This window comes from Odontesthes bonariensis, chromosome 19, assembly GCF_027942865.1.
Source record: "Odontesthes bonariensis isolate fOdoBon6 chromosome 19, fOdoBon6.hap1, whole genome shotgun sequence".
Lineage (NCBI taxonomy): Eukaryota > Metazoa > Chordata > Actinopteri > Atheriniformes > Atherinopsidae > Odontesthes > Odontesthes bonariensis.
Window position 1 is genome coordinate 22,910,215 of NC_134524.1, and position 565,460 is coordinate 23,475,674.

Below are 565,460 nucleotides of genomic sequence, written 5' to 3' on the forward strand. Positions count from 1 at the left end.
AAGATTCTTTCAAGGTTGGTTTGCCAAGGGTGTTCCTGCAGGCTACTGAATCACGGGGTGTACTTAGTTTTTTTCCCTGCACTGCTTCTGAATTCCTGCTTAATTTCAAAGCGTGACAAAAAAAAAATGACACAGGGTAATATGCCACATGTTGTCGTACATCTAAGGTTGTGTTTACCTCATTTTAAGACCTGGTAAGGACTAGAACATTTCCAATATGTCCCGATGTGTAAAACCTAAGAACTGAGAAATCTCGTACGTCCTTTTTCGTAGGGACTGAAATTTTGACTGCAATTAGTGTTGGAAACAATCTTTAAATGAAATACATATTATATAGATTCATATATACAGACGTTGGCCATCTTGCATGAAATTGTACTATTCTGGGATGGTCCGTGGCATAGTGGGTACAGCAGGCACCCCATGTACAGAGGCTATAGTCCTCTCTGCAGCTGGCCCCGGTTCGAGTCCCGCACCAGATGGCCCTTTGCTGCATGTTGTTCCCCCTCTCTCTGCCCCCTGCTTCCTGTCTCTCTCTGAACTGTCCTATCAATTAAAAGCATAAAAGCCCCCCCCCCAAAAAAAAAGAAATTCCACTTTTCTGCTACTGCTGATGCAAGTTAAAATGTGACTGTGCGTTTAAAACATTCTCGATCAAATCTGTGTGTGTAAAATGATACAAAACTACGTTTCCACGACGCGCCAATAGGCGTATATTTACCAAAGACAACACTTCGGACATAGTATTTATTTCATGTTTAAAAGTTTAACAGTATAACAACTTCTGGGTAACATAACATAAACACGAAACAGAAAAAAATTTGGAAAACAAAAAAAAAAAAGAAAAAGAAATGCACGTTTTTAATCGCACCCCAGGTTGACAACATTTGAATTCATGAGAGCAGTTTTTTGAAAAAAGAAAATAAAATCACAGGGAAACATTTCCCCTTTAAAACAGCTCTTGTTGACTTAAAGGCACATCGGGAGTGTTCCCCCCCCGATGTGAGAGAGGGGGGCCCGATTGAAACCTGCAGACACTCAAACCTGTGCTTCGTCGTGGGGCCGAGCGGAAACGCTCAAACCGGTTTTGGAATAAAAAAAAAAAAAAAAAAAGGCGGGTCTAAAGATTTCGGGTGGAAAGGCAGAAACCCAAACCGCCCTCCCCCCGCGCGAGGAGCTCCTTTTACAGCAAAGCTCAGCACCTGGAAATGTTGAAAGGACACACAAAACAAATGGTGGGGCTTTTCTAATCGAGCGGCCGAGACTGAATTCAAAAATCCTGTTTCCTTTGCACAAATCTGTGTATCATTCCCCCAAACAATAGACTACCTAGAAGCAAATCCCCTTTATTTGAGCATTTATTCGTTCTACAAAACTGAATAGAAAGGTTCAAGCAATCGACACAAATTAATATCATACAAGACTGTTACGTTTTAGGGAAAATGGCTCTGTCTGCGCTCAGTAGCTAGCTTTATTTTTCAGTGAAGTGGATGACCATTTTGTGGTTGAAAACAGTGAACAATCTCCCCATAGCCAAATAAAGTTTTTTTCAAATATATATTCATTATATATAAAATACTGTTTCATTCATAAAAGCCTTACTTTGTACAATATCTGAGTAATGTCACTGAGTTAGTCACAGTGACCGATGAAGTAAATATATATATATGTGTTATGTGTGTGTGTGTGTGTGTGTGTGTGTGTGTGAGTGAGCTAAAAAGAACCTGGGAAACAGCCATGACAAACAGCTGGTACTGATTCAAGACCGACTACACTAAAAACAAAAGGTGTTTTACACAATATACACATTTTATTACTTACAAAATAAAAAGTAAGAGACAGAAGAGGTGGGCTGAGGGGTTAGCAGGCGGGCTACAGTAGGGTTAGTACCACCGAGTGTAACATAAAACCACGGGAAGACGACACGGAGAGACAGAAAAAGGGAGTGTGTGAGTGAACGGCTCGTGATAAAAAAAAGAGGCAGTCAGTCTCACGAAGCAAAGCTCAGCGTCAGTGCATCTCTCAATCCTGGATGTTCCGAAGTCAAAGTGCCGATGTGGTGCCCGTAGAGGTCGTCCGCTCCTCATCAGTAAGGCCAAGAAAAAAAAAAGAAAAGAAAAAAAAGACGAATCTTCCTTTTTTTTTTGGAAAAGAAGGACTGAAAATGCACTTTAGTCGTGACACATCCATCATGGCACATTTAGTGGATATATTTCTGCTTTCATTTTGAGGTACTTCTTAAGAAAAACAAAGACTAAATGTAGATTTCTTTATATCAGTTTTTTTTTTTTTTTTTAACGCTGTGTTGCACAGTAGCACCATTGTTTTAGTTGTAGTTTTCTTTTTTGTTTTTTTTTTTCCTCCGGAAGACAATGCACCAAAGGAATTCCACCTCGTCGGGGCAATAACTGCCACCGCCCTTCCCCCCCCCCACGTCATCTCGTCCAATTGACTGTGGCTGTTGATCGGGTGTGCCATGGCAACGGTGGGTCTGCTTGTTGCCGTGCGCCGTTACGTGCGCTTCATGCAGACCACGCAGCGGCTGACGCGTGTCCGAAGGCTACCCGCCTTGAGGGTCTCTGACTGGGGCTTCCTGCAGGGGCCAAAGGATAAACAGTGTTAAGATGGATTTTACACGGCGGGGCTGCAGTGTGATATAACCTGTTAAATAATTCCCCTTTCTAATTTGTTCACTGCTATATTTGAGGTCTGACTGACAGGTAGTGGTAGTGTTTATCTTGAGGAAAAGTTGCTTCAATTGGGACTTTTTAATCATGTTTTTTCCTGAAATAAACACAATTTGGGTCGGTGTTGAAGCTTCGTATTAACGTTTCCTCAATTGATTCCCAAACTTCGCCTCTCGAGGCATCAAAGAACTCACTTGTCGGCTAGCTGAAACCGAAATGACGAGGCTGTAGCTCACCATTTCGATTTGATCGAGATATCTTTTTCTGGGAACATCTAGTCATATGAAATAATACACACTCGACTTGATTATACTCAGGGTCTGTGTAAAATTAATGTCTTTTGCTGCGCTTTGTTCTGATTGTTAATACCAAATGTGTTATTTCTATTTTTCTACCTTATTTTTTTGCGAACATGCTATATTACTATTATATATATATATATATATATATATATTATTATAATATAAGACTGATTTAAAGGCAGAAGGCCACATTTATCCCAGTTTAACTTGTATCCGTTTTCCCATTACCTGTAGTCTCACCCCAGTGATTTTGGCCAGACTTTTATTGTGAAAGTTTCTTCAATGACGTGTGTATATAACAAAACACCGGTGGGGAAAAACCTCCTTTATGAAATGCTGCCGGAAATTTCTGCAAAAAGAAGCGGTCGTACATCCTTTGCAAAACTGTAGATAGAACTCAACCATAAAACCATCAGGTCCTGATACACTTTTAGCAAATGAGTATATGGCTTTTTTTCTTCTTTTTTTTAGTTTCTACCACATTTACACGCATTTCCAATGAGTTATTGTATTCCGCAGACGAGCGAGGAAAGTTAATCTTGTCTAAAAAGTCTTGAATTGACTCAGCTTTATCTTCACAGCCAGATGTGAAGGGGTCTTTAGAAAGTGGAGAGAAGATCAAATTAATTTGTTGTGGATCAGTGGATATCGAATTGTTTGGTTTTGATTTGATTTGGTTTTGAGGGAAGTTGTCGTCTTCCCTGACTTCTGAATTTCCTTATTAGATCATTCTAATCAATTCCTAACTTATCTTATTAAATCCATGTCCTGCCTGTATATTCTTTAGATAATGAACTTAATAATCGGTTTACTTCTTGTTGCTTCCTTCTCTTATTAACAATCCACCCTGTTGGTGCACGTATCCATACCTGAACATCTCAGAAGTCTCCACTGTGGCCAGCCAGAAGCTATAGGAGTTGCCATAGAAGTGGCACGTCCCTCTGCCATGACATTCTATGAAGGGAGCGCTACGGAACTCCTCCAGACAGGAGCCAGGAGAGGCCAGGGCCTGACCGGAGCCCTCGGCGCCTGCACTGGTGTGCTGGGAAGGAGGGGAGAGAGTTACAGACATGCAGATGAGACACCTGAGCGTTGCAACAACTTTGACAGCTTTTTTTTTTTTTATATACAATATGTTACAGTTACATTTTATACACCACCCCTTTTACAGTGAAGACAATAAATGCAATTTCCTTGTTTCAATCTTGCATGACATGTGCACACCGTGAATTAGAAAGCGCCGATATCATTACATCCACATTGCTTAGTTATGTAAAGCCCCGCAAAAAACTCCCCAAGCTTTAATGTATATTTACTTGTTGGTCTGACCGCTCCTGAAATAAGCCCAATTTAAAAAAGAAAAAACAAAGAACCCCAAATAAAACGTTCAGTACCAAAAACATGACAAAATGAAGGCGTGAGAATACATTTCACCCCCCAAACCACCACCTGTTACTACCAAAATGCTGCAGTTTAAAGCAGGCGCTGTTCACAGATGATAACACACTTCATACCAAATTTTGCACAACTACTTTCTGTTTCTGAGCTTAGTTATAAATACCAAGTGTGTAATTTATTTACTTATTTATCTATTTTGACAGCTTTGACATGGGTGGGACGGTCAACGCGTGTAGCGCAGGTGTTGCCTGAGTGGATTTTTTTTTCGATATATGAAGAATCTTTAACAAAGTAAAAAATGAAGCAGCCATATCTACAGAAGCCTTTAGCGGCACACAATTCATTGTATCAATGTAGTTCTATGTGACAGGTTCCTGTTACATGAGCTATCCTGAACTAAACCCGCAGGATCATTTTCCCTTCCGGTTGAACTGTGACGCTTTTGGTTTTGATTCATTAATATGGAACCTTTGGCTTTTATAGTTATCTTTCCTGTTGTTGAATATCTATTTAAAACTTTGCTTGACAATCAAGTAAAAACAATTGTGAGAGATGTGAGCACAGATAGTAGTTTTGTTGCGCTAGCATCAGTTAACGAGCTAATGGCTAACATAGCATAAGTGCTAAGTGCTAAATAAGTGCTTAATTGTGCATTGATGCACGGGTTAGGGTTAGGGTTGATGATTCATGATTACGAAATGATTCAACTAACATTATTAAGCTTGAGTTTGGGGAAGTCTGGAGGTTAGCGAGTAAAAATGGCATTACTATTTGAACACATTGGCTAACAATGGAAGCAATAAAGCTAGCTGACCCAAAATGAGGTATATAAAATAATATATATAAAAATATATAAATGTGAATCTTATTGTGCTATGAAATGAAATACTGAAGATGGCGGTAAATCGCACCAGCAAAAAGTAAAAAGTTTTTCATGTTGGCAGGTAACAAATGTGTTTCACCACTTGTGAATAAAACGTAGCTAAATAGGTTTTTTATCTCCGGTGAAAGCATAAAACCTTTTTCAAAATAGCAAAAACCACCTAGAGTAAGAGAAAAATTCTAAATTTTCCATTTCTGATAATGTTTTCCCTGGTACTTTAGAACTTTAGAATGTACTTTGAAAACACATTGAAAGAAAGAGAATTACTGCCAGTTTTACGCCAGGAAATGTTCTTTCTGCCATGCAGAACAGTGTGGCACGCTCAGGACGGGAGATTGGACTGAAGACAGGTTTCGGTGCAATCTGTTGGTTTCCTTAGCTAGGAAATTGTTTTTGAATTGGCTCTATATGAATGAATTGGATTATTTTGAAAATAATTATGATTACAATTAATTGAATTCCAACTGGCTTGAATTGGACTTTATTATTTAAGTGCCTTGAGATGACATTTGTTGTATTTGGTGCTATATAAATAAAACTGAATTGAATTGAATTGAATTGTGGGTGCTTGAGTGTCATCCTACCATCATAAAGGAGTATCCAATCCAAAGAGGTTCCCAGTTTGCGGGGCAAGTGGGGATTTGGATGGTCTGGCTGTGAACTGCAATCACCATCGCTGGAGCTTCGCACACTGCACACCTGGAAGCATGTGCACAAGCAGGTACATCCACATTAATGTTCCACATCTTCCCACACTCAACAGTGTCCCTCTTCTCTCCTCCCTACCTGCTGATGTAAGGCTTGATGCTCTCCCCACTGACGGGGGACATGGACATGGGCTCCGGCGTGGACAGCCAGTAGGAGTAGTCGTTGCGGGAGGCGAAGTTGCAGACATTGTTGATGTTGCAGAACATGAAGGGCATGGGGCTGAACCTGCGCAGGCAGCTGCCTGCTGTGCCTGGAAAGGGAGCGTAACGGAAGGTTTTAGTCAACATCTTCTTTGTCCGATCCAACTTCCAGGTTAAATAAAAGTAGGGCTGGGTGAGTTAACGCGTTATTATTGCGTTAACGCGTTAATTATTTTAACTTCGATAAATTTTTTATCGCGCATTAACGCATTTTTTTATTTTATTTTTTTATTTAAAAATTTAAAAAAAAATTTGAGGGCTTTTGTGCCCTTAATGGAAGTTCAGAGAGACAGGAAGCAGGGGGCTGAGAGAGAGGGAATGACACGCAGCACAGGGCCGTCCGACGCAGGACTCGAACTGGGGCCAGCTGACTATGGCCTCTTGTACATGTGGCACCCGCTCAACCCACTACACCACAAACCACCCGTTTTATTATTTATTTTATTATTGTAAAAGTCTGTTGCTGTCTGCTGCGGAACCGGAAAAGAAAGTAATCGGCGGATCCACCAAACATGGAGAAGGGTACGGAACTTTTACTCGGCCATTTTCATTTTAAAGTTCTTCCAAACGGCGGAGTCGACAGAACCAAAGTCATCTGTAAACACTGCCAAGTTGAATTATCTTCTCACCGTAGTAGTTCCAGTCTAAAATATCACTTAAAGGCAAAACACACAACTGATAGCAGCAAGTCATTCAAGGAAACAGACAGTGGAGCGAGGCTTCTACATAAAAACTACAGAAAGATGCTGATGTTAAAAGTGTGTTTGCACAACAAATGTTATGGCACTTTCATTCATATGGCAGCACATTTAGAATAAAACTAAAGGCTTAAAGCTATACACTACTTTTGAATTAATTTTTGGATTTTGCGTACAAATGCGATTAATCGTGATTAATCAGGTTAATCATTTGATTAATTAGATTAAAAATTTTAATCGTTGCCCAGCCCGAAATAAAAGCTTTAATAGAAGAAAAATTCTGCCATACCAAGGTCCTGCCCGTGCGCCCTCTCGTTGCCCTGCACGTACAACAGAGAGTAGCCATCATAGATGAGATTAGTTCCATCCGGACAGAAGGGCGATTCAATGGATTGGCTGTGCCGGGTGATGAGGAAACCATGCGCTGCAGAGACTGATCCTGGAAGACCAGGGGGACCTTGTGGACCATCTGAACCAGGGGGCCCGGGGAAGCCACGCTGACCTGGGATTAGAGAGAAAGCGCAGATCAAAAATGGAAAATCTAGGGGATCAGATCGGACTGTTTGGCCAACTTTGGACAGAATGAGAAATTCTAACCCTGGGTCACCACCACTGGGAGAACTTTGCTCTGCTTTACTCACCAGACTGTCCAGATGGTCCGGAGTCTCCCTTCCTGCCGGGTGGGCCGTTGAAGCCAGGAGGACCATCTGAACCAGAATTTCCAGGTTCACCAGGTTGACCTTGGGGAGGGAGGGGTACACTTCCATCAGTGTGACACGCAAGGTCAGACGGCACCTCTACCCTGTTTACACTCTGAGTTCAGTCTACTCATCAGGTAAAGTGTAAAGAGACGTCAATTAAGAAGCTTTCAGGGAAACGTCCCTGAACAGCATGTGTCAAAATCCTTTCTTTTTTCCACACACATTCTGGAAAGGTCTGGACAATAAATGACACAAAGTCCGCCTTTTAGAAAAAGTTTCACCCTTTTACCTTCAAATTGATGAAAAACCTATTCGTGCCCATCTTGTGTGCATAAGTTTATTAACATTTAATGAAGGATTAAGTTTCTAAAAAAAAAAAACGTTTATTTTACAAACAAAATGGTGTCATTCCAAGACAAGAAAGCCAAGTGTTGCGACCGCAAAGTTTATTCCAATGGAAGATTTAATCTATTTAAAGAAGAAATGGCCCAAATTTTCCGCTTTCAGAGTTTAATGGTTCAAAGAGATTTCTTAGAAATATGGAACTCCTATAGTTGAGGGACAGGTTGACTCAATCTGGATGTATATTCGAAAAAATGACGTTGATGAATGAAGTTGAAGAGAAATGGAGAAAAAGGAGTTGTCCACAAAGACAACAAATTTTTTTTTTAAACGAAGAAACTGTAAGAATCACTGTTTTATAACAATTATTTGTTGTTTCAGAATAGCTGACTGTGCTAATGTAATTAACGCCATAAAACTTTGTAAAGTAGGATGTTATCTCTGCAGTTTAACAGAAGGAATTTTGTCTCCTGTACATTTACTGCACACCAAAGGGCACTTTATGTATATAATATGACTTCACTGCAGTCAGGAGAATATTTTCTTGTCCCAACTGAAGCTGGTGTAATTGTCCTGTGACCTCCTTCACGCCCCATCAGAGATTCACCTACCTAAGGGTCCATCTCGTCCGGGACCGCCGGGGGATCCTGGGCGACCAGGTTCGCCCTTCAAACCGGGTGGTCCTGGATCTCCCTTCACAATATTGATTGGTGGTCGGGGAGCGGGGTCACCCGGAGGGCCTGGTTAGAAGCTTGTGTTAATCGTTTTTGTTTTACTTGACTTAAAAAGACAAACGTCAAGAGAGGAAATTCTCTCAGAGGAATTACTGACATCAGCAAAATACAGTATAATGATTTTCTGTCTTCTAATTCTATATTTCTCAACTCGCTTCTGACTTTAGCTGATAATTAAGGAGTGTCCACCCACCAGGCGGTCCATCTCTGCCGGGATCTCCATTACGGCCACTTGGACCTGGCGTTCCTGGCTCTCCCTTCATTCCTGGCAGAAATACAAACAAAACAAATTTCTTGGCATCGCTAGCAATGAACACTGAAGAGTGAAATATATTTTTTGGAGGGGAGGAAAGAGCGCAAAAATGACACTATTGTAAACTAACCGCGGAATCCAGGAATACCAGGAAGACCTATGTCTCCCTTTAGACCCGAGCCACCAGGACTACCAGGGGAACCCTGGAAAGAAAGAGGCGCAGATGGTTACATCTCAAGTGATTCGCATGTCAGATATCTTTGACCGGCCATAAGAAATTTGCCAGCGTTTTTCCGAGACAATTTAAGATCAGAGGTAATAGGACTGTGTAGTAAATATAATAATATCATCTCACCGGGAATCCTGGAACACCATTCTCCCCCTTTTGTCCGCTGTAGCCAGGCTGGCCGGGAGCACCTGCAATACCCTTTTCTCCCTTTACGCCGCCACTTCCTGGGAGTCCACGGGGACCCTGTGGGCCGGGCAGACCTTCAGATGCAGAAGTTGAGAGTCAGGTGTGGTAGAACAGAGAAACAGTTCAATAAAATGGGGCATACATCAGTCAGTATACCCTCGCCAGGGCTGGAATCGATTTATCCTCACTTTAACAACTGACAACTTTAATTTAAGTTTTTTTTTTTTTGTTGTTATTTCTCGAAGATAGTTCTCTAGGCTTTTTAAAGGACATTCCAAAGCTTTTGAATGAGAACAAATGATGACACAACACGGGTTCATCCCTTGAGTTAGGTGCCTTTTTTTTTAAATGGCTGAATGATTCATAGGTCAGTGTTAAGTAGATAGACAAACAAAAAGCAGACATTTCCACAATACTATGGCTGAAAAGCCGGATTTAGCTCCACGCACATATTTCAAACACTCAGTAGTGTATAAAAACAGTAGTTCCTAGGTTATTTTTCTGTTAAATTGCTTGACAACATAATAATGAAACCTATTTGTTCACGATTATCCTTTAAAACAGTGGAATTTGTGTATGTGTCTGCGCTTATGTTCGTTGGTCCTGCATGAGATGTCCAGCGTGTCCTTCGGGGGCGTCAAGAGAGGGTAAAAAAATGAAAAAGAAAAAAAATATCCACATTGAAACACATTTAAAACCAGCTTTCTTTCACGTTTCCCCACAAACCAGTTTCAGAGCTTGTAACCACATTATGCGCATCAAAAACCATCCAACCATTTGATCTAACCTGGAGGACCTAGGGTTCCCAGAATTCCCAGGGAAATCGGAGTCGGGATGATGGCACAAGGCAAAAAAAGAAGAGAGGGTTTAGACAGAGGTAGGCAACAGTAGAGAAACAGTCAGACCTGACAATGAAATAACTATTGTGTCTTTTCTGGTGTGAGGTATTCATCAAAATGGCTACTTAATTGGGCTTGTTTTAATGCAGAGAAGATCTGGAATGTTAACAAACATTAACAAAGACTGGTTCAAATTCAAATACTTTAATTCTTGCACAAATATAGATATTTACTCGTGATCCTATTAGAGGAGACGTTGTATATTTTTCTCCTGTTGTCGACGGATCTAAAAAAAATGATCAAATTGCAATGAAAATGATCCAACTAACTTAAAGCATAGTTTAAGAAAAAGTAACTTTTTGCCTCGTTTGCTGAAAGTCCCTTTTTATCAGAAAAAGGCTGAAGTAGTTTTTGTCTCTAGTCTATTTATGAGACTTTAAAATACACTCCCTGGTTTCCATGTCGCTCCTCCTAGCACCTTCAGTTATCTCAAAATGTGCTCTCACTGCACGGCTGATGTCTCACAAAAAATAATGTTATCTATCAAAAAGAGGATTTTTACGAGGATTTAAATGATTCTTTACTGGCTGGAAGAAAAACTGTAACTAACTTTGCAACTGAGACTAAAATCAACGGGGAGTAAGCAGTTCTATGTATGTGAGTTTCGAAAATCTAGATTTCTAACTGATTGAACTGATGAACTCAATTAAAGCCCAGGATTATAAGTTTGTTTAGAAAAAATTATTTCTCCTTCAACAAAAACTGCAGTAAACTGCTTAACCTGCATATCTGTACATCTCATTTTTGCATCTAGAGATTTATATTAGCCATCGATGTACGTGGTTTTGGAATGTTTTATTCAACCCCAGTTCCAAAGATGCTTGGCTGTTATGTAAGCTGTGATAAAAAAAATCTCATAAACCAAAGGTGCAGTCACAATAGAATATAGAAGGCTTTTCACATATTGAAGGGGAGCCATTTTTTCTATTTCGTGAAAAATATTCGCTCATTTGATGGCAGCAGCGAGGCTGCAAAAATAAGTGGCCCAAAAAAGATACGCCTGAAAGAATGTGTAACAACTAATTATTAATTGTTGGTTTCAAGTCCAAAAGAACACCTCACAGAGGTAGAGTCTCTCAGAATTAAAGATGGGCAGAGGTTCAACTATCAGAAAAAAATGGGGAGCTACAAATTGCAGGGAGATTTCAGAATAACGTTCTTTAGTGTAAAACTGCAGAGATGACATTGTCAAAGGATTGGACCTGGAGACATCTCATTGTCCAAAGGACAGTGGTAAGCCCGGCCACGTCCCAACTGTTTTTAGAAGGGTTGCCGCCATCAAATTCAAGACGAGCTAATGTTTTTCATGAGATGGCAGCATTCCTCACTTTCAACATTTGATATGTGCTGTCTAATAGTCTATTGTCAAAAAATAAGGCTTTATGAGATGTATTCTGTTTACATAGTGTCCCAACTTTTTTTGAAATTGGGGTTATACAGCAGGGGGTTGGAGAGGCAGATATATAGGGGGTGAAAATTTAGGTTTTGCAAGGTGATCTAGAATATAGTCAATACTTAATGCTAAGATAAAGACAAATATGTACAAGTTTTAAAGTATGACTCAAAAAAATAAAGAATTATTTGATTGCTTAGGTGAGTTAGTTATATGGTGCGTTTTGGTGCATAAATCATATGGTGCTGTTGGCATAACACATTCTGAATGCTCCATTAAAATGTGACGGCGTCTTCAAGTGATGAAGGTAACATGCTTATCGAGCCAGACTTTAACTTTAAGACGTGTCATTATTTTCATTGTGGATTTTTTTCTTCCCCCCCAAGGTGCTTACTTGTTAAAAGTGGACTATACTACCATCAGTGTGCATAGAAAGAGAGAAAAGGGAGTCATTAAGAAGAAACAAAGAGAAGATGCACTGATTTCCCAGCAATTTTTTTTCAAAGTGATTTTTCTTCCCGCAGTGGGTCAGAGAGTGAAGTTAAACTCAAGTCAGTGTTGCTGGAAGGGACGTGCAAAAGAGAAGTCCGGGCGCCGTTCATCTGACCTGTGAGGCCTGCAGGGGCGGGGGGAGGGGCCGGACGCAAAAGATGTCACGTGGAGAGGCGGGGCCGCACCATTGTGGGTGGAGCCAAGCCACAGGAAGCAGGAAGTAAGATTACATGGCATCATTTTTATCATCCTGGCTCAGGAAAACACTCGACTGTTTTCTTTTCTAGCCTCACACAGTGATGGAGCGCGGCGACGGTCCCTTCTAACCAAACTTTGACCTTTTTACTGTTAATATAAATTCCAATCTGCAAAACATAATCATAATATGAAGGTCGGATTTGATTTTATTAGATTTTTTTGTTTTTTTTTACTATAACTGGAGTTAATTCTGTGACGAGTCGAAACCTAATGGACCCTCTGTCCAGTACTGCGTGAGGCTTGTTCTCAGTGTGTTTGTGTAGGGATGAACAGGGTCCATGCATGTGACTTGATTGGTGGGTCAAAACACACTGAGGGACAGCAAAGCCAAAGACACAAACCCAAAACACTCGTCCAGATGAATTTGTTAGCGGCGACAACAGCCATCTAATCCAATTAAGAAACCGATTCCTGAGAGATTTTTTTGAGTTTGTCTCGTGGCTCAGATGTATTGCACCAACTTCCTCTTCAAAAAGGATCCACAAACACCCGACACACCGACAGACGAGCACACACACCAACACATATACGGTTGCTTCAGGGCTGTGGAGAGATGGAAAGATTACGCCTTCCCCAGCGACGGGATCGGCAGAGGAGGAAAAAGGGGGGTGACACGAGGATGGATGGATTGGTGCATGAAAAACAAATTTGAATGATGACACAGGCACAGTAATGTGGAGGAACAAAGAGGGGTTTTTTGGGACGTGGTGAAATCCTTGTGATTGATGCAAGAGAAGGTGCGCCCCAACATGTCCAATGAGGGGGGGGGTGGGGGTGTTGACAACTGGACAAGTGTGTCGGTGCAACGATGACACTTTCGTGGTGTTGATTCGTGAAACAACGGCCCATGCAAATCAACGGACTCGGAGATGAGGGCACTCACATATAGGGAGGAGTTTCTGCCATTTACTGTCTGGTTTCGGCTGGTTACGGTCAAAAAAATCAATTAAAAAAAATCAAATATTTTGATTCTAAACTGAATCGTAATCCGTTGTTTAAACGGGATTGATTGCGTTGATTGCATTGGGATACGATGCTTATTTCGAGGCATTTTCTTTTAGATTTACTGTTGCACAAAAAGGGGGAAAAAAATACTCCCGAATTTCAAGTCTTTTCCGATACGTAACCAAGCAATGGGGAACTTTTTCTTTTAGGATGGATTACGGGACGTGTTGGACCAAAGGATCCCGTCCATGCTTTGTTTCCTCCAGCGTCAGAAAACCAGGCAGCAACTTTAGGCAGTTCACATGGTGACAAACACTCGCCAAGTGCTTTACCTGCTCTTCCAGGTGGACCAGGCAGTCCTTGGTTGCCTTTAGGACCCGACAGAGCCTGTCCCGGAGGTCCCGGAGGGCCACCGAGACCCGGAGGACCCGGCTGACCGGAAAAGCCGGGGTCTCCTTTCACGCCGGGAACACCTGGAATCCCAGATGGACCAGGAGGACCTATGTCTCCCTTATCACCTTAGCACAGAGTAAGAGAAAGATGCGCTTGTAGAGAATAAAGTCAGAATAGTTGTGCATGTTAAAACGGTACAGTGTGCGGTCACTCACCTGGTGCCCCTGGCAACCCAGAAGGACCGGGACCACCATAGCCAGGAAGCCCTGGAGTGGGAAAAACACTGAATTAAACCAATACTGAAAATGTTAAAAGACAATTCATGCAGCATCGACACCATAAGACCCAGAACTTACCTGGGTCTCCTTTGACTCCAGCTGGTCCCGGGATCCCGTCCCGACCGGCCTGACCCTTATCTCCAGGCACTCCAGATGATCCTGGTCGACCAGACTCTCCTGGTCTACCTGGACCTCCTGAGGCACCTGGGGCACCAGGTCTTCCATCAAGACCTTTAGGACCACTGATACCAGGGGGGCCTGACAGGAGGGCAAACAGAAAATCCATGAGACAGTGTCTCAGTGTTTTAGCTTAGAAAATGGCTCCGCAAATAATTCTGTGCAATGACAAATCAGTTCAACGGACTGACTTTGTGTGACCCGAAAATCACTCTGAAATACTTAGTGTCACCTCAACAGGTCTGCTTCAAGAGATTCAGTTTCACAGAAAAACAAGAGTTCATCATCGACTTTCTTCAGTAACTGGCAGCTTTTTGACTGAAGCTGTTATCAGACTCCACATTCACCTTGGAATCCTGGGGGGCCGGGGTCGCCCTTTTCACCCGGTCCTCCTGGTAAACCTGGCAGGCCCGATGATCCTGGGGTTCCTTTTTGTCCCGGACTTCCTGGGAACCCTGGCTGGCCCGGCTCACCCTAGGAGAGACGTAACGAGAGCCGAATGTGAGCCTTGACGTTGTATCTAACAAAGAAACTCAAGGAGTTGCATCTGTCACCTTTAGTCCTGATGGTCCCGGTGGCCCAACGCCTGCAGAACCTGGTTCACCTTTAGGCCCTTGGAGGCCAGGTATCCCTGGCTGACCTGGGGATGCTGGCCTACCTGAAACACCTGGCGTACCCTTCAGCCCTGGTGGTCCTGTGATATCATTACAGAGAACGTTGCACGTTGGAAAGGTTGATGTTTAATGCTATGACACAAAATGAGCTGTTGTTTTAGCTGTTTGGGATCTGAAAGGCACATACAGTCAATCGCGTTTGATTCTAAGGAAATGTATTCAAATGTGTATGTTTTTAAATAATAGCATACAGTATATTCTTTTAAAAACAGCTTCTGGGGCAGTCTGTGGCGCAGTGGGTACAACAGGCGCCCCATGTACAAGAGGCTACAGTCCTCGCTGCAGCTAGCCCTGGTTCGAGTCCCGCATCGGACGGCCCTTTACTGCATGTTGTTCCCCCTCTCTCTCTGCTCCCTGCTTCCTGTCTCTCTACACTGTCCTATCTAATAGAAAGCCCCCCCCCCCCCCGAAAAAAAAAAACTGCTTTAAAGCTCATGTCCTGAAAAAAATATCTTCTTCTGTACTTGAGAGCTCATATTTGGGTATCAAAAGACAACCCTTGTATTTAGTTTTGGGCCTTATATCTGAAAATATGTAATTCAATCAGCTGTTCAGGTGTACGGGGGCCCGCTCACTTTACAAGGCTATCCAGCCCATTTTCTCATTGTCTCCATCTAGCTTGAAGTTCGGAGGATGCTGCACTTCGCTGCACCTCGGAAGAATGGAGCGGAAACTGTTTTTGCGCTTGCTTTTTGCTTTGCTGTAGACACGAAGTCTCATCATTAGACATAGTGTTCATAGGAGTGGGAAAAAAAGCTAACAATGCTGTCACGGTACTCTGTTTAATGTTTTATACCACAACAAAGAAATTTGGCGTCCAATTGGCGTTCTTCAATTTCTTTTACCAGGCGGAAGGTAGAAATTCCGATTTCTTATTTGTAAATGAATGCACCATCAGAGCACCATCACAGCGAACGAAACCAATATGAAAAAAAGTGAAACATTGGCCACAGTCATGTGTGACCCAAGAGGCTGCAGTGTCACTTTCTAGCATCTGGAAAACAAAACAGTCTATGAGTAGCATGCTCGCCCACCTGGAATTCCCATGTCTCCCATGCTGCCCTTTAATCCCGGACCTCCAGGAGCACCAGGACCTCCGGGGAAGCCGGGCTCTCCCTTCAGACCTGCATATAGCAGAAACAGCGAGTTAGAAATGTAATTGCATTTTTACATTTATGTCTACACGGAGGAAAACCCATACCTGGTGGCCCGGGGCTTCCAGGGCGTCCATCTGTTCCTGGCAGTCCAGGGTCACCGGGGACACCGGAGATGCCTTTCTGCCCGGGCAAACCTGTTCCACCTGTACAACACACACAATTATACAGAGGAATTCAAAAAGTAATAATGAGCAATGCAATCAAAAGTAGCTGTAAGATTCAAGTTGACACCAAAAAGCAATGACTGAGACACAGTGCAAAAGTTTTCAGCTGTACCTGGTTGTCCTGGTGATCCTTTTTCGCCCTTTGTAGCTTGTGATGGATAGCTGACTCCCGGGGGTCCCTGGGTGCCGGGGTCGCCCCTCTCTCCTTTAGCACCGCCGGGACCTGGTGAGCCATCTCTACCTGGGAATCCTGGTTCACCTGTGGAGAAGAGTAGGAGAAAAATGTGTCCTTGAAATGCAATAAGGCCTTTTTTTCATTGAAAAGAAACTCAAAACTAGTGTTTACTGTTTCACAATGTAAAATAAAACTTAAAGGCAGATATTCTTTTTATAAAGAGTATTCTTTGAATGACACAAGTCTTTTATTTAGGGCTGGATGTATTTGTTGAGAGTGATGCGTGGAATGTGTGAATACCTTTAAATCCTGGTGCACCGGACCCTCCTGGGCCTCCAGGTCCTCCAGAGGGTCCTGGAGAACCAATGGGACCCATGTCACCTTTCGGACCTAAAAGCCAAACAGACAACAGCAAAGAGATGTTGAAGCAGAAAATAAACCAGAAAAAAAAGTTAAATCATAACTTACATTGAAAAATAAATCAAATCACACAATAATAACTGCTAGTTAACGTCTAATTTACACTTGTTAGCCTTCTTGGTAGGCAGCTAGAAAGCCCACTACTCTGGTTGGACATCTAGCAGGCTAACTAACTACAAAGAAGCTCAGCAAACAAAATACCCAGCTCGCCACCTCATAGTTGGATCCTGTATCTGTCACAATAATCTGTACACACCCAACCAGCTAGCAGGCCAGCTAGGTAACACGTCCGTTAGCCCGTAAGCTATCGAAGCACAAGTTGTAAAGAAGCTAGTTGACAGATGTATTTTTTATTTTTTTCTTAAATCAGCACCAGAATAACAAAATCCAAACAAAAAGAATGTAGACAATTTACAAAATGGCTGCCCTGTTAAGGCTCGGCTTGTGGACTGCAGCATAAAAAGCAAATCGAACAAAGAATTTTGGAAAAATAAAGGTTTTGGTAGAGAAGAAAGTTAATTAAATTAGAGATGCAGTGCAGAAACAACTCTCTCTCTCTATATATATATATATATATTTGTTGTATGTCTAAGTTAAAATGGCCAAGTTCTGGACATTATCACGGTAACTTTGTGAAGTTCAAGCACAAAATAAGGTCGGAGTGGTGATAGACTACAGAAGAGATTATGCCACGCTGGCATGTTTATTTCAGTTTGGCATGACCTGTTCCAATATTGCTGGAGTGTCTATCGCCTTTCTTTAGCCAGCACAAAAAGATCTGAGTCAGTGACCAATAAATATTGGAAAGATTTGCAAATATTCACATTAGTTCAAAAGCAAAGTTTTTTTCAACAAAGGTACGGAAACATGTCAGAAATTCACAACTTGGCCAGCTGCTAATAATTGAGATCTAAACTGACAAACTTATGCTTTAAAAACTTGAAAAAAATTCCGTATATTTCAATATATTTGTATTTGGATGATATTTCACCTGGCACTCCAGGCACTCCATCCCGTCCAGGACCTCCAGGACCTCCAGGGGATCCTACAGGTCCAGGGGAACCTGGGAAACCAGGACTTCCTCTGTCTCCTGGTGGACCTGGGATATCTAGACCTGGAGGGCCGGGGTCTCCTTTTTCTCCATTTGCTCCAGTGAAACCTGTAAAGAAGATGACATCAAGACCTCACCGTCTGACTATTGAAACATTGGTCCACCCCCCCCCCCCCACACCCCACCCCTCCGCGTGGGCTTTGCTGTTCCCTTGGTGACGAAGTCACCACAAATGTAAACTGAAAATCTTTATGTTCTAGCGTCCAACGCGGGAAACAGACAAAAGAGGAAAATACAAGACAAAAATTCAAGCGTGCAAAATAAATACAATCTCGATCTGTTGCTCATTTTTCTAACTTTGTAAAATGTGATATGTGTCACGATTCAACGGCTTGCAGCTTGCACCGGTTTTGGTTACCATACCTTTCGCGCCTTGGCATCAGGGGGTCACAGGTAAGAGAGGGGTGTGTTTCAAATTGCAGAAGACGGATGAGATGAGAAGAACAAAGTTTAATGCATTTGATGCATTAATACAGCTGTATGTTACTGGTCTTTTCGAACACCAAAGCTCTTAAAGCAAAAAAAGCCTCATCAGCGTGACAGGAACACTGACTCTGTCAAGAAATCAAGCAACTGAGTGCGTGGCTTTTGTGTCCATTTCGTAAAGTTGTGGGATAAGGTGAAACATGCCGATGCAAATACTGGTGCGCTGGCAACTGTGTGGGGTTAGTTCGCAGTTGGTGGCCGTCTGAGGAAACTGCCCAGAGTGATGTTAAAGTGGTCACGGACGAGTGAAGGGCTCCTGTGATACCGGAGCTGCGTGGCCAGAGATATGAGACAAGACGCCGCACTCCAGTGAAAGCAGGGACAAGGTGAAAAATCTGAGGAGAAAACTCCCTAAACAAAAGGTACGGCTGCCATCAAAAAGTGTGGTAATCGCACAAAAAATCCTCCTCAATCTGCACACAAACACACGAAGACCAGTGCACATCAAAAAGAGCGACTTGTGCTCGCAAATCAACCCAAAGGATGGAAACAACAAATCTGTCTCATGCTTGGGTGCCTTGAGGTGCTCTTGTGGAAAATGCAATGTTACAGGGTGGCTTGAACCCCATCATCACCATCCCATTCACCTTTACAAGCTCAGAAGTGGTGGTCATGCAGAACACGTCCAAACCCCATTCACAGAAAAGTTCGGGAAGATTAACGCTGGCAATTTACCGTCCTGACCAAAATGGACCAAATTCCAGCGTACTCCTCGACATCATTGTCAGAAACGCTGGCTTTTTCACCTTTTGCTTATGCAAGTGCAGATGTTCGCACTAAATGTTATCATGTATAAAACAGATGTCAGTTTTTTTTACCCTAACACACGTACTGGGTGCAGAATGACGCACGTCAAAACAGCCCAATCTGAAGGCTCACGCCTGAAAAACACATTATTTTCAATCATTCCAGCTACTTTTTTCAACAATAACCTTTTCTTTGGACTGGAATTTTTTTTATTTTTTTTTACTGCTTCCCAAACTTTTCTGGAAGTGAAGTTCGTATTTCATCACAGCTATAACATGAAAACATGCACAAATGCGACACGAAATCATGAATGCTCGTTTCGCATTTCCGGACTAAAGTACATTTTTTAGCTTTGTAACTGTACAGAAGAATAAAGTCAGTCCAACATTTTGTGTCTTACCTGGCGGTCCCATTGGGCCTGGAATTCCAGGAGGACCTGGTGGCCCCGAAGCGCCTCCAAAAGTAGGTCCAGGTGGTCCACGTGCTCCAGGTATACCAGGTTTACCAGGCTCACCTGGAAAAACAAGAGAAAGTGGCTGTTAGCTCAGAGTAGTGTCAGGTACTGTCGATGTGCAATAAAGACATACTTCCACGCATTCACACACAGACACGCTGATGTATTCTGAGGGACTACCTTTAAGTCCTGGAGTTCCATCAAATCCAGGTCGTCCTGATGAGCCAGGGCCGCCAGGGAAACCAGAATCTCCCTTTGGTCCAGGGAAACCTTTAGATCCAGGTATTCCTGGTAAACCTGAAGGACCAGGAAGTCCAAAGCCAGGCTCACCCTATCATACACATTCACACACACACACACACACACACACACACACACACAGGTGGGGCCAAAATGGTAAATTTCAGTCAGGCAGGAAGGGATTTAAAGTCCATCAGAGAATGTGAGGCATCTTGTAAAATGTATTGACCCATAGCAAAAGCAAAAGGCTGCATTTATCAGTAGATTTTTATTGCTCATTCATCTTTCTGACTATAATAAACTATTTTGTCTCTTTATGTCAAGCCATACTAGATGTACCCACCTTGAATCCAGGAGCCCCTGGCTGTCCAGGGCGCCCATCTACTCCTGGTCTACCTGGTTCTGCAGAAGATCCTGGTTGGCCAGGAATACCCGGGAATCCTGACAAAGTAGGCAGAGAGGGTGGATTAAAAAGGTAATTGGAACCCAAAAAGGAGGGGACCAGGAGACGTTAAGATGTACATTAGGAGGTATTGAGACTGCAGGAGGACAGGTGGAGATTAGAAGGTAGAGGTAGGATGAGGAAGATAATTACCTTTAACTCCTGGGGGACCTGGAAGTCCAATGCCTGGAAGTCCGGGATCACCCTTCATACCTGGTGACCCAGGGAAACCATTCTGTCCGGGCTGACCTGGGGAACCTGGTGAAAGGCAAAATCATGCCTTTTTATTGTAGTCATCCTAAACAGAAAAAGAAAAAAAACTCGACCGCACAAGTGTGACTGCAAACCTAGTTCACCGGGAATTCCCGGCCGGCCATCCTGTCCTCTGGGTCCTGGTAAACCTTTCTCTGCCACGGACAGACCCGGTTCACCTTTAGAACCTGCAAAATGAATACAACTTCACGATGCAATTCAAATAGTATCATCTTTTCCTTAGAAATAAAGTTGTCTGAACATACAATGGTATGCAAGTATAGGCGAACGTACAGTAAATGTTTCAATTTGAACGTTTTTCGTATCAGGACATAAAAAAAAAAGAGAATAACTGGTCTTATATGAACAAGAGCATAAAACTAAGCCAAAAGGCAGAAAGAGTGTAGAACTATGTATGCCCCATTATTCAGTGGCTTGTAAAGCCCCCTTTAGCAGGGATTAACTTGAATGAATTCATTTCCGCGACCCAAGCCCCTTTAAAATTGTTGCTTAGTTCATTGAGGTTTGCGGGAATGTGTTGATGCACAGCTCTCTTTGGGTCCCACCACAGCATTTCAGTCAGGTTGAGGTTTGGACTTTGACTGGACCTTCATTCTTTTCTTTTTCACACATTCTGTTGTAGATTTGCCGCTGTGTTGGGGATCATTGTCAAGTTGATGACCCAGTTTCAGCCGAGCTTTGGCTGTCCGACAGACGGCCTCACCTTTGACTCTAGAATCCTTTAGTATACAGAGGGGTTCATGGTGGACTCGATGACGGCAAGGTGCCCAGGTCCTGTGGCTGCAGAACAAGCCCAAATCATCACTCTTCCACCACCGTGCTTGACAGTTGGAATGAGGTGCTGATATGCTGTTTGGTTTTTGTCCAAATGTGTTGCTGTGCATTATGGACAAACATCTCCACTTTGGTCTGGTCTGTCAAAGGACCAACTTCCAAAACAACTGTAGTTTGTTCACATGTAACTTAGCGAACCTAAGCTAAGAGAGAAGAGGCTTCAGTTTCCCAGAGCATTGCATATTCTAACCTGCATTGACTGTTTTCAACTTGTGAGAAATCGTTCTCATTTAAGAATGATGGACTCAATACTGTTGAATCTCGAGTGATTGGCTGAAATAATTGCTTCTCTCAGAACATTGCTGATGTATTTCCTTCTTTGGCATTGTGCTTCGGGACCAAAAAACTGTTTTTTAAATTCTGATTTCGTTGTTCATCTGATGCTGGATTTACCCAATTCTGAGATCTGGTGAGACAGGGTGTACTTTCTTTTTCACAATATGAATACATTCTCTCAGACACTAAGATGTTTGGTTGAAAAAACAACAACAACAACAACAGTCAAGTCATAAGAAAAATGACAGGAAACCAGTAACGTTCAAATTGGAATCGGCACAGAATAACTCAAGTCATCTTCTCACCTTTTGAACCATTATCTCCAGTTCTTCCTGGACCACCCTGCACACCTTTCTGTCCTGATGGTCCTGGAGGTCCATAACCAGGGCCACCCGGTGCACCTCTGTCCCCAGGAATGCCAGGGACACCTGGCTCACCAGGGGGCCCTCGTTCTCCTTTTACCAGTAAGGATCCCTGCATCAAAGTCAAAAACTCATGAGTGATGAAATGAGACATGGATGGATGGATCCATATGGTCAGACCAAATGAAAGCCACTTACAGGAGTTCCCTTAGGACCAGGAGGTCCAGGCTGTCCATCACGGCCAGGTCGACCATCCAGACCAGGCAGACCAGGTGATCCGGGGAAGCCGGTGTCACCCTTGTCTCCTCTCAGACCATTGACTCTAAAGGCTTCACCTGGATCTCCCTTCTCCCCGTTGAAACCTGGAGGACCTTGAGGACCAGGGCGACCCTAGAATGGAAAACAATATTCAACCGGGCTTATTTGGCTATCAATTCAATATATACTTGTGTTCACAAACAGTTAACAGCTGACAAGTTTTACAGTTTCCTGTCCAAGTTTCCTATCCAGTTTTACATATCTTTGAGCTCCAAAGGCACATGCATTTTTGCTTCGAGTATAAATTGAGACTACTTTGATTGGCAAATGAATAATAAGCACAACAGCTTGGGGGACGTCCATTCCTCCTTTGGGTCGCTGGAAGGTTTTAACATTAAATGAGCTGCCTGCTTTCTCGTCCTTTCACGACATTTCCATTGCTATAAGGCCAGGTTTTGATGGGGCATTCCTAAACATTCCGTTTATCCATTCTCTGGCAGAAAGACTTTGTGTTCTTCAGCCAAATGCAGTGATATTTACCTTTGGAATTTGCTGTAAAACTTCAAGAGGATTCAATTCAATCCTGAACTACCCTGTTATTGCATTATTTTCAAATCATCTGGCTTACCATTAATGCTCAGTTAAAAAGCCTGCATCTCCGACGGTATGGGGATGCATTAGTGCCTTTGGAAGTGTCACCCTGCACATGTGGAAAGGCCCCATCAGTGCTGAAAGGTACAGACAGGTTTTCGAGCAACATATGCTCAAAATGTGTCTCTTACATGTCATACTAGACAAGCAGCATGGCTTTCTAATAGAAGAGTCTGGGTGCTGGACTGGCTTGCCTGCAGTCCAGACCTTCCACCAACATTGGGCTCCGTAAGACAAAGAAGACCGGCTAGATTCCCGCATCAAACAAGGACCAGACAACATTCCTCTCCCAAAGGTTCAACAACTGGTCTCCTCAGTTCCCAAATTTTTACAGGCTGTTGTTAAAAGAAAAGGGGATGCTACACAGTGGGAAACATGGCCACTTTTTCTTCAGAGCTGTTGCTGCCATCAAGACGCAATTGATGGCATTGTGTTTTATTTCACAGCAGCACATTTTGTAGAATAAAGTCATCTACATCCTCTATTAGATTATGGGATTAAGAAGGTAATGCTGTCACCACATGGTTGAAACATTTTTCTTTTCTTTCAGTAATAACCCTCTGTTTATTAGACGTTTCGGATTAAGTCGCTCATGATGCTACAACAAAAGATATTTAGATAGAAAGACACTCTAAGAGACATATTTTCAACTTGTTAAAGGATGTTTGACAAAAGCATTGTATGTATTTGATTTTGATCACTGGTGCTGTTTTTTTCTTGTTTTATTGGTCACTTATTTCTAAAAAAAGAGTTTACGCCGTTGATAAACAATCTATCTGTGGACTGATGGAAACTCTTTAGGGTTTGATGATCGCCAACAAGCCCCGTCTGAGGTCCTCATAGCGCCTCAACAAACATGCGTGGTCAAAACTAGCCCTCAGATGTATACTACTGAGACATGTAATACAGAATATATCATCTTCCTCAACACATAACAGGTATGCTAGCGTTATCTCGAAGAGTGCAAAAACTCTCTGGCACCACTGTGGGGGATTAGACAAATGAAAACTACTCACAGGAAGGCCAGAATTGCCAGGTGAGCCTGGGGTCCCTCTGTCTCCCTTAAAACCTTGGGGGCCGGGAGAGCCTGATGGAAAACACATAAAGGTATGAAGACACACATCTTTTCGAAAGACACAACAATTTTTTCTGCTGATTTTTACCTTAACAGCTGTAACATAGATAGCCACCTTTAATGTGGGTGACCTGGTTTCAAATCCCCTACATGAAAGGTACTACCTCCAGTAGGGGTACCTCCTTAGGCAAGACCCCCTTACCCTAACCGTCTACCAGTGTAAGTCGCTTTGGACTTACGTCTGCCAAATGCATAAACATAGACGTATCGGTGGGGAAACTACCACAACTGTAAAATGTTAATAAAAACAGATTGTAATCATTTGCTAAGTCAACACCATTGCAATATCAAAAGATGAAAGTAAAACATTTAGTTGAAATATGACCCCATCTTGAGTTTAAAGGCAGCATCACGTCGCAAAAGAGTTGGGACAAAGTGCAACAAAGTGTGCAACTAATGACGTCACCTCGCCACAGAACGGTAACAGGATTTGGCATTAAAAGAGCACCTTAGAGGGGCAGAGTCTCTCCGAACTAAAGACGGCCTGAGGTCCAGTAGTCTGGCAAAAAACTGTGTCTATAAATTGTGGTGCAATTTCGGAATAATCTTCCTCAACGTCAAATTTGAAAGTCTGTGAATATGCCGTCATCTACAGCACGAAATATCATCGAGAGATTAAAAGAGTATGATTAGATGCCCATGATCCTGTCCTCAGGCAGCACTGCACACGTGTCGGCCATCAACTTCTAAATGAGTTCACATCTATCGTGAAATAGTTCAAATGTCTTTCGACGCTGGATATGTTTCCCATCTTACACTGAACATAATATTGCTTTAAGTGGTTTATCTACATGTTACACAACTTTTGGATTTGACATTGCGCAAATCCTATGTAGGAGAAACAAGTAGAGAGCGGAAGATTTAAACTGCTGCACTATTATATGCAAAAAGCCTGTGTAACATGTAAAAACCCCATCTTCACATTGCATGTAACCATCACCTACAATCTTCAGATGCTCTAATGGTACAGATCTGTATGTTTTTTGGTTGGTGGGATCCTAACAGCTGCATCAGAAGCAGTCAGAGGCATACAAATTGGTGACTGTAAAAGCTGAGAGTTGTGATATTAAAGTTGATGAATGTTACCGGGAATTCCAGGCTGTCCTGGAGGTCCACTTCTTCCGGGGACAGAATTGGGTCTTCCAAAGCAGTTCACGCAGGTGTCTCCCTTCTCACCTGAAAGATCATTGGATCATTGGCATCAGTGTGTTCAGTGCAGTGCGGCACATGCAGTGTTGACAATTAGTCTCATTTATTTTGCTAATTTTTATATACTGTAAAAAAAAAAAAAAAAAAAACAAACAACACAGCTCAGAGATTTTTGGACTTCCTTACCTTTTTGGCCCAGCTCTCCTGGGTAACCTCTATCACCCTGACGACCAGGAGTCCCGGGCTGTCCAGGGATGCAGTCCGATCTGTCGGTGGAAAGGCCTGGAGGTCCGGGGGGCCCTGGTGGACCAGGATTCCCTGGATTCCCTGGCCGTCCTGGGCCACCTGGTAAAGACAGTCCCTGAATGCCCGGTTCTCCCCTCTCACCTCTTTCTCCCGGGACCCCCGGAGGACCAGGGGGACCACCGAAACTGGAGCCTGATCTTCCTGGTTCTCCTGGAGGACCTGTAAAACCTGAGGAAGACAAGAGGGAATAGCTCCCAATCAAAAACTGATGCGAAAGCTTATCGGTCCTTCCCAAGTCACAAAAATAATGTGCTGAGGTTTAGCTGACCATGATCCTGCCTTCTTTACCTTGTGATTACCAACTCCGATCATTTTGGAGCAAACCTTAATGGTGCACTGAAGGCGATTTTTGTCCTTCATGGATGAACCGTTAAACCAACAGGGAGACGACAAAGTTCAAGGACTTTTAATGAATGAAAAATAGAAAGTCACCTAAACTTCTCTTTTTTTTTTACTGACACTGAAAGAGTTCGGCTTCCTCATCGGAAACACTCTGACGTCATTGTTCGACGACAGAGCTCGAGCTTACAGTCAGAAAATAGAAAAAAACGTTTAGAAGCTGGTCTGGGTTGTTGAAATAAGAGGAAAGCAGAACATTAGACATCATTTTATTTAAAGTAGAGGGAGAGTCAGAAAATAAACGTCTTGCATGTGATCTTTGCATCCTCAACACCTTCAGCGGACATATTGTTCAGATCTATGCATGCTTAGCTAGTGTAACCCACATAAGTTACACTGGGTTATTGAATGTAGTTGTAGCGTTCGCCCCCTGTCCACTAGAGGGCGCTATGCTGTGTGTGAACGAGTGCATTGCACATAGAGGAAGACTCCACAACTGCATTTTTGCTCTTGAAGCTGATAGAGAAATCGCGAGTGAAAGAAAGATTAACATTTATCAACGTTTTGACAATCATCCGTTTATTTTCGAACTAATCCTTTGTTTATCTTACTCAAGAAGAGGTTATCGTTTAAATTACTACTCCTGAAGACGTTTTGGGGTTTTAATCTGTTATAAATTGGCTTTATTCTTAGACTTTATGTATTCATATTCTGTAGTTCTCTAGATAATCTATGTTCCTAGTTTGTACGTTACACTCTGCTCATACAACGCAAATGTATGTCCAACACTTTAAGATGACGTAGCGGGATAAAATAACTGGGTCAGATAAAGCGGCTCTTAGGACAGATATGTCTGGTACAGTAGATGCACGCCTGAAACAACACTCACACACACACACACACACACATCGTTTATCACATCCAAAGAACATGACAAAGACGGTGGATGGCCTGCTCACATCATGAGTAAATATTCAATGATGCGTCATCAAATGTAGGTACAACCTCTTAGATAAAGGTGAACATAAATATGAAATGTTTCCAGATCTCGGGACTTGGTCAGACGGATTTCATGCGAGAACTCTGTCTCTCCGAGTCCAGCGCTGATACTTGACCTGTGACCTCCAATAAATACTTTGTTTAACTTAAGACTGCTCCAACTGGTTCTTGGGCTTCCAATATAAAGAATCGGATCTAACAAATCCTTGAATCTCCGGTGAGTGTCTGTTTCTGCTATGCAAGCTAGTGTATTAGGCACTGGTTAGCTTCCTTTTACTCTGAGGTAAAACGAACTATTTTGATGGTCTAATTTTGTACTTTATGTTATGTGTGATATACTTAGAGCTAAAAAACCAGTCGGAGATATATTGAAGCCGAATGTTATTGTTCTAAAACCGCCGTGTTAATTTAGAACGGCGCTTTCTTTTCTGATCACGTGCACCCTGCGTGATGCATGCATGCCGCGGCGCGAATGCAAGCGCGTGCAGACAATTATGTTTCAGCTACGAGGTTACTCTATTGGGCTAATGTTTTCAGGCTTCAAGCCATTGTAATGACGTTTTGAATGTAATGTGATGTGGTATACACAAAGTAAGCCGCTAATGGCTTACTGTTGATATGGTAATTGCTTAACTGTGAATGTAAATGCATTGTGTGTTAACTGGAGATGCAAATGACACACTGTCATTCTACTGAACTGCTACTGTATTATACAGTTGTTTCAGTACATGTTTTATATTAGATAGAGAAATGACATTTGAGTTTAAGTGTTAATACTTATGGTATGAAGTGAAACAATCCTGCATGGCACTAATGAGGTATTCTACACTGCCGTGTGCAGATTGGTTTTTTTGTTGAGCACCTTCTACCACGATCGAGAGAGAGAGAGAGATACGGCGAGCCTTCCTAAGGACTGTGACCAGTGTGCGTGTGCGTCTACCCGTGAGCTGTGACCTGGACGCATCCTGTTCTGGATTACAGATAAGATTAAGATTCAAAAGGCCTTGTTTTATTTTATTTTTGCAAGAGTACGTACGAAGATCTTCTTTTTTGCATTTTTCTACTTTTTTCCTTTCCTTTGAGGATTCAAAGGGATACGTGAACATTGATTATTGAGCATTGAACATTGGGACTGAAACTTTGAGTTCAACATTTGGGGTTGAACTTTGGGGATGAAACACTGAACTTTGGGTTGAAAAGAAATGTAACATTGAACTTCATTATATTTTATTTTGGGTAACTGACTGACTACTTGACTGACTTAAGGGTATTATACTTTTTCTGTTGAGGTTCAATATTCTTTCTTGTGTGTTTAATAAATGTTATTCCTTTTTCTTCATCTGAATCCTGGTCGTTGCCAATTCTCTCCTTATAGTCGAACCTAGCTCTGATAATAGTGGTCCTATATATATATATATAACGTTAAGTTAGAAGCGTTACACTAGCTAATGCTGCATGTTACCGAGCTACCTTTCTTAAACTGACTTTAATGCAAACAATCCTCTCTGATTGGTTGGGCCATGTCTGAGTGCACTGTGTACAGGTGTACTCACCTTGTATTCCTCTATCTCCTTTAGGTCCAGGTCCCCCGGGGTACCCAGGCTCACCCTTAGGACCGGCCTGATTGGATGGACCAATCACCTGAAGGAAAAAGAGAAAGTAGGAAAAATACATTTAGAGGCAACACAAAGACGAAACAAACTAACTCTCAAAAATACATTTAATAAAAAGATATATAAGCATATACACACAGACTAACAGGGAGACAGAAAAGAATGTGGTCAGAATATATTATGCAATGGGATGTCGCTGAAGTTATTCGGTCAAATTAACACACCTTTTTTGTTTCTTCGGCCTGATTAAAAACAGTGAGATAGTCACATAACTATCATTCAATTTTAAACTGACGAATATGCTAAAAGTGGCCAAACTTTAACCGTGCAAACAATCTAGAGACAAATGTCTCCCTCCGGTGGTCTGAAGTAGAAAATGCACTGGAAGGAAAATTAGGATTTTCTCAAAATTCTCTCTTCCGAAAACAGCCCCCTTTAAGCTAAGTTTTACTGAGATTTACAGTTTTTCTTTCTTTCATCGTGGTGCATTGAGGTTTTCCACTGTAAGCGCTTTACACAAAAAGAACACAACGCTGCTGAAAACTCCAGAATAAGCTTTAAAGCACATAGACCTTTGAGTAATGATTATTTTGTCAAATAAAACGATAAAAGGAGAAAAACTCACCAGTCCTGGAGGACCTGGGAATCCGCGAAAACCTTTTTCTCCCTATAGTAAGACAGGTGGAGTGCAAATCAAACAGTCAGTGACATTGCCTTTTAAATTGTTATGTATACTTCAAAAATAGTCATAAGACTTGGATGAAACCTACCCTCTCTCCATCCCTGCCTGGAGAACCTGGCAGGCCTGCCGCCCCTTTGATTCCCTGATGGTGACAAAGAATTAGACATGCAAATCAAACCTTCTAGAAATGATTAAGTGTTCCAAGTTATGGAGTTTGTTGGTGGAACTCACAATGACTCCGAAAGGACCCGGATCACCATCTTTGCCTGGTTTTCCCTGGAAGAGGAGGAAATTTTCTTTCATGGTTTGTGCACAAGAACTCAAAGAGAGAGGGTTCAGACAGAATAATGTGTCCAATTTTGTTTCACCATTGGTGCCAGGACCAGTTTTAGTTAGGATACTTCTAAGATCGTTATATCTACAGAGCCGTACTTACTCGTTTGCCTGCCTCTCCTGGTTCTCCCTTCTCTCCTTTCTGTCCACCAGAAGGACCCTAAAATAACAACGGTATACGCATAAACATGGCTGGCCAACAATCTGAGTGGTTTCTTCCTGTCATGTGAAGCGCAGCTGGTAGCAGATACTTACAGGTGCTCCGGGAGAGCCTGAATCACCTCTGGGGCCAGGATTTCCTGGGTCACCCTTCAGAGAAAACAAGAAAAAAAGTGCAAAGGAGCTTTAATCCAACTATTTGTCTCGCTGAAAAAGTACTTCACCGACACTTCAAATAAGCTTTGAAAGCTCCGACTCTGTAGATGATCTCTGCTGCCATCATGTGGCTGCAGTTCAAGTTGCAGGCTCCAGCTGTGATAAGTTTGATAACGCCCTCTAGTGGTGGATTGTGGTAATTGGGAAAATGACCATACCTGGTGGTAGAAACAACTGTTCAACTGCAGTCAAATGGCCTGACCTGAATATTTAAAAATGTTATAGCGTCTATGAAATATTAGGTTTGAAAAAATGTATTCAAGTATAACATTTGATATTTTTCTTAATTGTCCTAATTTTCACTATTCATATATTTGGCCTCGAATACATTTCAAATGTACTGACTTACTCTCTTTCAGGTTGATTTGAACTGCTCAAAGATGCTGAATGGGATTTGAAAACAACCAACAAAATGCCACACTCTTCATTCTGTTACACTGTATGACACTGCGAACTCGACTCATTTCGCTCGTTTTGTTTGAACAAGCTCATTCGTTCATTCATTCTGTGGTCCTCATTGTCAGCTCTTCGTGCAAAGAGCCTCTGCACACTTTCTGACAGCAATTCATCTTTGAGCTTTACACATAACTCATACTATTTTCAAATCAACCAAAATCATATCATATCATCTATGGATCTATATATTCTATGTGAGAGTTCCACATTAGTTTATGATCAACAAGAACACCTAAAACTCTAATCTAACTTCCCTTACTTTCAACTGAAAAGCCACCCATACGCATTGTAACTGAATGTTCCCTTTCCCCGGTAACAGGAATCATCAGTTTGGTTTAATTCCAAATCCTTAAACCACCTCTTAATCTTTAGTCAGTTCATATGTCACACCATCTGTGGTCAAAACATATTTGTATGGAAAAAGAACAGAAGTGTAATGTTTGGGACACTTTTACTTATGGCCCAACACTGAAGCTGTGGGAACACAACTTCTGTCCTATTTCTAAAATATCTGCTCAACCATTCGTGAACGTTGAATATCGAGCGCTCCCTGTTGACCGTGTGCCTGCATGCGCCCGTCACAGCTGGAATTGCTTTAGATTTAGGGCAAGTGGTGTTGACCAAGAGCAGATCCGGTGCAAATAGTGCCGCAAAGCAACTCAACTAACCTCTCTAACCATCTGAAACCACACCACCAACTGCAGTGTGACGAACGTGCCAAGGCCGAGGGAAACCGCACTACGGTTGTGAAGGTGAATGCTCCCAACAACAACCAGCCCTATTTCTATTTTTTCCTCCAAGAGACGCACTGAATTTAGCTGAAGGAGGATCACCAGTTTCAGCCTGTTCATCAGCAGGAATGCAGCACGATGCGCATGTGAACGCAGTGTTCGTTTCCATAAAAGTGGAAGAAAAGCTTCTCAATAGTGATCAAAAGAAAAAAGTCAAGGAATATGACTATGTCTATGACTTCTCTTCTGGCGAAGAGAGCGAGAGAGACGGCTCATCTATTTGTTCTACATCCAAACTAACTTTTTTTTCATTCGATGAAATTATCGATTCTAATTAAGCTGGTAATGCGTACGATGTCTTTAGTCTCTAAAAAAAAACAAACTTTTTTACGCAAATATTTCAGTTTTTTTGGCCAAAATGAACACCTGAGATGCTGTTTTTATGAAGATCTGAAGTAACCAGAGTTTCTCTCACTGTTTGACTGGCAACGGAAACTCCAGATGTTTTCAGCTGCTCTGCAGGAAGGTGACTGTCCACCGTATCCCTGGTTGCTTTTTTGATCGTTGCTACGCTTTGCATTGTGGGACGTAGCGGTTCACACTAGTGATGATTTCCTTTTCAGGTTGGTACAGTTACTAACCTTGTCTCCCCTCTGAATCTCCGAATCTGGTGGCTTACTCTGTTCCCCAACCAGTCCTGGAGGACCTGGAGGTCCTTGCAAACCCCTGTCACCCTGTGAAAAGCACAAGACTTGGTTTAGATAGACTGTGAAGTCATTTTTATGGTCAAAAGTCGGAAAATCCTTAATATGATCTATTTCTTTCACTTGTACTGTACCTTTTCTCCTTTGGGTCCCTGGAAGTTCAATCCCATGTTCCCCTGTTGAGAAAACGTTTTGGTGAGCAATACTGTACCGGATAAATATAACATGCGAACATCTTGTCTCTGTTTACTCATATGAAAAAGAGCTTTACCTTTGGTCCAGGAGGACCGGGAAGACCCGGACGACCCTGGAAAAACAAAACATTTCAATGTCGGTCTAATACTCGTTTGTGCAACAAAAGCATAAAAAGCTGTGATATTATGTTGAAGTAGTGGTGCTTTACGTCAAAGCCTTGGGGTCCTGGAGGGCCGATTGGACCTTGTAAACCTGGAGGCCCGGAAGGACCCTGTGAGATGAAGACACACAGCAAAAACTTTTAGTCTTTGTGACCACTCAAAAGTGGTTGATATTGCTTGTCGATCACAAAAAAGCAGTTGACGACGTACAGGATTTAATTCATAATAACGAAATAAAGAGACCCTTAATATCTCTGCAGCTCCTGTTCAAATGCAAAGTTTAAATTCAGTTAAATGCTTGTTTTGTACACATCTTAATTTAGGTGTCTTTAAAATATTTTGACATCTTCACCGGGACCTAAAATGAGACCAGGTGCTTTCCAAAAGTTTTGAGAAAACACGGCAACGAAAAATAATTCGCTCACCGGAGCTCCCGGCAATCCGGGCAATCCCACTGTTCCTCTGTCACCGAAACGATTGGAGGAAATCACATCACCCGGGTCTCCCTGAAGGGGAGAGAGAACACATCCAGAAGAGACCGTCAGTCACGACAATCTCCTTGCACTGTAGATACAAGGAGCTGAGAAAAGTCAAATTTGGAACACAACACGAGCTGGCTTCGTGTCTCCTTCAGTGGTCAACTGAAGGGGAAACACCACCATCTTGTGGCCAAAACAAAGAAACACAGGAGGCAAAAGTGCAATTTCATGGCAATTTCTAAGTAATAGAAAACAATTTCAATAAATTTGGATTGAAACCGTAATCATTTAAAAAATGATTCGACAACGTATTGTATCTTTGAATGAAACAATATAACATGACAAAGATTTAACATTTAGCTAAACAAGTGCTGTGTTTTGGTGTCCTTCCGAAAACTGATCAAAGTCTGTTTCTGTGTAAGTATCTAAGCCGTTAAACATAAAGTACACTTGTATTATAACTTCTTTTGATTTCTAATCATACAGAATGTTCTGCTCTAGAAACCTACTCCATGTCCGCTTTTGATTTGCCCGCTCAATGACCCTGCCCCTCTCCTCATATTTCCCTTCCTGAAAACACCTGAAATCCCCAAACACTCTGTACCAGCAAAGATGACAAAGTCTCAAGCATTGGCAACGAAATTAAACTAAGAAATGAGTTCTTCTCCTGTAACATGCCGGCGTGGGGACGCTACACTGTTTATTTCCATCGCCGATTCTGGTCGTTTAACAACAGAAGTTTGGCAAGAGTGTGGAGATTCGAAACTGGTTAGTGTTGAACTTACCTTTTGTCCTGGTAGACCAGGTGGACCCTAGAAGAGACAAGCATGAGCATGAGGATGTGGAATCAGTTAGGACACTTGGGGTTCAATTGAATAGTCTAGTTTTTTCCTCAGTGGTACTAACAATAACAGCCAGTTGGATTCTCTAGATGCCAAGGATTGGAACTTTTATCGCTTCCTTTATTTTCTCCTTTACCAAAGAATTCGCCCCCTTTACAAAAAGCAAGGCGATAATGATGTCTCACCGCTGCTTTTCATGTCGTGCCATTCATTTGGGTTCATATGTTTAAAAAATGAGGACGGGAGTACCCTGACTGCTCTGTTACAAAGTTCTTTTTGTCACTGACTCACCTGATATCCTTGTGAACCAGGGATTCCTGGATTTCCTTGGAAACCTCTGTCACCCTACAGAAGAAGAAGTAAAACAAGGCATCCCTAATGTGAAAGTAATGTAAATATGGAAACATTGCTTAATATTTGAGAGAACATGAATTATTGCTTATTATCACCCTCTAAAGAAGTGCCATTTTCTTGTTTGCCTTCTATTTTTTTTTTTTTTTTTTTTTTTCTTTTTTTTTTGTCTGACAGACTTTTAATGTGATACCTTTGTCCCATTGCAACCCGGCACTCCTTTTGGCCCCGGCGGACCGTCTTGTCCAGGTAGACCCTGACAGACAGGAAGTAAACAGAAAGGTGAATCAAACAGCCTGACCAGTTTTTGGCAAAATGTAAATTTGCCGAAGAGGGACGTCAGACTTTTAAAAACTCACTGGAAGTCCTGGCATTCCTGGAAATCCTGGCAATCCAGCAGGTCCCTGTTAAAAGCAAAAATAATCACCCTGATCAGCAACTTAAACTTCAGATGTCAAAGAATAAAAAATCTTCATGACACCTGGACTGTTTGGAATAAAGTGAAACGAGGACCCCTACTGGCCACAGGGGGTATTACAACCCCATTTTTCTTTATTCTTGATGAAAAAATTAAACAAACCTTTTTTTCCCCTGATATCTCACTCATCTAATTTATATCAAAATAAATCGACCGTTAAAATAATGTCAATGTGCTTTTTACTTCTACATGTGACAAGACCTCTAAAAGCCTGATAAATACTGTTGACGAGAGAAATGGCGGCAAAGGGCTTTTTAAAGTTGATTTGACTTACTCTGATTCCTTTTGGACCAACTAGTCCCTGAGGTCCATAATCTCCCTGAAAGGAAGAAGAACATGAAAAGAGAAGACATTAATAACACAACTAGCTGAATTATCTCAAACAGTGTATATATCATAAATAAAGCAATTCAAGTCGGTCTAAAATACTTTTAGAGATTGTCTGTTTTGGCAACTTATCTGGTTGCATAATGCAAAAATGGATTCCTAATAGGAGTGGGAGGATCAGTATATTGAGCACCAAAACTGGTAATAGAAGCTTTGTTTTGAGAACTGATCCTGGTCTCATGAACAGGGAACATTTACTTGGCATTACGAGCGTGTTTATGCCCACATAAACCACATGAACCTTTACTCAAATAAAAGTGCTCACAAAACTGTGTAAAAAATAGTTCATTACATGTAAAAGTACTGCTTCAAAATCATTAAAAAAAAAAGGTAGTCAATTTTAGGCAGTAAAGGTACCTACGAAATGTAGAACGACAACTGTGAGTGTTTTAAATACAATATACCAGCAGTTTATTGTGGCCTAATTACCTTACATTGGAGTTCAGGTGATGATGATGCAATATTCTTATGATTCTACAGTCAGTTTATTGTGAGGTTTATCCAAAAAAATGTCCATTCACATTTTATAGACAAGAAAAAAAAATAAACACGTAATAATTAAAAAAAAACAAAAAGAAGAAAAACAATGATTTAATGGAGTAGAACTCATCTCCACTACAGCTGGGACTGAACAACAATGCGATGACGTTAAAATCAACGTTCAATTGTTAAAACTGAGATTTGAGAACAATTTTATCAATTAATTAATACGTTTTCTTCTTATGTTTAACAAAATTCTAAGTAATACTTCAGCTTCGTTCTTTGCTGAGAGATGACTGAATCCTTTGATGAGTGATATGTACCATCAGTGGGGAAATCCCCAATTTTTTTGTCATTTCTTTAGTGAAGAAGTTCTTTTACAAATTGTTGAACTATTTGCCCTCGCAGTTAGGAGTGGTGACATTTTCACTTTATTTCTTAAAGACTGCGATGCTCCTCTCATACCCAATCATATTTCCACACTGTTGCTAATTGAACACATTGGTTTGGAGATGTTTTAACTGCTTATTTATTTGTTTAGTTGTATACTTATATATGTATACTTTTCAGCATTACATAACTTCCGCAGTCTTTTGCTGCCCCACTTCTTTTATTCAAAAACGAGTGTTTCTGGCATCAGATTCAAATTGAGCATTTATTTTTCCAACATTTCTCAATTTCAACATTTAATACTCGGAAAGTACATCTCACTGAGACGTGAGCATCCTTCTCCCCCTCACTGAGCCCACCTTCTCTCCTCTGGGTCCGATAGGTCCTTCGGGTCCTGGGAATCCTGGGACTCCTGGCTGTCCAGTAAGACCTGGGAAACCCCTCTCACCCTGCATGTCGGGGGAACACACACAAACAAAAAAGATTTCCTCGTTATAAAAATAAATGCTCCGCTTCGGTTCGACTTAAACACGGAGGCATATCTAAGCAGTTATTTCTAAATTGAAGTTCATGACGTTCGTCTGCTCCTAACTTTCTCTGTGGGAAATCATCGTGGGTGCCAGACAGTATAGCTGAACTCACGGCACAGACTCTGGCTTTAAGTCACTTGAATGGTGATTTTGTTCGATGACGCTGCGGTTACAAAATCAGGATTTTATTAGAGCAGAGCGGCAGCCTGGAAATGCTTAAGCAAACGCGGGTTCACAGGTAGTCTTAATGGGCTGATTTTTGGCCACATTCTCTGATGCGTTTAGCCGTCTGACATAAGAAACAGAAATATATGTGAATGTGAGAAGCTTTACTGGGAACTGACTCGTATAAATATAGTATAGTACAATATAGATTTCGTAGGGCTTAGGTTTGGACAATTTCGGTCGAATAAATACGTTTACATGCATTTTAAAGGTCCAGGTTACGTTGGACTGAGACAATAATTAGGTTATTTTATAGTGCTTAGTGTAAAACAGACTAGAATAAGAAAGTTATCCGGTGAGGCAGGTCACAGTGAGCCCACAGTGAGTTCATTCTGTACTCTTTGAAAACAGTATTCGAAAATCTGACACTTTTAAAAAAAAAACTTTTAAAATGATTTCCGATCTTTTTTTTTAAGAGCTAAACATTATTAGACATCAAAAGAGACCTAAGAGTGAAAGATGAAGGTAGCTGTTTCGGGGGGGGGGGGGGGGGGGAATCACAGATGGGTGATGGTAAGAATTTGCTATCTTAAGAATTGATGCTTTAGCAGTCCAACACGAAACTTTATCCAAATTAAAAACGGATTACCTCGGGAAAGCTTCGAAATCTTTAGGCCCAACTAACATTAGCCGCCATAAACTTTATTCTGAGTCTTGAATGAGTTGTTTTAAGTGCACTGTTTTAACAAAAAGATGCAGAAAGATGATGTGGGCCTGTTAATTCGATTTCGTAGGGCTTAGGTTTGGACAATTTCAGTCGAATAAATACGTTTACATGCATTTTAAAGGTCCAGGTTACATTGAACTGAGACAATAATGTCACAGTGAGCCCCAGGGAGGTGAGCCAGTGCCTTCTGAATTGCACCTACTGATTACACCTACGATTTCTTTGTTGATCTGTCCTTCTTCTCTCAAAACTACAACTCTCTTGTTTCTCCGGATGAGTTCATTCTGCCGAGGATCAGAAATAAATCCAATAGATAATAATAGATCCAAATAAAATGGAAAGCTTCTAAATCTTTAGGCCCAACTAACATTAGCCGCCATAAACTTTATTCTGAGTCTTGAATGAGTTGTTTTAAGTGTTTGAAGCTTGAAGTAACAATTTGCCCACCTTTTCTCCTTTTACTCCACTGCAGTCACATTTGGATCCTGAACATCCATGGCAAGCCTGAAGAGGAACAAGAGAAAAAGATGTGTTTCATTAAACATTCATCAACAGCAGGAAAACCTCAGTGACATTAAAAGTCATCAAATTAAAACAGATACCAATAAATGAAATGCTTTGACAAATCGCTTGGAACTGTCTCTGTAACAGTGCAATAGGGGGTCCTAAAAATGAATACACAAAGTTCATGAATGTCATGACCATGTGCATTTAATGTGAAGCGGTTTCCATGCTTTAGCTTGCAGTTAAGCTCTGGACCACTAGGGGGCTATCTGATATCACGCTTCTGCGCCTCTGCGGGCTTCTCCCACAGAGGAAGATTTCTTCCCACAGACGTGAAACCCTCGGATTCTCCCGCGGAATTGTTTGATGATCAGACGAGGAGTGCGAGGTCACCGAGGCCCCACACAGCAGCCCAATCTGGAGTGAATAACACGCTTATCTTCACCTGCTCTAAACAAAAATAATCAGTTGGCTGGTTGGAAATTCTGACTCCTCTTTTCAGAGAAGCAGAAGCTGAGGAAAAGGTTCAACAGAGAGGCGAGGAGTGAGGGAGGAGTGGGTGGAAGTGCCAAGCTGCTGATTAACTTTTCCCATGCGCTATTGAAACAGTGGATGCCAGATGGGCATCGATTGCACGCATGCCAGGCAGGCAGGTTGAGAGGGAGTGCACAGGAGAGGACAGGCAGGCAGACGAGTTAGCATTCTTCTGTGTCTGCACAGCCCTCTCTGAGCCATTGTTTGTGTTGACTGTTTTCATGGTGCTTCTGTTTTTATTGGACTGCAGATCGTTCTGAGTGTATCTTCTGTTTTTCGGATTACCTCTCGTGTCACTGGGCCTTAAAAGTCACGAGGTTGTGAAATTGGCTCATCCGAGATTTCCCGGAAAGCGTCTCGTTTTGTTTGACTAATCGTCCTCATGTCCTGATATATGTGGTTTACCAACTGTAGGTGGTGCAAAAAAAGCAGAAAATCCACATATTTGTGGAGGTGAACTCAGAACATGAGTGGGTCGGTTCTCAAGAAGTGCATTTTTTTATTTCTTTTTTTTTGTTTATTCTGTTTTACAGACACATGGGCCGAGTCTATTGGCTGAAACCAAAACAAATCTATGGTCTAATGATGGCAAGCCAACAGTATCAGCAATCGATTGCAGTTATATTAAAAAAACTAATCAGAATACCCACCATTGTTAAATTTTCCTTCCATGTAGCTTATTGTTAGCTTTGATATTAGCTGTAATGTTATATTTTTTTTGCAATTGTAAGTCGCTTTGGATGAAAGCATCTGCTAAATGTCACGCCCATGGGATTTTCCCCATGTTTTTAGTTTCATGTTTTAGGTTATGTTTTGGTTTTCAGTTCATGTCTTGCATTTAGTTTACCATTGTCTTCCTCACAGTTTCTGTCTGATCATTAGTTCATTCCCCTCACCTGTCTGTTATTGTCACCGGCTGCACCCAGTCACTAATCACTCCCAGTTCCCTATTTAGTTTCCAGTCTCCCCTGTCCTTTTGTGAAATCCTTACATACCTACCTTCCTTTCCTGATTTTCGCCCCGTCATGCCACGAAGCCACGAATTCAAAGCTAAGTGTTTTTTCGTGCATCATGTTAAGTCTTTTGTTTTTCCTTAGTCATGTTTTCTGTACCACAGTTTAAGTTTTTGTCATCCGGCTCAGCCGCGCCTTTTGTTTAACTTTTCTTTATAAAATAAACCAAGTTCGCTTTTTCCATCCTCTGAGTCCGCATCCGTGTCCTGTCCTACCAACCCACCTCCTGACACTAAATGCATGAACATAAACATAAATATGGAGAACATGAAGGGCTATTTATTGTAAACAGGTGACAAAAAAAATCACAGTCATTAAAGGCAAAAGAAGCAGCTGTTTCATGGTGTAAACCGTGCAGACCGAGCAGTAAACACCGTAACAGGTGCGGCTATCGGCAGGCGGCAGCGCGCAGTGATACGAAGGGAGAGAAAATAGAGCCAAGCGATTGTGAGGTCTGACTTTTTCCTGCACAACGATTTTGTGATGCAAATGTATTACTCTTTTGAACGTATATTGTTTTGAGAAGCTTTTTTCTTAAGCCCCAGCCAACTAGCCGGACTACCTTCGTCAAAACCAAAACCAGGCCGGAATTCGGCTCACAGGACACAGCAGGGGGTAAGTCAATGTTCATGCACGATATTGCTAGTATGGGATGTCATACAGCTTCATGTCAAAAGAGGCGAACTATCCCTTTAAAGATGTCGTGTTGCAGTATTCTTCAGTTTTCTGGCATTTAGCTGAAATAAATGAATTTTGACAGTTCTGTAATCTATAATGCAAATGATCACAAGCCTTCATCCGCTTATCACCCAGCACTTTAGCCATCATCTCTACTGTCAGATCCTGTCATTCTTACGATTTGTTAGAATAAACTGTTATTAGAGTTTCTTAACACAGGTAGAACATGTTTCCATCCACATGTAGACAGACATGTGTGCATATGTTTGTAGAGAGACCTTCGGCATATTCCTGCGTGTACAGGTATACCTCCACAGTTATAAACCAGGTGTTAACCACAAGCTCCTCAGGTCTTCTGTCTGATGTCCTGCATGCAGCAACTTATCTGTCCTCCTGTGCAGCTCGGAGGTTAACGCCCGGCACGGATCGCAATCGATGTGGAGGGTTTGACTCACATGTTTGATTTTAATGTCAGGAGTTCTGGATATTGCAAATAGGCAGCAAAAAAAAACAAAACATGTGCTATCTGCTCCACAAATGGGGTTACCAGCACACACACACATGCCTCAACACACTTGCACTTGAGCAGCCAAAAGTGCGTACATGCGAGAGTGTGTGTGTGTGTTTTTACAAGCCCTGGATCTCCAAATTAGTCTCTGGTCTGCTTCCACTCAATGCAGTCTCCTCTCCCACGCCCAGGCCTGCAGCTTGCGCTCTTTCCATTCATCCATCCATCCATTTTCCTGCTGTCTCATCCCCTATTTTCTTTACTCTTATTTAGCCCAGAAAAAACTTGACAGTGCTTGCTTGTACCTATTAAAGCTCTAAAAAAAATTCATACCAGCCTGGAGATTTTCACATAAATCAGCTATAATCAGGGAGCTCACTCACATCAAGGCCAGACTTTGTCCAAAGATGAGGTCATTTCCACAATAAGGTTAGGTGTTTCATATGACTAATTATAAGATGTGTTCTCTTTAAATAAATCGCATATCCTTGAATTAATTGCTAACCCATTTGGCAATTAAAGCCTCTGCTTTTAAGCCGAATGAACATAACTGGTTTGCATGAGCTCACAAATTCATCGTTTTGTTGGTCTGCAAAGTTATTGATAACTAAGAAGCATAAAACTAGAAAGTTACTTGCACCTGTCAAAAGTATGCAATGTTTAAGCCTTTAGTCTAGTGCTAACGTGTAATAGTGACCAATCAGAAAGTGGTCAACAGAGTAAACAAGGATGTCTCCACGGCAGAAACACATTTCAGTGTAACATAAATCTTTAAGTTCAAGAGAAAACCTGTGCGTGAATGCCTTAAACCTGCATTCTACCTAGTTGCCAACAGGGGGCGACAAGTTGTTCTCAAACTTGCTGGTGTCAAGTCTTTTTCAATACAGCACGATGTTCAGTGTGTAAGTCGTGATCCCATTTCAACAGACAATAAAGCAGGTTGTGCTCTGAGGTGTGGCTACCTCGTCAATGACTACTTGTTACTTTTCATGATGGTCGGTTAAAGCCGACCCTCGTTTGTCATGTTTTGTAAAAGAAAAAAAAATATATATATATATATATATATATATATATAAACAAGATGGCTATGACTGAAATAGTGAGCTGAAGTCTTCAAAACGTCTGTCAATAAGGACAACATCACGGTGGCTATGTTTGTCTTTTTTACAAGCCTTTGCTGCCATTTACATGTAGTGGCTACTTGTGGTACTGCAACGGAAAAGTAAGTTCCCGCAGCAGCAAAATCAGAACCGTTTACTGTCACAACCAAAATTCCCATTCAGAATACATGTAAGCAGAAAGTATTTGCATCACACCAACGCTTACCAAAAAAAGAACTCATTGAATTAATCCGAATAACCATTTCAATTTTTAAAAAAAAGCACAGTTCTGGTTAAAACAAAGCGGAACAGAAAGCGAGAAAAATGCACCAGAGAAGCTATTTTCATTCAAGTGTGTAGGCACCATCTTCAAACCTAGTACCATGACCTCAGTGATAATTTCAACAAAAGGCATTACCAGTCTATTACCGGCAGATACCTCACATAAGTCTGAAGCGAACCCTCCGGGGTTAAATCTTCAAACTGAAGCTGAAAGGCAATGAAATAAAAAAATCTGCCCAAATACCGTGTTAAATATCTCTCTTTCTACCATGCTGTTCACTTCTTTACTTTGCCCTCTCATTTACCACCACAGTACTGACGGGACAAGTAATCCCCTTAGAAAGGTCAGTGAGCGGCAGATATTTGCTCTGCACCGCGTCTCCTGTAAGTCACTTCTCCAACTCTCTCCTCGCCGCTTTCTGTCAGGCCGACCCAACAGTAATGCCAGGGGCGTGGTAAAGCTGCCACATTTCTGGACAAGGAAAAAAAACTTGAGAGATGGTTACTGCGCCGCATGAAATGATACTCTCGCTTTGCTTGATATCATAATACCAGGCAACCACTTTACTTTTTTTTCTACCTGGCTGAGTTAATCAAATAAGTGCTGATAACACAACTATCCAGACCGACTGCTGCATTCCTATATCTACCTGCAACACTGAGGGTGTCTCCAAGAGGGGACAGAGCAGACTGTATTTTGTTAGCTTATTAAAGATTAGGTGCTTCAATGTTTACAGCGAGACGCTGCATATCTTCTACAAGTCTGCGGTGGAGAGTGCGATCTGCTCTGCAGCCATCTCACGGGGCAGAAGCATCGGGGCCAGATGACTCAGAGAAGCTGGACAAACTGATGGAGCAGGTTGGCTCTGTGCTGGGGGACTTGTTCTGGAGCTCCTGGAGGTGAATGTGGAAAGACTAATGTTGCTCCAACAAGATAACAGACAACACTGTACACCCTCCAAGCAACATACCGATTAAACCACAGAGTGTCTTCAGTCAGAGGCTTCTTCAGCTCTGCTGTGTGTACCTGAGGATTAGACTGTCGAGACTGGAATTTCCCTGCTATCAAAGACTGATAATTAGACACACTGATATGGACACTGCCCTACCATGCGCACAGGCGTGCATACATGCAAAGACATATGAGTGCATTTGACAGAGAGAGCACTTTCTTTCCACTTTGGAACATCAGTAATAGAAACAAACAGCTTGCCAAACCTCTGATCTGATCATGGCACCACAGCTTACATCACAAGATCTCTATTCTAACACTTGGAACAGCGAATGCTTGGGGGTATGAGGTAGGTCTTTTAACGTTCTGTCTGTCATCTCCTCTGCTGTTGTCTCTGTGTTATTACCAGTCTTATAAGACGGTGCTGACGTTGCGTGGCGACCAAAAACAAAAAGCTGACGTCGCCTCAGAAATCAGAAGGCGATAAAGCTAAGAAGCACGGGGAGGAATGAAGTGAATGGGGGGAAAAAAGACATGTGCAAACCACAGAGACTGATGGAGAAGAGAGATATAAACCATATCTCCCCTTTATTGTCATGGACACTAAGATCGTTGGATGAATGAGGAGCTCAGTGAGATAGTGAAGAGGACCTCCATGAGTGTTTTGATCTAAACACTATTCTCGGAGTTACTCCGGATCTCTTCATTAGCATCAATACTGACAGAGATTTTGGGCAAAAAAAGGAGAAAATCAGTACATCTACTGCCAGCAAACTGTGCCACCAAAACACAGAAGGAACATTTCTGCAGCGCAGATAATGAACTGTTAGCCGTGGGTCAAAGTCCTCGCTCGCATACACAGTTTTCACATTAGCATTTTTTCATTAGCATCCTCTAATCCTACGGCCGACCAGTCAACCAGCTTTAAAGCTCGTGTCTGCTTGTCGCAGACACGACGCAATTATTTTTGATTTATGCCTTGAAGCGCTGTCTGCGCTATGTTAATCCCACGCCACAACGCAAGAGGGACAATCACGAACAAGCTAGGATTGTGGGTGTTACGGTTACGGAGGTCATTCAACAACAATGGCGACTGGACGAATGCGCACTTTGATTGAGATGCAGCTGATCGATCTAGAAATAGAAGAAATATTGCTACTACTGGAGCTGGCAGAGAGGGAAAGAATCGTCACGGTTAGCGTCAGCCGGTTAGCAAACCGGAAATACGCATAGTGTAGAGCGGATGTAGAGTTGACCAATCAGAGGCCTCCTTTCCTTTCTCTCCTCCCTGCGGCGATGTCTGCGGCACTGTCTGCGGTGAGTTACAATTTTGAGGAGGTGCACCAGAGTGTCTGCGTAGTGTCTGCGTAGGGGGGGGGGGGGGGGCATGTCTGCGTTAACTGCGACACACACGCAGACGACCTGGTTTCCGAGTATAAATCAGGCTTTATCCTCTCAACATTCAGCTCGAGATCAGATGGTGATCTCGAATGCGCTTTGGCTGGATGTATACTTTAAACTCGATGTTTATTTATGAGAAGAATAAACAGCAGAATCAAGTCAGAATCTCGAAACCTGATTTGGAATCCCTCACGCAGCTTGTACCTTTCTTGATCTCTGGAAGCCAAATTAAAGTGGGTTGTGGATATATCTTTCTCTTTTTTTTTGGGAGGCTTTTTAGCCCAAGAAAGTGTAAATTCACTGGAGGAAAGTCCGCTTGCTCCGCATTACAAGGTAGGGACTCACATCTCCCATCTACTGACTTGCAGACACGGTCAGACCGGCTGGCACGAAGCAGAACACATATGATTGGACAAACACCACAGCACAGGGAGAGTGCCTGTTAATATTAAAGACATCACAAGGAACACACTCTGATTACATCCCAATTAGGGCTGGGCAACAATTAAAATGTTTAATCTAATTAATCACATGATTTCCCTGATTAATCACGATTAATCGCATTTGTACGCAAAATCCAAAAATTAATTCAAAAGTAGTGTCTAGCTTTTAGCATTTAGTTTTATTTTAACTTTAACACTTAACATCAGCATTTTTATGTAGAAGCCTCGCTCCACTGTCTGTTTCCTTGAATGACTTGCTGCTATCAGTTGTGTGTTTTGCCTTTAAGAGATATTTTAGACTGGAACTACTATGCTGAGAAGACAATTCAACTTGGCTGCAAATGCAGGAGTTTCTTTTAAATATATTTTGAAATACGTGCTTTTATGTTGAAACAAGTAAAACAGGAAGTAGCGCCGGTTAGCTCCGTGATCTTCACACAGAGACCGAGGAGCACCTGTAGCATTCTTTCTTTTCCGGTTCCGCAGCAGACAGCAACAGACTTCTACAATAATAAAACCTGCGTTAATGTTAACATTAGTAAGTGTTAACAATTAACAAGTTAACGCGACAATAACGAGTTAACTCGCCCAGCCCTAATCACAATATCAGTGGAAAAGTTTTTTTTGTTTTTTTTTCCCGCAGTATTTTTTTTCTCCCATTTAATTCAGTATCCTAATCAAGCTGCATCGACTGCTCAGACACAGAAACTAGTGGTTATTTTTTTTTACCATATCTGACTGAAACACAACAACACCTGGGACACGAGTCGATCATTTTTGACAGTAAGAATTGCGTTTCACTCTAAAAGATCCGTCGTTATGGGAAAGGGGCCGTTTCTAATCTGTCGTCTTTGCAGCACCAAAGAAAAGGGGCCGACGACACAAAGTTTTAACTGACACTCTGATGAGAATAAATTCATGTGGCCTCAGCGTGCATGTTTGTCCTTGTCCACATGCGGCACTCCTGTGTGTCTTTGTGTGTTTATTCTGGTACGAGAGAGATGTATTACAGGCCCTGAGAGGCTGCGTCACACTGCTGATATCCTTTCATCGTGGCTTGACTTTGACCACTTCAACGTGTTGACACCCCGAGAGCAACGACCAAACCAAATGTTTTCACTCGGACAAAAATCCACCGTTTTTGTTGTGACTCACTGTCTCTTTGGAACGAGGAAGGACCCCCCAACTGGCGAGCCCCAGGTGTCTCACTTCCTCACCCACACACGCATGCAAGCAGACGTACTGCAGATTAGGAATTCCACTGATATTCCCAGGGATTTCTCCTTTTCTCTCGCTGCAGTTTTCATTCCTCTCTTCTCTGTTCGTTCGGCCCGATGAAGGTTGACCCCAGAGGCCTCCTGCTGAGAGATGGCTGCAGGGGAGCTGGCCACCATCTGCGCTAGGACTTCGCATTGCGGCATAGGACTTTGCTTTTTGTGTGTGTGTGTGATCCATTTTCTTAATACAAGTGCCATCATCATACTAATTCACCTGTTATAGTTGCTTCAGTTAAGGACACATCATCCAGCTCTGCAGCTTGATGTGTCCCACTTCAAAACTTTTCTGCCTCACGCAACTCAGACCTGATGTTGTTTAACAAGATGCATCAAACTGCGTTTTTCCTCATCGAGTCAACGTGGATGTGTGTTACAAAAGAAGATCCAGAGGCAAATCGCACCAGTTTGAAGAGTTTTTAAGGTTTCTATCGAACGTGAAGACACTTGAATTATTGCAAATGAACCAAATTTTCCCCTTTTTGCAGTTTAATCAATTGATTTTTTTTTTTTTTTTAACTTTATTTTCCCCTTTGAGGTTTGAATGTGTGAGAGAGTGGCGCGTGACTACTGAAGCTAAACTTATTCGCATAAACCAAAACCCAACCCAGCTGGGTTTAAAATGCCAGCATTTTCAGCCTGGACCAATCAGCAATCAAGAACCAGATGATCGTTAATCTCGTCAGGTGTTGAAACATCTTAAAACAATAATCTGCGATTTCAGTCCAAAGCGAGATAATGAAAACTTATAGCATGATTGGAAGGTTGTTATTAAGGAACACATCCTTCTGTTCTGTTGCTAATTTCTTCAAACGAGACAGAAAATCAGACAACGCCACCGATACCGATACAATGTGGCTATTTTTCCCATAAAACCGTTCACACGTGTGTTCAGTTTTTTCCCTCGTGGTGGAGCCCTTCCCCAACTTTCCCCTTTGTATCTGTCAGCCGACAAGGTCAGCTCCACACCACAAACCTTCCGTCTCTTTGTTTGCGAATTCAGCGGCTTTGCCGCGATATTTTTTTTCTCAAAAAAGGCAACAAACTTTAGAAGCTTTCGGTCACGCTGCCCAGCACTAGTTCCCGCAACGACGTGCTCAAGATGCTAAAAGAGAATGCTCATGAAAATCTGTTAAAGCTGATGCAAAAAAAAAAAAAAGAGCTTGTCAGTGCCCTCTGATGGACAAACTGTGCAATCTTTTCATTTTCTCACCCCAAATCTAAGCCACTTAACGGCTGCAACTATCCAACTGCATTGCAACATTGCGTTAACTTATTAAGCCTCGTCCAGTTAAAGTCCAATCGAGAGCAGTAATTCATTAAAAAAACGAGCAGTCACCACAGAATTAGGGTATTTAAAGCTGCCTGCAGAGATCACTGATACGAAAACACACACACACACACACACACTTCTGCCCCTCCACCAGCGTACATCTGTTAAAACACACCTCACCCTCTGCTGCAATCTTTCATCTCTTATTGTGTTTTCGCTCAACTTCCACTGAACCATAAACCAAACCTAAAACTCTGAATGCAGAGATGGCGGTTTCAAGGTCTAAGGACACTCAACAGAACTGCAAGAACAGAATGTAATGTTACCTTCTCTCTGACTTACACAAGCCGTACAGTGTGAGTGTTTTGGAATTTCTAAAAAAAAAAAAGTGTCATCTAAACAGGCGCTCAGCTCTGCATACATTCAAAGCGGTGGTATGCGAAATGTTTGACTGCAATCTTTCAAATAATATAATTACATTGTGTGGTGTGAGGAAGAGGGAAGACAAACATCCTGTAACTGTGTACATGTTCCTGATTTACCTCACCAGTTGTAAAGTTGAGTAATTCACAGCAAATGACCCTGGAAGACGTTGGAATACAAATGCACACATCCATCAGATTTGTGGACTATGACCCCTGTTCAATGTAAAAGAATGAATTTCTTTTTGAAAGGATGAAAACTTCATTGCCGCATCGAGAAAGTCCAATTTTATAGTATCCCTGTCCTTTTTTTTTATGGATTATGTATATGGAATTAACACTATAAAATGACACTTAAGTTAAAAGAGGTTGTTCTGCCTGGTAATCATTTTTGCTGAAGACTTTTAAAGACCTATGAACCGGGGCGTACTGTGGCGTAGTGGGTACAGCAGATGCCCCATGTATAAGAGAATAAGAGTACAAGAGTAAAAGAGGCTATAGTCCTCGCTGCAACTGGCCCCGGTTCGAGTCCCGCATCAGATGGCCCTTTGCTGCGTGTTGTTCCCCCTCTCTCTGCTTCCTGTCTATCTACACTGTCCTATATAATAAAGGCATAAAAAGCCCCCCAAAAAACACAAAAAGACCTATGAACCATGTTCCATGCGCTACGTATGTTACACAGCTTCCTATCATTGTCAAAATGTTGGCTAAATACAACAATGAAGTTTTGTATTGAATATGTTTAACCTAGGGATCAGTTTGACTGTCAAGCTAGTAGTTTGTAAGCGTCTTTGTTTTTCCAAGTTCCTCCATAAAATTTGGTCTGTCTCTCTTTGAAATCCACGACAAAAAAGTCGAGGAAAAGTTCTGGAGTATTTTCTTTTTATATGAGATGAAAGGGATATCTTTAAACAAAGTCATCAGTGTCTTACCTTCAGTAGACAACAATCAGAGCACTCTCAGTTTGCAAAAGTTTCCTCATGGTTGAGCGAGGCCAAAGGGGGGCCAGAAGAACAACATTTTTTTTTCCCAATTAAAGCAACTCGATCCTCAAAAAATGTAAAAGCGCTTTGAGCAAATGCTGTATATGTAGATGTATGCACTGCGTCAATTCCGCATCAGGCAGTTAGAAAGACTGGGTTAACACGGTCAATGTCGCTACGGGATGTTGCACGTATAAATAACACACATGTGGAAACAAAGCCTAACCCAAGACTTAGACTTGTTATCAAGAGTACTAAAGGTACTGTGCCAGGATTTTTGGGGCCAGTTAAGACAATATATGAGTGGACAATATTTGCCAACTTATATTTCTAATACGAATAAGATGTCGGATTAATATTAATAAACACTCAAATTGTGTGAAATGTAAGAGTGCATGTGTATTTTTCTTTAAAGAGAAAAGAAACCACCATATCTTTTGCACATTCTCCTTTAAAAGGTACAGAGAAGGTGTCTGTTTCAATATTGTCTCCAACCATTGAGCCATTGAGACTAATGACTAATTCCAATCCCTTTTGCCTACTGATGCTAAAAGCTCAAGAATACGATGATTACAATGGAGTAAACTATGTGATTCTAAATCTTCATTTCTAAGCTTTTTGCTTCCATATCCTCAGCACAAGGACTGCAAATCTAAAGCAATAAATACACACGTATAATCTCCTACAGTACACACACATATCCATCTATAGGTGGATATACACACTGCCTGTTATTATAGTGTTTCGTTCAGAAAATCTTTGAATTTTTTTAATTTTGTAAGCAGGGAGAGGCAGAATGCCCTGCCTTGGGAGACATAATGCCCAGCCCGGCCCAGCCTTGAATAACACAGGCTCAAACATGCCCTCCATTCTCTTTTCAGTGATCCACATACATCACCACTTGGCACGTTGTGTCATAGCTATGGGCAACAAGAAATTAGAGAGGGGAGTGGCAGCTTGCCAGCTGAATACCTGAAAATGTGTAGCCTGGGGACAGACTGAGAGGAGACAGAGCGAGAGAATAAGTGAAACAAGTGGAAATTTAACCAAGGAGGGTGGGGGCATAAAAAAAGTGGGAAAACGATGGGAGACTTTGCCACATTTTCTATATATAACTGGTTTCCCACATATCATTGAGTCTGTGGGATTTGGTCTGTGAATATTTAGGGATGTAGTGAGTTCCACAGAGTAAACTGTAAATCCAAAAAAACAACAACAACCAAACAGTGAGGTACATCTGTGCGAGATTAATAAACCCACGTTCAAAGCTTTGTACAAAAGTGTTTACAACAGTCAGAGTTTGACGTACAAGTGTTGGGATGTTTAGACAATCTTCGTAAACCCTCGAGCTTCCTATCGACTAATCGTGGAAACCTGCATACTGGAGATGTATCCCAATTTGGTTTAGCTGCAGTCAAAACTTAATATTTAGCCAGGAGGCTGTGCTGTAGACAAAACAAAGCAGCACAGCTCATCCTGACGCGCTTATCTGGGAGACTGTCAGACTGTGCGTCTGCCTCATGTTCCGACGTTCTCTCTGTAAGCTAAATTTTGTTGTACCTACGGTTTCATTTGTCATTTGGCTTTTCAAATAATAAAAGGCATCAGTAGATCACAAGCATAACAATTTCAGTAAATAGGAGGGTCCAACTTTGCCTTATTCTTAGGGGAAAAGAAACATGCCTCCACTGTCACCCTGCAGTTCCGCATCTTCACCACATGGTGGAGCGCATGCAGGTACAAATATGATGAGCATTTTGATTATGAGGACACTTGTGAGCAAGAGGTCGAGAAGTAGTAAGTATTAAATACATTATGGTTAGATTGTTTCTATAATATTCAGCTATTAAAGCAGGAACTGGACCTTGTCAGGGGGAGTAAGAGAGTCATGATACTAAAAACTAAACCTGTAAGTTCATATGATCTTTACAGTGTCATACACATAGTTACATTCAGCCCACATGGATGGAGAAAACTCTGTTAAGCTACTTGAAGTTGTATGTTACTTGTAATTTTGTTGGATTTATTAAAGAGCTGGCGGTGTTCAGCAGCAGTCTGATTCGGATTCTCCGACCTCAACAAGCTCTCTCTTGCTTCTACAGACACGGGCGTCTAATCTAATCTTGTAAGGAGACAGGCCACAGCAGCTCCCCCGCCCGCCTACATTCTCCCACAAACCCTCACTGAAACATACCTCTAATGAGAGCTGACACACGTGGGTGCACAAAGTGTCACAGAGCTTTAGAGCTGCACGGCTACCTGTTGGTCTGGCATTAAAAAAGCAGAAAAGGTGAAAGATGCACTGAGTGATCATGCATGATCTCAACTTTAAATTGCTTGACATTCAATTTTTTTTTCCATGCTAAAAAACTGTCACTTCCTTCCTGCATCAGGCAGTCATTTAACACCCTGTATTTACTGTCTAATAAACCACCACTCGCAAGAGATTTTGTATGATAACACATCCTAAAAACCTCGGTATAAAACTAAAGCAAGTGTAGTCTAACGACTTGTTGGCAGCGTATGAGACATATTGCCCCGAGGCACAGACTTGTAAAAAGGGCCCCCACCTGTGAAAATGACTACTTACAATGTAAATGTCTTTTTCTTCTGTTTGTACTGTGTGTGTTTGCATTGGCTTTGTGACCGTTTCTGTTAATGAAGCATTTAGCTTCTGTCAGATCTGTGTCTTTGTGACTGTTTTGCATCTCTTTGTGGTCACTGACTCGCATTCACACAAAGAGCTCTGACCCCTGTGGGCTCCTGGACCTGTGCCTGGTGGGTACATTCAGGAGCTCCTCCGTGGATCTATGGAGCACTTTCTCAGTATCACACCATGTTTTTTTTTTTCCTGCTGCAGAATTTTCTAGGTCACGTTCCAGGGCTCCAGACGTTGACGATTCAGTCACATCTTGCAACCATTTTCTGTAGCAGTATGACAAAATTGTACAATAAGGTGCACCAGTGTGCCAAAGCTGTTTGGGTTTTCATCTGATCTGCCTGTGTCGGATCGGTAAGTAGCCTACTCTCACTCCCTTTTTGTGGGCTGAGCAAAGCTCAAAGTCTTTCGATTGTAAACCGATCAAGCCAGAAGATCATTTCAGTCCCGAATCTATGACGAGGATGAGCTCCGGAATCAGCTGGTAAAAAAGAAAAACCCCTCAACACCTCCTAACACAAGATTATTCTGCCATTTATATGGTAAAATCATTCCAGAGAGTTTGCCTAAATTTGTCATGAAACGCTCATAAAGCGCAACAGCATGTACAATCCATCAATTGTTGGGGTGGGGAAAATGCACTGGGACTGCTGCGCAAAGTTATACCGATGTGTAAAACCATTTAATCAGCAATTCAATATGTGAACATTTAGTCCATCTTAACTGTATTACTGAAAATACCTGGCAATAATCTGACAATTTAGCATACAGTTGGGCTGTCACATTTTCTTTGAAGTTTAAACTTCTGTTCGAACATGGAGAAACTTTGGACACATTGTCCTTTTTACCCCTCAGTAAGAGAAGCTAATATTGCTAAGCGAATAGTGTCTGCTAAGTTGCTAACGAAAGGAAGGAAACTAGCAAGCGGAGCTGTCCGGCGAAGAAAAATTACAACACCAAATAATCTGAGAGGCAATCTTTGGAAGTATTTTGGATCTTAAATCATTAATGTTATAGAAACAAGCTAATTTAAAAGAGTTTGTTAACTCCGTACGAAGCAGCTGTCTTGCTCAACAATGTCAACAAATCCGCAGACTCATGTGCTAGCATACTGGACAGCTGGATAATGGACAGCCAAAGCAGGTCCCTCGCTAAAGACTCATAGAAATGACCTCACTGATAAGATAGCAAGATTTAAATGCAAATAATAAAAAAAAGGGGCCAAATGAATACTTTCAAAGAATGTTTGAATGGTAAATGGACTGTACTTATGTCGCGCTTTTCTATGCGAGCGGATCTTTTTCTGTGCTGCGACAGACGTCTGATTTCTGCTGTTGTTTTGACCGGCGGGGGTCTGTTTGCCCAGCGGACATGAGGAATGCTGCGCATTCAGTGTAGACACAAACACACACACGAACAAAGTCATACGAACACATGCTGAACAAACGCCATGTTTTCATATTTCAAATTTCATTTGAATTGCGATATGTCTCCAAAGGCCAGTTTTCCTGGAATCATTTTAATTCAGTTGTCAGTAATAAACAGTGATCTTCTGGCCTTCGTGGTTACCAGATGTGCAGCGAACTGAACACTTGGTAGATGGGAGTGACGGTCACTGAAAAATGACCGCGAGCACATCACTGAAAGTTATTAAAAGTGAAAGAGGAGGGATGTATGACAACAGACCTCCAAACAATTAAATAAATGCATAAGAAAAGCAGCTGATCAGGTGACTTTATTTCCTTCCTCCCACTGCTGTGGCACTCAGCAATGTGAAAAATGCCCAGTCACTCACACGTACACACACATACAGACACACACAAACATGCTGAGCGTTATCCTGCGACTGCATGCTAAAGGCTTAGCTGCATACCAGCCGGCACACTGACCTGGGATTAACTAAAGACCAGGCTCCACCTGAGCAGCACACATACACATACGTTTGCATCTCTGTCTATACTATTCTTCTTTGCCCTTAATTTGACCGTTACAACTAAAAGCCTAATCCAAAACTGACCGAGACCTTGTGTACCTCGCTGAAAGTGTGCCTCGTAGTGAGGACTGAGCTCAAACAGGTCCCCACAAAGACAGATGTCCTCGTAAACACATTTCAGCTCAGTGTAAAGTAAAAACAGTATTTGTCAGTACTGTTCAGGTGGCTATTTGATGGAACTTGAATCTGAAGGGAGAGAGAGGAAAATATAAAAAAAACAGAGAAAGGTTCAAGGTTACTTTGTTGTCCCTTTAGGGCAATTTGTTTGCAGCTAACAGCAAAGATAAAAAAAAATACCACCAGCATACCAACACACATGCATACATAAACAGACGTCAGTGCTGTGCTAGGTTTTCCTAGCATAACATTACATTGTAACAAGATGAATTTTTGTAATTCACTTTACCTGTCAGTGGTTTTAATGTTGTGGCTGATCAGTGTATATATTGACTAAGTGCCCAATCGTACTCTGATGCAAACATGCTCACGAACAATAGGTACATGGTAGGAGTCCCGTAAGGGGATGTGTTCAGTGGTGAATGGTTAATGGACTGCATTCATATTTTTGCTTTTCCAATCACTACCAGCTGTTCACACCCAGAACTGCTTACACCATGCAGCCTTTAGCCTATACACTGCTTTTTGCTAACAGCCCACAGGTCGAAGGCAGGGACACTTTGTAGCCTTTTCAAAATGTCTGCTTCCTAACGACAATGAGAAGTCTGGCTTTAAATTAAGTGTCGTAACTCTGCCCTGACCCTCGTAACTTAGTGGCTCATTATAAGTAATGTGGTCACCTTGTCGGGCAAACCCTTCATGGCTTTCTCTCGGGAGCTGGTGGAGACTAAACCAGAGCGACAGGAAGAAACAGTTTTACTCCCACTTTCAGGAGCGTGACTCCTCTTTAAAGACAGCGTTGGCCTGCATCTACAGGATAGATCAATGCAGCGCTTTATTTGCTTACTCAAGAAAGTCAATCATAGTTGTCTTTTTATGAAATGACACTTCAATGTTGTTTTACCAGTTTTTTCTGCTGCCCCCAAGTGGTAAGAAATGGGTTTGTGCAGGTTTATATGGACACAGAACTTGGACACATCTATTTATCCTCCCTGAATCGAGGCAGAGCAACAACATCACATGACCTCTGCTTTTGCTTCTGACCGACAGGTCATAATTCCCACATCCACATGAGTTTTTTAATGTATGTAAAAATACGGCACGTCGTTTTATGCAAGAAGTGAAACATTTGTCGTCTGGTTTGAAATGGCTTCCTCGGGACAAAGATTTAAAGCTACCGTGGTAACTTTATACGTTTAAATATGTACAGAAACGCCTTGTTTCCCCGTGTGATGAAAAAAACACGTGCTCACACCGGGGGAGTGGAGAACACAGAGCACTGGAAATAACGAGAGGCGAGGTAAACAGAAGAAGAAGATAAAGAGAGAACCAGACGCCATCCCACGCCACCTCGCTTCACTCGCATCAAAACAGCGTTTCGCTTCTCTAAAGCAGCTCTGCTCAGGCCATTCGTTTGCCTTTAAGCTGCCAGACTGCACTTTAAGGACACTCAGCTGTGTACCTGCAGTGGAGTGTACATTGTTCGGTATCGCTCCTCGCCATCGGTCTCTCGGGTAAACATGGGATTGCAACAGTTCATGTGAAACACAGATATGGAAGGATGTGGAGAGATTGGGGCAGTGACTTTTTTTCCTCAAACTTTTTTCACCAGTGTTCCCTCCTACCATACAAATACACTTATGGTTTGACCTGGTTGTTAAGGAATATGTCAAAAATACTGCATGAAAAAAGTAAGCTTTCCTGTGTGGCTGAAGTCCCCCTTTGGGTGCTGCCGGGGGGGCTAACCAAGTAACTCGATTTTGACAAATAACCCCCTGCCAATGCATTCTCGAGGATTTTGTCATCCTATTGCTTGTGGTGCGGGGAATATGCCCAAAACTGGGCTACTGGTTGGCTGAAACAGCCCATCCTCTGTGTCAAATGCAGCAACAAATAAAAGGCGGCGAATGACAGACTGGCGGCAAAAAGTGGATCTCCTTCCTCAAAACTGTGTTTGGTGAGTAGCCTCTCATTCAGGTCCAATTTGCACTCCTTCCTGTTACATTTCTATACACATCTAATTTCACTCATTTACCTTGATTCTTTATCAAAAAGTGGGACCCCTTCTCATTGCTGGAGTATCACACAAAGTTGTGTGGACGCAAGAGGCATCTTTTAAATATTCACACGGTGTCATTTTACTGTGTTCTATGTGAAAGGAAATGCTCCCATTAGAATGGCCTATAAAGGCTACATGAGGAGGCAGGAGAGGTGGCGGCGGAATAAGTATTAGAGACACAAGTTTGACTCTAATCTGAAACCATTTTGTTTGTAACAAGTTGGCTTTAGGCACACATTTTTGGTGTACATTGCAGCCAGTCTGAAACCAGGGGATCCTGACGAAGCTGCTCGTGGCAGCTATGCGATGCCTTGGAGCTCGACTGGGCTGGAAATTTCCAGTATCCTCATCACGAGTGTGGTGTAAACTGTACATCTCTAAATGTTTCTGAGGCGATAAGCGTTTGCCTGCATCAAACCGGGCGCAACATTTGCATGTTCTCCCTTTTAGAGCAGAATACTTTCTGTTGCTGGGACCAGCAAAGTCATTTGTACACATTTTGGCACACATTGGGTGTAACTGCAATGGCGTTTGCGTTGTTTGATATCGCTCTTTGCCATTGGTACCTTGGGTTAACGTGGGGTCTGCAGCAGTTCATCATGTGAAACGCAGATCTCAAAATGTTACTCTACTTCTTCACATTCCACTGCGGATTCCGTATGAACGGTTCAACGAAAAATACGAAAATCCCAACAGTGACACGTTTACATTTACTTATGGTGTGTTTCCACTATGCAGTCTGGTACGGATCGGGTCGGAACGGTTTGCTTATTTCAGCGTTTCCATTACCACGAAATTGTTACTATTTTCGTAATCCTTCTGCTTGAGGTACCCAGCTCTGATTCCTACAAGTGTAGCGCTTTGTGATGTCTTAGTCTCATCTTAGAAAACCAATCAACCAATCATAACCCTGTCTGATGATTAAGAGCATGGCATTTCTTCGGGATGAAGAAAAAAAAAGCTCGACAGTGACAGGGAGCTGCACATTTTAAACGGGCAGGTGAAGCAGTAATGAAGGAAGAAACCGAGTTAAGAGAGACAGACAACAGACAAAATTCACAACAGATAGTAATAAACAGGTGCTGAGGGATGGAAGGCGAGGCCAGTCAGCTCAGGTCAGATGGTAGTCACAAATATTTGTTAATAACTTTTTTTCTGCTGCGAGGGAAGCTGCAAAACCCAGCGTATATTCAGCTTGAAAGCAGTTACAAAGGGGGCAGGACGAAGAGAACTAAATAACCACTGATCTCAGACAAGATGCGCGCCTCCCTCACTCTTTTCAGAGGAAGAATGCAAAACAATAAATGCTCTTGGATACAGGACAAATAAACAGATGTTTGCACCCCAGGCTGCACTAGTTTAAGGTCTACTGTAGGTGAATTTGAAAGCTGAAAACACAGGATGATACAGAGGGGGTTCACAAAAAGGTAGATACAAAAAAGAAAGCTAAATTCCATTATCGATAAAGAGTCCTACAACTGAAGTAAGAAGCGAAAAGAGCTGCATTCAACCAAAGACACATGCCTGGTTGTTTATAACCAAAGTTAAAGTCCAATGCACGAAGAAAATTTGCAATGCAATGGACAAAATTGTTTGAAATGTTCAAGTTCTACATCTGTGACCTTCTCATTAGTCCATGAAAATGTCCGAAAAAACAACACAAACGCAAGAGAAAAAGCTGTCACGAAAAAACAAGAACTACACATCTGGGTCATCATAAAAAAAAAAAAAACACCGTTGCCAGAGACAAAGACTACGTAGATGTCTTAAAGTGCAACCTTTTTATTTGCAGATGCATCAATGAATTCCATTCCCACATGTATCCGACTACCAATTCATCTGGTCTTGTAAGAAATCTGAAGAGATCAAAGGTAAGGTGCAGGAGAACAAGAGTTTGACATGAAGAACGAGATTTAAACAGATACAGATTCTTATACAGGCGCCCTTATGGCTGCAGTTTACATCCAGCCGTGGATAGTTTATTCATCTTCAAGATCCTGAACTGCATATCTGGAATCAACAATACCCTATTTCACAGGTGCCTTTGCTTGTTGCGGATCCTGTCATATGTCAAAGCACAGAGGCGGAACGGCTCCGCCTCATGTGTGCTTAGACACATCAAGCCAGTATCACGAAAGTTGCCGCTCCAACCATTGATGCTAACTCTGCACAGTAAGGGCACAGTGATGAAACCCCGAGCCTCCTCTGTTCGTCTTGTGTGAATATGTATGTAGCTAAACAAGTTTAACTGATTCTAGCAATAACCTTATGGAAAGACAACGACCCTACTGCGGTTGGTAACATCCTCTCCACAACATCCTCTCCAACATGTCCCCCCCAAACCTTTTAATTTGCATTTACAATGCTAGGAAATGGTGAGTATAAAAAAGTTTATACGCTCACTTATGGTGGGTTTTTCCCAGTTTCTAAGAATAGAAGAGAAGTGCATTTAGGGTTATGGAAACAACTCTGAGCCGGCAAAGAATAAACTATCAGATCTACCCAGATATGATGTGATATCCCAGATAATTCTAAAGATGGAAAGTACTTCATAATGAGCTCTCTCTCTCTCTCTCTCTCTCTCTTTTTGTCTTTAAAAAAAAAAAAAAAAGATTTAAAACTTTTTTTTTTGTTTCCAGTTATGACAACTACTTCTTCTACTGAATAACAACCACTAGCAGCATAGCCCTTACCGCCACCCTCTAGTGACACTGCTTCATTGAGTTAATTTGTTTAAAACCAGGCAATGGCGGGGTGAGTGATTTGCATTTCTTTTTTGCAGCTTTTCTGAAGATCATTTCAGATTTGAGCTTTGTTAGTCCAGCAACTGAAGCTGAGGTTTAACAGTGGGTGTTTCCTTTCAACAATACGGGTGAAGGCCTAAGATTTTTCCCAAGTGTGCTTGAATTTGTGGTTACGTGTAAGAAATGAATACGTTTCAGGTTATGACTGGTTTGATACGTAGGAAAAACTTAATAACTTACGCAAATTGATTGGTTTATTATCTTTAAACAAAAACTTTTCCTTGCCGTTTAACAGACTGCGACCTCTAGTCAAAGATATCAACTTGTACCGAGGTCCATAACGTGGATCCAGAATGCATCGCGAACCTCCGTCGTCTTCTCCAACTCTCTGCCAGTGTCTTGAAAAATAAACCGTAAATTGCCTCTGGTGGATTTACGACAGTCTGGCTAGACTCCTATTTTCTACGGAGCTCCCCCTACAGCTTTGGGGTGTGTATTGCATGGTAAACAAACCCCGTTATTCCTTAGCCCTGCTTTAATATGCAAGCATTCTTTAAATGATAGGCCGGCAGAAAGAGAGTTTGCCGTAAGCCAAAAATTCAAAGCTTAAGTCTCTCGAGCCTAATTTGTCCTAAATCCATGAAGGGGTCTGATTTAATCTGGATAAACTCACTGCTCTTCAAAGGGTGGTTCCTTAAACCTTTGAGCGAGCGCTGTCAAAATCTCCAGATCAAGAACCTTTACAACGCAAAGCTGATTTCGAGGCGTGAACTGCGGCCCTGAAGTTTTGGGGCGTTAGGAGTAGCTGTGTGTGCAACAGGAAATAATTTGGACAGGACATTCTCACAGACATTACCCTGCCAGTTCCCTGGAACTCTTATTTTTTTTAGCTCCTACTTTGGATCAGCAAAAAGTTGCCATTTGAAACTATGGTGATTGGTTCAGATGGCATGAGTGCATGAATGTAGATTTGGAGCCAACTGTCACAAAATCCCTTTAAAATAAATTAGTAAAACATTAGATGTGTGAACGACAACTCTGAAATGTTTAGTTTTGTTTGTTTGTTTACTTTGGGTTTTTTTTCAAGCGGGGTTGTGTGAAGTACTTATGATCAATTAGTAAATAATCTGCAGTTTTGAGAAGCAGGTGAGCTAAGCTAGCAGCTGCTCAGAATGGGGAGAGAGCTAATGTATTTACAGGGTTGGGCGAGTTAACTCGTTAATTATTTAACGCCGATAAATATTTCATCGCGCATTAACTCAGTTTTTTATTTTTTATTTTGAAATTTTAGTTATTTTATTATTGTAAATGTTTTTTGCTCACAGGCTTTTATTTTGTAAAAGTCTGTTGCTGTCTGCTGCGGAACCAGGAAAGAAAGTAATCGGCGGATCCACCAAACATGGAGAAGGGTACGGAACTTTTACTCGGCCATTTTCATTTTAAAGTTCTTCCAGACGGCGGAGTCGACAGAACCAAAGTCATCTGTAAACTCTGCCAAGTTGAATTTTCTTATCACTGCAGTAGTTGCAGTCTAAAATATCACTTAAAGGCAAAACACACAACTGATAGCAGCAAGTCATTCAAGGAAACAGACAGTGGAGCGAGGCTTCTACATAAAAACTACAGAAAGATGCTGATGTTAAAAGTGTGTTTGCACAACAAATGTTATGGCACTTTCATTCATATGGCAGCACATTTAAAATAAAACTAAAGGCTTAAAGCTATACACTACTTTTGAATTAATTTTTGGATTGTGCGATTAACGCGATTAATCATTAGTTAAAGTTCAATTCTCATGTCATGGGGGGTGGGGGGGCACGACAAAAATGACAAAAATAGGTTTGGAAGAGATTGAGTAAATGGGAAGAGGCCAAATGGCTGACCTTCAAATCTGAAGAGCAAACAACATGAGGTGAAGGCAATAAAGAAGTGACAAACAAACGCACTATGTTTACCGTCCTCTTAACACTGACCGACTGACAGAAGGATGAGGGAAGGGAGGAAAGAGGACAGGCGACAAAAAGGTGTGTGTCGGTGACAGAGTGACATATCGCATACAAAGAGATGAAATGAGGTCATCATCTCAGGAGCGAGTGAGATCTTTTAAAGAAAAGGAAACAGGGATAAAGAGAATAACTTTAGATCTTTTTCATGGGACCGAATGAACGAGATGGCGAATGGAGAGGAAGAGGGAGGAGGAGGAGTGTGTGTGCCGGGGTAATTAGCTGTCTAAACATTTGGTTTGGTTAGCTCTAACTGACTTTTGTCCACCTGTTAGTCCTGATGGCATTTGCAGCTCATTGACATCCCAGTGCGAGTCCGATCAGCAAAAACACAGAAGACATATGTACACTCATAGTACACGTACTGTTTTTTTTTTTTTTTTAATTTTGAAAATGACATACCTTACTCTTTTGCGCACTTGACGCGATGTTGTTGATTTGGCTGTTAGCAAAGCATACTCGACACACAGTCCTAAAGGTAAACTATGTTTTTTTAAATTTATTTTTTGGGCTTTTTATGCCTTTAAAGATAGGACAGTGTAGAGAGACAGGAAGCAGGGGGCAGAGAGAGAGAGGGGGAACAACATGCAGCAAAGGGCCGTCCGATGCGGGACTCAAACCGGGGCCAGCTACAGCGAGGACTGTAGCTTCTTGTACATGGGGCGCCTGCTGTACCCACTACGCCACAGACTGCCCCAGTAAACTATGTTTTAAGTTTAGGTTTACGGGAGAACGTGCAGACTCCACACGGAGAAAATTCCAGCCGAGATTCAAACTTCAGGCTTCTTGCTGTAGCCCAATCAGACCATCTTTTGGCAAGAAAAATACAGATTTGTGCTGTTCAGACTGTTGTGAAAAAAAAAAAAAAAAAAAAAAAAATCAGACAAGGACCACAAATGGGGGGAAAAAAAAGCCGGATATGGGTCAATTTTGCCTGCAGTATGAACATCGAAGGGTTGATCCCCGAGATGTGAACCATTCATAATCCTTCAGAACAGAAGGACTTGATTGGACTGGACACAGAAAATCAAGATCAACCTGAACTAAAACAACGAGAAGAGAATGTATGAAGAGAGACTCATGATCAGCTCATGATCTGAAGCGCCAAGATCTTCTCTAAAAACATGTAAAAGCCACGTTGCACTGATTCTCCTGTTTTTATCGATTATGGGACAAAAGCAGCCCTATGAGCTCTGAATATGGATATGCCGTCCACACCAACTCAACCAAGTGCAGTCACGCTGAGTGAACAGAGGAGTGCTTAAAGGTAAACAAGAGGAATATATTCTGCGGATGCCGAGTCAATCACTTCATCTAAAACTGACTGAGATGCGTAATCACAGGCTGAAGACTAAACTAAAGTCGGAACAAACAACAAACAAACAAGAAATGGGGACAGCTTGCAAAGCATCACAAAGGACTCAACTCATTCCTTTGGTGTCGTGATTTCTAAACGTTTCAGAATTCAGAGTGATTGCGAAGGAGGGATTCTCCAAAACGACAAATATACTAAATGAACAGATACCTTATACATTTAAAAAAAAAAAAGCTTTATTCTTATTTTATATTTTTTATTCATTTTTATTCATATTTAATTTTAATTATCTTTTTATTGGTTGCAGGACAAGGAAGAATTTCACTGCACATTGTACGTGTATGATTGTGTATGTGACAAATAAAACTATCTTGAATCTTGAACTTTATGTCTTGTTTCATGCTAATTTGTCCAATTACATTTGAGCCAATCAAAAACACGAGACAGTTTCTATTTTTTTTTTTTTCTGTTCAGCCTCCTGAATTAAACCCAAAGTCTAAACTTTGGTTGCACTTCAAATCTACTGCCACGGCCGATAGAGAAGAGAAGAAATACAAGTTTTTATTGAAATATTCAAGAAGTAACAGTAACAGCGCTCAGGAAGATTCTGCAATCGGCAGAATTTTTGACGCCTGGTGAGGGCGTCATGATTGGGTATAAAAGGAGGATCCACCAAGACCATCCAGGGTGATATCAGAAAACAAAAGCAAGCAACGGTGATGATGCACAAGTGCGTCAGTGTCCATGGCAGGGATGAAGGGTCGTATTAATGCAGATGTTGGAAATTTGGAGAGAAATATCAAGGTGGCATCTTAGCGTGTTTGACTGGAAGGTCTGTGCTTCTATCAGCAGCTCAATGCCAGACCCCGATCTGTATGACTTCCAACAGCACAGAGTGACACCGAGTGTCTGTGCGTGCTTGACTGGCCCGCCTGCAGTCCAGATCTGTTTCTTATCTTAGAGGTGGGAAGCATCACGAAGAGGAGAATCAGACGACAACCACCTCGGAGCGTTTGAGCAGCTGAAAACTTGCATTCAGGGAAAATGGATGGTTATTGTAGGCACTGAAAATAATTCCCTTTATTATCTGTATTTATTAGATTAAGGTTCAAACAAATAACAAATTACAGACATGTATGTAAGTATGTACATATATATATATTAGGGCTGGGCGCGTTAACTCCTTATTGTCGCGTTTACTCGTTAATTATTTAACGTTGATAAATATTTTATCGTGCATTAACCCATGTTTTATTTATTTATTTAAAAAATGTTTTTTTACAAAATTAAAAAAAAAAATTTACTATTTTTTTGGGGGGAACGACACGCAGCAACCACCCGTTATATTATTTATTTTATTTTGTAAAAGTCTGTTGCTGTCTGCTGCGGAACCGGAAAAGAAAGTAATCGGTGGATCCACCAAACATGGAGAAGGGTACAGAACTTTTACTCGGCCATTTTCATTTTAAAGTTCTTCCAGACGGCGGAGTCGACAGAACCAAAGTCATCTATAAACACTGCCAAGTTGAATTGTCTTCTCAGCGTAGTAGTTCCAGTCTAAAATATCACTTAAAGGCAAAACACACAACTGATAGCAGCAAGTCATTCAAGGAAACAGACAGTGGAGCGAGGCTTCTACATAAAACTACAGAAAGATGCTGATGTTTAAAGTGTGTTTGCAACAACAAATGTTATGGCACTTTCATTCATATGGCAGCACATTTAAAATAAAACTAAATGCTAAAGGCTAAAGGGTTTTTGGATTTTGTGTACAAATGCGATTAATCGTGATTAATCAGGGAAATCATGTGATCAATTAGATTAAAAATTGTAATCGTTGCCCAGCCCTAATATATATATATTGTCAGGCGCGTCATTTCCGCCGCGTCCCCGGCACTTTGTCTGACGAGCAGATTTGTCCCCACCACTTAAAAAAAGTTTTTATATCATGGCATTCTCCTAACCAAAGACTATTTGACCCGCTCTGCTTTCACTCTCCTTGTATGAATGCGCTTGTGATCAGCCCCCATTGCTGAATAGCCACTATGCTGAATCCGCTCCGCTCCCACGCACTGTGCTTGCGGTCTGCAGTCTGTTACAGTGTAACGAGCGATGAAAGACGTCGCTGGTGTTGCAGGTGAAGATTCGTCAGTGTTTATGATGCATATCAGGCGAGAGACAATGAATGAAAACTTATTTCACAGAGGGGTTGCTGCTCGTTCACTCTTGCCCGTCGTTTCATAGCCTGGCAATGTTTGGAAACTTTGTCAGGGCAAGGGCTGTTTGTAGCCAGGCTACGTCTCCTGATGCGCTCTTGCTTGGTCGAGGTTTGTCTGAGATGTGTTGGTGTGTCAAGGGCTGTGCAATAACCGAAATCGTGTCTTGTACTAAAATGCGGATTTTGAAATACGAATAGGGCCTACTCTTAAGTTTGTCCCAACCCAGGATGTTTCCGACGGCCTAAACCAGACCGCGCAGATGGTTTTTAACTTTTAATATGGGGACAATATCGCGTCAATACGCATCATCTAATGCAATGCCTATTATTTATCATGAGACCTCAATTCGGAAGTAATGGGCCTAGCTTGTTCCCAGCACTTTTCAAACCTTACTGGTAATTGTCTATGGTTTATGGTAATTGTCCCCAGCACTTCTGAAATCAAACTGACGCCCATGTATATTGTGTATGTGTTTGGATAGCCGCTCTCTGCACCGCTGCCTGCTTCTCTGGCTCACGGCACATGAGATTAAGAAGGAACTCCCATTCAAGAACAGATATGAAGGAAGGGCAAGAAGGTGATTCCGTGCGCCACAGCTCTCAAGGAAAGAAAGCGAACTGATCGAGGACAGAAAAAAAGAGAGTTGCCGCCCCCCCCCCCCTCGCAGGGAGATTCGGCTGGGCCGTGTTATCTGATGTCACAGATCTGCGCAGTGTGCGGATGTTATGACTAAACTCCCCTTGGCCCACATGTCGGCAACGGAGCAGAAAGATTCCCCTCCAGAGTCACCTCAAAGGGTGAGGGAAGATACGGAGGCTCTTGTGGTGGTGTGTGCACGGGGCGGCACGCATCAAATTAAGTGCTGGCTTGTGGTTTGCAAGGCCATGACGGACTCAAAGGAAAGCCTCTGGGTGTACATTACAGCTGAACTCCCTCACCTGGCAGCATAGATTCATATCACACACACAGACAGAGAGAGGAGTTTTACAAAGTTAAGGGGCATCCTTTCTGAATCTTTTACGAGTGGCATGGCCTTTTCAGCGAGCATCGGTGGGGGAAAAAGGTGAGCCGGCTTCCACAAGGAGACCTTGGGCTCGTACACACTGCGTCCACCAGGGAGCCTCAGAGAGAAATAACTGGGAATGCTGGGAATGAGGGGAGAGTTGGAGTGTTTGAGTTCACATCCTCAGGGTTTCCTCCTGTTTTGACGACACAAGCTGAACCCAAGGTCCACCAGCTGGGCACGAAGGCAGTGAGGAGTGGCTGACCAGACACCTGCTTCCAATCTCAGCCGTACACTTTCACTTTCAGCTTTCAGGGCCGAAAAAAAGCGTTAAACTCTTGCGGACCCCCTTTCCCCTTTCAGATCTTGCACGGAAACAACATCCAGATAACATATAAAGGCACAACTTGACTTGTATCATTACAACCAAGAAGCCCGCCTTGGTTGGTTTGGCACTCTTAACTTCTTTCTTGAATCTTTCTTCTCGCTTTTTCTGAGCTTGTTCAAGGCCGCGACTTAGCCGGGGGTGAAGGATTTCTTTTGAAGAAAAAGAAACTACCACCGCCTGGCCTGATAAAAAAATGGAAGCAGATTACACCCCAATCCTACGTGAACTTTTTTCCACATTAATCAAAAAGCTGCTAAAGATTCAAACTATTACACAAGAAAAAGCTCTTTTTTTTTTTTTTTTTACGCAAAATGCATAAATTATAAAGCTTTTTTTTTTTTTAGCTGACCTCATCCTGAGCGTGTAATTGTCATTTTACTGGTATGTTAACAGCCTTGAGTTTGCTTTGCTGAGTCATGCAAAATGCAGTTGAAAGTGAGGAGATGCAGAAAAGTCCCCTAAATGGTTTGAAACGTGAAAAGCTGCCGCATTATTTCAAATCAAATCAAATTTATTTATATAGCACATTTCATGTACAAACAGTTCAAAGTGCTTTGCATGAAATAAAAGCATTGCAGCAGGGAGTGCAAGAAGCATTAAAAATACATAAAAGAATATAAAGAGAAACAAATAAAATCATTTCAACGAAAGTAAAAAACAACCAACAGTCTAGATAAGTTAAAATATATTTCATGCATAGACACATGAGAACAGAAATGTCTTTAACCTGGATTTAAAAATGTCTACATTTGGTGAAAGTTTAATCTCCACTGGCAGTATTTGGAGAAATTAGAGCTAAGGGGACCTGATTGGACACGCCTGCTGAGTGGGCGGGACCTATGCATTTTTTTTTAATGAGGTGTGAATATTCAGCACGTAGAGCTGCTGGAATATTACATGAGAAGTCAGAGCAAGACGCTGGGCGTTGATTGACGACAAAAAAACCTCCACAAGTTTTTTGGTGGAGCGCAGACATGACAGAGATTAAAAAAAGAAGAAGAAGAAAAAAAAAAAGTCAGAGAGCTGCAGCTGGGATGAGGCATCACAACACATATAGAGGGCGCGGAGAGGTAAAGCGTGCCCAAACATAAAACACACACCTCCCGGGGTTATTACCTCTACACAAGAGCTCACGTGCAACATCATAAGAGAAGCCACCACAAATGGATGTCCTGGCCTGAAATAAATCAAAACCTGCAAGGTGCTGGGAGCAGTCCCCCATCAATGGTGACGGATGCACACCTGCAGAGGGGCCACACCTGGTCAGACCGAGTAAAACCGAACTAAACCGAACTAAATTACTCACTTAGCGTAATGAGACCCTAACAGACTGACAGAATGAACACGATGCAGGTAAAAAAAAATAATAATAATAAAATAAATCTTCATTAAAAGGGCAGAGCCGGCGCGTCGAACCGCTCCTCCATCCGCAGACTTTTATCCGGATCTTTAACCCGATAATGAGACAGAAAGGCAACGTGCCGGCTGGGCCGCGGCTGGCATGTTGCTACAGGTTGTTTTAGGCGACCGGCAGAAGACGGAACGTGATGCGCAGGGAGCCCCGTTCCGTCCACGAGACGACAAAAAAAAAACAGAAGGCGCTCGCGGAGCCCCTCCGTTTAAAAAAGAAAGAAAGAAAAAAAAGTGGCAGAAAAAGCACAGCGAGGGTGTGTTATTGGTTTAATTGCATGGTTATTGTTTACATTTCAACAAAAAAAAACGGAAACGGCGGCGGGATTATTATTATTAGAGAACGAGGATAAGCGCTTGTTATAAAGCAGCGTCTCTATTTATAAACCTTAGTTGTTGTTTTTTTTTCGGAGAGCCGGTGGAGTCCCGGCGCCGGGCTCGGTGGAGCGCGGCAGGTAGCGTGCGGGCGGCTCGCGAGGGGCTCGAGATCCCTGCGCGTGAAAGCTGCAAAACGCACTTACCTTGGAGTCGGCTCGCTGCACCGCGAGGCTCAGGCAGAGGAGGAGCAGAGCCAAGGCGAGCTGTCGCAGGCTCTTCAAGTCTTCACTCATCTTGGTGGAATAAAACAATGATCCGCCTGCTCTAACACTGACCGACTCTCTTTACTTGCGTGTCATAGCCTCGCTGCCCGCCGCGCACTTGCTCTCAGCGCAAGAAAAGTAAGGAGGGGAGAAAAAAAAAAGGGAAACCACTTCGTGTTGTTGCGCTCGCAGAGGCTTCTGGTGGTCCTGGCTGTGGCACCGTGCGCCTCTGTAGTCCTCCTCTAACTTTTTTTTCCTCCCCTCGACTTGAAAACCTGCCCAGCCGGATCTACTTGCCACTCTCTCGGCGCAGTGATACCGGGCTCCCTGAACCTAAGGCTTTGAAAAAAATGGAAAATGAGGAGGAAAATGAATCTTAAAAAGAGAAAAAAAGAAAAAAAGAAAGAAAAGACACAAGTGGAACTCTAAATTTTAGAGTTATTTGAGTGGTTAAACTTTGAGCACTAAACAGGTGACCGCTGTATCACTTCAGTCTGGCTGACGTCCGGTTTCCCCCGCTGTGAATAGTTGTACATTTTTGACGTTAGGGCCGCGCGCATGGATATTATATCTCTTGCATGCCTGTCAAAACTCAACTCCTGAGGGTTTAAAAAAAAAAAAAAAAAAAAAAAAAAGAGGTTTCACATTAAAACTTGAAAAAAAATGTCTATACGCCCGGGCACGTTGCATTCCTGCAAGATTATTAAAGGTCAAATTCCCATTTATTGACGGTTGACAGGGGGATGCTACTGGCAGAATAGCACAGGGTGAAGTGAACTTTTAAAAAGGGCTCTCTTTATAAGTTATAAAGGGATGCTGACATTTTGTGAAATGGCATATGTCACCCATGATATGTGAACGTGACGTATGGTGCACATAAAACTCTAAACTTACTTTATTCTTGTGTTCCATGGTGTTATTTGGTTTTCTTATTGTTTCAGAGCTCGTTACGGACCGTTAGAATTTTAAAATACCAACAAAGCGTCCCGAAAAAAAAACCAATGTCCACCAAACTGGAGTGAGTGTTTGTGCATGTTAGCTTTGATTTCAACACGAATATCAGCTCTCGAAGCAACAGCGCGTTAAATGCGCTGACATCTAGAGGTGAGGTGGTAAATTGCAACCAACTGAATACCCCAAACAGAACATCCTCCCCTGGACGGCATGCAGGAGAAGTGAACGGGGCCGCTTAAAAAATCCCACAAAGGCCGTAGAAAACGTAGGTGTCCCACACCATCGGTAGATCAACATGTCAAACCCCAAGGAAAAACGGATACAACGATTACCAGTTTCACAGTTTTTTTCACCGATTGAAAACAGGTTGCTATCGATAGATCCTCCCCATGAACAGACTGGAGTTTAAACGCTTATGCGTTGGCAGGATTTGTAACGTGATGTGTTGTCCTTGCAGGTTAAAATCATGCACATCTTTTCTTTTAACTGATGACGGAACACGTTTGCTCGGTCAAGAGTCATTCAGATCGGTTTTCGACGCATAGGGTACCCCCTTTTTCCTCCTTTTTTTTAAGAAAGAACACGCATCTGCTTTGGGATTTAGCTATCCGTCTGCTGCAGAAGCGGCACGCCGGCTGCTCCACTAGTAAATGTTGACGGGAGCACGTCACCCTGGTTCTGGGTTATGAACAGTTAACTTGGACCACATAAGGAGATCGGAGGGTGGGACAGTTCTCGGCATCCAACTCCGAATCCTGCAAATGGTGTTTGCGCATGTGCTGTTTTTCCACTTTTTCTTAACTTTCACTTGTGGTCTTAAATTCATCTCTCAACTACAATACTACTTCACAAAGCATTGAAAGCACTTAGTTATGGTGAGACAAACATCCCCCCCTGACATGCCTCATGGCTGCCATGTTAGTGGTCCCCTGTACCAAACTCTGCACGTTCAAAAGGGAGGCGCTGGGGTATCCTCCACTTTCAAAATTGACAAAGCAGGTCAGTTTGGATGATTTTGTAAGAATTTATCATGGACCATTGTTATTTTGTTGTTGTTTTGTTGGATTCCCAGTGTTTCCTAGGTGTCTTGAATTCGGAGCCACCATGGCAACGAGTCAAGTCTTACATGTGTGATTTGATGCCCTCTTTTCCGGATGAATAAAACTACATTCAAGCTGACTCACGCATCCATTTGTCAGCGGACAATGAGGCCGAACAGCTTTTTGACCATCAAGTTTCCACCGTGATGAAAAGTGTAACTTTCTGGCACTTGCGAGAGATCGATCCTCTTTGCAGGTTGCTACAGGGATTGTTACCTTTTACTGCATCAAAATCCAGAGGTTTAACTATTTCCATTACACTCTTGGGTTTGGGAAGGGAGAGGTGACACAGTGAGGAACGATGCGGTGAAAAGACACAGCGGGTCTAAAGAACCAAGAGCAAAACAAGAAAGGTCCCGAGCAGGATCCCTTTGTTACGGCTAAACGATGCAGGGATAATTCAAGCAGGAACACGACGCCGTCTATAAAAAGATAAATCAGCATGCTGTGAATAAAAATAAAAAAGAATACAATGAAAGCTCACTCAGGTCAAGTTGAACCAAAATAGAACATTCTAGAGCTAAAAGAGGACTGTTTGCAACTTGAGTAACTTGCCATGTGTTTAGAAAGTCCTTAAAAAGTGATTTGCTTTTTAAAGATGACAACTTCTGACCTCATGACACATTTTAGTATGTTTTAATGTTTTTTTTTTTTTTTAATGTATGATACCCCACAGAAACTCCCGATCATTAGAAATAAAAATCAAGGTCCACAAGCAGCAATGTCTATGTTTTCAAATGGCTTTTCATGACAAAATATTTCTTCATGTGTGTTGTGTGTACTGTTAAATGGCCAAGACCGCTGAGAATGAACGTCTGCTTGTTTCGCAGAGAAATTATTGAGAAAAGTGTGACTTCTCCATTTTTTTTCCCTTCATTTTTCTTTTCCTCTCGAACTTTCTCATTGGACACCTGCGTTGGAACCTTGCTGGCCCGTGCACATCGAGGAGGTTATGGTCTCTCCGTGTCGGTGAAAAAGGCATGGAGGCATGAATGACATGTGTTTGGCCCCTCCTCCCCTCTGCTAGTGAGCGCTGCTGAGTCGAAGCGCAACATCTCGGAGAGCGCAGCACCGACTGCACCGCGGAGACTCTGGTGAGTTCCACACGCTTTCTTTTCTAATGACAGAAATCACCGGCAGCACAGCTTTCCTGTGCCGGTGTGGGGTTTATGTGCGTGCAACTTCGTGTGTGTTTCGTGCTAGTCAGCCTTGCGTTTGGCGGTGGGACTACTTTATCTGTCTTTTTTTTTTTCTCCCTCCCGGGTAGATGACAGGGGTTTTGGGAGCCGTCGATGAGCGCGTTTGAAGAGCCTTGCCGTTGCTGGTGAACAACAAGGGGATCTAGTCTCGACCTGCGGTTCCCTCAAGCAGCCAGTCTGATTAAAAAAAAAAGAAAAAATGAAATTCCTGTAAGAAGTGTTGCTTCTCTCTGCAATCACAGTCACAACTCCACGCAGTTGTCGGCGTTGCGAGCTGCCGCAGGTTGCTTCGCTTCCGAGCGCAGCCCTGGCGCAGTTCTACCTGCCGACATGCCCAGTCCAAACTAACGAAACTGTTTGTTCTCTCCGGCAGGATTTGCGCGATAGCCTTGGCCCTGGCGGTGGGATCTGCGCACGGAGTAAGTCCCGTTTGTTGACTATTGCTCTCCTGCAGGTGACCGGCTCTGCGCTTGCTTTATCCGTGGCGCAACACCGAATCGTGTGAGCTGGACGTGCTTTTTGAGCTGGAGAAGATGGGCTTTTCGTGAAACGGGTGCTCACGCGTATCTGCAGCTGAGCCAAGGTGGCCAGACGGGGAGTCAATTTCTAACCTAAAAACCTCCTTTAAGTCTACGATTCAGTGGCTTTCGCGCGCCTGCGTTACGCGCAAGTGCCCGTGTTTTGGGTGCCTTCGACCATTTCTTCACATGGTCAATTAACAAAACCTGAAACGCGCGCTTAAATTGGCGTTATGTAGCGCTGTTATGCTCGTTTTCATGAGAAATTGCATCTGCTGAGGTGTTCCTTGTAACTATGCCAAACATTTCTCTCTTTTTTTTTAAAAGCTTTGGATGAAGTCTGCATTTAAATGTAGCCCGAGGGGGCTGAGAAAGCAGTTTATGTTTGAGTTGGCCCGCTCACTGTCATTTGCAATGCAGAGCCCGCCCCGCTGATGAATATGTAAGATAAGGAGATTATTGGAGCGACATGCCTTTCCAAGCCACACCTTTCTCCCGCACTGCTGCCGTTTGGCTCTGTGGTTGGTGCCAAGGATTGTGTGAAGTTTTGTTTCTCTCCTTTTAATTAGGTCTCTCAACGCTTCTATTCCAAGTTATATTTTCACACATCCGGTTTCGGGTATCAACAAACTCCAGTCATTGTTTACGACTACTATATGAATCTGAAAAACACCCTTTTTTTGTCGTGGCAGTCTCGCACCAGAATGTACGTTGGGCCACAGTGCAATAATGGAGCAGTTTAGGAGAAAGAAAGAAGGCTGGAACACTGTCACCTGTGCTCAAAAACTGTAAAAGTGCTACATTTTCAAGGCTCCGTGACACCTGCCTCCTTTGCAATTGATAAGAATGTTTTGCATGACCCAAAAATGGACACACGTGTCACACTACTCGACTATTGCATGTTCAAAAACACTTATGCACATAGTTAGGTTTAGATGTTAAAGAAAACGTAGATGGGGTTAGGAATCATATGGTTACAGCCTTAGATATTCATGCATCTATGGAAATGGGTTTGCATCAGGACAGTTGAAGAGAGACAGGAAGCAGAGAGAGGGGGAACAACATGCAGCAAAGGGCTGTCCCATGCGGGACTTGAACCGGGGCCAGCTGCAGTGTACATGGGGTGATTGCTGTACCCACTACGCCACCGACCACCCCATGGATAAATCCTTCTGTCTTTATCTGTTTTCGTACTGGCTTTTTATTTTAGGTGCCCGTCGTATTTGTAACATGTTTTCACTTTTAATTCTTTTTTCAGATTTCCTTATTTTTACCTTACCTTATATCAGGCGTGCATGTCCACAACTACACATTTAATGTACAGAGCGGAAGCCACGGGGAGTTTAGCTGAAAGTTGACAGCTGACGCTGTGTGACACGCTGAAAAAAAACTGCATTCTGCATACCATCGATGTGATCAGAAACAGTACAGAGCGCTGTGCTGTTATTGGATATTCGTCCACTACTTATTAGCGAGCTCACTGATTACCCTGTGAATCTGACCGATGGAAGTTGTGAAAGTATGACACCGCCTGGCTCCGATTTGTTTAGAATGCAAGTGAATCGCATCAGACTAAATACCGATTATGATTGGCTAGGGTGTGTCACACTTTAGTCAATAATCTGTAGCAGTGTTGTCATTAAAGGGATAGTCCGCCTCTTTTGACATGAAGCGGTATGACATCCCATATTAGCAATATCATTTATGAACATTTATGAAGGGAGGCAAAAATAGTGCCAGGCGTTTGTGAGGTCTGACTTTTTCTGGATGGACGATTTTGTGATGCAAAAGTATTACTCTTTTGAACGCATATTGTTTTGAGAAGCAAAACGCTTTATTTTTGTGGCCCCAGCCAACTAGCAGGACTAGCTTCGTCAACGGCAAAACGAGACCGGAACTCGGCTCACAGGACGCAGCGGGGGGTAAGTCAAATTTTTAATAAATGATATTGCTAGTGTGGGATGTCATACAGCTTCATGTCAAAAGAGGCAAACTATCCCTTTAAGCTTCAGAGTCCATGTGGCAGCCATAGTTCTGATATAGAAAAAAAAGAATGGCGCAGTTTTTGAGTTGGGTTTGCTTTGGTTTGATATTTACATCCAGTTTCCAGCAGCATCAGGCCTCGCTTTCCCGGCCGAGTGACTGGAAATACAAGTGAGGATGCCACCAGCAGAGACTAACCAACATTAAAGCGAATTAGTGGCATAAGGCTTCCTGTGACTCAATAGAAATGTACTGATGGAGCTGTACCTACTTTGAATTGACTCCTCCGCCCACTTCCCACCTCCCTGTTGTTTAGTGTTGCATACGTGTGTGCGTGTGTGTGTGTGTGTGTGTGTGTGTGTGTGTGTGTGTGTGTGTGTGTGAGCGTCCATTGGAGTGGATGGATGTGTGGGTGAATCCCTGACAGATGAGGTGTTTGGGTGGTCTTTTATAACCACGTTTAACTCGTCTTCGATGCCACGGTGCAACTGTACGAAGTTTGAGGTTTTTTGTCAGCATCTGAAATCGAAGGCTACTCTGGCTTCTTTTGAGCTACTGTACTCTAAAGGTGGAGGAAGCAACTATGTCAAGTTTTATCAGTATCAGCAGATAAGCCTGAAACTTACTCACTTGTTTATCTCTCGGCGAAAATGCTATCGCTTTCCAGATTACTGAGCAAGGACATTGTGCCAAACCCAAGATAAAGTGTGGTGCAGGTGCATCTTCGCTTGCACTGATATGAACATGGGAAACGTAAATAGACTGACCATGTGATAGTGAGCAGTCTTGAAATTGGTTCAGGTATTAAGGAGAGCCGGCTATGGATTTTCCTTATTTTTCTGTCATATATGACATGATAACGTAGAATGTTTCCATTTAACACGGCCAAGCTCTTTACTAATGAAGGAAACCACATTCGGGAGCAGACATGTTGTGTACGCCATATGAAATCAATAATGATACAATATACTAAAGAAGCACTGTGAACCTGCAGTGTAATTGATATTAGTTTTAAATTAAGTACTGACCTTAAGGGCTTCCACAAATCATGCCAGTCAGAAGAAAATGGCTTTTTTTCAGAAAAAGGCTTTATAATGGCTTGTTTGGGACAGTGGGTGATTTGACGGGCCTTTATTATATGTAATATAAATATGGATTTTTTTTGTTTTTTAAAGTGAATAATACAAAGCTACTTTGACGTCTAGGAATACAAATATATATACGGTTGGAAATGAAAGGGATAGTTCGCCTCTTTTGACATGAAGCTGTATGACATCCCATATTAGCAATATCATTTATGACCATGTTCTTACCCCCTGCTGCGTCCTGTGAGACGAAGGTAGTCCGGCTAGTTGGCTGGGGCTTAAAAAATAAAGCGTTTTGCCTCTCAAAACAAAATGTTTTCAAAAAAGTATTACATTTGCATCTGTAGATTGGGCTAGATTTGTTAGTGATAAAAGGCATAGCCCGTGAGTTCGTTAGCTAGTTAGCAGGACAAAACAGTCTTCTTAGGCCACAAGCTTCAGTGCTATAAAGTCAGACATTTACTGAGCCAGGTTCGTCCACAACTTTGTATCTTATCTGTATTGCTAGCAAACCACAACCATTTTTTTTCTTTTCAACTTAGCCTGTTTGCTGTATATCTGTGTGCTGTTTTAGCCCAACCAGCGCAGCCTGCAGTAACATCGGTTTGGACTTTTTCTTTTTTTTTTTGTTTGCGAAATGTTTCTTTGAACATACAGAAACAGTATAACTGTAGGGGCTCCTGTTTGGGTTATAGAGGCTGACACAGCTGTTGGCCCAGAGAAAACATCACACACAGGTGAGGAGGAATGGTGAAGAGAGGGGAGGCGTTGTAACGGGAAGGAGAGGAGGAGGAAGTCAAAAAGTTGTTGCTTGTGATTGGTAGAGCAATCAAGAAATCATCCATAAATTAGATCTTTTTATTGGTTTTGATGAAGCTGGACATATTTGTACATACTTCTGACCGTTTTTGAACATGTGCCAGACATGTCTTTGTCTCCGTTTGACACGCCTGTTGGTGCCCATCTACTGTTTGGGATGTTATAATCGATCCCCGGACTAAAAACACAAATGTAATGCCTGTATTTTCATGTAGGTTTTAATGCTAATTGAAAATGCAAAACGTTTGATACAGTCAAAGAATCCATTTTTCTCTATCTCTTAACTGATAACTTCCAAATTGCCTGTTTTTTGTTTTTTTTTGTATCCAAACAAGAGCCAGACAGTTTAAAACAAAAAAATTGCTCAATTCATATGGTAAAAAAAATATATAAAAAAACCCATATTTGAGTATTTCGGACATTTTTGCTTGACAAATGAACACAAAAAGTAGTTGTCAATCTGCTTACACGTGCAAAAGAAACACCACAAAGGTCCTTTACAGCAACTTCAGTGCGCTTGGAAAAAAAGAGGCGTACACATTAGCATAGAGGATGCGCTTTGTTTTTCTTAGTTTAGTCGAGTGGTCACAATCTCTTAAAACAACCTGCGTAGAAGTGTCCATATATCCAACTGGGATTAGACTACTGCCACTTTCCTTAACCTAAGTTTTTTTTTTTTTTTTTGTGCAGGCAGATCTGTGCATCCACGTATCTTCTCGTGATATGTACAGTACAAGTTTGGACACACCCACTCCTTCACTTTGAACGTGTAAGGGTGTCCAGACGATTGAGCGGTACTGTACATGTGACATTAAAGATCCCACAGATGTTGCTGTGTAGCAAAGGTGTTGCGACTGATGCTGGAAACTTGTTTTTGTTTTGCTATTTAAACATCTTTCATAGAGAAATGATGCAAGGGAAACCTTTCTCTGTGGAATCCTCTCGAGCTTGGTGGGACTTGTCTTCCACTCCCTGCAGGTGCTTTAAGCTGGAACATTCCACAGACGGCTGATCAGGACTTGATTTGTTGTTGCTAGACCCTCACCCTCACTCAACCTCCTTCTTTTCTCTTATGCCCCCCTAGCACCCATCCAATCATTACCCCCTCACACCTCTCTATTCCATCACTTTTTGCCTTTTCCGCGCGCAGGCAGATCTGTGGTGTGATTTGTGAGCGGTTGTCCCGACAGACTCCCCGAGCTCGTAGTGCCGCTGTTCCTTTTATTTCCTCTGTTGTTCTTTAAAAAAAAAGAAGAAGAAAAAAAGACTGGAAAAAACGTTGCAGGTTGTTCGCGCTCAGATGTTTAGAAGTGGCAGGAGAAACCGTCGTGAGTGGTTCTGCTCTGAGGGCTTCCGCCTGAAAACAAGAATGAAGGTGGATGATTTGGATCAGGATGAGATTAGTCACGTTTACGAAAAAGTTCTGACGTTGTTTTGAAATGTGATAACAAGCTGTCTGGTAAATCCGGACTGAGAGAAAGAGTGTATGTTTGATGTGGCTGGGTCATGCTGCTCTGTCTCAGTTTACAGTCTGGAGGAGTTTGCCTCTTCCACTCATCTGCATCCAACTCATCTTCCTTTATTCCCTTCATCTGCCTTTTCACTTCCTCTTTTGCTACTTTTTTGACCTCTCCGTGTACTCCCTCTCACCCTCTCATCATAATCCCCGCTTCTTTTTACATTCCCTTTTCTCCCTGGCCTTTTGGTTTTACTAACCTCAGAGGAAGGATACAACTCCTTGTCAGTTAGTGCAACATGAAACCTATAAACCACATATAGCAGCTTTAACGCACTGTTGAAAAGCCCCCGCTGTTCCTCTCCCACGCCCACAGCTAAGACTCTGCTACCTGTGTGGTGCTTGCAAGCATGGGTGCATGTTTCCCCATTCCCATAAAATCCTATACATCTGGATTTGTCAGTGCAGGTGCGATGAAAGACACGGTGAGCTTTGTTTTTCTTTGGGAAATACCCTTGCCATAAAACTATTTAAGAGGACACGCTTAGCTTTAAGCTTTCTAATGCTGCAGAGGTGCACACGAACCAAACTAATTGGATATAATGATAGATCTGTGTGCGAGACACGTTGAATTCTCCGTCTGAATTGTCACTACGTGGACTGTGGTCATAAAAAATGGAAATAACTGAGTGCAAGCACCTGTATTTGAACAACGAAAATACCTCCAAAACCATTTATCGCTCAGCTGTTGGAAAAGTTCGAACGCACAAAAAAAAAAACGACATGTCACCGAAACAGACTTTCAGTCCTGTCAGTGACTGGGAGATACATTAAAACTGAGAATTTAGGAGTTCACCAAAGCTACAGCTCAACAGAAGAGATTTAAAAAAAAAAAAAAAAAAAAAAGTGCCTGAAAGACATCAGAATTTTGAGGATCCGTTAAACAAAAATTTGCCACATTTGAGGTCCCACATCTGGAGAGTTCGTGGCTGGAGCTGCCTACCGTAACTCTTGAGTCCTGGTATCACAGTAGTGGACGGATACATACTACACATTTTGATGAAAACGTGGCTTGTGAGCATGATAGTGTGTTATGGTCAAAATGAAAGGGGGAAAAAAATGAACAAGATGATGTAGTTTTTCCATCTAGTTTGTCTGTTCTTGTGAACATAGTCTGGACTTTTTAGAATATTCCTGAATTTATGTAGCTGTATATAAAAAAATACAGCTATATGTGTTTTAGCCTTCAAGTAGATGGTAAATAATGCTGAGATTATTCATTTCACTTTTGCACAAAAAAATAAATAGAATTTTTTGTATGTTGCAAATTTGCGACAACAGGCATCCTGGTCAATTTGGAGTCAACGGTTACGCCGGCTACGGTTTGTAGCATATATGCGACAATAGGCGTTAAGGGGTTAAACTCGAAATGTCATGAATGAAGTGGGAGCAGTGAAAGCGCTGTTTCCCGTATAGTTTGAGGAGTACTTCGAAACGTGAAGAAAAACACTGCAATTTCAGATTAGAGTCGAATTACTGAGATGAAATCAAACCAGCCTTAGGGCATAGATATCTACAAAGTGCCTAGTGTGGATGCACCGGTGGTGTTGTACTTCCTACAGCTAAAAGACTAATTCTTTTCGTTTTAGCACAAAAAACACGATGTGGAAATAAGTACTTTAAAGAGATTGGGTCATAAATTGCATCTATTCTGATGGAGACCCAGCCACATTCCTACAAGCTGAGAAAGCAGTGAACGGGTTCTCAACTCTTCAAACTCATTGTCGACATTCGACATTTCCACATTTTTCCACTTTATTTTTGTCATTCCAACTTAATTCTTGCCTCTTTTTTAAAAAAAAAAAAAAGTTCAGCGTGTCGCTTGTCGCCTTTAATTGAACCGTGGCAAAGAGAAAGGGGCACGGCGTGCAGCAAAGCGCTGACGGGTTGAGAATGGAACCCGATCCGGTCTGTAGCGTCTACACGGGGAGCCCACCAAACGAGTTGAGCGACACAGTGTCCGTCTTTTCAAGAATTCTACTTCGCTCTCCACCTTTTGACAGTCTCCTCGACATTCTGGCTGCGCGCTCGACGTCTTGACTTTGGTTTTGACGTTTCGACTTCGTGACGAACTGCGCCGAGAACGAGCGTCACGTTTCTTAGCGGGAACTAAACACACGACAGCACGTCGTGGTGTGGCGGTGAAACGCTTGACTTATGCCGTGCAACCCCGACCTAGGAAAAAAAACTCCTGCCACGCTTTTGCATTCGTGTGTCCGACATTGTAACACCTTGTGCCGTGCAACCCCTACCTAGGAAAAAAAAAACTCCTGCCACGCTTTTGCATCTGTCCATCATTCCTGTCAACCCTGTACACAAATAGTAAATTTCTCTCTTATCTTGACATGTTTACAACCATGACTAAAAGGCAGAGTCTTATTTTCCGTTCAGATGTGCAGCATCTTGTTTAAGGACAACACATAACAATGCTGATGAGCCCATCCATCCACACCCTCGACAGGTCGACAGTCCATCACAGATGCTGATTAATCACATATTCTTTATTGGCTGCTACTCTGACTGATTTGTCTGTTTGAGTACTATTAAAGAGTGTCTTTACATTTTTTTTTTATTGTTGACTTTATTGGTTAATCAGCTAACCTCTGGCAGGACAGGACATGGGAGCAATTCCATGACACCGCATCATTCTCGTTGGATATGCCTTGGCACAGCCACCCTGGCATATCAGGCCGCCTCCTCTTTAGATGAAGCGCACGCTTTCAGTTTGTCCCCCGATTGGTCACAGTGAACCCAGAGGTCAAAGTTCACCCGAGCACAAAGGTGGGGGGAGGTTTTGCGGCCTCGGTGACGGCTTAACATTCCAACGCCCGTTCTCGAGTTTTTTTTTTTTTCTTGCACTTTGTCTCATCCTTTTTAGTCTTTGAAGGGAAGAGGAGAAAAATATTAAAGATACTGAGAGAGAGAGAGAGAGAGAGAGAGAGAGAGCTGGGTGTAGAGAAGCCAGCGGGAAAGGGGAGGGGAAGGGGGGGCTTTTTCTGTCTTTCTGCAGGGTGTGTGTTTGTGAAGGTCCTTAGACTTGTCAGAGACAGGCCGAGGTGGGGCAGGGTTTGCCTGCCTGGCTGCTCAGTGAGAGTGCTGTCTTAGCTTGTCAGACGTGCCCGGTCCATTCACCTTAAAGCCATCATCCTCCCTCGGGGCTGTTTGCACTTCAGAGGGATTACACCTCAAATCTGTTTTGTTTGTCGGGTTCTCTCTTGGATCCGTCTTTCATTCCTCCTTTTCCTTGTTTGATTCTTCTAATCTTGTCCCCGTCCCAAGACCCTGACTTGTTTTTCCTTTCTTAAATCCCCAGTTTAGTCTTCTTTGCCTCTGAAGATGCCCCCGTGGCCGTTAGATTTGAGCATTTATTATTTGTATATCAAGTATATCGTGTGAGGCTCCTCCCATCAACTCTATGAGGTGTTGCTGTTTTCGTTGCCTCTCGATGACCTAATCAAGCCAGTTTCCAGAGGAAGCGGGTGGATATTTCCAGAAGCTCATCTGTTGCCTACAACTGCTGAAAACAGTGGAGCATTTACTTGTTCTCCAGTTTGAAATAACACCGAAATAAGCAGCAAACCATCACTTTGATAGGAATTACATGAAAACTTTTGCTAAAACTGTAAAAGCCATTATTGTTTGCTTAAAAGTGGCGGTGTATTGACATTGGTGGCACCTAGTTCATCAGGTTGGTTGAAGTTTTCCTTTTTGACTTTGGTATAAATATACTTAATCTGATCATTTGAAAAGTATTATTTGAGAGTGCGTGCCATTGTCCAAATGGTTGTGTGGAGGACGGAATCGACAGAATTCAGAGCCCTGTCAGTTTGGAAAATCAGGGAGGAATTCTGATGGGCGAGCTAAGCGAAGAGCTAATCAGAAAAGGGCCACGGAAAAGCTCATTTTCACCTCGTAAATAACCCAAGCCTCAAAAATTTCAAGCGCTATGAGCAAATGCTATAGAGTGATTTCAACAGTGCGCCACTTTTTATTTTGTCACTGTTTTCTCAACGGAAGAGCGTCCAAAGCATCCTGCTGCTGGTCCATTAACAAATTACCAACAAGTTAGAATTTGTAAAAAGCCTCAAAAAGCACAAACACTTTCCATCTTTTATATATCTGTAACAGTAATGCCTGGCATTGAAGTTTCCAGCCCGGTCTGACACAACTCCTGTCAGACTTAGCTGATCAGGACGTGTTGGGAAACCACCTGTCACAGAGCAACACTGATGGTCTTTGGATGAGAAAGTAGTGACAAACTAAAACAAATGCCTTAAGCAAAAGTGACATAGTGTAAAATTCACTCACTTCGTTCAGTGTTTTCGCGAAGCGCTGTAAGATTTCTCCAATTTGAGTTGTTTTAGAGGACCAAAAAAAAAAAAAAAAATCACTCTTCTGAGTAGCTGTTAGCTTAGCTTCTCTGTCAGAATTCCTCTCCGATTCTCCAAACTGAGAGCGCTCTGAGTGCTTTCTTCTGCAGGTAAGAACCAATTATTCATCAGTACTTCACACAACCCCAGAACTAAAGGGTAGCAATCGATTTTTGTATTTTACGTATTACATTATCTTACAGACTGCGAATCAAACAATCTGCTCTACAAACAACCACGATTGTACGTTACAAACTGTGCTACCTTAATAGTTTTGTGGTACATATCTGTATATATCTGACCATTTTTCTGTGTGCGTTTTGTGCCGCAGTCGGAAGATCTTTCACCAATTTAAAACAGACATGATGGAAACTTAACGCCCTGCACAGGTTCGATTTCATCTTGCTTTGATGCTCCGCTATCTGCCCAACGATCATTATCTTGGCATTAAACACCAGCATCAGCGTTCAAAGTCTTAAGATTTTTTTTCCCCTCTTCACTGCAATTATCATACGCATGCCTGTGCTGGGCAGCACATCTTTTCTTTTCTTTCTCCAGATTACATCAGTGGTGGTCTGAAAACCTGCATGGAAAAGTGGTGTCTGAGAGGCTCACCGAATACCATTTACTTCCTTTGATCGAGACACTTATCACTCACTTGACTCGTAGAGTTAAGGTGCAGCCTCAGATATTCACCCGTTCTGGAGCAGCCTAAAATGGATCTGGCCAGCAGTTAATGCAAACCAAACCCAAACAAATGTGTGCACAGCTCGGACGTGCTGTTTGACTTTACCTTTAGCGTGGCAGTGTTAGTTAAACTCAGCCCGTTTAAAGGGAAAAAAAGCTTAGTTTTAGCTCCCTTCGTTTAATCTTACAGAGATATGGAGATATTTGTAGCCTTTTCTTTGTTTTGGGATCATTTGTCAGAGCGTAAATCTGTCTTTTAATCAAGTTGTGAAAAGTGCTAACAGGTCAGCAATTAAAATCGGCATCTTCACTTTTGGAAGAATCTACTTTTTCTACACAATAAAAAAAACAAAAACAAAGCCAAGGTTTTTCTTAGCTCAAATGGGAATAGTTTATTCCTTTTCCCGAAAGTAGATGTTCCAAAATGCATTTTTTTTCTTAGTGGTAAACCACTACAGTTTTTAATGTTTGACATATGATGGTAACCCCCCCCCCCCCCCCCCCCCAGCAGCCTTGTATCCACAGTTACCGTATCTACGGCGAGGTAAACCCCACCGAGATGGGAACACTATCATTGGCACATCAGATGTGTCAGTTATTGTGTGCTATTACCGCCTCATCCTGTCCCTGTAATTACAAATACTTCCGCTCCGTTTTTCCACCTCTGTGTCTCACACTCATCCCTCGCTCCCTCCTCTTTGCCAGCCAGGTAATCCCGGCAGCCAGGTAACCGCCTCATTCATTTCGCCTTCAGCCCAGCACTCCCTTCCCCGAAAAACGACACAACTTTGGCGCGCTATTCTTTTTTGTAAACACTTCACCGAAGCATCTGCCAAGGCTGACGGTGTCCGGCTTGGGCTGTACCGCGACTCATTGTTGACTCACGCCGGCTTTTAGATTCATTAGGCGCAGTTCAGAGGAGACGAAGTAGATGCGCTGCATTCAAATGGATAACACTGAATTGTGAAGTTGAACCACATTTGCAGTCGAGTGCAACCAACTTTCACAAAAAAAGTGGTGTAACATTCCTCAGAAATATTTGTGCCTCTCTTTTGACAGTTTAAAAAAAACAAAAATCTTCATAAATCCTTTAAATTTGGACTCTTTGCAGCACTTAAGATCCTATCGCTGCAGTTGAACTAAACACAATCCATTTGTCATTGAGCAGCACTCAGTAGCCTTTGCAATCAGTGTACTCTTTTAACTGCCATAAATCAGAGGGACGGCCCAATTTGTCTTATAGGCCTATCCAGAGGGGAAAATGCTATATGCGTCAGGGTTAATTTACTGTGCTTTAGTCGCTGAGTGTGAAGTTATCGGCCATGCCCTGAAGCTGAACTCCAGTTGAAGACCATTGGCCATCTGCGGTCGGACCAATGGGCAGCGGCCCGTCTTTACTTCTTTGATTCATCCACTTCAGTGACTTCCCTGCTGCTCCATCGGTGAAAGTCTCATACTGCTCTCTCAGCCAGCAATCTGCATTCACGATGTGTGAAAACCTCAAGACCTCGGTGAACTTTCGTGTCCCACCTCTCGAACACTGTTAAGGTATTTCATTAGCGGATCTCCCAGAGCGATAAGGAATCTGGTTTACGTGGGAGTTGTGGCTGCTCTTTAAGATCCCTGAAGGGGATATTTTCAGGGATTGGGTCACTCCGTCCTTTTGGCACACGCCCATAAAGCTGCCTCAGCTCACTGCCTCGACCTGCTGCTGGCAGGACGCTTGTCTTAACTCGCTGACCCTGGCCCGGTTTTCTCCCGAGGTAACTCATGCCGGGCTGCGCAAACGTGAGCAAGCGTAAGGCAACTTTTGGCAGGTGCAACAAAAGACTTCTTGTTGTCTGTTTCGGATCCCTTCAACTCGGCATCAGATCATGTTTTGCAAAGAAATTCAGCTTTACTTGGCAGCAGCCTTTGATTTTACAAATTAGGTGTAATGGGTCTTCCAATGGATGCGACTGCTAACCAAATACTTTTGTGTCCTCAAAACCAGGGGTTTTCTTTGGGCAGCACCCCTGACCTCTCTCCCCTGCCTGGCAGCTTAGCGCCACCTGGCACCATTCCCATCAACTTCACCCTCAGCCTTGTGCTCTTAGCTTTAACTCCATTCATTATGGAGGGAAGGGCCTCAGCTTGTCCTCTGGCTCTGTTCCCCGCTGCCCACCGCGGCCCCATACGTCCACTAATGAGGGGGGACAGATGATCATTGTGCCAGACTATGTTGCGGAACATGGTAGCGTCCGAATGTGACGTAGTTGCATATCTATCATTTTGCTTTACATCGGGACGACTTCAAGTGCCTCTTTTCACTTTAAAGGAGTCTTAGTGTTGTGCGATGGTTACAAGCGTCCAGTAACTGTGGTCGGTGTGTTTGTCAACACAGTGCAGTTGTCCCACATATTAATTTACTGGAGCTGACTCCTCTTGTTCCTAAAATAGCACAGATCACTGGCTGGCATAGAGCAGCTTCAATGGAGGGTGCATGTGAGGGTTAGAGAGAGAATACAAACATGCAGGGAACTAATACATGGAAGTTTTCTTTCTATAAACTGTGCATTTAGTCTGAATTCAGAAGTGACTCAGACACACATAAATCTTTAGTTAACTAAAAACACTGCTTTTCTCTGTGAATTTCTCTTGCTTGAGCTAATTTAACACATTGCGACCCTGCTAAGCTCGCATTAGGTTTGCATTTGGAGTCAAACCGGCAATATTTCTCACACCTCTCGTTTTATCCAAGCAGTTCAAAAGCTCAAGATACTCCCATTGAAATAATATTAAACAAAGAAAAGTGACAAATGCTTAGAGCCTTGAAGGGATTTAATGCTTTTTAATGTGAAGTAATTATGAAGGATCAGTATTTTGCCTGTGTTAGCAGTCAGAGCGATCTCAGTTTTGATCAGCAGGGATGGGGGCTAACGGGCTAACCAAGCTAGCAGCTGCTCAAAACAGGGAAAGGACAAGAGCAACTTTTTTACATTTAACATAACTCAAACTTCATAAAACTTGTACTGGCGAGAGCAAATTCTCTGTTAGGGGTTTTTACACGTTGGCACTATATTTTTTTTTCAACCAAATTACATATGTGCTGTACCAATAGTGCGCAGCCACTGTACGACAATCGTCAACCGTTAGCAGCACAGCTGTCTTTGGTTTGAGAAAATATTATACATAACAAAGCCATTTGATATGAGAAAGTCCACATTATAGCATTATAGCATGACTGCTATAAGTTTTTTGAGGTTTGAGTTGTTTTTCATGTTTGTTATTTTTGAGGAGATGCTAGCCTGTTAGCTCCTGTCACTACGTCCCCAAAGCGCACAGAAATGTTAAAGTCAATAAATATTCTATTATGTGCCTGTTTTTGGCTGACAACATGTTTTTACAGGACCACATGTCGTCAATGCTGATAAAATACTCATAAATGCAATGCTTAATTAATGGAAAATGGATTGTTAAAAAGTTTTTTTTTCACAACTCCTGCCTAAAAAGATTGTTGAATGTGTCAACTTTTATTTATGAATGAATTATGTGCTATTACAATACAATTTTATTTCAAAGTCCTCATAATTGGCATTATGAGGACTTTAAAAGAAAATTGTACCAAATTGGGATTATTTAAATGACGGCTGCAACTCTCAGTTGGAACGTTTTTTATTCAGTCAAATGACTGAATAAATGATAGTATGCAGTCGCCGTGCAGTTTGATTTGCGTGACTGTCGGAAACACAGTTGACAAGCACATCATTCAAAATAAGAATATTAGTTCACAAGCATATAAAAGGTACATTTATTGCCGTTTTGATGACGTTTCACCCCATGTTGTACAGGAAGTATGTGCTCTTTAAGCAGGGACATGACGCTCTCATGTGACTGACAGCAAGGGATAAGATCATTTCAGAAACTATGCTTACTTTTACTGCTTTGACGTTTTCTTTAGAAAACTGACAGCTGACAATGTGGACAAAAAGTTAGGAATTCTGTGTTATCATTCCCCATCTCACACGACAGAGGACCTCACTGAATCCCGCCCGTTGCAGATATTAGTGGTTTGAAATTACTGTAAGATTCATGGCTTTGGGGGGGGCCTCCCTCCTTTGAACATAAAGGTCTCGAATGCCCCAAAACACTGAATGACAGAGGCTCAATTAGTCATAACCCAGGAATGAAACCTGCAGGTGCAAACAGACAGAGAGAGACGATGGGGTTTGTTATTACTGCAGGGTAGAAGATGAAGTGATATGGAGATTGAATGGTGTATGTGTTTTAGGTCAATTTCAGCGCAAAACACACTGTGAGAAAGCCAGTTTTAACCAGCTCAGACAAAAGAGCAACTTATCAAAAAGTAAAGTTCATTGCTTTTGTTGTAGTCCAGGTGAACTACAGGTGCCAAGCTCTTTTTCTTTTCTTTTTTTTTTCGTCTTTCAAACAAAGTAACAGGTGATAACATCCACATGCAGTACGTTTACCTTCTCAGTCTGCAAAGGAATGAGGAGGTATTTGCGATATTTAGTATACATTGTAAGCTTATTAAGTGCATATTTCAAAACAACATTGGCTCCGACATACTGCAGAAAATCCCCTCACAGCCATGATTTCCTATCAGTGTCTCCAAAACCTTTTTTTCTTTTTCTTTTTCTGCTGCAAACAAAGCTGCAGTTTACCCAAACAGAATCCCAGCACAAACAGCCTTTAGACTCAGTGAGTCAACCGCTTGAAAGTTTCGGCCATCTCAGATGGGAACTACTTCGAGTTTCGATGTTGTAATTGAATTATTATGGTTTTAGACTCACTCGCTCATGTCGCCTTAAACTTTTTCTTTAGCTTTATAGGTTGCACAGAAACCTTTTATGTCAGATTTAAGTCATTTCTGCAAAAAACTGGACTTCCACGTTTCGGCCCCCGTCTGTCCGATGCCACCTTCAGGCAAAATGTCCCGGCTTTTCCTCCAGGAATGTTCATGCATTCCTGATCCCACCAGATGACATTTAGGGATGCTGGAATCTGTGTCAGACAGCACAAGGCAGGTCTGGGCTTAGAACCTATCAGCCTGTTAGGAGTAATAGCTAATGAACTGACATTCCATGTCATCACCATAGCTACTACCACCCCTCCCTTCTCCCTCCCTCTCAACCACCACCCTTTACCTCCGCTGCCCTACAGCTCCTAGAAAAGGTCACACACCTGTCTGCACTTCTTCTATCCTTTCCTTCATCTCCCCCCCCCATCCCTCTATCCATCTCATATTCCTCTGTTCAAATTTGAACTCTGCAACTCCGTGCTGTGTCATGTCAAAGTCCCAACCGACTTGTGAATGTCCGTTTGAACAGCAATAATGGACAGTATCATTCGTAAGGAAATCTACAAAAAGACTTCTCAAGCGGTGTGCTGGTGGGATGCACTCCCTGAAGCACGGTGAGCATTTGCATGCAAATACAGAGAGCTGAAGCAACTGGTTGACGGTTAAACAACATTTATTGGTTCATTCATTAAAAATTCATCCAGGGCTGGATTAGTGTGACAATAAATCATTGTCTCAAATGAAAATGTAAGCACGCAATATAAGTAACATTCAATAAGATCTATGAAGCACATAAAAAGCACGTAAAATGCATGCAAGGCAAGACTTTTCAGAACCTTTCAGCACCTTTTTGAAAAGAAAAAAAGAGAACCTTTTGAGCAAACCTCACTTTCAGTGGGACTGCTCCTCTGTGCATCGAGCACAGACGGGGAATCCTCTTTTCGCTGTATTGCAGATGAGAAATTAAAAAAAAATGCTTTCGGTCACTCAGACGTGTCGTGAGCTCAAACTAATACCTGTTAAAGAACATGCAAAAGAGCGATTGAGACATTCTCTAAGTTGACAGTTTTGCAGTGATTCCCAAATTTGAGCTAATCAGGGCAATTTGGATTTAAGGTCTATAATTAATCGGGTCACTCTTCACCTCCTTCATTAAAGGAGATGAAGTAGTTTTCCATTGGTTCCAACTTCTCTATGAGTGAAGGTCCCTGCTTTTTTCTATTTGCAGTATATCGTATGATATTATTACAACGTTTATTACGATGGGTTTTGGGGCTTGTCTTTCAAAATTTCAAAGATGTCATTTCAATAAAATTCAGTTCAATATATATTTCCCACGAGACTCAAATGGGACTCAGAGCTCAGTGCACGCTTCACAGTTCTGGCTTCTTGCATCTTTGTGCAAAAACAGTACCGTGCGTAATAATGCAGCAGAATTCCCAACAGAACTCCTCTAATTCACATATTTTCCTGTTTCTTTGGTGAGATGGCTAAACATGTTAGAAATTGCGACTGAAAAGCAACAAAATGAAATTCAGATTTTGTAACCGCAGCGTCATCTGATAAAATCACCATTCTTCTGGACAGTTCTACCATGTATTTATTTATGTTATACCCTTCAAAATATAGCCACGATACATAAACCTTGGAATTGTCAATTACAGTCTTATAAACCAAAAAACAACTAAGTGAAACGGTGTGTAACTTGTCCAGGAGCACAGAACCTTGCTGTTTGGATAAGACTTTCATGTGATCACGGCACATGGAACAAACATTCAAGGTCTCAGTTTGTACAGGGGAGCCAAGTCTGTTCCTGCTGTTGCTGATGATTTAGGATGAAACGACAGGTGGAATTCTTCAAGAAGGTCTTGATTCTTCCGTCTGTATCGACTTACAATGAGTCAGAGGCCACTCGTGTTAGGTCTTCGAGCTGTTTGGACTCACTCAGCGAGTGTATTCACAAATGAGTCACAAAACCTCCTGCTTTCTCAGTAGGAAAGTGATGGAAATCTTTTCCTGTTTGTGTTTCTGGACAAGCGTTAAGCAGGTCTACTTCTTGTGTCAGCAACAACTAAATGTCAGCTTGTGGAAAACACAGCAGTGATATAATTTAAGTTTAACAGATTGAGTCTGTTTCTAGTGGTTCTGTGACATCTTAAATTCTACCTACAGATGATGGCCTGAATGGGCTCTGAACTAGTAAATCTGACACCTTCTTAGACAGTCTGCATTCTCATTCGGTTTAATCCATCCCTCTATGTCAGAGGCGAAGGTGCGGTGGAAAGTTTTACAGGTGCGTTCTCCCCTGCGGGTACGCAGAAAGCCATATTTTTGAACGACTGCCACACACCCGTAAATCTCACAGAGTGTGAACGTAATCGCCGTGGAATCACCCGAGGAAAGCCGGTTCGCAGCGGTGTGCGAGGGCCACTGTTAAAAATGCAGGGTTCAAGTTGCATCACTCAGGAATTTGTTCCCAGGACAAGGGAGCCAAGAGCAGACATGCATTTTAGGATTGAAATTGTACACACAGCGTGTCATAAAGGTAAACGGCCTGTTGTGGCCTTTTCTGACCTGCAAGTTTTATGTTTATAGGCTTGGAAGTGTGTGATAAGAGGGGAGATGACTAATAGACATGCAGGTGTGGGAGTCACCTCAGGGTTTGTTGGAGCGGAGTTGACCGTGGATTCATCTGTTGCCTGCACAGATAAGGGAGATACCGAGTCCTGTAGTGGCTGGGCAGCAAAACTAGGAATTTCTACAATGTGTTTGCTGGAGTTGGATGTGTTATCATCAGTGACTGACCGTTCAATGGGCCGTTCTTTCAAATCCACCATCGTTTGTTTTTATAGCCGTGATTTTTTTATGAAGGTGCAGCGGAAAGAAAACCAGAGGCGTGGAAAGTAGCCTGGCATTCCCAAACAGATGCACAAGCACTTATTAGTCTGTTAGCAAGCAATTGGAGCAGCAAAACAAGTGACATAGTGCTGAGTGGCATGCTTCAGCAGAGTTCCTCCGTGCAGCCGTCTCACATCATACCTGGACCCGTATTACACAGTGCGGGCTATAAATCAAATTGAAATTAAGTTGGAATGAGTTCAAAGAGCAAATTTTCACCATCTAAAACAACCCAAACCGAAAATATTTCTAGGTGGGACATCATTGAATGTTGTGACTGTGTCACCTTTATGTCATAAGCCTCGTTTCCACTGTCAGTACGGTTCGGGTCACTTCGTATTGGTATGGTACTGGTCGGGTCGCTTTGGGGTCAGCTTTTGCATTCCCACTGTACAAAGGGGACCCTCAGGGGTGGGCGGAGTGCGTGCCGAAGGGAACCTGTTTATCCTTCCCACGGGAACCGGTCCTGTGTGCTAGGTACCCCAAGCAGAAGGGTTACAAAAATAGTAACGGGTACCATGGGACCGGTACGCGTTCGTGGTAATGGAAACACGGAAATAAGCGAACCGCTCTGAACCGACCCGTACCGAACTGCATAGTGGAAACGGGGCTATACAGTTATTTACCTTTATGCCACAGTTTTTTAATCGCAGAACGTCCCTGTACTGAGTAGCTGTTAGCTTAGCTTAACTTAGCTCCTTCTCCAAACTGACCGCCGTCTACTTCAGGTGAGACCCTGACTTCTCATAAGAAACTTCACACAATTGTACTTTTAAAAAAGCAGAATATCAGTGTAATGAAAGTTCACTCTCCACATAGTTAGCATGATGTCGAAAGAACGTCACTCTTCCTGACCCGCCTCGGGAAGCTAAACTCTGGTGAGAAGGAACTCTTGTCCAGACTTGATGTCAGGCTACGGACTGACAAAGATTTATGCCAGAAAAGATACGAAAACAAGGTTGCAACTTCCACAGATGGTTAAAGTGACAATGGATGACCTCACTGTAGAGAGGTAAAAGTAAAGCCAGGGCATGTCTCTACATAGAGGGACTCTTTAACGCCTGGAGGGAGCCTGACCTCCGCTCCATTTTTTAGAACTGGGCATGGACTGACCCTGACAGTAATGAGTCAGGCCCCCTGCTCCATTTTGCTGGGCCAATATTTCACAAAATTGTTGCTGTAAAGTGCGATCGTGATGGTTTGGGGGGGTCTTTTTGGCATGCAGCAACCTTAGGTCTCCAAAAAACCAAGAACGTACGAGGTCTGTTGAAGTGACGGTGAAGGCAGGGAGAGAGGTCGGTAAAGAAGGGAAAAATATTGCGTCAAAGGAGCAAAAACATACTCCAGAAACTTTTTTTTTTTTTTCAACCACTCATTCATTCAATACCTCTTCTAAAGAAAGAACACAAAAAGAAAGCTAAATGGGGCACCGGGCCTCTTCCCCATAACTCAACCGCTGTTTACGACCAAATTAAACCAATGCTTCGTCTCCTTCCCCCTTAACACACCATCCCATGACGGCTCTTTACACCGAAAGGTCACAGTTTTTTGCCTCAAAACTCCATTTCTTTTCCAGCTTACAGTTCTCAACGTCATTGTTTATCTTATTGTTGGATCTATAACTCTTTAGTTTCCGTCCTAATGCTTAAGATTCATTGCAACTCATTTGACAACTTCATCCCATTCCTTAAAAATATTGAAACTTTGAAGCTTTTTTCCCCTTCTTTTAGCTCGTTGATGGTCGTTTGAGAGATGAAAGGATAAAGAATGCTGTGTGGGTGGGGTTTAGAGAATTATTGATCGGTAGGAAACGTCCCGTCTTTATAGTGGGGTTGTGTGGATTACTTATGACTTGTTTCTGTCTTACCTGCTGTAGACAGTCATTTAAGCCACTTTGTTACTATTTCCTAAGTACAGAAAGTCTGTGTTGCTACATGGTCCGCGGCCCATGTAGCACAGTCCATGCTATGCTAACCTCGTCCTAGTTACTGAGTGATGCGAAGGGGACATGATGTAAAAATCCAAATGATCATGTTCACTTAAACTGCTCTGAAAAGTTTTACAACGTAAAATATTCTCTCTGTTGGTGGCGTTGTGTTGCATAGCATTTAGCTCACCTCACGCTTCAGGAATTTTTTTAGGATTCTCCAAACTGAGAGCGCTCCGACCGCTGTCTCCTGCAAGGAAGTCACTGACTGCGCAATGGTAGTACACACAACCCCTACTTCAAAGTTTTTAAAATGCCTATAATAACTGGATATCTAACGGACCACGGTGATTTTATTCGATCAAATACCCACTCAGCAAGTTTTTCAGAAGGAATTTAGTCATTACTGATTCTGGGAAAGTGGGAAAATAGGTAAAATTCCACAAAAAAAATAGTTGATATCCAGTCCCTTTACTTATTACTTTATTACAGGCTCAAGGCCCACAGTGGAAACATTACAGTACATACATCATTAATACAATACATTACACATTCATATATACATATACTAAAAAAAGGGGAAATAATGAAGGCACTCATACCAGTGTTCCCAAATCATAGACATGTACCTTACAGAGCTACGACTAGGATCAACTAATTGTGCAATAAGCTCATTTGTTGCACGGTCAAGCCTGCTCATGAACTTAAAAGTAAGATTTCTCAGCAGTGCCATGAAAGTAGTAAGACCTAGATTGCAGAATAAACCACTTGCTCTAGTACTCCTTGGTTTCTTTAGGAGAATCCTGAGACAATCATTATAAGCTACCTTCAGTTTCAGCAGACTCTCCTTCTTGTATCTAACCCAGAGTGGACCCAAATTGCACAGTTGTTAGCTCCCTGCGTCACCTGATTTTGATAACCGATGAAATACTTCTTTAATTTTAGTAGCTGTAGCCTCCCCCAAAACTGTTGAAAGCCCCCCTGGGAAGGCTCACGTCCCACCCAAAACACTTGTCCCCCAATGGCTTATATTGGGAGCACTCCCTATTAGGAGTGAGGATAGTTACAGCAATCAAGACCTGTTACTTGCATTGGCACTAAAATATTGCTTTAAGAGAAGGCACGATGAGTCGTGGGCGTATCCTCTGATGGGGCCGGTTAGCGCGCATCAGAGCGCCAAAGTTGTACATTTGCTCAGCCGGGCTCTGTCGCCCTGCACTGACCTAATGTCGAATGGCCACTGTGCATTCCATTCCTTCCACTCATTTCAACCTCTCCACAGATAAGGTCAGAGGTCAAGCAGATGAAGAGAGGCGAGGGGGGGGGAGAGGCGTTGGTGGTTGGCAGGGAGTATTCTTTATTAACTCTGTGTGTTGTCTTAGTTAGCGGGGTATGCTGTGGGTTCTCTTTTTCCAATATTTTCCTCTTATTTGTTTATTTTTTGTTGTTTTTTTTTTCGGGGGAAAAGGAAAGGAAGGAGTTTTTTTGGCATAACTCCTCTGGCATATTGTTTCACTTGCGTGCTGCACTTTACACGGGCAATTACCTGAGCAGGTGGAGGCATAGCCGACTGGCTCATAGTCAAGGATTTCCACAGAAGTTTACTGGAGATTCAGAGTTCGTCGGGGACTGGGATCAAACCCCTCTGCGAAGCACCTCAATGTTATTGCAGTATGGTTGAACCCACAGTGTCTCCCATGTGGGTGTCAAACCCCCCACTTTGAACTGCACCGAATTGATGTCCTGCATCATCGAAATGGCCTCTCTGTTGGGCTGCCGTGTCCAGTTTATCCTGAAAATATTATCTCAGCTATGCAAAATGTTGTTTTGCTGTCAACGAGTCTTTTCGTCATCTTTGCCTTTCTGTGCACCTTGCTGGGATGAGTGAGTTGCAATGGCTCCCCCGGGGGACACTTAACCCAGAGTCAGTCCTTGTTGTTTTAGTGCGTTTTGATCCAAAATGGCTCCTCATATGGCTGCTCAAAAGGCAGTCGGAGGGCCAACAGCGGGCGGCTTGTTCAGACAGGACTCCCGTGACGCCTGCCAGCTGTGTAAAGTAAGGCTAAGTCTCTGTAATTCTTTTTAAAAAAATGTAAAAGAAAAAAAAAACAGCTTTCATTGCACATAACAAACAGTGTCCATCATCTGCTCGTCTCTGCTCCTCACTACTGTTGACTTCTTGTTTTTAAAGCACATCACTCATCTTTATCATTCAATGTGTGTTTTAAAAGAGGAAAAGTATGTTTGGCCTAAAGTATGTTTGAACTAAACTGTATAAATATAGGAAAACCCAAAGAATTTGTGGAAAAGGTGGCCATCCAAACTGAAAAGGACTTATATGTTGCAGCTAGGTTTAGGTTCAACTTGTGTGTAGCTGAAGGCATTGGCAAGGAACTGTGGTAACAATGCATTGTGCTGTGTTTGGTGCATGCAAACGCCATAGCAGTATGTTCAGTGAAAGCTGTGTGCGCGATTGAACAGGACAGGAAGTGACAGACGTGCTAAAAAAAAACAGTTTAAAACTGCAGCAATAACCGCTTCGTATGTGCGGAGAAGCCATGTTGGATTTTTAGGTCAGGCCGGTGAGGTTTTCTCCGATGTTTCCGGTCGGAAATCAGACTTCAGCGGGTGTTCATGTTGATTTTTTTCCTATTAGGAATAAGAAAATGATGAAATCCAAGCGAGGTTGACAAAAATATGCATCTTTTTTTTTTGGATGAGACATGTCCCTGCTGGGTTCTTCTCCTCCCTCTCGATGTCCACCGTGCTCACACAGGACAGGACATCCGCTCCCGTCTGTGTGTTGCCATTACCTTCTCTTCAAGCCAGCTGTTTGCATACAAACAATTAAGCCCGGGACTGTAAATCTCTTAGGGTACACATTGTCACATCCCACATCTGAGATTCCTGAAATGGCTTTAAACTTTGGAGCTTCAGTAAACTCTGCTGCCCTGTGTACATGCACGTGTTTATTAAACAAACCGTAATGCATTACAGATGCAGCTCAGACATGCTCCGAGCTGTTTGTGGGGGCCGGCATCCATCCCATATCCGTGTAGAACACATCCCCCCCCCCAACCCGTCTCCAACCCTCAAATGGCTCGAGGAGTGTGCTCTTTGAATATGTTTCCCAAATGGTGTGTGGGATTTTGTGAAAACCATACATTATTATTGCAATATACAACTACACAAAAATAATTATTTTTTCATTTACTATAGGAGTACTTTGTATGCAGTCATTTCATAATACAGAGACAAACTCTATAAAAATATATAATAAAAATAAAAAAATCCTCAAAGAACCCCATATTTCGCTGTTAGCGCAGGTGGGAATTATAAGATCACAGGCTGAAGGACAACATTAAATCAGAGAAACATGCAAGAGGGAAAATGGAGCGCTTTCTTGTGCGGAGCAAACCATCAACCACCAGTGCAGACTGCCCACAACCCACCACCGAAAGAAAAGAGGGGAAAAAAAATGTCAGCAGACAGTATCATGGAAGTTACCTGTCTTCTGCTGTCGGGAGAAGTTAGCTAATGCTAACTTAGCACCTAGTTAGCTAATGCTAACTTAGCACCTAGTGAGCTAATGCAAACTTAGCTCCTAGTTAGCTAATGCTAACTTAGCTCCTAGTTATCTAATGCTAACTTATCTCCTAGTTAGTTCTGCATCGGAGTACCCTAGCATCTCCCACCCATGGATGTATTATATTAACTGGATAAGGCCCTACAAAATTTCAATTAAGTTGCTCGCCCGGCGCATATGCCGAAAAAGGTTTGTGACTTCCGGGTTTACTGCTGCGTCATGCGGTGAATAGAGCATGCGCTGTAGAGTCACTCCCCACGATGTGACCGCGTATTCCTTAAACTTCTAACCTCGTCTTTGTGACCCGCTCTGCTTTCGCTGCGCCAACTTGTTCTGTTTGCCTTTCTATTAGTCATCTTGTTATTGATGCGTTGTTTTAATCTGGCACATTGGCTTTATCATCTTGGGATGACTTCCACGTCATGCATGTTTTACTTATCACTTGTCTGTCGCATCAGGCTGTCGGGTGAATCGTGCATCTCTCCAGGCATCATTGATAAATATTGACTGATTTCAGACAACCTGGCACACATCCCGCTGATATCAACCCTGATAACCCATTTTCGTCAAAGGCACATGATAGACCAAAGTGTTTGAAAGTTTATCTCTACTACATACAATATTGAACCACATGTTATTTCTTTATATATGGCCCGGAAAGTGGGAACTTTGAGGTCCGGGCTTTGGGGAGGATCCATCCCTCCATACGACCAGTCGCCACTGACTTTCAGTCCACTTCTTGTGTCATTTGGCATTCAATTTTGGTGCACACCATGCTGAAATATGCCAAGCTTTCAGCTGATAGCTCTAAGGTTGTAACCACATAAATTGAATCAAATTAGGTGTCTTTGTGACAGGCATGAAAATGCCTAAAGATAACAGGTCAGTGTTAACAGAGCAGTGCTTCTTCTGAAAAAGGTCAGGTACAACGACTGGACTGAAAATGGAAGACAAATTGGCCAACATCCAGAGAAAAGCTTTGAAAGACCTTGAAAAAGCCCGGAGAACCAGTGCTCAAGACCACTTTTAGAAATGACAAGAAAGTCTGGCTGCTCGGAAGCAAAATGTGAACGCAAATGAGGCGAGACTTTTGCACAATGCCGTATGTGTAGTTTCGTCACAACATTCCTTTTTGGTCACAGAGCAGTCATGTCTGGTGAACTATAAGTTAGTCTTTTAAAGCTATGGATCAGGCTGATTAAAGTGTAACTCCAAAATGGACAGCATGGCTGGAACTAAAGAGGCGTTTCATTAATGATTAATTGATCGTTTAAGTATTAGAAGTACATGGTAAATGATCGGCACCTTGTAGAATCAGGAAGACGCAGCACAGGGCTTTACGATGTGTTTCCCACACACACTCATTGGCAGGCTGCCACGTAAGATCATTTTCTCATTATGGAACTTAATTGGCTTGAATTGGATTATATCTTTGAAGTGCCTTGAGATGACATTTGTCGTAATTTGGCGCCACATAAGAAATATTTCATAGAACTGGATCATATTTCCGTCGCAGTCCCACTTCACTCCTCCTGCCCCCTGCATAGAGCTCATTTGAATAATAAATGGTGATTCAGAGCCCGTTTTAGAAGGCTTGGCTGCAGGCAGTTTTCAGGTTCGTATTTTAAGTTGTGATGAAGTCACCAGATGTAAGAGATATAAACTGTTGCTGTTGCTCCAGGTCACGTCTCACACGCGCCAGCTTTATACCCTTTGCAGCTTCATATTTCCACCGCGTCGAGTCAAACTTTTCTTTTTGTAATTGTTTCATGAGAGAATGGTTTCTCTGCCTGCTGCAGCATAAATCACTCAGTGGTTTGTGTCAAACGCACTGAGGCAAATTAGATATATCTTTAGGATTATAAGGATCACAACACAGGGCTCTTCATTGCTGATTTATAGTGTGTATGTGTGTGTTTTTGTTTGTGTGTCAGACTATTTTATTCTGTCTCTCTACCTTCTCCTTTTTAATCAACCTATTCTGGAAATACCTGTTAGTTTCTTATTACTGTGTGTGGGTATATGTGTGTGTGTTCAGTAATTGTGTGTAAGAGCACCAAGAGGACTAAAAAAGCACTGTATGGATCATATGAAATGGATTTCAAAAGAACAAAAGAAAAGAAGTATTTTGAATAGGGCTGGGCGAGTTATTATCGCGTTAACGCGCTAATTATTTAACGCCGATAAATATTTTATCGCGCATTAACGTAGGTTTTTTTTTTTTTGTATTTTTTAATTTTTTAATTTTTTATTTTATTATTGTTAAAGTCTGTTGCTCACAGGCTTTTATTTTGTAAAAAGTCTGTTGCTGTCTGCTGCGGAACCGGATAAGAAAGTAATCGGCGGATCCACCAAACATGGAGAAGGGTACGGTACTTTTGAATTAATTTTGGGATTTTGCGTACAAATGCGATTAATCGTGATTAATCAGGGAAATCACGTGATTAATTAGATTAAAAATTGTAATCGTTGCCCAGCCCTAATTTTGAACAAAACTGTTGGAACTAGTTGCACATGTTAAGTCTCCATCAGTGTAAGTACTGATGACGATAGATTCTTTATGTTGTGATAGCAACTGAGGAAGAGCATTGCCATGGTTTAGTTCTGCGATCTAATCTGTGAACTTGTCCTGTCGTTCCGTGTTTAGTCATTCCAATGCTGTGTCAAGTCGAAGTTTCTGTTTCGACTTCTCTCTGAGGTCCTGTTAGCCAAGCGTCTCCCCAGCTCTATGTACACAGTTGTCATGCCAACCCCTGCCCATCACAAGGTGAACAACCAGAGCTGACGTTTGAGAGAGTCTCACCAGTTGCCTGACGTGCACTCATAGGCGCGCTCTGTGGCATGCATGCATTCAGTATAACACACACTCTGTCAGTGTCTCTGTGTCACTCGGCTGTCCTCTTCCTTGACATGCTGCTGTGACATTGCTGTGGCGTTTCATGTCGAGCCTTCGCATCCCCCAGCCAACTTCCACAGCACAGAGCTTAGTCTCTGTGTGTGTGTGTGAGTGTGTGTGCCACACATTAAGATGACTGAAGGCTGATTTGTGGTTGCACATTTTTGTCCATTTGTGTTGCTTTTAACCCACATGGTGTCATGAGTAACCAAGGATCAACCAATTTAGATGCTACGGTGCAATCCTCCGACAAAACCAACAGCGTGTGCACACTGGTTGATGACCCTCTGCATAGAAGTCCAGGGCAGATTAGGTGAAAGATTGGCTTGAGCCAGAGAGGGAGTGACCATGGCTAAATTGATGATGCAGTTTGGAAGCACTGATGAGACTGTAGAGGGAACGGGCTGGTCTGAAACATCTAACACCTTCATAACACCTGATTTCACTGTAGAAGGGCTTTGCTTACAGTAAAAGTAGAGACTATCCTCCAAAATGCGACCCCATAGGTCATTTGTTCAGGCAGGTACAAATAGATCTTAGAAAAAAAATATGCAACCTCTTGTGGTCATGACATAAACTGCATGTGAAGTGTAAAAATGGCCTCTATTAAGGCAACAGTGGCATCGTAAAAAGAATGTATTTTAGTTCTAACTATCGTTGGGTTTTCTTTCATTTTTAACTAGTTTTAATTCCTAACCTGAACTACGTGATGTTATTACCTGAACCCAAACAGTAAGGAATGATGTTTCATCATCATGTGTTGTTATGTTGATGTGTCAAGGTACTCAACAAAATAGCCTCCTTTAAGGTTATGGTCACGTTGTAAAAAAGAATATATTTTAGCCCGAGCCCAAGAGTTTTAGTAAAGTGTTATCGTGCTATTGACTGAATGTAACCTAGAAATTTTATTTCAACCAACTATTTGGTTGTTTTGATTGGAGTACAAATATGAGCCCAGATTTCCGAACTATGTCAAAGATCTGTCTTGATGTTTTAGATGTGGATCTGCAAAAGTATTTGATCAAAATTCTTTTTTTTTTTTTTTTTTTTTTTTTTGTTTGTGGAGTTAGCTGAAGTATTACAAGTCATTGTCTTCCAAGCAACACTTTCACTTTAGCATCTCAGGCAAGCTTGATTCCATTTTTTAAATTCTTTTTATACTGAATTTGAAAGCCTACCTAAAATAGAGGTAGATAGAAATCTACTTTTACCAGGTTTTTATGCTGCAGTAACAAATCAAAGCTGAATGCTAATCCAAGGAGTGGCTGATGTTGGTGGTCCCGTGCAGACATATTTATGTTGCTGTGGCGGTTTTCCAGGGATAGATACTTAAAGATTACACATGTTCTGTAGGTTTATCTTACTTTTGCTGTGTTGGGAAGCTTTATGCCCGTGGAATGCTGTTAAATATGTCATGATTGATGGCTCTGTAAACAGAGCTAAACACAATTGGGCTGAAGCCAGCTGACCTCCTTAGGGAGGCTGTAAGATCCTTTCTCTTCAACCAGGTGTCTCGCTACAGTGTGCATTTCCCACACAAAAGATTTTTTAAAGCCTTTCTGTGGTGTCAGTTTCTGATCACATTGGTGAACATGTTCAAAACAACACGTGGAGAGATTTGATCCTTAACAAAGTAAATACATTTAACAAAAAAAGCTAGTGTTTTCCTTTCTGTCACGTTTTCTCTAAGTGAGTAAAAAGTTTGATAAATTCATTTTTACCTCTGGATCGAATAAAATACCTTTTTGAGAGTTGACTACAACAAAATCGACTTGAATTCATCCTCTGAACAAATTGCTAAAACCATTTTAATATATGTCAGTCATTTCGTTAGAGTGTTGAAGATCTTTAAATATCTCTAACTTCTCAAAATATCACCATTTTAGCTCTGGCAACAAGTGATTTATGGTAGCTATAAATATGCCAGCTACTAAGCTCAATACTGCAACACTTGTAACTCAACTTAAAGGATCTGCTGTTGACATTTAGTTGCCTGATGCAAAAGTACACCTCTTGAGGTCTTGCAGAGTCTATGATTCAGCTGCTGTGTCACCACACGGAGGACTTGTAGGCCGTAAGGTGAACCCCGTTTTCGTTTAGGCTCGCTCCGTGCTCTCCGAACTACATGCCCGTTAGCTGATAAAAATGACCAACTTATTTTGCACATATAAAAAAAGTTTCGCGTCACAGAATCCTGTACTTTTTTTAAACCGAGACGTTTTCTGAAGATATTTTCCGCAGGGCTGAATGACGATTTTGACGTCACAAGACACCACGTGACCGCGCTGGACCAATCACGTTGCCGATTTACGACAACAAACTGGAAAAATGACAACCTGCCTGGTGCTGTCAAAACTAACCTACAGAAAGGAATCTCGCAAAATATCATTTTAAAGTGAACATAAAATAATAATTATCAACGATAATGCTCATTCATGTATTTCTGAATTGAGCCAATTTAGCCATTTACCATTCAGGTATTCATTTACTGATTTATTCACTAATAACTATACAACACATAATAAAATCAAAACAAGTAGGGCATACACATCAACCGGCATAAACTTATATACATAACCATAATAAAAGGAATGATACAAATGGAATAGCATAAAGGTAAAAAAAAAAAAAAAAACGCGCGCACACACATACACTATTCCTCACTGTCAGTGTCAGGGCAGCTGTCATCTTCTTTATCCTCTGTTTCCTTTGTGGTGTTTGAACAGCTGGAACACCTGCACAAGTCTACTTTATTAATACTTTATTAATCCCAATTTGGGAAATTGTTTTGTTGCAGCAGCATACAGTATATGAAAACAATTAAAGTAGTAAAAAACAAGCAAATAGAATAGAATAAAATAAATATAAAATAATATAAAATAAATAAAAATAGTGAATAAACATTTGCTATGTACAAATCTACAGTATTTTTTGTTTTTTGTTATTGTTTTTTAGGAGAGACTTCAAGCCTATTGAGCTTGAAGTTCTCTTCCAGCCAGGGGAGGTGTTGTAGATGGTGACGGCTGCTGGTAGGAAGGATTTCCTGAAACGGTCCTTGTGACAGTGGAGCTGGATGAGCCTGTTGGAAAAGGAGCTCCGCTGTCCAACCAGCAGCTGGTGGAGAGGATGGGTGGGGTTATCCATGATGGATAACAGTTTGTTCAGTGTCCTCCTCTCCACCACCGATTCAAATGAGTCCAATCTTTTGCTTTACACATGACCTTATTATTTTAGCCTGATAATTTGCCCTTTTGCAGTGCTGGTGGAGGGCATCACTTGTTGGGGGAATAGATAATTCTGGCAAGGCTGATGATGCCATACAGAAAGCTTTGTACCTAGCCTCATTGATGTTTTCTGCGGTTGGCTGATCGTACAAATGGCATACATATTTGCAAAGTAATGCAAATGTAGAGTGGTCCAAGTTAAATTCAGTCCCCAGATTTCTGAAAGCCTTCAGGTAGACATCTTTCTCGCATGCCACAGCAAATGTCTTCTTTTTGCCTTGTGGTGTCACACCCAGTGAATGTATGGATCCCAATCAAGGCTGAACACACACTGGCTCCGAGAGCTGATGACACCTTGGTAATGTCCATTATGCGTGTTCTGTTGCCCTTCCCTGTGAAAAAGTACAAGCTGCATGGCAAATCTTTCTGCAGACTCACAGCAATGACTGCTACATCAGTGTCAGGGCTCTTAATAATGACAGTCTTATGTTCCTGTGCAGCATGTTGTGCATGCAAAAACACCCTTGTGTCACATTCTTCGTGGTCACACTGCAGGTCTTCCACAGCACGAACAGACTGCACACCTTCCAGTACAGTCACGGTGACATTGGTGTTGATGTGCTATGTACAAGCTGAGGTTTCTTCCCACTGCTGTAAGATCAGCATGTGGCCACGCATCGTATAAGAACTCAGCAAGTGCTTCTTTATTTGTTCCTTCTGATTCCTTCCATTCCACCTTGTGCAGGTGAAATTCTGTGTTTCCTCATGCTTAACAGAAGATATGTGCATGTAACAAATCTTTCGGTCGAAATTTCGTCTTCTTCGGTACTGCTGGATGATCGCGCTGCTACTTGCGGTGCTGTTTCTGTTTACCAGCTCAGCTGACATACCAGCTATCCGATTCGTCCATTCTGATGACGTCTCAACCGTGGCACCTCTCGCGAGCCAAACTGTTATTACGCCTGCCGAATATGTACATACGCCTTGCCAGGCACTAGTTATTCCTTTAAACGTTGTGAACTAAAAAAGTACTGTGTTCTGAGCGGCGAAACTTTTTTTTAAACCTCAACATAACTCAATCTTTTAATGAGCTGAAGCGTGTTTGGTTCGTAGAGCGCGGAACAAGCCTGGTGTTCTGAAGGAGTTTTCGAGGTTCACCTTACGGCCTATTGCTCAACATTAAGGGAGTGGTCATGCTGTTTTGGCCGCTTGTGTTAACTGTATATTATAGGTTAGCATAAACACCCAGTCATGGGGAAAGCACAAGAAATGTGTGAAATCCAGACCTTTATTTGAGATCCATTGGTCGTACACAGTAAGGCAGTCAGCGAGCTAAACGTAACAGGCACAAGATCCCCAAACAGTCCGAAATCAGTAGCAGTGTCCAGTTTTCTAATATTTCCAATATCTAAATCTAAACATTTAATTCTGCCCCTAACCACATGCAACTGTTCGCGAGTGAGAGCGCAGTAGAAAAGTAAGAAATCTCTAGTAGGAGCTAAGTAGAAAAGTCAAAGAACACGTTTTGACATAAGTAGAGCACTGGAGGTGTTTGGTTATTTTGGTACAATATCTTATCTCTAAACAGTTTGGACAGTGGATTTTGTTCAGTCATAACGCCATGTCTAGTATCAGGATGCATCAGTCTGAGCAATTTAAGGCAGTTTCAGGGCACGAAACCACCAGCCGCGCTGTGGGAAAGTTGCGAATGAGGCTTAAGACTTGCGCTGTGTTCGAAACCGCATACTACATACTACATACTTCCATACTACATACTACATACTTCCATACTGCATACTCATCGATCAGACAGTATGTAGAGCGTTTACCCACAATGCATTTCCCTCTTGCCCGAGCCGAAATCAGCCGGCCTGAATCTGATTTCGCTTACTCTAAACGCTGTAATCTTTAGCAACATTTGAAAAATCTTCAGGCGAGAAAGTAGTCGTTTAGATCCCCCAAATACCAGCTATTTACAATTTTGTTCTGACGAATTCGGCGCTACTAAAGCTAGCCGTAGTGAGCATCGCACTTCCGGTTATTTTCACAAAATAAAATACCCGTTGCCTTTTATCATAGGGAAAACCATTACGATACAATTGGTGCTTTTGTTTTGAAAACAGGAAGTGAACCTACCCTCGTTGTAGCAAGCTTGAAACTGCCGTTTTGTCAGGAAATGACGATCGGCGACGTCACGTTACGTTGCATCTTGGGTAGTTTGAGTATGAGTAGTAACCTCATGATGCACACTCAACATTTCGGTGAATCTAGTATGCATCCGGAAACTTCTCGCTTACTCAAACTCGCTTACTAACTCAAAAAGTTAGTATGAGTAGTAGGAGTAGTATGCGGTTTCAAACACAGCCTTAGACGCAACCGAATGGCCGGATGTATGACGTGATTGGATGAATGAGAAAGAGTCGGAGAAGGAGGATAGAGGAGATCATGGATGAGGAGGGGGCAGTGTGAACGGACCAGGGTCAGTCTTGGCGTTGAACCTCAGTCATACCTCTGCTATTTAAGCTGCAATCATTTTAAGTTATTGTCGGAATGATTTACAGTCATCTGTATGAAAGCTTAGCCTCTGATCCCTCCTTTGTCTTTGGTTTAAAGGCACCCGTAATTCATCCTAAGACGTTTAAATACGATGGCCACCTGTTGATGTTAATTTGACAGATTTAGTGGCAAAGCCAAGCATTGGTGCATTTTGGTTTTAAATCAAATGAAAAAGGAGATGTCGATAATTCCTCAATAGATGAGCAGTATTAAGGCGTTGGTCAAAGATGCAGGTTTAAAACCGTTAGTGGCATAAAATGAAAGAAAATCAGACAGTTCACTGCACTTATTTGCATGGCTATCAATTTAGTTTTCCAACTGTTTTACTCCCTTATATCTTCCAGCGTTACTTCAGCTTCATCTCTTCCGAGCGTTCGTCACCACACGCGCATACCCTTAATCCCTTCTTTCATCCCAGTACAGAGCTGACAAGAGGTAAATGTATGGATGGTGGTGATGGAGGAGGAGAAGAGGGAGAGTCTTCATCTTTGTTCCCATCTGGAATGTGAAATGACAACTGTCCTGACTCGTGATGGGAGGAATGTGGGGAGAACTAAAGGAAAGATGGTAGAGATTGGGAGGAGACAGGGTGGTGGGAATTCACAGATCACTTCCTCTCGCTGCTCTCCCTTGATTCTCGCTGACTCCTCCCGCCATCCATCCTGGCATGTCCTGTCAAAACTGCGGAGCAGGTTGTGGATTGATGTGCCCCATAGACTGCAAACACACCGCTCGCATTCCTCGGCTTTTCAAACATACTGACAAGCCCGTTCCTCCATGCCTTCACCTGGAGATTGTTCAACAAAAGGTGTTTAATGAATTTCACCCCTGCGTTTTGGAGATAAACACACTGCTTTTACAGTTGCTTGTAACAACAGTCAAAGACTCCCATCGACCCAGGACAGGAATTCCTCAGGGGGAGCATGATGGAGGAGGAGGAGGAGGAGGAGGAGGAGGAGGAGGAGGAGGAGGAGGAGGAGGAGGAGGAGGAGGAGGAGGGCAGGTAGAAAAATAAAGGGCAAGACATTGACAAAAGATGTCAATGTCTTGTAAATGTTAAGTTAACGGATATTTCTTTGATTCACTTGGGTATTTAATCATTAACTTTCAAGACTTCTCGAGCTCTGGAGATTTCTTTTCTTTGTCCTCGACTTTCTGACACTTAATACATTAGGAAATGATCAATAAGTCAAATGAAAAAATGATACTTCCCCCTCTTGTCTGGTCCAGTTGACTTACCCCTTGTTTCCTTATCTCTTCTTACATCACCTCTGACCGACGCAAACTCGGCTACTAGAGACCAGAGAGTGCTGCCACCCACCTCAAACTATCCGTGTGGCTGAAGTGTACTAAATTAATTGGGCCTCTGTGTTACTCCCTTTTGTGTGTGTGTGTGTGAGGTAGTGGCAAATGAGAGAACCCAAAATGAGAAAATCACTCGGTCCTAATGGCTGCAGTCCAGATTCACATATTTTGATTGTTCCGTCGGGCGGGATTTCAGGCAGAAGTACCCGCCTTCTTTGTGCCAAGGTTTAGTTTAGAATCCAGACTGCTCTATTCTTTAATCCGTTACGCTATCCCCTGCTGAAAGAGATGAAAATAACATAGTTGTGGAAGCTTTTTTTTTTTTTATTTAAAAAACAACTAATTTGCATTTGCTGGGATTTTCTGTCTGGCAATTGTTGCACCGTGCTGCCCTCTCTGAACAACCAGACAAATATATTCCTCGCGCGTGTATTTCCGGGCCCCTCGCCCCACCCCTCTGCGTCCCCTTCCCTCAGATGACTCAGACGGATAGGCCGAGAATCCGACACTTCTTTCTCCCTGGAGCCGGCCATCACCCCATCTCGGTTATTTTCGACCGAAAGGGGCAATTACAACGAGCTGGGTCGTCAGCGCCGTTAAAATAGTGCTTCCTGGAGTGTATGTTTATCGGATTTATGTAATCGGCACCCCTGCGCCTATCAGTGACTGTCACATGACGTCCCCTCCTCCCCACCTCGCCCTGTACGCGTTTCAGTGTGCAGCCCAGGAATAGGTGTTTTAACGTGTGTGTATATCTATATATATGTGTGTGTGTGTGTGTGTGTGTGTGTGTGCGTGTGTGTGTGTGTGTGTGCTTGTGGCTTTAGCAGCTTTGTTGTGACAAGCAGAAACCTGCAGGGCTCCTCAGATTGCCACTTGAATCAGGCTCAAAAAGTGAGTCAGCCCTCACGGACCCCAATGTAAAGATGCCCACCTTTACAGCAGAAATGCACATGTTTGCAGTGCGCTCTCATGATAACTTTACAGGAGATGGAAACTTCTTTTTTTTTTGTTCAGTTTGACACCAAAGTCTTGAGCCAGCCCTTATTTCTTTAAACTCACTGGCCGCGTTGAACCCCTAACCCCTAACCCTAACCCCAGAACTGCCTTAATTCTCCGTGACATAGATGCAACAAGATGTTGAAAACATTCGTCAGAGATTTTGGTCTTTACTGAGATGATAGCATCACTTAGTCATTGCATATCTGTTGGCTGCACATCCATGATGCATATCTCCCGATCCCACAACATCCCAAAGGTGCTCTATTGGATTGAGATCTAGTGACTGTGGAGGCCATTGGAGTACAGTGAACTCATTGAAGAATGGTGAAGCTGGTTTTACAGTGGAAGCGTTGCTCACTGCGCAGCCGACCTGTGACGTTTCAGGCTTGGTGCTTTCCTTGAAAAGACGGCGCAGCGCGTTGTCGTGCACCAGTCGATTTTTGTAACTTGGCTGCGCTGAGAACGACAAACCGGATGGACCAATTTGAGACCAGGCTCAGTCAGGAGGTGCGTTTGTACAGGCACCTGTACAAAACTGCAGTGAAACAGCACAGGGACCACGTAAACTCCCAAAACTCGTGGACAGAGATTGGCAGAACTTTGGGGAAAGAGGGAGAGTTCTGTAAGAATGTGTGGAAGAAGCTACGGGACAGATACGTGAAGGCAAAGACGAGGGCAGAGACTCGCAGTGGTGATGCCGGGGGCTTCAAACCTTCACCTCTATTGACTGAATTGTCTTGGCTCACGAACTTCGTGAAACACAGAAACCAACCAAGCATTTCATCTTCTAGATACTGCAGCAGTATCATTGATGACAGTGTTCCTGCTCTTGACATCGGCATTGTTTTCTTCTCGACTTTCTTCGTTGTAGAGTAGCGGTAACCTTCACGTAGCAGCGACACCTCTATGACGGAGAAAATTGCAATGACTGGCGCATCGACTTGCGCCACCGTATATAGCCGGCACGAAATCGTGACGTCATCAACACCGCTCGTGCTAGCAGACGCAGCAACCATGCTAGAGCCTTTAGTCACTGCATATCTGTTGGCTGCACATCCATGATGCAGATCTCCCGATCCCACAATGTCCCAAAGGTGCTCTATTGGATTGAGATCTGGTGACTGTGGAGGCCATTGGAGTACAGTGAACTCATTGAAGAATGGTAAAGCAACGATACTCAGGCAGGCTGTGGCATTTAAACAATGCTCAGTCAGTACTTAGTGTGAAAAGTGTGCCAAGAAAATATCCCCCACACCATTACACCCCCACCACCAGCCTGAACTGTTGATATAATGCAGGATGGATCCATGCTAATTCTGACCCTACCGGATATATTACCCTACTCTATCATTCATTAATGTGAAGGCAGCAGGTCAGAGTTGAGCTGTGGTGAAAGTGACATGGAAATACCACTGGGTCCAATCCAGTAAGATCATCACTGTGTCACTGGTTAAAAGCAAAGAGCACCAAGGTCATGCTGTCATGCTGCGTTGCCATCAGATTGTTGGAATGTAGCACATGTCTGAAGCAGCCTTAAGACATTCATATCGACATCATAATATCCCATTACAGACTGCATGTCTTCTGATCTGCCCCATAGGCTCTGGCTGACAACCAAGCCTCTCTGTGTGTGTGTGATGAGGTTTCAGCTGTTTTTGAGTGTTTGAAAGCATTCCAATTAAGCAGATGGATAAAGATGGACAGCTAAATAGCATTCATTACCTGAACTCCTTCGGGGATCCATAGAAATATGAAGAAGGAGTTGCTAACAGGCCAGTAATTACTTTGATCATTAATTTGATCATTGCCTGTAGCTCTGAGTTGGTGATACACATCAGTGCCATTCAAATCAACTTGAGTTTGATTTTTAGAAAAGACATAAACCAAATATGTAGTCTTGTAAGCTGGAACTGCTGGGAACAAGCAAGCAAGAGAAAAAACTGCTAATCTCTTAATCTCTGTCCTTTTTGGCATCCGTGATAAAACACAAAAGTGCTACCGTCTACTAAATAAAAAGAAAAAAAAAATGCTACTGTTTGTTTTTCACAGATGGAACACGGAACAGATGACAAAGACTAATGGAGTGAGGACATTTATTGGAATCGTAAAGCTTTTCTGTGTTGAAAGAGGAGTGATTGGAAAAGCGATGTGAGGATGTGCTAGCATGTGCACACCTCCCAACTATGAAAAACATGCCCTCGGGATGTTTGCGTGTATCATTAAGGGACCCTGTTAAGTTTCTTAGGCATGACGGGATGTCTGGCTCGAGTTTCTAAACATTTCTATCAATGTTATTTTTGTTTGCACTTATTGAACAGGAACATAAAACCTTTTCACTTGAAGCACAAGTGCTTTCATCCATCTCTGATTAGACCTCTGCGTTTCATTGTAAGGGCTGGCATCTTCTTTCTGATTATGAGTGCGGCCCTTATTATCTCTACCGGTTGAATTCAGACACAGCATTTCCCTCCTGCTTGTTAGTGCTAAGTTATGGAGTAAATGCATGTCTGGTTTTGCTGAAATGTGATCGAGACAGATGGAGACATGTGGCACCATGACCATGTGAATGCATACAAATGTATCCGCAGTCGAGGGTTTTACGTTAATGTTAATGAGCTTTATTGGTCTTGAAACCTGAAACAACAACTTGTCGTATTTTTTTTTTTTTTTGGCCAAAGATTAAATAGTGTAACCTTGTGGGGGGGAAACTTCGCTGTGACATTCAGTCCACTTTCAGTGTGGTGCTTTAGTGCACTCTTAAGAAGATTTACTCTACTTATTCTTAAGAATTCTTTCGATTCAATGTTTGTCCCTTTTTGAAGCCATAACAATAAGAAATATATATATAAAAAAATAAAACCTATGTCTTTACATGGCCACAGAAATCAAGAAAGATTATGTAACTCTGTTTACACCTGAACTGACGAAGTAACTCACTATGATAGAAATCACTCAAAAAAAAAAAAAAAATTTATTGAAAGTTCAAAAGTCACCAATACTGTGTAGAGAACAGTAAAGCCCCTCCCACACGTTGCGTGAAAAACGACCCACAAGATCTTATGTATCTGCATTGTAGATAAGGCAACTGGACAACTGTGCAGTGTCTACTACTACTACTACTAGCATGAAGGAAATTACATCTGTCTTTAGATTTGTTACCAAATGGAATGGGACCCGAAGTTTTGTCTATACTTACTCACACAAGCCTCCGTGGTCTTTGCCTTTAAAAGCCTTCACCGTGCATTCTCTTGTCATCCACATGCTGTAAAGAAGTTTTGGTTTAAAGTCAGTATTTGGTTTCTCACCTGCTTCATCCATCCATCCATTATCTTCCGCTGGTCCGGGGATCGGGTCGCGGGGGCAGCAGCTTGAGCAAAGAGACCCAGACGTCCCTGTCCCCGGCCACTTCCTCCAGCTCTTCTGGGGGGACCCCGAGGCGTTCCCAGGCCAGCCGAGAGACATAGTCTCTCCAACGTGTCCTGGGTCTTCCCCGGGGCCTCCTCCCAGTGGGACGGGCCCGGAACACCTCACCGGGGAGGCGTCCAGGAGGCATTCTCACCAGATGCCCGAGCCACCTCATCTGACTCCTCTCGATGCGGAGGAGCAGCGGTTCTACTCCGAGCCCCTCCCGGATGACCGAGCTTCTCACCCTATCTCTAAGGGAGAGCCCAGACACCCTGCGGAGGAAACTCATTTCGGCCGCTTGTATTCGCGATCTCGTTCTTTCGGTCACTACCCACAGCTCGTGACCATAGGTGAGGGTAGGAACATAGATTGACCGGTAAATCGAGAGCTTCGCCTTCTGGCTCAGCTCCTTCTTCACCACGACGGGCCGGTGCAGAGCCCGCATCACTGCAGACGCCGCACCAATCCGTCTGTCAATCTCCTGTTCCATTCGTCCCTCACTCGTGAACAAGACCCCGAGATACTTGAACTCCTCCACTTGGGGAAGGATCTCATTCCCGACATTCTCATTCTCTTTCTCACCTGCTTTTTTGTTTAAATCCTCCTGTTACGCACGGCCATCTAAGCTGTGTGTCATTGAGAGTCCATGTGTGTGTTTGTGTGTGCATGTGTAGGAACGTGTTTGTTTCTGGTGCCAGATTGGATTACAGTGTACAATGCAGGGTTTCTGCAGTTCACTCACCTGCCAAAAATAAGTCCTTATCTTTGTACCTAAATTTACTGTTTAATTTTATTCCTCTTCTGGGGACCGAGCGGACACAGCGACAACATGCAAACAGACAGATATACCAACATTTTCTTTTAAAAAGCCTGATACAAGAGAAAATAAAAAGTTTTCGTGACGTCAAATGCAACAAAACAGACCCAAACCATGATACTACCACCACCAGGTCTCGTGGATAGGACAGGGGTCTGATACTGGAGTGTAGTCTTCCTTCCACCAAATGTAAAGCCTCTCAAAAAAACAGTTTAATTGTGTCTTATCTAACCACAAAACATTTTTCAACAGTATTCTGCTCTATCCATGTGATCTTTCGAAAACTGCAGATGGGCAGCAGTGATATTCTTCACGTGTCTTTCCAATGTTAGACATTGGTAAATTGATGCTGGCCAATGTAATAAAGAAGTATTTAGCTACAAAGAGAAGTTTATCCTGGATTCCTTCGTGATCCCACAGACTCCTACACGTCTTTTTTTCGGAGAGATTGTTGGTTGTTCGAACACTCCTGCGGAGGGTAACAGTGGTCTTGACTTTCCAGCATCTGTACATAAATGCTGTGGATTGGTTGAATTTCCACTCTAAAGAGCATTAATCAGTCAGAAATCTCCTTTGTTCGTACATGACACATGTCCCCAACCTTTGTTGGTAAAATGTGACTTTAAAAGATCCCTGTGAGTTAAGTGGCAAAGGGTGCTGACTCCAAATTGTTATCAAATTAACTTTTAAAACTAGTTTGAAACCTTCAACCCTCACAGATGTCTAGTATTAGATGATTAGATAATTGTGTGTAATATATGATCATTTTCCTTACAAGTTTATTACTAAGTATAGCAATTTGTGTCTCATGTGCCTCTCTTGATCAACTTTTGTGAAGATTTTGATATGATCTCATGACAGATCGCAAGTCCATATATAAAAAAAACAAACAAAAAAAACGTAGCAATTCACAACTGAATATAACAAAATATCAAAATTTTCCTTCTTCAGTTCTCTTCTGCAATATAGCACTTCTTCGCTTCTTCTTCGCTTGTGACACAATGCTTGTGTCCATAGTTTTGTGTCTTGACTGGTACGAAAATTTCGTATTAGGGTTAGTTGGTAGTGTTAAATCCACGATTCTTTCACTTTTGCACTTCATTTGGTTGCGATAAGGAATTATTATGCATCGTTAGGTTTACATGTTAACATGTACTTGGTTGCGGTTAGGAAAGTGTCAGGGACTACTCTTCTCATCATTTGATGTAACGCTGCACATTGCAAAGCAGCTGCCTCTCAAAAAAAAAAAACGTTGAGGGGTGAAGCAACTCCTTGCCCCCTTCACTCACCACTAATTTGCTATCATAAGCCCCTCCAGCTCTTCTCCGCGAAAGCTTAACCTACAAATACAGAAAGACCAGCCTCGACAGGAATTTCTGTGGCTTATAGCTACACTTTGCTTTATGTAATACAAACTCAGACGCATATAGATATTTTTTTACATGTCAATACATCTCACTCAGCATGGCTCCAAAACTGTCACCTGTGGGTTTACACAAGTCCTACAACGCCGCAAAGATAAGTCGAGGGAGATTAGAATCTCAAAGCTTGAGCAACTTTTTTCTTTCCAAGTTTCCTTTTCTTCCTTCCTCACATCCTGTCATTCCGTCGATTTTTGTTGTACATTATTGTGCTCGTTCCAATCTTATAATGTTTGCTCTGATGTTTTATGGCTAGTTAGAACTCCTAAGCCTTTGATTTTCACTCGGGTTGACAAAAGAGCGAACAGAGCTTCATTAGGTACGACTGCTGGGATTTGGGAATAAAAGTCGAGGCAACGTGCTGCAGCAGGTTTAAGTGTCTATGTGCTTGTACTGTTCATTCATCTAAAAAGCCATTTGAATGGGTGTGTGAATTCCTGCTTAAACTGTGCTGTCAGGTGCATGAACAAACATTCAAATAAGATGTTAGAGCCTCAATATACAATTTCAGTAGCAGTTTTAGCACCGTGTTGAGAGGGAAACTATTGACAAATTTGTACGCTTCACACTGCATCGCCACTCACTGTTTGTGAACATGTTCTGGGATGGTTTTAGGGATTTTTTTTTATCCATGTGCCAGTTCCTGTTTGTGATGTTTTTGGACCTCTTGCACCGCCGTTTTTTCACGCACCGGAGTTTGCAGGATGGTTCTTTGGGAACTGAGATAACGTTGGATGATATCGTCTTCAGTTACTGTGCATCCCTCTGCAGCTTCAACTAATGATTACTTTAATCGTTTAATTCATTTCAGCCCTCAAAATGCAGCAGTTTGAAAAAAACAACAAAAACCCCCCAAATCTGTTCACATTTCAGTGATACAAACAGAGAAATGCAGCTAGTGTAACCAGATTGCTGACATTTTTGTTTGAGAAATGACAGAAAAAAGGTCATTTAGCATGGTTTTAGTCAATAAATCTTCTTATTTACTATTTGGAGGGTTTTATTCACTATGGCCGACAATCTCAACAGCATGAACATCTGTCATCTGTTCTATTATTCTGACAAATGATGTCAGTGCAGTATTAAGATGCTGTTTTGGCTGACCCATCATGTGTGGGTGGCACTTCTCACACACTGTTGAGGAAACCTGTGAGAAAACAGCAAAGTGTTATTTTGGATTCACGTTGCTCTGTGTGACATGTATTAATCTCCAAACAGTCAAGAAACATTTTCTGCCAAGCCTCACTTCTGGGATCTGAAATGCTAAGCCAACTGGAAAGAAGTATTTAACTGATTTATTGCCTGTTTTGCAGGAGGTATTTATTTGGCACGGGTAGCGGTTCAACTCGCACCTTTTCCAACTTGGGAGAGTCTAAAAAAAAAAAAAAAAAAAAAAATCCCTTCACAGGGTATAATGGTGCACAATGCTGCTGTGACTTGACAGCGGTCCATCAGGACACAGCTGGCTGTGGCTTGTTTTCAAAACATACGCGGAAAATCTCAGAGATTTTGCAAGAGCCGCTGAGATGGCCTGACTATGTGAGCATTGTTGTCGCTGTGTAAGAGTACGGCGGCTTTCAATTTGCATGTGAGCTTAATCCAAAGCACCACAACTTTGGTATGTTTTCCATAATGCTGCCAAACACCAGGATTTGACTCGTATTTGACTCATGAATGACTGAACCGCTGAGGGGGAAAGTCGAGGGATCCCCAGCCTGTATAGGTTTCCTTTTTTGGAGACCATAAAGAACACAACCATCCACATTTTATCAAATGTTTCGATGATTGACACTGCCTTTGTATTTTGTTGTATATTCAGTAGGCTACTCACTCGAGAGAGGCAAGCTTCCTGTTAATATATTTTGTTCAGAACTATCCTCCAATTATTGGTCCCAGGTCTGTGCTGTTCTCGAGTTAGCCCGTCCGATCTGAGATTTATTCCTTTGATGGAGCTCCTTTTCTCTTAGATATTACCTTCTGTGAGGTTTAAAGGCTCGATCATTGCTTTGAGTCGTCATGGTTTCTCCACAGTGTGGCTAAAAAAGTGGCCTGCATTGAGCATTATTTTGTTCAAAGGCCAAGTTCGACTGAAAGTTGTGCATTTAGAGTATTTCTTAGAACAGAAAGATTGTTTTTCTTGGGAATGAATGTTCCTGTAAGAGTAACACTTCTCTGAAGCTGAATTCAAAACAAGGAGAAGGGTTTCTAGTGGGCTGTAGAAACCCCTCAATCTCTCTTCTGTAACGCAGGAGTCAATGGATGTGTTGGTGTTTGTATCTTTGTGTGGGATACTCAGGCAAGAGATAAATGTACTTAGGCTCGTAAAGCAATAGCTATGGATATGATGTATGATTTAATTTATCTTCACCCCAATAAATGATTGATAGATAACCTCACTCTTAACTTAATCTTCTCTCCCACACACAAATGCTCTATCTGACAGCCATCCTCTTTTCTCCTGGGTGGCCCCGGTGCACCTCTAGCGAGGAGCTTAGCTTTTAAGGCATCAAACACACAAGGATTCACAGACTATTACTCTGACACTGGTTGTAAATCACTCAAAGTACTGTATTAGCAAGTTCTTGCCATTTAACCTGCGTTTTTCAGGCACTCAAACTCGAAACAAAATGAGCGTCGCCAGATTCCAATAACATATCGGTTCATTTTAACTTAGCTTAGCTTTAACACTGGAATTATTTTTTAATTTTGTGTTTTAGATAGGGTCACGAAACCTCGGGATATTTTCCCCAGCCTGTGGATTTATATACAAATGTGAACAAGTGACCTATTTAAGAGTCTGCTTTGTTAATCTTCTGACTGAAGTGTTTCAGATTTATGAAACCGGCCTCACAAAGCTCTTTAGGGAGAGTCTGGATTAAAAATGCTAAGATTTAAGGCAACCTGACACCTGGTGGGTCAGAGGTACCAGGCTTTGTGAGAAAAGGGGGCCAATTAACCCTTTTTCTGCCTCAATCACTAAGATCTGTACAATTCCCTAGCTACCTTTACACCAGCTACATGAAGTTAAGCTAACCCAAACCTGAAACCTAACCTGTCCTGCTAATTGTAAAGCTGGCCTGGCTAGTGATCTGTCAAGCTAACGTCAACGTGAAAGCTATCGAACGCAAAGCTAACATTGTTTGGGGGAATTTGAGCTCACTCTGCCTGTTTCGCTGCAGTAGAGGTTTTGAAAACAAAACCGCAGAAATCTGAGGCGAAAGCTCAAGTTTAAAGAATAATTATAGCTCAAAATAAAATTTAGATATCGTATTTTGTCCTAGCTCTGTTTTGTTAGCAGCAGCAAACTCCCGTTTCTTGAAGAAAATTGCCCCGAGGTTTAAAAGTCGTGAAAAAAAACCCCCAAAAACTGCTGAATATGGAAGCATAGACAGTTTTTTTACGATGTCAAGTACACCCAGCCCAAATGCGAGCCAAATCATTAAATCAGTTCATTTAAGTTCAGGGCAATTATGAAGACTAACAATCACTTTGTGTTAGCTGGTTGTAGCTGGGGTATTTTTTTCGTTTTGAAGACTGCAGTTTTTGGTGCTATTGAATTTTACAGAAAAATATTTGTCGACCCCATTTATGTCATAAAAGGGAACACAGCTCTTGTGACGTGTAGACATTTTATTTCTTTACTAACGTGAGAATCTTTGCTGAAAGCCAATGTTTTTGGTGGTCCTCTTACCAGCTATTCCACAAATGTGAGCATTCTAATGGGGACTTTCCAATTTCAAGAGCATTGTTGTCTGTTTAAGGAGCTTAAAAGGGTGGGTACCCAGATAACGGACACATTTGGGTCTAATCAAGGTCACTTTTTGCTACTTATGGCTCAGTAATGGCCCACAATTGGACCAAGCATTTGGGGGGAAAAATGGCGCCAGAGCTGAGCTGACAGTTTCCTTGAATTATCGTTTGATTCTGGCTCCAAAAGCGAGAGAATTCTCATGTTTTTACGGCAGTAAAGAAACATATTCACAGAAACGTACAGAGAACAGTTTTCTCTGTGGCTACCTGATCCCTTAAAGTGATACTCCGGAGTAAATTCAACCTGGGGTCATATGAACGGTGATATCCAGCCAAGTAGCCCACCCACAGTTTTTTCGATATTGGCTGAACATCAGCTGAGTTACTGAGTTATCCCGAATAGCTTCGTACAAGGGTTAATGGATCCAGGTCCGTATCTCCAAAATTACCACACTAAAATCACATGCCATGACACCAAACTTCTACAGTAGTACAAATACGGTCTGTACTCACAAAGCGATGCATTTGGAAGTTTGAAAATAGTCCAGGAGTTTATTATTATCAACACAAGCCTGATAGCTTCTCTGCAGCTAAAGCTACGTCGACGTCACTCCAAGGCGCCGGGAGCTTCAAAGTAAGATGAGGGTTGATCTACTACTGTAGACAACAAAGTATATGCTATATTCTACATGTTTTTTTATGAATTTTTGTGTTGTAGAGTTGTGAAATTATTTTATCAATGGAGAAATTGAGCAGCCTTGCTTTGTTGTCTACAGTAGTAGATCAACCCTCATCTTACTTTGAAGCTCCCGGCGCCTTGGAGTGACGTCGACGTAGCTTTAGCTGCAGAGAAGCTATCAGGCTTGTGTTGATAATAATAAACTCCTGGACTATTTTCAAACTTCCAAATGCATCGCTTTGTGAGTACAGACCATATTAGTACTACTGTAGAAGTTTGGTGTCATGGCATGTGATTTTAGTGTGGTAATTTTGGAGATACGGACCTGGATCCATTAACCCTTGTACGAAGCTATTCGGGATAACTCAGTAACTCAGCTGATGTTCAGCCAATATCGAAAAAACTGCGGGTGGGCTACTTGGCTGGATATCACCGTTCAAATGACCCCAGGTTGAATTTACTCCGGAGTATCACTTTAACAGCTATTTGGATGGTGATTATTTTTATTTTTTTCACTATTTAACCAGTCCCGATTCAGTCATTTTCTCCTCCTCTTCACTTTTTATCTTTTAACTCTTTCTCTTCCTCTCTTACATGATTTTAGCCTCTGGCTGTTTTAAGTCAAACATTTTAGACTGCTGCCTAAATTGAGACTTCTGAAATGTTCTTTCTTTGTTTCGTTCCTTCGAAAAAAATATTTAGAAATGGTGTTGTCATTGTTTATAACTGAACTTCTTCCTCTTTTTTCACCCTCTTATCTTACAGCAATTATCAGTTGTACTTTTCTAATGTGCCGTGAAGAAGCACGGAGGCCCGTGTCACGCTTTTTAGCCCCCGTTCCAACACAACCCATCAGTTTTACACTTCTACCGATTAGAATTTCACCATCTCTGTCAACCCTAGCAGGATCTGATTCAGTATAAATATACCTGTGTTTTGTTTACAATTTTCCCTCTAAGAGAAACAAAAGAGAAAGTTAAGCGTAGTTGTGTGCTCACTGTCGAGCAATCGTCGGCTCGCTGACCTACAGTCACCAGGTTTGAATTGTTCCCCAGGGGCCCCTTAAGCCCCTCACATGAAGCAAAGTGGTGCCTGGAGACTGGTCTGTTTTAAAACCTCAAAGTGTACCACCGTCACAGTGTGTGTGTGTGTGTGTGTGTGTGTGTGTGTGTGTGTGTGTGTGTGTGTGTGTGTGTGTGTGTGTGTGTGTGTGTGTAAATGTGCGTGAAAGACAAAGTGCTGGATGTGTGTGTGTGGCCCGGTACCATGAAAAAAAAAAAATCAGGAACAGGTTACAATCTATCTCACTTGGTTTGTGACGACATGCTGCCGTTTCTTTAGCTGGGAACTAATCTGTCTTTTTCTGTGTGTGTGTGTGTGTGTGTGTGTGTGTGTGTGTGTGTGTGTGAGAGAGAGAGAGAGAGACCCCCTGCAGAGTGGACTGTGGTGAAGAAGATGAGCAGTGCATTGTGATGTGGTGTTTTTACCGTAGCTAAGCAGAGAATAGCATTAGCATTCAAAAGGTCCGAAGTTGGAGGGGGTTTAACAGGGATTCCAGTTCTCTGCTGCTCTTAAACAGCATGTGTGATGTCCAATATAGATTTTCCCCACCTCTATAAGTAGCAATCGACGTATCAAATCAAAAGATACTCTTCATACAAAATGTTTGACTAAAAATTTTATATTTTTTCCACTTATCTGTTGCAGCCTGTTAATGTTAAAAATGGTACGTTAGATTGTGTTACGGATTCTACTTTATTCATCAAACATGTTCTACATCGGCCACAGAAATATACCATACAGCGCTTCTATATGGAGTACATAAAAAGGGGCTTTAGATATCACCATGGCGACAAATGACTCTGCAGGCTCAGTTTGAGATTTAGATGATGAATTAAGGCAGATGATGCTTAAATGAAACCCAGCATCAACCAGAGCGCCGAAAACGTTAGGATGGATGTTTTCTATGTATATATGCGCCGAAGCCACTTAGACTCATTTTGAAAATGAAAAATTAGGTTAGGGTTCGGGAATAAACGTTCCTCCCAAGCCGTCACATCGGACTCTTTCGTCTGAGGAGTGTACATGATCCATAAGTGTGGTTTCCAGAAACGTAACATGGCTACTTGATTGTTGGGAATGGGGGGCTGAAGGAAGAATACCACAGGGGTTCGTGTGTGTGTGACCTAGTGTGTAGGGAGAAATGTCCGAGGCACAGCTGACCCCCCCCTCAGGTCAAAGGTCACTTGCAGCTCTGCGAGTACGGCGATCCGGCTTTGTCTGCCCTCCTCTTTCACATTCATAAAATTTCCCCGAAACGTGCGGAAGAGTCATTCCTCTCTTTACATTGACTGAATTATGTCCGTCTGTGAGCAGAGAGCGGCGATAGAAGGAGAGTGGTCGCGAGGAATGTGCCGAAAGGGGAAACAATAAAGAGAGAAGTGCCGCGGGAGGCAGCAGGTGATGATAGAGTGAAGAAGAGAAACAGGAAGTGGACCGAAATGAAGGGAGAGTCGGCGAGATGGTTATTGTGGGTGCAGAGACAAGGGGGGATAAAAAAAGATGGTTGTATATCTGTCAGTGTTGACTGAAGGGCTGTTCAGTGTTTTTTGTCCTGCAAAGGTCATGGACTGTCTCTCTCTCTCACATACACACACACACACACACACACACACACACACACGAAAAGAGTTGCCCGTAGGGTGCTGAGCAACTTTTTTTTATGTGTTTCCAAAAGGGCTGCTGCAAATCAGAGGTTCCTAACTTTATAAGCCTGTGTGTGTCGGCACTTATCTCGAGCGTTTGCATGTTTCGGCCTGTGCGTCTGTTCATGGGCGAGCGGGTCAATAGCCTCGCATCAACTCAATTTATTGACTCTTTTGCATCTCTATGAAAAGCCGTAAATTACCGGGGCGATGCTGATAAGTTCCCCTTCCCTCTCCCCTCTCTTTCAGTCCCCCACCCCTGTCCGTCTGCCTTTTCTTTCTCCCCCCCTCCTCTGTCTCCCTCCCTCTCTCTTTCTTCCTCTGTTTGTGGCCGGGCTCATTCGAAGGGCACTGGGGCAGAGGGCTTTGACAGGAGGGTGAAAGGGGCGAAATTAAAGTGACGAACAAGCGACGGGAGGAGGGAGAGAAACAGGGCTGTGGAGGAATTTCACATCATAAAGCAAAGGTGATTAAAGAGAGCGTTTGCGGTAAAATTATTCGTTTTTGTATATGATTTCTTTTTGTTAATATTTGTGCTCGCCTGCTGTAACAACAAAGTAGTAATTACCAGACCAAAAAATGCCAAATATTCATGATTTCAGATGCTAAAATGTGAGGATTTCCCTTCTTTTCCCACACGCCAGTTGGTCATTTTGACTGTTGGTTTAATATGGTGTGATAAATTCGTTCGTAATGAGATCGTTGCAGCTGCAACCTAACGCACCGTACAATCCGAAGAAGATGTCCAACAATTTCGAACTCATTTTTCCCCAGTTTTTCACCGTATTCTTTACATCTTCCTCTTTTTTTTTTTTTTTTTCAAACTTATTTTAAAAAAAAAAAGGTTTCATTTGAGATTAATAAAGTATTTCGTGCCGGTTCTCTTCAGCTCTCAGCTGTCTGCCTGAGTATCTCAGGCCTTGGGGTCGTGCAGATTTACAGCTTCGTTAAACACCTTTCATCCAAAAAATGATCTGATCACAGTTCCGTGTGTGTGCGTGTGCGCACAGACCCACACATCACCTATCACCTGTTACAGGTAGTTAAGATCGTTTCAACAGACGTCTCCCCTTTGGACAGAGAGCGTAATTATAGAGGTATTTTGGAAGAGAGAGAGAGACTGGTGTGTGTCAGAAAGTGGAACACCAACTTGTTCATTTGACATGCCTTAATGTACTCAGCTGTACACAACCCAAGGTTGGCCTGAGGTTAGAAACGCTACAGGTACATTCAGAACTTTCTCAATCCTCTATAAACTTAAAGGTGACGTTTTTTTATTTGTTTTTTTTTTGTTTTTTTGTGAATGCTGAGTTCTTTTATAGTTATTTTGGCTGCATTCCAAGACCATAACATAAAGCTCCACAGAACTTAGAAAATAAACAAAGAAATTTGTCTGGACTCGTTTTTCAGCACAGAACCTGACGAGGCTCGCACCGGTTTTCACGAAAGTTTCGGATCTGCAAAGGCACGCAAAGCGCAGCCAGGTCGACCGTCAAGTTCACATTTCAAGCTGTGGGCCGGAGGTTTTGCAATAGTTGAATTAAATGGATCTCAGCGATAACGAAGAGGAAAATAAGAACGTATCAACATGACTCCGACAGAGGACAGCTGCGGTGTAACAAAAGACCGGAGAGCAGCTCGTCCGCTGTGACTGTTGTCAGAGCTCACCTGTCAGAGGTGGAGAAACACACAGTTTCATGCGATGTTAGAACTTGGCTGATCCCGATCTTTGATTTGTGTCAGGAACACAAATCAAAGATTCAGGATAATTCACGAGGTTCAGAAACCTGTTGGTATTTAAACTCAGAGGACAAACTGCAAACAGCTGTCAGCAGCAAGCACAACTACAATCACTTTGTTACATTTATCATCTCATCAGTCTGACCAGTTTCAGACTCTTACAGTTGGCTTGATTTTATCCTACTTTTCTTTTTGCTTTCGACACAACCCGTAGGTTCAGTTCTTTCTACGATGTTTACGTGGCAGCGTTTTCACTGATATGTTGGAGAAGATTTCTCTTATTTTTAGCACGCCATTAGATTGGAGAAGTCGGTCGTCAGGAAGGTTGATGAACATCTCCCTTGTCTGTTCGCTGTGGAATGCTCCGTCGGACTCCATCGCTGTTGTTTTTTACCCGAGTTAACATGCCAGCGAGTAAGTGGTTTAAGAGAAATCCGACGACGCATCGAAGATGAACTCTATAGGTTAAAGGGATAGTTCGCCTCTTTTGACATGAAGCTGTATGACATCCCATATTAGCAATATCATTTATGAACATTGACTTACCCCCCGCTGCGTCCTGTGAGCCGAGTTCCAGCTGAGTTTTGGCGTCCACGAAGGTAGTCCGGCTAGTTGGCTGGGGCTTGAAAAATAAAGCATCTTGCTTTTCAAAACAATGCAATTGGCGGTTGCAGCTTATACGCCTTTGGTGTAGGAGCCGTAAGACAGCCTTAAAAGGCAGGCTTTTTGTTTCGTAGTACTTTGTGCAGAAAATTTCAGCACTTTTTCCAAAGTAACGGCTGGGGAGGGGGGGTTGTCTAGAGCTTAGTGCTTTTTTCCATCTCTGTTTGGTTGTTGAGTTATTATCCCAAAATGTCGCAACATCCTCCGGCCTGCCTTTTTATTCCTTCAAGCTTTACATGGACAGAGCTATTCTTTATGTCAGTGACGTGGTTCCAAGATGGTGACCGTAAATCTCGGCTTGTTGCCTTTCTTATTTTGCGATGACACATTTGTGATGGCTGACAGACATCTCAGCTTCAGCAAAGCACGGCGGAAGAAAATGTCAATAAAACCTCAGACCGCATTGATCGCCATACGCTACACTGTGTTTTCTTACAGAGGCTTTTGTTACAGGACTCTTATGAGAACTGTGTGCACGCTCGGAAAACCTGGCCATATTTAGACAATAAACCGACAAGAACGAGCTCCTACTTTTCCAGTGAAACACTCACTCTAATTCACCTCTATGCGCACCGTACCTGTGCACACGTGTGACATTATTGAACTGCAACGGTCCAGAACTGTGAATGGAGGCGCTGGAGGCGACGCAAAACCAGACAGCTGCAGGCATGTCCGTGCTAGACTACTTTAGACATGCTTTTGAGATAAAACCACAGAGGTCACGAGGCTGAAGAGGATTTTTGCGAATGTCACCTTGTTTTTCTTTGACCCCACCCTGGACCTACAGATGGTCACGTTTGATGACTCCAAGTGGAATGTCAAAAAAACCCTGCAAAAGTTCACAGAAGTCGCTTTAGTCCGTCTCTAGACATTCTGAGATTTAGATCGCCCCCCCGATAACACTCGCAGAGAAGGTATTTGCAGATGCTGTTCGGCGCGGTTGCACGTAAGCCGCTGCGGAACGACGCTGATGTGAGCAATAAGCTCCAGGAAAACATACAGAAAAACACACATGAAAGGCTGGAACAGACAGGAAATTTTACAGGTGAATGCGCCCGAATTCTCACTTTGAAAGGCAAGAACATGAAACGCAGGCATGCGCCACAAACAGGAAATTTACTGTGTATGTCTCGGAATTCCCACTTTTATAGGTGGAAGGCTGAAACAAACACACAGCACACTGGAGAAATGTCCAGGTGAGCGTCCGGGCCGGATATGACTCTTCAGCTCTCCGCTCTGGATTCAGTTATTTGCAGTTGTCCAAACCACCACCCCCTCCCCCACTAATAAATATCCTTTCATCTCTGTTTTCACTCACTTTGTGTCTTTGAGGCACACTAAGAATCCATCTCAGTGGAGATAAAGAAGAAAAAAAAGACGGATAATAACAATGATAGCTGTGGGGAGATTCTTCATGCTGACGACGTGTTTAAAGGGATAGTTCGCCTCTTTTGACATGAAGCTGTATGACATCCCATATTAGCAATATCATTTATGAACATTGACTTACCCCCCGCTGCGTATTGTGAGCCGAGTTCCAGCTGAGTTTTGGCGTCCACGAAGGTAGTCCGGCTAGTTGGCTGAGGCCACAATAATAAAGCGTTTTGCTTCTCAAAACAATATGCGTTCAGAAGAGTAATACATTTGCATCACAAAATCGTTCATCCAGAAAAAGTCAGACCTCACAAACGCTTGGCGCTATTTCTCTCTCCCTTCGTATCACTACGGGCTGTGTAGACCGTGCAGACCGAAGTGCAGACCGAGCACTCCCCTGCTTCCGAGCAATAAACACCGTAACAGGTGCGGCTATCGTCAGGTGGCAGCACGCAGTGATATGAAGGTAGAGAAAATAGTGCCAAGCGATTTTGAGGTCTGACTTTTTCTGGATGAACGATTTTGTGATGCAAGTGTATTACTCTTTTGAACGCATATTGTTTTGGGAAGCAAAACGCTTTATTTTTGTGGCCCCAGCCAACTAGCCGGACTACCTTCATCAACGCCAAAACGAGGCCGGAACTCGACTCACACGACGCAGCAGGGGGTAAGTCAAATTTAATGAATGATATTGCTATGGGATGTCATACAGCTTCATGTCGAAATAGGCGAACTATCCCTTTAAAACAAGAGAGAGAGACGAGGGAGACTTGAGAAGTGGTCGCTGGTGAAAGGTTGAGGTTTTGAAAAGACGTCCATCGTCTATCATCGTGACATGGAAGGCAGGGCCATGTTCAAAACATCTTACTGCTATTCAGTGCCAAGAAAGAATATAACACCAAGAAACCCAGCTACAGCTGCGGTTGACTGAATAGATCCCTCCTCACGCTGTTTACATCAATGTTTAGCGGTTTATAGTCTTCTATGCTTATTGTGCTGCCGGTGCTGATCATGTCGTAGCCACTCGGAGAGAACACGCTTCAGTAAGGGGGGGGGGGGGAGGGGGGCAGCACCGCTCCGTTTGAGTCGCCCTCGCGTGTAACTACCGCTCTGCTCGCGTCTGTCCTCTCAGACTTTTGTGGTGCTTTTTTTTTTTTTTTAATATACTTTGCAAAGAAAAAAATCAACAAAAAAATCCCCCCAATTTTTTATTTATTTTTTGTTAACTGATCCATAACCTTCGGAAGGTCTTTTGAGCTTGTTGTTCGAATGATCGGTTGAAGTGCAGCTGTGACCCATGACGATGACGGTAGAAATAAGACAAATCTTGATGTTTAGTTTCCTAATATCTCCTTGCCGTTCCTGTTTGCTGCATGGGGAGCAGCTCACATAAGGCCTCTGTTATCCTGCAGCCTCTCAGGAATTCTCGGATCTCCCGAGTCGCCTTTTTTTTTTTTTTTTTTTAAGAAGTAAAATGAGCCGTTTCAGACAACAGCCCTCCTTCACTGTCCCTTTGAATTCTTCAAATTCCCCGATTGGGGAAACGTCGAGTCCCTGTATATGATGTCTCTCCAGACCATTAGGCCCAGCGATCCTGACCCCCTGCAGCCGACGACACGACATTCCTGACCTCCCCGATCCACTCCACTGGAAGCCCACTTTCATTCCTCCTGTCCTGTCCTCCCTTCGTCCCGAGGTCCCTCCTCGGTTCCAGGGTCAGGACGTCGGGAGGAAAGGGTGAAACGGGAGAGGACAAACCTGAAGAATGTATCCATTCGTTTGTCGCCTCAAAGCGCTTTTTGGTATTTTTGTTTTGATTGTAGAATCTGTTCTTTTAAATGTATGCTCGCATAGAGACGGGAACTTCGAAAGCCTCGGTTTTAAAACCCAAATTGAATCTAAAGTAGTCATTCACATCAGTTCTGTGTACTTCAGAACCATTTTGAAAATGTAAAAAGTAGGGCTGGGCGAGTTAACTTGTTATTATCTCATTAACTTGTTAATTATTTAATGCCGATAAATATTTTAATCACGCATTAACGCATGTTTTATTATTGTAAAAGTCTGTTGCTTTCTTCTGCAGAACCACTAAACGTGGAGAAGTGTACGGAACTTTTACTCTGCCATTTTCATTTTAAAGTTGGATATCACCGCTACAGGTGCTCCTCGGTCTCTGTGTGAAGCTCACGGAGCTAACCGGCACTACTTCCTGTTTTACTTGTTTCAACATAAAAGCACGTATTTCCAAATAAATTTTAAAAAAACTCCTGCATTTACACCCAAGTTGAATTGTCTTCTCAGCGTAGTAGTTCCAGTCTAAAATATCACTTAAAGGCAAAACACACAACTGATAGCAGCAAGTCATTCAAGGAAACAGACAGTGGAGCGAGGCTTCTACATAAAAACTACAGAAAGATGCTGATGCTAAAAGTGTGTTTGCACAACAAATGTTATGGCACTTTCATTCATATGGCAGCACATTTAAAATAAAACTAAATGCTAAAAGCTATACACTACTTCTGAATTCATTTTTGGATTTTGCGTACAAATGCCTTTTCCCTGATTAATTGTGATTAATCAGGGAAATCATGTGATTAATTAGATTAAAAAAAAATGTAATCGTTGCCCAGCCCTAGTAAAAAGAACAGGTGTAGAACTAACTTCTGTTGCATGTTCTTTGTCAACCTGCCGACCTGGATGGGTTAAAAGCGGAGGACGAATTTCGTGTGTTTCCCCGTGCGCGACAATAAAACAAATAAAACTGGGCCTTCGTCAAACCAGCACAGACAAATTGACTTAACCACAGTGGTAGAGAAGCTAAGAAGAACAGACGCAAACACACTGCAGTTCCATATGTGGCAGGAGTCTTACGGTGCGTTCACACCAGACGCGGTCGGGCGACGCGATTACATACAAAGTCAATGCAAAGACGCGATTAGATGCGGATTCGAGTTCAAAAAATCCAACTTTGGCGAAATATTCGCGCCAGACAGCCTATCAGCGTTGAGATTCTGGACGACAGTGACGTGGAGACAGATGGACAGGCGCTGTCTGTGACATGCAGATGGGACTGCACATGGAAATTAGCTTCTAAGCTACAATCTGGTGCAGGTCATCTATTTACTTTGTAATTAATGTACTTTGCACATGGTCCCTGACTAAATAAAATAAAAAAATTAAATCACCGCCTTCTCCAGGAGTTGCGTCTGGATGACGGCCGCCTCCAGCGGCACCCCAGGCCCATCAGGACCCAGCCCGACGACCCGCTCGGGAGGACCGGCGCCGCGATCCCTCGGCAGGACACCAACCACAGGCGCCCCGCAGCTGAAACGGAGCCGCGGCCCAGCTGCTGAGCGCCTGCAGCCGGCGTCCTGCCGAGAGATCACGGCACCGATCCTCCCGAGCAGGCCACCAAACTGGGTCCCGGCGAGCCTGAAACACCGCTGGATGCGGCCGCCACGGGAGGATCGGTGCCGTGATCTCTCGGCGGGACGCCGGCTGCAGGCGCTCCGCAGCTGGGCCGCGGCTCCGTTTCAGCTGCGGGGCGCCTGTGGCATGGTGTCCTCCCGAGCGGGTCGTCGGGCTGGGTCCTGGTGGGCCTGGGGTGCTGCTGGAGGCGGCCGTCATCCAGACGCAACTCCTGGAGAAGGCGATGAAATTATCCGAGCTGAATGCACCACCGGATGATGTCACTGATCCAGACACGACGGCGTGTGCGTTTCAGACGAATCTCGGACTGCCACAGCAGGTACAAGGACGCGATCAGCCATGGATAGCCCCTTGAGCTATTCACTCGTTTTTTACTCGCCCGAAAGAGGCGTTTGAGGCGATGGAATTTAATTTACACCTGCGGCAACAATCGCGCGATGAAGGCGGTGCGAATATTCGCATCGCGTTTGGTGTGAACACACCCAAGGATCTCCCTCTAAACATGACGTTCCAGTGTACTTCAAACCCGAGAACAACCTCAGACAGAGACTGCTTCACCCAAAGGACAAAACACCCACACGCAAACTTAGCAAGAAGAGTGCGGACCTCTAAACAGGAGATAACATAAGGATGTTGTGTCCTCTTTTGAGGACATTCTAGACAGAGAAGACAGATGGTTTGAGAGAAGAGTCGAGGAAGCCATCAATGTTAAACTGGAAAAAAGCCATCTTTGAACAGAGGAGGTGGTCTCGGGTATCAGTGACACATGTGACTGTAACTCTCTGCTTACATTCTGATACTTCTCACCATCCGGTTCAGAACTGAACAAGCCTCTCGGATGAGAGGTGAAGATTTTTTTTCTTACTTGTACTGAGACATTTTCTGAGACTTCTCGTCAGTGTTGACTTTTTCAATAATGTCCACTTGTGCCTGTACAAGCGGTGGTCTGTGGCTCGTCACTGATGCTGCATTCGGTCTTTTTGCAGAGGTACAGGCGTTTTTAAGGCATTTTGGCATCATAGGATGCTTCCACAACAAATTTCCCATCTGGACTTCTTGGTCCGTATTAAACTGAGTAATTGGTTTTGGTACGTTTCGAGCATGAAAACATTATTCGGATGATTCAGACTTTTGGATCAATAACAGGAAGCAACAACGGGATTTTTCCAAACCGGAAAAAAGAGGGAAAAATGAGCCGCTGTTGCATTAGCCCACTCATCTTGGCTGGGTTTTTCTTGTTTTGTTTTTTTTGCCAAAACAGAGTTGCCAAAACCCACATAGCTGCTCCAAGTTTTTGGCTCCTTTCCTGTTTTTTTTTGTTTGTTTTTTTGATGATGCCGTTTTCATGTGATACAGATGTTCATTTGGCAAACGGAAACTTGCCTGAAGCTCTCAGATCAGGTATGCGATGACAACAGAATGCGCTCGTTGTCCAGTGTGCCAGAAAAAAATTGGAACTTCGAAACTGTGTTTTCCATCAGAGGCAGAAAGAGACGACCAAAAAAACGATGCTGTAGACGTAGGGAAGAGGGGGAACAGATGGAGGGAGCGAGGGAAGGAGAGGACGCAACCTGTGTAGTTGTTGTTTTGAAAAAGGGGGAAGAAAAAAAACGCAGCCAGAAAAAAAAAAAACAGCTGTGAGTTTTGGCCTCTTCGGTTCAAATGCTCCCCAGATGTTTCCAGCAGTTCGGATAACATTACATTTCCTTACAAGTGTTGTGTCCTTGGGCCTTTACGGTAACCCCGAAGCCGAAGCTTTGACCATGGCAGCAGGTGAAGTGATGAATATGATAAAGTTTCATGTCTCGAGTTGCCCGACCATAAACACGGCGACACTCCCTCCTTCCTGCCACTGAGCTGAGAGGCACAGAGGTATGACAGAAGAAGAAAAGAGTTACAAAGTGCACAGAGAGCTCTGACTGACACACCTGGCTTAAGTTGACCTTCACTTCCCCCCGAATGAAATCGTACTTTTTGCATGCACACACAGCACCGTGCACCTCAAAAGTAGTCCCTTAATGTCCGATGTTCTTTCTTAGAAGTCTTTCTTTCTACATTCTGAAGAGCTTCTACCCCTCCATGATGTTGTCTTAAAGCTGACCGAGCAGTTTTTGGCGCCTAAACCCAACTCGCTTGTTTTCATTCCCTCATCGGCACCTCTGGCCTCTGAAATGAGCATCTGCTTGGTTTTTTTCATGTTGGCCTCGGTTAAACAAGTTGACAAGCTCCCCTCAGACTAAATGGATTGAGTGTGTCAGATAGTCACGCCGTTGCCTCCTGAGTCCTGACGCCAAGCATCAGCACGTGACAGGTCGGGTTCGGCTAAGGTTGGGTGAACGGCTTGGTTATCCCACGTTGTTTTGCATCTGCACGTGTTTTTGGGGACAAGACTGCGCATAAAGCCAGGGGTTCGCCTTTGCTGTGCAGTCACTTGGCTTTACTTTTACGGATATCGATTTCTACACGGTCATTTGTGCTAAAAACAAACACAAAAAAGGTATGATGTGGTGCAACGGTGTGCAGTAGAAACACGCAGGTATCGGACTGAGTATCGGCTCGGTATTTGAGCTGCTTCTGGACATTTCTTCTTTTCTCCACTGAACACACACACACACATACACCTTTTCCCAAAGGTTCTACGTGATTTGTCCCACTTTGGCCCTAATCTAGACGCATTCATTTGAAAATATTGTTGTTCAAGGCACGCACATGTGTGACGGAGGCTGACTTGTGCCGCACGTTCAAAATGTGTGCTGTTAAGTAGCGTGCGTCCCGGCTGGGTTTTTCATATAAAAATAGTCCTCTGTGGTTCAGGGCATGTTGACTCCATTACAGTCCATTTCCGTCACACGATGCACTGATATTCATCAGGAGGCAGAAAAAGGCCCGTAACCACCTCACTGTAAGAATAAGAAGCAGAGGGGAAAGTGAAAAGCCAGCAGGCACCTGTTTTTGGATGCGAGCCCACAGTAAAACTAAATGAGATCACGCATCGGATAAAGAGATTCCTCGAGTGATCACGGGCTAAATGTTGCAAGGTGAGCAGCTGATTTGTATTTTTACTCGAGCGTCCATGCGAACGAATCATCCCGTGTCTCCGAAACGCGCGCAGTTTCATCTGTGGCGCATGACGGGCCGGTGATTCAGCGCCGGCATCTGGCCGTCTTACAGGGAGCTGTTTGGTGGCTGACTCGTGAAATGTAGCAAGTGGACGACGTGAAAACGTGTGGAGCGCAGAAGTGCTCGGAATCAAAAAAAAAGCATGCGTCAGCATCTCAAAAAAAAAAAAGGAATCCCTTGGTCAGATTGGGCCTGTTGTTATGTCAGATATATGTGCTGTGTGTCTGGTTGCTGGGGCCGGTGTGCTATCGTCCTCCTCCTGCTCATCTTACGTTCCACATCGGTGTGGATCGCGCTAATGCCTCCCGGGGCTTATTTGTGGAGTATGATTTCAGCAGAAGTTAATGTTATTGCCACACACACACACACACACACGCACACACACACACACACGCAAACTCGAGGGTATTTTTAGTAATTATGAGCATAGATAGAGATACGGCTGTTGGGAAGGAAAAGATCTCTCCTGCATCCTGTATGTGGAGTGAGTGCAGACAGTGTTCTCTTCTGAGACTCAAAAAAGGATGAAAATCAGAAAGTGTGCCGCACCGGAAATGTCTTGCTCCCGTCCGACCGTTCTGCAGACGCTCCGATGGGACGCGTTTCTTTTCGTGCGACGTGTTCTGTCGAAAAAAGGAATCCGCTGCTGTCGACTGTGTGCAGTGGAATAAAAAGTAAAGCACGGTACAGAAGTCTTAAGCCGCTCATCGTTTCTTTGTGAGTTGTCGGGAAAACAGGAAACAGGTGCAGAGATTCACTGAAACATGTGGAAACCTGACTGGAAACACAGTTGATGCGAGCCAAAAAACAGAGTCTGAACAATTCTAACAAGCCTGAAAGTTAGTATGAGTTATGATGACACCTTTATTCTCCAACACAGTCTGTGTTAGACAAGCTTCAGGAATAGTTCTCCAGGCTTCTTGAAGGACATCCCAAAGCTCTTCTTTGGACGTTGGCTGCCTTTTTGTTCTCTGTCAGGATGATCCCACACTGCTTCAATAATGTTGAGGTCCGGGCTCTGGGGAGGATTCAACCCTCCATCAGACCTGCTGCCACTGATTTTCAGCCCACTTCTTGTGTCATTTGGCACAGCTCAGCCTTTTTTCTCCCAGTTTCCCTTCCTTAAGAATGGCTTCCTGACAGCCACCCTTCCATGGAGCCCATTTCTGATGAGGCTTGGGGCCAACAGTAGATGGATCGGCTGAAGGTCCAGATGCATCTCTCTGGTCCCGTGTCAGGTCTTTGATGGATTGTTGTTCCTCTTTCTCAAGGACATCACTTTCAGAGCCTGTTCATCTGCTGTAGCTTAGTTCCTCAGGCCAGACACTCCTCCTTTTGTCCTCCACTTGTTCAGTTTCCTCTAATGTTTTCAGGACACACTGCACACCATGCTGAGTTAGGCCAAGTTTTTCAGCTAACAGCTCCTTGAGAATCATTTTGTTGATGTCTCAGTGATCCTCGGGTCGGTTTGAAGTTGCTTAACAAACGAAAAACGTATCCGTCTGAAAATGGTCAGACGCACGGAGCGACGAAGCAGCCAAGAAGAACTCCGAAATGCCCTCAGAAAGCCCGGAGAGCTATTGCTCGGGACTTCTTTAAAAGCATACAGGACAGCATGGCTGTTTGGAAGTACAAATATAAAGAATGAGGGGTGGAAGAAAGTATTGTATGAGTTCCTTAAAACATTTTATCCCAAAAGGAGAGCCCGTTTTACAGAGCAAGTCTTCTTTGCATCCCATTTTTTGGTTTTATTTGGAGCAAAGCTCCTCTTTGTGCATTTTATCTTGGGATGACATTTTTCTTTGGACAACTCATTTTCAGAAGAAAGCTGTATTATAGGTCTAATTTCAGAGCAAAAGAGGCTTCTTTAGCTCGACTTCCATTGTTTTGCGTGCATTATTCTTTTAGTCTTTCTTCAGTCCTTTTTGCAGAGCGTCTAAATGCGCACGAGACTCGTCTTCAAGCGCCACCTTCGCAAATAAATCCGCTTTGTGCGTCTTATTCCGATGCCAAACCCTCCTCCGTGTGTCATGTTAAGGAATCACTTGCGGTTACTCAGCAAGAAAAATGCTGGACTCCTGTAAAACTCGAGGCTGTCAGAAAGCCACGTCACTCAAAAGAGTCTTCCTCTGAGGTTTTGTTTAAACTGAGTCAAGCTTTGCTTACTGTATCAACTAAGGCCTTAAACACCAGCCGTGCAGAAAGGAAAGCGTTCCACCCGAGCACGAGCAGCCTCTCACACAGACACACGGTGGAATTAGCACGGAAATGGGCCTTTTTTCCCCCCCGGAGGCCAGATCGTGTCGACATGCTTTTGTTATTAATAAAAACATCACTCTGGATTCTGTAGACGTCTCAGCTGCGGCGGTGTTCGCAGACCACAGACTTTTAGTCTGGTTTGTCTGCTCATGAAAGCAGGCGGCAACAAAAAAAAACAAACAACAAACAAACGATGTGCCGCTGGCACGCTGCAAGAGGAAAGTCGGAACAGGAATGCTAGTTTTTGTGAACTTTCCGCAGCGCAGTCAATTATCTGTCCAGTAAATATGTGGATTCTTTAAGCTTGCGAGTCACCAAAAAGCAGATTCCTGCACCGTTTCTGAAATAAATCCCTGGTCATGCAGAAGAAATGCCCTCCGTGCCAGATCCCACCGTACTCTTGACTGTGACAAATGAATGGGCTTCAGCAGGGTGATTTTCAGCCGTCTGCTCTTCTTTTATACGGCCGGAATTTAACATCACCCCCTCCTTTTGTATCTAGGTGCACTGAAATGAAAGCAGCCTTCGAGTATTTCTGTTGGAGCCAGCGGAGGCCATACGTACATATATATATCAGCACCCGCCGCATACTGCGTCTTCGTCTGCAGTGTCCAGGCGAGAAGCCGCGCCTCTCTTGGTTACCAAACGGGGCTCCTAGTACGCGGGATCCGCGGGGCCGATTTATGTGGCGACACTTGTATACCGAACCGAGTCGTGCAGAAAAGTTTCAGAGCGCCCAAGCCCACAGGAGACCCACCACAAGCTGTTACAAAATGTTCACGTGTTAAATGTTTCCTGCATCTGTAATTGCACGTTTGAGCCTATCTGTGAAGGTAATTATGATGATTACAGAGATGGGTGTCTTAACTCTGAATTATTGTGGCATTCCTGATGAAAGATAACATGAAAGAAAAATGAAAAAAAAAAAAAAGTATTTCCCTTCTTCGGCTTAGCTCCTTGCTCCTTGACCCCCACTCTTGTAATAGAAATATATCAAAAGTACTTACATCGTTGGATAAAACTCGCGATCTACTCTGAAATTCTTTCTGCTTTTATTTCAAGCGGCCACGCTTTCTGCTAATCTTTTGGAAGTGATCTTGATCTCTTTCAAGCTCTTTTCCTCCGGACGTCGGGCAGCTTTTTCACTCGTTTTCAGAGAAAACGTCTGTTGTGGAACGTGTTCGTCAAGCCACTCAACATAAAACCATTCAAGCATAAAAGGACGCCGAACTCAAAGTGTTGTGCCTACACGTAACAGACGATTGTATCTGTGGGCACAAAAAAACACAATTTGTTCCCATTTCTTTTGTTGCATCTATGAAAACTGCCAAAGACAACACAGTTTGACATGGAAAAGTACTTTTTGAAGCAACAAGATGATTCACAAAAGCCTCGTTTCCACTATGCAGTCCGGTACGGGTCGGGTTGCTTTGGAGTCAGCTTGCGTTCCCTGTACAAAGGGGACCCTCAGGGGTGGGCGGAGTGCGTGCCGAAGCAACAAATAACAGCAAATAACAAATAACATCGATAATTTGGAACCACCTCCAAGCTTCTTCAGCTTAATGCGACACTGGCTCGCGGTCCGGTTGAAACCACTCTCTGCCATTTTTGCGGCAATCAGCTGGAACACTTTTTGGTTTCGCACTGAAGCCATCGAGCTCCCGCTGCACAGCCTCCTCACCAACAACGGAGAGCAGAGCCTGGAACCGGTCCTGTGTGCTAGGTACCCCAAGCAGAAGGGTTACAGAAATGGTAACGGGTACCATGGGACCGGTACGCTTTCGTGGTAATGGAAACTCTGAAATAAGCGAAGCGTTCCGAACCGACCCGTACCGGACTGCATAGTGGAAACAGGGATAAAGAGCTATTAGCTGAGCGTGGTGCGCTGTGGGTTCTTAAGAAGGGAGATTCGAGGAAACTGGACATGTGGGTTACAAAAGAAGAAGTGCCAGGTCTAAAAAAAAAAATCTATACAGCAGACAAACAGTATCTGAAAGCGATGTCTTTAAGAAAGAGGAAAAGAATCCGGCAAAGGCCTGACCTGAGAGACTGAGGCCTCCTCAGAAATGGTTTCCATGGAAGGGTGGCAGTCAGGAAGCCATTTATAAGGAAGGGAAACAGGGAGAAAAGGCTGAGGGATGCCAAATGACACAAGAAGTGGACTGAAAATCAGTGGCAACGGGTCTGATGGAGGAACGAATCCTCCCCAGAGCCCGGACCTCAACATTATCAAAGCAGTGTGGGATCATCCTGACAGAGAACAGAACAAAAAGGCAGCCGACATCCAAAGAAGAGCTTTGGTTTGTCCTTACGGGAGCCCTCAGTATCATGAGATCAAATGCCACTGGTGACAGATGTTTTTTTTAAAGGTGGCATTCGTTTGTGTCACTTCATTAATCTTCGACTTCCTTACCCATTCTCAGTCTCACCGTCTTTAAGTGCGCGTCAGGGAGACACAAGAGAGATCTCTGTAAAGCACCTTTAAACGGCGTCTCCTACGGTGCTTTGCTTTCATCAGTGCTCACCGCAAGGGCAGCTTCCGCTAAGATTTATTTCATGAGCTGCTTCTTCTGGCACACACATAAATATACACGTCGCCTGAGGACCCCCAACATCTTAGGGTGGGATTTTCAGGCTCCTTGTTAGTGTGTGTGCGTGGGAGTGTGTGTAAAGAGAGGGAGAGAAAGAGAGAGCGGGAGACTTTCTCAGGTGGGAGGTAACAGCTTGTAATTTAGTGAAGTGAATCGATGGGATAGAAGAAAAGAAAAACAGTTTCCATCCTTTGCCTTTTCCAGCTCTTTTCCCCCTTTAACTATCCATCATCACCAATCGGCCACTGTGGAACACTGCAGTTCATTGATTGGCCACTTAAAGGGATAGTTCGCCTCTTTTGACATAAAGCTGTATGACATCCCATACTACCAATATTATTTATGAACATTTTCTTACCCCCTGCTGCGTCCTGTGAGCCGAGTTGCAGCTGAGTTTTGGCGTTGACGAAGGTAGTCCGGCTAGTTGGCTGGGGTTTAAAAAATAAAGCGTTTTGCTTCTCAAAACAATATGCGTTCAAAAGAGTAATACATTTGCGTCACAAAATTGTTGTCCAGGAAAAAGTCAGACCTCACAATCGCTTGGCACTATTTTCTCTCCCTTCGTATCACTGCGTGCTGTGTAAACTGTGAAGACCGAAGTGCAGACAGAGCAGTCCCCTGCTTCCGAGCAGTAAACACCGTAACAGGCGCGGCTATCGGCAGGTGGCTGCACGCACCGATATGAAGGGAGAGAAAATAGCGCCATGCGATTGTGAGGTCTAACTTTTTCTGGCTAACGATTTTGTGATGCAAGTGTATTACTCTTTTGAACGCATATTGTTTTGAGAAGCAAAACGCTTTATTTTTGGGACCCCAGCCAACTAGCCGGACTACCTTCGTCAACACCAAAACGAGGCCGGAATTCGGCTCACAGGACGCAGCGGGGGGTAAGAAAATGATTATAAATAATATTGCTAGTATGGGATGTTATACAGCTTCATGTCAAAAGAGGCGAACTATCCCTTTAAGGCTTTAGTTGACCAGCGAGGCAGACGTCATAGACCTCTATGTCGAGATGCCCAACTTGACAGTTTACAGTCTGGGGAGAAAAAAAAAAGTGCATCAGTACTTTTAAAAGCAAGATCGTATCAGGGTCATGTCGTGTCGTATCGTATCGTAACGATTTGCATCGTATTGTTGTATCGTAAGATTAGAAAAACCGCAGACTGTAGAAACATGGGAGTTCGCTGTGGTGGAATGGTGAATGAAAGCACGCGTCTACACCTTCTAATTGCATTTTCTACCAGATTATGTCATCCAAAACATCTGGGCTTCTTGATACCCATGGATGAACATCACGTCCCTTTTTCATTTGTTTATTATTTATATTACAAATAATACTTGTTGCTGATTGGCAGACCTGAAAGCAACACCCCCGATGGTCAATTGTCTCAAAATGTCCCTTTCTTGCCTGTCCTTGAGCCCCAGTGACAGAAACATTCCTCCTCGCACTCCTTTCTGCCCCGTCCCATTCTGCTTGTATTTTACTGCCTCCCATCAAAAGCCCTATGGCGCGTAGGTACCTCTGTTGTTCTCCCTCCAACCCTGGCCTCTCTTCTGTCTCTTGTTTGCACACTGTGCGTTTGCGAGGGAGAGAAAGAGGTGGATCGGATCACAAAAGAAGGAGCGTCAGGGTGATATTTTAACCTCACCATGCTGCTTAGAGAAAAGCTGGGGAGGAGGGGGGGGGGGTGGTATCTATACTATAGCTGGGGGTTTCTTTCTGCCTGCAGGCGACTTATATGCAGACATACTTTAGACCCTGGTAACAGTGAGTTGTTTATCTGTCCTGGCTCTCTTTTTAAAGTTTTTTTTCTTCTCAGAGATTCCCACACATTGTCGCACCGTGTCGTCTTTCTTTAGCGGACACGTATGACCCTATTGTCGGATTAGACAGCCATTTTGGGGGGGGGGGGAAACCACGAGATCATCAGAAGTGATAGAAGATAGGATGTGTAAAAAAGAATTTAGAGCTCCGAAAAGCAAACAATAGAGCAACTTCCAGTGTGTGGAGATAACCGCTTTCACGGCTGCTGTCAGCGCGCATCAGCCCGAGCTTTAAATCACCTCAAGAAAAGTCCCAACTTCCAATGAAAAGGCATAGAAACAGGTCAGTCCTGCCGTCTTTAAGTTTCTGAAAAATGTCAAGGACTCTCTCCGGGTTTCTGAGAGCATCAATTGTCCAAATGGAAGCGTTGAATTAGAAGCAGCTTTGGCCTTTCCACTGTTTTACAGCTCATTTTCGAGCCTCGACTTTGAACCCGTGACCATTTACGGGCATGTGAAGAAAAAAAAAAAAGAAGAAAAAATGAGAAAAGCCCACCAGCGTTTGTTAAGAGTTGCTAGTTTAACGTGTTTAATATGTTTTATACCATTTCAGATCAGCGGCTCGGGGCGAGAAACACTGTTTGAGGAAAAATTCGGAAAGAATGTACAGAAGGTGTCCCAGTGCGTTTCACATGTCTTCCCCATTTAAGGAGATCACAGAGCTCCGGCTGTGGGAGCTCTGCAGCTCTCATCATGTCAGAGGATTCGCTGGAGCTTTCAAAGGAGAGCTCATGGGCAGAATTTGTAGAAATATACATGTCAGTAGGTGATTTTAGGTGAGTTATTATGCTAAAAATCTGGTCAGAAACTTCACCTTTTTTCTTTTTATATATATATATCGATTTCATGTAGAGTTATAGATCCAGGCGGGAGCCATGTTTCGTTCGGTGTTGTTTTTTTACGGATGAGATGAACTGAACCGCTAAAACGGAAATGAAGAAAAAAAATCTCAAATTTGCAGCATTTTATTTGTCTGTGTTAGATATGATAACTCTAACTTCAACTGCCAGTTTATCCCAGTTTATCCCAGTGCGTCCTCCATGGCTTATTCAGTGAGTATATTGGATAAAAGTTTGAAATAAAGGAAGGTTCTTTTGTAAATTTAAACATACTGCATTTCCACAAATTATTTTTACAAAAAAAGACCAGTTTTGGAGTCACACATTAAAAGATATAAGTCTCTAAAACACATCTATATCGGCATTTCTAATTCAGAATGAGTTTTGCATGAATCGGTCGGTTATTAGTGTGTGCTGATCTTGGACCTCCTTGATAGCAGTTCTCTCATTTTAAATGAATCAGTCTGTGTGACATCAGACGGTTCAACCACTGAGTTATTTTCTGTTCTTTGTCAACTCATGTCAGTAGCCGTTCGTTTCAACCTGGGAGACTTGCAATCATCACGAAATACAGTGAGGTCCAATGCAAATTTATTGCAATGGCGGACAGTGTAGTGCTGCCAGGAAAAGCTTATCAAGGAAAGGGATCCGAGACCTTAGAGGGTGTTGCAAGATGTCTGACAACAAGATGTTGGCACCAGTTTTTTTTTTTCTTACTCCGTGGGGGCGGGACCTCCAAAGGTCGGACTTGCTCCGGTGCGCCACGATCAAACTGATTATGATCTGAGCTCTGTTGAGGCTGTTCCTCCCTTTTTTTCTTTCTTTCTCTCAGACAGATGGGGTCATGTAACATCAGCATCACCCGTGAGATTTTTCTGTCAGGGTGACATGAGCTGTCGCCGCCTGTCAGGACCACATGCGTGTTACAACAAACACTACCTGCACTTACTACAATAAGTGAGATTTAATAGAGAGAGCAGCTGCTGTTCGTCAGGAGGGTAAAAGTGAGCTTTAATGGACTGAACAATTCCTGTGTTCTGATTACACTGCCGCAGGCTCTCCCAGGTGTGTGTGTGTGTGTGTGTGTGTGTGTTTTTTGGGGGGTCAGCGGGTGGAATTTCCCCTCCTTTTGTGATCAGTGGATGGGGAAACTATACACAACTGGCTTTCTCTGTCTCTACGTTGCCCCTGTTGGTCAAAACGGAAACTGGCAGGTCAGGGTCAGCTGGCAGAGAGTCAATGGCTGTGTTCAAAACCGCATACTACATACTGCATACTCATCGATCAGACAGTATGCAGAGTGTTCACCCACAATACATTTCGCTCCTGCCCGAGCCGAAATCAGCCGGCCTGAAGCTGATTTCGCTTAAGCTCTAAACTCTGTAAACTTTAGCAACATTTGAAACATTTTCAGGCGAGAAAGTAGTCGTTTCGTTCCCCAACGTGTTGAAAATCTGACAAAATACCGGCTATTTACAATTTTGTTCCCACGAATTCAGCGCTACTAAAGCTAGCCGCAGTGAGCAACGCACTTCTGGTTATTTTCACAAAATAAAATACCTGTTGCCTTTTATCATAGGGAAAGCCATTACGATACAATTGGTGCTTTTGTTTTGAAAACAGGAAGTGAACCTACCCTCGTTGTAGCTAGCTTGAAACTGCCGTTTTGACAGGAAATGACGATCGCCGACGTCATGTTACGTTGCATCTTGGGTAGTTTGAGTATGAGTGGTAACCTCATGATCCAACATTTCGGTGAATCTAGTATGCATCCGGGAAATTCTCGCTTACTAAAACTACTAACTCAAAAAGTTAGTATGAGTAGTATGAGTAGTAGGAGTAGTATGCGGCTTCGAAAACAGCCAATGTTTTGCCCAATGAGGTTCCAAACGCACCCCTTTCCTATGTGAGACACACACCTGTGCTCCCTGACAGGAATGCAGAGCTCTGTTGTGGTTTCGATGCAGAGGCCATGTGGGACTGACGGCGGAATGCAAATGTCTCTTATCAAACCGGGGATAAGTGTTTGCGCGATCGTTTTAATCGTCTCACACGAAGAGCAAATGCCACTGATGGAACGGTGGTGAATGACTAAGCTGGAGGGAAAAGTTGTGTGCGAGCTCCAATGTCTCGTTGGTCCCGAAAGTCGCAGAGTTGGTTGGTTTATAAGTGGATCGTCAGCTTTTAATGATGGATGCGGCTGTTTTCAGCCACAGCTCGAGGTTAATCAGGCTCGTGTTCGGCTGCTTTTGAGAGTCGGGACCTGACTCACTGAGGAATTAAAGAAAGTGAGGTCGGTGGAAATTGGGAGTTTAATGGGTGAAATGGAGAGATGGAGAGGGAATGCCTCAGGATACGTAATCATTTCAGAGATAAAAGTCGAGTACATGTAACATTTTGCTTTGATCTCTGCTCTTGTCTCGTTTTTTTCTCTCAACTGGGACTACGAGGAGGAGACTTTTGTTTGTACTTGTGTTGAATGCTTCCAGCGTTTTTTAGACATTACCTTTTCAGACAGGAAGCATGAATAGGCCGCCTCTGGCTCTCTTTGCTCTTCATATTTTGCGGTTGCGTTATGTTTATTTTTTTCAGTTTTTATTTTTATTTTTAATTCAACGGTCCTATTGTTCACTCTCTTGATTGTAGCTATAATTATCTCAAACAACAGTTTGCAGCAGGTTACGACAGGTGGGAAGGATGATCCGAGAGCGGAAGGCAATTTTTTCCTTTATTCTTTGAGAATTCAGAGGCAAAACACTCAAAGTCAAGAATTGGTGGCAAAAAGTTTTTTTTTTTTTTTTCTTTAAATGCAACACAGACGTTGATTTTACAGCATTTTGTGAATTTTTTTAGATTAATTTTCTCAAAAAAGGATTTTCGCAGTGTAATTAATCGACTGTGGCACTTTCACGGTAAATTCCTGTGAAAACGTTGAAAATTTTACAGCCAGAATCCTCCATTTCAGTCTCACGAAAACACGCCAAACCTTCCGGCTTTGTTCCTGCCTTTACAGGTTGATTAAACGTCTGTGTGTGTTTGTAAAACTTATGAAAGAAAAAAAAAAAGCGTTAAAAATATGTTGGGACTGAATCGCACAGCTGCAGCCCCCAAAAAATCAGTTTAAATGGAGTTTAAAACTGGACTCAAAATGGAGAACACGACACAACAATTTGGAGGTGGAGGGAAAGAATTTAAACGGACAAAACATGGGAAAAAAGTGATTGATGATCATCTTTGTCCAAAGAAAGAGAGACAGAACATCCGCCTGCGGCTCCGGTGCCAGAGTCGTGTTTACTTTCGGCCCGAACGTGTGGAATTCTGCAGTGTGCGCAGATGGGAGGCATCGCACACATGCCTCCAACACACACTCAGACACAAATCAGTATCGAGTTTAGATCCCAGTTGGATGCATACATTTACAACCTGAAGCACATCAGTCCGTCTACCAACACGTACCCGACACCTGTGGTGCATGGGTTACACACACGCAGGCACGCAGTCAAAGGGAATTTGTGCTTGGGTTCCAACCGTTTTTTCCCCTATTCACACCAGCTCGACAAGGATTGGAAGACAGCGAGTCGGTGAAACGTCTGTCACTAAAAATAAGACGGCGGGAGGGTGCGCAGCGCTGGGCGTAGTTTGGCAGGGAGGCGGGATACGGTGCGGCAACCTTAGGTGCACTCGTGCGGAGGATTCAACAAATACGTTACCAGCTCAGCTCGCTTCGGAGATTTAGTTCATCCTTTGTAAATAATGTAATATGAGACTGTTGTTGCTTTTTTTTTTTGTTTCACCGGCTGGCCGCACCCACAATACAGTATGACACCGACTTTAAGAGGTTAAGGTGAGCTGGTCTAAAGCGTCAATGGCAAATGGCAGGTCAAGATTTTAAAGGCACATATTCGTCCATTTGAAAAGGCTTCCTGGCCGAGAGTTGGGTTTGATAATCTGTCACTTTTTTCAGTGACGTTCGATGAGCAGCTGGAGCGAGGAAATGAAAAGCCTAGAAGCTGAAAATACGAACGCATTCAGACATTCAGCCCAATCTCACGACGGAAGGTGTAATCGTCGAAGTTTAAACGTCTCAGCGAGTCTCGCCACATTTTGACGTTGAAGCTCCACGCCTCGACTTGCACGTCACCGCGTCCAAATGCTTCTGAGGAGAAAGGAAAAGATGGTGGAACGAATTTAATTGGGGGCTTCCGTGCCAGGGACGGCTACTTTAAGAGCCATCGGTCTGTATTCTTCTTCACTTTCACCCACTTTTCTGCTGCACTTCCACCTGAGAATGGTTTGGGATCGAGATTTCAACACTTAGTAAACGGCTGCCACATTTTACGAGTCCTGGGTAGTGACTTCTATTGTAGTCTCACGTGTGACTGACGTGTTAAGGCCTCGGTATGCTACTCTGTCGCTATCCGCCAATCCGACTCCGTGGTCACGCAGAGGCTATTAAACCTTTCGAAGTTCTCCGTCGGGATGTTGGATACAGAAGGCAATTCACCTCCCGATCAGTAGGCGTCGCTACGTTAGACGACCCAATCTCGCAACGTCTATCGTGAAAGTCTTTGATTGATTGTTTACCTTCCGGCTCCGTTCCACTCCTCACAGTGAGTGACGGCGACCGAGGGAGAAAGACTGTTGTTGGAGTTGGAACTTATTGATATTGAAATGCAAATCTTTATTTTTTTTTTATATATTTTTTTAAACTTTTTATGCCTTTATTGTATAGGATAGTGGAGAGAAACAGGAAGCAGGGGGCAGAGAGAGGGAATAACACTTAGCAAAGGGCAGTCCGATGCGGGATTCGAACTGGGGCCAGCTGCAGCGAGGACCTCTGTACATGGGGCGTCCGCTGTACCCACTACGCCACAGACCGCCCCAGAAATGCAAATAATTTTGACCAAATGTTGACCGGCACACAGTAAACTCTTTCAAAAATGGCGGAGCTTAACCGGAAAAGTGATTCCGGAAATTATGTTGTTAGCTGACCAATCACAACCCTTGCGGTCTCCGTCTACTCGACAGATAGGTAGAAATTTTGGCCGACGCACGCAAGCAACGGAGAGCGTCTCCGGGAGGGTTTCCGACCACGGAGAGGGCTCTCCGTGGCTCTCCGTGGCCTTTCCTGGACGACTATAAATCAGGCTTCATACAGGCTACCACAGAGCAGTTCAAAGAGAAGACACACGCACTTCTTTCTTTCTTGCACATACATTTTTCGTTTCACATCGATCCACGGGGCCCCACTGATCGGTTTTCACTCGTTGTTCGGGAGAAACTTTAAACTTACCCTTCGCGGAGTGCTTTGTGTCTGCCGAGCTCCCTTGGGGCACATTAGGCGCATCTCAGATTTCTGCCCTGTAAAAATTTCAGCTGTAATTGCAGTGCCGTCGGGACGTATAGGCCAAACACACGCACACATTTCACCTGCGTATATATTTGCTTTTTCACGTCTTCATCCCCCTTTTTGCACACACTGCTCAAAGACGCTCGGGTTAATACTGGATCCCGCTTCAGGGTATTCCTCCTCCACTTTTTCACTGGATTCATTTCACACCATCATCAGTCCCCAGCTTTTGGGAGCCATTACATCTTTAACTGCCCTGGTGCTTTTTCCCCTCCATTGTTCATCTCTATTATCTACCCCCCCCACACACACACATTTGCCTCCCCTTCCCTCCTCAGAAGCACCTCCTCTCCCTCCGGGCGAGGGCTGCTCAGTGCACTTCAAAGCGGTGATTATCACGAGGGTTGCCACTGTCACTTTGTGCAGGAGTCGGGCATGTCTTGCACGCCAGTTGGCGAGCGCCACGCATGTTTGCAGATGTTTGTTTGGGGAAGGGGTCCACTCAAAGCTTTTTTCTTTTTTTTCTTCCTTTCATGCAGACTTTTTTTTCTTTTTAGCTTTGCCAAAAACGGCTCCACCAGCGAATGAGTTTGAGGCGATCTGCAGCAGTTCTGTAAGGCTTGAGACGGGAAAACAAACTAAACTAACACGTGCTCTTGTGGATCATGTGTTCGTCTGCTGCTAGTGCTGCCCGTCGTATCGAGACAACGTTGCGTGCGAGTCGATGCCATTCACACTTTGTCCGTGAAGTGTCCACAAACAACGGCTAGAGTCTAAAAAACCTCCTCACCGGTCGACAAATGTTGATATCTGGCAAAGGAAAAACGGCAAATAATCGTATTTTCGTCTTTCTCTTTTTTTTTAACAGATCAAAACTCAGTCTTTACCACAGTGCATTGTAAAAAGTATTTTAAACATCGTGTATCTCTTGGGCTCCCGTTTCCTTGCTTTGCTTTGATAGCTGAATACAAAACACCGACACTCCTTTGCGGTTGCAAGTGTCGGGAAACCTTTTTGTGGTCAGATGTAAAATCTCTCGTTTAAAGCCTTTAAAGGGGAAGTGATTTATCAAAGTGATAAGCTGCCTTCGGTAAAAGGAGCCCCCGACATAACCTGCTCAAACAGGGACGTAATCGGATCCCCCCCCCATGTTCCAAGTGGCTGCTTGTCCGCTATTCTTTATTCCAACGTTTTTTTATGTCGACTGAATGCGTTGATGACAACGAGAGGGAGAGTGTTCTGCTCTTAATGTGTGCACAAGGTGGTAGAACAGTGAGGCGGTGCCTGTTTTTGGCACATCTGTGCTTGGAGGAGGAGATCCTCGTAGTGTTCCTGCCTTCTTTACACTTTTTACTGCAGGTTGATTGGAAGATGTTTGGTATTTCATGCTTGTGGTTTGTAGCAGGTCTTTGTACAGCGTTGCCAATCGAGCAGCAGAGATCTTTTTGCCGCCCTATCGTTTTTTTTCTGTTTATGAATCAATGCAGAGAAGCACTCCATCACAGTGCTGAAATGAACATCCCAGACCTTACGGACGGCTAACTAATGCAGCGAAATGCTAACGATTGGATGCTAACAAAACACAAGTCACAGAGACTGTGGTCGAAACTAGCTTCTAATTATATCTCTGTGCTAGTTCTTCCTTTTCCAGCTCTTACTCCCTAGCTGGTGAGTATTTTATGACTGATTTGCACTTAAGTGCACCCTTTCCTCCGCTCCATTGATCACCCTGTGTTCTTCCCCTTTAATCTCGGCGCTCTTGTCCGGACAGCAGCCCCCCCAGTTTATTTTGGCTCCAAAATGAGTCTGTCCCTTTGTCTGCGTCTGTGTTGCAGCCAATTCTGTGCTGCACACAACATCTCCGAGCTCTTTTTTTTTTTTTTTTATTGCCATCAGATGACATCGGAGAGCTGATTTAGGAGCAGCATGTAGGTGGGCGTTCGTCAATAAAAGCACAAGAGTTATGTTGTGTTAACTTATCTGTCTTCTTGCAGTCAACATTTCAACACGGCCGCATATAAAGGGGTGACAAATAATTTCCCCCAGGCTGGTATTTGCACGAATGAAACAAAGGCCTGGCAAGCTTAGGGAATCCCAAAGTTGGGTTTCGCACCGTGGATCAAAAGCAGGCAGTTCTTATTTCTCCATGAACGGGTTATGTTGCCAATATTTTTGCTTTGAGTTTGTTGAGGTTTGAAAGTGTAACAATGCTGTTGCTTCTTTGGTTTGAGATCAGATTGAAAAGCTTTTTTACTTTTTGTTCTGCTAAACAGACCGTCGTAATGATTCCTGACCCTGCATGCACTTTGAATGTGACGCCCGATTCTAAACTTGGCGGTTTGGGACTATTTTTATGCAGTTATGCTAACAGTGTGGATTTAGAGCAGGCGGGCCAGAAACCAAACCCAGACCGGAAGCTCGTGTTCTCACGACGCAGACGAGCAGACTGCGTCTTGGATGCAGGTCCAACTTGAGGGAGATCATGTGACCGCAACGATCCCCTCGTGTGTGAGGTCATGCCGGTATTTCTGTCCACATGAGAGGTGGAATCTCTTGATGAGGCAATGATGTTGTGAGTGGATCTCATACTTTGTTTCAAGAGTCGATGGGCACAGTTTTATGTCTAAGACGACTTTGAATCAAATCGCTGTCCCCTTTCCATTTGAAATGAGCAACTTAGGCTTACTTTAGGTGGCAAAGAAGGTTCCAGAAACATGGGAAATAGCTGCAAATGGAAGCGATTGCTGCATGTTGTCTGGATAGCTGCTTTGTGGAGTCAGAGAACACCGATTAAGGCATCCGATATATTCATGTAACCGTCACCAAAGTTTCAGAAATAATGAATTAGTTGGCGCGGCATCTAGAATGAGCACATGCCGGGAGGGGCGGTGGTGGAAAATCACCGGACCTTCGTTGTTTCATTGTTTCTAAAAATGGAAAATCAACCTAACCTGTAATCCTGCAGCTGGGCTGATACACAAGACCAAGAATTCTGGGATGGTTTGCTACAGAAGTAATACGTTTAGGAAAGCTCTGATTCTGCTCAGAGATACCACAGACTCATGGAGTGTCAACAGTCCAAATGCTTTGTGGAGGACAAACCAGGCCTCTGATCGCGTGATGGATACTAATCTTAACATTTAAAGTGACTAAAACCTTTGCACTGGGCTGTAATTAAGGCCTCCGTCAGGGTTGAGATACCAGTTACGAGACCAGAATCCACATGAGAGGTATTAGCCGGGACATGCTAATTAGCTTCTGAGCTATGTGCGTGCCTGTTCTCGCCTCAGTTTTTTTTTTCTCTCCAAAAGACGTGATGAAATTGTACAGAATTTCCCCCTTAAGTCTCTAATTGTGTTCATGAAGGGAAGAAAGAGCAGGGCAACATGAGAGAGACAGGCCCAACAAGGCCAGGCAGGTAGAGTCCTAATCCTGCCGATAGCGCTGTCTCTGTTTCATGATGACTGCAGAATGCGTCGCCGGAGGAAAGAGAAATGGGGATATTTGTGTGTGCGCGTTTCAGTCGCAACGAATACAGGTTTTTACGTGCATGCATGCCAGCGAGTACACATTTATGGGTTCATTGTTGTCAGGAGTTAGAACGTACATTTACTCAAGCATCGAACACTTTGAATTGAGTTATAAACCGATAAATTCAGTATTTTGTTTGTTTGTGTTGGTTTGGAGAGTTTTTTTCTCTAGATTTCACAGCTTTGCAACTGCACGTTGAGGTGTTATGACAGCTCTTTGGGCTTTCCTAGAAAACACACACACACAAACACACCTGCACTGTTCGTGTCGATTTCACCTCATATGCGTCTGTAGAGTTACTTTTGCATCGCTGTCAGTCATCCTGACGCTTCTGGTTTTTTTGTGCCGTGCCGAAGTGACACAATTTTTTGGGAGAGTTTCAATTCAATTCAATTCAGTTTTATTTATATAGCACCAAATACAACAAATGTCATCTCAAGGCACTTAAATAGTGTAGTCCAATTCAAGCCAATTGGAATTCAATTCATTGTAATCATAGTTAATAATTTGTAGCATAATTTGTATGCTACAAGTGAGCCAGTCAGGACAAAAGGTGTGATATATATATTTGATCAGTGGATTTTAACTGATTTCTTTCCACCTCACTCAAGTTACAGTTACTGTTTGGGAAGTTCACATTTTGAATAGTTTTCTGAAGGCAACACAACATGATGGCCCAACACATCATTTTGTGTCTGTTTCTTTATTGTTTTTTATTTCAGTGGGTTTAATACAAAGGGTAATGGAGCATTGTCTTTTCCACCACCTGAACTATTTTTGGCCAGTTTGCTTGATAAAATTCTCCCATAGTTTAATGCTGAGTTTGAAAGTAAATGTTTTTTTCAAGAGGGGGGGGGGGTGTTCTGCACAAGCCCTGTGTCAGGGGAGATGTGGTACTTAGGAGGAGATTAGTTTCTGAAATATTGGTGTACTTTGGCTGTGTCAGGAAAAACCACATTAAACAGTGTGCCTGTATTTAGACGTTGACATTACAGGGTTTCACGATATTAACTGTAATAACAGGATTAAAGGTTGGGAAATGCAGTCGGGAATATTCCCATTTCAGCTCGCCGCTTACGTGAAGCTGCAAAATGCATCAGAGAAGATTATAACTACTTATGACTATAAATGCATTTTTTTTTTTTTTTTTTTTTTCTTTAACAACGCATGCTTAAGAAAAAAAAACATGGACACCTTCTGGAGTTTGTTTGCTTGTATAGGCTGATTTAGCTTCATTCTTTAGTTGCAAACCTCTGTTAGGATTAGGCACGGTGTATCGAGTTTGCCTTTGACTGTATCTAAAGTGAAATATGTCAAGCAATTTTTGGTAATTGTCCTCTTGTTTACTTGCAATTATTATTATTTTTTTTTTACAACTGCAGTCTTTCTCCCCCTTTTTCCATCTCTCGAAACTATGGCTGAAGAGATTTGAAGAGATTTCTCTTGGCCTCTTACAAGAGAGCTCTTTTAAGATACCGACAAAGGGAATTCTCTCCGATGTCTTAATGTCTCTTTTTTTTTTAGGCACTGCAGTTAACTTGCAGCCGCCAGCCATGTCAGTTGGCTGTCTCTGTCGTCCTGTTTGGACTCACTTTAGCTTCACAAATTTCCGCCAAGTTATAGATGACCTGACTCCGGTTGGGTGGCCCGATGGAGAGGAACACACTCCAAGTGTGCAACTTGGACGTGAAAATAATTACACGCACGCATATATAAATGCACGCAGTCGTTCATCTGCGCGTAAACCTCAAATTGCCCTTGAATGTACAGGCAGGCATACATCCGTCCTCATTTGTTTGCTTGTATGCATAAAGTCATCCCGTGCACATGTGCTCACGGTCTGTACCGCTCACACATAACGCGGGACACACAGCGCCGTCACGCATACACAGTGAGGAATAAACAGACGAGGAACGCTGGAGCCCCAGACACAGCTGGTTTGTCTCCTGTGGCGGATGTCAGGGTCACAGATGGAGATGGAGGAAGGAGATAAAGGAGAGGGACGGAGGGGGTAAGGAGGCAGAGTTTGAGGGAAAGAAAGAGAAAATCCAGAGATGATTGGTAAACTGAAGAGAAAAGAGAGGATAAATGGATAGATTCCTTCCTTTCCCGTTTTTTTTTTTTTGTTGTTTCTTACCTGCATAAGCAGTTGCATGGAAGCTGTTTATCTGGTTCAGGCTAAAGGTAAAGACTTGTGTCTCCTTTACTCTCGGCGTTAAATACGCAGACGTATACAGACGGAGCCCTCTGTCCGTCGGTTCATTTCATGTCCACTTTGGCACATTTTCAGAGACCTTGCGGATGCGTAGCGAAACGCAGCTTAAAGGGATAGTTCGATGAAGCTGTATGACATCCCATATTAGCAATATAAGTCATTAAATTTGACTTCCCCCCCTGCTGCGTCCTGTGAGCTGAGTTCCGGCCTCGTTTTGGCATTGACGAAGGTAGTCCGGCTAGTTGTCTGGGGCTTAAGAAATAAAGCGTTTTGCTTCTCTAAATAATATGTGTTCAAAAGAGTAATACATTGGCATCACAAAATGGTTCATCCAGAAAAAGTCAGACCTCACAATCGCTTGGCGCTATTTTCTCTCTACCTTCGTATCACTGCGTGATCCACCGCGTGCGTCGGCCAAAATTCCTATCTATCCATCGAGGCGACGGAGACTCGCGTAGACCGCAAGGGTTGTGATTGGTCGGCTAACAACATAATTTCTGGAATCACTTTTCCGTTTTAGCTCCTTCCTCTCAGAACAACAACGCCGCCATTTTTGAAAGAGTTTACTGTGTGCCGGTCAACATTTGGTCAAAATTATTTGCATTTCAAAATCAACAAGCTCCAACTCCAAAAACAGTCTTTCGGTCGCCATCGTTCACTGTGAGGAGTGGAACGGAGCCGGAAGGTAAACGATCGATCAACGACTTTCACGATAGACGTCGCGAGATTGGGTCGTTTAACGTAGCGACGCCTACTGATCGGGAGGTGAACTGCCTTGCGTATCCGACATCCCGACGGAGAACTTCGAAAGGTTTAAAGCCTCTGCGTGACCACGGAGTCGGATTGGCGGATAGCGACAGAGTAGCATACTAAGGCCTTAATGGTGCATTATTACTGGTAATGGTGGGGCAGTGTTGCCCAGTGTAGCTCACGTTGACCAGCGAAAGGAACAAACAAGAACTCTGTTATATTTGATGGCTGCACAGACCGCCGGTGTCTGCTGCGCCGCCTCTTTTCATATCTCTTTCTATGAAGAGAAATCGTGATCTCCTCCACCGTCGCCATGCTTGCTATTGTCTGAAACTGACGTTGGAACTCGAAATCTGAACCGCCCTCTGGCGGATGTATTGCCTGACCGCGCCAACGTAAAGCGCGCATGGGCGATGCTTGACACCATTTGAAACAAACGCGCCCTACGGAACAGGAGTATAAATGAGCCTTTAAGCCTAGACAGCATCTGGAAATACGTCCTTGCCATCACTCAGAGCATCTCAGACAGGCTTTGTGAAAAACTGACAAAAACTGACAGCAGCTCCGCCTTTAAGTAGTCGGTGAAATAACACTTTGAATGGCAACTGAACTCCCCATTACACTCGCTTCGGTTCATACTGTGTGATGACATGCTGACTGACACTGTAGATTATCACATTTCAGTCAGTTTTAGCATTTAAAATAACACATGTTCCAATTTTCTTTCGCTCGGCTGGGATTTAAAGTTCAAAAGTTCACCTGAGTCAGTGCAACGGGACAGGTTTTTGCAAAGATCACCCAAGTTCCGTGATCTTTGATGCTCACTGTTTTGCTTTCCTGTCTGCAGCTCTGCTCTGGTCCAACCCTGCCTCCCGATTGTTGGATTATTTTCTGCTGACAAAATCAAACTACATTTGCGAGTCACAAACTTCCTCCATCACATGAAAGTGGTTGTAAGCGCTAACATGCCAGCCTGTTTGTAAGCGAGCACTTGATGGATGATTAACAGCTCAATTTGACGGAGAACATTCTGGCCATGGCGTTACGTTTCCTTAGAAACGCTTTAGTTATTGCAACGGTCTTGTTTCTTCGCTGTTCAGTCAGCTGGTGTAGCACAATGAAGCAATTAGCAGTTAAAGAGCCAGATGTGTCCTTTAGCTTCCAGTTAGCCAAAGCCGTCATGTCCCCGGAAACAAGACTCCAAACAAATGCTTCTTGGGATTATATTTGCTGGATGTGTGAAAAGGCTACTGTTTGGTTCTCATTTGAAGCAGTCCTAGGCTGCAGTTGACATGGAGTTCGACGTTGTCAGTCTCTGTGCGTTGTGGGGATTTTTGTGAGCTCCCAACTGACATGTTTTGCTGTCACGTTTCGCTGATTCCAATTCCAGTTAGTGGCCGAACCAATAAACAGAAATGCCTCTCGTACCATTTCCTTGTACAAATCGGTAACTTGCTTGTTTTGCAAGCGGGCCAGCTCTGTAACAAGTAACTAATTTCTATTCCTTATATCATTTCAGGGCACTGATGCTTCATTTTTTGACGATAAAGCAACTTCAGAGTTTAGGCTGGTTATGCAAACTGATGAAAGGCGTATCCAGTAATATCTGCACAATCTCAGTATTGCCAAACACAGTTTCAAATACATTCCTGCCCGCCTTTTGTGTTCAACAAACCACCAGAACAGAAGCGAGGAATTCCGTTGCACAGCTCCGCCTCACTTAAAGGGGAATAAAAAAAGCAAAGTCTGTTTCATCAAGCGCTGTTGTCTCAACATTGTAGCTCGGGAAGTTTCTGTGTACCCCATATTTTGGTGGATTTGACCCTTATCCGGATAACATCAGCAGACCCTATAGGAATGAACGGGGCAAGTCCAGACACCAGCCGTTACCCAGGGGCCGCCTCTCTCAGGCGTATGAACTACAGGAGGGGTTGAGCTCGCAGAGGCCTTTGAAAGATCTCAGTTAGACATGTGGACCTCACAGTGTTTGGACAGTAAAGTATAAGCAAACAAGTGGAGATTGATTGGGAAATACTAGCTAAAGCTGAAAGGCACATACTTGGATAATTCCAGATTGACGGAATGGACGAGGGCATGTGTTAGTGCTGGGCGGTATACCGGTTCACACCGAATACCGGTTTATAATTTCGTTATGATATGAATTTTTAATATACCGTCATACCGGTGTATTTAATTACACAACGGGGAAACGCTGCGTCGCGCTTCTGAACACGCATGTTTACTGTCTATTTTCAACGTTATTTAAAAAATACTCGTATTCGTTAAGCTGCATTTCCTTTACCTGCTCTCCCTCCGTCTCTGTCAGTCATGCGTCTCTCTCACATAGCCTACACACACACACACACACACACACACACACACACACACACACACACAGCCCCTCCCCTCCGTGCACACCACGTGTGTCTCCATCAGCGAGATCATCCATGGAAGCGTGTAAGCATTGCTAGCTTCTGCGCCGCGTTAGATTAGCTCCCATTAAAAAGTCCTATAAAAATAGTTTATATTTTTAATACAATGTTGTCCCGTCCCGTCCCGACCCGACCCATAGCAAACACGCGATTACGCCTTCTTTATAAAGTTAACTAGTCGCAAGTTTGCCGTTAAAAAAAAAAAATAAAAATGTAGTTGGGTTGTCGAGGTCTAAACACTAGCAGCTGTGAATCAAACAAAGTAGGTTTTTTAAACTCTTACACTGAATGTTTGCTCCTTCAATCCAGATGAGTATTGAAAAATATTTTCCGCGATTGAAAAAGAGACGTGCGTGTTGAGGATGAGGACCAGCCTGAACCGGAGGTATCAGTCTGAAACAGAGCTGAACAGTCCGACCAATGTAATTAGCTATGTTATTCATTTGTTTACAATGAAGATGTGAATATTAATATAATAAAATTTTGTGTGACCAATTATTAACGAAGGAATTATTTTGAAGATTGTTTATTTTAATTTTTAATTCTGTTCTTAATCTGTAGAAAATGCTGTGAACACCTAATTATGCATGAAAAAAAAATACCGTGATATACCGTGAAACCGTGATACCATGAAAAAATACCGTGATATGTATTTTTGGTCATACCGCCCAGCACTAGCATGTGTGCGAACACAGTCTGTGTGGATGGTCGCACCAGAGCGTGTTCAATCAGGTCCTTAAATGAATGCAGATAATAAGCTTTGCGTTTTTGCCAAGTCACAACAAAAGCTACATGTCCAATCATGCACTATATATATGTACATATGTACATTTACATTTATACATCTGTTAAACTATCATTACAGAGCTTTTTGAGATTAGCTTACCTTACATGGATCCACATACAACCTGCTAACAGTTAACATGCATGCACGATTTTCTAGGTGCACAATTTTTTACCTCCCATTACTTCAGTGCAGTCATAATATCGTGCAAACTGGAAAATAATCAGTTTTTTTTTTCTTTGTCATTTAGCTTCTTTTTTTTTTGTGCTGAACCCGCCCTTTAATTTTAACACCAACATTTTTATTTTTTTCTCCACAGAGAGCACCTGTAAACACACGTAATTTAATTCGCCACGTGTTACAAGTCTTTATTTTATGCATGTGTCTAGTTTTGTTTTCCGTCATCGTCTCCGCTCTGTATTTAATGATTCAGATTTAAATGTTTCCCCCTCGGGCGCTGGCTTAGCATCTGTTTCCCCACATAATCCGTGAGTTTTAACTCAGGGTGTGGACGGGAGTCAGTTGAATGAAGATCAGAATCCCGAGCACATCTCCTCCCTGCTCAGGTGGAGGCTGGATTATAGCAGAGAACAATGGACCTCGGAGGGGAAAGGCAGTGAGATTCTGCTCGCTTTGATTTGTTAATATCTGAGTAAAAATTTCACGCTTTAGTAAAGTAACCCGAGACCCAGGTTTTTCTCCGGTTTTTAATCGTCTTTCTGCCTGAACCTCTTGCTTTTGTTTTCTTGAAAGCTTAATTTGAGCATCAAATGACTTGTCTGCCTTCTATTTTTAGCTTCCTAAAGTTGAATCTTTGCTCCCTGCCGCCGCCTTTTTGGTCTCCCTCCATTTCTTTCACCCTTTTTCTATGCCAGTCTGTCCCCCTGTCTTGTTCCCTTTTTTCCCTGCTCACTATTGCCCTCCTTCTGTCATCGTGATTAGAGAAGTTGAGGAGATCAGAGGGTCGAAAGCTGGACCGGCACCAATGACCTTTCCCCTCCTTCTCTCTTTCTTTCCCCTCTCTGTGCCAAGCTCACTTTCTCCTTGCTGTGCTTTCCCCCTCCTTTCATTACTCCATATTCACCGTGTGTTGTCTTTCTGGCACTTGTTGTTGTAGTTGCGGTTGCACAAGTTGTAATTGTATTTGTAGTAATTGGTCGACATTTCTTTCTTTTTTTTAATCAGAAAATAGAAGAAATAGGCTCAGGCAGAGTAGAAAAAAGGCAGCTAATGGAACAGGTGGGTCTTGTGTCTAGAGTTGAAACGGAATCCTTGAAAATATTGTGTTTCCGATCGTGCATTATTTGATCAAGGCAAACTGTAAGGCGTCATCTTTCTTTGACACCTAGCTTGTCGCTACATTTAATTGGGCTTTTATTGCTATTATTTTTATCCAGTGACTCAGTGCGTCAAATCTAATTCAACTTCTATTTATTAGTGGTAAAGAAAAGATATCGGCGTTGGGATGCAATGCCACCTTAGCAAAAAGATGGTTGCTGAGATGCTGTGGGTTGTAGTGATCAATCCAATAGTGTAAGTTTGTCACACCGCAAGGAAAATGGGGAAATCAATCGTGAAATCCCAAAAAAGAAATAGCAGAACAATGCAATTTGCTTTCAGAACTTTAAAAAAAAAACAAAAAAAACAGGACGTTGTGCGTTGAAGGCCTCAATTGACAGATCTCAGAGCAGCCTAAATGAGCCGCAAACAGAACTGTTTTTGTTTGACGGATTGTAGAGATTATAGAGAGAAAGTGATGTATACCGTATGTGGAGTGCATATAGAGTATATAATAAGTGGCGTATGAATGGAAAACGCATGTAAAAGTGCTTTGTGGGACCTACACAAGGTTAAACATGTTGATTTGTAAATGCAGACCATTGACATACTCCGGTCCCTCTGCAGCAGTGGATTTCAGTAATGACGTAAGCACACAAGGCAATTCTCATCGGCAGGCATCGGCTAGTGAAAACACAGCACCGCGATTCTGTTCGCCACTTCCTGTTTTATGTGGAAATGTTGATCTTCTGCATAATTTCCAGTTTTACTTCATTTTTTTTAAAAGGTTCCACCAGGTCCCCACATTTCACACATTTCGTTTTGCAACACGAACTTTGTGCTTACACAGCTTCCGGGCCGTTTTCCTGCTGTTTCTGTTCCTCCCCGTTCCTGTTTTTTTTTTTTTTTTTGTCATTGCCGGTGGCTTGCTGATTCGCTGGTACGAACATTGCTTTTGCATCGGCATCATTCCCGAATTGCTCTCTTCGAATGTCCCTGATGTGCTGGGTTTGGTTCAGCTCCCGTCTCGTTGAGGCAACCTTCATGCACGTTGCAAATAAGAGAAAATAAAAGGTGTTTAGGGCAGTGCAGCCGCGTTATCTTTGGGTTGGATTTTGGCCTTGGTGGCGCTGCGGATCATTTTACAAGTAATTTACAACCGTTTTAAGTCATTCAAAAAAAAGTTCCTTGTATGTGCTGCAGATTTGATGCTCAGAACAAAAACGAAGTACGTAAAGCATCTCCAGTAGCATCAGAAGTCTCAGCATCATTAAATATGATCATAGGAATTGTTCATGAAGTCAGGATCATTATGTCAGGGCTTCACATGAGATGCCAGACTTTCCCAGGCCCTTTTCTTTACTGTGCGAAGACCCAGGCCGAAGCAGGTGACGGTTTCCAACAAGAGCCCCATAAGCTCTTCTTCACCTGACACTCCTTTGCCCCCAACCTGTGAGTAGTTGCATGTGAGGTTTGGAAGGTTTCAAGAGCCTCGTCTATGTGAGCTTATACAGAACTATACTCAGACGCCAGCTGATAAAAGTTCTTTCTGTTCTATTTGAAGACATCTAAAAATGTTTTAGAAGCTACACAGGATGAGGTGGCTGAAAGTGTAGGTTGTAGTGACATCTAGTGGCATAAATTGCTAATTCCATCCAAGTGAATCCCACAGTAGTTTTGTAAGAGACGTCTTAGAAAAGAGCTTCTGAATAACACATTTCAGACTCTTAGTTCAACGTTAAATAATGTAAAAACAGCTTTTACATCTAAGAGTTTCTCCACTCGTCATTGTGGATGCTTACATTTCCCCCAAGAACTTCTGCTTTATGTTGGAATGAATTCCGTGATGTTGCCTCGGGAGCAGCGCTTATTGAAGTGAACTGAAGTAAACTTTCACCACAGTCACCTTACAGCTTAGGTTTCTTTTGTCAGCTGCTGGTCGGTTTAGTGCTTGAAATCTTCAATTTCTCACATTGGAGCCACCTAGGGAGTAGTCTCAGGCCTAATCATGCGATTAATCTTAATGTGGATTACATCACATTCCAGCTTGCATCTTTACTAACTTGGAATTCTTGTCGGAATGTGATTTAAATTCTTCTTAACACAAGGAGTATATTAACTTAAGTATATGAACTATGGCTTGAGAGCCATCATTAAAGGTCAGATGAAATCCTATCACAACTTCCATAAGTGACGTACTCCTTTGTAGAAGGTTGAGGCTATGGAACATTAGACATTGTAGGAGTCAGATGAATAGATTACTCATTAATAGAGCCTGTTGTTGACATTGTGGCAGAAGCATGAGGTCACTGAAGATACAAAGAAGCTTTAAGACCAAACTAAGGCTGATGATTTCAGTGCACCTGGATACAGATCAACATGGCCTCCTTTGTAGCCTATAGAAATGGTGGATAATACATATTCTTTGCTGTCACTAAGCATTTAAAGGATCCTCCTTTTTTTTTAATCCAACTTGGTTGTCTCAGCTGAGAAAATAAGTAGAGCGGTCTGAGATCACATTCCTCCATATGACAGTGAATTATTTTGAAGTTTGTCCACCTTTAGTTCGATTTTTATGCAAATCTATCCATTTACTTCTAACCAACCGCACAGCTTCACTGATGAATGCAACAAGCATGCGAGGGGACAAAGAATCAAGTCATTTAGAGCAAAAGTGTTTCCTCAGGGCACCTCCTGGCCTCATTGACGCTGTTCTTTGAGTTTACGGTTAGACTGTAGTTTTGTTATTCAGTTACTAATAATGGGCTATGGTGGAGCACTGGGAAGATGGATCTCCTGTCAACTGTGCCCGTTTAGTATATAAAGAGAAGACGAGCCCAAGGAAAGAAGGCTAATTGGTGGAGAGACAATAAACTGAAGAACCTGGTCGGACATGTTGTGCGTGGAGGAGACATAATTAGATCAATCTTTTAGAAAAGCTACTTCATAAGTCAACAGCCAGAATGCCAGGTCTGGCTGGATCTCATCCATTTCCAAATCCTATTTTAATCCTGCTGCTGGAACAACAAAGTTTTCTGATGTGACTCAACGCGATGGGATGGGACTTTCTCTTCTTCTAAGTAGTGTTCAGACGGGTTGTGAAGTGTCTTGCTCAACAGAAGGACGACTGTTGCTTTGGATAACTTCCAAAATGTCCATTCGCCTCATGTTCTAATCTCTCTCTCTCTCTCATTCTTGATTTCTTGCAGGGTGGAGATTCTGACGAGCCGTGCGGAGGCCGGGACTGTAGTAACGGGTGCAAGTGCCTTCCAGAGAAAGGCAGCAGGGTGAGTTCAAAGTGTGTGATTGTAAAGAAAAAGAAAAAATCCAGCTGAGAGCATCATCGTTTTTACATGCAGTGACTTCTTTTCTGCTTCTCATCGATACCAAACTCAGCAAACAAACAAAAAAGAAAAAAAGTCTCAACTCTGTGTTTGCCTCTAAAAGTTTTAAGATTTTATTTGGGACTTGCGTTTCCTCCAATAAGTAAGAATACTTGGGCTAGAATTTCAGAGACTTGGGCCAGTTTTTCTCTGTTGAATCTGAACTTAGGATATGTGTTTAGTTCTTTGCTTGAGGAAGAAAATCACTCGATTTCCAAATCATTGAAATGTCCATTGAAAAATATGTTGATTTATACGGAGGACAGTAGTCAAGTGATATAGGGCAAATCTTTAAATGGACACAGCCAACCGTTGGAACTTAAGTGTTCAGGACATTAAAGGAATGGTTGGTAATCCTGGAGAGCTAGCAAGATTTGAAAGTGGCACCTCCGCTAAGAATTTTTTTCATTCTTCATCTTAGGAAATCAATTCTTATTACTTTGTGAGCCTTACCAAACTTATGATCGTGATAAATAATGATTCTGATTCTGGTAAATATAAGTACATCTAACATGATTATAGCCCAGTAGTGGAAATTGCCAAAAAAAATCATATTTCATGATGAAAAACCTTTATCGATCCGTCGTCGGCCTTTTTAACTCATTCGTGAAAGCAGATCATCCCAAACAGATGTTTTGTCTTACAGTTACTTCATCACGCAGATGGACTACTTCTTGTCTGCGTGGTTAGAAGATTAAACTGCAATGATATTCGTTTTAGGGAATTACACGAAAAGTTTTTAGTTTTTTGATGCGTACATCTGGTTCATTTGAAGTTTTGATCCCAACAACACCCCTGGGCTCCAATTCAAATTCACATGAATATCCTTGAGACTTTGACCCACAAATGAATGCCTACAAATAATCAATGTGTGCAATGCATGATTCAGCACGCATAACCTATTGAGTATGTCGGGGTTTCACAAAACACAACGCAAAATGATGTATAGCTTCAGGTGAGGAACTAATTGTTCTGTCACTTCAACCAATAAATCAACATCAACTTGTGCCAATAGTAACCAATAAAATGTTGGTACAATGTGAGGTAATCTTTTAGATGAAAGAGCGGAAATTACGTTTATAGACATATACATGTACCCTCCAATCACCAGTGGTTTGTGCTTTAGTAGCAACAAACAGAACAGCTTACTCTTCTGATTTACGGCTGGAGCTTACAGTCAAAGTTGAGCGGAAACCTGTTGTGACTGTTTTGTGTGTCAGTATGAACCTGCTGGCTTCACATAAATTCTTACACACTGACAAGCCCCTAAAAAAAAAAAGAAAAGATAAAACTCTCAGCATCCCCATCAGTTCGGCGGGTGGAACACTGTAAATTATACACGAAGTGGAGGAGCCTCTTTTTATGTGTTGCAGAGACAGAAGTTCTCTAACAGTAAAACAGATTATAAAAGCTTCACCTTAGAGAGTTTCAATTCTCCAGTAAAACCCCTTCGAGCGGTTCCCCGTAGTTAAAGTGAGATCAGTACAATGGCAAAGAATTCTTTGCAGTGTGTTCTAATGCTGCAGACTTTGCTCGGAAAAAAAGTAGGTTGCGTAGTATTTATCAGATGCAATTCTGAGTATTTGACAGCCCTGGCAAAACATTTAGATCTGACAACCCTATTTTAATTTATTCAAGAAATAAATGTACTTTATTTTGACATTTGGATGTAAGGGCAGGGTACTTGCTTGGACAAAGGTAGCCATCTTTGAGGTTTACTATCCACTGGTGACTATGGTATGAGTCCGTTGTCAACAAAAGCCAAATACAGTCGATCAATAGAATAAAAATAACCAGAACATTGGCAATTGAACCCAGTGTTTCAATCTGAAGGTGTGAAAGAAAAAGGAATGCATCAGGCTGGAGCAAGTCAATGTAATGGAGGAAAAAGATATTAGAACTTAGCAATTACTTCGAAAAGTTAAAAAAATTACACTCCAGAGGAATAGTTGCAAGGTTTATCAATCTTCATTTCCACCTGTGTTTTTGTTGTCCAGGTATGTAGTAACTCGTAAACCAGAGAATAACCTTTCAGAGAAACTAGCAAGAAACTACAAGTAAAGTAAGCATTAGCTTCAGAAGTTTGACCACATTGTCGGGTTACTTCTTTTTCAAAACGAAATACAGGGCCTACAAAAGAGTTTTTCCAGGGCTGCCTAGCCTGTCATAGTAATCACGTTTAGGCTACATATCCACAGCAAAGCAACACTGCTCTCTAAATGTAGCCTTCTGAATTAGGTTAATTTTTCCTTAAACTAGCTTAAGCATGCTATGCTAATAAGGGCCCTGTAATGACAGTTGAAGAGGTTGTATCCCGAAAAAGTAAGATAAGGCTAGTGTCTGTTGAGTTCTTTTGCACTGTGTCAGGGCTCTTAAGATTTCATAAAGTAATTGTCTGATAAACAACACCTGTCGATAACCTGAAAGAAATCACAATCAATTATTTGTTTGGTGGGTATTATTTTCAAAATGACTACCAGCTGATCAAAAGTAGTGAATTAAGTTATTATATTAGTTAATGACACCAGGATGAGGGTAAATGTGTTTCATTTAGTATTTAATGAGAAACGTTTTTCCTGTGATTGAATTGGTAGGCGTTTTTTGGAGCCAGGCTACGGCTTAAGTCCAATTAAAACACACAATCGTATGGGTGTTCAACAGTCTTCTTCGTCACAATACAATGCTGCTATTACGAAAAATGACTGGGCCAGAACATTTTTGGGCAAACCCTGATCTTTCACTGCAATAACCAAGTTTTTTTTTTTTTTTTTTGCCCAAAGCCAACCAAGCAACGAATGAAACGCTCTACTGCCGCTGTCATTGTGTTTAAGCCATTAAATCTTAATCATTACATTGCTATAGTGTTAAAATGACGTGAAAACCTTGGATTTTATCTGCAACTTAAGACAAAGATATCCGACCTTTGATCAGTGTCGTCCAGTTCAGTGCCTCGGGGGCCACTGCCCTGCATGTTTTAGATGTTTCCCTGCTTCAATACACCTTGCCGAATCAATGGGTCATTGACAGGCTGGTGCGGAATTAGACGACAAGCTGTTGAGGAGATCCATTTCATTGGAATCAGGTTCGACAACTGATTGCCGATACATTTTTTCCCAGTAGACAGTAGAGCCAACATCCTCCAATTAAATACCTTCCAATTATTGAAAATACAACCGTAGTGGTATTTTACAAACAGGGTTTTATGAAGAGAGAGGCAGAAATGACACCCTAGAAGGCTCTCTGATAGGTGGTCTTTTATCATAGATATCCCTTCATATGTCTTGTTCTCTTATTGCCACGCTTTGCATGTAACAGGAAGTGCAGATGAAAATTGCTTTTGTTTTTCTTAAACGTGAGTGTCCTTGTTATATTTGGCCTCCAGCAACCTCAGGCCTTTTTTTTTTTTTTTTTATTAGCTTGGAGTGACCTTTTGAGATCATTAGAAATATGAAACCCAAACTGAGACTTCTCTGTGTGTTCACTTAAAACCAGACTAACTCTAAGCTTCCCGCTGTTGCTCAGCCTCTTTCAGCCCGTATCCAAACATCAATTACTGTCTGACACAGAAGCCTACACTTACAGCTTGCCTACTGTACGCCACTTTAGCTAAATAACATAGTGAAGAGCTCCCCGTTACCCTCAGCTACCTGCAGGTAAATGATATAGCTCAGGTAATGCCACCTACCCCCATACAGGCCTCCTGTTTGGACTAAATGACATAGCCACAACTATTTTACCTTCTTTAACTGTTATTGTTGGGTGCCCATTGAGTGGTAAGGTGCTTATTTGTCTCTTTTCAGTTTTACTTTTGTAGTTAAAGGTTTGTGAAGTGAGGTGTGTTCTCAATCATAGCTGTTAACCCCTCTGGAGTTTTAAGGCAGAAAGTAGTTCGGGGATTTTACTTTGGCGTGGTCGGCTGAAAGAAAGTTATTGTTCAAATCCAGCAGTTGGCTCCTCATCTCAGATACATATTTACAGAATAATTACTGGCATCTTTCTCAAGGAGATGCATATGTTGTATCATGCTCGAGCTATGCAAGATGTTTTAGCTCTTTTAACCATCACATTGGATACATGAGATGAATATATAAACCTGACAGATGAACTGACAGTGTATAAGCGATGTCACACACGAGTTTTAGCTAAAGCTCTGTTGATCCCTGAGGGTGAACTTTTATGTTTTGTTTTTTTTTGCCAACGACTGTCAAGCTCACACAGTCATGCAATGAACCACAACAAAGAGGAGTTTATTGAAAGGTCATCTCTCAATAATATCAGTCAACTTCTGAGTCGTTTTTGAAAATACATGAAAGTGTCATTGGTTTCCAACATTATAAGTTTAGCATAAACGGGAGGAAACAACCAGATGGCTCAATCCAAAGCCCTACAAAATAGAGTACGAACACATTTGATTGGCATAAAGTACTTGAGGTTATAATGCAGACTCTTTATGGGTTCTTATAATCATTTCCGGTCTTTTTTGCTGTTAACTGACAAGAGCATTTCCTAAACTGTCACAGCTTAATTACGGGATGTTTCAGGTTCACCTGAGCCATCCCTAACTTTAAGCTTTGTCTAGAAGGAAAGTTTTAGGTCTAATCTTAAAGGTAGAGAGGGTGTCTACTTCCCGGACGTATACTGGCAGCTGGTTCCACGAGAAAGGGGCCTGATAACTGAAGGCTCTGCCTCCCATTCTACTTTTAGAAACTCTAGGAACCACAAGTAAACCTGCAGTATTAGAGGGCAGCGCTCTGTTTGGAAAGTATTGCTCTACGAGATCTTTAAGGTATGATGGAGCTTGGGCACTCACATTTTTCTTTGTTTGACTCGCGCACTTATGGAATAATAAGTCGGAAACTGCAGTTGGTAGAGTAAAGACATAGATGGTTATTTGGCACTGCTCCAAATCGTATTATGTTAGAAACTGTCAAAATCGTTTCGTCACATATCAGTTTATCTCTTTGTTTTTAAAGCAGAATGTGATTATTTTTTTCCACTGAGCCCTCTTCGTTTTTTGCCTGTAGAGATATGTTGGGTGTGGACTGTGCCGGTAACTGTTTCAGGCATTATTACACCGACTGGAACATTATTGAGGGCAGCCTCAGCATGCCAAGACATAGACTGAAAGTGTCTTCTCTTGCCAAAAGATGTAGCATGAGAAATAATGGGAAGAACACAGCTCCTCTTGTCAACTTTGTGTACTTAAAACTTGGCTTTTAAAAACTGTATAAGATGCAAACATCATCCCCTTTCAGAGAGGCACCTCTTTCTATTTGTTTAGTTGATGACAGACATCCCATCCATCACTGGCATACACCTGTAAAAGACAAATATCACATATAGAATGGCTCTATCCATCACTGTGGTATTAACCTAGATGTGATAAGTGTCTAAATGTTGTTGGTTTAACAAAATGATGAAAAGATTAATGCTGTGTTGCTTGTATTTGAAATTGAGCTACTGATTTTCCTATGTGGAGTTCTTAAATCCATCCAACAGTGTTAGTTTTACTCGGCTTTCATTATTAACAACCAATGAGTTTCAGCTTAAAGCTTACATATGTAAACTTTTACATCTCTCACTTTAGTAACCGTCATCTTGGCTGAGTTAGATTGAATAGCATCCATTCCCATGAGGTCAGCCCTAAAGGTCAAAGGACAGGGTTAGGGGATGACAATGGTTGGTGTTAAATCACTGGTTTGGTGAACACAAACAAGTTTTTCAAGCTGCAGAGGGGCCAGGAAGCATGTGCTTTATTTAACTTTGTTTTGACCTCTAGCTGTGTCTATCAGAAAACAGACACAAAAGGGAGGAAACTTCCTTATTTTCTCAAATTGCCAGCAGGGTCAACTCAACATTTCCTTGTTTGAAGGGAGTGCTTCATCCAATCAAAATGCTCGGTAGAGTGCTTCCTTAATTTGGATTAACGTTGTACAAATGAGACACCAATGATTGTTTTTAGTGGTTTATTTTCAAAGTCTGGTTAAAGTTCAACTTGCAGGGTCACCGCCCCATTGGCTTAAAGTGTAGAAACATGTAGGTTTTAGTAGTAGGTTTTAAAAATCATAACTATACCCGACAATAACATTCAGAGCTGTTTTAGAATAGAAATAGAAAAATACTTTATTCATATATATATTATACATATATGTATACTATATTTTACATATATTCATTTATTTCAATATGTTTTTCTAGAGTTTTGTATACTTGGAAAAAAAGAAGACATTGCTAGCCATTTGCATAGCATTAGGCAAAGTAATCAAGCTAGGATATGTTTAGCAATACCAAAAATAGATCCACACAGGAGTTTAGACATTGAAAAAGCCAAAAATGTAAATGCACACACACTTGGCAGACCACAGCCATATATTTATGAACCTAATAGGCATAAAAAAAAATCAACTTTCAGAGAGAAATGGTTTGTGATGTGAGGAGGGCCAGCAGAGAAACGAGGTGTGCTACTGGGTTTGCGATGCTAACTCATGATTGCTAACATTGTTTTGACAGTACTGTTAAGTTTGCAACCACACACACACACACACATATATATATATATATATATATATATATATATATATATATATATATATATATATGTAATCAAAACAAAAGTAAAGTTGGCCATTTACTACTGGATGATTAACTTGGACTCAAAACAGAACTGCCAAAGGAGATTAGCTTGTGGCTTATTAGCCATTGCCCACTGTATGCTACCAGAGATGAAAACAAGGCTTACAGTGCACAGTTGTTCTTTGAGTGGGGCTTTAACTCTTGGTACATCCTCCTGTCTGAAATGAGCACCACACACCACAGCATTTAAAATTTTTTTTCGTTACAGCTGTATCAGTTACAAACTGAATCCAGGCTAAGCTAGCTTTTACTTTCTTTTAATTAGGAAAAAAAACTGAAGGGCTTCAGTTTTTTGAAGCATTCCCGAATACAATAATTCAGCAAATTGAAAATCCAAAATAGAGACAAACACGTCACTTTTTCACAAATACAAAAACTGTGTACACTCCTCCGTGTTATGTAAGATGTTTTTGGGCACGTCACTGCTCAAAATTCCTACTTTTTTTCCCCATAATTTCTGCACTTTTCACAACATTCATTCACCGGAAAGTAACTTTTCAAACTCACATTTCCAGAAAATACGATGTGTATACTTTACATATGAGTGAGATGTAAAATAATTACGGACCACACAAAAATAAAACACCATACCAGCTTTCCCTGGTAGAGTGGGGATATAAGCGGCAAAAACAAGGGACCTATACCGAGGAGAGGCGCTCATAGAATATCAATCTCATGCTGCACTGAAGGCATGAATCTGAAGGTGATACAGCGTCAATTTTTTTTAAATGTTGCATGATTGAATTCAAGCTAACATGAATGCAACTTTCAAGTTATTACATTAATTTTATAGCTTACGAAAATGGACTTCTCTAAGAATACATGTTATTACGCTGATAGCCTCTGTTTTTAATAACTGATCCTAAGTCGAGACACTGCTTATAAAGGAACAGATGACGGAGAGAAAAGGCATGCACCCAAACAACAAAAGCCAAACTGGAATAAAGGATGAATAGACAGCAGGGAGGGGGGGGGGGCGGTCTGCTCCTGCGAGAATAAGATGAAGGTAAAGTGATAGTGGATGCGTGTCTCAGTGGGATGGGAACATAAGAAACGGAGGGATGAAAATCCCTCTTGGGGCCCCTTGATGAAAGACTCCATCTTTCCATCCTTGAATTCCTTCAGTATAATCCCGAAGCAGGTCGAGTTGGGGGGGGGGGGGGGGGGGAACAGTTGCATTGGAAGAAAAAGAGGAGAAACCGGTCAAGATAAGAGGAGACCGATAAGGTGGCATCGGCCAAATTGTTTGTGGTTAAACCCTTTGCAAAAACACTGAAGGAGGAATGAGGGGAAAAAAACAGGGACAGTTTGGGAAGTTATGTCTATTTTACTCTTAAAAAGAGGTGTCACGAACTGAAACCTGCCAGAAACCAGAGTTTTCACTCCTAAAGGACCGATCTGCTCAAAGAATGTCGTGATCGTTTTGGAAACTGTTTGGTTCATTTGAGGCAATCTCACCTCTCGAGGCATTGTGACTTGTCATAGCAGCAAAAACGCAGGCGAGGCACTTTTTCGTTAACAGTTGCTTAGGTCTTTTCAATAATCAACTACTTCCTCTCAGCAAAATCAAAATCAGCAGTCTTCTTTGCAAAAGCCTCAGAGTCGGTTTTTTGCTTACATTTTTGCAGTGGGACCCCCTGAAGTAAGTAAACCCAGGTGCTCTGGTGGGATCCCCAGGCCATACGAGATCTCTAATCTCTCCAATGTGTTCCTGATCTACTCCAGTTGATCTCCGAAGGAAGGTGCCCAGGAGGCATCCTGATAGAATGTCCAAACCATCTCAGCTGGCTCCTTTTGACTTCAAAAAGCAGGGGCTCCACTACAGATGCGTGAGCTTCTCATCCAGCCACCCCATAGGGGAGCTTCATGTCCATGACTTGCGTCAGTAATCCTTTATGTTTGATCACTCTTGTGGTCTCATTTCTGTGCTCAGGAGTGAAAGTTCATGCTCACGGATGAGCAATTTGAGAGACGACATTGGCCCCCTTTTCAGCAACGCCATACGTGATTTTAAAGAGTTCATCAATGATTCGTGCAAGATTAGACAGAACAAATATCATACAGAAGTGACAAAAACATACGATTTAGCCACAAAAGCTTCATATCAGCGTCACAAGCTCTCCAAATTGTGTTAAACAAAATGGATTGGAATGAAAATATTGATATATGACCAAGAGCGGAAGCTTCAGCTGCAGCTCAAACACTTCCAAGCATTTTTTCTCGTTGATTTGTGACTCAGATGCTGAGAGAAAACAGTTAAGTGCTTTCTTTTTATCATAAAGAAAAGCTGTGCGTTTCTGTATTTCAGTGTGACTGCTGCTTTGTTTTAACTGATGAGCGGGATGCTCATTCGAACATGACACCAATAAATTCAGCTGAAAGGGGTTTTATTTATTAAAAGGCTCCTCTCCAATGCCTGCATTGCTCCGCGGGTCGATCTCTTGCACTGGTTTAGTCCAGTTTTTAAAAAGGAGCCCAGCTTCGAATCAAATCTTTAACCTCGGGCAGCAACTTAGCTCCCAACCTGTAGGTAGAATTCATGGTGCTGGGAACCTCTAAGGGTTATGGAAGCTTGAAAAGTGGGATCTTTGTATCCTTCCACTAACATTTGTTTTGTGGAAAAACCAAAGAGAATGGTAGATTACTTATTACTATTAGTTCGCCAAGTTAATTTGGAAAACTAAGAGGGCTAGAAGCTCATAATTCGCCTTGCAAAGCAGCTAGATTTTCACAAAATGCACGAAATTGTGATAACGAGAGAAACCATCCTTTTCGAGTTGGTGGCCGCATTTTTTTCCGGATCCATCTGCCACCTATCTAGGCATCTCTGTGTGGGTTCAGCCTTTAAAGTCAACACACTACAGATGAAAGTCCTGATGCCTATCACCGCCTTGATTTCTTAGTGCGATCACTGCTTGCTGCCAGTGTGAATAACGACAATAGCAATGTATTCGGTTACGGAATGTCCTCCGCATGTACACTTACTGTCCACCGCTGCAGCTTTTCTACAAAGAAAATCTCTTTAAACGATATTTCAATTTGATCCCAAAGCAGAGAGCAGGCAGATAATGAGGCATGCATAGTGGTGCACCATGATAATGCTGTATGATTCACACGCCCTCACACACGAAAACATACTTAGATTGCACAGATAATCCGTGCAAGAAGCAGAATGACCCCCGAGACGAGCATGGATGATGACTATCTTTGTCTCTGTCTTCTGGGTTTCCTTATCATTCAGCACATCTCTAACTTACCTGTATGCATGTATGTACGGATGTCTGAGTTATGCTCTTGCATGTATGGTTATGTATCTATAGACTACACCATAACGTACAGGACAATCTTATCAGCAGTGGGCTGTCAGCCAAGTATTCCCCTTCCCAACGCACACACACTCACACACTTGGGCCCCTGTATGGCATTTTATCGGCGCTCTCCCTCCTTTTGATGCAGGAACGCCACAGGTTTGAGATTGGCGGAGGGGCCTTTGTTTAGGCTTCGTCTCAACACACTCACCCACACACACACCGGCGAAGGAAAGGTAGAGCAGCCATTTTGCCCCCCCCATTGTCTGCTTACGGCCTGAACAGACAAAACCTCCCTCGTCTTTCAGTCTGAAACGATAGCTTTGAACTTCTGTCTCGCCACTGCTCTCCACATTCACACCACCCAACACTTATAGCTGCCCCCCCCCCCATCAGCATCAACAAACACTGAATTAAGCCAAGCTGGGGTCAAAGGTTGCAGCTAATACGAAGGCCACAGTGGACCAGGAGGTTAGAGGCATCACAGACTCAGACAGGCAGATAGAGCTGAGTGTGCACCGGCACTAAATAAGCTTCAAGTTATTCTCAGACACATTCATCATCCTTTGTCTGTCTCTTCTTTTATTAATGTCCTCCACCTGCTTAGTCATCTGGCGGTTTTATTATTTAAGTTTCACCTGTGGTTAAATGGAAAACCTCAAAGTCAGACGTGCTTTCTGACAGCATGACGCCATCATCTGCTCTTAGTTTCTGATGCGCTCTACTGCCCTCACATGGTTCCTTCAGGGACTGATATTTGACAGAGGTTGAGTTGCCCTATGTGGGAGTATTTTCCTAGAAAAAACATTGTGTATTAAGTTCCCTACTTGCAGGTGGATTGGCAAATTGTGGAAGTTCATCATTGACTATGGAATCGTTTGTCAGCTAAACAGACTCCACCTGCCGAGGAAGACCATAAGAGAGCAGAAACTGATGCATTGTCCGTCTTTGTCAGCACACATGGAAAAGTTTGACTTATTCAAGTCTAATATTCCAATAATCGTCACTACACACTCAAGTGAACGAACGGAACGCCATATGTGAGGAAGTACCAGGAAAGATCTACAGTCTGTGGCCTCGTTCGAATAAATAAAGATTCACCAAGATTAATGATGATGGTGGTGCGAGATATCCGGTGTGGCGGCATATGCCGCAACCTGTTTTTACTTGACACATATCACTTTCCAACAACGGGAGCCACTTGGCTTTGAACTTGGATGGTTGATATACTGTCAAATCAAGAGAAGTGAAAGGTTTTTTTACAGGCAAATGTGCCTGAACACGGAGAATAGGCCGACCTATAGCAGCCTCTCTAGCCTTTTTTGTTTAAAAATGTCTTTTGAAAAGTCTGATTGAACTTTTTTTTTATTTTTATCAGACTCTGCTTTTGATTCCACCCAAAAAATATGCACTTTTGATTATTTGCACCTGAGTTTTCCTTGGCTCAGGCAAGCCAACCTCTTCAGTCTGCCTTAACATCCATAGAGGCCTCGAACCATCCGACCAAATCTCTTCAAACAAGCTTTTGTGTCTATTTTTAGAAAAAAAAAATTCATTTTGAATATCAAATCCAACCGCTGACGAGGACCGGTGGCAGAACAGGACATTAACTCGCTTTAGGAATTCAAGTTAGACTTTGGTAACCCTTTACTTAGCTCTAATGCTCTGTTGGACAGAACTGCTCATTACTGCGTTTATAGGCTCATTTGTTACGAAGGGAACATCACACCACAGTTGTTTTTATCACATATCCACTCACACACACTTACACGTGCACACACATAAATTAAGACAAAGCCCAAACAACCATTTATGACATACTTGTGTTCGGCAGAGGTGCCCTGCCCTGCTTGTGACTGAAGCTTAACCTGAGTGAGATGCTGTTAAACATGTAAATGCTTGTTGCCTTTTCAGTGTGGAAAAGAGCGGTAGGATGTGTAATTATGCCTGCTTACGTGTGGGGTATTTCCTAATTGAAACTCTGGCATGTAGTTCATTGCCTGAAACTAAATGTCACTTCTTCTGTTTTTCGATCTGGGGGTATGCGGTTGGTGGCTCGCCGACTGGCAGGTTTGGCCGGGCGTTGGATTGTATCACGGGGCAGCGGAGATAGGCCTCCGCTGTGTCCCGTATCTCAGGGCTTTTATCTCGAAGGAGCAAAGAGGAGATAAACAGAGAGTAAGAGTCCCACGCCGCTGATGCGTGCACGCCAAACTCGCACACCGATACGGAAAATATGCACATTAGCAGCGGGGTATTAACAAACTCGGCAGGAATCTCAATCCTGATCCAACTAAACACAGCTGGCTGGAGCTCGCCTTCACACAGGCACACCTCAGCTTCTTTGTCACACGGACGAGGAAAACGTGACCTCACGCGTCTTCTCCTCTCATAACTAAAGAAAGTTGAAACAACAGAAGACGGCTTGATCCCTGGGATCAAATCCGAAGTAATCCCTTTTATTTAGGTCACAGATGTTAACAGACTCACGGGCGTGAAAAAAGAACATTTAAAACCCTTTCGGTTTTTAAGGTTTTTACACACGAGGACATCATCGCAAACGAAAAAAATCATCTGGTCTCTTACCGGGTCTGGAAATAAGGAGGTAATTACAGCCCCCAGATAAACAACAACAACACGAAATGATTCACTGTGTCATTTATTTCAGAAAAATTAAGCCAAAATGGAAAAAAGCAATGTGGGAAAAAACTCAGTTCCACCCACACCGCTTCCATAGGAAATAAATACACTTGATTAATTGATCATCAGTAAGTGTGAGCACTGCCACAAAAGCAGATGTTTTGGCAGTTTCTGCTGGTCTGGAGCTTTCAGGTGTGTGTTAACACAATGCCGAGGTTGGGAAGACATCGGCTCTGACCTTAGAGAAGCAACGGTTGCTGCCCATCAGTCTGGGAAGGGTGATAAGGCCATTTCCAAACTATGTGGAGTCCATCATTCTACAGAGAGAACGATCATTCAAACGTGGGAAAACCTTCAAGACAATGGCCAGTCTTCTCAGCAGCAGATGTCCCAGCAGGTTCACTCCAAGGTCAGACGCTCAGAGAAACTACAAAAAAGCTACATCTCAGACTCTACGGGCCTTAGTTAGCATGTTACATGGCAAAGTTCAGTAAATATTAAGATATTGCTGTAAATGTAAACGTACATCTAAAATCTTCTTTTCGGAGAAATCGCACAGATGTTTTGCTCTCCATTCTTTGAATTCCATTTGCTCTGCATTATCAATGTTATGGCAGCTTTTCCTCCATTACCCCGATACACTTGTTGCTCAGGAATGTGTTTTTTCATCGCTCTTTATCTTTAAACCCTCCTGGAGTCTGGCATCTTATTTACTCTTTTACCTGATCTCTTCCCCCCAAAACATACTACAGCATGAAGGACGAAACTCAAAACAGTGATGATATCTTTGGCAAAAGGTATTATAGATGAGTCTGCTTCCCACAAGACAAGGACCTCTTATACCCACTTTAGCTCATTACGCAAAGCAGCAGATTAAGGGAGATATTGCTGCATCTCAGTAACCTTTAGACACACATTTATATTTTCACAGCTTTGTCTTCTATTTTTCTTTTGTTAATCTCTCTTGGGGGCAAAAAAAAGAAAGGGTATGGAAACTGGCTTTCAAGCCGTTACCACACATCATTGTCTACATTACTTTAGCGGTCACACCTGCACGCTGCTTTGAAAGGTTTAAGTGGGCCTTACATGGCAATTACATCTGCCGTTTGCTCTCAGGAGTTGTCATCGCCTCAGGCTAATTTTTGGCGTGAATACATGGGAGTCTAACATATCACTTAACCAATTTAGTTGAAGTCTGTGCCACCCCGATTTTAAAAAAGATTGGGACACTACAGGATGGAGCGATTTTCAAATCTCAAATATTTTTTTCGTTCACAACATAACTATGAAAACAATTAAGATGTTGAAAGTCGGACGTTTTTACTATTTCAGGAAAAAGTTTCTCTTCTTAAATTGGACGGCAGTAATGTTTCCCCCCAAAAAATTGGGACAGGGTCATGTTCACCACTGTGTACCATCTCTTTTTCTTTAAGTGACCATCCATAAACTTCTGGGAACTGAGGCGCAAGCTGCTGGATCTTTGGGAGAAGAATGTTGAACCATTCTTGTCCGATATAGGATTCTGTTTTTCTGACCTTTCACCAATGAAAAACATTGGTGAAAGGTCTGGACTGCAGGTCCGTAGGTCCAGGACACAGACGCTTCTAAGATTAAGTCATGCTGTTGCCATAGATACACACTGAGATTCAGCATTGTCTTGCTGAAATATGCAAGGTCAATCCTGGTCAGGACATCTTGGTGGCAGTGCATCTTGCTCCTCGTATAAACCTTTTAACATTCATGATGCCTTTTCAGTTGTGCAAGCTGTCAAGCACTAATGCACTCCCATAATACCAGAGACGCAGGCTTTTAAACTGAGCACTGATAACAAGATGGTTGGTTCCTCTTCTCCTTAGTCCATTATTTCCAAATGGAATTTCAATCATTGAGGAACATTATTCTGAATTTGCTCCGAAATGTATAGACACATTGCTGAACCTCTGCCCATCTTCCCTTCTGAGAGACTCTGCCTCTCTAAGGTGCTCTACTTATACCCATTTGTGTTACTGACCGGTTGACACTTAACCGAATTAATTGCAACATCGTCCTCCAGCTGTTTCCTTTTTAGTACCGCTTACTTTCCAGAATTTATGTTGCCCTCGTCTCAATTTTTTTGAGATATGTTGCTGCCATCAAATTCAAGATGAGCTAATATTTTTTCAGGTAATAGCAAAACATCGTACTTTCAACATTTTACATGTTCTCTATGTTTTATTGTGAAGAGAATATTGGTTTATGGGATTTGTAAATCATAGCACTTTGTTTTTATGTACATTTTACTTAACATCCTGACTTTTTTTTTAATTGGGGTGGCAAGATTATAGGAGAAAATGCCATGTTTCATATTTTCTTCTTAAAAGGTAGGGAAAACTGCTCTTTTTGTGGAGAAAGAGGTTGTAATATTTCTTGCAGAGGCTCACAATGTAAGTTCAAATTAAAAGCTAACATCTGAGGAAGTTGTCTCATTTTGATTTTGCCCTTAGCTGTCCTCCTCACACTGTTACGGTCTTTCTGTCGGACAGCTGAGAAAACACAGCCACTTTATGACATCATCACCGTGGGACAGTGCACCCGACTGACCACTAATGGGGTTTTTATTGGAGGGGAAAGCACCTGGATGAAAAGAGAGAACAGGTTGCTTTTTTTTTAATGGGAGCCATCACCACAACCAGATGAGTCAGAGGTGCAGAGGAGGGGTGGGAATCTGTGCGAGGGAGCACGCAGGCAGGACAAACAGTCTGTGGAAGGAGGAGAAGAAGACAGGAATGCGAGCGTTGATCAGCTGGGCTTCGCTGAAATGCAAAATGATTGAATTCACATTTAGTCGTAGTTTGATGACTTGGCGATTCCACACTGCATCTAAAGATCGCCTATAAAAACAGGACTTTGCTCAGTTTTGAGGATTTTTCCTTTTTTCTTGCGAGATGTGGTGAACTGGTCACGCCAGGTTAAGTCCTACAGTGGGGGTGCTATTTGAACTGTTTTTCTTAGTTCAAACACAAAGCTCAAGTAGTTGATCAGGCACCCCATGTACAGAGGTTACAGCCCCTCGCTGCAGCCGGCCCAGGTCAGGAGTCCCAGCTCAGTCCCTTTGCTGCAGGTCATCCCCTTTGTCTCTGTCCCCCATGTTGAGCAACTTTTTAAATAAAGGCTACTGGTGCCAAAAAAAACCTTTAAGAAAGGAAAACGGTCTTACCTTTTGTACGCAGCCGTTTTTGGCTGCTGATTGTTGCAAATGAATCTGAGGTTTAGGCCACAAAGTTTCTTTGTTAACTTTGAAACACTTTTTAAAAGAACTCTGATGTTTACTTTTGCGTGATTTTACACTTTTTGGGTTTTCAATTGCTGTCTGGTTAGGTTTAGGCAACACAACTAAGAAAAAATATCCGATGGGTGAAAACGCGCACTTATTTAGGAGACGGTTGGTAAGCTGCCTGTTAAGTTACTCTTTATCTGTGATCAGGATGGGCAGTGATGCCTGACTGAGCCTCCCAGGAACTAGAGAACGATGCCCCTTGGTAATGTCTAAAGGAGTGATCAAAGGGACAATCGGGATAACATTCAAAGTAGGTCATCGGTGTCATGTTTTACATAGCTCAAACATGAAAGGTACATCAATAAGTAGTAGTTGTTTTAACAGTGTTATACAATCAAACACTGCTATTTGTCCCACAACTTTTTTCACACCTGGTCAAAGGGAAATAAGAGTCTATCATATGCTTCTATGTTATACTGGGCTTCACACCACTTTCCTTTTTCAAATGTCCTCATGCCTGTGTGTTTCAGAAACAAAAAAGTCAGTTTTATGAGTCGACAGACCGAACAGTCCAAATTTGAAAATTTCCTCAAAAATCTGGAACCTGAAAAGACTCAAGAATATGCAACCTGCAACGAAAACCAAAAAGCCTTGCGTTGACTGAAAACAGGGGAACTGGACCTGAGCAGAACCAAAAAAAAAAGGCCAGACCTCAACTTATCAGGAAAACACAGTCTGAAACCAGCATGGCACAGGTTCCACAGCTTATTGCGAATAAGAAATGGCCGACAATGTTTAAGTTACGCAAGCAAAACTTTTGAGTTTTACGAAATGTATGCCTCGCTGAGATGTGTAAAATCCATCCTCCTTGCCAAGAACTATGGCAGGCCACATTCAAACCACCTATTCAAGCGGGCCTTCTGATATCCTGCTTTAACGAGACGTAGGCAGTTTATCTTTTTCTATCTTAACCGAGAAAGCGTTTGAATTATACTGACAGTGCAAGCTTGAACTTCACAGAGTGGTCTTTAGAGAAGCAAGGACATGAATTTGAATAAATGAATATAGTTGGAGAATAGTAGGTCGTTTGGCCCCATCTTGTGGTACCAGCCGTACTTGGGTCATCGGGTTTAGGTGGACCCCAAAGACATCTGTTAGGGATACTATTTTATAACTTCTTCTTTCTGTTAGGCCACTGTCTACTTAAGGCATCGGTATCAACCAAGCACCTGACCGCAGAAGATATGCTACTCAAAATGTTTACATGTTTGGAATAGTTTGTCCATGTGCTACAGTTTATCCAAGGTCCCAAAGTTTATTTTGATATGACAAACTTCAGCCGGGCGGGTTTTTCACGAAAAATTCATGACCCTAGGGAAAAACTGTCAGTGAAATGTCTGCTGCGTTTAGAAATACGCATCTTTGGAGGGGAGGAAACACGGTCTTGTATCATCTCTGAGCAGGACAAACAGGTCTGAGATAAACAAATGTGTTTGGGTTTCCAGCCTAAACATTCCCACCAAGCGAGGATTCCCCCAGTTTACCTTTTCTGAGTGTGCAGACAGCTGGTGTGGGAGCTGCTGACGTTTGGATTAGTCTTTTCTCTTGTTTGATTTCTAACAGCATCAAAAGTACTACGACTCCGAGCGTGTTTGGTCGCTCTGGCCCTTTTTGCCAAGGGCGTTTGAGCTTCTGCCGATTTATGTGTGCGTTTGCATTTGGCTCAAACCGTAATTGAGTTTTCACACTGCCCCGCTGATTAAACGTGTCCCCAAAGACCCAACATTTGCCAACCCATCCCTCCGTGTTTCACCCATCATCGTCCCCAAGTGAGCATGTGGTGTGACAGCTCAAATCTTCCTCTTAGCACTCTCTGGCCCGCAGAACAATACATCCCAATGAAACTCTCAGAGGGCCCGAGGGTGTGTGTTTATGGCTGCAGGCGTGCGCGTTCATGGACAACGAACACACACTGGCTTTCACACGTATGGCGGCTAGAATCTGTCTGTCCAAGCACTCCCCTCTATCAGGAAGTGAGGTAGGCCCGATGAGAGCAGTAAGTCCAAAGAGCTTATTGTCCAGAATAGGCTCCATTGTGCCCTTTGTGGTGGAAGGGATTTGTGCCTACAAACTGACCAGTCTGCTGGAAGGTAATGAGGAGAGAAGGTCTGGATGAGCTGGGTAGAGACCTGGCAGGCTGGCATTAAAACAGACAGGGATGTGAACTGGCGAGGTTATGAGACATTGTCGGGACGCGGGGGAAACACTGACTGGGGGATTGACTGATCGCTGATAAAAAAAAAAAAAAAAGAATTTCTGTATGTGTACAAAAAGGGAAGCACATAATCTGGAACGAGAGACTGTCCTCCTTCTCAAAACAACCCCCAGGGTCATTTACTCTTGCTGGCAATAATCGCTTATAATTACTTTTAAAGATTACGGAGCCTCTAGTGGTTGTGAGAACAACTGCGCTTGGAGTACCAAAATGCCTTCCTTAAGGTGTCAGAGGTGTTACATTTTAGTCCGAACCGTGATGTTTTTTTAAACCGTAACCAAGTAACCAAGGAGTTTTCTAACCCTAAGTAAGGGATGCTATTGCATAAAGCCAACCAGGAACTAAACACCAGGAAGTCGACGTGACACGTTACCAAGGCAACCAGCAGTATGGTGTCCCTTGCGTGATGGTGACGTTATAAAAAAGAATCCTAAGAATCCTAAAACCCAACCAGGAAATGTCAAGATCGTTTCGTTATTCATTGAACACGACCCAGAAGTGAGAAAGCCGACACATTCGCATCACATATTCCTGCGTATTGAAGAGCCCTTCGCATCAATTATCAACGCGGTGGGTACCCCCTTAATCATCACTTTCTACAGCTTTCTATTGCTTATTGACAGGTATCCCAGTGTGGTGGTAAGTGACAGACCAGCTGTAGCAATAATAAACGTCAGGTAAATGTCACTCCAAACACTAAATTCTAATCCAGAACTTACAACGGTTGCTGATGGAAGCCAGAGGGGAGACGAACAGGCTCACGATTCCCAAGGAGACAACTTGTGTCTAATCTTAAGCTGATTTTCACTTGCTTTTTTTTCCCTCTTTATTTTGACTTCCACATTTACACAACATACATTTTATCGCGGATGCCATAACCATACTTTTTCACAATGCTACGACTAGCATCTACTCTCACCTTTTATAGACCCCTGAACTTTTCTGGTGTAAATATGTCCCTGATGCGATTAAAAAAATGATTTTTCATTAGACAAACTGAGATGCTTGTTCTGGTGGAACCCGACTGGGTCGGTAACAGTTGACCAGAACAGATTTATCAAAAATTCGTCAATCTGTCTTTGTGTCATTTGGTAATAGGGGTGGGACGATATGCTTTGGTCATGATTCGATTGTATCACGATTCTTGATAATTGCGATTCTACAAGTATTGCGATTCGATATAATCAGTAATTGCAATTTTCTTCCTCCTTAAAAAAAAACAACAAGTTGAATCATACACTTCTACAATGAATGTTCCCATAAACGATGCACATCAGTATGTGTCAGTCAGTCCAGCAGCTGACATTTATTTCAACTCAGACATAAAGAGGTACTTAACATGTACAGCATTTTTTAAAGTTTACAGTTACAAAATGAATTCAAATATCCATACAGCACAAATGTGGGCTAGTTTTAACATAACTTAATGTAATGAATTGATGAAGTTTTTCTGTACACGAATATGACGTAATATAATCGATTCTGGGGAGAAAAATCGATTTTTAAAATCATCCCATTAAAAATCGCGATATGTACATGAATAGATTTTTTCGCCCACCCCTATTTGGTAAAGCTCTTATTTGGTCTAGAGTTCCATTTCATCCCCTCCCTTTTTTATCCCTAAACTCCTCTTTTTGCAATCTTTCTCTTTTCAGCAGACTGCAGTTTCACTTACATGCCATGTTAGGGAATAAAGATGGTTTCAACCCTCAGAAACTCAGCCCACCTCGCTCAAACAGTCAGGGACACCATGCAGCTGACCATCCAAAACATCCTCTGAAGTTTAGATTTTAGAAGCCATGTCACACGTTTACTGGCTTTTCACAAACAAGTGAACTCGAGTTTTTCACCTCATCTAACACTTCACCTCTCACCTTTTTACTTAAACACCAGACAAACAGCTGAGCTTTCTGAAGTGACCCGTGACTTGAAAAATACTCGAAAGAACTCAAAGCTGACCCCACAACCAGATGAAGTATGTCTTCCCGAGGGACTTTTGCATAAACAGACGCTTGAAAATAAGTTGCTGGAGAACGGTTAAGATAGTGCTATACCTAAAGTCATGCCTAAAGACGGGTTAGTCGCTGGAAGGAGGAAGTGGGAGGCTGGTCTACGGAGGAGAGAAGCTCAGTGGAAGAAGCGACGAAGCTAACGACGAGAGAAGAAGAAGAAAATGTGCATTCGAAAGCAGAGGCAGCGTCGGGGTAAAGGAAGCAACGGCGAGGTGTGAGAGAAAGTGGCTCCCCTGTGGAAGGCCTGCATAGTTTCTCTGGGTGAAACCAGGTGTGAGTGTGAACTGTGGGACAGACAGCTCCGGAGAGCTGCCTTTACCCGGCACAGCCCTGTCATTACGCTTACCAGTGTGCCCCGAGGCCACGTGGGCTGGGAGCAGGGCCGCAGCCTCAACTCCAGACTGTGCTGTGAAGGCAGAGCTGGGATCACTGACACTTTAGTTATACAGTCGCAGATGGAAGGTTCCATTTCATTTTTTGGGCTGTAACCTTCTTCGGTACTGAAAGGACTCTTTGAGTTTTCTTTGTACTGGAAAGCAGCTTGAGTGTTGTCAGACTGTGAGATGCTAAGCTAAACTAACCAGCTGCTTCTTTGGAAGAGGTCCTTCATTTTCCGTCAAAGGTGAATATCGAATTAAGATGAGAATTTGGTCTTGTGGAGCTGACTTTGTCAGGAAGATGCAGCCACACAGGCACTTACATGCATGCACATCTGCAGCAGTGATTCCAGGTACCAGCTATTTTACAGCGTGGTGCCTTTATCTGGGGAATTTATGAGCACATTTTTCATGGAACATTAATCCAAATAATAGGCCCATCTTCGAGCTTTTGGCAGCAGACAATCTTTCCGATGTCTTGCAGTGTCATGTAGGTTTTAATTGTCAGCTCTTGGATCCAACTATATGGAAGTTTGCAGCAAAAACACGACAGAAACCCGATTTCAGACCGTTTTTAGCATCAAAATCAGATCCTCTGACTTTCCTTTGACCCCAAAACAAACATCTGTCCCTCTCTCAGCCTTTTCCTCCCATCTCCATCCATCTCTCCTCTCCGTACCATGTTATACTGCCTGAAAGATGAGCTAACCGCAGGCTGTCAGCGGCTCAAGTCGTTTTGTAAATATATGCCTCTTACGGAATTGTTGAGTCCAACCTCCTAATGGAGGGGCTCCTGCTAACCTCTAATTCAGAGCTCGTTAATGCCGTTCATTGTTTTTATGCTGCCACCTTGTGGCTGATATTGAGCAATGCAATCTGTCACTTGCAGATTGAGTCGTTAGAAAAAGGAGCCACGAAAGATTCCATCCATCCATTTTGCATACCTGCTACTTTAAATCAAGTATTGAAAATCAACAAGCAGTTCATTCCGCCATGATTTCAGAAACGGAGCATTAGTTCACAGAGAGACTGCGTGCCGCTACACGCTCACATATAAAGCACATCACCACCCCTCTGGGATTTGGGGTTTTGAGGCCCACCTTTCCTCGGGAGAAAGGGAGAACGAGAAGAAAAAAAGAAAAGCACAGCTGGTCTGGACATGTTCCCTGCTCATGTAAACACGCTCGTCAAATAAACAACAAAAAGGACAAAATGGCCTCCCTTTGCAGCTCGACTGGATGTGTTTCCCAAACATTTCTCCGTCAGGTAGGTGGTGGAATGGAACTGAAGGTGTCGCTGAAAGACGGGAAAGAAGGATGTAAAGATGCTAATGCTAATGATGCTAATGATAAAGCTGCGGATGAGTGTTCCTCTTTAACATCCATCCAACTACAGTGCACAGTGAAAATGAGTACACCCCCGTTGAAAAGTAACATTTTGAACAATATTTTAATACACACACAAGTTCTTCCCAAAACGTGCATAGAGTAAGTTTAATACAACATCTGTTCAGCTTACAACAGAAAAGAAAGGTCAATAATATAACTTAAATGACCTATTTGTCCATTTTTGTGAAATTATGCTGGTGCAAAAGTGAGTACACCCCTATGTTAAACTCCCTGAGAATGGGCCGTGTTGGCCCGAAATGTCATGAAATGAAAAGGCATCGTTGTGCGTTTCATCCTTGCCTTACATTGAAATTTTACATTTTGAGTCTGCACCAGGCTAAAAGAGACGTGTGTGAGATTTGACTGAAATCCTATGGAGAGTATCTTGGTGTCATCAGATCACAGGACATGGTTCCAGCAATCCATATCCTTAGTTTGTTTGTCTCTGATGAGACAATGATAAACAAATTTGCTTTCGATGGTGTCAAGCCTGTGTGGTGGTAAAAAGTGATTTGTACAAAGAAAAGTGCCCCATGCTTAAAGTCAAGCATAGTAGTGGGAGTGACATGGTTTGGGGCTGTATGGATGCTATCAACAGTAGGAAGCTGAATTTCACCAAAAGAAACATGCTTGTCAACATGTGCTGTGACTACTGAAGCAGATCATGATACTCTCCATAGGATTTCAGTCAAATCTCACACACGTCTCTTTTAGCCTGGTGCAGACTCAAAATGTAAAATTTCAATGTAAGGCAAGGATGAAACGCACAACGATGACCTCCCTTTTAATGCCTTTTCATTTCATGACATTTCGGGCCAACACGGCCCATTCTCAGGGAGTTTAACATAGGGGTGTACTCACTTTTGCACCAGCATAATTTCACAAAAATGGACAAATATGTCATTTAAGATATATTATTGACCTTTCTTTTCTGTTGTAAGCTGAACAGATGTTGTATTAAACTTACTCTATGCACGTTTTGGGAATAACTTGTGTGTGTATTAAAATATTGTTCAAAATGTTACTTTTCAACAGGGGTGTACTCATTTTCACTGTGCACTGTATAACATTGCCCAACAAGTTTGTTGGTCAGAAAATCAGATCATAAAATGCTTAATGAGCCCAACAGAGCAGTGCACCTATGTTTAATTCCCAATTGGACGTCTTTTTCTCATCTCTTTTTCTCTCTCAGGGTCGTCCAGGGCCTCTCGGTCCTCTTGGCCCAAGTGGACCAGAAGGACCACGTGGGGGCCCGGGGCCTCAAGCGCCGAAAGGAGAGAAGGGCCACCTCGGACTTACAGGACCACCTGCGGTCAAAGGAGATAAAGTTAGTGTCACAGATTAATGATATATATATATATATATATATATATATATATATATATATATATATATATGTTGTTTCTACAGCACATCAGTGAGCTAGTAAACTCTTTATATGTGCATACATGAAACCAGTAACAGGTGACATGAGAAAGCGCAATTATAATTATCTCACTGGAATTGCACCTGTCAGTGTCAACTGAACTGGTTAAGACCTTCAGTGCAGAGAGTTCAGTTGATTGAATGAAACAGGTCAGCTGTGCTGCTGCAGGGTTGGAACAAAAACCTGCAGCCACACCGGCCCTTTCACCGATCAGTTTGAGACCCCTGATCTAAGGAGATGCAGTAGATGTAGATGCAGTGGGATCCTCCGACTAAAAAAACAAAACATCCATGCGGTGATATTTGTTGACCACCAGATGGTGGTATTTAAACTAATTAATGAATTAACCCAGCGAATCCTTTACTTGTGCAGGGACCAATGGGAGTGCCGGGATTTAAAGGAAGCGATGGAGTACCTGTAAGTAAAACAGAAACACACTCAACACGCTCATTTTGCCCATGGGATATTCTCATTTCGATATGCTGTCATTTGATTCCAACTTCTTATTTGAATGTGTATGATTTTCCTACCAGCGACATTTTGAATTAACTTCAGAAGCGTGATGAGTTTAAATGCCGAAATCAAACTTTCAAGCATCCAAAATTCACCATTATGTTTAAAGAAGCAAGAGCTGCAGCCATTGTTTGTTTTTTGTCGCTTCGGGAACAATCCTGAAAAGTTTCGGTTGTCATGGGTCACCTAGAAATGCCAAAATGCAGCCGATTGGGAACGTTGTGCTTCACTTTGTGCAAATATTCTCTAAACAATATAACCAAAGATGGGACTGTTGGCTAATGGTATCATAAAGGTGTGTACAAAGCAGCTTTTCTGGAGTTGTGGCTACAAAGTACATTTTCTACCTTCTTTTCAGCAGCTTAGCTCTGCTGTGATGTTTTCTTTTCATTCAGAATCTAAAACCTTGGTGGACTTTTTCGAATGTTTCCAGTAGTTATCTATGTTTTTTTTTTTTTAATTTGGGAGCAGCTTTGACCAACAAAACAATAAGCAGTCGGTATTTCTGACCCATTATTTTAGTTCTATACAAGGTTCTCGTGTTTGGGAGTAAAATATAACAGATCTAAAAAGATTTAACATGTAAATGGAACGTAATGATTCAGCACTGATGAAGGAAACTTCAAATTCAAATTGTTTCAAAATTGTGGAAGAATCTCCCTTTTTTGTGATGACTGTTTTGAGCTTTTTTTGTTTCTTAAATACAGCGAAAGCTCACGTGGCAATAAGAGATAAAGCTCCACTGCCGCCATCTTTGCCCGGTCTAGCCTAAGATCTCTCTCCTCTCCTTCACCCTTTGCAGGGTCACCCCGGTCAGATGGGTGGCAGAGGATTTCCAGGACTGGACGGTTGCAACGGGACAAAAGGGGATATTGGACCGCCCGGTTATGGGGCGGGTGAACCTGGAACCCCCGGACCTCGTGTGAGTTCCTGTCTATTCTTTTCTTTTTTCTACTCTTTTATGACAGAGGGTTACTGATGGTGTTCTTACCCCCAACAGGGGCCGAGTGGACGAAAGGGGGAGAAAGGAGATCCTGTATACTCCTCGGATGATTCCGCATCGGTAAGGTGTCATATTTGTGCATCATAACTCTTGGTTTCTGAGCGTGAGTTCACAGGTCAAAAAACAAATTATTTTCAACTGAAGGCTGTTTACTGTTCAGCTTTCCTTCTGCTCTTTGTGTGATTCGTCCTTCCATATTTGATTTCTACCGCTCTTTCCCTTTTATTTTTTCCCTATATCATCCTTTTTTTTTTTTTTTTTTTTTTTTCATATTTCGTTTGTCGATTTTGTTTTGTTTTTTCGACCTGTTTTTGTACAAACTGTCAAAGCTGCATCCGAACTGCAATGATGTGATCTTAAAAATGTTTTATGGATTGTTTTTGGCCAGTAGATGGTGCTACAGTAAAGCTCCAGTAGCTGTCGGCTCGCTCAATGATCTGTTTTCCTTTTCTTTCGTCCTTATTTAGGGTTCACCAGGACCCCCCGGCCCACCTGTAAGACTTGCATGTTTTTTTTTTTTACTGCACAACTTTGGAATTTAATTCTCTGTTGCTCTGCAAAAGATGTTGTTCTGTAATTTAAGTGCCAAGTGTAATTTTTTATTTTTTTTTCATCATTTCAGGGCGGCCAAGGTCCTTATGGTCCAACTGGATTCCCCGGTCCGAGAGGACCCGATGGATACCCTGTATGTTAACTGAATTATCTGCCTTTATGCAGCTTAAAAACCACACACAGCTACTTATTCACGTCTAAATGCAGTGATAAGAACTTGTGAGGTTATGCTTTGCCATTGATCAAAATAAAATGGAACTAAAAGTACTCCTACGTACGTCAGTGTTGGTCAAAGCCCCTCTGGATCCTCAGGCCAATCTCATCACACAGTCGATCTACATGATGAGATTCATTTGATTATAGCTATAGTTGGACTATGCTAACAAAAAAAAAAATATCGTCTCCTTCGACTTCTGGGTCACGACCCTGGGAAAAAATCTCCCAATTCACCATATATATATACATATATATATATATATATATATATACATATATATATATATATACATATATATAAAAATATAAAAGCACGTGTAGCACGACTTTCAACCGAGTTATCTCGGGGTCTTAATTCAACTGCGGTGAACCCGATCCGGTCCAATTTTTAGTCGGACTAAGGTGTATACATGAACTTAATAACTCAGTTTTATTGTAATATAGCCATTAATTTGATTATTTACAGTGCCATGTAACCCCACTGGCTGATGCCCCATTAAATAAAAAATAAATAAAAAAACTCTTTAAACACACAACCATAAATAGTACAGTATAGAACCGCTAATACTAATAAAGCAATGCAATAAATAAATGGAAAGATTATGTGACCCTTAAAAAGAAGAGATAAGAATATGAGCATAGAAGGAATAGAATATTTAGAAGAGCTTTGGGCTTTTGAGACTTTATTTTGTCTCTGGAAACCACAAAGTATATAACTCAGTATGATTTAAGTATGGATATGTGTATTTTATAGTGCATATCTTTATATGAATACTTTTAATTAGTATTGAATGATTTACCGTCAAGTTCTAGAATAAAAAAGTAGTCCATGCACCTCCTGATAATTTTTTTGGGGGGAAAAAAATAAAAAAAAAATTTTTTTTTAATTCCTCAAAATAAATAGATAAAACTATAAAAATGGACGCACGGATGTTCTTTTTTCATATGAACTCTTCCCCTTTAGAGCAGCACAAAATCATCTGAGGTTAACTGGAACGCTACCACAGAAATGAAAAACTAAGCCGATGTGACGGGAATGAACGTTACCGTGGCGACACGATTGGTAACTTCCTGCTAAACAAAACAAAACAAAAAAATATGCCATTATTTATCTCCTTCAGAGTGCAAACTGCCCTGTGATGGATGTAGGAAAGCCTCACATAAAACGGAGAGCAAAAAGTCCGCTGATACCTACTTTTATTTAGCTCACATAACTGTTTCCACTGACGGTGAGATGGTGAGAAAAAACCCGACATTTAATAGAATATATGACCCATTTTGTTTCGACTTCACTCCCCTTTAATTTCTGCTGCTTGTTTCGGCTACCAACAGTTTTGTCGTCATTAGAAGCGTGTTTTAATCAGTCGTATTATCGTTTCTTAAACATCGATTTGTGTTCTGCTGAGTGTCTCTGTGACGCTGAGTCTGATTCTTTTGTCTCTTTTAAGGGAGCCCCCGGTCCTCCTGGTCTCCCAGGGGAGGTGGTAAGTGTCAGAAAATGATCCAAAGGATGAAAACGGATTGTCACATCACGTGTTACACGGTGGTTTAAGTGCTCTGGGTGGACGTGTTGCTAACCCTTTCTGTTTTCAGGGGAGTCGTAGTAACGGATATGAAGGAGAGAAAGGAGATAAGGTATGCTTTGTTAACTGACAAACTCACTTCACACCTGCACACGTAGGTCAGCCAATACAGATTTTTTTTTTTTTTCTTTTATGATTGTTTAACGTGCAAATCGTGCTTTTTTTTTTTTTCTTTTTTTTTCTGTAGATTAGATTCGTGGCAGAATGTATTTCCAGATAGAATATACGCCAAAGAGAAAGAAAAGCTGATGGGAGTTTTGCCACCTTGCAGTCTCAAGTAGTCATGGGGGACAAAAAGAAAGTACACCCTGTTTTTTTTTTTTTCTTTTCCCCTAATTCAGTTTCTCGTTAAACTTGTTGAGCTGCCGCTCCCGGGAAGATTGACAGCGAGAGTTTTTAGCCTGTGAAATAATCTTTCTCTCTGAGGACATGATGGACTCCAAATAGCCTCATAACCCTTAAAAACTTGATGGGCAGCAACAGTCTTTCCTTCAATAAGGGTGGACTTCCTTCTGCATTTTTGTCCCACTGTTTGCTAAATAAGTAATGACACAGCCTAATATGTTACATTTTGTCAATCTGCGGTTGTATTTACCTCATTTTAAGATTATACGAGGAACAGTTGATTTTCTATCATGATACATTCAGATGTAGCATCCGCAGAGGGCGGGCGTTCTTTTTCACGTAGAATTGTTCCATTCTGCCCACAGCGACTCGCAGTAAGGTAACTGGGCCAAGTTCTCGGATCAGTTTCACGTTAAAGGGATAGTTCGCCTCTTTTGACATGAAGCTGTATGACATCCCATATTAGCAATATCAATTATGAACATTGACTTACCCCCTGCTGCGTCCTGTGAGCCGAGTTCCAGCTTCATGTCAAAAGAAGCGAACTATCCCTTTAAGGTTCTGCTGGAGCTGATAACATGTGAAATGGCTAAGATGGGAAACTGCTCTCTCGTGGGGGGGGGGAAGCAACTTCTTCTGCCTGAGATAATGTTTATTTTCTTTGATTAAATCAATAGATTTTTTTTATGCTTTTCTTGTAGGAATGTCGTGGATTCTGAACTGTCTCACATTAGACTAGAACATTGAAACAGCAGGCTTAAAGTGCTCGAGCTGGTTTCTGTGTGTGTGTATGATCACGTATGTGAGCATGTCTGTGTGTGTGTGTGTGTGTGTGTGTGTGTGTGTGTGTGTGTGTGAGGATGAATTATCATTTGATATACTGTGACTCTGTGCATGCTGATGTTTCGGTGGTGGCTTCACAACCTGCACTTCCTCCATCCACTTCTTTCACATCTTAACCCCCGCACATCCCCCGCATCCCGCCATCATCTGACACGTCTGCTGAACAGACTGCCGCATCTGTTTCCTGTTTGATAAAAAGATCACGTGACCCTCTACTTGATTGAGTCTGGTTTGTTCTTTCAAACGATGCGTGCTGCCACCGAGACGAACGCAACCTCCGGGAGAGAAATCTTTTTTCTTTTTAAAAAAACAAACAAAACAAAAAAAAAAGCAGAATTTTTCGTTTTCCCCAGGAGTTTGGAGTTGTCCGGTGGCTTCACACACTTATTTTTTTTTCTTTACTGTTGGTGACCGCTCAGAGATACATGCTGACATTTCTTTTCTTTTCTTTTTTTTTTTTCTCAAATTGGCTAAAAGATAAACCCGAAGAAAGTTTAGGTCAACATTTGGCCTGAACGTTTATCTTCTGAGAAATTTCTGATTGTAAAAAATTTAAAAAAACATACCTGAGCTGTCACTCTGGAGGAGAGTCTGTGGGCTGTAACTGGGTGCTGGAATCATTCGCTCCTACTTCCTGCATCACTTTGTTTTACTCGACTCTGGGAACTCTGGTATTTCACCTGCCTGCTCCTTGGCTCCTCACACCCCACCCACCTCCCCATCCACCCGGCTCATTTGACAACACCACGACTAACACACATCCTCCTCACGGACTGCATGCATGTAACGCTTTAAGCGAATCCTCACCGAATGGAATCGGGACAGATTCAAAGTTTTGAAGTGAATGTGGAAACCGCTGGATCTACTCTTCAGCCTGTTGAAGTTGGGGGGGGGTTAAAATCGAGCAAATAAATTCCGTTTTCTCTGTTCGCCCTGAGCTTGGAAGCTGATTATTAATGAACTCCAGATTAAAACATCTCTAAACCCCTCATCTCTTCTTCCTCAGTCTTTCTCTCCCATCCTGCACTATCCTGACGTTCTTCCTCTTTGCATTTCCGTCCATTCCTCCTGTTTCCCACCTGTGTGACTTTGTTTCAGCGCGCTTGACCAAAGCGTGTTCGCTCTCTATTGAACCCAACTGAATTGCTGGAGATGTCATACGTTTCTTGAGATTTCCTTAAGAGGAGCAAAGTAGGAAGGAGGCCCTGCTGTTCGTCCTGTGGACGGATGCAGTCATAAGAAGAGTAAACGGTTCCACATTAGATTAGATTAGATTGGATTCAACTTTATTCTCATGTACAGGTACAGAGCAACGAAATGCAGTTTAACATCTAACCAGAAGTGCAATAATGCAGCATTAATGGTGTGGTATATAGAGGGATGTACAGGTTGTTTTTATATCACATGGACAGTATTTACAGATGAAAATCTCTGTACAGGTGATTGATCAAAATATACACTGATTGATTGAGGTGTTGAAAAGATTTATTATACAGATGGCATGAACTATAGCATGATTTACAATAAAGGAAATTGGCAGATGATAAGTGAGGTGATATAAATGCAGATGGGGTGAGGATTAAATGGTGCATAAGTAATAAACAAAAACAAGCTACCTTTTAATTAAACTCGTGCAATATTCTGTGCATAGTACTGTGTAAACAGCTTGTTTAAAGTGTGCGTGTGCAGAGCAGTCCAGTATTACAGGGAGTGATGGTTTTTGGTCAGTGAGGAGTTGAGAGGTTTGGATGAACTGGTGTGTAGGGGTCAGCCGGGGGGGGGTGGGTGGAGTTTAGTAAGGTGACAGCTCTGGGGAAAAAAGCCGGTCCTGAGTCTGCTGGTCCTCGTCCGGAGGCTTCTGAAGCGCCTGCCCGAGGGCAGCAGGGAAAACAGACTTATGTGCAGGCCAGGGTGGGAGGAGTCCTTCCTTGAATCAAAAGTATGAACAGTGTTGGGTCGAAAACAGCCCTTGTACTCTCACTTAGATCTTTATTGTTGGCTGAAGTCCTGAAATGAGTCCATATTTGGTTCATTTGTTGGAAAACCTGGAAATCTGGAAATGGAGATCTTTAGACACCCTGATAAGATGCTTTACAGCACTGCCGAGGCATCCGATCATCTGCTGAGGCAGGTGAAGGGGGGAGATGTAGACAATCAGCTCAACAATCTCATAAAGATGTCCAACCTTCTTCTTATTTAAAAAAAGAAGCTGGGATGCTTCCCAAAATATACATTAAAAGAGATTGCAATGATTTAGAAATCATTTCAATCAATTCAAATTAGAAGAAAAACGACATATCAAATGTTGAAACCAAGAAGTCATATATTTCTTTTTTTTTTTTTTTTTTAAAGAGTGGCTATTTTCAGTTTGAAATTAGAAACATTCGAAGCATCATGTTTAATACAGAGGTAAAATAAAAAAAGGACTGGAGAGGTTGTTTGATGCTAATTTAGCACCTGTTGGAACACGTCAAGGCAAATCCGCAGCAGGTCAGTTATTTGTGTCAGAATTGCTCAGGAGTAAAGTTGGCAAGAGGACTATGTCTTCAAATAAATTCAACAATTCAGAAATAACACCTTTCAAGATGGGGACCAGAGGGGCGGAGCCAAAGGGGCACGGTGGCCACCCCTTGGCTCCTCCACCCGACCGGTAGAGAAGTCCGCCGGAGTGATCATAAAAGTGTTGCGTCCAGAAACTGGTCATTTATGGAATGCCATTACTATAATTTTTTTGATAAAGAAACACCTATTCGTACTGAAAAAAAAAATGCAGCCCATAAACGTATAGATGTATAGAACTGATACGGTAAAATAATTCAACATTTTATTCTTAAAAATGACTTTTTTTCAGGGATTCCTATTTTCTGATGTCATATTTCAAACCCAGCTCATTTTACTTCCACGCCTTATATTCAAATGAGGGGGTGTGGTCTAACTGAAGCAGCAGCACCATGAGCTGAGATACTTAATCCCACATTACCCCGTAATTCCACGTTGGTTTGTCAGTGAATGCTTGACAGAGAACGTAAAACCAAGCAACATTCATGCCGTGGTCTCCGTGTATTTAGCCTTTGGTCCTGTTGAGTAGCGGAAACAAAATGACATCCTGTCACCTTTTCATGAGCTCTTTAATTTGAACTTGTTGGAAAAAAAGTAGAGGTCAAGGAAAGATGGTCGGAGAAAAAGAGCGCATTGCGTTTAGAATCTCATCACTAAGCTGTGATGCAGCACTGAAACTACAACCGTTCAATAGATATTCTACAAAAAGTGCTTTTTGACACTGAAAATATGAAAATATGATGGAAGATATTACTTCAATATCTGCTTCCTCGTCTTCTCATATTTACCCACACAAATCAAACTTTGGATGACTGTATGAATATAATCGAGCTAATAAAGGAAGCACTGAAGCTGCTTTCCTGAGTTTTGAGAGAATTCAAACTGCTCTTATCGTGGATGCTGCTTAGATACTTCTGAAACTCTTGACTGGTGCTGCTGCTTCAGGTATCTCGTGTTATTTTTTTTATTTAGACCGTAGACTGTGAACAGAGCACTCTCAGTTTGGAGAGTCAGAAAATAGCTAAAAGCTCCTCAGAAGGGGGTTTTAAGAGGTTTTCTTTCTTGCCCTCTAAAACAACAATCAAATTGTCTTTGCGTTTAGACAAGAGCGTAGTGTGGAGTTTAACAACTATTTACCACGAAGGAGTATTTTTCTTTTTTTTTCCACAATTTGGGAATTTCATCATTGACAGGTTATAATGTTCAAAGATCCAGAAAATGAGCAGAAAACGCAGTGGAAATCATTGCCTGAGTCCAGGATTGCAGTTAATCTCTGCAGGCGAGGGACCATTTGGCTCCAAAGCCAGCATCTGAGATAGTGTCGGTGTGCGATGTACACAAGGCGCGGGTAGCTCGCACATCTCCGAAGGTGCCATTGACAGCCATCCAGATGTGCCCACAGAAACTGGAAACTTTCAACATTTGATATGTTGTTTTCGTACTTTTTGTCATCGCAAATAGGCCAGAAATGATTTGCAATCATTGCATTCTGTTTTTATTTCATTTTCGAGAGCGCGCCGACTTTATTTTGGAAACAGTGTAACATTCAAGAAGTCCACATAGTCTTGGCTGCTGGGTTTACCATCTTTAAATCTTCCATTCACTCATTTTTTGCCTCAATTTTTCATCCTTTGCTGCTCCTTTATCAGTCCTGCCCTATCCTCCTTTTCTTTTTCTTCTATCTCGACCTCTTCTCTTTCCTCTCCCTGCTCCACCCCTCCTGACTGGCTAACAGTGTGTTGTATGTATTCCGGACTCCAGGGCGACGTGGGTCTTCCTGGACCCAGCGGTTCTCGCGGCGACGAGTCACTAGAAAGTGAAAGAACTCTCACTATCTACAAAGGAGATAAGGTAACACAGCAACGGAAGGGAAGAGGTTATAGCACGTTCACAGAGCACACACACACACACACACACACACACGGATGTGGTGGGGTTTAATTGTAAAGGTGGTGCAGTTGAGGGTCAGCTGTACAGCAGGAAGCTGGTTGTTAGGGTTCAAAAGAGGAAGAGGAGCAGTGATTGCAGCAAACTTTACAGCCGTGGAGGGAGTACGTGAGGAATGGAGAGAGGAGGAGGAGAAGGAGAGGTTGGTCCATGACAGAGGCAACTGTCCAGCCTCTTTTTACCGGAGTGTGCCGCACGGCAGCTTTCAAAAGCTTAGACGCTTGTAAAATTCCCACTTTAGAGATCACTCAAGTTTTGAGAAGAGAAAGTAGAACCTGATGAAACGGAAGCAACACGCACCCATGACGAATTCAGGCGAACACGCCGGATTCTGGATGCTGATAGAATTGAACAAACAAGCAAACACATCCAGATAATGTTTGAGGTTTAAAAGAAATAGCTAGACTTTTAAATCAAAGACTGAAATAGTCAATTTTGTCTGGCTGCAACCTGCTGTTGGGCCATCCAGCTCCGCCCATCCAATTCGGTTCAAATCCAACTTTGTCCAGGTTAGGGGGGCGGGGTTAGTCGGTTAGTGGGTGTGGCTTCTAAAGTAGCATTATAATTAATGCTACTTGAAAAATGTAAGGGGAAATAATGATAAGTGAATAAAAATCTGGTCTGGTAACACTGGCAACCCACCGAGGGTGTATTCCACCACCATGTAATTCTAATACTGATGACGAAAACCAGCCTCTCATCGTCACATCATGCTCTCCTCGCTCCTCTCCTCACTCCACACACTCCAGCCAACACTCCAGTCCATCCTCCAGACAACAATCGCTCCCTTCTTCCCTCAAATCTTCCGAAGCTCTCCGACAGCTTTCCCCTACTTATTCCGCCACCACCGACTGATCAGAACGCTGGCAACCTGCTGGTGTAAACAGCTCTCTCTTCCATGATCACGGTATCCAGGGCGACGTGGGCTTGCCCGGTGACCCCGGCCAGCCAATGATCAATGGCATTGTGGAGTTTTTGGGTTTTCCCAAAGGAGACAAAGGAACGCAGGTTTGTTAGAAAAAACACAACGCAGTTTTACACGAGCTAATCCCATGAGGTATCTGACGGTAAACACGGGCTGAAAATGGGTTTCAGTGAACGTGGAAGCCGGAGAGTGATCAACGGCAGCCTCGTGTCACCGTGTTTCTGCCAAACTCCTCATTAAATAACGACAGAAAAGTCGATATGTTTCGACTTCTACGGCCTCTCTTTGCAGTACCATGCAGTAATGTGTGTTTTGTGAAAGGAAAAGGATGCGAGCGACTTCTTTTTTTTCCCCTAAAAGTCAAATTTGTCTTTATTTTTGGAATTGTTTCAGAAACTCTGGTTACTAATTCGAATATTTTTAGGGTTTACCTTTTAAAAATTTCAAACCCCCTGAGTATAGTCAGTAGCAGCCCCATACTGAATATGAAATAATATGTCAGTGTTAGAAGAAAAAAAGAAAAAGGCCAAATATTGTAGATACCAAGGTTTCCTTCGCTACCCGTCCTAAACTGAGCAAAGAATATCAGGTTGATAAGACTTTCGGGGCTACTCAGATGACCTAAGATCAGAGGCAGGACTCGAGATGAAATTAATTTGGATCATCCAGTGAGATTCCTCAGGACGGCGCCTCTTTTCACTGTGATCAGCAGTGTGATTGTTCCCCAGAATATCTAGACACCATTATCTATGGAACCCCCCTTCTATTTAAATGAATCCATTAAGACTAGTCGTTCCTTTTTAAGCTCGTAATATCTGCACACCGTCAGTTACTGCTTGACTTCAGGGTGTAAGGATCATTCGTAAGTTTGTCGATTCTGTAGTCGACAAGACAAATACCTATTGGCGCATTCCTTATTCTTTAATCGAGCGCAACTTTTTTTACCAGCTAGTTGAGTGCGCAAGCTGTGCCTTTGCCAGCGAAGGAAGAAAAGATTTAAAGCGAAAGATCTGAACACTAAACTCTCACAGTGTTGATGTTGTGTTCCGTTTGTCTGGACCTCCAAAAAGGTAAGTTCAGTAACGCAATACTGTAAGATCAATAAAGAACCCAGATGCAATCTATTCTGTGAATGCTTGTACGTACTGGTGCTCAGATGTTCACCTTGTTCCCTTTCTTTCTGTCTATCAAAGGGAGAACCTGGTCAAAAGGGTTTTAAAGGATATTCTGGAAATCCTGGGCCACCCGTAAGTATTTTATCGTAAATTCCGTCCAAGCAATTCGAAAACACTTTCCCCATCAACCCAAATTAGCAATTAGTAGCGACACGTACACGAGAAAGTCTCGAACTCGGGAAGCGATTCATTTTCCGGTTATGGTTCATTTCCAGGGAGCTTTCGGCTTTCGCGGTGAACTTGGAGAGAAAGGCGTTATCGGATTCCCCGGAGCAAGAGTAAGGCACCTTACCACTGCGTTTGGATGTATTGCGCTTAGAGTCAATACCGGAATGCACAATTTTGCGTTGCTTCCCATTGTCGTCTGTGGTCAGGTTTGTCTCTTACCATTTATTTCCTTCTACTTCATCTTCTGTGGTGGATGTTGTTTCCGATTCCATCAAACAGGGCGCTCCGGGTTTAAACGGACCTGCCGGCGCTCCAGGACAACAGGTAAGCTTTGTAAAACTAACCACTAAATATTTGTTATTTATACTATGTCATACCAAGAAAATACCCCAATGTTACTTTGTACAAGAGCAATTTACACAGAGATGAGACTAATTCGGCTCCGGGTTACTGGATCACCAATAGACACCCGCAGAGGCGTTGACTAATTATAGAAAGTTACAAGAAATGTACAGTTGTGTCTAGTGGAAATAACCTGGAGAATATAAAACATCCTTTATGTGCTGGTTCAAGATTTGTAGTTGCCTAAAAGAAATTGTGATGCAGAGTGTAACAGACGAAGAATGCAAGAAAGCACAAGAGCAGCGACGTTTTCCTCCACCTTCCCCTCCAGCAGCCCGCTCCAATATTAGCTTTTTCTGTGACGTTTCAGGTCCGCAGTCTGTATGCCGACTTGTTGTCGCCAATAAACTCTTGGGATACCCTGTAGTGCTGTCTAGTCGTGCACTGTATTTATTTGGCCTTACATTTACAAACCTAAACTGAAAACTAAGTTGAGGGTTTTCCCTTCACAGGGATATCGAGGTGATCCAGGTTTCTCTGGCACACCAGGATACCCAGGTCCCAAGGTAAAAGCAATACACACGTGTGTGTGTGTGTGTGTGTGTGTGTGTGTGTGTGTGTGTGTGTGTGTGTGTGTGTGTGTGTGTGTGTGTTTATCTGTCTTACACATTCAGTTGAGTGTTTTTGCTGCGGGTATAATAATGATTATTCTATTATTATACAATTAAAAAGAGAATGAGTAACATTAGGGATGCAGCGATACCACTGTTTTTCTAACCAATACGATACCGGTACTTGGATCTGAGTACTTGCCGATACCGAGTACCGGTGCCGATACTTCTACCACAAAAAAAATGCAATGAATTGGAAGACAGGTTTCGGTCTCACTAGCCTAACTACAGTGTTCCTGATTAGCTCGACTCGCCGCCAATCTAAAAAAATACAACAAAAATGACAAGCCACCCTCTGATCGCGGTCTTCATGCAATAAATTGCTATCGGTTCATGGTATCGGTTAACTTTAACGAGTACGAGTATATTAGAATAGTATCGGCCCGATACCAGTGTCTGTATCGGTGCATCCCTAATTAACATAATATTTATTATTATAATATAATAATTATTATATTATTATACAATTATTATTATTATATAATAATAACTGTAATGTTAATTGTTTTCTCTCGATTCAGTACATGATGTCAGTAAAACTGTCAAATAATGAGTGTTTTTTCATGCAGTACCCTTCTTTCACCAGCAGATTGTGTCATTGTTTCTTAAATCCATTTTTACTGAGCCCAGCCCTCATTTGAGAAGCGAACTAATACTTAAAAGAATAGCTTAACATTGTTGGAGAAAACTAAGGTGCCTAAATTTGTAGCTAAGTCAACTTATTAGCTTAAATTAGCACTCATAAAACAATACTGTCATTTCTGCTTGTGATTTTTGAGCTGATTAAACCAGCCTGCTGTAAGATTGTCCAGTGTGTGCTTCGTGGCGGCGAGTTGGTGCATTTCATTATTTTTGGTCAGGTCCAAGAGTCTGGCTGTTTCCATGCTTTCTGTCTTATGCTAAGCTAACGTTAACTCTTGCTAGCTTCCTATTTAGCTATTTTGGTATTGCTCCTCTCTTTTAACTCGTCCATGAACTGTTGACTAGAAGGTCAGGACATCTTTTATTGGTCTATAGTAATCGGACCTAACCCTGTTGGTGTGTGGTTGAATAATTCAGACTGGTCACATGCAAGCTTATGCTTGTCAAGGCTAAACCTCTGCTTCTTTATCTGTCACAATACTGATTAGTCCTCCTGACCTGTATGAACTTCCCACAGGGAGACAGAGGAGACACTGGACCTCCAGGACCGGCAACTTACACCAATGATCGAGGCATATAGCACGCATGCACACAAACACACTCACATTTGTTCTTGAAATAATATCCCGTTGTTTGATATATACCTTTCGCTCATGTTATCCATTAGTGTTGAAAGGATTTCAAGGTGAACCTGGTTTGAATGGCCGCCCAGGACCTCCTGGTGACCAAGGACCTACAGGACTGCCAGGACCTCCAGGCCAACCAGGATCTGGTGGTTTTGGTACAGGTAATATAAACTCATCGAGAGGATGTGGAATTAGTGACTGAATACAGTCGCACACAAGACAGATGAGGCTGGCTTGTATATATCAAGATGATCAATTTCTGTCCAAATGCCACGCATACAGGTCTTCCAGGAAGTCCAGGTTATCCTGGGAGCAGAGGACTAAAAGGAGAGAAGGGTAACCCAGGCCTACCAGGATATGGCATTGAAGGACGCCCAGGTCAACCTGGATCCCCTGGACTCCCAGGTCCTGCTGGGCCTCAGGGTCCTCCCGGTACGTTGGCAGAGTACTGACTGATAAAGCTTTCTGGTTCGTCCTCACAGGTTTTGATGTGGAGTGATGTGGCTTATTTGAGGGATGAAGACTTGGTCACCGAAGCATATACGCAGCAATACGTTTCCCTTGAGAATAAATAGTTTCTGAACATTTCTTCAGTCTTTTTTTTTTTCTTAATCATTATTCATTATTTAGAAAGTGAAATAAAACGATGCATGATTTAGAAAGATTTATGTGCAGATACAGCATCTTTCTGCATTGGAGCTGCAACTGGCACAAAATAATTTCAAGGGTGAAAAATGGATTTTGTCATTTTGTGAAGTAAAAAAGCAAGCTCGTCCGTAAGAATACGGATGAATGGAATAGAAACCGATTTTAGAACATAACAGCTGTCTGACTTTGCTGTCCTCCAAGGGTCGTCCGTTGATCCCTGCGTCATCTATCCCGTGGGTAAGTTTGACAGGTATCCGAACGGCAGCCATACTGCTATGGTTGCCATGGCAGTTTTCAGCCTCGCAAAGCGGAACTCAAAACATCTTTCAGCTGGCAGCATCTAACGATCAAAATGCTTCTTTTTTTTTTTTTTTTTTGTTCCCCGCACTGAATCATGTGCAGGAAGTGGGGGTAAGTGGAGACTGCAGGCTGTTACAAGCTTCAGACTTGGATAGGATCGTCTCTCTACTCCAAGATGCTTTTCTCCTCTTTGGCCACAAGGTGTCGCCTGCATAATTCACTGATTTTACATGGATTTCAAATGCTCAGCAGCTGCATAAGCAATGCAATTGTTTTCTGACATTCTTTGAGTTCGCTTTTGAACTTCGAAAATATAGAAAGAATTCAACAAAAACAAAGAAACAAGCTGAGAAACTTAACAAAAGTCCCGCATTGGCACAAGTGTTGGAATTGAACCGAATGGGAGACGCTTCTGAATGCGTCCGGGCCTTTCCAGACTGCCGAACCCCATGCATGCTGCTCGAGGCAAAGAGTTACCTCTCATTACAGTCCATTTAAAATCACTGAATTTGTTCTTGCTAAATACATTGCTGTTTTATATTTTCACATGATATAAACACTTCAAAAGCTTTTGAAGATAAGCTTCTCACCTTGCACCAGCAGCCGACTGAAAAAAAAAGCAGAGCAAACAAACCCTGATTTTTGCGCTGTGGTACAAAGCTGCACTTGCACTGTGCTGCTTTAAATGATTTGTTTGTATAACGTCAATACTCCTCCACGAATGGAGCTTTGGCAGATTTCCGTTGTACATTACAAGAGTCAGTGCAATTCGGCTCAAGTTCAAACAGTGAACAAATGACAGAATTGCTATGTTACCTGTGCGCTACAGTTGAACTTCTAAGTCATCCAAGATTCTTCATGTGTGTTTGTGCTCGCAGATGGTCCCGGCCCCAGCCCCGGCAGAATCCCCGGACTACCTGGGTTTCCTGGCGCCAGAGGGCCACCGGGTGACAGAGGGTCCAAAGGCTTTAGAGGTACACGTACAATCTAAATAAAAAGAACATTATATTGTCTCGCTGTTCAAAATAGACTTGAAGACTTTACTGTCATGTGTCAAGAAAAAAACCTCCAAAGGTTTAACATTACATTTAACGGGTTTAAAAGTGGATAAGACGACCTCCGCTGGACAGCAGCACATGACCTGTTACAATTTCTGAAGAACTGAGTCCTTTTTTTTTGGCAGGGGATCAGGTTTCAGTTAAATGTTGGCTTGTAAAATTAGCTGATTTTAACCCAGTAAGAATCATCTCCTCTCCTTTTTCTGTTCTCCACACATTCCCTTCCCCTGTCAAACAAAACAAAAGCTAACCACGAAACAAAAGTAGTCGGCAGAGTTAATGGGCGAGCTGCTGTCCCGGCATGCAACAAGGCCTTGCCTCTATACAAGATTTTATTCTTGACTCAATGCCTGCAGGGTTCCCAGGTCCTGCGGCTGCAGAATATACCCCAATCATCAGCTCTCCACCACCGTGCTTTACAGTTGGTATAAGGTGTTTGTGCTGATATGCTGTGTTTGGTTTTCTCCAAACATGCTGCTGTGCATTATGACCAAACACCTCCCCTTTGGTCTGGTCTGTTGCAAAAGTCTTCTGTTTTTTTTTTTTTTTTTTTTGTTTTTTTTTGTTTTTTTTTAGATGAAACTTGCTGCCATGTTCTTTTTAGAGAGAAGAGGTTTTCTACTACAACCCTTTCTAGCAAGCCGTACTCGTACGCTCTTTTTCTATTTGTACTGTCATGAAATTTACCATTCAACATGCTAACTGAGGCCCGTAGAGTCTGAGATGTAGCTGTTGGGGTTTTCTCAGTTTCCCTGAGACCTTGAGACAATCGGACCTTGCTGGGACATCCACTCTTGAGAAGATAGACGGCTGTCTCGAATGTTTTCTGGACTTCCAACATAGAAGCGCAGCAACACTAGTTTCTCCAAGATCGTTTCTGATGTCTTTCCTCCTTGGCAACGTGTTAACACACACCTGAATGCTCCAGACCAGAAAACTGACTAAACTTCAGTTTTTCATAGAGGTGCTCACACTTTGCCGTTGATTCATTAATCAAGTGCATTTGATCAGCAGCACCTGGCGGACACTTGCTCTACTAATTCCTATAGAAGCAGTAAGAATGAGTGGACTTGGTTTTTCACACACTTCACCGTGTTTGTTAAATAGATGATGGTACAGGGTAACATATCAGGTTGTGTTTACAATGTGTTAAGCCCTGATAAGCAAGAGCATATTTTCCTGTAAACTGGTTAATTTTCAAATGTACTGTTTAACCAAGGCATGTCAATTTTAGTTAAACCAAAAAAAAAAATCATTCTTATATGATTCTTTCCTTCTTTTCTTTTGCCCCTCATTTTCTCCCTTTCACCTCCATCTTTTTCTCCACCTTGCGTGTCTTTTCTACTTTTTTCCCCTCCCACCATCATTCTCCTTTCCTTTTCTGAATCCTGCAGGTGACCTTGGCGACTGTGACTGCGCAGGCGAAGACACCTCGGGGTCTCCTGGGTTACCGGGACCTCCTGGCAACCCCGGCTCTTTAGGACGGAAGGGTGAGCTCGGCGATCCTGGTTCACCGGGCTTACAAGGATTACCGGGACCTGATGTGAGTGGAAAAAAAATAAAATTTGAAACATCTGAACATTATTTTATTTTAATTTAGTACCTGTTGAATCTTCACAAATTACTGTCATCTCTTTCTGCAGGGTCGTGCTGGTGAGACGGGCTACTTTGGTCGTAAGGGAGAGAAGGGGGCACCGTTCTATCCCGGCACAGATTCAGGGCAGAAAGGAGAGCAAGGAGCTCTTGGGCCCAGAGGACCCACAGGTGAGACAGGAAATCCTGGGAGAGACGGAGGGTATGGCCGTCCTGGACTCCCGGGACCCCCAGTAAGTACAGTACTTAGGTACACGACTTATAATTATGCCAATTCTTTTATTTGAAGGTTTTGAAAAGTTCTTAACAGAAGTCAAAACAACTTTCTTCCTTTTTAGCCTCTCTTATCTCCTTGACATCTCATTTCTGCTTTTGCTCTCCCCCCCTCTTCTTTCCTTTGCTTTCCTGCGCAGGGTGACGGGGGCTACGGCACAGTCGGCGAGAAAGGATTCCCGGGCTTTCCCGGGTCCAAAGGTCGTCCCGGCGGCCCCGGCGAGCCTGGCATTGGCATTGCCGGACTTCCCGGCGTTCGTGGGGAGTCCGGAGACCCCGGTCTGCCTGGATTGCCGGGGGAACCGGGTTTTCCTGGAGAAAGAGGTAGGTGACGATGGGGAGAAAACAACAGTGCACCCGGCGTGTTGAGTGTTTGCTTCCATAAGTGCGACCCCCGAGTGAGAGGAAGAGAGACAACAAGAGTGCATTTGAATGTCAGGAATATTCTCCCCACAGGGAAAAATCTGGACTATACATCCCACATATCTTATCATGTCACTGTCCTGCCTTTGTGTTCCGTAGTTACCATAGAAAACTCATCATAACACCCATCGGAACACATTTTTAGGCAACAAAACCGTCCCTGGTTCATCTTTGTTGCTGACGAAATCAGACTCTCACAGACCTGAAGAGACAACATGGCTTGTGTTGGTTTTTCTATACCAAAGCAGCTTTGCGCCCTTCATGCCTCAGTTGTGCACTGTTAACTACATGATTAATGGTCTCCATTAATGTGCTTACACTCTTCTGCAGCCAATAAGCTATAATCCATAAACTGCTTCTTTCGTCGACTGATTGACGCTCATCGATGACATTGCAGTCACTGACATGCCCAACAACTGTCGTGCTTCGTTAGTCTCGGAGGAGGCGAACAGAGGAGACCAGATCAAATAATTTAAAAAAAAAGCATTTACATGAAAATTTGATTTAGTTTATTTTCTTAATGAAAAAAAAAAAACGTATAAATGTTCAGCTCAGAAAAGCCCCACGTTTATGAGCGTTTCCTTTTCAGCAATTCTGGGCTCATGTCTCAGATAATTATCGCTGAATCTTACAGCAATGGGAAAATGAATTTGCTGATGACACTCTGTTCTGCCTCTCTGAGACTAAATGACACAGTTTTGAGCAGCAGCTGGTCCTCATCAGTATGAATGTGCTCTCGTACTACGATGCATAATGCTAAACAACTGATTCATTTTGCTTTTAATATGAGGGTTATTGCCACTCGCAGGAGCTGAGGGAGAATGAAGGACGAGGACAGGGACTGCAAGATGCAGCTTCTTCTTTTTAGTTTTCAAATCCAATTCTGTCATGAATCCTTTTCTCTCTTCTTTCTTGTTGATGGCAATAACCTGTTTTTTAAGCATTTTTTTTTTTTTTACTCTGAACCAAGCATTTCACATTTCAGTATGCTTCTGCCTTAATCAATTGACTTAGTTCGATTGCTGATTTGCTGATAACTGTTTGATATAAACAGAAATTAATTGCTTTGTTGGCGCATGCAAATGACCCTGACTGGCTTTGTATGCTGCCACCTTTTTACGCCCCTTCTATCTATGAATATCTCTCTGTCTCTCCCTCTATTTCCCTCCCCTCTCTCCATCCCTCCATCTGTCTCACCTTCCATGTGCATGTGTATCTGTCCAGGTGAAAACAGCTGTGGAGGGGTTAATGGCGCCGGAGAGGGAACGGGTGGGTAGCTAACTTTTTCAACCACCAGCCAGAGTAAACAACCTGGGACAGAGTGTGTACTGTAGCGTTAGCCCAGCAACTGGCGGATTCATCAAAGTACCTCTCAGACAAAACCGTATTTCTTTGAACTCATGTGTACATGCTAGCCGGAGCTAATCTGTCTTATCGACAGCTTTCGGTGGAAATAAACATACCAAAAGTACGGCTTCACCAACTTTGAGGTATCGGCTGCTGTTTCCTCAGTTTGCAACTATAAGGACGCAACAGATGAAATGTAAAAAAAAAAAAAAAAGAGAGACTAGCAATTGTTTTAACCTTAATGGCTGGGTGTAGTAAACGAGGACATTGCAGGTGATTAAGGCGTAAATTTGAACCCATAGTTACGAGTGAAACTGAGCCAGGACGACTAAAAGGAAGAATCTGATGGATCACAGCGAGTAAAAATTCTGTTTTGGCCAAACTCTTAGGCGAGTAAAATCCCCCATTAGTCATTCATAATTTTAGGGTTGCCAGGTTGTAAAAGTCCAGATCCCCTCACAAGGTAGACTCAGAGGGAATCCTTACAATACGGTAAACCAGAATTTGCTCATGTTAATGGCTTATAACTAATTGTCGATGAAACATTAGTAATTGATGGAGTTGTGATCTTGCGCCTTTTGAAGACAACTGGCTCCCTGTGAATCATTTTGTTCACGACGGGGCGATGGATGCCTCTCGCTCCCTGCGCCTCAGGGATTCCATCCTGGCAGAGTCAGTCGATGATTCAACAGCGGAGTTTTGAATTGCAACCGAATGTGTCGCCAACCGGTCACCGGACAGTAGCATTTGTTCATATCCTCCTGTTCCTCCCGAGCAAAGCTGCTGAAAACCTTGCGCATGTTTGCAAGCCCTGCTTCTGCTAAGTGCTTTTAACCAGCGAGGAGTGGGGGAGGGGCCAGTGATCCCGAGACACAAAAGTCATGTTGGATGTACAACTTTCAAATCATTCCAATGAAGCTTCTTCTATTTCTTTAATTCACCCATTCATACAACGAATTTGCTACTAACAGCATTCAAACCTCCAATAGAACAATTCCTACACTTGAACGATTAACCCCAATTCAGTTCTGTTTGTGTGAGTGCCACTTGCAAGCGACAGACAATCAATATTGCAAAACCTTTAGAGGACTTTAGGAAGGAAAGAAAATAACACCAGTTCTCGTGTTGTCGGCTGTGATGGATTAGCAGTTGTTGTTCTAGTAGATTTCTGTTGGTAAGGATCCCACAGTATGCATAGAATAGAATAGAATAGAATAGAATAGAATAGAAAAATACTTTATTCATCCCCCAATGGGGGAATTCAAACTGTTAGCACGATTAGCATGTAAATGTGCAGAGTTACTCTAAAGACAACAGTGGTGTTAGTAGATTTGATTTTAGCAAGTTTGGTGTCCAAGCATGTATTTACCTTCTATACACAGCTATGAGGTAAATGTAATGTCATTCCAGCATTGTGTCCTAAGTGTTCGCTGTGTAAAAATGCATAATATGTGTATTAACCTGTGTATGGGTGCTACCAGGCCAACTGCTACCATGTACCATACCTGGTGAGGCTGGAGAATCCGGTGTGCCCGGTTTACCTGGACGACCAGGTACAGTATTAACTCTTATCTATTATTTTTAACCGAGGCTTTACATTGATTTTGTCTTCTAATATTCACAGACATCCTGCTCGATTTTTATTCGGCTGGTTTTTTTTTGGTTTCCAAAAGACGTCGAAGCCTGGCTTCAAGTTTTAGTCTACATTGGAGCTTTTTTTTTTTTTTTTTTAATTAAAAAGTTGTGTTATTCTTGTTTTGTTTTTTTAAACGATCAAATGTAATTGTCAAGCAGGGTTTAAATGCGCATTTTATGAACAGTTGTCATTCAAGAGGATTCAGAGCTATTTCTTTCAACAACCAAAAAAACTGAGTGACGCGTGACACTTTGGCTGGAGCGGTTTCTTACACCATCCAGTACAAACGCAGCCAAAAAATGTAGTAAAGTTTGAAGTTTTGGAAATGCCTAAAATGTAGACATTAACACTGAATAATGTTCAGAATTAGCGCTCAACCGATTTATCTCCATCAGGCTCCAAAGGTCAGCCAGGAACCCCAGGAGGACCTGGACGTCCAGGGTTCGATGGTGGCAAAGGAGAGAGGGGAGATCCTGGCTTCGGAGGCCAGCCAGGACCACAAGGTAAACCTGTGTGGTGGTCTGTGGTTATACTGTTAACAGACTGGCATTATGGCTAAAGCGATGAGCCACCATTGGCGGTAGATTAATGCAGTACGTTTTTACAGAACCCTCTAGGAAGTCCTCCTTTAAAACTATTTGGAAAAGGGCACTTTCAAAAATCATTTACGGGCAATTGGATAAAGCACACTTTAATTGTGAGATCCAAGCATCATATGCAAACCTATTACTAGATAGGGAACCACCTTTGTTCATTGTCAGCACAACTAAAATCAGTTTGCAGCTACGAATATAGGATACTGATACTGATTGGGGCAACCAGACAACTTGAATGAACCCTTTTTTAAATTTATTTATAGTTCTTACTTTACTTTACTTTACTTTACTTTGTCACGGTGAGTGGTTGAAGACCCCACTTGCAGGATTATTGCGGATGAAGAATGAAAGAAAACGTCGATATACTCTCAAACTCAAGGTGGTGTCAGGAAAGGCACTCCAACAAAATGAAAAACTTTCAGACAGGGCTGAGACCAATACAGGAGGTGAGACAATGAACTGTTCAGGGAGAAAGAAAAATACAAAGCCGAGTAGCCACCAGCAGCTCTTTTCACATATCCTCATGAAGGTGCCTCTTCACCTGTTTGGTAACTCACTCAGACCAAACAGAGGTAGCTCAGTGTCCCCATGTCTGGCTCAGTGCAGACATGGGGACTCGAGTCTTAAGTTGCACAAACAAAGACTCGAGACTTGACTTCAGACTTGCCCTCAAAAGACTTGAGACTTGACTTGGACTGGAGGTTTGGGACTCGTAAACAATCTTCATTTCCTGAAATGATTGTTTCTGATCCTTATTTCATTCCTTCTGATGTATGACGAGGCTGATGGCAGGCTGAGCGCGACATAGCCTCACGCATGCGTGCAGCCGCTGATATCAAAACTGCTCTCACCATGGCAACGCCAAGCTCATCTGGAACTGTGCCATATGTTGTCACATTTGGTTATAAAGCGTTCACCGGTTCACGCAGACGGCAAACAAGCGAACGGCCACTTGCAAAGTGTGGTATCAGGATAAATGATGCCGGCTCAACTACGTCCAACTTCATCAGGCACCTGGAAAGGCACAAGGATAGGTCAGTGTTTTTGTAATGTGAAAGGGAAACTTAGCGCGTATCGACAGGTAGCAAACTAATCAAAGTAAACAGTGTTTTAAACTATGTGCAGATCATGGCTTCATTGTTCACTACACAGCGTTGCTGATTTATCTGCAGCAGCCTGTGAAATTTGGGAAGGACTTTGGTTAAGTAGCCGAGGTTAGCAGCTACCAAATGGATTGCTAAAGCAAGTCTACGTGGATGTAGCTTAACGTTAATCTAATTGCGGTTTTAAAATAGCCTACTTTTACAACTTCAGGGACACCTGATAAAATTCCAGGTTGACTAGTTCTCATCCTCATTTAGCTGCCCAAGTGTTTATTTAAAACATAATGTAGGTTACAATTTCTTCAGTCATGTGAGATTTGACTTGTTATTGGTCCTCAAAGACTTGAGATTTGACTCGGACTCGAACACAAAGACTTGAGACTTGACTTGGACTTGTAAAAAATGACTTGTGAACATGTCTGGCTCGGTGCTGCATCATTGCGTGCTTACTCACCGCATGCTAGCTTTGTGGAAACAACTGACAGACAACAACATCGTTAGCAGGAGCTTGGTGCTACACTAGCTCTGTGATCACCTCAGATGTCTCTTTACTTACACACATGACGCCAGTGTGCAATGAAGGCCCAAGTCCAGGATCGAAATGTTCTGAGGGAAACCTTGCATGTACAAAGAGCCAAAAAAAAAACAATACATAATACAATAGATCAGGCTCTAGACTCTGCAAAATATAAGAGGAAGTAAAGGGAACTAAGGTGCAGAAGCTGTTGTCACAATAAAACAGGAGGAAGGTAAACTAGAAGGCAGAACATGAAAAATAAATCCTGTTTTAGAAGATTGAAACCAAGAAACAAAAATGACAAAAAAACAACAACCCCAGACCACGAAAGACAAATAACTGTGAGACTGTGGCCATGTGTAATCCAACTTTTGTCCTTGTTCCAAAATTGTTTCACCTCTCACGTCTGTAGCCTCAGATGAAGCAGATATTTGCTCTGGAGAAAGTATTAATCTCGTCACAATGATGCTAAAACAATGAGAGACCTCCCAGCGTCACCGTGTTTTCCGGTGAAGAGCAAACTTTAAACCTGTTGAAGTCACATTAAAGCTAAACTAGCGTTCCCGGATGACACGAGGTCTACCTGATACTTTGAATAAAGACAAAATAAGACCACAGCCACAGTGTTGAACATAGTTACTGTTGAAGGTGTTCAATTCCTGCCGTCTTTAAGCTGAATTTCCCAAAAGCAAATCCCATGAAGTGCGGACTGATTTGAAGGAGAACGCTTTGGAACATTAAGCTGAATAACTGAGGTGAAGCTCATCTCTGTCAATCCGTTTCTTTAACTGTCATCTCCACTGTTGCTTCCACCCTCGCTCCTTGCAGGTTTCCCTGGCCCCAGAGGGGAACCTGGGATTCCAGGTGCACCGGGACGGAGTTTTGATGGAGCCAGGGGTAAAGACGGTGTTCCAGGGCGCCCTGGAGCCAAAGGTCAGCCCGGAGAGGTTCTTGGAGCCAGACCTGGAACTCCAGGACAGGATGGTTTACCCGGAGAACCCGGAGACAAGGGCCAGCCTGGGACTCCTGGATCACCTGGATCTCCCGGTGGGTCTCAGATGGGGAAATCGATGTCGTTTCAATCTTTCTTTTAAACCAATAACACAATAAGAGTGCTTATAATGCTCGTAGTAATGAAAAAAACAAACTGTTTGGTCGCGATTATAGTCGAGCAACTCCCTTGAAATCCTTTCTGAATTGAAGTGGATAGAATCCCTCCTGTTCTTTAAAAGTTTTTTGAAAGATATGCATACATACCCTTATGCAACCCCTTTTCGTTTTGATCCAAAGCGGTTTAGAATGAATGAATAGAGTGGCACCATTGAATGCGAATGTCACTCTGACAAATGCTTCATTCGGCACAAGAGCCATTTTCAAAACCGCATAATTGTTCAATTAAATTGATCAGATGCAGGTCGCAAAAACTGACAGTTTACATTCAAAGTGCTCATCAACGATACAACCAAACGTAGAGCACTCTTTAAGCCTTTGTTTTTCAGCCAAAGTGTCAAAAAGTTTCCCTTTTAAACAGAAAAAAGAATGTAGACAACAAAAAGCAGCAGTAGACAGGAGTGCGGAGAACAAAGTCGGCCTCTAAACTAACCATGTATGTCTGAAAACTGTTAGTAGAGCTCTGGCATTAAAACAGTGTAAACATGTGCTGGTTAAAAAAAAAAAAAAAAGACCTTTTAACTTGTAGAAAAGACACTGGGGAATAGAGGAAGGTGCCGTATGGAATTCAAATAGTTTGGCTGATTAAATCCACCTTAAATCTAGGTCTAGATTCATTCTTAGATCTGAAATGAAAAAAAGTTACAGAACAACTAGCCAATGCAGGAGAAGCCGTTAAATCATACTCCCTAAAGTAAAAGTGCCAACCTGGATTAAAAACTCGACATAGTTGTTGCGTACATTGAGTTGCGTACTTCGCTTGAAAACTTGTTTCAGCTTCTTCACTTACTCATTTGTACATTAGTTTGCGGTTGGCGTATTAATAACAAGAAGGATTCATTTGCCAATTCATTATAAGTCAAAAGCTGACCCTTTTCTTTGTTTTTCTCATGTGTCTATGCATGAAATCTGCACGGTATCTTTTAATTTATCTGGACTGTTGCTTGTTTTTAAATTCATTTAAATAATTTTTATTTGTTTCTCTTTATATTATTTTATGTATTTTTAATGCTTCTTCCACTCCCTGCTGCAATGCTTTTATTTTATGTAAAACACTTTGAATTGTTTTGTACATGAAATGTGCTGTACAAATAAATTTGATTTGATTTGATCAAAATCCGAAGCGTGAGGAGACAAGTGTGGCTGTCGGATAGAGTGGAAGAAATGCAGTGTGGCAGAATGACTGGAAATCAACTAGCTAAGATCGAGCATCTCTAATTTGATCATCTCAGCTGTAAGAGGCAGCTGTAATTAAAGTAAAAACATGTTGTTGTTGTTGTTTGTTTTTCTTCCACTAGGTCTCGATGGAGGCTTCGGTTCCCCCGGCTTGAGGGGAGAGAGCGGCGTGGACGGTGCCCCCGGTATCACTGGCCCTCCTGGACTTCCAGGGGAAATAACTGAACCCTACCCCGGTCGGCCCGGACTTCCCGGCAGCAAAGGACCGAGTGGACCACCAGGTGAGAGAAAAAGGCTCAGCTTACCCGAGTTTCGGTTTAGTTTTGTCGATTTTTACCCTCCATATTTTATCTTCAAGCGATAACGTCTAATTATATCTGAACATCGATTCCTCTTTAGGTTTATTTACTCAAAGAGCGCCAATATAATCTCATGTCAACTGGGCTGACGTTTTTCACCTCTGATTCCCTCCATTTGTTTTTGTCAGCATTGGTTCACCCCTCTCGTTTCCCATCATATTCCTCTCACAATGCTCCACCAGAATGTCCTTTTTTTTTGTTTTTTCTTGTGTATTCAAGTTCTGCATCACCCAAAAGAATGTCCTCTTCTGTTTTTTTTATTGTTCTGTTCCCCCCTTCCCCGTTTCCTCCTTCCTTCCTACACCCTCCTCCATCATGTCCATGCATCTTCTCATCCCTCCATCCTTTTCTTGGTGTTGGGTCATTCGGTGTAGGCTGTCAAGGTGAGACACTCTCTCCCCCATCCTTCATCCGTCTCTCCTTCCATGAGCTCCACCCTGCAGCTTCCTTCCCTGCAGCTTCCTGCTGTTTGTGCAGTAGACCTTTAGCCGCTGCCTCCCTCAAGGCGTCAACCTGCGCTCCATGTCTAATCACTCCATGTCTAATCGTGCTGCAGTCAAGCGTCCATCCACGCAGTGTTAGGACGTCACGGGGCCCCCCCACCTCCCGCTTTCAGCTCTGCCGTGTTACCATGCAACAGTTAGTTTACTAAACCTGCTACATGCAAAAAAAAAAACACATGGTCTTTGGATCTCTGAAGTATACAAATGTGGAAATATGAACAGAAATAAATGGATAAATGTAGAACTATAAAGGTAAATACTGGAGATGAGTAAAAGTTATGGAAGCCCAGAGCGGACGTGGTACGTATAAACTTTTGTTTGATGGTTTTCTCGAGATAATTTACAGATGGTTTTCGAGGCCACTTTTTCTTCCCAGTCCGCCCCTGTTTATAGGCATGGCAAGTTTATTTGTACAGCACAATTCAACCTCAGGGCGATTCAAAGTGCTTTACAGAGACATTAAAACAGTAGAAATAAAAAGCATGATTTAAATTTTAAACAAAAAAGAAAGAAATAAGAACAATAGATAAAATCAGATAAAATCAGTAGTTAAAATGTGATTACGTTTTGAAACTCAAGCTTCAGATTTGGAGCTTTATTCAAATGCAGCTGAAAATAGGTGTGTCTTCAACCTGGACTTAAATACACATTTATTTTATATGTGTTCATATGTATTTCTGGCAAAGGTGTACCCATTTTTACCCCCCTTTCATGGAAAACTGAATAAAGTAGCATATGAGTCATGGAAACATGGAATGTGGAGCGTTTGTGTAACAATTCTGCTTGTGAAAGTGCACAAAGTAAATCCCGCTGGTGTGACAAGCATTTTGTTTTTTTATCGAGATAACGAGTTATTTATCTCGAGAAAGCGATAACGGAACCTCTCGTGCATCATTCGGTAACCATGGAGACAGCCTGGTCCCCTCAGCTGGTTACCGATGAAGTTGACTATATCAGCAGGATCACTCAGGCGTAAACGCCTATTGCGCTGCAGTCGAGCCGGCCGTCTCCTTAAACGACGCGGGCTGATATGAAAGTTATCTCTACAAGAAAAACAAATTGCGAACACATAAAACACATATAAAATATAAATTAACTCGTTATCTCGAAAAAAAACTATCATTGTTTTCTCGAGATAGCGATATTATTATCTCATTATCTCGAGAAAACCATCAAAAAAAAGTTTATACGTACCACGTCCGCTCTGGGCTTCAGTAAAAAGTGGAACTGAAAGGGACCAATAAACACAAGAGGTTCATTAAAAGCATGTTGACTTGAACTTTTATTTGTGCATAAATATCTGTATGTGTTTATGTATATACTTTTAAGCATATTATTTCTAAGTATTATATGTAAATTACTCCTTTTCTTTACATTCTTTCTTCCTTTTTTCTGTCTGTTTATCTATTTTTATCCCTTTTTTTCTTTCATTTGATATATTTGCATATTTGCTCTTTAGGTGTTCTCATTTGTTTATATATATTTCTGTGCATATTTCCTCTTTTTTGAGATGGCCTTTTTTTTGGTATATTCCCATCATTCCACATTTGTTAACAGAGAGGACCTCTCTTCAAATCCCAATCCTTCATCAAACTTTGTTGTTTATTTGCAGGCGTGCGCCAGAAAATGTAGTAAAACACACAAAACTGTGCCGCTGGAGGGGAATTAGTTCATCACGCCCATCTTAAAGACTCATTCAGAGTATAGATATATATGTAGATATACATATATATCTTTTTTGTGAGAGCTTCAGAAACAAAACGTTTTCTCTGGAAATGTGACTGTTGATCATTTGCTTTCTTTTCGCTGCCAGAACTAACCCCTGTTTAAATTTGACATTGAATCAGCACCAGATTTTTTAATGATTTTTGCTGCGAAAGCGCTTGTTTGAAGAGGGTTTTTGCTGCGCCTATGCTTCGAACTTGGCTCCTGCTGAGCCAAGTTCGAAGGCTTTTTTTGACACTCTTAAAAGGACTTTTCTATTTTTCAACACATCCCGCCAGGGTCCTGCACTGGTGGCAAGTTTCGTCAGATCTGACATCTTCCGCCTTTGCAGCACAGATGTGCTGAAAATGGGTTCCACTTTTAAGAATGTGAGCAGTAGTGGTTAGCATGTTTTGTTTTGTTTTTTACGGGAAAACTTTAGGTGGTCGATCCTAGCTAATTCAGTCTGGAATTGCACTCCAAATCCCTAAAACTGTGTGATTCCAGACTTGTTCTCGTAAACGTTTCAAATCGCTGGATGCTCTAAATGAGCCACATCGTGCTTGTATCTGTTAGATGGCACCCCTGCTCCTTTAAGTGCTACTGCAGCCTAATGGAGATTGTCAAACAATGTAGGCAAACAAATTTCATTGTCTGCTTTGATTGTGTGTCGATGTATGTAAAAAAAAAAGAAAAAAAATTCATTGTTGAGATGGTTTTCTATCATTATCATTATGAACATAAACATGCTGAAGGTAAGGTCCTTTTTTTCAATTAAAAACCAAGGTAAGGCCGTCTTTTTGTCACTCAGAATCAGATGTTTTCACGTTATATATTGCAAATCTGAATAAGTTGCACTATATAGTCCTATTGCTCTCAGGTTTTAGTCAGATAGAAACCCAAGTACTGTTTCTCATATTTTGATTTAAAAGTCCGTCCACCACATCTGTTCTCATCTCACCGTTCATCGTCGCCAGGCTTCCCTGGTCGTAAAGGAGCCCGAGGAGATCCAGGTTTCCCGGGGCCTGCGGGAATGAAAGGAACCCCAGGGCTCTCCGGCATTCCTGGAACGCCAGGGCCAAGGGGGCCCCCTGGACCTCCAGGACCGGGAACTAGAGATGGGATCCCAGGAATACCAGGAAGAAAGGGTAAACGAGAGCTCTCTCTTCCATCAGTTCCTATTTGTGTCCCCTTACAGCGACTTTCAGCATTCTGATCTGCCGTTGATTTCCTCAGGCGAAAGAGGTTTCTCGGGACCAATGGGTTTCCCTGGACTACCAGGTCGCCCTGGAACGCCGGGATTTCCCGGAGAGAAAGGTCAGCCTGGAGGGTCTGGGAGAGACGGATCTTTTGGCAGACCTGGATTCACTGGATTGAAAGGTAGAGTTCAGAATAGGAAACAGGGTGGTGGCACCTCAGTTCAGAATCAGTGCTTAGCTTTTGGATGATGATGTTACGAATCCACCCACATGCTTTTATTTTTGCAGGTGACAGAGGATTGCCTGGTTCTCCGGGATTACCTGCTTTTCCTTCTGGAACGGCTCTTGGGGAGAAAGGAGACCCAGGAAATCCTGGACCCAGTGGCTATTCTGGCTTCACCGGACCCAGAGGTAGCACAGTTACCTCTTTTATTTTACTTTTTTTTACCGTTTTACTATCATTTGACAGTGCAGTAAATCCATATCCCAGCAGCATAAAAATATGGGTATACATGTTACTTATTTCTCCACTTACAGATTTGACACTATGTCAATATATAGGAAGATCTGTCAAAGACTTTAATGTTTAGCACATGGATATCTTCACGAGCAAGGTTTTTAAGAATTTTTAGTTGATCCCAGATCAGCCATTAACCAGTGATTTGGAAAAAGTGACCCAATGCTTGAAGGGCTTGTTTAAAATAAAAGTTAAAAAAAAAGTTTTCCCATCAAAACGTTGAATACAGATCAACGGTTCGAACGCTCATTTTGCAAACCACTCGTGATGTATTTATGTGTCCTGTATTAATTCAGTGATTGACTCATCTGGCTGACGTTTCCATGTGTTTTTTTTAACAATGTCACAGTGGAACAAATTTTCCCAATTTACACTGTTCAGTAGTTCAGCCTGTAATAATACAGGTCAGAACGTGTCATAAGACATATGAAGATAGAAGTCCTTGAATTAAATAAAACTACCTCTAAACCGTGCTTACCAATAGTCTCCTGTTAAAGTTGTCGTTTCCCATTGCTGTGGTAAACCACTGGAATTTGTCTTGCTCGCGTAACATAGTCAGTGACGCACATGTTGCACGTGTTACCCCCCACCCGATCATCTGGTTTTCAGGTGACAAGGGTCTGCCAGGTCCTCCTGGTCGTCAGGGTGTGCCTGGACGTCCTGGTTTCCCAGAACTGAGTAAAGGACAGCCTGGACAGCCAGGGTTTCCCGGGCAGCCCGGACTCCAGGGGTCCCCTGGACCAAAGGGAGAAGGTGGAATCATGGGATTCCCCGGCATGATGGGACCAAGGGTGAGAAACTCGCGCGCATATTCCATGTGCAAATATGAAACAAGTTGGAATGATGAGATTTAAGTTCATATGTTTTGTTTGTTTTTGTTTTTCTTAAGGGGGATGATGGCACACCTGGTGTCTCGGGTTATCCTGGAGAATCTGGTCGACCTGGTGCCAAAGGTGAGCGTGAATACCCAGCTCCCTTCAACCTTTTTATGCTCCGTCAGACTTGAGCATAGAAGTTCACCCTTGTGAATGAATCACGTGCGATGAATCATTTTGTTGCTTAGGTCAACCTGGAGATACTTATGGTTATCCTGGAAGACCAGGAGCCAGAGGCCAGCCAGGAGAATCGGGCTTCCCAGGTAAGGTTCACTGTGCTTCGTCATGTAAAGCAAGAATTCCAGTCCCCTGGAATGACGAACATTTGCTCTTGTTAACTGCTTTTGACCGAATAAAAGATGGTTTAAAACTGTAACTGATGTGGTGAAGGAACAAGGAAGTTTGGGATTGGTAATAGTGGGATATATCAAAGGATGTGTTACATAGCAGACTGATTCTTCCATCTCAGGTGGCCGAGGCAATGATGGCGCCCCCGGCGACAACGGCTTTTCAGGAAATCCAGGTTATTCTGGAATAAAAGGTGGTATTGGCGAAGCAGGACGGCCTGGAATAATGGGTGAGAGACGAAGCCAAGGACAAACTGATGAAGTTGATCTCTTGTTGGGTTTTTTTCTTTTTTTTTTTTATTCACAACATCTTCGGGAGTTGATAAAGAACCACGATCGCATCTTGACATTTACTTGATCTGGATTGCAGGTTCCCCCGGTTTCCCTGGACAAAAGGGTCTGCCTGGATTGCCCGGAATAAGAGGTTCAGATGGGTTTCCTGGTCTGCCTGGAGGTCCTGGAGGGCCTGGAATCAAAGGTTTGTGGAAAAAAAAAAAGAATAATTGGTAAGAAATTAAGCTAAGCCTGCATGGTTTTTTGGGGTTTTTTTTACACTCATAATGTTGTGTTTTCCCAGGTTTGCCTGGAATGCCTGGTTTAGATGGACTTAACGGCCTCGGTGGACCAAAAGGCCTCCCTGGAACCCCAGGCAAGAACCATGACTCACACAGCAGCTGCCTCTCATGGTCATAACGTTCTTTGTGAACAGGAAGTTTACCTTTGAGCTGTGTTATGCCTGTCCTGCCAAAACAAATACACTAAAGATCACCTTGTAAATGGCTCGCACTGGCCAAAATGTATAATGGCCACTTTACAGTCACGTCCATAGGGAAAGGTTTTTAGTGTCTCCACTGACCGACTTCCCTTTATTCAGAAAATACAAACAATTCTAGAATTTGATCTTGTATTGAGAAATATTTCTTCAGGGACTTTTTGATGATTCTCTGGCAGAGTTATGCTCACAGTTGTGAGCCACAACCCACTTTTGCTTGGAAAGACTAAGTCTGTGGTTGACGCTCCTTTTATGAATGAACCTTATATTCTATACCTTTTTCAGTCTCTCTTTGTTCTCTTGGCTTGTTATATTTTCTAAATACAATGAAGCTGGTCAGTGAAAACACTGGAAATGCTTTTCTGTGTGTCTATCAAATAAATGTTAAATCAAAGATCTAGGTTTTATTGCTTTCATGGAAATGAAAGGTCTCTTGCAGTTGTTGAAGATTTAACTGTTGTCAAACTTTCTGTGATATCTGTGTCCAGGTGGGAGTGCAGGAGGTCGCCCTGGCGCTCCTGGATTTAAAGGGGTGAAGGGAGAGAGAGGCGTGTCCTACCCTGGAATACAAGGTTTCCCAGGACAAAAGGGAGATAGAGGAGAGCCAGGTGAGCTGGAATTCCGGTAAGTTAAAAAATAATCAGATTAGGATCGGTCATGACTTTTTTTTTTTCTTTTTTTTTTTTCTTATCAGGTGGCTTTGGACTCCCAGGGTTCCCAGGCCGGGCTGGACCTCCTGGTCCCACCCTGGAATCAAGTGTTGTTGGACCCTTGGGAGACCCCGGCCTCCCTGGACTGGATGGAGAATATGGTAAATAAAACCCCAACTCCAAAAAAAGTTTGGATGCTTTGTAAAATGTAAATGAAAAACAGAATGTAATTCAGTTCCATTCAATTCAATTCAGTTTCATTTATTTAGCGCCAAATCACCCAATTTCAATGTCAAAACAATTCAATAAATTCCAAAACTTATACAGAACCAATTAGAAAAAAAAATTGCCTAGCTCAGGGAAAACCAACAGACAGCATCAAAACCATCCATCCATCCATCCATCCATCATCTTCCGCTGGTCCGGGGATCGGGTCGCGGGGGCAGCAGCTTGAGCAAAGAGACCCAGACGTCCCTGTCTCCGGCCACTTCCTCCAGCTCTTCTGGGGGGACCCCGAGGCGTTCCCAGGCCAGCCGAGAGACATAGTCTCTCCAACGTGTCCTGGGTCTTCCCCGGGGCCTCCTCCCAGTGGGACGGGCCCGGAACACCTCACCGGGGAGGCGTCCAGGAGGCATTCTCACTAGATGCCCGAGCCACCTCATCTGACTCCTCTCGATGCGGAGGAGCAGCGGTTCTACTCCGAGCCCCTCCCGGATGACCGAGCTTCTCACCCTATCTCTAAGGGAGAGCCCAGACACCCTGCGGAGGAAACTCATTTCGGCCGCTTGTATTCGCGATCTCGTTCTTTCGGTCACTACCCACAGCTCGTGACCATAGGTGAGGGTAGGAACATAGATTGACCGGTAAATCGAGAGCTTCGCCTTCTGGCTCAGCTCCTTCTTCACCACGACGGGCCGGTGCAGAGCCCGCATCACTGCAGACGCCGCACCGATCCGTCTGTCAATCTCCTGCTCCATTCGTCCCTCACTCGTGAACAAGACCCCGAGATACTTGAACTCCTCCACTTGGGGAAGGATCTCATTCCCGACCCGGAGAGGGCATTCCACCCTTCGATTGCAATTATTTGCAAATTTCATCAACCAAAAGTTTATTCACAACAGAACATGTTGAAAGTGACACATAATTCATCAGCAGGACATCTCAATAAAAATTTGGATGGGGCCTAAGGAACTGAGGAGAGCAGTTGCTGGACCTTTGGGGGAAGAATGTTGCCCCATTCTTGTCTTATAAAGGATTTCCAGCAGCTCGACAGTCCTGGCGCTTCTTTCTAGTCTTTTGTGTTTCTGGACTGTAGGCAGGCCAGTCCTGCACCGGGACTCTCCTACTACAATAGATACTACTGTTGTAATAGATGCGGTTTGTGGTTTAGCGTTGTCTTGCTGAAATATGCAAGGCCTTCCCTGAAAAAGACTTCCCCTAGACGGGACCATATGCTGCTCTAAAACCTGTAGAAACCTTTCAGAATCGATGTTGCCTTTCCAGATGTGCAAGTTAACAGTTTCATAGGTATTTATGCACCCCCATAGCATCTCTGATCTGAGCGTTGATAGCAAACTGGAGGATCCTTCTCCACTTTAGTCCAGAGGATGCAGCAACCTTGAATTCCAAAAATGATTCAATATTTTTAGTTTATCTGACCAGAGAACAGTTTCTTTTTAAAATGAGGGTCATGTCCACATTTGGCTTCTTCTCTGCATGACAGAGCTTAAACCTGCATTCGTGGATGGCACGGTGAGCTGTGTTTACAGACAATGGTTTCTGGAAGTTTTTTTTTTTCTCCCCTCCCCCCTTCACTTTATAACATTCTCTTCACTCCTCCAGGTTTACAAGGACCTCCGGGTCCTGTCGGGCCACCTGGTCCAGGCACAGCCCAGGGAGACCGTGGTGACCCTGGGCTCCCAGGTTTCCCAGGATCCCCCGGTGAAAAGGGAGATCCAGGATTTCCCGCAGGCCCCGGATCCACCGGCAGCCCCGGTTTCAAAGGTTGGGTTGGAGCCCAACAATTATGACATGAACCAAGGATACAGTGTGCGTGTTTTTACCCAAAGGTGCAATACAAACTAAAGGATTGCTTTTCTGCTTCTCAGGAATTCGGGGTGACACTGGTTTCAGTGGGTCTCCCGGTCCTAAGGGTTTTGTTGGTGACCTCGGTTACTCTGGGAACCCAGGACAACAAGGAACATCGGGTAGGGATTTTTTCCACATTAAGTGTATTGTGATGGCCGAGGATGTGACTGTTAATTTCTCCCTGCCATATTTCACTCGCACACACACCACGGTTGTCCCTTTTTTTTTTGCCACTAACAAATGTGTTGTGCTCTTCTGTCCCTTGTCTTTCTCACTTTCTCTGTACCCCTCCTCTCCAGGGAAACAAGGGGCAAAGGGTCAACCCGGAGTCCCCATGCCAGGACCTCCTGTAGACTATACCGAAATACGTGGACGTATCGGTCCGACCGGTGAAACGGGAGATCCTGGTTTCCCTGGGGAGCCCGGTCGGCCTGGCTTTCCTGGACGTCCAGGTGTGTAATTACACCAGTCACTTTCTCCTCCTTGCTTCTAAATCCCATCCCTGTGGCTTCCGCTAATGAGAAGATATTTGTAAGAATAATAATGCTGCTCTCAGATACGTCCATTAGATAGAAGAAGTTACACTTACCTCAAAGAAAAGTACCTAAATATGAAGCTGCACTTTTCTGTTTTTGCACAGATTAAATAGATCAAATATAACTTCCTGATTCTTGAATTTTGAGGGTGCTGCGTGGCAGATTTCGCTGCATTTGGCCATTAGTCTTAGAGTACTGGTTAAAAAGTCCGTACACACTTAGTCATTTCTTTTGAATGACAAGGTTAATTAAAGGAAATGCAAATAAGTAGCTGCGTGCACCTTATTCTCCTGCTTCAGGTCCAAAAGGTCGTTCGGGTATACCGGGTAAGCTTGGCGGGACTGGATTTCCCGGTTCTCCTGGGACCATTGGCGAACCTGGACCCCCTGGTTTCCTTGGACCGAATGGAGACCAAGGTCAGTCTTCTGTCTGTTTTGTTACCAGTCTTGTGCCCAACGGTAAGAAAAGAAAAGAAAGATTTTCCACGAAAAATGGTGGAAAACTTAACAAAAACTGAATGATTACATCCTCATACCGTTACATTCAGTACCCTCTTACAATTATTTGTAAAGGCCGATATTTTTAGGATGTTGTAGTTCTGGAGATTGTGCTTGACCTCACAGAAATGCTATGGAAAATGTATGTTTGTGTTTTATAGATTTTTTTTTTTTATCTCTCACATTTGTTGGCTATAGACAAAAAATAGAATTCAATTTTTGAGTGTTAATCATTTCCATTAAATTAGTTCTGATACCTCAACGAATTTGGTTTTCAGTTACATGATGAACGACCTCATGATTGGGAGTCTGAAAGGCTTTAAAAAAAAAGACCTGGAAACGACAAATGATTCGGAGTAATATTGTCTATCGGGGGAGAAATTAATTCGGAGTGTGATCAGAACCAGTGGAGAACGGAGCCAGTGTGCGGCCGAATTAGCTGACGCTCTTTTCACAGTGCTGTAAAATTTGCCATTAGATCCCAGATTGTACCAAAACTATATGTGGTTATTTACTTCTGCAGTATTAAACTGGACCAAAAACCAGAACCTAATGCCCAAGGATTGAACCAACTGCTGGTTGGTTATTAGCTATGTTCCACACTTTATAAAGAAGCAAAGCTAGGTTTCCCAGTCCCTGCCACAGGCATCAGACAGAGAGAGGGAGCTAAATTAAGATAGAAAGGAATGTCAAATTGTAAAAGTAGAAAAGTAGGACTCCTGTCTCTGGCAAGCTGTGTCTCAGCATTCCGGCCTTTGGTTTCCTACACCGATGCACAGTGGAGATATACACTAGAAGCTGTGGCATAGAGCGAACTGCTAAGTGTGCTAGCAACACAGTCTGTCAGCACACAGTTCTACCAGCTTCTGAAACTCTGATAAAATGTCCTGGTACATAATCCTCCCGTCTAAAATGAACACTGCAAGCTGGCACCTTTGTTGTCCGAGCTACATCAGTCAGTGGGGTGAAATGACCCTGAAAGGATCGGATAATTAACTAAATTACAATAAGATTGAGTTATTAAGTGCATGTCGACACCTTAATCTGACGAGAAATTGGATCGGATTAAGACGCCGAGATAACTCGGTTGAAAGTAAAATTAAACGTGCATGTAGACGGGTGAAGCACGTGGTGAATTAGACTTTGCGTTCTGCGCATGCTCGCGATTTTTTCCCGGGGTCGTGAACCAGAAGTCGGAAGAGACGATATTACTGTTGCCGTCGCCGTCGGAAAGAAACAAACAACGCGATGGAGAATGCGCCATTGTGCATCGTGTTTGTGCAATAAGCAGCTCATCACAAACCAAATGTAGAGGGACGTAGCTTCATCTTACTCTTCATTCGCCATTTTCTCGAATGCCTGAGTTTGTTCTTGTTGGTGGTGTTGAAGCGGTCAACTGGAGGTGGCTCTGTTAGCAATAGTTGAAATGGGCACAGCGCCACCTATCAGAGTATGACATGTTTTGTGCCTCTGATCCGATTCATTCACCGCCATATATCCAAGGATAAATAACCTTGCTCAAATAAGGAGCAACTAAGTCTTATGGCGCTTTTTCATTGCTCGCCACGGCTCGGTTTGGTTGTGTTTCCATTACAAACGAGTATACTTCGTGCCTCCTCGACGTGGGCGGGGTCGTCGTAACACGGCTGCGCGTGTTGCTGCTCACCCTGTGGCTTTTTGTCGCAAAGAAGGCAAGAGAAGAGAGCCAGAGATGACTCCTGGCCGCCAGACAAAACAGTATTGAAAAGTACCGGAGAGTTTTGTTGCGAGCTTCAAAAAGACGACGTTTGGAGGTAAGCTAACGGTTGCTAACGCTAGCTTTTATTATCCGCGTTATGACGCTTCCAGTGACGACACTCATCGCCCAATCAGTGGAAGGCAGTCGGCTGACGTCACGTTTTAGTAACGCTTCAGCCCGCTTGGAACCAGGGCTGAGGTGATACGGAAAATCGTCCCGGTTGCAGGTACGGCGTGCTAGTGGAAACACGCAATAGCGCGCCGAGCCGAAGCGAGCTACTGGAGCTAATTTAGCCAATAATCCAATCCTTTCAGTGTCATGTAACCCCGCTGACTGAGTGAAGCACCGTCTCTTCACAGAGTGCATCCAGGCAGGGGTGCGAACTCCGTTAGCTTCTGTAGCTCAGAAGAAACTGTGGATTTTGTGTCCTAAAAGCTGGAGTTTTGCATTTACACTCAGAAATAATTTACAGTGTTAAAACTAAAAAAAAAAAAACCTATGCTGTGCACGTTTTTGGAGCAGAGCCACTTCCCATGATCTGTAAAACCTCCTCTGCTCTGAACGGTTTCTTTTTCTTCTGGATATCTGCACTTACGTGTTAGAAAATATATGAAGTTGGTTTGTCACTTTTCAAACTCAGACTTCCAGAAAGTGGAAGGCATCTACTTTGAATGAATAAGAACACCTGCAATTTTCACATGAAGGTCTTGTGGTCTGTTAACAGCGAAGCAGAGAATACTACATAGTACCCCAAAAACACTTGACAGTGAATCTGCTGAGGACATTCCGACCCGTAGATTTCCCCACGACAGCACCGGGATTCTAACGGCTAACATAGAAGGACGAAAACCCTGCTGCCTCGTTTTGTTGACGTTTCTTCTCATCTTTCTCCTCCCTCAGGTTCCCCTGGTGCCGTCGGCCGCCCGGGTATCCCCGGCGGCGTGGGCCGCAGTGTCAGCATTGGCTACACTCTTGTGAAGCACAGCCAGAACTCCCAGGTTCCCATGTGTCCGCAGGGCATGGACAAACTCTGGGACGGATACAGCCTGCTGTACGTCGAGGGACAGGAGAAGGCACACAACCAAGACCTTGGTATGGAAACATGGCCAAAATCATCTCCTGACATAAAAAAATCCCATGAAAAGAGACAGCTTTTGGTGGATACTTCGACTGTGATACCCACTGTATCCATAGTAACCGCAGCGTGTCTCTACAGGTCAGCCGGGCTCGTGCCTCCCCAGATTCAGCACCATCCCCTTCCTCTACTGCTCCCCCAACGAGGTCTGCTACTACGCCAGCCGCAACGACAAATCCTACTGGCTCTCCACGACCGCCCCAATCCCCATGATGCCTGTGGCCGAGGAGCAGATACAGCCTTACATCAGCCGGTACTGAAAGTCGAGCCGTGCACCCATAAGCACGCGCACGCATGTACGTGACCTCTAACCTTGTTGTGTGACCAATGCAGGTGTTCAGTTTGTGAGGCTCCGTCTCAGGCTGTGGCGGTCCACAGCCAGGACCTGAGCATCCCCACCTGCCCCCCCGGCTGGAGGAGTCTCTGGATAGGATACTCTTTCTTAATGGTAGGTTTTACACGACTGCTTCTTGCAAACAACTATCAAGATCGTGGTTGTCGGTATCAAAATGAGCGTTTAAGCAGCATTTTACTGCTGGTGCAGCTGATGGTGGATGTGGTTTGAACAACGTTTTACACGGTTTTATACACAGAGACACTTCTAGCTCCAATTTCCTCGCCCATTGATGAAGATTTGAATTCATTCCAGGTTGGATTTTAGCTTTTGGACTGATTCACTAATGTTTTTTGTTTTTTTTGTGAAACATTGAATTATCTGGAAATGTACTCAAACTCTAACCACACTGCGTCTTTATGGACATCAGAAAGGTTGGAAACCACTTGTTTAATCTTTATCACCGTTTTGTACATTAATATCTAGAGTAATATAGTAATATAGAGTAGAATAAAGGGACGTAGTGGGTCTCATTTGTTTTCTTGGAAGAATTATTAAAGTTATAGGAATTAATATTTCAAAAAGTAGCTTGGAGTCGTGGACTTAGGGTCAGGGTTTTAGACCCTGTGACCCCTTATGTTTAGGGTATTTGGGAGGGAAGGTTATAACCAGGGAGGTAGTGGGTCTAATTTGTTTTTTTGGGAAAAATGATCAAAATAATCAAAATTAATATTTGAACATTAATATTTTCAAAATGTGGCTTGGAGTGGTGGACTTAGGGTTAGGGCTTTGGGCCCTTGTGGGTTAGGGTTAGGGTTACATAAATCTGCTGACAATGTGCTGATAATGATTCCCTCCTCTCCTCCGCAGCACACGGCAGCCGGCGCCGAGGGCGGCGGTCAGTCCTTGGTGTCTCCGGGCTCCTGCTTGGAGGATTTCCGCGCGACTCCGTTCATCGAGTGCAACGGGGCCAAGGGCACCTGCCACTACTTCGCCAATAAGTACAGCTTCTGGCTGACCACCGTCGATCTCACACGGGAGTTTGCCTTCTCGCCAGTTCAGGAAACCCTGAAAGGAGGCCTGGAGCGCTCCCGAGTCAGCCGCTGCCAGGTGTGCAGCAAGCTCTTGTAGTAGGCGGAAGGTGCCGGGTGGAAGGGTGGAGGGAAACATCGGGAGTTTGATCCACTTCAAGGAAGAAGAAAGGTGTCGATGACGGAGAACAAGAACTTGTGTTTGACTGAAAATGAGCCCCTCTCCTGCTTCACTGATGGTTTCAGAATTGAGCCGAGCAACAGCAGCCTCGTTTTTTTAATCCCCCGTAGGAACCGATGGCGTACTAAAGGAAGAAGCCGGAGGGAAGAATCAGAAGGAGAACGGTTCCGGTCTTATTGCTCTTCTCTAGATAATCACTGACAATGGTGCTATTGTTAATGTTTGTGTTTATTGTATTTTGTTTTCTCGTTACGGCTTTTTGGCGAGAATCATTCTCGGCTACCTCGGAGAGTGCCACCATTTTGGAAAGCACTGTACCGCTCACGCACACACACACACACACACACACACACACACACACACACACACACACACACACAGTGCCACCTGTGACATCTGCTTGGCTCAGTTCAGACAGCAAAGTCGCATGTTGTGGTTGGAATTTAAAGTCTAAACATTCTTCTCTGAACTGGTTGAACTGAAATCGACGTTAGCCTTAATGATCCTGGTTCAAGCTCCCAGTGGTACCAAAATGGCCCCTTTTCCTTGGGTTTAATGTTACAGTTTATGCGATGCTAAAAGACGTCACCGATAAGAGGCTTTTATATACATAGTGGTGATTTTGCATGAATTTGGTACACATGAAATTTGCTGGGTATGGAACTCAATTAGCCAGAGAGTGCGGCATGTGCCCCGATATCAGTCAGACTTTATTCGTAGAGCACTTTTCCCACAAACTCACCCACAACACGATAAAATGACACACACACACACACACACACCCCCAGCCTCGCCATACCCTCCAACTGCCCCCCCTCCCGCCTCCAACCCCAAGGACTACATACAAGAGACTGAGCAACTGAGGAAATGCTGTGACTGCAGACTTCCATTAAAGGCAAACCTAATAATCACAAATCGGAGTTAAAGAGAGATTAAGTGAGGAAAAATGAACAAATTAAATCAAATATTAACAAAAAAAACTATTGTTAAAGCAAATATCACAGGCCAGCATAAAATTATAGGAAGGAGCAGCAGCTCCGGAGGACATAATACTCCGGAGGAATGCCTGCTACATTCACGTCATTTTCCAGAGTTACTACTACTCAGAAGCTGGCAAAGAGTCGGCTCTACGAGGACGTCCGTGTGGACGTCCGTGTGGACGTCTGTGCGTTCATATGCAGCCGGAAAAAGTTTCAGGGCACGTGCTTGCTTCCAGACAGACGGACGGACGGACAAGCAAAACTGCAGCTCACCTCCACCTCAGTTCAGTGGAATGTCAAAAACAGACAAGAAAATTAGGTTCCCGTGTCAGACTAAATCAAGCTTTTTTTTACAAGCTCTTTTTTCATAAAAATACGTCAGCAAACCTCAATGAAGCTTCTGCTTTCCAGCATTTGTTGGAGGAAACTTGGAGAAACACTCAATCAACCAACAATACGATCGACCCGTAAAAAAAGTGCAAAACTACGAGTTTTATGTTTGCATTTTTTCACGCTTCCAGTGCCTGTGATTTTTGACGATGCTGCGACGCTTGGAGATCGATACTTACTTAACTCTGCGCAAATAAAAAACTCTCTCTCTCTCTCTCTCTCTCTCGCACTTTTACTCCAAACGCCTTAAACAGAATCCCTGCGACAGTTGTAGATAAGAACAAATTACTGACACTGCACTGATGTGAACTCGAAACGAGTTCAAGCAACAAGCAAGTCAAGGAAAAGGGCCATTCTTTTCCGTCTCCGCTCGCGCAGGCCTTCATCACGTTGTGACCAAACTAGTATTTTTAAATCGCTCTTTTGACAACCTTCGTTCACTCCTCAATCCGCAACGGGAAACAGAGCACACACACACTCTGAGAGATTATAATTATTGCTGTACATAGAACTTAACTGTATTTCCCAGAAAGACATTTTAGAGCAGAGGTTCATTACGCTGTTGGCTCCTCAAAGAATAATGTATCCCGTGTCTTTATGCTGTCCTCGAGTAAAGGAAGAAACGTATTTGCAAACATATCTAAAGACATATTCAGAACTGATCAGTTCTTCCATTAAGACCAAGGTTTGAAACTGAGCGAAACTGTCCCCTGTATCTTGGGACAGAAAGCTACTGCATGACTTGTAACCACTATGACCTTCGCGTCTAGCACGTCTCTCTGCTGGTAGCCCTGACATTTTACTTTTTCTGTTTTTTTTTCAGTTTATTTTTCTTTTCCTTTCTAGCTCTGGTCTGTATTTGTCGTTTTTTTTTGTAATCTAGACTGTAATTATTTTGACTTAAGTCATGATACTATCCTCTGGTTTTATTTACTGAGGGAATGGGAAGATGATAATGTGTACATTCAATTTTATGAGAGAAAAAAAAAAAAGTCGTCTTTAGGATGTTTTATATGGAGAACATATTCACCGCTGATGGTTGAACAGACTTAGTTTTTATCGCCTGCTCGGACTTAACCCCGTCTTTCAGAACCAAATGTCATATCGACCCAACATCCTGTAAGTGTGCAAGAAAGGAAAAACAGTTCTCCTCAAAGAGGATTCATCACGAAAGATTGTAATAACGCGCCTGTTACAGTACTGTGTATTTTTTGTGCTCACACACTTTGGAATAAAGGTTCAAAACTGACTGAGAAACGCACGGCTGTTATTTGTTTCAGGTTTACTGTGAGGGGATGTGGTGGGGAGCATGTCAAAAGTATGAAAGAGCGAGGAATGCTCTTCATTTCTTTCAATATGTCAAGGATATTCAAAGTTTTATGTCTAAATTCTTGAAAATTGATTAAACGTTTGGAGACCGTAAAGTAATAGTTTGCTTAAATTTAAAATAAAAATGATATATATTTTAATTGTTTATATATATATATATATATATATACATATATATATATAATTTTTATTTATTTTATTTTTTTATGGTAAAATATATATATTTTTTTATCTTTTATTTATATATATATTAGCCCTTTTATGTTATCTTTATGTAGCTTCCAAGTGTCCGTATTATGCCCAGATAGCTCTGTAATATCTGAGATAATTGAAACGTTGTAGAGCGTTGTTTAAAGGCAAACTTTTAGACTGTACATACATGTCCAGTGAGTTATTACACATTACTACACCCTCGTTAAACGATATCCCGAGACGGAATACATTATGAACTAAGTTTAGCAAATGAATGGCAGAGTAACGGACGGTCATACTCCACACCGCTAGATGGAGACAAAAGCTTTAATTCTGCCAGCTGTGGGGACCAAACAGAAGAAATTAGCATCACAACAACAACAGCAGCAGCGCTAGCAACGTCAGCTCGAAGAAAAGCGAAGAGTATTTTTCTCTGGTATTTGGGAACATCTTAACAGGTTTGTAGTGAAACTGCACACGACTTAACAGAGAGTCCAAATAAACTACTTCCTGACGTGTGCGTGTCGAAGTCATGCGACGCCGCGTAGGTTCTTATAGCTCAGCACAAAGCATTAGCTAAAAAGCTAACTAGCTCAGGCAGCTTCTCAACTGTTATTAGCAGCTGGCTGAAGGAGGTGAAATATGATGGCGATAACGTGAAACAGTGATTATAGGTTGTTGACATGTTCAGCACTGTGGGGGCGATACATGAGCAGTGAAGAGACAACAACCGCGTAGTGCCGTTAGCTGTACATTTAGCATGTTCCTCTGCACCCAGAATAACCAAACAACGCCACTAAACTCATTACCCGAGTGTTTTTATGTGGAAATATGGCATCTTAGGGGTTTTTCCCCGCAGACTCTGATGGAAACAAGCAATGTTCGCAGGGTCTTTAATGTGATGGAAGCTCATTTGTACGTGCTGAAACAAAAGACTGTTTGCTGAAATAAAAATAAATAATTAATAATAAACCGCATATGAATTTGTAACGGTAAGGGTTGAATAACTTAAACCGTTCACGGTTTCTGAATTCAAACCCCAAACGCAGAAGGGCTGACCTGAAGATTTGCCACTTGTTTGTGACTTATGTGCAAGAAATGATGTCAATTCAGCCGAGTTCGAGTTATGCTTTTAAGACTCAAAAACTGAAGTGCAGTTTCAGGCTAAGGAAGCCCAGTTCCTTCATCAGCTTGATATCATACAGACAGAGAGTGATGTGCACCCTTCTTTGTTAGTGCTGTCAGATTGGACAGCACATCCAGTGTTATACCCCCCCCCCCCCCCCCCAAGTACAGTTTTGTTGCCAAACTGTACTTGAGTGAAACATATCTGATGGAAGGGAACTATCGAAATAGTCTATTTCTACCACATTTAATGTTGCCCAACAGGTTCTGTGAGGAGTTACTCTTATTGTCATCCCTCCATAATCTCTGGGATAACAGGGAAACCTGTTACGGAGCAGGTTAGGTTCAAGATAAAATACCGACACAACTGCAACACTAGTACCACTTGAGTTTTCAAAACCTCTCAAACCTATATTTGCATGGGAAATATTTCAAATGTTTAAAATTGGACGTTTAACTCGTTCACGAACAGTATTAGTGTCCAAGTCTTTTCGAGTTTACGTTGAGGAACATTAGCCGCATTCGCACATACAGGAACCGTTGGCAGTTCTTCTAACCTTTTCAGGAACGGGGCCGTTTTTTCCCGCATTCGCACATACAGGAACTCGGGACCATCTCCCTTGGTTCCTATAACCATTTCAGCTCCTTCTCCTCAGCTGGGTCTGTTCTGGGTTCTATAGGAACACATCTGATGCAGGTGTTTGGTGGTCGGTAGCTACGCCGCTTGTCATGTTGTCACGGCTGAAATGTTTCCTCATATGACACGGACACAACCGGCACGTGTTTAATAAGTTAAACTGACACGTGGTCTCCTTTGTCTGCGGCGCTCTGCTCTCCTTCCTTCATGAAACGAAGAAGTATGGCCTGCGCTCGACCCTGACTCTCTCTGTGAGCTCTTCCAGCCTCCATGTTAGACGCCCGATGTGATCGTCCATGATTAATATCACCATCATGCAGACCATGAACACGGTGGCCTCCCCGCTCTCCATAGCCGCATTCGGACAGAGCAGTTCCATGAGTCAGTACCTGATAGAAACTGATGCGACAGCGACGTGTTACTTTAGCGCCACATTCAACAACAAAACAAAACAAAACCCGCGAAAAGTCAGGAGAGAAGAAAAAAAAACACCAAGAAGCTAACATGGAGAGCGGGGAGGCCACCGTGTTCATGCTCTGCATGATGGTGATATTAATCATGGACGATCACATCGGGCGTCTAACATCGAGGCTGGAAGAGCTCACAGTGAGAGTCAGGGTCGAGCGCAGGCCATACTTCTTCGTTTCATGAAGGAAGGAGAGCTGCGCGCCGCAGACAAAGGAGACCACGTGACAGTTTAACTTATTAAACACGCGCAGGTTGTGTCCGTGTCGTATGAGGAAACATTAAACTATAGAGCCCAGAAAAGACCCAGCTGAGGAGAAGGAGCTGAAATGGCTCCAGGAACTGAGGGCGATGGTCCCGAGTTCCTGTATGTCCGAATGTGGGGGAAAACGGTACCGTTCCTGAAAAGGTTATAGGAACTGCCAAAGGTTCCTACAGTGCGAATTCGGCTCATGTTAGCTTCTTGGTGGTGTTTTTTTTTCTTCTCTCCTGACTTTTCGCAGGTTTTGTTTTGTTTTGCTGTTGAATGTGGCGCTAAAGTAACACGTCGCTGTCGCAGACGGTCCCCGACTCATGTGCGAATGCAGACTGAAACAGTTCCGCTGGGGAAGGACAGTTATCAGAACGAAATCCGAGAAGGACCGTTCCTAGAACGGCGTTCTTAGAACTGCTCTGTCCGAATGCGGCTATTATTCTGAGATTGCTCCACGATTTGGACACACAGTTGTTTTTATTTCGCAGATTGCTGAAACTTTGCCCATCTTTACTCTCTCAGGTGCTCTTTTAAAACCAAGTCATGTTTCTGTTTAGTATCCCCTTCCTCTTCCTTCCTCTCCTCTCCCAAACCTTTCTGAGACACGTTGCTGCCGCAAGAGTCAAGACAAGCTAATATTCTCCATCTCTGGATGGGCGGGGGCACACGCAGACTCCTCACAGAGAGAGCTCTGCCAAGATGTGTGTGCGTCTCAAATGAGCCGATTCTTGCCAGACTCTTATCCTGTAAGAATGTGACTGTGTCTCCGCTGGAGCTGCTGCAGGGCTGACAGGGACAGCATTTGTGGTTGTGGGCTGTGGTTTTGGTTCAGCTGAGGTGGAACAGAGTGGTTTAAGAAGTGGGAGCTTCCCACAGAAGGAATGCTTTACCCTCTCAGGTGACACCGGACCTGAGGCACCTTCTCCCCTGCAGCTGAGCCAAAACGCGCCCCCTCTCTGAAGTGCGTTTTGCAGTTAACGGCTCGTGTTGCTGATATTTAACTTCTCTCCGCCGCAGGTACGCTGGAATTTTCTGATACCCACTCGGACATGTCCTATGTCTTCATCAACGACTCGTCGCAGACCAGCGTGCCTCTGCTGCAGTCCTGCATAGACGGAGACCTGCCCTTCGCCAAGAGGCTCCTGGAGACGGGATGTGACCCCAACATCCGGGACAACCGCGGCCGCACCGGCCTCCACCTCGCTGCCGCCCGCGGGAACGTGGACATATGTCGTCTGTTACACAAGTTTGGGGCCGATCTGCTGGCGACGGATTATCAAGGAAACACAGCGCTGCATCTGTGCGGTCATGTGGATACTATACAGTTTCTGGTGTCAAACGGGTTGAAGATTGATATCTGGTAAGAATGTTTTCAGGCTACCACAATTTTGCCCTCTGGCTCTAACTTTGCTTTAACTTTGCTTAAACTTCGCGCTGCCTTTTTCCGTCCTGGTCCGAGCTGAGTGCCAGTCCTCTTTGCTATTCTGCATTCTTACCTCTCTGCCAGTAAAATTGTGACTCAATAAGGTGTGGCCATTAGAAAGAAATTTGGGTTTGGAACTCGAACACCACTGCAGAGCTGCTGCTTCCAGGTTGCAGAGTCACTGACGTGGAAATGTTCTCAGAAGGAGGCGTTAACATGACTTATATTTAAACTAAATAATTCAGACGGTGCTTCTCTGCTGCAATTTAGCTATTTCCTATTTTTCGAATGGCTAATCAACACCGCAGGAAACGGCAAAGCTAATAACTTCAGAGCAAGTGATTAAAAACAGTAAAGAAAACAGACAACTGAGGTCGGGGAGGTAAAGAATGTCGGGTATGGTGCAAGAGATGGAGGTCCTGTGATTGACTTATGCAGAAAGCATAAACGGTACCCGTCTACATTCACTGTCTGCACTCTGTGGTGGAAATTTTAGTAAGGCACAGAGTCGGTTATTTTCTGAGGAGATAAGATGCTTTTAATAATATCTTGCAAGAGAGAACAGTACAGTACAAAATACAGAGCTGCTCTGACCACCGGGGCAAAAACAATTCAGTTATAATGCAGATTATTGCGTCATCGCTCCTTTGATATAGTTAAGCGTTTTTATCTACTTTCCCTCCCTACCTACAGCCAAGGCCGCCTCGGCACCGTAGCATCTTCCCTACTATCCTCCTTAAAGTTGTTTAATCATATAACGAGCACACAATGCCCCCATGGAAGGAAGAGAGAAAAACAGGTTGGTGTCTTTGCAGGAGGTTATTACAGGTTATACACAGTAACACTCAATACAATGCAAATAAGAATTCATTTTCCCTTACAACTCTCTGAGGAGAATCTACATAAAAACACTCATTTTAGGGTGAGGGCCCACATGCTGTCCTGGGTTGCACCCACGGTGTCCAAACTGCCGCAGCCAGTTCTCCTCCTGCTCAGTTCAAGCTGGAGTGGGACCTATACACTGTACTGGTATAAACACTGGTTAACCATTTATTTTCACCCATTTCAAAATCAGATTATTTTTGATAACAGGGATCTAGAACTCTTTAGTTTTTGCGGAGGGAATAAAAATCGGCTGCCGTGCTGTCTTCAGCAGGCGGCTCCAATAAACAGACTGGTAGTCACTGATGGAAACAAAGCCGCCCACACTGACCCTCTTTAGGGGAGAAAATACGAGCAGCGGTGTTTGGGAATTTTTTGCAACCCGGTATGTCGTGGACGTCATGCTTCATGCTCACCGGTTTCAGCTGTCGATGTTTTGTGGAGGCAGAATCAGGCCTGTCAGCGGCTGGCTTCTGGCCTTATGAAATTTTCTTCTCAAAAGTTTCACTTTCTATGGACAGGAGGGATATTCAGAATTTGTGTGTGTGTGATATTTGGACACGGGCAGTCGCTCAGTTGTGAAGGTGACAGCTCTGTTGTACCAGACTCGTCTCATTAAAAAAGGATAACTAATGTCACACGTGCAGCGATCATTAGCAGCTTGTCTTTTACCTGAAAGTAAAACCGCTTCATTTTTCCGTCTAAAGCATAATTGTTTAAGCCTTCAGACAAATTCAGCCACAATGCAGAAATATACAAAGAGACTTTTCTTGGCTTTTTTTTTTCCACTGTGAAAGATTAAAAAAATATGTAGCTTTTTGTCGGCTCATTGCAAGAAACCACAAGTGTTTTATGATGTCCTCTTTCGCTCCATCACCTCACACAGGAAAACCACATGTTCATGGTTTCAGGGGAAGTGTCATTGTTGTATCTGTGCACTGTGAGCGCACTGAGGGCCTGTTTTCACTTCAATTGCGGGAAAAAAAAGCGAAGGAAAGTCTCTTTGTATATTCCTGCATTGTGGCTGAATTTGTCTGGAGGCTTAAACAATTATGCTTTAAACTGCAACAGTGCTGACAGAAAAATGAAGAGGTGGCAGAAGTGGGAAAACAAATCATTGCGCTGGTCCGACCAGAAGGAAAGGCTTCTTAAATGTCCGACCAGAATCCTAAAAAACGAGCCTCTGAAAACCGGACCAACACACCTAAACGGGGCTGTTTGGGTGTGAGTCCCTATTGCGGTTTTTGTAAAAACAGTTGCGACACAACTACGCATCTATAACACCAAATTCCCAATAGACCTGCTCCGATTCGCATATGTTTCTGTTTCTTTTGTCAGACGGTGACACAAGGTCAGAAAGTGATGCAGTGTGTGAGCACACGGTCACACAATCCTGATTTTATAGCGTCATGTGACAAAATCAGCATTCAAGTAACTTAAAGACGGCGTCTGTCTCTCTGATGATGTCCCGCACAGCTCAGGCAGTCCATAACGAGCGGCCCTGATCACACGAGCTGCCCTGCGTGTGCGTGTGTCAGATGTTTCTCAGCGGTTCCCCTCCTCTGACATCCCTCTGTTTTCCCGCATCACAGTAACCACAATGGGTCGACTCCGCTCGTGCTGGCGAAGAGACGCGGCGTCAACAAGGACGCCATTCGTCTCCTGGAGGGCCTGGAGGAGCAGGAAGTGAAGGGCTTCAACAGAGGAGCCCACTCCAAACTGGAGACCATGCAGATGGCCGACAGTGAGAGGTAAGCAGCTCCTTTTACACAAAGAAGCTTTTTACTGTTGATGTTTTTTTAAAAGCACCAAGTCGAGTATTAGTTACTTTCTTCTTTAGAAGGTTTTTTTTTTCCCATCGTCTCCACTGCAGCTGCAAAGCGTTTCCATAGTAACCGAGAGTGTATTTTTCAGTCTGAGGCTTCAGTCTGAGTCACTGACTGCTCCACACAGAGTGGAGGCAGCTCACACATTCTTCAGACCAACAGGTCAGAGGGTGTAAGCTGCCGGCTGGTTTTTCTTTCCTCCGACTTTAGACGTGACGCTTCGGCTGCTTTTCACCGCTCCTCAGTTGAATTTTGCTATTCCAGAGCTGAGGTAGTCGCCTCTCCGACGACCATCTTGAGTTTCACATTTAGTGAAGCTGCACTGTTGCTTTCGTTGCCATGTTTCTTTGTTGTGGCTAACAATGGGAGCGGAGAGAATCACACTTCAGCACAGCTGTAAAAATCTTCTGAGGAGAATTTTTAGGGTTAGGGTTTAGCTCAAAGCATCTGGCCCCGGTTGTCATTAGCAACAACAGTGAAGACGACTCTGCTGTGCACCTCTTTATGGAAGGCGCACATCCTTGGGCATTTTGGTAAACGGTGACATACTAATTGTACAGTTTTTAAGCCCAATACACGCACAGATTCTTCTTTATCAGAGGGTCAGAACAGTGTTAAAAGTAAAAAAAAAAAAAAACTGCCTCAGTTTGGGGAGCGGCACATGTGGCATGTGTGCGACTTTCCAGTGTGCAGCCATGCAGGCCCCGGGGTGCGGTCCAATAGTCTTTGCTGCTCAGGAACCTTCCTCACTGAGTAGCAGCCGTGATGAGAGCTGTTTGAGTTTTCCAAATGCTAAAGGAGAGGAGCTGAAGTTCCTCCTGCATAATGACCTCCTCTAGCATAGGACCCACTTCATGAGAAAAAGGAGATCATTCCGTCCCATAATTCTGTGCAGCCGCTGCTTTTATAACAACGCTCGATTGTTTTTCTTTAAGTGTGATTCATGTCCATAAATATGACAGGATGAGTCACCCGTGACTACACAATGTCACTTTTTTTTTTTTTACATTTTTCTGTCCGTTTTCAGTTAGGTGCTTTGATGATAAAGTGATATTCTACATCATTTTCACGTAACAGTGTGATAAGATTCCAACAGACGAAGTCTCTAAAGCCTCAGTGTTGCAGACCCACGTCGCAGCTGGGTGCAGTGTGCTTGTCTTTTCCTAAGTCCACCTCGCTTCAATCCCACGGTGTTTTCAATCGAGATCAAGGCGAAGAAGACCGTTTGACCACACTCCGGGGGAAGATGAATGCCGAGTCGAGCGACTCAGAGCCGTTGGGTGGCCCAAAACAACACTAACTGTGTTTATATGGCTATATTTTGGCTTCATGCTGTCGGACGTTGGCCAGAGGGAGCGGTGCTGTGTCAGACATGCAGAATTAAAGTTGCTACATCATGCGGTAACCCAACAAACTCATATCAGCAACCCAACAAACTCATATAACCAACTCAAACCACAGGCTCGAAACTCCCTCTGTGAAACCTGCAGGCTGAACAAAGGAAAGTGCAGCGTGAGCACAGGGAGTGATTTACACTCTGTGGTGACTGCTTGAAGATTTCAGCTATTTCTGCATACTTTCAGCTGGAGACGCCATTCAAACTTTAAATGGGTCACAAGGCATTCAGCTATCACCAATTGTTTCAGCTTTATCAAATCTTCAGCCAATTTTGAAATATGAGTTTCAAAAACATTTTGCTCCTTCTTGATGTTTATGAATGAGCACGCAGTTGAGTGCGTGCTGATGAGTTTAAAATTGTTCAGTTTTTTCAAACAAATTCCTCTAACTTTCATACAGTTTAACTGAGAGAAACACATTATACCTTAAAATGTAGGAAGAATTGTCCTCTTTCAGCCAATGTAACTACTAAAGAGCTCACATTTACAGAATTTCAGCTATGAGCCTTGAACCGAGATCAACCTCTCAAATTCTCTGACTAACTCCGATGTTAAAGGGGATAGAGAATCAAAATCGTCTTTTTCACGTTTTTGGTGTTAGTTCTGAGTCTCCCCGCTGTGGGGAGTACACACGAAGTGCCAGCAAGTGTCAGAACCTCGGTTTCAAGTACTCCCCTTTTTTGAATATCCCCCAATCCGTTTTTGTGAAAAAGTGACGTCACTTTTTCAGCAATCGCCCCCCCACACGCCCCTTCGGCAAGAAACAGGAACAGGAACAGGTGTGCCTTCCAAGGCTGTGAAAGCGGACTACGATCGTTACATATTCTTCCCCCGGAAAGCAATGTTCGCGATCAATGGCTTTTATTTATTTTTAACAGCATCCCCAGTACATACAACCGCCGACTTTTCCTTTGCGCTGCGCATTTCACGGAGTACAGTTTCACAAAGCTTGCACGATTCCGAGCAGGCTTCAGTCAGAATTTAATGCTCAGTGAGGGTCAGTTCCGACAGACACAGACTGCAGCGAGCTGTGCGCTCCGCTGAGAAGTTAATCAGCTGCAGCCTCCCATCTATCCATGACCTGCACGTCTCCAGGACTATGGGGCGAGCAGGTCGGATCACAGCTGACCCTTCTCTATTTGCACCGCTCCCCTCGGGCAGGAGGCTTCGGTCCATTCGGACCAGAACCTCCCGTCTCAAAAACAGTTTTTCCCAGTTTTTTTATTTTATATTCATATATTTTTATTCTTTATTTCTTATTATTATATCCTATGTTACATATTTGCACCTTACGCTGCAGCAAATTCCTAGTTAGTGAACACTGTTTACTAACAATGGCAATAAAACGAATTCTGATTCTGATGAGCTTTCTTTTCAGTCAGTGTATTACTCTATAGCTCTGTTTGCAGTGAGAGCAAGGGCAGCCAATCAAGCAACGGCAACCGAATAGCGCCAACACCTACCTGCATTTCATAATGAGGTTGCCAGATAAGCTCTGAAACGACGCCAATAAGGGCAAACGACCCATTCTAAACCCAGCATAGTAACATAGCTGTTTCAGAGAGCCTTTTAGGGAGGTTCTGAGCCATTACAGACCCAACCAATTTTTTTTGGGCTACATATCACATCACAGAACAAGGATTAATGCCCCATTCAACCATTCTCTATCACCTTTAAGTTTGGTAGTACACAAAAATCACAAAATTCCTTCAACCTATACCTCAGCAACAGTTTTTACAGCTAAAATTGAACTATTTTCAGCTTTTTTTTTTAGCATGGTCAGCTATCCCCATTCAGCTCATAAGCATTCTCACTGCTGTTTCGCAGGAACAGCTCTTTCTAGTTTTCTTCTAATTTTCCTCATGTTTACCTGCTTACTTTCTGGTGTGGTTTAAAACTGTTCTCTATGAAGCGCCCTCTCAGCGTCTCCTCTGTCTGTCTCAGTGCGATGGAGAGCCACTCCTTACTCAACCCCAACCTGCAGAGCAGCGAGGGCGTCCTGTCCAGCTTCCGGACCACGTGGCAGGAGTTTGTGGAGGACCTGGGCTTCTGGAGGGTCCTGCTGCTGTTGGTGGTCATCGCCCTCCTGTCCCTCGGCATCGCCTACTACGTCAGCGGGGTCCTGCCTTTCTCCAACAGCCAGCTGGAGCTGGTGCACTGAGGCAGGCGGGCAATAAGAAGCGCGGAGGATGTAAAGTTAACACGTGAAGTTCTGCTCTCTGCTTAGTTTGTACCAAACGAGAAGCTACGTTTTGTTTGCTGCCCTCATCTCAACATCATAAGTAAAAAGAAGTGATTTTGGGACGAGACACATTCTCCAGTAAAAATGATGTTGGTCTCCCTTTTTTTTTTTTAAAATGAGTTGCTTTTGAAAGCGGTGGCTCATAGAAAGCATGATGCTCTTATTTCCTCTGATGCATCGACACTTTGTCACACCTTTTTATTTCCTTCGTGCCGTCTGTTCTGTTACAAGCTGGATGTTGCCAATGTTTGTCTCCTTTATTTCCATGGTGTTCTCCTCGATTATTTATCAAATATCTTGTATATTAATTGTCCTGCATACCGAATGTTTGCCAGTTAATCGCCCTCTAATTCCGCCGTTTTGTTGTAACAACTGGAAGCTGATCTGCTGATGTGGGAAGCACGCGTTGTTGTTGGAACATCATATACAGGCACTCTGTGTTTAACTGGGATTAGAACTACTTATGCTGTATATTCTTTGTATCTTGGTGTCCTTTTATTGAATTGTTTCTCTTGATTTATTTTCCATGTAAATGAAACATTTTGAAGTAAATCCTCATTAAATGTTGAACATAAATAAAACTCACGGGAGTCGCTTCCGTTTCCAAACTCAGATTTATTCATGAACAATCGGGACACATGATTATAGGACAGCGTGGGCGTTATTAAAGTGTAACAGTGTGCCCGTTTGCAGTGTTGTATAAAGTACTGAAGTCTCACACTCAAGTAAAAGTATAGGTACCCCTCCAAAATATGACTTTGGTAAAAGTCCAAGTCACTGACTGAAATGTTACTTGAGTTAAAGTCTTAAAGTATCCGAAACGTCTTGTACTTAAGTATGAGAATTACTGTAAAAATAGATGTAGGCTACTTAAGTAATGTAATGAAAAGTATAAGTAAAACGTAAACAAGACAAATGCAGTTTGAATGCCATTTTTTATATTTTGGTCAACTTTGAAGGTCAAACATACTTAAAATGTACACACAACCAAGTGCAGGCAAAATTTAGACAGAAAATACAAACTTTGTGAACCTTTTAAGTTTTTCTTCTTAAAGTAAGGTCAGTGCTGAACATGAGGCGCACATTAAACCATTAAGAAAAAAAAATGAAACAACTGTTATTGCCATCATTATAAACAACATTTAAAGAAAAATAGAATTAGGAGGGAACTGCAGCTTATCTGGCATCTGAAGAGGAAGACCTTTTTTTTGTAAAACTACTTTAAAACCTAAAAAAGGGGACCTCGCGCTGCTGTCGCCGCGGTCAGCTGTCTGCTGGCGGCCGGGAGGCTGTCCTCACTGGCGGACACCAGAAGGAGCTGCCGCGAGCGCGGATGTTTTCTCAACTTATTTCAGGCGGCTGTCCCGGCGCGGAGGAGCGCTCCCCCCTCGGCCAGTGGAGCAGCTCACACAGGCTGTCCTGTTCGTGGCTGTGAAAACCACCGAGGGGATATCACCGGAAGAGACTGGAGCCGCTGCTGGACACCTGGGTCTCCAGAAACGCACCACAGGTGCAGCCAACAACACAACACTTCATGTGTGATTTTCCTTTCGTGGCCATGTATGCTCGATACACGATGGCGGATCTTCGACTAATGGAGAGGGTGGGGACTCGACAGGTAAATGCACATTTCCCTTATTGCAGCGTCACAATAAGGGAGCCATCCAAATGGCTCACAGCAGCATTTTTTTCTTGACACCAAAGTCTTTCTACTGACCTACAGAAAATGGATGGATGGGGTTTTTTTTGGCGCTGGGAGTATTTAAAGGAACAGTTAGAGACCCGAATATGAACACAAAGACCCGCAAAAAGTGAGTTTTGCATAATATGTCCCCTTTTCTCTCCACAGTCGCCTCAGGCACGCTCAGGCCGGGAGATTGGACCGAAAAAGAAAAAGTTTTCAGTGCAATCTGTTGGTTTCCTTAGCTAGAAAATTGTTTTTGAATTGGCTCTATATGAACGAATTGGATTATTTTATGAATAATTATGATTACAATTAATTGAATTCCAATTGGCTTGAATTGGACTTAATTATTTAAGTGCCTTGAGATGACATTTGTTGTATTTGGCGCTATATAAATAAAAATGAATTGAATTTAAGTACAGTAGTGAAGTATTTTTACTTCGTTACTATACAACACTGCCCGTTTGACACGAGTGGCTGTGAGCTTTGGGGATCAGTATCTGACTCCCTTGTCTCTTCAGCTCTTCTTTGCTCGTTCACGCTGCTGCTGTGATGAAGTCCTTCCCCCCTCGGGTGGCTGTTTATCACCTCCATTGGCTCACCGCCACCTCCCGGTTCACGCTGTTGGCCTCGCGCTCCGCATCTGCGGCTCTTCAGCTTCCAGCCCAAAAAAATGCCAAGACCAATTAACAGGAACAACACACAAGCCAAGAGGGCGGACGCGGTCCACTGAGGGCACGCTATGGAAGAAAAAAAAAATAAACAGAAATTAGACATGTTCAACAAAGGAATGGAGTCTGGCACAGCTCCAGTTAACTCTTGACCTCCTCCAGCATTCTTACCGCGGGGGGAGGTGTAGTCAGCGGAGCGGGGGGAGGTCTACCTCTCACTTCCATGGCATGGCAGCTTGGCATCGTCGCCATCAAATACAGACAATAGTTGCGGAATGATAACACGCAGCTCGATAATATTAGCTAATTCCAGTTCGCCGTTAGGGAAGACCGGGTATGAAAGTAACATTTTTTTGGAAAGCACTCTAATTTACTCTCTAAAATTATTTATTTAAACGCTACACTTCTATAACTTTTAGCAAAGCACACACATATGTCTACTACAAATGACAACTATTTAAATGTCCTCAATTATGTCACATAAAGTCTGAAATCATGTCAAATGCAAAGTGTGCACTACTGGGGTAGGTTGTAACACCTATCGGGGTAGGTTGCAACAGCATAGAAATCAATGGAACTGAATTTGATATGCCAATTTATTTACTCCTTACCAACAAACATCCATCAGAACAAAACAATTGCTCACAATTCATTCATAGATATTCATTTTACAATGTCACAAAATCATAACTTTAAAACATTGGCCTAGAGAGGCAAACAACAACACAATGAAAACAGCTCATGACTTGTGTAACAAAAAAAAACATAGAACACGTGTAACATAGAACACATGTAACACAGAGAAGCATTAATTTGACTCCCAGTAAAAACATTAATCTAACTCACAGTCTGACTCACAGTGTGGGCAAATGAATGTGCGCAGACCCAGGGTACAGGCTTTGTGGGCCCAATTATTGCAGGTGATGACTGCACACTTAAACCACTGCTCTTTAGGCTTGGAATTTCTGTAGGAATCCATACAAACAATGCACAGTTCTTCCTCCTCTTTTGACAAAGAGTTGTCAGCCTTTGGCCTAACCTTTTTTGGGGGTGCTTTTGTCACCTTTCTTTTTGTTTCTTTTGCATTTTCCTTTTCCCATATTTTTTTTCGGACATTTTTCCCTTTTTGCCGGTCCTCCCTTTTCCAAGCGCAGTTTCACAGGTGTGTCTGTGAGAATTTCGGAGTGCCTTTTCCTCCTGTTGCTTTGTTTTCTTGGCCCTGCTTTTGGAAATGGCCGAAGAGTTGAAGGGTTGAACTCAGAAGTGCTTGGCATCTCAGCAGAGGGAGTAGAACGAGGCGGCAGCAGAGGAGGAGAGGACCCAGGCGGCACCAGAGGAGGAGAGGACCCAGGCGGCACCAGAGGAGGAGAGGACCCAGGCGGCAGCAGAGGAGGAGAGGACCCAGGCGACACCAGAGGAGAGGACCCAGGCGGCACCAGAGCAGGAGAGGACCCAGGCGGCACCAGAGCAGGAGAGGACCCAGGCGGCACCAGAGGAGAGGACCCAGGCGGCACCAGAGGAGGAGAGGACCCAGGCGGCACCAGAGGAGGAGAGGACCCAGGCGGCACCAGAGGAGGCGAGGACCCAGGCGGCACCAGAGGAGGAGAGGACCCAGGCGGCACCAGAGGAGGAGAGGACCCAGGCGGCACCAGAGGAGGAGAGGACCCAGGCGGCACCAGAGGAGGAGAGGACCCAGGCGGCACCAGAGGAGGAGAGGACCCAGGCGGCACCAGAGGAGGAGAGGACCCAGGCGGCACCAGAGGAGGCGAGGACCCAGGCGGCACCAGAGGAGGAGAGGACCCAGGCGGCACCAGAGGAGAGGACCCAGGCGGCACCAGAGGAGGAGAGGACCCAGGCGGCACCAGAGGAGGAGAGGACCCAGGCGGCACCAGAGGAGGAGAGGACCCAGGCGGCACCAGAGGAGGAGAGGACCCAGGCGGCACCAGAGGAGGAGAGGACCCAGGCGGCACCAGAGGAGGCGAGGACCCAGGCGGCACCAGAGGAGGAGAGGACCCAGGCGGCACCAGAGGAGGAGAGGACCCAGGCGGCAGCTGAGGAGGAGAGGACCCAGGCGGCAGCTGAGGAGGAGAGGACCCAGGCGGCACCAGAGGAGGAGAGGACCCAGGCGGCACCAGAGGAGGAGAGGACCCAGGCGGCACCAGAGGAGGAGAGGACCCAGGCGGCACCAGAGGAGGAGAGGACCCAGGCGGCACCAGAGGAGGAGAGGACCCAGGCGGCACCAGAGGAGGAGAGGACCCAGGCGGCACCAGAGGAGGAGAGGACCCAGGCGGCACCAGAGGAGGCGAGGACCCAGGCGGCACCAGAGGAGGAGAGGACCCAGGCGGCACCAGAGGAGGAGAGGACGCAGGCAGCACCAGAGGAGGAGAGGACCCAGGCGGCAGCTGAGGAGGAGAGGACCCAGGCGGCACCAGAGGAGGAGAGGACCCAGGCGGCACCAGAGGAGGAGAGGACCCAGGCGGCACCAGAGGAGGAGAGGACCCAGGCGGCACCAGAGGAGGAGAGGACCCAGGCGGCACCAGAGGAGGAGAGGACCCAGGCGGCACCAGAGGAGGAGAGGACGCAGGCGGCAGCTGAGGACGATCAGTGACTTGTGAGGGCGCATAGTCTGAATCCTTAAAAATGTCCGGTTTGTATGGCCATATGCCAGCACACTGGAACCCTGCCTGGACATTTTTCTGTGTTGCAGCTTTTGGTAGCGCAACCTTCACAATGCCTGGGATGTCGTAAATCGTCATCGGTCTACCAGGATTCGCCCGCATCCAGTCGTCACAAGCCTCGTTGACCATTTTCTTAAAAGGCCCATACACGCTTCTGTCAAGTGGCTGGAGCCTATGGCTGCAATGAGGAGGTAGAGTGAGGAGAACAATACCATGGCCTTTGCAGAAGTCAACTGCCCTGACGGTGATGTGAGATGAATGGTTATCAAGGAGCAGCAACACTTTCCTCTCCGGAGTGACTCTGGTGTGCTTGACAAAGTGACACAGGAAAAGAAGAAAATCCTCTTCCTGCATCCATCCTGACTTGTTGGCGCTACCAGCACTCCCCACTGGCCCGTTGTTTAAAAAGTACCCCTGGTATTTCACCCGTGGGAACACGAAGAATGGTGGAATTGAACCTCCCAGAGATTGTACAGCACATGCAATTGATACTAACTGCCCCCTCTCACCTGACGTCATCGCCCCAACTTGCTTGACACCCCGGCGAGCAACCACTCGGGATGGGGACTGGACGGTTGTGACGCCCGTTTCATCTACGTTCCAAATATCTGTGCCATCAAAGCCGTTTTTTTGGATAGCCTCCCCCAGGCGACCAAAAAACGCGTCAACATTGGCTCTATTGAAGGATGTAGCCCTGGCCAGGCTTGTTGGTTGAGGACATCTCATCGCCAATGTGGGATTACGCTTGAGGAAGTTGGTAAACCAGTCAGGCCCCGCCATCTCTTTGTCATCCCATTGTGTCGGATGCTTGATGTTGAAGCTCACTGCTAGTTGGTAAGCAAATTTTCGGACCTATGCAAAAGCATAACAGGAGGTCAGTTGGAAAATACATTGTGAGAGAACATATTTTGTGCTCCATGTAGAAAAAGTATACAGCAATTGGCTTTACAATACATCATCAGCCTTGTGTGCTCCTCATTTCTTTTTCACTTAAAAAAGTATTATTAAGAATTATTAATTCAGTTTGCATGAAAGGTCTAAATAATGTACTCTTGCTTACTTTACCCTGTTCTCAGTTAGCATGCTTACCTCACGTGGAGTTAGCCCAAAGTAAATATCAGCTGCTTCGCTAATATATGCTGTCAGTATCTCCTCCTGCTCCTTGCTGAACACAGCATTAGGGCTGACATACCCTACACGTGGAAGATCCAGTGAGCCCTGGTCTCTTAAAACTTTTAATTTTTTCATATATCTATACAAAGTAACATGGCAGATGCCATGATCCTTTGCCACCTTCCTCACTGAGCGTCCCTTGTCCACCTCCTTTGCTGCTCTTTCTATTACTATGGCATCCACTCCTCTCTCTGTCTTCCTCACCCATGTTCTAGGCATTCTGAAGATAATTGAAATCACCAAAAAGTAGTATTTTACTGCCCGGGGATGGTTGTAACATTTTCAAAAACTCTTGATACAACCTACCCCACCACAGTCATTCATTGTTTAGATAGCTGTATTAGCATGGTGCGCTAACAATAACAAGGAACAGTTACACCATTCATGACAAGAGAAACTGTAGTTTCACCTGATATAACACATACAACATTATCTACAACAGGAAAGGCACCAGACAAAATAAGAAAATAAAAAAAAATGTTACTTTCATACCTCAAAAACGGACTTTTCCCTGTAGCTCCAAGATAAATGATGTCAGTGGCTTGAAAACTTCCATGGAGGATCGCAATGACAGTCTTTTACATTCACCCTGTGCAGGATAAGAGAAGCGCTTTGGTTCAACCTGTCGGTGTAAGGCCGATTTCAGACCAGAGCGTGGCGTGGCGGCAGCGAAACGACGGCAGTCTTACGCCGGTTATCAGGCGGTGTGTTCAACTTGGCTTTTCACACCGGACAGTCCGCGGCCGCGGTAGTTCTGCTCCAGCCCTGTCTGCATTCCCCATTCATTTCAACGGGACACCGCCGGCCGCCGCCGGCCGCCGCCGGCCGCTGCCGTCCAAATTCCGCTCGAGTTCTATTTTCCAAAAGCAGCGCGGGACGGAGGCGTCTCCGCGCCGCTACCGCCCGACTACAGGCGGTAGCATGGTTGCCGCGTCTGTCACGGCGGTGGTGGACCGTGACGTCAAAATGACGTTTCAGGCCTGGCGCTTCCCTTGAACAGACGGCGCAGCGCGTTGTCGTGCACCAGTCGATTTTTGTAACTTGGCGGCGCCGAGCACAACGAACCGGATGGACCGATGTGAGACCAGGCTCAGTGAGGAGGTGCGTTTGTACAGCACCTGTACGAAACTGCAGTGAAACAGCACAGGGAGCACGTAAACTCCCCAAACTGGTGCACAGAGATTTGCAGAACTTTGGGGAAAGAGGGAGAGTTCTGTAAGAATGTGTGGAGGAAGCTACGGGACAGATACGTGAAGGCAAAGAAGAGGGCAGAGACTCTGTTGATGCCGGGGGCTTCAAACTTTCACCTCTATTAACTGAATTAAAAAATTAAAATGATCCGAAAACTGCAGCAGTATCATTAATTACAGTATTCTTGCTCTTGACAGCGGCATTGTTTTCTTCTCCACTTTCGTGGTTGTAGAGTAGCGGTAACCTTCACGTAGCAGCGCCACCTCTGTGACGGAGAAAATTGCAACTACTGGCGCGCAACGACTTGCGCCACTATATAGGGTCCTATGGCGGGCACGAACTCGTTACGTCATCAACACCGCTCGCGCGAGCAGACGCGGCAACCATGCTAGAGCCTTACCGCCGCGTCGGTGTGCAAGGACAGATCTGTTTCCATGTATTTTCACCTCCGCCGGTGAAAATCGCTTCCGTTCCGCCACGCTTTGCCGCTCTGGTCTGAAATCGGCCTAAGGCCGATTTCAGACCAGAGCGTGGCGTGGCGGCAGCAAAACGACGGCAGTCCTACGCCGGTTATCAGGCGGTGTGTTCAACTTGGCTTTTCACACCGGACAGTCCGCGGCCGCGGTAGTTCCGCTCCAGCCCTGTCTGCAAATCCCACAGACTCAGACTATGTATTTAACTGCACATATAGATGCAGTAACAATAATAATAATAATAATAATAGTAGCTTTAGGCCTACAAGTTGCTCGTTGTTGTTTTCTAAGAGGGGGTTGGGGGAGGTGTCTCTGAGACAGAAGCTATCTGGCCACTGTTGAAAACGCCGACAGTTATCACCAGAGACTTGTTCAGCGAAATGGGTAAGTTTTGTCTTTGCCTCTCCGAGTTGACTATTTTATAACTCCGCAGTGAAGTTTTACATTATTGGTTTATTATTGTTGATAACTTCATTTCATTTATGTTACTCTAGACCGTCGTGTTTAATTCGACAGAAGAGGAGCAGCAGCGCTCCTTAAAACCGGTGGGTGGTCATCACCGTTTCAATAAAAAGTTTGAAGACATGAATACATAGCTGGTTTAATTTCCCCATTCATTTCAACGAGACACCGCCGGCCGCTGCCGTCCAAATTCCGCTCGAGTTCTATTTTCCAAAAGCAGCGCGGGACGGAGGCGTCTCCGCGCCGCTACCGCCCGACTACCGCCGCGTCGGTGTGCAAGGACAGATCTGTTTCCATGTATTTTCACCTCCGCCGGTGAAAATCGCTTCCGTTCCGCCACGCTTTGCCGCCCTGGTCTGAAATGGCCCTTACACGGAGCCGTCGGTCGAAACTCAACGGAGTCTTCCAGAATCACTTCGAGAAATGTTCCATACACAGAACCCACGGAGATGAGAAGGCAGACAAAGCGGAGAGCCATGCTTAAAAACAGGGGCAGTCAAAGAACGGCAGCAACTAAAAGTTTGATGCTGCCGCGGTCCATCGCTTTGACTGACACCACTCTGGGCGTGGCCATACTCATACAGTGTAACCTGAGCCTGCGCACGAGCCACCAGCCACTGCTAGCTGGCCCTGTTTAAACAGGCAGCCCTGGTGTCCCTCCTCAGCAAAAAGTAGTTTATTCAAGTGGAGCTACTACGAGTATACTAATATTATACTAAAAGTGAGGCGGTATACTTGAAGTTTACTTATTATATACTATACTTTATATACTTGAGAATAGTGAAGTATATTTGGCTTATAATGAAAAGTATAAAGAAAAGTCTCAGACTAAGTATATTAACACTAAGACTTACACTTGTACTTTGATATTAAATCTTATACTTGTACTTTAGTATACTTTTTACTTCTTTCTGCCACAGAGTTACTTAGTTTATCTTGATCCAAGTACAGAATAAGGTCACGTCGTTGACTCAGCAAAGAAGGACTTGATTTCATAGACGCTCTTTGTTTTTGAAATGCAAATCTTTAATGATTTAAGCAGGTATTAGTAAATACACTGTATGGTATCTTTTAAAATGTTCTATAAATATATCAAACTTGTTCTCAACATTCTTTCTAGTGATTTTGTAAATACATAGCAACTGAACTTTAAGGATCCATCCATCCATTTTCTATAGCCGCTGTATCCGTCAGTCAGGTCGCGGGGGGGCTGGAACCCATCCCAGCAGTCATCTGGCAAGAGGCGAGGTACACCCTGGACAGGCCACCAGTCAACTTTAAAGATACTTTAAGATATATATTTCAAGTATATTACTATGGGACTGGCTTGGTATTGGTATTGGAAAGATTTCTACCTATTATGTGGGTGACCTTGGTTCAAATCCCCTGCATGAAAGGTACTACCTCCAGTATGGTCCTTAAGACCCCCTTACCCTACCAGGATATGTTGCTATAGATAAAAGCTCCTGCCAAATGCATAAATATAAATAGTATGCTACAAGTAAAATGCTTAGGAAACTTACTTATAATAGCAAATTTTTTTGTTTTTTTATTTTTAGTAATTCTAAGTTCATAAAAGTATACTAATATACTTCAATAAAGTAAAATGTGGACTGGAAGTATATACGTTGTACACTATTAGTATATAGATTAGTGTACTTGTCGTATACTTGAAAGTGTACTTTTGTAAACTTAAAAATGGTCCAATTTAGTCCAAAGAAGTATTAAATTAGTATACTTTCTAGTACACTACAAGTATGGTCCATGGTATACTTGCTATACTTATAAGCATATAAAATGAACTTCAAGTATACTACTTTTTGCTAAGGGGTGATAAGATCGAAGTGGATTCAAACACCCACTTGTTGGATGTGGTATGCTGTGAAGGTCAAAGATAGCTGCGACAACCCCACAAAAGCTGAGTGAGACCTCCAAACCCTTTTGTTGTAACAACTGGAAGCTGATCTGCTGATGTGGGAAGCACGCGGCCTCGCTGCATTACACCAGCAGTGTTGTTGGGAACATCATATACAGGCACTCTGTGTTTAACTGGGATTAGAACTACTTATGCTGTATATTCTTTCCATGTAAATGAAACATTTTGAAGTAAATCCTCATTAAATGTTGAACAACGTTTCCAAACTCAGATTTATTCATGAACAATTGGGACACATGATTATAGGACAGCGTGGGCGTTATTATAGTGTAACAGTGTGCCCGTTCGACACGAGTGGCTGTGAGCTTTGGGGATCAGTATCTGACTGCCTTGTTTCTTCAGCTCTTCTTTGCTCATTCACGCTGCTGTTTATCACCTCCATTGGCTCACCGCCCCCTCCCGGTTCACGCCGTTGGCCGCGCGCTCCGCATCTGCGGCTCTTCAGCTTCCAGCCCAAAACAATGACACCACCGATTAACAGGAACACACAGGCCAACAGGAAGAACGCGGTCCCTGTCCACTGAGGGCACGCTGACGGCTATGAAAAAAAAACAAAACACAGAAATGAGACATGTTAGTGACAGAAGTTTCTGAGTTAAAAGTGATCCAACACAGCCCCGGAGTTCAAGGGAACATTGGCACCACCGAGATGCCACCATGTCTCACACAAAAAGAAATCTAACTTCACTTTTCACATTTACTTGGTGCGGCATCTTTTGAAATTCAAAGTTGTATTTGTCCCGAGAGGACTTTAGTTGTGAACTTGTGCCACCGGTAAAACTGAACACTGATTTATTCATCTGTAAAAGTTGCAGAGAACTGAGGGAATTGTCATGACGGCGGCGGTATGCTGTGAAGGTCAAATGAAAGTCAGAGTTTTACAACCCCAGCGAAGCTGAGGGAGACAGGCTTCCTTCAGGGAGATGGAATTCAATTCGAACATCACACACACACTGAGGGCACGCTGACGGCTATGGAAGTAAAAAAAAAACAGAAATGAGACATGTTCAACAAATGAATGGAGCTCCGGTTTTCTCTCTGCTTCCAGAACTCCTACAGAACACAGGGACACTGCAGCTGCTTCACATTATTCCAGATGTTCCCCTGCTGGCTTTGAAGCTCCCAGCATACTCACATGTGCAGGTGGTGAGGTGGAGGTGCACTGGTGCCGGTTTCTCTCACTGACGGCCATCCTAACCACAGCAGGGCTGCTCCTGTCTGCGTCTTTGCCTCCAACGGAGCAGAAGTAATCCCCGCCATCATCCAGCTGGACCTCCTTCACTGTCAGCGACAGGTCTCCGTGGGAGAAGCCGCCAGGGGACACGGACAGCCTGCCGCCAGCTGGGCCGCCGCCTTCTTCGGAGCCTAACTCCTGCTGAAGCAGAACCGTCCCGTTTTTCTCCCAGAAGACCGACAAACCCGTTTCCCCGGTGGTTCCATAGTAGCAGGGAAGGACGGCCGCTTCACCCTCGGCTGCAGTTACTTTAGAGGCTACAACAACTTCCAACTGCACCGTCTTCTCCCGAGAGCGGCCGAGCAGATCCCGGCAGGTTAACTCGTAGGCTCCGCCGTTATCGGTGTAAACTGTGCGGCTGAACACAACGGAGGAGCCTCCGCTGATGCGCTCTCTGTAAGCTCTGCCTGCTGTCCACACACCGCCTCTGCAAACTGCCACCTCCCGGCTCCCGTGCGGACTGAAACGGTGCTCCAGCGAACCCGATTCATCCGTGCCACAATTTTCAGGAAATTCTAACGGCTCTCCTAAAATAACTCTCAGGGATTCCACAACATTTGGCCTGAGAGCGACGGAGAAAACGAAGGCGAAGAGTGAAAGGCGAGCCATTATGAGTCCTCTGTGAGCTCTCAGTGGGTCAGAGCAGCTGATACACGCACATGTGCACACAAAAACACAGGAGCCACTCTGAACAGCGCAGTAAATGATGTGTGTCAGCCGGAGGCAGTCCTTAAAAGGAGGGAGACACACACACACACACACACACACACACACACACACACACACACACCGGTGTGGCCGCTCCCACTCTACTGCTTAGCTCTAGGGTGTGCGTAATGTTGGCACAGTGCCAGAAGCCAGGAGGGAAACGACTGTCCTTCTGGAATAAAATGAGCGAATAAATGTGTTGATGATTGTTCTGTCATTTACCAAATGAAGCTTCTCACCCTGCCAGAATTTATATCCCCTTTATCTTTATAGCTTATTATTTCTTATCACCAGCTGATAACCAGCTTCCCATTCCATAGATAGGCCTACTTTAGGTCATGCCCAATGACTGCAGTAAAAATCAGGATGTTTAGTCTTTATTTCCTACAGATGTGGATGGGATACAGATTCTGACATTTCTACACTCAGTGATGTCATCTGTGCCCGCGACAGATTCCCTCCGGAACGCACCGGCCTCAAAACAAGTGTCCAGTGCAATATCTTATAAAACAGATTTTTTGGGGGGTTCTCTGTGTCCCTTTTTTATTAAGTCATCATAAATGTCATATCCTTTTTTTTTTTGTCATGGGCTTTCTCTGCAGTAATGCCCGGTGCGAGTTTCCGGCTGCGGACGTCGGGACTTACTAAATTTAACTCCTCCTTTACCGCCGAACCCCGAATCCACCCGAACAGATGGGGCCAGGGAGGTTAAACATTCAGTGTATGCTTTGTGAGCAGCTTCTTTCGGCGCTTATAAGCACTGTTAACAAAGATAAGACTCATAACAGCATTACAGTGGGAATATGCCAAATCTTTTGAACATTATTTGCCAGGTATATTCAGCAGAGAATCAACAGCGAATGGGAAAAGCGCACACACACACACACACACACACACACACACACACACACACACACACACACACACAAATGACGGATTATGAGGATGTTAAAAGGTAACGCCTGTGTGTGTGTTTAATCTTGGTCTTTCATTCTTTGATTAAAATTTAGAATTTGGTTATGACTCCCGCGTTGGACAATAAATTCTAGGAGCGGATAAAGAAGGAGGCCGCAGAGAAGGCCGAGCAGGCCTGCAGCTTCCGCCTAAACGCTTAACGTCACGTTAAAATTTCTAAATTTCTAGCCATGCAGTCTCTTAAAATAGTCCAAGATAAAAAAAAATAAAAAATAAATACTGCAGGCATTAAACCTAAAAGAAACGCACAGAAACACAAAAAGGACAAAGTCTGATAAATTCCTTTAGTTTGTTTTTTATAAAACGAGGAAAATTCAGGGCTTCCAAATTCTCACTGTATTAGAAAAAAGAAGACTTTGGCCAATATACTACTACTACTAATAATAATAACAGCTTAGATCTTATCAGACGCCCGTTAAAGTCACGCCACACGTTTAATAATAAAAAGCAGCCTTTGTGTTTATTTGTCATGATGAACACGTGGAACTTCCGAAAAAGCGTACAGGTTAGTTAAGTGTCATCAATTCGCCCCGTTTTTATTTGAAAGTTAAAGTAAAAACTATTTGCCTCAGCAGAATAAACTGTTCACGTGCCATTTGTTCGCATTTTAGACTGATGGACAGTTTACGCTGTTCAAATAAAGAAGTCAAATGGTTCGGGTCCATTATGGTGGAAGGTGTCTTCCTATCACACCACATGTCGTTAAAAGTTGCTGCACATCAACTTAAAGTGGTTCGGGTTCGCACAAAACTTTCAGCATCAATCCTCCATTACTGCATTTCAGCTGTGCGCGTTCCCGCGATGAGCCTGTCGCTTCTTTGCAAAGCTCCAGTGGATCCTGTGCAGAAGCAAGAAGATCTCCAGCTTTCTTTGGTCAATGCTTCTCACATGCCGCAGCAGGTGGTTAAGAGCTGTCTGCTCTTACACTTACATTTGTTGTTTGCAACGAAATCATGGTCTCTTAAGCCAGGAAAAGTTTTTTTTTTTTTTTTTTTCATGTCCCTTTCATGTATCTATCTATTTATGTTTTGCTTTACAAGAGATAAAATCAAATTTCCGTTAATAGGAGGAAATTGGAGGAGCAAGTGTTTTATTTTACACATATGTCACATGATTTTTGAATACTCTGTTGATGATTGATCTGTCTTTAGGAAGCTTTTATTTCTCAGCCTGCCAGAATTTGTATCCCCCGTCTTTATCTCTTATATTATATCTTATCACCAGCTGTTCTTATTCCATAGATACTTTATATCATGTCCAATTACTGCAATAAATAAGAGGATGACTATGGAAGGTGAGACAATCAGTGGCGGAACTAGGCTTTTTTTCTTGGGGTAGCAATGGGGTGGCCAAGTGTTTTTCAGGGGGTCAATGGTTTACACCACACACAAATAAGTTTATGCGCTAACAGTGATGTGGCACCAGAAGAACATCAAACCATCTGTTAGTAATTGAGTAATGTATATCTGTTTATTATTATTGTATTATTATTATTTATACCTATATGGACTTACGAACGTTGTTCTCTTGTCTTGTGTTCTTCTTTGATATGTCATGACTTGTGATAATTTTTGTCTTATACTATATATATATACATATATACACACACACACACAATTTCCAGGGACTACAGATGAAAGATGTGAAGTGATTATTTCTGGTGCCTTTACAAGTTAATTAATGTGTATTGATCTTTCTTATATAAACCTATAAACAGTAATTTCAATTTGCAATAATGTTTAAGTAGCCACGTATTAAGCAGACAGAAGATGCCATTTTGAGTGCAATTTTTAGTTTATTTATGTACAAAATGAATATGGTGCATTTACCAACACCCTGATACCATTGACAGAAACTAAAATGCACATAATAACTGGGTCACACAGTTACTCAGACACTGGGTCTGTTACACAGTTACTCTCACACACAGATAGTCAGTTGTTCACACAGTCAGCAGTCCCTCAATTGTCAGCAAAAAAACAAACAAAAAACCCAAAACAAAAACAAAAAAGTAAACTGACAACAATTTGACATGACATGCAAAGACTGACAAGGTTTTAACTAAGCAAAACATACTACACAGGTAAGTAGGACACAGTGCAGAGCATGGCCATAACCAGAGACAAACAATACCCATCTTAGCTTCAACAAAGCATAGATCTTCTACCTTCTAGGGCAGGGGTATTCAACTAAAATTTAAAGAGGTCCAGTTAGAGAAAATTTCTCGAAGCAAAGGTCCGGAAGATCATAATGTCTAACTATTTAGTGTGATATATATTTAAGTAGCCAAGTAGTTGTATCAACATCTGCATGTAATCAATACCTGACGGTTAAATCAAATGAATTCAGTACAATTCAAAAACTTTTTGACAATATTTATTGTCACATAACATAGAACTGAACATGTATGTATGACTGTAGATAAGTATAATGTTCTCGGTCATAGCAGGGGCTCCATCTGTGGTTATTGAAACCACTTGTTTTGGCTCTATTCTTCTCTTTGTTAACATCTCCTTTATAGCCAGATAGATGTCTTCTCCTCTTGTACTGGTCTGAAGGGGAGTGACACCTAACAGGTCTTCACAGAACGCTTTCTGGACTGGTCATATTGGGCTCTGAAACCACTTATTTTCTGTGATCTCACTTCAGATTTGAGTGGGTATGTTTGTTCAAAACCTTTATGTTTTGTCTCATGGCGTTTCACATTGGCACCTTTTATAAGTGTCACAGTCTCTGAACATATGAGACACACTGTTTTAATGCTCCCAATGGGAAGTATGAACAGAAACGAGTCTGTCCATTCCGGATTAAATGCTCTATTTTCGCTGTCCACTTTTCTTTTTTTGGAGAGTGCCATTTGTTCCTTAATTTTCTCTACCTTTCTCTGGCTCCGTCGTCCATTCCTCTCCCTTTGTCCGTCTCACTCCTGTTTCTCAACTTTCTTCAAGTCAGTCGTCTGTATATCTCCCTTTGTTTTCTCTAACTGTATGCTATCTATCGTCTTTTCATGTGTGACTTGACTCAATCTCATTTCTGTCTGCACTGTAGATTCGCAATGTTTACCGCCTGTAATGCACAGACTTGATTGGCTGAGTAGTATCACGTGGGATTGGTCTGTGCGTTTCCATAGCAGCTGAACTGCTACCGTAAAGACTACAAAAGCTGCGCCGGTGAAAATGGAAGCGCTCCGTCAGGTTTTATCACAGCAGCTAAACTGCTACCGTAAAGACTGCAAAAGCTGCGCCGGTGAAAATGGAAGCGCTCCGTCAGGTTTATCATAACCTTCTGTGCGGTAACATGTCAATCATCTGGGGGGGGGGGGGGGGGGGGGGGGGGGCACTTGGGGTAGCCAATCAGATTTCAAGGGGGTCAAATGCCCCCGTAGCCACCCCCGTAGCTCCGCCCCTGGAGACAATGGAAAAAAGAAGCAGTCATCCGGTGTTAAATTGTGGTTAAGTCACTTCTTCGCTCAAATCTTTCATCAGGATGTGCTTTTTCTGGTGACAAAAATGAGCCTCTGAAACCGGACTAACACACCAAAGTGGGGCTGTTTGGGTGCGAGTCCCTCCTACGTGTGCGATTTTTGTAAAAAACAGTATGACATAACTATATCTATAACACCACATTCCCAATCGGCCTGCTCCGATTCGCATATGTCTCTGTTTCTTTTGGGTCTCTGAGGTACGAACTGCCTTTGTGAAAGCTCTGAGGTAAGAGGTGGAAGATTTTAGAAGCTGTTTGTTAAAAAAAAAAAAAAAAGTAGTTGTAGCGGTTTGAGTCAACCACCGAAAATATCACTTTCTTACCCAAAAGAGATGAAATGTCTCTGTTTGGGCAAAAAAAAAAAAAAAAAAAAATTCTAAAAATGAGTGTGTTCTTATTTATTGTTGTTTATTTCTATTTAACTTCGTTGCTGAGACAACTTTCAGTAACACAAAAATATTCAGAAATACACAATTCAGCAGTCTCACTGCTTTGTGTGCTTTTTCCAACACAAGCAACCATTCTCTAACCATTCATCATATCCCAATCCTGACCTTAATAACCCCAGTAGGACTTTTTCTCTCTAATCAGGTGCCTGGGCACATGAGTCCTGTGGTGTGGTGGTCAGCACAGGGTCGGTTAAAGCTGCAGTCTGCAACTCTTTTTCAAGCATAATGCCTGGAACTGTCCGGGGATTCTGAAAGTAGTACATTAAATACCCCAATACAAAAAAAAAAAGAGTTCTCTAGGTCCCCTATATGTCCCGCTAGGTCCCTCCAAAGCCAGCAGGTTTGTTTACAAAATTGCAGACCGGACCGGTAAAAGGTAACCAATCAGGTTTACGAGCTGGGCTCTGCTGCCTGTCAATCACCGATTGTGCACGCGCGATACAAGGTAGGCTCGTCCCCACGCTTATTTATCTGGACTATTGAACTTCATTACGGGCTAGTCTACTTACTGTGTCTTCCAAATGACAGGTGAGTTGATGAATGAGGAGCCGTGTAAGCGCATCTGGCGTGCACGTCTACTGCACGAGTTCTCATGTGTTTTGAAGGGGCGGGACAGGAAGTTGTATAACTTTTTATTTTTCGGTTAAAAAATAAGCATTTCTTGCATTTTGCGACTACGGAGGTCACCGTTTTCAACTTCAAGCGTTCTGATAGATCATGTAAACTCTTAAAATGCCAAAAAGTAGGACTTTACGTATGAAAACAACAAATCTTGCAGACTGCAGCTTTAAGGCAGTTGGTGCTTTTGTTTATTTCCTTCTAATTTTCATCATGTTTACTTTTATACTTCTGTTATTTAGCCTGATCCGTCTGATGTGGGCTCACATGCTTCTACGCTCACCGCATCCAGCTCTTCTCTCAGTGTACGTACATTGATCAACAGCTGTTATATCTAACAGTGTGGCGTCAGAAAGATGTTCAGAGAATCAGGGGTCAGGATAAAGGATAAACAGGCCATGCTCTTCTTTCTTTTTACAAGGTTTTTAACATCAAGGTCATCCCAGCAATGTTAAGCAGAATTTGAGTTATCAGGGGTGGTGGCACAGTGGCTTATGGTAGGACTAAAGATGGAAATTAGCCATTGGCTATAATCTTGCATATTTACATGTATATGTTCATTAATATGTATTGTCCCTGCTTTCAATAAATAAATAAACTCAAACTCAAACTTATGTTATAACTAGGCTACTACTTTGTATCTTGGTGTCCTTTTATTCATGTAAATGAAACATTTTGAAGTAAATCCTCATTAAATGTTGAACATAAATAAAACTCACGGGAGTCGCTTCCGTTTCCAAACTCAGATTTATTCATGAACACTCGGGTCACATGATAGGACTGCGCGTGGGTGCCCGTTTGACACGAGTGGCTGTGAGCTTTGAGGATCAGTATCTGACTCCCTTGTCTCTTCAGCTCTTCTTTGCTCGTTCACGCTGCTGCTGTGATGAAGTCCTTCCCCCCTCGGGTGGCTGTTTATCACCTCCATTGGCTCACCGCCACCTCCCGGTTCACGCTGCTGGCGTTTGCGGCTCTTCAGCTTCCAGCCCAAAAAAATGCCAACACCGAGGAACACACAGGCCAACAGGGCGGACGCGGTCCACTGAGGACACGTTGACGGCTATGAAAGAAAAAAAATAAACAGAAATTAGACATGTTCAACAAATGAATGGAGTCCGGCACAGCTCCAGTTAACTCTTGACCTTCTCCAGCATTCTTACCGCGGGGGGAGGTGTAGTCAGCGGAGCGGGGGGAGGTCTACCTCTCACTTCCAGCCTGACAGCTACAGTTGGGCCGCTGCTCTTACACAAGAAAAGCCCGCCGTCCGACACAGTAACATTCTTTATGGTGAGCGACATGTCCCCCCGTCGCTGCCAGTCATCTGCCACTGACACTCTGCTTCCCCCCCATCCTCTGCCGGAGCTCTTGTTTCCCGAGTCGTTCATTTCAAACACCGGCAGCATTCCGTCTTTCTGCCAAAGCGGGGGCTTCTCCGCGGTATCGGAATGGCATGGCAGCTTGGCATCGTCGCCATCAAATACAGACAATACATGCGGAATGATAACACGCAGCTCGATAATATTAGCTAATTCCAGTTCGCCGTTACAGGTAAACTCGTACTTTCCACCGTCTTTTACATTCACCCTGCGCAGGATAAGAGAAGCGCTTTGGTTCAACCTGTCGATGTAAAGTGGTCCCGGCTTCCAGCTCCCAGCTTCCAGAGAGGCAACAGGCTGGGAGTGGACGGTGTGGAGAAGTTGAGCGTTTTCTCCCTCCTTACACGGAGCCGTCGGTCGAAACTCAACGGAGTCTTCCAGAATCACTTCGAGAAATGTTCCATACACAGAACCCACGGAGATGAGAAGGCAGACAAAGCGGAGAGCCATGCTTAAAAGCAGGGGCAGTCAGTCAAAGTCAACGGCAGCAACTAAAATGCTTTTGGTCCTTTGCTTACTGCGGTCAAGTGAGCAGACGTTCGTCTTTTCCTGATTTAAAGTGCGCCCGTATTACAGAAATTATGGCAAATGCAGGAAGTCCATGATACGGAGCGTGCAAATAATTTACTCAACTGTAAAATCCTTTTGATCCATAATTTCTGACAAAGGTTGGTACACTTGAACTCAGGAACATCCTGACTGTTCACTCACTCAGTATCAAGCTCATTAACTGTATCATTTTGGAGAAATTCAGCCTCAAAGTTAATTATTTTGAAGTGAAAAAGGCATTATGCACGATATTTATGCTACTGTAAAATCCCTTTGATCCATAATTTCTGAAAAAGGTGTGTACACTTGAACTCAGGAACATCCTGACTGTTCACTCACTCAGTGTCAAACATATTCACTGTATCATTTTGGAGAAATTCAGCCTCAAAGGTCATTCATTTGATGTGAAAAAGGCATTATGCGCAATATGCATGCTACTGTAAAATCCTTTTGATCCATAATTTCTGACAAAGGCGTGTACACTTGAACTCAGGACCATCCTGACTGTTTAGTAATTCAGCCTCAAAGTTCACATTTTTAGTTTGTAAAGGGAGATTTCTTATTTTAATATCGGTTTTGTTTATTTGTTCAAAATAAGAATGAAGCTGAACAAATCAAGAGGATTACACTCCAAACAGAGGGAAAACTAAACAACTCAGCTGAAAACATCATTACAAACCCTCCATGTCTCAGCTCCACATTTGGGAAAGAAATAACATCATTCACTGGTAAAATGTGGATGTGTGAGCAGGGAGTGACTATAAACTGTAGATATAGTCTGAAGTCATTGTTGAAGTTGTTTATTCAGCGTTCACAAATCACACAATTCCATTCACTACTCTCTGCCTGCTGAAATGTTTCCGAGTCCATGTCGATGCACTCAACATGGAACCACCTGCAACAGGTGTCACACTGAATCTGTAAAAGGGAAAAGGTGAGAAATGTTTTGGATTTCTTCATGAAAATCATTAAGTAATTATGTACTGTTCTATAACCTTTTGATGACTATCTTAATTTGATTATTCTCCAGATCAAAATGTTGTCATTGTTGAAATCTCAATCTAATGCACACTTTTTTTTTGGAATTCTTGATAGGAAAACATGCATTATCCCTATGGCTGAGGAGTGTCTCAGATTGTCCTAGCACAGATGATTGGCTGTCATTTCTCATCCTTTTATGCTCTTGCTTGCTGTCATCCACTTTAAAACAAGGCATGCAAAATGTGCAGAGAAAGTCAGGCCCTTTAAGTGGTGGTTTGACTGCTGAGCACATGGCACAGCTGGTCTCTGTGTTAATCACTAACAGAAAGTTGAAAATGTTAGATTTACCACTACTGCCACCACTAACAATTGTTCTTATAATAAATAAAATAATGATTTACAGTGAACGCTCGCTATAACGCGGTTCACCTTTCACGGTCTCGCTGCTTCACGGATTTGCATCGTGCATTGTGTTCTGGATTCTGATTGGCTAAACAGTCTCTCCGCTTCTTCTCTACCTGTGTGTCAAAAACGTTGCGGTTTAATATGTACACGTACACGTTCATTACAGTTCTCAAACATAATCGATGGTGGCATGTCGGTATATAAAAATCTTTTTGCCCAGAAGAAAAAAAAAGAGCGACAACAACTACCGATAACTATGTTCTTCTCTCGAAAAAACACACACTGCACCGCGGGCTTTATAAGAAAAAAACGCTACAGAGCGGAGTCAGGATGCAGCAGCTCAGTCAGAAGAGCAGTGAAATACATGCGAGTCACTATTTGTCCTACTGTACTTTGTATTTTTTTTCATAATCATTTTTCATTTTCTCCCGTTCTAATCCAATTACTCGGGTCGCGGTGAGGCGGCGCTGATCTCCGCAATTTGAAGCCTTCAGTTCGTATTGATGATTAAAATTATTATTTTACAGTACAGTAGTTATTTGTTAAAAAAAAACGTTTATACAGTACTTTTATTTGTTAAACAAATGCTTGGGCCTGTAAAAAGGTTTTGTTCTTTGGTTTCAATGTATTATGGAGTATTTCATTTCATTTTAAAAAAAAATAAAGGTTACTACTTCACGGATTTCGCCTATCACGGGTTCTTTTTGGAACGTAACCCCCGCGAAAAACGAGGGTTCACTTTACTTGTTTTAGCGTATAGAGAATGGGTTTACAAAGTGTTTTCTGTAATACCGTGTCACTGTAGATTTAAGGCAAGTTGTTACACACCTGAGGCTTCCAGGGGCTCGAGAGCCAAGTGTTTTCTGTCATCTGCCATCAGTCTTGGAGCTGTCCCAAATGACATTTCTGCTTTCTTTGGAAAAGTCTCCATGACTGCCTTTGCCATCTAAACAGTTAAAAAAAGAAAGCATCTGTTTGCATGTTTCCTAGTCAGCAAAATAAAGCAAATGGAATTGCAATAAAACAGAAATTGATCCAAATTCTTAATGAATGTATATCATTTACATAAAGCTGGTGTTTCAAGAAATATTATTACTTTGATCACAATTACACCGCAGCTGCTCCCGTCTCTCTGAAATGGGTGTTTCATAACACCGCCTTTGCACTTCACATTGACCCGGTCAGTTTTTCCAAGACAGATCCTCCTCATGTTGAAGTACTCACTGTGAGAGGAAATGTTTTAAAGTGGTTAATGTAAGGAATATGTACACATTATTCACCCAAGAAAACAATGTATGTCGTAGTAAAGAAAAGGGGGTTGTTTGGCCGAGAGAGTTAGACAGAGTTAATATTTCAGTCAGAATTGCAAATGTAACACTTCTTCGGCTAATGGTGTTAACAAGTTTGATCGCCAAACATTATGTTGGTAATGATGCCTTTAAATGGTCACAAGTCTCTAACTTTTTTTTAGTGTTTAGCAAGGGTGAAATTGTTAATGTGTGGGACATTGAACAAGTATTTTCTAACATATTGCCCATGTTCAACCTTATGCATGAATCCTGCTTGTTGCCCATTTCTGTTTCGTAAAGCTGCCTCTAACATGTTGTTCCATACTTAAATATTTTAATTAAAAAAAAAAAAAACACATCTTGTAAACATAAGAAATACTCAGTTTTGAAATTGCTTCACTCACACTGTTCAGATACATCTGCTTAATTACCGCTATCTTTTTGCAGCGTTGTCGGAGTCTGCCTGCTCGGTAGCACTCTGTGCTGGATCAACAACAAAGACAGTACTATCTGGAGCACTGATGTACTGTAACCAAAAATATGAAATATCATTTCGAAGTTAGTAATGACATACAGAGAATTGAAGGCAGTTGTGATGTATTAAGTAACGACTTACCAGAAACTTCCAGTGTACATTGCCAATGTTAATAAAGGACACAATGGCCTTATAGTTGTCAAAGTTGGTCTGTAACAAAACCAAAAATGAGTAATTTAATTTTACTCGTGCTTTGACTGTGCAACATTGGTTTTGCTGATGTCTCCCACATATTGATAGCGGCTCCTTGATGTCCGTAAATGAGATGAGTGTATGTGTATGTGTGTGTGTGTTCCTGTCATTTATAGATAGATTTGTCATTGCAACTAAAATTAAATTAACGAAAGGCTCAATGGAATATGTATATATTTTTTTTATTTGATTAATCTTAATTCACACACACGCATAACTTGTAAACAATTGACAAATATTACCTTTGACATAGTCTGTCTCCTTACTTCTTCCCTTTTAGCAAACAGGATAACACCAGCCACATAATGACTCAGAATGTAAATGGTGCTTCCCAAATTCAGTTTCCTGGCAGTGTGGTGAAGTATGGACTCGATGACCTTCAGAGAATTTTTTTTTTTATAAACACACACACAAGTGTTGCAAAGTCATACATGTATTTAAAATGCTGAAAATATAATCCTTATGGATTACTGTTCATCACATACCTATATCAATTGTTGTGGCTAATGGAGCTTCAATGATATTTGACTCACTGTCACGCATTGTTCAAACTACTTGTGCTGTAATAGTCTTCGCGATCATCGCTGACTGCATCATTCACAGATGTTATGTCTTTATGATAAGTGGTTCTGTTCTTTTAATGAATCTACTTACCTCGCCTACAAGCCACTGGTGAGGTCTTAGGGTCTTGACCTCACTGTGGTGGATAATAAAGTTGTTCCCCAATTGAGAGGGAACCACAGAAACGACCACTTCTGTGTCCCTTTTTCCCCACAGTTCTGTGACCTGCAAATCATAAAAAGCCATGTCTTTTTTTTGTGGTGGGTATAAAACAGCTGCTGGCTTTCTGAATACCAAACTTGAGACTTATTAATAATAGACAGAGGTTGTCCTGTAAGAACAGGAATGATGGTGAAGGGTTAATGAGTCCAGTTCAAACGCACTGATTGCTGAATAAACTCTTCTGTTGATATTGTCTGGTTACTACAATAAGGGATCAACAGAAATTAGCATATTAATAATAAACAGAAACAGACTGGCTTAAATTACACAATGCAATAACAAGGATATATAATGATAAACAGTAAAAGATGAATAAATTACAAGATTTGAGTGTTTATAAACTTAAAGGACTTTAAGAGACTGTAAAAAAAAAAAAGCAACCTCTTGGCTCAGAAAGGCCCATATCTATGGCATAGTGTACACGGAAGGCAAGACAAATAAATGTGCAACAATCCCTTAATGGACGCATCAGCACGCTCACTACACTGCTGTGACATAACTAATTAACACCTGAAGCCACAGCGACACACCATTCATCAACATAATATTATCAGGGATCATATACATCAATTTGAATATTAAATCGGCAACAGTTAACCAATTTTTTTTCCATCCTAAAGTTAATTTAATAAAATATAAATAAGAATTACAACATTAGACAATTATGCTATGTTGGACATACCTGTGATTGAAGATCATCACTGAGTGATGCTGGTGGAGCTTGTGTGCTGCTTTGTGGAACCTTTGTGGGGATTGAAATAGTGTTATAGAAATCTTTCAAGTACATATTGTAAGCAATGGAAATTAACCATATCACTATATGCATTTTCATATAAAATCGACTGTTCTAATCAGAAAATGATTTCTACTTTGTTTTGCTTGCTATTGTATTGTAGCATTTTGCCTCAAGAAATGACCTGTGATGGAGAATGATCTTCAGATGTTTTAGGGTTTTTTGTGGCCAATGTTCTCTAAAATAGACAGACACAGTACATTATTTTTAGACTAAGACCGCACTTTATTGATCACTTTTGGATGACTCCCTCAAGGAAATTGAATTTCCAGTAGCATACAAACACTTGCATACAAAATAAAGGAGGTATTAAAAATATAATAGAAGATAAACAATCGACTCTTAGCTAAATATCTAAAGTAAACAGTAAAACAAACTATTAACAGTAAGCAGTAAACTCTAGCTAAATATATAAAGTAAGATTCAAGTAAAATAGGATCAGATAAAATAAATGTAGAGAACTGTATGGACGATGAATATTGATAAATATAAAGGACTGTTTATGGCATTGTGTTATTGTACAGTGGAATATGACCATATTCTGTATCCACTTATGAAATTCCAATGAATCTCAAAAACACTTACCTTCTTCTTCTGTTGTTTATAAACAAAAGGCTTGTTCAGTCGAGACACATACACCCCTCGTTTTCTCTGTTTCCTGCTCTTCCAGCGTTCCATGTCCACCCGATGTGTCTAAAGTAAATAAACAAAATAGTCAATATCAAATTAATTTAATAGTAGTTTTCTTGAAGCATAATAATGTAGCATTATTATATTTAACTACCAATTTTTTTTTACTTATTCTTCATGTGACTTTGAATGGAAAATTATCTTTGATTTTGATTATTGTAGCCATAGTGTAAGCAATACATTTTGTGGATTGTAGTATTTGTGTGGTTTTTTGGCGTGAGGGTGGGGTTAATTTAATTAGAAATTGGGATAGCAATGGCTGGTGCATAATCACAAATTTCTAAAATATTAGTATATTAGTAATATTATAAAAGTATTTGTGATCAGCATATGCACTTCTTACCTTCTTCTTTCTCCTCTTGGAGTCAGCATAGTCCCTCAATAGGGAGTTGAGTGTGACTTTGTAGGTGTGCACAAAGTCATCGAGTTTGGTCATTGTTTTACGCTGGAAACGGATCTGTTTGAGGTCCCATTGGCTTTCTTCCATTATTCCCTGCATTTTGTTGTCCAGAGTGTAATTCTAGGGTTCAACATAAACATTACATTAAATCAAAATGTCTTCATTCATTTGGTTTATTTGATCATGTGTAATATCCAGCATGAACACGTGCAAGTAATATTCAGTTTCATTAACCGATGTTCAGCTTTATTGTACCTGTTGTGATTTACAGGCAGCTCTACTGTACTTATTTTTCAGACCGTCATATACTGGCCCTGATCCATGACGACTTAGATCACCTAGCAGAAGATGGAACATTTATTTTTTATTTACTTAAATTAAAATAAGCATATAGATTAACAACAACAATTAAACAGGACTAACCCAGGAGTAAGCCAGACCATAGGGCAGCCTGAGGCAGAAAGTACTTCAATGTCGGGATGAAAGGTTGGACAGAAGTAGATGTTCAAATCACCTTCCTGGTCACATTCTTCCGTCTCAATGAGTTTTTCAAAGTGCTGCATGAATGGCGTTGTTCCCACATCGTTCTAGAAAAAATAAAAAATAAAATAGATAAGATTGTTTTAGAAAGAGTGTGTGCAGGGCAGCTGACAATACAGTGGCTGGCAGAGTGTGTGGAAATATGATGTTTTTCACTCATCACAGATGAAACAAACATTTATGCATGCCTACACAAGAGTCTAGTTTAGCAAAGAAGTAAAATAAAAAGAACAAAGCTTTAAAATGATAGCTCTCTCTTCAACAAGTCAGACATAACACTGGGTCCACACACTGCCTGACCTGTCTGACCCAAGCAGCTGATGAATGGAGTGTCGTGGAGCATGTGTTTTTTTTTTTTTACAACCAGCTGTGTATACATCATACACTTTTGAGTTATGCTGTTCACAGCTGTTTACCTGTATCTGTGTCCAGTGTTGTGCCCTTTAGAGCTTGAATTTAAAAAGCCAAATGTGTTTGAAGTGACAGTTTTTTTTTTAGTCAGGTACAGCGAAAAACCTAAATCCAAAGCAAGAATGTAAAAGTTGCAGTTAAGAAAAAGGATACCTCATAGTCTTGCTCTCTGATAGATGTATCCTCAGCAAATGGTCCTGCTTTGGTCATAAGCATTTGCAGATTTTTTAAAATGTTTCTCAACATTTTCACCACTATGAGAACTGGAGAAGACCATGTTAGCACTGATGATAACTTCATCCAGTTCCTTAAGGGTTGATGCTTGGGTCATGAGTCCAAACACATGCATTGTCAAATGGTAATGTTTGGAGGCACAACAAAGGATAATTAAAAAAAATAAAAAATAAATAACATTATCAGAGATTTCACAATGCTGTTATTTTTTAAATCTTAAGCATATTTATATACAGACACCACGTACTGTTTTCTGCAAAGCTCCTTCGCATTTTTCATGATGTGGCTCAAGCATCGGTGGAGTATAGGTAGACCTATGGCATCAGATGTTGCTTGTCCAGTCACAATTGCAAAATATCTGCAGAGCAGTTCCTGCAGACTCACTCCACAGAAATTATATGCAAGTGACTGCAGCAGAACCACCGAGCCGTCACAAATGAACATCACTGGCCTTGATTTGGCTTGTCGACCATGTTGTTTTACTAAGTCTGTGACGACTGACCCCAAGAAATGTGAGACCGATGCTGTGGTGTGGTCACTGGTGATGTATGTTGCCACAGGGAGAGGGGAAGATCCTTTAGTTGGGTGTCTCACAACCAACTCATAGACGTAGAAGGGTGACGTCTGTCCTTTTCCCTTCCGTACAATGCTGCCTGTTGCATCTAAATATACAATATCTTCTTTGCACCGGTCAAAGAAAATATTAAGCGTTTTTAGAGAGTACAGCATCACACTTTTAGGGTACAGACCGATGTTCTGGATCACCCTTCCTTCTGCCTCTGCCTCTGCAGCCACCATCTTCTGGAGGCTGATCATTTCATTGTTGTGCCTTCTTTTTTGTTTTTTCTTGCTCCATGACACTGTTTTCATGACACCAGTTGCAGGGACCTGCACAACAGTTTCATCCAGCCTCTCAATGCTCTCCAAGAAGACAGTCCTCGGCAGTTTGGTGGAAAGGGTATGGGACAGGGCATCCCTTTCCTCACCTCGCACCGGCCGTCTTTTTATTTGGTCCCATCGGTGGTAGACCAAATCACCACTGAAGATGACCTCAGCCTTCAGAGTCGACTCTTGTTCAAACTTAATTTCCACCTCTACAGGGCAGTCATCAAAAATACAGTAGCCAGAACATGTGAAGACTGGGCCACTTCTTTTACAGCCGATGGATTTGACACTGTGGCATTTAAATCCAAAACTGCAGTAAGGATGAACACTCCGTATTCCTTTGGCCATTACAGAGGTCCAGTTCAGTGTTTTGAATCTACGGCAGTGTTGTTTTTTGCGCAGTTTGGTCCAATCATTCTGGTCAATGAAGAAAAAACAAGGTGGTGGCGGCAATGAATGGGAGAAGTACTCTTCACTGGATGAATTCTCTTCATCTGATGCAACTGTGGATGCAATCTGCAAATAGCAATGAAACAATTAAAATTTGAGTTATTCTTTTGAAAGCTGATCATTTATATTATTACACTTTGAATGTAAAATAATGTAAGACACTCAGGTATTTTCCATGCATCCTAACACCAGTGGCGGCTGCTGACTTTTAAAACAGGGGAAGCCCATATTACGCGTTCAGGGTTGTAGTGGCTCGTGCCATCCCAAAGCAGAAGATAGCAAAGTTAAAAAGAATTAGTTATAACATAGCTGTGTCTAGTATGACAAGTATGCCCAGCAAATACACAGAAAGAAGGTATAGACTTTGAAAATTAACACAGCAAGGCCAAAATCAAGTATGATGGAATCTAAGGCCTGTAAATGGCTGGATCAGAATCTGTGGAGAATTTCTCCCTGTCATAATGAATACTTAGAGTTTGATGGTGGTGGTAAGTATTCTTAAAAAAGGTAACATTTGTGAATGGGCAGCATGAATTCTGGAAAGAAACAACTAAAAGTATTACAGCACTTTCACAGACAACCAGTCTCTTTGGTATCCGCTTTGGGACTGAAGTTCCAGCGTGCTTCTCCCCGCTTAAAAATTCGGCTGCCACATGATCTCTCATGATGGACAAACACGAACTCCAATCATCACGACACAGCCCCTCATATTGACACGCCCACGTCTAATCTACCCCCAGAGACGCCGAGCAGCCTCAGAAGTGATGAGTTTTTGTCGATTTAGCCAATGATGACCTAGAATTGTAGAAAAAAACTTGACTCTCCCGCCCCCTCCTGAAGCCGGGCAGCCCTCGGCTCGGAAGCCCGGCTGTTAGTGGCGGCTTCATAACATGATTTCCTCAGTGAACGGCGGTGATTTCAGAACAGCTCACTTCATTAAGCTAAAGGACAACATGTTGTAGTTATGAAAGTAAATGCAGTATTGGGATATCTTGTGTTTTGTGAATAACTGTTTTATCGTCAATTTAACATTGAAGATGTAGCAATTTCGCCAGAGAATGGGAGAGGCTGCCCGGCTTCCCGTGTTGTCTCTGAATAACCGCGGCTGTTGTGCTGAGTACAGAGCCAATGGAATGCAGTTAGCATCTAACCATAAGTGCAATATACAGAATTATTTTAAAATGTAACAGTGTGCCCGTTTGACCTGAGTGGCTGTGAGCTTTCAGGATCATTATCAGACTCCCTTGTTTCTTCAGTTCTTCTTTGCTCATTCACGCTGCTGTTTATCACCTCCATTGGCTCACCGCCACCTCCCGGTTCACGCTGTTGGCAGCGCGCTCTGCATCTACGCAGCTTCCAGCCCAAACAAATGACAACAATGAATAATAACACGACCCCACAATCCAACAGGGAGAACGTGGTCTTTATCCACAGAGGGTACGTCGACGGCTATGAAAGGAAAAAACCCACAGAAATGAGACATGTTAGTGACAGAAGTTTCTGAGTTAAAAGTGATCCAACACAGCCCCTGAGTTCAAGGGAACATTGGCACCACCGAGATGCCACCATGTCTCACACAAAAAGAAATCTAAATGCACTTTTTACATTTACTTGGTGCGGCATCTTTTGAAATTTAAAGTTTTATTTGTCCCGAGAGGACTTTAGTTGTGAACTTGTGTCATCTGTAAAACTGAACACTGATTTATTCATCTGTAAAAGTTGCAGAGAACTGAGGGAATTGCCATGACTGCGGCGGTATGTTGTGGAGGTCAAATGAAAGTCAGAGTTTTACAACCCCAGCGAAGCTGAGGGAGACAGGCTTCCTTCAGGGAGATGGAATTCAATTCGAACATCACACCCACTGACAGCGTGGCTTACTTTCACATGATTACAGATGTTCCACTGGGTTTATCAGGATCTACTCACAGGTGCAGTCGGTGGAGTGGAGGTGGTGTTCTGACTGGGGTGGACCTTCAGTCTTGTAACAGCTGGGATCCCCCTCTCCTTTTTCTCTTTCTGGACAAAGCAGGAATAATCACCTCGATCCTCCGGCTGGAGCCGCTCCAGTGTCAGAGAAAAGTCTCCGGTTGGTTTCCAGTCAGATGCTAAAGACACTCGTCTGTCGAGCCCCATCCCATATGTGATATTCCCGTTGGAGGTGTTCAGTTTAAACACAGGTTTGTTGTTCCTTTCCCACCAAACCGACTCCACGGGCTGACCCGCAGTGAAGGAATAGCACGAGAGTTTCACCGTGCCTGCCTGAGACTCTGAGATGTTGTTGTTAGAGATGATGAAGACCTGCAGAGTGATGTGCAACACAACGTCGCTGCCGCAGGTGAACTCATACACCCCGTCATCGTTATAGTTAACGCGGGTTAAAAGGATGTCCGATGCGGACCTCTGAAACCGGCCTCTGTATTCTTCTTCTGGTTCCCAGTCACCGCCGACGAGTGTTGCCACAGTCAAAGGGCGGTCATCTTTCAGCCGACGAATCAGTTCAAACTTCTCCAATGAACAGTTCACAGTTCCTGGGAACTTCACAGAGTCCCCCAAAACTGCAGTAATGTGTCCTCCAGGGGTGTGTTGGTCGCCGGCAGTGCCAAAGGAAACGAGTGCAAGGAGGGAGGTCAGGAGCCCCATCAGGCCCATGCTCAGTTCTGCTGAGTGGAGAGCAGCTCCACCTCTTCTCCTTTGGAAATCTGTAAGGAAGGTGGAGAAGTTTTCATACATAACTGAGTCGAGCAAAAAGTTCGAACCATCATAGACTATTTTGATATGACTTGAACTGCATTATGGGGCTTCTTAACAGTGTTTGAATGTGTAACTGACAGCATGGTGGGCCTGTACATTATATGGACTTAACTTGTTAAAGGGTCAGTAGCAGCGCCACTTAGCTACTCGTCTAATCACCCGGCAAGCCTTCTTATACCTTGTTAACCCTGTCAGCACTGTTTTTTTTTCCCACGGAGCCACCCATCCATCTATCTATCCATCCTCCCCAACAGCAGGAAAACAAAGGAATTATTGTGTTAGGCCCCATCCACACGTAGCCGGGTATCTGCTAAAACGAATATATTTTTCTACGTTTGGACCTGCCATCCACATGAAAACGCATCGTAAACGAATGTTTTTAAAAACAAAGTGAAGGTTTGTGAAAACTCCGTTTATGCATTTGCGTGTAGACAGAGATAACCGGAGTTTTGCGTTTTCGAACGTCACAATATGCGCCAAAACAACAACAAATCTGCTTTAAAGTCTAAAGTGCGACCTTTGTTTACTGAAGAAGCATGGATGCCTTGAGAACTGTGGTGGTTATTATTGTGCAGGCGCTGTTTACTGCCTTGATTTTACACGCCCAAGTCGTACTCCCAGAGGAATGGCGTGACAATTTCCGCATGTCCCGGTCCTCACTCCTGTCGCTGTCGGAATTATTACGTCCTCATATCGAGGGGCAGTACACTGTCATACTGTCACCTGTCAGTGTGCTCAAAAAAGTTGCGTGCACACTTTTATTATTTAGCTGACGAGGGCAGATTATGCAAAACAGCAAATGCATTTGGGTTGTCAAGACAGGTGAAAACGCAGATGTTCGGTTATGAACACCAAGAACACCAGAGAGGTCATCATCGACTTCAGGAGGCACAGCACGGATACAGCCCCCCTTCACATCAACGGCGAACGCATGGAACAGGTCCACACTTTCAAATACCTCGGCGTCCTCATGTCTGACAACATTTCCTGGTCAGAGAACATCACAGCCATCATCAAGAGGGCTCGGCAGCGGCTACACTTCCTGAGAGTTCTCAGGAAGCACAACCTCAACTCCAACCTGCTGCTGACCTTCTACCGCTCATCCATCGAGAGCCTGCTGACATACTGCATCACAGTATGGTTCGGCAGCTCCACCGCCGCTGACAGGGAGAGGCTGCAGAGAGTCGTCAAGGCAGCACAGAAGATCATCGGCTGCCCTCTCCCCTCCCTGATGGACATTTACACCTCCCGCTGCCTCAGCAGAGCCGAGGCAATCTCCAAAGACAGCTCCCACCCTGGCTCTGCCCTGTTTGACCTGTTGCCCTCAGGGCGGCGCTACAGGTGCATCAGGACGAGGACAAGCAGACTTAAAAACAGCTTTTTCCCCAAAGCCATAATCAGTCTCAACTCTGACACTCACTGATCATCCCTTGGACAATTCCCTACTCTTGTGCAATATCCAAAAATAATGCCAAAAACTGTTGTGTGCAATATATCCTTTTACTTGAATTTACTTACACCTTATTTATCTATCACCACTAACACCATATTTTATTCTATTTATTTTATTTACCGTAAGTAAAACTGTTGCATCTTACACCCTTCCCTTATTGTACATACTTATATATATTTTTTAACATTTTTATTTTCTCTTTGCACTGTTTTGGTGGCTTTAAATCTCGCTGTACCACGTACAATGACAAATAAAGGCATTCTGATTCTGATGTGTAGAAGGTTGTTTTTTTTTCCGAAAACGAGGTAATGTGGATACAAATTATTTTATAAACGGAGGGGGGGAAATATTCGGTTTTAAAAATACCCGGCTACATGTGTACATAGCCTAATGCCCCCTTTCCACCGAACATTTTTGTACCAACACAGCTCTACACGGTCCCACTCTACCCTGATTGGGAGCTTTTCCACCGCCGGTTGAAGGTGGGACCCGTTTAGGGTTGCCAACCGTCCCTTGAAAAACGGAATCGTCCCGTATTTAGAAACAAATATACGCGTCACGTATTGAGCTGAAAAGGGACGCACTTTGTCCCGTATTATCGTGAGAATAAAAAATAGTCCATAAAATGTCAGTGGAATAAATGAATAACACGGCGCTTTATATGAAAATATAAGGTAAACCTGCTCCCTGGCCCTCTCCTGCTCTGTGACCAATGAGCTGACAGCACATTCATAAAGGAGTACGACAATACGGAATCCCGCTCATCTCATTGGTCGAGGTTGCCTAGCTGCGAAGAAGATGGCGGAAGACAACAAAGCAGCATGGGTGACCGTGTTCTATGTCTATGGTGACAGTGACACAGACGCCGGTGTTGTGCCGAATTCGGCACCCCTGCCGTCAGATGCACCCCCTCGCGGGAGCGAGCGCGCACCACTCGTTTGTTCAGAAAGTGAAGCATTTCGCCTAAACAAACGCTGGGGAACATACTATTCTACGATTTAATTATTTATGAAGTAAATTGGAAGAGAAGAACATCTGTTGCTTTCAGTGATTAAAAGTCTAAAGTGAGAACTCTCTCTTCGTCGGTGGCGTAGTGGCTTAAGCAGCCGCCCCATGTACAGAGGCTACAGTCCTTGCTGCAGCTGGCCCCGGTTCGAGTCCCGCGCCGGACGGCCCTTTGCTGCATGTCTGCCCTGTCTCTCTGCTTCCTGTCTCTCTCCAACTGTCTATCCATTAAAGGCATGAAAAATATTAAATAAATAAAAAGTCTAAAGAGTGTTCTTCTCAACACAAAATCTCGTGATAGCGATCGCACAACAACACTTTTCTGTGAAAATATATACCCCAGCCATAAGTACAAAATAAATGGACTTGATTTTTTTCAAAACAAGGTGAATATATTTGACTTGGGGTTTCACAAGACTAAATATGATTCCAGCTTTTGTTGCAAGGTTCAAAAGTAAGTGCTTTTATTTGTGTTAACCTGTAGGCTATGTAGGTCGAAACAATAGCCTTCTGATCCTGAATATCACGATATGAAAATGTAATTTGATCTATGCCTGATAGACCTGTGTGTTTCTCACCATTAAAGGACATATTCTCATATTCAATAGCTACACTTGTTTTTAAGAAATTAAATATTTTTCTTGCTGCTTTATAAGATAAAATACAATAAACCAATCCCCCATCCACCACTAACATATCTGTTATCAGACCTATCAAACTCGTACATATATTGGCACCAAATGCATGCAGTTAAAAGTACCTAATGCTGAGGTCAAAGAAATAAAATTGTGCAGATGGGGAGCATTTCATGGCAGGCCTTGTGTTCCCTTTCCTGTGATACAGCATGTACCCCCTGCTTAACTCTTACTGTAAAGCTGTCACATGCACTAAACTGACTCTGGTTAAACACACTACTTTTATCTTTGTACTGTGAAAAGCATTTGATGCTGGGATCAACAGAACAAATATTAAGGGGGGGTGCATATCACGGCAGGCCTGTTTTTCCACCTGCCGGAATAAGCACCCCCCCCTTAACTTGTACTAGGAAGGTGGCACATGCTTGAAACTTACTCTGCTTACACATACTAGTCCCCTGTGTGTACTGTGAAAATTATTTGATGCTGGGATCAACAGAACAAATATTAAGGGGGGGTGCATATCACGGCAGGCCTGTTTTTCCACCTGCCGGAATAAGCACCCCCCCCTTAACTTGTACTAGGAAGGTGGCACATGCTTGAAACTTACTCTGCTTACACATACTAGTCCCATCTCTCTACTGTGAAAAGCATTTGATGCTGGGATCAACAGAAACAAAGTACAAGGGGGGTGCACATCACGGCAGGGCTGCTGTTAGTCAACTTGCCACGATATGCACCCCCTGTTAACTTTTACTAGCAAAGTGTCACATGTATGAAACTAACCCTGGTTACACATACTAGTCCCATCTCTCTACTGTGAAAAGCATTTGATGCTGGGATCAACAGAAACAAAGTACAAGAGGGGTGCACATCACGGCAGGGCTGCTGCTGGTCAACTTGCCACGATATGCACCCCCTGTTAACTTTTACTAGGAAAGTGTCATATGCATGAAACTTACTCCACTTATCAGAATGAGCCAGAATTTACTGTCACGAACCACCATTTATTCAATACTGAACACCATCACAATTAACAACAAAAAATTTTTCAATGGTGTCTTTATGGAAAAGAACATAAAAATAAATGTATCATCAATATACATATTCTTACAACAATATCAAAATAAATAATAAAATAAACAATGAGCAAATAATAAATTAAATACTGAACAAAAGAATGGCACGAACACATACCTTCACCAAGGCCCTATCTCACAGTGTAAAAAAAAAAGTTGAAAGGTAAAAAATAAGATCCTGGTTGCACCCCTTTTGTCTCTAGCTGACAGAAAACAAACTTATTTGCATGCAGGACACAAGTACTCTTCATCCACTGAAGGCCTCTGGACACATTTGTGGTGGTACCACCTCTGACAGGTGTCACAGCAAATCTGGAAAAACAGGGATGTGTAGTGGTTCATAAGTTTTACATAGGGTATCCCTGAATATAGGATAACTCTAAATGTACTATTAATATCCTTAATATTCCTTCAGTTTCAAAAAAATCATTTTATTTTTTACATTTTGGAATATGAAGACATTACCCATTTTGCTTCATCTTGGTCCTGTTCCTCCATTCCACAATCAAAGCACAGGCTGCTTAGTTCATCTGTTAAGACAAACAATATTCAACAATGTTCTGATTAATACAATTTGAATTGCACAATATTAATTCACTAGCTTATAGTTGCATATTTATGAGAAAACATGCATACAACCAACAACATGAAGTGATTGACAGTGTTGAGGAAAAAGGAAACACACCAGATTCTCTCAGGAGGGAAGTGGCTATGTCCAGCCTCAATCTGTCCACTGCCTTCTTTGAGGTGTCAACATTTATTGCCTCCCCCTGTAAAATTTTCTCTGCAAACTTCAGAGAAGTTTGATTAGTAGAATGGCATGAGGATTGCGTCTTAACATACAAATCAAACATGAAATGTATTTCATATAATATATGTATAGTATAAACAAATTTAACAAAACCTACATCAATATCTGTAAAAGCTGATGAAGATGTTCACTGTAATTGCTACTGAATTTGAGTTTGACAATAACGTTTAGGTAACTGTATTTCCTACTCACTTTCAAGGCCAGGACACCACAGGATGTGCCATCCTGTTGACGTTCATGAGGTAGAGTGCTGCATGTCCACCTTGAAACATGGCAGCCTTTTTTCCTCATGAAGGCTCTAAAGTATGTAAATAGTAGATGTGTGAAAACTGTTGCACATAAACATTTAGCAGCTCAATGGATAGAACTACTACTACCTTTTATAGTCAAACTTACCTTGTTGACTCCAGGCACAGCTTTATCTGCCCTTTTGTTTCCCCGAGTGGATCTAAGAAGAGCGTTTTTTTCTCATGCGGGTACATAACCTTTTATCATTCACATGGAAACACAACATACATTAGTCAGAGACCACTGGTATTAGTGAAGTTAGTGAAATTCTACAATGTAAGGTTTTGTGTAGAACCTTTTAATCATAACAACTGAGAGTATGTATGCATGTCCAAATTTATCTAGTAAAATGGCCAATATAGACAAGGAGCTTAAAGTAGCGAGAGTTGTGCAGTGTTCCTCTTACCACCAACATCCAATGATGGTTCATGTTGACAACTCCCACAATAACTTTGTGTGCCACTGGATCAATCTGAAAATAGTCACAAAAAATACTAAATCCTGTTACTTGAAAAATGCATTTTTGCAACATTTACAAAATGAGTCAGTACATACCCGTATTTTTCCAATTTTTTTCTGCCAGATGGCAGTCATCGCATAGGTGTCAATAACAGTGGCTTTATCAGCATTGAATTGGTTGTATTGCCGCACAAGCACTGTCAAATATGCATTGATCACCTATAAAAATTTGTTACAAACATGGCATTATGTATTACACAGAGGCAGTTTCACTGAAATACTATCTACTGCATTGTTGTAATATTACTGAATTTCCTTGCATGACTTAAGGTAATTGCATTGCAACACAATGTACTGTATCTGTTATTGCTGAAATATTAGCCATTAGAGACTGGAAATTGATGATTTCATACAATAATGAAAAAGTAATACCTCACTCTCAAGCTCCTTGTCGGGACCAGTATTTTGAATATCCCAATAAAACAATTTGTATGGGCCCACTTTGGAAAGAAGTACATGTACATCTTTCCCTGCCCATGCCTCCTGCACATCTTAAAAAAGAAATACAGTACAACATTATATAACATTTTTGACATCAATATTATAGTACAAGATTTGTACTTTCTTAAAAATAAAATCACTATTCATATAAAAAAAATCAATATCATAATACCTACATTTTTCAACTGAAGTGTGTGCATATATTGGAGCTGGTGAGGTGGCTGCTGAGACAGTGCCTGTTGATGCTGGCGCTACCATGGAGGCTGGTGCTGGTGGTGCTGGTGGTGCTGCCGCTGTCGGTGGTGCTGGCGCTGCTGGAGCTGTTGGTGGTGCTGGGGCTGCTGGCACTGACGGTGGTGCTGGCGCTGCTGGAGCTGTTGGTGGTGCTGGTGCGCCTGTGGAGGCTGGCACTGCTGGAGCTGCAGGTGGCGCTGGGGCTGCTGGTGGTGCTGGAGCTGCTGGTGGTGGCGCTGCTGGAGCTGCTGGTGGTGGTGGCACTGCTGGAGCTGTTGGTGGTGCTGGGGCTGCTGGCACTGACGGTGGTGCTGGCACTGCTGGAGCTGTTGGTGGTAGTGGCGCTGCTGGAGCTGCTGGTGGTGGTGGCGCTGCTGGAGCTGTTGGTGGTGCTGACGCGTGTGTGGAAGCTGGCACTGCTGGAGCTGCAGGTGGTGCTGGCGCTGCTGGTGGCGCTTCTGTGGAGGCTGGCGCTGGGGCTGCTGTGGCCGCTGATTTGCTGATTTTTTGAGGGATTCGGGGCAGCTTCACCTTTGCAATATTTAAATGATCAACATTCACACTTTTAAAAACAGTACCATCTTCTGCCAGCAGATCAGCGCTTTTCCCCTGTAGTGCCACCAGGGTGAAAGGGCCAAGGAAGTTTGCCTCCAGTTTGCCACCCTTTCTCTGCTGACTTCGTACATTCTGTCTCCACACCTTGTCCCCTATTTTCAAGGCAGGTTTAGGAACACCCTCCTTCATACGCTTCCTTGTGCGCTCCTGCTGCTTGCTGACATTGTCATCAAGAATGTCTTTGATTTTGTCAAGCCGCTTTATGTCCTCTGACACAGCTTCCTCAGCCACAACATCCTCAACACTGTTGTCCACCTGTGAACATATGTTTTACATTCTTTCAGTCCATGTTTTCAACACTGCATCAGCCTAAAATTATATTGACACATGTTTACCGACCATGTAGTGTTCAGGCACCTCTGTTGGGTACCGAGCCTCTCGCCCAAACATTAAAAAAAATGGGGAGAACTGGGTTGTGATCTGCTTCTTGGTCCGCAACCCAAACATGACTGCATCCAAGTATTCATCCCAGGTTTCTGGTTTTTGTGCCACCAGCTTGCTGAGAGCTCTAAAAAAACAAGAGAATTTTAACTGACAATAGGCATCTCCTAAAAACATATATTTATGGCCCCACTTGCATTTGCTACTGTAAAATGAAGACCATATGGTACATATGACAATAATGTACATTAAGTATATAATGAATTGATGTTAAATCAACCATTTGCCTCACCTTTGTATGGTACCATTCAACCTCTCTACTAGCCCATTAGTTTGGGGGTGATATGGTGAACAAAGACTCCTCTGAATCCCCAACCTGGCACATACATTCTTGTTTATCTGTTAATATAAAGAACATATTTAGATCAAAACACAACTGAAATATTTCACCAACAGGGTATTTTCAAACTTACCCCATTCACAAACTCTCTTCCTTGATCCGTCAGTATCCTTTTCGGAGCCTCAAACTGATGGAAAAATTTTATGATACACTCAGTCACCTCAGCTGCTGTTTTGGTACGAAGAGGATAGGCTTGGGGCCATTTGGTCAGGTAGTCCACCATGACACAGATATACTGGTAGCCACTTTTTGTGGTTTTCAGTTTACCTATCAGGTCCATGCCAAGTAATTCAAATGGATGCTTAACCTGAGGAAAAGCAGTAGAAAATAAAATTATGATTTCATTCTGGATATAATGGTGTAGCATTCTGTTGTTTAAAGAAAATGATTTGACTTCAGTCAGTCAGGACTTTCTTCCTTTCCACATGCTCTACTGAGAAGTATGTAAAGATTTTTTTTATGTCTTTGTATCTGTAAGATAAATATGTTTTGGGATAAAACAAAAGATTGATTTTGAGAATGTGTCAACAACAGCTACCTTTATTGGGGTATACTCCACCTCCTGTTTAATGATATGAGCAGCTGACTGGCACACCATACATTCTGACACCTGTTTAAAACACATAAACATCACCTCACATTTGAGTCGACCATGTAGAACAGGTTAAACTTCATAAAAATACACACACACACACACAATTGCAGTGCTTCCTTACCCATTTGTCTATGTCAGCAGACATCCCAGGCCAGAAAAACCTTTTTGAAATGGCATCTCTGGTTTTTTTTTGTCCAGCATGACCCCCAGTGGCGCTGTCATGAAAATCACTAAAAATGGCATTAGCCTCTTCTGTGCCTCTAACCACTTTGGTTTTGGTGACCTTACCAGGGCCTTTTAGGTAGTACAGTTCTCCATCTAGGAAATAAATTGTAATTGTCATTCTATTTTCACCAAATGTCTCTAGTGTGAGATAAAAGAGGCTAAATAATGACTTCACATTAGATAGCAGAATCAGAAAATATTTCGTTCATCAGAACAAAATATTTACTAAACATACAAAAAACACACATAATGTACAATATTTATAAAATGAACATGTGTTGTCACTGTGTCCGTGCTGTCAATAGGCCTGTATACAAAGTTGGAGCTGTGGCCCTGCTGTCTGAGCAGGCTGAAATATGAGCACTCTAGTTTCTTTTCATAATCCTCCTCAACAGATGAGTCAAAACTTTCAGGTTCTGAAGCATCATCATCCTCATCAGTGCTTTTCTCTCTCTCCTAATGACAAATGGCCGAAATAATAACAGAAACATATCAAGACCGTTGCGTAAACGCACCAGCGCGAGAAATACGTAACTCACCTTCTAAGACAAACTTTGAAGCCTTTCGTCGAACTTCATTTTTCTCACTTTTAGTAATATTAGGCAAATACGTGCCTTTATTTTTATAATCCAGAATGGACTGGTACAATACTGGATCCATATTGCTGTCGGTGTCAGGGCCTTAATGGGGTACCCACAAATTTGTTGTCACGTGTTGTAACGTCATTTGCCGAAATAGGTAATGCATTTTGCGTTACCTGCTGTTTAAATGTATATAAATCATAATAAAATGACTCGACCAAATGGCTAAATTTATCTAATTACTATGTAATTATGTAAAACAAAACAACAACAACAACAAAAAAAAAACACTAAAAAGAGGGGGTAAATGCAGTTAAAATGTTATTTATGTTGCTAGTTATATAGTATGTTATTTGATATGCAAAGATGCAAATGCAATTCTGTGTCAAACAAAAAGATCACAAATAATGCATAAACTAATGTTGATAAGTAATATTTTCATGAAAGTGGTGTGTTTCTCCTAGCATCAATTGCTTTTGAGAATATAGTTATAGTACTGATGCTGATAAGTGGAGTAAGTTTCATACATGTGACACTTTGCTAGTAAAAGTTAACAGGGGGTGCACATCGTGGCAAGTTGACCAGCAGCAGCCCTGCCGTGATGTGCACCCCTCTTGTACTTTGTTTCTGTTGATCCCAGCATCAAATGCTTTTCACAGTAGAGAGATGGGACTAGTATGTGTAAGCAGAGTAAGTTTCAAGCATGTGCCACCTTCCTAGTACAAGTTAAGGGGGGGGTGCTTATTCCGGCAGGTGGAAAAACAGGCCTGCCGTGATATGCACCCCCCCTTAATATTTGTTCTGTTGATCCCAGCATCAAATAATTTTCACAGTACACACAGGGGACTAGTATGTGTAAGCAGAGTAAGTTTCAAGCATGTGCCACCTTCCTAGTACAAGTTAAGGGGGGGGGTGCTTATTCCGGCAGGTGGAAAAACAGGCCTGCCGTGATATGCACCCCCCCTTAATATTTGTTCTGTTGATCCCAGCATCAAATAATTTTCACAGTACACACAGGGGACTAGTATGTGTAAGCAGAGTAAGTTTCAAGCATGTGCCACCTTCCTAGTACAAGTTAAGGGGGGGGTGCTTATTCCGGCAGGTGGAAAGACAGGCCTGCCGTGATATGCACCCCCCCTTAATATTTGTTCTGTTAATCCCAGCATCAAATAATTTTCACAGTACACACAGGGGACTAGTATGTGTAAGCAGAGTAAGTTTCAAGCATGTGCCACCTTCCTAGTACAAGTTAAGGGGGGGGTGCTTATTCCGGCAGGTGGAAAAACAGGCCTGCCGTGATATGCACCCCCCCTTAATATTTGTTCTGTTGATCCCAGCATCAAATAATTTTCACAGTACACACAGGGGACTAGTATGTGTAAGCAGAGTAAGTTTCAAGCATGTGCCACCTTCCTAGTACAAGTTAAGGGGGGGGTGCTTATTCCGGCAGGTGGAAAAACAGGCCTGCCGTGATATGCACCCCCCCTTAATATTTGTTCTGTTGATCCCAGCATCAAATGCTTTTCACAGTACAAAGATAAAAGTAGTGTGTTTAACCAGAGTCAGTTTAGTGCATGTGACAGCTTTACAGTAAGAGTTAAGCAGGGGGTACATGCTGTATCACAGGAAAGGGAACACAAGGCCTGCCATGAAATGCTCCCCATCTGCACAATTTTATTTCTTTGACCTCAGCATTAGGTACTTTTAACTGCATGCATTTGGTGCCAATATATGTACGAGTTTGATAGGTCTGATAACAGATATGTTAGTGGTGGATGGGGGATTGGTTTATTGTATTTTATCTTATAAAGCAGCAAGAAAAATATTTAATTTCTTAAAAACAAGTGTAGCTATTGAATATGAGAATATGTCCTTTAATGGTGAGAAACACACAGGTCTATCAGGCATAGATCAAATTACATTTTCATATCGTGATATTCAGGATCAGAAGGCTATTGTTTCGACCTACATAGCCTACAGGTTAACACAAATAAAAGCACTTACTTTTGAACCTTGCAACAAAAGCTGGAATCATATTTAGTCTTGTGAAACCCCAAGTCAAATATATTCACCTTGTTTTGAAAAAAATCAAGTCCATTTATTTTGTACTTATGGCTGGGGTATATATTTTCACAGAAAAGTGTTGTTGTGCGATCGCTATCACGAGATTTTGTGTTGAGAAGAACACTCTTTAGACTTTTTATTTATTTAATATTTTTCATGCCTTTAATGGATAGACAGTTGGAGAGAGACAGGAAGCAGAGAGACAGGGCAGACATGCAGCAAAGGGCCGTCCGGCGCGGGACTCGAACCGGGGCCAGCTGCAGCAAGGACTGTAGCCTCTGTACATGGGGCGGCTGCTTAAGCCACTACGCCACCGACGAAGAGAGAGTTCTCACTTTAGACTTTTAATCACTGAAAGCAACAGATGTTCTTCTCTTCCAATTTACTTCATAAATAATTAAATCGTAGAATAGTATGTTCCCCAGCGTTTGTTTAGGCGAAATGCTTCACTTTCTGAACAAACGAGTGGTGCGCGCTCGCTCCCGCGAGGGGGTGCATCTGACGGCAGGGGTGCCGAATTCGGCACAACACCGGCACTGCTGCGTTAAAGTTCTCGGACCGTGATCCTCCGCTCATTGTGACCTCAATTTTGAAATGTCTTGCTCAGAGTTTTACTCTGTAGCACTCAAAGGCAAACAGCTCCTTGCTGCAGCAAGAGCTCAGAGGAAGTACAGATGGAAAAAGTAGCATTGAGTTGAGTTGTGCATTAAGTTCATAAGTTCTATTTTTAAACATGTTTACAAGTCTGTTTGCACTTTTGTTATTGTGTATCTATTGTTTTATATTTATTTATACAGTTTTAAGTTTAAGACAGATTTCTGTTTAAAAAAGATATTTATTTTATTCAGTTTATTTTGTTATTTTGGAATAAAGTACATTTCTGGTTAAACTTTTGTTTTCCATGTGTTTAGCTATATCACTCAAAAAATGCATTTAATTCAACTCAGATTCGAGTCAAATAGTTAAAAAATCTTTTCACCACGCCAGGAAGGGTGAAGGCAATCGGGTCGGCCGTTCCTGCCAATGAGGTGTCCCTTATTTTTTTTTTTAAAGGAGTTGGCAACCCTAGACCCGTTACAATTTTAAGGGCATAAGTGTGGCGGGATCACGAAGAGGTTACTTGACAACGCCACCTGGGGGAGTTTCACAGCCAGGAAATTAGATAACAGACAGGCACAGAGGTTCAAATAAATTCCTGCGGGGCGAGCCACGGTGGGTGTAGTCTACAAATTGTTTAATCTACACCGTGGAGATTAAACAATTCGTTGAAACAGTGTAGCGGAGAGACGGTAAAACGCTGGCTCCGGGTTTGATCGCCAAGTTCACACAGGGGGTGCCGGCCAGAGCCCTTCTTAAGACCAATCAGAGATACGGTCAAGAAAGGACTGGAGGCTGACACGATATTTCCTCTTCTCTTTATTGTGTGTGTACATGTGTGTGTAAACACATCCACAAATGAACTTAACCTGTTACTGTCACCACACACTAAACATTCTGCGGACAGATCTCTAAAACTTGTCAAGTCACCATCGGTATTAACACAACACTTCCTGTAGCGGAACCGGCATGGCGCTCTTATTGTAAAGTCCACGCACGCTACTTCCGGTGACTAGTTCAAGTGAGCTTTGCCCATCGGCCGATAAAACATTACTGTATAAACTAATTACTACGCCGCATTTAGCCCAGCAATAACACTCTGAACTGTACTGAAACCGGACAATGAACACACAGGCATACTTCACCATGAACATGACGCATTTATAGGTGATTAGGTGGTTAATTAGCAGGCACGCGCACGGAGCAGACACGACTAGTAATTACTAACTAATTGAGCTCCGAACTCTCGTGTGCAGCGACTAACAAAGGACAGCGACATCAACCCCGAAATATAACAGGTCATACAGTAGTTGTACTCACTTGTCACTCACGCGCACGTTGCTTAAAATGGAATTCGGGTCCCGCACAACTGTAGCCCACCATTAGACTAACACAAAGCTATGTATTACAGCTCTGGACGAACACACACATTTTCTTTTTACTGTGACGTCACTGACAACCAACTGGTGAGCTGGCTCCCCCTGCAGGATCAACACTGAAATGACCTGGAGGAGCAAGTGAACCAAATTAGAAAGAACCAAAAGAGTAGTGTCGGAGCACCGGGAAAGGTGGCCGAACACAGACCGGTCAAATGGCGGGTTGAAACGCTATTGCAGGCGGGTTGACATGGAGGGTGGGACGCTCAGCGCCGCGCGGAGCACCTTGGGGAAGACTTCTTCAGGATGAAAGGAATGAAAACGGTTCTGTATGCAACACACACGCCAAACAATTCACCGGAGGGTATGGGAAGCGTAGACCGACACACACACACACACACACACACACACACACACACACACACACACACACACACACAGAACCCGCGCATTTTTAATAATGTCCACAACACCCGACGCTCGACAACAGCCTCAAAAGCGAAAACGCTTACAAAAGTAGGCTACAGGCGTGAATGGGAAGAGGCACATCTGGACAGAGTCAGTGGCGATGAGTATAAAGCTAATTGTAAAACGTGTCGGCGAGTGTTTTCTGCGGCTCACGGTGGGCTGTCTGATATCAGGCAACATGCATCAGGAGAGCAACACTGCAGACACCTAAGAATGCAGACCCAAGTGTCACAGTTCTTCATACCCCAATCATCTGCTGAGTCTGATAAGGTATGGAACAGTGAATAAATAAATTAAAAAGTTACATTAAGTTATCAATTTTTTTTTTTATAATTTAAAAGTTCATTGTTCCACACTCCACACAGATTTAATTTAAGATTTAATTAACTGCACTTTATAAGAGAATGTGTTTATTGGTAATAAAGCATTTCAAGCTTTAAGTATCAAACAAGTTGCTTTTTTTTTAATCTGTACTAAAGACACTGGCACAAAATAACATACTACTGCTGCCAGAATTTATATCCCCCGTCTGTATAGCCTATTATTTCTTATCACCAGCTGATAACCAGCTTCCCATTCCATAGATAGGCCTACTTTAGGTCATGCCCAATGACTGCAGTAAATATCAGGATGTTTAGTCTTTATTTAGATGTGGATGGGATACAGATTCTGACATTTCTACACTCAGTGATGTCATCTGTGCCCGCGACAGATTCCCTCCGTAACGCACCGGCCTCAAAACAAGTGCCCAGTGCAATATCTGGTAAAAACAGATTTTTTTTTGGGGGGGGGGGGGTGGGTGGTTCTCTGTGTCCCTTTTTTATTAAGTCATCATAAATATCATATCCTTTTTTTTTTTTTTTTTTTTTTTTTTGTCATGGGCTTTCTCTGCGGTGCCGAATGCCCGGTGCGAGTTTCCGGCTGCGGACGTCGGGACTTACTAAACTAACTCCTCCTTTACCGCCGAACCCCGAATCCACCCGAACAGATGGGGCCAGGGAGGTTAAACATTCAGTGCATGCTTTGTGAGCAGCTTCTTTCGGCGCTTACAATAATAAAATAATCTGCTCAGCCGAATAATGCTGAATATATTTAATCTGTACTGTAGGCTACTTCTGTAGTGCCGAAAAATAAGCACTGTTAAAAAAAATATAAGACCCATAACAGCATTACGGTGGGAATATGCCAAATGTTTTGAACATTATTTGCCAGGTATATTCAGCAGAGAATCAACGGCGAATGGAAAAAGCACACACACACACGTACACACACACACACACACACACACACACACACACACACACAAAAATGACGGATTATGAGGATGTTAAAAGGCAACGCCTGTGTGTGTGTTTAATCTTGGTCTTTCATTCTTTGATTAAATTTAGAATTTGGTTATGACTCCCGCGTTGGACAATAAATTCTAGGAGCGGATAAAGAAGGAGGCCGCAGAGAAGGCCGAGCAGGCCTGCAGCTTCCGCCTATACGCTTCACGTCACGTTAAAATTCATTTCTAAATTTCTAGCCATCCAGTCTCTTAAAATAGTCCAAGATAAATTTTTTTTTTAAAAAAGTAGTGCAGGCATTAAACCTAAAATAAACGCACAGAAACACAAAAAGGAGAAAGTCTGATAAAATTCCTTTAGTTTGTTTTTTATAAAACGAGGAAAATTCAGGGCTTCCAAATTCTCACTGTATATACTGTTGCGACTGTCTTTTGAATGTTCAGTCGCTGGTAAACTTAAAAGCCCATTTGTGACGCGTCCAAGAAATCCAAGTGTCCATTATCCATTTAAGGTGTTTATTGTAACAAAAATCCAAATTGTGGTCAACGAGCAGATGAAGCAAAGGGAAAAAATTATATCTTTCAATAAATAATAATGATCATAATAATGGCGAGATTATAAAAGTGACGTCAACAAAAAATATTTGAGCTTCTCGTTCTCTTTCTTTGTGTCTCAAAACTCCCGCCACCACACACAATAGGTAACATAAAATAACCACACCCCTGGCTGTGTCACGCAATGACGTCAACAACGCAATGATGTTAAACCTATAGAAACACACAAGCAAAGGTATACTTTGGCTCCTACTACTAGCCTACTAATGATAATAAAAATAACAGCTTAGATCTGGTTAAAGTCACGCCACGTTTAATAATAAAAAGCAGCCTTTGTGTTCATTTGTCATGAACACGTGGAACTTCCCAAAAAGCGTACAGGTTAGTTAAGTGTCATCAATTCGCCCCGTTTTTATTTGAAAGTTAAAGTAAAAACTATTTGCCTCAGCAGGTTAATAAACACCAATAAACTGTGACAGTGACGCAACGTGTTTCTATGGCAACGCGCTTCAAAAGCACTGTTCACGTGCCATTTGTTCGCATTTTAGACTGATGGACAGTTTACGCTGTTCAAATAATGAAGTCAAATGGTTCGGGTCCATTATGGTGGAAGGTGTCTTCCTAACACAGCACGTCATTAAACGTTGCTGCACATCAACTTAAAGTGGTTCGCGTTCGCACAAAACTTTCAGCATCAATCCTCCTGCACAGAGGTCTGAAAGGCTACTGCATTTCAGCTGTGCGCGTTCCCGCGATGAGCCTGTCGTGGGAGCGCAGCGCCCTTTAAGAACCTTGAAGCTTCCAGCTGTGTCCGATAGGGATGATAATGACAAAACTAAATTCTATTAGCCTATTAATCGATTTATAACTATAATAATGCATCATATTATATCACCTCCTGAAATAAAATCCTAACAGGAGAAATAACAAGCATCTAAATTTTGCGGCGGTGCATAATTAAAGACTCAAAATGCAAAAACAAGAAACGGGAACTGGAGAAGAAAAACATAAAGTTGGCAATTGATTATGTCTTCACATTCTGTGCAGGATTTTATCTTGCATCAGAACAGAAGAGCTTTACCCCAGAAAACGTTTTAGAATTCTGTTATTTAGCCTGATCCGTCTGATGTGGGCTCACATGCTTCTACGCTCACCGCATCCAGCTCTTCTCTCAGTGTACAAACATTGATCAACAGCTGTTAGGCTATATCGAACAGTGTGGCGTCAGAAAGATGTTCAGAGAATCAGGGGTCAGGATAAAGGATAAACAGGCCATGCTCTTCTTTCTTTTTACAAGGTTTTTAACATCAAAGTCATCCCAGCAATGTTAAGCAAAATTTTAGTTATCAGGGGTGGTGGCACAGTGGCTTATGCTAGGACTAAAGATGGAAATTAGCCATTGGCTATAATCTTGCATATTTACATGTATATGTTCATTAATATGTATTGTCCCTGCTTTAAATAAATAAACTCAAACTTATGTTATAACTAGGCTACTACTTTGTATCTTAGTGTCCTTTTATTCATGTAAATGAAACATTTTGAAGTAAATCCTCATTAAATGTTGAACATAAATAAAACTCACGGGAGTCGCTTCCGTTTCCAAACTCAGATTTATTCATGAACACTCGGGACACATGATTATAGGACAGCGTGGGCGTTATTAAAGTGTAACAGTGTGCCCGTTCGACACGAGTGGCTGTGAGCTTTGGGGATCATTATCTGACTCCCTTGTCTCTTCAGCTCTTCTTTGCTCGTTCACGCTGCTGCTGTGATGAAGTCCTTCCCCCCTCGGGTGGCTGTTTATCACCTCCATTGGCTCACCGCCACCTCCCGGTTCACGCTGTTGGCGTTTGCGGCTCTTCAGCTTCCAGCCCAAAAAAATGCCAACACCGAGGAACACACAAGCCAACAGGGCGGACGCGGTCCCTGTCCACTGAGGGCACGCTGACGGCTATGGAAGAAAAAAAAAATAAACAGAAATTAGACATGTTCAACAAATGAATGGAGTCCAGCACAGCTCCAGTTAACTCTTGACGGCGAAGCAGAACTTCTCCAGCATTCTTACCGCGGGGGGAGGTGTAGTCAGCGGAGCGGGGGGAGGTCTACCTCTCACTTCCAGCCTGACAGCTACAGTTGGGCCGCTGCTCTTACACAAGAAAAGCCCGCCGTCCGACACAGTAACATTCTTTATGGTGAGCGACATGTCCCCCCGTCGCTGCCAGTCATCTGCCACTGACACTCTGCTTCCCCCCCATCCTCTGCCGGAGCTCTTGTTTCCCGAGTCGTTCATTTCAAACACCGGCAGCAGCATTCCGTCTTTCTGCCAAAGCGGGGGCTTCTCCGCGGTATCGGAATGGCATGGCAGCTTGGCATCGTCGCCATCAAATACAGACAATACATGCGGAATGATAACACGCAGCTCGATAATATTAGCTAATTCCAGTTCGCCGTTACAGGTAAACTCGTACTTTCCACCGTCTTTTACATTCACCCTGCGCAGGATAAGAGAAGCGCTTTGGTTCAACCTGTCGGTGTAAAGTGGTCCCGGCTTCCAGCTCCCAGCTTCCAGAGAGGCAACAGGCTGGGAGTGGGCGGTGTGGAGAAGTTGAGCGTTTTCTCCCTCCTTACACGGAGCCGTCGGTTGAAACTCAACAGAGTCTTCCAGAATCACTTCGAGAAATGTTCCATACACAGAACCCACGGAGATGAGAAGGCAGACAAAGCGGAGAGCCATGCTTAAAAGCAGGGGCAGTCAGTCAAAGTCAACGGCAGCCACTAAAAGCTTGATGCTGCCGGGTCCTTCGCTTTGAGGGCGTGCTCAGACAGTGCAACCTTACACCTCATCCTGACTGAATGAAATCTGGACGACATTTCGCGGCGGCGCCCCGCCCCTAAACACTTCTTATTGGTTGAAATGAGCACGCTGCTTCCTGTTGACAAGCTGGTTAGCAACAGGTCAGCGTCACTCAGGGAATAATGGACGAGGAGAAGCTGATCTTTACCGTGGAACCAGGGCTGGACTGGGGAAATTTTTCAGGCCGGGCATTTTTAACCAAGACCAGGCCACCACCAGGTATTGAAGGGGAAAACATTAAGTGCGCTGTGACATCGTGTTTTTTTTTGGTCCCTTAAACCACTGTTTCCCAACTGCTTTTGACGTGCGTACCCCTTAAGCCTTTTATGTCATACCATGAGTACCCCTTCACTCATGCTCTATGTGACTATGCTGCATAGTCACATAGAGCATAGTCACATATCACATTACTTTTTAGACGTGTCATATCTTTCAGCCTTGTTACTTAAATTTAAGTTAAGGAATTATATTAAAAGATGAATTAATTCATTTTAGTTAATATAATTATAATAAATGTAATACTGTAGGCTAAACTATGAATAATATATCATTACTTGTGTGATACAATGCATTATATAAAGCAAGAAATGACTGGATGACTGTACCAATGACTGGATACAAAGGCTGATCTTCTGAAATTGCAATACATAAAAAGGCCACCAGATTGAGACAGTTGTTTATCTCACTACAAGCTACACGTAACATCAAGGATTTCTTTTATTACCAATTTGTGTTGCTAATCAACTTAGAAAATGACTCTCAATTCAAAATAAAATGTTAGGTATGTGAAATTATGCCAGGACATGGAAAGTCCATTTAATTTAGAATACAAAATAAAAAGGCTTGATACACATAATAGAAGTTCAACATTTATCTTTATAATGATTCAATAATAACTTTGTACAAAATAAAATAAATAGAAACAAATAAAGTAAATACACAATTATATATTAAGAATATCAATAACACACACACACACACACACACACAAACAAACCAACAAGTCAGAGAGATGCTGATGCTGTCCCATCCTGCCTCTTCTCAGCAGCAACACCCAGCACTCATGGGAACCTTCAAAAGATGAAAAGACAGAAGAAAGATAGAAATGTGAGAAAAATAACACAGGTGATCATAGTAATGTATTTCTACTCTACAAAAACGTTCTAAGACAGTGACACAGTAAATGCGTGCTCAGATCTAATATGTTTTAATTCTAAATTACAGTGATTCTAATATAAGGTCTCATGTGCACTAAAGGTAGATACTGCTTTACGTTTTCTTTGTAATGTACTTTGTGTGAGGACAGAGTTTAATTTAATCTGATCCACTATGAGTGTTTCAAATCAGCGTCTTATTTTACCTCATCACAAAAGCAGCCTTTTCATCAGCTCACTCTTCTCAGCTACTCTGTCAATTATGACATCGGTGTCCAGAGACATGAGGATGTCCTTTTCAGTGGCCATCAGCATAAACGCCTCCAACTTGTTTGCGGACAGGTTGCTTCTGAGTCTGCTTTTAATGAACTTCAGAGTCGAAAATGTTCGCTCACAGGCCACCTGAGTAAGGGAGAGGGTCAGCAGGTACTTGTACGCAAGCCCAAGGAGATGATAGGCATCCGAGAGCATGTTGAACCTCCGAAGCACTTGATAGCAGCAGAGTGGGCAATCTTTGCAAGAATTGCAGATTTTGGTTATTATGCCACCATCTTCTTCAAATTCTGCCGAGGCTTCCTCTGCTGTTCTCGTCTGGTATTCATCCACATGGGACTCCTTCAGCCTGTCCCACTGTGCGGCAAAACTTTTCAGTTCCGACTGTAGATTATTGACTGTTGCCCTGGAGTCGAATTTCAGGAGACACGTGCTAAGATTTTTAAGTGCATCGCCCGGAAGAGTAAGAGCTCTGACCTGATCGAACCTCCTGGGGTCCAGCCATGCCAAGTCAGCAATTAGGGTGCCATGTGTGAGGAATCGCCTGTGTATTGCCTCTATAGCCACGTCCAGGATGGGGTTGTGCACCTTCACCTCGTACAACTTGCCAGCCTCCAGTGGGAGCTCATCGTCTGCCATCTCTCCAGCCATGCTCTTTCTTTTTTTGGCCCTCTTCTCAGGCAGTGCAGCGTCCACCTCCACATCTGTGTTTTCCTCCCTCTCCTCCAGTTTCTCATTTGCCCATTTAACAAATGTGTCTGTGGTTGCCTTCACAGTTCTGAAATCCCTCGCAATGCCTTTGAGGCCCTCTTGTGTGGCAGCCACCATGCGATGGGCAGAGAGGATGTCCATGCCCTTGGACTGGAGGTATTTGGACAGAGGAGTCGTTTGCTCAAACACCCTCAGAAATATCTGTGCAGTTAGGACGGTTTCGTGTTTTAAGAGGCTCTCTTTAAACCCTCGTGCTCTGGCACGGACAGCTGGCTTTTCTTTTTCTTTCTTTTCAATGGCCTCCAGTGTGAGGACGGCATCAATGAAGAGCCCATCCTCTGGCTTTCCAAAATGCCCGAAGATTTTCTTCAGAGCTTCATGCTTTGCCCACCATCGTGTCTCACCAATTGGGCTGAGGCGCCTGTGTCTTGTCTCTTCCTGCTTGGTTTTCTCCCAAAGATTGACCCTCTGATAAGATTCCCTGATGAAGACAGCTATGTCATTAATCAGACTGAAGAGAGAGCCACTTTCAATAACTGCCTGGGTTGTTTCAGCGAGGACGAGATTTAACACATGTGCATAGCACCACACATGCACATGTGTTGGAGACTGAGCAGTCATCAGTGACGAGAAGCCTTTGTATTGCCCCTGCATATTCGACGCCCCATCAGTTGCATTCCCAATGCACATCTCCTTGTCCAGGTTCAGGCGCTGTAAAACTCCTGAGATCAAATCAACAAAGGACTGTCCTGTGGACGCTTCACACCTTACTACTGCCACCAGCCTCTCCTGCACAGCCTCATTGACGTATCTCAGTATTACGGAGCACTGGTCATGGCCTGTTATGTCCTGGGTGGTGTCTAACTGAAGAGAAAACATCCCTGCTTCCCGGACATCACTGGCGATGCTCTGTTGAATGAAGTGCCCAACAGCGTCAATTACTGAGTCCACAGTTGTTTTGGAAAGTAGGGTGATGAGGGAGCCTCTGCCTCTTCCACTGGAGTGGTGTGCCTTGCTCTTCTCAATGCACTTATTAAGGTGTTCTCTGAGGCAGATATCATATTTACCCAGCAACAGCACCAGCTCCAGGAAATTGCCATGGTCTATTGTTTGGTCGTCCAGGGTGTATGCGGCTTCATTGGCTACATGCCTGTAGCTCAGCCCTCTCTTGCCAAGCACTTTCACCACATCAACCACACGTTCCAAAACTTGGCGTCTCTTTTTGACTTGTTCCCTGTGGGCTGATATCTGGCTTCCAGCGAACAGGGTGCTGATGTCACTTTTTGAGCATCTTAAGAAAAATGCTTCAGCACAGGTATGGTGTGTAGTGCTCTTCTCGTGCTCCATTATGCGCACATGTACATGTCGCCAATCAGTCATGCCAGTAATAAATGGGCTGGTATCAGTTGTCTTCGCAAATGCCAGACACACAAAACAGAACAGTGAATGACGTTCTTTGCAGTATGTGACCCACTTCCTGCTCGTCCCATCCTTACAAGTGAACACCTTCTGAACAACTGCACTGGTGGTGTTCTGCTGTGGGTGGTGATCTAAGAATGCCTGTAAAAAGGCAGGCTCTGGTCGAGCAAAGTAGTTGATGCCTTGGCTCTCTCTCTGTGGCTCTTCTGCATCTCTCTGTGGCTCTTCTGGCTCTCTCTGCTCCACCTCTGTATATCGATCTGTCTCACTCTCCTGCTCTTCCGTCTCTCTCTCTCTGACTTGTTCTACCAACTCACTCTCCTGCTCTTCTGGCTCTCTCAACTTCTCCCTCTCCTCACTTGCACACTTCTCTGAGGATGGTGAATCAACCTGAAGTAACAAAGGTCCCATACAACAGTCATTATCACAGTCACAACCTCAAGGCCCACATTTTCCCAAAGAAAGTAGCAGAGGCCCATATAACATTTTATACCATTTGAAATTGCACAATATCACATGCACACTAAAACATTTTGTTTCATGATTATAAAAGGATTTAGGATTGTGGCCCAAGTAGGCATTGAAACTATATTTGAGCTTTTCATAAATATTTACCAAGTAATATACTGGGCCTAATTAGGGATGCACCGATACCGATACTGGTATCGGGTATCGGGCCGATACTGTTCTAACATACTCGTACTCGTACTCGTTAAAGTTAACAGATACCATGAACCGATACCATGAAGACCGCGATCAGAGGGTGTCCAAGTTCTGGTGTGCAATATACACAAAAATATTTTTATCTTATTTACTATATTAGTACTTTGTATGTACTCATTTCATAATACAGAGGAAAACTATTCCTAAAAAAATTATTTTAAAAAAAAAATCCTCAGAGAACCCATATTTCGCTGTAAACGCAGTTGCGCAGGTGGGAATTATGAGACTGTGACACATCAGATGCTGAAGGACAACATGAAAACAGAGAAAGAGCGCTTTCTTGTGCGGAGCAAACCACCAACCACCAGTGCAGAGACTGCCGACAACCCACCACCGAAAGAAAAGAGGGAAAAAAAACTGTCAGCTGACAGTATCATGAAAGTTACCGTCTTATGGCTTCAGTTGGACCGGGGGTGTCAGCAATCCTCAGCCCGAGTGCGTCCTGTCGGGAGAAGTTAGCTAATGCTAACTTAACTGCTAGTTATCTAATTCTTCTGCATCGGACTACCTAAGCATCTCCCACCATGCGATTGAGCACCTTCTTCTTTTCCTCACTACCTGCCTGTGTGAGTTGGCGTTCTCTGCTCTGGTTAAACATGAAGAACAGGAGGTCACGGCTCTCTGTTGAACAGGACTTGCGAGTGGCCCTCTGCTCAGTGCCACCGAGGATTTAAAAAATCTGCGCGCCCCGACTCACTTATTTGTAAGTAGGCAAAATATTTACAATCGCACATGTTTCACTGATTGCTGAAATGTTGCATTGATAATTTGTAGTTTAGGACCATGGACAATGCAGCTTCCTTGCATTGACAGTTCTCTGCTGAATTTCTGCTGAGTTTCCTTTGCCTCACTTTTAATTTTGTGACTTGTCTGGTTTAAATGACTGTTGCTGCTTTGATGAAGCCTAATTTGATAAAGTTTCAAATTAATTTTTGAAATATTTCGTTAATAAATATTTCATGAGTAATAGTTGTCTTGTCACATTGTATTTGGCATTAGTAAATAATTATGCACATTTACAGATATTTTACATGATATGAATGATAAGACGTGTTATAAGGACTATTTTGCACAATAGGTGTGCCTTGAGATTTTTACTTGTCCTTTGGTGTGCCTTAGGGTTAGGGCACAAAAAGTTTGGGAACCACTGGGCTAGTGAGACCAAACCTGTCCTCCAATTTATTATTTTTTTTTGTGGTAGAAGTATCGGCATCGGTACTCGGTATCGGCAAGTACTCAGATCCAAGTATCGGTATCGTATCGGTTTGAAAAAAAGTGGTATCGGTGCATCCCTAGGCCTAACATTTACTGATTTGACCAAAGTACAGTATGTTTTGCACCTTCTGGAAATTGGCAGCAGCCTGGAAGTAGCCTAACTACTACTACTGGCCTACTTACTACAACAACAACAACAACAAAAAACGATCTTTAAATAAAATAGCTTATGTAGAGTTTATGTATAAATGATAAAACTACATTACTTTTAATCCCGTGCACATCAAACAAAAAATTTCCTCTTTTTTTTTTCAAGAAAAACTTAAGTGCAGTTATCTGTTTGTCTTGCAAAGAAAAATGTATATCTAAATCTTCTAGAGTGGCTGCCAAAGCCAAATGGAAAGGCTAGGCGCAGCCATTGTTTACCTCTCTCTGGAGCTTCACACTGAAACGTAGCACCTCTGTCGTCACTACGTAGCCCGGCCTCTGACCCCGCTCCTCACGATTTGATTGGCCTGATTAAGTTTCGATTTTCAGCCTCGCAAAACGACCACAACTGACTACACTCACCCGGGAGCAAATTCAATTTGCGGTCGCTAGGGGCGTCTAGATCTACCCCACCGCACCACAGACTGTGAAAAGTATACTTCATAAGGCAAAATATAACAAAATAAAGAAAGAACCTGGCGGCGGCACGACAGTCACACAAATACAATGAAGAATAAATAATAAATAAACAACCTGGAGGCGGCAGCGTGGTAGCTAGCCATGATGCACACCATTTGCACAGGCTACATTGCTAGGCTAGGTTACGTGACTGGCAGTGAGCAGCACCAAAATAATATCCGACGGTCCGACATTAAAGCTATGGTAGGTAATCCTAGAGAGCTAGCAAGAGAGCTAGCAAGATTCGAAAGTGTCCACTCCTCTAAGCTCCACCCCCCCCTCCCCATTACGTCAGTGCTTCATCCAAAGCCGGTGGAACCGCATGCGCACATGGAGCAGGGAGCCGGCAGAGGGGGGCGTAGGCAGAAAGCAGAGGCATCTGATTGGTTTTTTGTAGGCGACATCTTGTATAGATTTCTCTCAGGATAGATGGACCATTTCACCCAGTATTACAAAATGTGTTTCTGAACAGGATTACCTACCATGTCTTTAATTCCTATCTGAGTGACAAGGTTAGACAGCACTTTACTTCGGACCAGAAGATCAGAATTTCTCACTCACACATAGATGTCTGATTTATAAACATTTTGCTGTTCATCAATTAATAGCTGAAGTTAACATTGACTTACTGTCATGGCCGTCGTCCCCGCCTCGTCCACCTGTTGAGCATCTTCTCCACTTGCTGATGCCGCAGATGTGGACGCGCCATGTCCACGACCAGTAAACATATCCGCTATTTTGAGGCATTTCGCAGCATTTCGCAGCATTTGCCTGAAGGGCTGCTTTTTTTTATTATCCCTGGCTCTTTCAGCGCCACCCTTCCTTTTCTTCCCACTATCCATATTGCCCGCTATCGCTCTACCTGGCACTACCAACCTACCAACCGAGGACGAGATGGAGGGGCAGGCCTAATTGGCCTGCCCCTCACCTCATTGGCCCGGGCTTCAATCAATCATGACTAAAGGCCGAGAGTTTATGCACCAATAGGAGGGTTTATATACCGTTATCAACAAATATTTATTATATAATATTTCGTAAAAAAAACAAAAAAAAACGCAGGCCAGTAAGTCATCAGGCCAGCGGGCAAATGCCCGGTATGCCTTACTATTAGTCCAGCGGTGATGCTTTGTGAGCAGCTTCTTTCGGCGCTTACAATAATAAAATAATCTGCTCAGCCGAATAATGCTGAATATATTTAATCTGTACTGTAGGCTACTTCTGTACTGCCGAAAAATAAGCACTGTAAAAAAATATAAGACCCATAACAGCATTACAGTGGGAATATGCCAAATGTTTTGAACATTATTTGCCAGGTATATTCAGCAGAGAATCAACGGCGAATGGAAAAAGCACACTCACTCACACACGCACACACACACACATAAATGACGGATTATGATGATGTTCAAAGGCAACGCCTGTGTGTGTGTTTACTCTTGGTCTTTCATTCTTTGATTAAAATTTAGAATTTGGTTTTGACTCCCGCGTTGGACAATAAATTCTAGGAGCGGATAAAGAAGGAGAACGCAGAGAAGGCCGAGCAGGCCTGCAGCTTCCGCCTAAACGCTTCACGTCACGTTAAAATTCATTTCTAAATTTCTAGCCATGCAGTCTCTTAAAATAGTCCAAGATAAAAAAAAAAATAAAAAAAAATAGTGCAGGCATTAAACCTAAAATAAACGCACAGAAACACAAAAAGGAGAAAGTCTGATAAATTCCTTTAGTTTGTTTTTTATAAAACGAGGAAAATTCAGGGCTTCCAAATTCTCACTGTATTAGAAAAAAGAAGACTTTGGCCAATATACTACTGCTAATGATGATAATAATAACAGCTTAGATCTTATCAGACGCACGTTAAAGTCACGTGCACGTTTAATAATAAAAAGCAGCCTTTGTGTTTATTTGTCATGGACACGTGGAACTTCCCAAAAAGCGTACAGGTTAGTTAAGTGTCATCAATTCGCCCCGTTTTTATTTGAAAGTTAAAGTAAAAACTATTTGCCTCAGCAGAATAAACTGTTCACGTGCCATTTGTTCGCATTTTAGACTGATGGACAGTTTACGCAGTTCAAATAATGAAGTCAAATGGTTCGGGTCCATTATGGTGGAAGGTGTCTTCCTAACACAGCACATGTCGTTAAAAGTTGCTGCACATCAACTTAAAGTGGTTCAGGTTCGCACAGAAGTATCAGCATCAATCCTCCATTACTGCATTTCAGCTGTGCGCGTTCCCGCGATGAGCCTGTCGTGGGAGCGCAGCGCCCTTTAAGGACCTTGAAGCTTCCAGTTGTGTCCGATAGGGATGATAATGACAAAGCTAAATTCTATTATTAATAGATTTATAGCAATAATAATGCATTATATTATATCACCGCCTGAACAAAATCCTAACAGGGGAAATAACAAGCATCTAAATTTTGCGGCGGTGCATAATTAAAGACTCAAAATGCAAAAACAAGAAACAGGAACTGGAGAAGAAAAACATAAAGTTGGCAATTGATTATGTCTTCACATTCTGTGCAGGGTTTTATCTTGCAGCAGAACAGAAGAGCTTTACCCCAGAAAACGTGAGACACCACCAGTTAGCTATACAGAAAAAGGAATTTACAAATGCGCACAAAAACAAATGAACCAATAACTTAAAAGACTGTAAACTTCAGCAGTACTGTTGTAGGAGCTATTTGTAAAGTTAGTTTTTGTTTTTTGGTTCTACTTGTAAATTCAATTTGTTAATTATGACTTTATTTGATTAATTTCAGGACTTTATTTAGATTCGATTTTTTGCTAATATTCTTTGTTAGTTATTTGTTTAGAATATTTTGGTAATTGGGTCACACTGGGCACCTGAAGCTATTTGTGTAGGTAGGCACCTGGAGTACCAGCATGCACCTGGGTGGGCCAATGTTTTTTTACCAGGGAAAAGGAGAGAGTGGCAGGCATGGTTTTCTTTGTTCTTTTGTTTGTTTTATTGTTTAGAAATAAATCATCAGAAAACGCAAGAATTCATTTTGGACATTCACCTTCTTTTGCCTGCGTTAAACCACATCCCCCATGGTGCATCAGTGGTCTTTTGATTTTGTTTGGTTTAAGTTTAATTTGTTTTTTATGGACAAATGGCCACTACAACTGTGTTTATTTCAGGGTGGTTGTAACACCTTACCTCGCCGAATTTTTAAAACTCTAATTCTCAAACTTTGATCTAGAATATCCACATTTGTTTGCTACAAACTGTATCTCTTTAAGACCCTGCACAAATATCACAGACCTTGTGTTTGAATGTCAAATACATGCGGCTATGTGTGTATATTCTTAATGTGAATCACTATGTTGACAAATGAATGTTGGTAGCCCTGGAGTGCGAGCTGGATGGACCCAAAGACTGCATATGCTGCGTGTACACCAAGAGCGACCTACGCTACCTGAGCGCCGGAAATCATTATTTCTCTATTGCTGCGTGTACACCAAGAGCGACCTACGCTACCTGGTAGCGGAGGTAGCTGAAGAAGCTTCGCTTGAGAATTTGCTTTGGTAGCTTTGGTAGCTCGTGACGTCACATTTAGAATGTTCAATTCTTAAAGGATTTTATTTCGAATTTAGTTTATTTTCACAGCTGCCTCTGCTATTCCTGCTCTTCTCAGGTGTACCTAATGTAGTTTTACATAATTTGTAACGTGATGTATATCTTGTATAACAAATTGTAAATAACAACACGTTTATTCGTGTCCCTGCCCTCTCTTTCCTCATGTTTTTTTCCGCGGGGGTGCTGCACAGCCGCGGGGCCTTTAAGAATTGAACATTCTAAATGTGACGTCACGAGCTACCAAAGCTACCAAAGCAAATTCTCAAGCGAAGCTTCTCCAGCTACCAGGTAGCAGAGGTCGCTCTTGGTGTACACGCAGCATTAGGGTGCATTTTACCCACACTCCCTTTGGCTTTGAGATGCCAAATGGCTCCATACAGACATACACAAACATTTCCGCCATCTGAGGTCTCAGAATCTTCAGCATTGACATTTTTTTTAAGTAGCTTTTCTTTCTTCTTTTACTTTAGCATGCCTCTATTCTTTGCTAAGATAATCTTTCTTGCATTTTTGCTTCCTCTGTTCCTCTTCCATCGGTGCTTGTTTTGGGTGAGTATGTCAGACTGTCTCTTCTTCCGGATCCTGCCAGCTGTTTTCCATGGCCCTGCTTTTAGAAATGGCCGTATAGCCAATAGACTGAATGCTTGAGGTGGAGACAATCCTGAGGTGCTTGGCTCATGTTGAGCACAGGACATGGTGACATCAGGAATAGCAGAGGGGTCAGAAGTGCCTTGGTCTGACTGGTTCTCCAAGGCCTATAAGAGACCCTTCCAACCGGAGGCTGAACTTGCCATCTTTGGCTGCTCTCAGACTACAGCAGACCTGCCTGCAGCAACACAGCAGTCTTTGATGCTGGGGATGACTGTTGCAAAAAGGCTAATCCTACTGCAGTGGAAGTTCACGTCTGATATGGCTTCAGTCATGCAGATGGAAAGACTCAGGTTCACAAGGACTAATTCAATGGAAAAGTTTCTGGCTGTTTGAGGCCCCTTCCTTGCCTCCCTGGATGAGACCAGGACAGATGACAAATAACTGGTAGCTTTACTGCATAATTGGTGTTGTTACTGTCGTTGTTATCATTATGTCTGTTCTCCTTTTTAAATGAAAACAAATGAAAAAAAAATATTAAAAAAATTAAAAATTAAAAAAAAGTGCATTGGTCAGCCTGAGGAGAGGAGGCGGTCGCCAGGTGAGTTGGAGGAGAGTACCACTGGGAAGTTGCAGCCGTCTGTGAAACCGTTTCTGGGTGTTGCAGCCGCCAGCAGAGCAGTCTTCACAATACCTGGAATATCATATATCGTCATTGTCTTGCCAGGATTCATCTTCATCCAGGCATCACTTGCTGTGTTTACCGTTTTCTTAAATGGGCCTTCATGGGGGCGATTTGTGCGACGCACTACCAAACACAGAGTTTTTTTTTTTTTTTATCTAGTTGCTAAGGCGGGACTGATCTGCTGTAGGCAAACTGGTTGTATATGTCATTGTCCAATCAGATTAAGGTTGCGCCTGGTGTTGCCACGCCCATTTGGGGCGATTTCTGTCAGGGTCGAATTTGCACCAGAAATCTCCCATTGACATGAATGGTACGTCAGTTTTTTTTCAAAAATCATGCTCCCAATACATTTTCTATGAGGGTTTATGTGCTCGCACAACGTGCTTTCGTCATATGTCTGTTGCGCCGCGTGGGACCATGAACATTCTACGTTGTTGTTGTAACATTGTGGTTTTCAATAAAGACAAAAGAAAAAACAAAAAAAACATTCTAAGATGAAGATGGCTAGTGTCGAGTGCAACAATACGGTAGTGTTTCTGAAAGAAGTACCCTTTAGTCGTCGTACTAGATTTTGTGGGATTTTCGAGCTAGCCTTGCGAGGCAAAGATGAAACCCAGGGCTCCACCAACCCTGCTATTTTTCTAGGTAGTATTTGATGTAGTTAAATAACTTACGGTAACCTTTTGTGCTCAGTCACTGACTTGTAATGATTTAAATCTTTTATATGATGTTGACAATAACAGCAGAATGTATAATGACACATTCATTGTTTATGGTGCAGTATTATATTTAAAAAAGAGAGAAATCTCACATAAGTAAGCTGCACTTAACCATGTTTGTGGTTATACTTTTCTAAGTCATATTTTCCAAAACTTTAATAAACACTTGACTTGGATTTATATGTTGTCATTTTAATTACATTCTTTAGAATGAAAATTGAATGAATCTTATCATTAAGAGCTTATGTGTTTGCTTATTTCATAGAATCCTGGAACAATATGAGGAAAATAAATAAATACTGGTCAAGGTGTAATATTAACTGATTGGCAAATTATGCAAAAAATAACAAAAAATTATTAAAAATTATTACAATAAATGATGCTACCTAGACAAATATACCTCAGTCCTATGGACTTTTATGGTACTTATGGACATAACGGGGGGAAATTGCAGAGTCACTTTGGTTATTTGGAAGACCAAATAAACCCTCGACTCTGCGTTGTGTTTATTTAAGGAAGACAAGGAGTTTCTGGACGATTGGACAATTTATTTCCTGCGTGGGAACATAACAGGTTTGCATCAGTGCAATCGGTTCAGCTTCGCACAGCACACTCTGGTGCAGCTTTCACAGACTGGAAATTGCACCACCTAAAAAAAATGTCAGGAGCCGCCACTGGCCACAGACACTGCAATCCAGTGGCTGAAGTTTACCAGTGGCGAGGGAAGGTAAGTAAGCACGATCGCCCTTGTCTTTGCAGAAGTCGATAGCTTTCACTGAAAAAATGTGACCAGTGATTATCTAGCAAAAGCAAAACTTCCTCTCTGGGCTGACCTTTGTGTCTTTTGCACAGGAGGAAGTCTTCCTTTTGCAACCATCCTGAGGCGTTTACCACTTCCAGCACTCCCTGATGGCCCTCTCTGAATAAAGTATTCCTTGTAACATTCTGCATTTCCCTGTGGTCGCACAGCGCATGCTCTCAAACACACCTCTCTCACATGATGTCACAGCACCCACCTGCTTGACCTCACGTCGTGCAACAACACCGTCTGGTGACTGTTTGTCATACCAGTTTTCGTCTACATTCCATATGTCGCTGCTATCAGAGTTGTGTCTTTTAATGACTTGTCCAAGGCTGTTGTACACTCTCAGAAATAGGGGTACAGTACGAGTCCTTTTTTGTCCCCTGAGGTACAATCTATACTAATGTACCCCCTAGGGTTAATTATTGGACCTAAAGGTACCTATATTTACCTTTTTGAGGCTCCAAAAGGTATATATATATATGCACTCAAGTGGTAAAAGTTACATATGTATACCTATTTTTCTACATGCTGGGGTACAATAGACAGTCTGTGTTAGGCTACTTCAGTATAAGAGTACAAAATTGCCACCAGAGGTACAAGATTGGTCTCTGTAAGGTACAAACCACAAGGGTACAAAACTATACCTTCTGAGGGTACTGCCCCTGTGACAAGCCATCGTACCCCTAAAGGTACACTTCTGTACTTTATTTTCTGAGAGTGTAGAAACATTGGCGCGGTTAAAACTCGTGGCTCGTGCAAGGCTTGTCTGCCTCTGCACTCCTCACTGATAGGCTGGGGTTCCGCCTGTCAGTGAACCCAAGGCCGGATTAACTATATGGGCCTACGGCACAGTGCCCAGGGGCACCAACCATTCACAGCCAGTGGGGGGGCACCACACGACAAACTTTAAAAATAGTTTTTTCATGAATGTTTGTACACTTAAAATGATTAAACTTGACACTTGACATAAATATTCATATAAAATTCATTATTAAAACTAATGTGATAAGAACAGCAACGATATATCATAATTCTGAGCAATAGTGGCCTAATGTGAACATTAACCCCCCTCCCTCAACCTGTCAGTTGAGCCAGTCCACCTATGGTGAAATGCATCGTGTTTTTTAAAAAACGCGGTAAAAATAAAAAATAAATGGATAGACATCAATTGAGTGGTTGTGCAAGAGAAAAATAAAAAAATAAAAAAGACTCCAGGCGTTTAGCGGCAATTAAAAATGTTAGATCGTTTCTTTATAAAAACATCGACAACTGCTGACAACCAGCTGGCTATTGCTAACGGCCCCACCATCTACCACAACCGGGCGGCTAAATATGCAGCATCAGCACGGCACGACGGTAAGAAAACCAGGTTTCTTACAAATGATCTCTTCCAATGCCAGCTGCCGAACAAACAGTCAGTCTCTAGAGATTGGCTAATCTGTTCCCCTTCAACCGGCATGGTGTATTGTTTTGCGTGTAAATGCCTGGCCGGGCAGCAAAATGCTTTCACCGAGGGGTACAGTGACTGGAAACACCCGGACAGTCACAGCCCACGAGAAGAGCGCAAGCCACCGCGAGTGTCTGCTCTCACTTCTCAGGAGGTCACACGGGATGCGTGTACGGTTGATTTTGTTCTCAGACAACAAAAAGAGGATGCGGCGAAGTATTGGAGAGAGGTGTTGCGACGCATTGTGGCCGTGATGAACAGGGTGCTTGCGCAAGTCTTGAAAGTCTTAATAAGTATGGAATTTTGAAGCACTGTTTTCCAGACCTTGAAAAGTCTTGGATTTTGTGTGAAAATCTTAATAAAGTATGGAAAATAAATGTATGGTAGAATGTTACAGTATGCTCAAAGGCATTGTGAAATGAGAAATAGGAAGGTGGGCTATAAAACTATAATTTTACTAACTGGTCACGTACTGTATTAGCCTAATGGGATGAGATGTGAGTGAAGAGACTGAATTCTACATACATTCATCCATCCATTCATTTTTATAGATAGTTTTTGTGACACTTGTTTGATGTGAAATTCATGTACTTGTGATTTTCATGTTTTGAAACGTTTTCATCAGTAAAAGCATAATTTACTGTGAATAATGCCTTTGTTCATTGAATACTAGGCTATAAAAATTAACATTTCTAATAAACACAGTTGGTACAATCTGAAGTAGGCAGTAGGCACACAAGTTACAAGTACATAAAGTTAAGGTCTTGGGGAAAAAAAGTATTAGTTTTAAAAAAGTCTGGAAAAAGTCTGGAATTTTGATTTGGAAAAAGAGCAAGCACCCTGCTTAAGTTTTTAAGTGTGCGTGGTTCGGCATTCCGGGGAGACAACTTATGGTGCTCTGGGACGGCTGTGGCAATGACGTCCCCCTGGATAATAGGAGTGTTGTTAGTGCTGCATAGGTGGATGCTCTTTGAATTGATAATATATTTCAATATAGACAAATGCTCTTCGAATTGATACACATTTTGAATCTGTACATTTTAATATATGGATGCTGTTTGGATTGATAGTGAATTGAATTGATTGGTTTTAAATGGAGATATTTGAATAATCCTACATACTGTATATAGATGGAAGCTGCTTTAATTGTTACTGATTTTGAATGAATACGTTTGAAAATGTAGCCTAGGGGCACTTGAGGTTTAGTGCCCAGGGGCACCACATTGACTTAATACGGCCCTGGTGAACCCCGCCATCCGCTTCTCATCCCATGTTTGTGGGTGAACTGGCTCTATATGAATGAATTGGATTATTTTATAAATAATTATTATTACAATGGAATGAAATCCAATTGGCTTGAATTGGACTTCATTATTTAAGTGCCTTGAGATGACATTTGTTGTATTTGGCGCTATATAAATAAAAATGAACTGAATTGATTTGAAAAGGTTTGGATTTGTCACGAGCCTTTGCATCGACCTGGGTCTCATTTTCCTCTCTTTTGCTTGTAAGTGGAACATCACAGCTGGGGAATGCTACAGAGAGCCTTGGAGCCTGCACAACACGTCTTGGTGCTAAACGTTTTTATCAATGACATAATAAAACCGGAGACTTTAACATGAGCCTAATAGTTATCATTACGCTGTGTTAAGAGACATTCTTTTATTTAGTTTACTCAGCTGTTATGAGACACATCCCACAAGACGTTTTGTTTAAGCCACGCCCATTGTTTTTTTTTGTTCTCCGTACAGTGGAAGTTGCAAGTTCGTTTCTCCATGACTCAAGAAATGTGTGAGTGTGTGCTAGTCTCAAATAAATATGCTAAAAAAGAAGCTAAATAATATATTTGCCTCCGTTGGATTATTCTCCGAGAAAAAGCTGCAAAAGCGTCACTGACGTCAGTCACTGACGTCAGTGACGCACAGGGGCAGGAAGGTGTAACCCGATCCTGACTGAAATCGAAAGTACCCAGGCATGCATATTTCATTTAAACGAGTTGCGAAGGACATGCAGGTCTCAGTTTTTGAGTCCAGTCTTTTTTTCCCCGTCGTGTTCCAGCCTTATTGAAGCCTGCCTGACATGTCGCCGGGGCTTCGTCTCTCCCTTGCAGTCGCCTTTTTGTCGTTTTGTGCTGGTAAGTTCCGTGTCTTGTTTTTTTTTCCACAGTGCTTTTGAATTAGTTTTTTTTTTCACCCACGATACTTCAGAAATATCTTTTCGTAATCTCCAAAAAAACGGAGATTGGTCTTCAGTATATAGCCAGGCCCCCCGATTTGGGTTTAAGGCTTGAAAAAGCGCGTTGAATTCACGAACAGAAAAATGCTTATTGAATGCAGACCTATTATGTGTTAGATATGTTGATATAAAAGTTTATGATTGTCAGATTCTGATCCTCGGAGCTCGCCTTAGGGGCATTTGTAGGTTTTTTCCTTTATGGCCCCATTTTTTTTTCTGACTGGAGCAGGAAGGGAAGCTGTCACTGCGGTGAGCTTGTAAAAATGTGTGTCCGTGAGTTCAGAGATTAGTTTTGTCGTGAACTTGAACTAAAATGGAAAGGACTGAGTGGAACTGATTAAATACCGACGTGAACCTCAATATTTTTCTTCTTCTAATCCGCGAACGCACCAAACTTTAATGTGCTTCTGTAATACACCATTTACATTTGCTCCTTTGGTCTCAGCTTTTTGATAACCCGTGGGGGATGGGGGTGTTTCGACATCCCCACTTTTACAGCAAGATGATTTCACCCCCCCCCCCCACATTTTCCAAAGGTAAACCCATGGATGTATTATATTAACGGTTTGCCCACCCTCGTAATGCACCAACATACAATGTGTTTTAAAGACCCTGTACCCTCTTTAGAATAATTCCATCCAGATTTTAGCAGTCTAACTATTGTACTTTCCATACAGGACCTAGTTTAGGGTGATGAGAATACAAAAAAAAAGCAGTAAAATGGCCCTGTTCTGCATTTTCACAAATCAGAAAAAGGTTTCACAAATCCCAAACAAGGTTTTAATGAATCTACAACCTCTTAATTCCATCCAGATTTGAGCAGTGTAACAATTGTAGTTTCCATACAGGACCCAGTTTAGGGCGATCAAAATGCAAAAATGCAGTGAAATGGCCCTTTTAATTCATTTAATTCGCGAATCGGATGCCAACTTCAGCGTCGTGTCTATGGGCTTCATGTGCCACCCTTGGAACACCCCCACATTTAAAATCACTGCTCCACCCCGGGTTTGGAAAGGAGAATATGGAAAAGTATATATATATATCAATGTGTCACCATGAATTCTACTTGGAAATTTATGGGGAAAAAAAAATATAGATATAGTTTCAGGACGCAAAGTATGCCGAATTAGCGAGGAACCCTTCTGTTGGGCGTACTGCACCATCACTGGATCACTGAGATATGGGGAAAAATGTTAGAAACCTGGTGATTCTCAAGCAAGCTCTAAAGCACCCCTCAACCAATGAAAGTAAACGTGAAACGAGTGAAATTCTATTCAGCCAACACACTATCAATAAAACCCTAGGGGACCCTATCCCTTGTTTTGATATATTTTTTAGTTGTTAATGTCATAAGCAAACAAATGAGAATGAGAAAGCTGGTCCCAATAATCTGAGTTGGTCAGCAATAGATTGGAGCAATTCACCTTGGCGTGTGGGCAGAAGTGTGGCATTTGTGAAACTAATGTTGCATGAATGGAAAGCTAATTTCATGTGTAGAATAACAAATACTGCTGACATACCCCATAACCTTTAACTCCTTGGGTTAAGTACTCTTCTTCATGCTCTTCTTGAGCTTCTAAATTTTTCAGTGTAACAGATGGAGAAAAGCACTTTTTAAAGCCTTTGAACCTGATCAGCTGGAAACTGTTTTGGCAAACCTCCATAGGCGTGTTGGGTGTTTATTCCATGTTTTCATCCAGAGTCGCTGGGACGTGGTTAGTTTGAATAGCTCCACCCGTTTCAATGGGAAGCTCAAGCACGAGCATGTTATGAATGCCCCTGTTAAGCTGCGCACCCTGTGTGTTAAGGGGGGAGTGACTAAAATCATGTTTCATCGGCACTTGAACTAAATCATGACTCAGTGTTTTTAATTTCTCTGTTGTGGAGACGCTGTGTCAAAGCAGAGCCACGAATACTTGAACTGGGCCCAACTGGGGCAGACATCAAAGTGACACCCACATGAAATCAGTCACAATTTTCATGGTGTTTTATTGCTAGTTTTTTTTTTTTTAAATGATCATTTTATATTACTGCTGCTTATGATTACTGACAGAGTCATGTGTGCAAAGTGTGCAATGTTTTTTATTTTATTTTTTATATACCCAGATGGATTTTCTGTGTTTTTTCTTATTCTACTGTTTGGGACATTTTTGGACGTACCAGTATCTCACAAATATTTGAACCACTGCCAGCATGAATAGAATAGAAAAATACTGTATTCATCTCCCAGAGGGGAAAATGAAAAATTAGTCAAGTAGCTCAAAATGAAATTTTTTATTTTTATTTTTTACAATGATTGTATATTAGAAAAATAACAATAATAATGATAAATTAATATATAAATAGATTTGAGAAAAACACGTTAGCCTTATGGCTGTGTGTCCTCTGTTTATTGTTGAGTCAAATGAATGTTTGCCCGAACACAAATTGGAACTCATGTTATACAGTAAGATCAAGAGCTGGGTAGAGCCCTGGAATTCTCCATCTATTCACTTCCGAGCATTCAGAAGTGACTGTGAAATTCTTTTAAACTGTACTTTGTGTGTGTATCTTTGTACTTTTATGCACGAGTTACAGTTGAAAACCTTCATAGGAAACATAATTCTCCACTTTGAGGCAGCCAGGTCCTGCAGAGATGTGTACAATGGAAACAACCTGTTAATGGAGAATTACATGCTGCAGGTTTCTGTTTGCTCGACAGAAAGCTACAAGCTATGGTCCCGGTAAACTGTGTGTCCAATTCAGACTCCTTTATTTAAAAAAAAAAAAACATTGGAAATGACACTAGCAAACAAATATTGTTACAAGGATTTTACACGACTTTTACCACGATGTTGTTGTGGTTTTTTTCTCTCTTAATAGGAGGGCTGGCTCAGACCACGAGCTTGTTCAAAACTTAGTAAACTGTGAGTGAGAACCAAATTTTACCACGAAAATAACAAAACAATAAAACTGCTAACTCTACAAATAATTGTCAAGTGCTCGGGTGACAACTTTTGGGGCATTTAGTTGTGATGGTGAGGGAGGGTAGCCAAATAAATATCTTATGCGTTTCCTCTCAAAAAAATAATCTGATCACTTTCATCGCTACGTTGGAGCAGGAAATGCTTTGTAATGATGTGCAGTTTAAAAGATGCAGGTCCGCAGCTAAGCTAGCCATTCTCTGCCTCTGCTCTATGAGCTAAATGCTAAGTTTCTCCTGTTAGCATGCTAACTCTTGCTAACTAGTGTTAAATGCAAAGTTTATCTGAGAGTGACGGTAGCGTTCATTTAGTTTGCAATGGTTCCATATTTTCACTCAGTGACAGTTTTGTTGGGTTTGGTCATTCATTCTCTGCTGGTGGATGGGTCCACTGAAAACATTCTAATTAATTCAGACAGATGTATTAATCCTATATTTTCTTTCTCTCTTTTTTTCTTTAGCTTCAGCCGATGGACCACAGAGAATAACCGCCTCTGTGGGTGAAACTGTCATCCTGCCCTGCAGCACGCCTCTCAGCAAAGACGCCCCCGCCGTGGAGTGGTCGAAGGAAGGGATTTCTCCAAATGTCATTTTCCTTTACCGCGACGGCTGTGAGACCTTTGAGATGAAGAATGAAGACTTCCGGTATAGAACTAATCTCATCATGAACGAACTGAAAAACGGGAACATCTCACTGAGGATTTCCAACCTGAAGCTAACCGATTCGGGGACGTACCAGTGCATGACCCTGTTGGATAAACGGGTCATTAAAACCCTGGAACTTGTTGTCGGTATGTCCCATCAAACTTAATGGTTATATATATATTTACTGAATGCAGGTTGCAGCTGACTGTGAGCCTGATCGAGTAAAGGTGCAAAGCAATATATGTCGGTATCATTGGCATAAAAGTGAAAATCTGATCATTTTGGAACATTTATTGAGTATCTCATCCTCCGTGAGTCCCTTCAAATATGTTGACTTCAGTACCACCTGGTGACTTGATAATGTCTCAATGGGCTAACTGAACTTGGTGAAGTCAGAGGACTGGATGAGTCGTCTCACCCAGACACCCCCCAAACGCCACATTTATTCAGGCCAGACAGATGCCATCACTTAAAAATGGTCCCAAACATTGTTTTTTTTATTCTAATATTCTAATTTCATCTCAAGAAGTTGTTATGAAGAAGGTGAAGTTTTAACATAGCAGATTATAACCGCCTTTAGTCACTGATCTTAACAGCAACATGTAATCAGTATGTCGGTTTGCACATCTCACATTAGCTGCAACCGCTGGGCTGTTGTTTCCTTACTTTGGAGGGGGTGTTGGTAAAGCTGTGGTAGCTGAGGTTCATGACTGAGGTACAGGGTGTGGACATGTGGCACGGGGGTGTTTTAAAAGTTTTTTTTTTTTTTTTTTCTACGCTTCAAATTTACGTTAGTGTCCTTCAACGACCTATAATTGCAATTTTGAACAATCGTATGCAATATTGGTGTATGTTTTTCGTCATCACAGCATGTTTTGTCATGTTTTAAACTGGATAGATTTTTAGTCCCGGCCTGATATGTACAACTGCGGCCACACAGCAGTGAGCACAGCCAGTGAAGTGACATCACAACCGGAGTCAGACTGGGGCTTAAAGAGGAGAAAAGCCATTTCTCTTGCTAAAGTGCAGTATATCACAAAATGAGACGTTTCACACATTTGCTAAATCAGAGTCGCCTTTTTTTTTTCTCCTCGAATGACCTCACCGGGGCCTTTTTGAGTCGAATAAAAATATTAGAGCGCAAAGTAGAAAGCCAATCTGTGATTTGAATTTAAGAGATCGACGATTCTCTAAAATTCCACCCACAAAGGAGGGCAAGAAAGAAGACGTTTTCTACCTGCACCAAAAAGCCAGAATTAGATGAAATAATTTGAAGGTGCATGTAGGTCAACAGAAATGCTCATATGAGTCATTCAAGAAAGGAAAGATGAATCGAAAAGATGGAATGAAACATATTGACTTCTCAAGGTCTCATGTCGGTGAACCGGTGACATGAATGAAGGGAAGGGGACAGGCTAGGACAGGACTTTCCATCAAAGTCAGCCTGAAGGGAGAATGACAGAATAAAAGAGTTTTAAGGATTAGTAATCAGACTGATTGGTTTAGAAAGTAACAGCCAAGAAGACGACTGGACCAGAGGGCTGATGAGAACGAGCTGAGTTTGACAGTGTGGAAAAACGGAGGGGACTAATTACGACAGGAAGAAAAGCTCAGACTCCAGAGAATGAGGACACATGAGAGGGAACAGTCTTTTCCTACACTTCGCTTCACTAAGTATTATTATTACTACGTTAGCACTAAAACAATGCACTGTAAACGAGATGGTGAAATGCAAACATTTGATATTAGTAGCCCATGTCAGGATGTTGCAGGAACATGGGACGGGGGTGGGACGAACTGGTGTGGACAAAAGTTAACTCCAGTAGCTGTGAGGTAGGGTTAGCAGCCAATCATTTCAAATCCCTCCCTGAACCTGTTGAAAACACATGAATGAGAAGAACAATGAGCAGAAAAAGCTCATTTGTATGCCGATCGATATTCGAATGTCACGACAAGCCCTCCTGAAATGCCATAGTGGCCTTTTAAAGGTTAATTCAGCCTGCAGGATATGAGAGTAAAAGTAAAAGCAGCTCTTTAACAACTTAAATCTGCCACAAAGCTCAGATGGTATGTTCTGTGTATGAAAATTGTCTTCCGCATAAATCCTGACAGAAATATTGGAACCATATCTTTGCAGGCGCCGTGTCTGAGCCGAACCCGAACCTCCAATTTGTTCCGAGCGACGGTGATAGCGTGACCCTACAGTGCGAGGCAGCGTGCGGGTCCCCAGAGCCTGAGATCATGTTCCTAGATGAGCAAAAGATTGAGATCGGTGCTGAAAAGCCACAGAGAGATTTGGACGGGGGGAGATGCCGCACCATCAAAAGGAGAGCCACCCTGCAGAATGCCACCAGCAGGTCTCATTTCAGTTTATTACTCTGTATTAAAGCTTTAAAGACTTATGTGGCTCTCTCCATTTTCACATCAGTGCGCACGCCGTCATATTTTCTTTGAGAATGCCAACAACTCAAACTTGCATTTGTGTCTTTTCATCACAGGGTAACCTGCAAAGTGCAGCAGGGGCAGACCAGCCAGACCAGGGAAACGGAGATCTTTATTCCAGGTACAGTGGAGCTTGGATTACCTATAACATGCGTTCATGTTCATGCTTTAACTGTTCCTGCTAGTCTGTTAAACACTGGTAACAATAGTGTCTAGCAGGGCCGTGCAGAGACCTTTGGAGGGGCAGGTGCTCAAAGTCAAAAGGGGCCACACGAATTTGAAACACTCCTTTTGTTTTTACTTTAACGTCCTCTCCTTACGAGGCGTCTCTATGATTGATAAACTATAATCTAAAGCACATAAAACACACACACAGTGACATTTAATATTTTTTTCAAGACATATACTGTATAGCTGCGAATTTGCTCCATGGTGCTCATTCATAATCTGCCCTTTATTATTCGTAGTGCTGATAATAAAGTAAGAAATAATTAAATGATATAGAAATCATGTATTTAAATTAGGGCTGTGACTCGATTAAAATTTTTAATCGCGTTAACTACAGGCTTTGAAATTAATTAATCGCATTTTAATCGCATATACTTTATCCTTTAGAAAATTAACATTTTCAACAATATTTCAACAAACACAGAACATATCCCTATTTGAAACCTGAATGTAGCATGCATGAAAACACAGTATATAGAATCTTGGATGTTAAGCTGCGTTGGGCCCCCATTAGCTTCCACGCTAGCTGCTACATGTTTAGCGTTGAGGTGATATTTGAGGCTTGATACGCTGCGGTGATACGCGAATTCCTTGTTGCATAATCTGCACACAACCACGCTCTTGTCGACGCTTCCATCCGTCTGTATTTAAAAAAAAAAAAAGAAATTATAGTGTGCGATTAAAATGCGTTATTTTTTTTTAACGCGCTAATATGCGTGTAGTTAATTAATCGAAATTAACATGCTAAAGTCCCAGCCCTAATTTAAATGTATTTGTGCTTGACTATCCACTTTGTGAAACACAGCAAGGTTATAAAAGTTATATATTTATGCATATTATATTGAATTGAATTGAATACAAATGTAATAATAAACAAGTTCTGATTCGTTTAAATGAGAGGTTGAGAAAATCACAATTCAAATTCTTCTAATTATTATCATCATTGATGTTATATTTATACTAATATAGTCCACAATTATTTGAGTAAGCATGTGGGCTACATTGCATAGTTTTAGTGAAATAACCTATGCCTCATTGCCTCTAGAAACATACATGTAGGAAAAGCACTGCAACTCCATTAACAGTAAAATTATACACCTCTACAATGCACTTTGCCCGTGACAAAAGAAACATAGAATCAAAAAGAAGCCATACATACAGGTACACAGACGTACTTTTTCCCCTCAGCACGCTGTGTGTGGTTAATGAGCGGCTATAACTTCTGAGAGTGTGTGCAGAGTCAGACACTCTCAGGATGCTGCTCCCCTCACTAACTTCGTCAGTCATCTTGCAAGAATACACCGTGGCGTGCACAAACAAATACCAAACAAATGCCAAAGGGACAGGTGCTCCAGCACCTTCCGCCCCCCCTTTCTGCACGTGCCTGGTAAGCCGTTTTTCTGATTATAGTCCAATTGAAATATATTCTAAATGTAAAGAAATGATTTTGTCAAGTATTTTAGTTGTGAATGGATGCTGTATTCTCTGTTACTCTGTAATAGTATTTAATGACTAGTGTAATCAGCATTCAGCAAGCCGGTGTGAGAGATGTGCGGTCCGGGATGAAAGCGATCACAGCCCCCGAGGCAAAGGGGGAACAGCAATCAAAGTTAAAAAAAAAAAAAAAAAAAGTGTCATGGAGAGGAAAAAAAACATATATAAGTTGCACCGGACTATAAGACGGATTCATTTTGAAATTTATTGAACAAAATCCAAAACCTGCTTTTCAACGAACTCACGGAAACTGTCGACCTTGCTCTGGGGTATAGGATTTTCTTTCTTAGTTGTCTTTAAGTTAATTTTTCAGTGGTACAGGAGCAGCACATAGTTATCACAAGCCTAGAGTGCCCTCTAGTGTCCTCCTTGGTTCATGTCAGTCAGTATGAATTAACATTTAAAACCATGTTAAATTATATAGACAACTTTAAAATACAACAAAATCAAATAAGATAAAAGTGTCATCATACTACTGGGTATTAAAAGCAATCCTAAATAAGTAGGTTTTTAGCCTAGATTTGAAGAGGCCCAGGTCAGAAATAAGACGTAACTTAACGGGGAGCTTATTCCAGAGCCTGGGGGCAGCGACAGAAAAGGCTCGGTCACCCCAGTGTTTGTGTTCTGACCTGGGCACTTCCAGAAAAAACTGATTTGTTGACCTCAGAGCTCTACCAGGATTGTGGACTGTTAAAAGCTCCGATAAATATGATGGGGCGAGGCCGTTAAGAGCTTTAAAAACAAACATTAAAAGTTTCAAATCAATTCTATAAAGGACAGGAAGCCAATGGAGGGAGTTAAGAACAGGAGTGATGTGCACACGTCTGTTGGTGTTGGTTAAAAGACGGGCAGCAGCGTTCTGCACAAGTTGAAGGCGACTGAGAGAAGACTGGGAGACGCCGACATAAAGCGCATTGCAATAGTCTAACCTTGAACTTATTATGGCATGGATGGCTTTCTCAAGGTCATGACGACTTAAAAACATTTTAACTTTGGCAAGGAGACCCAACTGGAAAAAAATAGTCCTGACGACATTGTTAATTTGTTTGTCCAACCTCAGATCAAAGGTCAAAGGTCACTGCCAGATTTCTGACGGTTGAACTAAGCTTTGAAGACAAGGTGCCAAAGCCAGCCGTCACAGTGTCCCCAAACACAAAGGAGATAAAGATAGAGGAGGCCGGCTCTGTGCTGGGGGACTGGTCTGAGTATAAAGGACAGTTGTCCAGACCTGCTTACACACAACAGCGTTTAGAGAACACAATGTGTTCATACAGGATATTTCCTGTCAGCAGCAATAACCACACCAAATGACAGCTCATGGCTGATAATTCTCAGCTAATTACCGATTGAGAAAAAATAAGTACCTCAACTTTATATTTTCCCTTTGGGATATATGAGAAAGGAAATCAATTTTAATTGAATTATACCTGTTTTAAAATTGACATGTTGGTGTTTTTTTTTCTTTGAATCATTTCAGTTGGCTGCTTCAGGAGCTCTTGTACTGCCAGCATTGTGGTCGCGGTCTCGACTTCATTGCTGCTTGGAATATTTGCAGTTTATCTTACATGCAAGAAATGTGTCTCCACTGGTAAGTCCGCATCAGTTTTACACAAAGCAGGAGAGGGTGTTTTGTTTTGTTACCAAAAGTTCTTTTTCCTGATTGATTGACCAATTTGGTCAACTTTACCACCATTTCTTACACCCACAACATGACACTATAAAAACTGTTCTTTTCAGTGGGGAAAAAGAAGCTTCAAAATGGCTCCAGTCACACAGAACGCTGAATATTACAAATACATATGTTGCTACCTACAACTTGTTAACTAAAACATCTGCAGCTCATCCAGAACGCTGCTGCTAGAGTTTTAACTAAGAGATCTGAACACATCACACCAGTTTTAAAATCTTTACACTGGCTTCCAGTCAGTCACAGAATAGATTTTAAAAGCCTGCTGATGGTTTACAAATCCCAGAACGGTTTAGGGCCAAAATACATCTGTGATATGTTCAGAGAATATAAACCCAGCAGAGCTCTGAGATCCAAGGACTCAGGTCAGCTGGTCCAGTCCAGAGTCCAGACTAAACATGGAGAAGCAGCATTTAGCTGTTATGCTGCAAACAAGTGGAACAAACTGCCAGTGGAGATTAAACTTTCACCAAATGTAGACATTTTTAAATCCAGGTTAAAGACATTTCTGTTCTCATGTGTCTATGCATGAAATATCTTTTAACTTATCTAGACTGTTGCCTGTTTTTAAATTCATTTAAATGATTTTATTTGTTTCTCTTTATATTCTTTTATGTATTTTTAATGCTTCTTGCACTCCCTGCTGCAATGCTTTTTTTTTATGTAAAGCACTTTGAACTGTTTGTACATGAAATGTGCTATATAAATAAATTTGATTTGATTTTGATTTGATAAAAAAACTTTCCCATTCCAGAAGCTTCCTGTTCATACAGATGCCTATAAATGTTTCTGACATTCTTTTGCATTGACACTATCCAGAAAAAGGCCCAGCAAACTCGTGTTTACCTTAAATCCTGAGACAGCTAAGGAAGTTTAATCTGCCTAAGGAGCTGCTGACCACTTTCTACTCAGCGATAATCCAGCCTGTCATCTGCACCTCCATCACTGTCTGGTTTGGGTGAGCCACCAAATGAGACCGGGCCAAACTGCAACGGACAATTAGGGGCTGCAGAGAGGATTATTGGAGCTGACCTCCCTTCCGTCCAGGACCTGTACCGGTCCAGGGCCAGGAAAAGGGCAGGAAAAATCTCTACAGACCCCTCACATCCTGGTCACAAACTGTTCAATCTCCTCCCCTCTGGCAGACGATACAGGGCTAACTGCTAACTGCTAACCAAAACCAGACGACACAAAGACGGCTTCTTCCCCCAAGCAGTCACTCTGTTGAAAACCCAGGAATAGCACCCATCCCTACATAATCAAACTGTTCTGTTCATCTGCATCATCTGCACCTCAAAAACTTTAATCTTAGTTACAGTTTGCTATTAATACATTGTTATTGCACTGAACTGCCTTACACTACAGTTATATGTAATCCTTAGCCTGCCTATTCTGATATTGCACTATTCTCACCCTCTTCAATTCCATTCATTTTTATTTATATAGTGCCAAATACAAGAAATGTCATCTCAAGGCACTTAAATAATAAAGTCCAATTCAAGCCATTTGGAATTCAATTCATTGTAATCATAATTATTTAAAAAATAATCCTATTCATTCATATAGAGCCAGTTCAAAAACAATTTCCTAGCTAAGGAAACCAACAGATTGCACCGAAACTTGTCTAAAGTCCAATCTCCCGTCCTGAGCGTCCCTGAGGCGACTGTGGAGAGAAACGACTCCCTTTTAACAGGAAGAAACCTCTGGCAGAACCAGACTCAGGAAGGGTGGCCATCCGCCTCGACCAGCTGGAGTTTGAGAAGACAGAAAAGAGGGGAAAAAACACTGTAACGCCATTCAAAGGACACCTGTTGGAACAGGGAAACACGAGTTAATGACCACAATAATGTCACATATACATAAAGAGAGTAAAGTGAGGAAAGGTGTGACAGATGAGGCCCCCCAGCAGTCTAGGCCTATAGCAGCTTAACTATGGGATGTTTCAGGATCACCTGAGCCATCCCTAACTATAAGCTTTATCAAAAAGGAAAGTTTTAAGCCTGGTCTTAAAAGTGGAAAGGGTGTCTGCTTCCCGGACATTTACTGGCAGCTTATTCCAAAAGAGAGGGGCCTGATAACTGAAGGTTCTGCCTCCCATTCTACTTTTAGAAACTCTGGGAACCTCAAGTAAACCTGCAGTTTTGGAGCAAAGTGCTCTGTTAGGAAAATATCTTATAATGAGATTTTTAAGATATGATGGAGCTCGGTCATTAAGAGCTTTATATGTGAGGAGAAGAATCTTAAATTCTATTCTGAATTTAACAGGGAGCCAATGAAGAGAAGCTAAAACTGGAGAAATGTGATCTCTCCTGTTAGTTCTCATCAGAACTCTGGCTGCACCCTCTGCAATTGTATTATTGCATTTTGCTTGTACCTGTTGAGGTGTCCACGACCATGGAACACTGACAGGGACAATAAGAAGGCGGACATTCCCAGCCCCACACCCCTCTGGACAATTCCATCCCCACCCATAGTGTCTATTTATTGCAAATGTACATACTGTATTTATTTATTCTCATGCACAGCCTTATTTTACTGTTCTGTATTTCTAATTTTTATTTTTTTATGTTATTATTGAGTGTTGTACTTTGAGAGTGAAGTTTAACCGGAGGCAAATTCCTTGTTTGTTTACTCAAACCTGGCCAATACAGCTGATTCTGATTCTGATTTGCAGATTGTTCCAGGTGTGCGTCCAAATCGCCTGAATTCCACACATCAGGTAAGAGCTGCTCGTGGTGTTACAGGATCTCCTGATTCCTGCTGCTTACAGATTGTTGATTGTTGTAGAATTTCAGTGAATTCATGTCTATTATCAAAGTGGAAGATAATCACATCATCGCGTTGGTTGTTATTTGATTCAACATCACATAGGACAAAAAAAAAAGAAGAGCGTTAGATTCAAGAGGGCTTTAACTGCTGTCGGCCCTTTCAGTAGACAAAAAGGGATTGTAGTAGGAAACTGAAGACATCCAAGCTAAGAAACATGCTCAATAGTGGATCGAAAGAGTTCCAAGTGCCGTTGCTTTGTGCAGAGGCGGGCCAAACTGGGGCCCTAAGCAGAACTTTATTTTGAAAGCTCCACTCAGCAGAGGCAACTGTAACAGGGAGAGTTACTGCGATGCAGTGGGCAATCCATAGATGTGGATCCAGCTCCTGCAAATGATTTTCATGGTAAAATGACAACCTCAGTAACATAACTGTGTTGGCGGTTCTGAGAGGTTCGTGATTTCCTGGGCCATCTCTGCACCATCAATATCAGACTCTCCCTCTGCAGTCAATGTCTTCTCCGCCTCGGTGCAGTGTTTCTGCAAGCTGTCTGAAATCAAGCAGCACACCAAATTTCTCCTTCACCTCAGTAAATGTCTCAAATCTGTCAGCAACAGTGTTAAAGAATGCCACCTCAAGCTTCTTGAGTGATTAATGCAAATACGACAACAACTAATAATAATATTCATCATGATTTGATGATATTTCTTAATTTAAATATTTTCATATTCTTATTTTTACATTTTTGCATTGCTGCTGCAATGCTTTAAATCTCTCCATTGTGGGTTAAATAAAGGATTATCTTAATTTATCTTATTTTATTTGATCTAATCTTATATAACTGTGATGAATTAAATTCACCAAGAGTTGGCGACATTTTACCTCCATAAAAATAGCCCAAAACTTCGATTGACAGCATAGACTGATGGGCAATAAACCTGAGCCAACATCCGACCACCAACTGCTCAATTAATCACTCCTTCTTCAACAGAGGTGAATGTACAGTATATACAGTTAACAAGACATTCAATAAATGATCAACTGTAAATCCGCCTTATGTGTTGTTATGTTGCTATGTCACATGCAAGTCAGTGAGAGTATTAAATATCAAATCAAATTTATTTGTATAGCACATTTCATGTACAAAACAATTCAAAGTGCTTTACATAAGATAAACAAAGATATCAGGTTAACCACCTAACATTATACTTAATATCAAAGAAAAAAACTGAGACTAAAGTCTCAAAGAGATAACCGACTGAGTGGAAACGACTCCCTAACTTTCCTCCCACCCTGAGTTCAGCTTTAATCTTCCTCTTAACCTCATTTGTTCATTCGAACGCTGTAGTTAAAGCGAGCTAAGTATTCCAGCCACTGTCTTCTCGTCGGTCAGAGCACAACTGACGAAGGTGTATGAATTGGTGCCACCTGCAATCCAGCTGTCACTGGGATTTCATGAGCGTAAATTTGATTTGGAGCCACAGAAAGACTGCTGCTGATGGTACAACGGTGGTGGACGGCAGCGCTTACAGCACATAAATTCAGGATATGAACTGAATTTATATGAAAATGTAGAAAGGCTTTGCATGTGTTGGTGACATAAAGGTTTCATTTTCAATGAGGCGGTTAGGAGCTCTAATTCTAAAATGATGTTATATTGTATTCAAAAATGTTATCCCTTAATCGTAAATGTCTGAAATGATACGTGTTAACTGACTGTCTTTTTTTTTTCTCCTGTTTTCACATAGCGGCGGGACCTCAGACAGGACTGTCACCTGGTCACGGCCTGGCTGACAGTGTTCGAAATGCTGAGTTGCAGAGAGAAATAGAAAAACTGAGGTTGGCCCTGTCTGAGAAAGAAAACGAGATCAACTCTCTAACTTCAACAGTGAATGAGCTCCAGCCTATACAGAATCCTGTCTTGCTGCGCAGCCAGTCTCTGAATGAGTCCAAATCCTCTGCTTCATCAGCAGCTTCATCAGCAGCTTCATCAGCAGCTTCAACAGCAGCTTCATCAACAAGCAACCTTCTAAAACATGACAACGTACCAAAGACAGACGAATCAACACCAGCCGTTTGGAGACAAAACCAGACACCTGGCCGAATCATAAGAAAAGACGACGATGAGAGTGCTCCTGTTCTTCCGATAGTTTCTGCTGCTGGTGGTGCTGATGCTTCATCCAGCTCTCCTTCTGCTGCCGCTGCAAAGGGAACCGATTTACTCCGTTCTAAGAGCCTCTCTCAGCTCCGGCTTCATACAAATCTCACCATGCCTCTGCGTAGAAACAGCTCGTCGAACCGCTTTAGTGTTCTGGAAAATTTATCAGAAGAAGCTGAGCAGCTGATCAAATAATGTTCTGACTAAAAATGGGATAAGATGATTTTATACATCTTTTACAAATTCAACTAAATAACTAAAGAGGATTATTCTCTGCGATCGTTGGAGGGAAATTTTGGTGGTTCTTAATAAGGTTTGCGTCATAGATATTTACCGACAAGCTGGCATTGGCTATGTGTCGGCAGCTTTTACAACCCGACTCATGGGCCGCAACATATACAGGAGACAAACATCTGAGTTTACAACAATATGGCTTTTAGTTCAAAGTGTTTGAGAAAAAGGGCAGGATGAACTCCAGGGGCCACAAAATGACCAAAGAGTGGTGAGCTCATAAGGCGCTGCTTTTAATTCGCATCTTCTCAGAGGTGAATGAAGCACATGCACGACCAAAGAGATTCTTCACCAAAGGCCTCCCATATTGAACTGTATGGTGCTGTAGACTTGGAAAGATGCACCACATCCTGAGAGTGTAAACCAAAAAAGTGTGTGCAAATGTGAAGTGCACTTAAACGGTGTTTCTGGTGCTTGAACTTCCACCCGTAAAGCTATTTTCTACACCCGCTGAACCCAACTGAGGGTCACAGAGCTGGGGGCTGGCGCCTATCCCAGCTGCCATTGGGCGGGAGGCCCCTGCCTCACCCTGGACGGGTCGCCATTCCATCAAAAGGCCACACAGAGACAAACAACCATGTCACACTCATTCCTAGGGTCAATTTAGAGTCACCAATTAACCTAACATGCATGTTTTTGGGCGGTGGGAATCTAACCCCTAACCCCCAAACATTCTCTACAGGTACCTCTTGCCCAATGACCCCCACCCTCGTGAAAAAGGGAGCGAGGAAACTGTTGAACAGCATTAAAAGTATCGCATTAAGGTAGAACCGATAAATGAATGTTTACTGTTGAATGTGTTTGACATGAACTGCTTTCAGTGTATTGTGTATAGAACCTAAAACTAGACTGGAGAGCGCTACACAAGCCATTTCAATATATGGTGACGTGTTCACGGGTTCCTCGGTGTTGAGGTTCGCTTCACATTCAAAAAATTGCCGGATTGCCAGATTCGTTGATCAGGTAATTGATTTGTCATGTCTGACATATTTAAACACTTCAGATTTCAACAGGTTTATTCCAACGCATTTTTAAAAACACTGACAGTTTTTTGATACAGACATCAAGTCAGTAAGTAAATGTCACGTAGGAGTACAAAAGGGAGTAATAAGTGCTGTTTATCCATATTTAATCAAACATAAATACTACAAAATTCTACATTTCTTTTATACTTAAAAACACTTTTTGTACGCTTTTTGTTACAATCGACTACAGATGTTATTGTTTTTATACTAATTCTTATTTAGCGCTGTTATGTTAGTGTTTGTCAAAGGTGTTATTTTTCTAGGGTTTCATATATCGGTTTCTTACTGTAACGGTGCATTTCAACTCTTATATGATGTTGCTTTTAAGAAGATGCTCTTTTGTCAAAATAAGAAAATGGACAATGAGCACCCCCTGGTGAATAAAAGAAGAAATTGCATCATTTGATTTGTCGGTGCCTCGGTTTGTATGTCTGCTTCTCAAAATATTTTACTGTTTATAAAAATTATAAATCTTCCTCGATAATGTTGAGGGCTGGGCTCTCACCTTGGATCATGTGACCTAAAACTCGCCCTTTCAGGCAGGTAGACAGTTCATCTGGGATGATGACAAGATTCACATGGGTCAGGGGGACGTGACCGTAACGAACCTCTCTACTTATAAGCCGATACTTCCCACCATCTAGTTCAGAACTGAAGAAGCCTTTCGGATGAGATGAAATGACATCAAGATCCAAGAAGAAGTCCAGCTACCCTTATTCAAGCTCTTAGGATTACTTTGACCTGGATGACTGAGAATCTTCATCAACACAACATTTAAAAAAAAATTAGGTATTGATGCAGCATTAGAGTAAAGCCAAAGGAAATAAAAGAGAGTTTCTCTCTACCTCATATTCACAACTTCATTCACATTCTGGATTGCCACAGGAGCTCAAGAAGGCCATCAAAAAGGCTGAAGAGGACTATAGAGCCAGACTGGATAGTGAATTCCTGCGCAGAAATTCCTCCAAAAGCGCGGCGCCAGAGTCTTTTGTTCCAGTGTTACCCGAGTAGGCAGGTCGGTGGTCCAAGATACTGTCCAAAGTGTTGAACCATTTACTTGTTTTTCTGTTCGCCCCACTCTGGTTGTTGTGGTCCTTCATTTTTTTGTAATCCTGCTTTAGTTTTTTTTACTTTCTCCCTGCACTGCTTCGCGGTGTGAAAATTCGCCGCTTTTTCAAGTTGGCAGCTTATCGTAGGGACATTTTTTTTAAATTAGCTGCGAGCCTTCGAAATCTCTTTGTATTTCCTCAGAGGCGTTTATGGCTAGAAGAGCTTTGACTTCCTCGTCAGTACATTTATCTGTGGCTTTGTCCATTGTATCGTGGCTGCAGAAGTAGTTTTTAAAAATGGCGGGGGCACAATAAATAAACACAAGAAGCGGAAATGAAGAAGCGGAAGGGGCGTAGCTACCAACCGCCAAACACCTACGTCATATGTGTTCCTATAGAACCCTGAAAAGACCCAGCCTCGCAGAAGCAGCTGAAATGGTTATAGGAACTGAGGGCCGTGGTCCAGAGTTCCTGTATGTGCTAATGCGGGAAAAAACGGCCCCTTTCCTGAAAAGGTTATAGGAACTGCCAAAGGTTCCTACAGTGCGAATGCGGCTATTCAGGCACCTGCAGTTATGTGGAGTACCCTCAGAACCATCACAAACTACAAAGGTAGAAGCCTTGTGGTCGCCCCCTCCTCCAGACTAGCTGATTATTCCAAGATCTTCTACACCAGGTTGGAGAGACCCCCTGCTGCTCCATTGTCTCCACTCCCGGTCATCTCATTCTGTACACATCCCACCTCAATTGTATGTATTTTTTTCAAAGGCACAACTTCTTTTTTACTTGCCTCTGTTAGCTTGATTCTTTCATTGGAAGCCCAAGAACAAGCTGGAGAAATCTCAAGTTAAACAAAGTATTTATTGGTGGTCACATGTGAAGTATAGCAGCGCTGGACTAGGAGGGACAGAGCTCTCGCAGGAAATCCGTCAGACCGAGCCCCGATTTCCGGAAACATTTCACATTTATATGACCCTTTATTTCCCAGAGGTTGGACTTACACTCGACAAAGTATAATTGGACATGAGCAGGTTAAACACCGTCTTCGTCATGTTCTTTGGATAAGCCAAACTGTGTGTGTGTGTGTGAATGTGGATTTAAGCGTGCATCTGCTTTCCCAGGCTAATTGTTTTGTCTCGCTATGCTTGGATCTGTTATAAATTGGCTTCATTCTTAGACTTTATGTATTCATATTCTGTAGTTCACTAAATAATCTATGTTCCTAGTTTGTACGTTTACACTCTGCTCATACAAAACGCAATGTATGTCAGATAGGTCTGGTACAGTAGATGCACGCCTGAAACAACACTCACACACACACATCGTTTATCACATCCAAAGAACATGACAAAGACGGGGGTTGGCCTGCTCACATCACTAGCAAATGTCCAATTATACTTTGTCGAGTGTAAGTACAACCTCTGTGAGATAAAGGTGGACATAAATATGAAATGTTTCCGGATACCGGGGCCCTGTCTGACGGCGGATTTAAGGTCATATATTGTGTGCAGAGTGGAAAAGTACAAACTAGGCACATGGACTATTTAATATGCACTCATAATGTCTAAGAACAAAGCCAATTTTAACACCTCTGCTAAGTTAACTTTCATTTAATGTTCTGTGGCGCTGTTACACCAGGTCAAATTCCTGTGTACGTTGTATATTTGGCGAATAAAGAGATTCTGATTCTGGTCTGACTGATGGACTTTATCTCTCCACACAAAAAGCTAACATGTTAAACCTCATCCATCTGATAGAATACCTGAAGGATTTGGAGTGGTGAAAGGAGGAGGCTTCACTCTAAACTTCACGTGGTGCTTGATTTTTTTTATTTTCTTCACCAATAAAATGACGCCTGCAGTCATGCAAATGAGCATTGTAGAGGACAAAAAGATAACAAACTGAAATAAAACTAAAGAAACTAACAACGAAATTCTTCCAAATGAACCAACAAGAACTTAACAATCACATGATCAACACTCGGCTAGAGCGCTGCTGCTGGGAGCCCAAGACAAAGCAACTTTAAATGGCCAGTGTCATAAAACACAAGCACATGAATATAACATCATCCTGATCGGAATTAAATATTCCAACAATTCTAAATCGACCAAATCACTAAATGACCAAATCATTTCTCTACATATGTGTATAATGGAATATTTTTAATGTATTCTGTGTGTAAATTCTCCCAGAAAGGTAGTATCATAAGATATGGCAGGTTGTGTATGTTTTTCTGTCACTCTAGTAAGATGGCAGTCAGAGGACAGTGAAAGTGCTTGTGGAACTTGGAAGAGGACACTGGATACGCTTGCATAACTTGGACACAATGATGTACAAAACGGGGGAGATTTTATTCAGAAGTAACAGTTTCTCAAAAGTTTTTTGGTTTTAATCGATTCCTTTTTCTTTTTTTTTTACACCACTTCTTCCGCCTTCCGCTAACAAAGTACTGAAGTTAGCGTGAACAAAAGTTAACATGTAAAAATTGCGATAGTGCATCTATAATATTGTAATGACTTACCTTGGCTGGGTGAAGCTCCAGTTTCATTAACTCGTGTTTCCCTGTTCCACAGGTATCCTTTGAATGGTGTAACAGTGGGTTTTTTCCCCTCTTTTCTGTCTTCTCAGACCCCAGCTGGTGGAGGCGGATGGCCACCCTTCCTGAGTCTGGTTCTGCCAGAGGTTTCTTCCTGTTAAAAGGGAGTCGTTCCTTTCCACAGTCGCCTCAGGCACGCTCAGGACGGGAGATTGGACTGAAGACAAGTTTCGGTGCAATCTGTTGGTTTCCTTAGCTAGGAAATTGCTTTTGAATTGGCTCTATATGAATGAATTGGATTATTTTATAAATAATTATGATTACAATGAATTGAATTCCAATTGGCTTGAATTGGACTTTATTATTTAAGTGCCTTGAGATGACAATTCTTGTATTTGGCGCTATATAAATAAAAATGAATTGAATTGAATTGCCCTGCGATGGACTGGCGGCCTGTCCAGGGTGTACCCTACCTTATTAGGAGATATCAAATCAAAATGTTCCCACACTGGGGAAATCCTCATGGCATTTTATTTAAAGGTAAGCATAAAGTATTTGTCTTTCATGCTCTGACAAAAAAGCTGACACCTTTTTTTCCTTTAGACCAGTGCGGTGCATCACTGTGCATCAATTGTGGAGAAAGGTTCTTGTGCAATAAAACACTTACAACAAATAAAATAAAAAGACATTTGTTTTTGTGTCTACTGTTTTCTCCTTCAACAGAGGTTATCTGGGTCATGTAACTAGGTATTCAGTAATTCACTTACTACACTTCACAATATTAATAGAATGTTATTAGAATATTTAATATAATATTAGACTTGTGAACACACAGATATTCCTATATAAAAGAATTGAGTAAATCAATATGTAAATGCCTCCCACGGTGCTGGGAGTTACATTTTTAAAGGGACACTATGTAATAAATTAAGTAATTTATTAGCTCAAATCAACATATTCATTCATAAGTAAGTCCTCATTGGTGTAAAAAGATCTCTGTCAAAAATCTCACTTATCCTCCTGAGTGAAGAATAACTTGTCTGTATCTACATAGAGCAGGTAAGCTCTATGGAGGCTGCCATGTCCTTCCGGTCTATGAAAAACGACGAAATGCCGAGAGGGAAACAAAGCACTTCGAATGGCGATTTCCCCGCCAGACCTCATTGTGACGTCATTTCCGCCAAATGGCTTATTACAGCCGCTAATGCTAAATAGATTTTATTCCTTGGCACATATGTCTTTGTGTTCATTAGCTTTCTTTTTGTAAGTGCATCATGAAGGTCATCTTCTTTTTATTATTATTCCTATGCTCCCCCTGGCTATCTTCTTTTTGGCGTCATGCTCACATTTGTAAACTGTGATTTTGTTGATTTACTAATAAAGTTTTAAAAAAAAAATGCTAAATAGATTTTATCTCGTAAATGATCCCACTAATAATGCATTGATTGTTACCAAACTTCTACCCAGGCTCCGCCCTCGCAGTGACGCAACACCTTCGGCTCTGCTACACTTACTCAGGCAAACTGCTCATTCAGGTGGATTCGAGTTCCCGAAAAAATGGGAACTCCACCCACTTTGTCGGGAAGCAATCAACTTTGAGCAGCGCCAACGGCCCAGGGTAGAGGCGTGTTCAAGGTAGTGACGTGGTTGAACTGCCACTCAACCCATGGATTGTACACGGAAGCGCTTCATTCAATATCAACATGGAGCAGCGTCAAGCTTTTGACACTGCTGTAGATGCTGTTATGAAAGTGTTTGACGGGAGATTATCGTTAAAAATCGAGCAAAGAACAGCCCTTGAATCATTTCTTGACAGGAAAGACGTTTTCGCCTTGCTCCCTACTGGCTTTGGTAAGAGTTTAATCTACCAGTTAGCCCCGCTGGTAGCTAAATCATACGTCAGAGGAAAGAGTGGTGTGATTGGCTTAAGCTTAGGCACAGCCTTTTCTGGCCACAACCAGTAGCAACCCGAGGGAGGCGGGTTGACCAGGCCATTTCGAATCGTATTCGTTATGGTCTTGCTCAGACCAGAATCTCGAAGAGATTTGAAACTCTATGTTAATCAGGCTACCAAACTTCTGCCGTAGTACACATTGGCTCCTAACTCAAAAAACGAGGCATTAGAAAGTTTGTAAGTTTACCGGGAGTTTATTTACCGCCGCTAATGCTCCTATTGCTAACGCTGCTAATGCTAATGCTGCGTCGACGTCACTTCCGGTAACTCCCGGAATATGACTAATTGCATTGCTTGCACACCAAAGGAGATGTTATGTTATTTGACATGTTCTGTCATCTGTATTTATAGTGTTGTTGTATGTGTGTTATGTAATCCTTTGTACTGTGTGTCTTGATTTCTTTATGTTTGTATGGACCTTGAGTCTGAAGCTATAGCTTCTTGAATCTTGACACATTCCGCTTGCCGTAGTTCAAGAAGTTGCAGCGCACATTTGAAAACGTGAGGCGCTAGAGAGCAAATTCATTCGACTTTGCAAAATAAAATTGCACCACTAGATGGGGGAAGAAATTACAAAATGTCCCTTTAACGATAAATAATGGTATAGAAGGAAAGAATAGGGTGGAGCGCAGAGGCATTATGCCATCATACATTAAGGTGTATTTACAGAGATTTATTGTTTCAAAATTAATTTGTAGTGCAAACTAAACTAACAGCTGTTGTTTTTGCGAATTAAATTAAATTAAAATACTGGAGTAAAACAATGCATGTTTTGAGTAGGCCAATAATGTTTTAACATCCAGTCTCCATTGATTATCTGTAGAATAACCCTATAAATGGCCGTAACGTTTAAAAATGTAATGTTTAAAACGTTTAAAAATACGAGCTTCCGGTACATTTGCTTTTATTTTGAAAGGCTTCGAATCAACCTCCGGTCCTGACAGTATCAGGTCTGCAGCCAGACTCTCTTGGAATTGACCGCAACTCTCCATCAAAAAACACATTTTAAATGGAGACTGAGGGGTTTCTATGCCTGCCTCGCGGCAAAACCTGCACCACTTCCGGAAGCAGTCACGTGGTACGGCCGGGTAGCGAGGCTTCTGACGTAATCATTTTCTGCTCCTCCCCTATATAGGAGGCGAGCCGTCCCCTTGTTTGTGTGTCGCCTCCATTATGGACACACGCAACGGAGCCTCGGCACATCTCGGAACGTCACGACAGGAAGCTGCCAGTAGGTGAGTCCAGAAAGAAATACATGTGGCGGTCAAACATTTACAGAAATGTCTTCAAAGTGCTCTGCGTCATTGGTTTTATTCCTGCACCTGGAGACGGGCAGTCAGAACATGCACCAGAGAGGAAAATCGTTCAAATAACCTGGCTGCTATTCACATTTAGCATGTCCTGCTAATGCTAATGCTAATTTCTTCATCTCTTCTAACCTTTTTGGACAGTTTTATTGACCATCTTGTCACGTTTTCCACTAAAGCTGCAGTTTTCTAAACTTCTTTCTGTAGTTTTGCTGAAATCTTTTGTGATTTTAAAAAGTTTGTTATTTTCCATACTCCTCTCATTAATGATGGCAAAACGAGGCTTCATGAACCAGTGAGGCTTTCCAGCCCAAAGGTTCGCCAAAAGGTTCATTACCCGAAGCCTCATTGAAACGGTCTCTCTAGTGACACCTGCTGTGCAAAAGGAATAGATGACAGACTAAATTAACCCTGAGTTAGAGCATCCTGCAATATAAAATAAACAATTGTTGTCACTGTGTCTCAATGAAAATAAATGTGTGAAAACTGCATATATGGAAGTATTATTGAGTGCTATGGTGTTGATCACTCAAATGAAATATATCAATGATGTACACTGACTACAGTGCTTATGGAACTGGGAGTATGAAAGTGCTTATGGGACCGGGAGTCAGGAATAAACTGTAACAGAGCAGTATGGGCAACAAGACAAATACAAGTTATTGGTTTTTATTTTAAAAAATGTGTGTCAATAACGTTGCGGTTTAATATGTCCAGAAGAAAAAAGAGCAACAACAACTACCGATAACTATGTTCTTCTCTCGAAAAAACACACCTGCACCGCGGGCTTTAGAAGAAAAAAAAAAACGCTGAGTCAGGATGCAGCGGCTCAGTCAGAAGAGCAGTGAAATGCACGCGAGTCACTATTTGTCCTACTGTAATTTGTATTTTTTTTTCATAATCATTTTTCATTTTCTCCCGTTCTAATCCAATGACTCGGGTCGCGGTGGGGAGGTGCTGATCTCTGCAATTTGAAGCCTTCAATTCGTATTGATGATTAAAATTATTATTTCACAGTACAGTAATTATTTGTAAAAAAAAAATGAAGGTTACTACTTCACGGATTTCGCCTATCACAGGTTCTTTTTGGAATGTAACCCCCGCGAAAAACGAGGGTTCACTGTATATCCTATATAACTATTCTAACCTAATTACGATATATTCTAATGCAGTATAATAATAATAATAATAGATGATATGACTGATATAATAACTGAACTTAACCACTAACTCTGATACAACCAACGCACACTCTACCTCTCACCAATACCAAACGGCAACTCAAAACCCTCGAAGTGCCGCGAGGTTCAAACCCTTTTTATGCGATAGTGACGCTCAAAATGAATCGGTGACGTGTACACTGAATCCGAGGCCTCGTTTGTCATCAGTCACGTGATTTTTTTTTTTTTTTTTTACGGAAACATACAAGCCTCAAACCAAGCTTTTTGATAGAACTGTAGAGCGAAAACATGTGATTTTAATGTACATACTATGTCATATTTCATGATTGGATCTTGAAATGGGACTTAATGATGGTCAATATTAATATTTTTATTACTTTAAGAATTTATGTTGTTTGCATAGGAGTCATAGCATTATTCTAAAGACAGGAAAGTATCACACGAGCAGTACAAATACACAGTTATCCTCAGTGTCTGATTTCTCATATTTAAACTCAGAAACCCATTAAAGGACTGACTGTACTCTTCAGAAGTGTCTCATGAAAGCTTCATTATTGACTTTCCTTTACATATCCAATATTTTCTTTTATCCACGAATAAAAAGGACTGACCACATAAGGTTGTACATATCTTTACTCATAAACATCTGGAGTTAAAATGATCTTTATTAGGAGGATCTGTGCAACTTTTAGGAGCTGATATTCTAATCTGAGCACGACAAAAGATCCCTTTTTACTCTTCAACAAGACGCATAAGTGTACCAATTAAGATAATTTCAGCATCAAAATAAAGGAGATTGTAGGTTATTTGGGTTGAAAAACATTTCAGAGTTTAAGGGTCTGAGAGTTTCCTTCTTAAGCTTTAGGTTTCACAAAAGCAGCTTTTTGGAATGAATCACTGGACGAGCACTTCTGATGCCCGAAAAACACTCCTTTATATTTAAATGATGGCCTCAGAATGGTCCACTTCATGTATTTACTTCCGAGTATCTCAGATCAGTCAGACAGCTCCTGCTGATGTGCTGTTCGCTACACAGAACTAGATCATTCCCCCACTGAACCATCACATCTTCTCAGTTGCAAGCCTCAGTCCAGATTAAAGCTCCCTGAGAACTGAACTGTTCTGTATGTAAATCCCATTTCCTTTAGGCGGTTTCTTACAGTTCGGTCACATACGTTGACTCCAGTTTCCTCCCATTCGTTCCTCATTTGTTTGCAGATCTAATTTGATGCAGGTGTTAGTTTTGGGGATGGAAATTTACAGGGTGATTCCATAATTTTTTCCCTCAGAATTGATTGATTCCTTTTTTTTTTTTTTTAACAAAATGAAACAACTGAATGAACATCCCCTGAGGCCGGTGATTCCATAATTTTTGCCAGGGGTTGTACATTATTCCTCAACTGAAAACCCAACAGCATATTTTTGAGGGTAGTTTCAATGTTCACACGTGTGTGTGTGTGTCTAATATTACAAGCCACATGGTGCTGTCATTAGTTTGTGACATTCAATATGCAAATACTCACATCATCAGGCATCAGGCTGTCTTCCGCTCTTCTTGAAGTGGCAGTGGTTCTTATTGCTACCGACTAACAGAAAGAAGTTTTATACACCACATTTTAGAACTTGCAGAAACAAACCAAAAAATAAGTGTTACATTAAATATTTATACTCACATTTTATATATATATATATATATATGTTATAGAGCTAAAAATTAATGATACACATACCCTTTGAAGATGAGCTGGAAAGCTGAAAATGGTTGGCACAACACCATTTTTAATTCGGACAGTCTGTCCGGTCAAAGTCCTCGGCCTTGAAGTGGTCACTGCAGATCAGTGTCCGGTCATTGGCAACAAAACCGTCCCTTCTTAAAGCAACTTCCCACTTCCACCTCCTATCTCCCGTTTTGGGAAACCTTTCGGGGGCGGGAAAGTGAGAAATCTACCCAGATGTAATTATTATTATAAATAATTTTTAATCCATCTTTCCATTTGAGAGCAAGGACACATAATTTGGGGACAACTGTATGCATGTGTATTTTAAGAATAAGGTAACCAAACAATTTTCAAACATTCAGTGATTATGTTAACAATCAGGAATTGTATTGTACATGATTATCCTGAAAATAAATCATAATTTTGTAATAACACTTACAGGTGAAAGGTGATCCCTCGAGCTCTTGTTTCGAGACAACGGCGGTTAACACAGCCATAGGCGGCACAAACGTCCGGCATCTCAAGAATATTTATCTCAACAATTTCCTATAGAAATCATAGTAAAAGATGTTTTTAACAAACCGACCAGAAAGAAAATCATGTGTGTATATTATATATATATTAGGGCTGGGACTTTAGCGCGTTAATTTTGATTAATTAACTACACACATATTAGCGCGTTAAAAAAAATAACGTATTTTAATCGCACACTATAATTTTTTTTTTTATTCTTATTTATTTATTGTTTAATACAGACGGATGGAAGCGTCGACAAGAGCATGGTTGTGTGCAGATTATGCAACAAGGAATTCGCGTATCACCGCAGCGTATCAAGCCTCAAATATCACCTCAACCTGGCAATCTGTGCGACCGGGCAGCCCGGTGGGCTGGTCCACATCTACATTTGCTAGCAGCCCGTTAATGGCCATGTGGCTCGTAATGTATTGTATACATTTTTTTTTGGGGGGGGTGCACAGACCTTGCCTCTTCAGGACAAGTTCAGAAGCAGGTGCGTGTTACGATTGCGCCCCCTGCCCCCATCCCTCAAGTGGATCTGTCCATACCGCCATTACAGGATCTCCGCGGATCCTTAAAAAGTCTTAAATAAAAAGTACGTTTTTAAGGTCTTAAAATGTCTTAAATTTTGCCGATTTTCAAAGAGTGGCATTAAATTTCATCTGGACGGAATGAAAGAAAGATATGTCTGGAGAGAGCTTTTGTGTGTGCGCCAGTACTTCCGGTGAAAGCTTCCAATGCAGCTTAACATCCAAGATTCTATATACTGTGTTTTCATGCATGCTACATTCAGATTTCAAATAGGGATATGTTCTGTGTTTGTTGAAAATGTTAATTTTCTAAAGGATAAAGTATATGCGATTAATTTCAAAGCCTGTAGTTAACGCGATTAAAAAATTTTAATCGAGTCACAGCCCTAATATATATATTAGAGCCTGGCTCGGGCCGGATTTTTCTGTCCGAGCCCGGCCCGCAACCGACAGAAAAGTGCTCAAATCCGACCCGAGCCCGACATTAATTAAAATATTTGTGTCCTAGCCCGCCCGAAACCCGAGACCAGTGACCAACGCAAGACGGCGCACCCTAATCAGTAAATACACATTGGTGACAGCGCACCATTATCCACCATAATCCATTGTAAAACATACACATTAATGGCGGTGCACCATAACAAATGCACAAGCACTCTTTGACCAGAATAAACACCCATTAAACTCAATACAGAGAGAGAAAGAAGTTGACTAATAAAACAATAGAAACTCGAGTGACCAGAACAGTAGCCCAACTATGCTAACCAGAGCTAAATGCAAACCAATATGGAGCGAAGATAGGCTACTGTAAAATATCAGCAAGACCAGTAGTCAATTCAATAACATATTACTGAGTTACAAAGTTAGAAATCACTACAGCAGCCCTGTCATAAATTACCACCAGATCAAAAGGTTTGCATACCGTGAAATGTGCGCAGTCTCTTTCGAAAGCCAGACTAGCCAGAGACATAACTGTAGTGTTACGATAGTAAAAGTGACAACAATAAAACCCTACGCGAAGGACATGACATGATATCAAAATGATGCCACGGCGGACATAATGATTAAATTAAACCTCTATGCCCCTACCTTGTTTTCTTCGTAGCGTCTGTGTGTGCATCATATCTTCTTGGTGCTGCTTTCCTCCAAAGTTTGTTACCATATTGTGCTCTTCTTGCTAGCCCATGCTGCAATGCATTCCTTGGCGAATGCAGTGATTAAACTTCGTAATTTTATATTCTGACTTCAAGAAAGCCTAGAAGGAACACTACAACATACATTAAAACACACGAGGAATTTGACTCCGGTTACACCTCACTCTCTTTAGTGCAACAATTACAAAAAAATAGACATAGAACAAGATTAAATCAGAAGTGCAAATTGGTGCAAGGATGAAACACTGAAGTCCGGTTTTAGCTGTTTAACACGGAGACAGCCTGAGGGAAGAAACTGTTCCTGTGTCTTGTTGTTTTGGCGTACAGAGTTCTGTAGCGCCTTGCAGAAGGGAGGAGTTTAAACAGTTTGTGTCCAGGGTGTGATGGGTCTGCAGAGATGTAACCTGCCCGTTTCCTGACTCTGGACAGGTACAGATCCTGGATGGAGGGCAGGCTGACACCAATAATCTTCTCTGCAGACCTTATTGTCCGTTGCAGTCTGTTTTTTTTTTTTTTTTTTTTTTTTCCTGTTTGGTGGTTGATCCGAACCAAACGGTGATGGATGAGCAGAGAACAGACTGAACAATGGCGGTGTAAAACTGGATCAGCAGCTCCTTAGGTAGGTTGAGCTTCCTGAGCTGCCGCAGGAAGTACAACCTCTGCTGTGCCTTTTTGATGGTAGTGACTGTGTTGGTCTCCCACTTCAGGTCCTGAGAGATTGTGGGGCCCAGTAACCTGAAGGATTCCACAGCAGACACTGCGTTGTTGGTGATGGGTGGCAGAGTGGGGGGGCTTCTCCTAAAGTCCACTGTCATCTCCACTGTTTTTAGCGTGTTCAGCTCCAGATTGTTCTGACCACACCAGCAGACCAGCCGTTCAACCTCCCGTCTGTATGCAGACTCATCACCGTCCCGGATGAGGCCGATGACTGTTGTGTCATCTGCAAACTTCAGGAGTTTAACAGACGGGTCTCTTGAGGTGCAGTCGTTGGTGTAAAGGGAGAAGAGCAGTGGGGAGAGTACACACCCCTGGGGGGCACCTGTGCTGATGGTCCGGGTGCTGGATGTGATGCTCCTCAGCCTCACCTGCTGCTTCCTGTCAGTCAGGAAGTTTGTAATCCACTGACAGGTGGAGGAGGGCACAGTGAGCTGGGTGAGTTTGTTGCGGAGGATGGCTGGGACGATGGTGTTGAACGCCAAACTGAAGTCGACAAACAGGATCCTGGCGTACGTCCCTGCAGAGTCGAGGTGTTGCAGGATGTAGTGCAGTCCCATGTTAACGGCATCATCCGCTGACCTGTTCGCTCGGTAGGCGAACTGCAGGGGGTCCAGCAGGGGGTCTGTAATGTCCTTCAGGTACCCCAACACCAGTCTCTCGAAGGACTTCATGACTACAGATGTGAGGGCAACAGGCCTGTAGTCGTTCAGTCCTGTGATGGTGGGTTTCTTGGGGACCGGGATTATTGTGGAGAGTTTGAAGCATGAGGGGACTTCGCACAGCTCCAGGGATCTGTTGAAGATCCGGGTGAAGAGGGGGGCCAGTTGGTCAGCGCAGACCTTCAGGCAGGAAGGTGACACACCGTCTGGGCCGGGTGCCTTCCTGATCTTTTGTCTGTGAAAGACTGACAGAACATCCTCTTCACAGATCGTGAGTGCTGGTGGGGGGTCAGAGGGGAGAGGTGGCAGAGTGGCAGGTGATGTCAATGGGGGGGGGGGAGGTGGAGAGGTGTGAATGTGTCAAACCTGCAGTAGAACACATTCAGCTCGTCAGCCAGTTGATGATTCGCTGCAGTGTTTGGGGATGGTCTCCTGTAGTTGGTGATGGACTGCAGGCCTCTCCACACTGACGCTGGATCGTTGGCTGAAAGGCTGTTTTTAATCTTTTCAGCGTAGCTCCTCTTGGCTGCTTTCACCTCCATTGTCAGCGTGTTTCTGGCCTGGTTGTACAGGACTCTGTCCCCACTTCTGTAGGCCTCCTCCTTGGCCTGACGAAGTTGCCTGAGTTTTGCAGTGAACCAGGGTTTGTTGTTGCGTTATGTGCGGAAGGTTTTGGTGGGCACACACATGTCCTCACAAAAGCTGATGTAAGATGTCACGGTATCAGTCAGTTCATGCAGGTCTGAGGCTGCAGTCTCAAAAACACTCCAATCAGTGCAGTCAAAGCAGGCTTGTAATTCCACTTTGGCGTTGTTGGTCCATCTCCTCACCGTCTTGACCACAGGCTTAGCAGATTTCAGCTTCTGCCTGTAGGTCGGGATAAGATGAACCATGCAGTGGTCAGAGAGTCCCAGGGCTGCACGGGGGACAGAGTTATATGAGTTCTTAAAAACAGTGTAACAGTGGTCCAGAGTGTTTGTGTCCCTGGTGGGACACTTAATATGCTGTTTATATTTTGGCAGTTCGTGGCTGAGGTTTGCTCTGTTAAAGTCCCCCAAAACAATGAGCAGAGAGTCCGGGTGTTTTTTCTCCACGTTATTAATCTGGTCGGCCAGGTGTTGTAACGCCTCAGTAACACAGGCCTGGGGAGGGATGTAGACTCCGACCAGAACAAACGAGGAAAACTCCCGCGGCGAATAGAACGGTTTACAGTTGATGAAGAGTGTTTCTAGTTGAGGACTGCATGATTTGTTTAGGACCGTGACATCAGTACACCAACCTTCGTTAATGTAAAAGCAGATTCCGCCTCCCCTCGTTTTCCCCGTAAGCTCCGTTATCCGGTCCGCTCGGTGCAGGTGAAATCCAGGCAGGTAGAGAGCAGTGTCCGGGATGTGCTCACCGAGCCAGGTTTCGGTGAAGCACAAGGCAGCAGATCTGTTGAAGTCCGTGTTGGTTGTATTGAGGAGCTGCAGTTCGTCCACCTTGTTCGCCAGAGAGCGGACGTTGGCCAGGTGAATAGACGGGAGCGCAGTGCGAAACCCCCGCTGCCGCAATCTGACAAGTGCGCCGGCTCGCTTCCCCCGATGTGTCCGGCGTCTCCAGCGGAGACCACAGAGAGCTGCTGCTCCTCCAATGAGTAGTTCTGTTAAGTTTTCCGGATCGATGAGAACCGAAGAAAAAACTTTGCTGGTGGTTATACCAATGTTTAGGAGTTCTTCTCTGGAGTAAGTGACCAGAGAAGGAGCACAGAAAACACGACAAATGCACAAAAACGTAAAAAACACGAGAGAGCGAAGTACCGAGGCAGCCATCCGCGGCGCCGTCTACATGGATATCCATATATATAATAGTTAAATCGTGTGTGTATTATATTGACAAGAAAGCTAATTCTGCCCTGCTCCCAAAGTGACTTGGTAGCTGTAGATAGCTAGCTACACTAACTTTGGTACACAACTAAACAATTTAGTTAATTTTTTCGAGGAGAAAAAGCCGCAGTTTCAACATATTCACTCATCCAGAATTATTACCACAGATATTACGTTTGTTAGAAAACAAACGGTGCAAAAGCGTTAAGATTTCTGCGAGTTAAGAATTATAGCGTCGGAGCAGATCACTTACCGTAACTCAGTTTACCTCAGGTTTGACTGTCTCCTGCCAGGCAGCTTGCCTGTGGTAAGATGGCCGACTTGTGCGGACGTTCTAAACTCAGACGTAACACATCTAGCCATTCTATACATATCTATGCTGCACTCCACAGCTCACAGATCTTACTGTATGTACTAACAGTTGCAGACAGTCCATCAGTCGGAGGACCAGGACCAGAATGGAGCCACAAAACCAGGATCCGAACCCCTCCACCAGGAACAGAGCCAGCTCATCCTCCGGTTCCACCGGGCTACAGGTCAGTGAGTGTCAAGGTCAAGTGTATTTCCACTCATTCTGCTTTTCCGTCGAATGTGGAAAAAGTGTCACAGTTTGTGTTTTTCCTCGTTAAAAATGGCAAAGTGTTTCCTGGTTTTATCTCCTCTCTGAGATTCAGATGTGCATAGACTGAACATATGCTGCAGGCTGAATGATCTGCTGGAAGAAAATCAGTGGGCATATTGTGGTGGGATGTTTTCTGGCTCTGTCTTCAGACTGTAGAGGTTCAGGAGCTTATCTTCATTATTTGTGTTTAAAGTCTTTGGGTTACATGAATTGAACCTGGTGGTGGTAGTAATTCTGGGTCTTTAATGGTTGGATGACAGGTTTGTCTGATTCCTTTTCAGAATTTCATCATGACAAAAATAATTAGTAAAAGAGCAAAAAGCAAGAGTTTACTGCTTAAAAAGCTGAACGTGTGCAGAACACATCAGAACAGTGCTGATAGTGCGTTCACGTTTGATCTAAGATATTGAGATCTGTGTGGCTCAGTCTGTCAAGGTCCAGTTACAATATATTGGTTAACGTAGATTAGCTTTAAGAACTCTTTTGTCTGAACTTCAAAATGATCTAAGTCTTCTTCTTCTTTGTCATTGCAGAAACATGTGGCCCAAGAGGGATCCAGATGGCACTGCTGTAAGCACTGTGGGAAAGGTTTCAAAAGATCATCAAATCTGAGGTATCATCAGAGGCTTCATACTGGAGAGAGACCTTACAGCTGTGACCAGTGTGGGGCAGCTTTCACTACATCTTCCCATCTTAAGGGGCATAAACTTATTCACACAGGAGAAAAATCTTACAGCTGTGACCAGTGTGGTAAAAGCTTTAGTCGGAGCAATTACTTAAAATCACACAGACTCATTCATACAGGAGAAAAACCATACAGCTGTGACCAGTGTGGTAAAAGCTTTAGTCAGAGCTATTACTTAAAATCACACAGACGTATTCACACTGGAGAGAAACCATACAGCTGTGGTGAGTGTGGAGCAGCTTTCACTGAATTGGGTACACTAAATAAACACAAACTTATTCACACAGGAGAGAAACCTCACAGCTGTGACCAGTGTGGTAAAAGCTTTAGTCAGAGCTATTACTTAAAATCACACAGACGTATTCACACTGGAGAGAAACCATACAGCTGTGGTGAGTGTGGAGCAGCTTTCACTGAATTGGGTACACTAAATAAACACAAACTTATTCACACAGGAGAGAAACCTCACAGCTGTGACCAGTGTGGTAAAAGCTTTAGTCAGAGCTATTACTTAAAATCACACAGACGTATTCACACTGGAGAGAAACCATACAGCTGTGGTGAGTGTGGAGCAGCTTTCACTGAATTGGGTACACTAAATAAACACAAACTTATTCACACAGGAGAGAAACCTCACAGCTGTGACCAGTGTGGTAAAAGCTTTAGTCGGAGCGATTACTTAAAATCACACAGCCGCATTCATACAGGAGAAAAACCATACAGCTGTGATCAGTGTGGGAAAAAGTTCATTCACAAGAATTCACTAAATTTACACAAATATATTCACACTGGAGAGAAACCATACAGCTGTGATTGTTGTGGTAAAAGCTTTAGTAGGAAGGATAACTTACAATTGCACAGACGTATCCATACTGAAGAGAGATTATACGGTTGTGATCAGTGTGGGGCAGCTTTCACTACAGTAGCTAAACTAAAGACACACCAACATATTCACATGGAAGAAAAAACTTACAGCTGTGGTCATTGTGGGGCAGGTTTCACTCTATTACGTAATCTAAAGAAACACCAACTTATTCACACAGGAGAGAAACCTTAATTCTGTGACCAGTGTGGTAAAAGCTTTAGTCAGAGTGATCACTTAGAATCACACAGACGTATTCATACAGGAGAGAAACCATAACATAACTACAGTAGCTAATCTAAAGACACACCAACATACTCACACTGCAGAGCAACCTTACAGCTATGGTCAATGTGGGGCAGCTTTCACAGCATTATCTAGTCTAAAAAAAACCAAAAAAAAAACAATGTACTCGCATTGCAGAGAAATGATTGATACGGCAGACATTCATCTGGGAGCAGCAACAGGAACTATCAATCAGAAGCATTTTCTTTGTTCAAATTAAAAATCTTCTTTGTCGATTACCACCTTCTCTTGTCAGGACTTATTTTCTTTGGGTAGCACATGTTTGAAGAACGAGTGAAAGTGCTTTATAATTTGTTGGGACTTTTAACTGTGGACAGATCTCCCACTGTTCAAGACAAACATGGAAACAATTGTGAGTTGATGAACAGAACAATATGTAATCGGTTTGAAAGTAGAAATGTTTTATTCTGCTATACTGAACATGTATGCTTTGTTTAAAGTTAAGATCACAAAGTTGCTTTACACTCGTCTGTATGTCTTTGTTCTGCATTTTATTAAAGATGTTTTTTTTTTTTTTTTTGTTAAGAAAAATTTCTCCCAATTTTTATGTTCTTGCTATAGAGATATTTTTGAAGAAAATGTGTTTGGTTACGAGGGAAAGTTGACCCTCAGCATCTTCCCCAAAGACCCAGATATCTGTAACGCAGTCTGAAACCTGAGCGCTCTAGGGAGAAATTGTCTAGCTATATAGTTACTCTAGATCAGTGTTTCTCAATTCCGGTCCTCGAGTACCACTGCCCTGCATGTTTTCGATGTTTCCCTCCTCCAGAACACCTGACTCAAATGATCAATTCAGTGCAGTGGCCTGATCAGGAGCCATTCATTTGAATCAGGTGTGTTGGAGGAGGGAAACCTCGAGAACATGCAGGGCAGTGGTACTTGAGGACCGGAATTGAGAAACACTGCTCTGGATGGTATTTCCTTGGCTTCTGGTTCTACAGTTAGGAACCTTGGAGTTATTTTTGACCAGTATTTATCATTTGACTCGTATATAAAACAGGTTTCTAGGAGTGCCTTCTTTAATCTTTGTAATATTGTTAAAATCAGGAACATCTTGTCTCAGAGTGATGCAGAAAAACTAGTCCATGCATTTGTTACTTCAAGATTGGACTACTGTCATTTTTTTTTTATTGGGCTGTCCCACATATTCTCTGAAAAGCCTTCAGTTGATCAAAATGCTGCAGCCAGAGTTCTGGTGAGAACTAACAGGAGAGATCATATTTCTCCAGTTTTAGCTTCTCTTCATTGGCTCTCTATTAAATTCAGAATAGAATTTAAGATTCTTCTCCTCACATATAAAGCTCTTATTGACCGAGCTCCATCATATCTTAAAGATCTCATTGTAAGATATTTTTTATCAGGTGTTGTAGGTGATTTTGAACAGGTGGGTTTTGAGCTGGCTTTTGAATGAGGGGAGTGTATCAGAGTTCTGGATGACGGGGGGCAGGGAGTTCCAAAGGGTAGGGGTGGCGATGGGGAAGGCTCTGTCCCCAAGGGTGCGGTGCTTGGTCTTGGTGATGGGAGTGAGGAGGTTGGCATCAGAGGAGCGGAGACGTCGAGTGGAGGAATAGCGGTGGAGGAAGTTTGCAAGGTATAGAGGTGCGAGGTTGTTGAGGGCTTTGTAGATGATGAGAAGGATCTTGAAGTTGATTCGCTGTTTTATTGGAAGCCAGTGAAGTTGATGAAGGATGGGAGTGATGTGTTCTCTGGAGGGGGAGTGAGTGAGGAGTCGGGCGGCGGAGTTTTGAACATATTGCAGTTTTTGAAGAGCAGAGGAGGGGAGGCCATACAGGATGCCATTGCAGTAGTCGAGTCTGGAGGTGATGAAGGCATGGACGAGTGTTTCGGCAGCTGAGGGGGAGAGAGTTGGGTGAAGGCGTGCAATGTTGCGGAGGTGGAAGAAGGCTATTTTGGGAACATGATTTATGTGGGATTTGAAGGAGAGTGTGGGGTCCATGATGATGCCGAGATTTATGACCAGGGGGGAGGGAGTGACGGAGGTGGGGAGGGTGGATTTTGGGCCAAAGATGATCATTTCAGTTTTATTGCTGTTGAGTTTGAGGAAGTTGTGATTCATCCAGGCTTTGATGTCGGTGAGGCAGTATCGTCGGCATAACAGTGGAAGTGAAGACCATGGTGGCGGATGATGTGACCTAGTGGGAGCATGTAGAGGATGAAGAGGATTGGTCCGAGCACTGAGCCTTGGAACTCCGTGTGAGACAGGGGTGGTGAGGGATTTGTGCTTGTTGATGGAAATGTGGTGGAGTCTTTCAGACAGGTAGGAGGTGAACCAGGAGAGAGCGGAGTTGAAGATGCCAATGGCTTGCAGACGGTTGAGGAGGATGGAGTGATTGATGGTGTCGAAGGCAGCACTGAGGTCGAGGAGGAGGAGAATGGTGAGGGAGTCGGAGGAGAGTAGGAGGTCATTGGTGACTTTTATAACTGAAGCTGAAAGTTAAAGGCTGTTCCAACACTAAAAGGGCACGAGGCTCAACTTCAAGCTGTGAAACGGGTTCAAATGTCTGTTTTGTTGGAATCAGCTGTGTGAACGGATTTCAGTCCAAACGTCATGGCGACACTGAGTGAAAAGGCAGCTAAGCAGTTTAACGGTACTTTGAATTGATACATTTAACACGAGACAACTGAATTGATCTATTTGTTGCTTCTACAACTGCTCAGTTACTCACACAATCAGGTGCTGAGCGGATTTACCAAACGGAGACATTCTGTTGCTGTCTCAGATGCTCTCAGTCGTGCGTTACACGTTGATGTTTCGAATCCACAACTTTTCTTCTTCTGCTCCGATGGCTACACAACATACCCAGAACACCTGGTGGCAGAATGTGCACACGATACCCTTATACTTGATTGGATTGTATATATAAACTCAAATGCTGATTTGATTTAAACTTGCTTCAGGCTGTTTTTGTTCCTTTTAGTTTTAAGCTGACTTTGTTTGGCGCACCCTTAGCATTTCAGTGGAAAATGTTCTGCACAGACTTAGTTACATTGTGTTCTTGTGGTAACTACGTCCCAACAGTTATTATTTCCTTAAGAGTTCCTCAAAGCTCCCTTTGTGCCGCTCACAATAGGGAGAACCTCACTGACAAAACCCCCCAAAAAAATCAGGAAGCAGCATGAAGAATTGTCAGATTAGCCAATTTAAATAAGTAGTAACAAGTGTTTAAAAAAAGCAAATGAATGAAGGGATGTAAAAATGAGGAAAATACCATCAGTCCCCAAAGTCTTTAAGCTGTTCAGCCCGCGAGTCTTTTTGGGGTTCCTGCTCCCAAAGCACATTGGGAAATGGTGGATATAAGTTTTGGAAGCAAGGCAGCAAAGGAGAGGGGGTTGTAGCCGAAACCGTGGTCTGTCCTGGGACCATGGTCTCTGGCGCGTACCAGTGGTTACTGCCACTAGGGGCGCTAGAGAAACTAGTAGCGACCAGCTCCTCAGTGGTCGCGACCAGCTGGTCTCTGGCACGTACCAGTGGTCACTACCACTAGGGGCGCTAAAGATACTGGTCCTGACCAGCTCCTCAGTGGTCTGTCCTTGTGGTGTAAATCAGTTAGCGGGTGGTCTGTGAAGCGGCTTTTCTCATTTTAATACATCTTCTCCCTTTTCTGATCATGGTGGCAGCACTGTTTGATGAATAAATGTCAGCGATCACAATCTTTTGTCTATAAAATACAATCTTCTATTATTTATGCAGGTCCATGTGGTCACGACCAGCTGGTCTCTGGCATGGACCAGTGGTCACTACCACTAGGGGCGCTAAAGACACTGGTCCTAATGCTGATCAGCTCCTCAATGGTTTGTCTTGTGGTCCTTGTCTTCTGCTTGTTGTCATAACCAGAGTGGTCTTTGGAGTATTTAATATATTCATATTGTGTTTTTTTTATATAATTAATTAAATTAATATATTAGTAGCCTATATTCAATACATCTCCCTTTTCTCATTCTGTTGGCAACACTGTGCTGAATACATGTAAAATGATCTTTTGTCTGTCAAATATTGATCATTAATATTAATAGAAATCATAATGATTAAAGTATCATTAGTTGTAGTTGTATGACTAGTGCATCGATTATGCAGGTCCTTGTCTTCCTGACTAGTTTAAACTAATGTGTTGCATTTTAAGAGCTTGTCGCATTACCCTTGTATCAAATCATGATCTAGAAATGGTCAAATAAATTTAGTGGAAGAAATGTAAACATCAAATGGAGATCCAAAAATGTAAAAGTTTAATAATCTCAAATCTTTTTTTATCCAGCACCTGATCACTCGATGATCCTTCCAAGGACTCTCTCGGCATAAAATCTCGAGAAATCCTCAAACCTCATGAGGATGTCAATTGTGGCCTGCATAAAAGAGATTTTAGTTCAGGACAACAAAGGCAAAAAATAAATAAATTGAGGAAGGACACATTACCAGTTTTATTAATGATAGATAGATAGACAGATAGAATTGAGCTTACTGTTACTTGATCACCCATAAATATAATTATGTTAGAATGTTAGAACTGTGACATTAATGGATACCAGTTTGTTCAACAACTAAAATTGGAACATACCTCCGGCACCATGACGTCAATAATGAAGTCAGTGTTTGGCAGGAAGCTGTATTCCAAGGACAGCGTTTGCTTTACCAGGTCAATGAGGTCATTCATCTAATATATTAATAATTTAATTAATTATATTAAAAAAAACACAATATATAAATATATTAATAACTACTCCAAAGACTACTCTGGTTAAGACAACAGGCAGAAGACAAGGACCACAAGACAAACCACTGAGGAGCTGATCAGCATTAGGACCAGTGTCTTTAACGCCCCTAGTGGTAGTGACCACTGGTCCGTGCCAGAGACCAGCTGGTCGTGACCACTAGGAGCTGGTCCTGACCACATGGGCCTGCATAAATAATAGAAGATTGTATTTTATAGATTTTTAGTCATCAAACAGTGCTGCCACCATGACCAGAAAAGGGAGAAGATGTATTAAGATTACAAAAGCCGCTTCACAGACCACTCACTAACTGATTTACACCACAAGGACCACGGGACAGACCACTGAGGAGCTGGTCAAGACCAGTGTCTTTAGTGCTCCTAGTGGTAGTGACCACTGGTCCGTGCAAGAGACCAGCTGGTCGTGACCGCTAGGAGCTGGTCATGGCAACATGGACCCGCATAAATAATACAAACAATAGAAGTTTGTATTTTATGGACAAAAGATTATGATTTATTCATCAAACAGTGCTGCCACCACAACCTGAAAAGGGAGAAGGTGTATTAAAATGACAAAAACCACTTCACAGACCACTCACTGATTCACACCACAAGGACCACGGGACAGACCACTGAGGAGCTGGTCAGGACCAGTGTCTTTAGCGCCCCTAGTGGTAGTGACCACTGGTCCGTGCCAGAGACCAGCTGGTCGTGACCACATGGACCTGCATAAATAATAGAAGATTGTATTTTATAGACAAAAGATTGTGATCGCTGACATTTATTCATCAAACAGTGCTGCCATCATGACCTGAAAAGGGAGAATATGTATTAGAATGACAAAAACCGCTTCACAGACCATTCACACCACAAGGACCACGGGACAGACCACTGAGGAGCTGGTCAGGACCAGTATCTTTAGCGTCCCTAGTGGTAGTGACCACTGGTCCGTGCCAGAGACCATGGTCCCAGGACAGACCACGGTTTCGGCTACAACCCCTGCTGCAGCAAAGGCAAGATAGAATTCATGCTGTTTTTCAAACGTGAAGCATACTTTCTGTCATTTTGTTTTGATGGTTCAGTGAATCTTGATCTATAGAAATGCAAAGGGGCCGCTCCTCTCTGTTTGATGCTTCCATTGTAATTTGTTTTAGGTATTCCCTATAGGAAACATTATTCTGCTTCTCATCTGATACTTTAAATCCAAACACACTCAGACAGAGACTGCTTCACCCAAACACAAAATGAGTGGTTTCGTAAAAGCAGAGCAGCAAAGAGTTTATGGATTTTTATCTAGAAGAGACATGTTATAATTGGCTTTGTTCTTAGACATTATGAATGCATATTAAATAATCCATGTTCCTATTTGGTACTTTTCCACTCTGCTCATATGGTCACACAATATGTGACCTTAAATGGTCCAAGACTCTAAGATAGCATAGCGAGACAAAACAATTAGCCTGGGAAAGCAGATGCACGCTTAAATCAACATTCACACACACAGTTTGGCTTATCCAAAGAACATGACGAAGAGGGTGTTTAACCTGCTCATGTCCAATTATACTCTGTCGAGTGTAAGTCCAACCTCTGGGAAATAAAGGGTCATATAAATATGAAATGTTTCCGGAAATTGGGGCTCGGTCTGACGGGTTTCCTGCGAGATCTCGGTCCCTCCGAGTCCAGCGCTGCTATACTTCGCATGTGACCACCAATAAATACTTTGTTTAACTTAAGATTTCTCCAGCTTGTTCTTGAGCTTCCAATGAAAGAATCGAGCTAACAGTATGGAGACTCTGAGGGGGTAAAAAGAAAAACGAAAAATTAATTTAACAACCTTACAGTGTGGAGTAATACGCATTTATGGGTAATATGGGTATATTTAACTTTTCAGATTTAAAATTAATTTGTTTTTGGAAAACATTATTTGTACACCTGACAAAGCCACATGTCACAGGGAGACACAAGCAGTGAATAAAGCTCTGTTAGCACAAATCCACTGATAAACATGTATTTTTTTTGCTCATTTGCAATTTGTTTAAATACATCTAGTTTGAATTAATTACCTTCAAATTACACTGATTGTTTTTGCCATTTTTCTTTCCTTGTTGTCCAACTCTGAATAGCGTTCCCTAAAATCCTGAATAAAGAGTACATATATACACCATTTACGACTTGGGAATATAAATGTACCTTTCAGGTCCTCAAAAGGTACAAATGGTTGCCTTGGGGTCCAATTATTGGCCCTCTGGGGTCCATAAGTCCAGACTGTTCCTGGGGGGACAGAAATGTACTCCTACTGTACCCCTATTTTTGACAGTGTTTGAGAGCAATAGATATTTTTTTTTTCCAGAGATGCAGAAATGACAAGAGAAGCTGAAGGCACAGAACAGGTAAAACATTTTCAACAACAGCCCCTTGATGGAAACCACTTAGTGTTTCTTTATTGAATCATATAGCCATTTTATATGTATATGTGTTGGCTGAAGTTTTGACATAGTTGTTAAATGACACAGGGATCCAATAACATTGTATAGAGCAGTAGCGGCTCGTGGTCTGGAAAATAGGCGGGGCAGATGATCTGCGTTATCAAAATTCAAGCTTTTATGGAGCATACGCAATAGGCCAATAGTCTATGCGACCATACGCAGGGGGGGGGGGGGTGTGCACTCGCATAAAAGTCTGCCATACAACAAACACAAAAGCCACGTGAAAATGAACGAAGAGAAAGTTTGTGAAAGGAATTAATACTGCCTACGTTTCAATAGAGGGAAACTTGTCGCAAAGCATTGCATGGCTAATTTCATGGCACAATTCAGATGCGCCTTGCTGGACTCGTGTTTTTTTTTGCCTTTTCCGAAAAATGCTTCATGTCACACACACCGACAGTGCTCCAACCTAAGCTAGCAGACAAGTAACCTACTGTACATGTACGAAGCTGTCAACACATTGTTTACTGTCTCAACATTGCTTTGCTCATCATGCTAAGATATTTCATTAAATCACTCCCAGTTTCCCATTTTGCAAAGACTTCGTTCACAATCACTTAAACTTTGTAAGATAGCAACTATAAAGTAAAATCTTTACCTACCACAAACGTGAATCCGGATTGAACAGCCAATATCCTTCATCAAATCCGACATAGTTATCCGTTTTATCCAACAAGTTTGTAGGGGAATTTGGCGGCACTGAAGTTCCCACTGGCTAGATGGGCGGAGTAATATTTCTTAAACCCTTTGAGTCCTTTCCATGTCCAGGGCAGATGATACACCTGCCCCAATAGCATCTATACAGGCGCGCTAAATGTAACATGATATTATGCTACGTAGGGGCCTACAGTGATTCTGATTGGTAGAATGTGCTCGAGAGTTCGGCGGGGCCGGGCTTAGCTGAGGGCAGACCAGGCATCTGCCCTGGCCAGTGGCCATAGATCTAACGTTAAGCAGCCACACTGGAGGTAGGCTATATTTCAGCGAAAATAAAAACAGATTCCACTCGCAAAGTCCGTCACAAACCACAATATGGTGTAATATGATTCCCACTGTGATTGAAGTTGAAATAAATATTTTATCTATAATTTATAATTATCTATATTGTATCTATAAAAGAAAGGTTGGGGTGTGGAAGGCGGGGCTCTGCCCATCCTGCCCAAATACAGCGGCCGCGGCTGGTATAGAGACAGCTTTTATCATCTAAAGCGAATATGATCTGTTAAAAATGTAGGCTACTTTGCAAATCTGCAGCAATATTAACATGTTACAGCATCCACAAACTTTTTAAAGAAAGCACTATTTTGAGAGACAGCCTGGCCGCAGCTGATTGATGCTGAAAGGTGACTTTTGATGGAAAAGGTACACTTCCCGCAGCACTTTCTATGGACAAAGAGGAACAAATGGAAACTCTCCGGGCCGTTCCCACTTGGGGGGGGATGATCACAATGACAGCTCTCCAGCTGAACTTTTAACTTTTTTATTTGAAAAGAAAAAGGACAAGTTCTCTGAAATGTGCTCTAAAATTATTGATTTAAAAAAAAAAAAACAGACAACTAAAAACCAAGTTTTTGCCAGATTTGAGGAAGACTAATTAGTCTGCACTGCAGCCAATGTTTGCTGGAGCCTCTTCCCATCAGAGAGAAGAAGGGAAGGAGGGAGACACACAGATAAAGACACTACGCAGTATAGCTAAAGAGTAAATGTAACACAGTGACCAAAAAAAAGGCAGAAAGGCATAACGCCATTTAAGAAATGGCTTCCATCTTAAGTAAATATAGTGACTTTGTATTATGAGTCTAAGACTGTTTATCAAAGAACAAAAAATAACTACATGGTCTTAGCAGAAATAAATGAGAGCTAATAACGACACTTGGAAAATGACAACCCGATTGCAGATGATTGCTGTTGCACAAATGGTAGCAGCAGTCTTCTCTCTATGGCAGCTGCCTCTGCAAAGCTGTGGCGTTCAGGGTGCCATCGGAAGTGCCACTTCTAGATGTCATAGCCGCAAATTGGGCTGCCGCCAGGCTCCCAGGAAACCTGCCCAGCCCTCACCCGAGACTCAGAAACCAAAGCAACAACACAGCCAAACCTGAGCGTGACAAACTACAGACAAAATCAAGCAAATTAAATTAAATTCACTTCTGTTGTGTGCTTTAACTGTTGTGCTTGAGTCTCAGGTGGAGTGCCAGTCAGAGTTTCCTGTGGAAAATTCCTTGATTTGGGTCCCTCCTCCTCTGGCTGCTCTCCCCATGATGTGGAGCATCAGGCCATCAGAGACAGCTTTAGCTTTATCTGGCTGGAGGCTGCAGCAGTTCAACGCCAGATTGTTGCAACTGCAACGGTGAACCAAAGCCACATGCTGTCTTGAGTTGTCTGTGAATTTCCTACCTGATAGTGATCTGTCTAGCTTTTTTTCAGAATTCCATGTACCCTGAAGTTGAGCAGCCGCCCACCAGATTAGTTTCCATGTCAGCCCTGCAAAGCTCCTTCAGCCTCAGTCCAGCTTCCCTTCTGTAGTTTGTACCTGGAATCACTCACCTGGAAATTCTTTGTTCGATGTTTGCTTCTCTTGGCCCGTTGGGACTTCCCTTGCCAGCTCTCTCTCCACCTGTAATCTTACCTCTTGGGATCCAGCCAGCTGCATCCATTCTGCCCCGGGAGATCAGTAGGAACTATAGGGAATGAATGAATCATACTCACTAGTCAGTTTCTCTCTCTCACTCAGCAGACCTCTGCCTGAAAGCAGTAGTTTCGACCTACTCCCTCGATTCACTGTCCACCTATAATAAATAAATCACTACTTCACTTAGAAGCTCCTGTCTGTGTGCTGAGTCTGCAACTGGAGTTCACTCATAAATTCAGATTATGACATGGGTGACTTAAACCTCAGGAACAAGCAACTAGAGCTGTGTTTTAGCTATTTATTATTAACTTAATTTTTTTTCTTGCTCTCTTGGCCATTATTCCTGAAAGGAGCAGAGTCAATTTCTAAAGGGATATTTTGTTATCATATATGGTTAATAGACTGTGTTTCTGAATGTAAATTGCCATTAATGACAATATGTGGGATTTATCAACCAGGTAACCTCTTACGAATGTGTGTACAAGTGACCTACGCATATTTGATTGTTTCATGCATACAAAATTTCTATGAAGTTGATCAATTATGTCCAAAGTGATTTTTAAGACATGTTCAGATACGTAAAACTTTGAACTGACACAGGGTTAACCTTTTTTCCCTCATGACTAAATATGATAGGTCACCTTCAACTCCCACAGGACTCAGATTTATCTATTACCAAGGGCAAAAATCTACAGATAAAATGACAAAGTTGTGAGCAAGCTCTTAGTCCATCTGCATTCACTTATCCAGACTTTATAAACAGCTGGCTGGTAGCCCATGGGGGATGTTGGCTAAGAAATAAAAAAAAATAAATTAAAACTTACAAAGACGAAAGGAAAAACTAAGGCCAGACCAGTGACAAATAAGTAGCACAGTGAAAAGCCCTCGCTGCATTTCCTGTCTACTCGTGTAACCAACAGGAAGCTGATGTTAGGTGTGAATTTGCGTGGGTGGAAGTTTGTTGAACAGATTAACACTCATTTACCGTAAAACGCCCACCGACTGCTGGGATAGGCTCCAGCCCCCCACGACCCTGAATCTGATTAAGTGGTTATAGAAAATATCTAGTACCTCCTACAACATTACGTCCACTGACATGTTATTGATGCAGACTCACCCTGCTTGGCTGTTTCCTTGTTATTGCTATGGAGAGCTATCGGTATCCTGCCATTTGTTGACTTCATCATGTGGTTTGAGTTGCACCTGTTTGTCTAAGGACATGGAAATCCCCTGTAGTCTTGGAAGTGTTTTTTTTTTTTTTTTTTTTTTTTGTACCTAACATTTATTGGATTCTCCGTGACATTGTCCAACAACTGGGGAAATATTGAGTGTCCCAGGTTTTCTAACCAGAGATGTCCAGATGACCAGAGATCTATCCTTGAGTGTTACAGGAGAACTGGATGTAATCTTATTCCTATCCTACCTCTGGAAACTTGTTATCGGCAGAGGAAAAAATTTTATTTTTCAATGTTGCTATTGCAATATTGTTGAAATCATGAGTCTTACAATGCAGCACATATCAGAGCACAAAACGTGAGCGTCCTTAAATCTGCCACCAATTGTTCAATTTCTAGCATAAAGACAAAAAGCACAAAGTTAGCATGATCCAAATGGCCACGACAGCCTCATTAGACTGAAATAAACTGCAATAGGATTTATATAAGACTGAGATAAACCAAATACTTTAAATAAGCCATTGTGTTAGCTTGTAGAATAGAATAATTAGATTTTTTGTGATTGATACTGAGCTATTTTTTCCACAAAAAAAAAGGTTTTTTTGAGAGATTTTTCTGTCCTGGTTTGGAAGCTGTGAGTGGAGTTTCCTTGTATTTTGGACACTTTTCAACATTTGTTTCGCCCAGAATTGCCATGCCAACACAAGAATAGTTTGCCTACAGCAGCAGCTAGTTGAGCTTTCCAACTGTCAACTAAAGGCCAAAATAAGAGGCCAAAATAAGACACCAAATTCCAAACGATTTGAAGAGGAAACACCATGGCTGGCAGGTAGGAGCGAGATGAAAAAACAGATGGAGAAAGATGCACTGACCAGTTCTTCCTTCAATATTGATGCAAAATATCAGATCGCTAGCAAACAAAATGAGCTCTCAGAAAGAATATCAAGAGTGATATTTATCTATCTAAGTTTGTTAATTTATCTTTGAGCTGAACAAAGATTTTTTCATTTAATTTGATTTAATTTGAATTTAATTTTCATCATATAAAATGTTGCTTTGCCTCGCAAACTTTCTTCAAACTAGTCATATCATTGACTAAAAGTGTTGTGTAACACTCCAACTACAGCAGAGTATATGCTTATTTTAGCAACAGCATGCTGGGGTGTGCACTAATTAGCTAGCTTTCTACAGCTAACAAACAATGTTTTTATTTCAGCTGGTCATCAGCCACACATGACAAGATTTTGTCACTAAGACAATCTGTGTGAAATTGAAATAAAATAAAAATGATCATGACCTTTTGATGATTCTAAAGAAAAGCTTGGCAGCTAGTGCAGTAAATACAGTGCTTGCCAGTGTGCGAATTATACAATTACAATTGGGGGGGGGTCAACATTTTCTCTAGGGTGCAAAGGGAACCCAGTGCAGCGCATGCGCGTGCTTCAGTTAACAGAAGTCTTACAATCCTTACAGTATCTTGCTTGTTCAACTAAATGTCTGAAGTCTGTAGATGGTGATAAACCAAATTTTACACCATTTTACAGTTCATTGGGCACATAATGTACCACACAAACAACTTTTGCAGTCAGCAGTGACCAACAAAGTGTTGTAGACCCAAACTGCCAGCAAATCAGACGCACACACACACTGCTCAAATGCAGAGCTACACAATGCTGAGCCAGAACCAAAAGCTACTATCAAAAAGGCAAAATCCTATCTAAAACACCACTCAAAAGCTTATTAAGATGAAACAATATTATATAATAGTTTAATATAATAGGATGTTCTACGCTAATACACAAATAAATACACAAATAACACTATGAATACGTAAACATCTGTATTATATTTGTCCTGTCAATTCAAATTAATGTGGTATCGCAAAGGGGGCAACTGTCAAACCTGGCAACGCAGCACGCTTTAGGCATTGTTTACAACTTGTCCACAGTGCACGCCTGCAGGTTACTAGAGTGACGTGCACAGGGCCCAAAGCTAACATTTAATGACATATAAGCTAACATTAACATGACATTTTCCATTTAGATAGGAAAGCCATAGGCGCATGTTAGCATTTGTCTGAAGTCACCTGACACAATATAATAATGAAACTTAAGTGTAATAAACTAGTTAGATAGCTACTTACAATCATCCACAGGCAGACAGATGTGGTGCACCCAAATATGTGCAACCACATTTGGTATTATTGGATTAAGTAAGAGACCAAACGTTTATAAGCACTTAGTGTGTGTCAATATATTTTGATAATTAAAGCAATTATTTTACATTGATCAATATAGACCTGTGTGGATATTGTTGAGTAAAGGAGAGAACTTGGTGAGCGGAACATTTGGCACTGTAGATGCCGCCCCCAGTTGCCTATTGTGGACGAACTTCCTGTTTCCCTTTAGACGCAAGCTGGAGAAAGAGACGAGTGTTACAGTGTTTCTTGCTCTTAAGACTCCACCTTTATTTTGCAGATTTAATTCCTTTTGTTATTGTGGTCATCGTGCCCGAGACCCGTAACACAGACAATGAAATGGTATAGTCTGCTTAAATGTCTGACATTTTACTACAAGTATCTACCTGGCATGAATAAGGAATATATTGTGAATTGTGATATTTATGATTACGGATAAGAAAGATAAATGTTTCAAACCCCCCTGTTATTTGTAACCTCTTTTAGGGTTACAAATAATAAGAAGGGGTTATTATTAAATAATAACAATAACCCCTTCCCGTAATTCGCACTATGGTGCTTTCTGTATATTTTTCCAAAATTATCTCATCAACCTTTTTCGTGCATCAGGAGGGGAGAAATTAAGGCAGATGTGATACTGCCTCAATGTATTTACACACATATGATTTATAGGATTATCTTCCCTAATACATAAATATTTAAAATTTGATTAATTGCTGAAATTTATTTAAATCAATGCTTAGTGAACAATAACCCCTAATAACCCCAGGTTTAGTCTTTAGCCACAGTAGTTTATAAAGCAGTCTTTATACATCAATGGCCTTGTGATCAAATGCTTTTTTAATAGAGAACTCAAGTTCATAGAAGACAGTAAACCACAACTAACCCACCGTCACAGAAGCCCCCTAAATCACTCACTGATTTCCTGTAGAGGCAGGCTGTGGGTGGACTGTTATTTTCTAACTCCCTCAGAGGAGGAAGACAGACCAAAAAAAGAGAGAGGATGGAGATCGCCTCACTATGCCTGCTGCTGTGTAAGTAAATTCTCATGTGTTTAATATTGCAGTACTGATCAAATGAACAAGAACACAAGACAACTTTTCAACTGAAATTATTTCAAATTTGAACTTAAATAGACTTGTTATTATATGCTATATGCACTTCAGTTGACAACCAGCTGCAGCTAACTTTCAAAAGTTCTCAAAAGCTCTTCCTGTTTCGTTTGGAAGAGATCATTTATCGCAGTTTCACTTGAGTCTTAGTGATGGACTGAACCATCTTTTGCCAGAACATGGAGATTAAGAATTTAGTCAATTGCCAATGCTTTGCCAAATTGCATTAGACCTTTTTGCGTTCAAGCTTTTGCAAACTGTTGGGAAGGTTGCCTTTAACATGTTAAACTGAAAGGCCACTGGTAATTTAGACAAAAGAAATTGGAAGAATGAGGTTTGTTTTTTGCTTATCTATTTACACAAAATCATTAAATTACCAGCCATAGTGGAATGGGATTATTTTCTCATTAGGCATTCAAAGAAAATTTAATTCAATTCAATTTAATTCAATTCAATTCTTTATATATGCTGCCAAATTACAACAGATGTCATGGCTCAAATGTCACATCAAGGCACTGCAAAGATACAATCCGATTCAAGCCAATTAGAAAAGAATTCATTGTAATACAAAATTATCCAATCAAATCCAATTAGTAGTCAAATTCATACATTCAAAGTCAATTGTAAAATAAAAGTAGCCTAGCTAAGGAAACCAACAGATTGCACCGAAACTTCTCTTCAGTCCAATCTCCCTTCCTGAGCGTGCACGAGGCGACTGTGAAGAGAAAAAACTCCCTTTTAACAGGAAGACAGAACCAGACTCAGGAATGGCAGCCAGCTGGGGTTTGACCGGACAGGAAAGAGGGGACAAAAAACACTGTAACACCAGGCCAGGGATACATGCTGAGACAGAGAAACACAAGTTAATGACAACAATGATAATGGTGTTAAATGTTCATAGAGAAAGAAAGAAAAAAAGAACAAAATGAGGAGAGGTGTATCATGTGAGGACCCCCAGCAGTCTAGGCCTATAGCGGCATAACCATGGGATGTTTCAGGATCACCTGGGTTAGTGATTTATTTAATTTCCTTTGGGGCACTAATCATTTGAATACATATATTTTTTTCACAAATATTTGAAGTGAAATGGTCAAATAATCCTACTTCAAAAAGTAATGGCCTAAATTAAACTCACTTCCAGTATTACATACTTAAAGAGAGTGGCAGAGATGGTTCAGGCAGGTTTACTTCTGCATATCTTTGATAAGATACAGAGTAGGGACCCATAAATTGCTTTTTCCTTCAGCACTTTGGACTACTATGACCAGGTAGATGGAAAATCTATACAAATCGGGAGAAAAATATTTTCTTAAGATGAAAGTAGAAAATAAAATATAATCAACGCATCTGAAATCGACCTGAGTTTATCTTTTGAGGTTAATCAAAACATAAAAATGTAAATGAAAACGATGTTCCTTGTCAAGAAAATTCTCTCAAAATTAGGCTTAGAGTCGTTGGAGACAATTAACACAAAACATTTATTCTTGCAGGAAGAAGAGAAGTCTGCACAACATATCAGAAAGCTGACCCAGAGATGTCTGAGTTAAAAAAATTATACTATTGCTATCTATGTTTAATCACTAGCCACACAATGCTATGAGACATTAAGTTCAGACAGTAGACAAAACAACAGTGTGAGGCCTTCTAAGCTAAAAAGATGGGAGGAAGCGTCCCCCCATCACATAGTACTTCTTTTCATATCGTATAACTTCATGATATTTATCTAACATTCCTCTTGTAGTTCATAAGCCAACATCTGAAAGACGTACAGTACATGTGCGTATCTGGTACATGTTTTGAACTTATACACCAAGTTTGATGCTGCAGTATTGGTATAGGTTTGTAAGGTCTCAACCTAATGCTTTTACTTTCCTTCTCATGTCCTGTTTGATCCTCCAGCAGCCACACTGAGCATCCTTCCCAACAGATCTCAGTTCTTTTGGTATGACACCATCACTTTGAGCTGTGGAGAGGCAGGAAACTCTGGCAACTGGATAATAAAGAGAAACACTTCCCATGATATGTTTGAGCCCTGCAACGCTGGCTGGGGAATGTCCAATGAGACCTCCTGCACTATTGTGCATGCTTATCCATCAGACACCGGTGTGTACTGGTGTGAGTCTGAGCAAGGGGAGTGCAGCAACAGCCTCAAGATTACCATTACCGGTAATATTACAGGAGAATGTTTTACTTACTTTATCCTCTTAAATACCTTGTTTTCACCTGAAATATAACATCATGGTCAATCTTTTAGATGGCGTGATCCTGCACAGTCCTGCCCTTCCTGTGACAGAAGGTGATAAAGTAACGCTTCTCTGCTATTACAAAGAACAACACCACAGCTATGCAACATTCAATTTCTCTGCAAACTTCTACAAAGACGTTGCATTCATTGGAACTCAACCATTGGGAAACATGACTTTTTCAGCAGTCTCTACTTCTGATGAAGGTTTCTATAAGTGCGAGTACCCTGCAAAAGGAGAGTCACCGCAGGCCTTGTTGGCTGTGAGGAGTAAAGGTAGGTGTTCACTTGTATAAGGAATAAAGAGCTGGCTGTGGAGTGTTAATTTACAATAAGTATGCATGTCGAAGTGTTGAATTCAGTAGCACAGTTTAAAGCGTGTTTTAGAAGCTTTGCTTATTTTCTCACCTTCACATATTTCTTCAGTCACTGCATGATTGTCACAAAGTGGCAAAAAAGCAAAAGTTTGGACTTTAAAGTGTTAGTCAGACACAACACGGGAAGCCGGACAGCCTCTCCCATTCTCTGGTGAAATTGCCACATCTTCAATGTTAAATTGATGATAAAACAGTTATTCACAAAACACAAGATATCCCAATACTGTATTTACTTTCATAACTACAACATGTTGTCCTGTAGCTTAATGAAGTGATTTGTTCTGAAATCGCCGCCGTTCACTGAGGAAATCATGTTATGAAGCCGCCACTAACAGCCAGGCTTCCGAGCCGAGGGCTGCCCGGCTTCAGGAGGGGGCGGGAGAGTCAAGTTTTTTTCTACAATTCTAGGTCATCATTGGCTAAATCGACAAAAACTCATCACTTCCGAGGCTGCCCGGCGTCTCTGGGGGTAGATTAGACGTGGGCGTGTCAATATGAGGAGCTGTGTCGTGATGATTGGAGTTAGTGTTTGTCCATCATGAGAGATCATGTGGCAGCCGAATTTTTAAGCGGGGAGAAGCACGCTGGAACTTCAGTCCCAAAGCGGATACCAAAGAGACTGGTTGTCTGTGAAAGTGCTGTAATACTTTTAGTTGTTTCTTTCCAGAATTCATGCTGCCCATTCACAAATGTTACCTTTTTTAAGAATACTTACCACCACCATCAAACTCTAAGTATTCATTATGACAGGGAAAAATGCTCCACAGATTCTGATCCAGCCATTTACAGGCCTTAGATTCCATCATACTTGATTTTGGCCTTGCTGTGTGAATTTTCAAAGTCTATACCTTCTTTCTGTGTATTTGCTGGGCATACTTGTCATACTAGACACAGCTATGTTATAACTAATTCTTTTTAACTTTGCTATCTTCTGCTTTGGGATGGCACGAGCCACTACAACCCTGAACGCGTAATATGGGCTTCCCCTGTTTTAAAAGTCAGCACTGATGTAAAGTATAAAGTGACTATAAACTGAATGTGTACGGCAGCAGTTTCACTGTCAAGCAATGCTGTTAAAAGTATGCTGCCACCTTAAATGGAATAGAACTTGATGAAAAAGGTCCCAACTTGTTTGCAGTGTAGGATTTTCTGCCATGTTATGCCAAATCTTTACCACTAGAGGGCAGTCAATATCTGATGTTTCACTCTTCTCAGTCGGATTAAGAAAAGCTTTCTTGTATTACTCTGCTTTTTTGTTGTTAGTTGATGGAAAGCATCGACCTCTTCAGATGTTGGGGAGTTCTTTAATGCACAAACTAATGTTGGGTCATTTAAAGTGGTAATGTTTTTCTTTTCTCCTCGTTGCAGTCAGGACTCAGCCTCCTCTTCCCATGTCTCTGCCCAGACTAATCTGTACCATCCTGCTATTGGTCCTGTACACCGTGCTGCTTATAGTGTGCGTGAATGTACATAGAGCGTGGGCCAAAGGTACAAACACCTAAGAAAACTATGTAGGCTGAAATAAATCACATGTAATTAAAAGTAGAAGCACCAAGGGAGAGGTTTTTAGAGGTATTTATTTACTTATTTTCTTCATTACAACTGGTGGTTAAAATGGGTTTATGCTGGGATTTTCTTTCACAAAATCAAAGAAAGATACCACATACAGATTTATCAATTCTTATTGGTATGATGTGTGTATTTTTTTTAACACAAGTCTTTAAAAATATCAAATATGTTTCCATATTTAGGTCCAAATTCCCAGAAACACTACAGTTAGTGTTCCTCAGTGGTAAGAACGGCCCTGGCTGTTCACTTAGAGTTAAATTCTTGGGAAAGAGACTTTTTATTTGACATAAAGACTGTTTGTTCTTCTCGTCACACAGCTCGAGCTGAAGCAAAGAGAGCCTCTGATCATCTCTCACAGCCAGAGCAATGAGTCCCGTTTCCCGCTGGAATAGAGCTGTGAATTTCGGCAAAATGATCGATCCAACGTTTAAATAAAGACTTGTTTTGTGAATTTTCACTATAGAAAAGTGTTCTTTATTTTTCAAATGTTCTTATTTGTCCCCCATTGTCGTTCACATGGCTGAGATCTCTACAGCAGTTCTGGCTATATCCTTTTTCCTGACATAAAACCTCGTAAAAAGGCTATTACAATGATTAGCATGCAAGAAGTACATGACAGTCTCTCATCATTATCAGTGAGCCGAACTGTGATGTTTGACAGCAGGAACTAACGACACAGTAACGCAAAACACTTGGAGTATTCGTGTTATTCTTTTTAGGACAGTGACATTTATTTCACCCAGACCTTCCAACAGCACAATCATCAAATATGTTTTCCAAATAATATTTTTTTTATAGAGGATTTTTAGAAACTACAAGTGAAGCCAGGGAAGTTTCCCATATGCAGGTGTCAAAGTGCATAAATCAGATATGTTTTGGTTCAGATGTGACAAATCTCTTTACCTTTTCCTCCCAGAATATAGTTAAACAGATAGTTTATATCCTGGTTGATTGTTGTGCAATGGCCAGAATGCATTTAGACTTCAGAGCAAATGGCACACTAAGAACATAGAGTCATGTACTGTATATCAAAGGGAACTTTTTCCAATCTTTGACACATGAGATTGTAGTTCACATGCGGGTTCATTTATTGGGTTAAATATTTTATGTATTTAACCCAATTAAAATACATAAACTATATGTATTTTAATTGAATACATATATTCAATTAAAAGATTCTTTTTCTGCCTTCGGCTTCAGATTTGTGTTTTTTTTTTTTCACAGAGCAGGAAACCTATTCTCATGAACTAATAGAAAATTCAAATGACAGACCTTAAGCATCATAGATCACTGTTGTACAACACCTGCTACTCTAAAATGAAACTACATATAAAATAATATGTTTGGAAACTACAGCAGAAAACAGTGAAAAGAATGAAACAGCTTGCTCTGACGGTGTATTATGACACTTCCTAAAAACTGTCTCGTGCTGCTGTTGGATTTAGCGACATGCATATATATAAATTTCTATCAAAGTACAAAGTATTTTTTTACTGCAGGAGTTGTAAGAGCAGCAGATCTTGTGCTGAAACGGGACGGCTCTTGCAGACCTCTTTTTGCATCAAACAGTCCACTCTTTGGCTGAATTTACCAGCAAGGTCAGCCTTTCACAAGTTCCCCACTGTTTGAAATCTATGCCACTTTATTTCACATATAATCACATTATTTTCGTTACAGTGAAACGTTTTGATTATTAGAATCAGGGGATCTTCTCTTATCTTTTACCAGACTCACAAGCAGTCACAACCTTTCTTTTGGAGGCCTGAGAGGCCTCTATAGATCTTGCCAAACTGAAACTTAGTATGGGAAACTTGATTCTAATTTGATGCATCTGACTAAAGCACTTACTTCTATCAATTTTACTTTCATGTGCATGACTTGTTTTTCACAGCCATGTGAAAAAGAATGTACACCTTTCAGTTTTAAGACTTAATGAATCAGGACTTGATGCACTTGATTAACTAATCATCAGCGAGTGTGAGCAACTCTATAAAAGAAGACATTTGTCACTTTGCTGGTCAGATTACATTGTATTATCCAGGTATTGTTGGACCAACACTTTAAAAATTCTGATATCTGGTTAAAAAGTTCAAATCAAACAGGTGTTTACCTCATATCATGGAATTGCTGCTGTTGAAAGGTTTCCATTGCTCTGATACTTTTGTAGTAATTTCAGGTGTTCTTCCTTTTGTTTCAGTGATTCCACAGGTTCTTCCTCTTGTTTCAGAACAGATCTGTGGAGTAAAATAAGGAACATGAACAAGACATATTGACTGAACAAACACTGAGCTCAGTAAGATCAGACAGTGGATAACCTGAATTATTCCTGTTTAATTTTCCACAGAACTTTAAGATTACATTGTATTATCCAGGTATTGTTGGACCAACACTTTAAAAACTCTGATATCTGGTTAAAAAGCTCAAATCAAACAGGTGTTTACCTCATCCGATCGTATTGCTGTTGTTGAACAGATTGTATCTGTTGAAATCTTTATCAAATCACAACAGAAATGTTAGTTCAGGATGAATCACATTGGATCACACATTCTTTCTTAAACAAGTGATTCTTTTAAAACTGTTGAACACATTGGATGGTTGATGCCTAAATGTTCCGTTCAGCTCTGAATCTTTCAGGTTTTAGGAAAAATGACTGTTTTAGGTTAATGTGCTGACAATAAATCATAATTTCATTTCTTTCTCAACTACAGAAATGTGTGAGTTATCTAACAGTTGGAGAAACACTGCTAATGTGATTATTCAGAGGAGTAAATTATGGGATGGTTTAACAGCTTTGTCTTTTATTTAAGGAACACTGAGTCTTTCAGACTGAAAAATACAACTTTAATATTTCAACTCATCGTATGTTCTGTACCCTTGTTTCAGTGACTTCAGGAGTTCTTCCTCTTGTTCCTGAACAGATCTGTGGAGTAAAATAAGGAACATGAATAAGACATATTGACTGAACAAACACTGAGCTCAGTAAGATCAGACAGTGGATCACCTGGATTATTCCTGTTTGATTTAGCACAGAACTTTAAGATTACATTATATTATCCAGGTATTGTTGGACCAACACTTTAAAAACTCTGATATCTGGTTAAAAAGCTCAAATCATACAGGTGTTTACTTCATCCGATCGTATTGCTGTTGTTGAACAGATTCTATCTGTTGAAATCTTTATCAAATCACAACAGAAATGTTAGTTCAGGATGGTCGGCTGGTCAGAGACCAATATGTGTTAAATTATTTTAATTAATATGCATGTTGATTTAAGTTGGGCCTGCAATGGCAGAGGAATCTTTGTTAGGTTTTTGTGCTGTATAGGCAAGGCAATTTTATTTGTATAGGCCATTTTTGCAAACAGTTTGTCTCAAACTGCATGCTTTGATTCTGTGCTTTTTGTCTTGTAGAGCACTGTGTGACTTCTGTTTTGAAAGGAGATGATGGTTTACTTGCTTTGATTCATCCTTGTTCAATAAAGGAACATCATGGTACTCTCTAATGTGTATTTATATTTATATGGTGATGTACTTTATGTGTAGTCTGTGGGAAACTAAATTATCTAGTGGTTCATCTAAAATCATCAGTTATCTAAAATGATTGTAATTAGTGATCACAAATGTTTCAATAATGATAGTGGGTATAGTTAAATGTTTTAACAATATGTTCTAGGCAGTGGAATAAATATTGGTTTCCAATTGTGGCGACCGCTGACTGAGATAAGGAATGAGATTAAATAGATCCTGGAACTTAGCCTGGTCTGGAGCACGCTAGCTTCACAGAATGAATCTCCATGGTAACGTAGGTCTGAACAAATCCCACTTCCCTTATCCTACTTTTGTGCAACCGGATCACGGATAAATTGATCCAGGATAGCCAACATATCCCCGCTTAATCCCTTATCCTACTTTTGTGAAACGGGCCCCCAGTCTATGAGAGCTGGCACTGGGGGCCCTCTCCTTTCTCAGGCAGGCCACATTGTGGAGGACAGCACAGGCCACAATGATATCACCTGCCCTGTCTGGGCTGACTCTCAGGTGGGTCAGACACAGAAAGCGTGCCTTCAGTAGGCCAAATGTCATTTCTATCCGGGCCCTTGTTCTGGCATGGGCATGGTTGTATGCCAGTTGTGCCTCCGGAGGGTCTGCAAATGGAGTGAGCAGAAAAGGCTGGCAGGCATACCCTCTGTCACCCAGCAATACACCCAGGAATTCACCTGTGAATACAAAATGTTACCATCGCAACCTCATAAGTAGTGACATTCTTAACACAGCCATGATGTTAAAAGTGGTTATCAATAGAGGTTCTGTGGCTCACCTTGTGATAGGCGCCGATAGATCTCTGAGTTCCGAAACACTCGGGAGTCGTGGACCGAGCCGGGCCACTTTGCCACAACATTACTGATCAAATAGTCAGCATTGCAGACCATCTGAAATGATAAGATGTTAAACCAATTAATGCACATCACAGGCAATATACAGTGTTCATTAATTAACTTTATCAAAAGTCATGTTCACCTGTACATTGATGCTGTGGAAGTTTTTCCTTTTCACAAAATCCCCCTCATGGCCACCTGCGGGGGATTTTATTTTGATGTGTGTGCAGTCCACTGCACCAATGACATTGGGGAAACCTGTAATACGATGCAATGAGTATCTTACTCTGAATGTTAACATTGTAATTGTAACTGTAATTTTTTTTTAAAAAATGTCTTACCTGCAATCCTATAGAACTCCTCCTTGATGTCACAGAGTCTTCTATGCCCAGGGAAGGAGATGAAGATGCTTGCAAGTCCTTTAATTGCGTTTTTATTTCACTGCTAAAACAGTACAGGCAATGTGTGGGCAGGCACATTCTTAATAAAAGTTGCTGCCATGTCCATTTTGGTTGGTTGCTTGCGCTTGACTCAGAGCGCGGATCTCGAAAACACATGAGAAGCTATACAGAATCATACGCGGCGGACAGCACAGCTTTATGCCAATTACGCACACAGGCTCCACACCTCCACACGCATCGCGTCTGCAATCATAACTCATCAGGGGAAATCACATTTTGCCAATATTTTAGAGACCCCCCAACATTTCCCAAATCATGTTTTCGGGGGAGTCTCGTGTCAGTTTCAGGGGGTCTTGGATCCCCCGAGTCTCCCGTAGTTCGAACACTGCCTAATTGTGATAATTTCAGTGGAGTGGTGAGTGTGTATTTGTGCACTACTTACGCATTCAGGCGGTCAGCAATGGTTTGCCACGCTTGCTCCCTTTGTTTTTTAACTGTGGCAGTATTTCCTTTTTGTTTTATTTTCTCCGTCACCTCTTCATATGCTTCCATTAATAATTATTGCTCCGCTGGGGAGAAATACGCCGCCCTTGTTGCCATGGTGAATCAGTGAATCTATGATCGATCGTGGGGTCTATTTAAGAAAGCCGTGTGCAGCACTTATCCAGGATCGCTTTCACCTGGCTTCATGAATCCTTGTCTGCTCATCCTGGCTTGGCCTTTGTGCAACCAACTAAGCCTGGGCGCCCATGTTTTGGATTCCTTGAACCTGGCTAAGTAATTCATCCTGGATGTCTAAATCCTACTTTTGTGCAATGGGCCCCTGTTTGGAGGAGATTATCTTTGTTTTTGGACCAATTTTAATCCAACAAAATAAACCCTTTTTTATTTTTCAACATCAAACTTGTCTGGGATTATTAATGTTGCATCTCTCACCCGCTGGCCGAGCCGGGATGTAACAGTCATCATTTTGGTTTTTAAAAATACTTGGATAGCCTGAATTTGATTTGTTTGTTACTTTAATGAGAATGTTAAGTTGGTTACATCTGGTGGATGGAAACTGAGTCTTTAGTAATAAATGGGAAGTAGAACAATATCTTATTCAAAACTCCTTGATACAAATTTAGGAGCTATAAAGGCACAGAGTCACCCACCAAAAACAAAACATACAGCCAACTTCATGGAGTTTGGTTTGCAATATTTTTCTAGTTTATCGTAACTTACTGCACATATCGAAAATACAGAGTTAGGTCCATAATAATTTGGACAGTGACACAGTTTCCATAATTTTGCTTCTGTGCATCACCAAAATAGATTTGAAATGAGGCAACTGAGATGCAATTGAAGTGCAGACCTACAGGTTTAATTCAAGGGGTTGAACAAAAATATCCTATGAAGCACTTCGGAATTACAACCATTTTATATAGTTCCCTCATTTCAGGGGCTCAAAAGTAATTGGACAAATTAACATTACCATCAATAAAATGTTAATTTGTAATACTTTGTTGAGAATTGTTTGCTGGCGATCATTGCCTGAAGTCTGGAACCCATGGAAAGTCCAGAAAGTCAGTCTTAGGGCGTATTCACACCTGGTTCGTTTGGAGCAGTTGTTCCGAAACTGAGAGTGTTTCATGTCATAGTTCGGTTCGTTTGGTCATATGTTAACACCACGTTCGCACTCGGATGTGGAAAAAAACAGGCGGCCCGAGATCACTTGAAGAGGTGGTCTCGTTTCCATCCGAGCCCTGGAGCGGTTTGTTTGCAGTGAGAACTTAATCGACACACCAACCGACACAACTGACTAATAACCGTGGGTTACACTATGTGTTTTATTGCATTGGTGTTGGTTTATTCTTGCAATGTCTTTTTTGTAGACTACTTTAGTGGTTACTTTGTGTCTAGCCGGCTGTACTTGGGACATTGTGTAAACAACAACAATGGTTGTTTCATGACGTTCGCGACCACAGCTCTCCGCTTCATCATAGGTAACAAAATGGTTAAAAAGTCCTGTTTGTTGTAAATAAATACTTGTTTAAGATGTTGATGTTGTAGGCTACTGTGAGTGAAGTTAAGTTAAATGTTTTTAGCCGTTGTAGACGTTAGTGGTCGAGCCACATTGAGTTAAAGCGAGGAGAGCGAGCAGTTGTCACATTGCTGATGCTACATGGTTGTTTACCTCGGGTAAACTCCCGACCAATGAGGGTATGGTTAGGTCGCGCATACCGTTTGTTTACATGTTTGGACCGTTTGGGGCTGTTACAGTGTGAACACAAACGATCCAAAAAAAGAATGAAACAGTTGTATCGGTTTAGTCGCTGAATCGGAACAAAGCAAACAAACCACAGGTGTGAATATGCCCTTAAAATAACTTAAAATGTTGTCAAAGCTAGAAAGTTATTTTTTTCTGATCCTAACAATGCCTAAAATAAGACTAATTTACACTAAACACTGTTGTAATTTTGAGCTCTTGTTCTCTGTTTTAGATGACCACTAAAAATAACCAGAATCATTTCACTTGTTCAAGTCCAAAAGGGAAAAGGGACATTGTGTGTCACATTGATATTGGATTGGAATGGATATTCTCTTTTAGGACTTTCTAGATCTCAAAATGTGAATGTGAAATATTTTGTTGCTGATGTTTTGATAATATTCCACCAACAGTGTCAAAATCATCGCCTTGTTTGTGCAACAGTATCCTCCTTGGACAACTGCCTTCAGTGTGTGGGACCTGTAGCCTCCTTAAAGTGGCTTGGCTATAGGTGCAGAGGTGAGATATATGCAGCATTAGTACATTGTGTGGCTAATGATAGTAGGTGATTGCAGACTCAGTTTGCAGCTTATTAGATAACTAATGCAGTGTATAACAGTCCTGCGTTGAATTACAGCTATAATATTTTTGCTGAAACTCTTTTAGAGAGGTGTTGATTCAACTTTCTAATCATTTTGGAAGCTGATGCTTGGGGTGCTGCTGAATTGTATTATGTCATAGTGAGAGATGTTTCAAATTTTTTGTCTTTTCCCTTTCCACCAATAAGGGTAGGTTAAATACTGGTAAAATTTCTCTGTATAACAACAGAGCTAAACAGCAATACAAACCTCCAAAATTGAAAGTTGAATTAATGCTTCTGAAACATTGAAACAAAAACTGTACTTTAGAACCTTTATGAAGGTAGAATGTATTGCAGGACTGTTCTATATTCTACTACACTACATAGGTTTTATCTAAATGTACTTAATCATGTACCTAATTGTGTATTTTAATGTATAATCAGCCATTCATCCTTGGTACACAGTTCATTTTGCTTAACTGGCAATGACAAAATCTGTGAGGGTGTAATGCTTGAGGTGAAACACTTTTGCAGCTTGTGTGTATTCCAAATCATTACTATTAGAGGGGAACTACGGAGCCCGGTGGAGATCAAACAATATCTTTTTCAGGGGGTTTCAAGAAAGCGTTCTCTCACTTTTCAAAGTGTGCCCTCGCTTTCTTAAATCGTGCGCTCGTCTAAATAAAGCGTGCGCGCGTATACATAAACCGTGCGCTCGTCTTACTAAAACCGTGCGCTCCCTGCGCCTCAGTCGTGCCCACATTATATACCTTGTGAGCACAATAAACAAAAGTGTGCCCACGATCTGTAAGACGTGCCCACGACATTCTGTATGGCAACAATAAATCCAAATTGCTTGAAACGTTTGCACGTTGTATTAATTGTGGCCACGAAATCTGTTACCATTACAGTGTGAGCATCTCACCTTTTTAATCTATTTGGAAGTTGTTGGAATGGAACAGTAAGTGCATTGTGCTATGGCGAATGTATGCCTAAGCAAGTATTATGGGACGAACAGTGTCCCTTAATGTAATGTATAATTCAAGTGCTTGGTCTGGACTGTTTGTCAACTGTAACCCTCGTTCTTGCATTATGCCTGTGCAAAAATCAAATACATCAATGTCGCATGGTATGGAGTTGAGGAAGGTGCATTTCCACTTGCAGACGGTCAGATTGGCTTCATCGAGAGGAAAGAGATGATCTTCAGCCCCCCACAGATGCGGAGCCAGGTGCATCATATCCGGTATTCCAGCCGGAACACCTGGGTTTCTGGACGGACGGATGCGATGTGCATTCCATGTGTCTTGGATGCTGTTCAATTCATCCTGGGGAAAAAATTAACGAATGCAAATAAATATTTTAGGATTTTCATTTGGCTACAGCCCTGACTTGGGCGCCTTACAAGGCAGCCTTGAGAACAGGTGAGGGTGTGTGAAGTACTTTGAGTCAACTAGGCTCATGATGATGCCATGACTGGACGTCAAGGTTGAAAGAATATTCTTGTATTCCATACCTAGCCCATGGTAAACCCTGATTAAGTCCATTTCTTGGCTCTCATTTAACCAAACCGTGCTCTCCTTAAAATATAGCAAGCGCACGTTTACCTAAATCGTGCGCTCGAATTACTAATGTCGTGTGCTCGCTGTAATACAGTCGTACTCACGTTATATCCCTCGTGAGCACAATTTACTGAAACGTGTCTTCACTTTGCAAAGTGCGCTCTCATTTAACCAAAACGTGCTCTCGTTGAAATACAACGTGCGCACGTTTACCTAAATCGTGCGCTCGATTTAGTAGTCTCGTGCTCTCGTTGTAGTAACAAAGTTATATACCTCGTGACCACAATTTACTAAAGCGTGGTCATGATTCACAAAACGTGTTAACGTTATTTAAGAAATGTATAGCCTAATTAAAATTGGCACAAGTAAGCAAAGCGTGGCCACGATTCCACACTCTCATAACATCATGAGCCAAATTTACCAGCAGGATATGAGTCTTCACCATTTTGAAATGGACTTAATCAGGGTTTACCATGGGCTAGGTATGGAATGCAAGAATATTCTTTCAACCTTGGCGTCCAGTCATGGCATCATCATGAGGCTAGTTGACTCAAAGTACTTCACACACCCTCATCTGTTCTCAAGGCTGCCTTGTAAGGCGCCCAAGTCAGGACTGTAGCCAAATGAAAATCCTTAAATATTTATTTGCATTCGTTAATTTTTTTCCCAGGATGAATTGAACAGCATCCAAGACACATGGAATGCACATCGCATCCGTCCGTCCAGAAACCCAGTTGTTCCGGCTGGAATTCCGGATATGATGCACCTGGCTCCGCATCTGTGGGGGGCTGAAGATCATCTCTTTCCTCTCGATGAAGCCAATCTGACCGTCTGCAAGTGGAAATGCACCTTCCTCGACTCCATACCATGCGACATCGATGTATTTGATTTTTGCACAGGCATAATGCAAGAACGAGGGTTACAGTTGACAAACAGTCCAGACCAAGCACTTGAATTATACATTACATTAAGGGACACTGTTCGTCCCATAATACTTGCTTAGGCATACATTCGCCATAGCACAATGCACTTACTGTTCCATTCCAAGCAACTTCCAAATAGATTAAAAAGGTGAGATGCTCACACTGTAATGGTAACAGATTTCGTGGCCACAATTAATACAACGTGCAAACGTTTCAAGCAATTTGGATTTATTGTTGCCATACAGAATGTCGTGGGCACGTCTTACAGATCGTGGGCACACTTTTGTTTATTGTGCTCACAAGGTATATAATGTGGGCACGACTGAGGGGCAGTGAGCGCACGGTTTTAGTAAGACGAGCGCACGGTTTATGTATACGCGCGCACGCTTTATTTAGACGAGCGCACGATTTAATAAAGCGAGGGCACACTTTGAAAAGTGAGAGAACGCTTTCTTGAAACCCCCTGAAAAAGATATTGTTTGATCTCCACCGGGCTCCGTAGGAACAATGTAAACAGACCGACAAAGTTTAAATTAATATTTTGAAAATGTGTTACAGTTTGTTCAGGCGTCTGGCATAAAACCTGCTTCAGACGAATTAAAAATGATGACCTCCACCAAGTAAGTATCCGCTAAAGGTGTCTTGAATTTTTAAACTAAATGTAAAGTGTCCATAAGTAAAATGTGTTTTCTCATCATTTCAGCTTTCTAAATGTTCTGAGGATGAACTGCTTTCAGATGAGGATAGCATACCACATTCCAATGTTCAAATATCTGATGATGATGAAGATCAGAACCAGTCCGATGAAGATTACATACCAGACTCAGAGTTTCAAGATGATGAAGATTCAGACGCAAGTATACCTTTTATGCCTATTCGGTGTAACGATGGACAGATTCAAGTACAACCAATAATTTCTGATGCTGGGACATCTTATGGGCCAGACACAGGCATCCCAGTTGTGCCCAGTACATCAAAAGGTCAACCATCCCTTGAAGAACCATCAGGCTCAGCAAATTCTATGAAAACCTAGCTAAAGAAAAAGAAGGCAAAGCTAGAGGATCAAGCAGAGCCTTACAACCATGAAAACCAAGAAACACATTTGACTATGAGCACTAAAAATTAATGTTACATTTGTGGTAAACCACAAAGCAAAATTTCTTGCCACTTAAAGACACACACTACACATGCAGAAGTTGTACATGTTTTTTCCCTCCCTGAGCATTCAAAGGAGCGTAAAATATTGTTAGAAAAAATGAGGAATAAGGGAAATTTTAGACATAACACTGCTGTTTTACAAGGTGGAACAGGCCTGCTTAAAGTAAAGAGAACACCAAAGGGTAAAACAGTGGCAGGAAAGTTTGTTCACTGTATGTACTGTCAAGGGATGTACATTCGGAAAGAGCTTTGGAGGCATGCCCGCAGATGTCCCTGCAAGCCAGAAGATTTGGAAAAAGAACCTGGGAGGACCAAAGTACTGGGTTTAGCTGTTGCTCAAGAGTCTGCATCTTGTCACCAAATCTCAGCTGGAGTTTGGAAGCTCCTTAATGCCATGAAACAGGATGAGGTTGCCTCAGCTGTGAGAAATGACTTGTCTATTATTCAGTTTGCCCAGTCACTCTACAACAGACATGGACAAGACCCTACAAAGTATGAATACATGCGACAGAAGCTTCGTGAAGTGGGGCGTTTGTTGTTATGTCTGCGCACAGACTTCTCGGTACATAACCTGGAGGAGGCTGTTAAACCTGCTAACTTCCAGAGGGTTGTGCAAGCTGTAAAGAAAGTTTCTGGTTTTGATGAAGAAAAACACTCATATGGAACACCAAGCCTTGCACTGAAATTGGGGCATACATTGCACAAAATTTGTGACATTATCCATTGTAGAGCCCTCATGGCAGAACATGAAGAACTGATCAAGTCCACTGACACATTCAAGAAGTTGTACTCCTCCAAGTGGTCTGAGTTGGTGTATCACAGTGCCTTGAAGACACTGAGTGATGCGAAGTACAACAAGCCATCAACTTTACCCTTCACTGAAGATGTTCGCATTCTTCACCAGCACCTTGAGAAATCTGCAGAAAGTGCCTTTTGCAACTTGAAGGAGAATGCCACGACTCAGAACTATGCTCAACTTGCACAAGTTACACTTGCACAAATCATTATTTTCAATCGAAGACGAGCTGGGGAGGTTTCAAAAATGCGCCTCAAAAGTTTTCATGAAAGAGACAACACAAAGCTCCATGACGATGTTGCCATGGGTTTGTCAAAGACTGAACAGAAACTCTGCAACTATTTCAGCCGAATCGAAATCATGGGGAAAAGGGGCAGAAAGGTTGCAGTTCTGCTCACACCAAGCATTGTGGATGCTCTCTCACTACTGACCAGTCAAAGGACTGAGTATGGTGTTTGTGCCACAAATATCTTCCTGTTTGCAAGACCTAAATCAATGAGCCATTACAGAGGGCAGGACTGTTTGCGTGTTCATGCAAGCCAGTGTGGAGCAAAACACCCTGAGCATCTCAGGTCGACGCAACTTAGGAAACATGTTGCAACACTCTCTCAAGTCCTTAATTTAAAAAACAATGAACTTGATCAGGTCGCAGATTTCCTGGGACACGACATTCGTGTTCACCGCGATTTCTACAGATTACCAGTTCCCACAACACAGCCGGCCAAGATTTCTAAACTGCTTTTATCAATGAAGAAAGGACATCTTTCCACCATACAGGGGAAATCCCTGGATGAGATTGAAATTGAAGGTTTGTACAGAAATAGCAGTTATTGGTATTTTCCAACAAATGCTAACGAATGCTAAGTTAGTCTTTTAGTCTTGTCAACACATGATAATGACAGATCAGTCAAGATTGTCAGGTTGGCGATGGCTGTTAAGTATTTCATCACTTTACACCATGATGCCAGTTACAGAATTGTGGCATTGAATGATACTACTGTATATCTAAAAAATATTTCCCATGTCATTAAGTCCAGTTTTGTTTGTTTAATTGCTATTCATGTGACTTTTCCTAGATGAAATCGCATTCAGTGACACTGAGGCCAAGGACAGTGACAGTGATTCTGATGAGACTGGCACAGCATTCACAGAGTGTGAAACTAGTGAGGCTGTGGACGCGGGAACAGGTTCTACAGCCACGGAGCAGGTCCATGATGCTGCAGATTTTGGTAAGTTACTTCACTTTAGAGTTGTTTTTTTATTGATAGAATGTATTTTTTTCCATTAAAAAAACTTTTGGCAAATTATTTGTTTTTCAGAAGCAGTGTCATCAGTGACCTCCACGGTGAATGAGACTGACCTTCTCTCTGAAGGTAAGGTTGAGTGTAACGCATCTTTACACAACATATGAAAAGGCATTTAAAGCTATGGTCAACATTTAGAAAAATTGATCATTATTATTAACATCGTTGAAATGGTGGTCCATTCACTCTAGAGGCTGCAGGACTGCAAAGGAACTGACCAATCACTGCCATATGGTCCGGATGGGAGTTTCTCCTTTCTCAAATTTATACCATCTTTCTACCATCCATCCAATCCCCTCGCTCAATTTGAGACTCCCCTGCTCCTCGTCCCGCTCCCCTTCCGCATTTGAAACCAATTGGATGGAGGGTAGAGCGAGAAAGTGAAAATTTGGAGAAACTCACATGCGGACCGCATGGCTGCAATTGGTCGACTCCTTTGCAGGCCTGCAGCCGTGAGCGAGAATGGATTTATTCCGTTCCTTTTGCTCTTCACAATGGCCCTCATTTATCAAACTTGCGTAAGATGAAAAACATGCGTAGGTCGTGTGTACGTTCTTTTCTGCGCAAAGGTTGGCATTTATCAAATCCATCGTGAGCGCAGGAAAGATGAAATCGCCACGACAGGTCTGAGGCCGTGTACGCACTTTTCCATTTTGACTTGCGGTGACTGCAATAGCATACATAAACAGCAGCATCACTAGTGCGTGCCTCATGAGTCGCAACAAATCCCTAGGTTAAAATTACAGACTTATCACTTCAAAGAAGGCCCATGTTTTATTTGACTTCAACATAAATATAAACATAAACGCAAATTAAATAAATAAAAAAATTAAACAAGTACAACTCCGTAATTGGAAGAGTGATGGCTCATTATTCAACCGCCTATTTAAGAGGTGATTCTAGCGGCGCGGTAATGTCGAAACGATGGCAGATCTGGCTTTGTTAGAGGACCTGAACGCGCGCATCAGGCGCGAGAGAGTGTTCCGGGACCGGCAGGATTTCTTTCGGGAAAATGATGAGTGGCTTATGAGCCGTACAGGAGAGGCGCTTTAACACTGCGCATAGTACGCTTGCCACTGTGGAGAGGTTAGAGCTCCTAAAGGGCAGGTGGATCTGTCTCTCGGCTGCGGGGGATCCCTTCTATATACGCCCGAAAAGGTATGCAATATTATTATTGCATGCGGAGTGCCATTTCCATATGTACATCCAGAGGACCCCATACCCAGAGATCCCTACCACCAGCCTGCACAGCCAAGAGCGCTCAGGAGGAGAGAGGAACTTATTCAGCGATTCTGACTTTTGGTAAGCATTCTGTTATTCAAGGAAAAAAGACGTAGCTCCGATCAGGCCAGCCACCCTCTCCTCCAAGGCACTCAAATCCAAACCTGGATCGGAGCCCCCACCCCCCCCCCCCCCCCTGTTTGTGACATGCTACGTCGGAGAGCTGCAACCTTTTTTGTGGCCAATTTCATATCGGACTACTTCTTCATGATCTTATTGGAGAAAAAGTAAAACATCGTTCAATTTTAGATTTCATTTAATCTGGAGTTTATCACATTTTATTGACCATCACAGTAGGGGAAAATACATAACTCGTCCGGTCTGCGATTTACATCGCCAACACTGTTGACAGCCGTCCCAGCTGTCAACAGCGTTTCATTGCCGCCTTTCGTCTATCCATGTCGCAAATTCTAGAGGTGCGGCCTCTCAACCCCCTTTTGTAGAAGGCGTGGTTAGGATCATTACGATGGATTTCAGCCGCCGGATTTATCAACAGCCGCTCGGTCTTAGGATGGGATTGGTGTGGTACGCATGTTCTGTAAATCTCACTTGAGCCTCTGCGTACGACGAGTTCTCCGCTCATATATGCGATGCTTTCTACGACGGCTTGATAAATGAGGGCAATTGTGTAGGTCGTACTACAGGGCCATAACCACCATCTCAATCACATTAATAATAATGATTAATCTTTCTAAATGTTGACCATAGCTTTAAGCAAGCTTTAAGCCTCCAAAAAAGGCAATACAAAAAGACACTAAGTATCAAAAGAATATCACAATAAAAAACTATAACACTTAACTATGTTAAGTGGAATGAAAGAATAAACAAAGAACTAAAAAAAAAAACTATGTTGCAGTTGCAGTTGTACCAACCTGTGTTGACTGTTCCTTGTATTGGGTCAAGAAAGAAATAACATTATTGTTATTTATTATTATTATAGCTATTGATGCATTGCTTTTAAGAGCATTCTTGCGATCGCTGTACTTTCAATGCCTTTTGACTCCTCCAGGCCATCTGAAGCAAATATTAAGATTCATCAAAGTTGAACACATTTAGTTGGTGAAATCAAATCAAGTGAACAGTCAACTGAAAATTGAGTATTCCATCCATCCATCCATCCATCCATCCATCCATCCATCCATCCATCCATCCATCATCTTCCGCTGGTCCGGGGATTGGGTCGCGGGGGCAGCAGCTTGAGCAGAGAAACCCAGACGTCCCTGTCCCCGGCCACTTCCTCCAGCTCTTCCGGGGGGACCCCGAGGCGTTCCCAGGCCAGCCGAGAAACATAGTCTCTCCAACGTGTCCTGGGTCTTCCCCGGGGCCTCCTCCCAGTGGGACGGGCCCGGAACACCTCACCGGGGAGGCGTCCAGGAGGCATTCTCACTAGATGCCCGAGCCACCTCATCAAAGTCTTAGAGATTCTTTCAGGATTATTAGTAAATATTGGATCAATTGTTGTATTTGACGTATTAGTTATTCTTGTTGCTCCTTTTATAATTTGTGTCAAATTGTACTCATCCATCAGCTGTTTAATTTTTTTCCTGACTTGATGTCCCAGTTGATATTAAAATCAGCGAGTAGGATGATTTCCTTTTTGGAGTTGCAGTGATTTAAGATTGTCTGAAGATGATCATAAAACACATCCTTTGCTGAGGTGGATCCACACAAATCACAGTAAAAGACATTGCAGAGCAGAGTGATGCATTTAGACCAATACACTCAGCGTTAACGTCTTTAGGCCACCTTATTAGTTCACGTTGAAACTTCTCTCTGACAGATTAATACTCCCCCACCTCGCCCTGCTTCTCTAGCCTTTCTAAATACATTATGTCCTGGAATGCTGGTAGCTGCTGTAGATGATGATGAATGCAGAGCTGCCAACTCTCACGGTTTCACCGTGTGACACACTCTTTTGCCTGTTTTCACACGCACACACGCCACACATTACATTTCACACGGCAAAAAAATAGTAATGCGACCTTGAGCCGCGAATACTCCTCCCCGCCGCTAGTCGGCGCTAATGAGCGCCACTGAACCCTCTGCGCTGCATCCAGAGTCAGCAGCAGAAGAAGAGACACAGCGGGACAGCTTGAGAAAGTCTGATGGATGAGAGTAATACATTTACAAGGTATGTTATTGTTAAAGGCATATTCCGGTTTTTAGCACTTTGAGCCTTATTTTGAGTTTGTTTATGATGAACTATATCAGTTCTGGTGCTAACTTGCACAAAAGTCTGTGTTTGGCGAAATGCATTATTTTCGCTAGCTACTTTTGACTGCTGGTGTTTTATTTTTGTGGGAACTGTGCAGAGCTAATAAATGCTTGTTGCTAATGCTAAGTAGTCATCCTCCGCCTACATTTTTCAAAAATTGTACATTTCCACTTTTATTGTTCACACTTTTCACACTTATCTTTGCAGTGTGCACTTTCAAAACTTCATCAGTTGATATTTTATACAAAATGCACCCAAACTCATCAACTTACAGATCCTGAAATTTCAGAAACACATAACACACATAAAACATCTTTCTGTGGCAATGTCTGCTTGGGCCTGGGATAATGCTGAAGTCACCAGAAACTTGAGTGACTTGCATAAAAAAAATCAATTCTCAATCTTGCCATTATGGTTTACATTAAAAAAAATCAGAGGGCTGTGAATCAGATGGGATTTGCCATTATTCACCCCAGAATTGGTTAAAATGTAGGAAATTGCATCTAAGAAATAAAAAAATTTCTGGGGGAGGACCCCCAGACCCCCCACACAAATGAGGTGTCCCTCAAACTTAGTTGCTGGTGGAGTGGTAAATTATGTCCCCACCAATATCAACACCATTATTACGCCCTTGCAGCAGAGTGTCTAATCCCTCTCTGATTGTTGATTTGCTGGAAATGGCTTGTCATTACGTCAGTTGGTACGTCAGTGAGATTGGTTTGCCAAGGCGAAATCTGATTGGTAACGCAGCGCTGTCTCACTACAGCAATGTAGTGTTATTCGATTCAAGCGAATTTAGGATTTGCCATGTCTAACTAGTCACCCTAAAATCGACTAGAATGGAAGAAATTGCATTTAAGAAATGCAAAATTTTCTAGAGGAAGGCCCCACACTCTGCACTATTGCATATTCATAAAATGTATACATGTATCTAGATCATATCTACACAGATATATATATATATATATCTGTACTGTGGAGCAACTTCTGAGATGCGTGTCGCAAACCGACCCGCTGAAATCTCACTCCAAGGTTTTTGGAAAAGTTGGCAACCCTGTGAATGTGTCAACCAACTTTCACATATTTCAAGTATATCAATATTAGAGTCACTTAATAAATGTTCCATTTGCTCAGTTTGTGTTTTTCCTGGTTAAAAACAGCAAGGTGTTTCCTGGTTTCATCTCCTCTCTCTGAGCTGCAGATCCAGATGTGCTTAGACTCAACATGAATTGAACCTGGTGGTGGTAATATTCTGGGTCTTTAATGGTTCGATGACAGGTTTGTAGAGTTGTTTTAACAAAGAAAAACAAAGGTTGAGTTAAAACGGACTGTGTTTCCCTGATGGCTGTTGAGCTGAATGGCTGCAGACCTCTGAGTTGTAAGCTGGAACAGAAGGTTAGTGTAAAGAATGTCATGTATTACCACCACTGTTACTTTTATTCCTTTAAACCAGCGGTCATCAACCTTTTTCAGCCCAACCTCTACATGGTGTTTAAGTGAACAACTTGGACAAGACTCTGGTTCCTTCCATCATTTAGAAATATTGTAGCTCAAGTTCCTTTTCAGAGTTTCATGATGACAAAAAGAATTAGTAAAAGAGCAAAAAGCAAGAGTTTACTGCTTAAAAAGCTGAACGTGTGCAGAACACATCAGAGCACAGTGTTGATAGCTGAGGGCACTTATAAACGCACCCTCAGCGTTCACGTTTGATCTGAGATATTGAGACCTGTGTGGCTCGGTCTGTCCAGCTCCAGTTAGAATATGTTGGTTAGCGTAGGTTAGCTTAGAGAAATCTTTTGTGTGAACTTCAAAAGGATCTAAGTCTTCTTCCTCTCTGTCATTGCAGAAACGTAGAGCCCAAGAGGGATCCAGATGGCACTGCTGTAAGGACTGTGGGAAAGTCATCAAACGATCAAATCTGAGGTATCATCAGATAATTCATACAGGAGAGAGGCCATACAGCTGTGGTCAGTGTGGGGCAGCTTTCACTCAATCATCTCATCCAAAGGAACACCAACGTATTCACTCAGGAGAGAAACCTTTCATCTGTGGTCAGTGTGGGGCAGCTTTCACTCGATTAGATAGTCTAAAGAGACACCAACGTAGTCACACTGCAGAGAAATAATTGGCTTAAATCAACAACAATTTTTACGGCCGATGAGCAAACATTCACCTGGGAGCAGCAACAGGAACTACCAATCAGAAGCCTTGCCTTTGTTCAGATTAAAAATCTTCTTTGTGGATTACCACCTTCTCTTGTCAGGACTTTAGTTCTGAATGTTCTGTGGGGAGCACATGTTTGAAGAACCATTGAAAGTGCTTTATAATTTGTTGGGATTGCTTTAACTGGGGACGGATCTCCCGACGTTCAAGACAAACATGGCATCAATTGTGAGTTGATGGACAGAACAAAATGCAGTCTGTTTGAAAGTAGAAACATGTTTATTCTTTTATACTGAACATATTTGTTTTGTTTAAAGTTAAAATCCACAAAGTAGCTTTGCACCAGCTGTGGGTATTTATGTAAACATCTGAAGAAGCAATATATCATTTCAGTTTGATGTGAAGTCGAGCTTTACACTCGTCTGTATTTCATTGTTCTGCATTTCATTAAAGGTCAGATGTTAACTTTTCTCATGCTTTTCATGTTCTTGCTACACAGATATTTTTGAAGAAAATGTGTGTTTGGTTACGAGGGAAAGTTGACCCTTATCATCTTCCCTAAAGACCCAGAAATCTTTAACGCAGTCTGAAAAAGGTTTGGAGTTGTTCCCTGTACTTCCCAGACAGCTGTATGATGCTCATGACTGAAGCTGAAAGTTAAGGCTGTTCCACAGGGGCGTAGCACCAAATTTGGGGCCCCAGGAACAACCACTACCATGCATATTTGAACCAACATCGACCCTATGTTAGGCTTTTGGGACACTATAGGCTAATAGTTATTATGAAAATAAATACATTTAAGACAAATATGGCTTCTATTTCACAATTATGTGGTAGCCAACAAAATGAGAGATTATTTTTTAATTATTTGACTTCGGCTGCTATCAGGCCTGTAGCCAGGATTTAGGAATAGGCGAGGTCCATGATGCGCGCAAAATTTTTACAATATATATATATATTAAATTATATAGTTTTTAATATATAGCAGTGTTGCACATTGAGGCTAGTAGCAAAATAAACCATTATAATGTAACAAGAACCCATAGCTAAAAAGAACCTGATTATTTCCCAATGCAAGCATACAAATGTTTGGTACAAGCAAATGCCATTTGGCCAGGCATAGATTAAGGCTAACTAACCAATATAAAAAATGGAGTTAAATATAGATGGATAGATGCATATTGTAGGCTATAGCTGTTGCTAAACAACCTATAACGATTGATGGACCATATTGAATTCATTACTAAATTAGATGTGAAAAATTGTCTCCAGCCTACATAAATGTGCATTGCTATAACAAGGTGCTGTCTTCTTTATTCACGAACCATACATGACATCGATATAACAATCATATCATTCTAAAGAGCTCGAGCTGAGCTTTCCGTCAGTATATAGCAATCGCCGCTGCACTGCATAGTGGCCGAGGAAATCGTTCGTCAAATTCGTCTAATTTTTCTATTACTGATTACTGGTATGCAGCTACTATGTTGACGGTACTTTTCTCACCGACTACGGAGCGCACACACGTTATACACACAGTTGGAAAGGGCAGAAACAGACTTTTCAAATGGTACCATGCAGTCACACATTCATGAAAGTGATGTCAACACAAACGTCAATTGAAACGTGTATGCGAAAACCGAGATTAAAAAAATAAATAAATAAAAAATCCCTGAAAATTACTGAGGTCCAGACCTCGCTTTCCTCATAGCTGGCTACGGCTATGGCTGGTATCACAGTGGTAGGCTATGCAACGGAATGTGAATGGGATAATCAGTTACTGTAGGCTGTAATTTTGACATTTGGGCTCACCTTTCTTGGGAAATAAATCAGTAAGCAGTTACTTTCCTTCATTTTGTCTCTCTTGCCTTTCTTTTCTTTTCTGAAAGCCTGATTTTTTATTTTTTTTGGATGACATCTTTCATGTGCCGGCTGCTGCGTTTAATGCCTAATAATGAAGTGAGTGAAATTTATGGCGCATAGTGTACAATCAAAAGTCCGCCAGAGGGCGGACTAAACCAATGCGCACTGATAATGGGGGTGTCTGATGTAGATTATAGCCTATTTGCAGGCTGGGATATACATTTCAACAGATGTATTTCCAGAGAACATTGGATTTTTATAAATTACCCACATATATTGATATTATTTAAAAAAATGATTTTTAAAAAATAAAAGAAGAAGAAAATTTCCCTTAGGGCCCCCCCTGTAGGCTGGACCCTGTGAATCAGTCTGACTTTTCCCCCCTGTTCGATGCCGCTGCTGTTCCAACACTAAAAGGGCACGAGGCTCAACTTCAAGCTGTGAAACTCTTTCAAATGTCTGTTGTGTTGGAATCAGATGTGTGAACGGATTTTAGTCCAAACGTCATGGCTGCACTGAGGGAAAAGGCAGCTAAGCAGGCTAACGGTACTTTGAATTGAACCGTTTAACACAAGAAAACTGAACTGATCTGTTTGTTGCTTCTACAACTGCTCAGTTACTCACACAATCAGGTACTGAGCAGATTTACCCAACAGACATTCTGCTGTAATCTCAGATGTGTGAACGGCTTCAGGCTGCTTTTGTTCCCTTTAGTTTTAAGCTGACTGTGTTTGGCGTACCCTGAGCATTTCAGTGGAAAATGTTCAGCACAGACTTAGAGTTGTATTGTGTTCTTGTGGTAACTACGTCCCCACAGCTATTATGTCCTTAAGAGTTTCTTAGAAAGCGCTTTCTGCCGCTCACAGTGGGAGAATCTCACTGACAAATCCCACTTTGGCCTAAAGATGTGATCAGCGGTGACTTTTGTGTTGTGTTGTTCACCTGAGTTACCTGCTGACGCTGGCTGTGTGTGACATCATCAGCTGAGCTGTTGCTAAGCTTCAGAAACAACAGCCCAGCCCACTGATGGAGACCTCTGAAGGTTTCCACCACACCTTCCTCTCTGCTATACTTCAGCTGATTACATTTTATTTAGTTCTCTGTAACAGCAGCTGATCTTTAATAATAACTAATCCTGCAGGGATATAATTTCCCTTCAGGGATTAATGAGTATTGTTGAGTTGAATTTAACTGAGCTCATTTACAAAACTGATTTTGTTTGATTCATTGAAATGTTGATAAAAACTTTAGCATAAAATCACATTCACCTAGTTAATGATAAAGTTTCCCGTCTCATGGCCTCCCCGTCCCAACGAGATGCTGTAAGGTGTGGTTGAGGTGCAGCTTTGAGCTTTCTTTCTGAGGCAGAAACTGAACTGTTTTACCTTCTGTCAGTGTGAGGTCCCAGCCTGGAGCCATGAGGCGCCCCTGAGTGTGAGAGTCTTTCCCCTCGCCATCCTGGAATCATGCCTAAAGTCTCTGAAGGATAGGTGGAGGCTTTAAGTTATGGGGAAATGTCTTCATTTGCAACATTCAGTCACAAAACAAAAGAAACTCTTTAAGGCTAAAATAACTTTAATGATTATAAATCAGTGGAGGTCTGCTCGGGGCCCAAATGCTAATTATTCCTTTCAACAGCGGCACTCCTCATAAACTGTGACAAACGGGCATTTGTAAAGTCATTAATAAAAATGTAGGAGGTGAGAAGGAGCAGGAACAACGAGCGCACAAAGACAAAAGGTGATGGAACAGAGCTGATGACCTCCAGGTGAACTCTGAGGGATGGCAGAGAAGATTAGTGTAGAACAGTTAGCAAAGAACAGCGCAGCATAGCATAGCATAGCATAGAAGGGCATATAGCATAGCATAGCATAAAAAGGTAGCACAGCATAGCATTGAAGAGGAGCGTAAGGGCCAAGTGGAAGGGAAAGGTATATAGAAAAATACCTCAATGTAAGATCAAGTATTTAAACCATAACGTAAGTAAAAAAAACTTAGGAAAAAAGGTGAACATTTATGAGACCCTGTGAACAATGGAACCCTATTATCCCAATAGTGTAGTTTCCAGTGAACTAACTCAGTTAATCCACCAGTGTACAAAGTAATAATAACCCTGTAAAAGTGAATTACCTGTACTCAAAATACGCTGACCTCAGGGCTAGAGCTCTGGTCTTGTGACTTTAGGCTCAGGGTAAGAGGAAGGGACAGGTGTAAAAAAAGGAAAGTATGATGGTATAATTTAGGGTCAACAAGTTTTTGGGAAAAATGATTAAAAATTAATTTTTCCAATCGTGGCATGGAGGGGAGGGACTTAGGGTTAGGTTTGGAGTGTTTACTCAGTGGTCTCCCTCTGCCGTGGAGTTTGTCATCCATCCATCCATCCATCATCTTCTCCGGGGGTCGGGTCGCGGGGGCAGCAGCTTGAGCAGAGAAACCCAGGCGTCCCTGTCCCCAGCCACTTCCTCCAGCTCTTCTTGAGGCGTTCCCAGGCCAGCCGAGAGACATAGTCTCTCCAACGTGTCCTGGGTCTTCCCCGGGGTCTCCTCCCAGTGGGACGGGCCCGGGACACCTCACCAGGGAGGCGTCCAGGAGGCATCCTAACCAGATGCCTGAGCCACCTCATCTGACTCGGTTCTACTCTGAGCCCCTGCCGGATGACCGAGCTTCTCACCGTATCTCTAAGGGAGAGACGTTCCCAGCAGACCCTCACAATACGTTTGGGCCTGCCAGGTCTGACCGGCCTCCTCCCCCCACCGGCGGAGCCAACTCACCACCAGGTGGTGATCAGTTGACAGCTCCGCCCCTCTCTTCACCCGAGTGTCCAGGACATACGACCACAAAGTCGATCATCGCGCTGCGGCCCAGGGTGTCCTGGTGCCAAGTGCACATATGGACCCCCTTATGCCTGAACATGGTGTTCGTTATGAACAGTCCATGATGAGCACAGAAGTCCAATAACAAAACCCCACTCTGATTAAGATGATGGGGGGGGGCGTTCCTCCCAAACCGCTCAGCCTAGCGCACCAGCTCAGGCTGCTTCCCCAGCAGAGAGGTGACGTTCCACGTCCTAAGAGCCAGCTTCAGTAGCCGAGGATCAGACCACCAAGGTCTCAGCCTTCAGCTGCCACCCAGCTCACACTGACCCGACCCCCTTGGCTCCCACGGGTGGTGAGCCCGTCAGAAGGGGGACTCGTGTCACCGACCAAGCCCCACGGGCACAGACCCGCTCACCAGACGCTCGCTGCCTGGCTCCACCCCTGGGCCTGGCTCCACCCCTGGAACAGGCTCCACCCCTGGGCCTGGCTCCAGGGGGAGGCCCCGGTGACCCGCGTCCGGGCAAAGGAATGTGTCGTCCAATCATGTTATTCATCATCGGGGGTTTGATGAGCTGTTCTTTGTCTGGTCCCTCATCTAGGATCTGTTTGCCTTGGGTGACCCTACCAGGGACTTAAAGCCCCGGGAAACATAGCTCCCAGACTCATTGGGGCACGCTACCCCCCCATAAGGTGGCAGCTCATGGGGGAGTGAGTGAAAACAAAGATACTTAAAACTAAAGTAATGTCCACAGTGCTGGATGGAAGAAGAGTTACTCTCATGTCTCCAAATGAAGACTTTAAACTTTTAAATGGGGAAAATATTCTTTCATCTTCTACATATTCATGAAGAACCCCTGATGAAAAGAACTTTGGTTGGAACAGAGTGTTTACAGGTGGGGGGTGATGGAAGCCAGAGGGAGGATGTGGGTGATCATGAAACTCTGAGCAGGGAGAAACAAATGGGAATGCCCTGTTCTTACTGATTCCAGGTGGATATCCAGAGCAGAGGGGAGGATGCTGGCTGCGCTGCAGTGGTTGGGAGCCGGCCGCGGGCCGAGCAGGCCGGTAGGTGAACAGGAAGGTGTTAGGTGTTAGATGGAGTTAAAACACAAACTTCATGGAACATTTCTGGTTTATACGGCTCCTGATTTACATGAGAAAATATTTCATTTCTTGATATTTCAACTACAACAAATCTATGGAATTAAAACTTTTCCAGGTTCAGATCTCAGCTGCTCTCGAGGGAATCGTGAACATAAATAACAGGAAAGACACTGAAGACATTCATTTGTCTTTAATTCTGTCAGACAGAAATACATTCATGAGGCCAGATTGGCACATTTGTTGTTTATGAAAATATCAAAGAACTCAAAATGTTTAAAAAGTGAATGTAAACTGGTTCAGTGAGAGGCTGCTGGCCTCAAACTGGTCCCAGCAGCTGGACATCAGTGGATGGACTGGTGGACTACCTCAGTGAAGAGTAGACGACATCTGGCTCTGCTGGAGACTCTGAAAACAAACACACACAGTTCAAGCTGCAGGAAACACAACTCCTGGAGAAAGGATTGGTGAGACACTTCTTCAGAGTCAGTGAAGGCAGTCAGCTGCTCCAGTTTAAGAAGCAGAAGGAAGAGCAGCACAGGAGCTCCCAGAGTCTGCTGTGAGTGTGTGTTTCTGCCTCCTGAAGAGAAGAACTGCCCTAGCAAAGCAGCTGTTTGTAACAGTGAACTGAAGCTGCTGCAGCTTTACTCTGTGCTGCTGCAGAGGCAGAGGTGGACCTGCACCTGCAGCGTGTTAAAGGCCTAAAAGCACTTTGGAAGCTTATAGAACGGCCTCAGTTCCCCAGTGAAAAGGGCTTCAGCCGGATGAAAGAGTACAAATGTTCCAAAGCATAGAGATAACCCATTCAGAGTTTTAGCAGCTGATACACACGGAGATCATGGAGACACATATACTTAGATATGAGATCAATAAGTGCTGCCAGCACACTGCACAGGACCCAAACTGAATGCTGAGCTGGAGTCAGGTTGGGTTATCTGAGCATAGAGGCTGGAAGCAGGGGGAACAGCTGACCTGCTTCTGTCCAGAGTTAGGAATAAAGAGCAGCTGTACCTCTGGTCCTGTTGGATCTGATGACTGTTTGTCCAGAAGTGAGGTGGTCTGTCCTGACTGCAGAGTAGACTGCAGCTGGATGGCTTTCTGCAACATGAAATACATCCAGATTATATCCCTGCAGGTAAAACTTTAACATCACTGCTGCTGGGGAAAACATTAGATTTTCCTCCTGCAGCAGGATGAAGAAGACGTGATAAGACGTGCTGGTCCCACTCTGTATTACAGCAGAACCAGAGAACAATAACTGACAACAGCTGATGTTTTCTGTTTGATTTTTATTTGGGTAAAAAGAATAATGTGTTCACCTAAATGATTCATTCATTCATCTTCTTTGCCTCCTTTATCCATTGAAGGTGGCCTGGAGTCTATCCCAGCTGCCTCTGGGCAGGAGGTGAGGTGCACCCTGGACATGGGACCAGTTGACCTAATCTGCAGGTTAAGGATGCTGGGAGGATCCGGAGAGAACACAAGGGGGAACATGCTATAACTGAGGGAAACAATCCTTTAGAAGTCTTTGTTTTTGTGATGTTTATTTCTGCCACCAGGGGGCGAAATGAGCCCACACATTTCCCTGACACCTGAGACACCGGAGAGGACAAAGGTCTGTGTCCAGCTGCTGTTTCCCTCTTTGTCAGGTCCTTGTTCTTCCATCCATGGAACCGAGCAGAATGAAACTTTCTCAGCAGAATAAACCAGCAGCAGCACATGAATAAAAACCTAAAGAATAAAATAAAAACTGATCAGATCTCCTCGCGTTTTAATGATCCATCACTGATATCCATCCTCTTATTGATTTACACATGAACACAGTCTGTTATCTGAACATCTGAACACTGAATCTCCAGTGTTCGGGTTAGTTAAGCCCGATAACCAGCAGATAACCAGCAGATAACCAGCAGATAACCAGCAGATAACCTGCAGATAACCTGCAGATAACCAGCAGATAACCAGCAGATAACCTGCAGATAACCTGCAGATAACCTGCAGATACCCAGCAGATAACCAGCAGATAACCAGCAGATACCCAGCAGATACCCAGCAGATAACCAGCAGATAACCTGCAGATACCAGTCCAGTACCGTAGTCAAGCCTCTTTTGGGGAAATGTGGAGTGAAACACTTGATTTATGTCAACAAAGTAACATTGACACGACTCAGCGAAAACCAACGAGGCCGAGACAGACAACGAAGGCGCTTCAGGATAATGTCGTCCACCACACCTTGGGACAGCATGTAGTTCCAGATAGCAAACACACGTTTTGTGTCTCTGTGTACTATCCGGTTCTGGATAACATGGTTGGAGATCAAACTGATTAAATTCAGTTTATATACATCTGCCATTTGTTGCCACCCCTCAAAAATTCATGGCCCCCCTCGCCACCCCATATATATTTTTCTAGATCCGCCCCTGCCGAGTCCCAAAGCAGTTTATTGCCCCTCTGAGCGATGCTTCTGCTGCTTTGTGCTGCTTTCTTGGCACTTTTTACTTGAGACTGATGACCAAGGACACTATCTTTTAGTCTTCCAACATGTTTCCTGTGAAGCAGCTTTGCTCATCAACTGTCTCTGGTTTGTTCAGCTGCTCGGTGTTCTGTCTCATGCTCTGTATCCCAATAAAGTCTCCGACTTGTTTGGTTTCAAATTTTGAATTTTGAGAAAAATAGAGTGGAACCTGGAAAAGGCTTGAACTCAGTCCCTATGAAAATAAAATGAAAAGAGAAAGTTTAGGATTCAACCTTTCAGTGTGTAGTTGATCCATGTAGTTATCTTATCCACCAGTGACCTCACATTTCCCCTGATGATCGAGGGAAGAAATGCTTTAAACTTCCTCCTCCTTTTCCTCCAGTTTGTTCCTGCTCTTCTTCCTTGACATCTCCTCTTCAGCTCATCAAGATTTAAGGTATTTTTCCAGCCATTTCTTGGGCTTTTGTGAAGCTCAATTAGCTACACCAACAGGTGAACAACCTTTCCCACTAACTTCATGGTGGCACTGGAGGAAACTCAGGTATTCTGCAGAAGCACAGGAGTTCATCCCCTTCAGATCATGAATATCTGACATTGATTCCTGCTTTTAAAAGAATCAATGAGAAATCCCCAGTGAGACGACACTGCCACCAGGAGGTCAAATTGGAACATTACACTATTGTTTGGATCCAGCACTTTTACAGATCATTACGGAGGTGGAAAAAGTAAACACAAACTACTGAAAAACACTGAAGCACAGAAGCAGCGCTCAGTGTGCTTTGGGAGCAGGAACCCCAGAAAGTCTTCTGAGGACTGAGGATGTTTTCCTCATTTTTACGTCCCTTCATTCATTTGCCTTTTTCAAGCACTTTTTATTACTTCTTTGCATTGGCTGATGTGACAATTCTTCGTGCTGCTTCCTGCTTTTGATTAGTTTCAGGTGTAGTCTGAGTAAGAGGAGAGAATAATGCAAAACAAGAAACTGCAGCACTGATCAGACACGGCTGGATCTCAGCAGGAAACACTCCCTGAGAACGAGATCTAACGTGTGACTTCCACTGTGAGTCAGCTCAGTTACAAACTGGGTTTAACTTCTGAGGTTGGTCTCTGACTGAGGGACTGTCTCTGTCACGCTAACAGCCCCCCCCCCCCCCCCGGGTTCATTCGGGGGGGGTGACTTCACTGATGACCATCTGCATACAGGAAGACAGTCCTGCGTAACATTCAGTGGCTACAGCGACTGTCTTGCATTTCTGGTGGCTACTTCCTGTTCAGCCAGGACCGCAGAGCCAGTCGCTAACACACAAAAGTCACCGCTGATCACATCTTTAGGCCAAAGTGGGATTTGTCAGTGAGATTCTCCCACTGTAAGCGGCAGAAAGCGCTTTCTAAGAAACTCTTAAGGACATAATAGCTGTGGGGACGTAGTTACCACAAGAACACAATACAACTCCAAGTCTGTGCTGAACATTTTCCACTGAAATGCTCAGGGTACGCCAAACACAAGCCCCTTTCACAGTGCCAAATAACACGCGTTTAATTTGCGAATTTAGCGTGTCCGCTGTTGCATTCACACTGCCAACCCGGGCTGCCGCGTCAACTCGACTCGCCTTTCGACCCACGTCGGACCCTAGTCTTTTTGCCGAGCCGAGTTTAATGTGAACGCCCCCGAGCCCCCGAGCAGAGGAGGTTATTTACCGCCACATGTCGGGGACGGTGAAGGATGGACCGCTGCTGGAAGGGCTGGCAAGAAAGATGGGAGAGCACAGTTTCCCACGCAGCAAGACGCACCTTAAAGTAACATCTACATGAACTGCATATACAATTGCAAAAACGAGTTCTCAAGTTGTCCCGCCATCGTTTGTTTGAAAAATTTGATGCAGACAGGTGTATTTAACCCTACCTCCGACGCATGGCTTGTGCCTACGTCATTGTGCACGCCCAGCATTTTATGTGTTTTGTGTGACACTCTGCCACTAGGCAACGCCCCCTGAACTCGGCTTCAGGCGACACGGGTCACCTAAACACGCCAAGCGTTCACATTGCTCGACGCGGGTCGAAGGTGCAATTTGGACCCGCTAAGGTAGCGGGTCGCAGTGTGAAAGGGGCTACAGTCAGCTTAAAACTAAAGGGAACAGAAACAGCCTGAAGCAGGTTTAGATGATCAGCGTTTCAGTTTGTAGATACAATCCAATAAAGTATAAGGGTGTCGTGTGCACACTGTGCCACCAGGTGTTCTGGGTAAGTTGTGTAGCCGTCGGGGCAGAAGAAGAAGAAGAAGAAGAGTTGTGGACTAAAACAACATAAGCAGCGCCACTGAGAGCATCTGAGATTACATCAGAATGTCTGTTTGGTAAATCTGCTCAGTACCTGATTGTGAGTAACTGAGCAGTTGTAGAAGCAACAAACAGATCAGTTCAGTTTTCTCGTGTTAAACGGTTCAATTCAAAGTACCGTTAGCCTGCTTAGCTGCCTTTTCCCTCAGTGCAGCCATGACGTTTGGACCAAAATGCGTTCACACATCTGATTCCAACACAACAGACATTTGAAAGAGTTTCACAGCTTGAAGTTGAGCCTCGTGCCCTTTTAGTGTTGGAACAGCCTTAACTTTCAGCTTCAGTCATGAGCATCATACAGCTGTCTGGGAAGTACAGGGAACAACTCCAAACCTTTTTCAGACTGCGTAAAAGATTTCTGGGTCTTTGGGGAAGATGATAAGGGTCAACTTTCCCTCGTAACCATCCATCCATCCATCCATCCATCCATCCATCCATCATCTTCCGCTGGTCCGGGGATCGGGTCGCGGGGGCAGCAGCTTGAGCAAAGAGACCCAGACGTCCCTGTCCCCGGCCACTTTCTCCAGCTCTTCCGGGGGGACCCCGAGGCGTTCCCAGGCCAGCCGAGAAACATAAGCCGCTTTCGGACAGACCGTTCTAAGAAAGTAGTTATCAGAACTACCCTCCTCGAATTTCGTTCTGATAACTATCCTTCCCCAGCGGAACTGTTTCAGTCTGCATTCGCACATGAGTCGGGACCTGATAGGGACTGATGCGCCGCGCGCAGCCGTCTGCTTCAGTGACGTGTTAGCCGTTAGCCGTTTAGCGCTACATTCAAACCCAAAACAAAACGGTAAAAGTAAGGAGAGTAGAAAAAACACCACCAAGAAGCTAATATGGAGAGCGGGGAGGCCACTGTGTTTATGGTCTGCATGATGGTGATATTAATCATGGACAATCACATCAGGCGTCTAATATCGAGGCTGGAAGAGCTCACAGAGAGAGTCAGGAGATGATACTTTTTTTATTTCATGAAGGAAGAAAGGAGAGCAGCGCACTGCAGACAAAGGAGACCAGTGTAAGTTTAACTTATTAAACACCCGCCGGGAAACATTTTAGCCGTGATAGCATGGCATGGGGCGTAGCTACGGACCACCAAACACCTCTGTCAGATTAGTTCTATAGAACTATGAAAAGACCCGACCTTGGAGAAGGAGCTAAATAGTTATAGGAACTAAGGGAGATAGCCCCGAGTTCCTGTATGTCCGAACACGGGAGAAAACGGCCCCGCGGATTAAAAGGTTATTAGAACTGCCAAAGGTTCCTACAGTCCGAAAGCGGCTATAGTCTCTCCAACGTGTCCTGGGTCTTCCCCGGGGCCTCCTCCCAGTGGGACGGGCCCGGAACACCTCACCGGGGAGGCGTCCAGGAGGCATTTTCACTAGATGCCCGAGCCACCTCATCTGACTCCTCTCGATGCGGAGGAGCAGCGGTTCTACTCCGAGCCCCTCCCGGATGACCGAGCTTCTCACCCTATCTCTAAGGGAGAGCCCAGACACCCTGCGGAGGAAACTCATTTCGGCCGCTTGTATTCGCGATCTCGTTCTTTCGGTCACTACCCACAGCTCGTGACCACAGGTGAGGATAGGAAAATAGATTGACCGGTAAATCGAGATCTTCGCCTTCTGGCTCAGCTCCTTCTTCACCACGACGGGCCGGTGCAGAGCCCGCATCACTGCAGACGCCGCACCGATCCGTCTGTCAATCTCCTGCTCCATTCGTCCCTCACTCGTGAACAAGACCCCGAGATACTTGAACTCCTCCACTTGGGGAAGGATCTCATTCCCGACCCGGAGAGGGCATTCCACCCTTTTCCGGCCGAGGGCCATGGTCTCGGATTTGGAGGTGCTGATTCTTATCCCAGCCGCTTCACACTCGGCTGCAAACCGCTCCAGTGAGAGCTGAAGGTCACGGCCTGAGGACGCCAATAGAACCAAATCGTCAACAAAAAGCAGAGACCCGATTCTGAGATCGCCAAACCGGACCCCCTCAACGCCCTGGCTGTGCCTAGAAATTCTGTCCATAAAAATTATGAACAGAATCGGTGACAAAGGGCAGCCCTGACGGAGTCCAACCCTCACAGGAAACATGTCCGACTTAATACCGGCAATGCGGACCAAACTCTGACACCGGTCATACAGGGACCGAACAGCCTGTATCAAGGAGTCCGGCACTCCATACTCCCGGAGCACCCCCCACAAGAGTCCCCGAGGGACACGGTCGAACGCCTTCTCCAAGTCCACAAAACACATGTAGACCGGTTGGGCGAACTCCCATGCACCCTCCAGGATCCTGCGGAGGGTATAGAGCTGGTCCACTGTTCCACGGCCAGGACAAAAACCACACTGCACCTCCTGAATCCGAGATTCGACTATCCGTCGGATCCTCCTCTCCAGTACCCCCGAAAAGACCTTACCAGGGAGGCTGAGGAGTGTGATCCCCCTATAGTTGGAACACACCCTCCGGTCCCCCTTTTTAAAGAGGGGGACCACCACCCCAATCTGCCAGTCCAGAGGCACTGCCCCCGATGTCCACACGATGCTGCAGAGGCGTGTCAGCCAAGACAGCCCCACAACATCCAGAGCCTTGAGGAACTCAGGACGGACCTCATCCACCCCCGTGGCCTTGCCACCGAGGAGTTTTTTTGACCACCTCGGCGACCTCAGCCCCAGAGATGGGAGGTCCCACGTCCGAGCTCCCCAACTCTGCTTCCTCATCGGAAGGCGTGTCGTTGGATTGAGGAGGCCCTCGAAGTATTCCCCCCACCGACTCACGACGTCCCTAGTAGAAGTCAGCAGAGCCCCGCCCTCAACATACACGGTGTTGACGGTGCACCGCTCCCCCCCCCTGAGCCGCCGGATGGCGGACCAGAATCTCCTCGAGGCCGTCCGGAAGTCGTTCTCCATGGCCTCCCCGAACTCCTACCAAGCCCGAGTTTTTGCGTCAGCAACCGCCGAGGCCGCGTTCCGCTTGGCCTGTCGGTACCCATCAGCTGCTTCCAGAGTCCCACTGGCCAAAAAGGCCCGATAGGACTCCTTCTTCAGCTTGACGGCTTCCCTCACCACTGGTGTCCACCAGCGGGTTCGGGGATTGCCGCCACGACAGGCACCGACCACCTTACGGCCACAGCTCCGGTCGGCCGCCTCAACAATGGAGGCACGGAACATGGCCCATTCGGGCTCAATGTCCCCCACCTCCCTCGGGACATGGTTGAAGCTCTGCCGGAGGTGGGAGTTGAAACTCCTCCTTACAGGGGATTCCGCCAGCCGTTCCCAACAGACCCTCACAATACGTTTGGGCCTGCCAGGTCTGACCGGCTTCCTCCCCCACCAGCGGAGCCAACTCACCACCAGGTGGTGATCAGTTGACAGCTCCGCCCCTCTCTTCACCCGAGTGTCCAGGACATACGGCCGCAAGTCCGACGATACAACCACAAAGTCGATCAATGAGCTGCGGCCTAGGGTGTCCTGGTGCCAAGTGCACATATGGACACCCTTATGCCTGAACATGGTGTTCGTTATGGACAGTCCGTGACGAGCACAGAAGTCCAACAACAAAACACCACTCCGATTCAGATCGGGGGGGCCGTTCCTCCCAATCACGCCCCTCCAGGTCTCACTGTCATTGCCCACGTGAGCATTGAAGTCTCCCAGCAGGACGAGGGAGTCTCCCGGAGGAGCACTCTCCAGTGCCTCCTCCAGGGACTCCAAAAAAGGTGGGTACTCTGAACTGCCGTTCGGTGCATAAGCACAAACAACAGTCAGGACCCGTCCCCCCACCCTAAGGCGGAGGGAGGCTACCCTCTCGTCTACCGGGGTGAACCCCAATGTACAGGCGCACAGCCGGGGGGCAATAAGTATGCCCACACCTGCTCTACGCCTCTCAACGTGGGCAACTCCAGAGTGGAAGAGAGTCCAACCCCTCTCGAGGAGGCTGGTTCCGGAGCCCAAGCCATGTGTCGAGGTGAGTCCGACTATATCTAGCCGGAACCGCTCAGCCTCGCGCACCAGCTCAGGCTCCTTCCCCAGCAGAGATGACGTTCCACGTCCCAAGAGCCAGCTTCAGTAGCCGAGGATCAGACTGCCAAGGTCCCCGCCTTCGGCTGCCGCCCAGCTCACACTGCACCCGACCCCCATGGCCCCTCCCACGGGTGGTGAGCCTGTCGGAAGGGGGACCCGTGTCGTTTCTTCGGGCTGTGCCCGACCGAGCCCCACGGGCATAGACCCGGCCACCAGGCGCTCGCCGGCGGGCCCCACCCCTGGGCCTGGCTCCAGGGGGAGGCCCCGGTGACCCGCGTCCGGGGGAAGGAACACGGTGTCCAATTTTCTTTCTCATCATAGGGGTTTTGTGAGCTGTTCTTTGTCTGGTCCCTCATCTAGGATCTGTTTGCCATGGGTGACCCTACCAGGGGCTTAAAACCCCGGACAACATAGCTCCCAGACTCATTGGGGCACGCAAACCCCCCCACCACGGTAAGGTGACAGCTCACAGATTTCTGGGTCTTTGGGGAAGATGATAAGGGTCAACTTTCCCTCGTAACCAAACACACATTTTCTTCAAAAATATCTGTGTAGCAAGAACATGAAAAGCATGAGAAAAGTTAACATCAGACCTTTAATGAAATGCAGAACAATGAAATACAGACAAGTGTAAAGCTCGACTTCACATCAAACTGAAATGATATATTGCTTCTTCAGATGTTTACAGAAATACCCACAGCTGGTGCAAAGCTACTTTGTGGATCTTAACTTTAAACAAAACAAACATGTTCAGTATAACAGAACGCATTTTGTTCTGTCCATTAACTCACAATTGATGCCATGTTTGTCTTGAACGTCGGGAGATCCGTCCCCAGTTAAAGCAATCCCAACAAATTATAAAGCACTTTCAATGGTTCTTCAAACATGTGCTCCCCACAGAACATTCAGAACTAAAGTCCTGACAAGAGAAGGTGGTAATCCACAAAGAAGATTTTTAATCTGAACAAAGGCAAGGCTTCTGATTGGTAGTTCCTGTTGCTGCTCCCAGGTGAATGTTTGCTTATCTGCCGTAAAAATTGTTGTTGATTTAAGCCAATCATTTCTCTGCAGTGTGACTACGTTGGTGTTTCTTTAGACTATCTAATCGAGTGAACGCTGCCCCACACTGACCACAGATGAAAGGTTTCTCTCCTGAGTGAATACGTTGGTGTCTCTTTAGATGAGATAAATGAGTGAAAGCTGCCCCACACTGACCACAAATGAAAGGTTTCTCTCCTGAGTGAATACGTTGGTGTTCCTTTTGACTACCTAATCGAGTGAAAGCTGCCCCACACTGACCACAGATGAAAGGTTTCTCTCCTGAGTGAATACGTTGGTGTCTCTTTAGATCAGATAATCCAGTGAAAGCTGCCCCACACTGACCACAGATGAAAGGTTTCTCTCCTGAGTGAATAAGTTGGTGTTCCTTTAGACTACCTAATCGAGTAAAAGCTGCCCCACACTGGCCACAGATGAAAGGTTTCTCTCCTGAGTGAATAAGTTGGTGTTCCTTTAGACTACCTAATCGAGTGAAAGCTGCCCCACACTGGCCACAGATGAAAGGTTTCTCTCCTGTGTGTATACGTTGGTGTTTCTTTAGACTACCTAATTCAGTGAAAGCTGCCCCACACTGACCACAAATGAAAGGTTTCTCTCCTGTGTGAATACGTTGGTGTTTCTTTAGATCAGATGATTGAGTGAAAGCTGCCCCACACTGACCACAGCTGAAAGGCTTCTCTCCTGAGTGAATACGTTGGTGTGCCTTTAGATTAGATAATCTAGTGAAAGCTGCCCCACACTGGTCACAGCTGTATGGCTTCTCTCCAGTATGAATCCTCTGATGATACCTCAGATTTGATCGTTTGATAACTTTCCCACAGTCCTTACAGCAGTGCCATCTGGATCCCTCTTGGGCTCCATGTTTCTGCAATGACAGAGAGGAAGAAGACTTAGATCCTTTTGAAGTTCACACAAAAGATTTCTCTAAGCTAACCTACGCTAACCAACATATTCTAACTGGACCTGGACAGACCGAGCCACACAGGTCTCAATATCTCAGATCAAACGTGAACGCTGAGGGTGCGTTTATAAGTGCCCTCAGCTATCAGCATTGTGCTCTGATGTGTTCTGCACACGTTCAGCTTTTTAAGCAGTAAACTCTTGCTTTTTGCTCTTTTACTAATTCTTTTTGTCATGATAAAAGCCTAACATAGGGTCGATGTTGGTTCAAATATGCATGGTAGTGGTTGTTCCTGGGGCACCAAATTTGGTGCTACGCCCCTGGAAGACAGTGATGTGTTGTTCATTGACTCTGAAGAAGAAGAAGCATTTTCTGACGACGGAAACGTTACTCTTGACAAGTAAGAATTATTTACATTTTATTGTTATTTTATTTAATATTATTGTACTCATAGATAGACAGTTAGATAGTTTATTGTTACCGAAGGAAATTGTGACTCAGCGTTATCAGTCAGCAGCATTCTCATCAGTAAAGCAAACATCCAAAAAGACCGAAACGTAGTGTTAATTATTATATACACAGCTCAGTCTTTCTTGCATTCTAATATACATTTGTTTGTTCATTGTTTTACATAATAGAACGTCTGAAGATAATTCAGATGACGACTGGGTCCCACGTCCCTCTACAAGCAGAGTGGAACCAAACATACGCTCAGAGGAGCCCCATCCCCCCTCTCCTGGAAAAGTTAAATCAAATAAAAGAAAAGCAAGAGGCCGAGGTCGAGGGAGAAGAGGGGGGAAGGGGGGGAGCCAGGACCAGTGGTCAAGCTGCATTTACAGGAATGACTGAAGAGTCATGCTGGAATGATACTGAGGTTCAAGACATTACACCTCCACAACCCATCTTCAAACCCCAATGTCCCCCCAGACCCCTGCTTATTTCCACATTGTCATACACAGCATTGCAGCTTTTTTTCACTGACCCCATTCTACACACAATAATTTCAAACAAATGATTTTGGTGCGCACAGATCAACACAGACTGCCCCATGGACTGATATTTCCCTACAGGACATGTTCAGTTTCATGGCTTTGATTGTATATATGGGATTTATAAAATGTCCTTCATTTACAGATTACTGGAGAAAAGGAACACTGTACAGCCTTCCATTCCCTAAATCTGTAATGTCTTGTGGTAAGTTCCTCCTAATGTGCCGGACCCTGCACCTTAGCAGTAGGTCCGATGATGCTGCTAACTATCAGAACTGGGGCACAGCAGCTTATGATCGTCTGTGCAAAATCAAGCCTCTTTATAGTGAGCTGAGGGATGCATGCAAAAGTAATTATCATACCAATCAGCATATTTCTGTAGATGAGTGTATGGTTGCATCAAAGGCCTGAAGCAGCATATGAAGAGCAAACCTGTACGCTGGGGCTACAAGCTTTTTCTTTTAGCAGATTCAGCCAACGGCTATACTTGGGACTTTTTTGTTTATGAAGGAAAATCAGAAAAACCTGGGAAAGGGCTAAGTTCTGATTCTGTCATGGGAGGGAGCATCAGATGGCTGAGGAGCGACTCCATCCTGTTCGTCCAGTGGAAGGACACCAGAGATGTCTTTATGTGTTCCCCTCAGCCCACGGAGAGGACTCTGTCCAGCGACGGATAAAAGGTGCAGATGGGCAGTGGACCCTGAAGGACATCCCTGTTCCACCAGCAGTGAAGGACTACAACCAGTATGTACTATATACACAAGTATGTTCTGCCTCTTGAAATGTAATAATTTGTGTGCTGGATATATTTTTATACGATTTCCCGTCAACCTGTCCTTTTAGGTACTGGGGGGGGGGGGGGGGGGGGGGGGGTGGGGGGGACCTATCGGATGCCCTGATAGGATACTACAAAGTCCTGCATAAGACACAGAAGTGGTACAAGACTTTCTTCTATCACTTCATGGACATTGCCATTGTGAGTGCCTTCATCTTACATAAAGAACACACCAGAAGGAGAGGTGAGGTTCCAATGCACCAGAAGGCATTCAGAGAGACCTTAGCCTTGGAGTTGGCAGAGGCAGGGTGTACCACCACTGCTGAACCCGCACCATTTGTAGCCAGTCACCACAGACCTGTGCACATATCAGGGCACAGCACAGCTGGGCGAAGCAGGCCAAGACTCCCGTGAAGTGTGCCACGTGGGATGTGCCCCTGTGCTTTGTGCCAGGCAGAGACTGCTACAATGATTGGCATGTTGCCAACAACAAATTATGTAAATAGAAATTGTAAATAGTGTTCAGTGTTGTTTGTCATAACTTATGTATATAAAGTAATTGCATTTAGAACAAACTATTTGTTTGGACTTTTATTGTATGCAAAAAGCTCTGGTTATAGATAAAATGTGTTTGTGCTTTAGTTACTCTTTGTCAGTAGCCTGGCTGACGCGTCCACAATCTCGATGAGATGGTGGTCTGGGAACTAGGTGTGCATTTTCTCGTATTTGAGGCGTGGTTTACGAATGCCTGGAGCCGTTTATTGGGCGCTACGAATGTCTATCAAATGACGTCAGGTTCTTCCCATGCTGCTTTGCGCGCGATTAATAGCCAATTGTATCACTTATACCAGATGACGACAGAAATTCGACGAGGAAGAAGAAAAAAAAGTAAAATAAAAGTAAACTTGCGCTCTAAGCTACTTAAATTAACAACAAAGTAGGCCTATATGCTATATTTTACATGAATTTTTATGTTGTAGAGTTGTGAATTTATTTTATCAATGGAGAAATTGAGCAGCCTTGCTTTGTTGTCTACAGTAGTAGATCAACCCTCATCTTACTTTGAAGCTCCCAGCTCTCTGAAGTGACGTCGACGCAGCTTTAGCTGCAGAGAAGCTATCAGGCTTGTGTTGATGATAATAATAAACTCCTGGACTATGATCAAACTTCCAAATGCATCCTTTTGTAAGTACAGACCATATTTGTACTACTGTAGAAGTTTGGTGTCATGACATGTGATTTTAGTGTGGTAATTTTGGAGATACTGCCAGGGTCCGTTAGCGCTTGTACGAAGCTATTCGGGATAACTCTGTAACTCAGCTGATGTTCAGCCAAGATCGGAAAAACTTCGGGTGGGCTACTTGGCTGGATGTCACGGTTCAAATGACCCCAGGGTGAATCTACTCCGAAACACTTTCTAAGGCTGCATTGAACGGTAACGTTGTGTCCGCTGTCATGTTGGATTAACACTCTACAAGCTTCGGTGTAGCCATATACGTCGTCATCGTCTTGCTGCGCGCCCCCCCCCCCCCCCGTTCTGTGATTGGTTCCCAAACTCTGGCAAAAATAAGGGCGGTGGTTTCCAGGCTGACTTTGCAGTGAGAATGAAATCGAGCGCAAAGCAGCATGGGATTTCCCAGGCTACTTTGTCAGTAATACTGACAGATAATCTGGATGTGGGATAAGACAGTCCAAAGTGTAACCTTTCATTTAGAGCCCAAGATCATGACTGTATGTTGAATTTCTTGTTGTATTACAGTCAAATTTGAAGTGGGAATGGGTAAGACTTCAGGCTGTAGTCCCATTGAGTTTTTCAGTCCGCAGCCCTATGCTAAAGTCACTTTTAAGACATATTAGGGAAGAAAAATTTGGCAGGCATAAAAATCCATCTCTTTCACTGTATTCAAGCTACTTTCGCCGCACATTGCTTGAGATCATTGGCAAGCTACCATCAGACCTCAGGGCTAAATGGTTAAATAAGAACTATGAAATTACAAAAGAAGAACATCTTCCGAAACTTGACGACGTTGTCAGCTTCGTAGAGACAGAGGCTGAAAAGAGGTCTGATCCAGTCTTTGGTGGGTTAGTTAGCTATAAGAAACAGGAGAACCAAACAATTTTACATTGACTACAAAGGGGTTCAAAAAACCTTTTCAAAACTGCCCCACAAGTGTTAAGGCAGCTGCTGTTCAGGAGAACAAGTCTACACGTACCAAGCAACCAGCTAATCTAAAGTGTCTGAAGTGCTCAGAGCGCCACTTCTTGAACCAGTGTCCAGCTTTCCGCTCACTAACTGTGCCAGATCGCCTCGTGTTCGTTCAGGAGAAAAACCTGTGCCAAAACTGTTTCATGATGGGGCACAACACTGAGGTCTGCACACGCTATTGGGTACGTAATGTGCCTGGCTGCGGACAGAAACATAACAAATGGTTGCATCCTAACCACACGAGCAAACAGAATACTACAGCAAGTCAGGACGCCACTAGGGATGCGCCGAAATGAAAATTCTTGGCCGAAACCGAAAACCGAAAATGAGGAAACCAAGGCCGAAAACCGAAATAAATTATTATTATTATAAATTATTATTATTATTATTATTATTATTAAATAGAAAATTATTCCAATTATTAGTACCAGTGCATTTATGGCTATGACTGTGTGCTAACCTCACTAAAAATCGAGGCATTGCAATTCAAAGAATAAATAAATCACGAAATTATGAAAATAATTATTTAGCACTGACATTACAACAATGCACAATATAAAAATAAAATGTTTAACTTGACCACACTCATGTGTACATTAAATAATAATGTACAGGCCTGTAATTGACTGGCCTGCTGAAAGATTGTAAAATTAATTATGTCCTCTCATAAAAACACAAAGTGCATTTAAGTAAAGTGCAGTTTCTTCTATCGCTTTTGTCATATTTCTTGCATTATCACTGACTATGGCATGCACTTTAGATCGGTCGATATGCCAGGTGTCGAACATATTGGCGAATGAATCAGAAATGGCTGCTGCTGTATGTGACCCTCTAAACTCTTGTGAATTGAGCAGAATCTTTTGCAGCTTGAAATCTGTATCGATCCACTGTGCAGTTAGACTGAGCATACTCGTGATGCTGACGTCTGAGCTCCATATGTCGGTCGTGAAACTGATTGCTGAAATATCAGATGCTATAAGCTCATGGACGTGAGTTGCAACAACATTGAACAGCTCAGGTAAACATACGTCTGAGAAATGTCGTCTGCTCGGTATGGCATAACGGGGCTCAATGTGCTCTATCAGCCTACGAAATCACACGTCCTCTACGACAGAGAACGGCTGATCATCTAACGCAATGAATTCCATAATTTTTTGTGTAATGCCCTTTGTCTTGGCACCATCACTGGAAAACTTTTTTGCCTTTTCAAAAACGTCCGCCACAGACGAAGTCGGCGTGCTCGGATTGACTTTCCTTTTCTGTGCCTCGTTCTTCTCATATTCTGAATGGCGATCGGGATGTTTAGATTTGAGGTGATAAATTAGTCCCGACGCGGAGAAACTCTTTGAAGATTCAATTCAATTCAATTAATTTTTATTTATATAGCGCCAAATACAACAAATGTCATCTCAAGGCACTTAGATAGTAAGTCCAATTCAAGCCAATTGGAATTCAATTAATTAATAATAATCATAATTCATAAAATAATCCAATTCGTTCATATAGAGCCAATTCAAAAACAATTTCCTAGCTAAGAAAACCAACAGATTGCACTGAAAACTTTTTGTTTTTCGGTCCAATCTCCCGGCCTGAGCGTGCCTGAGGCGACTGTGAAGAGAAACGACTCCCTTTTAACAGGAAGAAACCTCTGGCAGAACCAGATTCAGGAAGGGTGGCCATCCGAAGATGTATCCCCTCTAGAAATTTCAGCTTTACATGATTTGCAAATTGCTATCCGTTGGTCTTTCTCAGATACACTGAAGTACGTCCACACCGCAGACATGTTGGCCCGAGTGCTGTTCGCGGTTTCTGCTTGCGTCATCACAACATTCTGTTTCGGCCTTGTTGTTGCGGTGATAAAAGTCTTTCGGCCGAAAACCGAAAATGCCCTTTTGGGCCATTTTCGGCCGAAAATTTTCGGTGCATCCCTAGACGCCACTGATGACAGTAAAACTACCCAAGAAACACAACCTACCAGATCACCTAATGTCACTTGTGGATTTGCTGGAGCTGGAAATGGTAAGGTTTGCTTACCTATTGTTCCTGTTGTGGTTAGAAGCAAGGCTAGCAGCATCAGTTCTGTCACGTACGCATTACTCGATCCAGGAGCCAACACCAGTTTAGTGTCGGAAGAACTCACCAAGAAACTCAAGGTTAAGGGCAAGCCTGCCAGGTTAGACCTTGATACAGTAGGAGGCAGTCGAGAAGGAATATTTACTGGAAGTGTGGACCTTGAGATAGACTCACTGCACGATGGCAGCATGTACACGCTTAATGGTGCGAGAACACTAAATAAGTTAAACATAGGACTTATCCGTCTAGCTACACCTGATGAGACGGCCAGATGGGATCACTTATCGGACATCCCTATTCCCAGTGTCAACTCCAAAGATGTGCACCTTGTTATTGGACAAGATGCACCACGTCTTCTCAGAGCTGAAGAATATCCTGTAGGAGGAGATAATGACCCATATGCTACCAGAACGGTGCTTGGCTGGGCCATAAATGGACCAATTGATTACAAGGAAAGAAGGAAGGCCAGGGAATACTTCCTCAAGTCCGATCATAGCCTGCAAACTCAGGTAGAAAGGTTTTGGAAACTTGATGACCCCACACACAAGAACAATCTATCAATCAATGACCACAAAGTAATTAAACTGTGGGAAAATTCATTCTCCATAGAAGGCTCACACTATAGCTTAGACATACCTTTCAAAAAGGAAACCGTGACATTACCAAACAACATCAACTTAGCAACACAGACTACGATTACTGGAACGCAGACTAAGAAAGAACGCAGACCTGAGAGAGAAGTATGTGGAGGCGATGAAGTCGACCATCGACAAAGGTTATGCAGAAGAGGTCTCAGCTTCGTCACTTGACCGAAGCGATAGCAAGATCTGGTACCTCCCACATCACCCAGTGACTCATCCCCGCAAGCCTAGAAAGGTACGTGTCGTCTTTGATTGTGCAGTTAAGCAATGTTCCCTCTGAGCTGCTCGCACATTCTCAGCGCACAAGAAAATCTATGCAGTGCATAAAATAAAAATTCACCATAAACGTATTAATTCATATCTAATACTAGACCTAATCTAATCTTATTAATTAGACCAATACTGTGTTTTTCTGTACCATTTTTCAATATAACGCAGTGAGTGACAGGTGTTCAGCCAATGATATGGCTTACTTACGCTATGCAGCCAATCAGAGCATTGATAGTGCTTGCATTTGTGCCCTGCCCATATGCGCCGTGCAGGTTAGCTAGCTAAAGGCTCGTGTATACTTTGCAGCAGTGTGTCGCAGTGAGCTTGTCGCAGACACGACGCAGACATGACGCAGACGTTTTTGATTTATACCCCATTTTGAAGCGCGGTCTGCGCTATGTAATTCCACTCCACAACGCAAGAGGGACAATCACGAACAAGCTAGGATTGTGGGTGTGGTGTGGTGGGTGGCGTGTTTATCTTCTGGTTGGGGCCGTGTATACTCTCGCAGCAGTGTGTCGCAGGTCATTCAACAACAATGGCGACTGGACGAATGCGCACTTTGATTGAGATGCAGCTGATCGATCTAGAAATAGAAGAAATATTGCTACTACAGGAGCTGGCAGAGAGGCGAAAGAAGCGTGGTCACAGAAGATGATCTGTACGCCCTTTGAATGTCCCTCGGAGTGAAACTGGGGAATTTGCTACACTGGTTCTACCGATGAGAGACGACGAGGAAACGCACTTCCAATATTTTAGGATGTCCGTGTGTCAGTATGACGAGCTTGTTCACCGTCTACAACCCCTCATCCAACACCAGACGACACACAATTCACCTGTGAGTGTTGCCGAAAGACTGGCCGTGGCGCTGCGTGTTTTGGCTTCTGGTGCAAACCAACGGACCGTCGCACATAGCTACAAGCTAGTGTCCTGCACGGTGTCTGGGATAGTGTCCGAGGTGTGCCAGGCTTTGTGGACGGTACTACAACCAGAGTTTCTGCCATTACCCACACCAGCCATGTGGGAAAACATCGCGGCTGACTACTGGAGATTGTGGAACTTCCCAGATTGTGTTGGAAGTATCGATGGCAAACACGTTACCATGAAGGCCCCCCCACGATCAGGGAGCGACTACTTCAACTACAAGGGTGCCCACACCATTGTGTTGATGGCGCTGTGCGATGCAAGATATCGCTTCACAATGGTGGACGTCGGAGCCTACGGACGTGAGAGCGACGGTGGGGTGTTCAAGGAGAGTACCTTCGGGTCCTTGCTCCTCAATCACAAGCTAAACCTGCCTCCAGCTGACCTCCCCGGGACCTTGGTGAAGACACCCCATGTTGTCGTTGGTGACGCCGCTTTCCCCCTCCACTGCAACCTCATGCGACCATTTCAAGGTATGTACGTGATCTACAAGTCTTGAAGTCGCTTCGGATAAAAGTATATATAAAATGTAATGCTATGTAAGATAATGAAGGATGTGCTGCATATCCTGACGTCTATGTTAAGTGGAAATGCTAGAATATGTTAGCCGTGATGATATATAAACAAAACGTATGCTCTACTGCATTTCTACATGGTTATTATTACAATCTAAATGCAGTGCAATAATGAGTGCTTCATTGTCTCCCTCCCCCGTTTCTTCTCATGCAGGAACTAATCTGCTTCATAACAAGCAAGTCTACAATTACCGACACAGCAGGGGAAGACGGGTTATTGAAAACACCTTTGGCATCATGGTTGCACGGTGGAGGATCCTCGGACGGCCAATTGAGTTTTTCCCCGACAAGGCTGAGGATGTGGTGAAGGCGTGTGTGGTGCTTCACAACTACCTCACCCACACAGACGAGGTGGCAAGCCAAGAGGCACGCTACATACCTCCCAGCTATCCAGACGTGGAAAGAGCTGGGTCTGTGAGGCCCGGTGAGTGGCGAGCTGAAGTCACTGGGGATTCCAACATGGAGCCTATTGACCCACCATTGATGTCCAGAGCTCGCGCCACCAGAGCATCTATGGCAGTGAGGAGAGACCTGATGTCGTTCTTCCAGACAGAACGTGGATCTGTGCCATGGCAGAACGATGTGGTGACTCGTGGTACACTTGGAGTGCTCGAAGAGTGATGGCCCTTTTTTTTTTTTTTTTTAAACCAACTCTTTCACACTGTGTGTGTGTTTTTTTAACTATTTTTTTTTAACTTGCTTGTATGTTTTTAATGGTTTGTTAAATGGTTGTTTAAAGACATTTCTGTAGTTTGGCATACTATGATTGTCAGAATAATAAAAGAGATACATTGTGTCCATAAAACTTTGGTTTTATTTCTGAGCCACACCAAGGTGGAAAAAAGCAAAAAATGAAAATGTACATATACAAAAATATTCAACAGTGAAGGTAATGTAAACAAACTGAACAAAAGTAGTGCAACAACACCTAATAATAAACAGAAACTATGTAGTTATTACAGAATTATTACAAATTAAAAAAGTTTGGTGTCTCTGCTGCAACCCGCACCCGATCCACCTGGTCGTACATATAGTTGATGGCATTCCTGGTGACAGTGTCCCTGCTGTCCACCGGTACCTTCCTTAGCATGTCTGCCATGAACGTCCCAAAGGACGAGCAGTCATCCTGCTGCAGACTGCGTTGCAGCATCAGGCGACTTTAAGCCAGTTGCTCCAGGTGTACACGTATGTCGTGGTCATCTGTGCGCTTGTGCTTGGTCATGCTGGCTGGCACTCGCATGGGCGCTGGCCGCACAGAGGAAGCAGGTGAGGCAGGTGAGGCAGGGGGCGGGCGGGCAGAGGAGTTGCAGGGAGCGGGTGAGGCAGGGACAGGTGAAGAGGTGGAAGGCCGGGAAACATACAGGCTCTCCAGGGTCCGGGCGGGCGAAGGTGGATCAGAGCTGAGCTCAGAGGTCTCTGTGCTCAGATCACAGCTGGGATCCGTGTCCTGTGTTGTCTGTAAACAAAAAGCAAATCAACAATTAGTTTATTTAGTCAGGGACCATGTGCAAAGTACATTAATGACAAAAGAGATGACCTGAACCAGATTGTAGCTTAGCAGCTAATTTCCATCTGCAATTGGTCATTGTACAGATCATGATCCAGTGTACATGTGTAGAATAGCACCAATGCACATGTACCATTTAGTATAAAGTGTGTTTTACGCTCACTTTGGTACCATCACAATACAAAAGTAGTGACCTGCCCTTTGTTTTAGCGTGCAGGCACAGGCACTGCTTAGCACGTGTACACAGCATTGTATTTGGGAAGCTAGGGCACTGTAGCTTCGTATAGCTTTAATCAAACTCAAAACAAAGGGCTTTGGCGCCATGTTCACCAAACATTAGCTAGCGCCAGCACTAGCTACAATGAGCAAAGCAGATAGTACATGTTCACTCACGTTAGCAAGCAAGCTAGCTCCTCACTAGGCACATGTACAAAAAGATATGAAGTTTACCTCTGAAGGGAAATTCGACGTTGTTAGTTGATGTTTCACGAAGGGTTCCAGCCAGGACATGAATATGTAGAACGGTGGGACCCTTTTTCCACCTGGATCCCCGCTCTTTTTCGCCCTGATGTCCCTCCGGTGTCGCAAAAATTTGTCCCAAGCATTTTTCCACCTCCGCACCGTCTCAGCCGTATCAAGACCCACATTTGTTGCTATCTCCTTCCACGAATTTCTGGAGTATGTGCTGTCTTTATGGTGTGGACTGCGAAAGTCGTAAAGATGTTGGTATTTACGAACTTCTTCAATGATGCGCTCTTCCAGATGGTCCATTTTGTTTTGGCGAAATCGCGGGGTCAAACAAAACAAAACAACGCAAACCGGATATACGCATAGTGTAGAGCGGAGTTGACCAATCAGAGGCCTCCTTTCTCTCCCCCCTGTGGCGATGTCTGCGACACTGTCTGCGGTGAGTTACAATTTTGAGAAGGTGCACCGTAGTGTCTGCGTAGTGTCTGCGTAGTGTCTGCGTAGTGTCTGCGTAGTGTCTGCGTAGTGTCTGCGTAGGGGGGGGGCATGTCTGCGTACATACGCAGACGACCTGGTTTCCGAGTATAAATCAGGCTTAACAGTGAGACGCAACCCCTTATCATGGCGAAACAAACGGGCAGCGCCAGCGACACATCCACTCACTGAGCCAGAGTAAAAAAGAAATGCGGTTCTTTTAGGATGGAATGGCTGCCTGAGTGCAAACAGAAGAAAAGGCGCTGAAACTGGGTCAAATTTTTTCTTTTTCGAGTGAGAAAGGTCTACTCTGCAAAACAAGGCTGCAAGCATGACTCTCACATATAACAGATAACATACTACACATCTCATGAACAACAAGTTTTTTGTCTTTTTCATTTTAAGTGGGCCAAATCGCTTTTATTAAAAGTAAACTATTGGAAATTGCTGCTGTGATTTGATTCTTTTAATAAGCCATGTAACTGGCTAAGATCCAAGGTGTTGAACAGATGTGATACAGGTGTGAGGCCACAGCGTGCACATCTGATGCTGCTCACAGTGCTCCTCAGTGTGCTCAGGTGTGTTTGCCCAGACACATGAAAAATTAGAGGGAAGGCAGCTAAGTATGATGGAGTATCCCTCAATGACGTCCACTATTTTTGCCTCCCTTCATATCAATGCTAACAGCCAACTAGCGATAGCTGCAGCTGTTACGGTGTTTGCTGCTCGGAAGCAGGGGAGTGCTCGGGCTGCACTTCGGTCTGCACGGTTTACACAGCAGGCAGTGATACGAAGGGTGAGAAAATAGGGCCAAGCGATGTGAGCTCTGACTTTTTCTGGAGAGGGTTTTGTGATGCAAATGTATTACGCTTTTGAACGCATATTGTTTTGAGAAGCAAAACGCTTTATTTTCAGGACCTTAGCAAACTAGCCGGACTACTTTCATCAACACCAAAACGAGGCTGGAACTCTGCTCACAGGACGCAGCAGGGGGTAAGAAGATGTTCATAAATGATGTTGCTGATATGGGCTGTCATACAGCTTCATGTCAAAAGATGCGAACTGTCTCTTTAACTTTGATGTGAATCTTTCTAAATATTTTCTGTTTGTTTGTTCTTTAGTTTTTTGTCATGGTGTATTGTCTGTATGTTTTTATGATACCTGCCTGAGGACAACGGATGAAATTTAGCAACTGTGCTAACTCCGGTATATTTACATGGATGCTTTGCTGATATGTTGATTAATGTGCAGAGTCCTAACCAAATAAATAAGAAATAAAATAAAAACCTCCTCTACACTGACCTGTGGCCCGGTGGACCCAGAGGATGAGCCGGCTCTGTTACTGGTGGAGGGGTTCAGCTCCTGGTTCAGCTCCTGGTTCAGCTCCTGGTTCAGCTCCTGGTTCAGCTCCTGGTTCAGCTCCTGGTTCTGCTCCTGCTTCTGCTCCTGCTTCTGCTCCTGCTTCTGCTCCTGCTTCTGCTCCTGCTTCTGCTCCTGCTTCTGCTCCTGCTTCTGCTCCTGCTTCTGCTCCTGCTTCTGCTTCATTCTGGTCCGACTGATGGACTCTGCAACTGTCAGCACATACGATAAGATCCAGCTATGGCGTGCAGCGTGTTAAACCACACCCACTTTTCTTCTTCTCTTGATAACCTTTCTGCACAGTTTTTAACCATCCAGTCACATTCCATTAAACTCATTACTGTGCTTTTTATTTAAATCCCTGTGAACTTTAAAAAGCTTCTTTAAAGACCCACTAAGGACACAGTTCAAAATATTTGTAGCTTTTTGATCAAATTCAGAAAAAAAATGTAATAATAACTCTGTAGACCGACAGCCACTGTGTGCAATATTCCATAAATCTCATCTGAGTCAGTGGAACACCATCAACTTAAATCATTTTACTACATTAAGACAATGATCCTGTTTGAGGAAAGGGTCCTAATATCATCCCAAATAAGGCCCGACCGATTATCGGCCCCGCCGATATATCGGGCTGATATTTAGCATTTTGGGGATATCGGCCATACTTTCCATAAATTTCCACCGATAAGTTTATATAATTTTCACAACAAATTTTGCAGCCGTTTGGTTCTGAACGCGTCTTCTGCTCTCCATCTCGCCACTTTGAGTTCATGAGCATTGCCCCGCCCGTCACAGCATCCGATTTGTTTGGCACACGGAATACAACCAATCAACACGCAAGGCTGCGAACGGTTTCAAGGCGGCCGTGGCGCAAGTTGGGGGCGGGGTGGCTATTGAACTCTGTGAGCGGTTTCAAGGCAGCCGTGGCGCAAGTTGGGGGCGGGGTGGCTACTGAACGCTGCGAGCGGTTTCAAGGCGGCCGTGGAGCAAGTTGGGGGCAGGGTGGCTACTGAACGCTGTGAGCGGTTTCAAGGCGGCCGTGGAGCAAGTTGGGGGCGGGGTGGCTACTGAACGCTGTGAGCGGTTTCAAGGCGGCTGCGGTGTGGGTGCAAGTGGGGCCGCGGTGGTGGCAGTACTACTTGAAGCAGAGAGAACAAACTCCCTTCAAGGTAAGCATATATGAAGCCTTATCCCCTGCAATATGTCACAAACACACCAACGTTGCAAAAGCACGGCAGCACAACGTCTTTATTAGTGTATACAACTAGTGAAAATGGTCCATTTGATCTGTGTAACGACGCAAACCTTTAGCTCACGTAAGGATAACCAGAATGACGGCGAATACTCCTCACTGAAACGGCTGTCTATAAAGCAGTCTCAGCATAGTGTACAGTAATTTTTAAACCCCCACATGGAAACGTGAACGTGTCTGTAGTTCTACATGAAAGGTGGACTGAAAGCCATGGTCAATGAAGACCAAATAAAACGTGTTTGTGTTTGTTCCTGAGAATAACCATTTGTTAGCGCAAGCCTGCTAGCTACTTGGTAGCCTACCGGTGTGAGAGCCTATCTCGTTCCGTAACAACTGGTTACCCAGCATGTTAGAACCAACGGTGATTGGTCGTAATATCCCTCTTACTTAAAGGGATATGCCACCCCCAGATTAAGTGTATCCCCGCATTCCCGATACATAAATAAGTGTGTGGGAGCGTTTTCCTGGCGACGTCCGAATCTCACAGCACTGACCACTGCTTAGTTGCGCGTAATACATACATGCTAGCGTCGCCACTCGAAATATTTCGCCCAACGTGAATTAATTTACTTGATTTACCTTCTAATTACTGTGTGAGTGGTGTACTTTCACATCGAGTGCAAATAACTGTGTAAATCAACAGAGAAGGCTTGCTTTGCTCATGTCGGTTTGGGAACTAGTTTCCAGTGCGGAAAACACAGCCGAAGCACACTCCCCGCTACGTCATTGGGAACCCCCCCACCCCCCTCGTTACGGGTAGCCAGACAGGCTATCACACCACCAAGTAGCTAGCAGGCTTGCGCTAACAGCCATGGTGTTAGGTGAACAAACTTCATGAAGCCGTACGCGACGCAACTCAGATGGTTCATTGTAAAGTTGTACAGGGATGTTTATGTTTATTTCACTGTTTAAAAATGCTATAAGCAGCTCCCTACACTTGCTTTTTAGTTCTCAGTCAGTTCATTTTCTATTACTTCTTAATATAAAAATAGCATATATTCAAGTATTCTCATAGCAGGGAGTGATTTATTTTTTTATTGATAATTATGTATTTATATTATTATTTTATTTTATAAGTTATGTTTGGCTTTATTTTACAAATGCTGCTGGCAGCTCCCTGCACTTTTCATTTTTACAAACAAAAAGACTTAATGGATATGAAAGTTTGTGTCAGGGCATGCTATTTTTAATTTATCGTGAATAATGTTTCTATTTATCGGTTGCACATATCGTTTATCGGCCTCCCATTTCCATAATTATCGGTATCGGCCCTGAAAAAACCATATCCTAATCCCAAAGACTGAGGTTCAGATTCTCTCCGTTTCTAAACCTGTTCTCATTTCCAGAACCTTTTTATCATGTGCTCAGTCCTTGTCGATTCGCAGATAACAGAAAATATTGGATATGTAAAGGAAAGTGAATAATGAAGCTTTCATGAGACACTTCTGAAGAGGACAGTCAGACTGGCCCTCATTTATCAAGCCGTCGTAGAAAGCATCGTATATATGAGCGGAGAACTCGTCGTACGCAGAGGCTCAAGTCAGATTTACAGAACATGCGTACCACACAGATCCCATCGTAAAACCGAGCGGCTGTTGATAAATCCGGCGGCCGAAATCCATCGTAATGATCCTAACCACGCCTTCTACAAAAGGGGGTTGAGAGGCAGCACCTCTAGAATTTGCGACATGGATAGACGAAAGGCGGCAAAGAAACGCTCTCAACGCTGTTGACAGCTGGGACGGCTGTCAACAGCCGATGTAAATCGCAGACTGGACGAGTTATGTATTTTCCCCTACTGTGATGGTCAATAAAATGTGATAAACTCCAGATTAAATGAAATCTAAAATTGAACGATGTTTTACTTTTTCTCCAATAAGATCAGGAAGAAGTGGTCCGATATGAAATTAGCCAAAAAAACAGAAGGTCGCAGCTGTCCGACGCAGCATGTCACAAACGGGGGTTATTAATTTTGAATTTTAGCCGAATGAATAAATAGGCAGCAGGTCTGTGGGCTGTCTGTGGCAGTAGCACGACGAGGACATCAGTAACACCCACTTTACGACAAAAAAATCAAAATTACAGTAACCCGGATTTTTTTAAGTAAGCGACGCACCTCCACGTTATCAGTGCTAATGTACAGTAATTAATAAATTATAAACAGCATTGTTTGTGCCTGTATAAGCTTGCCCATAGGAAACCGTTTCATGGCCAAATATCTCAAGAGAGCAGCCAGACGCCTCTCGAATATCTTCGGAACAGCTCCAAATGTTCAACAACAAGCAGGGGTGAGTAGAACATCATGTTATAATGTGAAATCAAGGGCCCAATGTCAAAAAACCGGTCTTATCCTTTAAGTTGTAAATTATACAAAATATATATTATAAAATATACAATATGTCCCATTTGCATTAAGTAGAGAACAGCTGTGCAGCATAAAAGATGAATTTATAGGTACAGTAGGCCTATCAATTGCATTTACTGTACTATTATGTGTTTGATATATAACATCACAGGTCTTCAAAAGCATTTAACTGTAGTATCATACATTTAATTACATTAAATTTAACGAAAAAGTTAGTCCCATGGTCCTTAAAGGGATACTACAAGTATGTAGGATTAAACGTTTAATTAATTACTGCCCCAAGACAGCCTATGCTTAGTAATAGCCTGAACGATAACTCTCCCGACCACTTTCGCGGTCCGCTGTCATTAAACCATGAAAGTGAACGTTTGGCATGCCGAGCCAAACGAGCTCCACGGGAAAAACTTATATCAGCAATTCACTTGACGTACCGCCAGAGACAAATTTGTATCGACAGCTGGCACTCTAACATGAAAAACATTCTCGCGGCAAGCTTAGTTAAACGGCATTTTTTCATGACAGTGTAAGTTTTGAGACATGCATGCCACGACCACTACGTAATCCTACATTGTGCCCCCTTTTAACTTCGATTGATGGTGCATCATACTGGATGAACACGAGTGCACCTGTAGGCTGTCATCATCAACGGGGGTGTGGGCGAACAGCGAGGGGATGGGGGTCGCACTCTCAAATACGACCTGTGGCAGAGCTCTCCGGACTCTGCATTGATAAACTCACGACGAATGAAACGACCTCCTCAAATGGGCAAAATGTTCCCTTTCTGTGATTATCGGAGGGTATTATGAAGGGGCATACCTCGTTAAAAAGCCAAGTCCGGCGACAATTAAGGTCTCCATTGACATTGGCTAAAAGTATTAGCAAAGCCCTGAACTTGTGTGGAAGGCGCTAGTTAGCCACTCTACAGTTACCTCGAGTAGCATCATCAGTCAAATTGTAGCATTTTAGCTTCAGAAGTTAACAACTGTAAACATTAATCCCTACCTGTCCTTGTCGCAATTTCCACCGTGTGGGTCCGGGGGGGGGGAAATAGGGGTTCGCCCTCCTCACTTCTGATTGGTGATAGTGCTTCTCTCGCACGCCACTCTTGTCAGTCATTTGTTGTCACGAGAAGAGAGCGGCGGTGATAGGTCTAGTGTAGTTTTGAGGTTCACAGTTCCTCTCGCTGGTTGACATGATCCTTGTTCTCCTTTCTTTTTTCCTTGAAAAACAGAATGCTTACCAAAAGTCAGAATAGCTGAATACGTTCCTCTCTCCTCCTGAGCGCTCTTGGCTGTGCAGGCTGGTGGTAGGGATCTCTGGGTGCGGGGTCCTCTGGATGTACATATGGAAATGGCACTCCATTTTTTTGGGCAATGTTATGGAGATCCCCGCATGCAATAATAATATTGCATACCTTTTTGGGCGTATATAGAAGGGTTCCCCCCGCAGCCGAGAGACAGATCCAGCTTTAGGAGCCCTATACACCTCTCCACAGTGGCACGCGTGCGCGTATGCGCAGTGTTAAAGCGCCTCTCCTGTTCGGTGTGAGGGTGCACGGTTGAATAACGAGCCATCACTCTTCCAATTACGGAGTTGTACTTGTTTAATTTATTTAATTTGCGTTTATGTTTATATTTATGTTGAAGTCAAATAAAACATGGGCCTTCTTTGAAGTGATAAGTCTGTAATTTTAACCTAGGGATTTGTTGCGACTCCTGAGGCACGCACTAGTGACGCTGCTGTATTGCAGTCACCGCAAGTCAAAATGGAAAAGTGCGTACACCGGCCTCAGACCTGTCGTGGCGATTTCATCTTTCCTGCGCTCACGATGGATTTGATAAATGCCAACCTTTGCGCAGAAAAGAACGGACACACGACCTACGTACGTTTTTCGTCTTACGCAAGATTGATAAATGAGGGCCACTGTCTTTTAATGGGCTTCTGAGTGTAAATCTGAGAAATCACACACTGATACTGAGGAGAACTGGATTTCTACTGCTCCTGTGATACTTTCCTGGATCACCCACAAGTCTTTATAATAATGCTATGACTCTTCTTCACACAACTTAAACTCTTCATGTCATTAAAGGATTTATATTGAGCATAATTAAGTCCCATTTTAAGATCTAATCATGAAATATGGCATATTGTGTACGTTAAACACATCAAATCACATGTTTTGGCTGCACACTTCTATCAAAAAGCCAAATGATAGCATGCCGGGCTAACTGTGAATAGCAGCCAGGTTATCTGAACTTTTTACTCTCTGCTGCATGTTCTGACTGCCCGTGTCCAGCAGCAGGAATCAAACCAATGATACAGAGCACTTTGAAGACATTTCTGCTAACGTCTGACCGCTAAATTAATTATTTTCTGGACTCACCTGCATGCAGCTTTCTGTTGCTATGCTACCAGATGTACAGAGATGAGCCGAGGCTTCGCAGTGTGTGTCGGGTAATGGGCCGTTTCTCAATGTGCATATTTGTCTGTTGTGATGTTTCCAACAGGGTCTTGACTCTGAAGCACGTGTCCCTCTCTCTCTTTCGGATTTTATATTGGCGGTTGGCAAACAACTTTTAGTAGCATTACCGCCACCTACTGATATGGAGTGTGGATCACATGACATTTATCTATATCCCTATATTAATATATACCCGTTCAATATATATTTATATATATATATATATATATATATATATATATATACATATATATTCACACACCTATATATATACCTATTCGTCAACACTCATCTATACACCCATATATCTATTTATGCCTACACTTTTACATACTCCCTACTCATATACCCTCATTTATATACTTTATCTATACTATATTCTATTATATAACCTACACCGTTTTAAATAATAAAAAATTTCCTGATAACATCTGTTTCCTGATTCTTTTTGCAATAAATCTACTATATCTAATTTCATTTTCATCCTACTAAGCTTTCTAATTAAATTATTTCTCTGAACCTGATAATTCCTACAATATATCATAACATGTTCTATTGTCTCATCTTCCCCACACTCACATTTCCCTGATTGATGTTTTCCTATCATATATAAGTTTTTATTTAATCCATTATGTCCAATTCTAAGTCTTGTTATAATGATCTCCTCTCTCCTACTTCTTTCTGTTCTTCTCATTTTCCCTATTTTCCTTTGTATTTTAAACAACCAACGTCCTTTTCTTTCTTCCTCCCATAACTTTTGCCATCTCTCTTCCATTTTTTGTTTTATAATACCCTTTACCTCTTTTACACTCATTCTTACATTAATATCAATCATTACTCTTTTTACACTCTGTTTTGCCATTCTATCTGCCATTTCATTTCCCTCAACTCCATAATGCGCTGGTACCCATATAAAATGAACTATAAGCCCCATCATATTAATTCTATATAGTGTTTGTTCTATTTCTATTAATACATCTGGTCTACTTTCTGACTTACTATTTTGAATACTAACTAATGAAGAACTTGAATCTGAACATATAATTGACTTTAATGGTTTAACCTCTTCTATCCATTGAACTGCTAAAAGTACCGCAATCATTTCTCCAGTATATACTGATACTCCATCACTTACCCTTTTCCCCACTTTAATTTTAAATTGCGGTACAATCATACCTATCCCTATCCTATCATCTAAAGTTTTGGATGCATCAGTATATATATTTACATAATTATAATATTGATTTATATGTTCCTGTACAACATATTTATTCAAACTAAAATTATTTCTATTCTTCTTTTCTAATAATGATAAATCTACTTTTGCTTCAGGTATTATCCATGGTGGAACTGTATGTAATGGAATCGTTTGACTTATATCTATTTTATCTAAATATTTTTCCCTACTTTTAGCATTTACTATTGTTCCATAACTTTTAATTTTTCCTTTTTCCCACCCTGTTTCTAACACTTTTACTGTTGGATTATCTTTTTTCTGACCTTGTAATTTTGACCAGTAGTTTAAGGATAATTGTTCCCTTCTCATTTTTAGAGGCATTTCACCCATTTCCACCTGTATTGCTGCTATAGGAGATGTTTTAAAGGCACCTGTACATATTCTTAAAGCCTGATATTGTATAGTATTTAACTTTTTTAGATTTGTATCTGCAGCTGAATTATACACTATACTCCCATAATCCAATACTGACCTAATTAAACCTGTATAAATAGCTTTCAATGACCTTCTATCAGCCCCCCACTCAGTACCAACTAAACATCTCATTATATTCAAAACCTTCCTACATTTATCTATTATTTTCTTAATGTGTACACCCCAAGTCATTCTTTCATCCAACCATAACCCAAGAAATTTAAATTGCTTAACTCTTTCCAATTCCTGCCCATATATTTTCAACTTAATTTCTCCATCCACTCTTTTCCTTGTAAAAAACATTATTTTAGTTTTTTCCACAGAAAACCTAAATCCCCATTTATATGACCACTTTTCCACCATTGAAATTGCTTCCTGTAGCTTCTTTACAATAAATTTTAAATTCCTTCCTCTTTTCCACATTGCTCCATCATCAGCAAACAGTGAACAACCCATTCCTCCTTCTGATTCCTTAAACATATCATTTACTATCACAGAAAATAATACTGGACTTACTATGCTTCCTTGTGGTGTCCCATTTTCTATATTAAAATTTTCAGAATATTCCTTCCCTATTCTCACTTGTATTTTTCTTTCTTCTAAAAATGTTTTAATCCATTTAAACATGTTACCACTTATACCCATTCTTCTAATTTTAACTAATAACCCTTCCCTCCACATCATATCATACGCTCTTTCAATATCAAAAAATACTGCTACTACACTCTCTTTATTTACTTGAGCCTTCCTAATTTCATGCTCTAAACCTATTATTGGATCCATTGTACTCCTCCCTTTTCTAAATCCACTTTGAACCTCTGTTATAAGTCCTTTACTTTCTATATAATATATCAATCTTTCATTTATCATTCTCTCCATTATTTTACATATATTGGATGTTAACGCTATTGGTCTATAATTTTCTGGTTTTGATTCATCTTTCCCTGGCTTTCTAATTGGTATAACCACAGCTTCTTTCCAACTTTTTGGTATTTCTCCCTCCTCCCAAATTCGATTATACAATTCCAATAATATGTTTTTAGAAAATTCACTTAAATTACTTACCATTACATAACAAATCTGATCTTTCCCTGGTGCTGTTAATTTACATTTTTTAAGTGCCCTATTTAATTCCATTATTGTAAATGCCATATTCAATACATCATCCGATTCTACCATTTTTTCCAATAGCTCCTTATTTTCCAGAATTGTTTTTTCTCTCCCTTTTTTCCCGTCTACACTGATATTTTCAGAACTATGAATTTTAACAAACACTTTTGCTAACATCTCTGCCTTATCTTTATCTGTCACTGCTGCTATTTCTCCATTATTTAATACTGGATATCCAGTCACTCTTTTAATTCCTTTCATTCTTTTAATCATTGTCCATACCTTAGATATTTCTGTCTCCCTCCCTATTGAGTTACAAAAACTCCTCCAATAATCTCTTTTTACATTTTTAACAGTTCTTCTTACCATCGCCTGTAATTTTTTGTATTCATTCAAATTCTGAGGGTTATGATTTTTCTTTAATACTTTAAACGCTTTATTTCGTTTCTTAATAGCTGCAGTACATTCCATTGTCCACCATGGTACCAACTTCCTTTCCTTTTTCCCTCCTTTTATCCTTATAGTTTGATGAGCCGCTTCTACTATAGCATTACATATATTAAAATTCAAATCCTCAATACTACTATTTACATCCACTTTTCGTATTTTTAATTCACTATTATTCCTAAAAATTTTCCAATTTGCAGATCTAAAACACCATTTTTTCATCTCATTTATACAATATTTCTCTATATGCATTTTAACTTCTATCATAATAGGGTAATGATCACTTCCTATAGTTGTTTCATTAAGTACTTTCCATAAACTTTTACCTGCTAAAGAATTTGACACTATTGTCAAATCAATGGCTGACTCTGTATTATTTCTAAAATTAATTCTTGTTCCACTCCCATCATTTAATACTACCAAATTTTTAACATCCATTATTTCTTCAATTACTTCCCCATTATGATCATTATAACTACCCCATAATGAGTTATGCCCATTAAAGTCCCCACACCAAATCACTTTACCCTCTAAATACTTCCCAAATTCCTCCATTACCTCTAAAGATAGTTTTTTACATGGATTATAAAAATTTATTATTTTAATGTTCCCATTTATTGTCCAAATTTCAATAATAATATATTCTAATTCTTTTCCTTTAGCTACTACTCTAAATTGAACTCCATTTTTTATAAATATTATACATCCTCCTCCAGACCCTCCCTCTCTATCTCTTCTCACACTTTCATATCCTTTAATAACAAAATCTAAACTTGGTTTAAGCCAAGTTTCCTGAATACATATAATATCCAACTCTTTTTTAAATTCTTTAATAAATCCCTTAAACTCCTGTCCATTAGCAATTAAACTCCTGGCATTCCACTGCAGGATGAACATTATATTCTATCTTCCTGTCCTCCTGTCTTCCCTTCTCCCCCCAACTTTTTATTTATGTGCTCCCAAGATATGTCCTTTATCCCAAAGAATTTCTCTGCTCCTTTCACTATTATTTTGATTTTTTCTGTTTTATATTTTACTTGCTCTGTACAGTTAATTACATATGCAATGAACAACATAATCTTCTCAGCTGTCAACCCTGTATCTGTTCTTATCTGTCTTTGTTCTGCTGTTGTATTCATCTCAGCTGTCATCACTGTATCTGTTCTCATCTGTCTTTGTTCTGATGTTGTATTTATAATTGTTTCCCCTGACACCTGTCTTGGCTTCTTCATTCTCTTTGCAGCTTCTGCATAGCTTATATTTTGAGTGACTTTAACTTGTTCTATTTCCACTGCTTTTCTTCTAACTTCGCATCCTCCATAAGTCACCCTGTGTTGCCCTCCACAGTTACAGCAAATATCCTTTTCATTTTTACACTCTTCATATCCATGCTCCCCTCCACACTTTGGACATCTTTGTTTCCCCTTGCATGCTGCTGCTACATGTCCATATCTCTGACATTTATAACATCTTAGCGGAGGAGAATTGTATGGCCTAACAGGAAAGACCATACATCCAACTCTTATCTTTTCTGGAAGAACTTCTCCTTGAAATTCTAACATCACTGACAGGCTTTCCACTCTCTTTCCTTCCACTGTTCTCATCAATCTTTTAATGTTGCTTATCTCATTTCCACTAATACTACGTTTTAACTTTTCAAGATCTTCATCCACCGGTATTCCATAAATTACTCCTCTAGCTATTTTAGCTTCTCCCAATATCTTTATCTCATTCACCATTTTTTTGCAAATGTTCTGACTATTCATCACTTTGTTTTTCTGCTCTTCACTCCCCACTATAATCAACAGATTTCCATCTCTTAGAATCTTAGCCAGAATCAACTCACCAAACTTCTTTTTTAGTTCCCTCGATAAATTTATTGGACTTAGTTGAATACCCTCATCTTCTTTCCTGAATTTTATAATTATTTTGGTTTCCTCCCTGACAACCTTCTTACACACTATATTATTTTCGTCTGAGCTATTTCCTTCGAGACTTCGCTTACTACTTTGCGTTCCCCTCATATTATCTTCCTTTGTCCTTCTCTCTTTTCCTGACCTACCACTACCACATACATGACTCCAATCTCCATTATCCATTTCATCATCTCCCTCGTCTTCACCCTGAGACGCCATACAATCCAGTCACAAATCAGTTTATGCCAACCGCCACGTCACTCCAAACCTCCAACTCCTCCGAACTACGAATTCAAATCCCCACCACGTCACGTCCGTCGACCAGCTAGCTAGCTCCTCGAAGCACGTGTCCAGTAACTTCGGATGTATTTTGTGAAGCTGTACTGAGGCGCGTGTCGATGACTACGTGGTGACGTCAGAGGCCTTTCGAACCGGCCGTACCATGTGACCGGTTTAGGAGGGGGGTTTTCAATAAAATGTATTGTTCTATGTAAATGTACAAAAAGCATGGCATACAAAACATTGTACAGATATCTGTAGTGTTGAGCTGACTGTAGAAATATCAACATAATCAACATGTTATTCTGTGTATGATTAAGTTGAAAAATGAAGAAATAATACATTATACATATAAGATAAAACACAATAGACAGAAACTATTTATCAGAAAAAAATATACCTATACAGTATCTACATATATCTCAGAAGAAATTAAAATCTATATATATTTATCTATATAGATAGATAGATAGATAGATAGATAGATAGATAGATAGATAGATAGATAGATAGATAGATAGATAGATATACTAATGGATTTTACATTTAATTACTTTGAAGATATGATAAATAAATATATCCATGATACCCCATAGTGATGCTGACATGATTCTGTTGGACTTAAATGATGCACTAACTGAAGGTTAATCTGACTGATGAAAGTATTTTGGGAACAACGAGGGAACAGGATGAGACCAAGAGGCTTCAGCTTAAGTTGGTGTCATAGGTCTCCCGCTAAGAATCTCTGGGGAAAACAGTGAGAACAATAAATATGTAGTTCCACCATCCTGTCCTCACGCCACACTGCTAAGATTCCAATAAATGTCAGTCTGCTGTAGTTCCGCTATAATCCAGCAGAGGGTGCTGTGACTAAGAGGAGCTGAATAAGTGGAATCTGTGAGATGCAGTTTTATCTAAGAAGCAGATGATGTTCTGGTAGAAGAGACATTTCCATCTTACTAACATGGCTGCGGGTGATAAAGTCAGAGGGTGGGACATGTTGGAAGATGGTTGTTCTGGGAACTACCAAGAAGCTGAAGATGTAAAAATCTACTTTTATGGAGGAGACTAAGAATGACAAAGAGTTGTGTTCCTGAAAGTGAGTTTTCAGTGATTCAGACCTGATCCCACTCACTGGTGATTGATGGAAATGATCAACATGACCATCTAACCCAACTCCAGCAGAGTTGCTTCATGGTTCACATGAGAAATACAGAATAATTAGGTCTTCTACAGAAAAGAAGAACTGATCCCGGCTCATCAGTCAAAGCATCAACAGCCACATGTTTCCCTCCAAGTCATTTAAAGCTTCTTTAAAATCAGTTATTCAGCCCAGCTTTGCCATTCAGCTCATTTTCCATCTGACACCAGAGAGAGCAGACAGACTGAAGGACATCTTCTACAGATGGAGTGTTTGGGACAACAGGAGGAACAGACAGTGATATCATCCTCTGTTGGAGGATGTAGATCTGAAGGTAAGCTGGACCGCTGGCATGATTCAGTATGAAGGAGGACGAGGTAGGGGCACCCTCTACCATTTAAAACGCTGATAAATGTGTCTCTGCCGCTCCAAAGAAGAAAAACGTTGATAAAATACATCCTCAGTGAAGTGATCAATGCACTTTATTGGTCAACATTTACCAAAAAATTGCATGGTAAAAGTTAAAGTTGTAGTTTTTTGTGCTCCGTCCCGATAAGACCCGTTCAAGCTGACTGATAGCGCTGTGACGTCTGGAGCTCCGGAGGCTCACATGGGCCACGTGGCAGTCCTTGCGGCGACATCAAAGCGTGTCGCAACTCCGTATTTAGCTCTGGATGAGAAACCTCTCAACCGGTGGAGGTTTTTTTATTTTTTATTTTTTTATTCAAACATGTCACATAGACAAAACAATGTCATACTCAAAAGTAAACAGTTTGTGTTTTTTAACTTTACATTTTCACACCTACACATATAGAAAATAAAATTGGAGGATCTTAAATGCACAAGATAAAAAAGGGATAATAAATAATAAAAAAACGAGGAGAAAAGAAAAGGTAAGTCCATTCTGAACAGTTACAGGGGGGTTAGGACAGGTTAAGATTTGCTATGAGTGTATAATTTATCTGCATGGGGATTATTTATATGTTTCAGACATTTTTGTAACAAGGATATATCATTTTTTAATGTAAGCCATGAAGATGAGGATTTGGCATATCGACACTTGTGAATATAATATTTAGTGATGATGATGAGGTTATTTACCAAGAACTCTGTTTTTTTTTCATCTTTGAGGAATACGCCTACTTGGATGTTTTGAAAAAAAACAGAAATCCGTGTTTATGGAACTTTGTTTTGCAATTACAACAGTTTTCTACAACAAATTGAAATCTTCTTTTTAAAAAATCATTTTAGGGATAGATGTTGTTTATATTTTTTAAATGAACTTCTTTACATTTTGGGGGAATGTTAAGTATTTTGTCCCAATAGTTGATTTTTGACATTTGTTATAATCCCTAAGAATGAATGAGCTTCTTGCTATACCTGGATATAAGGTGTTTACTGAATACTGTCTTAAAAATGTGTTGTTACATTTTTCACTTACTAGGTCCAAATCATCTAACTTTATTTGATGTAAACTTGGAGTTGGAATGTTCAAGATATTGTTCTTTATTGATTGGATAAAGAGTTGTGGGATATTCTGTATGAGTTTCCTATGAGTCTCACTGGAACAACTCATGCTATATTTAGCGGTAAAATAATTCAATTCAACTATGTTTCCATTATCATCCATTATGTGTCTAACAACCCAAATTTGTTTAGTCATCCAGTCTTCCATAAACATAGACTTCCTTCCATTCAATATTACCCGATTATTCCACAATGGTACATTATGAGGGCTGAAATTATGCTTGAACATCAGTTTCCAATTTAACAAAAGCTGTTGATGAAATTTGGATAGTTTTACGGGCAGTTTTGAAATTTCAAAATCACATACTAATTGAAAATCAATAACTCCAACTTTGTTAAAAACAAGAGAAGGTAGCGAGAACCATATCTCATCATCATTTCTTAAGAAACAACAAAGCCATTTGATCTTCAATATACCGTATACCCATCATGTAATTTCATTAAAGTAGGCCTGTGTTATATATATATATATATATATATATATATATATATATATATATATATATGTAGTGTATGTATATACACACATATCCAACAGAACAATTTTTACTAGTTTTATGTACATTTATGTGCAGGAGTCCACACACATATAGTCAGAGGCTACTATGGCTACTACAGCCAATCACAATGTACTCCCATTCAAGCCGACAGCCGTGTAGTGTGACGTAATCAGCAGGCGACGGAAGCCGAGCCGATTCGACCAAACAATGTGTTCTGCGCTTCCGAAGCGTTGTGCCGAAGCTTCCCGACTCTGTACATCTGGTAGCATAGCAACAGAAAGCTGCATGCAGGTGAGTCCAGAAAATAATTAATTTAGCGGTCAGACGTTTGCAGAAATGTCTTCAAAGTGCTCTGTGTCATTGGTTCGATTCCTGCTCCTGGACACGGGCAGTCAAAACATGCAGCAGAGAGTAAAAAGTTCAGATAACCTGGCTGCTATTCACTGTTAGCCCGACATGCTAATGCTAACGCTTGATTGAAGTGTGCAGCCAAAACATGTGATTTGATGTGTTTAACGTACACAATATGCCATATTTCATGATTAGATCTTAAAATGGGACTTAATTATGCTCAATATAAATACTTTAATGTCATGAAGAGTTTAAGTTGTGTGAAGAAGAGTCATAGCATTATTATAAAGACTTGTGGGTGATCTAGGAAAGTATCACAGGAGCAGTAGAAATCCAGTTCTCCTCAGTATCAGTGTGTGATTTCTCAGATTTACACTCAGAAGCCCATTAAAAGACAGTCTGACTGTCCTCTTCAGAAGTGTCTCATGAAAGCTTCATTATTCATTTTCCTTTACATATCCAATATTTTCTGTTATCCACGAATCAACAAGGACTGAGCACATGATAAAAAGGTTCTGGAAATGAGAACAGGTTTAGAAACGGAGAGAATCTGAAGTAATGAGTTTAATGGAATGTGACTGGATGGTTAAAAACTGTGCAGACCAGAATGGAGCAGCAGAACCAGGAGCTGAAGCAGGAGCAGAACCAGGAGCAGAACCAGGAGCAGAACCAGGAGCTGAAGCAGGAGCTGAAGCAGGAGCCGAACCAGGAACTGAACCAGGAGCAGAACCAGGAGCAGAACCAGGAGCAGAAGAAGGAGCTGAAGCAGGAGCTGAAGCAGGAGCTGAAGCAGGAGCAGAACCAGGAGCTGAAGCAGGAGCTGAAGCAGGAGCCGAACCAGGAACTGAACCAGGAACTGAACCAGGAACTGAACCAGGAGCAGAACCAGGAGCAGAACCAGGAGCAGAACCAGGAGCTGAAGCAGGAGCTGAAGCAGGAGCCGAACCAGGAACCGAACCAGGAACTGAACCAGGAACTGAACCAGGAGCAGAACCAGGAGCAGAACCAGGAGCAGAAGAAGGAGCTGAAGCAGGAGCTGAAGCAGGAACAGAAGCAGGAACAGAAGCAGGAGCTGAACCAGGAGCTGAACCAGGAGCTGAACCAGGAGCTGAACCCCTCCACCAGGAACAGTGCCGGCTCATCCTCTGGGTCCACCGGGCCACGGGTCAGTGTGGAGGAGGTTTTTATTTTATTTCTTATTTATTTGGTTAGGACTCTGCACATTAATCAACATATCAGCAAAGCATCCAGGTAAATATGCCGGAGTTAGCACAGTTGCTAAATGTCATCCGTTGTCCTCAGGCAGGTATCATAAAAACATACAGACAATACACCATGACAAAAAACTAAAGAACAAACAAACAGAAAATATTTAGAAAGATTCACAACAAAGTTAAGAGTCCATACACAAAAGGGAAAAGACGGAGAGGTGACCCATGAGAGCAGCTCTGGCTGTTTTCAACCACTGTTTAAGGGTCTTTTTAAAGGTGGTGGAATTGTCCCAGTTTCTAACACGAGTTGGCAGTGTGTTCCAGCACTGTTCCTCTGATGGACTCCACCATTTGGCCAAACTCAGTCCTGCATCATTACACATCAGTCTCCTCTAGTGCTCTGGGGTTTACTCTAGAGGATTCTGTCTTTATGAAATCCTGTAATAGTGGAGGGGCTAATCCTTTGGAAACCTTAAAGATGAGACAGACATCCAAAAACAGCTGATAGCTATCAAAGTCCAAGATTTTGCACTCTGATGTATGTGACCATGTTGTATAACAGCAGGAAACACGAGGAAGTATCACTGCATGCATAGAAGTTTTTGCGTAGAAGTTAAATTTAATTGTATTTGTGACTTTTTTAACGTGTTGCTTAAAATTAAGATTAGTATCAATGTTATATTTCTGGATCTAGCAAATGCATTTGGTTCAATGCCACATAGCCTTATTTGGAAAGCATTTGAGTATTTTAGAGTGCCTGTAATAGTTGTTAACTTAGTAAGAGCATATTTTCAGGATATTAGACTGTGCTTAAGTACAGCAGGTTTCACAACAGGTTGGCAGAGGCTAGAAATAGGCATTATGGCAGGGTGTACGATTTCTCCATTAGCATTTACAATGACCATGGAGATAATTATTAGAGCTTCCAAGTGGGTTGTAGGAGGAGAGAGACGTCAGGATGGCATGTGCCTTACACCAATTAGAGCATACATGGATGATATGACGTTAGTGACTACAACAGTGCTATGTATGAAGAGAATACTTGAGAGACTTAATTAAAATCTAAAGTGGGCTGGGATGAAAATCAAACCTACTAAGTCTAGAAGTATCTGAATAAGTAGAGGGAAATTAAGTGATCGAAAGTTTGTAATAGATGAAGAAATAATTAGGGAAAAGGCAGTAAAGAGTTTAGTAAAGAGTTTAGGCAGGTGGTACCAGGCAGATATGAATGATGGAGAGCAGGCAGTGCAGTTTGGGAAAGATGTTGTTGAGGGAATGGATAGAATAGATAAATCAGAGTTTCCAGGAAAGTTGAAGCTGTGGTGTCTGCAGTTTGGATTGTTTTCTAGGTTGATGTGGCCACTGTCTGTGTATGAGATTCCATTATCTGTTGTGGAAAAAATGGAAAGATTAGTTAGTTTTTATATTAGGAAGTGGCCAGGTGTTCCTATTTGCTTAAGTACTGTGGCACTGTATGGGAAAGGCATACTCCAGCTCCCAGTATCTAGTCTAGTAGAGGAGTTTAAATGTACTAAAGTTAGGACAGAGCTCCTGTTAGCTGGGAGTAAAGATGTGGTAGTTAGTAAGGTGGTTCCAAACCCAACCAAGGGGAGGAAGTGGAAACCAAGAATGGCAGCTCAGGAGGCAGAAGCAACTCTTAGACATACAGAGATTGTGGGTAATGTGTAAATAGGCCGGGGAGGCTTGGGGCTTGGCCCAGGCAAACCGGTGTGGAGTAGAGCAGGTCCCAAGGAGAAGAGAAAGCTGGTTGTTGAGCAGGTTCGTAGACAGGAGGAAATGTTAAGGGGTGCAAAGGCAGTGGCTCAGGCTAAGCAGGGACGGTGGTTGAATTGGGAAGGTGTAGAGAAGAAAAAGCTTAGTTGGAAAGAGCTGTGGAGTATGGAGGAAAGGAGGATTAGATTTTTGATAAGGGCAACATATCATGTATTGCCAACTCCCCACAACCTAAAACTCTTGGTAAATGGAGACCCGTTATGTTCGTTATGTTCAGGTACTGCAACTCTAAGGCATATTTTGTCAGGTTGTAAGGTTAGTCTGTCACAAGGCCGGTATACATGGTGACATGACCAAGTATTAAGAAGCTTAGCTGCAGGTATTGAAGATAAACGAAGGCAGGTAAACTTAGGAGGGTCCAAGGTGAAGAGAGTGGCAATTCAGTTTGTACAAGAGGGGGAGAAAGTTAATAAGACGATAAGGAGGCACGACAGCTTGGAGGATGCTTGTGATTGGGAGATGTAGGTAGATTTAGGAAATAAGCTTATTGTTCCCCAGGAGATAGCCTCTACAAACCTAAGGCCTGATATAGTCTTGTGGTCTAGGAGTAGAATGAGTCTATTTCATAGGGCTGACTGTTCCTTGGGAGGAATTAGTAGCAGAAGCATATGAAAGGAAAAAGCTTAGATATCTGGAGTTGGGGGCAGAAGCAGAGCAGCGAGGATGAAAGGTTAGAATCTGTCCAGTGAAAGTAGGATGTAGAGGATTTGTTGCAAAGTGTGTTGTCTCATTGTAGAGGGAGCTGGGTGTAAGTGGATAGAGTGTGAGGAAAATAGTGAAAGAAGTGTCAGATAAGGCAGTAAAATCCAGCCAGTGGATTTGGATTAGAAGATGCAATAGCAACTGGGGGCCCAGCAGGGGGAACACTTAGGGTAAACAGACTTTTGAAAAAGCAAAGAAGAAGTTCAAGCTATTTAAGTGGAGGGTTTGGCACTAAGGCTGCAACTAACGACTATTTTAATAGTCGACTAGTCACCGACTATTGAAACGAAGTTGCTTTAATTATGTGGCAAATGATAATAAATACAAGAAAGATGGGTACTTCAATGAAAAATGCATCTTTTATTCAACTTTGTTGCTGATTCATACAAAAAGTAAATAAAAATGTCCTATCTAAAACCAATTAGGCACAGTGTTCGGTCAGTATAGACATAAATCCATGAATAAATAAACCTCTGTCCATTTTTAAGGACGGGCAAATGTGTTTTAAAAAAAATAAATAAATAATTACAATCAAGTAAACATTTTTTCCTGTAAACCAAGGACAGGCACATTAGCAGCAGTAAAACAGTAAATAAAACAAATATTAAGTGCATTTTGTGAAGTGCATTCAGTGGTCAACTGCACAGTCTGTTGCAAAAGAACTTTACAATTCTCAACAGTCAACGGTCCATGGTGGCTCTCTTCTTCGGACTGCATGCATTTAATTTTAAATATGTGTTTCAGGCACAGTTAAAGCTCTCTTTTAAAGCGAAAAAACACGTATAAAATGTACATCAAAAACAAAACGTATTGGCTTGAATGTTACTTGAAACTTACCAGAGTCAGACTCCGTTTCGTTTAACTGCCCGACGTGCTTTCTCTTTAAATGTTCGTGCATCACCGAGGTGCTGCCGTGATACGCAAGGTCTGCTTTGCAAACCTTGCAAGTTATCTTTTTATTCGCCGTATCCAGGCTAAAATGCTCCCAAACTTTAGAAGTTTTGGCACGTGTAGCTAATGTGTTGGACGCCGCCATTTCTGTGTACGTTACCGCTCGACAGAGCGTTGAAAGCCTTGAAAGTAAGCCGGTGCGAGGCGGTGCTGCGTTCCTGTAAAAGATTTTGGGGCAGTGCGGCGCACCGGTAAGATTTGATAAGGGTTTATTATGCTGAATTAAAAAAAAAAAAAAATCTAGTAACGCTCGCCTTTTAAGAAGAAAACATATCTAGGCTACCCAATCCGCTCTCAAGCACCCTCCTCGGACACATTCTCCTCCAGGCCGGCCTCTCATCTTCCAAGAACCAGCCTAGAGCATGTCATTTTTGACCAGCTCCGATGAAGATAACAGCTTGGCTTGCTTAAAATAGTCAAAGGATCTCCGGCGTGCGCCAGTTTCCAATTGTATCGACTGATGCTTGCAAATCCACCCCTATTCAGACCCCAACAAAAAATATTTGGAAATAATGGTACTAAATTTTACTAATGGAAAAGCCATCCAGTAGCCTATGGTAATCAGTTTTCAAAACGTCTGCAAATATATTTTGGTCTTTCTGTTAGTGCCTTTCTGGAGCTTGCGTTCCGTTTGTTTCCATCTCCTGCCCGCGCTTGCTCCGCAGTTAGTTCTAGTGAATGAAGTCGTCTCGACTCTCGTCTCTAAAACTGTGTCAGCGAAATGTTAAATCGGCTTTTCAAAAACTGCATGTTTTTGTGATTTGGTGGCATACTGAGACATGTCTTCTACTCGGACAAATAATAAATTACTCTTCTTCAAATAGGCTGTTCACGCTGTTTGTAACGGGGCACAGTTGAGCATAGAGCTGTCCGCTTTAGTGGGCTACAGGACCGTAAGCTTGTGATTTAAATGTGAGCATGCTTTGTAAAGTAAGCACGCGTTTTCCTGACACCCTAAAAAGTATTCATATGAGCCCTCTCACTCCCTGATGGCTCACCAGCACCCTGAAGAAGACAATTAGGCCTACTTTGATTTTTTTTTTTTTTTTTAAATATATTTTTTTGTTTTTTCCATCATTTTGCATTTTTCAGTCCAGTTCCAAATGTACTGAAAATAAAGTACTCACAGTAAAATATTTACAAACTGAAATATTTTGTAATGTCATTTTTTTCACATAGAACACTTAGGTAGGCCAACAAGAATGTGAAGTATTTAAGAATATTAAAAAGTCTGAACAACTAATCGTGGCAGCCCTATTTGGCACACGTGATCCTTTTGAAATCAGGCGGCCATTTTGGGTGAGATAGCTTGGAGTGAGTTGTATGGCTTTGTTTTTGCTGGCATTTTTAGTGATTGTAGGGCTGTTTAGATGAGTTTGTCTGCTTAATCTGCTAGTGTGTCTTGTCCTGCCTCCACCTCTGGCACCTTCTATATTTTCATTACCCCCTACCCGAACCAGGGTTTGAATCCCATTCCTACTCATCTTACCTCTTTTATTTCTTCCCCTACCCGAACCAGGGTTTGCATCCCCACCCCGCTGTGACTGGTGTGCAGTTGGTGAGAGGCTGAGGGAGATTATGGTTGTTGTGGTGTGAGAGGCAGTGTTGGCTGGCATTAGGGGGGTGACTCTGGGACGCCAGTGGTCATTGTCTAGCCTCCTGGAGGTGTCGTGGGCCCAACTTGACGAAACACTGATGAAAGGAGGTTCCCACCTGATGACCCCAATGACATGTTGGTCAGCGCTCCTCACTGATCTATATTATAGGGAGTATAGGGAGTTATTCACTGAGTCTGGTCCTTTTATTTTTAATATTTCTTAAGCACAAGTTTCTTGTGTTTATATTGAATCAAAGATTCGTACTTAAAGTGTTGAACCACATCAAGTGTCTCTGCATCCACCATGACTGATGGTTGCTGTCCCTCTGTTTGCTGCCGGGAGTAAAACATACAGACTGTTTATTTTTTTATTCAAATGTAAACAACAGTTTTGGAGCCAATAGGACACTGGCACCGTGGCTCCTGAGAGAATGGCAGCAGCTTCTTGAATTGAATTGGCATAACAGTATAATACAGTGTCGTCAGCATATGGTTGCATCTTTATATTTCTACAGACATTTGGTAAGTTATGGACATTTAGGCTGAATAAAACAGGACCCAATATTGAGCCCTGTGGTTACTCCAGCAGAAGAAGTGAGGTATGAAGATGGCAAATCACCAATTGGAACTGCCTGTTTCCTGTGCGACAGGTATGATGTCATCCAGCAGAGGGCACTATTTGAAAAGTTGAAATTAGTTGATTTAGCAATAAGCACATCATGATTCATGGTTACAAAAGCACACTTTAAATCAAGAAATACAGCAGCTACAAAGCCACCCTGATCCAACAAGCTCTTTAAGTTTTCTAGGAAATAACAGGGAGCTGTCTCTGCTGAATGGAATTTCCTAAATCCAAACTGCATTGGATGAAGAGTGGCATGGCCATTATTTCAGTGTTCAGTCAGTTCTGTGGTAACCCATTTCTCCACTACTTTGGAAATTCTAGGTAAAATACTTATGGGTGGATAGATTTTGTCGGCCTTAAAGACGGGGGTGACCCGAGCAATCTTTCATGTTGATGGTACCGTTCCTTGTTTTATGGATAGATTTACAAGATGTGCAACTGGGTCAGCAAGAGCCTGTTTATTGGTCTTTAAAAGGTCACTAGTAAGACCAAGTGAATCTCTGGCCTTTTTAGAGATGAAATATGTGAGCATTTAAAGGGCTTCGCAAGTTCCTCAACTGAGCCAATGAAAAATCTATTGATAACTCACAGTAATATCCAGATTGTCAGTTAGCTCATCATTTACCTGGAGCTGTAGATCACTAAGATGGGGAGATAACTCATTTAGATTGTTCCATATTAGCTTTTAATCACCATTTATCCCATTTATGGCCTCAATATAGAATCTGCTTTCACCTTACGGGTCATCCTTAAGACTTTATCTCTATTTTTCATTCATTTTATAATTTCATTGTTCAACCAGGGCAGATTATTTCTATGTTGCTTGGATTTACCTTTTTTTTGTGAATCGTTATAATATCATTGACTTTTTTAATAAAGTTATCTGAGCTAGCCTCAATGTTGTTATTTTCCAGAAAATTAGACCTTCTAGATTTTGGATTTCCTCATTCAGGAATTGTTGCTGGCTTTTGGGTATGAAGTAGAACTTGTGACCTCTGGTGGATGCCATTAAATGCTTCCTCTTAATTTTCCATGAGCACAAGATAAAATTGTGATCTGACAGGACAGATAATAGATTCAAAGTCCATTATCCAACATCTTCCGCTTGTCCAGGGGTCAGGTCGTGGGGGCAGCAGCTTGAGCAGAGAAACCCAGACGTCCTTGTCCCCGGCCACTTCCTCCAGCTCTTCTGGGGGGACCCAGGCCAGCCGAGAAACATATGGCCCTTTTCCACCGAACATTTTTGTACCAACACAGCTCTACACGGTCCCACTCTGCCCTAATTGGGAGCTTTTCCACCGCGGGTTGAAGGTGGGACCCGTTACAATTTTGAGCCCCGGCAAGTGCCTGCTTCAGAGGTGAGTCTAGTCGGTGCTAAAACGTCACGTGATCAGTGCTGTCCACTGACTGGTCAGGTGAAATTATTTCATACACGCAACGAAGCTCGGGGAGCTTTATATAATCACCCGCCATGTATGAAAACACACCTGCGAGAGCAACAGAGAATAAACAGAATTGCGAAGGTGGAAGACCAGAGAAGGAAAGCCAACCCAAGGACAGTGAGTGAGGTGCAGACCTTTCTGTGTGTGGTGGCTGAGGACCGCATACAGAAGGAACTGGACGAAGCAACACAAAATGAGAAGCTATCCATGGCTATGACCGGAATTCTCAGCAGCAGGTAAAGGACCACAACAGCCGAAGTGGGTCAAACCGAAAGACATGGAAGTGGTTCGACCAAATGGAAGGCATTTACGGTCACCGCCCGGCGAACAGCGTGGATACGGCGACGTCTTTGTTGGAGGCGATGGGAAATGGTAAGTGTTTTTCTTATCCCCTTGGTGCAACGCTTATATCTTAACAAATGCATGTTTTATATCATAAATAAATACATGTTCAGTCTTTAACTTGTGTAAAAAGTTACACAGGTGTCTCATAAATTGTCTTGAGTGAGCTAGCAAACAGCGCTGTTTTGGAAGGCTAGCACAGTGTCTCACCTATGCGGTTACGTATATGCATTTCGTATGTTCACACTTTTTTTTTTTTCCCCTCAAGACTCGGTTTGTGCAACCGATGAGTGTTCGTTTGCTGAGGTCAGCGAAGATCCTCCAATCCCGCAGGCTTCAGAACCGACACTGGCATCGCAATCTGCAGCTGAGGCAACAGCTGGTATCTGCATTCCACCGGCACCAACACTGGTGTTGACGCCTGTATCTGAGACAACTCCTGCTGTTTACTTTTGTACTGTCTTTTTTAATAAAGAGCTTGGTTTAACTAAACAATATGGATTGTCAACTGCATTACACATTACACTCCATCGTTATGTTTACTTTTGACTAACCGCGGTGTGACACTTTGTAATCACCTGAAACCGACGTCACGTTAGTGGTGAACGGGCCGACTCCGCCCACTTCCAGGCCACAGTTTGGGTGGAAAAGAAAATGTTACTGGTGCCGTGTAGTGTCGGGCTATATCGAACCGAGTAGAGTAGGGCTAGCTTGGCGGTGGAAAAGGGGCAATAGTCTCTCCAACGTGTCCTGGGTCTTCCCCGGGGCCTCCTCCCATTGGGACGGGCCCGGAACACCTCACCAGGGAGGCGTCCAGGAGGCATCCTAACCAGATGCCCGAGCCACCTCATCAAAGTCTTAGAGATTCTTGCAGGATTATTAGTAAATATTAGATCAATTGTTGTATTTGACGTATTAGTTATTCTTGTCGCTCCTTTTATAATTTGTGTCAAATTGTACTCATCCATCAGCTGTTTAATTTTTTTCCTGACTTGATGTCCCAGTTGATATTAAAATCAGCGAGTAGGATGATTTCCTTCTTCGAGTTGCAGTGATTTAAGATTGTCTGAAGATTATCATAAAACACATCCTTTGCTGAGGTGGATCCACACAAATCACAGTAAAAGACATTGCAGAGCAGAGTGATGCATTTAGACCAATACACTCCACGTTAACGTCTTTAGGCCACCTTATTAGTTCATGTTGAAACTTCTCTCTGACATAGATTAATACTCCCCCACCTCGCCCTGCTTCTCTAGCCTTTCTAAATACATTATATCCTGGAATGCTGGTAGCTGCTGTAGATGATGATGATGAATGTGTCAACCAACTTTCACATATCCAAGTATATCAATATTAGAGTCACTTAATAAATGTTCCATTTGCTCAGTTTGTGTTTTTCCTGGTTAAAAACAGCAAAGTTTTTCCTGGTTTCATCTCCTCTCTCTGAGCTGCAGATCCAGATGTGCTTAGACTCAACATGTGCTGCAGGCTGAATGATCTGCTGGAAGAAAATCAGTGGGCAGATTGTTGTGGTGGGACGTTTTCTGGCTCTCAGTCTGCAGATTTGAGAGGTTCAGGAGCTAATCTTCATTATTTGTGTTTAAAGTCTCTGGGTTACATGAATTGAACCTGGTGGTGGTAATATTCTGGCTCTTTAATGGTTAGATGACAGGTTTGTAGAGTTCTTTAACTAAGAGAAACAAAGGTTGAGTTAAAACGGACTGTGTTTCCCTGATGGCTGTTGAGCTGAATGGCTGCAGACCTCTGAGTTGTAAGCTGAAACAGAAGGTTAATGTAAAGAATGTCATGTATTACCACCACTGTTACTTTTATTCCTTTAAACCAGTGGTCATCAACCTTTTTCAGCCCAACCTCTACATGGTGTTTAAGTGAACAACTTGAACAAGACTCTGGTTCCTTCCATCATTTAGAAATATTGTAGCTCAAGTTCCTTTTCAGAGTTTCATCATGACAAAAAGAATTAGTAAAAGAGCAAAAAGCAAGAGTTTACTGCTTAAAAAGCTGAACGTGTGCAGAACACATCAGAGCACAGTGCTGATAGCTGAGGGCACTTATAAACGCACCCTCAGCGTTCACGTTTGATCTGAGATATTGAGACCTGTGTGGCTCGGTCTGTCCAGGTCCAGTTAGAATATGTTGGTTAGCGTAGGTTAGCTTAGAGAAATCTTTTGTGTGAACTTCAAAAGGATCTAAGTCTTCTTCCTCTCTGTCATTGCAGAAACGTAGAGCCCAAGAGGGATCCAGATGGCAGGACTGTGGGAAATCAAATCTGAGGTATCATCAGAGGCTTCATACTGGAGAGAAGCAATACAGCTGTGACCAGTGTGGGGCAGCTTTCACTCAATTAGGTAGTCTAAAGACACACCAACGTATTCACACAGGAGAGAAGCCATACACCTGTGTTCAGTGTGGGGCAGCTTTCATTAAATCATCTGATCTAAAGAGACACCAACGTATTCACACAGGAGAGAAACCTTTCAGCTGTGTTCAGTGTGGGGCAGCTTTCATTAAATCATCTGATCTAAAGACACACCAACGTATTCACACAGGAGAGAAACCTTTCAGCTGTGTTCAGTGTGGGGCAGCTTTCACTCAATTAGGTAGTCTAAAGACACACCAACGTATTCACACAGGAGAGAAGCCTTACAGCTGTGGTCAGTGTGGGGCAGCTTTCATTAAATCATCTGATCTAAAGACACACCAACGTATTCACACAGGAGAGAAACCTTTCAGCTGTGTTCAGTGTGGGGCAGCTTTCACTCAATTAGGTAGTCTAAAGACTCACCAACGTATTCACACAGGAGAGAAACCTTTCATCTGTGGTCAGTGTTGGGCAGCTTTCACTAGATTATCTAGTCTAAAGACGCACCAACGTATTCACTCAGGAGAGAAACCTTTCATCTGTGGCCAGTGTGGGGCAGCTTTCAGTAGATTATCTAGTCTAAAGACGCACCAACGTAGTCACACTGCAGAGAAATGATTGGCATAAATCAACAGTTTTTACGGCAGATAAGCAAACATTCACCTGAGAGCAGCAGCAGGAACTACCAATCAGAACCCTTGCCTTTGTTCAGATTAAAAATCTTCTTTGTGGATTACCACCTTCTCTTGTCAGGACTTTAGTTCTGAATGTTCTCTGGGGAGCACATGTTTGAAGAACCATTGAAAGTGCTTTAGGACTCCTGGTGGTGACATGTAGGGAGAGGACGCACATGTGAAGGCTCCTGGTTAACCTTTCATTACCCACCCTTTTGAACGAACTATCTCCACGAATTTCGACACAATTTTTACTCGTTACGGTTAATTTAACTAATTGCTTAAAATGAGCACGTCTAAACACGGGAAATTGGCTAATCTTCAAACTCCGGCCACACGTGCAGCGGGTAAGCTAGCATCATTCGCAGCTAGCAATCCTCCGACATCAGCGGGAGCTCCTGATACACCCGAAAAACCTACAGCCGCGGTGGTGGCTATGGACCAATTGTCTGCTGAATTCGCTAAACAGAGAGCCTCTCTTAAGGAGGATGTTTCCACACTGATCCAGGACGCCATTAGGCCAATACAAGATTCACTGGATTCGTTGCAGACAACCATGACCTCATTCCAGAAGCGCCTCGTCGCCGTGGAGTCCGTGGCAGGTGACAACTTTGAACGGCTAACAGCGGCGGAGGCTACTATCAAGACCCTCCTGAGCCAGAACCAGACGCTGCTGGACCGGTGCGATGACCTCGAGAATCGCTCGCGGAGATCTAATCTCCGTATATTGAACATCCCCGAAGGCAGTGAAGATGGAAAGGACCACTTAAAATTTATGTCGGATGTTTTGATGGAAACGATGGGCCCCGATGTCTTTCCCACACCGCCTGAACTGGAGAGAGCGCACCGCACCCCGACCTCCCGAGTCGGCCAGAGATCATCCCCTCGCACGTTCCTGGTCTGCTTCTCCAGGTTTCAACAGAAAGAAGCTGCGCTGCGCTGGGCCAGGAACCCCGAGCTCAAATACCAAGGTGCCACCATAAGGATCTATCAGGATGTCAGCGCAGCGCTCGCCAAAAAGAGAGCTGCGTTTAACGGCATCAAACAAGCCCTATATCAGAAGAATGTCAGATTCCGCATGCTCTACCCGGCTCGGCTACGAGTGATGTACGGGGACGACACGTTCACCTTCGACACGCCAGACGAAGCCCAGAAGTTTCTCAACCAGAGGCCCGACGAGGACTAGGACTACGTGCCGCGGTCAAGGCTGCACAACCTGGCGATGATTAATCACCTGAGCTTGACACCTCGTCGGCATAAGATTTTAGCCTGGTGGCCCGCAGGTCTGAGGTATGGACACCCAGTGATGTTATTACCGGACTTATCCACATTATGTTGTACTGTATCTTAAATTCCTCCTTTATTCAAACCATGTTTGTTGCCTTTAAATAGGGAGGTTTTATATATGTTCCCTTATATCTGTACGCCCGCATTAACAGGTATTACGCTGCTCAGCTGTTTTGTTTTTGTTTGTTTATTTGTTTTTTTTTTCTCACCTTGCTGTTAAGAGGTTTTATTATGTTTTATCATAAGAACTGGGAGCCTCCATGTGTAGAAATGTTGAGAAAATGCTCTACCAGAAGTTTTTTGGAATAGTGTTTAGCCTGCAGCTTGCCTCAGAGAGAGTGACAGGTATAGGCTTAGTTTTAGTTCTTGATTTGTTTTTGTTCTTGGACAAGGTTAGGGGAAGGGACACCACCATATCTTTGCAATTTGTCTTTATTTACGTAAGAGGAGGATTGAACCAAATTGTGCACTCTAACATGATCACTGTTTTACTTTTTCATCTGTTGTTATTCAGTTCTCATTTCACTCTCTTTAGTTAATCATGGTGAATGGTACTGATTCAGGAATGGCTGCTATATGACTCATTAGTTGGAATGTGAAGGGGTTAAATGGACCTGTGAAAAGAGCCAGGATATTTAATCATCTAAAATACCTAAAATGTGATATCGCGTTTCTCCAGGAAACTCATCTGTTGGTTAAGGACCACGTCAGACTCAAAAAAGGATGGGTGGGGAATGTATTCCATTCCAACCTTAATTCAAAAACCTGCGGAACAGCCATATTGATGCATAAAAGAATCCAGTTCAATGCAACCACCATTATCTCGGATCCACAAGGAAGATTTGTGATGGTTTCAGGGCTACTCTACCACAAGCCCGTGGTTCTGGTTAATATCTATGCCCCAAATTGGGATGATGATAAGTTTATTGGCAAAATTATGTCACTAATCCCAGATCTGAATTCACAACAATTGATTTTCGGTGGAGACTTGAACTGCGTGATGAACCCAGCGCTTGATCGCTCCAATCCCAAGCATACAAATCTTTCGAAAAAAGCTAAATTATTATCGGTTCTTATGAACCAGATAGGAAGTATTGACCCTTGGCGTTTTTTGTTTCCGCATAGTAAATCCTTCTCTTTTTTTTCTAATGTACACCACTCATACAGTCGGATAGACTATTTTTTCATTGACCAGAATTTTCTCCCCTTTGTCAAAAAAGTTGAGTATGCATCTATTATAGAGTCAGATCACGCCCCTGTAGTTCTGGATCTTGCGTTCCCTCTATATCAACTAGAGCGTCCCTCTTGGAAATTAGACAGGAACCTCCTGGCCGATGAGAACTTCTGTGGAATTATATCACAAAAAATAGATGATTTTTTGAATTCCAACCAAAAAGAGGGCATCTCTCCTTCTCTCCTGTGGGAAACATTAAAAGTTGTAATCAGGGGTGAGATTATATCATACTCAGCTAGAATGAATAGAATGAAAAGAATTAAGCAGGAGGAGCTCATTAAGGCTACAGCTGCAGTGGATGCTCAGTACTCTGTTTGTCCCTCCCCTGAACTCTATAAAAGGAAGCTAGACCTCCAAACACAGTATAATTTGCTATCAACCGAGAAAACAGAACGGCTTCTATTAAAATCGCGAGGATACTTTTATGAGCATGGCGACAAAGCCGGGCGTTTATTATCACACCAACTTAAATGTCACTCAGCCTCTCAACAAATCCCACAAATTCGAAGGGATGATGGTGAACTAACTATTGACCCAGAAGAAATTAAAGAAACATTCGCCGCATTTTATTCAAAGTTGTATGCATCAGAAATGTCAAATGATCACTCGGACATGGAACATTTCTTCAATAACCTCCAGGGTCCTTCTATAACAGCAGATCATAGGACTGAGACTGAACTTCCACTAAATCGCTTGGAAATCAGTAATGCAATAAAAACAATGCAAAATGGCAAGGCGCCAGGCCCTGATGGATACCCCATAGAATTTTATAAAAAGTTCTCTGATAAACTATTACCGATTTTACTTGATATGTTTAATGACTCTTTGTCCAGAGGATTACTCCCACAGACATTGACTGAAGCATCAATTACGCTCCTGCTGAAGCCAGGTAAAGATAGCACAGAATGTGGCTCGTATCGTCCCATCTCCCTTCTAAACTGTGATGTGAAGATCTTGGCCAAAGCCCTTGCTCTACGCTTGGGAACCACAATGTGTGACGTGATATCCACTGACCAAACGGGCTTCATTGCTGGCCGCTACTCATTTACTAATATCCGTCGGCTTCTAAATGTCATCTATTCTTCTGCGTCTGGTGCTTTACCTGAGGTGGTTATCGCGCTGGACGCAGAGAAGGCATTTGATAGGGTGGAATGGGGATACTTATTTGCTTGTTTGAAGAAATTTGGTTATGGCCCCAATTTTATTTCATGGATCAAACTCTTGTATACATCACCCAAAGCCTCTGTAATCACGAATGGTAAACGCTCACAATACTTCCAACTGTCAAGGGGCACCCGCCAGGGCTGTCCAATCAGTCCTTTGCTATTCGCCTTGGCCATAGAGCCCTTGTCCATTACACTTAAAACTTTGCCAACAATTACTGGGATTCATAGGGGGGGGAGGGAGCACAGAGTGTCCCTTTACGCAGACGATTTATTAATGTATGTATCTGACCCTGTCTCATGTGCTCCACATATTATCCACGCGCTGAGGAGCTTTGGTGTTTTTTCCGGGTACAAATTGAACTTCAGTAAAAGTGAATGTTATCCTGTTAATGATCTGGCTCTTCAAATACAGGATGGTGCTCTACCGTTTAGAATGTCTAAAAATGGCTTTAAATATTTGGGCATTAACGTTACCAGGGGCATGCAAAATCTTTACCAAGAAAACTTTTGCTTACTATTGGAGAAGGTCCGATTAGACTTGAAGAGGTGGAGATCTCTTCATCTATCCTTAGCAGGGAAAGTGAACTGTGTTAAAATGAATGTGCTTCCCAAGTTTCTTTACTTATTCCAATGCATTCCACTCTATCTTCCTAAATCTTATTTTAAATCTATTGATAAGTCTTTACTTTCATTTATATGGGAAGGGAAGAGGCCTAGAATACGGTTAGAGCTATTACAGAGGCCTAAAAATCAAGGTGGTCTAGCTCTTCCGAATTTCTGTCATTATTATTGGGCCTCTAATGTACAAAAAATCATGTTTTGGCTCCATACTCCTGACGCAGACTGGTGTCTCCTTGAGGCTGCGTCCTGTACCTCCACCTCTCTTAGAGCCCTGATCACCTCCTGCCTTCCCCTCTCTGTTTCACAACACACTAATAATCCTATAGTCATAAACACCCTTAAAATATGGGTTCAACTTAGACGTCACTTTGGGTTCAAGCACCTTCTTCATCTAAGTCCCATCCACAATAATCACCTCTTCCCTCCAGCCAGGTTAGACTCTGAATTTAGTCTTTGGAAGAGACGAGGCATTTATAATTTTAAAGATATGTACATAGACTCTACTTTTGCAAGCTTTGATGATCTGATGCGTAAATTTGACCTTCCTCGGTCTAGCCTGTTTCGATATTTCCAAGTCCGCCACTTCATTCAACGTCACGATCCCGATTTTCCATGCATTACACCATCTTCTGGTCTAGATGATCTGTTGGAATCTCCCTTTAGCCCTAAAGGACTCATCTCAAGAATTAATGATTGTATAGCTTCCTTTAAAAAAATAACACTGGCAAAAATTAAAGCAGACTGGGTGGATGAGCTGGGGGAGGACTTCGGAGAGGAGGTGTGGGAGAGCGCCCTTTTAAGAGTGAACGATAGTTCTTCCTGTGCTAAACTAAACATCATACAGTTCAAGGTTCTACATCGTATCCACTACTCCAGGGCAAGACTGGCCAAAATATTTCCAAACACTGATGCAGGTTGTGACTGGTGTCGGAACACTCCTGCTGATTTAACGCACATGTATTGGTCCTGTCCAGCCTTGGCAAACTATTGGTCTACTATTTTTAAAACGTTGTCAGAAGCACTGAATATTGACATTCAACCCAACGCAGCTATGGTCATATTTGGTATCACGGATAGAAGGTATGCATCATTAAAGAAATGTTATAAAAATATAATTGCTTTCACAACGTTGCTTGCACGTAGAAGAATATTATTGCACTGGAAGGCGAAAAATCCACCCAAAGTGTCCTTATGGTTTAGTGACCTAGCACAATTTATACAATTGGAAAAAATAAAATATGCTCTCAGAGGGTCCAGGGGCAAATTCTTTTCTGTTTGGGATCCGGTATTAAAGTATCTTGGTAAACTTAAAACTCTGCCCACTTGTTAAACACTTAGCGGCCACCAGGCATTTGTGTTGTGATTGTGATTAATTTCATATGGATCAGATCGTGTTTGGTGCACAGCTCTTATTGTAATATTGTATACATATGGATGTATGCATACTTTTTTTTTTTTTTTTTTTTTTTTTTTTTCTTCTCTCTCGACTGTGATTAGTTTTAATTATTATTATCTCCTTTTCTTATTCTTTTAAAATTAAATTGGAGTGGTGTCCAACATGTTCCGGGGGGGGGGGGGGGGGGGGGTTAGTCAATGTAAGTATATATATAAGTATAAAAATGAGCATTGTATGTGTACTTATATATTATGTCCTTGAAGCTCAATAAAAAATATATTTCAAAAAAAAAAAAAGAAAGTGCTTTATAATTTGTTGGGATTTCTTTAACTGGGGACGGATCTCCCGACGTTCTAGACAAACATGGCATCAATAGTGAGTTGATGGACAGAACAAAATGCATTCTGTTTGAAAGTAGAAACATGTTTATTCTGTTATACTGAACATATTTGTTTTGTTTAAAGTTAAGATCCACAAAGTAGCTTTGCACCAGCTGTGGGTATTTATGTAAACATCTGAAGAAGCAATATATCATTTCAGTTTGATGTGAAGTCGAGCTTTACACTCGTCTGTATTTCATTGTTCTGCATTTCATTAAAGGTCAGATGTTAACTTTTCTCATGCTTTTCATGTTCTTGCTACACAGATATTTTTGAAGAAAATGTGTGTTTGGTATGATGCTGATGACTGAAGCTGAAAGTTAAGGCTGTTCCAACACTAAAAGGGCACGAGGCTCAACTTCAAGCTGTGAAACTCTTTCAAATGTCTGTTGTGTTGGAATCAGATGTGTGAACGCATTTTAGTCCAAACGTCATGGCTGCACTGAGGGAAAAGGCAGCTAAGCAGGCTAACGGTACTTTGAATTGAACCGTTTAACAAGAGAAAACTGAACTGATCTGTTTGTTAATTCTACAACTGCTCAGTTACTCACACAATCAGGTACTGATTTTTTTACCAAACAGACATTCTGCTGTAATCTCAGATGCTCTCAGTCGCGCTGCTCACGTTGTTTTAGTCCACAACTCTTTTTCTTCTTCTTTTTCTTCCCCGACGGCTACACAACTTACCCAGAACACCTGGTGGCATAGTGTGCACACGACACCCTTGTACTTTATTGGATTGTATCTACAAACTGAAACGCTGATCATTTAAACCTGCTTCAGGCTGTTTCTGTTCCCTTTAGTTTTAAGTTGACTGTGTTTGGCGTACCCTGAGCATTTCAGTGGAAAATGTTCAGCACAGGCTTGGAGTTGTATTGTGTTCTTGTGGTAACTACGTCCCCACAGCTATTATGTCCTTAAGAGTTTCTTAGAAAGCGCTTTCTGCCACTCACAGTGGGAGAATCTCACTGACAAATCCCACTTTGGCCTAAAGATGTGATTAGCGGTGACTTTTGTGTGTTAGCGACTGGCGCTACGGTCCTGGCTGAACAGGAAGTAGCCACCAGAAATGCAAGACAGTTGCTGTAGCGACTGAATGTTACGAAGGACTGTCAGACAGAGACTGCAGACAGCGGTAACAGGAAAAATCCTGGACGTGTCACTGAGAAGAAGCGTCTCTGCACCCCAGATGTTGAACAGCTGGCTGTGAGTTTCTGTCCATGTTGTCTGCTGACAGATTTCACCTGAGTTACCTGCTGACGCTGTGTGTGACATCATTAGCTTAGCTGTTGCCAAGCTACAGAAACAACAGCCCAGACCACTGATGGAGACCTCTGAAGGTTTCTACCACACCAAAATTTAATCAGGGTGGCCTGGATCCTTGCAAGCAGGTCAGAGGGGGGGTCCACCACCGCCAGCCTGTGGCACAAAGAGGAGGACACCAAATTGTTTGTGATGAGCATCCTACCTCTAAACGACATGCTATGCAGCAGCCACTTCCACCTCTTCAGCCTGCCCTCAATGGACTCTAAAACCCCCTCCCAGTTCTTTTTTAAAAACGAGTCGTCTCCCAAATACACCCCGAGGTATCTCAACCCACCCGTCTTCCAACTCAGGCCTCCAGATAAAATGAGTTGGTTCAGCGAGTCTTTCCTCGTTTTAAAAGCTACGCTCTTACCCCAGTTGACTTTGGCTGATGACAGTCTGTTAAAAAGCTCCACATTTCCCTCTAAAACCTGGATGTCTGCCTGCGTGTTTAAAACCACCATGACGTCATCGGCGTAAGCCGTCAGCTTTACCACTGCGGGGCACCCCGGAAATGACACCCCTGACAGCTCCCTCCTGAGCTTATGCAGCAGGGGCTCTATAGCCATTGCATATAACATGCCTGACAGTGAGCATCCCTGCCGCACGCCCCTCTCCACAGGAAAAGGAGCAGCCAGACTACCATTAATCTTCAGTATACTAGCAACATCACAGTACAGAAGCCGGATCCTAGCAATGAAACCAGGGCTGAACCCAAACGCTGCGAGTGTTTTCCACAGGTACTGGTGTTCAACCCGGTCAAACGCTTTTTCCTGATCTACGGAAATCAAATCAGTGCCTACACCCAATTAGCCTGAGATGTCCAAAACATGCCCAATTAAAGTGATGTTATCACTGATTAACCTGCCAGGCACACAGTAGGTCTGGTCAACATGAACCACCTCCGCCATCGCTTCCCTCAGCCTCAGGGCCAGAGCCTTGGACAGGACCTTGTAGTCCCCACAGAGCAGCGAGACTGGCCTCCAGTTCTTTATCTCCTTGTCACCTTTCTTTGGGAGCAGAGTGATCACAGCTCTCCTGCAGCTCTGGGGTAGCAGTCCACTCTTAAAGCTCCCCTGGAACATCTCCAGCATGTCCTCTCCAACAACAGGCCAGAATGTCTTGTAAAAGTCCACAGGAATCCCATCCAGACCTGGAGCCTTTCCGTTGGCCAGGCTCATGAGGGCCCCATGGAGCTCATCTAGTGTCAGGTCTGCTGTTAAAAACGAGTCCGCTGATTCCCCAACCTGAGGCAGATCAGCCAGGAAAACCTTCTCCAGCTCAGGATCTTCTAGTCTCAGTGAGTGGGACCCCGCTGCTGGATCGCAGGCTGTGGATGAGTTTCCTCTGGCCGCTCTTTCTCTCCAGGCTGAAGAAGAACTTGGAGGGGGCGTCCATCATGGAGGCGTTCATGAAACGTGACCTGACCAGAGCTCCCTATGCTGTGATACCCAACAGGTTGGCTAGAGCCTCCTTTTTACTTTTAAGGGCTTCAGTATGCCCTTGATTTCCTGTACCGCTCAGTAAGAGCTGTACTTCAGTCTCCAGGTCCTGAAGGGATCTGGTTATCTGTTTAGTGACATTGCGAGTATACTGTTGACAAAATTGCTTGAGGACAGTTTTTCCGAAATCCCACCACCCCTGCACTGAGGAGAAAGTGAGTTTTTCGGCCCTATGTGCACGCCATAAAAAACTAAAAGCTTCTCTAAAAGAATGGTCTTCCAGAAGGACGGTGTTAAAATGCCAATAAGCGCTGGATGTCTTCACATTTTTAATAAAAACACTACATTGCACCAGGGAATGATCTGACACACCCACCGGGATGATGGAGCAGCTCCTAAACGTGCTAAAATGATGCTTAAAACAGTAAAAGCGGTCTAATCTGGCCAGAGACAGCATGTTGTCTCTACAGTGAGACCAGGTGTATTGTTTGTCTCTGCTGTTAAAGCCTCTCCACACGTCCGTCAGATCATGTGTCTCAATAAGGCGCCTCAGCCGAGCAGACGACGCAGGATGGGGTTCCAGGTGATTCCTGTCCAACACTGCGTCAGCACTGCAGTTAAAATCCCCCCCCAGAAACAAATATTCATCATTAAAACCATTAAAAACATCACCCAGCACATCCAGAAATCTGATCCTACTCACGCCTGTCACGGGAGCATAAACACACAGGAAGACCATGTTTACATCTTCATAGGAAGCCTTTACCATGAGGATGTGGCCCTCCATCACCTGCTGCAGCTCCACAGACTGAGGGCAAAAACCCCTAGAGAACAGGATCCCCACCCCAGCACTGTTGGACATCCTGTGGCTGAGGAAAACCTGCCCCGGCCACTCCCTCCTCCACTCACTCTTGTTCTTGCTGCCACTGTGTGTCTCCTGGACAAACAGCACATCCAGCTTCTTCAACTCAAACAGCTTGAAGAGAGAAGCTCTCTTTGTAGCTGAACGTGCTCCATTAATATTTATAGTCCCAATGTTTATGTTATTCATGGAAAGACACTCAGTGAAAAAAAACACAGATAATAAAGAACACACCCCCATGAATTCATTCATCGTCCTCTAACAGTGCAGCCTTGGCCTTCGTCACCAGTTTTTTAAGTCTAAAAACCTCCGGATCGTTAAAAAACCCTTCCCTCTTCAGCCGGTTCACAGACCTGATAAAACCATCCAGATCAGGGAAAAAGTCCTCAGGCCTCACTCCCCTCTGACCTTTGGTTTCTGCTAAAAACCTCTGGATTTTTTCCCCAGAATAGGCGGTCAGTTTTTCCTCCTGAGAGGCTGTCATCACAACTTCCTCCTCCTCCTCCTCTTCTTCATCTTCCCCCTCCTCAGAGAGACTCTGCTGAGTTCTCCTAGCTTTGCCTCCCCCCTTCTCCTTATCAGCTGTTTTTTTTCCTTTTACTGTTTCTCACACTGAGACACGTCTCCATTGACTCTCCATCATTTACATTTTTATCACCACCTATCCTCGCTACATTATCCTGTCCCGCCCCCACCGTGTCGGGACCCGTAACACCGGCCTCCTCCGCCGGCACCGGGCCCGGGACAGCGGCTTCCTCCGCCTGCACCGGGCCCGGGACAGCGGCCCCCGCAGCCGGCCCCGGTCCCGCGGCCGCGGCATCCGCCTCCCCCACCGGCCTCTCCAGAGCCGGAGACGGAGCCGGAGCCACCGCCGCCCCGGGAACCGAAGCCCCAGCGGCCGCGGAAGTCGAAGCCCCGGCGGCCGGGGGCTCAGCCTCATCCGACCCCGTCCCACACTCGGGACCTCGGCAGTCTCTTTCCTGGCCGCGGGGCACGCCCTGATGAGATGCCCCTCAGCTCCACACCCAAAACACTTCATAGTGTCGGAAGTGACAAACACGACGTAATTAAAACCGTCAATCCTGAAATTGAGGGACAGGTTCAGAGGACTGTTAGGCTCTTTTATAATCATAAATACTTTCCTCCTGTGGCACACCACGTGCCTGAGCTTCGGGGATTTACACCCCAGCAGCAGCATCCTTATGGGGGACACTATCTGTCCATATCTGGACAGAGCTTTGCTCAGCTCTTCATTCTTTATGAAGGGAGGAGCGTTCGAAATGGTGACCCCTTTCGCCAGGTTAACCAGCGGGTACACCGGGGTGAGCACGTCTCTGAGGACAATGCCAGCCTCGACCACCCGCTCCACTTTGTGCACTGCGTCCAGAAAGACCACCACTGCGCTATTCATTCTGGACGCGGACTTTACGCTGTCAAATCCCACCACTTCCCCCACAGCACAGCCCACCTCCTCCACTGAGCAACCTGCCTGCACCAACACCCTGATGGCATGTCGGCGTGTGAGCTTCTCCAGCTCCTCCTGACTACCGCCGGCAGCGGGCATCCTGCCCGACTACCCCCCACCCCACCACCACCACAACACCAAACAGATAACAGACACACAAGACAAAAAACACAGAAAACTGGAAAAAAGTTTTGATAGAAGCTCAAAACACTCGCCACGCTCTCACAAACACTCGCTCCGCAAACCGCTCACGCGTAGGGGAAAAAATACTATAGTTTATTACAGTATTTACTACAGTATACTATAGAATACTATAGTTTACTATGGTATACTACAATATAGTGTGGAAAATACTATAGTAGTTTTCTAGACATTGTAGTATACTATGGTAAATACTATAGTAAGTCGCTACATATTTTACTATACTACAGATTACTATAGTTTACTATAGTATACTACAATATAGTGTGGAAAATACTATAGTAGTTTTCTAGATATTGTAGTATACTATGGTAAATACTATAGTGAGCCTACACATTTTAATATACTGCAGAATGCTATAATTTACTATAATATAGTACAATACAGTGTAGTCGCCGTTGCCTATGACAGAAACCAGTCTTTTTTATTTTTAAACTGTTTATACATATGTCATATATCAATTCTGACCAATTCTTTGAGAGGAATTCATTTCTGACAATTACATGAGCCTAATTAGTGATTGTGACCGTAAAAGGTCATTGTCAATGTAACAGGTTGTAAAATGCCATATTTAGTTTTTAATGTAAACTGGCACACCCCCTTATTTTTTGTAATAATCTATGTAATTTATGTATTTTCACATGACATTTCACACATACAAGTACACAGTTAAAGCTGCAGTCTGCAACTCTTTTTCAAGCATAATGCCTGGAACTGTCCGGGGATTCTGAAAGTAGTACATTAAATACCCCAATACAAAAAAAAAAAAGAGTTCTCCAGGTCCCCTATATGTCCCGCTAGGTCCCTCCAAAGCCAGCAGGTTTGTTTACAAAATTGCAGATCGGACCGGTAAAAGGTAACCAATCAGGTTTACGAGCTGGGCTCTGCTGCCTGTCAATCACCGATTGTGCACGCGCGATACAAGGTAGGCTCGTCCCCACGCTTATTTATCTGGACTATTGAACTTCATTACGGGCTAGTCTACTTACTGTGTCTTCCATGATCGCAACTGACTGGTGAGTTGATGAATGAGGAGCCGTGTACGCGAATCTGGCGTGCACGTCTACGTGCACGAGTTTTCATGTGTTTTGATGGGGCGGGACAGGAAGTTGAATAACTTTTTATTTTTCGGTTAAAAAATAAGCATTTCTTGCATTTTGCGACTACGGAGGTCACCGTTTTCAACTTCAAGCGTTCTGATAGATCATGTAAACTCTTAAAATGCCAAAAATTAGAACTTTACGTATGACAACAACAAATCCTGCTGACTGCAGCTTTAAGTCGTGTTCTCGCGCTGCTGTGGATATCACCAGGGAGAAGAGCTACCTGGCTCTGCTCATGCGCAGCTCAGAAATAAATGAGCATGAGCATGCAACGCTAACTCTCGTCCTCTCGTTGCTGATTCACAGGTACGGTAAAAAGTCATATTGTGGTATTCAGCATAGTTCCATAAGTACTGTGAATGCTTCATCAATTACCCTGCAATATTTCGAGATGATTTTGAGACCAGTCGAATGTGTTGTAAGTTTGTTTTTGAGTTAATTGTCCCGACACACGTGTGTCGGCGAATTGTTCTCATCAACTTAGTTTCACTGAGTGTTGCTGTAAGAGTATAAGCAGTAGTAGCTATCTGTAACATGAGAAAATGTGGGGAACTATTGTTAAAAGTATCTGTCAGCGGTGTAGAAGCTGAAATCAGAGGAAACGCAAGGTTAAAACGACATTCACGGTTATGGCGCGATATCGCCATTTTGTTAAGTGTCGTCCACATGTGTGCGTGTCGTGTGTGTGTGCGTGTTCGTGAAAGACAGAGATGGTAATCGTATTGTACAAATGTTTATATGATGTTAGTGTAGGATAAGTTTAAGTGGGATTGTATATGTATTATGTGAGTTTGATTAATTCAGAAAGAATAGTGAATACGTATTGTCTGATGCATATCTTTTATGGAATATGTTGAGTTATATTTTGCATTTGTGTCAGAAATAAATGAGCATGAGCAACGCTAACTCTCGTCCTCTCCTTGCTGATTCACAGGTACGAGTTAGCTCATGTACATCTTGGCTACGCAGTGCTCTTTAGCCTGTGTAACCCTTGCTGCTGGTCCAGATTTCCCCTAGGTCTGGTGCCGGTAATATCAAGGTCAGATTTGCTATTCTGAGGAATGTCAATAGACTTTCATTGTAGGAGTGAGAAGCAAATTCTTTTGAAATTGATTAAACATACATCCGAGGATGCTTCTCCTTCATTCACCCTAAGTGAAGCCTTGGCCAGGAGGACTTGATGTCATCAGGTGGCATCCACCGTTCACTGGCTGTTTCAACCCTGAACCACAACAGCCTCCCGGTGGTGGGTCGGTAGTGGTGGCCAAGTCACTACCCATCTCCTCCTCCTGGCTTCCAGCTAGCCTCCTCCCTCCTACTCCATAACCAGCACGACGCTTTTTCCGCTGCCTCCCCCATCCTGCGAGCTGCAATCTTTCTTTCCCTCCCTCCCAATCCGATGGCTGTGAACATTCTCCACAACGACTGGGCCGGGAAACCTCGACAGCCGACCTCGACAGGGAACAGCCATGACTGCCATCCCTTCTCCCTACACTCGTGCAGAAGGTCCTGATACTTTGAGCTTTTCCGTTCAAAAGCCTGTTCACACCCCTCTTCCCATGGGACAGTAAGTTCTATGAGGATGATCTTCTTGGCTTCTTCCGACCACAGCACCACATCCGGCCTCAGGGATGTCTGGACAACCTGTGGGAACTTCAGCCTTCCCCCCAGGTCGACCTTCATTTCCCAGGATTGGGCCTTTTGCAGCAGGCTAGGTTTTGCTGTACCTGTGGTTGGTGGCTTCCTCCCTTCCCTTACAAACTGGATTGATGTTGCCGTTTCTTCTTCCTCTCCTGCTCTAGGGTGTTGGCAAGTGTCATGAGCACCTTGTCATGGCGCAACCTGTACCTTCCTTGGGCAAGTGCAGTTTTACACCCAGACAGGATGTGCGCCATGGTTCCATCCCCACAAAGTTTGCAGTGAATAAAATCACAGAAAGTCATTACTGGCTCTCTGAAAAGTCGTTAGAAGTCGCCAGATGGTGTCATGACGTTACATATGACATCCCAGCGTCACCCATGACACGCTGATCTCTAGAAAACATGCCTACATCGCTACGCTATGAGACAATTATAAAAACCACTTGGCTGGACTTGAAATAGCTGTATTGTATTTGCTTTATTTTAGGCTGTCGCTCTGAATAAAAGTTTAACACTTATAAACATAAGATTATATTTATGTTATATTATACATTATACTTAAAAACTTTAACACAAATAGCCTAAATATGAAATATAAATGCATACATATTTACAATTATTGTTTACAACAATAAGAACTATTAAAGTACAATTTAGTACAATACCCTTACTATCTTTAGACATTTTCTAATACAGGCATCTTGATGAGTATAATTGACTCTTGTACATAGCAAAAGCATTTGCACAAAATATCATTAGGTTTACAAAGCAGTATTTCATTGGTCTTTCTGAACTTCACAATTTGTCTGGCAGTATTCACCTTAGCAAAATCATCATAGATTCTTAACTGTCTGGGGTCCTTTTGGAATCTAAAAAATTGTAGGTACACCTCCTCACACTGGCATGCTGATAAGCAACCACAATTGGGCTTACAAAGGAGTATGGATTTAATGCTGCCATGTTCTCCTGTTTTTAGAGCCACACAGGAATTATTGCGTTTAAAATTGGCTGCATACGTTTCAGTTGTGTATAAAGTGTGGTTGATGAAACATCTCTTGAACTCTTACCCTGAAGAGTATATCAGTTCCAAAGAGAATGGACTCCCCCAGTGTAATTACTCTGGTTGTGTAATTCCCTACAACCCGAGCACCACTTCCGACTTTGTATGATTTTGACACTATGTTGTCTTTGTTAACAAGTTTGTTGAAAAGATCACAGACATCATCACAGGCATTGTTGAATAATTCAGTGTTGTGCATTAGTGTTTTGGTGTTAAAAAATCTTCTAAAAATTTGTTCAGGGACTGCCTGTGTGCCATTGAACATTTCAAGAAGAGTGCCAATTGTGTCTTCATAAAGAAATGCAGAATTGGCCCAGAGCGGACCCCACATGTCAACTGCAGTGCTAAGATGGGTTAAGCAGTGAACGTTGAAAGAAACATGACATTTCCCATAAAGCTCTGGTACCTCAACAACAAAACGTGTAAGACAGGAGGAAGCAAGCAAAATATCAGCTTTTTCTATATGACCCTGGAGGAGTGTGTAGATGGAGAAGACAAGCAAAAGCCAGTGATTAAAATATTGCTGGGGTAAAACTGTTTTCAAAAGAATGGGGGAATAAAATAAAAGAAATGCCCTCCATTCAGATGCCTTCCAAAAGTGTCTCTCGGACAAAGACCTTGGGCATCTTTTGACATCATGTGGTGGGTGTATGTTGAGGAGAGAATGGTCAATCTGTTGAATAACTTTTGGCTGTAAATGCGATGGACTGGCGGCCTGTCCAGGGTGTACCCCGCCTCTCGCCCATTGACTGCTGGGATAGGCTCCAGCCCGCCCGCGACCCGATCGACGGATTCAGCGGTATAGATAATGGATGGATGGATGGATGGATGTAAATAAAATGGTGAAGCTGAGTTTTTGGAATCACACCAAATACTGACAAATTGTTTTGTTACACCAAGGCAAACACTGTGCATGTACTCTGGGACAAAATGTTTGATTATGTCAAAATTAGGATGGAGCAGCAGTTGACTAGGTCCCTTTACCCCATTGATGTCTGTGTCTGAGTGTAGTGCAGCTGATGCCTGTTGGGTGGTCTGATCATGTGTTCTTAGTTGAGGATAGACAGTAGAGTGAGGATAGACACGTGTAAACCCATTTCCCTTTGGTTCAATTTCTCCCATGTGCAGACAAAACCCACACCCATATCTGCCATTAAATTGTTTCATGTCCTGTACCATGGCACGGGCAGGTGCATCACAAATGCAGACACCTCGGGCAACTTTTGTGGTGTGTTCATGGCCAATGTTGTCATGCAAAGAAAACCCTTTTAAGAAGAGCTCTTTCATTTCCCTGACAAACGGCTTTAACAGTGTTGACATTTCGGGCTTGCAACCAAACCAAAGAGAGTGTAAAATAGCATACTTTCCACGTACAGCTGAGGGGAGTTCATTAACTGTGCAGATAATTGGCCAAATTGAGTAATTAGATGATTTAAAAACTGAAGCCCCATCAATATTGAATGAAAGTGAAATGTTGTCAAGGACATCAACAAATGTTTTAAGTTTTGAGGTGTACATACTTCCACTGTGAATGTCCCCCATGCTCAGATTTTTTTTGTTGTCATTTAAGAGCTTGTAGAAAGTAGTGTTTTTGAAGAGATCCTTCAGCTGCTGACATAAGGGCATTACAAGAAAATAATGGCCTTCATTTCTGTTTACTCTTTCATCTACATTTCCATTACTGCAGCAAGGGGTAAACAGTTTACCTATATATTGTAAGCAACTTTTACAGTAATGATGAATTTCAAATTGTTCTGCCAAATTAAAGAAAGATTTGTCAAAATAGTATTTGCTTTTGGGGGCACATCCAGGGACTACAATATTCAACAGATCCAGCAAATCCTTTAAGCCACTGCCACTAACGTTGTGCTTCAAGATGAAGGCCAGGATAAGGCACAGTAGCTGTCCACGGTTAACTGTTGCACCAGAGTAGATGGGCTGGTCTTGGATTTTTGGATCGCTGAAGATGTTCTTTGTAAAGAGATGCAGACAGACGCAGTGCATTGCATTTTATAACGTATGATTTTATTGACATTAGATTCTAACATCACACAGGATAATGTCACAAAAAAAGATGCTAACTCACTGTGAAACTCTGTTCATCGTCATCAATTTCAGCGGATTCTGTGTCATTTGTTCCATTCTCATGTGGCAAGTCTGGCTGTGTTAAATTGAAAAGGAGTGTCCAAAGGATTGACACAAAAACCTTGATGGAGCAGCACCAGATTGTGAAAGCTCACCTCCCAGGAAAGGGAAACTGGGACACACCTGAGGGGTCAGGCCTAGAGAAAGAGCTCACCTCCCAGAAAAGGGAAACTGGGACACACCCGAGGGGTCAGGTCTAGAGAAGGAGCTCACCTCCCAGGAAAGGGAAACTGGAACGGGCCAACCTGGACATGTTCCCCCTCTGAAATGACTGAAATGAAGTGTAGAAGCAGCACTTTGGGGGATAATATATTACAGGTGAGCACCTGAAAAAGTCTAAACAACAGAGCTGCTGTTCTGTTGGCTCTCACCTCCCAGGAGAGGGAAACTGTGACACACCCGAGGGGTAAGGCCTAGAGAAGGAGCTCACCTCCCAGGAAAGGGAAACTGGGACACACCCGAGGGGTCAGGCCTAGAGAAGGAGCTCACCTCCCAGGAAAGGGAAACTGGGACACACTCGAGGGGTCAGGCCTAGAGAAGGAGCTCACCTCCCAGGAAAGGGAAACTGGGACACACCCGAGGGGTCAGGTCTAGAGAAGGAGCTCACCTCCCAGGAAAGGGTAACTGGGACACACCCGAGGGGTCAGGCCTAGAGAAGGAGCTCACCTCCCAGGAAAGGGTAACTGGGACACACCCGAGGGGTCAGGCCTAGAGAAGGAGCTCACCTCCTAGGAAAGGGAAACTGGGACACACCCGAGGGGTCAGGCCTAGAGAAGGAGCTCACCTCCCAGGAAAGGGAAACTGGGACACACCCGAGGGGTCAGGCCTAGAGAAAGAGCTCACCTCCCAGAAAAGGGAAACTGGGACACACCCGAGGGGTCAGGCCTAGAGAAGGAGCTCACCTCCCAGGAAAGGGAAACTGGGACACACCCGAGGGGTCAGGCCTAGAGAAGGAGCTCACCTCCCAGGAAAGGGAAACTGGGACACACCCGAGGGGTCAGGTCTAGAGAAGGAGTTCACCTCCCAGGAAAGGGAAACTGGAACACACCCGAAGGGTCAGGCCTAGAGAAGGAGCTCACCTCCCAGGAAAGGGAAACTGGGACACACCCGAGGGGTCAGGCCTAGAGAAGGAGCTCACCTCCCAGGAAAGGGAAACTGTGACACACCCGAGGGGTCAGGCCTAGAGAAGGAGCTCACCTCCCAGGAAAGGGAAACTGGGACACACCCGAGGGGTCAGGCCTAGAGAAGGAGCTCACCTCCCAGGAAAGGGAAACTGGGGCACACCCGAGGGGTCAGGCCTAGAGAAGGAGCTCACCTCCCAGGAAAGGGAAACTGGGACACACCCGAGGGGTCAGGCCTAGAGAAGGAGCTCACCTCCCAGGAAAGGGAAACTGGAACACACCCGAGGGGTCAGGCCTAGCGAAGGAGCTCACCTCCTAGGAAAGGGAAACTGGGACACACCCGAGGGCTCAGGCCTAGAGAAGGAGCTCACCTCCCAGGAAAGGGAAACTGGGACACACCCGAGGGGTCAGGCCTAGAGAAGGAGTTCATCTCCCAGGAAAGGGAAACTGGGACACATCCGAGGGGTCAGGCCTAGAGAAGGAGCTCACCTCCCAGGAAAGGGAAACTGGGAGACACCCGAGGGGTCAGGCCTAGAGAAGGAGTTCATCTCCCAGGAAAGGGAAACTGGGACACATCCGAGGGGTCAGGCCTAGAGAAGGAGCTCACCTCCCAGGAAAGGGAAACTGGGAGACACCCGAGGGGTCAGGCCTAGAGAAGGAGCTCACCCCCCAGGAAAGGGAAACTGGGACACACCCGAGGGGTCAGGCCTACAGAAGGAGCTCACCTCCCAGAAAAGGGAAACTGGGAGACACCCGAGGGGTCAGGCCTAGAGAAGGAGTTCACCTCCCAGGAAAGGGAAACTGGGACACATCCGAGGGGTCAGGCCTAGAGAAGGAGCTCACCTCCCAGGAAAGGGATACTGGGACACACCCAAGGGGTCAGGCCTAGAGAAGGAGCTCACCTCCCAGGAAAGGGAAACTGGGACACACCCTAGGGGTCAGGCCTAGAGAAGGAGCTCACCCCCCAGGAAAGGGAAACTGGGACACACCCGAGGGGTCAGGCCTAGAGAAGGAGCTCACCTCCCAGGAAAGGGAAACTGGGACACACCCGAGGGGTCAGGTCTAGAGAAGGAGTTCACCTCCCAGGAAAGGGAAACTGGAACACACCCGAAGGGTCAGGCCTAGAGAAGGAGCTCACCTCCCAGGAAAGGGAAACTGGGACACACCCGAGGGGTCAGGCCTAGAGAAGGAGCTCACCTCCCAGGAAAGGGAAACTGTGACACACCCGAGGGGTCAGGCCTAGAGAAGGAGCTCACCTCCCAGGAAAGGGAAACTGGGACACACCCGAGGGGTCAGGCCTAGAGAAGGAGCTCACCTCCCAGGAAAGGGAAACTGGGGCACACCCGAGGGGTCAGGCCTAGAGAAGGAGCTCACCTCCCAGGAAAGGGAAACTGGGACACACCCGAGGGGTCAGGCCTAGAGAAGGAGCTCACCTCCCAGGAAAGGGAAACTGGAACACACCCGAGGGGTCAGGCCTAGCGAAGGAGCTCACCTCCTAGGAAAGGGAAACTGGGACACACCCGAGGGCTCAGGCCTAGAGAAGGAGCTCACCTCCCAGGAAAGGGAAACTGGGACACACCCGAGGGGTCAGGCCTAGAGAAGGAGTTCATCTCCCAGGAAAGGGAAACTGGGACACATCCGAGGGGTCAGGCCTAGAGAAGGAGCTCACCTCCCAGGAAAGGGAAACTGGGAGACACCCGAGGGGTCAGGCCTAGAGAAGGAGTTCATCTCCCAGGAAAGGGAAACTGGGACACATCCGAGGGGTCAGGCCTAGAGAAGGAGCTCACCTCCCAGGAAAGGGAAACTGGGAGACACCCGAGGGGTCAGGCCTAGAGAAGGAGCTCACCCCCCAGGAAAGGGAAACTGGGACACACCCGAGGGGTCAGGCCTAGAGAAGGAGCTCACCTCCCAGGAAAGGGAAACTGGGACACACCCGAGGGGTCAGGCCTAGAGAAGGAGCTCACCTCCCAGGAAAGGGAAACTGTGACACACCCGAGGGGTCAGGCCTAGAGAAGGAGCTCACCTCCCAGGAAAGGGAAACTGGGACACACCCGAGGGGTCAGGCCTAGAGAAGGAGCTCACCTCCCAGGAAAGGGAAACTGGGGCACACCCGAGGGGTCAGGCCTAGAGAAGGAGCTCACCTCCCAGGAAAGGGAAACTGGGACACACCCGAGGGGTCAGGCCTAGAGAAGGAGCTCACCTCCCAGGAAAGGGAAACTGGAACACACCCGAGGGGTCAGGCCTAGCGAAGGAGCTCACCTCCTAGGAAAGGGAAACTGGGACACACCCGAGGGCTCAGGCCTAGAGAAGGAGCTCACCTCCCAGGAAAGGGAAACTGGGACACACCCGAGGGGTCAGGCCTAGAGAAGGAGTTCATCTCCCAGGAAAGGGAAACTGGGACACATCCGAGGGGTCAGGCCTAGAGAAGGAGCTCACCTCCCAGGAAAGGGAAACTGGGAGACACCCGAGGGGTCAGGCCTAGAGAAGGAGTTCATCTCCCAGGAAAGGGAAACTGGGACACATCCGAGGGGTCAGGCCTAGAGAAGGAGCTCACCTCCCAGGAAAGGGAAACTGGGAGACACCCGAGGGGTCAGGCCTAGAGAAGGAGCTCACCCCCCAGGAAAGGGAAACTGGGACACACCCGAGGGGTCAGGCCTACAGAAGGAGCTCACCTCCCAGAAAAGGGAAACTGGGAGACACCCGAGGGGTCAGGCCTAGAGAAGGAGTTCACCTCCCAGGAAAGGGAAACTGGGACACATCCGAGGGGTCAGGCCTAGAGAAGGAGCTCACCTCCCAGGAAAGGGATACTGGGACACACCCAAGGGGTCAGGCCTAGAGAAGGAGCTCACCTCCCAGGAAAGGGAAACTGGGACACACCCTAGGGGTCAGGCCTAGAGAAGGAGCTCACCCCCCAGGAAAGGGAAACTGGGACACACCCGAGGGGTCAGGCCTAGAGAAGGAGCTCACCTCCCAGGAAAGGGAAACTGGGACACACCCGAGGGGTCAGGTCTAGAGAAGGAGTTCACCTCCCAGGAAAGGGAAACTGGAACACACCCGAAGGGTCAGGCCTAGAGAAGGAGCTCACCTCCCAGGAAAGGGAAACTGGGACACACCCGAGGGGTCAGGCCTAGAGAAGGAGCTCACCTCCCAGGAAAGGGAAACTGTGACACACCCGAGGGGTCAGGCCTAGAGAAGGAGCTCACCTCCCAGGAAAGGGAAACTGGGACACACCCGAGGGGTCAGGCCTAGAGAAGGAGCTCACCTCCCAGGAAAGGGAAACTGGGGCACACCCGAGGGGTCAGGCCTAGAGAAGGAGCTCACCTCCCAGGAAAGGGAAACTGGGACACACCCGAGGGGTCAGGCCTAGAGAAGGAGCTCACCTCCCAGGAAAGGGAAACTGGAACACACCCGAGGGGTCAGGCCTAGCGAAGGAGCTCACCTCCTAGGAAAGGGAAACTGGGACACACCCGAGGGCTCAGGCCTAGAGAAGGAGCTCACCTCCCAGGAAAGGGAAACTGGGACACACCCGAGGGGTCAGGCCTAGAGAAGGAGTTCATCTCCCAGGAAAGGGAAACTGGGACACATCCGAGGGGTCAGGCCTAGAGAAGGAGCTCACCTCCCAGGAAAGGGAAACTGGGAGACACCCGAGGGGTCAGGCCTAGAGAAGGAGTTCATCTCCCAGGAAAGGGAAACTGGGACACATCCGAGGGGTCAGGCCTAGAGAAGGAGCTCACCTCCCAGGAAAGGGAAACTGGGAGACACCCGAGGGGTCAGGCCTAGAGAAGGAGCTCACCCCCCAGGAAAGGGAAACTGGGACACACCCGAGGGGTCAGGCCTACAGAAGGAGCTCACCTCCCAGGAAAGGGAAACTGGGAGACACCCGAGGGGTCAGGCCTAGAGAAGGAGTTCACCTCCCAGGAAAGGGAAACTGGGACACATCCGAGGGGTCAGGCCTAGAGAAGGAGCTCACCTCCCAGGAAAGGGATACTGGGACACACCCAAGGGGTCAGGCCTAGAGAAGGAGCTCACCTCCCAGGAAAGGGAAACTGGGACACACCCGAGGGGTCAGGTCTAGAGAAGGAGCTCACCCCCCAGGAAAGGGAAACTGGGACACACCCGAGGGGTCAGGCCTAGAGAAGGAGCTCACCTCCCAGGAAAGGGTAACTGGGACACACCCGAGGGGTCAGGCCTAGAGAAGGAGCTCACCTCCCAGGAAAGGGAAACTGGAACACACCCGAGGGGTCAGGCCTAGCGAAGGAGCTCACCTCCTAGGAAAGGGAAACTGGGACACACCCGAGGGGTCAGGCCTAGAGAAGGAGCTCACCTCCCAGGAAAGGGAAACTGGGAGACACCCGAGGGGTCAGGCCTAGAGAAGGAGCTCACCCCCAGGAAAGGGAAACTGGGACACACCCGAGGGGTCAGGCCTAGAGAAGGAGCTCACCTCCCAGGAAAGGGAAACTGGGACACACCCGAGGGGTCAGGCCTAGAGAAGGAGCTCACCCCCCAGGAAAGGGAAACTGGGACACACCCGAGGGGTCAGGCCTAGAGAAGGAGCTCACCTCCCAGAAAAGGGAAACTGGGACACACCCGAGGGGTCAGGCCTAGGGAAGGAGCTCACCTCCCAGGAAAGGAAACTGGGAGACACCCTAGGGGTCAGGCCTAGAGAAGGAGCTCACCCCCCAGGAAAGGGAAACTGGGACACATCCGAGGGGTCAGGCCTAGAGAAGGAGCTCACCTCACAGGAAAGGGAAACTGGAACACACCCGAAGGGTCTTGCCAAGAGAAGGAGCTCACCTCCCAGGAAAGGGAAACTGGGACACACCCGAGGGGTCAGGTCTAGAGAAGGAGCTCACCTCCCAGGAGAGGGAAACTGTGACACACCCGAGGGGTCAGGCCTAGAGAAGGAGCTCACCTCCCAGGAAAGGGAAACTGGGGCACACCCGAGGGGTGAGAAATGAGACTCAGGTTGGTCTGACTCAGACAAATAAAGTCATTTATCTCTATAAACCCGACAACCTGAGAAACGCAGAGCTCAGTTCAAACCAGCGATGAATACAAACATCTTTATGTGCTGATGTGAAGCTGCTCCATGTTGTCCGTGAACGAGTTCAAAAGAACGCGTCCATTGAACACGCTCATTTTTTCGTGAACGTTGAACTGAACGCAACACATTTATTAATAAAGAACTTGAACGTGAATTAGTTCACATTATGTGTCATGAACGGCAGACATCACTGTAAATGCACGTTGGAATTTGTTTTCCATTGAAAACTGAGTGACATCTGTTTTCTCTTTTGAAACGCAATGAGAGAAAGTTCCTCCCTCCTGTATTCTGGCTGGTGCCGCTTAAATCATGTATCACCAGACAGAAATGGTGTTGATTGTGTGCGCAATGCATTGCGGGCAACGTAGTGTCCGGCTGAGAATAGTTGAATAACATACTGGCTTCCACAACGTTACCCGTGATGAATTGCAGCAGAACGGGGTAGGCATAACAACGCCGCGTAGCATGCAACGACGAGAGCGCGGAGGGCTGGAGGAGCGAGCGAGCGAGAGAGAGAGAGAGAGCGCGCTGCAATTTAAAAAAAAAAAAAGGCAGGTGGAAGTGATGGCACGGAGACAGACACCGATTCTCCTTATGAACATTTAAAACAATTGTACACTCTTGCAAACCAAGACCCCGACGGCATTTCAAATATTCTTTTTTTAATTAAATGCTGGTAGATTTCATTGCACTAAGTATAGAACTGGTCTACCTTGTCTGTACTGCTGCAAGTTTCATCATCTGGTAAGAAACCCACAATATCAGTGTCATGAGCAAATGTCTACAATGAGCAGTTTCCAAGAATGTATAGTGATTTCTAGCTCGTAGTGTGAAAAAAAGTATTTATTTGAATATCTCACGAAAAAAGAAAAATTAACTGAACTTTGAACTAGTTCAGAATTGAAATTGTGAACTTTGAATGTGAACTGTTCACTTTGAGCATGTATGAACTGAACTTGAACTAGTTCAGAAAAGCTGTGAACTGGCACAACACTGTCCATGTGCAGTAAATACTGCTGTTATGTCCTTTATCTGAAATGTTAGCCACTCAATAACTAAACCAACTCTAAATGCTGATGCTGTGGAGCAAAGACCAAAGTAGTGGGACTCATGTGGGCAGCCTCCTACCTGAACTCATGAACAGGAACAGCATGGAAACATATTCCATGGCAGCACACACAGAACTGTAACACACCAACCACAGTAAGTTGTGCTATTCTCTGATATGCAGAGAAAGAGCAGCTGGAGCTCAGGAGCAATGGGGAGGTTGGGGGTTCCACTCCGGCTTCCCCGGCCACAGGTGGAAGACGCTGAACCCCACGTTGCCTAGCGACGCATCCATGGGTGTATGAATGTGTGTGACTGAGTAGAAAGCCTGTAGTTACAGACTAAGACGTGCTGTGTGAGTGTGGCTGAATGTGGCATGTAGTGTTGAAGCTCTGAGTGCTCATTAAGATCAGAAAAGTGCTGTACAAGAACAGTCCATTTCTACTTTCTGATAAGGTTCTGTGTGGGCGTGGCCTAAAGCCCATCTCTATCTGACACCGCTGTCTCTTAGAGTTCCTCAAACATTTCCTGTTGTCGACTTTAGCAGAAAACACCTGAGCTGAAACAAGGTGGGGCGAGCAGTGGTAAAGCCCTGCTGCCCCCCCCCCACATACCACTCACACCGTTTATTCTTTACACGCTCAGCTGCAGGAGTTTGGATCAAACTGAGCATTTATTTTGCATTCTTTTCACTTCGTTTCTGTACGCTCTTAGTTGTGTAAAGTTCATCATCATGTGTTTTCCATCCGACCTCAGCCTGACCTGTTTTAATGTCCCCTCCCCTCTTGTTTTATCCACTTTCACTTAAGTTAGCACAACATTCTGCAGTCAGGTCCACTGCCCCCTGCATCCCAAACATCTCTTTAAACCGACCAAACCAGGCCGAGTTCGGCAGCATTTGGAGGTCCACATCAAAAACGCCATTACATTTGAAGGTAATGCCATTGCATTTTAGATTAAAGATATACGTGCACACACACACACAAATGTGTATCCTTATGTATGTTCATGTGACTTGTTTGTCATTGTCTAACATAAACATTTTCTTGACTTGCTCTTAGATAAGATCTGCGCTGCAGTTTGACTTGCAGGAATGGGGGACATTATCATCGTCCCATCTGTGACACAACTGTCATTAGGACAGACATGGAAGCGCATGTAAAGTCTTGTTCCATACAACAAACATCCACCTCAGCTGCTGCCCAGTCCAATCCGAGTCAGGATTCATCCTTCCTCTCCCTGCAACCAAGTCCATCTGCATCCCCATCTCCAGAGCTTCTCGTGCAACAATCAATTCAAACATCTTCTATCATCCACTCCTCAGCAGACACACAATTGTCATCTCCTTTGATTTCCTCTTCTGTTGAAACTGAAAAAGCTTGAATGTCCCCTCTGTTCACTAACTTGCCATCTGAAAAACTTGGCCAAACATATGCAGAGGAAGCACCCCCAAAAAAATGAAATGATGTAACTCAAACCAACCATTTAAAGAGTGTCTGTGTGGATGCCAAAAATGGCATTTTCGCAGTCCAAAAAGGAGGGCATGGCTTTTCAGTCCCTATACACGTACAGGACAAAACCTGGGGCCGAGTACACAAGGTGCAGTGTGAGTTGGAGGATTGCAAACAGTACTCTTAACTTTCACACACTGCGAACACATCCGTTCTTTACAATACTGCACAGATATAGCCACAGAAGAATGCCTCAGAGAAGATAAGTTAACAGAAATGGTGCACTTAAAGTTTTTTGGTGATTCAAAAAAGTCAACCTGCCTTTAAAGGCAAAAATATGCACAAGCAGCACATGTCCCTCTCTGTGTGGAGGTATTATTTGTGGAAAGCTCAAAGCACTTCTGTTTTTCCATCCATGAGCCAACTTTGCACTATTACAGTCGCCTTTGGGAGGATATTTCACTGCACATTGTACTGTGTATGATTGTGTATGTGACAAATAAAACTATCTTGAATCTTGAATATTTGTAACGCACAATTCCTCAGCAAACACATGGCATTGCCCTTGTGCCAAACCAAGGATGTAATGTGTCCACAACAATATCAGCAAATGGCATTTATTTCAAACGAACCGGAATGTGTTCAGAACAGAAGAAACCATCTGGAGCGATCCTGGAGACATTCAAATTCATATTTCACAACATTGACGACATGTTGAGATTTTGTGAAGAAGTAGTAGACAAAAACACAAAGTTTTGGCCTATTGTGAATGTCTCACTGAGTAAAGGTCTACAGAACATTTGATCATGTTTTTTTTATTTATTTTTATGCCTTTAATGATAGGACAGTTGGAAGACATGCAGCAAAGGGCCGCTCGGTGGGGGACTTGAACCAGGGCCAGCTGCAGCAAGGACTGTAGCCTCTGTACATGGGGCGGCTGCTTAACCCACTACGCCACAGACCACCCCAGAACATTTGATCATGTTGTGACTAGGTTAGTTTTTTTTGTTTTCTCATTGATCACTTAATAATTTGACTTGGATTATACTGTAGATATCAAGAGTTAGGGTAGTATTTAGTGGTGCTAAGGTGTTCCAGCAGCACATCAACATAATTAGCATAGACAAAGAACCAAACATGAAATTTATGGTCATTAAGAATAAATTTACAGAAAAATACAACAGAAAAACTAATTGAAACAAATGTATAGAAAAAGAGCAGTCCAATAAAGTCAAAATGAAATGATAATGAAACGGCAGTGACGTACTCTATAGTACACAATAAAATGTATAGGCCAATGGCATCTTATGAGATGTTGGCTTATGAATATGAGTAATAGCTTAAGAGAAAATGTGCACTGACCACACAAAAGTTTACTATACAAATAAAAACAATATATACAATAGACCGGGAATTGATAGATTTTATGTCATACTGTTTACTAATTAATTCATTTGTGAGGAAAACGATTCAACCGGAAGTGCATTCGCGATTTTATTTTGAAATATACGCCGTGCATTTCCGGGCCTGACAGTGGAGGTCTGCAGCCAGGACCTCTGGGCCGGAACTCCACCCTGTGACCCCGGAAGCAAACACCGCAGCCGGCCGGCAGTTTTCTCTGTGTGGGACTCAGCTGCTGGACGGTGTGTTAGCGTGTCTGAGCTGAATATCTGAGTGTGAGCAGCAACAATGTCTTCAGTTCAGCATCTGAGAGAGTTTATCAGCCAGCGACTAACTGCTGCCGCCGAAGAAATATTCTCAGAGTTTGAGAAAACCATCGTCCAGTACGAGGAAGAGATCTGCCGTCAGCGCAGACTGCTGCTTATATCATTAATAATATGTTATTTTGTGCCAGTGTCTTTAGTACAGTGGTGATTTTTAAAAAAAAAGCAACTTGATTGATACTTAAAGCTTGAAATGCTTTATAGGGCTCGGGCATGTGACGTCACTACGTGAGCGGCGGCCATACTGGAGGCGCAGAACTGTTTGTTTACATTGTTTTCCACTGCGCGCAGGACGTACTCCCGCCTGGTATTGGAACTTCCTTCGTTGGTTTATCTATCTTACTTATTGTCTATGGTCGCACGTTGCTGTGTCGTGGGGTGCAATAGCGCAAGCCGTGACAGGAATGGGGGGGAAATCGTAAATGGTTTATCTTTTTACCGGTTTCCTGCTTGGAGGCGCACCCACGGAGCCCAAGTGTCCGAGATAACAAAGCGTCGTCGACTAGCATGGATCGCTGCTGTAAGACGACCAAGCATAACTTTCCACTCAATCCCGGTGTCGATGAGAGTGTGTTCTCTGCATTTTCATTCTGGTAAGTTACAGACTTTTGTGTGCTGAGGTAAAAATCCCCCAAGTACCCCTGACTGCACAAGAGGATACTGTCCGTTGGAAGCAAGGGATGTCTCAATGGGTTAAAAGCGGAGGACAAATTTCGTGTGTATGCATGTATACATGACAATAAATCTGATCTTAATCTTAATTTAATGTGGAAAATACAAGGAAAATTGCCCATCTCCGAATTCACGTGGAAAGGGGGATTGGAACTGTCAGAAACAATACACCTTTTTGTCAGCAAAAGTACCTATCAACATAGTTTTGCCATGCGAAGGTGAAGACAAAACATTCTTTGACAAGATTGTGTCTGTATGTTGTACTCTGACCACCATGAGCAGGAGTGTTGTGCAAAGTTGAAGTCGTCTGAAATAAATATGCTTTGAGATACAGCCAAGTGTGTGTGTTTCATTATTTATTTACAAGTAGAGTAACATGACAAAAGTGTCATTATAATTGAAACTGTTGCAAAGTATAAGCACTGACACCACATACTATATACGCAAGTATGTCCGAAAGGGTGAACTTCGGCAGTAAATCTTCGTCAACACTCCATTCCTTGCTCGGTATTTCATAAGGGTCCAGTCCGTTTATAACGGCAATCTTCTGTATGTACCGATCTCTGGCTTCCTTCTGTAATGTATCCCGGTATATCCCACGTCCTTTCTTCGATTTTAACATGCTTTTCTCTCACTTTTCTCTCACTGTTTTTTCCTTGATCTCTGTCTTGCCTCGGTTTGTTTACGATAGATTGTGCCTCCAACATGGCGACCATATCCCAGAATGCAACGTGTGTGCCCGAGCCCTGTTACCAATAAACACATTCTCTTATAAAGTGCAGTTAATTAAATCTTAAATTAAATCTGTGTGGAGTGTGGAACAATGAACTTTTAAATGATAATATATATATATATATATACACACACACACGTTTTCTCCGAACAAATGTATTTATTTACTGTTCCATACCTTATCAGTCTCAGCAGATGATTGGGGAATGAAGAACTGTGCCACTGAGGCTTGGGTCTGCATTCTTATGTGTCTGCAGTGTTGCTCTCCTGATGCATGTTGCCTGATATCAGACAGCCCACCGTGAGCCGCAGAAAACACTCGCCAACACGTTTTACAATTAGCTTTATACTCATCGTCGAGTGTAGTGGACATTATTAAAAATGCGCGGGTTTTGTGTGTGTGTGTGTGTGTGTGTGTGTGTCTGTCTGTCTCTAAGCAACTGTGAGTGACAGCACCGCGCACAGGGAGCCACTCACAGAGGAGCGCAGCCGGGGAGGCGGGGCTTTGTGTGGGACAGACATAGTGCTGGGCGGTATGACCAAAAATACATATCACGGTATTTTTTCACGGTATTTTTTTTCATGCATAATTAGGTGTTCACAGCATTTTCTACAGATTGAGAACAGAATTACTGCAGTAGATTAACACATTGACTACCAGCGGTTTTTACAGAATTATGTCGTAGACTCCCAGCGTTCTAAACCATTTTTTTGACGTTTTTTGTACACAGCATATTATGTGATAGGGCCACTGAAACATGTTATGGCTCATTTGAAAGCTGAGACTTTAAACTCTTTGTGGGTCAAAACTGCGTGTCTCTAGGTGCCGCCATTAGCGAGCTATCCTTAGCTGAACCAAGGCGGGTATCCACCAAAATCAACAACAAACTGAGATCGGGGCTTTTGTGAAAGATGCGCTCCTCTTTCAGCCTGTCGCACTTTAGATACATATCCGGGTCAGACGATTTGCGTTGTGTCGCATGTGGCAAAGCTAACCTGTTCATAAGACCGGCTCCTTAGACTTGTCGCGTGTCTTCTTCTCCTTCTTGTTGTTTGTTTATGTTACTTTACCGCCACCCTCTGGAAACTGACACGTGCGATTGGACAAAATGTGGAAATGCACAACAATCAATGCAGCGTTATCAAAATTGTTCTTGAGTTGACGCAAAGCCATTGGCGTAATGATCAAAATGTCCAGATGATGACACCAGTTTTTGACTGCCATCTCTGTCAGTTCTGTTCATCACATAATTAAAAAAAATCACACAGAATGTGCATTAGAATGTATAGATTCAGAATCCATAAAAAAAAAACGTAAAAACGTATTTTTACGGTTTGGGAGCCAACACATGGGCAGTAAAAACGTAGTTTTACGTGACTTGGGAGTCAATGTGTTAACTTAGGATGGTCTATTTTACCGTCATAGAATAACGCCCCACAAAATGATGCTGTTTACACAGAAGTGCTACTCATGATTCTAATGAAGTGAGGAATCGGAATGCAAACACAATTGCAGTCAAAATACAGAACTTTTACTGTGCAAATTTCAAACATCTTTTATGAAAATCAATACAATACAAACGAGTAGTGCAACTTGTAATAATTATATTTTTGCATCAATATGAGATGTTCACATTCAAATAAATGAGGTAGATTCACGTTCTAGCTCTAGCAAACGCGTCTTGAAGTGACATTTGGCTCGACTTTTCTTTTGCTTTCCCCGTGTTACCTGCTGATGTGGCGGGTGCTGACCTTAACTTCATGCATTCTTGATATTCTAAGACATGCTTACGGCTAAGGTGATGGAGCAAATTGCTCGTGTTGCCACCTCCAGCGACAACTGTAGCCCGACAACACTTGCATAAAATGGTTGTTTGGTCGAAGTTGGATTTTTTTAAACCAAAAAACTTCAAAACTACAGACACGGCTCCTTTTTTAGGCACAAGTTCTTCTGTGTCAGCATGTTCTACTAGTTCTGCTTCGATTTCGGAACTTTCCATGTCTATCCTATCCACCTTCACCTTCGCGTAACGCAAGTGCTTATTACCACCTCGCACCCATAGACAGTAAACATGCGTGTTTAGAAGCGCAACTCTGAAAAGGGTCCCGTCTCAAACAATGTTGCGCAACGCAGCGTTCCCCCCGTTGTGTAATCAAATACACCGGTATGGCGGTATATTAAGAATTCATATCATAACGAAATTATAAACCGGTATTCGGTGTGAACCGGTATACCGCTCAGCACTAGACAGACAAGTGTATTGGACATTTGTGAAAATACGGAACAAATCGCAACATTTTGTTGCCAAATAAGGGACGATTCCGTATTTCAAGGGACGGGTGTCAACCCTAGGTCCAACAGAACCATGCAGCCGGACATCTGACGGTGTGACACATCCGGCTGCAGCTGCATCTTTAAGCTCCAGTTTTCTTTCAGTTTTTTCTTTACACAATCTGATTGAGCTTCTGCTACCTTGTACGGTCCCGTCCACAGAGGAGAGGGCTAGTTACGTTAGTTGGCTTTATTCAGTTGTTTCTCATATTCACACAAGTGTTCATGCTGTGGTAAAACAGGGTATGGACAGGGCATCTTCTCCCTGTCCAGGCTTCATGTGGGACAACCTGACAGCATTCATGGTGGCATCTGGAGTAAATCTCCGGTTAAATAACATCATAGGGAGAGCTTCAGCCCAAGTTAACTGTGTGTCTGCATAGATTTTGTTGGGCTCTCACCAAGCTGCTCTCTGCTCACTGTTTTTAAATGCGCCAGAAAAACAAACCTTGACTTGTCTTGTGATGACTCAGCCTCACTGCAGCTGCGCTTTTGTTCATCTCCTAATACCCGAACTTATTTAAACCTCTATAAAGCACTTTGCTGCTTTATTAAGAGGGCATATTAATTGTTTCATAGATCTGCTGCAGTTAAATAGTTAAATGATTGAGTTAAATAGTCAGATGGTTTAATGAGTTTAAATCTAAATATTGATGATAACTATTAACTCAGAATTTGTGAAAAGAGGCAGAGGAAAATTATTTAGAGCAGCTCATTTTTTTAAAGTCAAGTTAATATCTCCTAATAACAATAAAGGCTAACCTTTAATACTTTAAGATGGTAACAAATTGTTTGACGTCTGACTGCCTGGCCGTGCTATTCAATCCTGATAGTTTAACCTCTGTCATATGGTCTGTCTGATCTCAGTCCTGCTTCAGCTGGAAATCATAAAGTTTCAATTTGTAGAACATTTTTTCAGATGGTTTTCCAATTAAAGGAGCAAATATCCTAAACGCTCTGCTTGTGTGTTTGATTTTAGCTCTTAAAGAGAGCTGTTAAATCTTATTTCAGCAACAATTTGTATGAATGTCTTGTTTCAAAAACTGTGTTCTTCCTGGACTTATTTTGGACATTTTATTGTTTCTTATCTCATCACTGCGATTTTTGCATTGTAAAGCTGTTTTCAGTTTATCTAAATCAAATCAAATTTATTTGTAGCACATTCCATGTACAAAAAAATTCAAAGTGCTTCACATAAAATAAAAGCATAGCTGCCAACATACACGATTTTGGCGTAGCAGATACGCAGATCGATTTCCAGGCTCTAATTACGCCGCTACGCTTGACTTGAATATCCTACGCATTACCCAACAAAGATGCAAAGGCACCCTGAGGGTTTTTACCTTTACCCATTGAAATACAATATTTAATGTATGTGTGTATATATATACACATGTGTGCAGAAAGGTTATCAAGAGAAGAAGAAAAGTGGGTGTGGTTTAACACGCTGCACGCCACAGCTGGATCTTATCGTATGTACTGACAGTGGCAGAGTCCATCAGTCGGACCAGAATGGAGCAGAAACAGGAGCTGAACCAGGAGCTGAACCAGGAGCTGAACCAGGAGCAGAACCAGGAGCTGAACCAGGAGCAGAACCAGGAGCTGAACCAGGAGCTGAACCAGGAGCAGAACCAGGAGCAGAACCAGGAGCAGAACCAGGAGCTGAACCAAGAACTGAATCAGGAGCAAAACCAGGAGCAGAACCGGAGCAGAACCAGGAGCTGAACCAGGAGCTGAACCAGGAGCTGAACCAGGAGCAGAACCAGGAGCAGAACCAGGAGCTGAACCAGGAACTGAACCAGGAGCTGAACCAGGAGCTGAACCAGGAGCTGAACCAGGAGCTGAACCAGGAGCTGAACCAGGAGCTGAACCAGGAGCTGAACCCCTCCACCAGTAACAGAGCCGGCTCATCCTCTGGGTCCACCGGGCCACAGGTCAGTGTGGAGGAGGTTTTTATTTTATTTCTTATTTATTTGGTTAGGACTCTACACATTAATCAACATATCAGCAAAGCATCCATGTAAATATGCCGGAGTTAGCACAGTTGCTAAATTTCATCCGTTGTCCTCAGGCAGGTATCATAAAAACATACAGACAATACACCATGACAAAAAACTAAAGAACAAACAAAGATTCACATCAAAGTTAAAGGGATAGTTTGTCTCTTTTGACATGAAGCTGTATGACATCCCATATCAGCAACATCATTTATGAACATCTTCTTACCCCCTGCTGCGTCCTGTGAGCAGAGTTCCAGCCTCGTTTTGGCGTTGATGAAAGTAGTCCGGCTAGTTTGTTAAGGTCCCGAAAATAAAGCGTTTTGCTTCTCAAAACAATATGCGTTCAAAAGAGTAATACATTTGCATCACAAAACCCTCCCTCCAGAAAAAGTCAGAGCTCATATCGCTTGGCCCTATTTTCTCTCCCTTCGTATCACTGCCTGCTGTGTAAACCGTGCAGACCGAAGTGCAGCCCGAGCACTCCCCTGCTTCCGAGCAGCAAACACCGTAACAGCTACGGCTATCGCTAGATGGCTGTTAGCATTGAAATGAAGGGAGGCAGAAATAGTGGACGTCATTGAGCGATACTCCATCATACTTAGCTGCCTTCCCTCTAATTTTTCATGTGTCTGGGCAAACACACCAGCTCCCTGAGCACACTGAGGAGCACTGTGAGCAGCATCAGATGTGCACGCTGTAGCCACACACCTGTATCACACCTGTTCAACACCTTGGATCATAGCCAGTTACATGGCTTATTAAAAGAATCAAATCACAGCAGCAATTTTCATTAGTTTACTTTTAATATAAGCGATTTGGCCCACTTAAAATGAAAAAGACAAAAATCTTGTTGTTCATGAGATGTGTTATCTGTCTCTGTCTCTACGAAGCTGACAACGTCGTCAAGTTTCGGAAGATGTTCTTCTTTTGTAATTTCATAGTTCTTATTTAACCATTTGGCCCTGAGGTCTGATGGTAGCTTGCCAATGATCTCAAGCAATGTGCGGCGACCACTGAGCTCTCCCTCACACTTCATGGCAGCAAGCGTATCCTCACAGCCTCTCAGTTGGTCTGCGAAGTCTCTGAGTTGCACATTGTCTCTTATCTCCTTCAAGTTCAAAACCTTTCCCACCCAAGCTTGTGATTTTGAATGAGGATTTCTGAATCTTGTTCTTAGTCGCTCAAGTGCCTCCTTGCTACCCGCACTAGGATTGGGGTTGTATAAGCAGTGACTTATGGCCTCTCGAGCCTTTCCTTCGGTGTACTGGTGTAGACGAGTTAACCATTGTGGTGAAAAGCCTCATGAACTTCCAATATTGGAGGGGGTCTCTATCAAACTTGACCATATCCCTTGGTGGGAGCCTAAGAGAGTCTACTTGGACTTGATACTGCTGCCTTGAAAACTCTAGCAATTGTGATATTGAATCCCTAGATATTAGTGAAAGTGACGGTTTTGTCATTGCAGGGATCCTGGCAGCTCTCGGTGTAGAATAGAAATCTGCAGTCAGGGCTTGCTTCTTTTGTTCATTGTGTAGCATCTGTGCATCGAGCTCGGCCTTGTGATGCATTCGCTGGAGTTCCAGTTCCAACTCCTCATTGTTGCGTTGAAGCAGCACTTCAAAGTTTTCATGTTCCCTCTTTCGCAGAGCTTGTAGCATCTCTAGCTCTCCTGAAATAGAATTTTCATCATTTGTGTCGGCTTGAGTATCATTGACTAAATCATTTTGGTTTGTGATGTCTAACTCTTCATCAACATCTCGATGATCGTCAGCTCCATCTTTCACTTCATGCAGCCAGGCTCGAGCCTCATGACGCACATCATGAACGCTCATCAAGATAAGCTTTTCATAGGCATCAAACTCTTCTTTGTCAATGTCATCAGTGAGTCTATCATGATAACTTCTGTGTGCTTCTTGAAGTTGTGTGAGGGCTAGTTCGAGGCTTTCCAATGCTGCTTTCAACTCTTCAGGTTTGTTTTCTCGGATTTTTACAGTCACAGCCATTATCATCTTGGTTACAGCTGCTTTAGCTTGTCCTCGCCTCCTTTTCAGTGTTGTAAGGTCCTTTTTTCCTGCAGAATCTTTGGCTTCAGACATGGTTGCCACTCGTGTTTAACTTTATGTTACGAATAACATAAGGTAGTCTTTGTTGTTGTTGTTGTTTATTGCCTTGTGAATTACACGGTCAAACCGGTTCAACTGTAAAGAAATAAATTTACAATATTTAGCATTTTTTAGCATTCAAATACACACATATTTTAAACCATACATTTTAAAGCTTCACAGTAAAACATATGAACATATCACAGCCAAAGTTGAGCTGGCTTTAACTCACATTTTACAACATTATAAGCCACATATAATTTCCCTTTGAACACATCATCCTCAATCTGTTTGGTGAACGAAAGAAGTGCTAGCATTTCGCTATATTTCAATAGCTTAATGCTAATCTGCATAACAGCCCATGCAGAGAAAACACAATTCCCGATTGTTTACAACGTTCAAAATGAACTTGCCGCGTTGGGCAATGAATCAAAATGTAAGTCAAAGTATTGCGTTTCATATCGTTGGTATGCTTCTTTTAATGACGGCAAAGAAGTTCCCGTTTTATCCCATTTTTATTTTCTTAACCACATCACTTCCGGTTTTTGTCAAGACCCAAATCGATGCTATCTAAACAAAATATACAACCTCCTGTTGTATATTTTGAGGAGTGAACACAACATTAAGATTAGTATCAGAGATTACCCCGAAGTACTAAAAGTGTTGAACCACATCAAGTGTCTCTGCAACCACCATGACTGATGGTTGCTGTCCTTCTGATGGCTGCCGGGAGTAAAACATACAGACTGTTTATATTTTTTATTCAAATGTAAACAACAGTTTTGGAGCCAATGGGACACCGGCACCGTGGCTCCTGAGAGAATGGCAGCAGCTTCTTGAATTGAATTGGCATGACAGTATAGTACAGTGTCATCAGCATACGGTTGGATCTTTATATTTCTAAAGCATTTGGTAAGTTATGGACATTTAGGCTGAATAAAACAGGACCCAATATTGAGCCCTGTGGTACTCCAGCAGAAGAAGTTAGGTATGAAGATGACGAAACACCAATTGGAACTGCCTGTTTCCTGTGCGACAGGTATGATTTCATCCAGCAGAGGGCACTATTTGAAAAGTTGAAATTAGTTGATTTAGCAATAAGCACATCATGATTAATGGTGTCAAAAGCACGCTTTAAATCAAGAAATACAGCAGCTACAAAGCCACCCTGATCCAACAAGCTCTTTAAGTTTTCTAGGAAATAACAGGCAGCTGTCTCTGCTGAATGGAATTTCCTAAATCCAAACTGCATTGGATGAAGAGTGGCATGGCCATTATTTCAGTGTTCAGTCAGTTCTGTGGTAACCCATTTCTCCGCTACTTTGGAAATTCTAGGTAAAATACTTATGGGTGGATAGATTTTGTCGGCCTTAAAGACGGGGGTGACCCGAGCAATCTTCCATGTCGATGGTACCGTTCCTTGTTTTATGGATAGATTTACACGATGTGCAACTGGGTCAGCAAGAGCCTGTTTATTGGTCTTTAAAAGGTCACTAGTAAGACCAAATGAATCTCTGGCCTTTTTAGAGATGAAATATGTGAGCATTTAAAGGGCTTCGCAAGTTCCTCAACTGAGCCAATGAAAAATCTATTGATAACTCACAGTAATCTCCAGATTGTCAGTTAGCTCATCATTTACCTGGAGCTGTAGATCACTAAGATGGGGAGATAACTCATTTAAATTGTTCCATATTAGCTTTTAATCAGAATTTGCCCCATTTATGGCCTCAATATAGAATCTGCTTTCACCTTACGGGTCATCCTTAAGACTTTATCTCTATTTTTCATTCATTTTATAATTTCATTGTTCAACCAGGGCAGATTATTTCTATGTTGCTTGGATTTAACTTTTTTTTTGTGAAGTGCGTTATAATGTCATTGACTTATTTAATAAAGTATTAAAACAGGCCTGATAATAGATTAAAAGTTTTAGAGGTTCTTTCAGGATTATTAGTAAATATTAGATCAATTGTTGTATTTGACGTATTAGTTATTCTTGTTGCTCCTTTTATAATTTGTGTCAAATTGTACTCATCCATCAGCTGTTTAATTTTTTTCCTGACTTGATGTCCCAGTTGATATTAAAATCAGCGAGTAGGATGATTTCCTTCTTCGAGTTGCAGTGATTTAAGATTGTCTGAAGATGATCATAAAACACATCCTTTGCTGAGGTGGATCCACACAAATCACAGTAAAAGACATTGCAGAGCAGAGTGATGCATTTAGACCAATACACTCAGCGTTAACGTCTTTAGGCCACCTTATTAGTTCATGTTGAAACTTCTCTCTGACATAGATTAATACTCCCCCACCTCGCCCTGCTTCTCTAGCCTTTCTAAATACATTATATCCTGGAATGCTGGTAGCTGCTGTAGATGATGATGAATGTGTCAATCAACTTTCAGACATTCCAAGTAGATCAATATTAGAGTCACTTAATAAATGTTCCATTTGCTAAGTCTGTGTTTTTCCTGGTTAAAAACAGCAAAGTGTTTCCTGGTTTCATCTCCTCTCTCTGAGCTGCAGATCCAGATGTGCTTAGACTCAACATGAATTGAACCTGGTGGTGGTAATATTCTGGGTCTTTAATGGTTAGATGACAGGTTTGTAGAGTTGTTTTAACAAAGAGAAACAAAGGTTGAGTTAAAACGGACTGTGTTTCCCTGATGGCTGTTGAGCTGAATGGCTGCAGACCTCTGAGTTGTAAGCTGGAACAGAGGGTTAGTGTAAAGAATGTCATGTATTACCACCACTGTTACTTTTATTCCTGTAAAGCAGCGGTCATCAACCTTTTTCAGCCCAACCTCTACATGGTGTTTAAGTGAACAACTTGGACAAGACTCTGGTTCCTTCCATCATTTAGAAATATTGCAGCTCAAGTTCCTTTTCAGAGTTTCATCATGACAAAAAGAATTAGTAAAAGAGCAAAAAGCAAGAGTTTACTGCTTAAAAAGCTGAACGTGTGCAGAACAAAGCACAGTGCTGATAGCTGAGGGCACTTATAAACGCACCCTCAGCGTTCATGTTTGATCTGAGATATTGAGACCTGTGTGGCTCGGTCTGTCCAGGTCCAGTTAGAATATGTTGGTTAGCGTAGGTTAGCTTAGAGAAATCTTTTGTGTGAACTTCAAAAGGATCTAAGTCTTCTTCCTCTCTGTCATTGCAGAAACATAGACCCAAGAGGGATCCAGATGGCACTGCTGTAAGGACTGTGGGAAAGTTATCAAACGATCTCGTCTGAGGTATCATCAGAGGCTTCACACAGGAGAGAATCCTTTCATCTGTGGTCAGTGTGGGGCAGCTTTCACTGCATTATCTAGTCTAAAGACACACCAATGTATTCACACAGGAGAGAAGCCTTACAGCTGTGACCAGTGTGGGGCAGCTTTCACTCAATTAGGTCATCTAAAGACACACCAACGTAGTCACACAGGAGAGAAACCTTTCATCTGTGTTCAGTGTGGGGCAGCTTTCACTCAATTAGGTAGTCTAAAGAAACACAAACGTATTCACTCAGGAGAGAAGCCATACAGCTGTGGTCAGTGTGGGGCAGCTTTCACTGATTCAGGTCATCTAAAGAGACACCAACGTATTCACACAGGAGAGAAGCCTTTCAGCTGTGGTCAGTGTGGGGCAGCTTTCAATCAATTATCTAGTCTAAAGAGACACCAACGTAGTCACACTGCAGAGAAATTATTGGCTTAAATCAACATCAATTTTTACGGCAGATAAGCAAACATTCACCTGGGAGCAGCAACAGGAACTACCAATCAGAAGCCTTGCCTTTGTTCAGATTAAAAATCTTCTTTGTGGATTACCACCTTCTCTTGTCAGGACTTTAGTTCTGAATGTTCTGTGGGGAGCACATGTTTGAAGAACCATTGAAAGTGCTTTATAATTTGTTGGGATTGCTTTAACTGGGGACGGATCTCCCGACGTTCAAGACAAACATGGCATCAATTGTGAGTTGATGGACAGAACAAAATGCATTCTGTTTGAAAGTAGAAACATGTTTATTCTGTTATACTGAGCATATTTGTTTTGTTTAAATTAGGGCTGGGACTTTAGCGCGTTAATTTCGATTAATTAACGACACACATATTAGCGCGTTAAAAAAAAACGCATTTTAATCGCACACTTTTTTTTTTAAATACAGACGGATGGAAGCTTTGACAAGAGTGTGGTTGTGTGCAGATTATGCAACAAGGAATTCGTGTATCACCGCAGCGTATCAAGCCTCAAATATCACCTCAACGCTAAACATGTAGCAGCTAGCGTGGAAGCTAACGGGGGCCCAACGCAGCTTAACATCCAAGATTCTATATACTGTGTTTTCAGGCATGCTACATTCAGATTTCAAATAGGGATATATTCTGTGTTTGCTGAAATGTTGTTGAAAGTGTTCATTTTCTAAAGGATAAAGTATATGCGATTAAAATGTGATTAATTAATTTCAAAGCCTGTAGTTAACGCGATTAAAAATTTTAATCGAGTCACAGCCCTAGTTTAAAGTTAATATCCACAAAGTAGCTTTGCACCAGCTCTGGGTATTTATGTAAACACCTGAAGAAGCAATACAGGTCCTTCTAAAAAAAAAATAGCATATTGTGATAAAGTTCATTATTTTCTGTAATATACTGATAAACAATAGACTTTCATATATTTTAGATTCATTACACACAACTGAAGTAGTTCAAGCCTTGTATTGTTTTAATATTGATGATTTTGGGGGGAAAAAGCAAAGAAAAAACAAAAATCCCTATCTAAAAAAATTAGCATATTTCATCCGACCAATAAAAGAAAAGTGTTTTTAATACAAAAAAAGTCAACCTGCAAATAATTGTGTTCAGTTATGCACTCAATACTTGGTCGGGAATCCTTTTGCAGAAATGAGTGCTTCAATGCGGCGTGGCATGGAGGCAATCAGCCTGTGGCACTGCTGAGGTGATATGGAGGCCCAGGATGCTTCGATAGCGGCCTCAAGCTCATCCACAGTGTTGGGTCTGGTGTCTCTCAACTTCCTCTTCACAATATCCCACAGATTCTCTATGGGGTTCAGGTCAGGAGAGTTGGCAGGCCAACTCTAATGATGGCAGGTTGTTGAGTCTAAAAAGACTCAACAACCTGATAAGGAAGGCTGGTTCTGTTCTGGGGACGACTGTGGAACCTCTGGAGACAATAATGCAAAGAAGGATTTTGCATAAAATCAAGAGAATTATGGACAACCCTGAACATCCTCTCCATGAGACTGTTATCGGAAAACAGAGTCTCTTCAGTCAAAGGCTTCTTCAGTTTGGATGCAAAACGGACCGCCACAGGAAATCTTTCCTGCCCACAGCCATCAGCATCTATAATAACTCCTTGATATAATTGAGCTACATCAACATTTAATTTCCCTCTGGGATAAATAAAGTATTTTTGAATTTGAATTGAATTGAATTGAATTGAGCACTGTAATACCATGGTCAGTAAACCATTTACCAGTGGTTTTGGCACTGTGAGCAGGTGCCAGGTCGTGCTGAAAAAGGAAATCTTCATCTCCATAAAGCTTTTCAGCAGATGGAAGCATGAAGTGCTCCAAAATCTCCTGATAGCTAGCTGCATTGACCCTGCCCTTGATCAAACACAGTGGACCAACACCAGCAGCTGACATGGCACCCCAGACCATCACTGACTGTGGGCATTTCCTTCTCCCCAGTCTTCCTCCGTACTCTGGCACCTTGATTTCCGAATGACATGCAAAATTTGCTTTCATCCGGAAAAAGTACTTTGGACCACTGAGCAACAGTCCAGTGCTGCTTCTCTGTAGCCCAGGTCAGGCGCTTCTGCCGCTGTTTCTGGTTCAAAAGTGGCTTGACCTGGGGAATGCGGCACCTGTTGCCCATTTCCTGCACACGCCTGTGGACGGTGGCTCTGGATGTTTCTACTCCAGACTCAGTCCACTGCTTCCGCAGGTCCCCCAAGGTCTGGAATTGGCCCTTCTCCACAATCCTCCTCAGGGTCCGGTCCCCTCTTCTGGTTGTGCAGCGTTTTCTGCCACACTTTTTCCTTCCCACAGACTTCCCACTGAGGTGCCTTGATACAGCACTCTGGGAACAACAGCCTATTCACTCAGAAATTTCTTTCTGTGTCTTATCCTCTTGCTTGAGGGTGTCAATGATGGCCTTCTGGACAGCAGTCAGGTCAGCAGTCTTACCCATGATTGCGGTTTTGAGTAATGAACCAGGCTGGGAGTTTTTAAAAGCCTCAGGAATCTTTTGTAGGTGTTTAGAGTTAATTCTTTGATTCAGATGATTAGGTTAATAGCTCGTTTAGAGTACCTTTTCATGATATGCTAATTTTTTGAGATAGGAATTTTGAGTTTTCATGAGCTGTATGCCAAAATAATCAGTATTAAAACAATAAAAGATCTGAAATATTTCAGTCGGTGTGCAATGAATCTAAAATATATGAAAGTTCAATTTTTATCATTACATTATGGAAAATAATTAATTTTATCACAATATGCTAATTTTTTGAGAAGGAGCTGTATATCATTTCAGTTTGATGTGAAGTCGAGCTTTACACTCGTCTGTATTTCATTGTTCTGCATTTCATTAAAGGTCAGATGTTAACTTTTCTCATGCTTTTCATGTTCTTGCTACACAGATATTATTATTATTTTTTATTTTTTATTTTTTGGGGCTTTTTATGCCTTTAGTGATAGAACAGTTGGAGAGAGACAGGAATGCAAGGGGTAGAGAGAGAGGGGAGACATGCAGCAAAGGGCCGCTCGGTACATGGGGCGGCTTATATTATAATATAATAAGTGAAGTTAGTGGAATAGGAGCTGGCTGGATGAAAATTATTGAGGGAAATGTTCCACTTTGATCTGATGGTGGTAGCATTGGCTCAATGTCAGGCCTATTTGCTACGTTAATGACTTTTCCCTCAGCTTTAAGTTACTCATGTCACATTAGCCGCTTTCGGACAGACCGTTCTAAGAAAGTAGTTATCAGAACTACCCTCCTCGAATTTCGTTCTGATAACTATCCTTCCCCAGCGGAACTGTTTCAGTCTGCATTCGCACATGAGTCGGGACCTGATAGGGACTGATGCGCCGCGCGCAGCCGTCTGCTTCAGTGACGTGTTAGCCGTTAGCCGTTTAGCGCTACATTCAAACACAAAACAAAACGGTAAAAGTAAGGAGAGTAGAAAAAACACCACCAAGAAGCTAATATGGAGAGCGGGGAGGCCACTGTGTTTATGGTCTGCATGATAGTGATATTAATCATGGACAATCACATCAGGCGTCTAATATCGAGGCTGGAAAAGCTCACAGAGAGAGTCAGGAGACAATACTTTTTCATTTCATGAAGGAAGAAAGGAGAGCAGAGCGCTGCAGACAAATGAGACCAGTGTAAGTTTAACTTATTGAACACCCGCCGGTTGTGTCTGTGTCATATGAGGAGACATTTCAGCCTGATAGCATGACATGGGGCGTAGCTACCGACCACCACACACCTCCGTTAGATTCGTTCTATAGAACCATGAAAAGACCCGACCTCGGAGAAGGAGCTAAATAGTTATAGGAACTAAGGGAGAAATCCCCGAGTTCCTGTATGTCCGAACACGGGAGAAAACGGCCCCGCGGATTAAAAGGTTATTAGAACTGCCAATGGTTCCTACAGTCCGAAAGCGGCTATAAATGTGATATTTGTGAATTCCCATGCAAGTCAGCAGCCCCTTTCAGGGTTAGAGTTATTTATTTTCCATTAATCTGACTTCATAAAGCAGGTACATCATGCCTGAGTGAGCACAACACAAAAACCATGCAGTAATAATCTTACACAGTAAGACTGTAATATTTGTGCTTTCCAGCTATTACCTGGAAATAGATCTACTTTTCACACATCATCTGTTATTGGGGAAAATCCCACTTCTCTGGTAAAGTTTAAGGCTGAAGAGGGGTCTCTGATTGGTTACTGAACCTTTCAGGAGGAGAAATGTGTTCAGGTCATGGAACAGCGGACCAGATCTTTACCCTCACATAGTTACTGTAGGGATCATTGGAGTTTAACCATCCAGGGTTAGGGTTGTGTTACATGTGTTTTCTGGACTCTGGACCCCCAGGGAGTCTGTGGGGGGTGCCGCAGAAGTCACTTTTACTATCTACAGCTATCCATCCATCCATTCATCTATCCATCCATCCATCCATCCATCATTCTATCATCCACCCATCCATCCATCCACCCATCCATCCATCCACCCATCCGTCCATCCATCCACTGATCCGTCCATCCGGCAGTGAAGACGGTGGGAAAGGTTTGTTTGTGTAATTGTGTTTTCTGCCAAACACAATTCACGAGTCTCACCGACCCGCTGCCCCTGAATGCCATCAGACAGGCTGAGGGGCACCATCAGAGGGGTGGAGCCAGGAAACCACGTGATGACACCATGATGTGTGTGTGTTCCAGGTGTTCTGAGCTAAAGCTGCTCAGTGTGTGTCAGCAGCTCCTGAAACATCACTGTCATGTCTCACTTTGGGCTGAAATGAACTTCAGCAGCAGCAGAGGAGGCTCTGACCATGGGCTGCTTCATGCTGACTGCAAAGGCTCATGGGAACTTTCCCTTTGGATCCAAGTCATTAGATTATCAGTGTTGTCATCATTCCTTTAGCTTCAGTTTGGCCTTTAATTTAAAGCACTTCTGTGGCCACCAACAGTTTCCTGAGGGAGGTTCCTGTGGATGAAGCTGTGCTGTTTGTGGCAGAAAAGTGACAAAAACAACCTTCAACCCTGAGAAAAACCAGCTGCAGTCTTTTGCTGTTTGGCCTCACAGCTCATAGAATGAAAGAAAAACATGATATCTGACACGACTTTCCTCTCAGGGAGGGAACGCTCCCTGTTCCATGCTGAGTAACATGGAAATAAATACACAACACAGAGAGTTAGAAGTACAATCACTTATTGGCAAAACAAGAGCAAAAAAGTGCAAAAATAATGAGTACATTTGAACATTTACAGAAACATTTATTCTTATTTTAACACTGATGCAGCAACAAGCCTAAAAAACCTGAAAAAGTCTTTAAAACAGCCTTCAGTTATTTTATAAACCTCATCTTTAGCTTGAGGTGAACTGATGGTTGGATGAAGTCTGAGCTCATCAGTGTGTTCATCACATGATCCCAGCACAGCTCAGCGTGCACAGCTCAGCTGGCTTACGCAGAGATTTTGTTTTTTATTAGTTTAACTTCATGAAGTTATTAAGTAATTTAATCCAGAAATGATCAAAAGAAACAACGAAAATAAAAAGGTTTCATCATCAAAGTGTTAGATCTGTTGGATTGAATAATTCAGTGTTTAACTACAATTTAAATAGAAATTCCAGTTAAAATGAACATTATGACGGCCGAAGTAGGCTCAGAAGCAGTACTCGCTGCAATTGCAAATTTGAAATCTGACTTTTCCTCCAAGCTCGATGGCATTCTGTCAGCAATAGAGAATGTGAAGAAAGATGTTAATGAGTGCACTGAACGGGTTGGTGAGGCGGAAATCCGGATATCTGCAGCAGAAGACAGCATTACTAGTCTGCAAGCCAGCGTTCAGGCTCTTGAAAAAAAGAACAAGGGTCTCGAGGAAAAAGTGCTGGATTTGGAGGCCAGATCGCGACGATCTAACCTGAGACTGCTTAATCTACCCGAGGACGTGGAGGGAGAGGACGCGTGCGCCTTCTTGGAAAACTGGCTGCCGGACGCGCTGAACTTGGCGCCGTTACCCACGCCTCTGATAGTGGAGAGAGCGCATCGGATCGGCCGGAAGAATACATCAAACACTGCTGCGCCAAGGACTTTAATCATGAAGTTCTTAAACTACAAGGATAAAACGACCGTGATAAAAGCTGCCCGGGCAAAGAAACAGATTCTGTTCAAGAACCACCACGTGAGACTTTACGAGGACCTCGCAGCCGGCGTACACAAAAAACAGAAAGAGTTTGATGCCGTGAGACAGCGGCTTCGAGCCATGGGGATCCGATACGGCATGATCCCTACCGCCCGGCTGCTGGTGACACACAACGGACAGTCTCACATCTTTAACCAGCCGGCTGAAGCAGAGAACTTTGTTAGCAATCTGAGAGAAGAAAGTAGACCTGGGTAAGATAACGTAGTCACCCTCTCATTGCAGTGTATGAATATGGGTGGATTATTACTGAGCCTTAAGTTAATTAAAAAAAAAAAAAAAAAAAACAGTCGCAAAATGAAAGATAAATATTTTGTTTACTATGTCTGACATGATGGCCCAGAGGCTCACAACTAATGATAAGATTGGAGCCTAATTTTCTGAAAATATATAATACCGAGTTTCCTATGTAAATAGGGGCAGGAGGAACCGTGTTTAAGCACAGTCGGTTGATCCTCACTTTTGTGTGGAACAACCTTTAGCTGTTAGATAGGCACCATGTATATAGGGGGGAGGGAGGTGGGTAACCATGCTCAAGTTTAAGTTAAAGGGGATATGTTGCTCATTGTTCATTATTATGGATGCAGTTTTTAACATCCAGGTGTTTTTTGTTTCTCTATCTTTAAGTTATCTGAATGTATTGAGAAGCTCATGCAATGTTATACATTATGTCTGGTGGGTTAAGAATTAAAATATCATCTTGGAACTGCAGGGGACTACAAAAACTGAAAAAGGTAAAACAGGTAATGACTATGGTGAAATCTATACATTCTGATATCTTGCTACTTCAGGAAACCCACCTGTTGTCTAGTCAAGAGGCAAAGATTAGAAGGAGGTGGCAGGGCAATATATATTCAGCACCCTATACTTCCCAGGCAAGAGGGGTTATGATTTTGATTCATAAATCCATACCATTTCATGTGACAAGGGTCATTAAAGACAAGACTGGGAGGTACATTATTCTACAGGGTACACTTATTACGGAAAAAATAAACCTGATTAATATATACGCTCCTAACATTGATGACCCCAAATTTTTTCATGATCTCTTTCTTACAATTTCATCTCTGACTGGTAGCTGTATTATGGCAGGGGATTTTAACTGTACATTGAACCCAGAATTGGATAGAAGTTCAGGTATTGATAACTCTCATACCCAAAGTAGACAAACTATTCAGCATTTTATGGAGGAACTTAATCTGACAGACGTTTGGAGGGATATGAATCCCAAGGGCCTAAAATACTCCTGTTACTCAAACACATATAAATCATATTCACGTATTGATTACTTTTTAGTTTCTGGCAATTTGAGACATAAAATAAAGGACTGTCACTATGATAGCATATTAATATCTGACCATGCACCAAATTCATTAATATATGAAGATTTAAAACTAAGAAGAGACCCCCCTAGATGGAGATTTAAACAAAAATGGCTTCTGGACTCAGAATTTATATCTTTCATAGATAACCAAATCAATATCTTCTTCGAAACCAATAAAGATGAAACACCACCCTCTTCAAGGTGGGAAGCCTTTAAGGCCTACATAAGAGGTCAGATAATTAGCTTTACAAGTTATAAGGCAAAACAAACCTATCAGAAAACAAAAAAGTTGGAAACAGAGATCGGACTGCTTGAGGGGGAATACTATCAAACGTTATGTCCAAACACTCATCGAAAACTTCTGCTACTAAGAACACAGTATAATGAACTATCTGCCTCTAAAGCAGCCTCATGTCTTTTGCGTCTTAAGCAGGCATTTTACGACCAGGGGGAAAAACCCGGGAAACTATTAGCCTGGCGCCTCAAACAGTTACAAAATGAGAAAAACATTACCTCACTTGAAAATAGTGATGGACAGATTATTGTTGACCCAGTAGAAATCAGTGAAGCTTTTAAGGACTTTTTTGAAAAATTATACAGCTCAGAAATAACACATGTGGGACTAGAACAAAATCTTTTCCTAGATACCCTCCAAATACCTAACATTGCGGGATTTATAGGTGCAGATCTTGGGGCAGATATAACTAAGGAGGAAATATCTATAGCGATAGATCATTTGAAAACAGGCAAAACCCCAGGCCCAGATGGGCTGCCGACAGAAATTTATAAAAAATTTAAAGATAAATTGCTGTCCCCTCTTTTCAACATGTTCTCAGACTCATTTGAAAAAGGAATCCTCCCTGTTTCACTGAGAGGAGCTCTGATAACTCTACTGCCCAAACCTGGTAAAACTTGCAACAAATGTGAAAACCTAAGACCAATAAGTCTTCTTAATGTGGATGTAAAAATACTTTGTAAAATTTTGGCTAGAAGGCTGGAGCGAATTTTACCAAGCATAATTGATTGTGACCAGAATGGGTTTATTGTAGGTAGACAGGGATTTCATAATGTGAGACGAGTGTTGGATATTCTTCATAATCGGGAAGAAAAACCAGACTCTGCTTTGCTATCACTGGATGCCGAAAAGGCCTTTGATAGAGTTGAGTGGCCCTATTTATTTGAAATGCTAAAAAGATTTGGCTGTGGGGATAATTTTTGTCGGTGGGTTAAACTTCTATATAATGAACCATATGCTGAATTAATAACAAATGGAATTATATCTAAATCATTCAAAATCAAACGGGGATGTAGGCAGGGGTGTCCTTTGTCCCCCTTATTATTTATTCTAGCAATTGAACCGTTTGCCATTGCAGTGCGGTCTCATGAAAACATAACTGGTATGTCAATAGGCCAACAGGAACACAGAATTGCTTTGTTTGCTGATGACGTCATTCTCTTCTTGGAAAAATTAAAAAATTCTATTCCGGCCCTGTTAGATCTAATAAACATATTTGGAAGGATATCAGTATATAAAGTAAACAAAGACAAATCTTCATTAATGTTACTTAACTCGGAAGAAAGAAATAATGCCGAAAACTCCTTCCAATTCAAAAAGGTTGACTGTTTCACATATTTGGGAATTAGGATAGTACCATGTATAAGAGATATTGTTCAAGTTAACTACAACCCCATGATAGATTCAATTACTTCCTCTATGGATAGATGGAACTCCTTGCCTTTATCACTTATAGCAAGAATTAATGTTCTTAAATTAAATATAATGCCCAAACTTCTGTATTTGTTTCAGAACATCCCATTGCCACCTCCTGTTAATTTATTCCCACTCCTGAAGAAAATTTTTGTACGATTTTTGTGGAATAACAGACGACCGAGACTACGTTTATCACTCTTGTACCTACCGTATGATCGAGGAGGCCTTAAGTGCCCCAACCCACTTTGGTATTATTGGGCAGCTCAACTGAGAACTATGATGTATTATTTTACAGATAAGCCCCTCCCACCTTGGATGAATATTGAAAACTGCTCCGTGCCTCTCCCTCTCCCTCAATACATATACTCAGCAAAAGTCAAAATGTTGAAAAAAAAGATAAAAAATCCTATAATCAGAAATATGATTAAAATTTGGTATCAGGTTAAGAAATATTTAGGTGAACCCTCCTCTCTGTCACGCTTCAGCCCAATAAGGGGTAACCAGTTTTTCCCTCCAGGCAGAGCAGACCCTGGTTTTAAAAAGTGGGCTGAAAAAGGTTTAAAGTCAATAGGAGATCTCATGGGACCAGATGGTGGGATTTTGATGTCATTTGAAGAGTTGATTACTAAATATGATATTCCACGCAAACATCAATTTAAATATCTGCAGGTGAGAAACTTTATTAGATCATCTCAAAACCAGTGTTTGTCGATCCCCCCGCTGTCCACTTTGGAAACGGAAATGAAAAAAGATTGCTCTGGAAAGGGAATTATATCAAAGCTATATAACATATTAGCAGAAGGATCCTCTGAGTCTTCTTTGAAGAAACTTGATGCCTGGAGGGAAGATTTACAGGAGGACTTGACCTCCGAGGACTGGGAAAAAGTATGTGCTGAAGCACAAACACAAACTACCAATACTCGTCTTAAAGTACTCCAATACAATTGGCTAATGAGGACGTATGTAACACCAGAAAAACTTAGTAAATATAACGATACCATCCCAGACCTGTGTGTCAGGTGTGGAGAGGAGAAGGGGACGTTCTTCCATTGTGTCTGGGAATGCAGTAAAGTCCAACAGTTCTGGCGGGAGATTAAACAAGCTTTAGAAACTATACTAGGTATAAAATTAGTTCTTGACCCAAAACTATTTATTCTAGGTTTATATCCTGATAGACACCACATGTCTAGAAAAATAATCACTGCCCTGGACTTGTGTTTACTGCTGGCAAAAAGAGTTATAGCAATCTCATGGAGGAGTACCAGTAAACCAAAAATCATCAACTGGGTTAAGGAAATATCCACAACTTTACCTATGGAGAAGATAACTTATATTATAAAAGGGAAAATATCCTTATTTCAAAACATTTGGGGTCCTTTTATAGAATATATGGAGAGTGTAGATTTAAGTAATGTGGGTAATGAAGACGAAGAGGCGTAGTTATTGGTAGTCCTTTCTGTGATTTAATTTATTTTGATATTTTTTATTCTGTATGGATTGTACATCTGAATCTGTATTTTTGAACCATATAGGTACAATAGCGAAATAATATGGGCTTATTCTTGACAAGATAGAGAAACGTTTACTGTTCTGATTGTTGTTGTTTCTTTTCTTTTCGTTTTTCTTTTTGTTTGTTTTTTTTTTTGTTTTGTTTTATACTTGTACTAAGTGTTGCTCTATATTATTTCAAAAATATCTGACTTGCAAGGAAGGACAATTTGAATGTTGGATAATAACTTTGCCCATGATGTCTCCTTGAACATAAGAGCACTCTTATTTCTCTATATATGTGTGTTTTGGAAACATGTTAAACTCAATAAAGATAATGTTGGGGGAAAAAAAAAAATGAACATTATATTCTTTGATATAAATCTAATTACAGTGAAAATATTCTTTCATTTCTGAATAACAGTTTTACATGTTTGCAGACTTCTTCTTCCACATTTCAGATAAAATTCACTTTACTGAAAATGTTTCAACTTCCTGATGTTTTCTGATCATTCCAAACTGCATTCAGCCTCTAAAATATAACTAAAGTGTTCTAATTTTGTATAAAAGTCTTAAAAAGTGATCTCCAGCCTTCAGAATATCTCCGTTCACACACACATTTTACCTTGAGTTGTTTTGATTTTCTGTTGTTTACGACGTGATATCTTAACATCGCTGTACGTGACATCATCCTCTCCAACTTGTTCTTCATCAGCTGAAATATTTTAACATGTATTGTGATATAATATAATGAAAATACAGAAATAAAAATATCTGAATGAATGATAGAACACGTCATAAAACCTGGAAACATAATATCTGTCTCACCTACAGAACCAGTAGAACCAGCAGAACCAGCAGAAGAACCACAACACAGGCAGAAACACGAGGCAACACCAGGGAGAGAAGAGGAGAGGAACCAGCTGGAGAGATGGATGTAGGAGGAGGTGTGGTGGTGGCTTTATCTGAAATAAAGATATTTATCACATCACCGTCACATTATGAATGTTTAAACTCTTTAAACTCAGCTCAGGAATCACAGAGAGTCACCTGAGTAACCCTCACCTGTGGCAGAGATCCAGCTGGGTGGAGACTCTCCATGACCGCTGATGCTGCACCTGCAGAGGCCTTCATCAGAGCTGGTAACATGGTGGAGGGTCATGTGACCTTTAGGTTCCGCCCTGATGAGGGAGCCATCTTTATAGAAAGCAGCTGGGGGGTCTTTGTTGGACAGCTCAGAGTGACGTCACCTCCCTCCATCACAGGGAGGACAGGACTCTGCAGGATCACTGATCCACCTCAGCACAGAGACAAACTACAGCATTTCATCCATTTCCACACAGCTTCATCAGCACTAACTCCACAGTCTGATCTTACCAGCAGAGACAGTGAGGCTGATGCTGTTACTGGCTGCTCCCTCTCTGGGCTCACACCAGTAAACTCCACTGTCTGATGGCTGTGTGGAGCTGATGCTACAGGAGGAACCGGCTGCTTTGCCCCTTCCTGATCTACACTGAGTCCTGGTTCCTCCTCAGAGTCCATCCAGCAGAGCTGTGGTCCTCCTCACAGCTCAGAGACACAGAGTCTCCTTCAGACAGCTGAGAGCTGCTGGGACTCACAGTCAGACCAGCTGTGAGCGCTGACATGAGGAGCAAAAAGCTGGATTCACTTATTCATTATTCCATCTCTTTCATATCACAGGTTCCTGCTGAAGTCACTGATAAAGAGTTCAAACATCTGAATGGTGATAAAAGCTTGATCCCAGCTAACCTGGATCAGCTGTGCAGCTCAGCAGTGACGTCAGAACTGAAGAGAAATGAGACTCAGGTTGGTCTGAATCAGACAAATAAAGTCATTTAACTCCATAAACTCGACAACCTGCGAAACGCAGAGCTCAGATCAAACCAGCGATGAATGCAAACATCTTTCTGTGCTGATGTGAAGCTGCTCCATGTGCAGTAAATACTGCTGTTATGTCCTTTATCTGAAATGTTAGCCACTCAATAACAAAACTAACTCTAACTGCTGATGCTGTGGAGAAAAGACCAAAGTAGTGGGACTCGTGTGGGCAGCCTCTTACGGAGCATTCATGAACAGGAACAGCATAGAAACATATTCCATGGCAGCACACACAGAACTGTAACATACCAGCCACATTAGGTTGTGCTATTCTCTGATATGCAGAGAAAGAGCAGCTGGAGCTCAGGAGCAATGGGGAGGTTGGTGGTTCCACTCCGGCTTCCCCGGCCACAGGTGGAAGACGCTGAACCCCACGTTGCCTAGCGACGCATCCATGGGTGCATGAAGGTGTGTGACTGACAGTGGTGGAATGTAACGGAGTATTTTTTACTTTGTTACTGTACTTAAGTAAATTTTTCCGTATTTGTACTTTACTTAAGTAAAAATAATAATGCATACTTTCGACTTTTACTCCATTACATTTTGCAGCTATTATCTATACTTTCTACTCCACTACATTTCTACAATATGTGTTGTTACTCGTTACATTTTATAAATGCAGTTTCGCCATAACGTTGCCTACACAAAAATATGTTTAAACCAATCAGGTGGCTCTGTCAGCTTCAATGTTGCTTATAGTTTTTACTAACAGTGACTTCTGTAGAGGCTTAAGTATTACCAGTAGCTATACCTGCATTCTTCATCAAAATGGCCTTGACATTGAAAGACAACCAATAGCGCGAGTACTTTTACTTTTAATACTTAAAGTAAATTTAAAAGTCAGTACTTATGACTTTTACTTAAGTATGATTTTTTGATGCAGTACTTCTACTTTTACTTAAGTATATATTTTGCTGGGTATTTATGCTTTTACTTAAGTACTACACTTCAGTACTTCCTCCACCACTGGTGACTGAGCAGAAAGCCTGTAGTTACAGACTAAGACGTGCTGTGTGAGTGTGGCTGAATGTGGCATGTAGTGTTGAAGCTCTGAGTGCTCATTAAGATCAGAAAAGTGCTGTACAAGAACAGTCCATTTCTACTTTCTGATAAGGTTCTGTGTGGGCGTGGCCTAAAGCCCATCTCTATCTGAAACCGCTGTCTCTTAGAGTTCCTCAAACATTTCCTGCTGTCGACTTTAGCAGAAAACACCTGAGCTGAAACAAGCAGTGGTAAAGCCCTGCTGCCGCCCCCCCCCCCCCCCCCCCCCCCCCCCCCACTCACACCGTTTATTCTTTACACGCTCAGCTGCAGGAGTTTGGATCAAACTGAGCACTTATTTCCCAACCTTTTTGACTGCACGGACCAGAGCGCAGCTGTAATATTTCAGACGGACCGGTGGGGAATGTTACGTGACGTCACACCACTAGTATCATGTTAACATGCAAAACAGAAACATGACGCAACCTAGTCAAGTCAAGTCTTTTATTGTCAGATACACAGAACAACAGAGTCGGACTGGGCACTGAAATACTTAGGACAGGACACCGTACAGCAACTACCATAACATGACATGACATAAGTACTCGAACAAAAACAGTAACAATAAATAGGCAATGTGAATACTACAAATAAAACTACCTAAACAACATTTACATCAAAACTTAACTCACCCTAAATGTGAACCCTGAGCCTGTTTTCCAGACACAAGATGATCATAACGCGGTGTTATGTCTGTCAGTGATATGCGCAGCGTGTTCTCAGTCTGCTGCGCTGCTTTGTTTTGGTGACTGTCAAAGCGGAAAATCCAGCCTCGCACAAGTAAGTAGACGGAAAAGACAACAGTGTCTTCAGTGCTATTTCACCGAGTCCTGGGAATTCTCCCATAACTTTAACCCAAAATGATGAGACTGAACTTTGTATAAATAAAGTCTTGAGGCCTCCGTCATTTTTTAACTCCAGCAATTTGTCCTCTTGTGCTGATGGGAGCGATGATGTTTCCGAAGTAAAGGGATCTCATATCCATTCCTTTCCGACCCTCGGGTCCTTCGCTGTGGGAAAGTATCTCTCAAACTCCGCTGACAGTGCGCGCAGGTGATCCAGGATGAGCGCTCTCAGGTGTGGGCATCCGGCCTCTCCTGTAAACTCCGTGTATGTGTGAAACATGTCACAGACACCTTTCTCCACTCTTTTAGCCCAGGAATCCAGTTTTGCTTTAAAAGCTGAAATTTTGTCGGCCACTTTGAACACAGTGGATGTTTTACCTTGAAGTGACAGGTTGAGCTCGTTGCAATGCGCAAATATGTCACACATGTAAGACAGTTTTGACAACCAGTCGTGGTCTTTGAAGTGGTCGGCAAGCGGGGAGTGTCTCTCGGACAGATATACCAACAGCGGCTGGCGGAGTTTGAAGACACGATTGAGAGCCTTGCCCCTGGACAGCCACCTGACCTCCGCGTGTAGCAGGAGCCGTTTGTGGTCCTCATCCATTCTGTCACAAAGCTGTTCGAACAGACGTGTGTTCAGCGTACGTGTTTTGACATAATTTATTATGCCAACTACGTCCTTCATGACCTGGTTGAGTTCTGGTGAAAGTCTCTTGCATGCCAACGCTTCACGATGAATGACACAATGAGTGGCTTCGCAGTGTGGAGCCCTCTCTTTTACGCGGGTGATGAAGCCAGATATGCGGCCGGTCATTGCTGCGCCCCCATCGGTGCACACACCAACACACTCCAGCCAGCTGAGTTTACCGGACATGTATTCATCCAAGGCCTTAAATATCTGCTCTCCCGTAGTTTTACTTGGCAGGTTCAAGGCGCACAGCAAATCCTCCTGCAAGTCATCTTCATAGATATATCTGACATAAACGAGTAAAACCGCCTTGTTTTCCACGTCCGTGGACTCGTCAACTTGAATCGCATACCACTTGGATGCGTTTAATCTTTCCAAAAGCTGGCTTTCAACATCCTCCGCCATCTCATCTATTCTCCTTTTAACGGTGTTATTGGAGAGAGGAACGTGTCCAACTTTATTTGCTGCAGCTTCACCAAAAAGTAATTGGCAAATGTCCTTAGCTGCTGGCAGAATTAATTTCTCCCCGATGTCAAAGGGCTTTTTTGCTTTTGCAAAACGATGCACGACCACATATGATGCCTTCAATGCAGCTACATTAATTGCAGTTGCGGACTTCATCATTTGCCGCTGGCTGTCCTGTTCTGATCTTCTTCTCTCAAAATATTCAACTGGCCTGTCTTTAAGAGCAGGATGTTTCGTCTCCAGGTGCCGAAGTAATTTTGATGCTTTCATAGCTTCGTTTGCTAGCTTCTCTCCGCACACAACGCACAGTGGATTAGGAGCAGCTGCGTCCCCAGATGTGATGAAACCGAATTTCATGTAACTGTTGTCATATTTCGGGTGAATTTGGATTTTTTTTCTTTTCGTTTCTTCATTATTTTCGCTGTCTGTGGGCCTTCTTTCCGCAGCTCTGGTGAAAAAACTTGCCAATGTCGTTTGTTTCTTCATGGTTTCTATGGATTCATCCTGCGTTCCCACCGTTCCTCGTGCAGATGTGACCCTCATCTCCGCCAATTATGATGTTTACATTGACACGTAACATATTGGCTATAACGATACAATTAAAAATAAAGTAATCTGCCTGGTGTTACGTGATGAAGAGGTTTGAATTTTAAAGTAATATGCTAATTATCAAAATGCAATGCAGTACATCTTTGGCAAATACACCCTCTTTTTTCTGAATCGGTTTTCACGGCCCGGTACCGGTTGTTGGGAACGCCTGCTTTACACGCTCAGCTGCAGGAGTTTGGATCAAACTGAGCATTTATTCTCGGGTGTTGGGCAGGGCCCAGGGCTGGACTGGGGAAATTTTTCAGGCCGGGCATTTTTAACCAAGACCAGGCCACCACCAGGTATTGAAGGGGAAAAAAATTAAGTGCGCTGTGACAGCATGTTTTTTTTTTGGTCCCTTAACCACTGTTTCCCTCCCCCTTGAGCTGTCACCTTACCGTGGTGGGGGGGTTTGCGTGCCCCAATGAGTCACCCATGGCAAACAGATCCTAGATGAGGGACCAGACAAAGAACAGCTCACAAGAACCCCTATGACGATTAAAGAAAATGGACACCGTGTTCCCTTGCCCGGACGCGGGTCACCGGGGCCTCCCCCTGGAGCCAGGCCCAGGGGTGGGGCCCGCCGGCGAGCGCCTGGTGGCCGGGTCTGTGCCCGTGGGGCTCGGTCGGGCACAGCCCGAAGAAACGACACGGGTCCCCCTTCCTACGGGCTCACCACCCGTGGGAGGGGCCATGGGGGTCGGGTGCAGTGTGAGCTGGGCGGCAGCCGAAGGCAGGGACCTTGGCGGTCTGATCCTCGGCTACTGAAGCTGGCTCTTGGGACGTGGAACGTCACCTCTCTGCTGGGGAAGGAGCCTGAGCTGGTGCGCGAGGCTGAGCGGTTCCGGCTAGATATAGTCGGACTCACCTCGACGCATGGCTTGGGCTCCGGAACCAGCCTCCTCGAGAGGGGTTGGACTCTCTTCCACTCTGGAGTTGCCCGCGGTGAGAGGCGTAGAGCAGGTGTGGGCATACTTATTGCCCCCCGGCTGTGCGCCTGTACATTGGGATTCACCCCGGTAGACGAGAGGGTAGCCTCCCTCTGCCTTAGGGTGGGGGGACGGGTCCTGACTGTTGTTTGTGCTTATGCACCGAACGGCAGTTCAGAGTACCCACCCTTTTTGGAGTCCCTGGAGGAGGCACTGGAGAGTGCTCCTCCGGGAGACTCCCTCGTCCTGCTGGGGGACTTCAATGCTCACGTGGGCAATGACAGTGAGACCTGGAGGGGCGTGATTGGGAGGAACGGCCCCCCCGATCTGAATCAGAGTGGTGTTTTGTTGTTGGACTTCTGTGCTCGTCACGGATTGTCCATAACGAACACCATGTTCAGGCATAAGGGTGTCCATATGTGCACTTGGCACCAGGACACCCTAGGCCGCAGCTCGATGATCGACTTTGTAGTCGTATCGTCAGACTTGCGGCCGTATGTCCTGCACACTCGGGTGAAGAGAGGGGCGGAGCTGTCAACTGATCACCACCTGGTGGTGAATTGGCTCCGCTGGTGGGGGAAGAAGCCGGTCAGACCTGGCAGGCCCAAACGTATTGTGAGGGTCTGCTGGGAACGGCTGGCGGAATCCCCTGTAAGGAGGAGTTTCAACTCCCACCTCCGGCAGAGCTTCAACCATGTCCCGGGGGAGGTGGGGGACATTGAGCCCGAATGGGCCATGTTCCGTGCCTCCATTGTTGAGGCGGCCGACCGGAGCTGTGGCCGCAAGGTGGTCGGTGCCTGTCGTGGCGGCAATCCCCGAACCCGCTGGTGGACCCCAGTGGTGAGGGAGGCCGTCAAGCTGAAGAAGGAGTCCTATCGGGCCTTTTTGGCCAGTGGGACTCTGGAAGCAGCTGATGGGTACCGACAGGCCAAGCGGAACGCAGCCTCGGCGGTTGCTGAGGCAAAAACTCGGGCTTGGGAGGAGTTCGGGGAGGCCATGGAGAACGATTTCCGGACGGCCTCGAGGAGATTCTGGTCCACCATCCGGCGGCTCAGGGGGGGGAAGCGGTGCACCGTCAACACCGTGTATGGTGAGGGCGGGGCTCTGCTGACTTCAACTAGGGACGTCGGGAGTCGGTGGGGGGAATACTTCGAGGGCCTCCTCAATCCTACCGACACGCCTTCCGATGAGGAAGCAGAGTTGGGGAGCTCGGACGTGGGACCTCCCATTTCTGGGGCTGAGGTTGCCGAGGTGGTCAAAAAACTCCTCGGTGGCAAGGCCCCGGGAGTGGATGAGGTCCGTCCTGAGTTCCTCAAGGCTCTGGATGTTGTGGGGCTGTCTTGGTTGACACGTCTCTGCAGCATCGCGTGGACATCGGGGGCAGTGCCTCTGGACTGGCAGATCGGGGTGGTGGTCCCCCTCTTTAAAAAGGGGGACCGGAGGGTGTGTTCCAACTATAGGGGGATCACACTCCTCAGCCTCCCTGGTAAGGTCTTTTCGGGGGTACTGGAGAGGAGGATCCGCCGGATAGTCGAATCTCGGATTCAGGAGGTGCAGTGTGGTTTTCGTCCTGGCCGTGGAACAGTGGACCAGCTCTATACCCTCCGCAGGATCCTGGAGGGAGCATGGGAGTTCGCCCCCCCCCCCCCGGTCTACATGTGTTTTGTGGACTTGGAGAAGGCGTTCGACCGTGTCCCTCGGGGACTCTCTTGGGGGGTGCTCTGTGAGTATGGAGTGCCGGACTCCTTGATATGGGCTGTTCGGTCCCTGTATGACCGGTGTCAGAGTTTGGTCCGCATTGCCGGCAGTAAGTCGGACATGTTTGTGAGGGTTGGACTCCGTCAGGGCTGCCCTTTGTCACCGATTCTGTTCATAATTTTTATGGACAGAATTTCTAGGCGCAGCCAGGGCGTTGAGGGGGTCCGGTTTGGCGACCTCAGAATCGGGTCTCTGCTTTTTGCGGACGATTTGGTTCTGTTGGCGTCGTCAGGCCGTGACCTTCAGCTCTCACTGGAGCGGTTCGCAGCCGAGTGTGAAGCGGCTGGGATGACCATCAGCACCTCCAAATCTGAGACCATGGTCTTCGGCCGGAAAAGGGTGGAATGCTCTCTCCGGGTCGGGAATGAGATCCTTCCCCAAGTGGAGGAGTTCAAGTATCTCGGGGTCTTGTTCACGAGTGAGGGACGAATGGAACAGGAGATTGACAGACGGATCGGTGCGGCGTCTGCAGTGATGCGGGCTCTGCATCGGCCCGTCGTGGTGAAGAAGGAGCTGAGCCAGAAGGCGAAGCTCTCGATTTACCGGTCAATCTATGTTCCTACCCTCACCTATGGTCACGAGCTGTGGGTAGTGACCGAAAGAACGAGATCGCGAATACAAGCGGCCGAAATGAGTTTCCTCCGCAGGGTGGCTGGGCTCTCCCTTAGAGATAGGGTGAGAAGCTCGGTCATCCGGGAGGGGCTCGGAGTAGAACCGCTGCTCCTCCGCATCGAGAGGAGTCAGATGAGGTGGCTCGGGCATCTGGTGAGAATGCCTCCTGGACGCCTCCCCGGTGAGGTGTTCCGGGCCCGTCCCACTGGGAGGAGGCCCCGGGGAAGACCCAGGACACGTTGGAGAGACTATGTCTCTCGGCTGGCCTGGGAACGCCTCGGGGTCCCCCCAGAAGAGCTGGAGGAAGTGGCCGGGGACAGGAACGTCTGGGTCTCTTTGCTCAAGCTGCTGCCCCCGCGACCCGATCCCCGGACCAGCGGAAGATAATGGATGGATGGATGGATGGACCACTGTTTCCACTCACTAATACAAAATTATTATGACTTGATCAGGTGCAGTGACAATGCATCCTTGTTCATATTTCACCAAAAATCATTCCCTTCCAAACATCAAAACCAATCAGATAAAATAGATATACAGTATATAAATATCACTGCAAATATTGAATATAATTTTTTTGGATGAATGTTATTTTAAATCATTCAACAAAACTTGGATTTAAATTCTTCTTTTTGTTTGACAGTCCACAGGTCTGGCCAGTCACTACTGATGTCTACAGAGAAACAGCTAAAATGATGCATGCATCACACATCTCACACACCCACTCACACTATTGTGATCACAATATTCACCAGCAGGACATACCCCTCTTTACATTAACAATCTGGGCAAAGTGAGGCTCCACTTCTATAAACTGGAGATGCATTTAGCTGCCTTTGAATACTCTGACCTGGTGGTGGTAGACAGGCTCCTTGTGTCTGCCCACACTGACCTGCTTCAGGTTGGAGCTGCCAGGGCTGCAGGTTTCATGGCTGGCGTCTGTCTGGGCCTGATCTGGGTCTGACTTGTGCTTCTTTACAAAGAAGTCTTTTCATTGTTATCTGTCCCAACACAATAAGACAGCCTGGTTAAACCTCAATATTGTGTTAATCTTAAATTATTTGTCTCCATACTTGTGCTTTAACTTACTTTAAAACCAACTCCAAGCCTAGCTGCTATAAAATTAAACGAGATCATGTAGGTCAGTCAGTTTAAGTACCTTGGCTAAAGTTATACTTTTAGACCTTTATAATAACAAAAAAGCTTTTCATCAGTTTCATCTAACGTTACAGTTATGAAATCCTTATGAAACTGTGTTGATTATATACTTACTGAATGATCTGCCCCCCCCCCCCACACACACACACACAATCCCAACACAGTGGTATGTTACAAGTTTAATTGGTTCCGTGACAGAGCTCATAAGTCAAATAGCTCGTAGTCCAATCAATATTCACCATTAAATGAATGGAAATGCCATTAATCCGTTCCATGAAATACAAATAGACGGAATAACGGCTCTTAAAAAAACTCATATGTCGGGACACTCTTAACTCAAGGTACCACTTTAAAGTGCTATATAATACGACTTCATGCTAACGTGACATTAGCCTTTCATAACTTTAGCCTACTCGTTTAGCCTAACAATTGGCAACAAAATATCTTCTCTAAATGTACAGTCTTTAAAAACAATGACTCATTTGGAAATCACATTAAAACTTAACTCCAAAATGATGTATTCCACGAAAGTAGGTTCACTCTGACAGTACAACACCACACTCTCTATGCCTGCTCCTCATTTCAAAAGACGCCGCATTTCTCACTCATCTTTCACGAGACTTGCCTGTCAATCAACTGGAGTGACACCTGAGGTGTCCAATCAGGTTCCAGAGGTGGCCGTTCGGGAGCCGAGTCAAAAGAGCCGAGCTTCGCCCCTGGCCTGCCCCTCACCTCATTGGCCCAGGCTTCAATCAATCATGACTAAAGGGCCGATCTACCAGTTTATGCACCAATAGGAGGGTTTATATACCGTTATCCACATATTGCGTTATGTTTTAAATCTGTATTAAATTATATTTCGTAAAAAAAAAAAAGCGCAGGCCAGTAAGTCATCAGGCCAGCGGGCAAATGCCCGGTATGCCTTACTATCAGTCCAGCGGTGGCAGGGCCCCTGCCGGGAGGGTTTTGGTGGCGCTCGGGCTCACCGGGGCCGGTTCCGGTGCGCGGCCCAGTCTGGGTGGCGGGGGCCTGGCGGGGCTGGTAGGCTGCCGCCTCTGGTCGCCGGGGGGGCTCTGCCCGATGCTTGTGGGGGCTCTGTACGGGAGCTTCCTCTGCTGTCTTGAGGGGGGATACGTGGTTGTCCCTATGGTGGCTTCCCGGGTTCTGTGCTCCTTGGGGGCTGTTGGTGGCCTGGGTCTGGGGGCCCTCTCGGCCTGCTTCTCATTGCTGGGGGGGGGGGGGGGGGGGGGAAGGATTGTGACACTATACACTGATATTTAAGCATGGTTATTATGTGGGACCATCTATGTGTATTGCATGTTCATGCACACACACTCACACTCACATTCATTAGCCCAGTAGCATGCTCACTATGCTCACTAAGCAGTTGTTGTGCTTTCCTGTGGTTTAAGGTCACCTGTGTATTATATGAGATGCTGCTGCTTGTGTTTGTTTGTTTGTTTGTGTGTTTGTTCTCTGCTTGTCTGCTTATAGGTGCTCTGGTGCTTCTAAGGTTGGATTCCCCACAAAAGCCGTGAATCGTCTTCAGTTTTGTTTTTACAGGTGTAGCCGTGGTTGTCGGGTTTTTCGTTGTTTTTTTTATGTTTGTCTCTTCATATCTCTGTTCTTTTTTTCTCTTCTTCGCTTTCCCTCTCTTTCTGTCCCCCGGTCCAGTTCGGCACTATTATCATATCATGTTAAATATTGGTAACAAAAATAAATAAATAAAAATGAGGAGTTGATGGGCGTCAAGGGGAGATTTACATTCATAAAGCTTCCCTTGGCATAGCAAATGTGTTTAGCATAAACGGTATTCAGATTACAATTCTGCTGCCATAATGCTGGACAGGACAAGGGAAAAAAAACTGAGCATTTATTTTGCATTCTTTTCACTTAGTTTCTGTACGCTCTTAGTTGTGTAAAGTTCGTCCTGAAGCAGCTCATCATCATGTGTTTTCCATCCGACCTCAGCCTGAGCTGTTCGGCGCCAGGATTTCAGTTTTAGATGGGCCAGACCAATTGTGGGTGGGCCTTAAATAATAATAAAAAAAAAATCAAATCACTGTTTAACCTAATAAAAAATGACTGGCAAATATATTGTCATATTATCTGTGATAGATAATAAGAGATATTTTAATAGCTTGCTCTTGAAAATATTTTGATGCATTGTGAAAAGTGTCGGTGCGGACGGACCTATCCGCGATCGCTCTCCTTGGTTCTGAGCAAAAAGAGCGCTTTGGAATCTCCATTACAGACCTAACATGGATTTGGCGCATCTCAGACCTGAGGCCTATAGTAAAAATGGTGAGGAATATTTCCCTAAAACATATTTCAGTTCTGCTCGTATAACATGAGGCTGAATATTTCACAACTGTGTTTAATTCTTTTAAATTAACGATAGGCATCAACACTGCACGACAGTTCAATCCATCGGGCACAGAGAACTTGGCCAACGTCATCTGTCACAACATGCTCCAAAAGAACAAAAGAAGATTTTATACAACATTCATTTCTGATTTTGGCTTACAGAGAAGATACATTAAAATGTATCTATGGGCTACGAGATAATAACTAGGCCTACAATAGCGACCGCTAATTCACGCTCATCGGAAGATAACAGTCAAAAACGCATATTGGATCAAGCACAACATTATAAAAGTTTGCTTTGCTGCATTGCAAAAACAAGAAGCATTTCAGAAGCCACTATGGCTAACTTATCAGGCTAAAAACGAACTGGGTAGACAAAATGAAAAGCTCTTTTCCAAAACGCTATATCCACCATTGTAGGCCTATTGCATTTTCATAAATATATAGCCTATATTTTTAGATTGATATTACCGGAAATACACAATTAAATAAAATTACTCTTTTTTTATGTTTTCAAAAATGGCTTTATAGCGTTTTGGAAAAGATCTCTTCAAATGACAATCATATTTTTGCATCAACAGGCACGATTAAAATATTGCCAAACGTGAAAATAGATAGTCATGGGAAGAAGACAGCGCAGAATAGGCCTATCCATTCATTCAATTAGGCTCCGGAATTACAGGAGTAGTCGATGGGGCTTGCTCTTGAAAATGTCAATGATTTCATCGAAGTCGAGAGTTACTGTAAGCTCTCTCTCAAATGTCAACAGACAGAGGGACATAAGGCGAGAAGTAAGCATGGTGATCCTATTTGGTGTTTTAATCCGGTTGACACTGGAAAAGACGCGTTCAACTGTACAGGATGTCATTGGTAGTGTTATCAGAGCTTTTAAGAAAGCATGAATATTCGGGAAAACGTCCTCATTACATATGTCCATCACTTCAAGAATACTTTTGAGAAGTTCTCCCCCTTTTTTTTTTTCCTCACTATGAGTTGCACAAACACTGCGAGCTCCGACTCTGATATGGTTAAGTGGAAGTGCTTCGCAGCATCATTGAGAGAGTTCGCTATAGTGGCCAAGGTGGTGTCATTTGTATCAAGGCCAGGGGACCTCAGGATTGCCGCAGATGCCATGAGGCCATAAGTGTCACTGTGGAATCGAGTGTTCAGTTCATTAAGTTGGCAGTCTATTAGCACGTTGGAAATGTTGCGCAGGTCACTGTCACTCCTCACCCTTGTAGATTTCCCCAACGTGCATGTGACAATACTTCCCTCAAATCGTCCTGGGAGCTTTCTTGAGCGGGACGGCAAACTGGGTACATCCCAATTGTCGACACCATGATCCTCCATCATCTTATTTGTTGTTTCCAGCATCTGTAAGAACGCACAGTCACCGGAGCGAATGTCTGTCAGTTCTTGTTTGAGGTTGTCGATCAAATCAACCGTGTCTGTCACTGATGTGGAGATAGACTGGAGGATTTTAGACGTGAAGTCTGATTTACTGAACAACTGTTTGAAAAATACAAGGAGGAATATGAATTTTTTTGTTCTGATCTGCTGAAGGAGTGACTGTGCCTCAATCTCACTCTGCCCCCCCTCTTCTGCGTACTGTGCCAGAACCTCCACGATAACATCATACAAAATGAAAACTTTTGTTACTGCAGCAGATCTTGAATCCTAGTGTCACACCCTCGCTCCAATTCCAGTGACCTCTGATCGGGCCGCATCTCTCTTTGCGTGTTGAGGAAGCGGGCATGACGTTCGCTGCCGCACATGAAGGTGTGCAAGGTGTTGAGAGAGTCGAAAAAGGTTGAGGCATCCAGCGATGTCCGGGCCACAGATGACAGGACGAGGTTTAACCTATGGGAGTGACAGTGCACGTATTATTCGCACAAATTATTACATTATTTGTCGATTTTTAATAATTATTGACAACATTAAAAATATATATATTTTTTGGAAGAAAAGTTTTTGGTGGGCCAGTTGAAAAGTGGGCGGGCCTAGGCCCATCAGGCCCACCCATAACGCCGTGCCTGCCCTCCACTATCAGAAGTTCTCCACAGAGCAGGTTCAGTTAAGGGATTTCAGCTAAAGCAGAAAAACACAGCTTCTCTACTTACAGAGCAGCTACTGAACACTTGTTTCCATCGTTGTGTCTCTCACTCATTTGGCCAGTTGGAGCTTGTTGTTGAAGCCCCAAATAAAGCCCGCCCTCTTCCTGTGTGGGTCCCTGTGGTTTCTTCTTCTCTTCACACACCAGGGGAAAAAGTTTTTAAAGATACAAGCGATAAACCATTAATTCCACAAATATGTCCAAAGCTTAATGAACATGTTGTAAATAATCAGATCAGATAAATCATCTGCCTTTAACTGATGTATAACTGAGCATCTGGACGCACTTTGAGCAGCTCTCACAGGACTTGAACATATGATCTCCGAGTCCCAAAGCAGTTTATTGCCCCTCTGAGCGATGCCTCTGCTGCTTTGTGCTGCTTTCTTGGCACTTTTTACCTGAGACTGATGATCACAGACACTATCTTTTAGTCTTCCAACATGTTTCCTGTGAAGCAGCTTTGCTCATCAACTGTCTCTGGTTTGTTCAGCTGCTTGGTGTTGTGTCTCATGCTCTGTATCCCAATAAAGTCTCAGACTTGTTGGTTTCAAACTTTGAAGACCGAGAAAAATTGAGTGGAACCTGGAAAAGGCTTGAACTCAGTCCCTATGAAAAGAAAATGAAAAGAGGAAGTTTAGGATTCAACCTTTCAGTGTGTAGTTGATCCATGTAGTTGTCTTATCCACCAGTGACCTCACATTTCCCCTGATGATCGAGGGAAGAAATGCTTTAAACTTCCTCCTCCTTTTCCTCCATGTTGTTCCTGCTCTGCATCCTAGACATCTCCTCTTCAGCTCATCCAGATTTGGGGTATTTTTCCAGCCATTTCTTGGACTTCTGTGAAGCTCAGTTAGCTGCACCAACAGGCGAACAACTTTCCCGTTGCTACGGTTACACATCATAACAGATTTGAAAAACTACCAGAGTGACCAGCAGAGGTCCTTCTAGCAGCATCCACACCAGCTCAGAAACATGTTTCAGAAGTCTCTGTTTTCACAGAGAAAATCTGAAGAAGATGCAAAGAATTCTGGAATAATGGTACTGACCTGGTTCGGTTCCACATGAACCCAAAACATTTCATCCGGAGCCAAAAGCTTCCATCCAATATGTATCATCAATCTACATTTATAAATAACTAAAGCTAACATTTGAGTTTATTATTTTATTTTTTTTAACTAGAATTATATTACGGTGGAATTCTGCAGTTAAAGAAAGAGTAAAACCTCCATTTAACCAGGAGTTACAGCAGATTAAATCTATAAGTTAGTGTAAATATAAATATATATGGCGAAAAACACTAACTTCATGGTGGCCCTGGAGGAAACTCAGGTATTCTGCAGAAGCACAGGAGTTCATCCCCTTCAGATCATGAATATCTGATGGTGATTCCTGCTTTTAAAAGAATCAATGAGAAATCCCCAGTGAGACGACACTGCCACCAGGAGGTCAGATTGGAACATTACACTATTGTTTGGATCCAGCACTGTGTTCTTCAACAACCTTCAGTTTTACAGATCATTACGGAGGTGGAAAAAGTAAACACAAACTACTGAAAAACACTGAAGCACAGAAGCAGCGCTCAGTGTGCTTTGGGAGCAGGAACCCCAGAAAGACTTCTGGGGACTGAGGGTATTTTCCTCATTTTTACATCCCTTCATTCATTTGCCTTTTTCAAGCACTTGTTATTACTTCTTTGAATTGGCTGATGTGACAATTCTTCGTGCTGCTTCCTGATTTTGATTAGTTTCAGGTGTAGTCTGAGTAAGAGGAGAGAATAATGCAAAACAAGAAACTGCAGCACTGATCAGACATGGCTGGATCTCAACAGGAAACGCTCCCTGAGAACCAGATCTAACGTGTGACTTCCACTGTGAGTCAGCTCAGTTACAAACTGGGTTTAACTTCTGAGGTTGGTCTCTGACTGAGGGACTGTCTCTGTCACGCTAACAGCCCCCCCGGCTGGCTCGCCATGTTTTGCCACATGTACACAACATGACAGGGTTCATTCGGGGGAGGTGACTTCACTGATGACCATCTGCATACAGGAAGACAGTCCTGCGTAACATTCAGTCGCTACAGCGACTGTCTTGCATTTGTGGTGGCTAATTCCTGTTCAGCCAGGACCTGTAGCGCCAGTCGCTAACACACAAAAGTCACCGCTGATCACATCTTTAGGCCAAAGTGGGATTTGTTAGTGAGATTCTCCCGCTGTGAGCGGCACAAAGCGCTTTCTAAGAAACTCTTAAAGTTCCTATGGCATGAAAATAAAACGAGGCTTTTATATATTTTTATAGGCTTTAGTGATCCCCTAATACTGTATCTGAGTTTTTTTTTCCCAAAATTCTGAATTACAGCCAGTCCCAAGAATGAGCTTTCCTTAGGATCCCCAGAATGAGCTGTTAAGTGGGGGTGTGGCCTTACTTACGCCCGTGGTACCTTGCGCAAATGTTTTGTGAATCGCTATGGCACATAGATGGCACGGCAGCCCTATGCCGTAAAACTAGCGAAACCTGTTGAAATGAGCTTACTTTGACAATATGATGAACTAGTTAGTGAACAACTCTCCTAACACAGTCAAACATCAAGCAAGTGCTACACAAGACACAGCAAAAAAATCATGCGTGAAGGGGAAAGCAGGAGTGAGGATTTTGACATTCTCAGCTGATTGCTCTGGTTTGCAAAGATGCACGTAGCGCGAGTAATTTCAATCAGGGGGAAGGCAGATATCGTGCGCGCCATAAACCAACAGCAGGACGGCTATCAAAAGAAATAAGTACACAACACTCACGTTACAGTAAATGAGGTGTCCACTTGCATACCTCATGCTATTTACCGTTACATTAGCTTGCAGATGCTATTAGCTGCATAGCTAACGTTAGCTGCTAACGATACAAACCCATTCCTGTGGTAACAAGCTATGTAACTATACTGTACATACAGGAAAGCAACACAATAAAAGAGCGTGAAATTACTTACTCGGGAATGAGATCCTTCCCCAAGTGAGAGACGAATGGAGCAGGAGATTAAAAGGCGGATCGGTGCGGCGTCTGCAGTGATGCGGACTCTGCATCGGCCCGTCGTGGTGAAAAATGAGCTGAGCCATAAGGCGAAGCTCTCGATTTACTGGTCAATCTATGTTCCAACCCTCACCTATGGTCACGAGCTGTGGGTAGTGACCGAGAGAACGAGATCGCGAATACAAGCGGCTGAAATGAGTTTCCTCCGCAGGGTGTCTGGGCTCTCCCTTGGGCTCGGTATTAGCCCAAGTTCTGGAAACATTCGTCTGTGAAATATTTGGCGCACACATACACAAATCTCTTCGGTTCTGTCGTCACTTTCCCAGAAAAAAACAAAATCTGTCCACTGGCTCTTTAGAGGTTCTGATGCAGGAGCTCTAAACAGATTTTGTACGTACAGAGCAATGAGCTGGCCAAAGAGCTATGGGCGGGGAAATGCAGTTTATTGGCTCTGGGTGGAAACAACCTCCACGTCATAACGATCAGGCCACCTGCATGGTCACATTTCCAAAGGCGGAGAATAATTTCCAGTGCATGGTTTAGGTCTAGGGTGACCAACCGTCCCGCGTAGCGCGTGCACGTACAGCGTTCGAGGCCAAAATAGTCCGTCCCGCAAATTCAGAGCTTGTCCCGGATAATTGATTCTTGCTGGGGTTGTCACTTTCCCTGCGCCACCCAGATAGCCAAACGAGCGTTACTTGACATTTCAGAAGAGCACAGTCGCCGCAGACTGTAGAGCTACAACAGATCCTCACACGCGCGCAGACACACACCCCTTGCAGTCGCATCTGACAGGCTGGCTGTTATCAAATATTTGTTGTTGCCATGACAATTGACTCAACGTTCGCAGTGATGATGAACGTCAATTCACGTGCCTCATCACTAGGCACTTCAGTCAGTCAGTTGGCGCGGCATACTTGGCTAGAACTAGTTGTGGATTGTGGTTTGTGGTTTGTGGATAAAAAAAACACAGGGGAAAATGGCAGGTGAGGCACCTCCAATTAAAAAGCGAAAATGTATGTACCGGAAAGAATGGGAAAATGTGTATGAATGGGTGAAATTCGTTGAGGGGTACGCCGAGAGGGCATTTTGTGACTTGTGTAAATCATCCTTCTCAATCGGACATGGGGGTGAATACGATGTCAAACGCCATATGATGACGGACACACATAAGAAGAGGCTTTTTCAAAAAGAAACGTCCAAATCTATGGACAGTTTCTTTCGGCCAAAAATCGACTCGATGGCAGACAAAATTACCGCGGCTGAGGTTACAAATGTGTACCACACAGTACAGCACGGGCCGTCATATCGAGCTGGTGAGTGTAGCTCAAAGCTAGCTGCAACAATGTATCATGACTCTGACATCGCGAAGAGGATGTCTTGTGGTCGCACCAAGGCAGAAGCCATCGTCACGGAGGTGCTTGCCTCTGCCTCGGTCGAAGACTGCTTGAAGGTCCTCAAAAGACCATTGTTGTATTCATATGGCAAGGATGTCACAGTGTTGTGTTAGCTATCTAGTTAACGTCAGTGAGTCAATGTTAGCTAATCAGCTTGTTAAAAATCAGGTTTGCATGCTGAATTTATTGGATATCGGACGACGACATTTAGTTTGTGAACAGCATCTCATTTAATTGAATAGCATAAAACAGCTCATACTAGTGTGGCTTTGAAATGCCACTGTTATTAATGATACGGTTTCAAATGCTTTAGTGCAAATATGTTAGCTAGCCTGGATGATCATGGAGACATCACAGCGAGTTTTGCTGATTTGAAACGAATGTGTTCTATCTGTCAAAGTTAGAACTCTAGGAGTGTCCTTGTCTGATATCCAATATCCAATATCCAACCTATTGAATAATGGTTAAGAAAAAGTGTACCATTGTAGTTGCCTTATTGCTAGAGTTCACTGAAATTGTATCTGTTGGCTAACAATGCTGCTGTTATATGATTGTAAGCAGCAGTTCGACATTATTCCTTATAGCATCCCAGTCCAAAACAAACAAAAGCAAATACTACGTTTGAAAAGGCATATTTATTTATATATAAAATAATCACCACAACCATAAAGCAGTCTCTTTATTTGTTCATATTAGATTTCTTTATTGTCCCATAGGGATATTTGTTTTCACATCAGACAGTCAGTTCCATCAGGTTCAGCATAAAAAATAATGTAATTCTGTCTCCTCTCTCTCTCTCTATTCCTTATTTCATTCAGATGCTGGTGAGTCCTGGTATCCCCAAATGCCTAAAGGTGTCCCCAAATACAGAATGTTTTGTGAGTTTACAGACTTTTTTTGCTGTTCCTCTGGTGCTGAGACACTACAATTCCTGTTAATACTGTAGTATTTATTTTATATAACATCCATGTGCAACGTTTTATTTGTTTCCTACTTGAATCTTTTTGAATGTCAAAATACCTGTAAACCTGAAAAATGAAAGTCAATGTAATTTCTTGTAATGTCAACATTAGCCTGCATTTTGAAACCGTGTTTTCTTTGATTGACTCCATGTACCTTGTAAAGTGAAAACAAGTGTCATTCTTTGTCAGAAGTATTTCATTTTTTGCCATATCTGTAGTGTTTTTGGTAAAGTTAGTGTGTAAAGACAAAGATGCAATCTGTTTTGAAATGAATTTTAAGTAATATTTTTAGTGTGTAAAGACAAAGATGCAATCTGTTTTGAAATGCATTTTAAGTATATATTTTTAGTGTGTAAAGAAAAATATGCAATCTGTTTTAAAATTAATTTCAAGTATATATTTTTACAATATGTTTTTTAGAAGAAAATTAACCAATTTGTTGACCATTTGGTCAATTGTGTTTTTAAAGGTGTCAGTTTGTTAAGAGTTTAGAAACAAAATAGCGAAAGTATGTGTAAGCAATTGGGGAAAAAAAGAACTGTTCAAAATATTATTGTTATCATTATTATTGTTATATATTACATCACCAATAACAGAGGATATATATATATATAATTTATATATATATATATATATATATATATATATATATATATATATATATATATATATATAAATTGATATACCATGTAAGGTAGTATGTGCTAGAAATGGGTAAACCACTAAGAGTCTGGCGGCGGGTGCGGCGTCCCCCCTTGTCCCCCATAAACATACCCCTTGTCCCCCCTTGGGCTTATGAGCAGGTGGTCACCCTATTTAGGTCTATCCTCATTTTTAGCCACTGGGGGACCGCAGACAGGCTAGAAGAACTCATATTAATGTTAAACAACCTTAAAAAGTGAAAATTTCATGCCATGGGACCTTTAAGGACATAATAGCTGTGGGGACGTAGTTACCACAAGAACACAATACAACTCCAAGTCAGTGCTGAACATTTTCCACTGAAATGCTCAGGGTACGCCAAACACAGTCAGCTTAAAACTAAAGGGAACAGAAACAGCCTGAAGCAGGTTTAAATGATCAGCGTTTCAGTTTGTAGATACAATCCAATAAAGTATAAGGGTGTCGTGTGCACACTCTGCCACCGGGTGTTCTGTCTGGGTAAGTTGTGTAGCCGTCGGGGAAGAAGAAGAAGAAGAAGAGTTGTGGACTAAAACAACGTAAGCAGCGCCACTGAGAGCATCTGAGATTACAGCAGAATGTCTGTTTGGTAAATCTGCTCAGTACCTGATTGTGTGAGTAACTGAGCAGTTGTAGAAGCAACAAACAGATCAGTTCAGTTTTCTCGTGTTAAACGGTTCAGTTCAAAGTACCGTTAGCCTGCTTAGCTGCCTTTTCCCTCAGTGCAGCCATGACGTTTGGACTAAAATGCGTTCACACATCTGATTCCAACACAACAGACATTTGAAAGAGTTTCACAGCTTGAAATTGAGCCTCGTGCCCTTTTAGTGTTGGAACAGCCTTAACTTTCAGCTTCAGTCATGAGCATCATACAGCTGTCTGGGAAGTACAGGGAACAACTCCAAACCTTTTTCAGACTGCGTTAAAGATTTCTGGGTCTTTGGGGAAGATGATAAGGGTCAACTTTCCCTCGTAACCAAACACACATTTTCTTCAAAAATATCTGTGTAGCAAGAACATGAAAAGCATGAGAAAAGTTAACATCTTTAATGAAATGCAGAACAACGAAATAAAGAAGAGTGTAAAGCTCGACTTCACATCAAACTGAAATGATATATTGCTTCTTCAGATGTTTACATAAATACCCACAGCTGGTGCAAAGCTACTTTGTGGATCTTAACTTTAAACAAAACAAATATGCTCCGTATAACAGAATAAACATGTTTCTACTTTCAAACAGACTGCATTTTGTTCTGTCCATCAACTCACAATTGATGCCATGTTTGTCTTGAACGTCGGGAGATCCGTCCCCAGTTAAAGCAATCCAAACAAATTATAAAGCACTTTCAATGGTTCTTCAAACATGTGCTCCCCACAGAACATTCAGAACTAAAGTCCTGACAAGAGAAGGTGGTAATCCACAAAAAAAAAATTTAATCTGAACAAAGGCAAGGCTTCTGATTTGTAGTTCCTGTTGCTGCTCCCAGGTGAATGTTTGCTTATCGGCCGTAAAAATTGTTGTTGATTTAAGCCAATTATTTCTCTGCAGTGTGACTACGTTGGTGTCTCTTTAGATGAGATAATTGAGTAAAAGCTGCCCTACACTGACCACAGATGAAAGGCTTCTCTCCTGTGTGAATACGTTGGTGTGCCTTTAGACTAGATAATTGAGTGAAAGCTGCCCTACACTGACCACAGATGAAAGGCTTCTCTCCTGTGTGAATACGTTGGTGTGTCTTTAGATGAGATAATTGAGTAAAAGCTGACTCACACTGACCGCAGCTGAAAGGTTTCTGTCCTGAATGAATACGTTGGTGTCTCTTTAGATGAGATAATGTAGTGAAAGCTGCCCCACACTGACCACAGCTGAAAGGCTTCTCTCCTGTGTGAATACGTTGGTGTGCCTTTAGATTAGATAATTGAGTGAAAGCTGCCCCACACTGACCACAGATGAAAGGTTTCTGTCCTGAATGAATACGTTGGTGTCTCTTTAGATTAGATAATTGAGTGAAAGCTGCCCCACACTGACCACAGATGAAAGGTTTCTCTCCTGTGTGACTACGTTGGTGTTTCTTTAGACTAGATAATTGAGTGAAAGCTGCCCTACACTGACCACAGATGAAAGGCTTCTCTCCTGTGTGAATACGTTGGTGTGTCTTTAGATGAGATAATTGAGTAAAAGCTGCCTCACACTGACCACAGCTGAAAGGTTTCTGTCCTGAATGAATACGTTGGTGTCTCTTTAGATGAGATAATGTAGTGAGAGCTGCCCCACACTGACCACAGCTGAAAGGCTTCTCTCCTGTGTGAATACGTTGGTGTGCCTTTAGACTAGATAATTGAGTGAAAGCTGCCCCACACTGACCACAGATGAAAGGTTTCTCTCCTGTGTGACTACGTTGGTGTTTCTTTAGACTAGATAATTGAGTGAAAGCTGCCCTACACTGACCACAGATGAAAGGCTTCTCTCCTGTGTGAATACGTTGGTGTGTCTTTAGATGAGATAATTGAGTAAAAGCTGCCTCACACTGACCACAGCTGAAAGGTTTCTGTCCTGAATGAATACGTTGGTGTCTCTTTAGATGAGATAATGTAGTGAGAGCTGCCCCACACTGACCACAGCTGAAAGGCTTCTCTCCTGTGTGAATACGTTGGTGTGCCTTTAGACTAGATAATTGAGTGAAAGCTGCCCTGCACTGACCACAGATGAAAGGTTTCTCTCCTGTGTGAATACGTTGGTGTGTCTTTAGATGAGATAATTGAGTGAAAGCTGCCCCACACTGACCACAGCTGAAAGGCTTCTCTCCTGTGTGACTACGTTGGTGTTTCTTTAGACTAGATAATTGAGTGAAAGCTGCCCCACACTGACCACAGATGAAAGGTTTCTCTCCTGTGTGAATACGTTGGTGTGTCTTTAGATGAGATAATTGAGTGAAAGCTGCCCCACACTGACCACAGATGAAAGGTTTCTCTCCTGTGTGAATACGTTGGTGTCTCTTTAGATTAGATAATCCAGTGAAAGCTGCCCCACACTGGACACAGCTGTATGGCTTCTCTCCTGAGTGAATACGTTGGTGTGTCTTTAGATGAGATAATACAGTGAAAGCTGCCCCACACTGGTCACAGCTGTATGGCTTCTCTCCAGTATGAAGCCTCTGATGATACCTCAGATTTGATCTTTTGATAACTTTCCCACAGTCCTTACAGCAGTGCCATCTGGATAACTCTTGGGCTCCATGTTTCTGCAATGACAGAGAGGAAGAAGACTTAGATCCTTTTGAAGTTCACACAAAAGATTTCTCTAAGCTAACCTACGCTAACCAACATATTCTAACTGGACCTGGACAGACCGAGCCACACAAGTCTCAATATCTCAGATTAAATGTGAACGCTGAGGGTGCATTTATAAGTGCCCTCAGCTATCAGCACTGTGCTCTGATGTGTTCTGCACACGTTCAGCTTTTTAAGTAGTAAACTCTTGCTTTTTGCTCTTTTACTAATTCTTTTTGTCATGATGAAACTCTGAAAAGGAACTTGAGCTACAATATTTCTAAATAATGGAAGGAACCAGAGTCTTGTCCAAGTTGTTCACTTAAACACCATGTAGAGTTTGGGCTGAAAAAGGTTGATGACCGCTGGTTTAAAGGAATAAAAGTAACAGTGGTGGTAATACATGACATTCTTTACACTAACCCTCTGTTCCAGCTTACAACTCAGAGGTCTGCAGCCATTCAGCTCAACAGCCATCAGGGAAACACAGTCCGTTTTAACTCAACCTTTATTTCTCTTTGTTAAAACAACTCTATAAACCTGTCATCTAACCATTAAAGACCCAGAATATTACCACCACCAGGTTCAATTCATGTAACCCAGAGACTTTAAACACAAATAATGAAGATTAGCTCCTGAACCTCTCAAATCTGCAGGAGCCAGAAAACGTCCCACCACAACAGTCTGCCCACTGATTTTCCTCCAGCAGATCATTCAGCCTGCAGTACATGTTGAGTCTAAGCACATCTGGATCTGCAGCTCAGAGAGAGGAGATGAAACCAGGAAACACTTTGCTGTTTTTAACCAGGAAAAACAAACTGAGCAAATGGAACATTTATTAACCCCTTCACGTTTTTATGTTCCGCCGGCGGGACGTTCCGGGGTTTTCCTCATCCCGCCTTTATATGTACCTACATATTATATACCGTTGGAAAGCTAAGGGTCTTGTGATTCCAATGATGTATCCAGGATAATATCAGAACTGTGGACACAGTTAACACTTATGTAAAACCAGTCGCAACAAAAACATACAAGTATCAAAGTCACCTATAAAGCCTCACAGTATTCTAAGAAAAGAAACAATTCCAATAAAAACGGTCCTGTCACGTTGGCAAGGGTCCAATTAATGTACTCCAGTAAAATAGTTAGTCTACAACAAGTATTTCACCCACAAAGACACAAAGTCTGCGGCGGCTAACTTTCAGAATTTCTGTCAGAAGCATATTTTTCCGCAGATTCTTGATCATAACTTCAGTTAGCATGCATGTATTAGCCCCAACGTCATAATAAAACAGCTCTGGTCTTTTAGCTTTTGAATGACATCTTACTTGTTCCAATAGATGACTGTTTACCCTGTCTGCTGGGGCACAATAGTCAGTTACTCACTGATGCGTCAAAAGTATCTGCACCTATTGTTTCGTGTGCGGCTCGAACCAGTTTACTTTGGAGTGGCGCATTGAATAGCAAATGACATTCTGAAAAACGGCATGACGCGCGATGGGTGGGATTTCTCCCATAAACAGCCACAGGTGTGCGCAAACATTTCCTGTGCAAGTAGTCACTGATTTCAGGAGTTGCAAATTACGCATCGCTGTGCGCAATTCGAAATTCTGCAGTTATTCGTCTTCTTGTGTCTGCAAAATGGCTAAACGGACTTGGAAAACTAAATACACTATGGAGGAAGCCTTGGAGGTTTGTCTACGGCGAGACAGTGATGCTTCTGACGAGTGTGTGTCAGAAGAAGCATTTTCTGACGACGGAAATGTTACTCTTGACAAGTAAGTATTATTTACATTTTATTGTCATTTTATTTAACATTATTGTACTCATAGCCCCCCCATGAGCTGTCACCTTACCGTGGTGGGGGGGTTTGCGTGCCCCAATGAGTCTGGGAGCTATGTTGTCTGGCAGCCGAAGGCAGAGACCTTGGCGGTCTGATCCTCAGCTACTGAAGCTGGCTCTTGGGACGTGGAACGTCACCTCTCTGCTGGGGAAGGAGCCTGAGCTGGTGCACGAGGCTGAGCGGTTCCGGCTAGATATAGTTGGACTCACCTCGACGCATGGCTTGGGCTCCGGAACCAGCCTCCTCGAGAGGGGTTGGACTCTCTTCCACTCTGGAGTTGCCCGCGGTGAGAGGTGTAGAGCAATTGTGGGCATACTTATTGCCCCCCGGCTGTGTGCCTGCACATTGGGGTTTACCCCGGTAGACGAGAGGGTAGCCTCCCTCCGCCTTAGGGTGGGGGGACGGGTCCTGACTGTTTGTGCTTATGCACCGAACGGCAGTTCAGAGTACCCACCCTTTTTGGAGTCCCTGGAGGAGGCACTGGAGAGTGCTCCTCCGGGAGACTCCCTCGTCCTGCTGGGGGACTTCAATGCTCACGTGGGCAATGACAGTGAGACCTGGAGGGGCGTGATTGGGAGAAACGGCCCCCTCGATCTGAATCAGAGTGGTGTTTTGTTATTGAACTTCTGTGCTCGTCACGGACTGTCCATAACGAAGACCATGTTCAGGCATAAGGGTGTCCATACGTGCACTAAAGACAAAAAACTGTTGACTATGTTATTGGCAGCTAGTAAGAAATGTGTCACTAAATGGTTAAAAGTGGAACCTCCCACCATCGAAAAATGGATTGAAATTGTTTATGAGATATATCTTATGGAGAAGATTTCTTTTTCCCTCAAAGTTGAGAAAGAAAATTTTTATTAGATCTGGACAAAGTGGACGGAGTATGTAAAACCAATCAGATCTGATTTTATCTGACTGTACTCGTGCTTTGTTTCAACCTACCCTCTTCTGTTTTTTGTTTTTTTTCGTATGTACATATATATATATGTGTAAATATTTTTGTATATTTTTTTTGTGCGTGTGATATACTGATTGCATATAGGGGTGCGCTCCCCAATTCTGTTGTTTTTGTTGTTACTTCTACCTTAAATGGTTTGGGTCCGTGGGAGAAAGATCCAGAAGGGCAGCATGGACTACATCGCTGAATCCTTGGCAAACTTTGTTAAGTTATCGTACATGTGTTGTGATGTATGTGATGGAGATGTGCCTTTCTGAATAAAAAGAGAATTTAAAAAAAAAAAAAAAAAAACTCCTCCACACTGACCTGTGGCCCGGTGGACCCAGAGGATGAGCCGGTTCTGTTCCAGGTGGAAGGGTTCTGCTCCTGGTTCAGCTCCTGGTTCTGCTCCTGCTTCTGCTCCTGCTTCAGCTCCTGCTTCTGCTCCTGGTTCTGCTCCTGGTTCTGCTCCTGCTTCAGCTCCTGCTTCAGCTCCTGCTTCAGCTCCTGCTTCTGCTCCTGCTTCTGCTCCTGCTTCTGCTCCTGGTTCTGCTCCTGGTTCTGCTCCTGCTTCAGCTCCTGGTTCAGCTCCTGCTTCAGCTCCTGGTTCTGCTCCTGGTTCTGCTCCTGGTTCTGCTCCTGGTTCTGCTCCTGGTTCAGCCCCTGGTTCTGCTCCTGGTTCTGCTCCATTCTGGTCCGACTGATGGACTCTGCAACTGTCAGCACATCCGATAAGATCCAGCTGTGGCGTGCAGCGTGTTAAACCACACCCACTTTTCTTCTTCTCTTGATAACCTTTCTGCACAGTTTTTAACCATCCAGTCACATTCCATTAAGGCGAGACACGGCAGGCAAAAACAGTCATTTTTCAGATGTCCTCTTTAGACCTGCTATAAAGAAAAATTTGAAAACATAAATTAAAATGTTTATTTTATTACATTTTGTTTACTCGCTGCAGTACGTTTCGCCCGAATTGACCAAAAAGTTAGCATTCCAACGCGCCATGCCGAGCTTCGTCTATTTACTGAAGTCTGTCATGACCGGTATCGTTGGAAAGCTCTGAGTCTCCTGCACAATGATATGTCACCCAAATAACAGTACTTCCTTTCTATCAGTAACCAATCGTGGATGTCTAAAGGCGGATTTATAGCTAATGACAGAATCTTATTGGCTGCTGCTCATTTCTGCTAATGTGATTCGCTCAGACGCACCTACTAACACCAAACTTTCCAGTGATACACATAGCAGTATTCTGAAGATATTAACAGAAGGATTTGTTGATAAATCATTCCTGTCCTGATTTATGTGACATTATAATACAAAAAAATGGCAAAAATCTATGTTTTTTAGGCTATGTTAGTATATTTTGATTTCCTAGGAAATTTCCTAGGAAATCAAAGCAGATATCCCGAAATCCCTCTAATTCTTTTTTTCATTTTGTGTGTAAACAAAATGAAAAAATAATTTTGCACCTGGATTCATCATATGTTCAGATCTATCTTCCGGAAATATATGCAAATGTGCACATATTTAATGAGATAATGCCTAATTTGCATAATTAAGCATACACATTTCAAAAACTTGTAATACATTTTTTTTCATACTTGTATAAGTAATCAACTGAGGAAGTTTCATGGTGATATATATTATTTTAAAATATTACCCTATTCACCTGTAGTGTCTCGCCTTAAACTCATTACTGTGCTTTTTCTTTAAATCCCTGTGAACTTTAAAATGCTTCTTTAAAGACCCACTAAGGTAACAGTTCAAAATATTTGTAGCTTTTTGATCAAATTCAGAAAAAAAATGTAATAATAACTCTGTAGACCGACATCCACTGTGTGCAATATCCCATAAATCTCATCTGAGTCAGTGGAACACCATCAACTTAAATCATTTTACTACATTAAGACAATGATCCTGTTTGAGGAAAGGGTCCCAATATCATCCCAAAGACTGAGGTTCAGATTCTCTCCGTTTCTAAACCTGTTCTCATTTCCAGAACCTTTTTATCATGTGCTCAGTCCTTGTTGATTCGTGGATAACAGAAAATATTGGATATGTAAAGGAAAGTGAATACTGAAGCTTTCCTGAGACACTTCTGAAGAGGACAGTCAGACTGTCTTTTAATGGGCTTCCGAGTGTAAATCTGAGAAATCACACACTGATACTGAGGAGAACTGGATTTCTACTGCTCCTGTGATACTTTCCTGGATCACCCACAAGTCTTTATAATAATGCTATGACTCTTCTTCACACAACTTAAAGGCAGGGTAGGGGATCTTTTTCTGGAACATTTTTTTACATATTGCTTGAAATACTCTTCACACCCCCATTGCAACCAATTAATTAAAAGTTTTGACACAAATATGAAAAGTTTTAGTGGCCTCTAGAACGTACAATCTAGGAAAAACAGTATCCAATCATTGTGAACGGACCGTTCACAATGATTGGATACTGATGCCGTCTATCAAACTGCAATCTGCTCCTCCCTCCCTCCCCCTCCCCCTCCTTCCCCCTCCTTCCCCCTGTGCGCGTACCCTGCTCCGTGAACGAAGCTTGGCAGGAAGCTAAACTAGAGCCAGCTTGGCTATCACCTAGCATTATTAAACGTATAGTTAGCATAAACTAAATACTAAATACGGCAACGATCGATGCTTGCTGTCAGAACAGCGCTCGTGCACCTTCGTGCTCGTGCGCGTTCATGTACTCTAGAGGCGTGCCTTCGGGGGGAAAGTGAAGAAAAGGGTTGGGACTTTTTACCTGTGTATTTTCAAAATGCAGCTTCGCTGGACTCAAAATCCAGGATCTCCTACCCTACCTTTAAACTCTTCATGTCATTAAAGTATTTATATTGAGCATAATTAAGTCCCATTTTAAGATCTAATCATGAAATATGGCATATTGTGTACGTTAAACACATCAAATCACATGTTTTGGCTGCACACTTCTATCAAGCGTTAGCATTAGCATGCCGGGCTAACTGTGAATAGCAGCCAGGTGATCTGAACTTTTTACTCTCTGCTGCATGTTCTGACTGCCCGTGTCCAGCAGCAGGAATCAAAACAATGACACAGAGCACTTTGAAGACATTTCTGCTAACGTCTGACCGCTAAATTCATTCTTTTCTGGACTCACCTGCATGCAGCTTTCTGTTGCTATGCTACCAGATGTTCAGAGTCGGGACACGCGCAGAATGCATTGTTTGGTCGAATTGGCTCGGCTTCCCGTCGCCTGCTGATTACGTCACACTGTATGGCTGTCGGCTTGAATGGGAGTACATTGTGATTGGCGGTAGTAGTCATAGTAACCGTAACTAGGCGCTGTGAGTTGGAGAGTTTTTTTCTCGGTCTTTCGGTGATCGGCAGCAGCTATGGAGAGTTTTTAGGAAGAAATTAAATATTTCCTACAAAATAGTGTGTACCACACCGTATATACATATATATATATATATATATATATATATATATATATATATATATACATATAGTCTAGGTAAATAAGACAAATACACAAACTGAAAAATTAGCTTAAATAAATGGCATCTATCCATTTATCTGTCTGTTTGTCGTGAAAGTCGAACGCAACAAAGTTTTTCTGAGCCAATCACAACTTTTTTTTTTATTAAAGATTTTTAACAAAATGAACAGAAACATGTGGGATGTATACACAAAGGTAAATCGGGGTGTACATGTGCAAGGCACACATAAGGTTATAAGATGAAAGAAAAAACGAGCCAATCACAACTGTCCGACGTACAGCCAATCACAATGTACTCCCATTCCAGCGTTCAGCCATATTGTGTGACGTGTTCAGCAGACGACGGCCCCCATGCCGATCTGGAAGCCGAGCCGATCTGGTACCTCCACCGGTTCAGTCTCTCAGAAGGTACATGTTCCAGATTCAGGGTAGAAAGAGGCCTCAGGCAGTGTCAGGCCCGCCGCTCCGCATACGCAGAGTACACAGAGCGCGTAGGGCGCCAAGTACCTGGTGGGGGCCCCCAAAATTAAGGTTGTTAAAAAAATGTCATGATAGTTATTATATTATTACATTAAAGAAATTATATACATTAGTTATGAACAGGTCCAGCGTTGTTTTTCTCAATTGTGTGCCCTATTACTCGATTCTGGAAAATTAGATGTGTTTACCTTATCTATACCCCCCCTTCCTGAAATGATACAGTCTTCAAAGTTACCGCATCGGAGGTGGTGGAGCATCATCCTACCTGACGTTTTCCAAGTTATGCCCGTTAACAGTGAAGAAGATTAATGTCAAGTAAAGGGCCACATGATTCTGGCGCTGACAAAAGAAAGAAAAGAAAAGGGAGAGATGACGCTCGTGCATCCCTTGCTGGTAAGTTCGTGTTTTGCTAACCCAACGTTCAGTGATATTGCTGCCAGCTAAGGTCAGCAACCTAGGCTTGGTTAGAGATTGGATTTGACGAAAAGTTTGGAGTTACGAACAAAATCTACGAATGCTGGCGACCGTGTGTAGAGTTTGTGTAAAGTACAGCACTGTCACACGTTGAGTGGCGTAGCAGGCCGCCAACAGGTGTGACGGGAATGATTGGCATCTACCCATCATTCCCCTAAAAAGCGAGAAAAGTTAACAAGACAAACGCAGTAATGGCATCATAAAGAAGTTATATTAGTGGCGCGGAAAAACGGAGGAAGAAAAACGGCCCGAGGACAAAGGTAAGGCATGTGTTGGGTGATGTGGGCTGGATAGCTGGAGGTGGGACGTTTTTTGTGTTTATTTGTCCTGCTAGCTAGTCTCGGATAAATGTTATGTAGCTAACTGGGATTTGTTCGTTATAAACTCGGCTTCAGTGTTTGCCTCATGAAAGTTTGCTTATATAAGATGAGTATGTCACACGTGAATGAACAGTCTGTCCTGCCACGCGAATGACAGACTGACTCCAGACCCGTTTATTCAGATTCTAGCAGGGAGGGAGGCATGTTGTTGTCCTGCTCTGTCATTGCTCAGTGGAAGTTGTCTCTCAGGTATTTGAAACGATTTTGGCATTACTTAGGATCAGGCCTCTAAATTAACACCCGCCAACCCGCCAAATGCGGGTGAAAGTTATTTTTGGCGTGTATTAAAAAAAACTCACTAGCCGGCTTGGCCGATGATAAATGAGGAACTTTACCATCTAATTCGCGGGACGCGAAATTATTATATGCACGGGACGCACGAGCGCAGTTTCTATGGGAACGCATCTGCCGAGGCTGCCGTTCTAGAGGAGATGGTCACTCTTGGTTTGGAAATACGATAGACGCCGGTGTTCAGTCGATTTCTCCTGCTTGTCGAGAATTGCTACTTTGCGCATGCGCCGAGCCGATTTTCTAAGTTTCGTTTTCACGCCCATAATGTTTTGCTACCCTGCGTCTGATTATTTTCTCTTTAGGAAGACAAGCAAAGTAATAAAACACTTATCGTATTAACAAGCAGTTAGCTTAACATGCACAAATGGGGTGTCATTCACCTTTTGATTTTTGTATTTGGGACACTTCTGTCTTTATTTAGGTGACTCTGCTCCATCATTGTGAATGAATGCATTGAGAAGGGGGAGCATTATTTGACAGCGTGTTATTGGTAGAAATACAGACACAAACACTAACTAAATGTGGCGATGGTTGGGACAGCCGGCCGTGAAGAGAAAAGATATGCCTGCCAAAGGAGGGGAGGAGGATGATATTTTGAATATATTGAATCTGGCATGGTGACAGTTTGCGCACACGCCGGCCACACTTTGTGAGAAAAGGGAAAAATGGAACTGATTTAGATGGATCTGAAGACAGTTCAGAGAGCTCGGACGATGTTTAAGGCTCGTGTATACTTCGCAGCAGTGTGTCGCAGTGAGCTTGTCGCAGACACGACGCAGTTATTTTTGATTTATGCCTTGAAGCGCTGTCTGCGCTATGTTAATCCCACGCCACAACGCAAGAGGGACAATCACGAACAAGCTAGGATTGTGGGTGTTACGGTTACGGAGGTCATTCAACAACAATGGCGACTGGACGAATGTGCACTTTGATTGAGATGCAGCTGATCGATCTAGAAATAGAAGAAATATTGCTACTACTGGAGCTGGCAGAGAGGGAAAGAATCGTCACGGTTAGCATGGTTAGCCTCAGCGGGTTAGCAAACCGGAAATACGCATAGTGTAGAGCGGATGTAGAGTTGACCAATCAGACGCCTCCTTACGCCTCCTTTCTCTCCTCCCTGCGGCGATGTCTGCGGCACTGTCTGCGGTGAGTTACAATTTTGAGGAGGTGCACCAGAGTGTCTGTGTAGTGTCTGCGTTGGGGGAGGGGGGGTCGTCTGGTCTGATTTAGTCTCTGCACATAGTTTGTGTTTAATTTTGTGCATTATCTGCACTAAAACATGGTTAGAAAGTTGTTAAATATTTCCATTTTTGTAGATTCAGGGTTCACATGAATATAAATCAGTTTTAAAGTTATTTTTTTTATTTTTTTATGTACAAAAAATGTGACCCTGAATAGTAGGCTATGTGAGGGTTGAGGAGTAATGAAATGTTAGAATAAGTTTTGTATGTACATAAGTTTAATTATTGTAATTATTTTAATTGGATATACATTCCCAATTTCACCGTAAAATGAATTTAAAGCTTTAATTTAATTGATCAAATTAATTCAGTGGCTCTCATCTGTCTTTTTTGCACGGAAAAATATGTGGCCAGTGGAAATTCTGATTGGCTGGTAACTTCAGAAACTTACTAGCCACATTGGCTGGTGATCAAAAAAGTTAATTTGGAGCCCTGCTTAGGATTAATTTACTAAGTTTGGTGTGTTATTTATAGGCCTCTAATTAGAAGTGTTCTACTGTTGGTTTTTTAAGTGATATACAAATATTAGGCATCCTGTTGATTGTTTTAGAATATTGTGGCAGTGGATAATTTTTCTTAGTTTTATTACTTGAACTAGTACAATGTGTAGATAAATGCAGAAACTTCTTAAAAGTGACAACTTCAAAAACACTTTTGTTCCTCTGGCCATCAGGATGTACAACAGCTTTAAGTGATGGCGCTTCTGTATTTCACTGGTCACTTTATATTTCCCTTTGGTCTTATTTCACTGGTCACTTTAGATTTTTAAACTGTTTTTTAAATAGTTTTTTAAATTCTTAGATTGTTTTTAAAGTGTTTATAATTGTATAAACATTTTTTATTGCTTTATGTCTGCTACTGGATGCTTAAATTTCCTTTGGGATCAACAAAGTATCTATCTATCTACTTTGTAATTGGGTACAATCTTTAAAGGAACACTGTACATTACAGTTTAATATTTAAAAGAAACTCAAAATCTGTTTTATTTATTGTTTTCTTTGAATTATATAATCTTATTAGTTTAACTTGCCTGAGTGGTTCAACTTAAAGGGACACTCCACCCATTTGCATTAGGCTTTGCATTGTTAGAAACCCAGTCATACTTTTGAATGGTCATGCAACACTCTCTAGCCCCTTTCACACTGCCGAATAACCCGCGTTTAATTCGCGAATTTAGCGTGTCCGCTGTTGTGTTCACACTGCCGACTCGGGCTGCCGCGTCAACTCGACTCGCCTTTCGACCCGCGTCGGACCCTAGTCTTTTTGCCGAGCCGAGTTTGATGTGAACGCAATCGACGCGGGTCGGACGTGGGCGTGACGTGAGGAGTTTAAAAGACAGAATGGACAGCTGATTCAGAACAACAGCGACAGGTGAGGACAAGTATTACTCTGTTTTAGCCTACATCAAGTTTGAGACATTTTTGAAGATGACCAACTGGGGAGACAAGGAGGTCCGCGAGCTCCTCAGCCTCCGAGCAGAGGACGTTATTTACCGCCACATTTCGGGGACGGTGAAAGATGGACCTCTGCTGGAAGGGCTGGCGAGAAAGATGGGAGAGCGCGGTTTCCCACGCAGCAAGACGCACCGTAAAGTAACATCTCCATGAACTGGATTGCAAAAACGAGTTCTCAAGGTGTCCCGCCATCGTTTGTTTGAAAAATTTGATGCAGACAGGTGTATTTAACCCTACCTCCAACGCATGGCTTGTGCCTACGTCATTGTACACGCCCAGCATTTTATGTGTTTCGTGTGACGCTCTGCCACTAGGCAACGCCCCCTGAACTCGCCTTCAGGCGACACGGGTCACCCTGACACGCCAAGCGTTCACATTGCTCGATGCGGGTCGAAGGTGCAATTTGGACCCGCTAAAGTAGCGGGTCGCAGTGTGAAAGGGGCTTCTCATTTCCTCCTGAGACGGGAGAAATTCGTATTCACCTCTTTACACCTCCTCCTACAATGACGCAAAAATCGTCATTTTGCATCATTGTAGGAGGAAGTGTAAGAGGGGTGGATTTCCGTTGAGACTACAAGCGCTAGTTCCCACCCTTCAACACCGCCCATAGGGGGGTTGGACCTAATGCGCTAACAGACCTATCACAGATCAGTGCCAGTGCTTTAGACTGGTAGAGAGCTGCAGCTAACTATATATATATATAGCTATAGGTATATATAATTGTCATGAGATCCATACTCCTTACCAGTTGGTGGTAAGGAGTGTGGATCTCGCTAACGTGGCATGTTCATTGCACAAATAGCTTGCAGTTATGCAAGCTACTGGGGCACGCTAGGCTCAAATGCCATCACTCACTTTGTGATCAATGTTTTGTCTAGACAATTCCGTCTAACAGCCTACCGGCACTTTCTTGAGTGGGTCCTGCAAGGAGAGAGATTGGGCAGAGGGCATCGTGTCGTGCAGGCTATCCGCCAGAACTACCCATCTCCAGACGGCCAGTACTGCGGGCACCTCAGGAGGAGCTATAGTTTCCTTGTTTTATATTCATTCAGCAGTTGTATTGTTTGTATAGTTATTTAATTAAATGGTTAAAATGTACGTTGTTGTGGCTCTTTCTTAGTAATGTTTCTCCAACTGTATTCGAGTTATTGAACGACCAACATTTCAGAACTGGAACTACCTAGCTACTGTTACCTCAGATGACAAAACGACAGAATTGTGATCATAGCCTACCTATAATTACTATAAATTATGAAGCATTACAAGTATGCATTGCATTATAAGTTTGTTGCAAATCACTTACCTCCTTCCAAGTTTATGATGCTATTCTAAACTTTGTTGAAGGCAGACAGGAGAGAAGGAGTGACATTTTGTTTTTTAATTCACAAAATAAGAATTGTCATGAACATAAAGACACACAAACAACATTATCCACACTATAAAAAAAAGAGGTATTCACCCTCTGATTGAGTATACAGTAAGGTGCTCGATGGAAGTGCAAACAGGTAAGGCAGTGACATGATTTCCAGGTAGCGTAGAGTCGGGTGGAGCTAGTACACTCTCGGGGGAGTGGCCTGCGGATCTTGAGCATTGCAATGCACTATGGGGATTGTTGTCTTTAATCCACAAGCACAAAAAAGTCATTTTCTGCCTTTTCTCGGTCAAGAAGGCACCAAATTAAAAATTTATGCTACTATTCTACTACATATATGGCCCACATTCAATACATATTCATGTCTCCACTGGTGGAATGTTCCTTTAAGATGTTTAATTTAAACTCTTGCCTGTTTTGCTCATAAAGTGTAATAGATCTTAGTGTTCCATCTAAAGGGTTAGGAATCTCTTCATTTTAGTTTGACAAACTAGGGCCCCCAAACGGCATCTTGCTTAGGGCCCCCACAAAGCTAGAAACGGCCCTGGGCAGGGTTGCAGCATTTCACCTCTTTTATTTATTATAGCCACTGAACTACTAGCTATTACTGTTTTAAGTGCAAAAAAATTTTAAATAATTCGCTACAAAGAGACTTAACGCTATTCGGCAGAACCATGTTAACCAAGGTTGAATCATTATCCAGATTAATTTATCCAGCATACTCCCTCGCCATCCCACCTAGAATTATAAAAGAAATCAATAGAATAAACTTTCATTCCATATGGAAAAATAAGCATCACTACATCAAAAATGGAGATTTGATAAAAGATTATGAGGATGGTGGTTTAAAAGCAATTGATTTGAAATTATGAATGGAATATTGAAGATCAAATGGCTTCGTTGTTCCTTCAGAAATGATGATGAGATATGGTTCTCGCTACCTTCTCTTGTTTTTAACAAAGTTGGAGGTATTGCTTTTCTATAAGTACATGATTTTGAAATTTCAAAACTGCCCATAAAACTATCCAAATTTCATCAACAGCTTTTGTTAAATTGTTTAACTGATGTTCAAGCATAATTTCAGCCCTCATAATGTACCATTGTGGAATAATCGGGTAATATTGAATGGAAGGAAGTCTATGTTTATGGAAGACTGGATGACTAAACAAATTTGGTCTGTTAGACACAGAATGGATGATAATGGAAATATAGTTGAATTGAATTATTTTAATGCTAAATATAGCATGAGTTGTTCCAGTGAGACTTATAGGAAAGTCAAACAGAATATCCCACAAGTCCTTATCCAATCAGTAAAGACTTCGTTATAGGACCAGGTGTTGAAGTCCCTTCATGTTCATGGTAAGTGACAGTGGAGTGGGATTTGCCATTGCTGATCCCAGAGCGACACATCATCAGTTGTGTGCCCGGGCATCATAGGGTGTTTCGGCCATTTCCTCACAGGACACCCTCTGCCAGGGTTGGCCCACCACAGGCTGATCAGACCTGGGTGCGTGTTGCACGGTGGCACCACATGCTCACCCGGCAGCCCACGTTGTGTCCCTGCGCTTGAGCCACAGCCAGTGACTGCTTTGCTCAGCTGCCGCAGACAGTTCTTTCATTGCCCTCCGTTGGGCCTGCCCTCTGATGCCAACTTCCTTCAGCAGCCCCGTGGTACTTCTGGCCACAAAGCCTCTGCAGCCCACCTCGACAGGCCACACCTTCACGTTCGAGCCCCGCCCCTCTGCTTCAGCTGCTAGGTTGGCATACCACAGCCTCTTCCGCTCATATGCCTCCCCGATCGCATCCTCCCATGGGACAGTGAGCTCCACAATGAAGACACAGTGGCAGGACTTGTACCATAGGACCAGGTCCGGGCGCAAGTTCGTTACTGCAATTTCGGGTGGAAAGCTGAGCCTCAGAACAATGGGCCTCATGCAAGAACATTTTCGTATTTTTATTCTAAATTTCTCTCACTTTTTTCGTAAGAAGGTCTCGTACGAACACGCCACGTCAGATTCAACAAGCGCTCTTAACTTCGGAAAAAGTGTGTAAACGATCTGTGTAAATGATGAATCACACCTGTGCGTATCTATGTGCACTTGCACGAGGATAGTATATTTGCATACCCCACGCCCCAAATTATACCATATAAGGTTGTGCTTCCTTTCTCCTGTGCCAGGAAGTGTTGAGTGTTGAGTCATGAGAATTGACATCAAGGCGCAAAAAGAACAACTTTACGGGCTCTGAGTTTGAAGTTCTGCTTCCAGAGATCCAAAAAGGAAAATCTGTCATTTTTAGCAGTGTCAGCAGTGGAATTACGGGACCCACTAAAGCGAAGAAATGGGAAGCAATTAGGAGTGCTGTTAATACCATGTCACCGAAATAAAAAAAATAAATGGTTTGATATGAAAATGGCTTAAAAAAAACGTCTCGCCATGGCCAGGCGCTCGATGACTGCGACTAAAGCCGTGCAATCAGTTGTTGCCTCATCATGATGGCACTTTGATGGGGTGGTCCATGAGGGGGGTCTTGTGGCACCACAGCTTCTTGTCTGCCTGGGCTGCTTCAGATGGAGACCCTAGACAGCGGTGAATGGGAATCTGATGTACCATAGGTGATAAACTGATGAGAGCTTTGATGACCAAGGGGAGCGCACGATTCACCGAGGACTGTCTGGGACACCCCCGATCTGTCTCCAATCTTGCTCTGAAAGGTTCCAGTTGCCAAAAATCCAAGGGTGGACCTGGACGTGTGGTGGAATTGGGTTTGATCGGCGTGTTTTTCTCTGGAGTTGTGGCTCTAGCAAGCTGCATATTAGCAGCAGCACAGTCCTTGGCAATCTTAATCGCGATTTCAGCCATTCGTCTGTCTCCACACGGTCTGTTCCAAGAGCCTGACGCACTAAGGTATCCAAAAGCAAGACAGCCGCTGCGCTTCCCGTTACAGATTCAAATGAACCTTCAATTAGTGCACAATTTAATCCAATTTAAGTCAAACAAAATAATGTCAGCATAATTATGGGGTATAATGTATATTTATTTATGTTTTCTTCAAAGTAATTAAATATACAAGCCATTAGTCAAGCAAACTTGATTGGAATAACAGCGGACTATTTTACGAAACTCCTACGACAGGTCTGGATCACTCGTAAATTCTGTTCGTACCTGAAAGAAAACGTAAAATACGAAAAGATTGGTGAATGCGCAAATTCTCTTAAATCACTCGTACGGACTATTTAAGAACAAATCTGTGCGTACGAACGGTTCTTGCATGAGGCCCAATATCTTGAACATTCCAACTCCAAGTTTACATCAAATAAAGTTAGATGATTTGGACCTAGTAAGTGAAAAATGTAACAATACATTTTTAAGACAGTATTCAGTAAACACCTTATATCCAGGTATAGCAAGAAGCTCATTCATTCTTAGGGATTATAACAAATGTCAAAAATCAACTGTTGGTACTTAAAATTCCCCCAAAATGTAAAGAAGTTCATTTAAAAAATATAAACAACATCTATCCCTAAAATGATTTTTTAAAAAGAAGATTTCAATTTGTTGTAGAAAACTGTTGTAATTGCAAAACAAAGTTCCATAAACACGGATTTCTGTTTTTTTTTCAAAACATCCAAGTAGGCGTATTCCTCAAAGATAAAAAAAACAGAGTTCTTGATAAATAACCTCATCATCATCACTAAATATTATATTCACAAGTGTCGATATGCCAAATCCGCACCTTCATGGCTTACATTAAAAAATGATATATCCTTGTTACAAAAATGTCTGAAACATATAAATAATCCCCATGCAGATACATTATACACACTCATAGAAAATATGAACCTGTCCTAACCCCCCTGTAACTGTTCAGAATGGACTTACCTTTTCTTTTCTCCTCGTTTTTTAATTATTTTTTATTGTTTTTTTTTTATCTTGTGCATTTAAGATCCTTCAATTTTATTTTCTATATGTGGAGGTGTGAATATGTGAAGTTAAAAAAAAACTGTTTGAGTATGTCATTGTTTTGTCTATGTGACATGTTTGAATAAAAAAATAAATAAAAAAAAACCTCCACCGGTTGAGAGGTTTCTCATCCAGAGCTAAATACAGAGTTGCGACACGCTTTGATGTCGCTGCAAGGGCTGCCACGTGGCCCATGTGAGCCTCCGGAGCTCCAGACGTCACAGCGCTGTCAGTCAGCTTGAACGGGTCTTATCGGGACGGAGCACAAAAAACTACAACTTTAACTTTTACCATGCAATTTGCGGTAAATATTGACCCACAAAGTGCATTGATCACTTCACTGAGGATGTATTTTATCAATGTTTTTCTTCTTTGGAGCGGCAGAGACACATTTATCAGCGTTTTAAATGGTAGAGGGTGCCCCTACCTCGTCCTCCTTCATACTGAATCATGCCAGCGGTCCTGCTTACCTTCAGATCTACATTCTCCAACAGAGCATGATATCACTGTCTGTTCCTCCTGTTGTCCCAAACACTCCATCTGTAGAAGATGTCCTTCAGTCTGTCTGTTTTCTCTGGTGTCAGATGGAAAATGAGCTGAATGGCAAAGCTGGGCTGAATAACTGATTTTAAAGAAGCTTTAAATGACTTGGAGGGAAATATGTGGCTGTAGATGCTTTGACTGATGAGCCGGGATGAGTTCTTCTTTTCTGTAGAAGACCTAATTATTCTGTATTTCTCATGTGAACCATGAAGCAACTCTGCTGGAGTTGGGTTAGATGGTCATGTTGATCATTTCCATCAATCACCAGTGAGTGGGATCAGGTGTGAATCACTGAAAACTCAGTTTCAGGAACACAACTCTTTGTCATTCTTAGTCTCCTCCATAAAAGTAGATTTTTCCATCTTCAGCTTCTTGGTAGTCCCCAGAACAACCATCTTCCACCATGTCCCTCCCTCTGACTTTATCACCCGCAGCCATGTTAGTAAGATGGAAATGTCTCTTCTACCAGAACATCATCTGCTTCTTAGATAAAACTGCATCTCACAGATTCCACTTATTCAGCTCCTCTTAGTCACAGCACCCTCTGCTGGATTGTAGCGGAACTACAGCAGACTGACATTTATTGGAATCTTAGCAGTGTGGCGTGAGGACAGGATGGTGGAACTACATATTTATTGTTCTCACTGTTTTCCCCAGAGATTCTTAGTGGGAGACCTATGACACCAACTTAAGCTGAAGCCTCTTGGTCTCATCCTGTTCCCTCGTTGTTCCCAAGATACTTTCATCAGTCAAATTAACCTTCAGTTAGTGCATCATTTAAGTCCAACAGAATCATGTCAGCATCACTATGGGGTATCATGGATATATTTATTTATCATATCTTCAAAGTAATTAAATATAAACTCCATTAGTATCTATCTATCTATCTATCTATCTATCTATCTATCTATCTATCTATCTATCTATCTATATGAATATATAGATTTTAATTTCTTCTGAGATATATGTGGATATATATAATTTTTTCTGATATATAGTTTATGTAAATGGTGTTTTATCTTATATGTATAATGTATTATTTCTTCATTTTTCAACTTAATCATACACAGAATAACATGTTGATTATGTTGATATTTCTACAGTCAGCTCAACACTACAGATATCTGTACAATGTTTTGTATGCCATGCTTTTTGTACATTTACATAGAACAATACATTTTACTGAAAAAAACCCCCCTCTTAAACCGGTCACATGGTATGGCCGGTTCGAAAGGCCTCTGACGTCACCACATAGTCATCGACACGCGCCTCAGTACGAGCTTCACAAAATACATCCGAAGTTACTGGACACGCGCTTCAGAGTCAAGACCCTGTTGGAAACATCACTACAGACAAATACGCACATTGAGAAACGGCCCATTACCCGACACACACTGCGAAGCCTCGGCTCATCTCGGCTCATCTCGGAACATCTGGTAGCATAGCAACAGAAAGCTGCATGCAGGTGAGTCCAGAAAAGAATGAATTTAGCGGTCAGACGTTAGCAGAAATGTCTTCAAAGTGCTCTGTGTCATTGGTTTGATTCCTGCTGCTGGACACGGGCAGTCAGAACATGCAGCAGAGAGTAAAAAGTTCAGATAACCTGGCTGCTATTCACAGTTAGCCCGGAATGCTAATGCTAAAGCTAATGCTAACCGTTAAAGCGCTAAACCATCCCAGAAACACAACATCAGCTATAGATTTCAATAAGCCGGCCAGATGGCCAAATAAAATGGAGCTTTATCCTTTTAGCTGAGTGTGAAACATACTTCTGGGCCCCTTTCTTCCTCTTTTCTAACCTTTTGGGGCACTTTTTGACCATCCTGTCACATTATAGCTGCAGTTTTCTTAACTTCTTTCTGTAGTTTTGCTGAAATCTTTTGTGATTTAAAAAGTTTGATGATCAATGTCAAATGTAGAATGGTTCTTTCTAGACTTATCTGAGCATCATTTGGCTTTTTGATAGAAGTGTGCAGCCAAAACATGTGATTTGATGTGTTTAACGTACACAATATGCCATATTTCATGATTAGATCTTAAAATGGGACTTAATTATGCTCAATATAAATCCTTTAATGACATGAAGAGTTTAAGTTGTGTGAAGAGGAGTCATAGCATTATTATAAAGACTTGTGGGTGATCCAGGAAAGTATCACAGGAGCAGTAGAAATCCAGTTCTCCTCAGTATCAGTGTGAGATTTCTCAGATTTACACTCAGAAGCCCATTAAAAGACAGTCTGACTGTCCTCTTCAGAAGTGTCTCATGAAAGCTTCATTATTCACTTTCCTTTACATCTCCAATATTTTCTGTTATCCACGAATCAACAAGGACTGAGCACATGATAAAAAGGTTCTGGAAATGAGAACAGGTTTAGAAACGGAGAGAATCTGAACCTCAGTCTTTGGGATGATATATTGACTCCCACATTATTCCAAAGTTTTACTGATTCCTAAAAAGGCATCTGGTGCTTAAACATCTTGAAAACCCTGCAGGTTATGCCAGACTTCTTTTTGTTGATTTTAGTTCCGCTTTTAATCTTATTCAGCCACATTCTTCTAGAAAAATTAACTCAGCTTAATGTTAACCCGTTTTTAATTAGGTGGTATTATTCTTTTTTCTCAAATAGGCCACAACAGGTCAAGTTCAATTCTATCTGTCTGATATAACCTCCTGCAGTATTGGCGCGCCCCAAGGTTGCGTCAGCTCACCATTTTTGTTTACGCTATACACTAACGACTGTGTCAGTTCTGGGCCAAATCAATACATTGTCAAATTCTTAGATGGTACTGTTATTCTTAGCCTGCTCACTAAACATGATGATTTGAACATTCACCAAACAGCAATAGATACGTTTGTTAATTGGTGTGATTAACACTTCTGACATATTAACTAAAAAAAAACCAGTAGAGATGGTGTTCGATCCTAAATCCCTCTGTGGCCAGGGTACAGTGGCTGTACATGGCCAGGCTATTGACCAGGGGCCTCATGTACAAAGACTTCCTTGGATTTCCTCCTGAAACTTGGCGTACGCTCAAACCCAAATGCCCTCCAACGTCGGATGTATGAATCTGTGCGCATGCATTAATCCAAGCACATTTCGTTTGTACATCCCAATCAACGTGGAATTGAGCGCACATGTCGGAGCACCCGACTCCTCCCTGTCCACGCCCCTACTTAAATACGCAAATCATATTTAAATGAGCCCTGCACCTGCGATTCCCCTCTGTGTACGGTCAGAAAAAAAAAAAAAAAAAAAAGAATGAATAAGACGGGAAAAAAGAAGAACTTCACGGAAAGCGAGATGTCGGTGCTACTTTCTGAAGTGAAGGCCCAAAAAATGTGTTCTTTGACACGCTGTCCTCCGGCATAAGTAACAAACGCAAGAGGAGTGGGTGGGAGAGCCTGTGCGAGGCTGTCAATGTTGTGGGGTCTGAGAAGCCTCACAAGCAGAGGTGAAGAAGAAGTGGTCCAACATTGTAAGTGCCAGTATTAATATAAGACTAATGGTATCAGAAATGTGTGTTTCCACTAGGCGCCTCTAGGTGGCAGTAGTCATTTAGATTTGGTGAATTACTGTGTGTTTGAAGGTCTTTAATAACAGGCACGTTCAGGAGACAAGATACGCGGTTTTCGGTCATGGAGCCTCACCTATTCTGACCGCAGTTTTAGGACTTAAGAATAAGCAACATGAAGATAAGAAAATAGTTTTCAGTTTATAAGCATTTGGATCGTTTTGTTCAGTTTTGTTGTGCCTTCTTGAAGAAATAAATCTTTTGGTTTGGAAACCTAAAACGCGAGTTTGGAATGTGACTCAACACCGACCGTGTGGATCTACAAACATTAAGGTGGATGTGAAGCGGAGACTGGCTGCCCACCGCTGCAGTGTGGCCAAAACAGGCGGGTGGGTGGGGGGGTGACCGACTCTGTTTGAACAGAGAGTCGGGGCAACAATGGGTGACACTGCTCTCTCTGGGGTGGTGGGAGCACATGTGGGTGACTCTGATTACCCCCAAGCTAAATACCGATGTTTTTGTGTAACTCACAACAACGTGTTCATACAGTAACGTGCAGAAGTGCGCCGGAGAAAAGGTGAGGCTGATTAAGACATTTCACACTTTACGCACGGGGTTATTAACATTTGCCCACAGAAACGATCAGGGGCTTGTTAGAAAGATCTTAAACTGAAGTTTAACCAGCAAAAAACAGCAAGAAACTAACTTTAACCACCGACTAATATATATAATATAATAATGATGCTGTGAAGACGGGATAGAAACTGGGGGCGCACATACTCAATACGGGGAATAATATTAGGACAATTACAAGAATGAAGTTACTCACCAAGAAGCCAACCATCACACACAGTGCCACCCTGTAAGTCTGTTCCCAACGATGCTGTTACTCAGAATGTATGAATCGTGCGTTGAACCAGGGCACCTCGCCACAATGTTGGTTAATTGCATTTACGCATCACATATGATCTGATGAAAATATGTATGAGAATGCTCCGGTTGCTATAGGAACCCCAGTCTGCACATCACCTGTGGAATGCTCCGGTTGCTATAGGAACCCCAGTGTGCACATCACCTGTGGGCACAGGCAGCGCACGGCTCCTCGCTGTGTTGCGCTCCAACGCCGGCCGCAGCTCTGCGCACAGTTCTAGGAGGATTTCCCTCAAAACGGCTAATGAGTAATCAGTCGCCATCATGTGCCAGCTAATCCTCTGTTGTAGTGAACACACGCTCTCTTCGAATTGCACCATTTGCAAAGTCTTCTAATACTTTTAAAGCAGCCATTGTTTTTAATGGTATGCATTGCACCACTTTGCGCTGCTTTTATATCCACTCGTGTAAATGGAGACACATGGGTGTATTAATTGTTTATCAATCTCAAATGTGCACATCACTGCCTGAGGACAAATTGTTTTCACATTTATTTATTATAACAGTTTCCCAACATCACCTCTAAGTGTCGCCAAAGAATCAACAGCTGCAGAAACGTGCGTACGCCAGCCCTGAAGCTGCCGTGAGGCACCGCACATTTCCACGGTCTTTTCGTTCTTGATACATCTGAGCGTTGACGTGAAAAGGTGCGTACGCCACTATTTTGTGCGTACGCACGCTTTGTACATGAGGCCCCAGGTGAACACTTTTAAGTACCTGGGGGTGCATATAGACAGCGATCTCAGCTGGCGTATCCAGGTGACCAATGTCTGTGCCAGAATACACCAGCGTCTACATTTTCTGCGCAGACTTAGAGTCTTTGGAGTATGTAAAAACATCATGTTAATCTTCTACAGAGCCACGATAGAGTCTGTTCTCCGTTATGGGATTACCTGCTGGTTTGGCAATCTCACAGTAAAACACAGGGCAGAAATCTCAAGCCTCATTAAAACAGCAGGCAGGATTATGGGGGTGATGTCCCCCCTTAACCCACAGGAGCTCTTTGAGCAGGCCACTGTCAGTCAGGCGAATGTCATTGCATCAGATGGTGATCATGTACTAAATGGGGAATATATTCTTTTAAACTCTGGGAGGAGGTTTAGACTCCCTCTGTGTAAACACAATCGCTACAAACATTCCTTTATACCTCAGTCTATTAAGATACTGAATAAACTGGGATTGAGTGGGACAGGGGCAGTGGGTTAGGACATCCAATGTTTCTGAGCCTGTACTTTACATTTTATTGTTGTCTGTTTTGTCTGTTGGTGTTGTCCTCTTCTGTGTTTTATGGAGCTGTAACCTCCCTGTCTCCGAGACAAATTTCTCCTTTGTGGAGACTAATAAAGAAACCTAACCTAACCTAATATTGGGACCCTTTCCTCAAACGGGATCATTGTCTTAATGTAGTAAAATGATTTAAGTTGATGGTGTTCCACTGACTCAGATGAGATTTATGGGATATTGCACACAGTGGGTGTCGGTCTACAGAGTTATTATTACAATTTTTTTCTGAATTTGATCAAAAAGCTACAAATATTTTGAACTGTGACCTTAGTGGGTCTTTAAAGAAGCATTTAAAGTTCACAGGGATTTGAATAAAAAGCACAGTAATGAGTTTAATGGAATGTGACTGGGTGGTTAAAAACTGTGCAGAAAAGTTATCAAGAGAAGAAGAAAAGTGGGTGTGGTTTAACACGCTGCACGCCATAGCTGGATCTTATCGTATGTGCTGACAGTTGCAGAGTCCATCAGTCGGACCAGAATGGAGCAGAACCAGGACCTGAACCAGGACCAGATCCAGGAGCTGAAGCAGGAGCTGAAGCAGGAGCAGAACCAGGAGCAGAACCAGGAGCAGAACCAGGAGCAGAACCCCTCCACCAGTAACAGAGCCGGCTCATCCTCTGGGTCCACCGGGCCGCAGGTCAGTGTGGAGGAGGTTTTTATTTTATTTCTTATTTATTTGGTTAGGACTCTGCACATTAATCAACATATCAGCAAAGCATCCATGTAAATATGCCGGAGTTAGCACAGTTGCTAAATTTAATCCGTTGTCCTCAAGCAGGTATCATAAAAACATACAGACAATACACCATGACAAAAAACTAAAGAACAAACAAACAGAAAATATTTAGAAAGATTCACATCAAAGTTAAGAGTCAGTGGGGCGCTTCTTAGGACATCACCTGCTTCATCCTAGTTCTGTACGAACTTATTCGTTTCCTAAATTTTCTGTTTACTAAATTGTCTTCCCATGTGTCTCGGTACCTAACTTACCACACTTACTCTAGCACTTGTTATGCTCTTAGCTGTTTGGTTTTGGAAGGAAATGCACTCATGATCTCTTGTGACCTGAAGTTCTTTTGCCTACCGGTGTTGAACACACTTATTGTAAGTCGCTTTGGATAAAAGCTTCTGCAAAATGACCGTAATGTAGTGTAATGTAATTTAATGTAATGTAATGTAGTGAGCCAGCCATGGAGTAGGACATGATGCCCCCCCCCCACACACTTTTAATTGGAGTGTGAGTACATGCTAATGCACATTTATATGGCAGTTATGGATACGTTATGTTTTGCTTTGTGTGTGCAGATATGTACTTAGACGGGTGGGGGTTAGGGTTGGGCGATGTCTTCTTTATTGGCAGACGACGATGTTTACAGTGAAAGATCGTGACGGATGATGATATCAGCGGCGGGGGAGGGGGGGGGGGATGATGGCTACGACTCATGATCTAATAATAATAATACAATTATGATAAAATAATAATTATAAAACGGTAGTATATAAGCTACATGGTGATGATTCTACACAGACTTCCCAGGCTTTAGCTGTAAGGGGGGAAAAAACATCCTTCCATTGCGTTTGAATGGCCCGTGCCAGAATGTCACTATCCGGCTGTTCAGTTGCTCCGCTCGTTAACACAAACAGCTGATCGCATGGCCGCAACTCAGTGCATTTAGGCATTTGGAAAGTTTCTCAAACTATGGGAAGTAACCAGAGAAAGTAACCAGAGCAGGTTTCCTTTGATGGCAAAAATCGATAGAAAGCATCTCTGCATATGCGCTACCAACACGCCTTCGGAAAGAGTTTTCAGCACCGCGAGCAATGTGGTCACCCCAGTCCGCAACTTATTAAAGCCAGACAAGGTCAATATGTTGTTTTTTTTGGCCAGAAACATTGACATGTAAATATGCTGGAATAGGCGGCACCCGTGTCGGCCCTCTTAATCAATGTTTGCAACCAATGTTGCAAATTATAGGCCAATCAGCATCCTCCCAACCATCTCTAAAGTTACTGAAAGGGTTGTATGTGACCAGTTAATAGCCTACTTGGAAGGCCACTCCCTTCTGCACCCTATGCAGTTTGGATTTAGGAAAAATCACTCAACGGAAACGGCCCTTTGTTACTTTATAGAACAAATTAAATCTAAGCTTGATGGAGGTGGTGTAGTTGGTGCTGTCTTCCTGGATTTTAGGAAGGCATTTGACTCAGTAAATCACAATGTTTTGTTGTCTAAACTCTCACAGCTTGATTTCTCTACTGATGCTTTGTCATGGATGGAATCTTATTTAGTTTCAAGAAAGAAGTGTACAAGAATTATTGACACATGCTCCACCCTGTCTAATAGCACAACTGGAGTGCCCCAGGGATCGATTTTAGGACCAATTTTATTTAGTCTATATATTAATGATTTACCCTTGATTTGCCCAGACGTTAGGATGCAAATGTATGCAGATGATACAGTTCTTTATGTCCATGCCAAAACAAGACAACAAGCTGCGTTAAAACTTACATCAGCCCTAAACAAAGTGTCAGACTGGCTAACATACAACTGTCTTACTCTGAATGTTAGCAAGACAGTAACCATGTATTTCTCCATCAAGAGGTGTGATGTAAACCAGCAACCTGACATCTTGTTAAAGTGCTTATGAAACGAATTTTAATTGTTGGAATTTCACAGTTTTTGCTGCTGATTCTAAAGGTTCCAAGCCTTGCGATTAAAATGAGATATTGTCTGGATAATAATTTATCCGGGAAGTCATTTTAAAACGGGCTCAAAAGGAGCCACATTTTGTCTTTTTGTGCGAATTCATTTTTTTATGCGTGACGTCATAGGGTTGACAGAAGTTCTGGTAGTCTAACTGTAATGGCGGCGTCTATGGCTAAGACATCAAAGCACGGCAGAAAATATTGTGTTGCTGGAGGAACAAATGGTGTTAGTTGCAAGCTTCACTGAAGGGATCTCTCTGCACATGTTTCCCAAACCAAAAACTACTGGAACTGAGGCTGACAAGGAGAAGGCAAAGACGAGAGCACGGTGGATACAGTTTGTACGGAGGCATCGTCGTGATTTTGAAGTGTCCTCAACATCCGTGTTGTGCTCCGTACATTTCCATCACAACGGTTTCACTAAAAATGTGGAGATCGCGGGAATGGTTGGGAATAGGAGACGTCTTTTAGCTGAAGCTGTTCCAACTATTGACATCGCTGGACCTGGTGTGCCGACGGAGACTGTCCCTGCTCGAACTACTAGTGAGTCTGAAATTTCCAGATCGGACATTACTGGACTTGTTTTTTTTATATATAATAATGTTCGCTTACTGTTCGCTTCTGAGAGGCAAGTGTCGACCGCTGCTATTGGCTGAGAGTGCGGTGGATCGTATCACTGCGTGCTGCCGCCTGCCAATAGCTGCACCTGAATTGCTGCTCGGAAGCAGGGGACTGCTCGCTTTGCTCTTCGGTCTACACACATATTCAGCTAGAATTGCTGTCTGGTCTCTCCGGTGATTGCGCCGGCTACGACATCCGAGGCTCCGTGGATCAGTCCTACCGATGGCTGCTGTCAGTCGTGCCGAGGCCGGGTGCCCACCTCCCTGCCGCCGACCCGTGAGGAACTTTATGCATATTAGACACCAGTTGCCACTTCCTGCGGCTAAACTGTTCTTACATTCAATGATTTTTTTCACATCTGTCATACTGTTCTACTAGTTGGTCACAGGCAGGTGTGACCACCATACAACCATTAGTCACTCTCTACAAAATGGCTCTTAAGGTTCTGGACAAAAAGCCAAGAAGGTATCATCACTGTATTATAATTTCAAAGTACAACTTACTGTCCTTTGATGGTTTTATCTGTTTTGCTGATATGTGTTTAATGTATAAAATTATTAATGATCTTGCACCACCACCTCTTAAGCAATGTATATCACTCTGCAGAGATAAATTAAGAGTCTCAAGGTCCTCTGTGAGAGATGATTGTTATGGGTGTTACAGGAAGACTTATTTTGGTCAATCAGCTTTCTCTGTTAGTGCAGTTAAAAAATGGAATGTAATTCCAGTTCATATCAGGAACAGTACAAGTTTTAACCAATTTAAACGATCACTAAAGACATGGCTAAAGGCTGATCAAAGATGTGACCATTAATCAATGTGCTGTGTTGCAGTAAGCACTGCCATATGGTATGTGTATCATTTTGTGTGTGTATTGCTTGTTAAATGATAATGTGATTGTATATGGTTTTATGTTTTAGTATGATGTTGTTGCTGCTTCTAGTGTGTGCCTTGTAGTGGCAACAGTAGGGCATGTATTGTCTTATGTTTTTAACGTGTGTGTGTATGTGTGTGTGTTTTAGTTTTCTGCCCAGGGAACACAGATGTAAATTAGCTTTTTAGCTAACTCTGATACTAGAACTGTCTTGTACATGGCCCCTGTCAAATAAGCTAATAAACTAAACTAAACTAACCTTTTAAGTTATTACAGTTTGGTGCGTTTCGGTACAGACAAGTCATGCTTTACGTTTGTTTGTTTTTTTTATTTTTCTTGCGCCTATATTTTTATTATTCTTTCCTTTTGTGTTCTGCCACGATATCATAGGCCTATAGTGAAATGCATGACAAATTATTTTAGAGCTTTTGCAGTAAAAAAAAAAAAAAAAAAAAAAGGTAAATGCCATAGCCATTGTGTTTCGGTTTGAAAAAAGTGGGCGTGATGGTGGGTATAATATATGTATATGTATATATATGTATATGTGTATATATGTATATCTATATATGTGTATATGTATGTATGTATGTATATATATGTATGTATGTATATGTGTATATATATGTATGTATGTATATATATGTGTATATATATATATTTTTAATTAACTAATATCCCTCTCTTTTATTTATTTATTTATCAAATATATATATTACTAGTAGTGATGGTCCGATCAGCATTTTTTTGGACCGATCACCAAAATCATGATCTGCCCGATTGCCGATCATGGAAGGAATCTGACATTTCCATGCCTTTCATCTAGCAGAGATTTACCATTTATAGAAATTAAACCGCCAGAGGTAGCTGGGGACATGTAGAACATGAATCTGGTGGAGTTTGCACAAAACAATTGTTTTTTTTGTTTTCTATTAATATTTTAATCTGCCCATATACACCATTCATTGGGTATGATTTCAGCATCAGATTATTAAACAATGATGCAGTGAAATGACTTGAAAATCACCACAGAGGTAGCTGGGGACATGTAGAACAAGAATCTGGTGGAGTCGGCAGAGAACATTTTGATTTGGTTCTAAATGAAGTTTTCAAATCTGACTATGCAGAAATGAGTTTGATTCTGAATATGCTTCAACAATTTTGTTCTATCATTTTGTTTTAATCATTAAAAAGAATGTAGTAAAAAAAACAACCAAGTAATGACAGGTGTATGTATTCCAACAAATGAAAAATCAACTTTGATATAGATTTCTGAGTTTACGGGGTGCGCTTGAATGCACCATAAATCCACTCACACGCTTTACCGTACAACGCGATGTAAATGGGCACTAGATTTTCAAGTGTAGCTAGCGCGACCGTGCCTCTCCAAAGCGCAGATGGCGTGACCGCAGTAAGTTTCACATCTTTCTGACACACTTTGAAGAAATTCCAGACAGGAGAGGTCATGTTGTCGAGATGCACTGTAGAGGTTTTGCCTGTTCGGTTCTGTACACACGTCACGTACCATATTAGAAAGTGGTCGCTAGTAATTTAAGTCAAAAAAAAAAAAAAGCTAGTAATTTACGTCACGTGATCGGTTTTTTGATCTGCATATTTTTCCGATCGCCGATCAGGCAATTTTTGGGCATTATCGGCCGATCATGATCGGCAGCCGATCGATCGGAGCATCACTAATTACTAGCTATCATTCTCTCCGTTCATTCATGTGCAGTCCTTGCTTGCCCAACTGGCACTACTGAACGTTATATGCCTCGATGCGCTTTTTATTTCTATTCCTGGACGGGAGGCTTAGCGGGAGCCGGCCCGCTGGACACTAAAAGTACGCTGTCTTGAAGTCTTGGGGTATATAGAATAGAATAGAAAAATACTTTATTTATATTTATGGTGTATCGTTCACTATCATTCCTAATGGCTGACACAAGTAACTTAGGAGTGACTATGGGTTGCCTGGAGCCCGTTGCACAAAACTTGGATAAGGGATTATCCCGGGATAACTCGGGTATCCCGGCTTAATTTATCCGTGATCCGGTTGCACAAAAGCGGGATAGGGGACAGTAGGATATGTAATGGTATAAGTTACCGTGGAGATTTATTCTGTGGAGCTAGCGTGCTCCAGACCAGGCTAAGTTCCAGGATCTATTTAATCTCATCCCTTATCTCAGTCAGCAGTCACCACAAACAGAAACCAATAGTTATTCCACTGCCCACTGCACATTGTTATCACATATAACTAGACCCACTGTCATTATTTAAACGTTTGTGATCATTCATTTGAATCATTTTGGATAAATGATGATTTTAGATGATGTTGCAATCATTAGATCATTTTCATTTCCCATAGACTATAAGATTATATATAAAATGACGGAATATTAGGGCCACAGAGGAAAAAAATAAAATCACAGACTTCGAGAATAAAGTCAGAGGAGGAGGGTTGAAATGAGGACCGTGGAGCATTTTGTGGAATTGTACTTTAGTATAGGTTTCACAAACAAGGAGATACTTAATCTTTTGGCACATCAGCATCACATTGTCATAAGTATCAGGACTCAGAAAAGAATATGCAAGAAAATGCATCTTTTCCGCAGAAAGAACAAGTCTCATAAATGTATGACTTTTTTTTCTTCCTCAGTGTGACCCTAATACTTTGTCGTATAAACTAAAAATCCCATATAAATATAATACACATCAAAGTGTAACATTATGTTCCTTTATTGAATGAGGAAAATATGGATTAGATCAGTAAGGTTTACATCATGCCGGCATATTGTTGCGCGCCTGGGTGTACCAACAGTCAGCAGACGAGGAAAGATTTGTCTTTTTACCGGATCCCCACTGATCTTGAGCGACGGAGAAGATGAGTCGCGGCGATCAATAGGAAAGACTGGCAACCTTCAGTATACCAGCGGTTGTCTAGTGACCACTTTGTTGGAGGTAAGTGTCGAATAAAGATATATAACATATACATATACATGCAAAATAAAGATAAAGCCTGAGAGGGATTTTCCACGGTACACCAGATGAGCTCTCACGGCACAATAGTGTTCCCCCGTGCCATTTCAGGGTTGCCTTTCTACTAGATAAAACATAACACAGCGCCTTTAGTAAAGCACTACGACTTGGTCATTGCAATTCTCGTAATAGCAAGATTATAACACCGTGTCAACGGGTTTACATGTCGTTTATCTTGGTGAACAACGTTAAATGAAAAATGTAAACAAACGTTAGCTGTAAAAAGATGGCGCCCACCGGCTCCAGGGACAATCCACTGGTAAAAGGCAGGTCACATAGCCCGACACAAAATATTTGTAGGCATCCAAACTCTTGTATGCCTTTAGATCCTTTCCCGTGTATGGCGATGGGTTTTTTTACAGCATAAATATAAAGGTCGTGGGGGCCGAAGTCGGGTAAAGACGAGGCGGTGGCATGCTGTCGGACGTCTGTAAACAGCCCTGGTGGAAGCAAGTACACGTCGTTTTCTAAACCTCCAATTTTCAGCTTCTCCAAATACCTCTCCCTCTGCTGGCCCACTAAATGCCCGACCTCGCTGGATAGTCGAGTTTTTTTTCTGCATTGTTACGGCCACCAAGGCACAACATATTTGGAGGACACGAGACAAGATTGAGGGTACAAAAATATATATTTTATTATTAAACTCTCTGGAACTTTTAGTTCTTGATTCAGCTGCTTTTGATTTTCTGTGAAGAAAAAGAGAGTTAACTTCCCTCAGTTTTCCCGTGCCCCAAAAAAAGAAAGAAGAAACACAACCCCAAAAGTATTAACAAAAGTTGGACCTGGTGAGCCGATCAAACATAACAAAACAGTACAGCAGGGGGCCAACCCTATACAGGGCCGTCGAAGCCCCTACTAGTACCGGACTAAAGCAAAAAGGAACCTAATGCAAAAGAAAGATCGAAACCAGGACAACCGGTCCCACCAGGCCAAAATCATAACTAGAAAACGAACAAACAAAGACTAACCAAAAATACCGCATGACAGGCTGGATACGTCAGCTGCGGCCTACCGCGACTGGACGAGCGCGCACCGCCTCAAGGCGCGTTCCCGTTGGTAATGGCGCGAGCGGAAGCGAGCGGCAAGGTGCAAGTGGAATTCCCGACATGTCGAAACCCAGCCTATTTATAGGCGGACCAACAGCGCCTTCAATGAACGTAAACTAATTAATTACCAAAATACTTACTAATGTGCCCAAAGCACATAACATAACTCGCTGGATAGTGGAGTTTTTTTTCTGCATCTTGTTCTTTCTTCTTTTATTCAATTTTCAGTCTGTCTGTATCGTTACTGTTACTATCGTTACTCGCAAATCGTTGTCTTCTATACGTCCAAAATGGCGGTTGCTTTACGAAAGTCACGTGACTGGGAAGGGTCAATATCTGGGGTCCGTTTCACGTAGCAGGTTCAACCAACTCTGAGTCTATTCCTGATCTCTGAGTTGATCTACTCTGAGATAGAAAACTCTGAGTTTTCGGTTCCAGAAACGCTGATTTGAGTGAGGTTAATTAACTCTGATTAAGTTCACCTTGAGTTTAGCGCGTGCACCACAACTTTAAAAAGCCAGCATCAATGGAGCCCCGATTCGACGAGTCACCATGGCAACGGGGAAGAGGAGGGGCTACATTTTTCACCAACCTCGAATTGGAAATCTTAATGCGCTCATACGGCGAGTTTCAACACGTTTTTAGAAATAAGTGCAACACCGTTGCAGCAGCAAAAGTGTGAGTTTAAATGTAGTCCTTTGCAATCACAATAATATTACAGGGAAACTGCTTGAATGGTAGCCCATTCATTTATTTCATTTAGGTACAATCCCGCAGGGGAGAAGCGCTCTTGGCAGCAGTTTAAGATGAAATATAAAAACATTGTTCAAACAGGTGAGACCTCGGCATGGAGGTACCTCATGTTGATCATGTTTTACACTGTAAAATAAATATTAAGTGGCTATTTGCCTGTGCAGTTATTTTATTCAAAACATAATGCTGTTTTCACACACATAAACTAAGTCTTCTCATCTATATCATCCATCCATCCATTATCTATACACCGCTGAATCCGTTAGTCGGGTCGCGGGGGGGCTGGAGCCTATCCCAATAGTCAATGGGCAAGAGGCGGGGTACACCCTGCGCCGCCAGTCCATCACAGGGCCACATAGAGACAAACGAGACAAACAACCATACACACTCACAGTCACTCCTAAGGACAATTTAGAGTCATCATCTATATCATGTTCTGTTAAATAATTAAGCCTATTTAAACTAACACAGACTTCTACTGAGCCAACAGAAAGAAGGCAGATGCCCGTAAAACCGGTGCTGCCCAGCACCGCCACCTCTAACGGGAAGGCAGTGGCTGAGGGAATCCACCCCCAAGACACGAGTGCCTTTATAAAATATAATAGGCCTATATATTTCTTTTTTAAGCCTATTCATACAAATATGTATTTGTCTTTTAAGCCTTTTTTTTCTTTTGTCCCAACACATTCTGATGGTGCCGCTCAAAAAGATAATTATCTGTAAATGCAAAAATCTATGCGCGGTCTGATAACCATCTCCGTCGAATATTTATTTCTCTGCGCAATAATGCTGCACCTTCATCCACGGGATCGTTGTCAAAAGGACATGTTTGTGAAAAAAGTTGCCTCCTACTGTGCCTAATGACTTATAGAAGTAGAAGAACTCGCTCTGCTGACTGAATGAATGAGGAAATCAAATGGCGTGTGTGGCTGAAAAAGGGCGGAGACAGAAAGAAACTCCAGGTTTCTTGAATAAAACCTGGTCCCGACCAGGTTAGGTTCAGAGAGTCTGTTACTCCGGTAACTGACCGTGAGGTTAAGTTACCTCCCTTTGTGAAACGGAAAACTCAGGGTTTCCCTCATTTCAGGGTTAACCTACTCAGAGTTTTCACTAAACCTGCTACGTGAAACGGACCTCTGGCCTTAGGTTTGTAGAGGCTATTTCCTGGGGAACAACAAGCTTATTTCCTAAATCTACCTGCATCTCCCAATCACAAGCATCCTCCAAGCTGCCGTGCCTCCTTATCGGCTTTTTAACTTTCTCCCCCTCTTGAACAAACTGAATTGCAACTCTCTGTACCTTGGACCCTCCTAAGTTTACCTACCTTCGTTTATCTTCAATACCTGCAGCTAAACTTCTTAATACTTGGTCATGTCGCCATGTATACCGGCCTTGTGACAGACTAACCTTACAACCTGACAAAATATGCTTTAGGGTTGCAGTACCTGAACATAACGAACATAACGGGTCGCCATTTACCCAGAGTTTTAGGTTCTGGGGAGTTGGCAATACATCATATGTTGCCCCTATCAAAAATCTAATACTCCTTTCCTCCATACTCCACAGTTCTTTCCAACTAAGCTTTTTCTGTTCTACACCTTCCCTATTCACCCACCGTCCCTCCTTAGCCTGAGCCACTGCCTTTGCACCCCTTAACATTTTTCTCCTGTTTACGAATCTGCTCAACAACTAGCTTTCTCTTCTCCTTGGGACCTGCTCTACTCCACACCGGTTTGCCTGGGCCAAGCCCCAAGCCTCCCCGGCCTATTTGCACATTACCCACAATCTCTGTATGTCTAAGAGTTGCTTCTGCCTCCTGAGCTGCCAATCTTGGTTTCCACTTCCTCCCCTTGGTTGGGTTTGGAACCACCTTACTGACTACCACATCTTTACTCCCAGCTAACAGGAGCTCTGTCCTAACTTTAGTACATTTAAACTCCTCTACTAGACCAGATACTGGGAGCTTGAGTATGCCTTTCCCATACAGTGCCATAGTACTTAAACATCTAGGAACACCTAGCCACTTCCTAATATAAAAGCTAACTAATCTTTCCATTTTTTTCTACAACAGATAATGGAATCTCATACACAGACAGTGGCCACATCAACCTAGGAAACAATCCAAACTGCAGACACCACAGCTTCAACTTTCCTGGAAGCTCTGATTTATCTATTCTATCCAGTCCCTCAGCAACATCTTCCCGAAACTGCACTGACTGCTTTCCATCATTCATGTCTGCCTGGTACCACCTGCCTAAACTCTTTACTGCCTTTTCTCTTATTATTGGAATGCTTTCTTCATCTATTAAAAACTTTCTATCACTTAATTTCCCTGTAATTATTGAGACACTTCTAGACTTAGTAGGTTTGATTTTCATCCCAGCCCACTTTAGATTTTTATTAAGTCTCTCAAGTATTCTCTTCATACATGGCACTGTTGTAGTCACTAACGTCATATCATCCATGTATGCTCTAATTGGCGTAAGGCGCATGCCATCCTGACGTCTCTCTCCACCTACAACCCACTTGGAAGCTCTAATAATTATCTCCATGGCCATTGTAAATGCTAATGGAAAAATGGTACACCCTGCCATAATGCCTATTTCTAGCCTCTGCCAAGCTGTTTGTGAAACCTGCTGTACTTAAGCACAGTCTAATATCTTGAAAATATGCTCTTACTAAGTTAACCACTACTACAGGCACTCTAAAATACTCAAATGCTTTCCAAATAAGGCTATGTGGCACTGAACCAAATGCATGTGCTAGATTCAGAAATATAACATGCAAGTGTTTTTCTCAATCTTGGCTGTCTGAATCTGATGCCAAATCATGCTACTGTGCTCTAAACACCCTGCGAAACCTGGTATTCCTGCCTTCTGCACAGTAGTATCTATTAAGCTATTCTTTTCTAAATAACTAGCTAATCTCTGTGCAACCAAACTAAAGAAAATCTTCCCCTCTACATATAGGAGAGAGATCATCCGGAACTGACTCAGGTCCGAGGACTCTTTTTCCTTTGGAATAAGACGCCATGCTCTAGGAATAACCGGTTTCTCCCAAACTATTCTTAATTGCCTCCACAAAAACTTTAGGATATCAGGTGCACTTTTATAAACCCGGTAGGGGACTCCATTTGACGCCTGACTACCTCCTCAACCTCCTTCCACCTAGGTGGTCTAACATCGATCTTATGAGCTATCTCTCCTAACGGTGGCATGTCAGGTGGAAGGCCTACTACTCAACGCTGCTCAAGATCTGAATATGTATTTCTTTCACATATTCCCAGTTTATCAATATTAGTCACTTAATAAATGTTCCATTTGCTGAATGGCTGCAGACCTCTGAGTTGTAAGCTGGAACAGAGGGTTAGTGTAAAGAATGTCATGTATTACCACCGCTGTTACTTTTATTCCTTTAAACCAGCGGTCATCAACCTTTTTCAGCCCAACCTCTACATGGTGTTTAAGTGAACAACTTGGACAAGACTCTGGTTCCTTCCATCATTTAGAAATATTGTAGCTCAAGTTCCTTTTCAGAGTTTCATCATGATAAAAAGAATTAGTAAAAGAGCAAAAAGCAAGAGTTTACTGCTTAAAAAGCTGACCGTGTGCAGAACACATCAGAGCACAGTGCTGATAGCTGAGGGCACTTATAAACGCACCCTCAGCGTTCACGTTTGATCTGAGATATTGAGACCTGTGTGGCTCGGTCTGTCCAGGTCCAGTTTGAATATGTTGGTTAGCGTAGGTTAGCTTAGAGAAATCTTTTGTGTGAACTTCAAAAGGATCTAAGTCTTCTTCCTCTCTGTCATTGCAGAAACATAGAGCCCAAGAGGGATCCAGATGGCACTGCTGTAAGGACTGTGGGAAAGTTATCAAACGATCAAATCTGAGGTATCATCAGAGGCTTCATACTGGAGAGAAGCCATACAGCTGTGACCAGTGTGGGGCAGCTTTCACTGGATTATCTAGTCTAAAGAAACACCAATGTATTCACACAGGTGAGAAACCTTACATCTGTGGTCAGTGTGGGGCAGCTTTCACTAGATTATCTGATCTAAAGAGACACCAACGTATTCACACAGGAGAGAAGCCTTACATCTGTGGTCAGTGTGGGGCAGCTTTCACTAGATTATCTGATCTAAAGACGCACCAACGCATTCACAAAGGAGTGAAACCTTGCATCTGTGGTCAGTGTGGGGCAGCTTTCACTCAATTATCTCATCTAAAGACACACCAACGTATTCACTCAGGAGAGAAACCTTTCATCTGTGGCCAATGTGGGGCAGCTTTCACTACATTAGGTCATCTAAAGACACACCAACGTATTCACACAGGAGAGAAGCCTTTCATCTGTGGCCAGTGTGGGGCAGCTTTCACTCAATTAGGTCATCTAAAGACACACCAACGTATTCACACAGGAGTGAAACCTTTCATCTGTGGCCAGTGTGAGGCTGCTTTCACTAGATTATCTAGTCTAAAGACACACCAACGTAGTCACACAGGAGAGAAACCTTTTATCTGTGGCCAGTGTGGGGCTGCTTTCACTAGATTATCTCATCTAAAGACACACCAACGTATTCACTCAGGAGAGAAGCCATACAGCTGTGGTCAGTGTGGGGCAGCTTTCACTACATTAGGTCATCTAAAGACACACCAACGTATTCACACAGGAGAGAAACCTTTCATCTGTGGTCAATGTGGGGCAGCGTTCACTAGATTATCTAATCTAAAGAGACACCAACGTAGTCACACTGCAGAGAAATGATTGGCTTAAATCAACATACATTTTTACAGCAAATAAGCAAACATTCACCTGGGAGCAGAAACAGGAACTACCAATCAGAAGCCTTGCCTTTGTTCAGATTAAAAATCTTCTTTGTGGATTACCACCTTCTCTTGTCAGGACTTTAGTTCTGAATGTTCTGTGGGGAGGACATGTTTGAAGAACCATTGAAAGTGCTTTATAATTTGTTGGGATTGCTTTAATTGGGGACGGATCTCCCGACATTCAAGACAAACATGGCATCAATTGTGAGTTGATGGACAGAACAAAATGCAGTCTGTTTGAAAGTAGAAACATGTTTATTCTGTTATACTGAACATATTTGTTTTGTTTAAAGTTAAGATCCACAAAGTAGCTTTGCACCAGCTGTGGGTATTTATGTAAACATCTAAAGAAGCAATATATCATTTCAGTTTGATGTGAAGTCGAGCTTTACACTCGTCTGTATTTCATTGTTCTGCATTTCATTAAAGGTCAGATGTTAACCTTTCTCATGCTTTTCATGTTCTTGCTACACAGATATTTTTGAAGAAAATGTGTGTTTGGTTACGAGGGAAAGTTGACCCTTATCATCTTCCCCAAAGACCCAGAAATCTTTAACGCAGTCTGAAAAAGGTTTGGAGTTGTTCTCTGTACTTCCCAGACAGCTGTATGATGCTGATGACTGAAGCTGAAAGTTAAGGCTGTTCCAACACTAAAAGGGCACGAGGCTCAACTTCAAGCTGTGAAACTCTTTCAAATGTCTGTTGTGTTGGAATCAGATGTGTGAACGCATTTTAGTCCTAACGTCATGGCTGCACTGAGGGAAAAGGCAGCTAAGCAGGCTAACGGTACTTTGAATTGAACCGTTTAACACGAGAAAACTGAACTGATCTGTTTGTTGCTTCTACAACTGCTCAGTTACTCACACAATCAGGTACTGAGCAGATTTACCAAACAGACATTCTGCTGTAATCTCAGATGCTCTGTCGCGCTGCTCACGTTGTTTTAGTCCACAACTCTTCTTCTTCTTCTTCTTCTGCCACGACGGCTGCACAACTTACCCAGAACACCTGGTGGCTGAGTGTGCACACGACACTCTTATACTTTATTGGATTGTATCTACAAACTCAAACGCTGATTATTTAAACCTGCCTCAGGCTGTTTCTGTTCCCTTTAGTTTTAAGCTGACTGTGTATGGCGTACCCTGAGCATTTCAGTGGAAAATGTTCAGCACAGTCTTGGAGTTGTATTGTGTTCTTGTGGTAACTACGTCCCCACAGCTATTATGTCCTTAAGAGTTTCTTAGAAAGTGCTTTCTGCCGCTCACAGTGGGAGGATTAATGAGTATTGTTGAGTTGAATTCAACTGAGCTCATTTACAAAACTGATTTTGTTTGATTCATTTAAATGTTGATAAAACTTTAGCATAAAATCACATTTACCTAGTTAATGATAAAGTTTCCCGTCTCATGGCCTCCCTGTTCCAACGAGATGCTGTAAGGTGTAGTTGAGGTGCAGCTTTGAGCTTTCTTTCTGAGGCAGAAACTGAACTGTTTTACCTTCTGTCAGTGTGAGGTCCCAGCCTGGAGCCCTGAGGCGCCCCTGAGTGTGAGAGTCTTTCCTCTCGCTATCCTGGACACATGCCTAAAGTCTCTGAAGGATAGGTGAAGGCTCTAAGTTATGGGGAAATGTCTTCATTTGTAACATTCAGTCACAAAACAAAAGAAACTCCTTAAGGCTAAAATAACTTTAATGGTTACAAATCAGTGGAGGTCTGCTCGGGGCCCAAATGCTAATTACTCCTTTCAACAGCAGCATTCCTTATCAACTGTGACAAACGGGCATTTGTAAAGTCAGTAATAAAAATGTAGGAGGATCTCCGGGTGAGAAGGAGCAGTATCAACGAGCGTACAAAGACAAAAGGTGATGGAAAAGAGCTGATGACCTCCAGGTGAACTCTGAGGGATGGCAGAGAAGATTAGCGTAGAACAGTTAGCATTGAACAGCATAGCATAGCATAAAAAAGTAGTACAGCATAGCATTGAAGAGGAGCATAGCATAGCATAGAAGGGCAGATAGCATAGCATTGAAGACGAGCGTAAGGGCCAAGTGGAAGGGAAAGGTATATAGAAAAATACCTCAATGTAAGATCAAGTATTTAAACCATAACGTAAGGAAAAAAAAAACTTATGAAAAAAGGTGAACATTTATGAGACCCTGTGAACAATGGAACTCTATTATCCCAATAGTGTAGTTTCCAGTGAACTAACTCAGTTAATCCACCTGTGTACAAAGTAATAATAACCCTGTAAAAGTGAATTACCCGTACTCAAAATACGCCAACCTCAGGGTTAGAGCTCTGGTCTTGTGACTTTAGGCTCAGGGTAAGCTCAGGTCTCTCACTCAGGAGTGCTGCTTTTTAGCCACACTGAACTCATTTCTCAGTAATGTTCTCCAAAAGTGAAGGCAAAAGGAGAAGAAGAAGAAGAAGTTTTATTTATATAGCACCTTTCATAGATAAAAATCACAAAGTGTTTTACACAGTATAACAAAATTACAAAGAGAAAACAAATTCATATATAGATACAAAAAGTGACATCGTGCCAATCAACTAAAAGCCTGTCTAAAGAAGAATGTCTTCAGCTGCTTCTTAAAAGAATCCACAGACTCCGCCTCACCAAGGGACGCAGGCAGCTTGTTCCATAATTTAGGAGCAAAAGCCTGGAAAGACAAGTCTCCTCTGGTTTTAAAGGAAGTCCTTGGGACCATGAGGAGGTTCTGGCCTGAGGACCGAAGGGAGCGGCCAGAGCTGTAGGGACACAGCAGATCAGAGACATAACTGGGAGTCTGCCCGTGCAGGGCTCTAAAAGTCAACACTAAAATTTAAAAATCTATATGATATTTGATCGGGAGCCAGTGCAAGGAAGATAAAATTGGCGTAATATGAGTCTGTCTGCTTCATCCTGTTAAAAGTCCAGCTGCTGCATTTTGGACCATTTGAAGACTATTTAAAACAGATTTGTTCAAACAAATAAAAAGAGAATTGCAATAATCCAAATGTGAAAAGATAAAAGCTTGAATCACAATTTCCAGGTCAGAGTTGGACAGGATTGGCCTTAACTTTGCAATATTTCTTAAATGATAAAAGCAGTTTTTTACTAAGTGTCTAGAATGGCAGTCAAGAGACAGACTGATCAAACCAGACAACAAGATTCCTGATGCTCGACTGAATGTACGAGCCCAGAGAACCGAGGTGGTTCAGGACCAGGGGAATTTTTTGCTCTGGAGCAATAAGTCTGTCTTTTTACAATTTAACTGTAGGCAGTTTTCAGTGAGCCATTTCTGTATGCTTGAGAGACAGTCCAATAGCTCAGACGGTTTGTGCAACTCTGACTCCTTAAAAGAAAAATACAATTGAATGTCATCTGCATAAAAATGATAGGAGACATTTTTAAAATGACTAATGACTTTGCCAAGAGGGCTGATGTACAGCAAAAACAAAATGGGACCAAGAATTGATCCTTGAGGAACTCCATACTTTAAAGTAGAAACATCAGACATTATATTGTTTACACAAACAGAAAAAGTCTTATTTGACAATTATGAGGACAACCACTTCAGGACTGTCCCAGTAATTCCAAAGTCACAGTTCATTCTCTGTAGCTACAGTTCATGATCTACAGTATCAAATGCTGATGATAAGTCAAGAAGAATTAAAACTGAGTACTGCCCACGGTCAGCTGCCATCCTTATGTCACTAGAGACTTTAAGAAGGGCAGCAAAACACTGTTTTCATCAGTGTTAAAGACAGAAATGTCACAAAGGTTTGTCGTTTTAATACAAAACCTTTTTAAGGGATTATAATAAGTGAAGTTAGTGGAATAGGAGCTGGCTGGATGAAAATTATTGAAGGAAATGTTCCACTTTGACCTGATGGTGGTAGCATCGGCTCAATGTCAGGGCTTTTTGCTACGTTAATGACTTTTCCCTCAGCTTTAAAGCGATACTCCGGAGTAGATTCAACCTGGGGTCATTTGAACCGTGATATCCAGCCAAGTGGCCCATCCGCAGTTTTTTCGATATTGGCTGAACATCAGCTGAGTTACTGAGTTATCCCGAATAGCTTCGTACAAGGGTTAATGGAACCTGGTCCGTATCTCCAAAATTACCATACTAAAATCACATGCCATGACACCAAACTTCTACAGTAGTACAAATATGATCTGTACTCACAAAATGATGCATTTGGAAGTTTGAAAATAGTCCAGGAGTTTATCATTATCAACACAAGCCTGATAGATTCTCTGCTGCTAAAGCTGTGTCGACGTTACTTCTGGGAGCTGGGAGCTTCAAAGTAAGATGAGGGTTGATCTACTACTGTGAACAACAAAGTATATTGTAACCTGCCTCAGCTCTTACTGCATAGTAAAGGTTGGGTGATACAGATATGATTTCATCAAGGTTAAAATTCGTGCAGACCAGTAAATCAGAAGTCTAGTTTCGCTATAGGACAAGGGGGTATTAGCAATTTGCATTGAGTGTAAGAGTAAAGAATTCACACAACTGACAGGTAAGTAGTTATGTGGTATTTTGTATTGGTTTTAGGAAACAAAATGAAAGAAAATAAATAAATGAATGAATAAAGAATACAAAATTGAATGAGTGTCAATAAACACCTCAGATTTCAAACAATTCACAAATGAATTCACTGACAAAGCCACAGTTCTGTTTTTTTCCTTTGTTTTTCTAATTTGGATGGCTCGCCACAACCACTGAGTTCTCATCCACCTTACAGAATAGGAAGAGTCTCAGCAGAAGAATTTTCCATGCAGATCTTGAACCCAGGAAATCATACAGCAAAAAGACCCGGCCTATAAGGGCCAAAAAGAGGGTTACTATAACATTCTTGTAACAAAATATACCTCTACATATAAACATATGTATATAAACAAATATATACATATTTATTCATTAATAACCACTTTTACTATCCATCAATGAACTGGCATCTGACTTCTGACTTCTGCTCATTCTTCCTTTTTACCATCACTCACTCTCACAGAAAACACATGAGGCAAGGGCAATGCAATTAATATCATAACATTTGAACAGATATGAATTAATTTAACGCTTTTAAACAAAACATACATGAAATTAACGCCTCTTTACCTCACATTCCCACTAGCATATGCACATTCTTTTCATCCATTTATGAGACTAACATTAACAAAGTTTAGTCACCAGAGGCTCAATCAATACACACACAATCTCCAGCACAATGCAGGTCAAACGGCTCTCATCAGTCCAGGTTACACTTTTAAAAAAAACAGGGACACGGGAGTTCAGCAATGTGTATTTTCCTAAAACGAATTTAGCAAAGCTAATGTGGCTAATGGCTAAAGCTAACACCACCGGTCTGATCGAGAGAGAAAAAAAACACGACGACACATACACCTTGACGGCGCCTGATTCGCTACATTACATCATGTGAACTCCTTATGTCACCTGGATCTTGTACACTTTGAGAAAGGTGCATTTACCACACACACTTATACTATTTTTCCAGATCTAAATAACCATATGTGCTTTTATTGATTTTACTATTTGTTGACATATTTAAGATTTTAATCCTAAATCATATTTATTTATTTCACCAATAAACTGATGATGGTGATCTGGGTTACAATATGCTATATTCTACATGTTTTTTTTTATGAATTTTTATGTTGTAGAGTTGTGAATTTATTTTATCAATGGAGAAATTGAGCAGCCTTGCTTTGTTGTCTACAGTAGTAGATCAACCCTCATCTTACTTTGAAGCTCCCAGCTCCCCGAAGTGACGTCGACGCAGCTTTAGCAGCAGAGACGCTATTAGGCTTCTGTTGATAATAATAAACTCCTGGACTATTTTCAAACTTCCAAATGCATCGTTTGGTGAGTACAGACCATATTTGTACTACTGTAGAAGTTTGGTGTCATGGGATGTGATTTTAGTATGGTAATTTTGGAGATACGGACCAGGTTCCATTAACCCTTGTACGAAGCTATTCGGGATAACTCAGTAACTCAGCTGATGTTCAGCCAATATCGAAAAAACTGCGGGTGGGCCACTTGGTTGGATATCGCGGTTCAAATGACCCCAGGTTGAATCTACTCCGGAGTATCGCTTTAAGTTACTCATGTCACATAAATGTGATATTTGTGAATTCCCATGCAAGTCAGCAGCCCCTTTCAGGGTTAGAGTTATTTATTTTCAATTAATCTGACTTCATAAAGCAGGTGTATCATGCCTGAGTGAGCACAACACAAAAACCATGCAGTAATAATCTTACACAGTAAGTCTGTAATATTTGTGCTTTCCAGCTATTACCGGGAAATACATCCACTTTTCACACTTGCCGCCATCCATCCATCCATCCATCCATCCATCCATCCATCAGGCAGTGAAGACTGTGGGAAAGGTTTGTTTGTGTAATTCTGTTTTCTGCCACCAGAGGTAGTCTCACCGACCCGCTGTCCCTGAATGCCATCAGACAGGCTGAGGGGCACCATCAGAGGGGCGGAGCCAGGAAACCACGTGATGACAGCATGATGTGTGTGTGTTCCAGGTGTTCTGAGCTAAAGCTGCTCAGTGTGTGTCAGCAGCTCCTGAAACATCACCGTCATGTCTCACTTTGGGCTGAAATGAACTTCAGCAGCAGCAGAGGAGCAGGCCCGCCGCTCCGCATACACAGAGTACGCAGAGTGCGTAGGGCCCCAAGTACCTGGCGGGGGCCCCCAAAATTAAGGTTGTGAAAAAAATGTCATGATAGTTATTATATTATTACATGAAAGAAATTATATAAATTAGTCATGAACAGGCCCAGCGTTTTTCTTAATTCTGTGCCCTATTACTCGATTCGGGCAAATTAGATGTTTTTACCTTATCTATAACAACCCCCCCCCCCTTCCTGAAATGGTACAGTCTTCAAAGTTACCGCATCGGCAGTGGTGGAGCATCATCCTACCTGACGTTTTCCGAGTTATGCCCGTTAACAGTGAAGAAGATTTAGAATGTCAAGTAAAAGGCCACATGATTCTGGCGCTGACAAAAGCAAGAAAAGAAAAGGGACAGATGACGCTCGTGCATCCCTTGCTGGTAAGTTCGTGTTTTTGGTGTAATAGTTTTGCTAACCCAACGTTCAGTGATATTGCTGCCAGCTAACCTCAGCTAACGTGAGCAACCTAGGCTTGGTTAGCATTTGGAGTTATGAACAAAATCTACTAAATGCTGGCGACCGTGTGTAGAGTTTATGTAAAGTACAGCACTGTCACACGCTGAGTGGCGTAGCAGGCCGCCAACAGGTGTGACGGGAATGATTGACATCTACCCATCATTCCCCTAAAAAGCGAGAAAAGTTAACAAGACAAACGCCGTAATGGCATATCGAAGAAGTTATATTAGTGGCGCGGAAAAATGGAGGAAGAAAAACGGCCTGAGGACAAAGGTAAGGCATGTGTTGGGTGATGTGGGCTGGATAGCTGGAGGTGGGACGTTTTTTGTGTTTATTTGTCCTGCTAGCTAGCCTCAGATAAATGTTATGTAGCTAACTGGGATTTGTTCGTTATAAACTCGGCTTCAGTGTTTGCCTCATGAAAGTTTGCTTATATAAGATGAGTATGACAGTCAGTCCTGCCACGGGAAAGACTGACTGATTCCGGTTTATTCAGATTCTAGCAGGGAGGGAGGCATGTTGTTGTCCTGCTCTGTCATTGCTCAGTGGAAGTTGTCTCTCAGGTATTTTACACGATTTTGGCATTACTTAAGATTAATTTACTAAGTTTCGTGTGTTATTTATAGGCCTCTAATTAGAAGTGTTCTATTGTTAGTTTTTTAAGTGAAATACAAATATTAGGCATCCTGTTGATTATTTTAGAATATTGTGGCATTGGATCATTATTCTTAGTTTTATTACTTTAACTAGTACAATGTGTAGATAAATGCAGAAACTTCTTAAAAGTGACAACTTCCAAAACTCTTTTGTTCCTCTGGCCATCAGGATGTACAACAGCTTTAAGTGATGGCGCTTCTGTATTTCACTGGTCACTTTATATTTCACAGCATCTTGCTTAGGGCCCCCACAAAGCTAGAAACGGCCCTGCAGAGGAGGCTCTGACCATGGGCTGCTTCATGCTGACTGCAAAGGCTCATGGGAACTTTCCCTTTGGATCCAAGTCATTAGATTATCAGTGTTGTCATCATTCCTTTAGCTTCAGTTTGGCCTTTAATTTAAAGCACTTCTGTGGCCACCAACAGTTTCCTGAGGGAGGTTCCTGTGGATGAAGCTGTGCTGTTTGTGGCAGAAAAGTGACAAAAACAACCTTCAACCCTGAGAAAAACCAGCTGCAGTCTTTTGCTGTTTGGCCTCACAGCTCATAGAATGATAGAAAAACATGATATCTGACACGACTTTCCTCTCAGGGAGGGAACGTTCCCTGTTCCATGCTGAGTAACATGGAAATAAATACACAACACAGAGAGTTAGAAGTACAATGATTTATTGGCAAAACAACAGCAACAAAGTGCAAAAATAATGAGTACATTTGAACATTTACAGAAACATTTATTCTTATTTTAACACTGATGCAGCAACAAGCCTAAAAAATATGAAAAAAGGGTAAAAAAAAACCCTGAAAAAGTCTTTAAAACAGCCTTCAGTTATTTTATAAACCTCATCTTTAGCTTGAGGTGAACTGATGGTTGGATGAAGTCTGAAGGCTGAGTTATACTTCTTTTAACTGCCCTTGCGCTTTCTTCTTGCGCGTATGTTAATGGCTCGAGACGTTTATACTTCATTTAGCTTTGTAGGCGCTTGCGTGTGCTGCGTGGCGATTCACCGCCAGGAATGTAGGTGGAGTAGCGGGTTTTTTCAATGACAAGCCTACTATGATGAAAGGAAATTCACCGCCAGGACCTCTTCGAGTGATTCATGCTTCTTCTTCTTGTAAATAGCCGGTATTTTGTCAGATTTTCAACACCTTGGGGGTCTAAATGACTACTTTCTCGCCTGAAAATGTTTCAAATGTTGCTAAAGTTATATATTTACAGAGTTTATAGCTTAAGGGAAATCAGCTTTTCAGGCCGGCTGATTTCGGCTCGGGCAGGAGTGAAGTGCACTGTGTGTAAACGCTCTGCATGCTGTCTGATCGATGAGTATGTCGTTTTCAGGTAGTAGGCTTGCGTCTTTTCTTGCGTGAAGTTTAGAAAATTGAGGTGACACACGCAAGTTCGCAATGGGGGGCTTGCAACCGCGCAAGGGCTTGCGTTTCTTCTTGCGTCTTGCTTTGCGTCTTGCGTTACCGACTATAAACCAGGCTTTAGGTCATCAGTGTGTTCATCACATGATCCCAGCACAGCACAGCTGGCTTACGCAGAGATTTTGTTTTTTATTAGTTTAACTTCATGAAGTTATTAAGTAATTTAATCCAGAAATGATCAAAAGAAACAACGAAAATAAAAAGGTTTCATCATCAAAGTGTTAGATCTGTTGGATTGAATAATTCAGTGTTTAACTACAATTTAAATAGAAATTCCAGTTAAAATAAACATTATCCTCTTTGATATCAATCTAATTACAGTGAAAATATTCTTTCATTTCTGAATAACAGTTTTACATGTTTGCAGACTTCTTCTTCCACATTTCAGATAAAATTCACTTTACTGAAAATGTTTCAACTTCCTGATGTTTTCTGATCATTCCAAACTGCATTCAGCCTCTAAAATATAACTAAACTGTTCTAATTTTGTATAAAAGTCTTAAAAAGTGATCTCCAGCCTTCAGAATATCTCCGTTCACACACACATTTTACCTTGAGTTGTTTTGATTTTCTGTTGTTTACGACGTGATATCTTAACATCGCGGTACGTAACATCGTCCTCTCCAACTTGTTCTTTATCAGCTGAAATATTTTAACATGTATTGTGATATAATATAATGAAAATACAGAAATGATAATATCTGAATGAATGATAGAACATATGTAATAAAACCTGGAAACACAACTTCAGAAATCTGTCTCACCTTCAGAACCAGCAGAACCAGCAGAACCACAACACAGGCAGAAACATGAGGCAACACCAGGGAGAGAAGAGGAGAGGAACCAGCTGGAGAGATGGATGTACGAGGAGGTGTGATGGTGGCTTTATCTGAAATAAAGATATTTATCACATCACCGTCACATTATGAATGTTTAAACTCTTTAAACTCAGCTCAGGAATCACAGAGAGCCACCTGAGTAACCCTCATCTGTGGCAGAGATCCAGCTGGGTGGAGACTCTCCATGACTGCTGATGCTGCACCTGCAGAGGCCTTCATCAGAGCTGGTAACAGGGTGGAGGGTCATGTGACCTTTAGGTTCCGCCCTGATGAGGGAGCCATCTTTATAGAAAGCAGCTGGGGGGTCTTTGTTGGACAGCTCAGAGTGACGTCACCTCCCTCCATCACAGGGAGGACAGGACTCTGCAGGATCACTGATCCACCTCAGCACAGAGACAAACTACAGCATTTCATCCATTTCCACACAGCTTCATCAGCACTAACTCCACAGTCTGATCTTACCAGCAGAGATAGTGAGGCTGATGCTGTTACTGGCTGCTGCCTCTCTGGGCTCACACCAGTAAACTCCACTATCTGATGGCTGTGTGGAGCTGATGCTACAGGAGGAACCGGCTGCTTTGCCCCTTCCTGATCCACACTGAGTCCTGGTTCCTCCTCAGAGTCCATCCAGCAGAGTGGTGGTCCTCCTCACAGCTCAGAGACACAGAGTCTCCTTCAGACAGCTGAGAGCTGCTGGGACTCACAGTCAGACCAGCTGTGAGCGCTGACATGAGGAGCAAAAAGCTGGATTCACTTATTCATTATTCCACCTCTTTCATATCACAGGTTCCTACTGAAGTCACTGATAAAGAGTTCAAACATCTGAATGGTGATAAAAGCTTGATCCCAGCTAACCTGGATCAGCTGTGCAGCTCAGCGGTGACGTCAGAACTGAAGAGAAATGAGACTCAGGTTGGTCTGAATCAGACAAATAAAGTCATTTAACTCTATAAACCCGACAACGTGAGAAACGCAGAGCTCAGATCAAACCAGCGATGAATACAAACATCTTTCTGTGCTGATGTGAAGCTGCTCCATGTGCAGTAAATACTGCTGTTATGTCCTTTATCTGAAATGTTAGCCACTCAATAACAAAACTAACTTTACACGCTCAGCTGCAGGAGTTTGGATCAAACTGAGCACTTATTTCGCGTTCTTTTCACTTAGTTTCTGTACGCTCTTAGTTGTGTAAAGTTCCTCCTGAAGCAGCTCATCGTCATGTGTTTTCCATCCGACCTCAGCCTGAGCTGTTTTAATGTCCCCTCCACTATCAGAAGTTCTCCACAGAGCAGGAACAGTTAAAGGATTTCAGCTAAAGCAGAAAAACACAGCTTCTCTACTTACAGAGCAGCCGCTGAACACTTGTTTCCATCGTTGTGTCTCTCACTCATTTGGCCAGTTTGAGCTGATTGTTGAAGCCCCAAATAAAGCCCGCCCTCTTCCTGTGTGGGTCCCTGTGGTTTCTTCTTCTCTTCATACACCAGGAGGCAAAGTTTTTAAAGATACAAGTCATAAACCATTAATTCCGCAAATATGTCCAAAGCTGAATGAACATGTTGTAAATAATCAGATCAGATAAATCATCTGCCTTTAACTGATGTTTAACTGAGCATCTGGACGCACAGCTTGGGCTGTGAGCTGAAAGACAGCTGTGACTCAGAGCATCTGAGGGAACTGAACCCATGATGAGTCCAACCCCAGGCAGCGTCCCATCATCCTGAGCTGCTCCTTGTGAGTAGTGTTGTTGAACTTTAAAAGTGCTCTGGTCGTAGTTTCCACGTTCTCGGAGGCTCAAAGCTTTCAGCCGACAGCCTGAGCTGTTCAACGCCACACTGAAGGGTTGAATCCTAAAGTTTCTCTTTTCATTTTGGCTTGATAGATCCCAGCCTGCTCCGAGCTGAACAACCTGCCCTTCCTTTCCTAACAGCCATCAGCATCCACAGGGAGCTGAAGCCCCTCCCTCTGCTTCCAGAAGCTGCTCTGCATCTGCCTGAACCGCCCAATCACAGCTTCAGCCTCCTTTCTGAGCTGCTTCCATTCTTCTGTTTGGATGCTGAACTGCAGACTTTATTTCTTTAGGAGGTTTCATCCCTCATCCTGAAAAACTAAAAGCTGCTCAGTACCAGTTTGAGGCATTAAATCAGAGGATGGAACTTTCCACCTTAAAGCTTTTCACTCTTTGCTTTGGCCTCTAAAAGCTGGAGACATTTAAACTCTTTGAGCAGTTCTCACAGGACTTGAACATATGATCTCCGAGTCCCAAAGCAGTTTATTGCCCCTCTGAGCGATGCCTCTGCTGCTTTGTGCTGCTTTCTTGGCACTTTTTACCTGAGACTGATGAGCACAGACACTATCTTTTAGTCTTCCAACATGTTTCCTGTGAAGCAGCTTTGCTCATCAACTGTCTCTGGTTTGTTCAGCTGCTTGGTGTTCTGTCTCATGCTCTGTATCCCAATAAAGTCTCCGACTCGTTGGTTTCAAACTTTGAAGACTGAGAAAAATTGAGTAGATCCTGGAAAAGGCTTGAACTCAGTCCCTATGAAAAGAAAATGAAAAGAGAAAGTTTAGGATTCAACCTTTCAGTGTGTAGTTGATCTATGTAGTTGTCTTATCCAGTGACCTCACATTTCCCCTGATGATTGAGGGAAGAAATGCTTTAAACTTCCTCCTCCTTTTCCTCCATGTTGTTCCTGCTCTGCATCCTAGACATCTCCTCTTCAGCTCATCCAGATTTGGGGTATTTTTCCAGCCATTTCTTGGACTTCTGTGAAGCTCAGTTAGCTGCACCAACAGGCGAACAACTTTCCCGTTGCTACGGTTACACATCATAACAGATTTGAAAAACTACCAGAGTGACCAGCAGAGGTCCTTCCAGCAGCATCCAGACCAGCTCAGAAATATGTTTCAGAAGTCTCTGTTTTCACAGAGAAAATCTGAAGAAGATGCAAAGAACTCTGGAATAATGGTGCTGACCTGGTTCGGTTCCACCTGAACCCAAAACATTTCATCCGGAGCCAAAAGCTTCCATCCCATTTGTATCATCAATCTACATTTATAAATAACTAAAGCTGACACATGAGTTTATTATTTTATTTTTTTAACTAGAATTATATTACGGTGGAATTCTGCAGTTAAAGAAAGAGGAAAACCTCCATTTAACCAGAGTTACAGCAGATTAAATCTATAAGTTAGTGTAAATATAAATATATATGGTGAAAAACACTAACTTCATGGTGGCACTGGAGGAAACTCAGGTATTCTGCAGAAGCACAGGAGTTCATCCCCTTCAGATCATGAATATCTGATGGTGATTCCTGCTTTTAAAAGAATCAATGAGAAATCCCCAGTGAGACGACACTACCACCAGGAGGTCAGATTGGGAAATTACACTATTGTTTGGATCCAGCACTGTGTTCTTCAACAACCTTCAGTTTTACAGATCATTACGGAGGTGGAAAAAGTGAACACAAACTCCTGAAAAACACTGAAGCACAGAAGCAGCGCTCAGTGTGCTTTGGGAGCAGGAACCCCAGAAAGACTTCTGGGGACTGAGGGTATTTTCCCCATTTTTACATCCCTTCATTCATTTGCCTTTTTCAAGCACTTGTTATTACTTCTTTGAATTGGCTGATGTGACAATTCTTTGTGCTGCTTCCTGCTTTTGATTAGTTTCAGGTGTAGTCTGAGTAAGAGGAGAGAATAATGCAAAACAAGAAACTGCAGCACTGATCAGACACGGCTGGATCTCAACAGGAAACACTCCCTGAGAACCAGATCTAACGTGTGACTTCCACTGCGAGTCAGCTCAGTTACAAACTGGGTTTAGCTTTTGAGGTTGGTCTCTGACTGAGGGACTGTCTCTGTCACGCTAACAGCCCCCCCGGCTGGCTCGCCATGTTTTGCCACATATACACAACATGACGGGGTTCATTCGGGGGAGGTGACTTCACTGATGACCATCTGCATACAGGAAGACAGTCCTGCGTAACATTCAGTCGCTACAGCGACCGTCTTGCATTTCTGGTGGCTACTTCCTGTTCAGCCAGGACCGTAGCGCCAGTCGCTAACACACAAAATTCACCGCTGAACACATCTATAGGCCAAAGTGGGATTTGTCAGTGAGATTCTCCCACAGTGAGTGTTGTGGAGAAAAGGAGTCGAATATGCGTCGGTCAGCCGTCCATTGGGGAAAATGTCTCCCTGAGCGTTTCAGGGAGAAATTGTCTAGCTATATAGTTACTCTAGATGGTATTTCCTTGGCTTCTAGTTCTACAGTGAGGAACCTTGGAGTTATTTTTGACCAGAACTTATCATTTGACTCGCATATAAAACAGGTTTCTAGGACTGCCTTCTTTCACCTTCGTAATATTGTTAAAATCAGGAACATCCTGTCTCAGAGTGATGCAGAAAAACTAATTCATGCATTTGTTACTTCAAGATTGGACTACTGTAATTCTTTATTATTGGGCTGTCCCACATATTCTCTGAAAAGCCTTCAGTTGATCCAAAATGCTGCAGCCAGAGTTTTGACGAGAACTAACAGGAGAGATCATATTTCTCCAGTTTTAGCTTCTCTTCATTGGCTCCCTGTTAAATTCAGAATAGAATTTAAGATTCTTCTCCTTACATATAAAATTCTTAATGACCGAGCTCCATCATATCTTGAAGATCTCATTGTAAGATATTTTCCTAACAGAGCACTTCGTTCCCAAACTGCAGGTTTACTTGAGGTTCCCAGAGTTTCTAAAAGTAGAATGGGAGGCAGAGCCTTCAGTTATCAGGCCCCTCTATTGTGGAATAAGCTGCCAGTAAATGTCCGGGAAGCAGACACCCTTTCCACTTTTAAGACCAGGCTTAAAACTTTCCTTTTTGATAAAGCTTATAGTTAGGGATGGCTCAGGTGATCCTGAAACATCCCATAGTTAAGCTGCTATAGGCCTAGACTGCTGGGGGGCCTCATCTGACACACCTTTCCTCACTTTACTGTCTTTATGTATATGTGACATTATTGTGGTCATTAACTCGTGTTTCCCTGTTCCAACAGATATCCTGAATGGTGTTACAGTGCCGCCGTCGCGGTGCCCCCCCCCCCCCTTTCTGTCTTCTCAAACCCCAGCTGGTCGAGGCGGATGGCCACCCTTCCTGAGTCTGGTTCTGCCAGAGGTTTCTTCCTGTTAAAAGGGAGTCGTTTCTCTCCACAGTCGCCTCAGGCACACCGCTCAGGCCGGGAGATTGGACCGAAAAACAAAAAGTTTTCAGTGCAATCTGTTGGTTTTCTTAGCTAGGAAATTGTTTTTGAATTGGCTCTATATGAACGAATTGGATTATTTTATGAATTATGATTATTATTAATTAATTGAATTCCAATTGGCTTGAATTGGACTTACTATCTAAGTGCCTTGAGATGACATTTGTTGTATTTGGCGCTATATAAATAAAAATGAATTGAATTGAATTGAATTGAATTTATTGAACAAACCGTCAAAGCGAATATCCATACAGAATGTTCACAAAATGTCCACCGCCTTTATACTGATTTAAATCATAACATGCATGCGTCATCCGGCCCCAATCTCCCTCGGTGGTGCCGAGCTTTCGCCGTAATCAGAAAAACATGCTCATTCTACCCTTTACCCATATTCATATGAGCCGAACAACAAAGCCCACAATGTAATTAGGCCACGTCTTGACATTCTTCTCCCACATAGTCCCTCCTGAAATCACTTATCAGTGATTTAATAAAGAAATAATCTAAAATGAAAGAAAATCATCCCACATAGTTAATTAAGAATTAATTAATAATCAACACTGAATTATTCTAATAATTCTACAATCTCCAAATCCAAGGGAACATATCGAATAAATGAAAAGGAATATATATATATATATATATATGTACCCGAATCACATTAAATGATTAAATGATTAAACAATTAAATTAAATTAAACGATACTGAATTCAACAACAATACAAGTTTTAACATTGCCATCACACTTGTCCACTGTTCGCAGTGCATAGGAGCGGAAAACCCACCGGGTACTACTTTCGTAACTCATGTTCTTATTTTGGGAAAACTCACCTACGACCCCACCCCACTTGGCGACCGACCACTTTACCAAAGGTCGCACTCCGAACAGTTGACTAACACAACTGGCAATGGACATATTAGTGATCCGTTCTGATTGATAATATACATAGAATGAATACACCACCATCAAATCAATTAATCACAGTTTTGTACCAAGTACACTACATAAAATTATGGATTATCACACAACAATAGTAATAAATGCAATGTAATGCAGCTTTCCAGTCCCGTCCCATCGCCCGTACTCTGGTGTCGTCTGCTTCTGGCCAAACATCCGTCCGGCTGGGTCTGGAACTGCTAAGCTAACTCTGGGAGGAGAGGTCACCAGTACATCACTCCCAATCAAAGAGATCTTCAGCATCTCTTCTCCCTGTCAGACTATACTTGGTTCCACACTCGAGGAAAGAATCTTGTGAACCGTCCGTTGATAACCTTCATTCGTTGACCCGCTCTCCCATGCGTTGGTCCTCAGACCTGGTCTCGCATGGTCATCTGTCTCCTGATTCCTTCCACTGTTCGTTTGAACATCACCTGCCGCAACCACCTTCTCAGGATGGGTATAACGCAGCACACCAATAGGGAAACCATCTTCACTATCAACAATATTGCTATTCCCGCTTTAACTGTCATCGCTCCCCCTTCTCCCAAAATCCCAAACAGACCTGTCCACCACCGTTCACCTCCACCAGCATCACACGTCCGCTCCTCTCTTCGTTCTCTGAACTTCTTCACGGCCGTTGTAAACGTTCCATCAGCTGCAGTGTTCCCGGGTATAAATGTACAACATTTTCCCCAACCAATTACAACTGGCAAACACCACTTTTCCTTCCTAATATCCATTCTAAACCTTGTCTGTTCTACCAAGCCATCATACTCGTCTCACGTAGTTGTGCTGCAAACCCTTCACTCGTGTAGTTAAGAATTCTCTGTTGATTGTAGTATATGTAATTAATCCACTCCCCATTTTGTTAATTGTGATCCACGGCAAAATAGACTCAAATCCAGCTGCAATCTCCCTGCCTACTTTGAACTCAAAAGGAATCCCTCTCGGCTGCCCTATTGCATCCAAGTAAACGTGCTTATCCATGATGTAGTCACCACTAGATCTTTTAACTCTCCCTTTTTCCACATCCAAACCTCGCATCTCGTTTACTTTGTCATACACTAACACAACTGATGTCTTCCTCCTCACCAGTGCCCAAAGACCTATCCACCTGTTGGGTAACACATTTAACAAAAGATCATCTCCACACATCCCGTCACTCTCAGCTATTGGGTGTGTCTGATCCCCAAAAAGATATAGCGTTAAAATTATCATTTCTATATGTTCACATTATTGATCCAAATAAATAAATCCTAATAAATATTGGTTTCATTTAACAGTAGTATTACTTACTCCATAATCAGTCGGAGGCCCTTCCTGTGATGTACTAAGATTAAATTCAACACAAGAAGATTCCAATTTGTGGCGTTCTCCGTGCCACTGCGGGTTCTTTCAGCGGTATAATGAGGACTGAGACTCTTTGACAGTTTGTCAACGGTTCATGTACACTCTGTCATTCTCCTGCACAGCCTCCTTCCCAGGCTTCGTCCAGGCGTCTCTCCTGTTCCTTCTCCTCCCGGCTCCAGCACGCTACTGTGTATATAAAGGAGAGTGATTAGACCTGTGGATGCTGGTGTGCTAATCACTCACCTGGTGCTGCTCCCCTGAGCTCTCTCCACACCTCTCTCCTGCAGCTGATGCGCCACGCCCCCTCCACATACCTTCACCGCCCGACTTAGGCCGGGGAGCCGCCCGGCCTAGCCCACTCCCCCCCCCCCCCCCCCCCTCCTCCTCATGCGAGTGGGAGAGGAAGTCAGCCACAGCCATCTGGGCCCCCGGCCTATGGATCACCTTGAATTTGAAGGGTTGAAGCGCAAGATACCAACGGGTGATCCGCGCGTTGGCATCCTTCATGTGGTGGAGCCACTGGAGGGGAGCATGGTCCGAGCAGAGGGTGAATGGGCGCCCCAGCAGGTAATAACGCAGAGCGCCGACCGCCCACCGCCCACCGCCCACCGGATGGCCAGGCACTCCCTCTCCACCGTGCTGTAACTGGCCTCCCTCGCGGACAGTTTCCGGCTGATGTAAAGCACTGGGCGGTCGACACCCTGCACCTGCTGGGACAGAACGGCCCTTAACCCTCTGCCCGACGCATCAGTCTGCAGGACAAATGGGAGAGCGAAGTTAGGTGTGTGGAGAAGAGGCTCCCCGCAGAGGGCCTGCTTTACCCTTTCAAGCGACACCTGGCACTACTCCGTCCACTGGACCGGATCTGAGGCACCCTTTCGGGTGAGGTCGGTCAAGGGGCTGGTCAGCTCCGCGAAGTCCGGAATAAATCGCCGGTAATATCCGGCCAGCCCCAAGAACCGCCGGACCTCTTTTCAGGCTGCAATCGTTGCTGTCTTGTCGACCTGTGAACGCACCTGCCCGCCGCCCAAGTGGTACCCCTCCGTCCAACTGCACACTTCTTCGGGTTGGCCGTGAGCCCCGCCTGCCTCAGTGACTCGAGCACCGCGGCTACCTGCTGCATATGCTCCGCCCAGCTGTTGCTGTGGATGATGACGTCATCTAGGTAGGCGGCAGCATATGCAGCATGCGGCCGCAGCACCCGGTCCATGAGGCGTTGAAATGTGGCTGGGGCCCCAAACAACCCGAACGGAAGTGTAACAAATTGGTACAAACCGTACGAAGTGGAGAAGGCCGTTTTTTCCTTGGACTCTGGAGACAAGGGAATCTGCCAGTAGCCCTTGGTCAAATCCAGCGTCGTGAAAAAACGAGCAGTGCCCAGGCGATCCAGGAGCTCGTCGACCCGGGGCATGGGATAGGCATCAAACCGTGAAACAGCATTCACTTTGCGATAATCCACAAAGAACCGAATAGACCCATCCTTCTTGACCACAAGAAGGATGGGGCTACTCCAGGCACTGTGGGACTCTTCTATTACGTCCCTCTCCAACATAGCTTTCATTCTGCCTGAACCACTTTTCTTTTGTGTTCAGGTAACCGATAGGGCCGTGAACGCACCGTCACGCCAGGATGAGTCTCATCCTGGTGTTGAATCAGGCTTGTGCGTCCTGGCAGGGGGGAGAACACATCAGCAAAATGCTGCTGCAACTTGGCTATGTCTGCTCCCTGGGACGGTGAGAGGTGGCTTTCACAAAGGAGCAAGGCTGGATTGGTCGACGTTGGGAGCTTTTCCACCGCGGGTTGAAGGTGGGACCCGTTACAATTTTGAGCCCCGGCAAGTACCTGCTTAAGAGGTGGGTCTAGTAGGTACTTGTCGGTGCTAAAACGTCACATGATCAGTGCTGTCCACTGATTGGTCAGGTGAAATTACGTCATACACGCAACGAAGCTCGGGGAGCTTTATGTATGACACTGCACGAAAAGAGGGATTTGTGTCACTGTGGACGGCAGTGAACTTCCGCGAATTTGCCTAATTTTCGGACGCATCTGGGCGCTTGCAGGCAGACAAACTTTAAGTTTGTTGAGCGACAAAATCGTCGGAAACGAACCCAGCTCGCGGCGGGCTCTCACAGCGGGGTGCTAATGGCCCAGCGATTAGCACCCCGCTGTGAGAGCGCCTGGACCTCTCACTGGCCTCGCTGGTATTGGACAAAAAAAGGCACGTGATTACATAAAAAAAGCTCCTGTAAAGCTGTCCGCCCATTGGCCAATAAGGTTAATATATGCATACTTTATATGGGCATATCATTCAGCAATTATGAGTAATAATTGTGATTATGATTACTAATATTCCTGGGATGTTTGTGTACTTCATATATTCACGTCATTCTTATAAGCTGCACTATGAATAGGCTATGAATGCAGGCATGAATGACGTGAATCTATTGAGGAAATGAAAAGGGAAACTTTTTTTTTTTTAAAGCGCTTTTATTGCCACACCACACAATGTACATAGCTTACATTGTAATAAGAACCATGTTGATAATAAAGAATTGAAAACTATATACACACACTGCTGTAGCTTACAATATACACAATAAGCCTAAACGCCGCCGTTTGGAATCCGCATTCTTCGCATTCCTCCGGTCCCTGCAGAGTCTGCGGAGTTGTCAGACGTCCTCATCCTGGATCAGAAGCTGGCTTCTGGGAGCTGTTGGAATAACCAATAAATAACCAAAACATAGTCTATCCATGCACAGCATATTGACAACTTGTCTATAAAGTAACGAAAGTCATATTGACAGCGTATATGTTCTTACTCTCTTTCACTCTTCTGTGGTGAGACTGTGAGTATTTCGGGTTGGCTTCAAGACGCGCCTGTAGCACAGCACACAGGTCCGTCACGCAGCTAAAAAACAAACAAGAGGAATGAATAAAATGACCAGTGCTTAAAAGTATCAGTGCCAGTCGGGGTAAAAGTCAGCGCCCTCACCCTCGATAGTGTCCCCGTCTGCCTCTCTGAAGTTCGGACTGTTTGCCACCGCCTCCTTCAAGCGACTCGTTACATCCATATTGTGAGGTGACAGTAGCCTGTAAAAACAACAGGCCTATGGTTAATAAAAAAAAAACTGCATTGACGTAACGTAACATCGGGTCCAACTCAACTAGATATTGGGAGAACATTCACTTATTCTTACCCTTGACCTGGATTATAATGCCACGGTGAGTTATGCAGCGGCGAACTGCTTCCTATTAATTGAAAACACGAAATTCATTTTTTTTAAATAAAGCAACTCACACTGGTTTTCACGTGATGGACACAATTAAGTTGAGTTTAGCCTAAAGCCACAGTCAATAACCTACTCTTACCGCGATTTTCGGATTCTGTATCCGCCTTCTCTTGCGCTCTTCAACTTCTCTGGAATGTAACTTCAGTCCGTTCTCGACGGCCATCTTGCCTCCAACCTAGCGAATCTCTGGTCGATTCCATCCAGCACCCTCTCCACGACCGTATCCACGGTGCTGGCCACCATACGAGACATCCCGGTCATAGCATTCAACAGGACTTTCATTTTATCTGCCTGTAAGCAAGTGAGTAAGTAGGTTTAATATACAGCACATTTAAAATCAGCGAGAACTGTCCCAAGTGCTGTACAGTGTCAACAAGACTAAAATGAAACAATAAAATGGTCATGTGCAAGTAAAAAAACACACAAACCTGTAGACCCGCAGAGAATTGCTGGGGAGTTGAAAGCAAGTCGTCTTCCAGCCAGATCTGCTCCTTAAACTTTTTGTTTACACTGCACGACACAATGTTTCTCATACGTGATTGAACGAGAGCTTATGCGAGCCGTTAAGCTCCACCAATCATATGCGTACACGTCATTATACGGAATACTCGCGAGACAACCTCCCGTCCTTCTGCTATTTAATGTTGTCTGACCACAGCTGGCAATTTGCACCGTTTTGACACAAAAATGGACTCTGCAAGGACAAAGAAAAGACCTCGGCGATATTGTGACCATTGTGACACCGAATTAAGCCATACACAATAAAACACTGAGCGCACTACTGCACATTATGTATACAGGCCAGATTTCTATATTTTTATTTCTATATTATTTAAGAAACCTTTTAGAATATTGCTGTTGCATGCTTATTTTATCTTTATCTTATCTTTATTATTATACATTTGGACATCCAGTGCGGGCAACAAAGAAAAGAATTTCATTGTTCAGGGAAACACGTTTCTAACTGCACATATGACAATAAACCTTTGAATCCTTGAATCTTGCCCACAAAAAGCGGTATTACAAAAGAGGTGTTTGGGAGAAAAAAAAACAGATATGCATCACCTGTCACCAGCAGACAGCGTGCACCTCTTCTTTTTCAAGACAACACAGCAACACTGGAGTTGGAGGTGATGGTGAAGTGTAGAAACAGGCCTGCCCACCCCCCACCTCACCTCACCCCACCCCACTTGAAAATGACTGTGGCACCTCCTGACCTGATCACTGGCATTTACATATTAAAGGCTCTCCTAAGTAGGGGAGGGGAGGGGGGCATGGGGGAGCAGTTGCCAGGTCAATTTGCGACAATTTGGGCCAAGTTTTCACTTTTACCACCGCAAATGCAGGGGCTCAACGTATGCGGACATGTAAGGGGCCACATACATCCGCAAATCCCTCTTTTCATGCAGTGTGAAACACCCGCCATGTATGAAAACACAACTGCGAGAGAACCAGAGAATAAACAGAATTGTGAAGATGGAAGACCAGAGAAAGAAAGCCAACCCATGGACAGTGAGCGAGGTGCAGACCTTTCTGTGTGTGGTGTGGTGGCTGAGGACCGCGTGCAGAAGGAACTGGACGGAGCGACATGAAATGAGAAGGTGTTCCAGGATATAACCAAGCTGATGGCTAGTCATGCTATCACCGGAATTCTCAGCAGTGCCGAGACAAGCTGAAGAGCTATTACCGGCAGGTAAAGGACCACAACAGCCGGAGTGGGTCAAACCGAAAGACATGGAAGTGGTTCGACCAAATGGACGGCATTTACGGTCACAGCCCGGCGAACGGCATGGATACTGCGACGTCTTTGTTGGAGGCGATGAAAAATGGTAAGTTGTTCTTATCCCATTGGTGCAACGCATATGTCTTAACAAATGCATGTTTTATATCGTAACAAATACATGTTCAGTCTTTAACTTGTGTAAAAAGTTACACAGACGTCTCATAACTTGTTCTGAGTGAGCTAGCAAACAACGCTGTTTTGGAAGGCTAGCACAGTGTCTCACCTATGCGGTTACGTGTATGCGTTTCGTATGTTCACACTTTTTATTTTTTTTCACTCAAGACTCGGTTTGTGCAACCGATGAGTGTTCGGTTACTGAGGTCAGCGAAGATCCTCCAATCCTGCAGGCTTCAGAACCGACAATGGCATCGCAATCTGCAGCTGAGGCAACAGCTGATCTGCATTCCACCGGCACCAACACTGGCGTCACCTGTATCTGAGAGAACTCCTGCTGTTTACTTTTGTGCTGTCTTTTTTAATAAAGAGCTTGGTTTAACTAAACAATATGGATTGTCAACTGCATTACACATTACACTCGATCTTGTGTTTACTTTTGACTAACCGCGGCGTGACACTTTGTAGTCACCTGAAACCGACGTCACGTTAGTGGTGAACGGGCCGACTCCGCCCACTTCCAGGCCACAGTTTGGGTGGAAAAGAAAATGTTACTGGTGCCGTGTCGTGTAGTGTAGTGTTGGGCTATATCGAACCTAGTAGAGTAGGGCTAGCTTGGCGGTGGAAAAGGGACATTTGGTACCTCAGGCCCCAACTCATCCCTCTCTGCAATTGCCGTCACCAAGGAAACAGTCTCCGCCTCTCTCCATGCTTTCAGGAGGTTGAGGTGATAAATCTGTGTCGCACCTCCCCTGTCAGATCGCACAAGCTCATAATCAACATCACCCACTCGCCGTGTCACCACAAACGGCCCTTGCCACTTGGCGAGTAATTTTGAGCTGGAAGATGGGAGTAACACAAGCACTTTATCTCCCGGTGAAAATTGTCTTAACTGAGATCCTCTGTTATACAGCCGCTGCTGACGTTCCTGGGCCCGGAGCAAATTCTCACGTGACAACTGCCCTAGTGTGGGAAGTTTTGCTCTCAGGTCCAGGACGTACTGAACTTCATTTTTGCTGGGGCTCAGACCTTCCTCCCAGCTTTCTTTAACTAGGTCCAAAACCCCCCGTGGTTTTCTGCCAAACAGCAGTTCAAAGGGAGAAAATCCCGTGGAGGCCTGGGGTACCTCGCGCACTGCAAACAGCAGAGGATCTAGCCACCTGTCCCATTTACCACTATCCCCGTGCACAAACTTACGGATCATGGATTTCAAAGTCTTATTCAGGTGCTCAACGAGGCCGTCAGTTTGAGGGTGGTAAACACTGGTTCGAATGGACTTGATTCCCAATAATCCGTATAGTTCTCGCAGTGTTCGTGACATAAATTGTGTGCCTTGATCAGTCTGGATCTCTTTCGGGATCCCGACTCGGGAGATCACTTGGAACAGCGCCTGTGCAACCCTTTTTGCAGATATGCTGCGCAGTGGCACTGCCTCTGGATATCGTGTTGCGTAATCCACTAGGACTAACACAAAGCGATATCCACGTGCGCTTCGGTGGAATGGCCCGATGAGGTCCATCCCAATACGCTCAAATGGGACCTCGATCAGCGGTAATGGGCGCAAAGGCACTCTCGGGATGGCCGGTTGGTTAACCAACTGGCATTCGGGGCAGGACGCACACCAGCGGCGAACGTCCGCCCGAATGCCGGGCCAATAGAATCGGGCCATTACACGGTTCAGTGTTTTTTCATTCCCCATGTGCCCAGCCATCGGGTTATAATGAGCCGCCTGGAAAACCATTTCCCGACGGCTTTTCGGGACCAAAAGTTGTGTTATTATTTCCTCTGTCTGAGTGTCACGACTCACTCGGTACAATCTATCCCTGCACAATGAAAAGTGTGGATATGTTAACGGTGCGTCAGGGTGCACCACGTGACCATCAATTTTTATCACTTGGTCAAAGGCACAGTGTAGAGTATCATCACGAGACTGCTCAAGTGGAAAATCTTCCATGGAGTCGAACACGTCACATATCCCATGTCCCTGCTGGTCGTGAGCGCACCCCCGCACACTGCCCCACCAGTTTATCAAACCCAGGCCAATCCGTACCCAAAATCAGGGGGTGCACCAGGCGGGAGCTAACCGCAGCCTTCACACTATGCTTTTTTCCCTTATAACGAATTTCGACTGGAACCACCGGGTATCTGTGAATATCCCTATGTACACACCTAATATCCACCCACCCCGCCTCTATCAAAGCCCCGGGTCGAATCAGATTCTGGTGAACCATGGACTGCGTGCAGCCCGAGTCCACCATTGCCTCATGTGTACCCCCCTGAATCCTTACCGGAACGCTGTACGTCCCTCCTGGACCGGGGGAGGGTGCTGGAGGGCCGACAACCCGGATCACCTGGCCGACCTCCATCAGCGGGCACTCGCGGCGAAAGTGACCGGGCTGCCCGCACCTCCAACACTCCTGCACTGCTGCCTGAGGGGCCCTCTGCGGGTCGGGAGCAGCACCTGTATTGGCTGGAACCTGGGGTGAAAAGAGACGGGGAATGTTTGTACGGGGCAGTGGGACCGGTCAGCCCGTTACGTGGCGTAGAGGCTCGGCCGTTGTCTGCCCCCTTCGGGGCACTGATGTGGGACGGCTGGGCGTTGCTGGCCGAGCCTCCGGCGTCCGGCCCCGGGAGAAGACCGCCAGATGATCCTTTGTGAGGGTGATTGTGGTGGCCAGTTCCGTCGGTCGGTGACAGCGCACCCACTCTGCCGTCCCAGTCGGCAGCCCCTCCACAAATTGCTCCAGGATGACTGTTTCCAGCATCCTCTGCTCGCCGTTTGTTCCCCCCGGCTGCAGCCATCTAGTTGCCGCGTCTTTCAGCTGCTGCGCGTAGGTAAATGGTCGGTCTGTGGGACCCAGTTTCGTCCCCCTAAACCGGTGGTGATGGTCTTCGGCCGAGTACCCAAGGCGGTCAAGTACAGCCCTCCTGATCGCCGTGTAGTCCCGTGTTCGCGCAGGAAGACCCAGCGCCGCCGTTTGCGCTTCCCCCGACAGGAGGGAAGCACCCACACCGCCCACTCCTCATCCGGCCACCAGCATGCCTCCGCCGTCGCGTCGAACATGTCGAGGAAGGACTGCGGGTCGTCTGCTGGTGTCATCTAGTGCAGGTGGACTGTGGGTGGGGGAGTCGGTGCTCCCGCTCCAACGTTCTCCACCATCGCCTCCAGCAGCCGGGTCTGCCGCTCCGACTGGTCCTGCAGTGCGGCCAGCTGCTGCCTGCTGAGGGTCGCCTGATCCCGGCTCATCATTGCGACCTCGGCCAGCAACTGTGCCAGCAGGGTGATCGGCTGCTGTGGTTCCGTCATCTCAGTTCCTCCCCGCTGTGCCCCACGTTGGCTGCCAATGTGGCGTTCTCCGTGCCACTGCGGGTTCTTTCAGCGGTATAATGAGGACTGAGACTCTTTGACAGTTTGTCAACAGTAGTTGACAACTGTAGTGCTAATGGTATCAAGTCCCCCTAGACTTCCACGAGAAAATCTTGCTATTCTTACAACCATTGTGAACAACTTCTTCTGACCCGAGGACAACATGATCTTACCAGATTGCCCCTTCGTTTTGGCGTCCGGAGGCGATGATTTGGTCGTCTCCTCCACCGGACCCATGATCCACACTTCCTCACACTTCCACCAACCTTTATTCCCACGTACTTAAACTCACGCTTAACCGATACCTCTTCACGACCAGCTCTAGTGTGTATTGCAGGCAAAGTTCGTGGCGTGGCATGGCCTGAGTGGGTGTGTATTGTTGCATCATACTCATCTGACCCAGGCTGGCTACTTCCCCTGCGAGGTGGCTTCATCACGGGACCCTTCCAGCCTCTCCTGTTTGCGGGATCCCGTCCAACATCTACAGGCTTCGTTCTCCTGAGCCCATGCTGTCGGCCAACACCCACACCTGGATGCTCATAAGTGTCAGAAATCTTAACCTCTTCCTTTTGTTCATCCTTTCCCTCGGACTCAACTCCGATTGTGTCTTTAGTCCGAACCTTAGAGCAGTGATTCAAATGGTACTATGTGTTGTTACTTCTTTTTGAACTGCTGTTGGCGTTGCTCGCACCATTGTGTACGGTCCTTCTCATACTTGGCTCAAGCCACTTCCTTCGGACCACTTTGATGTGCACCTGGTCGCCTGGCACCACTGGCCTCTCAACCAGCTGTTCGAGACCTGAGTCTCTGGTCTCCTCCTGTAGAAAGATTGTTCTGTGGATTGCAGTTAATTGCTTCATGTAAGCTGTCCACTCTGTTCGCACCTGCTCAAGTGGGGGCCCTTTAAAGGGACCTCGAAACTGAGGTGCCGGCATGGGTCGAACCGTTAGCATTTTATGCGGTGTTAGTGCGTGACTCTATGAGTCTGCATACGAAAGCTCATTAGTGCAAGCGGCAAAGCATCTAGTTTAGTTTAGTTGAAGCACAGATTCAATTCAATTTCAATTTCCAGGTCCCATTGATCCTCTTACCCATCCCTTGACCTTGTGGATGATAAACGGCCCCACAGCGCTGCTTGATTCGCAGCTGCTGCAGAATGCCTCTTGCACTTTTCTAAACAAACACTTAACCATTATTTGAGCTAATCTCTGATGGAATGACAAACAGATGAATCAATTATCTTACCCAAAAATTTTTTTTACGACTATTTATCCAATATGTACGACCAATATGCTTGTGGTGGAGTGACCTCTGGCTCCCGTGATACCATTGGTGCCAAAACAGCAAGCGGGCACTTTGATGCTACATTCGCTGCTTCATCAGCCGCGTTATTACCTTTACCGACCATTTCGTTACCTTTACGATTATTTGACACTTTGTCACTGCCAGCTTCGCGAGGAGCATCATGGCTGCAATCAGCTCCTTCATTTGGATCTCATGTCGCACTGGACTTCCGTCTGCCCTCCTGAACCCTCTCTGCTTCAAAACTGCTTCAAACAAATAGCAAATATCATGAGCATATGCAGAATCTGTGTATACATTTGTAACCTTACCTTTCACCAGTAGACATGCTTCCGTTAATGCCCTCAGTTCAGCCAACTGTGCCGAACATGGCTGTTCACACTTCTCAGCTTTCATAGTCACAAGGTTTTCCACCTTCCTGTTTCACAACTGGCAAAACCTCATGATTACCCAAATGATCTCAACCCATGATCCATACACAACATAAGTGACGTCAGCCTGCACAAGTGAAGTTGCTTCTAAGTCAGGTCTCATTTTAATGTATCTCACAGCTTCTGACACCCGCTCATGTGGTTCTCCTTCAAACTCACGTGGAATGACATCCGCCGGTCCCGATGTAGTACACTTCTGTATTCTCACATCTGGACGTGTCAAAAGATGCACAACCTGCAAACATCCTGTCCAAGTCACAACATACCTACTTTAATTTATTAGTTCTGAAATCTTATGGTGTCTATTGGAGACATAAGAACAATGGCTTCTCATAGTCTAGTGTTGCCACATTTGGATGACTTTTGCTAATTTTGTTTCAAACTTTCAAAGGCTAACTTAGCCTCGGTTGTCCTCTCCAGTTGTGCTTTCAACCTTTGATCTTTGGATTTTTCATGTTTCCTTCAGAGGAAGCAAATTTTATTGCATAATCCTCCCAAAAGAAGATCATACCTGTTTTATTTTAATTTTATTTATTAATACATTTATTTATTTTGGACATGGCGCTTTACTTACTCCCTCCACGTGGGATGGAGAGATATCAGCAGTTCCCTATGGGATAAATAGATACTCTAACTTAGGCTATCAATGCTAAAATTTAAAATTCGAAACTTTGTTTTGTTTAAATTTTAGAAATTTGTAATAGTGGCACATTTAAATTTTAAATTTAGAAACTTTGTTTTGTTTTGTAATAGTGGCACACCTGAGGGCAGTTTTTGAACCCTTGAGTACGTCTGATGTAAGTGTACTTCTTACCTCTATATGTCAATGCAAACAAATACTGGGATTCCTCTGCCAGAGGAACGCCATGGACCTGTCGGGCCACTTGCTCCGCCCCGCAGGGACTGGCCACGGTCCTGCCGAACACTCGGGTTTCTCGGTGCTCTCGGACAGCTGTAAACAAAGTGTCGCCTCTCGCCACAGGCCCAACATGGTCCCGAGGACCTTCGTCCTCTAGGTGCACCTCTTCTTGACCTTTGACAGGGTCGACGATGGACTTGCCCCTGTGATGGCTGTTCAGCGGCCCCCGCTGTCATGGCCTCATTTTGTACTTCTTGCTTCACTTGCAGTTCTTCTAACTGCAACCGTGCAAGTTCCCTTTGCATATCCTCCTCCTGCTCCTTCCGTTTCAGTTCTTTTCTGTATTTGTTTACTGCATGCACCACGTGGTCTAGGAATTGCCTATGTGACATTGAATTCAACCCCATCACATCCTCCAGCCTCCCCTGAACTGGGGCAGGCAGAGCCTCTTTAATGGAAACTCTGAACAATGTCACCCAAGCTGGGCTCTTCTCGATTTCTCCCTCAGACTCTTGTCTCCATTTCTTCAATTGTTGTGCAATGTACACAACCGGACTCTCTGTTTCTGACAGTGGCTCCCCCTTTAATGCTTCGAGGTCCACTCCTACAGGAAACTCAGCTCGCAACGCTCTCCAGAGTGCCGCTCGATATGCATTAAAGTCAGTTCCATCAGCTCGGTGGCTTAACATCCAGTCATTCTCACTGTGTCTCAAAATGCCCTCCATGGTAGAAGTTCCAAAACACAGTGCCCACACTGCCTTAATGTGTCCCACCGTCAACAGTTTATGCACAGTCTCTTGTTCAAAAGCTCTTATCCATTTGCTTGCACCTGTGTGAATGTCTGGCAATCGAGCAACCAGCCCCGCTAGGTAGAGCATCTGCCACTGCACATACTGTCCCTGCGTCACTTCTATCAAACTCGCTGCTGACGCTGTTGGACTCTTATGTTCTTCAGAAGATGCCTTTTGAACTGGAGGTGGCAGTTCTGGTGATTTTTGATATTGTGGGAGCTGTCCCCTTGCCTGATCTGAATTACAGACGGCGTCTGGCTCAGGAGCTCCATGACTGCTTGATGTAGCTCTTTGTGGTTCTGGACGTTCATGAGATATTTTGTGATTTTTCATTTCAGAATCTCCTTGTATGTTTACTGCTCCTGGCAGTGTTGGATATAGCTCTGCATTTTCAAAGAAATGTAAAACTTTTAATTCAAGCTCTCTCTTTTCCTGTCTCTTTTTGCTTTTGTCCTTTGGTTTGTAAACTTTAATTCTTTGTTCCATAATCTTACAGGCAGCTACATTGAAAGTGCCACCTTTTGGCCAGGGTGAGAACTTATTTTTTGCTCGTTTTTCCCATTTTTGAGATATCTTTTTAATATCTTTGGAATGTTCAGGATGCTTGGCGCTGATGGTTATTGTTGGTGTTACATCCATTGTTTCACCTAGTTAGTTCCCTTCTTTTGACTTTTTTATTTACTTATTTATTTCTTTAATTTAATTTAATTATTATTATTATTTTTCCCTTTTCTATTTTTCGTTTAAAAACTCTTGAAAGACAATTTAAATTAAACTAACTCTAATCAATGCTAATTTAATGCTCTGCTAAATTTGGCTTAGATGCTGCTAATTATGCTAATTGTTGGCTTGGATATTGTCAATGTTAATGTTAGCCTATGTTCGCTTTGGAAGCTTATGCTCAAGGTTGGTTTCAAAATTAACCCAATCTTAATTCAATGTTAGGCTAATTTAGCTTGTTGCTATGTTAATTTCTAGTTTGGAGTTAGGTTATTATTAGCTTATTGTTAATGCTAATGTTTGCTAACCAATGCCAATTGATGTTAGCTTCCTAGCTGTTGCTAATAAATGCTAATTGTATTTCTGATCAATGCTAATTATTGCAAACAAAATGCTAACTATGCTAACCAATGCTACTTATTGCTAATCACTACTAGCTTCCTTGTTAACCAATGCTAATCAATGCTAATTATGCTACTCAATGCTAATTATCGCTAATCAATGCTAGTTATTGCTAATCAATACTAATTAGTGCTAATCAATACTAGCTGTATTACAAATGCTAAACAATGTTAATTTATTGCTAATCGAAAGCTCAGTTAATGCTTTCTTTAAAGTGCCTCAGGCTAAAGGCGTTGCCCCAACTTTTGCTCTACCCAGATGCTTCCGATCAGATCCATGCATAATGTCTCTCCACCAATCCAGATGATACAATGCACGTCACAGCTACGTCAATTCTGACCAATGACATCTGAAAATTTTGACCAATGAAATATGAACACACCCCTAAACCTACCTCCAATGAAACACGTAAATTCTGACCAATCAAATATGAACACACCTCTAAACCTGCCT

The 565,460-nt window shown here is 42.9% G+C and overlaps 10 protein-coding genes and 1 pseudogene across 12 annotated transcripts; 6 read left to right on the plus strand and 5 right to left on the minus strand.

Moving 5' to 3' along the window:
- Positions 1 to 733: 733 nt before the first annotated feature.
- Positions 734 to 66,983, minus strand: col4a5 (collagen, type IV, alpha 5 (Alport syndrome)). The gene is made up of 49 exons (XM_075451662.1): positions 66,686 to 66,983; positions 37,335 to 37,391; positions 35,825 to 35,914; positions 34,483 to 34,527; positions 34,090 to 34,134; positions 33,924 to 33,986; positions 33,671 to 33,724; positions 33,323 to 33,349; positions 32,484 to 32,564; positions 32,106 to 32,168; positions 31,974 to 32,009; positions 31,837 to 31,878; positions 31,640 to 31,732; positions 29,692 to 29,745; positions 29,540 to 29,596; positions 29,335 to 29,379; positions 29,192 to 29,245; positions 29,047 to 29,088; positions 28,362 to 28,449; positions 25,351 to 25,638; positions 25,102 to 25,191; positions 23,897 to 23,967; positions 22,170 to 22,361; positions 21,915 to 22,083; positions 20,574 to 20,666; positions 20,380 to 20,484; positions 20,128 to 20,225; positions 19,725 to 19,875; positions 19,491 to 19,604; positions 17,738 to 17,905; positions 16,627 to 16,716; positions 16,264 to 16,410; positions 16,032 to 16,130; positions 15,865 to 15,954; positions 14,711 to 14,850; positions 14,504 to 14,630; positions 14,058 to 14,237; positions 13,917 to 13,967; positions 13,641 to 13,826; positions 9,262 to 9,395; positions 9,037 to 9,109; positions 8,847 to 8,918; positions 8,531 to 8,659; positions 7,518 to 7,616; positions 7,166 to 7,378; positions 6,057 to 6,228; positions 5,855 to 5,969; positions 3,859 to 4,031; positions 734 to 2,593 (listed from the first exon to the last, which is right to left on the minus strand). Exons 1-49 carry the CDS (start codon positions 66,773 to 66,775, stop codon positions 2,512 to 2,514), a joined length of 5,037 nt encoding a protein of 1,678 aa, XP_075307777.1. The 5' UTR covers positions 66,776 to 66,983; the 3' UTR covers positions 734 to 2,511.
- A 2,840-nt stretch (positions 66,984 to 69,823) lies between these two features.
- Positions 69,824 to 221,863, plus strand: col4a6 (collagen, type IV, alpha 6). Of its 3 annotated transcripts, none has more exons than XM_075451428.1 (48): positions 69,824 to 69,893; positions 70,067 to 70,208; positions 70,372 to 70,417; positions 155,340 to 155,417; positions 178,595 to 178,729; positions 179,201 to 179,245; positions 180,144 to 180,263; positions 180,342 to 180,404; positions 180,812 to 180,838; positions 180,967 to 181,029; positions 182,561 to 182,596; positions 182,706 to 182,747; positions 188,204 to 188,293; positions 190,508 to 190,561; positions 190,705 to 190,767; positions 190,937 to 190,981; positions 191,512 to 191,565; positions 192,830 to 192,884; positions 192,980 to 193,099; positions 193,221 to 193,370; positions 193,788 to 193,823; positions 194,765 to 194,860; positions 196,339 to 196,487; positions 196,588 to 196,770; positions 196,951 to 197,134; positions 200,062 to 200,133; positions 200,612 to 200,719; positions 203,261 to 203,479; positions 204,901 to 205,059; positions 208,322 to 208,492; positions 208,581 to 208,724; positions 208,832 to 208,954; positions 209,670 to 209,851; positions 209,950 to 210,013; positions 210,124 to 210,198; positions 210,405 to 210,512; positions 210,653 to 210,760; positions 210,860 to 210,931; positions 211,543 to 211,662; positions 211,749 to 211,865; positions 213,547 to 213,708; positions 213,813 to 213,911; positions 214,092 to 214,244; positions 214,628 to 214,744; positions 217,464 to 217,655; positions 217,780 to 217,951; positions 218,032 to 218,146; positions 218,903 to 221,863. In XM_075451428.1, the coding sequence occupies exons 2-48, from the start codon at positions 70,198 to 70,200 to the stop codon at positions 219,161 to 219,163; spliced, it is 5,058 nt and encodes a 1,685-aa protein (XP_075307543.1). In that variant the 5' UTR covers positions 69,824 to 69,893; positions 70,067 to 70,197; the 3' UTR covers positions 219,164 to 221,863. The 3 variants fall into 3 exon arrangements, with proteins under 3 accessions (XP_075307543.1, XP_075307542.1, XP_075307544.1); XM_075451427.1 differs by lacking the exon at positions 188,204 to 188,293 and adding an exon at positions 189,305 to 189,397; XM_075451429.1 differs by lacking the exons at positions 188,204 to 188,293; positions 193,788 to 193,823 and adding an exon at positions 189,305 to 189,397.
- A 615-nt stretch (positions 221,864 to 222,478) lies between these two features.
- Positions 222,479 to 232,999, plus strand: ankrd46b (ankyrin repeat domain 46b). The gene is made up of 4 exons (XM_075451430.1): positions 222,479 to 222,593; positions 225,633 to 225,975; positions 228,513 to 228,671; positions 232,088 to 232,999. The coding sequence occupies exons 2-4, from the start codon at positions 225,665 to 225,667 to the stop codon at positions 232,302 to 232,304; spliced, it is 687 nt and encodes a 228-aa protein (XP_075307545.1). The 5' UTR covers positions 222,479 to 222,593; positions 225,633 to 225,664; the 3' UTR covers positions 232,305 to 232,999.
- A 9,916-nt stretch (positions 233,000 to 242,915) lies between these two features.
- LOC142368712 (uncharacterized) lies at positions 242,916 to 244,496 on the minus strand. The gene is made up of 2 exons (XM_075450903.1): positions 243,789 to 244,496; positions 242,916 to 243,191 (listed from the first exon to the last, which is right to left on the minus strand). The coding sequence occupies exons 1-2, from the start codon at positions 244,494 to 244,496 to the stop codon at positions 242,916 to 242,918; spliced, it is 984 nt and encodes a 327-aa protein (XP_075307018.1).
- A 4,443-nt stretch (positions 244,497 to 248,939) lies between these two features.
- On the minus strand, positions 248,940 to 252,006 carry LOC142368713 (uncharacterized). Its single transcript, XM_075450904.1, has 3 exons — positions 251,281 to 252,006; positions 250,902 to 251,180; positions 248,940 to 248,975 (listed from the first exon to the last, which is right to left on the minus strand). Exons 1-3 carry the CDS (start codon positions 251,944 to 251,946, stop codon positions 248,940 to 248,942), a joined length of 981 nt encoding a protein of 326 aa, XP_075307019.1. The 5' UTR covers positions 251,947 to 252,006.
- Positions 252,007 to 297,770: 45,764 nt separating this feature from the next.
- LOC142368489 (selection and upkeep of intraepithelial T-cells protein 7-like) lies at positions 297,771 to 314,167 on the plus strand. Its single transcript, XM_075450664.1, has 7 exons — positions 297,771 to 297,967; positions 301,492 to 301,821; positions 303,813 to 304,032; positions 304,174 to 304,238; positions 307,317 to 307,427; positions 310,201 to 310,245; positions 312,041 to 314,167. The coding sequence occupies exons 1-7, from the start codon at positions 297,913 to 297,915 to the stop codon at positions 312,643 to 312,645; spliced, it is 1,431 nt and encodes a 476-aa protein (XP_075306779.1). The 5' UTR covers positions 297,771 to 297,912; the 3' UTR covers positions 312,646 to 314,167.
- A 15,243-nt stretch (positions 314,168 to 329,410) lies between these two features.
- Positions 329,411 to 333,846, plus strand: LOC142368715 (uncharacterized). The gene is made up of 5 exons (XM_075450905.1): positions 329,411 to 329,488; positions 330,108 to 331,003; positions 331,340 to 331,392; positions 332,574 to 332,622; positions 333,651 to 333,846. Exons 1-5 carry the CDS (start codon positions 329,411 to 329,413, stop codon positions 333,844 to 333,846), a joined length of 1,272 nt encoding a protein of 423 aa, XP_075307020.1.
- Positions 333,847 to 345,627: 11,781 nt separating this feature from the next.
- Positions 345,628 to 350,311, plus strand: LOC142368716 (uncharacterized). Its single transcript, XM_075450906.1, has 5 exons — positions 345,628 to 345,675; positions 347,653 to 347,919; positions 348,008 to 348,271; positions 349,741 to 349,860; positions 350,259 to 350,311. Exons 1-5 carry the CDS (start codon positions 345,645 to 345,647, stop codon positions 350,309 to 350,311), a joined length of 735 nt encoding a protein of 244 aa, XP_075307021.1. The 5' UTR covers positions 345,628 to 345,644.
- Positions 350,312 to 475,325: 125,014 nt separating this feature from the next.
- LOC142368717 (uncharacterized) lies at positions 475,326 to 476,143 on the minus strand (annotated as a pseudogene).
- An 11,640-nt stretch (positions 476,144 to 487,783) lies between these two features.
- Positions 487,784 to 512,179, minus strand: LOC142368718 (uncharacterized). Its single transcript, XM_075450907.1, has 4 exons — positions 511,785 to 512,179; positions 497,678 to 498,194; positions 496,621 to 497,173; positions 487,784 to 488,301 (listed from the first exon to the last, which is right to left on the minus strand). The coding sequence occupies exons 1-4, from the start codon at positions 512,177 to 512,179 to the stop codon at positions 487,784 to 487,786; spliced, it is 1,983 nt and encodes a 660-aa protein (XP_075307022.1).
- Positions 512,180 to 516,005: 3,826 nt separating this feature from the next.
- On the plus strand, positions 516,006 to 534,582 carry LOC142369298 (uncharacterized). Its single transcript, XM_075451636.1, has 3 exons — positions 516,006 to 516,215; positions 520,930 to 521,114; positions 533,324 to 534,582. Exons 2-3 carry the CDS (start codon positions 520,956 to 520,958, stop codon positions 534,272 to 534,274), a joined length of 1,110 nt encoding a protein of 369 aa, XP_075307751.1. The 5' UTR covers positions 516,006 to 516,215; positions 520,930 to 520,955; the 3' UTR covers positions 534,275 to 534,582.
- The last annotated feature ends 30,878 nt before the right edge of the window (positions 534,583 to 565,460 follow it).

Excerpts from the sequence above, each read along its gene's own strand:
- col4a5 (XM_075451662.1), bottom strand. The coding sequence starts at position 66,775 with ATGAGTGAAGACTTGAAGAGCCTGCGACAGCTCGCCTTGGCTCTGCTC. Across the intron at positions 33,987-34,089 it reads CAGGAATGCCAGGACTTCCA|GGTCTACCTGGACAAGACGG; the intron begins GTGAGTTTTTAA and ends CCTGTCTGTCAG. Across the intron at positions 17,906-19,490 it reads AGGCCCAATGGGACCGCCAG|GTTTCACTGGAGCAAATGGA; the intron begins GTAAGACACAAA and ends TCTTCTTTACAG.
- col4a6 (XM_075451427.1), top strand. Across the intron at positions 70,418-155,339 it reads CGGTGGGATCTGCGCACGGA|GGTGGAGATTCTGACGAGCC; the intron begins GTAAGTCCCGTT and ends GATTTCTTGCAG. Across the intron at positions 180,839-180,966 it reads CAGGACCCCCCGGCCCACCT|GGCGGCCAAGGTCCTTATGG; the intron begins GTAAGACTTGCA and ends TCATCATTTCAG.
- ankrd46b (XM_075451430.1), top strand. The coding sequence starts at position 225,665 with ATGTCCTATGTCTTCATCAACGACTCGTCGCAGACCAGCGTGCCTCTG. Across the intron at positions 225,976-228,512 it reads GGGTTGAAGATTGATATCTG|TAACCACAATGGGTCGACTC; the intron begins GTAAGAATGTTT and ends CCCGCATCACAG. Across the intron at positions 228,672-232,087 it reads CAGATGGCCGACAGTGAGAG|TGCGATGGAGAGCCACTCCT; the intron begins GTAAGCAGCTCC and ends TGTCTGTCTCAG.
- LOC142368712 (XM_075450903.1), bottom strand. The coding sequence starts at position 244,496 with ATGGCTCGCCTTTCACTCTTCGCCTTCGTTTTCTCCGTCGCTCTCAGG. Across the intron at positions 243,192-243,788 it reads CCACCTCACCACCTGCACAT|CCGTCAGCGTGCCCTCAGTG; the intron begins GTGAGTATGCTG and ends TTTTTTTCATAG.
- LOC142368713 (XM_075450904.1), bottom strand. The coding sequence starts at position 251,946 with ATGGCTCTCCGCTTTGTCTGCCTTCTCATCTCCGTGGGTTCTGTGTAT. Across the intron at positions 251,181-251,280 it reads TGACTACACCTCCCCCCGCG|CCGTCAACGTGTCCTCAGTG; the intron begins GTAAGAATGCTG and ends TTTCTTTCATAG. Across the intron at positions 248,976-250,901 it reads CAAACGGGCACCCACGCGCA|GGGCGGAGCTACGGGGGTGG; the intron begins GTCCTATCATGT and ends CATTGTCTCCAG.
- LOC142368489 (XM_075450664.1), top strand. The coding sequence starts at position 297,913 with ATGTCGCCGGGGCTTCGTCTCTCCCTTGCAGTCGCCTTTTTGTCGTTT. Across the intron at positions 297,968-301,491 it reads CTTTTTGTCGTTTTGTGCTG|CTTCAGCCGATGGACCACAG; the intron begins GTAAGTTCCGTG and ends TTTTTTCTTTAG. Across the intron at positions 301,822-303,812 it reads AACCCTGGAACTTGTTGTCG|GCGCCGTGTCTGAGCCGAAC; the intron begins GTATGTCCCATC and ends ATATCTTTGCAG.
- LOC142368715 (XM_075450905.1), top strand. The coding sequence starts at position 329,411 with ATGGAGCCACAAAACCAGGATCCGAACCCCTCCACCAGGAACAGAGCC. Across the intron at positions 329,489-330,107 it reads CCGGTTCCACCGGGCTACAG|AAACATGTGGCCCAAGAGGG; the intron begins GTCAGTGAGTGT and ends TTGTCATTGCAG. Across the intron at positions 332,623-333,650 it reads ATGCTGCAGCCAGAGTTCTG|GGGTGGTGAGGGATTTGTGC; the intron begins GTGAGAACTAAC and ends CGTGTGAGACAG.
- LOC142368716 (XM_075450906.1), top strand. The coding sequence starts at position 345,645 with ATGGAGATCGCCTCACTATGCCTGCTGCTGT. Across the intron at positions 347,920-348,007 it reads CCTCAAGATTACCATTACCG|ATGGCGTGATCCTGCACAGT; the intron begins GTAATATTACAG and ends TCAATCTTTTAG. Across the intron at positions 349,861-350,258 it reads ACATAGAGCGTGGGCCAAAG|CTCGAGCTGAAGCAAAGAGA; the intron begins GTACAAACACCT and ends CTCGTCACACAG.
- LOC142368718 (XM_075450907.1), bottom strand. The coding sequence starts at position 512,179 with ATGAGGCCCATTGTTCTGAGGCTCAGCTTTCCACCCGAAATTGCAGTA. Across the intron at positions 498,195-511,784 it reads GACACAACGTGGGCTGCCGG|ATCAAATCTGAGGTATCATC; the intron begins GTGAGCATGTGG and ends AGTTATCAAAAG. Across the intron at positions 497,174-497,677 it reads CTCAATTATCTAGTCTAAAG|ACACACCAACGTATTCACAC; the intron begins GCACACCAACGT and ends TCTCATCTAAAG.
- LOC142369298 (XM_075451636.1), top strand. The coding sequence starts at position 520,956 with ATGGAGCAGAACCAGGACCTGAACCAGGACCAGATCCAGGAGCTGAAG. Across the intron at positions 521,115-533,323 it reads CTGGGTCCACCGGGCCGCAG|AAACATAGAGCCCAAGAGGG; the intron begins GTCAGTGTGGAG and ends CTGTCATTGCAG.